Source organism: Delphinapterus leucas, chromosome 16 (assembly GCF_059928025.1).
Source record: "Delphinapterus leucas isolate spDelLeu-1000000601 "Yukka" chromosome 16, BTC_Dleu_Yukka2, whole genome shotgun sequence".
Taxonomy (NCBI): Eukaryota; Metazoa; Chordata; class Mammalia; order Artiodactyla; family Monodontidae; genus Delphinapterus; species Delphinapterus leucas.
In genome coordinates, this window is record NC_143144.1 from 49,055,508 (window position 1) to 49,569,619 (window position 514,112).

The 514,112-nt window shown below is 38.7% G+C and overlaps 6 protein-coding genes, 2 long non-coding RNA genes, 1 other non-coding gene and 2 pseudogenes across 17 annotated transcripts; 6 read left to right on the forward strand and 5 right to left on the reverse strand.

Annotated features, from left to right (window-relative positions):
* The first annotated feature begins 976 nt into the window (after positions 1-976).
* Positions 977-104,624, forward strand: MINPP1 (multiple inositol-polyphosphate phosphatase 1). 4 transcript variants are annotated; one of them, XM_089897867.1, is made up of 5 exons: positions 978-1,920; positions 4,818-5,015; positions 7,976-8,073; positions 17,921-18,054; positions 96,674-104,624. In XM_089897867.1, the coding sequence occupies exons 1-5, from the start codon at positions 1,284-1,286 to the stop codon at positions 96,789-96,791; spliced, it is 1,185 nt and encodes a 394-aa protein (XP_089753993.1). In that variant the 5' UTR covers positions 978-1,283; the 3' UTR covers positions 96,792-104,624. The 4 variants fall into 4 exon arrangements, with proteins under 4 accessions (XP_022425141.1, XP_089753993.1, XP_089753992.1 ...); XM_022569430.3 differs by lacking the exon at positions 96,674-104,624 and adding an exon at positions 43,965-45,362 and having other exon boundaries at positions 1,209-1,920; XM_089897866.1 differs by lacking the exons at positions 4,818-5,015; positions 96,674-104,624 and adding an exon at positions 43,965-45,362 and having other exon boundaries at positions 1,152-1,920.
* An 8,720-nt stretch (positions 104,625-113,344) lies between these two features.
* On the forward strand, positions 113,345-192,173 carry PAPSS2 (3'-phosphoadenosine 5'-phosphosulfate synthase 2). 4 transcript variants are annotated; one of them, XM_022569426.2, is made up of 13 exons: positions 113,345-113,783; positions 163,403-163,520; positions 167,275-167,510; positions 168,793-168,931; positions 169,483-169,601; positions 169,721-169,834; positions 172,041-172,152; positions 178,657-178,862; positions 185,436-185,489; positions 186,701-186,836; positions 187,886-188,154; positions 189,229-189,458; positions 190,257-192,173. In XM_022569426.2, the coding sequence occupies exons 1-13, from the start codon at positions 113,754-113,756 to the stop codon at positions 190,396-190,398; spliced, it is 1,905 nt and encodes a 634-aa protein (XP_022425134.1). In that variant the 5' UTR covers positions 113,345-113,753; the 3' UTR covers positions 190,399-192,173. The 4 variants fall into 4 exon arrangements, with proteins under 4 accessions (XP_022425134.1, XP_089753991.1, XP_022425132.1 ...); XM_022569424.2 differs by lacking the exon at positions 113,345-113,783 and adding an exon at positions 149,000-154,528; XM_089897865.1 differs by lacking the exons at positions 113,345-113,783; positions 189,229-189,458 and adding an exon at positions 148,997-154,528 and having other exon boundaries at positions 190,257-190,343.
* Positions 184,488-184,614, reverse strand: LOC115801547 (U6atac minor spliceosomal RNA). Its single transcript, XR_004021847.1, has one exon. It is a non-coding gene; the product is annotated as a U6atac minor spliceosomal RNA (small nuclear RNA).
* Positions 192,174-200,636: 8,463 nt separating the features above from the next.
* On the reverse strand, positions 200,637-255,148 carry ATAD1 (ATPase family AAA domain containing 1). Its single transcript, XM_022569422.3, has 10 exons — positions 255,046-255,148; positions 251,886-252,060; positions 241,870-241,968; positions 239,906-240,026; positions 234,745-234,945; positions 228,288-228,394; positions 215,244-215,333; positions 212,180-212,230; positions 204,134-204,267; positions 200,637-202,340 (listed from the first exon to the last, which is right to left on the reverse strand). The coding sequence occupies exons 1-10, from the start codon at positions 255,087-255,089 to the stop codon at positions 202,220-202,222; spliced, it is 1,143 nt and encodes a 380-aa protein (XP_022425130.2). The 5' UTR covers positions 255,090-255,148; the 3' UTR covers positions 200,637-202,219.
* Positions 255,149-276,868: 21,720 nt separating this feature from the next.
* On the forward strand, positions 276,869-294,989 carry MLDHR (mitochondrial lactate dehydrogenase regulator). Its single transcript, XM_089897868.1, is given in 2 exon segments — positions 276,869-294,825; positions 294,827-294,989. Coding segments are annotated over 2 exon segments (96 nt in total). The 5' UTR covers positions 276,869-294,783; the 3' UTR covers positions 294,881-294,989.
* KLLN (killin, p53 regulated DNA replication inhibitor) lies at positions 293,020-293,896 on the reverse strand. The gene is given in 3 exon segments (XM_022569421.2): positions 293,020-293,234; positions 293,237-293,615; positions 293,618-293,896. Coding segments are annotated over 3 exon segments (873 nt in total).
* A 26-nt stretch (positions 294,990-295,015) lies between the features above and the next one.
* On the forward strand, positions 295,016-387,479 carry PTEN (phosphatase and tensin homolog). The gene is made up of 8 exons (XM_022569419.2): positions 295,016-295,761; positions 321,149-321,233; positions 351,976-352,019; positions 353,835-354,073; positions 370,001-370,142; positions 375,019-375,185; positions 377,909-378,133; positions 380,693-387,479. The coding sequence occupies exons 1-8, from the start codon at positions 295,683-295,685 to the stop codon at positions 380,876-380,878; spliced, it is 1,167 nt and encodes a 388-aa protein (XP_022425127.1). The 5' UTR covers positions 295,016-295,682; the 3' UTR covers positions 380,879-387,479.
* A 5,953-nt stretch (positions 387,480-393,432) lies between these two features.
* On the forward strand, positions 393,433-393,524 carry LOC149747278 (U6 spliceosomal RNA; annotated as a pseudogene).
* Positions 393,525-440,693: 47,169 nt separating this feature from the next.
* On the reverse strand, positions 440,694-442,743 carry LOC149747279 (mediator of RNA polymerase II transcription subunit 6 pseudogene; annotated as a pseudogene).
* A 7,831-nt stretch (positions 442,744-450,574) lies between these two features.
* On the reverse strand, positions 450,575-482,627 carry LOC149747280 (uncharacterized). Of its 3 annotated transcripts, XR_016388105.1 has the most exons (5): positions 481,964-482,627; positions 467,091-467,145; positions 466,143-466,217; positions 464,004-465,791; positions 450,575-460,831 (listed from the first exon to the last, which is right to left on the reverse strand). It is a non-coding gene; the product is annotated as an uncharacterized LOC149747280 (long non-coding RNA). The 3 variants fall into 3 exon arrangements; XR_016388106.1 differs by having other exon boundaries at positions 465,150-466,217; XR_016388104.1 differs by having other exon boundaries at positions 464,004-466,217.
* On the forward strand, positions 479,890-499,450 carry LOC111172527 (uncharacterized). Its single transcript, XR_016388103.1, has 3 exons — positions 479,890-482,007; positions 483,346-483,487; positions 486,851-499,450. It is a non-coding gene; the product is annotated as an uncharacterized LOC111172527 (long non-coding RNA).
* The last annotated feature ends 14,662 nt before the right edge of the window (positions 499,451-514,112 follow it).

Below are 514,112 nucleotides of genomic sequence, written 5' to 3' on the forward strand. Positions count from 1 at the left end.
AGAACAGCTTAAAATTTGCAGCATTCAAGTCGGAATCTATTCTTGATTTTACACCATTTTCTTCACTGGGTTAACATTAAGAGGTATACCTCTCTGGGCCGGAGGGGCACTTTTAAGGAGAAAAGGAGTAAAGATGGAGGCGGACTTACCAAGAGCAATTTAATGGTGTCTTTGAAGGAAAAGCTGCACTTATAAAAACATGGCCCAAACTTCCTTCAATCTGGATCACCGTATGACTTAATACTTATTCTTTTTCCAGCTGGCATATGAACTAGGGTTCAAGTGGAGAAACCAAGGTAGTCTTCAGATTTATGATTTGGGGGGAGCAATAACCTACGAAAAAACGTTGGGGTTGATTTGAATATGTCATTACGTGGGAGGAGAGTTTGGACTTGGAGTGGCGGTAAATACACATCTTGTTTGCTTCACACAGATCAGCTCATACTTATAATGGAGTAAATCTGTTGGGCCCCGATTCAATGCGCCCGTTAGCAGGATTGCTGTCTCTACTGTCTAAACCCTTGGTATCAACAAGCACAGTTTTTCTGGGGTGCTGTCCCCCTGATGTCAGCTTTGCTGGTCCAGGTCAAAATACTACCAAAAGCTCAGGAATTAAATTTCCTGGAGAACTGAGCCTCTTTCCAGGTTCGCCTCTGCCTTAATGTATAGGGGTTAATTTCAAACTCTAATGGGGGAGTAAATCTTGGGCTCCAGGAGGCATGCTGGGCCCGGGCCCTGGGGTTTGCATTTTCAGTCACCGCCTCAGGTGGATTTGATGCAGCTGGTTCAAAATACATTTTGAAAAACAGAGTAGAATGGGGTATGGATGATGATACAGAAGTCAGCTCTTAAAAGGTGTCCTGTTTTGGCAGCTTTGGAGACTTAAGGCTGAGTCCCGGCTTATTCACACCCTAGAGAATTTAAACAGCAGGGGAGTCGTTGAGTCAGTCCCTGAGGCGCCGCCAGCTACAAGGAAACTCGCCCACGCTCGGGGGTGCAGGCGACGCCGGCTCCACCTAAGCCACAGGTCTCCGAAGCGCCTCGAGGATTTCTACCGGCTTCACCCGAGCCACAGGGCCACTGGGCTCCTCGCAGCGTCCAGCCCGCATTCTCTGTACTCCGGAAGCAGTGGCTGCGTCCTCACAGCCTGAGAGCTGGGTACGCGCAGTGATTCCCGGGGTGGGGCACCGGCCGGAAGCACCCGCCGGGCCCGCCCCCTGCCCACCAGAGCCGGAAGCCGTCGACTGAACCGGTATGTTTCCCTCCGCGGGTCGCAGTGCATCATGCTCCGTGGCCCTTGCCGTCTCTTCAGGGTCTCCGTGGCACCCGTCGCGGCCCTGGCTGTGGCGCTGGTCTCGTCGCTCTCTCGCTGCTCCCTCCTGGAGCCGGAGGACCGCGTGGTCTCGCCGCTCAGCCCCTACTTCGGCACCAAGACTCGCTACGAGGATGCCAACCCCGGGCTGCTGCCGGACCCCGAGGCGCCACGGCGGGACCCACAACTGCTGGAGGAGACCTGCATCCCGGTACAGCTGGTCGCCCTCATCCGCCACGGCACCCGCTACCCGACTACCAAACAGATCCGCAAGCTGCGGCAGCTGCACGGACTGCTGCAGGCCCGCGGGCCCGGGGATGACCGGATCCGCGCTGCCGGCGGCGGCGACCTGGGCGCTGTGCTGGCTAACTGGCCGCTGTGGTACGCGGACTGGATGGACGGGCAGCTGGTGGAGAAGGGGCGGCAGGACATGCGACAGCTGGCCCTGCGCCTGGCCTCCCTTTTCCCGGTCCTCTTCAGCCGAGAAAACTGCGGCCGCCTGCAGCTAGTCACCAGCTCCAAGCACCGCTGCGTGGACAGCGGCGCCGCCTTCCTGCAGGGACTGTGGCAGCACTACCACCCTGGGTTACCGCCGCCCGACGTCGCAGGTGACCACCCCGGGCCGACCAGCCAGTGCCCTGCCTCGGTCCTCCCCCAGATCCCGGACTTCCCCGATCCCAGCCTCTCCTTACTTCCTTCTGTCCCCAGCCCCCCATCCCATGGGATGTTCAGGACTTGGCTCTCTCCCTTATCCTCGTACATAATGTTCATTTTTTCATTCATCAGGGATGAGTTTGGCACTTTCTACGTACAGGACGCTGTGGTAGACGTTGGGGGATCCAGTAGGAAGGGAGACAGGCCAGGGCAGTTTTTGATCACCCATTCCCAAAATGAATTTCTCCATCTGAGCACCAACCCCTCTCCCCTTCCTCCTTCTCTGGCGACTAGTTCTGCAGTTCTGCGCATTTTTTTTTTTTTTTTTTTAAATCTAGGACTTTTCTTCCTCAGGCTTTACTTCTGATACTAATACTATTTGGGTTTTGTTTTGTTTTTTGTTCATTTAGCAGCTTTTTCAGATATTAATTCTAGACCTACAACCTATTTTGGGAAGTACTCTCAAACTTTCTTTACTGCTCTGCTTTTTTCTCTGTTTTGATTTTGCATGTACTATAGAGTTACTCTCCTTGTAGCTGTGGTCCATGGTCATGGCACAGTACTTTACTAATTTATTCCACTACCAATACTTTTGCAAAGTTTGAGAGATCGTCTAGCGGAGCTCTTTTATTTCACAGGTGAAGAAGCTGAGCCTGAGAAAATGCCCTGCTGATTGTCCTTTCTTAGTTTGAGGCCCAGAATCCAGGTCTTCTGTTTTCCCTCAAATGATGCTTTTTCCTTAGAAAATGTTTTAAAAGTCACATAATAATAATAGCAAACACTTAATGCTTGCTATGTGCTAGGCATGCCTACAGTTATTTCACAAAATCCTTACAACAGCTCTCTGAGGTTGATTGTATTTCCCCCCCTCTTAACCGGTGAGGAAACTGAGACGTAGAAACACTAATTTGCCTAATTTCAAATGAGTAGGCATGAACCCAGGAAATCTGATTTAGAGCTTGGTCTCTTAACCATTACACTGTACGTACAGCTTCCATTTGTCCTGTAACTTAAGGATAAGAATGAAAACATGACATTTTTGTGCCAGAGAGATGAACAAGTGTTAATACTTTCTTGATCAGCTTTAAGGTCAAAGTTGAGGTGAGGCATCATTTAGCTTTAAAAAGCCCAAGCAAAAAATAAATTAGAAGTAGACTGGTTTGTCATTTCTCTAATAGCATTCTCTCTTAAGCCGTTCAGCCATCTCCAAGGGGTTCTTCCATTGACTCTGTCATGTGTTATGACTCTGTCATGACTCTGTGGGTAACTCGGTTGGCTGACTTGTGTTTAGTCACTTGTTGAATCATGCTTTTTAATATAGCTAGACTTTTTTCCATTGATATGAATGAAGATTTCCCACAAATCTGTTAAATTAACTGAACGTTGAAAGCAGAACATACTTCAATATAGTACTATATATGTATATAGTGTATACCAGAAAGGGACTACTGGACCTCCTGGGATGAATGAATTTTTGCCCTTAGATGGATTATGAGAATGGGCATTTGCCAGCCATGGATCAAAATAGTTCAGGATAAGCCACCTCTCACTGTTTTCAGTATCAGAGATTAAACCCTTTGCTTAGCTGCTTCATTATTATCTACAGACAATTGTTTTGCCTGTTGTGTACATCTGGGCTTTGGAGGGAAGCCACTGAATTGGATTTTGTATTCTTACAGAAACAGAACAATGCCTTTGTTTCTATTTAAAGAATAGCAGTAATTAGGTAATAGCAGGGATGAATTATCCAGATCCACTTACGAAATTTTGAGGCCACAGAAAAAGATGACAAAGATCACTTATTTTCCTAGTAATTTCTTAAGAACTGTAATCTGATTGCCAATTAAAATTGGCAGAATTATTCATTTCAGGAGCTCCTGAAATGGATACACACACACATACATATAACTATTTTCACATACACATCTGAAGCAAAATGGTATAACTAGGCATAATTTTCTTATTTTAATTACAGAAATGTATACTTGGTGTTCTTTTCATGGTAAATTATTGGAGAAATGATGATTGGAATCTGTGTATTTTTAAATATGACTCTGAGAAAACTTAAATGACACCCCAGTAGTTGAAGCATGATTACGAATGCTTTTCTAGTATGTATTTGTTACCGAATTGGGGAAATAATGTTAATACATAAAATTCTAAATGGGAAATTATTCTGGAGCTTCAGTTAGAAAATAAACCGAATCAGAAGCATCTAGCACAATGAAATACAGAAGACCTGAAACTTTAATGTATTTTGTGCTATTGTCAGTAGTTTTTGTCCAAAGCAGTCTTTTGTAAAGGAACACAGGGCTGAGAAACTTAATTGAGAAAATAAAATACTCTATTTAGACTTTGGCTTAGAGTAGTAAAACAGAGCCTGTCTGTTGAATTCTCTCTCACCTTGTAATTAGAAACGTTGCTAATTTTTAGATTGTTTTCTCAAATTTTCTGTGCCTGATGGAAACAGTACTTAGGTAATAGATTTTTACACTTTTTATGACATTCATATCTAATTATTTTTGTTTTCTTTAAGAAAACATTCCTTTCAGTTACCTTTATTTCATAATGTAGTATTGCTCTAACATTTTATTTTATCTTTGATATTTTCTGTTTCTTTAGTCTTTTTTAGCATATCCTCTCATGAGCTAACAATTATTACAAATGGGGAATAGTTTTGCCCTATGTCTTTCTTGAGCAGTGTGTACTTATTTCAGACATGTCAATGAATAAATAGGTTTTTAGGGTTCCTAACAAAATTTTCCTGGATATATATATATATATACACACACACACACATACATACATACATACATACATACATACACACAATTATTTTTTTCCCTTTCAGACATGGAGTGTGGACCTCCAAGAATTAATGATAAATTAATGAGGTTCTTTGATCATTGTGAGAAGTTTTTAACTCAAGTGGAAAGGAATGCTACGGCTCTTTATCATGTAGAAGCCTTCAAAACTGGACCAGAAATGCAGAACATTTTAAAAAAAGTTGCAGGTATTTTGCAAGTGCCAGTCAACAACTTAAATGCAGGTAATGTGCCTATTATCTCGCATTTGAACTCTGAAATAGTTTAAGTGGTTTTTAAACTCTGAACATGGAAAAATATGGAAGCATAAAGTTATTCCTCTTAAAGGACCACAATTGATTTTATGTTGAGAAAATAATGTGTTCTAGGTCAAGAAAATTCTGTATCTCATGCTTACTATTCTTAAATTCAGATTCTTCTTTGAGTTTTATGTAAATTAATACACAAGACTCTTGATGTATCTTGGAATTTTTTTTTTTTGTTTTGAGGGCAAAGTTATATAAAGCTTCAACTCTAAACATTATTTATAAAACAAAAATTATCTTTTTCTGAATTATCTCCTCTTAAAGTGATACAAATGGAAAGTCATAAATTCTTTAGCTTTTAAAGCAGTTCAGAAGTACATGTTAATGTTTTGAGAGGGGTTAAGTTTTTAAAAAGTACTGTGATTTTTTTTTTTTTTCTTTGAAGCTTATACCTAGAGATGCTGAGAAAATGAGCAGTCATGTATGTCATAAGCTATTGCAGTGGATGGGTTGACTGTGCCACCTGGGACACTTTAGGGTGAAAGGAAACACTATTAATAATTATGCTGGGAGAGCAGGTGGAAAACCAAGGTACATGGTTACCTAGCAATGAGAAATTAAGAAAAAATAATAAGATTTTTTTTCCTGTTTTCTAGGAATGTATAATCCATACAGCAGATATTGACAGATATATAGAGTGTGATTTCATTATACTGTGAATAAATTTCCAAAGACTAGAAATAGGAGATGTTGGGAATAAATTAAGTAGACTAGAACATGTCAATCCTGGTGTCTGAATGCTTTATAAGGATCAAAAAAGTGAAGATGCCTAGACTAGCATCTAAAATTGAGTTTTTTCTCTTTTCTTCAACTGGCTATATATTGGGGTTGTTTGCAGAGCTTTAAAAATTATTTTATTTGGGAAATAATTCAAGTATATAGATAATAATAAAGGCTAATGAGTATCTGTATACCCACAACTTAGTTTGATCAGATTTTAACATTATGCTTCACTTAGTTGCTTTAAATAAATTGAGGGTCCTTTGTCCCTCTCTAGGATCTCATTCCTTTCCTTTTCTCCCAGAGGTAACCATTGTCATGAATTGAGCATTTAAGTCATCCCATGCCAGTTTTTATATTTATGTTTCTGTGACTAAATGGGGCATTTTGCAGATTTTTAAACTTTTAGGAATGGTATCAAACTATGGTATCAGTCTGAAATTTGATTTTAATTCAACTTTGCATTTTTTATTTAATGTGTGTAATTCTAGTTCTGCATTTTAAACTTATGTACAGAATCCCATTATATAATACCAGCAGCTAGCCATTATTCTGTTAGTGGGCATTTAAGATTGTTGAAGATTTTTTTAAAAACACTATTTCTAGTCTCTGACTTGACATGGATTATTTGTATTTTACTGATGGGGTAACTGAGAGCAACTTTTTTTTGGAGGCAATATTAGCATAGTGGTTAAAATCATGGGTTCTGGAATTGGACTGTTTGGAATTCGACTATTCGATTCTTGACTTTGTTATATTATTGACTAACTCTGTGATCTTTGGCAAGTTCCTTAATATCACTGTGCCATAGTTTCTTTCTCTGTAAAATGGATATAGGAATTGTACCTGCCTCACAGGATTATTGCAAGGATTATATGAGATTAATTCATGCAAAGCATTAGCACAGTACGTGGCACAGAGTAACTGTTCAAAAGTATTTTAGCTATTTAAATACTTTTTTTTTTTGCATAGAAAGGTGATGCTGTATGTATTTTCTGTAACTTATTTTTACTTAGCAATGTATCTGTCTCATTTTTTAAAATTCTATTATTTTATAGGATATATATGATTACATTTTTAGGTAAATGGTAGTTAAAAATTTATTTAACCCATCATCAAGTTTTACTGGTCAGAGAGGCTGGAGCTAATACAGTCCAAATTCTTTATTTTATAGGAAATTACATTCCTACTAAGGTTTTTCTTAGTTTTTAACTCTTTCAAATAACGCAACCAGTGGACATTCTTATAGTCTGCTTTTTGCACTTGAGAGTTTATAAGATAACTATAGGTAGAATTGTTGGGTTAAGGTGCATGAATATCTTACATCTTAACATATACTTCCAAATTGTTCTCTGAAGGTGTAGAAAAATTTATATCAACAATATGTGAGAATGCTCATTTCCCCCAATTCATCCGACAGTGGATATTATTAGTCATTTTGACTTTTGCCAATTTAATTAATGAAAAATGATATCTAGCTTTAATTTGCATTTCTTTGGTTACTTGTAAGGTTGAACATCTTTTCATATGTTTATTAGCTATTTCATTCCTTCTGAGGATTGCCTCTTCATAACCTTGGCCATCTTCTATTGGCTTATTTTTATGTTTTTTCTTATTGATCATAGGTACCCTTTATGTGTTATGGATATATTAATTATATGTCCTTTGATATTGCTTGACAAAAGAATAAATCCTTTGCCTATTTTGTGTTGAGACCCAGGAAGCCTAGAGTGACTTACCCAAGATAATTAGTGTCAGAGTCAGGTCTCATAGTGTGATTTTTTCCCTCTTTGTTTCTCTCCTTCTTGACCCTTTGCTTCACCTTCCTCCTGACTCCTCAGTCTGCCTTTTCTTTGTTCTTTACCTTTTGCAGTCTTCTCTTCTTTTTTATATCCTTCTCTGTACTTGCTTCTTCTTAATAGTTATAATGTGAATTGTGTAGTTAAAAGAACTGTTCAATAAATGTTCTTTGTCATTGCTGACTTTCAAGTTGGGGACTAAAACCTTTTATAACTTTATCTCCCCTCCTCTAATCCTCTAAAAGTAACAAAATCAAGTTATGTTTTATGTAGTAAGTCCTTGGCATTCTATAGATATTCAGCCTTTGGAAAACTGCAGGAAATAGTAACCTACAAATTTTACCTTTTTTTTTCTCTCAGATTTAATTCAGGTAGCTTTTTTCACCTGTTCATTTGACCTGGCAATTAAAGGTGTTAAATCTCCTTGGTGTGATGTTTTTGACATAGATGATGCAAAGGTAAGTATTACTTTTGCAGTTTCTTTGCTTTTTTTTTGCATGGTTTTCATTGTTGTCTTTATTTGAAGCAGCTTTTCAAAAAATAAGCAGAGTAGGGAACATTAAGTGCCTTTGACTATCTTGTAATTTTCCTTAAAAAGAGAGATTAATTGTTCAGATAGGACCTACCTACTTGTAAATAGTTTAGGTTCATAAAACTCTGGAAAACATTCTTCCATTGTGATTTGATTTCTAAGTCCACCCAGTTAAAAACCTACTTAACCCATCATCAAATTTTACTGCTGGAAAGGATTATAGAGCTAATATAATCCAAATTCTTCTTTTTATAGGAAGCCAAATCTCAGAGAGGATGAATGGTTTTCCAAATACCTATTCTTTTATAAAGTTTTCATAATAAATAGAGTTCTGTTTTCTACCCAGTGATGGCAGTGATTCATCTTGGTTCTGCCTGGCTACTTTGTATTCCCTTTTGTTCCTCTTCATTCATGTTGTTTCTTTGTAGACTTTTAGACTCTAGAGAGAGAAGGGCAGACAGACCTCTGGTGAGTATAAAGGAGGCAAATTCTGGTCAAATCTGGGATGCTGGGAGCCAGAGAGGTGGGGTAGGAAAGTGTTAATTGTTTTCTCAAGTATTGAGGATCAAGGCATTGGATAGAATTCTGATGGATGAGAGTAAGATGTATCTTTATGTATGGGTTATTCAGAAATATGGACTTTAGAAACTTCAGTCATCCCTTGCATATATATGGAACCTTCAGCATTCTGTATGAAAATCAATTATTAACTTCAGAATTTAACCTCAAATTTTGAAAAGAAGTGTACTATTTGTCAGTTAGAAGCAAGCTTTTAAGCTGAGAGCTAATGTACATTTGAAAGTAAAACAAGTGCTTTATTTCGTTAATTAAAGACTAAAGTGACCAACAACCAGATTAAAGGTGATTTTTCTGTAGTATTATGCCAATGCAGATGTAGGGCTTAGCCGGTAAGTTGGAAGAAGGGAAAAGAGCCCTCGATGGATGCTTGCTCTAGGATGCTGAGCGCCAGAAGTAATAGGTGTATGTATTTCCTCTCTGTGCTCCTGAATTGCCCCCTGATGATCTACTTTTTCTCTGTATCAAGTACTCAAAACACTTCTCATCTCCTCTAAATGTCCATAACTATCACTTCAGAAACATCCTGGCCTACCCTTCTTTGAAATACTCTATGCTTAGGATGATCATAAAATTTATGTTCTAAATTGAATACTTTATTTTTTATAAATTTATTTATTTATTTTTAGCTGCATTGGGTCTTCGTTGCTGTGCACGGGCTTTCTCTAGTTGTGAGTGGGGGCTACTCTTTGTTGTGGTGCGCGGGCTTCTCATCGCAATGGCTTCTTGTTGCGGAGCACAGGTTCTAGGCACGCAGGCTTCAGTAGTTGTGGCACGCAGGCTTCAGTAGTTGTGGCTCGCAGGCTCTAGAGTGCAGGCTCAGTAGTATGGTACATGGGTTTAGTTGCTCCACGGCATGTGGGATCTTCCCGGCCCAGGGCTCGAACCCGTGTCTCCTGCACTGGCAGGTGGATTCTTAACCACTCCACCACTAGGGAATCTCCTAAATTGAATACTTTTAAAAGTGAAAGGGGAACCAGTGATAATTACACCAGTATAGGTATAAACTGAGACTTATGGTCACCATTCACTTGTGTCAAAATTCCTCACCTCCCTTTTCTCCCTACCCAGATTGCTGTAGGGGAAAAAGCCAATAAACAGAATTGAAGTGATTTTCAGTATTGTGTAAATGACTGAGGGGTGTGGGCAAAAGGGAAATTTACTTTTTAACAGAAGAACAACTTATTTGCCCAAGTTACTACAGTTGTTGGAATATTTGGCATATGCTTACCTGGCTATCTGCCCTTTTTGTATTCTGAGTAGCTATATCCATGTGGTCCCTTACTTCCAAAGACCGACAACTCTGTGCTTTTATTTCCATATCGTAAAAGATGGAACTATTAGGTGACTTAGATTCTATGCTACTTGTTTTTCTTTTCCTTTTATTTTTAGGGTTACCCTTTTATCTCTTTATTGCATATGAACTTCTCTCTTTTTTTCCCCACAAATTATTTTGAAAAATTTCAAACTGACAGAAGTTGTAAGAATAACAGAATGAACATTCATGTCCTTCACCTATATTCACCAGTTTTTAACCTTTTTTGCCACATTTGTTTTTCTTTCTTTATAATCTATTAGTTTCCTATTGCTGCTATAACAGATTACTGCAAACTTAGTGGTTGAAAGCAACACAAATTTATTATCTTACAGTTCTGGAAGTCAGAAGTCCAAAATGAATTTTACAGGGCTAAAATCAAGGTATCAACAGGGGGCTGTGTTCTCTGGAGACTCTAGGGGAAAATCTGTTCCTTGCCCTTTCCAGTCTCTAGAGCCCACCTGCATTCCTTGTATCACTATGACCACGGCTTCATTGTTATATCTCCTACTGTGTCCTTCCTGCCTACTTCTTATAAGGATCTTTGTGATTATTGGGCCCATCTAGATAGTCTAGGATAATTTTCCATCTTAAGCTCCTTAACTTAATCACATTTGCAAATTCCCTTTTATCATGTAAGATAACATATTCATTGGTTGTAGGCATTAGGATGTAGACATCTTTGAGGGACATTTATTCTGTCACATATATATGTAACCTTTTTCTTTCTAAACATCAAGACACTTCACCCTTAAATACTTGGACATACATCTAAACAAGAAACTTCTCCTACATAATCATAATAAAATGTAAATTTACATATGCATATATAGTACAGTATTGTCTAATATACAGTCAGTATTCGTGTTTTCACACTTGTCTTAATAGAATCCTATATTTATAGCTTTTATTTAAAAAAAATTTTAAACATCTTTATTGGAGTATAATTGCTTTATTACAGTGTGTTAGTTTCTGCTTTATAACAAAGTGAATCAGCTATACATATACATATATCCCCATATCTCCTCCCTTTTGTGTCTCCCTCCCACTTTTTTTAATTTTTAGATTCAGAATCTAATCAAGGATCATTCATTGTATTTATTTGTCATGCCTTTAATCTAGAAGAGTGTTCCAGCCTTTCTTTTGTCTTTTATACACTGGCATTTTGCAGGCATCTAGGCCAGCTTTTTTGCAGAATGTCTTTGTGTCTGTTTTTTCACTTAAGATTAGATTGGGGTTTAAACATTTTTGACAAGAATACTATACAAGTATTCTCATATAGTGTGTCTAATCAGAAGGAATGATGTCAGTTTGTCACATCACTGATGATGATATGTTTGATGATATGATTAAAGTGGCACCTTCCAGATTTCTCCATTGTGTAGGTACCTTGAAACAACTTCTCATATTTTTTTTGAACTTTATTTTTTATACAGCAGGTTCTTATTAGTTATCCATTTTATACATATTAGTGCACATATGTCAGTACCAATCTCCCACTTCATCCCACCACCACCACCCCCCACCGCCGCTTTCAAAGAACTTCTCATTTAAATGACCATGATTTGAAAATTTGAAATACATGTTTAAATTAATTGAATAAGAGACTTTCTTTTTATATAGTAAAAGCAAATAAGTTAGATTCTTCATTAAAAAATATAAAGTTTTCTTTTTTTTTTTTTTGTGGTATGTGGGCCTCTCACTGTTGTGGCCTCTCCCATTGTGGAGCACAGGCTCCGGACGTGCAGGCTCAGCGGCCATGGCTCACGGGCCCAGCCGCTCCGCGGCATGTGGGATCTTCCCGGACCGGGGCACGAACCCGTGTCCCCTGCATCGGCAGGCGAACTCTCAACTACTGCGCCACCAGGGAAGCCCTAAAGTTTTCTTTTGATTTAGATGTTTCCTGTGATTTTTTTTTTCTTTTTCAGTAATTTGACACAAAAATCTCTGCTTAGGACTTTTCACTATGAAATAGGTTTACATACTGAAGTATTTACAGATGCAATAAAATGATGTCTGAGATTTGCTTTAGCATAATCCAGTGGTGGTGTTAGGGGCATAACTGAAACAGAATTGGCCAAGTGTTAATTGTTGTTGAAGTTGGATGAGAGGTACGTGGGGGTTCATTCTCCTGTTCTCTATTTTTCTGTTTGAAATTCTTTATTAAAAATGTTTTAAGGGGCTTCCCTGGTGGTGCGGTAGTTAACAATCCATCTGCCAATGCAGGGGACACGGGTTCAAGCCCTGGTCAGGGAAGATCCCACATGCTGCGGAGCAACTAAGCCCGCATGCCACAACTACTGACCTGCGCTCTAGAGCCCGCGAGCCACAACTACTGAAGCCCGCGTGACTAGAGTCCGTGCTCCGCAACAACAGAAGCCACCACAATGAGAAGCCCGCACACCGCAACGAAGAGTAGCCCCAGCTTGCCGCAGCCAGAGAAAGCCCACGCATAGCAACGAAGACCCAACACAGCCAATATAAATAAATAAAATAAATTAATTTATAAAAAAAATGTTTTCAGAATTAAAAATGAATAGAAATGTATGAAATTCTAAGAATTCTGGATATTATTAGATATCCAAGACCTTATGATATGCTGGTCCATCTGTGCCTTCATTCAGCAAATATTGTTTGAGTGCCTGCTCCATGCCAGGCACTTGGTTGAAACTGAAGATACTAACATAAGATAGGCATTGTCCTCAAAGAATGTCACAAGGAGTGAAAGACAAAAAAACAATTGCAAGACAATGGGATGGCTATAACAGAAGTATATATAATGTATAGTGATACACAAAGGAGGAAGTTGATTAATGGCAGTCAGGTAAACCTTACAAAAGAAATGACACATGAACTATGTACTTCTCTGTGGGATAGCTTTTTGCAGCTTTGTGTCTGTCTTCTACTGTAACAAGTATATCTAGATTTTCTATCTCATCTGGGGTCGGTTTTGGTATTTAATATTTTCTTGTAAGTCATTCATGTTCCCCAGGTTTTCAGATTTATTTGTGGAGTTTGGCAAATTTATCTCATGATTTAAAAAAATGTCTTCCTTCTATATCTGAGATTATGTCCCCATTATTATTACTTATTTGTGTATCTGCATTTTCTTTATTATGTTAGTTTAGTGTCTACTAATTTATTATTATTTTCCCAAGAAACAGTTTAACTATGTTTTGAACTTTATGTAATGGAATCATCCAGTATGTGTTTTTTTGTATCTAGTTTTTTATCAGCATTATGTTTTTAAGATTTATCTATGATGCCGCATGTAGCTATAGTTCAGTTATTTTTATTGCTGTATAGTATTCCATTACGTGAATTACCATAGTTTTTTAATCCATTATCTTTTTGGTGAACATTTGGGTTGTTTTCAGTTTGGGACTATTATGAATATTCTTGTGTATGTCTATAGGTGTGTATGTACACATTTCTGAAGGTCTGTGTCTGTAGTAGAATTGCTGGATCATAGGATATGCAGAACTTCAAATTTACTAGATAATGCCCAATTATTTTTTGGAGCTGTTCCAGTTTATATTTCTATCTTTATGCTTCTTTCCATATATTTTTTTTCTTGTTTTGGACTCTTTCTTTTTTAAATGATTATTTTATTTTCTTAAGTCTTTGGAATTCATGATACTGTGTTTATTTAATTATAGTTTTCATTTTCTCTGTAGCAGAATTTCTAGGGTGAGGGGTTTTTTTTCTGGCTATTTGTGTAGCAGTCTTGTTTTTAATTTGTATGTTTGTAAAGATACTAGCACCTTTTAAATTATTACTCATCTTTGCAGTGAATTCAGCTTTTACTTCTCAGACGGCCAGTAGGGATGAGCAGCTATTCAGAAATAAGTCATGTTCCTTCCAGTTTGGAGCTTTTCTCTGAGATTCTTTGTAGAATGCTTCTTGTAAAGACGGAAGATCAGTCTGTTTCCTGTAATGGTGTTATATACTGTCCAGGGAGGCTCCTCTTAGACTTCGTTCTTATTGTTTCAAGCAAAGGATTATTGGATCTACTCCTGCCAAGTTTACCATGTGCTTTGAGGATCTGTCTTCTGTTGGTTTTATCTGAGGGGTTTTGTTTGTGTTTTGTTTGATTTTCACTGCATTTGGCAGTCCTTCCTCATTTATGGTGGTGGCTCAGGGTACAGAGGTCTCCTAATTTCTTTGAAAGGGGCATTTGCATTTCTTTTTCATTCTTCTTTTTTTAGAGTGATTTCTGAGAGAAGAGAGCATATATATCTTAATTCCATCATCTTAAAACCCAAAGCTTTGTTTATATTTTCTAGTTAAGAGCACTTTCAGTGTTTCATTGCAAAATATGATGTTTGGCATAGTCACTAGTAGTTATCCTTACCAAGTTAAGAAAATTTCTGTTTCTTACTAAAACCTTCTATTTATTTATTGTTTTTAAGATCAGGAATGTTTGCTGAATTTCTGGCATCTAGGAAGATGATTTTTTTTTCCTCTTTAATCTTCTAACATAGAAATTACATTAGTACATTTTCTAATATTGAATTATCCTTACATTCCTTCTTTCTTATGATAGATTCTTTTACTGACTGATTTTTCTTCTAGTTATAAGTCATGTTTCTTGTTTCTTCATGTATTTCCAGTAATTATTTATTAGATACTAGACACTGTGAACGTTATGGTGTTGAATGCCTGGATTTTGTCTTCTAAGTATTGAATTTTTTTTTATTTTGCAGTTAAGTTACTTGTGGATCAGTTTGATCCTTTTCAGGCTTCATTTTTCTGAGTTTCATGCTCTCAACCTGACCTTACAAAACTCAGAAACAAAACCTTACTTATACACGTCTTTACTATTAAAGTATGTCTCTTCTGGGGTCCAGATTGAAGTCCTGGATGTCTTGGTATCTATGGAAGCTCTCTCTACTTAGGCCACTTGGAACATGAATTATCTCTCAGCCTTGTGATAGCTCTGGAATTGATCAGCTTACAACTCCCACGGCCTTTGGCAGCAGAATCAAGGGGACCCCCCCCACGATTTTTGGAGTTCTTTTTCTGTGTAGCTTCCTCCTCTCTGATACTCTACCCTGCTAATTCCAACCACTTCAGACTTATTAAACTCTGAGTTCTGACTCCTAAACTCAGCAAGACTGCCGAATTCTGCTTGACATCCTTTTCCCTGTGCCACAGTTTGAAGCGCCTCTCCTTTTTCATTTCTGATACTATTTTTGTTTTATTTCTTGAATAGATTTGGCAGAACTTTATCTAATTCTTTTTATTTTAATTTTTAACGTTTACTTTGTCCCTTTTGCTAACTTCTTAATTTAATTGCCTCTTTAATATATGTTTAGTTTTGTGTTTGGTATATGGCAGTGGCCTACCCTTGCTCTTGCTCTTAAACTTACGGCTTGCACTTAATTTCTCTAGGGACTCTTCTGAGAAGAATGGCTCATAACTACTGTGTAGTCTTCTCTTGTACCTCTTTTGGGTTGCAAGATTTAGTCCTTTATTTTTGTTGTTGGATCAAATAATACATGAGTACAAGTTTGACATTCAGATAAAGGCTACCTTAATCACCAACTCCAATTCAAGACCTCTCCACAGAAATCTACCACTCCTGTCAGTTTGATGTGTACTTTTCAACCTTTTCTGTGCTCTATTTGTAATTTATACCATTCTTAGAAATGTAAGCAGTGTAATTGTGTGTGTATTTTGCTAGTAAATGATATTATACTGTATTATTCCTTTTTTTTTGTCTTTAACAAATATGTTTATTGTACAAAGATTACCCCTCATATAAATTACTGCAGCAGGGCTTCCCTGGTGGCGCAGGGGTTGAGAATCCGCCTGCCAGTGCAGGGGACACGGGTTTGATCCCTGGTCCGGGAAGATCCCACATGCCATGGAGCAACTAAGCCTCTCTGCCACAACTACTGAGCCCGTGTGCCTAGAGCCCGTGTACTGCAGCAAGAGAAGCCACCACAGTGAGAAGCCCACATGCAACAACGAAGACCCAACACAGCCAAAAATAAATAAAATAAATAAATTTATTTTTAAAAAAATTACTGCAGCACACAACTACAGGAATTCACAAAGCAATTGACATTTATTGAACAACGTCTGTGTGCTAAGGGCATTTTTGAGGGCTTTGCACAATTCTCAGGAGGTACTAGAACTCTCAGTTTGCAGATAATGAAAGTAAGACTCAACTAAATTATGGGATGTGTCCAAGATTACAAAGCTAATAAGGAAGATATCCAGCATTTGAATTAGATCTGTGAAAGGCGTAAGGATCAAAACACTGAAAATAACTGACCAGAGCTTCCCCTTGCATAGATGATAGCTTGCAATTACTTCTCATGAAAATGAAGAAGGAAAATTATGTATTCCTTTGCTAGTCCGCAATCAAGATGTCAGGAGTATTGGTCTCCTCAGAGGGCTGTAAGAGAAGTTTCTGTTCCAGGCCTCTCTCCTTGACTTACAGATAGCTATCTTCTTTCTATACATATCTGTGTACAATCCTTCCCCACCATCTTGCTCTTCTCCTGCTACCAACAGCAGTTAGACAACATACACTGGGTTTTATACAAAAACCCAGTACATAAAGAGCACTCTGGCCATGATAGGTTCAGAAATGGCATAATATTACCCCACTGAACTACAACAATAATAGTTGGTGGGTCTGATCTATTGCAAGTAGCAGAGGCCAGCAAGTATTTATCATTCTTAACCTGCTCTTCTCATTTAGCAGTATGTTTTGGAGATCTTTCCATGTCAGTTCATGTAGATCTATAAATAATCTTATAGTATTCCATAGTATGTGTATATCATAGTTTATTTAAGCCTCTACCTATTAATGAAATTCAGTTATTTCCAGGAAATTTTGAGGGGGGGCTCCTTTAAGCAGTGCTACTCTAAGATATTCTTGTACATTGTCTCTTGTGTTCCTCTGTGAATATTAGTTTATAAGAAACAGAATTAAACGGGCCTTAAAGATGTGTTTTTGTGTATTTTGCCAGTCTGTCCTTTAGAACATCTGTATTAATACACATTCCTTCTAGCACCAGTTTTCCATATCCTTGGTCTACTTTTTTTTTTTTTTTTTTTTTTGCTATGTTGGGTCTTTGTTTCTGTGCGAGGGCTTTCTCTAGTTGCGGCGAGCAGGGGCCACTCTTCATCGCGGTGCGCGGGCCTCTCACTGTCGCAGCCTCTCTTGTTGCGTAGCACAGGCTCCAGATGCACAGGCTCAGTAGTTGTGGCTCACGGGCCTAGTTGCTCTGCGGCATGTGGGATCTTCCCAGACCAGGGCTCAAACCCGTGTCCCCTGCATTGGCAGGCAGATTCTCAACCACTGCGCCACCAGGGAAGCCCCCTTGGTCTACTTTTATTACTGTTTTTGCCAAACTGATACGTGAACCAAAGTAACTCATTTTCTATCTGGTTTCTACCTTCCTGAAATTCTTAAAAATTCCTGATTCACTGTTGGCACCTTCTGTGCTGTAATGAATATTCTTCTATGTACATTTTTTCTTTTTTCTGTATATATCTTTGCTATCATCTTAAAATAATTTTAGAAGAAAGCGGAGGTGAGCACATGTCTTTAACCCAGTATCCTGAACTGTCATGGATGCTGGATTACTGCTTGTGAGTACTACTAACTTGCTCTTGCATGTCAGTCTCTACATTCCCATTTGGGTTTGTGTCTCAGCATAAATCTCTGTGTCATGGACCTTTAGGTTCAACCCTTAAATGCTTGAAATGGTAAGTATAAACTCTGTAAATGCTAAGATTCTACTATACTTTGTGTAGAATGGTGATTAAACAATGTAACCTTTTCTGAAAAAAATCATTATTAAATCAGAAAATCTGTTACATTAATAAAAATAGTAATGATTTTTGAAATTTGTATTTTTAGGTTTTAGAATACTTAAATGATCTGAAACAATATTGGAAAAGAGGATATGGGTATACGATTAATAGTCAATCCAGCTGCACCCTGTTTCAGGATATCTTTCAGCACTTGGACAAAGCAGTTGAACAGAAACAAAGGTAAAAACTTAAAAAAATTTGTTTTTTGATGTATTGGGTTGGCCAGAAAGTTCGTTCAGGTTTTAGGATCTTACGGAGAAACCCAAGTGAACTTTTTGGCCAACCCAATATATTCTGAGTGCCCAGTTACGCTTCTGGAAAATGTTTTATAATGGGTGATTTTTAAAAATAGATTTTGCTTATGTTTTTTAAAAATAATTATACTTACAAAAGAATTAGATGACATATGTAAGTTATAAAGCATATAAACGTATAAACCCTCCATTCAACCCAGGAACTGGAACATTACTAATAATTTGCATGTGTCTATTTATGTGTTCCTTAGTGACTCAATTTTCCTGCCCTCCCTTGCCCCATTTACTCCCTATCCCCTTTAACTACTATTCTGCATTTGGTGCATATCATTCCTTTGCCTCTATAAAAAGGCTTTATTATGAATATATGTGTGCCCAAACAATATGTTTAGTTTTGCTTAGAGACATAAGCAAATGGGACTTGTTTTTTTTCCCCCTCAACATTACATTTATAATATTTATCATGTTGTTGCATATACTGTAGTTCATTCATTTTTACTACAGTACAATATTCAATAATGTTCAATATTCAGTAAATAAATACCACAGTTTATATCATCTTCTCTTGTCAGTGGGCATTTGGGTAGTTTCTGATTTTTGCTATTATAAATAGTGTAATTGTACATGGTTTCTGGTATGAATTTTTTTTTGTTTTTATTTTAAATGAGAGTTTCTCATCAAAAAGTCTCTGTTAACATTCATACTTCTCAAAGTTTAAAAAAAAACCTTTTCATAATTTGAACATTGGTAGAATATAAACCCCATTTTATTTGATAAATATGCTTCCATGAAAGCTTATACATTCACAGTTGGAGATGAAAATCATGCTATAAACACTGAGACAGAAAGACTGAAGACGGTGTATTTAATTGGGTTGGCAGTATGAAGTTTTATATACATACAGATATAGAGAGAAATTATGTGAGTTTGTGGATATGACTTTAGTTTGTGGAATTTTCTTGGGTTTGGGAATTAGGGGCCATCTGTACTAGATCTGGTTTTCTTCCGTGACTTACAATGGTTCAACTTACGATGTTTTGACTTTTTGATGGTGCTGCAGAAATGATACACATTCAGTAGAAACTGTACTTTGAATTTTGATCTTTTCTGGGGCTAGCTATATGCAGTATGATACTCTCTTATGATGCTGGGCATTGGCAGTCAGCCGCAGCTCCCAGTCAGCCATGCGATCACGAGTGAAACACTGCTAATATACTTACGACTCTTCTATATCTATACAACCATTCTGGTCTTCACTTTGAGTACAGTGTTCAATAAATTATATGAGATATTCAACACTTTATTATAAAATAGGCTTTGTATTAGGTGATTTTGCCCAACTATAGGCAAATGTAAGCGTTTTGAGCACATTTAAGGTAGGCTAGGTTAAGTTATGATGTTTGGTAGGTTTTTGACTTATTGATGTTTTCAGTTTAATGAGGGGTTTATTGAGACATAACCCCATCATAAGTGGAGGAAGATCTGTACTTAGTTTCTGCTACCAAACACTTTTTTGGGGCAAAATAGTCAAGGAAAATTCCCTCTTGAGATAGGCATTAATTTCTTTCCTGCTTGGTTTTATGAACTTTAAAACTGTTAGACTTTAGACTTTGTTCATTGTTTATTTGTTTGTCCCATTGTTGAATGTGAGGTAATTAAAATTGTGTCTGAAAGATTCTTAAATAACTTTTGCAAGGTTTGCTGTTACAATTTTATACCAGATTCAAAGCTTAAGTAAGAATTTTATCATTGGTGTTTTAAAAATAAGTATTTCTGTACACTGGAAACTACAAAGCATTACAGAGAGAAATTAAAGGTAACCCAAATAAATGCAGAGAGATACTATCTTTATGGATTGGAAGACTCAGATTGATCATCTGTAGGCTGACTGCAATCCCTATTGTAATTCCAGTAGGTCTCTTTGTAGAAATCGAGAAACTTATTCTAAAATCTATACAGAAATGCAAAGCACCCAGAAGAGCTAAAACAATTTTGAAAAAGAACAAAAGGACTTAATAAATACCTGACTTCAAGACTTATAAAACTATAGCCGTAAACAAATGGATCAATAGAATAGAATAAAGTCAAGAAATAAATTCCGATATATATGGTCAGTTTTTGACAAAGATGCCATGGTAATGCATTGGAGAAAAGAATAGTCCTTTCAACAAATGGTGCTGGAACAATTGGACATCCATATGTTAAAAAATGACAGACCCTTACTTCACACTCTACACAAAAATTGATCATAGATTTAAGTATAAAATGTAGAATTAGAAGACTTCTAGAAGAAAATGTAAGACCAAGGATATATTGTACAATATAGAGACATATAGCCATTATTTTGTAATAACTTAAACAGTATAATCTATAAAAATATTGAACCATTGTGTGATATACCTGAAACTAGTATAATTGTAAATCAATGATACTTCAATTTTAAAAAGTAAACAAAAAATATAGGATCAATGGCCTGGATATAAGAGCTAAAACAATGAAACTCTTAGAAGAAAACATAGTAGTAAATCTTCATTTACTACTCTGCCTATTTGGGATTAGGCAGAGATTTCTTAGATACAACACTAAAAGCACAATCCATTAAAAAATTGATGAAATGGACTCCATCAAAATTAAAAAATATTTGTGCTTCAAAAAGCACTATCTGGAAAATGAGAAGACAAGCAATAGACTTGGAGAAAATAATTGCAAAACATATATATGATTAAGGATTTGAATCCAGAATATATAAAGAAGTTATATCTCACTAGTAAGGTGACACATAACCCAATTTTAAAAAAGGGCAAAAGATTTGAACAGATACTTTACTAAAGAAGGCATATGGATGGCAAATAAGCATGTGAAAAGATACTAATAAACTATCTACTGATTATATTATTAGATATTAAAACCACTGTGAAATACCAGTAATACCCCTAAACTGGCTGTAAAATAATAGAAAAAATATATATATTGGTCTCTGCTCCAGGTTCTTGATACAGGGCTCCTGAAACCATTGTCATTTCCTGGGTGATAGGAGTGTCTTTTGTTCTAATGAGGTGACTGTATAGGCTCATGGGTGGCTCCAGGATGATGACTGGTCACCAGGAAGACCAAGCCATGATTAGAAGCTTGGAATTTTCAGCCCCATCGCCCGCCCCCCCCCCGCCCCCACAGTTCTCTTGAGAAGGGGAAAGGGCTGGAAGTGGAGTTAATGATCAATCTTGGCTACGAGGTTCAGGGAGCTTGTGAGTTGGTGAATGAGTAGAGGTGTGGCGAGAGTGGCATGCCTGGAGAGGACATGGAAGCTCTGTGCCCCTTCCCACATACCTTGCCCTGCACATCTTTTCCATCTGGATGTTCATCTGTATCCTATGTCATAGCCTTTTTTAGTAAACTGGTAAATGTAAATAAGTATTTCCCTGAGTTCTTGAACCACTCTAGCAAATTAAACCCGAGGAAGGGGTCATGAGAACCTTCTATCTGTAGCCATACTGGGTAGAAGTTGTGGGTAACCTGGGTGACGACCTACTGCTTACAATTGGCACCTGAAGTGGGGGCCAGTCTTGTGGGACTGAGCCCTTAGCCTGTGGGATCTGATGCTGTCTCTAGGTAGATAGTGTCAGAATCGAGTTGCTTCGAATCGAATTGCTTAACGTGGGGGAAAAAACCCTACACATTTGGTAACCAGAAGCGTCAGAAGTATTGTGAATGTGGTGATAGTGTGAGAGTAAAGGAGAAACAGAGGAGGAAAGGACTACGTATTTTTCTTATTCACCGGCTAAAATTAAAAATATATATATTTTCCCAAGTGTTGGTGAGATGTGGAGGAACTGGAAACCTTACGCACTTTTGGTGGGAATGTAAAATTGTATAGCTGCTTTGAAAAAGTTTGACAGCTTCTTAAAAAGAATCTTCTTAGGACTTCCCTAGTGGCGCAGTGGTTAAGAATCTGCCTGCCAGTGCAGGGGACACGGGTTTGAGCTCTGGTCAGGGAAGATCCCACATGCTGTGGAGCAACTAAGCCCGTGCACCACAACTACTGAGCCTGCGCTCTAGAGCCCGCAAGCCACAACTACTGAGCCCACGTGCTGCAACAACTGAAACCCACACACCTAGAGCCCGTGCTCTGCAACAAGAGAAGCCACCGCAACGAGAAGCCCGCGCACTGCAACGAAGAGTAGCCCCTACTCACTGCAACTAGAGAAAGCCCGCACATAGCAATGAAGACCCAACGCGGCCAAAAATAAATAAATTAATTTTTTTAAAAAAGAATTTACTAATTCAGAAAAATGGCACCTTTCCTTAGAGTTTTTTCAGGATGACCCCAAAATGCTTATGACATGTAAGAATGAAATCAGAACATTCTCTAACACTGTATACAAAAATAACTCAAAATGGATTAAAGACCTAAATGTATGACTAGGTACTATAAAACTCCTAGAGGACAACATAGGCAGAACACTCTATGACATACATTGTAGCAATAATTTTTTTGATCCATCTCCTAAAACAAAGGAAATAAAAGCAGACATAAACAAATGGAACCTAATTAAACTTAAAAACTTTTGCACAGCAAAGGAAACCATCAACAAAACGAAAAGACAATCTACTAAATGGGAGTAAATATTTGCAAATGATATGACTGACAAGGGGTTAATATCTAAAATATATAAACAGTTCATACAATCCAATATCTGAAAAACAGGCAACCAAATCAAAAAACAGGCAGAAGACCAGAATAGACATTTTTCCAAAGAAGACATACAGATGGCTAACAGGCATATGAAAAGATGCTCAGCATCACTAATTATTAGAGAAATGCAAATCAAAACAACAGTGGATATCACCTCACACTGGTCAGAATGGCTAACATCAAAAAGTCTGCAAATAACAAATATTGGTGAGGATGTGGAGAAAAGGGAACTCTTGTGCACTGTTGGTGGGAGCATAATTTGGTGCAACCACTATGGAAAACAGTATGGAGGTTCCTTAAAAAACTAAAAATAGAACAACCATATGACCCAGCAATTCCACTTCTGGGTATGTATCTGGAAAAAGTGAAAACACTAATTCAAAAAGATACATGCCCCAAAATGATCATAGCAGCAGTATTTACAATAGCCAAGATATGGAAGCAACCCAAGTGTCCATCAACATACAAATGGATAAAGAAGATGCAGTGTATATGAGTAAATACAATGGAATATTACTCAGCCATAAAAAAGAAAGAAAGCTTGCCATTTGCAACATGGATGGACCTGGAGGGTATTATGTTTAGTGAAATAAGTCAGACAGAGAAGGGCAAATACTGTATGATATCACTTATATTTAGAGTCTAAAAAATAAACAAATGTATATAGCAAAACAAAGTCTCACAGATACAGAAAACAAGCTAGTTGTTACCAGTGAGGGGAGGGAAGTAGGGCAGGGCACAATAAGGGTATGCGCTTAAGACATATAAACTACTGGGCTTTCCTGGTGCACAGTGATTAAGAATCCGCCTGCCACTGCAGGGGACGCGGGTTCGATCCCTGGTCCAGGAAAATCCCACATGCCGCGGAGCAGCTAAGCCTGTGAGCCACAAGTACTGAGCCTGCACTCTAGAGCCCACGAGCCATAACTACTGAGCCCGCGTGCCATAACTACTGAAGCCTACGCGCCTAGAGCCTGTGCTCCGCAAAAGAGAAGCCACTGCAGTGAGAAGCCCGCGCACTGCAAAGAGTAGCCCCCGCTCACTGCAACTAGAGAAAGCCCACGCACAGCAATGAAGACCCAAAGCAGCCCAAAATAAATAAATTTTAAAAAGAGACATATAAACTACTATATATAAAATAGATAAGTAAATAAGATATATATTGTACAGCACAGGGAATTATAGCCATTATTTTGTAATAACTTTTAATGGAGTATATAATCTATGAAAATAATGAATCACTATGCTATACACCTGAAACTAACATACTGTTGTAAATCAACTATACTTCAATTAATTGACATGGACAGATGAATGGATAAAGATGTGGTATATATACACAATAGACTGTAAATCAACTGTAAAAAAGAATGACATAATGCCATTTGCAACAACATGGATGGACCTAGAGATCATCATATTAAGTGAAGTAAGCCAGACAGAGAAAGACAAATATGATATCGCTTATATGTGGAATCTTAAAAAAAATGATACAAATGAACTTACGTACAAAACAGAAATAGACCCACAGACATAGAAAACAAACTATGGTTACCAAAGGGGAAGGGAGTGGGGAATAAGTTAGGAGTCTGGGATTAACATATACACATTACTATACGTAAAATAGATAACCTACTGTATAGCACAGGGAGCTATACTCAGTATTTTGTAATAACGTATAAGGGAAAAGAATCTGAAAAAGATTATGACTGAATCACTTTGCTGTATACCTGAAACTAACACAACATTGTAAATCAGCTCTACAGTACTTCAGTTTCAAAACATTAAAAACAAAACAAAACAAAAAAAACCCATGCCCATGAGCAGTCATTCCTTATTTACCCCAGCCCTCTCAGCACTAGGCAAGCACTAATCTACTTTCTGCATCTGGATTTGCCTTTTCTGGACATTTCATATAAATAGAATCGTATAATATGTGGTTCTTTGTGACTGGCTTCTTTGATTTAGCATAGTGTTTTCAAGGTTCATCCATGTTGTAGCATGTATCAGTATTTCATTCTTTTTTTATGGCTGAATAATGTTTCATTGTATGAATATACCATATTTTGTTTATCTGTTCATTAGTTGATGGACATTAGGGATATATTCACTTTTGGGTTGTTGTGAGTAATGCTACTGTGAACATTTGTATTCATATTTTTGTGGGGACTTATTTTAATTTTGCTTCGGTGTATACCTAGTAATGCAGTTTCTAGGGGGTCAGCAGTTTTGACTATCAGGGATTGCTAAAGATTATTAAAACTGTAGATGTGCATACAATCCCTGACATGCAGTGGTTCCTGGATGTGATCTGAAGATGAAGCATTCCAAGTTGAGGTTCGTCCATTTATAGTAATCTAGATTACCTGCTAGGAAGTTTTGTTTTGTTTTTATCTTAACAGTTTTAGTTTATTTTCTTATAATTTGCTTATCTTACCCACAAGTGAAGTACAGAGGGAAAAAAATGCAACAAGCTGAGTACTCCATTATGTTAGGTAATAGCTGACTGTGTTTTTAAATACTTAGAAGCTAATGAGACTAATTTTCATGGGTGGCTTACAATTGAGAGAAGATAGAAATGTATATAAAAGCCATGGGCCATGGTATAACTATTCATGTAAGTTTGTAAAACAGTATAAAAAGTTAAAGGAAGGAGAGTTTGACCTTGTAAGTCAGGAAGTGATTTTGGCCACTGCCTCCTTTTCTAACTGAGGAAGGAGAGGTAGCACTGATTGTGAAGAAACTGGCAGGTGCTTTTCAGAGACTGGTTTTCTCTATACTAAAAGACTGATTAGGGTTTTTAAAAAATATGCATTTAGCCGAATCAAGATGAAATCTTCTTAAATAAGTAGAGAGAAGAAAGTGAGTTTAGAGACTACTGTCAGATTTCTTTCCAAAAAACAGATTGACACTATCCAATTCTATGAGCAGTGCCAAAATTAAGGGTACTTCTCAAGAAAACCAGTATATGCTCAGCAAAGAGAGAATAATAGGTTACATAAAACAAAAAGCTAATAGACTTTTTTAGAGCAGTTTTAGGTTCACAACGAAAATGGGTAGCAATTAAAGAGTTCCCTCGGGCTTCCCTGGTGGCGCAGTGGTTGAGAGTCCGCCTGCCGATGCAGGGGACACGGGTTCGTGCCCCGGTCTGGGAGGATCCCACATGCTGCGGAGCGGCTGGGCCCGTGAGCCATGGCCACTGAGCCTGCGCATCCGGAGCCTGTGCTTCGCAACGGGAGAGGCCACAACGGTGAGAGGCCCGCGTACCAACAAAAAAAAAAAAAAAAGAGTTCCCTCACACTACCCCCTCTCCCACATACACAGCCTCCCCGCTGCTAATATCACACACCAGTGTGGTATAATAATAATGTTTTAACAGAATATTTTATCTTTGTACTTTTTATGATCTGTTCTATCAAAACAATTAACCTTTTTTCTTCATGACTTTTAAAGTTCTTTTTTGAATTTGTATTGAGTTTATACCAAGTGTGTTTATATATGTATATGTATACATATATACAAAAGCAATATTTTGTCATTAATATTATCTGAGGAAATGTCTTTCACTTAACTCTAGAGTTCCCAGGCTACTGTTTGCTATCTCCATCCCTCCTCCACCCCACTTTGAGATGATACTGTGTACACAGGTTGTTCTCTTTTTTTTATCTTTTTATATTAACGTTAAATCAAAGATATTCTTCAATGTTTCTGAATATTTTTCAACATAATTTTTATAGCATGTTTTACTTCACAGAAAAATTGGAGATTGCAAATGATGTTAATTGACAAGTGTCAACATTTTGGTTAAATATAACCAGTCCTCCAAATGCATAGTCCTTGGCTCTTATTAGGATCTTGACTTTATTTTCCTTCGTAAACCATCACTACAGTGATGGGATTAAAGTTAAAACCAGTAATTTTACTATTTAAGCAAATTTAAACAGCTATTGCTGTTTAAGCAGCTGTGATGAGAAAAGCAGATTGAATTTACTGAATAAATGAGATATATCTGGATTTTATTCTACTTTCCCATTCCCCATTACCTCTGTTAGTATATTTTTATTTTTATTTTTTAACTGGGGGGATTCAGTAAGTCACTTCCTTCCTTTTTCAAAATAAGGTTTATATTCTGGACTATGTATTAATTACCTCATGAGATCTTCCATTTTGTCAGGGGTACTCTCAGATACCAGAAGTAATTGCTGTAAATATATGTTATGGTCATTAAATAACTCTCATTAGCCTTTATCTACCTTTTCATTGACTCTCAAATCTTTGATGTTTTTATATTTCACAGTTGAATAAGAGTATGGCTTTTTAAGGTTGTGTAGTTCCACATTTTAACATAAGATGGCAGCATTGAAATAAAAGTATAGTGGCACCAAGAGATTACTTAGCCCATTGTAACCAATGAGCTTTGTCTTTTAAAGTTCTTAGGAATGTATACAGATTCTAAATTCTCAGAATATATTCTTGCTTGTCTTTTTGCTAACTTTCCGAAGTCAGTGTTCCGTGGAGTTTAACTAGGTACCAGGATAGTGCTAGTTGTTGAAAGGTAACTGGCTAAATACGGTAAAAGCCAGCACAGCCTGGCTATGCTTTGAGTTCAGATTCAGGTGTCCATTGGTCTTCTGGAAAGGCATGTTTTGACTCTCAGTAGACTGTAGATCTGTGATGTCTAGAACTTTATTTCCCTGCTCTGTCCTCAGTGTCTAGAACAAGCCTGCCATGCAGTTGGTGCTTAGTATGTACCGAAGGAATATCTACAGTCCTTGTTTATCCTCCCAGGCATCCAAGCCACAAACCTATGCATCATTCTTGACTCTATTTCCCTCACCTTCTACATCTACTCACCATATTGTGGGGTTTGTTTTTTTTTTTCTTCCAGTTTTATATCAAGTCCTTTGACTTTTCTTCATCCCCACTGCTACCATCTCAATTCAGGCTAATATCTTCTCTCTGTTAGATTTTAGCAACTGCCTCCTAAGTGAGTGCTTCCCTGATTTTAGTTTTACTTCTACTCCAATGCAGCTTATTATGCAGGCAATACAGGGTATATACGAAGTTGAATACATTTAAATTATTGTCTCAAGGAACTCATATCCTAGTTTGGAGGATATCTATATGACAGCACTAAAACAGGTAAAAAGAAATACTGAAGGAGAATTGATTTGAACTGTTGGGGTTTGGTAAAGGCTTTATGGGAGGAGGAGTTTTTGAGGTTGGTCATTGAAGATTTCTTTCACAGACCTCAGCATATCAACTCTTAATACTTGTTTTGATTTTTTAAAACTTTATTGAAGTATAACTGATGTGAAATAAACAACACATATTTGAAGTATACAATTTGATGAGTTTTTACATATTTATACACCCATGAAATAATCACCATAATAAGATAACGAACTATCCATCGCATACAGAAATTTCTTTATGACTCTTTCTAATGTACTTCCCACCCCCCCATTCCCAGGCAGACCACTGATCTGCTTTCTGTCACTATAGATTAACTTGTATTTTCTAGAATTTTATATAATGGAACCATATAGTATGTATATGCACATTTTTTTTGGTTTGGCTTCTTTCCCTCAATTTAATGGTTATAAGATTTATGTTGTGGGTATCAGTCATTCATTCCTTTTTATTTAGCATTTTACTTAGTATTCCATTATATGGATACTACACAATTTGTTTATCCATTCTCTTTATGATGGACATTTGGGTGTTTACAGTTTGAGGCTATTACAAATAAAGCTGCTGTGAACATTTGTGGTCTTCGTATGAACATATGCTTTCATTTCTTTCGGGTAATTAATACCTAGAGATGGACTAGCTGAGTCATATTTAGGTGTATGTTTAACTTTTTGAGAAACTGCCAAACTCTCCCCGCCAGTGTGTGAGTTACAGTTGTTCTACATCCTGGCCAACACTTGGTATGGTAGGTATTTTTAATTTTAGCCATTCTCATGGGTGTGTTGGAGCACCTCATTGTGGTTTTAGTTTGCATTTCCCTAAAAACTAGTGTTGGAGGACAGAGGGAATGAAAAGTGCCCACCAAACTGATAAGGCATCTTGAAACGAAAACAAAAGGTGGGCAGCTCCATGTAATCAATGGATCCGTTATTATAGGGTAACTTACGCACATGGTGGGATCAGGGTCAGGCGGACAGTGATCTGGAAGCATTCACAACTGTACTCTGCACCGCCGAGGGGGCATCGGGACAGTTTTATCGTTAATTTAGGGTATGGGGGTGGGAACTTGGACATAGGATGTGCATTCCTAAGTCAGGATTCACGAATGGGTAATGAGTCTCCTGGGCACTGGGAATACGTCAGTGAAGGTTTTTATTGTTTGGGGACGAACAGAGCGTTGAGGCCACCTGGTCCTGATGATTGTTAAACAATATCTATTAACTACAAAGCCCTTGAAGACAGAGTAGTGATGCACTGCTACACAGTAACAGTTCTGGGCAGGGTCAGTGGAAGGAGAAACTCTAAGGGCTCAAGATGGTATCGGTTATGCTAACAGCCATACAACTAGTGATATTGAGCATCTTTTTGTGTGCTTATTTACCATCCATATGTTTACTATGGTGAAGTCTCTGTTCAGATCTTTTGCCATTTATTAACTGGGTTGTTTATCATTTTTACTGTTGTTGTTAGAGTTCTTTAAGTATATTCTAGATACAAATTCTTTCTCAGATTTATGCTTTACAAATACATTCTCCTAGTCTGTGGTTTACCTTTTTTGTGTTTATAATAATGTTTTTTATGGGCTAATTTTGGCCCACTATTGAGGCAATTCCTCCTGAGCATCTATTTGGCACCCTGTATATTTTGAGGTTTTCCTAGTCTGGATTGTGTGAACACAAACTATTCCTGGCCTTGTGTTAGCTTTGGGGATTGTTTTCGCCTCCTTCTTTTTAACACTTTTTGTCTGGGTTTGGATAGTTTTCTCACAGACATGAGCTGATCAGTACTAGCTGAAAACCTGAGGGGAGTCCCTGTAGATCTCTCTTCTGTGGTACTCTAGCCTGTGTATTCTAGCCAGCTTGGCCTCCCTAAATTTTCAGTTCTGTCTCATCTACTCAGGAAGACTGCCATGCTCTGTTTGGGTTCCCCTGCCCTGTGCTGCAGCCTGGAAGCTCTGGGCAGTTAAGATGGGACAGCTGTTGGGATTCACCTCATTTGCCTTGCCTCGCTCTTATTCTCACTATTGTCGAACGTCTAAAAATTGCTGTTTCATGTATTTTGTTTGGCTATATAGTAGTTTAAGGCAGGAAGGTAAATCCAGTCCCTGTTACTCCATCTTGGCTGGAAGCAAAAGTTATTTCTATGTGTTTTTGCTTGAGATAAAACTTTATGCTTGAGTCATTTCATTCTATATTTGTGTTAAACTGTCAAACCTGATGCTTCTCCATATGCCTCATTGGAGCTGATGCTTCAATCAGATGTAAAAGAAGACTTCAAAAAAATTTTTTTTTCCTCCTAATTTTCTTCCCAAAGCATCTCATATCTCTGGCAGTTCATGTTGCTTATTTGTGCACTTACATAAGTATGGGAATTTTATGAGTTGTCTAAAGCTCTATTTGATATTCCTGGATCATGTTTAAAAATACACTTTGTGTAACATTAGTTGAGTGTGAAACATGAATTAAGAGCTTAGAAAAATCTAAGCTGAGTACATTTAGGGAAAAACATGCAATTATCAGTTGTTTTTCTAGTTGAGCTTTTTGGGGGGTGTTTTACTTACTTTGAACACATGCATAGTCATCAAACCTCAGTTAACAACATAAGTTTAGACTTCAAATTAAATTTGCTTTTTAATGGAAGATTTGATTAAATCTCCTTACCAACTTATATAAGTAAAAAGAGGACTGTAATTTAGAGAACTGCATTCTTATCTTGCTAGGTGACATTAGGTAATTCACTTGTCTTTTCCTTATTTCTAAAATGAGCAAATCTTGACCAGATCTCAACCCTAAAATATTAGAATTCCAACTGTGTATTTCTACATATATTTCATATAGGTTATTTGTTTTCTTATATTTGTATTAGTAGTTTACATTTTCTAGGGTTGTTAAAATTTTTTAAAGCTAAAATGAACCTCTGTAAAAGTGGTTTTGTCAGTTTTTGGAAAATGTGACATTTCAGTTTTAATGCATTTTTATCAGAGGGAGAGGGCAGAGTTAAAGGTTTATGCCATGGCTTTTTATTCCTTGTTTTTTGGGAGACTGTTGTGCTACGAGTTCTAAAGAATATCATTACAAGTCAGAGATATAGTTAATATGAGAAGTGTGACTAATAGAAGTCTATGTTTGTTGAAGGATTAGAGTATGCAGCCAAGATATAGAGAACAGGAACAGCATGATTTAAGAAAAATAGGAATGTTCAAAGCAAATTATAGAATATCTGAATTTTTCTTAATTTGTTAAGTGGTTAAAGGTAAAAACCTAGTTCTTTATGTCATGGCATCTTGAACCTCACAACTCTGTTTATTGAATGGCCATATGATACAAAGAAAGCTATTTACATGGGACCATAGGTAGAATGGAATGTAGCAGTCTTCATGCGCTCAGCAATTTTCTGGCAAAACTCTGTGTAGTGGCCTTATATTAGGAACTGAGTAAACTGAGAAGTGATTTTTTTTTTCACATCCTTTCCCTTTTTGTCCTCCCATACATTATGTTCTCTTGTTCTCTCTGGTCTTTCTAACCCCCCAGCCCCCAGACAGACAGACAGACAGACACACACACACACACACAGACACACACACACACACACACACTTCTGTACTCCCTCATTCAGACATATGCACACACACTTACCTAGTGGCTGTTGCCAGTATTTTGGGCTTAATCATAAACCAACTTTGCTTTGAAGAAGCTTGGGAATAAAACCCAGAAAAATTCCCATGCCATCCTCGGAACTTGGGTATATTTAAGGAGAAGCTGGGGATTTGGTTCTTTCAAACAGCAGTTGTGCCTGTACTAAGTGAAGTAAATCAGTTCCTAGCAGGTGACTCAGAACACTTCTAAGATGCACTCTCCATTATGAGACAAAGCAAAGAGTGTTGTGTTCCTGAGATGGAACCCACAACCTTCACAAGAATTACTGATTTACTTTACAGAAACCTGGCACATACCTTTAATGGCTTCTGATGAAAGCTGGACCATAAATACTTTTGTATATTTGTTTTGACATCTTTAGAGTTACAAAAATAACCCCACATTTAAAAATCACTGCTATATGTGCACACACAGAAACTCCACAACTCTTTAGCCTCCACTAATTGAAGGTATCCAAGTCCCCATTTTTGGGTGTTTGGAAGTAATTTAGAATAGAAACACAGTATGTTTTTACATGTAACATGTGTGCTGCTTAACTTTGTCAAAGAAAACTGAGATGTGAGTAAGTCATTTATAACAGGGCAAACAGGTAGAAGCATGAACAGCTATTTAAGAGGGACTATTTTAACTCTTTGGAAGGAAAAATGTGCTTTTTTGGTCACATATATTCCCATGTAGTAGTTTTTTTGTTGTTGCTTAATTAATAAACTTTATTTCCTAGAGCAGTTTTAGGTTTACAGCAAAATTGATTAGCAAGTACAGAGTTTTCTCATAAACTCCCTACCACGTGCCCCCCAACCTCCCTTACTATTGACATCTCACACCCCAGTGGTACATTTGTTATAATTGATGGCCCTACGTTAGCACATCATTATCACCAAAGTCCATAGTTTCCATTAGGGTTCACTCTTGGTGTTGTACGTCTTCTGGGTTTGGACAAATGTATAATGACACATATCTGCCATTGTAGTATTGTACGGAATAATTTCACTGCACTCAAAATCCTCTGTGCTTTGCCTGTTTATCCCTCCCTTCTCACCATCCCCTGGCAACCACTGATCTTTTTACTACCTTCATAGTTTTGCCTTTTGCAGAATGTCATATAGTTGGAATCATACAATACGTAGCCTTTTCAGATTAGCTTCTTTTACTTAGTAATATGCATTTATGTTCCCTCCGTATCTTTTCATGCCCTGATAGTGCATTTCTTTTTAGTGCTGAATATTATTCCATTGACTGGATGAACCACAGTTAATTTACTCATTTATCTACTAAAGGACATCTTGGTTGCTTCCAAGTTTTGATAATTATGAATAAAGCTGCTATAAAGATCGATGTTCAGGTTTTTGTGTGAACATACGTTTTTAATTCATTTGCATGAATGCTAAGCATTGCAGTTGCTGGATCACATGATAAGAATATGGTTTTTTTGTAAGAAACTTCCACAGTGGCTGTATCATTTTGCATTCCCACCAAGAATGAATGAGAGTTCCTGTTGCCAGCACTTGGTGTTGTCAGTGTTCTGGATTTGGGCCTTTCCAATAGGTGTGTAGTGGTATCTCATTGTTTTAATTTTTAATTGCCTAATGACATATGAGCACCTTTTCATATGCTTAGTTTGCATCCGTATATCTTCTTTTGTGAGGTGTCTATTCAGATCTTTTGTCCATTTTTTAGTTGGATTGTTTTCTTATTGTTGAATCTTAAAGAGCTCTTTGTATATTTTAGATAACAGTCTTTTATCAGATGTGTCTTTTATAAATATTTTCTGTCAGTCTGTGACTTGTCTTCTCATTTTCTTGACGTTGACTTAAGTAGAGCATACGCTTTTAATTTTAAGGAAGTCCAGTTTATCAATTATTTCTTTCATGGATTGTGCCTTTGGGGTTGTATCTGAAAAGTTATTGCCATCCCCAAGGTCATCTAGGTTTTCTCTGATGTTATATCTTCTACGAGTTTTACATTTAAGCCTCTGATCCTTTTTGAGTTAATTTTTGTGAAGGGTGTTAGGTCTGTGACTAGATGTTTTTTGTTTGTTTGTTTGTTTTGCATGTGGATGTCTAGTGTTACAGCACCATTTGTTGAAATGACTGTCTTTGATCCATTGTATTGCCTTTGTTCCTTTGTCAAAGATCAGTTGACTGTATTTACAGGGGCCTATTTCTGGGCTCTCTCTTCTGTTCCATTGATTTGTCTATTCTTTCACTAATACCACACTCTCTTCATAACTGTAGCTTTATAGTAAGTCATGAAGTCGAGTAGTATCAGTCCTCCAACTTTGTTCTTCTCCTTCAATATTGAGTGTTGGCTATTCTGTGTCTTTTGCCTCTCCATATAAACTTTAGAATATATCCACAAAAATAACTTGCTGGGATTTTGATTGGAATTGTGTTGAATCCATAGATCAAGTTAGGGAAAACTGACATTTTGGCAATATTGAGCCTTCCTATCTGAGAGCATGGAATATCACTTCATTTATTTATTCTTTGATTTCATTCATAAGAGCTTTGTAGTTTTCCTCATATAGATCTTGTACGTATTTTGTTATTTTATACCTAAGTATTTCATTTTTAGGATTGCTAGTGTAAATGGTAATGTGTTTTTAATTTCAAATGGAAATTTGATTATTGTTAGTATATAGAAGAGCAGTTGACTTTAGTATATTAACCTTGTATCTTGCAATCTTGGTATAAGTGCTTATTGATTCCAGGAGGTTTTTTTTTGTTGATTCTTTGGATTTTCTAGATAGATGATCATGTCATTTGCAAACAAAGACAGTTTTATTTCTTCCTTCTCAATATGTATACCTTTTATTTTCTTTTCTTATCTCCTCTCATTAAACAGGACTTACAGTACAATGTTGAAAAACAGTAGTGAGAGGGAACGTTCTTGCCTGTACCTTATATTAGCAGGAAAGCTCTGAGCTCCTCAACATTAATTCTAGGTTGGGTTTTTTTTTCTCTCAACACTTAAAAATATTTCACTCCACTGTCTTCTTGCTTGCATGGCTTCTGAAGAGAAGTCAGGTGTAATTCTTATCTTTGTGCCTCTATAGGTAAGGTGCTTTTTTCCTGTGGCTTCTTTCAAAATTTTTTTCATTATTTTTAATTTTTTGAAGTTTGAATATTATATGTGTAGATATAGTTTTTTTGGAATTTGTCCATTCAATATTCTCTTCCTAGATCTGTGGTTTGGCATCTGACATTAATTTGGGTAAATTCTCATTCATTATTGCTTTAAATATTTCATCTGTCCTTGTCTCTCTTTCTTCTCCTTCTGGTATTCGCATTACATATATGTTAATTTAAACCTTTTGTAATTGTCCCACAGTTCTTGTATATTCTGTTCTGGTTTTCTCCAGTCTTCTTTCTCTGTGCTTTTCAGCTTTGGAAGTCTCTGTTGTCATATGCTGAAGCCCAGAGATTCTTTCCTCATCTGTGTCAGGTTTACAAAGATATTCCTTGTTTCTATACTGTGTTTTTGATCTCTAGTATTTATTTTTGATTCTTTCTTAGAAATTTCATCTCTTTAATTATTCATCTGTTCTTGCATATTGTCTGCTTTTATTTCCATTAAAGCCCTTGACAGATAAATTATATTTTTTAAAAATTCCTGGCCTGATCATTCTAACATACCTGCTGTATCTGACTATGGTTCTAATGCTTGTTCAGTCTCTTTAAATGATGTTTTTCGCCTTTCAGTATGCCTTGTAATTTTTTTGTTGAAAGTGGACATGATGTACTGGGTAAGAGGAACTATGGTAAATAGGCCTTTAGTAATATAGTGGTAAGGTGTGGAGGGAAGGGAAGCATTCTATAGTCCTATGATTAGGTCTCAGGCTTTGGATGAGCCTGTGCCCCAAGCAGTGAACTTCACCAGTGCCTCTCAGTTTTCTTCTCCTCCATAGATGACACAGGAGAGTTAGAGGGGGCTAGAGTTGAGTATTTCTATTCTCCCAGGTAGGCTAGGCTCTGATAAAACCCCCTAGCAGGTTAGACTCTGGTGAAATAGTTTCTCCTGAGGGCAGGCCTTGTTAAGAAGAACAGAAAGCTCTGGTTTATTTCAAAATGGTTCCTTTTATCCTTTCCCTTCCAGAAGCAAGAGGGGATTCACTGAGGACCTGGCAGAGTTCACTCCCCTCACTATGCCTAGTCACCTGAAATTTTTATTTTTTACTTTTTATTTATTTTTTTAAATTAATTAATTAATTTTTGGCTGCATTGGGTCTTTGTTGCTGTGCGCAGGCTTTCTCTAGTTGCGGCGAGCGGGGGCTACTCTTCATTGCGGTGCACGGGCTTCTCATTGCGGTGGTTTCTCTTGTTGCAGAGCACAGGCTCTAGGCGTGTGGGCTTCAGTAGTTGTGACATGTGGGCTCAGTAGTTGTGGCTCACGGTCTCTAGAGCACAGGCTCAGTAGCTGTGGCTTACGGCTTAGTTGCTTCGCGGCATGTGAGATCTTCCCAGACCAGAGCTTGAAGCTGTGACCCCTGCATTGGCAGGCAGATTCTTAACCACTGCACCACCAGGGAAGCCCTGGTCCCCTGAAGTTTTTAACTTAGACTTGTCCACACTGAGCCTCTAGCAATTTGTCAATTACAGTTTAAGTTTTCCGACCCTGGCATGGTTCCCATGGAGGTTTCTGCTCCTGTAAATTGTGATTCTCTGTATCTACCTGTCTCTCTCTCCAATTTGGGGGACAGCGGTTTGACCTGTGACCTCACTTCTCTGATGGATCTAAGAAGAATTGTTGATTTTTCAGTTTGTTCAGCTCTTTGCTGTTAGGGTGGAATTGCAATTTCTAAGCTCCTTACAGACTGCAGACTGAAATTTCTAGTTGTTTTTTTTATACCCAGCATTTGATATTTTGGCAGTTGAGTTTCAAACAGTAAAGTAGAAATCAGTTTACATATTGCTTAGTCACTGTTTATTAGCATTCTGGCATTCTTAGCTGTAAGTAGGCCCTTGATTTAAAGTATGTAGTTTAAAAGGACTGAAAAATTATTAGCTAAGTTCTTTTGAATTTTATACCTCATAATTATGAGGTAGGTGTTTTACTTCTGCTTTCTTAGGGAGCCTTGAAGAAGATTATTATATTTATTCTAGTTTTAACATTTGAATCATTAAGGATTACCAGGTTGAATCAGCTAGGAAAAATAAATAGTGAAGAAAAACAGTTATGTCTGAGGCAAGTGATTTATATTCTGAGCTATTATTTATTGGGAATACTTTTTGAGTTAATGGAAAAATTACTTTTTTTTGATCTTTTAACTTATTTAGGAGCGTGCTAAATTCTGCTTCTTACCCTTAAAATCCAACCTGCACATTTAGTGATCTCTGAATTTTTTTTTGAAATGCAAAAATCAAGAAGAAAGATTTTTAGAATTGTATGAAACATGTTAAGTGCTTAAAGATAACTTTTAGGCCATGTGAGAGTTTCAGTTTTATGTTCTTGTTGATAGCATATTTTACAAAGTATCATAAGGCATTCTTTTCTATTTTATAAGCTCTTTCCCTGTGAGATAAAATTTCTCTAAGCCAGATTTTTAATAATATTCCTTGACATTTTTTAAAAAGATGTAAACCAAACCAATTAAGTGTCTTCTTATTCTGCGCTCAATGAAGATTTGTGTACATACATTTAGGAATGATTTACACATAGTTCTTAAAGTGATCGTTTGTTTCAGGTGATTGTATGATATATATATATATATATAATATATTACATATATATGTGTATATATTTTTTATATATATATTTGTGTTGTTTTGTAATACACTTGACCAGGGGTGATATTGCTGTCAAAAAACAAGAAATCATGCATCCTGATACAAACTTGAAGCATTGTCTGCTGCTGTATTTTGTAATCAGGTGTCTTAGAAATGGGCAAAGTGATTTTAAATAGTTATGTCTGGGAAATGAGAGAGATAAAGAGGGGGAGATTGGTTGGCAAGGAGAAGATGTTCATATATAAAGAAAGTGTTTAGGAAATAAGAAGTAGATGACATTGGATCTGGATACAACCTCAGTACAGTGTTCCAGATAGCTAGTACTTACTAATGGGAGTTGAAAAGTATTTGGCTTAGTTGTTGGGTCTCTGAAACTGAGAACTGTCATTTGTTGACATATTCCCTTTCTTCATGCTACAATAAAAAGGTAGATGCATACACCCTTTATTACTCAGTAAACTGAATTCATGGTGGAGAGTATGTTGTACTGAGTGTCTCAGAGTTATTGAGAGAAGATGGTCTCCATAAGCTCATAATAGACACATGGTGTCTCAAATTTTAGGAAGCAGTTAGTCATGTAGTGTGTTCCTGAAGCAAGATTTCTTGTCTTTTGTTTTTGTTTATCCTCTATCACATATTTATTTCAGGTTAAAAACCCGGGGAATGTAATCTTTGCCTTTTATACATTCTTGGAGAAGAACTGATGCCTTGTTTAAGAGATAGTCCATTTTCTTATTCTGTAGGATTTAACATGTGCTCTCACCAAAGGGCATGTTGCTAAAGAGTATTTTTTAAATTGCCCAATTTACATTAGTACGCCAGGGGCCTTGTTACCAAGCACTAACAATGTGGTTTTTCTCAGCTGGTATATTGAAATGCCATGTTTTCATAGCCCCCCCCCCACTGATTTGATTTGAAATTGATTTTAAATTTGTACTAAGTTTTTTTTATTTGATTTGATTGATTTTAAATTAGCAGTGGCTTGAAAGTAAACTTGGGTTACTAAATTCCTAACTTATTTGCTCCAGTCCAGTTATGCAAATATTTTCCTATATAAGAGGCATTGAGCTTTTTCCAAGTGAATTTTTTTGTGTGTATATTATATTCGTGAAACTCAATTTATAGTATTCCTGTATTCAAGTTCAAGCTAAAAAATTAAATAATTTCAGATGTGCCCTTCTTTAAAAAAAAAACAATTTTGAAAAATTGAACTTAAGAATCAGGCTGAGGACGATTAATATTTTTTTGAAAGGATTTAGGTTAATCTTTTATATTATCTATTCCTATGAATTTAATGCATAGTATTTTTTCTAGTGAGTTTAATTGATGGTTCAGAGTTAACTTAGGCAAGTAAGTTCACCTCAGTGTTTTCATCTGTAAAAATGGGATGATGATATCTACATCATAGGGTAAACCAGATACTACACTTTACTAAAGCCACAACGGGCAGCATTTCTATTATAAGACTTCATAGGAATGTATTCATGATCCAGCTCAAACGCCACCTCCTCAGCAAAGTCCGTCCAGTTCTTCCTCAGAGTGATTTTACTCTCTTTCTCTGGGTTCCCCTAACACTTAGACAAATTCTCATCTGCAAGAACCAGGCATATGTTTTGTTTCTATTTTTGTTCTTTCACCTTACCACCTTTTTTCTCCCCCTTTCTCATCTTTCCTCCCTCTTCTAAAAAGCGAAACTAGCATGGTACCTGGCACTTGGCAGAGAATGCTAGTATCTGTCACATCTAAACAAATGGCAGAATGGATCTTTGAAAAGTCTCTTCTTTATGTTTCAGAAAATTGAGCACATCCATTTTTGTCCAGTGCTTTTTTTGTATGAATACAAGCAACATCAGCCAACTTCTTTTTCTGAAGTAGCAACAGCATCTGCTATTTGTGCAAGACACTTTAAGGCACAAAGGTTAAAGGCAGACAAAAAATAATCATGAGTGAAATTGTGCTCATTTCTCCTTCTTTATATTTGGCATTATTGTAGAAATATATAACCTACACAAAATTGTAAGTTGCTTACTATTTTCTGCAAGCACATTTGGATCTCTAAGTAAATTGATGTTTTTAGTTGTTTAGATTGTTTTGGGGAAGGCTACATTAGTCTTGACCCTCTAGTATGTAGTTTTCCTTGTCCTTAGTTATCATTATTGTATAGATGCATTTAACCAGACCTTTAAACATACTGTTTTTGTATATTGCATCCTTCTGTAATGGAGATTGATCTGTAGTAAGAAGATGATACTCATGGCATTTATTTTTTAAATTGCATTTTTCCTTCCTATTGAGAATTGCTTGGAATTCTAAAATATTTTTTTTAATTTAGGTAGATCATATGGCAGAAGACAGTCATTTATTTTTGTTGATTTGGCTTCCTATATGAATCTAATATATAAAGTTATTTGATTTCCCATAAAACTCCCAATAAGCATTTTTAAAGCACAATTTTTCTCGACTTTCTTCTCAAAAATAGCTGATTTTAATATGTGACTGAAAGTAGGCAGTCAAAAGAGAAAATGGGATTTATTGCTTTTTATATAAACCTAAGGAACCCTAGGTTTAAACCTTAAATTTGGGTAACAGCTTAGATTTAATTTCTTCTGTAGCTTGGATGTAGTTAATAGGACTTTGAACTCATCATTTGTACATAGCCCTGTTGGTCTCTTCTCTTCCCCAACACACATTTTTTTGTTTCATATGTGTGTTTGTTATTTGTTTTTTATCTTTTTTTCTATTTTCTCTTTATTTGATTGACTTTTGAAACCCAGGTAGGTAGGGTAAGGCTGTTTACTCCACTGTCTATCAGACACTTTCCCACATAATAGCCACCAGCCACATGCGGTTATTCAGCATCTGAAAATGGGATTGGTCTGAATTCAGATTGCTGTAAATGTAAAGTACACACGGCATTTCAAAGACTTGGTAGAAAAGAATAAAATAGTTTTATTAATAATTTTTATGTTAATTACATGTTAAAAGTAGAATATTTTATATTATATATTGCCTTATATATTCTTCCCAGTTTATTGGAGTTCCCCAGTGGGGAAAAGAGGAGAGAGTTGCTGACAGTTAAGCCTTTCAGTGAGACAGTGAGGGTATTGCTGCTCTCCTTCCTGAACTCTGATGTGTCCTAATAAACCTTACAAAGAGCAATAGTAGAGTATTGAGCTGAGGTTTGTTCCTGGCTTTGCACTTACTGCCTCATGGCTAGAAGATTTAAAATACAAACCAGTATCTTTATATTACATGTTTTTCTTTAACTTCTGTCACTATTAAATTCCATTATATTTACATTATGGCAGTGGCTTTGGCTTATTTATAGTCAAATATATAAAGGGGCAAGGCAAGTAACAAACGAACGAATCCATCCTATCTTAAACAACGTGAAATGATATATGTCCTGTGCAACAGGTATATGTCATCTCTGGAGGGTAAACCTTATTCCTGTTCAGCTGATTATTGCCTTGTTAGGAGTTCATGTTGCCAGATCTTTCAGGTTTTTAAGAGGAGCCACAAATCTGGATTTTTAAGAATTTGAAATCTCCCACTTTTAAAATACTGACAAATATTATAAGATGTAAAAATATTTATGCAGTCAAACTAAATATAACTGTGGTTTGAATGGTACTGCTTTAGAACTTTGGACTTAAGGAGATACTGTTTGGAAATAAATAAAGGTTTTAGGTACTTTAGATGACCTAATTAAAGTATACCAGTTAAGAAAAGAGGCTTACAGTCACCTGCTGATGAATGGTTTTTAAATTTCACACCTTTTAGAGAATATTAATCTCAAAATAATGGATAATTGAGAAATAGTATGTTTCTCTGTATTTTTTGAGTATACTTTTCTAGTATAGTTTTATTTTCTGTAGGGATGTTTTTCTGCTCCTTATTCTCTTATTTATTTTTCTGTTGCTTGTTATAATGTAAATTTAGTTTTCCTCAACATTTAGAAGAAGGCTGTATCAGGTTGCTCTTTTAACCTTACAGAGCTCCCTTTTCTGGTGTGTGTGTGTGTGTGTGTGTGTGTGTGTATACTGTTCAGGAATATGGTAGCTTGCTTCCTGGCTCTGCTCCTCTCCCCCCACTTTTATCTGGGCTTCCTTTTTCCTTTATCTCTGTGGTCCCTCTCCTGCTCAGTCTTGACCCCACTCCCAGCAGTTTCTCCTTAGTGTGGCCTCTGTCCTTCAGTGGAACTTTGGAGCAGTTGTTTGGAGAGTTCATAAGGGCTAGATTTCTGCAGCCCCAGGAGAGGCCTAGAGGTAGTCCTCCCTTGCACTCACCAAGTTGAAGTTGAAGCATTTGAGTCCCTGTTTTTTTGCTCGTCAGCGGGAGTCTGCTCTTAGCAGTTGGAGGCCAATTTCATATTCTCATTATGTGGTCCCTCCATACGTAGTTTACAACATGGCTGTTTCCGCTCTCAGGTCAGCAGGAAGATCTCTCAGAAACTTCATCCCCTTTCAGTAACCTACCCAGATTAGGCTAGGCCCACCCAGAATAATCTTCCTTTTGATTAACTCAAACTCGAATGAGTAGGAAACTTATTTACATCTACAAAATATTTTCTGCCGTATCATATGACATAATCATGCAAGTGATATCTTGATATATGTAGGTCTTTCCCAATTTAAGAGGTGTGGATTATACTGGGTATATACACCAGGGGGCTGAATTCTTGGAGGTCATTTTAGAATTCTGTCTACCATAATTTTTATTCTATTTTTAATTGCTCTAAAAGGTAACATCACCTAAAGCAAGAATAGTAATGATATGTTGTATGTTTATGGCATATAGAAAAAATCAATCTGTATTACTATTGTCATTATATATATACATACATATTTAATATATAGTATCAGTACATACATATTCTACACACACACACACACACACACACACACACACACTAGAGTAACCTAAACCCTTCCCAATTTCAGCTGCTATCTCAAATTGGCCCACAGCACTTTCCAGTGAATACCCGATGGCTGTTTGGGATTCTCCAGTTTTCAGATCTCTTACATGCTTCTCTCTGCTTCCTTCTACACTGATACTGATAATATGCAGGTCTTGAGGCTATTGATGATTCATGGAGAATACTTTTCCACAAAGTTATGTTGTGAATGTTTCCCTTGGGTTTGGGATCTGCTGTCCATTTGCTCCATCTGTTGTTTTTTTTTTGTTTTTTTTTTTTTGCGGTACGCGGGCCTCTCATTGTTGTGGCCTCTCCCGTTGCAGAGCACAGGCTCTGGACGCGCAGGCTCAGCGGCCATGGCACATGGGCCCAACCGCTCCGCGGCATGTGGGATCTTCCCAGACTGGGGCACAAACCTGTGTCCCCTGCATCGACAGACGGACTCTCAACCACTGCGCCACCAGGGAAGCCCAACTCCATCTGTTTTTATGTGAGGAATTAGGAAGGTTCAAAAACTGCTGCAAATGCTGCTGTCCTCCCAGAAAATGTGAACCTAATGTGTTGGGGTGGTGGCAAGAAGTCAGATGGTTAACTGGGTTTGAATAGGTTTACGAATTATATTTAAGAACAATAGTCATATTCTTTTTATAAAAGTTGAGAGAAGGCTAAACAGTCATTTGCTGCTGCTTTTAAAAGAAGCCTTTACCAGAAAAAAATTGTAGAAAACTTGGAAAAAACAAAAATAAAGGTGACCTAGCTCATGGTGTTGGAAGTTGTTATGTTTCTGGCAGTGTATAAAGTCCATTCCCAACCACAGACACAGTATATGAGCTAGAATAGGTTATGTCTCTACCCTTTTGTAGCTCTCTTCCACATTTTGTGCCCAAATTGGGTCTTATATAACATTGAGGAATAACATGCATTACTGTTCACTGTTCAGACTTGGTTTTAACCGAGAAATTTACTGAATAGTGCTTGTCCTTATTCCCTAGATAAAGATAAAATAACATATGAAATTTATTCAGATGAGCTCCAAGGAGTAATCAATATTTACTAAGGGCCAGTCCTTCACAGACAGGCAATGCAGTTTTGAAATGCATATCAACTTCAAGTTCCTTAATCTACAAGAAAAGACTCAACACTCTCTTTAAACTTAAAGAATAATGTGTATGCTCACTGTTTTAGATGGGTTTACAATACTACAGTGTTCTAAAATTTTGGAACATAACTTTTATTATAAAAAGTTCAGAGCTTCCCTGGTGACACAGTATTTGAGAGTCCGCCTGCCGATGCAGGGGACGCAGGTTCGTGCCCCGGTCTGGGAAGATCCCACATGCCACGGAGCGGCTGGGCCCATGAGCCATGGCTGCTGAGCGTGAGCATCCGGAGCCTGTGCTCCGCAACGGGAGAGGCCACAACAGTGAGAGGCCCACGTACTGCAAGAAAAAAAAAAAAAAAGTTCAGTTCTCTGCCACACAGAATTTCAGCCATATTGTTGTTATGTAGATTGTTGTTATAAAGATTACAAAGAGATGATAAAGTTGTATGCTAATTCTAAGTATAGCTATTATGTTTAAAAGCTGTTATGTTAAATTATTTTGTATGTAAAAATATGTTTATATGTATTTTTTTCTCTACTTCTCTTTTAAGTTCTCAACCAATTTCCTCTCCAGTCATCCTTCAGTTTGGTCATGCAGAGACCCTTCTTCCACTGCTTTCTCTCATGGGCTACTTCAAAGACAAGGAGCCCCTAACAGCTTACAATTACAAGGAGCAAACGCATCGGAAGTTCCGAAGTGGTCACATTGTACCCTATGCCTCAAACCTAATATTTGTGCTTTACCATTGTAAAAATGCTAAGACTCCTAAGGAAGAATTCCAAGTGCAGATGTTACTGAATGAAAAGGTGTTACCATTGGCTCACTCACAAGAAACTGTTTCTTTGTATGAAGATCTGAAGAACCACTACAAGGACATCCTTCAGAGTTGTCACACCAGTGAAGAATGTGAACTACCAAAGGTGAACACATCTGATGAGCTATGAGTAACTGGAAAACATTTTTAATTCATCAGAAATCTCCAGGGAGTGATCCCATGCTTGGAATAGGTGGGCAGTCCCTGGCTACAGCAAGCTTTAACATTACTTGGGTATTTCTGTCTTTTCAAAGAAAAACGTTTCTTTTTGAGGCTGGACATGGATGTGTAAGAAATGATTCTTCACTGGAGCAGCTCTCTTAAAGGAAAAAGATTTATTCAAAAAGATAAGTGGCACTACAAACATTTACAGAAGTTAAATATTTATGTAAGAAAACTCACACTAAGATAGAATGTGATTTCAGGATGATACTTGCAAGTTGGAGTAACAAAATATTATGTCAGTTGGACAATCCATAACTTGATTGGACTAAGTCTAGGAACTTTGCCAGTTGTGCTGCAGTTCTTTCTCTTTTCCTCAGGTAGCACAGTCTGGTATCATCTTTCTTAATCAGAACTATTATGATTCACTGGGAGTATCGCTTTGAAAGAAAGCTAACATCTCTCTAGTTGAGAATTCGAAACGATATTAATAAACAGAGTCTGATTTAAAAGAACACCTTCACTGAAGGAAGACAAAAATATAATAAATATCTTTGTTAATAGTATTTATAAAGTATTTGAACACTGTTTCAATAATTCCTTTTAACCTCCTAGTAAGTCTTGCAAAGCCATTCTTTAATTATTATCATTCCTGTTTCACATATGTAACAGTGGAAGAACAAAGAGGACCATTAGCAACAAGACAGAAGAATAGAATCAAAGTTTCTTAAATCCATTGCTTAGCATTTTTTAAAAATTTGTCATTTTTGCTTGTATTTTTATATTTTACTATTATGTGAAATATATCTTTTGATGGTTTAGTTTCCTTTTTGTTCATTTCTGTAAAGAAAGACTTCCTACTGGTGGGCTTAGTTTCACAGATATGAACCCATTTCAAAGAAATGGTTCTGAGTTCTGTCAAATGCCAGGAAAATGTTTGCTATAATAATAAACAGAATTCCTGTGACTTTACTACCAGGTCTTTTCTGCTCTCCGTATTGATACACAATCAGTAACTGATGGTAACAGGCTAGCATTTCAAGCAGCTTTGACTAAATCAGGCAATATAAGGAAAGTTTTTTCTAATAGAAGTTTCCTCAGATTTTCACTTATTAGAGAAAAATTGAAATCTGTTTTATTAAAAATCTAAATAAAAAGTGATACAACTATATATTGAAGGTATAAAAGAAGATGCATAGATCATTGGTATGTAATCATTGATCTTCAAATGAATGATATTCATAAAATAGATGATTAGCTGATAAATACTACTGATGCATCAATACACTGCTGACTGTTCCTGCAAAGGTCTGGTATTAATCTTTTTCTTTTTTTAAATTTGTAATTAGGCAGACAAGAAGAGAACAGTGTAATGAGCACTCATACCCATCATACTGTTTTATCAAAATTAACATTATATCATTCGGTTTAGATCCAAATAAGAAGAATTGAGGACTTTTGTATGCCTCCCTGGTGCTTTTGCCCTCACTTGCTGCCTAGAGGTAGCCAGCAACATGAAGTTCAGTATTTACCACTCCATTGCATGCTTGACTCTGAAAACTTGTAGTATTGTTGTGGGAATTTAAAATTTTCTATAAATGGACTTATACTGTGCGTATCATTCTTGAATAATTGATTTCTTTTAATTGCTATATTTGTTTTTCAAGACTTCTTGATCCTGATCACTTGTCTTAGATTAACACCATCAGTTCATCAATACCTGTTGTGTACTTTTTATGTACAAACACTAGACTAAGTCTATGGGCATGTTAAAGTGGAATGAACCTAGTTTTTCTTTCAAGGGGGTTATCTTAAAAGACCTTAAAATAAATTTACTTGATGTCTGGAACATTAAATAATTTGATTCATAAACTTTTCATAGACTATTAAAGTTTTATAGGAATTGCTTAATTTATTGTTAAATAGAACTATATAGTTATCATTGTAGTCCTTGGTATGTAAAATATTTCAGGATAGAGGGTAAGTGTGGTCCATTTTCCCTAATGTTACAGAGGTTGTGACATTACTCTGGTGCTATTATTCTCACTGAGGAAATGCCTGAAACTGAAGAATCTCATGATAAAAGCAAAAGGTCTTTTCTAGGATAGGATGTATAAAAAGTTGAACATTGAATAATAATCTTTGGCCAACAAGAGTTCATTCATGATAGGTGACCAAATTATTCAGTCAAGCCAAAATTTAATCGCTATCGGTTCTGAGACTTTGGTCAGTTAGTAAATAGCCTGTGGACATTAGCCATTTTTCTGTCTAGTCTACAACTTGATGTGTGCAGTGCATTGTATTTACTGTTTTTTATAGTCATTTTATCATTTTGAAGTTTTTTTTCTCCAACACATAATCATGGACTTGAAACTCTTTTTGTATATAATCTTGATCTCAAAAGGAGCTTCGTTTTTTTTAGGCAAAATCAACTTTTATGATAGCTTTGAGTGCTTTCCTTTTATAAACTTCAGAATTGATGCACGCCCTTAAACATTTGGGAGTTACATACAACCAAACCAGAATCTATAAGTGTCAATTTTTGGAATATATTTCTCTAAGGTGGTATTTCATATAATTCATTAATGATCCTTGGAATTTGGACTGTGTTCTGCCAAATGTAAGCTGAAAATAAATATTTGCATTACAGTGTAATTTGCCTGTATCTAGCTCTTCTCCTTAACTTACCCAATCACTTAATTCTCATAGAACCACAGGTCACTGAATTCTCTCCTAACTATTCTTTTTCTCTCACTCAGGCATTTTCTTCTACTCAACCTATCAGCCCAGTCTACCCTTAAGCACCTTCACATCAATCTGTTAAGCTATTTTTTAATTGGGGTCTGTGTGTGTGTGTGTGTGTGTGTGTGTGTGTGTGAGAGAGAGAGAGAGAGAGAGAGAGAGAGAGAGAGAGAGAGAGAGAGGAGAGAGAGGAGAGAGAGAGAGAAAGGGAGAGAGACAGTATTTTTGAGAAAATTCCACAGCAAGAAAAAAGATGTCATATTCTTCTAGTTAAAAAATTTGTAGTTTGAGCTTCATACCTTGCAACCTGAGAGGAAGTTAATTTCTAAAACTTTAACTATTTTATCATTACTGGAATAATACATTTTACGATAGAAGGATTCTTAAATTTATTACTTCTAAAACCAGTCTCAGTTCAACATCTTCCATGTACTATATTCCCAGATTTTAAACCATTATTTAGACCCAAGCAGTTTATGTTCATACTTTTGTTTGTGTTACTGGGAGAACAAATAATTGTTCATTAGAATGATAGCCTTCCAAATTGAATAATACTCCTAGTATAATAAGAATGTTTCATTAGAATATTTATTTTACATTATTTATGAAATAGCTAATATGAAAGATTAAGTTGGGATTTATTGATTCTCTCAGCAGTTTTCATTAGAGTTCATTCCACTAACCTTGGGGTTCTGATTGTCTCTTGACCAAATGTTAACAATGTGGGTGCTTTTTGGAAACTTTTTCAATAAATATTCTCATTCTGGAACAAAATCCAATTTTGATGTAAAATATGTACTGGTGAACCATATCTATGATAGAGAGAGAGGTGGAGTCCTTGGGACAATGACTCGTCAGAAGACCAGGACATGACTAAAACACAGGCCACTACGGAACTGGGAAATAATTGAGATGAGATCCGAATGAGCCAAAACAAAAACCAAGCGGGAATATTCCTCTACTGAATTAGTAGAATTAACCAGCAGATTTAAACAAAATTGTAGGGAAGGAGTTGCAGCCTTAGTGTTCTGTTTACAGGGTACTTAGGGAGGTGGTATTAAATGGCTCAGAACTGATATGTGAGATTTTCCTACATATCTAGTACTAAGTTATTTTCCTGAACCTTGGTTGGGGTATCAGGGGATGGGGAGGGTGGAGTCGGTCAGAAGTGCGCTTCCTTGCCCTTTCAGAGATCTCCTGATTCTGTTCCTGCCCCCATTTTCATCTGGGCCTTCTCTTTCCTGTACCGTTTTTGTCTCTATCATGTTTAATATGGATTTTTATTCCCAGGAGATATTTCTCAAAGTTATGTTCCAGAAGGGAGCTTCAGCTGGTGAGTTTTGAGAGTTCATAGGGCCCCTCTGCTCAAGTCCTCTCAGAGCTTAAGGTAGTAATTCCTTGCACAACAGCAGTTAGCCCTCTAAACTTCCAGTGAGTACCTATAGTGACTTGGGAGTTCCCTCATTCCATCAGCTACTCTACTGCTTCCCTCTGCTTCTTCCCAGTAAGATGGTGCTTATTGGTATGGGCCTTGTAGCAACTGGTGGTTTGTCTTCCACCCTCTCAGTTTGGGAAATTCTTAGGGATGCTTCATCAACTTGTGTTGCAGATACAGTCTATGGGTTTTTGTTTTTTAACTTTTGTTGCTCTTTTTTTAGGTGATGGGAAAAGTTAAAAAATCATGCCATCACTGTCATCTTCTCAGATTCTCCTTTCTAAGTCTTTTAGAGGATCACCATTCATATATCTTCACTAATAAAGGTCCTGTTCAAATAATTTGCCCACTTCTTAAAAATTTACTTATTTATTTATTTTTGGCTTATTGGGTCTTTGTTGCTGCACGCAGGCTTTCTCTAGTTGTGGCCATAGGGTCCACATATGTTCAGTTTTGGTAGTTACGGCTAAACAATTTTCTGAAGAAGTTGAACCAATCTATACTCCCAAAAATGGTATGTGAAAGTGCCATATGGCTGACCTTCTACCAATAGTTGGTATTATCCATCTTTTTCATTTTAGCTACTTTTGTAGTGTGTTGAGTTATCTCATTGTGGTTTTAATTCGCATTTCTTTATGGTTAATGAAATTAAGCATTTTCAAATGACCATTACATAACTTCTTTTGTGAAGTGCCTGTTCTAGTCTTTTACCCATTTTCGTATTGGTTTGCCTGCCTTTTTTCTTGTACTGATTTGTAGGCTCTAGTAGCTTTAAATCTTTTTCTTTATCCTTGATATTCTGAAATGTAAGTGTCGGATTGTCTTTGTTTAGTATGAGAAGGTAGACCTGAAAACTAATGGTTTTTTCCAGATCTGGAAACTTCTCAGTTTTTCTTTCTTTAAACATATTTCTTTGCCATTTTTCCATTCTCCTCTTCTGGAACCCCTGTTAGATGTATATTGGATCCTTTCAATCTGTTCACCTATAAATTGATCCTTCAGGGCTCTTCACAGCTTTTCTATATATTTTTCAACCTTTGTCTCTCAATGCTTCTTTCTAATTTTCCTTACTGTTTTCATCTAGTCTAGAGTTTATCCAATCTGGTGAGGTTTTTTTTGGTTTGTTTGTTTAATTTTATTACTACTTTTTAAAAACTTCATGACTACTTAAAAATAATTTCCAATACTTCTAATTGGTTCTTTTTCATATTTACCTGTTTTATTTCTTTTTGTTTTATCTTTTGTTGTTCTTTTAAAATGAAAGTTAATCTTCAGTTTATCTCTTTGGCCATTCTAAACATTTATTTTAGAGTTTTGCCATTCTGTAACATAAAATTAATTTTTTCAGGGATGAATTCATGTTCTCATTGTTGATTTTATTGTTTGTTTTTCTTTTTTAGCGTGAGATTTCTTTTTGTTTGAAATGTCTTCGGCATACTTGTTTACCAAAGAAGTTGTTTATTTATGTCTTTTTCTCCTTTTCCTTTTTCTCCTTTTTTCAATCTTTCTGTCCTTACCTCTGTTTAATGGTTCTGCAGTGGCTGCAGTCTGAATACCTAGCCCCAAACCATGTCTCATAATGATATTTGGGGGTCTCCTGTATCACCAAGCCGTTCCTAGGCATAAGCATTGTCTTTCTGCAGTGTATATAGAACATGTATTTTTATCAGTAGTTGTTATTTTACATCAGGAATCTTGCTGACAAAAAATCTTGCTGATTCCTGAGGCCATTGCTCCCTGTTCCCTGGCCTGCCAAGGCCTACTGCTTTCTCTTAGGCCATGTCTCCTGGAAGTGGCTGTACAGCAGTTTTTTTCATCCTTTGAAATCCCTTGTTTCAACCAGTAAATCATTAATTTCCTATCTCATTTGGAACATATTTAATCCCCATTAAATTTCAGAAGTTAGAGGCCCAGCCGTGTCTGCCCGCTTCCTGGCCAGGAGCATCAGCCCCTCTCACTGCTTCATGTTACTCTCCTGTTTCTGGTTCATGGAATATGTAGTATTTTTATGAGGCCCCTCATATCTTTTCTTTATTTTGATTTTTGTCTTTATTACTATTTGAGCAGAAGAGGTTTGTCAAAGTGCGGACTTACTGAGTCATTTTGACCAGAAATCCAGTTATATACATATTTTTAATATTGGTAGCTACTTCCTGGGAATTCCCTGGCGGTCCAGGGGTTAGGAGTCCACGTTCTCACTGTTGAGGGCCCTGGTTCGATCCCTGGTTGGGGAACTAAAATCCCACAAGCTGTGCGGTGCAGCCAAAAAAAAAAAAAAAATATATATATATATATATATATATATGTATATATATTGAACAATTATATATATATAGAAAGTACATATATATTGGACAATTATTGAACTTCTCTGAACCTCAGTTGATTCATATGTAAAACAAGGCTATTGGACCAAGGTCCTTAAAGTCCATTCCAATTCTAAATTCTGTTGTTTATGTAACCTACAACCTATGATTTGTGTCTGTGTTCAGTCAGCTAATTTGTAGTGTAGGACACTTGAAATTCACGTTTTCTGCTTTCTGACTCAGCAGCTGTTTCTGCCATACCTCACAGCTATCCTCATTGTAAACACAGCAATCAAGAAATCAAATCCATAGCATGCCACACCCACCCAGTCCAGTCTTCTAACTAGAAAGTTGGGGATTTCTCCAGTTTTTCTTATACTGCTTTCTGGAATTCCAAACAGAAGATCTGATAAGGTTCAGAAGTTGAATCTGTGTGATACAAAAGTTGATTCTTTTTTTTTTTTTTTTTTTTTTGGCCGTGCCGTTTGTCTTGCAGGATCTTAGTTCCCCTTAGTTACCTGACCAAGGATTGAACCCAGGCCCCAGCAGTGAAAGAACCCAGTCATAACCACTGGACCGAGAGGAAATTACCCGGAGCTGATTCTTATGCAAAGAGCAAAGGGCAACAGTTGAGAAAGAAGCTTTTTTGCATAGTTATTATAATCTCAGAAAACTGGGATGTCATCAGTGTAAGCGACATGCCTGATGCAGAACTGGAAGAGAAAACGATCAGGGGGTAGTTCTTAGATCGTGAAAACAGTTACAATGACCACATCATCAAGGAAGTAGGGCCTGGCCAAAAAAAAAAAATTACCTGTTGCTTTTTATTTACTAACTAACCCAACTAAAGAGATGGTTTTTAAAAAGCCACAAAACCTGAAACTTTCACGAAACTGATAACATTTTTTTAGCCAATTAAAGAAATTCAGGCTCCTGTTCTGATATGCTAACAGCTAGTTTATAGAGTAATTTACAACACAAGTCTATGGACTATAGGAAGGCTCTATTGTGTTTGAGAACAAAACAAAAGCACTAGACTGAAGTACAGTCTTGTGGTCTAGTGTTATCTCTGCAACTCACTAGCTATGTGACTTGACGAGGGTCACTTACCTTCTTCACATCTCACCTTTTTATTCACATCTGGAAAATGAAGAGAGTTCCAAAGAGAGTATGTTAGTGATAGAACAAGCAAGAAAACACTTAGATCATGAGGTCTGGAGAGTTTTTTTTCCCCCTCTTTGAATTCTATTCTTTGTTTTTAAACACAAAGTGTCCTAGTTGGTTGAATTAGTTCAATTTCAAACCTCCAAAGTTAAAATATAAGCATGTTAATATAAGTTGATTTAATTTTTAAAGATGGCGGGGATAGGTGAGTAGGAAATTTAAGGAGCAGCTCAAAAAAATCAAGCCCTGTGATGATTTAGAGAAGTCTGTGCTGAGCTCTCCACTGAGTCTCCAGCTCCATTTGGGGACCTGCGTTGGCATAACTGACGGTTGGGATTGGCCTGGAAAGGAAGTTGTCTGGTGGAGCTGCTTTTTCTTGTCTCTAGAACTTGGCCTCACCTCAGCTCATGACACTTGAGTGGATTATTATTGCTCTAGGCTAGTCCTGTATGAAAATCTTCTTGCTTATGATGTAATGCAGGCAAATCACTTCCCAAAGCAAACAAGTACAGGCTATCTACCTGAATCTCTTCTGGCTGGTGCAAGCCACTTTTTCCCCAATTGAGAGCAAAAGCTAATTAGCTAATTTTCTATTTGGGGCCAAATGACAGTCCAGTGACAGAAATGTGAGGTTCGTAGTAACTCGGAACTGAGGGAGAAGTAGTGAGGCTTTTGTGCCTTGAGTTAAAATCTAAAGATGCTTTGTGAGAGCAGAACCCGCTGGGGTCAGCAGGACTACCGCTTTTGACCCCAGTGCTGAAAAAAGTGAAACTAGGAAAAACAACCAAAAACATCGCCTCTCTTGATATCCTCTGTTATCTGCCAGCTCTGGAAGCTTAAACCTGTCTTCTCCTCCCTCTCCTCCCCTCTTTCCTACCCTGCCCTCAGGATGCATGAGGGTGGAGGGCAAAGCCATTAACATGAGGGGAAGGAGTTAAGTGCTGAGAAAGAAGAGGGCAGATTTGAGGTGCACGGGGTCTAGGGCTTGAATCCTCTTTGTGGTTGTCATTGACTTCTGAACTGGGGTGGATCGGTTTTAGCATCTGGAACAAGTGCCCAGCACATAATAGCGGTTCAACAAAGTAATTGTTGAATGAACTGAACAAGTTAAGTTCTGAGCCAGGTGTGCTTGTTGCTCTTGGCTCTTTCTTCTGACTTTTTCTCTCCCTCTGATGGGCTTACCTAGGCCAGGTGTCCTGGGGCTGCGGTGTATATAGAACATGTATTTTCATCAGTAGTTGTTATTTTACATCAGGAATCTTGCTGACAAAAAAACAATGCTCGTTGCAATAAAACTATCACCTTGAAATATCACCATACATAATTCAAACATTCCTGATAATTGGCTCTTAGCACGTAAAGTACTTAAACAAATCATATAGTCAACTATTAGGCAAATAATTTAATGATAGAACACGAGAATTTCTTTAAACACAGTATTTCAAGTTACTCTATTTTTATCTGGAGTACAGACCTGAAATGGTACAAATTGTACTCAAATACTGAACTATGAATTAATCGGATAGAATGACACATAAAAAAAAATTCTGACTTAAGTTTCCATTCGTTACTCCAACCTGCTGAGAAAGCCTGGACCAGGTGAGCGCTAGGTGAGGGACGCATGATCTCTTCAATGTGTTGCTTCTTTGCTGACTTGCTAGTTCTTCCCAAATCCCCTTTTGCATGCTGTTAAAGCAGTCAGATCCAGAGGAACTTGGGTATGGGCTTTGGGAGGAAAGGGCTGCAGGAGCTCCTTTGCTCTTAGGCCCTAGGCCTGCCTCTAGCCATGTGAAAGGGATCCTCCCCAAGGGCCAGCTCAGCTTACTCTATAGTCTGCATGGGGGTTTAGGCCAAAGTCTTATAACATGCATTTTCCTGGCCTGTCTTTTGTGCATTTTGTTTGTTTGTTTGTTTCCTTCAAGAACCTAAGGGGGGAAGGAGGCCAAGGGGAAAGAGGGGGAAGAAGAGAGGCATTTCAAATCCTGAGTCCCTGCCATCCCTTCCTCTGTTTGTAATCTCTGCTCCTTTTAAGTATGATTTACGTTATTCATGGAAATCAGTCTAGAGGAAGCTGTGGTCAGAAGCTGAAACGTTGTCCACCTGCGTGCCAATGTACTGTTCCATTGATTTCAGTCATTCTGACAGGCAAGAAAGGACTAACAGATTGTGTGCTTACCGTGCTAGGCCTTGAACTAAGTCACTCACCTGTAGTCTCACTGACCCTCACAAGAATCTATGAGCTAGATAACTGTTATCATTTCTCTTTCATAGATGAAAAAAACGAGGCTCAGAGCGAAGTACCTTGTCCAAGGTCAGGACATGCTAGGTGTGGGAGACAAATTCCAGCAGTCTGACTCTGCAGCCAGTGTTCTTACCTATTATATGTGTCTCCCTCCTCCACCACACATACTGAGGACAGCCGACAGTGTGCTCACGCTGGCCCAGACTAGGGAGAGTTCGCTTCTCGTTCTCAAGATGCTGCCTGCACTGCATGGCTGGTGTCTGGGACTCCACCATTAGACAGACTTCCTTGTGACTTAAAGCTTTATCTGACACACGAAGTGACACGCCAAACTGCGTCAGTCATTTCCTCAGCATGAAAGAATAAATTAGATGTTTTCCTCAGTGGATTGTTTATATCTTTGTGCTTCTGCCAAAGAAGAGTTGCCATTTGAGTCTAGTCATTATTTGTCTTAATAGAAATTATCTAAATTTGAATTTGTCCATCATTCCTAAAACACTTACTGACTAGTATAAATAGCTACCTTTTATAGCACTTACATATCATTTTGGAAAGGGCATCAACCCATCGTTATTCTTATCTGGAATATTTCGGCAAAAGAGCTAAAGGACCTGGATGTGGTCAGATGACTCAGAACCAGAGGGAATGGGTATATTTCTGTTCTCAATGAAGTTGTGCTTTGTTGGCACTAAATATGAGTATCAGTTCGCGATGATGAGCAGGTCAGCCAAGGGACAAGAGTACTGTATTTCTTTTCAGTAATCTAATTGGGTGCCTTTGGAAGTCACCGAGTCTGTCCACAAAGGAGGAATGACATAAAGAAACCCTGTATTCACCACAATTATAATTCATTTTTAAATGACTTTTTAAAAAATCTCTGGAATATATTCAAGGAAATATTTTAAGGAATAACGAAAGTCCTTATATGCCAAGCACATGTATCTTTAGCATATAAAATGACTTCATTTTTCACGCAAAATTGGCTTTTTAAAATGACTGGTTTGAACTTTGCCGAGCTAGAAAGGTGAGGCTAAACTTTGCTTTACTCCTCCCTCCTGCCACTGCAGATATTTGTGAATGTTAACTAAACCTGATTCATTCTCAGACGTTCCATTCAAGGTAATTGTGCAGCGATACAACTTAAAACTATGTCAAAGGCTACAGCAAGATAGGATCATTTAGAAAAAGTGTAACTGTTAGGGTAGTTCTCAAGTTAAATAGTAACGGTTTTCTTGTCCATGTCTAGATAGGTTAGTTTCTTTATTACTATTACATTAATGCTTTATTTATTTTTGCTGTTGTTGCAAAAATACCCTTAGAAAACTAAGATATTAAAGTCTTGAAAAATGGTTAATGGACATGTCTAATTACTGTATTTCATAAGATTTTTAAAATGCGGAAATCTAGTAGACACATTTTGTATTGTGAATATATATTTAGCTGATGAACTCTAACAGTTCAAATAGAATCATTTACAGCTTATTGAATAAATAAAAGTACCTCCATAAAGACTCACATGACATAGATAGGTTAGTTTCTAGTATCCATTTTCTGACGACGTTTTTCACAAACAGCCAGGAGATCCATTGTCTTCCAATCAGTAATCTCATACGTGTTTTAGCAGAGTTTATATAAATCGGATGCCCAGGATTTGGGCTTCAAATTTGGGCATTTACCGAGAATTTACTGAGGCTCCACTTTCATGCTAGGCACTGGGAAAATGACATGGTGCCCATCTCAGGAAACTCATGGCCTTCTGAGGGAGACAGACCCTTAAGAAGATCATTGCGGTGCACTGTACAAGTGCTGAGGAGACACATAGAATGATCAGCTCTTCCTGGGAGGATCAGAGAAGCTTCCTCCATGAGGTAACCTCTGAGCTGAGTCAGGAAGGCTGAGTAGCACTCACATGGCGAGAAGGGGCAGATGGGTGCCAAGTCTCAGCATGGTGAAGAGCTGTGTTTTGGGAACTGCAAAGGCATGTCCATTAATCTCACATTATAGAACTCTAGCTTGATTTAGCTCTGGACAAAACAGTTGTAACAATTACTGGTTTTCTTGAGAAAGGTGAAAACAGGGCCTTCGTATTTGAACATATCTAGCTTCAAATCCTGATTCTACCATGTACCAGCTATAATCTTGAGGATATTACTGTCTCTGTCTGAGCATCAGTGTCTTTATTTGTAAAATTAGCATACTTACTTTGTGTATTTTTTTAAAGGCTTATGAGAGACAGCACAGGTAAAGACCTATAACAAGTAGGATTGCCAGATCTGGCAAATAGTAATACAGGACACCTAGTTAAATTAGAATTTCATAAAGCAACAGATTTTTTTTGTCTAACTATGTTCCAAACATTGCATGGGGCACACTTACGCTAAATAATTATATGTTGTTTATCTGAAATTCACATTTAATGAGGCATCCTGTATTGTTTATCTAATAATAAACTCTAATAATAAGTGAACTGTAACTCAATAAGTTATTGGCATAATAGGTGTTTTTTATGCTGGGAAGCACTGACTTGGAGGAAACAGGAGGTTTGAAATAAAATGACAGACTCTACATAGTATATAGATGTGGATGCACATATGTGGAGTGGGGGGGAATAGTGGGCAAGGTGGAGGGTTTTGGTTAACATCGGGAAACCAAAAGCTTCTCCAGGATCGGCAAACATATTCTCTTAAGAAAAAAAAAAATTTAAGTTGGTTAACCACCACTACCACAACAAAATCAACAAATTCATGAAAACTGCTTCTTTAAAGGCCATGCCAACAGGATCTGAGTTTTGGCAATTTACAACTTCAGGCCTTTCAGCAGACTGGAATGGTAGAGATGTTGGCCTTTTTTCAAGGTATAAAGATAGCTTTGGGGCCCTTAATGTGTCAGACTCTACACTTTTTCTCTTCTCTCTCCTAATAGAACTGCCAGGTCTCAAAGTCCTTGGCTACTGGGCAGGTGGTGCACACTGGACCAGCTAAAAGGTCACAGAGTCTAGCACTTTACAGAGCACTTAGTTGATGTCAGGAACTGTGGGGGGAATTCAAAAAGGGGTAAGTCCCCTGCCCTCCAGGAGTCTGTAATTCTATTGTGTCTGGAAAAGAAAAGAAAATTGCAAAATTGAATTTCCTCCTGTAACATGTGTTCTGTGACAGCCAAGTGGGCTTTACCGGTGTATCCCCAGAGCTGAGGATGGTACCTGACAAACAGTAGAGGCCCCATAAACATTTGGTGAATAAATGAATCAGTGTGGGCTGGATTCACTAAAGAAGGTTTAATGGAGTAGTTTAGTCAGAAATGGGCCTTAGAGGAAGAAGGTCTGGCTGAGCAGAAAATCATTTGCACCATCACCGTAGCAGCTGCCATTTACTATGAACCCGGCACTGAGTGAAGGACTTTATGTGAATTCTGTTCAGATGTTTCCAATAGCCCTTAAAAGTTTAGGTCTGCATGGCCCCAAGCCCATTTTGCTTCTGCAGATCAGCTTGAATGTTACCTCTTTAGGGAGACTGTCTCTAACCATTGCTGTCCAAAAGCATTTCTTCCTATTACTCTCTATCTCAGCCCTCTGTCCTTTCAGAGCACTGGCGACACTTCATGTGAATCTATTCAGTATTTTTGGTATACCTTTCTATAGTCTCTGAGGACAGGGGCTATGTCTGTTTTATCACTGCTCTGTTCCTTGCGCCTGCCAGCCAATTCATTCCCTGGCACTTGGTAGACACCCAATAAATATTTATTGAACAAGTACATTTGCATAGAATCATCTCCTCAGTTTAAACAAACAAGCAAACACCTGCAAAAAACTAAGAACAAAAAACATAGCTGACAGGGACTCCAGAGTCTCCGGGTCCAAATGTCCAGGGATGGGCCAAGGCATCTATTTCTTTTCTTTCTCAAAAAAATTCTGTATGTGAATCTGATGCACAGCTAAAGATGAGCGCTCTAGTGAGGGGAGGACACTGTAAGAAAACGATATGAATTCATGTTAAAATCTGATGGATAAAATTTCCTCCATGCAATCTTTCAAATAAAGCTCCATAGAACTTTCTCTACTCTAAGAAACACGTTGGGCATTACCTTTGGCTCAATATAAACTTGTTTCATACCTAATCACATCCATCCTGCTCTCTCCAACTTTACAAGTGAGAAGATACCAGCATAAGCAACAAATACATTTAAATTAAAATGTATTTTCCATGATTCTTAAACATGAAAAGATGGTCAAGCTCATTCAAAATAAGAGACATGAAAATTATACTGATATCATTTTTCATGTATCAGATGGCAAAAATGCAAAAGTTTGACATTTTATTGGCAGGGCTACAGGGAGACAGCCATTCTGATACGTTGCCGGGAGAATGCAAAATAACCCAGTGAGGGAAGTTTGTCAATATCTGCAATACTATATATGCAAATACCCTTTGTCCCAGTCTAGGAATCTATCCCAAAGGTATACTGACAAAATATAATGACATACATTCAAGATTTTCATTACAACATTGTTTATAATAGCAAAAGAGAAGAAGTAGCACAAATGTCTGTCGGTAGGGGGTTGGTTGAATAAACTGTGGTACATACCTATGATGGTCTTTGCAGCCATGAAAAGAAAAATGGGTAAGCTGTGTACATACTGGTATGGAGTAATCCCCAGGGTATTTTTTTTAAGTGGAAAAAAGCACAGTGCAGCACGGTTTTTATAGTGTGATACTTTGTGTGTAAAACAGGAAGAGAAATAGGAATATCTGTAAGCATTTGTTTGTATTTTTTTTAAATGATGAAAGGATAACTCAAAAACTAATAAAATAATTAGCTATGAGGAAAGGAAACTAGACTTTTCTAAATATACCCCATTTAAAATTTTTATTTGTGACTAGGTAAATGTTATAATTAAAAAACAAGATTAAGTCAGAAAGAAAAATACATGATCTCTAAAATTAAAAAACATACACAGACAAAAGAAAACCTAACTGGGTATCAAGGTGGTGACATATTTACTTTAAGAAGAATTATTTCACATTAATAATTTTCACAGTCTTTCACAATATTTTAGGAAATATTCCAAGGGCAAAAAGGACTTTAAAGAAACTTAAATTATATTCAGTAGCCTTATTGTTAGTGGTTTTATTGGTTTCTCTAAAACACACATATTTAATAACTCTGTCTACTGAGGCCTAAGAATAATGACAACCCAGTAGTAAAGACTAGATTGTGTTCTCCAAATGCCATCTCCCACTAGAAGGAGCCAGGGCACATTGGAGAAATGGCTGATTCCTGGTCTGGGGCAGGAATGTACAAGATGAGCCTGACATATTTTTTGTACCCAAAGCAAGGAAGTTCTCAAAGACCAATAGGGTCATGTCAAAAGGACTGGAGCCAACCTACACGGGCTTTTAATTGTCAGGAGATGAGACAATTTGGGCACCAAAAAGAATAACTGTAATTGATTGAAACACATTGAACGTAGAAAATTTGAGTTCATAATGATACTTTTAAAACTTCAAAAAATGAAAAACAACATTCACCACTGAAGGTAGTCAGCACACTAACACCATACTTTGAAAATTGGTCATTAAAAAGAAAGAATTAGACATTTACCTTGCCTTGTACAAACTGCAGTCTTACTTGCAGAGTTACCACGCAAGCCTGGGACTGTCCACTTTTGCAATTCTTCTACATGCAAGAAAAACCCTTCTATGTTTAACTCCCTTTATGGGGGTTTCTGTTATGTACAACCACACTTGATCATAACTGATATAACATATATAAATGAAACTCTACATTTTCTTGACTATTGAGGTTGCTTTCTTCCCAAATAGCTAGAACTCCTTCAATCCTTGCTCACTGTACAGTTCCCTCTGTCAATCCCTTCATTGAAATAATAATTATAGATCAGGGGTGCATAATATCAGCTCAGAAGAGGAACTGGACAGACTCTTGGTCCACAACAATAAAACAGACACAATGTCCATGGCAGCCTTTCCATGCTGAATGTATCCAGAAGAGAAATAAAAAATATTTTCAGGATGATGATGAGGAGAAGAGAAAGATGGTAACGAGAATTTTGTGAAATAGTGACTCGTGTAAAAGTAGATGAAAGACCAAACTCTAGTAGCCATGCTTTGAAAGGACCTGGGGTATCAACTTTAGATTCCACTTAATCAAAAGGCTCTGAGTCAATCCTAGAGTAGAGGATTTCACATATTTTATCTGATTTAATCACCACTGATGTAATCTCAGGTCTATATTTTAGCCATGAGTTTCCCCCTCCTTCATCAAACTCTTATCAATTATAAATAAATGTGAACATTTACCTTTTTTTTTATCATCAGTCTTCTCTGGAAGTGCTAATGAATAGTTAAGGTAGCCAGAAGCAAAACAAAAGAAGCCTGTTGGTAGTAGAAGGAATAATGGAACTCCAAAGATGGCTATGTTCTAATTCCTAAAACCTATTAGGTCATATGGCAAAGGGGAATTAAGGTAGCAGATAGAATTAAGGTTACTAACAAACTGACCTTAAGAGAGAGTGTATCCTGGATTATCCAGGTGGGCCCAATATAATCACATGTGTTCTTAAATGTGGAAGAGGAAGGCAGAAGGTAAGGTCAGAGTGATGCAACGTGATGAGAACTTGGCCAACAGTTGTTAACTTTGAAGATGGAAGAGGGCCGTGTTCCAAGGGATACAGGCGGGCCTTGAGAACCTGGAAAGAGCAGGAAAACAGATTCTCCCTTAGAGCCCCCAGTAGGGACTGCAGCCCTCGTGACACCTTGATTTATCCCGGTGAAACCCATTTCAGACTTCCAGCCTCCAGAACTGTAAGATAATAAATTTGAGTGGTTTTAAGCCACCAAGTTTGTGCTAATTTGTTATAGCAGCAATAGCAAACTAATATACCTGTTTGTGGTCACAAACTGAAAACAAAAATCACTACAAATGATCCAGCAGATTGGGTGCCTCAAAAGTGTGATGACAGAGGAATTCAGAGTAGTCAATCTGATGGTGGCCTGGTATTTACTGAACCTGATTGTGAAGATGGAATGTGCACTAGCTGGTAACAGCATTGCTGAAGGGTCATTCATTCTTGGCAGAGGACAGAGGGAAAAGGTAAGCAGGTCAAAGGAGTCTAAGAAGCTATTAGAGATACTGGGTATAACTTGCGTCCTAGATCCAGGACTTGCTTTGACAAGGAATTACTGTAATAGCTCAAACTCTGGCACCCTTATTCTTTCTACAGCCCACCTTCCTGTCTATGATTTCATCTGTACATGAGAGGTAAAGAATATGTCTCATTTTATGCTTATAGTTTTTCCTCTGTAGGTCAGTTGTTTCTCCTGTATGTAGGGCACTTCAAAATTTTTTGAAAGTAAAAGAAAATTTTAACAGAATATGTCTAGGTGTTCATTTTTTTCTTACTTTTCATGTTCGGGTATATAATGGGCTCTTGAATTCCACGAACTGTGATACATCTTCATATCAGCAAAGTTTTCTGTTGTTAATTTGTTGCTTATGTTTATTCTGGCTTGTATTTTAGGAATAATTATTATCTTGAATCTCTAGTCTCTGCCGTATATATTTATCACATTTTCAGTCTCAGTTTTTTCTTTTTTCTTTTTTTTGACCGCACCGTGCGGCATATGGAACTTCCTGGACTAGAGATCAAACCCGTGCCCCCTGCATTGGAAGCACGGAGTCTTAACCACTGGACCAGCAGGGAAGTCCTCAGTTTTTTCTTGTTCCCTTTTTGTTTTTTTTTAAACTTGAGTAACCTTCTCTACTCCACTTCCTCCCACATACATGCCTTCCTCTCAGAAACACTGTCCCCAGTATCCCAAGAGCCACAGAGTTAAGATAACAGATATTCAGGGGGATAGCACTGCTAATGGGTCATTCTGAAGTTACCAGTGCAACATTCACATTTGCGCATGGTAAGGAAAACAAATGCCATAGAGTGAAGCTTGATTAATAGTTATAAAATCAAGGAGTTGAGAGAACACACTGAGAATGAATACTGAATTTCCAGCCAGTAGATCTTTTAGGTAGAAAACAGATGAAAACAATGAACAAATAAACAGATGAAAATCAAACCATTCATAAAAAAAAATTGGTTCTCTGTTTTTTCTTATGCTTCTTTCTTCTCAAGCTCATTCTCCAAATCACTGCTTCAATTTTCTTTCCTGTCAACGTGTGACTAATTCTGTGATTGTATTTATTACTCTTTTTTTTACAGTAGTCCCGTCCTCTCATACAGCTTTTGATTTCTGATTCCATCTCAGCTAGCTCCTTTTTTAATCTGTTTGTTTTCTTACCCATAGTTCATCTTTTATTTCAAACATCCATATTTTCCTAAATCTTATCCAGGGTAAAAACCTGATGTTTTCTAAAATTAGTTAAGTTTCCTGTAGGAATATTTTACAAACACGTTATTCGGAAAACTTCAAATGCCAAATTCTCTGTCATTTATGTTACGTGATGTTTCATAGGCTCCCCCTATGACATTTTAAATATTGATTATCCTTGAAAAAGGAGAACTGTATTCAGCCCTGGTGAATGCCTGTAAACATGGGGCAATGGTCAGTGTTAGAATCCTCTATCTGCACCTTAGACTGGAGGACTGGATGGGCAAACCACCTAGCCCATCTTTCTGTTAGCTTGCTGATTCCATTTTATTCTGAATCTGTTCACTCTAAGGGATAAATCCCCTGGCCCTTACAAGATAGGGCTTCCAGTCTTCAAAACTGATCTCCCCACCCTCTGGGGGCAATCATCTCTAGCAGTCTGTAGTTCTGCCCATATTCACCATCCCACGTTTCCCTACTTAGAGCCCTCGGTTATGTCCCCGGGCTTCTCATTCCAGGCTTTGCTACATAAACATTCTTCCTGACATCTGACAGATGGCTGGGCAGCATTTCTAGTTTGTAATGCCACTGTAACTTTTTCATCTCCTCTCTTTGGGTTTGAGTATTTTATTGATAATAGGAAATAGAAGGATAATCAGTATTGCTTGGCTTCTGCTCTCTAGAAGCTTCGGTTGAGAATCAGTGGAGACTTTCCTGCTGGGCTTTCAGAAACTTTCCCCACTTTCTAATTTGCCTTTTCTCCCAAATAGGAATCCTGTGCTTCAGATCTCCTGGTTTCTTCCCCTCCTCTCTGAAACACCACCCTTATTCGTAGCCACCCTCTTCATAGTAGTTTCATAAGATGGGCTTCCGCAAAGCTGACTCCAAGATGGAGATTAGGGTGCAGGGGGTTACTAAAGAGAGCTTGAGATCAACACCTATGGAAGGGACACAGGGAAGCAGGATTAAGCAGAAGTTGAACTAATGCATTCCCAATGAAGACCTCAGGAGCTCTGGGGATGGAATGGCCCTTTAGATATCCCACACTGGGGCAAGAGGGGCAGGATTTTATATCCTCAAATGATCATTCTTCAGATGTGGTATGTCCTCGGAGAAGACATGACCTTGGGTGAGGCAGTTTAAATAGGGTTGACAGCTGAAGACATCTTCCAACAGCACTCCCAGCATCTGAGGGAATAAATCCCTTATTCCTGAAGGGGAATCTGGGTACCGTAGCCCAGGGTCTACCTCAGGCAGTCGTTGGTTAACACAGCAATACTTTGGCCTCTCGAGTCTTAAGGAACCGAATTGAAATAACACAGAATGCCATCTTTCATTGGGTTGATTTAGGTAAAAGGCACGATTATAAACTTCTTGCAATCAATTAGAGTAAGACGACAACCAGATGGCCTTAGATTAGAACCAGAATTGTTTAGAGCACTTCAAGCTAAAAACATTTTTAAAAAATTTTTATGAGGTATAATTGACATATAACATTATATTTGTTTCAGGTTACAACATATGATTCCATATTTGTATATATTGCAAAATGATCACCACAGTCTAGTTTAACATCTATCACCTTACACAGTTACAAAAAATTTTTTTTCTTCTGATGAGAACTTTAAAGATCTACTCTCATAGCAACTTTCCAATATGTAATACAGTGTTATTAACTATATTTATATTATTATAACTATATATGTTTATATTATTTACTAAAGACATGTTTTATGACACTTGTTAAAGAAACTACGGAATACTGTTAGATAAATATAATCCTCCAGTGGTAGGTAGTTAAAACTAATTAGGAGTTGCCTGTTTTGAGAGAAGACCAAGAATTAATACAAAGACTTCTGGTTTTGCAAAGAGAATTTATGTTGTCTCTGTAATCTCCCTTCCTGTTATACAAGAGCCCAAAAGTAAAATGATCACAAACTTTAAATACCTATGGAAGAGATTTTTGTTTCATTCAACTGTGAAGCGAATCCCCCATTTATATCCTGTCACCTTACAAGTCAGCAAGGCCACATGAATGGAAACTATGACTTAGTTACTTGGTATATGCTTCCTCAGAGACAGTTAATGACTAGAGATCAAAATAATTCAAATCAGGGATTACAAACCACATGCCTGCAGAAGAATGGGGATGGAATGGCGGTGCCTTTGATTTTTCAAGAGAAGCTAGAAATCCAGATTTCTATGTGAAATTTCCAGATTTTTTAGTGTGGGAAATTAATTCAAACTTAAAACACCATGTGAGTCAAACAATAAGAGTTATAAGGTGAAATCAGGTATGTAGGCTGCCAGACTGTGACCGCTGAGTTCAGCCTTTCATCAGAATCCTTTTAGGTGAGGTTAATGAAAGCTGCGAAACAAACAGAATAATGCTGTAGTTTATTAAAATAGCATTTCCTTCAAAAACTTTGTTATAATGTTGTCTCTGTTTTTCAGAAAATGACAGTATTTCATTTAACCAGCCTATAAGAAATCTAATAACTAGCAAGAATCAACAAATTCATATAATAAGCATCAGCAGTTACAACGTTTATCACATAGAATGAAGAATGTGGTAGATGAAAGGCTGGGAATATAAAAAGGGGCTTAAAAAGATTTAGAAGGTGGGGTTCAAACAAAGTCCCCGCCCCAGGTGTGGTCTGGTTCAGGAAGGAGGCTCTGTGTCAGGGCCACCTCATCTGGCTCTGTACACGGTTCACTGCACAAGGGCACAAAGCTAATAGGGAAAAAGGGTTGAGCTTGGTCTGTTCTCTGCCCCCAAAGCCACGTGCTCTGATGTACCTCAGGGCGTATCTGTCCAGAGAGGGCACCTTTTCCTAATCTTCACAAAGATGCCATGTTTCCTAGTGACTGCCCTCAATAAAGAATATAATAAAGCAAGAGGCAGGTGGTGACAGACACCAAAGAGGGTGCTCACCAAGTTAAGGAAGTCTTCCTGAAAAAAAGTGAGATTGAATTGGTCAAATAGAGAAAAATAGGTCCAGGGGGAGTGAGGGGGACATTGGAGGCATTGAGAGAGGTGATAGAAGCTAAATGAGGAAGCTGGAATGCACAGAGCATAGTCAGGGGAAGTATGGGGCCCCATCCATCCACTTAGCAAATGCTTACTGAGCACCACTGGGGGCCAGGCAACCCCTGGGGGCCAGGCCCTGCGCTAAGCCCTGGGACCAAAACATAGCTGAGGCACAGCCTCTGACCAAACATCTGCTAGGAGAGAGGAACCAACAGTCACACCACAGTGAGATAAATGCTGACGGTGGAATGTTTAAAAGCTTCTAGGTTCTCTATAAACAGAGAAAGAGTGATCCAGGTAAGGAGTACTTTTTATTCTGCAGATGGTCAGGAGAAAATCCTGGCCAGTGAGTGCAGCAGGAAAAAAATATAACTGGAAGTGCTTTCCTATGTGAATAAAACTGATCAGGAACTCTGCTTGGAACTCTGATGGATGTTAGACCTGGGAAATAGGCTCTCTGAGGCTGATTTATTTTATGGCTATTTAATTGTCCCCAAGCTATCGTCTCAGATCAAATTGGGTATGAAAACACTCTATAAATGGCATATCCTGTGTTTCATTTTTGCTTGAAGAAGTTGATTTTTAAAAAGTTCTTCTTCCAACAAAGACCGTGTGGCCCAGACTCTGAGGTGGAAAAATAGATGACATCTCTATGCAGGGCTGGGGAATGGCAAAGTAGAAATGTTGAAAAGTCAGAGGAATGAGGAATCTAGCAATGAGTCAATTTTTTTTTTCATTATTTATATCCTGGAAGTTTTCAAAAATAAATTTTAACACGTTATGGAAATGTGTGAGCATTTAATTCAGCATGAAAGGGAAGGCAAGTGAAGCAAAAATATGGGTGATGAATATGAAGGCTGAATTGATTAAGATGCTTTGGGATGCATGTGGTAAAAATCCGTCTAATCTAATTTTAGCCAAAAGGGTGATTGAATGACTCAAGTAGGTAAGAAGTCCAGGAGTGCATCTAGCATCAGGTAAGGCTGAATCCAGGAGCTGAATCCAGAAGCTCAGAAAATGTCACTAAGGCTAAGTCTTTTTTTCTCTTGACTCTTTTTTTCCCTTTCTTCTTCTCTAGTCCTGTCTTTTATTGTATTGACTACATTTCTTTTTTCCACATTTCCCTCTTCTACTGTTTTATATATGTGTGTGCATGTAAGTGGTTACTTTAAAATATTTAAACACATAATTTAATCAGTATCTCTATTCTCCAAGCACAAAAAGACACAACTTACATTTACTTCTCTCTACACTATTCCTCCCAACTCCCGTGTTACTACTCTCTGAAATTTGTTTCCAGCTTGTTTTTAAACACATAATTTTAAAAACTTACTCATTTTGATTTAATACTATATTTCTGATGATTTATTTGCTCACTGTGACTTTTTGTACCCTTCCTTTAGATTTACTTTTCTTCTTGCAGGAGTACACCCTAGTATATTTTATTCAAAGAGAATCTTTGGATAGTAAACTTTCCAAATATTCATATGTCTGAAAATGTCTTTATTTTGTCTTTCCACTTGGATAATAATTTGGCTAGATATGGAATTCTGGGTCCAAAATTATTTTCCTTTAGCACATTGACTGCTAACCTCCAGTGTTGCTGATAATCTCATTCTCATTCCTTCCTTGTATTATTATGTCTTTTCCCTCTGATAGCTTTTAGAATGTTCACTTTATCTTGGATGCTCTGGAATTTTACATGATATACCTAAGAGTGTGTTCTTAATTTATTCTCTTATACACTTGATGGGAATTTTCTATTTAAGGACTCATTTTTTCCCTACAGTTTTGGGATGTTCTTCCTAGTATCTCTTCAGTATTACCTCTTCACTATTTCTTCTATTCTCTGCTTCTGACACTCTATTAAATAGGTATTGGAGGGTTTGGATGTGTCCTCTTCTCTTTGAACTCTTCTTTAACATTTTCATTCTCTTTATTCTGGGAGATAAACTTTGTTTGACCTTCCAGTTTACCCATTCATTCTTCAGCAGTAAAGAAGCTGCTATGAAGCTCATTTTTAAATGTTTTATTTCAACAACTATATTTTCATTTTAACATTTCTAGTTGATTCTAGTTCTAGCATGTTCTAGTTTCAAACTTTCTCTTGTTTTATGGATTTTATTCCCATCTAAATTTGTTTCTTTGAGGATTTTGAGAATATCCTCATTGGGGAGTGCCCCCTTCCCACTCCCAGTATTCATTGATACTGAACAATAAAAATATATCTATGAATAGATTAAATTGAAATAAATGTCCTAAGAACTAGAAGCTTCTAAGGGTTGGAGAACCAAGAATATTCTCCTCTCCTCTCTTTCTAGTTTCCATCTTCTCAAAGGATAGCACTTGGGAATGAAATAGAGAGGTTTCTAAGTTGACCCACTTAGAAATAGTTATAAGAAATTATATTCCCCCAGAGAAGAACTAGGAAGTTATTTTCCTTTTTCTCTTTCCTTCCCAATCTTGATAAAAAGCACAAAGGACACATAAATCAAGATCAAAAGTTTGCAGATGAAATATGACAAGGCAGACTAAGACAACAAACATACAGAATCACAATGACCAGTACTCTTGGCATCCACGAGTTTGCAGTCTGAAGCTTAAAGAGTGACACAAAACCAGTTGCAAGAAGTGAGAGTAAATTGTGTCTTTAACATTTGAAATCTGAGATCAATAATCAGGTAAAACTGTAATTTGGATTTGGAAGAGATTTAGCTTCTCCGCCTTAATAATTCTATTTGAAACCTGAACTTTGCTCGGAGGGCTAAGTAATTTGAGTTTCTTAAAGCTACACTGAGAAGCCTTGAGTTTTGCTTAATTGTTTCTCAATATGGAACAAAAAAAAACCATGAAACAACTGGTTTTGATTAGGTGGAGTGAACATTTAGACCTGCTAATGTGGAAACATTCTATTACAGCCCAATAAAACGAACTGTCACTTAGATAATTTCATCATTGCTGATTATATTTCCCATTTCTCCTTTTGCCCCAAACAGTATTTTACTCTTCAAAGTTCATTTTTCTTACAGTTTGACTTGTTCCTTCTTTCAGAGATAAAACATTTAGAAATAATCACTGATAAATATAAATTTGTCTGACAACTTAGAAATATCATGGAGTAGGGTGGAAAACCTCTGAACTATTTAGTTTGCTAGGTGTTTTTTAGCTTATATATTGTTCAAGTAACTTACCTCCTGCGTCACTTTAAAAAAGTAATGCATTTTGCTAACAATAAATTGGCAATTGGCAGAGTTAAATGACAGACCTAAGTAATTTTTGTTTTGTTTCGTTTTGTTTTCTATGTGTCTTTTGCAAGAATTGTTCTTTCATGATGTCATGGAAGAGAAAACAAATTTATCAAGAAACTTGGAAGCTTGCTTTGAGTTATAACCAGAACCACTATCAAAATATGTTTGTTCACTGGAAAACCTGTTTTTACAAGTGGATTTTCATTGTGTTTTGGGGAAACCTTTTGTGCCAAATGAATCAGCAAAAACATTTTCTAAATCCTGTTGGAACTACAACCTGAAGTTACTAATGATATTTAAAAATCACATTTTGTTAAGAAATACCTTGTACAATAAAAATGATGGATATATGTTAAATATATTTATAATTTCATCTATTTAAATGAACCACTGTGCTATATAAACTGCTGGTCTTAGGCACCAGGTTAGAACACAGCTTTTCAAAAATTGATTTCAAAGCCTGAGATAATCAAACATACCCATTACTGAAATCCGTCCTTTTAGTCTGTGAAATGAATTGCTTCATTTGTTTCTACCAGATCCCCTTGTTATCCATTGGCTTTAAATGGATAGACAGTTTTAGAATTTTCCAAAAGTGATCACAGAACTGACTCAAGCCTTCTGAGTCTGTTGGACTAGTGGTGTTTTGTGGTCTGGCTCACAAACGTTAAGGTTACTCCAGTCTTCACTAGAACCACAAGCCTTGCCCTTGGCAGATTTAAATATTCAATTCAATTTTTCAAACATGTGCTAGAAGGAGAAGGGAGAAAGGAGATAGGAATAATCCGTGCCCAAGGTCCACAATTACCTCTCACAATACTTTGTTAAAACAGAGTGTCCTTCTGATTTTGGCAACGTGCTGGATTATGCTAATGCCAGATAAAAAACAAATATTCTGGTATCAGATAAATTTCCTAATTACCATTTAGATGGTATAGTCAATATGACTCTCTAAAATATTTGCCTCTCTAAAATGTGTAGGTAGAGAGGGGCTACATTATTTTTAAAACAAACACACAAGCAAACAAATAAATAAACAAGCTATGGGATTACCATGAGAACCTCAATAAGCACTCATGTATGAGCATAGTGCTAGATACTTATTAAGCACATAATAATTGGTTAAATACCAGTCCAGTGCCTTATGCTTTATAGGTGATATCAATTAGCTATTGCTGTATAACAAACTATCTCAAAACCCAGTGGGTTAAAACAGTGACCATTTACTGTTGTTCAGGAGTTTATTAATCATCTGAATGGTTCTTTGGTTGTGGATGGACTCACTCATGTATTTGTAGGCAGCTGTGGTGCGCTTGTAGACAGCTTTTCAGATTTTTGGATGAGAGTCAGTAGGGTGCTGGTCTAAGATGGACCTGGATGAAATGAATCAACTCTGCTCCATGTGGCCTCCCATCCTTCAGCAGGTTAGCCTGGGCTTGTTCACATGGCAGTCACAGGGCCCCAGGAGATAGATCAGAAACAGACAAAGCCATTTGGGGCCTAGGCTTTGAACAGATACATCATTGCTTTAACCAAATTCTGTTGTCAAAATTTTTGACAGAGCAAATCGCAAAGTCAACCTGTGTTAAAGAAGTTGGGGAAATATTCTCCACCTTTTGGTGGGAGTGACCAAGTTACATTGCAAAGTACATGCATACGTGGAAGGGTGGATAATTGGAGCTAGTTTTGCAATTAGGCTGCTACATAGATTTTCAATTAATGTGAGAGAATATGTGAAAGTAAGGGAGTTCACTTATAAGCTGCTGAATAATGATGTTTGTGTTTGGGGTTTCCACTTCCTTTAAATTTTAGGTTTGAAGTTTGGATTCTTTGATTCTTTGGTGGTGTGCAATAGAAATTGTAGGTAGCAGGACAAAAAAAAAAAGAAAACAAAGAAGAAGATATATAGGATAGCTCACAGAATCTAAGGATGAGCTTCAGCAAGGACAGGAACCCTGGATCACCTAGAATTTAGATAGCAAGAATTAATCCATTCAGGGCACTGCCTTGGGTTTCAGATTTCCTGGAGAGAAAGTCCAGTTGGCCTCTGGATTAGCTGCCCAGGCCTTGGTCAAAGGAGGGCCAGATACCTTGATTCTAAAGTCTTACCAAGAGCACAAGCAAAGAGGCTGGACAGTTCTCCAAGATAAAATGGAATTCACTACCAGATGAATGGAATTCAGGGCAGGCAAATACAACAGTATCCTCTACAAAGTTTAAACAACTTAATCCTAGAAAAGCAGTTCTGGTAGTGGTTAAATCCCTACTAGTGTGGGCATGGAGGAATCAACTGTCATGTCCTTTCTTATAACTCTTCCCAGTAAGTAAAATTTAGAAAGTAGCCAGAGGCAAAGGATGCAGATTATGCAGAGAGGGAAGATAAATTAGAGGTGGCTTTCCTCTACCCATTCAACGACAGGCAATCACTTACTTACTTAATTCTTCATCTGCCCTGGCCTGATCAAAGCATAGTCTACAGGTAGCAGCCTTTGCTCTGCTTCAGAGAACGTGGGAAATGTATGGCCAAAGAGAGAAGGTACTTAGGAGTCGTATTAAGTTAGGAATGCTTCTGGCTGCTGGTGACTTTACTCATAGGACACTTATTGTTACTGAGTAGAAAGTCCCAAAGTAGTGGTCCCAGGGTGGGCCCAGAAACTCACCAGAGTCCTCTAAGGACCCCATCCTCAGTGTAGCAGCAGTGTCTCCTCATAGCTACAAGATGGCTGCTGCAGCTCCCAGCATCATGTCCTCACAGGACAGCATCTCTAGCAGAAAGGAGAGAGGAAAGAGAAAAAAAAAAGCTTTTGCTTTGCTTGCCTCCCTTTAATTAACACCCTTCAGTGTTATCCTTTAACACCCTTACATCTTATTGGCCAGAACATGACCATCCTTAAACCAGTTACTATAGAAGGGGAAAGAGGTCCCCACAACTGGCTTAGACTAATTTTAGTTCAATCTCTCAGGTTGGGCACATTGCCTCTGACATTTATGGTGCCTCCACTCACATTTACTTGGCCTTGTCCCTAATTCCAGCCCCAAAGAGGGTCAGGGCTGGCTTCATGGGGCATGGGACCTGTGTAGTTGCACAGGGCCTCTTGTTTAGAAGGGCTTGATTTAATGCTCTTCTGTTGCTGTCTTAAAATTCTTAATAATTTTTTAACAGAGAACCCAGCCTTTTCATTTTGCACTGGATCCCACAAATTATGTAGCCAGTTCTGGCTGGGGTGGGCATAGGCCTTGACTCAATTCTCCCCGACAGCCCTTGCTGCAAGCAGGCACCCGTGGGTGCACTCAGTCAGCTGGTGGACATGCATAGCTTGGAAGGGTGGCGGGCTAACACCCCCAAACTCTAACTACTACAGCACAGAAACAATGGAGAAATGCTCATGCATCCCATCCTTCAGGGGCATTCTGCATGCTTCTTAGAAGGTCCTGGTGGAATCCACCTCCATTGCCCACAGCAGTGACCTTGATAGCATACTCTTCTATTGGCTTTTCTTCTTTGTCCAACTGTACTCAGGCCCTCATTCCTAGTCCCTGAAATCACCTTCCAAATAAATACTTGCACACTAGTCTTATCTCAGGCTCTGCCTTGGGGAGAATCCAAGCTCAAACACCATCCAAAAAAATCATGGTTTGGGACTTCCCTGGTGGCCCAGTGGGTAAGACTCTGCACTCCCAATACAGGGGGCCTGGGTTCATTCCCTGTTCGGGGAACTAGATCCCACATGCATGCCGCAACTAAGAGTCTGCATGCCACAAATAAGAGCCCACATACCGCAACGAAGATCCCATGTGCTGCAACTAAGACCCAGCACAGCCAAAATAAATAATAAATAAATATTTTACAAAAGAAATGTTTAAAAAAAAATCATGGTTTCCTGTCAAGAAGAAGTGTATATGGCTGTTTGTCCTTTGGTTAAGCAACACCAACAATGTCAGTGATAGTTCTTGTGGGATGATAAAGGGGAATCACCCCAGATCCTGTATCCCTGACTTGCAAAAAATTAATCTAACATTTGTTGAGTATCTACTGTGTGCCAGACACTGTGCTATTTTTAGATATATTCTCTTATTTCAGCTGCACAACAGCCATACGCAGTAGTTGTCCTTATCTCCATTTTACAGATGAGAATACCAAGGATCAGAGAAGTTGAGTGATTCCCCAAGGCCAGTAGGTAGAAGACCAGGAATTCAAACACAACTTTTCTGGGTAGTCTTCCCACGGTGTCACCCTACTGAAAGGAAAGACATTAAATCTATGGGCCAACTGACCGGCGATGTGGGGATATGTGTGCAGCCATGCTCTGAGCTTCGTGATCATTCATACAGTACAAAGCACTTCCTGAAGAGCAGCTAGTGGGCAGGTATGCCAGCAAAGGGGCAGGCTTTCCTCTTAGTTTTTGATTCTTCTATAAAATTTCACAGCAGTGTTTCAGGAACAGAGGGTGGTGGCCGGCACATTGCTCATGCATTTTCTCCAAACCAGTAGGAACCTGGCAACTGTATTTTCCAAGCCTGGCTAGACAGATCATTCTATTTTGCTTTGTCACTTTCAAGAGAGTATTCTGCTCCTTCACAGACTCAGGGCTGTGTAGCAGACAACATTTATAGAGTGTTCTGGATAATGAGGTCAGGCAAACATTTGAAGAGACAGATCACAGACTACAGGGACACCACTGTCTTTTTCCAGGGCAAGTGGAGAAAAGAAATTGGACACTGGACCAGACAACGTCTGCGGTACCAGCTGAATTGGTAAAGCAAGCCAACGCCTGGCTAGCTGTCAGGGACACAACTGAAGAAAGAACTGTAACACTATTATTCTTGAAGGATGTATTTTTAGTACAGCATATAAGATGTGACCCTCTCCTGTGGAGAAACACAGAATGGAAATTTGCTTAGTACCAAATTGCCACCACATGATGAAGAATTGAAATGAGTTAAAATTATAACTTCAGAGTATTTTCCAGTAGAGACTTTCAGATTAGCTTTTATTTTAATCATGTATATAAATTCCTTTGGTATTCTTAATATAAACTAAGATTTGATATGTCAGTACCTCTTGCTGATTTTCTTATATCCATTTCCCTGAGGTTCCTTTCCTGACTGTCATCTAACAAGACACCAAAGCAGTGGCCTCTAACTTTGTTGATTGTGCTCCACATCCATAAAAGCCCTCGTGCATTAATATCCAATAGATGTATATTTACATATTTAGAAACTATATCCCCGTACTGCTGCATTACTATTTTATGTACAATATGAAATAGGCCAGAATTAAAATTTAAAGGATAAGATAAAGGTTAAACTATCTTAAAGGTACTTTTAAATTACATTTTAATTAGTGACAGTACAAAAAATTGTTTTTGCTAGTGAGAGCAAGATGATTAAATATACTTCTTTCTTTAAAAAACAACAGTTTGTGGACTTCCCTGGTGGTCCAGTGGTTAGTACTCCGAGGTTCCACTGCAGGGGGCGCGGGTTCGATCCCTGGTCGAGGAACTAGGATCACACAATGCCGTGCAGGGCGGCCAAAAAATAAAACAAACAAACAACAAAAAAACCAGTTGTGGCTCTGTGATGCAGGGGACACGGGTTCGTGACCCGGTCCGGGAAGATCCCACATGCCGCGAGCGGCTGGGCCCGTGAGCCATGGCCGCTGAGCCTTCGCATCCGGAGCCTGTGCTCCGCAACGGGAGAGGCCACAACAGTGAAAAAAAAAAATCAACTGACTGTAAATGTATGGGGTTTTTTTAACTCTCAATTCTATTCCATTGATCTGTGTCTCATTACCTGGTTCTTAATGTATGGCTCTGCTGAAACAATAACTCACAAAGATTCTTAGATCAAATGGAAAAAAAAATTCATCATTGGCTCCTTTTACTCATAATTTTCTATCACATTCACCAATTATGCAAATGTTTGGCTGAAGATCTGGCTAGTGAAGATCTGGCTAGTGAATTTCCATCTTTTCTGATGTCTGTGAGTTGTCCTTGCAAACCAATATTTACACATTGCATTTTTCCCCTTTTTAACACATATATACAAAACTCACTGAAACTTTTCATTTAGAAGATTTTTAAAACAGGTTAGCAAATTCTCCTTCCATATTTTCAAAAGGGCAACTATGAGAGTATTTAGACAGTGTTATTACATTTATGTAACTTTAGCAACAAAAACTGCAGGACAATGGATACATTTTCAAAGATTCCTTTACATAATGTTCTTTCCATACCTCAAGTTTACTAGCTTGCTGTTTAGAGGGGACCTAATTTCTTTCTGTAAAGATTGTACTAGGAAGTGTGAGAAATGTCAGCTCTTCAATTTTATTGTTACTTGTGTTTACATTATTAGTATCCTCTTCAACCTGTGGTTTCTTTGCAGTAAATATTTTTAAGCTAATGTCCACTTTGAGAGTATGTTAGTTAAAACTTCATAATATAATCTGTTGGATTTTTATTTCATTAGTTTCTTCATCTACTTTTATTATTTCCTTCTTTCTAGATTTTTAGGAGTCATTCTGATGTTCTTTCTCAAACCTACCAAGTTGGGTGTTTTTAACTTTTAACATTCCTTTTTTCTAATGTGTTTAAATTTTCTTCAAAGAGCAGCTTTATTTGCATCTACAAGTTTGGATAGTATTTTTAATATTACTCGTTTTCAAGTATTTTCTAATCTCCATATAATTTCTATGTTGGTCCATAAACTACTTAATAGTACAATTTTAAAATTCCTAGTGTATGGGGGGGGTCTTTATTTGTTGTTTTTATTGATTTTTAAGACGGATGCATTGTTGTCATAAAAAGTGATCTTCATATTACTAATTCTTGCACTTTGTTGAGACATGTTCTGCAGCTTAATACCTGGTGGATTTTTGTAAATATTTGCCCAGAGTTAGCCCTACTGCAAAGTTTGAGGGCCCAGTTTCCACAGAAGACTGCCCTCACTTCCCACATCCACTCTAAGGAGTTTCAGCCAACTACAAAGTTAACAGGAACAGTCCCCAAGATTGCTCTCACTTCTGACACCAGCTGCAACTTCAGAGGATCCCAAAATCACTCTCAGATTTAATACCTTGTGCAGAGAACTCATAGAACTCACTGAAAGTTCTTATGCTTATGGTTACGGTTTATTACAAGGAAAGGATTAAGATCAGCTAAAGAAAGAGACACATTGGCAGAGTTTAAGGGGCACCCAATGCAAAGCTTCCATTGTCCTCTTCTGTGGAGTCAGGATGCCTTACCCTCCTGGCATCGATGTGTAACAGTGTACAAAGAGTGTTGCCAACCAGAGAAGCACATCAGAGCCTCAGTGTTCAGAGGTTTTTAAAATTTTTAATTTAATTTTTAAAAAAGTTTCAGGTGTACAATGTATTGATTTAAGAAGTATTCAGGGACTTCCCTGGTGGTCCAGGGGTTAAGACTCTGTGCTTCCATTACAGGGGGCACGGGTTCAATCCCTGATGGGGGAACTAAGATCCTGCATGCCAGACAGCGCAGCCAAAAAAGAAAAAGAAGTATTCAGAGTTTTTATTGGGGCTCCATTGTGTCAATGTGATTGATTGACAGATTGATTGATTGCCCACATAGTTGAACTCAGTCTCCAGGTCGACCTTTACCACGTGACCCAAAGCGCCCACTCTACATGTTCTGAGAAACAACAGGAGTAAAGCTTAGGAGTTAAGTCTTGGAATTTTCTCATTTCTGGAAACCTCCATTTAACCAACTGAATCTAGCCCAAGTTTTCCTGGCCCAGGTCCTACTCTCCCCAGTGGATAAAAAGTCTCTTGAATTACTCTCAGTTTGAGGGCAGACTTTCTTTTGTAAACCTGATCAATAAAAAAAAACTAGATCTTTGTAAGAAAAGCCAGTCCCTGTCAAATTCTTTTAGCTTTACAGCAAACCTAAAATAATACTTCCTCCTGTGGCCCTTTTTTCTGACCCTCAGTTTGAATAATTTCCTCTTCCCTGTATGATTCATAAAAACTTTGCTGCTGGGTTAGAGCACTTACCAGATTCTGTTTTCCTTCGCGGTTGTTTATTTACTCTTCACTAGACCGTGATCTCCTACTTTATTTATTTTTGTATCTGTGGTACAGCCTAATCCAGAGCAATGACTACTCTACTGATTGAACTGGAGCTTTGAGATACAAAGGACTGGCAGGAGTAAGAAAAAGTCACGGTTGGTACAAAGTTTATCTAGATCAAGTCACTGGTATTTCTATAAGGTGGACTCCAAGATAACACAGATAAATTATCTTTTTAAAAAAAATATTTATTTATTATTTATTTATTTATTTTAGTTACTTTTGGCTGTGACGGGTCTTAGTTGCAGCACACGGGATCTTTGTTGAGGCATGCGGGATCTTTCGTTTTGGCGCGTGGACTCTTTGTTGTGGTGCGCGGGCTTCTCTCTAGCTGTGGCGTGCAGGTTTTCTTTTTCCTAGTTGTGGCGCGCAGGCTCTAGGGCACATGGGCTCTGTCGTTGTGGCACGCGGGTTCCAGAGCGTGTGGGCTCTGTAGTTTGTGGGACGCAGGCTCAGTAGTTGTGGCGTACAGGCTTAGTTGCCCTGCGGCATGTGGGATCTTAGTTCCCTGACCAGGGATTGAACCTGCGTCCCCTGCATTGTAAAGCAGATTTTTTTTTTTTTTAACATCTTTATTGGAGTATAACTGCTTTACAATGGTGTGTTAGTTTCTGCTTTATAACAAAGTGAATCAGTTATGCATATACATATGTTCCCATATCTCTTCCCTCTTGCATCTCCCTCCCTCCCACCCTCCCTATCACACTCCTCTAGGTGATCGCAAAGCACCGAGCTGATCTCCCTGTGCTATGCGGCTGCTTCCCACTAGCTATCTATTTGATGTTTGGTAGTGTGTAGGTCTGTGTCTTTATTCCCGTCTTACCCCTAGGTTCATGACCTTTTCTTTTTTTCTTTTTGCTTTCTTAGATTCCATATATATGTGTTAGCATATGGTATTTGTTTTTTGTCTTTCTGACTTACTTCACTCTGTATGACAGACTCTAGGTCCATCCACCTCTACAAATATTTCAATTTCGTTTCTTTTTATGGCTGAGTAATATTCCATTGTATATATGTGCCACATCTTCTTTATCCATTCATCTGAAGATGGACACTTAGGCTGCTTCCATGTACTGGCTATTGTAAATAGAGCTACAATGAACATTTTGGTACATGACTCTTTTTGAATTATGGTTTTCTCAGGGTATATGCCCAGTAGTGGGATTGCTGGGTCGTATGGTAGTTCTATTTTTAGTTTTTTAAGGAACCTCCATACTGGCTGTATCAATTTACATTCCCACCAACAGTGCAAGAGTGTTCCCTTTTCTCCACACCCTCTCCAGCATTTATTGCTTCTAGATTTTTTGATGATGGCCATTCTGACCAGTGTGAGATGATATCTCATTGTAGTTTTGATTTGCATTTCTCTAATGATTAATGATGTTGAGCATTCTTTCATGTGTTTGCTGGCAATCTGTATATCTTCTTTGGAGAAATGTCTATTTAGGTCTTCTGCCCATTATTGGATTGGGTTTTTTGTTTTTTTGTTATTGAGCTATATGAGCTGCTTGTAAATCTTGGAGATTAATCCTTTGTCAGTTGCTTCATTTGCAAATATTTTCTCCCATTCTGAGGATTGTCTTTTCGTCTTGTTTGTGGTTTCCTTTGCTGTGCAAAAGCTTTGAAGTTTCATTAGGTCCCATTTGTTTATTTTTGTTTTTATTTCCATTTCTCTAGGAGGTGGGTCAAAAAGGATCTTGCTGTGATTTATGTCATAGAGTGTTCTGCCTATGTTTTCCTCTAAGAGTTTGATAATGTCTGGCCTTACATTTAGGTCTTTAATCCATTTTGAGTTTATTTTTGTGTATGGTGTTAGGGAGTGTTCTAATTTCATACTTTTACATGTACCTGTCCAATTTTCCCAGCATCACTTATTGAAGAGGCTGTCTTTTCTCCATTGTATATTCTTGCCTCCTTTATCAAAGATAAGGTGACCATATGTGCATGGGTTTACCTCTGGACTTTCTATCCTGTTCCATTGATCTATATTTCTGTTTTTGTGCCAGTACCATACTGTCTTGATTACTGTAGCTTTGTAGTATAGTCTGAAGTCAGGGAGCCTGATTCCTCCAGCCCTATTTTTCGTTCTCAAGATTGCTTTGGCTATTTTGGGTCTTTTGTGTTTCCATACAAATTGTGAAATTTTTTGTTCTAGTTCTGTGAAAAATGCCAGTGGTAGTTTGATAGGGATTGCATTGAATCTGTAGATTGCTTTGGGTAGTAGAGTCATTTTCACAATGTTGATTCTTCCAATCCAAGAACATGGTGTATCTCTCCATCTATTTGTATCATCTTTAATTTCTTTCATCAGTGTCTTATAATTTTCTGCATACAGGTCTTTTGTGTCCTTAGGTAGGTTTATTCCTAGATATTTTATTCTTTTTGTTGCAATGGTAAATGAGAGTGTTTTCTTGATTTCACTTTCACATTTTTCATCATTAGTGTATAGGAATGCCAGAGATTTCTGTGCATTAATTTTGTATCCTGCTACTTTACCAAATTCATTGGTTAGCTCTAGTAGTTTTCTGGTAGCATCTTTAGGATTCTCTATGTAGAGTATCATGTCATCTGCAAACAGTGACAGCTTTACTTCTTCTTTTCCAATTTTGACTCCTTTTATTTCTTTTTCTTCTCTGATTGCTGTGATTAAAACTTCCAAAACTATGTTGAATAATAGTGATGAGAGTGGGCAACCTTGTCTTGTTCCTGATCTTAGTGGAAATGGTTTCAGTTTTTCACCATTGAGGATGATGTTGGCTGTGGGTTTGTCATATATGGCCTTTATTATGTTGAGGAAAGTTCCCTCTATGCCTACTTTCTGGAGAGTTTGTATCATAAATGGGTGTTGAATTTTGTCGAAAGCTTTCTCTGCATCTATTGAGATGATCATATGGTTTTTCTGCTTCAGTTTGTTAATATGATGTATCACGTTGATTGATTTGCGTATATTGAAGAATCCTTGCATTCCTGGAATAAACCCCACTTGATCATGGTGTATGATCCTTTTAATGTGCTGTTGGATTCTGTTTGCTAGTATTTTGTTGAGGATTTTTGCATCTATGTTCATCAGTGATATTGGCCTGTAGTTTTCTTTCTTTGTGACATCTTGTCTGGTTTTGGTATCAGGGTGATGGTGGCCTTGTAGAATGAGTTTGGGAGTGTTCCTCCCTTGTAAGGCAGATTCTTTACCCCGGACTGCCAAGGAAGTCCCGAGAAATTAGCTTTATATATGTGTCACAATTTAAAGAAACATTTTGCTGTTGTAAACCTGAAACTAACAATATTATAAATCTACTATATTTCAATTAAAACAAAAAAAAAGGAAAGGGCACCTCAAAGAACTAAATAAATAAAATAAGAAGAGTGGAGGGCTTCCCTGGTGGTGCAGTGGTTGAGAATCTGCCTGCTAATGCAGGGGACACAGGTTTGAGCCCTGGTCTGGGAGGATCCCACATGCCGCGGAGCAACTAGGCCCGTGAGCCACAACTACTGAGCCTGCACGTCTGGAGCCTGTGCTCCGCAACAAGAGTGGCCACGATAGTGAGAGGCCCGCGCACTGCGATGAAGAGTGGCCCCCACTTGCCACAACTAGAGAAAGCCCTCGAATAGAAACGAAGACCCAACACAGCAAAAATAAATAAATTAATTAATAAACTCCTACCCCCAACATCTAAAAAAAAAAGAAGAGTGGAAATGTCATATTGACCTCTTATGGTAGGGTTAGAGATTGCCCCCATCTTCTATTCTTCTTGCAAGTAGTTTTCCTGTTAATGTTTAATCATCTGTGTTCCTACAACACATAGTTCCTCAAAAACTTATAAACAATAAACATCTATATGAAAAAATAGGTTTTTAAAAATATAGAAATATTTTGGAAGAGGCAGCAGATTGTCCCAATTCTTGAGGTCAAGTCATAGTTTCTCTGCAATCCATGTCTTTAAAAAAATATATTTTTACAACTAGAAAAAAATACATAGACTCATTTAAACTTGCTTTCCATTCTATAAAAGGGGACAATAAGTTCTATTAAGTGTGTTAAAATATTCTTTTCTTATAATCACTTCTTGTATTTTAAGGGCAGTTTCTTAAAGTTTTTGTTTAGGAATTTAGGAGATACTAATCTAATAGTCAATGTCTGACTACATACTCAGAACATGTATAGTGTAAGTGCCTAATATTAAACTTTTTGGTTGTAACGTAAGTGCCTGACATTAAGCTTTTGGTTGCTGAGGCATTCATTTCAAAGACATTCACCTCAAATAAACATATTGCCAGCTGTGTGAGGAACTTATAGAAACAACTAGATAAGGAACCAGGTTGAGCACCGCCCCCATCCATGAATTCCCCCTTTTAGAAAGCCCTTGGTGACCTAGATAACTGACCACTTGAGTGGTCTGCTTCTCCCTTCCCACACCTTATTCCTACTCTTATGCCTTAACTTTGCCAAAAAAGAGTGAACTCATGAAACCTTAGGTACCCCACCCTTGAGCACTAATAAAAGCAGAACCCCAGGTCCATGCTCCCTCCCTCTCTCTCTACCCACGACCTTGTGTGGCCTTGTAGAACGCCCTGTACCCTCCAGGACCTGTGAGTAATAATAAATCTTGTTCGTCAAAGTTCCCTGATGGTTTTGCTGAGATGTGTCCTGCAATCATAATAAGAACCAAAGAGGGCAGCCCAGTCACAACATTGGCCCTGGTGATGGTGGATGGGGGAAAACGTCTGGCCAATCTGGAGACTGAGTTCAACCATGTGGGTGATCAATCAATCAATCAGTCATGTCTACATAATGGAGCCCCAGTGAAAACCCTGAGGCTCAGATGAGCTTCTCTGGTTGGCATTACTCCATGCACATTGTCACACATCAGTGCAAGATTGTGTAAATCCAGCAAGAAACAAAGGATGCAAAGCTAGGTCCTAGGCAGGAGCGATTCAGACCACCCTTCCAGAACTGGAGCCAGGCCACAGACCCCTGTGAGGACCCCGTAGGTATGAGTTTCAGAGCTCTTAGGGGCATATGTTTGACCCCACGGGCATGGGGCAGAGGCCAGAGAACACTCTGCAGAGAAGAAAACAGATACATGGCCAAGTGGGTGTCAGTCCAGGTCCCAGACCAAAAGGGACTTAGAAAATTTCAAGGAAGGCACTTCAAAGTGTGGGAGCCTGAAGGGGCAGGGCTGGGGTAGAGGCCCCTCTTGCTCTGGTGTGAGGGCAGTTACCACTACCAAGAAAATGTTTCTTTCAGAAATGCTTGCCTTTTGCATTAGTTGAGTTCTAATAGCATCATTCCCCACCTCCCCCTTGGAATTTCTGTGAATGTATGCTAATTAACTTGGAAAGCTGAGTACAGCAAAAATAGAGAGATTTTTAAAGACTATGTTATAAAATCCTATCTTCTCTCTTTCTTTGAGTTGTTAACCTCTAGTCAGCTTTCAAACTTTCAGTTGTATGCTCTAGGGCCTTTCACATCTGCAAATCCTCTTTCTAGAATCTTTTATGCGCTAAACAGATCAAATTTCCCCAGAAGAAGCCTTCCTTGCCTGTGTTATTTCCATTTCCGGGAAGTGTTTTACATCTGCGTTGCAAAAGAGCAGTCATGCCTCCTTCTCACTTACCATCCCAGGATAAATGTTACTTTCCTGACAGGCAGCTTGGATGCCTTCCAACCCCCAAGGCTCTGTGCATCAGTCCGTATGGGAATCCTTTCCCCTTCCAGACAAGATTGTCTTCTCCAGGACAAAATGGATTTTGTACTCTTTTGCCCTATCTCAAACTGCCTTCCCCCATACTCTCTAGAGGTCCAATTCTTCTAGCAAGGAGGTGGAATAAACCATTTCTGACCTGCCACACTCATCCTCTCCCACACCCTTGCTGGATTACTATTTCCCCTGTCTACCTGCTTCCACGCCTTTGATCATGTTCTTGCTTGCACCTGGAATTCCCTCTCCGTTACTCCCCTTCCTCTCATGTCACCTCAAAGGAAGAAGAGCACCAGTTTAATCACAAGGCCAAGTTGAAGTATTATCTTTCCAAAAGCATGATTGTGACCATTTACCTTTCAGAAGAGTCTAAGAAAAAAAAGCACAGAAAACCTCCGCATGTCAGTAAAGATTTCCAGCTTTAACCAGTCCACATGCTCCAGGCCAGCAGATAGAAGTTGAAGGGACACAGGTTTGTACCCAGCTACCAGCTGAACTTGGTGGCAGGGTATTAGAAAAAAAAAAAAAAAGGCACAAATCAAATGGAAGCATGTATGGGAGGGGCAAAAAATAAAAGACTGCCTTCTCATAGAAATGTGTTTTTAAAATTTCTACAGGTAGAGCTGTCAGGACTGCATATCAACTTTCATGGGCCCGACACATTTTGGGCCTATGGGTCTCCTCCTACCATAATGCATTTCATGGGTGCTAAAACTTTCCTTTTTCTCTGATACAAGAAAAATAATTATTTTCTTCAATCCCAAGTTCATTTTTTTCTTTTGATTTTAAAAGAAATTTAAACAATTTAGTGAGCCTTTAAAGTATTGTGGAGGTCTAGAAATTATGCTTAATGGATAGTTAGCCCTGAGACTATATCTTATAATGTAGCATAAAAGACATGATTCGGTAGAGTGTTTTAGAGCTGTAATCCAGGAGCCAGGCTGTCTGGGCTTGAATCCTGTCTCTGCCCTTCTCTAGCTGTGTGACCTCAGAGGAGTTATTGAATATCTGTCTTTGTGACTCAGTTTCCTCATCTGTAGAATAGGGATAATGCTATCACATAGTTTATTGGGTTATGGCTAAGGTTAAGTGGGCTAATATGTGCTAAGACCAAAGACTGACACATAGTACTATATGAGTACTATAAGCGTTAGCTATTATCATTATTAATAATTGTCAAAGTTAGGTGCTTAATCAATATATATTAAATGAAACAACAAATATTCTTCTTATGCCAAGGTATTATTTTCAACATCATCAAGCCACGTTAAAAGAAGGATTTTAAATCTGGACATAATTATTTCTATTTTTGAGAAAGAGGAAAAGAAAACAAAACCCTCTGGGAGATGAGGCAAACCCTTGACAATATATGAATGCATCTTGTTCTGCATATTATCGAAATCCCAAACTCTTTTAAGCTGGAAGCATTTAAGAAGCCATCCTTGATTTATATTAAATTAGTGAGCAACTAAATGCTCTAGGTCCTTTTTATATGAAAAATGATCAAACCAGGTTTTCTCCATTTTTTACTTCCACAATTCATTTTATAAACCTGGTTGGAGAACTTTACCTTATTATGACTACTTCACATCTCACTACTTTCAGACTAATAGCTATCTTAGTCTGTTAAATCTTGATTTTCTTTTAGCAATCACATTAGTTTTCTCACCTATCCTTTTACCATATAAAAACTTGATAAGCATAGTTTCTCTGATCTCATGTAAATCATTAACATATATCTTATCTAGGGCAGGGTCAGACCAGTCATCTAAGAGATTGCTTCTGGGTTGACATATTTTGGAGATACAGTTACCCAAACAGTTTTGTTTTTTTTTTAATTTTATTTATTTATTTATTTATTTTTGGCTGTGTTGGGTCTTTGTTGCTGCGTGTGGGCTTTCTGTAGTTGCAGTGAGCGGGGGCTACTCTTTGTTGCAGTGCGCGGGCTTCTCACTGTGGTGGCTTCTCTTGTTGTGGAGCACAGGCTCTAGGCACGCAGGCTTCAGTAGTTGTGGCACTTGGGCTCAGTAGTTGTGGCTCGTGGGCTCTAGAGCACTGTCTCAGTAGTTGTGGTGTGTGGGCTCAGTAACTGTGGCACATGGGCTTAGTTGCTCTGCAGCATGTGGGATCTTCCCGGACCAGGGCCCGAACCCGTGTCCCCTGCGTTGACAGGAGGATTCTTAACCACTGCGCCACGAGGGAAGCCCACCCAAACAGTTTTAAATGTCCTGATTACCATCATTTAGCTCCAATGTTTTGATCTTAGCTACAGCGTAATCAGGAAAGACTTTGTAGCAGGCCGGTTCACATCAACATGTAGCTTGTCTAGACCAGTAGTTTGCCTAGACATCAGAATTGCCTTTCAGAATCTCCTCCTCTAAAACATAGATTCCGAGGCTCCACTCCTCTCTTGAGTCAGTAGGTTCTGAGTCCTGAGAATTAGTACTTCCGTTACGGCCAGCACCTGGGAACAAAATGCTCTTTCTAATCCTAGTATGGTTTGTAGATCAGCAGCAGCAGCTGGAAGCTGGTTGGAAAGATAGAATCTCCTCTCCTACTTCAGACCTATTGAATTGGAATCTACCGATTATAGATCCCCAAGTGATTTGTAGGCACCTCAAAGTTTGAGGAGCACTATGTAAGCCGATCCCATAAGTTAGCTTTCTAGTTACTCCAGAAGAAGGAGAAGGAAAGGGCCAAGGGGGCGGGAGAGAAGTTCTCCCTCCTCCGCTTGTTTTACATTTGGACTTGGACAAATTATTTCACCTCCCTTTACCTCAGTTCCTTTGTCTATCAAATGGGCATGGTAGTCATCCCTACCTCACAACGATGTTGTAAAGATTAAACGAGTTAATGTGAAACACTGAGAACAGTCCCTGCCTACAGTAAACTCTCAGTGTATCTGCTCTGGGTTAAACTGTTCCCTGCCCCCCCACACCCCGCTCCCAAAATATATTGAAGTCCTGACCCTCGGTGTCTGTGAATGTGACCTTATTTGGAAATAGAGTCTTTGCAGATGTGATCAAGCTAAGATGAGGTCATTAGGGTGGGCCTTAATCCAATATAATAGGTGTCTATAAGAACAGGAAAATGCCACCAAGGATTGACAGCCACCACCAGAAGCTAGGAAGAGACAAGGAAGGATTCCCCTACAGGTTTCAGAGGGAACATGGTTCCACCAACACTTTGATTTCAGACTTCCAGCCTCCAGAACTGTGAGACAACACTATGAGATCCAGTTTGTGGGACTTTGTTACAACAGCCTTGGGAAACAAAAACAGTATCTTAGGTATAGTAATTATGGTTGTTACTATTATTACTACCAAGTGCTGGCACTGGGGAGACTGTGGTGAAGAAGACCCAGTCTCTGCCCTCAGGTAGATCATAGCACGGAACTGTGCCAGGAGTATAGTGATGAATGGCTTGATACCCATCTGGGGTTCGGAGGAGAACCACAGTGGGAGAACAGCTGGGAAGGCACTAAGCATTCTTGAGGGTCTAGAAAGACTTTCCAGGGGAGATGCGATCTCTGCAGAGGGGCTGGTAAGGTCAGGTAGGTAAGAAGGCTACACATACTGTTCCAGGCAGAGGGACAGTGTTTGAAGACCCCTGAGATGAAAGAGATGACTATAACATCTCTGAAACCACATCTGCCATTTCTTTCGGCCTTTGGTCTTGTAGGTAACCTGGAGATGAGAAAATGAGTTCCTTTTACATGGCCAAGCATCCTCACTTTTTCTTTTCCCCCTGGAGCATCAGTTCTCCTCTTTAGAGTGAGTGCCTTTCACACGTCACTTGAAGACTTTTGTTTGAAAGAGGACTGTGAAACAGTGCTTGAGTGATTCTGTCATCCCACTTTGGCCCTCCCTCTTTCTCTCTCTTGTTCCAGCATCGTGCTGGCATGGTCCTTCTGTCTACTTTAGTATTTTCATGCAATCTGAGTTATAGTCTCCCGATACTTTTCTGATAAGGGATATATTGGTTTCAGGGATTTGTCCTTAGTTAAGCAATACATCTTGCCTCTTCTAGGTTTCTGTTGTACGTGTTCTTTCAGAAATGTTCCCTCAATCAGAAAGCTACCTATGTGGCCACACTTTTTTCTTTAGAACTATCAAGAAAATTGCTTTTATTCTCATTGAACTCATTTGCAGCTTTATTTTTAGTATTTTCATTTTAGTATTTTCATTTTTAGAAACTTGCATGCCTGTTGAATATATTATTCTCTTTGGGGGCTTCTAACCATGGATTCATATATGTCTTCTCTATAAGAAGACATATATGTTCATTCAGTGAACATATATATTCATTGTTCATTCATTCAATTAATATTTATTGAGCATCTACTGTGTAACAGGCACATAGAGCCCTGAACAAAATGACCCACATCTTTGTAGAGATTACAGTCCAGTGAAGATTTGTGTCTGGTTGGGTCATGCATTCTTGGCGGGGAGGGTTGTTTTTCAATATTATGAACCCTAAGGTGGCACAGAGTCTCTGTCAGGATCCTAACAGCCAAGAAATACAATAATGAGATGGTGTCCTTGAGGATAGTCTATGAAGGGACTGTTTACAAGGTTGTGGACAGGGTGAAAAGAAGCTAAGGACTAGCAACAGCAGGACATCAGTTACCACTCCTGTGTCAAGGTCAAGGAGAGAGCTGAAGCTGAAGGTCAGGGCCTGCCAACAGGAACAGTGCAGCCAGTACCAACCTGCAGCCTGGCAGAGAGGGAGCAAAGGCAATAAGTACTGTACCTGTGATGGTTAGTTTTATGTGACAGCTTGGCTAGGCCGTGGTACCCAGTTTTTGGTAAAACAGCAGTCTCAATGTTGCTGGGAAGGTATTTTTTTAGATGTGATTAACACTGAAATCAGTAGACTTGGAGTAAAGCAGATAAGCCTCCATAATGTAAGTGGGCCTCTTCTAAGCATTTGAAGGCCTTAGAGGGAAAAAGACTGAGGTTCCCGGAGGAGGAAGGATTCTGCCTCCAGACTGCCCTCAGACTGCAACAGCTCTTCCCTGGGTCTACAACCTGACGGCCTGCCCTGCAGATTTTGGACTTGCCAGCCCCTACAACCATGTGAGGCTCACTCTCTCTCCCTCTCTCTCTCTCTCTCTTCATATACATATATATATATATATATATATATATATAAAACACATACATATGCACATATATGTAAACACATGGGTAATACATATATGCATATATATACATATATAGAACTACATACATACATATATAATTACATATTTGCACATATGGTTCTGTCTCTCTGGAGAGCCCTGAATAATACAGCACCTAACCACTCCTCGCTTTGGTTTCCCACCAGCGCTTGCCAAACACAACAAGCGAGCTGGGGGAAAGGGAACCCGTGGATGCTGTCTGCAGAGGTCAGCATCCTGAGGCACAGAGAAGGGAGGAGAGGGTGGATCTGAAGGGCCAAATCAGGATTGTCAAGACAGCTACTTTCCCACAGAGAGGCCTTTCAGAGTACAAATCTGGCCATGCTACTAATGGCTTAAGTATCTTTCACAGAATGGAGCAAAGCTGAAGCTCCTGGCCCACATGGCTGGCTGCATCTTTTATGACCTCAGCCCTTCCTTTCGCATCAGCCTAGCCTCCTGCCTCTCCACCACCTTCTACTTTATGTTTCCATGGTAATTCCCTGGAGCACTTACAATTCCCTGCCCTGAGCAGGTTTTTTCATGCTGCTGCGCCTCTCTGTACACACCACTCCATCTGCCTGGGCTGCCCTATGCCCCCCATCCACTGGCAAACTCTTGCTTATCCTGCCAAATCCAGCTCACGTGTCACATGCCTTGTGAAATCTGTGAAGTCTGTCCTGTTTGCTTGGTCCCAGAATTCCCGCAGCTTTCCTCTCTGTTACCTGCATGGCATACACAGGATTCACTGATCACCCAGAATTCAGTTATTTATAGAGCGCTCTACCTTCCCCTGCACTGGCAGCACCGTGAGGACAGAAATGGGTGTGATGCCTCTCCACATCCCAGCCTCCAGCTCAAAGCCTACAAACGACAGAGGTGGTGAGCGCGAGCCCCCTGTGAAGAGGTTCTTGGGCTTCTCACTGAGATGCGATGTGCTCTTCTTTTTGGAACAGTTTCAAACGACAACTCTAGCTTTTTAAAACCCATCCATTCAGAATGTACCTGCATTTCTGCACATCCTACATTTTGAGGCAGCCTAGGAAATGTACTGCAGATTTCTTCATTGGCAAGTATCTGATGTCAACCTCACTCATACCAACTACCCACAGTGTGTAATGAAACACACTGAGCTACATTCTTCAGCTGCTTCTGGCAGAGTGAAGTGCATAAAAAGCAATTCAACAGTTGGACAAGGCTCTCTTGGTTCATCTCGTCCTGAGGTCTCAGCACCGAGTTGAGCTGTTCTAAAGCCCTTTTCAAAACTGTTTCGTCAGTTGGACACTAGAGACTCATTTCATGGGGTTCTGTTAAGGGAGGGATTGCACTTGACACACAGATTTCTGTGTGTGTTGGGGGAGTGTGAGGGGAAAACATAACACGTTTATTTAGTTCAGTTTTTTTAGTACAAGCCTTATTCATGTTTCCTTGAAATAAAGTATAATGTACAATTTCAAATCAGTTTCCAGAATCTCTCTAAGCATAATGTGGAATTTCCCACTGCCAGTAAATTCTGAAAGGCTGTATTTCAAGCTGAAGTTCATTACAAACACCACCCCACCCACCAAGAATGAGCCTCTTTTTGATTGCTTAGGAAGGCTGGGATTAAGAACAGAATGGCTAAAATAACGACATAACAACGGAGAATAAATTAAATACAGTCCTGCTGGATTAGTAAATTTTGTACCATTTCACGTGTTTAATACCTGAAAAATGTTATTCCACAGTCATTTAATTGGTGATGTGCATGTACTAGACACAGAGCTGGTTGATGAGAGAATGCTCAGTGAGATGTTTGTTTCAGGGCACAGGGACATCTGGCACCCCACAGTCAAGTATAACTTAAACAAGAGAAAGGAGAGATTTGCTGGGATAAGCTTGGAAAGCTTTGCAGAGAGAGTGACATTTGAGCCTCAAAAAATGGTAGTGTTTCAACAAGCAGAGATAGGGGAGAATATCATTCTAGAAAATGGGAACAACGTGGGCCAAGGTATAGAGTGGGTCACATGTGGGGACCCCTCAGTGTAAGGGGGCCGTGTCTACAGCATTAGGTGCATTGGGACAGGTTACTATGGGGAGATAAGGCTCGAAATATGGCTTTGCAATTACATCTTCAGGGACCTGAATGCCTCTATAAAGAATTGTAGTCAGGAGGCAGTAGGGAGCCATGAGAAAGTTTGGGCAAGGACATGGCATGATCTGATTTGTGCTTGGGGTCAGCGACTCCGGGAGATAGGAAGTGTAATGGATGGATTTAAAGAAGGATAAGTGGGGAGTTCCCTGGTTGCTTAGTAGTTAGGATTCCGGGCTTTCACTGCTGAGGCCTGGATTCAATTCCTGGTCAGGGAACTGAGATCCCACAAGCCGCACAGTGCGGCAAAAAATAAAATAAAATAAAATAAAGAAGGATAAGTTGAAGAGCTCTCTTCATATTTATAACGTTTCTTTTTAATACCTTACTGCTTAGACTTTATAGCTTGTTACACATTAACAGGTTCAAGTTGTGTATCCATGTCCTCCTTTGGAGAGAGGAACAGGAATTCTGCCTCAGTGAAATTATTCCCTCCTCCTCTCCTTAGGATGATAATCCCTACTATTATAATACATGTAGCTTCCTGTGTGCAACTGACTTGAATTTTGTGCCCCTTCTAGTAAAAGTTAAGTTTGTGTTGTAAAATATTTACCTATTTGGCTTAAAATTGAAATGTGAACTTTTATTTTAAGATATGTGAATTCTTTGATCTAGCAATTCCATGGATGGAAATTTGTCCTAAAGAAATAATCAGGATGGCCACAAAGATTTATCTCTAAGGACATTCATCTCTGTATTGCATATAATAGTAATAAACTGGAAGCAGCCTAAGCATCCAGGAGGAGATTGGTTATGCAGCCAATTAAATATTTTTTGAAAAATGTCTAATAATATAGGTAAATGTTATAATGTAGCATTGAACTTGAGAAACAGATAATGAATAAATATGATTCCATTTTGCAAAAAAATTTTTTTAAAGAATTTATGGAGAAAGATTGGAAGAGTATTGACCAAAATTTTAACAGTGGATATCCTTGGTTGATGAGTGAGTAACATGGGTGATTTTTATGATATTCTTTGGCTTTTTTTATATTTTCTAAATTTTCTATAATGAGTATGTATAATTTTTAGTTATTAGGAAAAAATGCTATTTAAAAATTGCTTTCATGCTAGAGGGTAGATTACAGTTCAGAACAATTCTTAGCTCCGTTGCATCTCTTGAATGAGTCTGGGCTTCGGAGTCTTTATTTGAATGAGAGGATTAGTTCCATAAACTCTAATACCATTTACAACTCTAAGATGTCTCACCACATTTTCTGTGCCTTTCTGTGTTCCCACAGCACCAGGTACTTACTTTGTCATAGCACCACCCGTCACAAAGTAACTTAATTCTTATTTAGTTACCTTATGTCTGCCTCTTCCAGAAGGACCCAAGTGTCTTAGAGGAAGGAACAGTCTTGTATCACCTCTATTTGCCAGGAGCATTCTGGTTTCAAGTGACAAATATATTACTCAAACTGATTTAAGCAAAAAAAAAAAAAAAAAAAGAAAGAAAGAAAAAGAAAACTAATATTAGTTCCTAGCACTAAAAAGTCCAGGGGGCAATCTAGTTTGGGTGTAGCTGGATCTAATATCCAAATGATGGTACCCACACTCTGTCTCTCTCTGCTCTACTTTTGTTTCTGTTGGTCTCCTTGTCAAGCTACTGGCCCCCTCACATTCTCATAGCTTCAGTCTCCTTTGGAGGGAGATCTTTATCTCCTTGATAGTTCCACAGAAGTCCCAGATTACTTTTCTTGAGTTCCATGCACAGCACTGTGGCCAGGGGCTTAAAATTTCCAGTTACTCCCCCTGTACCTGTGGTTGGTGGTAGTCATGGGAGGCAGGGTGCAAGGCTAGTCTCTCTTGAAGGAACCACATGAACCAAGAATACGGAATGAGTGTTTTCCCAAAGGAAAATCAAGATGCTGTCACCAGGAAAGGGAGAAATGGATTCTGGGTGAGTAAAAATGACAGCTATATCTCCTTCCATTTGCATCTCTAGCACCTTGCACTGTGCCTGGCATCAACTGGGTGAGGACTCAGTAAAAACCTTGTAGAATGAATGAAGGATCAATGTAAATTGTCATTTTTCCTCCCTCAGAAAAACTTAAATCTCACCCAATTCTGATCAGCTGGGTGTACTCATGTTTTCTCTGATTGTAAATTCTGGCTTGGACAGTTTTTCAAATAGTTTTTAGTCTTCGCTACTAATAGAAATTTGAAGTTGTTTTTATGAAATCATTTGCCTCTTCAGCCTTTATTACATATTCATTTTCTAAGAATCAAGTGAGAGTTTCTGTTGGATCAATGTAAAATGAGCATGACCATTGTAACTCTAAGTTCCAATCCAGGCACTATTATTAACTGATTCATACTTTGTCTTTGAAAGACTGTTGGAAAATTTTTTTCAATAGTATGTGGGAAACAGTCTAACTCAAATATGGACTACTTTACTTAAAGACTGCAAAACTTTCTTGCCAGAAAAGAAAAAACAAAACAAAACAAAACCAAAGAATAATAGGAATTCTGTTGCTCACCACTCTGCTTTAATACAGCTTTAATACAGGTGAGATGCAGGAGTTTTTTTCTCTTGTAATTGGACTTCCTTTTTTTTTTTTTTTTTTTTTAACTTTTGGCCTCACCACGCAGCATGTGGGATCTTAGTTCCCCGACCAGGGATCGAACCTGTGGTTAAGGGAGTCTTAACTGCTAGACAACCAGAGAAGTCCCCATATTATTATTTTTTTAAGTTTAATACAAGCACATGTAAAAAAAAAAAATCTAACAGTACAAAAGAGCATGCAATGAAAGCAAGTCTTCTATCCCTGATTCCTCTTCAAAGAGGCAACCACTACTAATAGTTTTTTATGCATCTTTCCAGAGATATTCAATACAAATATGTATAAGCATATCTGTATGTACTTATCTCCATAGCTCCCCTTTCCCTTTTTACATAAATGGTAGTATCAATGTACTTGTCATGTTCCTGGCTTTGTTCACTGAATATGTCTCACAGAGAGTTCCGTATTAGAAGATGGCTCCACCTTGTTCTTTTTAATGACTGCCTAGTATTTTAATAGAAGACTATACCGTAATCCTCTTAGCCATTCCTCTACTGATGGGCATCTAAGTTGTTGCAGTCTTTTGCTACCTCGCCAATGAGGGCTTTCTGCTTCAGCTGACACAAAGTGTTTGCCTTTTATTAAAAGGCATCACTGGGGAACATCCCAAAGACTAAATAAAAATAACAGTAACAAAGAATCTAAAGCCATGGCATTGGCAAAGTACCACTTTGTAGTTCCAGGTAAAGTTCTAAATGCTCTAGTTTTCCTGGCAAATGGTACCTCTGTCCTCCCACTCTATTTCTACCTATTCCTGTTAGATGTTAAGGGGAGGGGTATTATATTCTTCCCGAGGTCATTACCAACCTCAAGTTCTGGAGCCCTGCTACTCCCCAGAGCAGACCCTGACACTCTAGATCCAACTGATTGAACTGAACTGCTCTTCTAGGCACCCAGCTGACCATGGCATGCTGGAGTGTAAATGTTGACAGTTGGTTGTGTCTTTTTGTTTTTTGTAATGCAAGTACCTGACCTTAAGCTTTGATTGCCACAGAGAGGCATCCACTTCAAAGATGGCTATCTGTAATAAACACATTGCCAGCCACAGTTAGATAAAGAGCCAGGCCACCTCCCTCTGTTGAGGCTCCTTTGTTTTAGAGACCTTGGTTGATTTTGATAACTATTTACGCCATTTGTTTTTCTCTTTCTGTGCTTCAAATTCCGCTCTTATGTTTTAATTCACCAATAAGGAATCAGACCTCAAAACCCTAGACCTTGACCACAGTAAAAGCAGAATCCCAGGCCCTCACACTCTCTCTCACTTTCTCTACCTGTGACCTTGCTGTGTGGCCCTAGGTGTGCTGTGTAATTTCCAGGTCCTGTAAATAATAAACCTTTATTTTTTAAGCGTTTCCTGGTGGTCATTGCTGAAGGACATCTTGCAATCATAATAAGAACCAGAAGTGCTGGTCCAGACACAACATTGGTTATTGATAGCCTGAGACAGGCACATTAACACATGCCAATCATTGATCTGTGTATGAAATGATAGGCCAGGTTGGGCCGACCTGGGCAGACTTCCAGAACAGTGGTCATGGGAGAGCCATCAAAGTGGGACCAATTCCAGAGTTGTGAACTGGGCTCTGCACTCTCGAACACTACTTTTCCCTTGGCAGGGGAACTTATGAGCTGCCGCCTCAATCACAAAAAGATTCAGGGGGCTTTGACCTCTCTTTTACATCTTTATTGGAGTATAATTGCTTTACAATGGTGTGTCGGTTTCTGCTTTATAACAAAGTGAATCAGTTATACATATACATATGTTCCCATATCTCTTCCCTCTTGCGTCTCCCTCCCTCCCCCCCTCCCTATCCCACCCCTCCAGGCGGTCACAAAGCACCGAGCTGATCTCCCTGTGCTATGCGGCTGCTTCCCACTAGCTATCTACCTTACGTTTGGTAGTGTATATATGTCCATGCCTCTCTCTCGCTTTGTCACAGCTTACCCTTCCCCCTCCCCATATCCTCAAGTCCATTCTCTAGTAGGTCTGTGTCTTTATTCCTGTCTTACCCCTCTTATTGGACCTGTCTGAGGGTCTTTCTACTGAAGCTTACTCAGCCCTCTGGAAGTGGTTTAGATACTTCACAATGGAGTCATAACATACACACATTTACCTTGCAAGAATTCTATCGCGTGTCTCGTGTGTCCTTAGCAAAAAGAGAAAGAGAATTCAAATAATGCATGAAATGGCCCTGCTAGTCTACCTGATGAGTATCCACCCAGAAGTAGATACAGCTATGCCTGAAAACAACAATGCTTGTCATCTGAAAACTTCAGGAAGACTGTGGGAGTGACTGCAAGGGTTTGAGCCAAAAAGTCAAACTATTGTTCCTGGTGTTGGTATAAGAGTGGCGATAGAAGAAAGAGGGAGGAATTAATTGAGAGTAATCAATGAAGAGTTAGAGAATCTGTTAAAATTATCTTCAACATTGACCGCACCAAACCATGTATTTTTATGGAATTGTACTTGGTTTTGCATTTGAAGGATTTTTAAGTTACCATTGACTGGATATGAAACGTACCCTTAATGTGGTTGAACTTAAAGCACGTTAGGTCTGACCCCACCATATCTCATTGGAAATTCTCTGAGGCTCACAGAGATAAAGGAGCATGCCAAAATTCACAAGCCAATACGTGTCCAGAATTCAAACTGGTGCTGCCAGCAAGGCCTAAAGACGTAGCCTCTGCTCTTTACTCATTTATAATTCTATTACCTACATAACTGGAAGTATGAGGGTGGCTCTGGGGTGACTAACCAGCTGGGTTTACCCAGGACTAAAGGGCTTCCCAGGACTTAAAATTAGGACATTCCCAGGCAAATTGTGATGGCCAGTTACCCAATTTGGGTTTTGAAAGGCTCTGAGTCACATGATGTGACCATCCCATTTCATTGATCTATCTATTTGGAACTCTTCCTCTGATATTCTGTGACTGGACCTTGTTCTGAGTGATGGGCTCAAGAATAATGCCTTGAAGTTTAAAATGGGCCCTTTAGAGTCTATGAGACCTAAGACAAGCCATTTGCAATGGATTTTGAGCTCTCTTCAAGTTTTTATTGAAGTCTTGAACTCTGTTAAAATCAATACTTTGATAAAGCATGTAATCACTGACTGATTCATATGCTTTATAAATCTGTTCCCATGATTTGCTAGAGGTTGTGTTTTGTAACAAGGTGAACAAAGCCAGTGACAGGTGTTGTATTGCAATACCTTTCCCGTGAGAGGGGAAACCAAAGCAGATAAAAACTATGTGATGGATGGGAAGTTCTCCAAAGAAGTTATACAAATGGCCAATAAGCACATGAAAAGATGTTCAACATCGTTAGCCATCAGGGAAATGCAAAGCAAAACCACAACGAGATACTCCTTCACACCCACTGGCATGGCTCTAATAAGAAAGATGGACAGTAACAAGTGTTAGCCAAGATACGGAGAAATTGGAACACTCATACCTTGTTGGTGGGAATGTAAAACAATGCAGCCACTTAAGAAAACAGTCTGGCAGTTCCTCAAATCATTAAACATACAGTTAGCATATGACCTAGCAATTCCACTCCTAGGTATGTACCCAAGAGAAATGGAAACATATGTCTACACAAAAACTCACACATAAATGTTCATAGCAGCACCACTCACAGTGGCTAAAAGGTGGAAACTACCCAAATGTCCATCAATAATGGATAAAGAAAAAGTGGTGTTTTCATACAATGGAGCCATGAAAATAAATGAAGTACTGATGCATGCAGCAACATGGATGAACCTTGAAATATTACGCTAAGTGAAAGAAACCAGACTCAAAAGGCCACATATTCTATGACTCCATTTGTATGAAATATCCAGAATAAGCAAATCTGTAGAGATAAAAAGTTGATTAGTGGTTGCCCACCGGAGGATGGGGGAATTATGGGGTGATGGCCAACGAGTGCAGGGTTTCTTTGGGGGATAATGAAAATATTCTAAATTTGATTTTGGTGATGGATGTACAGCACAACTCTGTAAATATACTAAAGTCCATAGAATTGTACACTTTGAATGGGTGAATTTTATGCTATGTGAATTATGTTTCAAAAAGTTGTTAAAAAAAAAAAGAAAGAAGAGATTGTTCTAAGCCTTGCTTCTGTCTCACGGCACAGCCAAGACCACATTGCAAACCTCCTGACTCAACTAGGTTACATCAAACTCAAGTGCAACAAGCTGCCACTTCATCGGCCCCTCCCTCCATGTCGGCTGGGGAAGCTCCAAGGATTTTAAGTTCCTTTCACTGTGGAGTAAAAGTAAGTGATGAATCACCCTCCTACCACAGGCAATGGCAAGCCTGAAAAGAACTCTTGTTTGCTGAGTTTTTATCATTTTCCAGCGCTTTGGTTGAATCTATAGGAATATCTTTAAAGAACTCTCCCAGGAAGGAGAGTTTATTTATGATTTTAAAATAATGCTTAATTTATTCTCTGTACCCTGGAAGCTGGCAAGGAAAGAAGTTTGGTCAATAAAAGGCTCTGATGCCTGCTTTTCTATAGAAGTCAAGCTTCTTCCTTTGGACTCAACTGATATGAGATTTCTGATTATTCAGCCTGGGCAGGGCTCAATATATAAGTGCAAAAACACCATCTCCAATAAACGGTTTGCTAAGCAAACTGACATTATGAACACATTTTCAAGGACTCATAAACCGACTTAAGAGAACAAGTTGTCTTAAAAGTTCTCCAGATGAACATATGCGAACAAAGCTAGTAAATAAAAATGCCCCTTCCCTAGCCGGTGTCTATCTGGACACAGTGCAGGAGCTGGGAGTTAGTTCTTGTTGTTGGAGGCACTTGAAAAAATTTTAAAAGAATACCTTTTAAAGCTTTAAGATAAAAAATTATTGATAGTCTCTAAAGCCACTTAGGTTCCTCTTTTCACTTATGCAGAATGACTTTTCTACTAACAACTCCAAGGTAGTGAACATTGTTGTTTAATACTTTTTATTAAAAGGGTATTTCATGGACTTCCCTTGTGGTCCAGTGGTTAAGACTCCACTCTTCCAACGCAGGGGGCGGGGGTTCTATCCCTGGTCGGGGAACTAAGATCCCACTTGCCGTGAGGTATGGCCAAAAAATAATAAATAAAATAAATGAAAAGAATTTTTAAAAAAAGAGTATTTCATGCACAGGCATGGGAGGGGTTGCATGCATAGCCAGATTCTCTGGATTTGAATCCCGACTCTGCCATTTACGTAGGTACTTAACTTCTTTGTGCCTCATTTCCTCTTCTAAAACAAAGAACATAGCAATATTACCTGCTTTATTGGTTGTCCTGAAGGTTAAGTAAGTTAATATATATGTACAGCACTTAGGATAGTGTCAAGTGCTATGTGCATTAGCTTCATTGTCATGACTTAGCCAACTGGGCGTTGGGCCTAAAACAACAAATTAATCTTAACAACTCAACCTCACTTTTTTTGCACCACCTTGGGAATTTGTATTTGTAAAAGAACCCAATAATTAGACCATCAATGTGTTTAGCTAATGCTTTCTCATCAGAATTCTAATATGAAAAAAGGTGTCTATGGCCAAACGGTTTAAGGAATAGAATGGATAAGTAGGACTAAGTTTGAGAATGTTTTTTTTAGGCAGGGAAGTTTACAGAATCCCACAGATGATTTTTTTCCATACTTACTTGGAAAATGTCCTATGAATTAGTTTGAGACCCTCATAACTCCACCATTTTGGGAAATGTTTGTATCTGGTGTGAATCTGCTACCTAAGTCAACATCACTGAGCTTGTCATGTGACAAATGAGGTAAAATAATTGCTTCCTATTAGAATAGCGTTTAAAGATTTTAGATATAATAATTTCGAACTCCTATTAGACACAGGTGCTTTTTATGTTGCAAGTACATACATGTTCAACTTATTAGCATTTTATTTTTGGTTCTATTCAAAAAACATTCCCAAGATGGCCGGCTCATTTTAATGGAGACAAAAATTTCACATACCAGTGTGAACAGAGAAGTGAGCAGTGAGTATGGGTGGAAAGCATTTAATAATTGACTGAGATAGGAGGACAAGATTCTCATTTTGTTAAAGCCCTCTTTGCACTTCACGATGCAGTAACATTTTGGGATGGAATGAATATTGTTGATATCACAACTCCTTTGGGTGCTTTCACTCATCTGTTTTTTCTATAAGGCTTACTCTGAATATGGAGTGATCCAGTATTTATGCTGCAAGTCTGAAATAATACCATTCTTTTCAACTACTTAAAAATATGGAAATATCTTTTGTTCAGAATACGTGAGAGTGATATATTTCATCCAGAAAGAAAAAAAATTCAATGTTCTAATCCCCACATTTGAAAAAACTTGTTGTTTTTCTGAAAGGACCATGCAAATAAAATTACAAGGAATGCAGGTATAGTTATAACTGAGTTAACAATTTACCCAAGAGGCAAAGAGGGGTAAGTTGCTTTAAAATTTCATGGATCTGAGATAGTGATCTGATGCATTGCTAACCGTTAGAACTGAAGTATGTTATTGTTTCAAGCCACTGAGGCCGTGGCAATGGAGTGAAGAGGGAGCACAGGTCTGGGCTGGAATCCCAGCTGAGGATGGTGGGTCTGTTTGACTATAGAAATGGGCAAATGCTATAATCAAGGCTTGCTTTGTTTGTCCAGAGCAGAGGTCAGGAACCTTTTTCTGTAAAGTATCAGAGAATAAATATTTTAGGTTTACAGGCCATACAATCTCTGTTGCAACCACTCCATTCTGCCATTATAGTCAAAAGCAGACCTAGAAAATATATAAGTGAATGACTGTGGGTGGGTTTCAATAAAACTTTACTTACATATACCAAAATTTGAGTCTCATATAATTTTTTACATTGCAAAATGTTATTATTCTTTTGATTATTTTCAACTATTTTAAATTATAAAAACCATTCCTAGTTTGGGCCATACAAAAATATGTAGGCCATATTTTGCTGATTTCCAGTCTAGATTTAAGATAATAATGGTGAAAATTTTAATAATGAATATTAAACTTAAAAATTAGTCATGTTTGTAGGAGTTGATTGGTGTCTTGTGGGGCTGAGGTGAAAGGACACTTTGCTGACATTCAGAGCTTCTGATCTGAGAGTCTGCTGCGTGATGGAAAAGTCTCCTGGAATTTCTTTGAGATGCACACTGCAGCTCCAGCAGCCTGGCATCAGAGGTCCTTTGTTCCCTGCTCCAGAGAATCTGATATTCTTGTGACAGTTTTTCTGGGTCTGTGCTTCTACAGTGTCTGTGCTTCTTTACCTCAAACCTCTACTTCCTCGTGAATTCCATTGCTTCATGGCAACTGCTTAATGGCTTTTCTTGGTTTTTCTTTCCACTTCTGCTGCCAATACTGAATTCCTCTCTGTCTCACATTTAAATTTTTGCCTTCTCCAAATTAGGAGCAGTTGCCTGGCCCTGTCCCGGGCTGCACAGTTCTGGGTGTGCAGGCACGTTGGACCTAAAGTTTCCACATGGTCCTTTTTCCTGAGCATGGGCAGAGCTCAGGGCCATCCTTATGCTCCTTCACTATTAATTCCAATTATAATATCTCTTTCTCATTAAAAAATGGTCACATGCTCACATGCTTTTTAATCATTCCTTTTTCTTTTTTGTCTCTTTCTACCTCTTCTTTTCATTTTAGACTCCGAATAACAAAATAAAATATGACTCTTAACCAAGAGAGTGATAGCAAGGAATACTGCTAGTGATACACTTTTTATTATTATTATTTTTTTTTACTGAAGTATAGTTGATTTACAATGTTGTGTTAATTACTGCTGTACAGCAAAGTCATTTAGTTATACATATATATACATTCTTTTTTGTATATTTCTCATTATGGTTTATCATAGGATATTGAATATAGTTCTCTGTGCTATGCAGTAGGACCTTGTTGTTTATCCATTCCATAGATAAAAGCTTACATCTGCTAACACCAACCTCCCACTCCATCCCTCCTCCAGCGCCCTCCCCCTTGGCAACCATCAGTCTGTTCTCTATGTCTATGATTCTGTTTTATAGAAGGTTCATTTGAGTCATATTTTAGATTCCACATATAAGTGATATCATATGATATTTGTCTTTATTTTTCTGACTTACTTCACTTAGTATGATCGTCTCTAGTTGAAGCCGTGTTGCTACAAATGGCATTATTTTGTTCTTCTTTATGGCTGAGTAGTATTCCATTGTATATATATACCACATCTTCTTTATCCATTCATCTGTCGATGGACATTTAGGTTGTTTCCATGTCTTGGCTGTTGTGAATAGTGCTGCTATGAACATAGGGGTGCATGTATCTTTTTGAATTATAGTTTTGTCCGGATATATGCCCAGGAGTGGGATTGCTGGGTCATATGGTAGCTCTATTTTTAGTTTTCTGAGGAGCCTTCATACTGTTTTCCACAGTGGCTATACCAACTTACATTCCCACCAACAGTGTAGGAGGGTTTCCTTTTCTTCACAACTTCTCCAGCATTTGTTATTTGTGGACATTTTAAAAAATATAAATTTATTTATTTATTTATGGCTGCGTTGGGTCTTCGTTGCTGCACGTGGGCTTTCTCTGGTTGCAAGAGTAGTGGGGGCTTCTCTTCATCACACTGAGCAGGCTTCTCATTGCAGTGCCTTCTCTTGTTGCACAGCATGGGCTCTAGGCATGCAGACTTCAGTAGTTGTGGCACACAGGCTCAGTAGTTGTGGCTCATGGGCTCTAGAGTGCAGGCTCAGTGGTTGTGGTGCACCGGCTTAGTTGCTCCGTGGCATGTGGGATCTTCCCTGACCAGGGATCGAAACCATGTCCCCTGCATTGGCAGGTGGGTTCTTAAACACTGTTCCACTGGGGAAGTCCTGTGGACTTTTTAATGATGGCCATTCTGACTGGTGTGAGGTGATACCTCACTGTAGTTTTGATTTGCATTTCTCTAATAATTAGTGAAGTTGAGCATTTCTTCATGTGCCTGTTGACCATCTGTATATCTTTGGCAAAATGTCAATTTAGATCTTCTGCCCATTTTTGTATAGGGTTGTTTGTTCTTTTGTTGTTGAGCTATATGAGCTGTTTGTATATGTTAGAAATCAAGCCCTTGTTGGTCGCATCATTTGCAAATATTTTCTCCCATTCTGTAGATTGTCTTTTCATTTTGTTTATGCTTTCCTTTGCTGTGCTAAAGCTTGTAAATTTGATACACTTTTATTAATTTTTAAATTTTGAAATAAATTTAGACTTACAGAAAGATTGTAAAAATTAGTGGAGAGTTCCCATGTATTCCTCACCCAGCTTCCTGTAATGTTACTATCTTATAAAACCATAATACAATTATCAGAACTAAGAAATTAACATTGGTTATATCTAAATAAAAAGAGAGAGAGACAGAGACAGAGGGAAAGAGACCAGAGAGCTCTCTCTCTATATACACACACACACAGACACGCGCGTGCACACACACACACACACACACACACACATCCCAAAGAAAAGCCCTGTGAGGACACGGTATGAAGCCAAGAAGAGGGCCCTCACCAGGAATTGCACCCAACTGGACCTTGATCTTGCCCTTTCCAGCTTCCAGAACTGTGAGAAAATACATTTCTGTTGTTTAAGCCACACACACAAAAGAAAAGAAAATAAAAGACAGAAAAGAAATTAACACTGGTACAAAAACTATTGACTTTATTAGGATCTCATTAGTTTTTTGACAAATGTCCTTTTGGTGTTTCAGGATCCAATTGAGGATCCCACATATCATTCACTGGTCATAGCTCCTGTATAGGTGTCCTATGCTGTGTAACAAATTACCACAAATTTAGTAACTTAACACATATTTATTACCTCACAGGCTGCTTATAGGAGTCATGGCTTAGCTGGGTCTCTGCTTAGAGTCTCACAAGGCTGCAATTAAGGTGTCGTTAAGGCCTGGGTTTTTATCTGGAGGTTCAACTGGGAAAGAATCCTCTTCTCAACTCCCTCAAGTTGTTAGCAGAATTCATTTTCTTGCGGTTGTAGGATTCATGGCAGCTGGCTTCTTCAAAGCCAGAAAAATAGAGAGAGACTCCATTGCAAGACAGAGGCTGCATTTGTATATAATCACAGGGACGTAGCCAGAATCACATACCTCCCATCACTTTTACCACATCCCACTGGTTAGAAATAAGTCACAGGTCCTGCCCACACTCAAGGGGAGGGGATTACACGAAGGCATAAATACCAGAGGGAAAACTATGGGGCCACCTTGAAGTCTGTCCAACACATCTCCTTAGTCTCCTTCAATCTGTGATGGTTCCTCAATTTGTCCTTGTCATTCATGACCTTGACCCTTTAGAAGAGTACTGATCAGTTATTTTGTAGAATGGTCTCAATTGTGTTTGTCTGATGTTTCTTCATTAGACTGAGATTATGGATTTTTAGCAAGAGTACCACAGAAGCAATATGCCCTTTTCACTGCATCAGATGAGGAGGTACACGATGTTGATGTTTTATTGCTTGTTATGATAACTTAGATCATATGGTTAAAGTGGTGTCTACTGGATTTGTCCACTGTAAAATTACTAATTTTTTCCCCTTTTTAATTAATAAATATCTTGGGATGTAAACTTTGAGACTATACAAATATCTTATTTTCCCCTTGAATTTCCAAACACTAATTTAAGCATTCATTGGTGGATTTGTCTGCAACAATTATTATTGTGATGTTCCAATGGTGGTTTACTGTTTCCTTCATTCTTTATACATTTATTATTTGGAATCTCTCGGAAAGAAAGGTTTGCCTCTTCTCCCCCATTTACTTATCCAATAATTTATTTATGTTAGTATGGGCTCTTAGATATTTATTTTTTCCTATGAGTTATAATCTAACACTATCATAGATTTTGTGGCTCAAATTGTTCCAGCATTGTCCATTAGGAGTTCTATCAAGTGGTTCCCATGTCTTTTTTTTTTTTTTAAACATCTTTATTGGGGTATAATTGCTTTCCCATGTCTTTTTAACATGCCCTCTTCTTTCTGTCTCCTTCCTTCCCTCCCTCCCTCCCTCCCTCCCTCTCTCTCTTTCTTTCTTTCTCCCCCCTTCCTTCCTTCTTTCCCCCCTCCCTTCCTCCCTTCCTTCCCTCTTTCCTTTCTTTCCTTCTTTCTGTTCTCCTTTTAGCACTTCCTTACTTTCTGGCACCACAAGATGCTCCAGCCTCATTTTGTATACTTTCTGCCTCAGCTCTGGATTCAACCACTTCTCCAAGAAGCCCTGGTTCCTTTTATTGGAGAATGATTATTTAGAAATCAAGATCTGGGCACTAGGTGTACTCATTGCTACTGTAATGCCATTGCTTTTAGACCCTCTCACTGGACAGAGCTAGGAAATATAAGCATGTATATACTAACACATTTATATACACATATCTATATTTCTATATCTACCTATCTGTATATATATTAAAAGCCTGTGAGTTCATGCTAATATCTCTGATTCCAACCCAGCCCTAGCAGGTTCATCCTAGCTTTCCCAGCTCCTCATTTGTAATTTTTTTCACTAACAGTGAGAAAGCTGGCTCTTATTACCCATAATATATTTACCTATTTGTTCAAACTTAATACACGTATAAAATAGTCTCAGAATTGCTAACCCATATCCCTGTGAGAAACAAATTTACAAACTAGAGAACGGTGTTTGCATACAGTTCTTTTTGTCTTTAGCTTTACAGTGGGCAGTCAAAATGCTCTTTTCTAATGTAACATAGGTTAGTTCTTTGCCACTGTCTTCAGTGTGGTCATGTTATTCATTTATAACACATTTATGTTCATATTTTACCATTTGTATTTTATTTTGGATTTCCCCCACATACAGTTTTTTTGTTGGTCTGTTTGTTTGTTTTTAGTTCACATTCAGTAAAATTTACTCTTTGCAGTATACAGTTCTATAGGTTTGACAAATGCCCAGTCAGGTGTCTGCCTCCACAGTCATGGGACAGAACTATTAGGACAGTTCCATTGCCCCCTAAACCCACCCGTACTGCCCGTTAGAAATCAAACTCTTCTCCCCACCTCAACCCCTGGCAACCACTGATCTGTTTTTTAACCCCTGGAGTTTTGCCTTTTCCAAAATGTCATTTAAGCAGAATCATGAAATATTTGGGGGGGGGGGGAGTCTGGCTTTTTTCAGTTAGCAAAATATTTTTGAGATCCTCCTATGTATGTTGTTTTATGAATCAGTAGTTTCTTCCTTTTCATTGCTGAGTACTATCCCATCATATGGATGCACCACTAAAATGTAGTACATCCATGCACCAATTTATTCATTCACCATTTGAAAGGTAGCCAGATGGTTCCCAGTTTGGGGTGATTATGAATAAGGCTGCTATAAACATTCATGTCCAAGTTTTGGTGTGAACATAAATTTTCATTTCTTCTGTGTGAAACCTTAGGAATGGGATTGCTGGGTCACGTGGTAAGTGTATGGTGATATACCTTTTTTAAAAATAACAGTTTTGTTGAGATACAATTTACATACCATCAAATGTATTATACAATTCAATGTTATTAGTACAATCACCACAGAGTTGTGCTACCATCACCAATTTCTAATTTTAGGACATTTTCACGCCCTGCAAAGAAACCCCATGCCCATTAGCAGCCACTCCCAGTCCCCTCTTCCCTCAGCCTAGGTCTGACTTCAGCCTAGGATTCTTTTGGTGCGCCCTGTACACATCTCTTTAATGGAGCTGACCCACCCTTGTATCACAGCTCAGAGAGCTGGTGGAAGACCATTTGCAAGTAAGAGCCCTGTCCAGGCTTGACCTTGCTTGGAAGCAACTTCCCCCTCCCCTACCCCCCCAGAAGGATCCCTCAACCGGGCTCTGATTTCATTCTTTAAGTCCCTTGTTCCCAAAGTGTGGTCTGAATTATGCTTGTAAGGGGAAAAAAGGAATGTTGTTTTCTTACTTTAAGTAAATAACTAAATTTTAAAAAGTAACCAAGTGTAATAATCCATACCATTCCTCCCAAACAAGAATTATAGAAGGGGGTAGGGTGGGAAATTTCCTTTATAATTCCATAGGAATTACTTTACTGCATGTGTGAGATTCAAGAAGCCTAAATAGATGAGATACCATGTGCTAGAGAAGAAACTTGATCCTTGCATCAATTCTTCCCAAATTAATGCATAATTTATTTATTAACAATTCAATAGAAGCCCTATACAGTTTTAGGGAGCAGGGCAGGGAGGCTTAATAAAATAATTTAGTAATTAGTCTGGCAGAACAAATGACCAAAAAAGTTCCAAGTTATAATTTATAACTGATCTGCTTCTCATAGTGGCTCCCTGGTGGAGAATCATAAGGATTTATTACTCAACAATTGCAAGGGGACACCCCTGCCAGCTAACATTTTGCATCACGGAGGAAGCACCACACACCGGTAGAAGAAAGGATAGATTTTTCAATAAGTAATGTTAGAAAAAATGATATGGTGGGACAATATTTTCAAAATATTAACTGATTTTTATACCTAATATTCCCCTATCCTGGTTCTCTACCATTCGCACAAGACCATTCTGGGCTCAGGATGGAAAGTAGAAAATATAACTGGGGTTTCCCCCCGGTTTTAAAGCCTAAAGCCCTTAAGAAAAAGAAAGAGCTCTGAATAAACAAAGCGTCTGGGAGAAAAGCACTGAGGCCTAATTAAAACCCCTCAACCAGAATTAGAACTAAGCGATCTTATGGAAGAATTCCCAGGATGGGATTCAGGAATGTGTGATTTTATAAATGTAAATTTTGTGCACCGGTTGGCTAGATTAGTGGTTCCCTACCTGGCTGCAAAGTGGAATCACCCCCAGGGTTTAACATATTCAGAGCGGGCCCCATCCCAGAGATCCGTAGATTGAGAGGGAGAGAGGGAAGTCCAGGGACCTGAATTTTTTTTTTTTAAAGCTTCCAATGTGATTTTAATGATTAGTCAGAGTTGAGAATTCCTGGTAAAGTCTATTTCCTTCTTTGTTAATCCTGTAAGACATTTTATTCACTGTAGTGGGATGATTTTTAAGAATATTATCCAAGGTTATCTCCCCAACACACCCTTTTCTTCTCTTTCCACTTACTTTCAAAATTTCCTATAAAAAAATTAAAACATACGGGTGAGTTGGAAGACCTATATTTAAGGCAATGATCTGCAGAACGTGGTCCCTGGATTAGCAGCATCAGCATCACCTGGAAATTGGTTGGAAATGCAATCCACGCTACACTGCCAGGGTGAGAAACTCTGGGCATGGGGGAGGGGTAGCAGTCTGTAATTTCACACAAGTAATCTTGATGCAGCCTCAGTTTTGAGAACAAATGATTCTCTTAAAGTCAAACTTTGAAAACTTCTGATGCCCGGGACCCACCGCCAGATTTTGATTTAATGAGTCAGGTGTGTGGTGTCCTCAGATGGTTATAATATACAGTGAAGTTTGAGAGCCCTTGGAGCTTCAAAAGAACTTCCCCCTGTTCAGAGCAGAATTTTCTTTCTAAACTAAAAGTGAAGAAAACAAAAACAAGTGTGTGTAGGGGCTGGATGTAATGAAGAAAAGACAGTGTTTTAAGAATAGGGGGATTTCAAGGTTCAAGCCTAAGTTTGTTTCAGCAGTGCATATTAATAATTTGGGCCAATATTTATGATTTTATTATAATGGGACTGTTGCCCCATTTATCTTTAGGTGCCTAAGATTACCCCTATGATTATAGTTGTATTTTTAGTATTTTTTTTTTTTTCCGGTATGCGGGCCTCTCACTGTTGTGGCCTCTCCCGTTGCGGTGCACAGGCTCCGGACGCGCAGGCTCAGCGGCCATGGCTCACGGGCCCAGCCGCTCTGCGGCATGGGGGATCTTCCCGGACCGGGGCACGAACCCGTGTCCCCTGCATCGGCAGGCGGACTCTCAACCACTGCGCCACCAGGGAAGCCCTATTTTTAGTATTTGATTATTAAAAATATTATATGAAGGTCAGGAAATGAATTTGATAACATTGTGCGTTTTATTCTTTACTGCAGCACTTAAATACATTTGAAAAATAGAAATATATATGTAGAACGATTACGTTTTAAGAAAATGCTTAGCATCCATAAAAACTTTCTTATAATACTTTCAGGAGGCCTGAGGCTCATAAGTTGGTGACTGTTAAGGATTTTTATACTTTTATCTAAAAGACATGGAAAGAGCGAGAGAGATTATATTGATTTTTTTTACTGCTTATCTTCCTATGATGTGACTATAATAAAACCCTTCCAGAAGGTTTGGGACCCACTAATAAATTATGTTCAACATATTATATTCCAGTTCTTTGCAAACTAGCCATCCATTTATGGTATCTATGATATTCCCTAATAATTCTAATATTAATTTATTACATCGCCGTATTTCTCAGTTACGTTGAGAACACTTACCATGTAACCCCATATAAGTTGTTTCCAAATGAAACATTTCTGTCCTTCTACAATTATAGCCAAATTTCTCAAATTATAACTCTAATTTCTTGGAATATGTCATGTTTTGTGATATTTTCTCAATTTTAGGCCAAATATCACGATTTCCATTTCTTTCTTTTTTTTTTTTCATGTGGGATCTTCCCAGACCGGGGCACAAACTCCGTGTCCCCTGCATCGGCAGGCGGACTCTCAACCACTGTGCCACCAGGGAACCCCTCTTTCTTCTTTGTTTTTCCTTCTCTCTTTCCTTTATTCCTTCTCTTCTTCCTTCCTTAAAACTATTGTCTTAAAATCTACTAAGTTTAGTTGGATTTTTCTAATAATTTAAATTTAAGTTAAATAATTTGTTAATTCAATAGTTAATAGTTAAATAATTTAAGTTTAGTTGGATACTTTTCTAATAATTTAAAGGCTCTAAGTGACATAGATCGAGTTATCTTCCACCTTGCTAAACATCTTTAAAAAGAACCTGTTGAAGACTGAAAATGCAGCCAATTAATAGACTCAAGTAATTGATTTGCCTGCCATTAAACAAATGCAACTTGTTTCCACTGAGGTTTGTTGAATTTTGGAGTGAATTTTCCTAAATACCCTAAATGTTTCTATTTTGCAAAACGTGTGCACATACTAATAAGTGTACTTCTTTTTAAACTGATACAAAGAGTAGACAAAAAACTATGTACTGGATTCCACCCGAGAAATGGCAGAGGAGCCTTACTCTGCCAGGAAGTGTAGGCCTTTCCTCTGGTTGCCTAAGTTCTGTGGGCGGCCTTTTGGTAATTGGGTCAGAGTTGTGCAATCTGGCTGTCAGCAGCTTGTCTCTGCTCTACCTGGGTCTTCAGTGACAGGCTGAGGCACTTGAAGGAGGCACAGGGGATACCGGGGTAGGAAATGAATGCTTCGTGCAGCTGGGAACATCAGTCCAGGCAGCCTGGACCATCAGTAGGGTCACAGATCACTCTCCTATCTAGCTTTCTTTTATCCTTGAAACGCAGGTTAAATTATCACCACCCATTGGAATCTCTTCGTGGTCATCACGTGTGCGCGCTTTCCCTATAACTTCGAATATCCCTTTATTCTGGCACTTAATCACATTCCCTTGGAATTGTTTGTGTACGTATCCATCTCCTTCACCTCAGGACGGTGACTTCTCATCTTTGGACACAGCAAATGTCTCTATGACTAATGAGTAAATACAAGGCCAGCCACATGGCTAATGCACCCCAATGAGCATAAAGAGAACATGCAAAATCACGTCGCTGTCTAATTGTACATGGCACGTCCTCTATTACAGCCTTCAGCCTTCCCCCACTCTTCCGTTGTATCTCCTAAACTCAGCAATACAGATACTTATAATTTTCTGAACATACCATGTTATTTCATGCGGCTCTCTGCCTTTTCGTTTTTGAATTTACACATACCCTCACTCTGGGGAGGGGAAGGCTGGCAGAACCCTACCCTTCTTTCAAGTCTTAGTTTATGTATAGTATTCCCCAAGAAAAAACCTGACATCTCTCTCCACTCTCCCTCCTTTCAAAGTTGAACTCTGTGCTCCCACAAAATCCTTCCTTTTAACTGACTGGCCAGTTTAATCCACGCTCTCCATTTCTTCTGGAAAAGATAATGACTGATGCCCACAGCACACTCAGTGTTCTTTGACAGTAGGACACACTGGAATGCCCACACACTTTAGCACTTCCACTCCCTACGCTGGATGCTTACTGAGATCCATTGTGTTTATTTCCAAACCTATTTATATAAGCCACTTGTACCTATTAGTGTAACTAAGTAATTTAGTTAGATGTGACTTAAGTGAATAGCATATGAGTGGGAAAAAAGAGTTGTGTTTTCCATGAGAATAGATGGATGCTTTGGAAAGACCCTTAATTTTTAACTCTATAAAATATCAAACTGGAAATTGTTGAAGTTGCCTATGAAAGTGGTTTTTGGAACTCCCACCAGTGTACCCATACCACAAGAGAAGCCTTTAGCCCTACATCAAAGATTAATGAAGTGCATGTGTTTAAGTCAAAATAAAATGTCTAAGGTATGCATGTATCATTTTTACCTGTCCTAGTAATATATTGTAATGTACTGGGGTGGGGTTGGGAGGAAGAGACTGTCTCCTTCACTAGATTGTTTCTTGAAGGCAGGGACCATGTCTTGCTTGTCTTGGTAGTACCTGTGTCTGAGAATGGGAAGAATATTTGAATCCTAGAGGACTTTCTCTAAGGACTTCTTGACCCAAGGAAATGCTACACTTATTTCTGTACACGGGGTTTCAACAATTAGGTCCCTTTTATGAATTACAGCCACTAGGGGGCAATGCAACTGCATTCCTTTGAAACGGCCAATCCAGGGAAGATGCCTCCAAACTAGATCCCCTAAAATGTGATAAGCCTCCCTAAAGTGTATTGGGGAACCTGCGGCATAAACATCTCATCAACACCGTCATTCTTTGTATATGTGTTTCCCTGTTTATTTGGGGAAGCTGACTCCATTTTTTCTAAACAATGAAAGGACCAAGTAGTAATCACCACCTTATTAAGTTAGTTATTATAGCTGAACCAATTCCTGGAAGGAAGAAAACAAAAGAAAAACAGGAAGAAAATTTTGAAACCCTCATGCAAATGTTGCGAGTAGTATCAAGGATTGTAAATTGGTACAGTGCAGGCCACAGTGTCTTACAGTGGAGTCTCAGAGGAAACACTACTGAGAAAGTTATGGAGAGTGTGTCCAGATGACTGAACAGATCTCAACCCTTCCTTCCTTCCCCTAAATGAGTCTCCTCCCAGTTCTGATGTTCTAGATTCATAGACTTCAAAAATTAAGCTGCTGGGCTTCACAGTGGTTGAGGGTCCGCCTGCCAATGCAGGGGACACGGATTCGTGTCCCGGTCCAGGAAGATACCGCATGCCGCGGAGCAGCTGGGTCCTTAAGCCATGGCCGCTGAGCCTGCGCTTCCGGAGCATGTGCTCCGCAACGGGAGAGGCCACAACAGTGAGAGGCCCGCGTACCGAGAAAAAAACCCAAAAGACAGAAAACAAAAATTAAGCTGCTAGTTGCTCATATCTTTTCAGAAGGAATGTCCTCTCCTAGGAGTAAGAGGGTAGTGAGAGGAGAAAGAATTCCAAACGTCACCTTTAAAAGAAAGACCCTGGGAAAATAAAAAAGAAAGATTATTTTACTTTTCAGTGAGTTGCCATGCTGAATTACAACTAAACTGATGATCTGTGAAGTTAAGGGATCTTAAACATCGCAGTTTGAGTCCAAGGGAGCTGAGGCCTCCTATTTCACACGTCTTTGAAAGTAATGAAAGAATATCTCTGTTCCAAAGTACTCTGTTTGAGAATTAATTAAATCTAAAACAAGATAAACAGTCCAGTTTGCAATTATCATGGGGGTTTTGAAGTAGTTGAACTAGAGGCTGAGTGATTCACTGCATCTGGGGAGCTGACTGACCTGGGTTTGAGTCTCAGCACCGCCCCTAACTAGTGAGGAGGGTCAGATTACCTCCCCTCTCTCAGCACCAGTTTTGCATTGCCCATCTGTGAAATACAGGGAGAGGGAAACTGGACAAACGATCGCAAAACCTCCCCCAGGTCTAAACAGTCATATATTTCTTTTCCAGGAAGTTGCCCTTATGGATTTGCCCTTAACATCCTTCTGTTTCAGCTTTTAAAGAGGCAATATGAAAAAAAAACAATCATGCAAATTGCTATTTCTCTATCAACACTTAATTTACCTTTTCTCTTAGGGCAGAATCTGGCAGGGTTCAAAATATGGCTGGAACTGATACAAGTGGATTTTTCCAATAAAATTAGAATGGGATGTTACTGTTTAAACCCCCAAAATTCAAAACATGCTAGTTTGTGTGCAGAACAGAAACTCAAACCCAGCATTTGCCCTCTAGCTGCTCATATCTGAAGGGAGTGGTGGCAGCTTACTCCAAATGAGTAAGAAAATAAATAAACTGATATTTCAAGACTGGACAAATATGTAGGCTGCCTTTTAAGTTTCTGACTCCTGCTTTATTTGGTTTTTTCCCAACTTCCCATGGAGAAAGGCAATCAATGAATGAATATTCAGATCTTTAGTGTCTGTCTGGAAAGCTGACAGTCTTCCAGAAATACAATTAGATATGAAAGAAAAGTTCCAATCCTCACTTCCTTAGGCTATCACTTCAGCCTTTTCACAGAAGGAAGACCAAAGTTGGAATGGGCAGTGTGGCCCTTGGGCATCTTCATGGTTCTTTTGTACTATCCTATTGATCTGTTTGTCACATTGTGCAAGGAATTAAGGTACAGAGGGGTGTGAGGCCTTGTGACTGCCCTCAAGGTGCTGTCACTAACCATAGCTTCTCCTTCCTTACTTTTGCTTGTCCCAGACATTTGAGTTAAAAGAGTTGCCCTCTGATAAAACCTTGGAGCCCTAAGGCGTAGTCCATAAGCCTTGTCAACTTGGGCCTCCTCTTATTTTTTTGCCTCAGGGCCCATCCTGATTGCTGAACACAGGGAAGTACTATAGGAATGCTTTGGGGGATGGACTGAAACAAGTGGCTGGGCTACTACTGACCATTTTCCCGGGCTGGCCTTGCCTACTCAACTTTGTGAGTCGGAGCAGTGCCTCAGCTGGCCCATCTGTAACAGGAGGAAAATATTGTGAGCTCCAAAGGAGTGAATGCATGTAAACCCCTTAGTCCCATGAATGGTGCATATAAGGTGCAGGCAGGCGCTGCGCCTCCTGATTTCTTCTTTTTTTTTTTTTTTTGCGGTAAGTGGGCCTCTCACTGTTGTGGCCTGTCCCGTTGCCGAGCACAGGCTCCGGACGCGCAGGCTCACGGGCCATGGCTCACGGGCCCAGCCGCTCCGTGGCATGTGGGATCTTCCCGGACCGGGGCACGAACCCGTGTCGCCTGCATCGGCAGGCGGACTCTCAACCACTGCGCTACCAGGGAAGCCCTTCTTCTTCTTCTTCTTGATCATCATCATCATCGATGCTGATGCTGGTGTAGAAAGCCTGGACTGTGGAGGCTGACGGCCTGGGTTTGAATCCCCTCACTTGGAAGATAATCTTGAGAAAGTCTGAAAGCCTCAAGTGCTTCATGGGAGAAAGTAGGACTCGATGCCTGGGTCAGGGGCCACAGGAGGCTGAAGGCAAAGGTCAGCAGAGTGCAGAGAGAGGACCAAAAAATGTCAACCGTGGCTGTTATTACTGCAAATGAAGACAAGCTGGGCATCGGTGCCCACTAAGGACCATGCCGACAAGCCTGCCGGTTTCAAGCAGGTCCCAGAGGCAGGAAGCCTTCCTTGGAGAGGCGCGGGGGTGGGAGGTGGGGGAAGCTCAGGCAGCCACTGGGAGTGGGAACGCGGAGAGCGAACTTGACCTCCGACTGCACGCGGGGCGTGTCCATCCGAGCCCCCGGCTGCAAGGTCCTGCCTCCGACCCGGGCTGGCGGAGCCGCTCCGGGGCGTAGGGGGCCGGACCCGGGACCCCGCCCAGGAGGCGGCCGGGTCCCCTGGGTTGGGCGCTGCTGGCGGAGCCGACGGGGCGGAGAGGAGCACGGCGGGAGGAGGAGGGGGAGGGGGCTGGTCAAGGGAAGTGCGACGTGTCTGTGGAGCCTTTTTATACCTCCTTCTCGGGAGTCCGGCAGTAGCCACTGCCGCCGCCACCGAGCGTCCTAGCGCTTCCGCTCCCAGGAGCTGGGCTCCGAGTTCCAGCGCGCAGGGCACCGCCGCAGCCAGCCAGCATGTCGTCCGGGGTCAAGAAACAGAAGACGGTAGGCTTCGAGTCTCCTGCCTTCCTACTCCGCTCCAACCCCGGGACTCTCGGAGGCGAGCAGCCCCGGCGCCGAGGCTGGGGCGCGGGGAGGAGGAAGAAGAGGAGGAGGGAAGCAGGAGGGCGAGGTTCGGCCGGGACTCCCGGGGCAGCCCTTGTCGGGCAGTCACTTCCCGCCCCGCGCCTCTGGGAACCTGCGCCCCGTGGGGTCGTCACGGCCGGGACAGACCTCCGGAGCTGGCAGAGTGGGTCCCAGTTAAGAGAAAGGACCAGAGATGGGAAATTTCCTTTCTTCTCCAAAAGCTTTTCCAGACCCATCTTTTCTTCTGAATGAGCTCCGCGCGGGTACAGCGGGTGGTGGGCTGAGGGAACTCGGTCCTGCCAGGTTTGGTCGCGGGGCACACGTCAGTGAGTCATTGGGGTTTTGTCCACGGAAACTCCTTGGAGTGGACTTTCATGACAGGCATTCATAAAGGAAACTACGACCATCTAGACGTAAGGGAGGAAATTGCATTTCTACACTGGCAGGACTCTAGCTTGATTCAGCTCCCTGTTGGAATCGGGTGGCACCTCAGGTTCAGTCATGGGGGGCCCCTCAGCTTGGTGGAGTGAGATGAGGGGACTGTTTTCAGGAGGCTCAATCTTATCCAGGATTAATCTGGGCCATCCTATTGTGGGAAATAGAGGGTTCCTCGAAAAGTTTCTTTCCCACTTAGTGATGGGGGCTCCTATAAAATTTGCATCCTTAAACATGGCAGCAGTGATCATAGACTCTTAGAGTCGGAAACAGCCTTGTAGCTACCATTTGGGCCACACCAGGGGTGGTCTGCAAGCCTTGTCCAGATCCCAGCCAGCAGTCTGCTGGGCACTCATCTTTTCACTACCAGACTACAAGCCTCAGACGATTATGGTGGTTGGGGAATGGGCTGACCTCTCTCAAGCAGTTAGACTTGTGCTTGGCACATAGTAGGTGATCATTAAATAAATGTTTATTACTATTATTATATAATACTTATTACTGAAATATCTTTGAGGTGTTTTTGTGGCAGGCAGCGGGAGAGGTGAAAAAAATATGAATTGGGGAAGGGGAGTGGAGGGGCCATGCAGGGGCCAGGAGTGTGGACTTCAGCACCAAGGGGAAGGGAATGGGGGCTCTTTGGTTTCGGGGAACCACACTGGACCCCCAGGAAGATCCAGGGGGAAGGCGGCATCAACTTGAGAAGGGAGAATGGTCGGGGTCCAGTTGCCTTTTATAGGAGCGATTTTAAAGTGGAGAGACTCTCAGTATTATATTTGAAAATACTGTTAAATGCAAATCACTTGTGTTTTATTCCTATTTAATTTTATTAATTTCTGTAAAATTCTCAAGGGTATCTTCTAAATGATAACCTGCTGTGGCACTTAGTAGCCTTTTATATCAGTGAGGTTTTAATTCTTACCTCCTTGCTTTCATCAAGAATTCCTTCCCAATGGGGTTGCTTTGTCAAGCATTAGTAATGAAGGGATAGGTGGTCTTTCCCCTTCATGCCTCCAGTCAGCAAGAGCCTGTGAAGTGAAAGGTTTGAAAACATGGGTTTTACACACTGATCGCGGCAACTGCACAGACAGAGAAAGTGAGAAATTTGAGGGCCGGAGGGTTTGGTTTTTGTATTTACACATTTGGAACCTTCTATTTTTTGTTTGGAGGGGGGTGTGTGTGTGTGTGTGTGTGTGTGTTCTGCATAGGATGAAATTAACGCCTGAAACAGCTAGTAGGACTTGTGAACTTTTATTTAGCCAACATGGTTATAATCCAGGGCACCAGCACAAGTTCCCCAAAGGGGCGGATAGACACTATTGGGTAAAGCAAGTCAGCTGTAAGTGCATATGAAATCTCTCAAGCTTTAAATATTAACTCAAAATGTGTTTTGAAACTTTGCAAGCCAAAACAAAATCTGTCCACATGTGTGACCTCTGAACTAATCAATTATTTGAGAAGTGAGTGTTGCTGATCTAGGAAGGTTTCCTGGAAGTGAGGCTGGGCTGATCTTTTTAGGGACTCGCAGAAATCATTACATTATGTTCTCTATTGTCAACAGAGGATGATCAATTCAAACCCCAGGTACTGCAGTAACTCCAAATATTTGTTGAGCCCCTACTGTGTGCCAGCCAGGATACTGGGGTGAATACATCTTTCCCGGGATTTTTTTAGCCACACTCCCTGGATGAATATAGCCTTTTAGTTCAGACCACTGTTAGAGGAGTAGGTAGTTTTGGTTTAAATGTGAGAAGGTAGGATGATTTTCTCACAAGCTTGAGAAAAGTAAAAAAGGAAAGTTTCTTTTATAAGGGAAGGTAGCACATTCCTCCTGTGTTAGGCATCCTTACCATGGCAACCAAAGACAGCTATGTGTCACAGCCCTCCCTCCCACCCTTGATTTACTTCCAACCCTGGCCACCTCCCATCCCGTCGACACACACATAGATCCCAGGAGAAGGAAGGAGGCAGACTGCAGCCAGAGGACTGGAAAGAAAGGCAAAGGCCTGGTCCTTTCTTCTTGCATCATGTCCTGGATTAGCATTTTTCAAGGCCCACAGACAATATTATGTCCTGGAGACAACCAATCTAAAAAAGTCAACTGAGATATTAAAATATTTTCCAAAGGGTCAAACAAGCCAGTGTTTGGAAGGGAGTGAAGGGCTACTGAAAAGTTAAAGCTCTCCCTAAATGTAAGTAATTATCCACCTTTTTATTATTTTAAAAACTCTGTACAATATTCCATTATTTTCCTGGAGGTAGCTACTTTTAAAACTATTTGAAGATGCTGTGTAAGACAAGACATGAATTTCCAGATGAGCAACCATTGGAAGGAAGGAAAAACAAATACTTCCCAGAGTCCTGGCCCTAAGCTGTGCTGTATTTCATTTTATCCTCACAGCAGCCTTCACCCCAGAAAACCGAGCCTCACTTCTAGGGGAGGAGAAATGCCAGGAGCAGGTCAGGATTTAAATTCAAGTTTGTCCAACTTTGAAGCCCCTGCTTCTGCTCCCTCTATTTCTCTGGCCCATAAATTCCCTCATCTGTAATGACTTACCCCTTACAATTGTTGTGAGGAGTAAATAACTCCTAAAAACTGTCTTGCTCAGTTCTAGGCCCATATGCAGTTGCTACTGTTACGATTTTTATTACACCATACTGTCTTGGTTTGCCCAGCAAGGAGAAGAAAGCACAGGCCAGACCATTCCAAAGGCTCAGTAAATGACAACCATAAGAATATTTAATAAAAGCAAACAAATAAAGAAGTATAGAGGTGATGATTTGAATTCTAATTGTAAAAAGCTGAATAGAAGACAAAGGTTGATAATTAGTGTGGACATACCAGAGTAACCCAAATAATCAGCAAGATTTTGCCAACAACCTTGGCCAAGAAAGGCAATCTATATATAAGTAAATTTTAGACTAATTTCTCTTCACCCTTCCTGTGCCTTCAACTGTTTCCAGATCTATCTTAAAATTAATGTTGTCTGATTCATGCTGTTATTTCATGATCATCTCTTTGGGCTTTTACCATATATCATTAACTCTGAGTTTTTTTTTATCTCTGAGATAGTTATCTTTATTTTTCAGCACTTTGTCTTCCTGTTAATGCATGTGGCTCTCTGGTTTGCTTAGAGGATAATTAGGCTGAACTCAAACATGGAACCTTTAGGGAATGAGAGTCTGAGAAAGGAATCAGTGATGTCAATTTCAGTCCTAGGCGATTACTGTTTATTTCAAAACCTGTCACTAAATAGTAATGGGCACTCATCTTTGTGTTTGGAAGTCTTTGGAAAACACAGAAACTAAAAGTAAATAAACATAAATATAATGGCATTTCAACTAACCTTTCATCCCTTAGGTGATTTGCTCATCCGACAGGTGAAATGGCACCTGTCCCCAGCAACTTTGCATAGAGCCTGGCACTGAGTAGGTGCTCCATAAATATTTTTTTGCATAAAAGGCTGCAGAATTCATTAGTGAATGAATTTGTTTTTAGCATCTCTATTTTGCTTAGATTTCCCCCACTCCCCTCTTACCTGTCTGCTCTTATGTGCTTGCTTATTTTTGCCTGGATATTCGTCATTGCCACTGAAAAATTACCTGTAGGGATGCTTTGAGGCTTAGGATGAATGGTCTTCCCCCCACCCTGCCGACCCCCTGGAGGACTTGCTTTTGTTTCTGCCAGGTGCCTGGTGGCACTACTAGTCTGGCACCACTTTGACCCAAACTTACCACTTAAAGTTTTGTAGACCACCCAGGTGATGTGAATTCGAGCTGCAGTTTTGCACACAGGGACCAGCTGGTGAGTACAAGTCCTCATGGACTACCCCCCTGTGCCTCCTTATGTACACTTCCCATGTCAAGGCCATTGTCCCTGCAGTCTTTCGGGGTGGGAAGTGGGTTGATTCTGGTTCACTGTTATTTTTAGGGGGTGACTCTTGGGAAACTCAGCTTAGTGTAGACAAAGGCCTTTGTATTCTCCCCACTTGGGTACGTTCTAGTCTTCGATTTCTGTTTCACCTCCCCCGTGAGGCTGTCAAAATCCATGCACATCTGCCCCTTATCAGGGCAAAAGTGCCTCGCCGCTTGCTTACCTTTTACGGTCTTGCTTTCCCCGCACATTTTGGCCTGGTAGTTACTTACTATCTTCTCGGGTATTTGATGTTTCTAATTAGATTATTGTATATTATAGCCTGCACTTGAAATTTGTTTTTATGAAGGATTGGACTGTATAACCTAGACCATCATTGCTGGAAACAAAAAAATCTCTGCCTTTTCTTGATTCCTGTGTATCCTTAACATTTCATATCATACCTTTCCCTTATTATACCTATGACATTCTTATAAAAGGAGTACTTTAAGAACAAGTAAACTTAAGTCAGAAATATTTAATTTAAATTAAATATTTAATATCCTTTTTAAATATTAAATATCCCTTTTCCCTACAAAGTGCTAAGGTCTGGGCTGGGGGCGGAGGAGGTGAGCAGTGCTCACCTTGTCTTGTGGCCTCTGCCTTACAGGCATCCGTAGAGATGTGCATTGTTCTGTCTCATCCTTAGTGTTGGTCCAGTTCAAGTGCATTCCTGTCTGAAAGCTCCTTCAGTTTCAGCACCTTTCCTTGCTTCTCTCATGCTCTCGTGGGTACTTTGAGGTCATTGTGCTGCCCCAGCACAACTCTGGGGGAAGTTCGGTTAGGCTGTCTAAGATCTTTGACATTGCCCCCCTACTCCCAGAAGGGTGGGAACTGTGCTTCTGCTCTGGTGTGACCATGCTGGGACTTTGAGGGGCTCCAGGGGCTGCTGGCGTCTGTCCCTGCTTCCTCTCCCTTGGGATCTGTTGAGGCTCAGCAGCACAGCCAGTGCCCCTGCTTTCAGGGTCCCCGAAGCTATTTGGTTCCTCTTACCGCAAGCCCAGCACCAGGCCCAGGACACCACTCCCCTTCTCAGACTCACACTGGCATCTAAGCTCCCTTTGTTTCTGATAAATATTAAATAGAACTTTTTCAGAAAGGTTAATTAACATTAACATTGGATTCGTGACAAATGTGGTCTTATTGATCCTCTTTCCTGCCTTTTGATCACCAAATAATTTTTTTTCAGTTTAGAATAAGTTGGCACACAAGATGGAAATATTTTTTTCTCTCTGCAAAAGAGCCATTGTATTAAAACTTAAAATCTAACTTGCCTCTGATAACACATGGTGCATAAGGTGACTTTCATCAGTTGGCTGGTGTGACTTCCTTTAAAATCTAATCAGCAATTCTTTCTGTATTTCACATTTACTCCTGAAGTTGATTTTTCTATTACTGGTATTGTGAAAACATGTGTGCAGCATAAACATGGCAAGCTCAATCTAATATCTGTCTAGCACCAAATATTAAATTTTGGCAAGAAAAATGTGACCTGTTATCAAGCTTTTCTAAAAGAGTTACATAAATATATCAAATGCTACATCATTAAAAGTGATCATTTCTATGCTAGGTTAATATTTGCTTTAAATATCTAGTTAACATCTTTATATGTTTTGTTATAAAAATATGGATTTTTATCCACCAAGCATCTATGTCCAGTCTAATATTACAATTACTTTTTTTTTCTTTTTAATGCATGCTGAGTGTGGGCTTGAAAAATTATTTGCAGACTTTGCTTGGAGACTTAAACCACCTACAGTGTAGTCTGAGATTTTATCCCCATTACTTCATTCACCTATACCTTCCCTAATCATTTATTTATGGATAACTCATGCTTTCTCAACTTTTAGCAAAATAGGCAACTAAGATGTTGGTGATGATTTTTATTTTTATATATTTCCTACTGTTAAAAACCTGAATTAACTTTTTCGTCCTCTGCTGTGATTCCATTGTATATTATTTTGTTTTCCTTTAAGAGCTCTAAAAACTTTTCCTTTTTTAGTTCGTGTCAGATCCTCACTTACGTATTTGTTCACTTCATTCACTCAACAAATATTTTTTGAATGACCCAACCAGGACCTTTCGTTTCCATAGTTTACTAGAGCTACCAAAGCCTTATATTCTTATTTATTTATTTATTTATGTTTGGCTGCATTGGGTCTTCGTTGCTGCACGCGGGCTTTCTCTAGTTGCAGCGAGCGGGGGCTACTCTTCGTTGCAGTGCGCGGGCTTCTCATTGTGGTGGCTTCTCTCATTGCGGAGCACGGGCTCTAGGCGCGCGGGCTTCAGTAGTTGTGGCACGCGGGCTGAGTAGTTGTGGCTTGCGGACTCTAGAGCGCAGGTTCAGTAGTTGTGGCACAGGGGCTTAGTTGCTCCGCAGCATATGGGATCTTCCAGGACCAGGGCTCGAACCCATGTCCCCTGCATTGGCAGGCAGATTCTTAACCAGTGCGCCACCAGGGAAGTCCCCAGACTTATGTTCTTTAATTATAGTTTTTTAGGCCATTCAAACACTGTCTTTAAACTATTCAGAACATAGCGTTTACTTTTTCTAACTGCAACACCCCACCCACAACTTGTGTATTCTTTCAACCTTCTGCCCAGTCAGTATTACAGTGACCTTGGGCCAAAAGCAATAAAATTTCCAACTGATTTTTCATACATTTTTTAAAATCCCTTTTTTTTTCCTAAATTAAAATTTTAAATTATTTACTTTTTATTCAGGCTGTTTCTACTTTAAAAATGTATTTTTTTAAAGAACCCTAGCACTTTACTTCTGGAAGGAAAATTAAGAGCTCATGTTCAAGCCGTTCAAGTTGATACACAGTATTTCAGAGCTTTGCTAAGCCCCACGACCATCTTCCTGGCCAGCTGGTTGGTGAAACCACCACTGAGCTGGAACTCTGAGCACCTAAATACAGGCCTAGCACTTTTCTCTTTATTGTGTGCCCTTTGAAAGAGGCCTTTCCCATTTTCTATAGCTTTGTTTTTTCTTTTACATACTGGGAAATAGTTTCCATAAATTTAAAAAAAAAAAAAACACTCCCAAGTTGGTTATCAGTGAGTCACAGTTACACTTTTTTTTTTTAAAAAATAAATTTATTTATTTATTTATTTTTGGCTGTGCTGGGTCTTTGTTACTGTGTGCGGGCTTTCCCTAGTTGCGGCCAGCGGGGGCTACTCTTCGTTGTGGTGCGCGGACTTCTAATTGTCATGGCTTCTCTTGTTGTAGAGCACGGGCTCCAGGCATGCAGGCTTCAGTAGTTGTGGCACGTGGGCTCAGCAGTTGTGGCTCACAGGCTCTAGAGCTCAGGCTCAGTAGTTGTGGCGCACGGGCTTAGCTGCTCTGCGGCATGTGGGATCTTCCCAGGCCAGGGCTCGAACCCGTGTCCCCTGCATTGGCAGGCGGATTCTTAACCACTGCGCCACCAGGGAAGCCCCACACTTACACTTTGATTTAGCTTTAGCATCTTGTTTTGATATTCTGGAGATAGAAAACACGCATCAGAGAGCAGTGTTTGAAAAATGTAACTTTACCATTTTGAAATATTTTTCATGGGCCAGTCTGTTTCTCTTTAGAAAATTCAACTCATACCCTCCCAAACTCCCCAACCTCACATACTCTTCCTTAAACCTTCTCAAACAGTTTAATCATTTTATCAAAAACAGGAAAAAAGATAATAATGATTGCATAGTGTGCAATACAGATAAAACTATATTAGGCAACAGTTGGGGCAAGTTCAGTTATACATTTAGGTCTCAGTTCTTGTTGTAGTTCTCGGAATTTCCAGTTTTATCTCTAAATCCATTCATTTCCATTGTTTCCTAAGTTCATGAAGTACAGTGAAGTCGATCACAATAATTGTGTGGTCCTGCCAACTAAATCTAACTAATTGCTGAGTTCCAATAGAATCTTTTCCTGAATTATATGAATAAGTACAGCTCTTGGGCCATTGTGTCACTAATACAACAATGTTCCTAGTAGTTACTAAAAAATAAAATTAAAACATGTGCATTCATCTACTGTGTTTAAATGAGCCATTTGACTAAGAAGAGATCTAATAAGACATAGAGATTACAATTCTGACTATGGGATTTGCATATTTATCAAGAGTTTCGATTTTTAGAGCATGTTTTGTTAGCAAATTCCCACTCTGTTGTGACTTGTTTATCATCCGCATTGAGAACCTCTGATGTGGCCGGCACTGTTCCCAGAGCCTGCCTGTGCATTAACTCATTTAGTCCTCACCGTCTCCTGAAGCAGGTTTGTGAACAAATAGTCAGGAGGGAACTCATTTAACTGAAATACATCTTTAGCGAGTTCCCCACAGGAGAAGTTAAAATCTTATTAGCTCCTCTGTAGTTAATAAGTTGTTTATTTCATAGAGGGAATGAGACAAACGCCAAGTAGCAGACACAGCAGGATTGGGCAACTAGTAATATATTACTGCTTCATTTGTAAACTATTTTGGCAGCTGCCTGCTGCTGATATCTCAACATAATAATAAAGAATTCTATTGAGACATTCCCCAGCACTTTTGTAAAAAGAGTAAGTGGCATACACTCGCAAATGCATGTTACCCTTGCCATCACACACATTTCTTTCTTTATGGTGACATAAGGTGAATAATTGGAAAATAAATTTTCTTTGTGCTCAGACTCAACAAGTAGGGGTAATAGTTTTTATTGCCTAGTTTTACCACTAGGTCAGTATTCAACAAATGTGAACAGAATGATTTGTTTCCACTAAAGCTGCTAATACTTGAGCCAAGTTGTAACAGTGATTTGTCAATGATAAAAGGAAACCAGGCTACCCATGTATTTTTCACAAAATAAAAATTTGACCTACCTGGAAGTCAAGGCTTAAGGATGTTGGCAACCAGATAATGCTTCCATTTCACTGGGGACCAATGAGGAGTGCCTGGAAATTGTGAGGTCCTAAATGGCGCTTTCCATGACGTTTGGAAGAAACATTTGGGGAGTTTGTCTCATTCTGTCATCATAGGTCGGGAAAGTCTTAAGTTTTCAGCAATCCTGGGCCATAGCCTCATTGACAGCCACTAGGAAGACTTGGATTCTGATTGCCAGGAGACCACTGTGTAAAAGGCCGGAGCCCACGCTCAAGGGGAGAAGAGCAGCGTTGGCTGCATGTAATTGTAGGGGCTGAGATCGAAGTCCTTTAATAGAGAGGTTACCTTATTTAAATGAAGGGAGTAGTAGTGACAGTAGAGGAATTAAATCTCAGAATCCATGCGTTCACAATGTGAGACACCTTGGGTACAAAATTCTGTTAAAAGGATGTGTTGCCTCTGCTTAGTTAGCCATTCAGTGAATGGAAAAGTCTGAGTCATCATAAACACCTGGTTTCTTCCATTTTCTTCTCAGTGTTGAGGCTCTGGTTTAATAAGTCCTTTAAACATCACATTGTGATGTTCATTCTTGATTAGGTTAAGAGTCTCCCTCAAGGTTGAGGAAGGTACCTTGTTGATCCAGTTGAGTTCCTTAGATAGGGGAAGGGAACAAGCATTTATTCGGAGACTTTCCATACAGTAACTCATCTCCTCCTCACAGTAACCTATGGAGTAGTTGATGTTCTTATCCCCATTTTATAGTTGAGAACAGTAAGGCTTATTGAGATTAAATAACCCGCCTTAGGATGCATTAGTGTGAGCGGCAGAGCTGACTCCCTCCTAAATTCGAACGCCATGTTTTCAATGATTCTTTTTTTTTTTCATTCGTTAATGTAATAGATGTCATGGGTGCTACCGCTGTCAAAATGAAGATTATTCTGATGATTGAAACATACATTTAAACTTTGTGGATGCAGATTAACGCAGTGAAGAAACTGAAAAGATTAGGTGGTCGCTTTGAAAGGGATTTTCCTCAGGTGCTTTTTGGAACGTTGTATATAATCTTTAGAAGATGTGGATTTGAGCAAATGCCATTAAAAGGCAATAAATGTTAGTTTGGATGACGCTTTGCGGCCAGTTTTAGGAACGGTAGTGTTTGGAATCGAACCCAACATTTCACCTTAATAATACAAAGCTTCAGTGTTCTAGTGGGTGAATGCATATACCCAAGAAAAAGTGTCCTTAGAAATAATTGCAGTGACTTACATGTAACTCTAGACCTGGCCTTGTTCATTATGTGGGCGCTGCACAGTCGAGCATTCATGAGTTACAAGCTCCCAAAGCCCCACAAGCTACAGGCCTGTTCTCTGGGTGTACTAGAGGTTTCATTGACATTTCCACAGCTCAGCACAGAATTTTAATCTTTCATGGTTCAAGGAGCTTGTGTCATATACACAGCCTCATTACCAGAACCAATTGCAAAAGAATATGAAGGAAATACACAGAGGTAATGAAACACAGCCTTCAGTGGAACACTTACAGGGCTGGTGTTTAGAAAGGCAGCTAAGACCTGTGCTGAACACTATAATTGTGTGGTTTAGAGCATCTTCTGAAGGCAGTTACACATTTCTAGGAGACTTGATTTGATGTGTATTGTGCTTCCATGAGGGCAATTGCCCCCTCCCTGAATTATAGCAGGGTTCCTCTGGGTCTGCATTAATACCTTCCTTTCATCATACTCATCAAGGCTTATTCATAAATTCTTATTAATTATCCTAGCCGCTCTCTAGAATGGGTGGGTATAAGGATTACAAATCTTTACTAAAATAAAGAGATGGGATAAATTCCCTATGCCTTCTGGTGAGCCCATATAATAGTAGAGACAACCCAAGTTTGCCAAGTTCAGTGGCCTAGTTCTTTGTTTTGTCTCCAAGCAGACAGAAGCTCAGGGACACCTGAATGATATTTAGAATGAAGGCTTTCTTATTGGGATTGTACCAAGTTAATTGTGTGCTGTGAAACACCATATGGCCTCATTTTCATTGGGACATCTAGTGCCGTAAACACTACAATACATGAATTAAGTGATTCAGCTAATTATACCCATTTTTTATATGCTTCTAAAAAAATAGCACGTGATCCTTTAAATAGAGAAGGTTGTGTATTCAAATTTTATTACCATTTTTTCGGTGTTGTGTCTGTATGTTTATTTTAATGAGGAGACTGGAAACTAAACCATTTCTTTGCTGCTAATTCATGCTGGATTACCTTCTTATTTCCATGGGACATATGAATTCTGAAGCCACGTCTGTCTCCATGATAGCACCCTGCTTGGATCTGTGTATAGTTGCATATACAGTATAGAAGGAGTTATTACCTTAAAAAGCTGATTTAGACAGAGGCTTGAGGAAAGAGAAGGATACAAGAGTCAAGGAGGTATCTGGAGAAAACTTGATCCTGTAGACCAGCAGTTAAGAAATTATGTCCTGTGGCCAAATCCAGCCCTCATCCTGTTTTGGTATAACCTGTAAGCTAAGAATGGTTTTTAAATGGTTGGGTAAAAAATCAAAGGAAGAATTATATCTCACAACATGTGAAAAGTGTATGAAATTCAGATTTCAGTGTCCATAAATAAAGCTTATTAGAACACAGTGATGCCCATTTATTTACATGCTGTGGCTGCTTTCACTGCAGAGATGAGTATTTGCAATAGACTGTATGGCCTGTAAAGCTGAAAATATTTATTATCCACCTCTTTAAGAAAAGTGCGCCACCTCCTGCTTTTGACAATGGGGGACCAGTGTTCAGTTCTGACTGACTTAGGTCAATGGCCTGTCAGCACATCACTCACATCTGACTTCAGAAAGCTGAGTACCCATCTCTACTTCATGAGCCCCCAGTTGAATCATGTTTGCTGTATTGCCATTGTTTTGTTTTAAAAAAACATTATTTTTTAAAAAGTTCTGGGGAACTCATTGTTATGTCTCTTTTAATGATATTATTGAAGATATTGTTCATTAATTACAACGCATGATATTCTCTTTATAAAGATCCATGGGAGAAATACCTCTTCAGTCTTAGTACCAGAAAGGCTGAATTTTTTCTGAGGATTTGTGTGTGTGTGTGTGTGTGTGTAATCCTTTGGAAACTGTGCATTCTGTGACTGTCCAGCTTTATTTTTGCCAAAAAGCTCGGAAGCAAATTTGTGGCTCACTTTCTATTTTTGCACCAGCTTCGTGCTCGGCATCATTTCACTTTATGCCCCTTATGTTGTTTTCTCTTTTTCTCATCCACTCAGAAGTGAGCTTTTGCTGTGCTTTATGGATCCTGTAGGTCACTGTACATGTTTTAGGAACTATGCAAAACATTAAAACATATATTAAATTAAAAATAAGATGCATTTGAACTTTAGCTCCAGAAACTCACAGAGCATTTCTTACGGTCCCACCTCAGAGAGCCCTTCACCTTTTCCCTACTGTTTTGCGACTTTCCAGGGCTCTGTGTCTGCAGGACCTTATGGAAACCAATCCTTGAAATGCTTATTAAGTGCTTTGTGGTCTAATGTTCTATCCTTGCTGGAGGCGTATCATCAAACCCCCTCAAGATGGATAAAGATATAGATCAGAAGTTCTTCATCTGGAGTCCAGAGGATTTAGGAGGGTTGTGAACTTGGATGGGGAAATTATTTTTCTAACCTATAATAGAAATGTCTCACTTCCTTCAATGATGATCACAGACAACAAATCATAGCAGTATTAACAGTACCTGTGATTATATCAGCAATGGAAGTTACAGATATTTTCATATCACGTAAGTTGTTGCCAATATTGCTGATGTCATGAAAATAACTGTGTTCTTTATTACTCCGAAATTTAGATGATTACTATAGCTGTCTACCTAAGCATCAGGATCTTGTTATTTAATATGCTGATAAAGAAGGACATTTATTACTGTCCTGTAATTTTACAAAACCATTTTGATAACTAATTCATTTTTTTTTCTTTGCAGTCATTTGTGTTTTATTTTATGCATTTAAAAACATTTTTCTGAGAAGGGGTCCATAGGCTACCAAAGGAGTTCTTGACTCAAAAAAGGATAAGAAAGCTCTGTGCATGGGTACACCCACGCAGGCCCACACACACAGTTTTTACAGGCAGTTCCAGAGGGTTCACAGATGCCCAGACAAGGCCCATGTCTAATATGCAGTTTAAGAACTCAGGCCCTATTGGCTAAAATCCAAGATAGAAGGTCACATGAGGGAGGGTTTTTATTTTGTTTTATTTTCTGAGGCCCAGTTCAAATGAATCCCTTCTAAGAATCAACCTGCAGTGCTTAGTCATAATCCTAGTCATAGTATTGATTCTGGCTGTTATCATTTAGCATTATCTCTTTCATCCAAAAAGCAAGGAATGAACATGTCTTCATAAAGTAACCTCTTGGCTTTTGCCATATCAACTCTTGATGTTTTTCAGTGAGAAATTAAAAACCTACCGTTTCACACTGTTTGATTTTTAATTTCTATTGAAAAGAGCTTTGAGTCTTTGAATGGTCAGAGCTTGATATGTATGTATGTCATAAATTTGGAATTGGATAAAAAGTACCAGTGCCACCAGATGTTAATGACATAATACCTTTCATGTTCTGTGCCTTGAATGTTTTTACTGATGTTATCTTTACTAATCAAGCATATTTTTTTGTTCATGAAGCCACAGTTCATGTGAGAATATCATTCTCTGATGATATTTGTGTGTTGTACACCCCCGGTTAGGGTTTGCTTTACACTTGCACGGCTTTTATGTTTTCTTGAGTTCCATTTCTTGTGCTGGTATTCTGAATTCTCCCCTTCATTTACTGAGATCTGGGTGGGACCTTAGAGGTTATCTAGTCTGGTGTTTCTCAACCCTGCTACACTTTACAAAATATTGATGCCTGGACACCACTCCCAAGAATCTGATTGAATTGGTCTGTGTGGGGTTCTTTAAAATCTGGGTAAGAGGTTCCTCGGTTCTGCCTGCCTTGAGAATCAATGCCTAGCTTAATTCCTTCCCCATACAAATGTGGAGCATTGTGACATGCCTGAGGACCTCCAGCTAGCTAGTAACAAATGGGTGTTCTCTACTTCAGAATGCTATTTGCTATTTTCAGATTTTTTTTCCAAAAACGCTAGGCCATTTACCAGCTAACGCAGACTTCTGGGATGGCTGCGTTCCTCACAGAATATTTAAAATTAAATATTACAGCTGGAATGTTTAAAAGCTTGCCACCCTTGTCCTATTTTAACATTACCTAATGAACAGACAGCTTTCTGGAAAAACCCAGAGATCATTCTTTCTTAGTCAGTTGTTCCTGGCTGTGGTGACAACTTATCCCTGGAAATTTGCCCCATTCCCAAATCACAATTAAGAGAGTGGCTTGTTTTTGTAAGTAGCTTGTGATTCCTGATAATGTAAGTCTCCAGATCTTACTGTTGAACCTGGCACGTTCCAACAGAAATAAATCTAAAAAGATTCCTTTGTCACATTTGATGGCCTTGAATATTAAAGACCCACATTGGAAGAACTCTCCAAAAATCAGCCTGCCTTTCCAGTGTGATTTGTCAGTATAACTCTGACATTTCTAGGAAAAATATATAAATACCTCATGGGCAGAAATGCTGTCCGTTTATATATTTCATACCTATCATCTGAATTTACTAAGAATGAATCAAATTAATTTATAACCATCTGCCTTTCCCACCCAAGCTAATAAACTTCTTGCCTTGTTTTGTCTGATCATGGATTTTGATCAACTTTATTTATCTCATTGGGTTTAAAAATTAATAATGCATTGCCTTATATGGCACTTATCTTCATAGAGATTATTCATTCTTAATGTAGTAAATGAAAGGAAAAAACAGATTTAATATAGATATTTGACTTAAAAAGATTAGATGACTCAAGCTAATGCAGTTCTTTTTTTCTAATTTATTTTTTATTGCAGTATAATTGATTTACAATGTTGTATTAATTTCAGGTGTACAGATTTCAGGTATAATATATATATATATTTTTCAGATTCTTTTCTCATATAGGTTATTTCAAAATACTGAGTATAGTTCCCTGTGCTATACAGTAGGTCCTTGTTGGTTATCTATTTTATACATGGTAGTGTGCATATTTTAACCCAAACTCCTAATTTATCTCTCCCCCTGTTAATGACAATTCTTAAATTAATGGCAAGTTTTCTGATCTACAGTTGGTTTCTTTAGGACAGCAGGTTTCTTTTTGTTTCTTTTTCCTTCTGTCGCTTTTTTTGTTAATTAATTAATTAATTTGGTTGCACCGGGTCTTAGTTGTGGCAGGCAGGCTCCTTAGTTGCAGCATGCGAACTTTCAGTTGCTGCATGCATGTGGGATCTAGTTCCCTGACCAGGGATCGAACCCGGGCCCCTTGCACTGGGAGCGTGGAGTCTTAACCACTGCGCCACCAGGGAAGTCCTCCTTCTGTCTCATTTTGAAGTGAATTTCGTTACAGGTATTTTGAAAGCAATATGTCCATATATATTAAACCTAAAAGAATTAAAATTTTCCTTTTCCTATAGTTCTCCTATAAAACTATCAGGACAGAAAATAAATTTCACCTACAGCAGGTCAGAATACCTTGGAATCAAAAATGACACAGTGGGCTTCCCTGGTGGCACAGTGGTTTAGAATCTGCCTGCCAATGCAGGGACGTGGGTTCAAGCCCTGGCCTGGGAAGATCCCACATGCCGCGGAGCAACTAAGCCGCCTGTGTGCCATAACTACTGAGCCTGTGCTCTAGAGCTCGTGAGCCACAACTGCTGAAGCCCACACGCCTAGAGCTCGTGCTCCCCAGTAAGAGAAGCCACCGCAATGAGAAGCCCGCACACCACAACGAAGCGTAGCCCCCGCTCACCACAACTAGAGAAAGCCCGCATGTAGCAACGAAGACCCAACACAGCCAAAAAAAAAAAAAAAAAAAAGCCCCAATGCCTTCTTTAAAAAAAAAAAAAAATCTGATACAAAAATGACACACTAAATGGCTTGGCCTCTAGAGAAGAACAAGAAGAAAAGGGAATTCTGCACTAAGCCCTCTCACCAGCCCTGTATAGAATCAGCACCGAGAACTGTAAAGTAAATTGCCTCCCCAAGGAAGCTCTGTGTTTCTCTTCTAGATCATCTTCATTTTTGCAGGCAATATAATTTCGAAATTTTGTAGAGTAGAATCCCTTTATCGAGTTATTACTGGAGAGCTATCTGCTATCTCTTTATAGGATAACAACATTATCTATATAATATATAAGGTTTATATTATATGCATGCATGTGGATTGTACTTTGAACCACTTTATGTCTAGGGCCGATTCTAGATCTGTACCTGCCAAAGGATGAACATTCAAAAGAATGTGATCACAGAGTTGAGAAAACAATCTCTTCTTTTTAGCTATTCTTAGCCTTATGAATATAGATAAGCATTTAAATGTATATTTTAATAATTAATTTTGAAAAGAAAATATTTGATGGAACAAAGATTTAAGCAATAAAAAAAACCCATAAAACTATGAGGAAAAAATATGGATCTTTTATGATCTCACAGCTGAGAAGACCTTTCTAAGAGTGACACAAATTCAGATACCACACACACACACAAATACACACACACACAAATTTTTTAATTACCTGCCAAAATTAAAAAAAAAAAAATTAAATCAAATCAAAAGACAAACAACAACCTAGGGGAAAATTTCTAATTCAAAGAAGACACAGTTCTGCTTTCCAAAATATACAGCACTCCTACAAATGAGTATTTAAAAAAATCAGCAATCCAATAGAAAAAAATGTGGAAAAAGAACATGAATTTCACAGAAAAGGAAATACAAATGGCTCTTAAACATATGAAAAGATGCTGAATCTCATTCATTATAAGAAATACAAATTATGAGATTGAATTTTTCATCTATCAGATTGGCACAGGTAAAAACTTAAGCCAACATGTTATACTGACAAATGTGTGAGAGAAGAAACAGTCTCATACATTGCTAGTGGAGATGTATATTAGTACAATCTCCATAGAGGTGTTTGGAAATATCTATTAAAATTAATATTGAGCATATCCTTTGAACTAGCAATTCAAATTCTGGAAATTTTTCTATAGAGATCTTGCAAATGGGTAAGATGATGTACGTGCAAGGATATTCTTGGCAACATTTTGTAACAGAGGGTTGGAAACAGCCTAAATATCAATCAGTAAGAGAATTCTTTAAGTACATGTTATGGACTATTTTGTTATTATAATAATATGTGCATAGTAGAAATTAATTTGCCACTGTTAATAAAGAATGAGTTGTCCCCTAACTATACCAATATGGAAAGATTTCCAAGCATTTTGTTAAGTAAAAAAGGCCTGGTGCAAAAGAGCATCTACAGCCTCATAACATTTGGGAGAAAAAGGAAAAAAGATGCATATAGTTATAAGTGCATAGAATATCCCTGGAAGGATGCATAGTAAATTAATAGTATTATTGCCTCCAGCAAAGAGAACTGAGTGGCTGGGTAGGAGATTTACTTTTCAAAAAGAGAAAGCTATATCTATCTATCTATCCATCCATCTAGATAATAGCAACTGTGAAAAGTCTGTGATTTTATCCCAGTTGCAATCTAATAAGTTAACTTGCCATAGTTGCATGGTTGCTGGCAGAAAACAAAACTCCTGAGTCAGAGACAAAGGGCTTTATTACTCATAGCACAGCAATCAGTATGAGCATCATTGTGTGTTGGTTTCTCTTGCCCCCATCTCCCAAGCGGGTGACATGGGTGCATCTAGATGGATATCCGCACAAGCAGTGAGTTGTATTACAGGAGAGGAACTGCAAGTGAAGGGAACCTGAATCTTTTTTATGATGGGCAGTAGAGAGGCTGACCCTTTGCTCTGGAGGAGACATTATCTCTCTCATCCAAGGCCGTTCACTGTACAAACATCCTTGAAAAGATAGTCTGAAATAAAAGGCAGTTAACACTCTGCACATCAAAAGATGTACAGAGACACAAGAGAACAATGGAGAATTGTCTGTCTCTTGTTTATTTGTAAATATGTGCATTCATATACATATATGAGGTTTGAAGGCTAACAGTAACTCCTGATCATTTGAGCCTTTCAGATAAATTGTGTGGAGTGTGAACTCATTGGTTATTGTTCAGATTACTAGGCCTGGATCTGGTGTCACTTAATTGCCTCCATCAAAGAATGCTATGTCCATCCACCTCACTATTCCATTGTATATATGTGCCACATCTTCTTTATCCATTCATCTGTTGATGGACACTTAGGTTGCTTCCATATCCTAGCTATTGTAAATAGTGCTGCAATGAAAATTGTGGTACATCTCTCTCTTTTTTTAAAAAAAATTTATTTTATTTATTATTTTTGGCTGCATTGGGTCTTCGTTGCTGCACGCGGGCTTTCTCTAGTTGTGGCGAGCGGGGACTACTCTTCCTTGTGGTGTGAGGGCTTCTCATTGTAGTGGCTTCTCGTTGCGGAGCATGGGCTCTAGGTGTGCGGGCTTCACTAGTTGTGGCTCGCGGGCTTCAGTAGTTATGGCTCGCAGGCTCTAGAGCGCAGGCTCAGTAGTTGTGGCGCACGGGCTTAGTTGCTCTGCGGCATGTGGAATCTTCCCGGACCAGGGCTCAAACCCATGTCCCCTGCATTGGCAGGTGGATTCTTAACCACTGCACCACCAGGGAAGCCCCCATGTCTCTTTTTGAATTAGGGTTTTCTCAGGGTATATGCCCACTAGTGGGATTGCTCGGTCATATGGTAGTTCTATTTTTAGTTTTTTAAGGAACATCCATACTGTTCTCCATAGTGGCTGTATCAATTTACATTCCCACCAACAGTGCAAGAGGGTTCCCTTTTCTCCACACCCTCTCCAGCATTTATTGTTTGTAGATTTTTTTCTTTTTCTTTTATTTATTTATTTATTTTGCAGTACGCGGGCCTCTCACTGTTGTGGTCTTTCCCGTTGCGGAGCACAGGCTCCGGACGCGCAGGCTCCGCGGCATGTGGGATTTTCCCGGACCGGGGCACGAACCTGTGTTCCCTGCATTGGCAGGAGGACTCTCAACCACTGCGCCACCGGGAAGCCCTGTTTGTAGATTTTTTGATGATGGCCATTCTGACTGGTGTGAGGTGATACCTCATTGTAGTTTTGATTTGCATTTCCCTAATGATTAGTGATGTTGAGCATCCTTTCATGCGTTTGTTGGCAATCTGTATATCTTCTTTGGAGACATGTCTATTTAGGTCTTCTGTCCATTTTTGGGTTGGGTTGTTTGTTTTTTTGATAATGAGCTGCATGAGCTGCTTGTGAAGTAAGTCAGAAAGAGAAAAACCATATGCTAACACATATATATGGAATCTAAGAAAAAGAATGGTCCTGATGGACCTAGGGGCAGGACAGGAATAAAGACACAGACGTAGAGAATGGACTTGAGGACATGGGGAGGGGGAAGGGTAAGCTGGGGCGAAGTGAGAGAGTAGCATTGATATATATACACTACCAAATGTAAAATAGCTAGCTAGTGGGAAGCAGCTGCATAGCACAGGGAGATCAGCTCAGTGCCACCTTGGGCATTTGTAGTACTCTCAGATTTGGGAACTAGACGCATTGTTTTTCTTTAGCTCTGGAGTGAATGCTAAAGAAAGTGCTTCCTTTATTTGGCTTCATTTAGCTCAATTGCACACTGAGATCTGTTTCAGACCTGTGCTTTGCAAAGTATGAATTGAAAATGGGTGGCGGCGGGGAGGGACTTTCTTGGCTTTGGCACCTGGATAACAAAGTAACTCAGGAACAGGCTTTTATTCATCAATGGAACACACGGGATTTGTGTCTCAGAGTTCAGGGTGGGCCAGCAGGAGTCCTGGTGGGTCTGTGGAGGGATGAATTAGCGTCCTGTTGGAAAGGTGCTGAGCCCCTCCTGAGTCACCTTGAATGCCCTCTTTTTGCAGCAGCCACAGCAATGGCCCATATTTTTAAACTTTTTATTTAAGTATCGTATATAACATATGTATATGAATATATATAAATCTTAAGTGTCTGCCCGATGAATTTTCATAAAGTGGACACACTTGTATAACCAGCACCCAGATTAAGAAACAGAATACTGTCCGAATCCCAGAAGCCCCTTCCAGTCACGAACTCTCCCTCTGAAGGTAATCATTTGATTATTTTTGCCTGGTCTTGAGCTTTAGAGTACAACTAGAACTGTATATCATACCCGCTGTGTATGGCTTCTCTTGCCTCAAGTTATATTTATGAGAGCCCTCCATATCGTCTGTACTGTTAGTGTGTGGTTGGAATTTGTTCATTCTCATTGCTGCATAGCAGTCAGGGGTGATTTTGTTCCTCAGGGGACATTTGGCAACGTCTGGAGACATTTTCTGGTCATTACAACTGGGGGGAGGGAAAGTTGCTGCTACCCACCCTACAATGCACAAGGCAGCCCTGCAACAGTGGCCCAAAATATCACTAGTGCTGAGGCTGAGAAACCCTGCTGTGTAATAATAATATTCCATCATGTGAATATACCACGATTTATTTACCCACGTATTCCTTAGAGCCTCAACTTCAGCATTCATGACCATTATACAGCTCAGGCCTGGCTTCGAAATTCTTGAAACTATGCTTACCACAGTCACATCAGACTAAAAAAAATTACCAAACAGGATATGCTTTTTACATTTAGGATATGTGTTAGAATCAAAATGAAGTATTATGTGTAGTCTTGGTCATAGACAAAAATTGTATATTTTGGAATCACTACAAGAATTTGAACAGATTCTCAATGAGAGAATGAAATGGGCTAAATCAAGTAAAGATGTGAAGGACTATTGTTAAAAACAGCTTTATTGAAGTATAATTTACATATCATAAAATTCATCTAATTTAAATGTACAATGGAAAGATCCCTAGTAAATTTATAGAATTGTGCAACCCTCACCACAATCTAATTTTAGAACATTTTCATCACACCAAAAAGATCCCTTGTGCCCATTTGTAGTCACTTCTGTCCCTAGCCTGAGTCCCAAGAAACCAACAGTTTACTTTCTGTCTCCAAAGATTTTCCTTTTCTGGTTGTTTCCTACAAATGGAAACATAAAATAGGTGGTCTTTTGTGTCTGGCTTCTTTCACTTTGCATAATGTTTTCAAGGTTCATGCATGTTGTAGCAGATATCATTACTTTATTCGTTTTTATGGCTGAATAGTATTCCATTGTATCTGTGTGTCACATTTTGTTTATCCATTCACAAGTTGATGGACATTTGGGTTTTCAGTAGGGACTGTCATGAAAATGAACATGGAGTATTTTTCTTTTAATTGAAGTCTAGTTGATTTACAATGTTGTCTTAATTACTGCTGCACAGCAAAGTGAGTCAGCTATGTATATATATTATATATATACATATATATTCTTTATATTCTTTTTCATTATGGTTTATCACAGGATACTAAATATAGTTCTCTGTACTGTACAGTAGACCTTGTTGTTTTTCCGTTCTATATATAAAAGCTTACATCTGCTGACCTCAACCTCCCACTCCATCCTTCCCCCAACCCCCTCCCCCTTGGCAACCATCAGTCTGTTCTCTATGTCTGTGATTCTGTTTCTGTTTCATAGATAGGTTCATTTGTGTCATGTTTTAGATTCCACTTATAAGTGATATAATATGGTATCTGTCTTTCTCTTTCTGACTTACTTCACTTAGTATGATAATCTCTAGTTACATCCATGTAACTATTTCATTCTTTTTTATGGCTGAGTAATATTCCATTGTATAAATGTACCACATCTTCTTATCCTTTCATCTGCGATGGGCATTTAGGTTGTTTTCATGTCTTGGCTATTGTCAATAGTGCTGCTATGACATAGGGGTGCATGTATCTTTTTGAATTATAGTTTTGTTCAGATATATGCCCAGGAGTGGGATTGCTGGATCATATGGTAGCTCTATTTTTAGTTTTCTGAGGAACCTCCATATTGTTTTCCACAGTGGCTGCACCAACTTACATTCCCACCAACAGTGTAGGAAGGTTCCCTTTAACATGCAGGATTTTGACGCATAGCTAGGTAAATGGCAAACACAAGTAGACTTTTGAAGAAAGGATATGATTCTGGGTCAGATAATCTGTATTATTTTCAAGGATAATTTGACCAATTAAAAAAAAGAATAGGAAGGGGAAAAGACTGGAGAATGATACAAGGAATATTAGACTTGCAGGAAAAGGAAACCTCTGACATTTACCCATACAGACCCTAGCACTTTTGAAGGCATTTTATAACCAAGTAGCCTAAACTACAGGGCAGCAAAGCTCTGCCTTAAGGCGAAAGGTAATAGATAATTGGTTGCACTAAAAGAAGTTCATTAAACACGCCTCGTTTTAGTATCTTATGTTAAAATAAATCATAACTCAAAAGGAGAGACCATTACCAGAATGGATACATAAGGGACCAGCATATCCATTAACAAAGAATGGTATAGAGAAAGGGGCACTCAGGTGAAGTCAGGGCTTATACTTCATTGGATTGTGAAGATCACAGACAAAAGCAGCACGAGAGTATTCTTTAAATCATAAGGCAATCTCTACAGATATTAGGGCTTACCCCTTACTAAATAATGTAAGACCCCCCCGAGGCTAAGCACATGGAAATTGGTCGTTGAGAGCCAAAGTAATTACCTAGAGGTAGAATTGCCTCCTCTGGAGCTGAATTTGTGCCAAACACCAGTGGAATGGGGAGCTCCCAAAGTAATGAACCCCTAACCCCACACCCTTCACCTTCACTGAGGGTGTTCACACAGTGGGAACATATTCTTTAGCCCCATGGGATCGTGCGGTTTCATGGAATGGAAGTTGTTCATTTTACTAGACCTGAATAATTATGCAATAGGTGTAGGTGTGAGGGGTCAGGTGAGAATAGAGAGGGTCAGAACACTTGACGTAAACAGGTTCCTTCTCCTTTCCTCCCCTTCTCACTCCCTCCTTCCAAGGCATAACTTTTTTTTATATAAATAAACAAAATTCTTAGCATAGTAACTAAATCTCTTCTTTTTATGCAATAGAATAAACAAGATAAGGGACTTCTCACATTACAAAAAGACATCCTTCTCAAGGATTTGTTTATACAGCATTACATATACAACATTATATACTCAGTAAGGCAAAATGAAGCTGAACTGTTTAAAAAATTAAGGTAAAGCAAATCTTATAAGTTTTTTTTTCTCATTTTACTAGAAAGGAAGCTAAACTATATCACAAGTTCAAGTTCATATTGTTGGCAAACCTATTAGTGTTTTCCAAGCTTATTTGGCCAATGCCCACTTTTTTGTTCCCACAGAAAACCATAATCTCTCGAGGGACAGTCTGAAGAACACAGTTTGTGAAATGTTGATATGGCCAGACTTCATTTATGGTTAGCGCCTTATTTACATTACAGATTGAACTCTCAAATGAATCAGATTGGTTAGTTTAGATGAGAAATTGAGTAGCACTTCATTCCCATTCAACAAAGTACCAGATTTTTCTAGTGCCTCCGATGAGGTAAGTTGGCTCTACTATTACTGACCATAAATAATATGACATCTGGCACCACTCGTCAGCCAATTGCATTGCTTCACCCAAATGAATTATTTGTCTTGAAATCTTACCCTCAACATTCTAATCACCCAATCTAAGTTGAATGAATATTTGTTGTCTTTAGTGTGTGTATATTCAGGCTTAATCTGGCACTCTGGCTGCCAGAAAACATGTAATCTCTGTAAATAACAGATAAAACAAAATTAAAGTCTAATATTGGAAAATGTAAATGACATCCAAACTTTTTAAATCATATTTGTATCATGTCATTTCAAAGAAATTCAAGTGTGCATTTCTATCCAGGTTCAACAAATGTCCTATATGAGAGAGAAAGAGAGAGAAAGAAGGAAGGGAGGGAGAGAGTAGAGGCAAGGGGTGGGTGGGGAGGGAAAGGAAACACAAAAACTATAACTTTTGCTTGCCTGATCCAGGTTCCCATCTTGGGAACCTGGATCAGGCAAGCAAAAGTTATAATTTTTGTCCATAAAAGATCTGAGTTTGCTTAAGTTTTGTCCATAAAAGATCTGTGTTTATGTCCATAAAAGATCTGTGTTTGCTTACGTTTTGCTGAGTTAGTTTGTTCCCATGGGTCTTACTGAAGAGCAAAGCATAACACGCAGCACCCCTCCCTGAGTCCTGCTGGCACAAATCAACAAAGGGACAGCTTGTGAGGTAGGTACACAGAATCCGGTTGGCACAGCCTTGAGGCTGATTTTTCCACTTGAACCAATAAAACCTTTGTTTTTTGAAGCAGATTTAATAAGTAACATCCAAACAGGGCATCTTTATAATGTACACTCTGAGAGGATTTCCCAGGGCTATATAAAACCACCTTAACTCAATGGGAGTCGTTCTCTAAAAGCTTGAGTTGGAGCTTTAAGATTAAGTCCTTAAGATGGAAAGTGCATATATGATAATCACGCAGAATATTTGTAATAGATAAAAGTTATGAAGCACGGCATCTAAAAATATGTTTGAAAAAGAAAGAAAATATTTAGAAAAACAAGCATGAAACGATAAAGAATAGTCCCACCATCAACGTCAAACCATCTGCCTCAAATGAAGCTACTGCTGACAGTGTCGCTATTAGAAGATATGCAGAGCATGTAAGTGGGGATGGCTGCGGTGCTCCTTTTAGCCTCCTCTGCATAGGTAAGTGGAGGAGACTGAGTGAGTCAGAAGGAGGAGGAGTGTAGAGGAAAAACACAGTCAGATTGAGAGGTTGAGAGGGAGAGCCGAGCCAGTTGACTGCGCCCAGAGTGAAGACGAAGCATCTGGAAGCCTCTCTTGTTCATTCAAGGAATAGGGATAGAGGGTAAGGAGGCTTTTAAGCCCTGAGATGCAGTTTGTGCTTTCTCCACAGATTCTGAGGGTAGTGTAGAGTATTCCTAATTGTGTAGTTCCCACATGCAAACTAGGCCCAGAAGCACAACAGTTCAACAATGTGGGCCTTGTGTATGTCTGAGGGAATAACGCCTCACATCCACTCTGTTGCCATCACCTGACAAGAACCAAACAGAATTCTGTGGTGTAAATTTGCATTAGTGCGCAAAGTAGCCGCATAACGATCCTGCAAAATTGTGGTTGGAAATATTTTGTCTTGGTGTGGTTTCATGAAGGTTTAAAAACATGGTCAGGCATAGAGAACAGACTTGTGGTTGCCAAGGGAGAGGGGGTGTGGGAGGGAAGGACCGGGAGTTTGGGATTAGCAGCTGTGAACTATTATATATAGGATGGATAAACAGCAAGGTCCTACTGTACATATAGCATGGGATATATTCAATATCCTGTGATAAACCATAATGGAAAAGAGTATATATAAACAACAACAAAAAAAGGATGTCAATATGTGTTAAAAAAAAAAGGCATGGTCAGGGAACCAGTCTCACCAAGAGCCACTTTCAGGTTCCTCCACTTATTTAGAAACATTTTGCTTATACTACATAGAAGCAAAAAAGTAAGAGTTGATATGCAGCCTGCGCAGCCATTTTGAATCCGTTTATAGTCACACTGTATCCATACATGTCTACAAAACGCAGCAAAATAAAGAGTTGTGGGGTGATCTTAATGCATGATCAATGAAGACTGAAGCCAGCCCATGGGGTTAATCCAGTTAAAAAAAACCCTAGTCTTTCCCCTGCGGACCTAGATTTTTGCCTTGGCTAGCTGGATGATTGTTGCAGGAGTTTTCTTCTGTCTGCCTGTGTGAAAGCAGCCATGGGGTATGTGATTGAATGTAGACAGTTTGTCATTCAAGTTGTAGTTGCGAAGGTAAGCCATGTTCCATGTGGGTCCTCAAGGAAGGGTTCATCTCTGCCCATCACAAGTCTAGTTCACGGTGTGACATGTCAGTTGCACATTCAGCTGTCTCAGGAGGTCCACCTTGTCTTTGAACACTACACGTTATTTGCTTTGCCTGTTTTTGAGCTCTAGATAAATGAAATCATACAGTATGCACTCCTTTTGTGTCTGACTTCTTTCAACATTGTGTTTGCAAGACCCATCCTTATTATTGTACATCATTGTATATTGTTCATTCTCGTTGCTGTTAGCATTTCCATTGTGTGAAACACTGTGATTTACTTACCAGACTACTGTTGAAAGGCAGTTGAGTGTCTGTCAATATTTATAACAACCTGTGAGGTAGGTGCTATTATTCTGTCCATTTTGCAGATGGGAAAACTAAGGCTTTGAGCAGCTTTAGAATTCATTTATCTCAAGTCACACAGGCTACTGTGGTCTAGCCAAACTTGAGCCCAGGTCGCCTGACCTGAGAGCCTGTGATCTCCACCCTCAATCTATTTCTTTACTGAAGCAGTTCTTTGATCTGTTTTTTGTCTTCTGTCGTTTTAAATGATTCAGTTGTGAACCTATGGGAGCTGGACCAGGAGACAAATTTCTGTCACCGGACCACACATGAACTCATCCCTCCCCCTGAGACTAAAGCTTTGTTCCTAGGTCAAGTTTACTGAGCTTAGAGTAAGGGCTTGCCCAGGTGGTTCCAGTAGTTCACCTGATGTGTCCAGATCCCTGTAAATGCTGTGTGTGGTCTCAAGCTGGGCTCCCCACTTCAAAAATATATTTAAAAGCTGAAGAGACTCTTGAGAGGAGGTGTGAGCACATCTATTGTGTTAGTATATCTCTGGCTTTAACTGTTTTGGTTCTATGATACATGAAGAAACCTGAGGACTGTTTTGGGGTTTTTTGTTTGTTTTTCTATATTGAGGATTTTTTTTTTTTCTGTATTGAGCCTTCTATGGCTGTTTGTAGGAAAAGAAATGTTAGTTCATACTTTATTTTTTAAGAAAATTTTCACAAATGCATTTTTCTTCCTGTTGCTTCCTGGGAGACATTCAAGTGAAGGCTACAGATTAACATTGGAAAGAAAGACCAATTTTCTAGCCTGGGGGTCAGGAACCCAGTACAAGGAAGTTTATAGGAGGCCAGTTTTTGGCCTCTTCCTGGATGGAAATGGCGGAGCATAAACGGGACCACCCTCTCCCGAATTCCATCGTTAGTAGCAAATGAGATGTTCTGCTCTTGCGTCTCTTCATGACCATCTTAGAACAATGCAGAAGTTTGCTGGATCTTTGGTGTGATGACAGGAGAGAATACAGAGGAGACCTGCACCTCCCCTCAGAGGACAGACAATCCCTACCCAGGAAGGCAGCTCATCCACTTTGCTTCCTGCTCCGGAATATACGGGGTAATTTTGACAGCCTTCAAATCTGGATGGAAGTTTTGTTTGTTTTTGTTTTGTTTTTAAATGAAAAAGTTGATTGTTTATATATGTATAGGTAGGTTTTACAAATTTTTAAAAGGCATTAAATAAAAGTTAAATGTGCGGTCCACCCTCTGTAGAACTTCATCCTTTTCTTCCAGACACTCTCTTCCACTGTGGAATTTGTGAGCTGTGCTAGCCAGAAGAGCAGCAGTGTAAAAAAAAAAGGGCAATTTTACTCATTGGTGGTTAGAGGGGGAGGGTGCAGCTCTTTAAAAATGTTCGAATTCAGTCTTTCTCCATTTCTGAAACTGCCTTCTCTTCTCCGCAGTGTCTTCATATAATCATCCTCATGCCCCACCCCATACCCCCTTGCCCCGCCAGGATTCTGCATTCCATCTCAGCCACTCCCCTAGCCAATGAACCTGCTCACCACTTATTTCAAGGTAATGTGGGAAAGCTGTATTTCTTAAGATAGAGTATTAGGTCTTGCTGGAAAAAAATATCTAAACTTTGAAAAATATTATGTCTGACATTTCAGAACTGGCTGTAAAACTCTAGTCTCTTTAGATAACACGTACTGTTCTCCTATAATGTGTTTGTCTTTAGCAGTTACCAGTTTGGAACCAAGACTTTTAAGCTGTCCTTTCCCCTCTGATTGACATCAGAGAAGAAGGGCATTCCATTCCTATAAATTATTGAAAATAATTTATGAAGAGAGAATTTCATAAATGGAGCATAAAAAAAGAATGAGGCACAGAGATAAACATCTTCGGTGTTCAAATGGCTTATATATGTAGTAAAGGCAAGGCTAGAACTTATTTTCTGAGAAGTAAACCCCTAGTAAGGTGGCAGATAAAATACAAGATTTCCAGTTAAATTTGAATTTTAGATAAACAACAAATAATTTTTTAGTATAACTATGGCCCAAATATTGCACGGGACATACTGTATTTTTATTTGTTAAATCCGGCAACTCTAACAAAAGTTTTCAGTATGGTTTCAGCACAATTTCAATCAATTAATATTTTCTGAGCACTTTCTGCCCAATGGTTAGGCTCAGAGGTGGCCTCAGGCAGGCCTTGTGTGTGTGTCTTTCACCATTGTACCCACAGCTTCTAGCACAGTCTTTGGCATATAGTTAGTGCTCAATGAATATTTTTTGAAAAAATTAATCAAAGGAATAAAAGAAATCTAGAATATGATGAATTTATGACCTGTGTAACCTAGGTAGGAACAAAAGCTCACATATATAACAAGCTAATGTGACTAATGCTATCTTATTTTGGATTTTAACTAGTTAATTTACTTACTAGACTAGCTCATTTATGTAAAGGATCCAGATTCTGAATATGTGAAAGTTTACTCCCACTTTGAAAAGAAGTGATAACCGAACAGGAGATGGAACAACAGTCTTATCTAAATTTAATGCAGTCTTCTTAATTATCTATTTAAAACTGCCCTACTGGACATATTGCTACCTATCTTCTTTCACATACACTTTTGTTCTAATGTTCTAATCAAATAAGTCATGTATCTGTAATACATTTATTCCTGACAGGATTGAATTTGATCAAGAGGAAAACGAGTGTGTACTACTAGTCAGGTATAACATTGAGCCATACTATAAAGTAGAAATTATTGATCTGTATTGTTTCTCCAAGGAATTTATAACTCTTTATAACACTTTCATTTATAATAGCACTAAATAAAAAAGTTGATTAACGTAATATTTTTCCAGTGTAAAAATTGGGCATATGGAAATTCTTATTGTTCATTGTTAGTTTCACTATTTTGCAAAATATAATGATATAACACACAAGAAAATTTAATATAATCATAAATTCAGATCTCAGGATTGTAAGGACCTTAAGTATATTATTTATAATTGAAGCTATATAGTCTCTCCTCTTTTTTTTAAAAAAAAATATTTATTTATTTGGCTGTGCTGGGTCTTAGTTGTGGCATGTGGATCTTCATTGTGGCATGCAGGCTCCTTTAGTTATGGCATGCGGGCTCCTTTAGTTGCAGCATGCAGGATCTAGTCCCTGACCAGAGATCGAACCCGGACCCCCTGCATTAGGAGTGTGGAGTCTTACCCACTGGACCACCAGAGAAGTCCCTTCTCTCTCTTCTTCAGAAGAAAAACCTGAAGAACTATAGAAATTTGCAAGGAACAAAAACCCAACCACTCTTATTTATTCAGACTTCCTTGTGAGACTGACTGAAACAACAGTCTATTTATCTCACTTGCTTGAAGTTGTACTCAATTGAATTATACATTCAATCCTACCAGTTGTGTCCAAGCAATAGTATAACCAGAAAAAGTTGGAGTTCCAATTGAAAGAAAAGACTGATAAATTTAACTATATTAAAAAAAAAAGTATGGCAAGCAACACCATAAACAAAGTTATAAATAACACCATTCACAAAGTCAAAGTACAAAGAGCCAGTGGAAAGATTTCCTAATATATAAAGAGTTCCTATAAATCAATGAGAAAAAGACCAACAATGCAATAGAAAAATGGGGAAAGGACGAATGAGAGTTTGAAAAATAAAGAAAGAGAGAAAATACAAACAGTCCTAAACATAACAAAAGGTGTACAACATCACTCATAATAACAGAAATTCAAACGAAAATCATATTGAAATACCATTTTCATCTATCAAATTGGAAGAAATCCAAAAGTCTTGATAATGTACTCTGTGGCAATGCCATCGGGAACCTGGAGCTCCCATGTATTGCTGGTGAAAGTATAGATTGGTATAATCTGTAGAGAGTGATTTGATTATATGGGTCAATATCACAAATGCCCATACTGATTGACCTAGTAATCTCACTTCTAAGAATTACTCTCATAGACATACATTCACAAGTGAGAAATCAAGGTAATTCATTATTGCATTGTTTGTAGTGGTACAAAGTTGGAAGCCTTTGAAATTTCTATTAAAAGGGAGCTAGTTAAATAAATTATGGTATATCCATACAATGGAACAATATGCAGGCATAAAATGAATAAGAAAACTCTCTGCATCGATGTGGAAAGATCTGCCAACATAGATCTGAAACAGCAAGGTGTGTAGTAGTGTGGAAAGAAGGGTTAAACAAATAGTATATACATGTTTTAAAATTTACTTCTATTTGTATAAATAAACTGGCAGGATATACAAGAAACTAATAAAAGTGCTTACACGTTTTCAGAGGTAGGGAGGGTGGAGATGGGGCAAATGGGTGATGGGCGTGAAAGCAAGACTCTTCTGTATACCTTTTTGTATGTATATATTTAAAGTTTGTGAGTCATGTAGCTATTACTTATTTAACAACTAAATAATAAAAAAGAGAATGGCATTGCATCGGCCCAGAAGCAAGAGACAGCTTAAACTCTGAGGGGAACTTCAGGGATTCAGACTGACACCTGTGTGTAGAGTATGAAAATGGAGAGTGTGAGCGATGAGAGGAAAAGACGCAGGAGGTGCCACGGAGGAGGCCTGATCACTGAACTGTGTCAGAGCTGGCAGGTGGGAAGGAGTCAAGCCAGGGGAGCAAAGGTGATTTCTAAGTCTTAGAATGAACAAACTCCCTGCAGAGGAGGGAGCCCAGGAATGGATCTGGGGAAGGGCCCAGGTGATTTCTAGGAGCCAGATCTAAGTAGAAAGGAGTGGAGGTCAGGACTATATGTAATGAGATAAGCAAGACGCACATCTTCTAGAGCCCAGACTGTATCCTCTGGGGTGTGGGGTAGGGAAGACTTCTTCTAGGCAGCATTTATGCATTCTCGTGCTTTGTCAGCCAGCCCCAAACACATCTTTACCAAGAAGCCATGGTAACTTCCAACAACTTATTTGCCCCCTGTGGTCTTATTTCTAAACTGTGCTTTTAAGATCCCCAAAGATTGCTCCACTTGGAATAAGAAGACTTGGATTTGAGACCCTGAGTGACCAGCTGTTTTGACCTTGGGTAAAACACTTTGAACCTCACAGTTTTGAACCTCAGTTTTGCCATCTGTGAAATAGACATGCAGAGACAAGCCATAGTCTGCTGTGTTTTGTGAAGCTCAGGTGCAGCTTTAGAAACTCTAAGGTTTCTGTGACAGGTAAGGGACTGATTACTGGCACTATTTTTGTCTATGCTTCAGTCAATAGACACAGCTGCGCATTCTGCACCTAGATAAGATGGCCATGCATGGTTTGCTCTGTGCTGAGTTCGAAAGAGCAGGGCATGAGGAGGTTTCACAGCTGGAAAGTGAAGGAGAATGCCCTGGAGTTTTGAGGGAAATCATATTTCTTTCTACACTACGCGTTTCAGGGAAGACTGAACAGAGGGAAGCACTGGGGCAGTCTTCATAATTTTGAGTGTCATCATCCACTTAATTATTATTATAACTATTTTACTAGTGAGTGAACTATTTTAATTATCATTAATAACAACTATTTGTCTCATTTTAGCTAACATTTAGTGAGGGCTTAACTACTGGCCAGGCCCTGTGCTGTTTTATGTACATTTTCTTATTTAATCCTCATACGACTTCACTAAGGCAGAAAATGTTATGAAAACAATTCTACAAAAGAAGGAATGGAATGGTTAAGTAATTTGCTCAAGGGCACGCAGCTGGCACCAGAAGAACCACGATGCCCTACCAGTCACTCTGACGTGGAACCCATGTTAACCTCTATGCCGTTCTGCTTCTTTAAGGGAATATACATCCAGTTGAGGGTGGGAGCAAGAGTGTCTGTCTTTCTGCACTGTGAGTTTTATTCATATTGTTAAATTCATCAGGCAATACTAACAGGTTTGGCTGCCTCCAAATCTGTAACTCAGCCAAGGTTTTGAAAAAATGTTTGACATTCTTACCACCCAATCTTACCACCTGCGCAGCCATGTTCTTCCAAGTCTATCTCAGCCCCGACCCTCTACCATCGCCCATAATACACATTTGAATAACGAATCAAATTTTGTGAACTATCATGGGAATGAAAAATTAGTTTGAGTAAAAATACTTAGCATTCATTCAGTAAATTCTAAACTCCTATGATATTCTAGGTACATGGATTCCAAGACAAATGTGGATAGAGCAGACTGGCAAGTTCCCAATCTGGTGAAGTGGACAGACATGTCAGTAAATACAATAGTCCCTCCTTATCCGCTGTTTCACTTTCCGCAGTTTCAGTTTCCCGAGTTGAACCATCGTGTGAAAATATTACATGGAAAATTCCAGAAATAAACAAGTTACAAGTTTTAAACTGTGCGCTGTTCTGAGTAGCATGGTAAAATCTTCCACTGTCCCGCTCCATCCCGTCTAGGATGTGAATCATTCCTTTGTCCAGCATGTCCATGCAGTATAAGCTACCTGCCAATTAATATAGGAAGACACGTAGTATGCATAGGGTTCAGTACTATCTGCTGTTTCAGGCATCCACTGGGGGTCTTGGAATGTATTCCCTGCAAATCAGGGGCGACTACTGTGACCATAATTAACATAAGTTCTCTGGTATCGTTAGTGTCTCCTAGATTTGCCTGAGCATTAAAGTCACCTGAGGCACTTTCGAAACAACTACAGGTTCTTGGGCCCTACCCCAGACCAAATGAATCAGAACCTCTTGGGGAGAGTCCTGGGAATCTGTGTTTTTAACAAATACCCTCTCAGAGTCTCACATCAGAGTCTTAAGTAAGTTTGGGAAATGAACTATCAGTAGAAACAGGATACTGTGGGGTCAGAGGAAGAAGCTAAGTCTGTCTGTGGGTGGGGAAATTAGCCAAAGGCTCACAGCAATGTTTACGCCACACCTTCATGAGTGAGTAAGAGACAAATCGAGAGAAGGGCACTCCAAGCAAGGAAAATGTGGGTGAAAGCACAGAAGAACGGCGTGGCGGGGGCTTGTTCTGGACTGGTGCATGGGGTTCAAGGCCACGAAGGGCAGTAGATAAAGCTGGAAAAGGAGGTCATGGCCCCAAATTGACGTCTCTGGACTTTACCATAGAAGCCAAAGGATTTTAAGCAAGAGAATTTTACTCTGGTGGCAAAGGAGAGAATAGCTTGAGAGAGATGAGTCCAGTTTGAAGGCTGTCAGGGAGGTTCTCGTGAGTGATTAGCTAACAACAGTGAGATGATTCGAGAGGTATCTCTTAGCTAAAATTGACAGGATTCAGTGATAGATTGATTTTTTTTTTAATGAGGGAGGGTGCAGTAGGATGTCTCCTAGCTTAAATAATAGATAGATTTGTGGGCCATTACAAATGATGAGGAATATGGGAAAAGGAGTAAGGGGTGATGACAAGAAAATGAATTCTTGTCGATGCTGAGTTTCAGTGGCTCTGGGTGACTATACCTGCTAGGCATTTAAATATTGATATTTGGGGCTTCCCTGGTGGCGCAGTGGTTGAGAGTCCGCCTGCCGATGCAGGGGACACGGGTTCGTGCCCCGGTCCGGGAAGACCCCACATGCCGTGGAACGGCTGGGCCCGTGAGCCGTGGCCGCTGAGCCTGCGCATCCAGAGCCTGTGCTCCGCAACGGGAGAGGCCACAACAGTGAGAGGCCCGCGTACCGCAAAAAAAAAAAAAAAAAAAAAAAATATATATATATATAGATAGATAGATAGATAGATATTGATATTTGAAGATAGAGATTTTGCACTCCATAGCATATTAATAGTAGACAAAGCCTTGGGAACAGGTGAGAGTCACTAAGGGATGTGTAGGGGAAGAGTGGAAGGGCGCTGGAGAAGAACCCTGATATCTAAGGGATGCGGAGGAGGCGTGTGTGAAGGAGCCTCTGGAGGAGACGTGAGAAGGCAGAAAGGCACAGGGATAGAATAATATCTTGGAAGCTAAGGAAAGAGGGAGTTTTCCAGAAAAGAGTGGTCAGTGGGATAAAATGGAAGGGAGACATTGTTTTACGGATTCGTGGCCTCTCAGTTTCTGCTCCCAGTGCCTTGATTTGGCAACTCTAGTACAGGTTCTACATGAATCTCCAATCTAAGGACTGAGTATGTAACTGACTGGGTGTTTTGTATAGCTTAAATTCTTAAGAGAACCTCACTGACTCAGCCCGTGCATTGGTTGCACTTGGGTCAATGCAGTACAAGCAGCGATGCCTGGGGAGAGTAGTTGGGGAGGTTGAGTCTGTAGCTGTGCCCAGGCAGACTCACTAAGTAGAGTATGCAGGGGAAAGAGATCAAGTCAGATAAACACTGAAGATCTTGTCAGTGCCGATCGTTATGGTGACTACTGATTAGGCGCTGTTTTAAACACTTTACGTGCAGTAATTTAATCTGTTTGAACCTACTGCGGGGCATAGAAGTCATATTGCAATGGATTAGAGTCCTTTACTCCTAATAATGACCGTGAGTCTTGAGAAAGGCATTAATCTGGCTCTTTCACAATTGCCCTTTGCTTTGTGCTTCTTTACAGAGGCAGAAGCCTTCTCTGGGTCCACTCTTTTTTTTTTTTTTTTAATTGAAGTATAGTTGATTTACAATGTTGTGTTAGTTTCAGGGGTACAGCAAAGTGATATATATATACATACATACATATATATATATATATATATATATATATAAAATCTTTTTCAGATTCTTTTCCCATATAGGTGAGTATACTTCCCTGTGCTATAAGTAGGTCTTTGTTTCTGGGTCCGTGCTTAATGATCAAATGGAAGACTGCCTTCTGATCTTATTTCCTTTTCCTGAGTTCTCTTAATTGAATCATGAAAATATTACACATAAAAAGAAGTCTTTGAGCTGGGCAGATATGACCACACGAGCGTTCTATGAGTCGGTTTACTCCAGAGCTTGATGGGTTTAAGTGACCTTTCTTATCCTTAGGAATCTGCCTCACTGTGAACCAAGAATATAGGCAATGTAGCAGATGAATTTTTAATCTGATTTTTTTTGAACAGAGAGTAAACAATGTTTCCATATAACAGCCTTTTGATGTAAACTTTTCATAATGGTGATTTCAGGCCATTTCAAGCTGATGGGCTCTTTTAGTTCACAATAATATACATTTTAGTTGCCTGTCTCTGGATTGTTTATGTTATATTTGTGAAGGAAAAAACAGTGAAATAATCCATGTGAGGATGTGCTCACAGAGGATGTGGTTCATTTAACTTATTCAAGCAATGCATTAAATAAGTGTCCAGTTCTGTATTCTATTGGATTTAAGTGTTAATGACTTAGATTTCAGCACTAACTGAAATATGTTAGGTCCCATCAGCTTAATTGATTCTCAAAGAATATGGGAAACTCACCAGAACTATAATCACAAATTGTTATACACAGTTCCTTGATGCAAATTTCAAAGAATATTTTACAAATGCATTTGTGAATGGGAGTTCTGTTTATTATAAGGTTTGGACTGCTTTGGCTGTTTTCTGTAGTGATGGCTGTGAGAAGACTTAGGACATGGCAGGTCTCACTTTAAGAAGGGGGTAACCTTCTGCAGGATACACAATTAATGCACAGAAATCTCTGGCATTCCTATACACTAATGATGAAAAATCAGAAAGAGAAATTAAGGAAACAATCCCATTTACCATCGCAACAAAAAGAATAAAATACCGAGGAATAAACCTGCCTAAGGAAGTGAAAGACTTGTACTCAGAAAACTATAAAACACTGATGAAAGGAATCAAAGATGACATAAACAGATGGAGAAGAATCAATACTGTGAAAATGACTGTACTACCCAAAGCAATCTACAGATTCAGTGCAATACCTATCAAACTACCAATGGCATTCTTCACAGAATTAGAACAAAAAATCTTACAATTCATATGGAAACACAAAAGACACTGAATAGCCAAAGCAATCTTAAGAAAGAAAAATGGTGTTGGAGGAATCAGGCTACCTGACTTCAGACTATACTACAAAGCTACAGTAATTAAGACAGTACAGTACTGGCACAAAAACAGAAATGTAGATCAATGGTACAGGATAGAATGCCCAGAGATAAACCCATGCACATATGGTCACCTAATTTACGACAAAGGAGGCAAGAATATACAATGGAGAAAAGACAGCCTCTTCAATAAGTGGTGCTAGGAAAACTGGACAGCTACATGTAAAAGAATGAAATTAAAACACTACCTAACACCATACACAAAAATAAACTCCAAATGGATTAAAGACCTAAATTAAGACCGGCCACTGTAAAACTCTTAGAGGAAAACATAGGAAAAACACTCTTTGACATAAACCACGGCAAGATCTTTTTTGACCCACCTCCTACAGTAATGGAAATAAAAACAAAAATAAACAAATGGGACTTAATTAAACTTAAAAGTTTTTGCACAGCAAAGGAAACCATAAACAAGACAAAAAGACAACCTTCAGAATGGGAGAAAATATTTGCAAATGAAACAACAGACAAAGGGTTAATCTCCAAAATATACAAACAGCTCATGGCGCTCAATATCAAAAAAAAAACAATCCAATTAAAAAATGGGCAGAAGACCTAAATAGACATTTCACCAAGGAAGACATACAGATGGCCAAGAGGCGCATGAAAAGATGCTCAACATCACTAATTATTAGAGAAATACAAATCAAAACCACATTGAGGTATCACCTCACACCAGTCAGAATGGCCATTATCAAAAAATCTAGAAACAATAAATGCTGGAAAGGGTGTGGAGAAAAGGGAACCCTCCTGCACTGTTGGTGGGAATATAAATTGATACAACCACTATGGAAAACAGTATGGAGGTTCCTCAAAAAACTAAAAATAGAACTACCATATGACCTGGCAATCCCACTATTGGGCATATACCCTGAGAAAACCATAATTCAGAAAGGGTCATGTACCACAATGTTCATTGCAGCACTATTTACAATAGCCAGGACATGGAACCAACCTAAGTGTCCATCGACAGATGAATGGATAAAGAAGATGTGGCACATATATACAATGGAATATTACTCAGCCATAAAAAGGAATGAAATTGAATTATTTGTAGTGAGGTGGAGGGACCTAGAGTCTGTCATACAGAGTGAAGTAAGTCAGAAGGAGAAAAACAAATACCGTATGCTAATGCATATATATGGACTCTAAAAAAAAAAATGGTACTGATGAACCTAGTTGCAGGGCAGGAATAAAGATGTAGACATAGAGAATGGACTTGACGATACGGAGTGGGAGGGAGAAGCTGGGGTGAAGTGAGAGTAGCATTGACATATATACACTACCGAATGTAAAATAGTTAGCTAGTGGGAAGCAGCTGCAGAGCACAGGGAGATCAGCTCGGTGCTTTGTGATGACCTAGAGGGGTGGGATAGGGAGGGTGGGAGGGAGGCTCAAGAGGGAGAGGATATGGGGACATGTGTATGCATATGGCAGATTCACTTTGGTGTACAACAGAAACTAACACAGTATCGTGAAGCAATTATACTCTGGTAAAGATCTATTAAAAAAAAAAAGAAGTGGGTAATCTTCTTAGCCATAAAGGTGGCTGTAACCACAGTTTAGAATATGTCATTTTATTGAGTAGTGATACTAAAGCATATGTGCTGATGAGGACCAGAGTTTGTTTAAGGATATCCACATCTGTCAATCAGCCAGCAAAGTATTTATTAAACTTCTATTATTCATTCAACAAGTGTTTACTGAATACTTAATGAAGTCCAGCTATGTCACATTTGCTTGCTCTTTTTAATCCTTGCAGCAGTTAACAAGAATTATAATCCCACAATTTGGGGAGACTTAGAGAGGTTAGACTTAACTCATTCAAGGTTTTAGTGGAGTCAGAAGTTGAATTGACTCTAAACTGTCCAGCCTCAAAATCTATATTATTTCCCTGCTGGGCCCTGTTGGGAAATCAAAGCTGTATAAGCTACGGCCCCCACCATGTAGTGTTGACAATGAAGTCTAAAATACAAGTCTCTAAGTCTATAAAACATTAGATATAAGTCTAAAATATCCAGGATCTAATGGGGACAGGAGTTCAGCAGAGAGGCATCAAGGAAGGTATTTTGAACCCATGGGGTTTGTGCTGCTTGTTTTTTTTGGCCACACCATGCGGCTTCCAGGATCTCAGTTCCCTGACCTGGGGTTGAACCCGGGCCATGGCAATGAAAGCCCAGGATCCTAACCAATAGGCCACCAGGAAACACCCTGTGCTGCTTGAAGAGCAGGCAGTGTGTGGTTAGGCGGAGGGTATGAAGAGATTCTTCCAGATAGGATGGGCTGAATGAGAAAAGGTGCAAAGCCAGAATGAGCTGTGTTCAAAACCTCCTGCTTGGAATAGAAGTTCTGCAGCCGAGAGTAGAAAAGGTTATCGAAAAGGTCGCTGGAGCCTGCAAATGAAGGGCCTTAAATTCCAATCTAAGAATTAGGACTTTATTCTGTGTAAGGACTTCATTCAATGGGGAACCATTGAAAGTTTTGAATATAAAAATAACATGATTAAAAGGTGTTTTAGAAAATTCGTCTGATTGTCAGTTGGAAGAGGAAGTGAGAGAACTAAAGATTATTAAAGGGGTTCTGAGCCAAGGGATGGATGTGATGAATGCTTTACAACCTTGGGGAGACCAGGATGAGCAAGATTCACGGGGGACAGTGCTGAGGAATAAGGTTCAAAAAGCCGGGCCAGGGCTTCCCTGGTGGTGCAGTGGTTGAGAGTCCGCCTGCCGATGCAGGGGACACGGGTTCGTGCCCCGGTCCGGGAAGATCCCACGTGCCACGGAGCGGCTGGGCCCGTGAGCCATGGCCGCTGAGCCTGCGCGTCCGGAGCCTGTGCTCCGCAACGGGAGAGGCCACAACAGTGAGAGGCCCGCGTACCGCAAAAAAAAAAAAAAACACCTTTCTCCATCAGGAAATGGTTTTTTAAAACTGTCAGTCTAATGTGCCAGGAATATTGCTACCCCTGGTATAACCATGGAATCTAAACTTCCCCTGTCCTCACTCACCCTCTTTCCACCTGTTTCTCAGTGCAGGTGTGAGCTGTCCCCACCCAAATCGCTGAAGGAGGCTTTTGGGTCCAGGTGTGAAGATTTGTGAGCATCTGTGGGTGTGTGAACCCCTCTCCTGGGGGTCCTGAGAAGGAACTCCACACACATACACCCCCAACTTCCAGCCACATATTTCTCCATCCTGAGTCCACTCTAGGACAGTTGCAACTTCCGGATTCTTTGGTCCAAAAATATTAACTCTTTTACCCTGCGATAAACTTCATCTAATAGCTTCTCTTCCACTTTCCTGCTTCTGAAGCAAAAAACAGCCATTTTGAGGGTTTTTTTTTTTTTCTCCCCTAAGGAGTTTCAGATCTCCTTTTTCCTCCTCCTTTTTTATGTTATTTACTCACATCCCTCCATATGGAAGATTAAGGGCTGCATGTGTCATAACAGGAGGTTTGGGGACATAAGGAGGGCTGAAAGAGGCTGAAAGAGAATTAATTCACCTCCATTTTGGAGGGACAAAAGGGGCTCAGAAGAGGGCACTGCTAGGTTTCACCAGTTTCCTCTAAAACCAAAATCTTTCTTTCTTGTAATATTTTAGAATGTCGCCATAAACAATGTGGGTATGTCACAACTTATCTATGTGTTTAACTCTTATCAGTGTCTTATCTATTTATCTTTCTGTCCTTCCTCTTTACTCCATGGTGTGCTTATAAAAGGATTTCTCAAATAACTCCAAGTAATTTTAATCCTTAAATTAGAAGTAAAATAATAGAGTCAGTGATTTTAAGAAATATGATCAGGAAGATAAAGAATCCAGCAGTGCAGAAGCCAAGGTGATTATAAAGTATTTTATTTATTGCCAAATCTTGTAAAAGTGCACTCTTTTAAAAAATAGACTTTATTTTTTAGAACAGTTTTAGATTTATGGAAACAATTGAGAAGATGATACAGAATTCCCATGTATCCTGCACTTAGGTTACACTGTTACTAACTTTAGCGTGGCGCATTTGTTACAATTAAGGAACTGAAGACACATTATCATTAATTGAAGTCCATACTTTTTTCAGATTTCCTTAATTTTTATCAAATATTTTTTTCTGTTCCAGGATCCCATCCCACATTGCATTTAGTTGTCATGTCTCCTTAAGCTCATCTTGACAGTGACAGCTTCTCAGACTGTCGTTGTTTTTGATGACCTTCACGCTTTGGAGGAGTACTGATCAGGTATTTGGTAGAATGCCCCTTTCTTGGAGTTGGCGTGGTGTTTTTCTCACGGTGAATGGGAGGTGACATAACGTGGTTGTTACGTCAAATATGATGTCAGGCCAGAGCAGGGATCCTGCCTGGTCCACCCAGTGTGCTCCCTGCCCGATTGGCAACTCCTAACAATTGTACCCCTCGTGGCGCAGGCCTCTCTCTGTCCCCGCGGCGTTGAGGGGGCGTCGAAGGGCGACAAGGGGGTGGTGTTGATGCCCGGGCTCCTGGGTTCACTGGGTCCGGCATATAGATATATATAATTTAGAATGGGATTAATGTTATTTCCTCTGTAACCTGTTTTCGCATTTGGGCATACAGCATGATATAGTCTGAGGTCAGTAAATACAGATGTGCATATTCAGCATATGGATATGCCATAAGCTATTTAATTGATGGAAATTTTGATGGCTTCTATTTTAAATAATATTATTATGAACATCTTTAGGTAATGATTCCTTTTTCTGTATTATGATGTTGAGGTTCTTTCAGAATGAGCGAGACTAGCAGGGGAAATCATAGTGAGGCGTTGCATGTTCTCAACAAGACTTGACTAATTTTATTTCCATGGAAAAATGTGTTTTAAACTAAAGTTGAAAAAAACATTTTTAAAGAAAGAGCTTCTTTTTTTTTTTGCCACATAGCTTGGCAGGATCTTAGTTCCCTGACCAGAGATCGAACCCGGGCCCCGGCAGTGAAAGCACCCAGTTCTAACCACTGGACCGCCAGGGAATTCCCAAGAAAGAGCTTTTTATCTTCAGAATTTTAAAACATATTACAGAGCAACAACTATCAGTACCATAGGTGTCCACACTAAAAGTAGAAAAATTCTGTAGAAATACGTAAGAATACATAACTTATAAATACATAAGAATTATAAATATATAAGAATTCTAGAAATAGATTCAAACTACTAAAAGATTTTCAAAGTAATAGGGAAATGAGTTATAACATATTTTGAGATCACTGGATAATAATGATGGAAAAGAAATAAAATTGACCCATGTAAGCACATGACACATTATTAAAATGTCAGATGTATCCAAATAGATAGAATAGTTTAATCATAGTTTAATCATATCAAAATAGAGGTCTAAAGAACATATTTGGCTCAGCTATGATGAATGAGCAAATGGAAGACATCAAAGACAACAGGAATATTTTTATATATTCTTAAAATACCTTTTAATATGATATAACATATTACATATAATATATGTGCTATATAATAAAGTGTATATCAAAAGGAAAGTGAACAAAAAGTGTATATTATAATTAATAAAATTTTTACTATACAAAATACAGAAAAAAGTACCAATATGCTTTTGGCTGCACCACACAGCATACAGGATCTTAGTTCCCCAACCAGGGATGGAACCTATGCCCCCTGCAGTGGAAGCTCAGAGTCCTAACCACTGGACTGCCAGGGAATCCGCCCACGATACATTTTAAAAAAGTGGATGAGGTCATTGCCTAGATTGTCCTTACTTAATACCAAAAGAGACAAACACACAAATATCATAAGTAACTTACAACATGGAAAAATACATATTCTTACTAGTAACTAAATAGGTACGAAGTAATCTAGGGGGAAAAAAACATTAAAACTGCAAACATAACAAGTTAGTTGGAATATTTAGAAACAGGTATATTGTGGCAGGCTGGTAACTTGGCTCTGTCTTTCTGGAAAATGAACTGGCAATACATAATAAGACTTAACGAAAGTTTATAACTTTTCATACTCAGTTGTTTCACTTTGGGCTATAGACCCCAAGGAAATACTCTGAAAGGAAATAAATATAAATAGATATTTGTAATGATAAAACATTTGAAGCTACTCAGGTTAAGTAATGAAAATGAAGTAAGAATGATCTTTTGATTATTTACATTTTTATGTAGTATCAAAAGCCATGATATGCGTGATATCATTTAGTCCTCAATGAGGAAGATGTGACACAGAGGTCCCACAGCTGGGACTGGAAACAAGGAGTTCTGTCTGGGCAGGAGTAAGACCTGCACTTGGAGTCAGGAAGCCTGGCGGTGTGTTCTGCGTCGTGCAGGTGTGGGACTTCAGCCAGTAGTTTGAGGATCTGCAAATGGGTCACAATGCACAGTTTCCTCAGCTCCCGGGCTTTGAACGATAAGTGACATAATGCCTGTGAGAGCGGAGCTCCTACCATGAGCCTGAGAGGGTGATTACTGAGGTTGCTGCTTTCTGCAAGCAAACCTTTAAATGAATCTTCAAACTGCACACCGAGGTCAGGGAGGTTTGGGACACTTTTAATTAGCAAGACAGCAATGAAACCATAGCCCAACAGCAGTGAGGCCAAGTTCAAAGGCAACAGCAGAGTTGTCATTAGAGAAGGAAAGTGGATTTGTTTGCACTGAGGGGGAGGCAGGAGGATGTAGAGGGAATTCAAATCCACTTACTTGTTTGTTTGTTTATTTTAATTAATTAATTTTTGGCTGCGTTGGGTCCTCGTTGTTGCCCGCAGGCTTCCTCTAGTTGTGGCGAGCATACTCTTTGTTACGGCGCGTGGGCTTCTCATTGTGGTGGCTTCTCTTGTTGTGGAGCACGCAGGCTTCAGTAGTTGTGGCTCGCAGGCTCTAGAGCGCAGGCTTAGTAGTTGTGGTGCACAGGCTTAGTTGCTCCGCGGCCTGTGGGATCTTCTCGGATCAGGGCTCGAACCCGTGTCCCCTGCATTGGCAGGCGGATTCTTAATCACTGCGCCACCAGGGAAGTCCCACTTACTTGTTTTTTGATTGAACACATTAGGCACACATCAAAAACCTTTGAGCACTGAGGAACTCGTAAACTCACCCGCCCTCCCCAGCTTCCTCACTCCTCCAGCGCCCTCTCTTTCATAAGCCTGCTCACTGTAGCACAGGCTCCGATTTGGCTCCAAGGGTGCCCCGCCCTGCCGTGAAATCATTTGAAGTCTTTTCCCCATGTAGCATCTTTTCTTCTAGTCACGCAAAACCAAGGCCTGCCGTGACCTAGCCTATCCCACCCTGAGTTCCAGAAGCTCCTTCATACTCCCCTTTAAGCATCTCCGATAGGAGTGAGGAGTAGATCTGGCAGAGATACTCACTGCAACCCTGGGCTGGGTGATAAAGTCCCATCTTTAACAGCTCATGAGGCTAACCTGGGGCAAAGGCCATCCTCATGCCGGTGACTAAGCATCCATGACTGAGACAGCCAGCAGGAGAGCAGTTAGTGTGGGGTGGGTAGAACAAGGAGGCTTCAAACTGGTGCACCTTGGAGAGGCATGTTACTGGCTGGGCTTTGAGTCAAAGAAAATGATAATCAGAACGGCAACAACATCCTCCTCTGCTCCTGTGCGTGCGTGCGTGTGCATGTGTGTGTGTGTGTGTGTGATGCTTCACCCCTACAAAATTGCTTTCCTATCCATTGTCTGACTTGATCATGACCCCCCCCCCCACCCCGCACCTCCCCAGACTTTCCTTAGAGTGGACCTAGAACACTTCTAAATCTGGGCGACTTAGGCCTCAAACTACCATGATGTCTCCAGAGTAGATTAATGCCTCCTGGGCCTCATAAGCCTCAACATCTTACCTTGTCATTATTTTCTTTGATACTTTATATAGAAAATTATTTAATCCATTCGGCAGCCCTATGAGGAAACTATTCTTAGCCCCATTTTACAGAACAGGAAATGGAGGATTGACGATGTTTATCACTTGCCCAGGGTCACTGAGCAAGTAGGTTAGGAAGAGGGTTTCAAACCCCTATTTGCTTGACGCCAAAACCCATCCTCATGTGACTCCTGGGAGTTTTTCTGGGTCAGTGACCTGGAAGAAGGTAGGGATTTTTGCATTTTTTTCCTTTAGGAACCCAGAATAGAAGTATGCCACCAACTTTGTGGTTTCTGGGCCACTTCCGGTTAAGTGTCAGTGTTAGACGAGGTGCCGAGGACGTCTCTGTGCTCCTTTTCTACTCACAGGGAGGCATTTGTTCTTTAACATGTGCTTTGCTTTCCATAGAGAGAATCCTTTTTCTGCCAGCCACTTTCTTTCCAAAGCTTAGAACACCATATACTCTTAAGAAGGAAGGAAGGGTTTCAACAAGGAAAAGAAAAGTTTTCGGTTGCCTCACCCCTTTGCAGTTCAAATATCCTTCAAAACATCTGCTTTTATTTTATTTGTTTGCCTTTTGGAGAAAATCAAGGGTAAATTTGAGATAAATAAGAAGCAAAATGTCTTCCCGAAACAAACAAAAAAGCCCCAGTACCTGGCCATCTGAAAAGATTTCATTTGTTTGTTTAAAACATTGTTGGAGTGATAGAAAATCTGGACAAACACCCATGATTAAGATGCAGTTAATAAAAACCAAAAGTTCAGAGATTATTACATACTGTAAGAGAGTAGTTCCTTCCTGTGGACTCTGATGTTTTTGGAAAACCAAGTGCTTGCTGGGGAGGCAATTAACAAGATCATAACAAAGTTTCCACAGAAGACTAGCAAAGCCTGGAGTTTATGCTGGATCTCAGCCTCTAGGGAGAACGAACAGCCAAAAGAGAGGGAAAAAACCCATCTCTGTGGACAAATTAAGCACTGGTGGGCATTCACGTGCACAGGTGGGCAGCAGCCCCTTAAGTCAAACGCGCTGTGATGGGATCCGAGCCCTTTTCCACAAACGCAGCTGTGCTGAACAATATCATTCCACCATCTGAATCTGTTTTCATTTTTTTGGCTGCATTGGGTCTTTGTTGCTGCTCGCAGGCTTTCCCTAGTTGCTGGGGGTGGGGGGCTTCTCATTTCAGTGGCTTCTCTTGTTGTGGAGCACAGGCTCTAGGCTCAGGGGCTTCAGTAGTTGTGGCACACGAGCTCATTAGTTGCGGCTCGTGGGCTCTAGAGCGCAGGCTTAGTAGTTGTGGGGCATGGGCTTAGTTGCTCCACGGCACGTGGGATCTTACCAGACCAGGGATCGAACCCATGTCCCCTGCATGGCAGGTAGATTCTTAACCACTGCACCACCAGGGAAGTCCCCCACCATCTGAATCTTATTAGGTATTTTCGTATTTGCTTAGTTTTTTTTTTTTAATGGTTCTTTTTTTGCATGTGGTAAAATTTACATGTAACGAAATACCCATCTTAAGTGTACATTCCCTGAGTTCCGGCAAATGCAAACACCTATGTACCTCAAACCGTTATCAGGACGTACAGCATTGCCATCACCCAGAGGCAACTGCTGTTCTGACTTTGCAAATTAGTTTTCCCTGATGGGGGATGTCATATAAATGGAATACAAGTAGTTTTTTTGGGTAAGACTTCTTTGACTCAGCAAAATGTTTTCATTTATTATCACCCTCATTGCATATATCAGTAGCTCATTCCTCTTTATTGCTGATTGGTATTCCATTAGAAGAGTATTCTATAATCTGGGTGTTTTGTTTTGTTGTTGTTACCTATTTTCCTATTTGATGGACCCTTGGTTATTTACAGTTTTTGTCCAAAAAAGTTGCTAATCATATTCTTGTACAAGTCCTTTTGTGGGTATAAGTTTTCATTTCTCTTGAGTTAATGTCTATGAATGCAATTGCTGAGTCCTAAGGGAGGTAAATGTTCGGCTTTACAAGAAACTGCCAGGTTTTTTTCTGAGATGGTTGGACCACTTTACACCTCCACTATCAACATATGAGAGCACATGGGCTTCCCTGGTGGCGCAGTGGCTAAAAATCCACCTGCCAATGCAGGGAACATGGGTTCTAGCCCTGGTCCGGGAAGATCCCACATGCCACGGAGCAACTAAGCCCGTGCACCACCAACTACTGAGCCTGCACTCTAGAGCCCGTGAGCCACAACTACTGAGCTGGCGTGCTGCAACAACTGAAGCCCGCGCACCTAGAGCCTGTGCTTTGCAACAAGGGAAGCCACCGCAGTGAGAAGCCCGCGCACCACAACGAAGAGTAGGCCCGGCTCGATGCTTTAGAGAAAGCCCACACACAGCAACGAAGACCCAATGCAACCAAAAATAAGTAAATAAATAAAATTAAATTAAAATTGAAAAACAAACAAAAACATATGAGAGCCCATCCTTGCTGACTTTAGATGTTATCAGTAGTGTCTCATTTTAGTTTTAATTTGCATTTCTCTCATGACTAGTGACATTGAGCCCTTCTTCATGTGCTTATGGGCCATTTGTGCATCTTCCTTTGTGAAGTGACTGTTCAAATCTTTTGCCCATTTTTATAAAGCGGGTTGTCTCTTTATTATTGAGCTGCAGGTATTCTTTATATATCTTCATGTCAGAGGATGGAGGGAACACATAGTGCCCACTGAACTAAGAAGGCATCTCGAGACTGAAAAAAATGAGGCAGGCAACTCCATATAATCAATGGATCAGTTTATTATGGGTTAACTTACTCACAGGATGGGATCAGGATTGTGTCCACAACAATCCAGAAGCATTCACAGCTGTACTCCGTGCCACCGAGGGGCCATTGGGACAATTTTATATTAACCTAGAGTATGGGGGTAGGTACTTGGAAGCAGGACGTGCCTTTCTATGTCAAGACTTACGAACGGGTAATGAATTTCGTGGGCATCAGGAATACGTCAGTGAAGGTTTTCGTCACTGGGGACTAACAGGGCATAGAGGAGAGGTCACCAGGTTCTAATGATTATTAAACAATATGTATTAACTACAAAGCCCTCGATGACAGAGAAGTGATTCACTTTACATTACAGTCCCTGGCAGGGTCAGCAGAAGAGCAGGAGAGACTGTTAACGGCCCAAGATGGCTTCAGTTATGCTAACAGCCATACACTTCATACAGTAGAGAGATATATGTCTGAGACCCACACTCTCCTCTGAGGGGCCCAGTTACTTGATCTTTTTGTCTGTATTTCCCCCTAAAATGTTGCCAGGAATTCTGCTTTGTTTAGTACTATATTTCCAGTGCCTAGTATGGCCCCTGGCACTTAGTAGGAGCTCATTTACATAAACATTTACTGAAAGAATCAATGAATGAACGGATGAACTGACTTGTGGGCCTGATATCCACACACAGTGTTCTTGAATTTAATGGCAGTGATTAACAAGGAAATGGAGAGAAAGAAATTTTTAATGTTTTCCTTGAGCCATAAAGTGTACTTGGCACAAAAGACCCAGGATACCTTCAGGGGATTTATTCACTCAGGGAAAAGATGGCTAGAATATCTCATGGACTAGCCTCATTTGTCCCCCTTTATGAATCCTCTCGTGCAAGCCACCCCTGCTGTCTACTGTCCCGACCCCTTCCAAGTCTTGGGTTCTGACCAGGTTTGTTTGATGGATGATCAGAGCGTCTAGCCTTGGAGAGTTTTAGGTAACTTAACCCAGCCGATCCCAGCTTTCAACACCTACCTCTTGGTTCCCGCTGACACTGATAATGCTGTTCCCTGCCAGCTGGCCCCTTAGTTGGGCTCTGTGCCTCACTAGCAGGCCCACCCCATGGGTGTGCACTGCCTTTCTGAGCCCCCAAGGGCCAGCAGGGGGCTCCTTCCTCCTTGGTCTTGAAGTGGATTTCCTGGTGCTAATCCAGATGGCTCTCCTGCTGCAGCTGTACACTGAATAATCATTGTCAGCGTCCACATTTGTAGGGAACTTGGCCATTTACAGAGCATGTTCCCATCCATTATCTATATAAGCCTCCAAACAGTCCTATTTGTATTCCCCTTGATTTTTTTTTTCCCAAAGGAAAGGCATAAAGAGGTGATTTAATTTGCTCCAGAATGTAAGAGTTGCCCTCATGTGACCCAGAGTTTTCTAAGACTGTCTGGGTCTTGCTCAAAGAATATTGGAGCTTTTTTTTTTTTTTTAGCTCTGGTGGGTATACATGTACAGTGTTTAAAAGGCTTTCTATATTTTTACAGTTCAGCAACTTGGATTACGTCTGTCATTAAACATTTAATTACCATACCAAAGACACACATGGGCAGTTCTTAACCTTTTTATTTTTATTTAACCATCATTATGGTTTCCCCTGACCCACCCCCTTCCCCTTTGGATCACATCTTCACATATTGTTTTTTTAAATGTCCACCACAAACTGTATTTATTGACTCATTTTACCTTTTTTTATTCATCAGACATGTACCTTCCTGTCAGAGTTTAGGGTCAAGCTCAGATAATCTGTGCCCTCATGGGGCTGATTTTATTACAGCCAAAATAAATACATTCGAGATTTGAGTTAACCTCCAAGACTAATAACTGGTACATTTCCATTTCTTCAGGCCTTTATGAAAGATTAAAAAGTTCATACACTGACCCTTGGGAAAGTGGAAGCAGATTTTAGTACTTGTGAAAAAGGAGTCCTATTTCGGGGATAAACTCTCAAGTTGCTGACGTCTATGTCTGGGTGGGAACAGGAGGGGTATAATGGCCTCTAACTCTTCGTTCTGTGATTGGAGCCTCTCCCAGCTCTCTAGAGAGGAGCTCAACCAGCCTCACCCTATTATTTCCTCAGCGGCTGGAGTATTTGGGCTATTTTCAGTTCATGCCCGTGGGACTTGGGAAGAACATGCATTTACTGAAACAGAGACATTCCCCTAACCATTACCTAAAGGTACACATTTTAATATGTCATGGAACCAGAACTTTTACATTGCATCAATAATTGCCTCATTCAAATTATACTTTCAAAGGGCAGTGATGGGTATGCTAAAGGCAGTGTCTGTTTCTAAATTAGTAGAGTTAATTAATGTTACTCTGTGTGCCCATTATAAAAAAAGGAGTTTCTGTTAGGGAAGACTATTTATGTAATCTGTTATTTTATTATATGTATACATATGAGATTTATTATTTTATTAATTGAATATTGTGCTTGCTCTTGTTTTGTAGGAGACCCAGCAGAAATCCACCAATGTTGTGTATCAGGCGCATCATGTGAGCAGGAATAAGAGAGGGCAGGTGGTTGGAACAAGGGGTGGATTCCGAGGATGTACCGTGTGGCTGACAGGTATGCTGTGTTGAGATCTATATATTTTTTAATGGAAAACTGATGGTGACACACAATTTTTAGGAAGATAGCGTCACTACATATTACATGTGTATTTCAACGTTAGAAGGAGACTGAGAGCTGTGATAGAAGCTTGGGTGTTAGTCCTAACTCTACCCATCAGTGAGAAATAGGACTTCCATCAAGTCATGGAACGTCTCTAGTTCTCTGTTTTCACCTCTTTGGCAGGAAAGGATGGGACAAGTTGATTATGACATTCCCATTCAGCTCTAAGGAATTCTGTAGTTCTTAATTTCATGCCTAAACACATTTACTGGCAGTTATGAACGGGGCTCTCCTAATTTGACATCAAGCATTTGGCTGTCCATTAGAGATATTCTTTATTCTTTTCTGATGTTTTAATATTCTAGGGGGCTATTTTACTTATTTTAAAAAATTAAAATCTGTGCAAGAAGCAAAACTAATGTTTTCTGCATAGCTGAGTATTGTCCCTTGTGTATAAAAAAAGAACTCATTCCCACCGAGGTGACCAAATGAATCTCCCTTTTCTTGTGTTTATATAGCCCCAGAATGTCAAAGCTGAGGGTTAGTGACAGAACTGGAATTAGTCCTCGGCTGTTACCTTATACTCTGAGTACAAGGTAGAGGAAGTTGATTCCTGGGAATGCAGGTCCGACATAGGCTGGACTCAAAAGAAAAAAACAGGTTCATTTCGTAGACATAATATTTCATATGGAGATGAACTCAGATGCAAAGATATGTTTATCCAGGTTATGAAATCAACTCATGTGTTACTGTTTGCTCACAAATGCTGATTTATTCTAACCTGAAGATAGTTCTAGAAAACACAACAAGCGAGGACCTGCCTTGCGTCTTTTCTTGCTATTCTGAGTCTTTCCTATTCCTGTCTAAAGCAGCCTCATTCTTCTCTTTCAAGTTATTTCCTAGTGCCTGTGGCACTTGCCCTTGGTTTCCGGGTTTCATTCATCCCTGGAAGAACAACTTTCCCTGCTTCCAGGGTGAGGCTGGACAGAGGGCAAGGAGGCTGCTGTGTTCTAGAAGGCAGATTCACCTGCTGCAATTCCTGATATGTTTCCCCCGCTCCCTCTGAGAGACGTGACGTGCAGCAGTGAATAAAACAGCGTGCTCCAGACGTTTCCCTCTTGCTATGTGTTTGCCTTCATGAGATGTTTTGCCTTCATGTGTTTGTCCAAATTTTGAATCAGGACATACCCACAGAGTCCATTTTTCTTTCTTTTTTGTTGAGGTACGCGGGCCTCTCACTGTTGTGGCCTCTCCCGTTGCGGAGCACAGGCTCCGGACGCGCAGGCTCAGCCGCCATGGCTCACGGGCCCAGCCGCTCCGTGGCATGTGGGAACTTCCCAGACCGGGGCACGAACCCGTGTCCCCTGCATTGGCAGGCGGACTGTCAACCACTGCGCCACCAGGGAAGCCCAAGTCCATTTTTCTTAATGTAAAACACCCCTGGAAAGACAAAAAGAACAGGTAGAAGAGAAAAAAAAAACTCAAGGGTATACTTCCTGTCTTTTCTTACTCTCAAAAAGTCATCTTTTCCTAGTTTATTTTTTTATTCTCATATTACAGACATTGGATATTGACCAGGCAAATCAGGAGAAACCAAATACTTGAAATCTAGAGAGTTGGAGTTGGGTACCGGCTTCACCTACATTAGCTGTGTGATTTTGGACAAGCCAACCAACCTCTCTAAGCCTCGGTTCCCTTATTTGTAAAATGAGAATAAAGATAATACCTGCCTCATACAGGTATAGGTAGAACAAAATGAAATAAAGCATATATGCACTTAGCACAAGTCCTGGTCCCTAGTAAAACTCTCAGTAAATGTAATTGGTGTTACTTAAATGTATTAAAATAAATATTCCAATGATCTATTTTAATACAGCTAACTGTGTTAGAAATTTCTATTGTTTCTCTCATTTTCTGATGCAAGAGAACGTACCAGAGATTCAGGAGTCCCATTTCTCCTACCCCACAAGTGGACATAACTTTTAAGAGGAATTTATCACATGAATTTCTATCCAAATGCAACTGAATTACATAAAGATGTAATAGACAATGCCTTGATTTACAAAGATTGCCAACACATTCTTCACGTAGCAGTTTCTTCTAATGGTCCTCTGTCAAAGCCAAGGGCGTGACTTTAAAACATAACTAAAAATATGGAAAATACTTGTTTACCTTTCATATATCACCTTTCTTTCCAAGTCTCTCTGTCCTGCATCCCTTCTTTACTCTTACTTTTTCTTTTTCCTCTTTCCCCCTGCTGTCTTCTCTGTATTAACAATTTCTTGACTTTCTTTTCTGCCCCCGTCCTGACTTTTCCTCTTCCGGGTGCTGTCTGACAGTGGCTTGGCATCACTGCATTTTTCTTCAGGTTCAGAGATCTTTAGAACAACTGAATTTTTAGAGGGCTCCTTTTCCAGGGTGGTTCAGATTTTGAGCTCTTAAGTAATTTTGGCAGGTAGCATTTCATTCCCTTTCTGCTTACATTCTCCCTCATGTAGAAATTATAGTGTGTGTTCCCAATCACTGTGCTTTGAAACCATGGTAAAAGGCACCTTGTAACTCCACTCTCATGTAAAGACTCCAGACGCCTAAGAGTATATGGCACCTCTAACTACATCTACAGCGTAGCTCAGGGTGGTTCTCTGTCTTTGTGTTTTGAGAATCATTTTGGAAAATCTTGAAAACAAAAGGACAGTATGTTGGTTCTCTTGTCAGATGGGTGCTTAGCAGCATCTGCAAGGGAGGTGGGCCTCCCAGTCTCCAAGGGCTGGCTGTCCCTGCATTCCAGCTGATTGCTCTCATAAGGGGATATGAGGACACCACTGCCAGAGCCTCTGATTTTCTTTCCAGAGAAGCCATAATCTGAATTTGTGTGCACAACTTTCTAGTCTATAAAATACACTGCGGGCAAAGTGTTACCAACTCAGGTCCTTGGACTCCTTAATCAATAGAAATTGATAAGAGGCCAGACAAGGAATTCAGGCAAGGCTTTATTGAGGTCCCTGCTGCAGCAGGGGGGAGCGAAAACAAGAAACAATTGCCCTTGCTCACTCCTGAGGTGGGGCGAACCGGTTCCTTAAATGGGATGCGAGTAGGGGCAGATGGGTGGTCAGGCTGGAGTGGTGGCTTAGGTGGTCAGCTGACCCTCTTGGTGGTGCCGTGTGCAGGAATCATGCGCAGTACCCTGCTTTTGCTCCCTGCACCTCAGAAATGGCAGCTGGTTTCTGGCCTTTTTGTATCTTACTGTTTATAATTTGCCCCAACTGTGGCCGCGTGCAGGTATTTTTAGTCCCTTATAGTTTCTTTGTTTTCTGTTGCTCCAGGAGACGTTTGTCCAGGTGCAAGCACTGTGGTAAAGGGTCCCAGGTCCCAGCCCATCCCAAAAGCAGAACACACCAAGGACCATATGTAGCCTGCCAAGGTCTCCCTATTGACGAACGCCTTTTGCTTTGAAAGGCTATAATCCTAACAAGGGACAAATAGTTTTTTCAAGATTTGAAAGAAATGCTAGTACTTGACTTGTAGTAAACTTTGCTTTTTCTAGATTTGAATGGTTTTGATTTGAGGGCAATCCAGTGATTGTAATGAGGGTTTAATTATGCTTGAATTAGGTAAAAATTAGGATCAGTTCACAATTCGGATCAGAGCACAATTTATAATCTTAAACAGTCAGAGACAGTGCCTGTCCTGTCTTGCCCATTCTGAACAGGTCTCTCTGGTGCTGGAAAAACAACGATCAGTTTTGCTCTGGAGGAGAATCTCGTCTCCCACGCCATCCCTTGCTACTCCCTCGATGGGGACAACGTCCGTCATGGCCTCAACAAAAACCTTGGATTCTCTCCTTGGGACAGAGAAGAAAACATCCGCAGGATTGCTGAGGTGGCCAGGCTATTTGCCGACGCTGGTCTGGTCTGCATTACCAGCTTCATTTCTCCTTTTGCAAAGGTAAAATGCTTTGGCGACGCTGCTCTGGTCTGCATTACCAGCTTCATTTCTCCTTTTGCAAAGGTAAAATGCTTTGGCAGTGCACACGATTGCCACACATAGCACCAGTGCTCTCAAGCTGCCAGGATGAGGACCCAGCGGAGGGGAGGACAGAGGAATGTCATACTTCCAGTCTCCCCCACTGGCTCTCCTTCCCCCACTTGCTCCCTCATTTCCTCTCTTTAATATTGGTTACATAAAGAGAGTCCCTTCATTTCCAGATGCCAGGGCACCAGGTGACATAAACCCTTCCACTTTCACAATGGTAAGGTACACTTGGCCAGAGTTGAAAGGAAGAGAAAGTTAAACCAGAAAAATTCCAAAGCTCAGTAATTTTATTGGGTTCCTTCGGGTTTTAACCAAAAAGCCCGAACGAACATTTTGGCCAAGCCAGTATTTCTCCAAAAAGTCAGAGGCCTTAGCTTACTAAAGAAAACAGTAGTTCATCGCCAATGCATCAGGTTATGTGTGTTTAACGTTGAAATCAACAAGGTGGAGTGTTACTCCTCTTGTTTTAAAACAGGAAATTTCTGTGAATTACATATAAGACACTATGTACTTTGAACACATCCTTTGAACGAAATGCTGTCATATTGCCAGCCCTGTCTTTTAGTTGGGATTCTTTCCCATTTTTGTTTGTTTGTTTGCTTTTTTTTTTTTTTTTTTTTTTGGAAAGTACTTGGGAGATTTGTTTACTAGCGTGAAATTTCTGGAGTTTCTCTAAAGGGCTAGTTTCCTGACACCTCTGAAGAGCTCAAACCCCAGTGTTATCTTAAGGTCATAGAACACCAGAGCACACAGTATTTTGTGATGAAGAATTTCACTATGAAACCTCTTCTTACATTCTTTTTTTTTTTGGCCAAGTTTTTTTGTTTTTAATTTATTTTTGGCTGCGTTGGGTCTTCGTTACTGCACGTGGGTTTTCACTAGTTGCAGTGAGCGGGGGCTACTCTTTGTTGTGGTGCACGGGCTTCTCATTGTGGTGGCTTCTCTTGTTGGGAGCACGGGCTCTAGGCACGCGGGCTTCAGTAGTTGTGGCACGTGGGCTCAATAGTTGTGGCTCATGGACTCTAGGGCACAGGCTCAGTAGTTGTGGCGCACGGGCTTAGTTGCTCTGCGGCATGTGGAGTCTTCCCGGACCAGGGCTCGAACCTGTGTCCCCTGCATTGGCAGGCGGATTCTTAACCACTGCACCACCAGGGAAGTCCCTCTTCTTACATTCTTAAAGGTAATTATTTTCCAGGATCGTGAGAATGCCCGCAAAATCCATGAATCTGCAGGACTGCCATTCTTTGAGATATTTGTAGATGCGCCTCTAAACATTTGTGAAAGCAGAGATGTAAAAGGTCTCTACAAACGGGCCCGAGCTGGGGAGATCAAAGGTAGGAGAGCCAGTTCAGCGGTATCTTTGCCCCTTACTTATGCCACCATTTCTTATTAGTCTGTGCCCAGATATCTGTCTGAAGTTTCAAAAACCGTTTTCCAAAATTGCATATAGTGCACACAACTTTTTATCAAACCGTAATATCTTCAAAATGTCTGTGGGCTAGTTAAAACGTGGGCTTGTATTTTTCAAGAACTATCACCCCAGCCACAAGCAATCAAGTTTAGAGAACTAAAATGGATATGTGTATGTGCATGTGTGTAGCAGGAACCTCTCAGTTTTCCTCCGACTTGTTTTCCTTTTCCATTCTAATCAGCTGCAGAGGGCTTGGACTCAGACAGATTTTGTTGATAATCGGGACTTTCTGTATTGAAACCACAGCTGTATATGTTCTTATCTATGGCTAGAGGGCAAGGATAGCTGTTTGACCTTTTCTGTTTTAATCTGAATACAGCAGTTGAAAACATTATTGCAACATGTGTTATGTCTTATTGAGTAAAAAGATTGTTCTGTTGGTGCAGATGTGATTTTCAGCCTTCTGCCTTGCAGGGTTTACGGGTATTGATTCCGATTATGAGAAACCTGAAACTCCTGAGCTTGTGCTTAAAACCAACTTGTCCTCGGTGAGCGACTGTGTGCAGCAGGTGGTGGAACTTCTACAGGAGCAGGTGGGCGGACTGAACGTCTTTTTTAATAGTTTTATACAGTCATAAAAGATCATCTGTTTACTGAAGTGTTCTTTTTATAGTTTTCATTCCAAACTGTTACCAAGTCTGCTTCATTTCAGAACATTGTACCCCACACTATAATCAAAGGCATCCACGAACTGTTTGTGCCAGAAAACAAACTCGACCAAGTCCGAGCTGAGGCCGAAGTGCTCCCTTCGTTATCAATTACCAAGGTAAGGTGGTGCCCACTGGCTAATGGAGACTTAGGCTTAATGTCAGTCATTATAATCCATTTACAATTACTCTTAATTAATTAGGAAGGTAGACATAAGGAAAATGCAATGCCTATAAAGAAAAACACTTCATTTTGCCAATTTTTTTTTTACCTCTTCTTCAAGAAAATCTCTCATCAAGTGTTGCCCCAGGCAGCTGATCAATGCCATGTACAGAGGCAGACTGGGAACATAACTTCTGTATTTGCAGAGGACAGTTTTATATGGTTGTCATTATACCTTTAGTTATGCCGGCGCTCAAGCATTAGGCAGTAATTATTTGTTGGCAGTTGCTGAGAAAATAGTTTGTCCAGAATACAGGTGTTTCTTGGACCATTGAGAAGGAATTTGAAGAAAACAAGAAGCAACCCTGATCTAAAGTGACATGAATGCCTTGATCTTTTTTCTACTCTGCACATCCCACTCTTCCCTCATCAGGGAGAGTTCAGTCTGAGGAGAGGGAGCTTTGGTTGCATTGATTTTGCAACCTAGACGATGTTAAGATGCAATCCCAGCAAACAGCCCTGCAGATACCTTGGCCTGTTTACTGGTTAGTGTTAGTTGGTTCATATAAGGTGATCAAGTCTTCACTGGTAACCTTTTGGTATCCATTAAAACCTTGGGCATTTTTTTTTTTTTTTTGCGGTACGCGGGCCTCTCACTGTTGTGGCCTCTCCCGTTGCGGAGCACAGGCTCCGGATGCGCAGGCTCAGTGGCTATGGCTCACGGGCCCAGCTGCTCCGCGGCATGTGGGATCTTCCTGGACCGGGGCACGAACCCGTGTCTCCTGCATCGGCAGGCGGACTCTTAACCACTGCACCACCAGGGAAGCCCTGGACATTTTTTTAAGAGGCAGAGTACATTGGGAATGTCCTTCAGCTCATGAAGACCCCAGGCTTTAGTAAGTCATGACGAATTTATAAACACAAAAAATTCTGAGTTTTCCAATGCTCCAGGCAGGTGAGAAACACATAATCATAATTACAGTGCGGAATAATAGTTCCAATAACAAAATGGTCTGCAAGGTACAGAAGAACTTCAAAGAATCTAATGATTAATTCTCTCGATCCTAGAGGTGACAGGAAAGATTTCAGAGCAGTGGCCCATGAGCTGGGTTTTATTTTTATTTATATCTATTTATTTATTTTGGGGGGGTTTATTTTTTTATTTTTATTTTTTGAACTGTGTTTTAAATGATGAACAGGGTTTTCAGGTAGAGGGGAGGATGGGCTTGAAACCACGTGTGTGTTCAGACTGCACACTGTCTGGCACTGTTGGTGACTAGGCCCCCAGGTGGGGAGTGGTGCCAGGTGGACATCCCTACATGAGCCCCTGGGGACAGAGCTCGAAGGCCTGTCAGTATCACGCTAAGAATTTTAGACATTTGTCTTTTTTTAAAAAAATTAATTTATTTATTGTTTATTTTTGGCTGCATTGGGTCTTTGTTGCTGCACGCGAGTTTTCTCTAGTTGCGGTGAGCGGGGGCTACTCTTTATTGGGGTGCGCGAGCTTCTCATTGCGGTGGCTTCTCCTGTTGCGGAGCACGGGCTCTAGGCGCGCAGGCTTCAGTAGTTGTGGCATGCGGGCTCACTAGTTGTGGCTCGCGGGCTCTAGGGCGCAGGCTTCAGTAGTTGTGGCACGTGGGCTCAGTAGTTGTGGTGCATGGGCTTAGTTGCTCTGCAGCATGTGGGATCTTCCCGGACCAGGGCGCGAGCCTGTGTCCCCTGCATTCACAGGCGGATCTTAACCTCTGTGCCACCAGGGAAGTCCCTGGACATTTATCTTAGTGTCAATGGTTTGCTCAGTTCAGTCAAATAACTAGCACATTTGGTGAAAAAAATGTAGCGAAACCAGAATTTTTGTGGGAAAAAGAATGAACAGTGAATCTTCAACACAGGTGCATATTGTAAGGATAGATAGAACCTAAAGTGTTCAAAGAAATCATCCCAGTTTGAAATCTTTTCACCACTCTCCCACAGAAAGTTCTAGACTCAAACTTCTCCAGCCCCCCTAGATCATGGGTCAGCATTACATATGGGAACGCTTAAATCATAAAAGGTTCTGCCTTCATTCTCCTGTCAATTGAATAAGAAAGGACTGCCCTGGGGCCAGATGGCTGGAAAACGGAGCTTATGGAAATGTTCACCTGCTTTTTTGTGTTTTGCAGCTGGATCTTCAGTGGGTCCAAGTTTTGAGTGAAGGCTGGGCCACTCCCCTCAAAGGTTTTATGCGGGAAAAGGAGTACTTGCAGGTTATACACTTTGGCACCCTGCTAGACGGTATGGGTTTTTGTTCTTTCGTTTGTTTGTTACTCTTTATTATTAAAGAAAAAAATATTTCTCAGAAGTTTTCACAGGAACAAGAAATGCTAATCCTTGGTTTGTAAATCCTATTGTGAAAATATTTAGATTATTTATGGTGTGTCCAGTTATGTATAAGCTTCCATTTTTAGGATTTTTTTTGGTTATCCTCAAAGGATTATTGATTATCTAAAACTAAGGAACCAAAAAATAAAGGTTTGACTTGCACACAAAGCCAAGAGAAGGTTAAGTCTTTTTCACCTCCACCTGCCCTTTGCTGGCCGTGATATTCATAAGGCAGTGGACAGTCAGAAGCACCATTGGCAGCTGCTTGGACCATCCTGGGGAAGCCAGGATGGACTCGGCACTCATTGCTGACTTGCAGGATGCCTCCCATCCTCCAGCAAACGTTCTTGCAGCAGCTGCTCTCCTTGGTGGATAATAAAGGGTTGATATTCATGCCCATACATGAAATATATTAGGATGGCTTCATCCACTAAACTTTAATACGGGGTGTTAAGGCAGCTTTCTGGGCAGAAGCTGAATGGCTCTTAGAGAACTGCTCCTGTCAAGGTTGGAATGATGTCTCATTCAGAAAACTTCCGGATCCTTCTCTGATCATTTCCTTCCTAGAACTGTCTTGACCTTATCAAATAGAACTTATTTATTTCAAGATCTTGGGGAATAGCTGATAAGTGGGGGAAGGAATTTGTAATACGGAGCAGGGCTCCAAACCTTCTAGGAAGAAAAATCAAATCAGATGTTCTTTCCTGAGAAAGATGTTCATGTTCTAGGTTTGTGCCTCTGCCTGGGGAATGGGGCGTAAAGCAACCCCAGTTGTAGTTAGGTTTCAAAACTCCCCATACCTTCAAGAAGCCTCCTTAATTCCTATGTAAGTCAATTACTAAAAATACATACCAGGGATGTAATATGCTGCCCACCTCTACCTAAGTAGAGGCAGAATATCATAGTGGATAAGAGTGAGCTGTGGAGCCAGACTATCTGGGTTCAGGGCAAATTACTTAAACTCTCTGGGCCTCAGTTTCCTCATCTGTAAAATAGGGATGTTAATAATAGTACCTACCTCAATGGGATGTTGAATGTTTAAAAGAATAAAGTACCTGGTCCAATAGTAAATGTTCCATATATTAACAACCCCCTCACTGCATAAAATTAAAAGGACTTCAAAGTCTTGAACAGACCAAGAAGCTTATCTCTAGTCACATCCGTTTGGAAGTAGCACAGATAAGATGTTCATCAGCTAGTCAATAAATATTTATTGAGTGTCCTCGGATGTCAGGGTTTGTTCTAGCTGCTGGAGATAATACGAGCTTGCTGGGACAGGCAGTGCAGTTCATCTTCTGAACTCTAGTCCAGAGGGGTTTTCCCGCCACATCAGTGGTTGTGAAACTTTTTTTTTTCAAGTCATAACTATTTCAGTGAAATCTGAGGCAATATATACAACAGATAAAAATGGAACTGCTCCTTTGGAAGAAGTGGGCTCAGTCTTTCTCCCACCTGGACAGCAGCCTTGAGGGTGTCTAGGGAAAGCTGGTTGAAACACTGCCCTCGACCACACCATGACAGTCTCATGACAGAGCTTGGCTCGATGGCTTTTGGACTGAGTAGACACGGTTAAATTCCAAAAATGATGTCTCTCTGTATCAGAAGGTTGGGCAAGGTATCATTTGTATGGATATCATTTAATTTTAACCAATTTATGAAAGTTTGAGTCACCACCATTGAAAATTTGAAATAATTTTTGTAGCCATAGACATGTGGCCATTTTCATCTACCATTAAACAATCGCACATTTCTTGATCACCTACAATCTGCAGGTAAAATTGTTTCTATTCTGACCCTGTCTCCCAAAAGTATTTTGTTGGTTTTAATTTTCTCAAAGGTTCACAACTTCCCCCTATAGTAAAAAAAAAAAAAATTAGCTCAGTCTACTCAGTCCAAAAGCAAAATAAAAAATCATTTTTTAGTGTTTTTGATGATTATATAGTATGAGTTACTCCCTATATTACTCAAGGGTCTATTTTCATGTCAGTGTATTATTATTATTTTATTTCTCACTGGATATATAGTTTGGGGGGGCTGTCATAGAGCCTCCAATGATAAATGTCACATCTAAATTTGAAAATGGAACCTCAAGCTTATGTTCTTGACTGGTGGCATCCAAGTAGGGTTAAGACATAGCAGCCTTGTGAGACCTGATCATTTAATGGCAAGTCTTCTGCGGCTCTGACTTTCTAAGTCAGGGCTTGAGAGCTTTTCTATATACTGCCAGCATTTATTCAGCACGTAATGTGTTCTGACCCTGGTGCTTGACATAGGACATCACATTTAATCCAGATAACACCACTGTGAAGGTATTTTGTCCATATGAGGAAATAAGTATTGGGAAGGTTAAATAACTCCCTCGAAGCCTGGATTCAAATCCAGGTTATCCTGGGACTGGGCATACTCTCATGTCCTCTAAACATCTGGAATTCTAGGACGTTCTAAAGCAGTTTGCCTGTATACCTCCCAAAGCCTGGTTTGGAATCATCTGACAGTAGTTATAACATCACGTATTTGTAAGAGACAACTTCTTGCTTAAGTTCGAGGGGCTATTGACATACTTTATAATTATTTAAAAACATAATTATTGGGCTTCCCTGGTGGCGCAGTGGTTGAGAGTCCACCTGCCGATGCAGGGGACACAGGTTCGTGCCCCGGTCTGGGAAGATCCCACATGCCGCGGAGCGGCTGGGCCCGTGAGCCATGGCCGCTGAGCCTGTGCGTCCGGAGCCTGTGCTCCGCAGCGGGAGAGGCCACAACAGTGAGAGGCCCGTGTACGGCAAAAAAAATAAATAAATAAATAAAAACATAATTATTTAAAAATGCTTTTGGATTGTATTGGACATTATTCAATACAAATTCTGGTTTCACCAGCTTTTTGCTGTCACATATGCTCTATTTTTAGAAATAACAGTAACAAAAAGCTCAGTATCTTTGTATGTTGTATGTATGAAGCTTCATAGTAGGAGTTTGTTCCTTGTCATTGTTGCTTTACTATTATTTTGGTGGAAAGTTGAAAACAATATGTTTCTTAATTTTGTTTGTATTTCTCTAGGCATGTTCCTTCCTGGTATGTACTTTAACTTTATAAGTAGTTAAATTATTATAATTAGATATGTTATATTAACTAGAAATGGTAAGGACATAACTAGAAAAAAAAATCTAAATGAACTAGTTGGAATTGCTAACAGTTCATGATCCAACCAGTTATAATAGAATAATGCTGCATTCTTCTGTTGATAGGAGTCCAAGTAACAGGAAATTTCTGGATCAGATGCAGCTGTTGTTTATAATATTTTATTTGGCTGACAAATTAAACTTGTTTCTGAATTTCTGTTGCACATTTTGTTCCTGAGATTTAAAAAATTTATGATCCTCTCTGTTAATTACTTCTACTGAGTGTTGGTCCCCATTTTGTTTCACAAATCTGGAAATTTTTTTCTATTGCATTTATAAAACATTTTTAATTGATGAAGGATAAATCAGTTTTAGATACAATTTAAAGTGGATACCCCTGGTTGGACTGTGGATGATTGTACTTCGTTTGTGATGAGTAATTATGCATAAATTTAATTTCAAGCTATGACAATTGATAGTTATAAAACTGGGAATAAACACGTACTCGCTGCAATTCTAAACTTCTGCACTGTACCGGAAGAAAAAGGTAAAATTCTGAAGATATCATTTATCTTGAGTATTGTTTTCATCATTGCTGTTTTTCCTTGAAAAAGACGAATTAAGCAATATAAAGTATTTGTTTTTGCCCAGAAATAGTCCCAAACAAATGATAAGCATATCTACAAGGTTAAAACAACAGGCTTGAAAATTATTTAAAGCAAAAGCAAGATTATTCAATTAAACATGAGGTTAAGTGTTGGACTAACTGTGGCTAAAAAACTACGATACTCTTTTCCAAAATGAGTTATACTGCAGTAAAATAATCAGGGTGGTTCCCACCAGAGCTGAAGCACATTATGGAAAAAGGCTGAAAGCCCGAGTCAATGTTTAAAGCTATGGAGGCTATTTCAGCACAGAGTTAAATTGTAGGATAATTTTATGTATTAGAAAAGTTGATTAAGATGATAGGGAAACCCCAGTATATCTGCTTTTACCTGTGTGGAGTTGTAGCTACAGGTGTATGAGATCAGCTGGCACTGTTACTCGGTAGAACTCCCTTCCACAACATCCCACAGATTAGTCTCTTGACAACCTGTCAGGTAGTGCTGTTTCCTTAGTTGGGATTTTCACTCAAGGCCAAGATGAAGGTGGATCAGAGGCTACGCTGGGCTGGAACCTAGTGGGCCAAAGGAGGTGATGGCAACGAGCAAGTGGAGTATTCTTTGGATTTCAACCCAGAGTAATTGATGGAAGGCAGCACTGCAAGCACGTTGCAGGCAGAGCTGGGTTTCCGCCAGCACCCAACCCACCTTTTGCTTTGCATCTTGTTTTACTTTATTTTGGTCAAGGCACTCAAGGCACTCTTTGTAAGCAGTGTGGTCATGCTATCCACAGAAAGCCTCTTCCCAGCAACCCAGAGATATACATATTATTTATGATCCCATTTTCCAAGTGGAGAAACTGAGGACAGAGAAGGTGAGTGACACAGGTAGTAAATAGGAGATCGCTTGGCTTTGAGTTTAGTGCTCTCTGCACAGGGCTTGCTTGGACTACTCTTATTGTCTGTGAACTTTGAAACAAAGGAGTTACTTGAGTGAGGAAACTCATACTTTCTGTGTACAGTATCTTCCTTGTTGTTTATGAGGCTCCCAGAGCAGGATTTTATGATGGATTTTATGATGGATTTTATGATGGATGGGATTTCTTTATTGCTGGAAGTTGCTGTATATATCCTGTGACATTCTTTATGTCCTAGTAACTTTTGGAGAGTATTTTAAATGTGCAAAGTGATATGCCTGTAGACCTTTGTTTCACAGCTAATGGGGGAGTATGATGCCCCAAAGAAATAGAACTCAGATCTCAGATCTTTAACTCTATCAGAAGTGGTCTAAATGTTGGATTTTGAAAGTTAGATTTAAAAGACTTCATTAATCTATGGTACATTTTCTCCAATCCATAAATAACAGCATTTGCTTCCTCTTTTGGAAATCCTGAGTTTGTAATAAGGAAGAACAAATTTTACTCCACATTGGATCTGTTTCTTTTACTTTAACCTTTTTATTCTATTGCTTTTACAAGTTAATCCCTAAAGGGATGTTGCCTATAAGCTTAAATTATACATAATGGCACATCGCTGGGAACCCTGCCTCTCATGTGATGAAGTTTAAGCTAAAAGACCTTTGTTTAGCTCACAGAAAACATCCTGACTAAGCCCACCTGTGAATGACCGCAGGGAGGAAGAAATTAACATCCCCTCAGAGCCTGACAGGAACCAGAAAATGTTTGACTTTATCCCCTCCCCTTTTAGTATAAAAGAAGCCTGACTCCAGGGAAGGTGGTTCTTTGGGACAGGAATCTACCATCTTCCCGGTCTGCTGGCTTTCCAAATAAAGTTGCTATTCCTTCTCCCAACAACTCATTTCTCCCTTTATTGGCCGGTGGAGCGGCAAGCAGTACGAGCTTAAATTGGGTAACAAATTGAATGTTGTTTTTACTCACTTTCCTTTCATTCCCATCTGAGTCTTGAACTTGGGAACTCCCCCCAAATCTCCCTGATATTCTTTAATGTTATACACTTAATTCTGTGCCCCCATTTTCTCACTGTAAGTACAACTGAAAGCCTGACATATTTGCTAGAATGTTAGGGCCCCATTACAAAAGGGGAGAAACAGCTGTGTGATTTCTTTTACATTATCTGGCTTCACTAAGAAATCATAGTCATCCCTCCCAATCTGAGGGGGGTTGGTTCCAGGACCCAATGCAGATACCGAAATCTGTGGACGCTGCAGCCCCACAGTCCAACCTCTGCATCTGCGGGTTCCTCATCCACGATTCAACCAAAGGTGGATCCTGTATAAGGTTTGCTATCCACGAGGCGGTTGAATTTGCCGGTGTGGAATTCGCAGATAATGCAAGGCATTGCCAACCTTTATTTTATCTAGTTGGATTTTTAAAGACTTTAAGCTTCCTAGTGTGTTGAGGTCACGACCAAATTTTAAAAAGAACTCCGAAGGGAGCCACCCCCTCGGGAGCCACCCCCAAATCACTTACTGAAGCCACCCCTACAATTTGAAACAGTCCGTTTTTCACAAACGCTCCATCCTTTGCTTTGAGAAGCCTCTTAAAGGATTTATCACAGACGCTAGAGAAACTAGTGCAGCCAACATAACCATGTTAGAGTTAGGTCTTAATGCCTTTTGCAGGAAATGTCTGGAAGAGACATTGTGCACGTTTGAGTCCCCTTTAAAGGAGCCCACACCTTGTATCCCACATTCATGCATCAAATGGCACTTTCCACAGACGGAGTGATTAACATGAGCATCCCCGTCGTGCTGCCCGTCTCCGCGGACGATAAGACACGGCTGCAAGGGTGCAGCGAGTTTGTCCTGACACACGGAGGACGGAAGGTGGCTATCTTACGAGACCCTGAATTCTACGAACACAGAAAAGAGGAGCGTTGTTCCCATGTGTGGGGCACAACCTGTGCAAAACACCCCTACATCAAAGTAAGTGGCATAACGTTTGGAAGGTCTTTCTTTCAACTTAGGATAAAAATAATTCTTAATTCCTTCGTGAAGGACTTAGAAAAACGGGGGTTAGATGGAAGAATGCGTTTCTAAGGGAGGTCCTGCAAGCTTTGCCTGGGGAGATGTTTTTAGATAGGGCAAAGAAATGACTTTGTTGGAGGGCTGGTCTAAACGGTCTCTTGAGTCCTCAGATCCTGTGATGGCTGTGACTCCCTCAACTAAATGGGAAACAACTGGACTGGGGAGATAATTTAGTCTAACATCATGAGGGGAGAACCAGAATCATAGCTGTGCTATGCACAAAACCACAGCCAGAGCTTGCAGCCCTGTCCATTTTGAAATTCACAAGGGAAGTCAATTTCTTCCTACAGAATGGATCCAGCTAAGCTCTGGAAAGAGACTGGAAGTTCATGCTCTGTGGCTGTTGTGCGGAGGGGGGGTGGGGGGGGTGGGTGACATTGTTTCAATAAACAAAAAGCACAGATAGCAGCAGAGTTTCCGGAGGGAAAATACCGCATTTTCATCAGATTGAAAAATGTGTTCATCTAATTAGGATTATTTTGGAGTCGATCTGCCTAACGGCAAAGTAGACTAAAATTCCTCCGCCTCCTTCACAGCTTCTCATTGTTGTTGGTGATGGGGTGGGATTGCAGGGAGTGGAATTGTTGGGTGTGGTTCATTTCCCATAAAGAAAAATATGTGAAATTGAATGCAAAAGCTAGCCCTTATCTGAGATTAGAGCATTAGGGTTGAAATTTAAAAAGACATATACTAGTGATTCCCTAGCTGGAGTAACTAACTTTCAGAAAGTTCAAAGGTAATAGAGAACCATCTGAGACCCAGGAGACTCTAAAAAGCCTTGTGGTTGGACAAGGCACGTCCTCTCTCTTGTCCTCAGTTTCTTCATTTATAAAAGGAGGGGGCCAGACTCAGTAACTCTGAGATCTCTTCCAGCTCTGTGACTGTACAAAATGGATGTTTGAATAAACCGGTTCAAATCTGTCAGACAAACTTCCCTTTGGTTTGGTTTTGTTTTTTTCAGTTGTGAAATGTTGCACAGTAGGGAGGGCTTTTGCAAGGCCCCTGGTGGAACACAAGAGGTCAGTGGGGGAGCAAAGCAGCTCCTCATTTATTGGACACAACTAGCCACCCTGCAGATAAGCTCAGAGCCATCAGAACATTTTCTCTCCAAGAGGCTGGGAGACAGGCCTTGAAATTACTGGACAATAGCTATTTGAGGAATTGTGTTCTGAGCCTTAATTATATCTTTGTCTCATTCCTTTTCTGATCATAATCCTTTAGGTTTGGGCTCTTATCTGCACTCAGTGACCTAAAGAATAGTGGCCTTTCTTCATGCCAGCTCATATATTTCCACTCTTTGGGCCTAACATCCATGGTTAGCACTAAAAGAAAAAAAAAACAACTAAGGAAGCTCGTAAGCAATTATGTTTATCTTGTCTCGCATCAGGTGCTGGCAGTTGGAGGTCAGAATGTTTTCGATGGCAGGGAGAGTGGGGGTGTGATTTGTGGCCTTGAAAATATAGTCAGGGACTCTGTAGCATTAGGTCATTAGAAGGACTCTGTAAACATTCCTAGTGAGCTAATGGTGAGAAATGGGCCATGGATAACCAGAGAGAAAACCACTCACCCTGTATAAGCTACACTTGGAGCACTGAAGGTGTGTTTATGGGAAAGGAACTGTCTTCACTGGACATTTTTTAGCACCTTGAAAATCACAGTAAAACTTAAACATGTTTTTTTTGGTTTTAGAACCCCAAACCTTCCAACAGTAATTCCTTCCAAAAGTAATTATGGGCCTCCTTGTGTTTCCATGTGGCACTGGGAGTTATATTTGCATGGAAAATGGTCAGAGTCACCGAGGAAACTGTCTACCTCTGTTGCATAGCCCCTCACTGCAGTACCCTGACCTTCCATTCAAATCCTCCCAACCCTCTCTTTCACTAATATGGAACCACGTGACGTGTCACAGATGCGAGCATGAGGAGAGGAGCGGGTGAAACTTGTAAAAATAATGCTTAGTGGAGCCCTGTTGCCTTTCATCCATGGATCTCAAATCTTTTTCAAATGGTAATTATTTCTCACAATGTTCCTGTGAAGCACCTAAGAATCATTACTCCCATTTTACAGATGTAGAAACCAAGAGAACAGAGTATGACTTCCCAATGAAGGATAGGAATGAGAGTTTCTATATCCTTTAGCCCTTCAGTGAAGACCACATCGTTAGTTAGAGCAACCGAATCACCTGGGGAGCTTTAAAAATTACCCATGACCGGGGCTTCCCTGGTGGCGCAGTGGTTGAGAGTCTGCCTGCCGATGCAGGTGTGCCCTGGTCCGGGAAGATCCCACATGCCGCGGAGCGGCTGGGCCCGTGAGCCATGGCCGCTGAGCCTGCGCGTCCGGAGCCTGTGCTACGCAACGGGAGAGGCCACAACAGTAAGAGGCCCGCGTACCGCAAAAAGAAAAAAAAAAAAAAAATTACCCATGACCAGATCTCTACCTCACAGTCTTTGATTTAATTTGCTTGGGCTCAGTTCTGGGTATTGTGGGTTTTGAGGCTCCCTGTGATTTTAATATACTGTGAAGGTTGAGAACCATGGCATTAGATAATTATCTGCAGCTGTTTCTTGTGTGGCTCCACCTGGATATATCCTGCAAGCATCTCGCACTCAACATGGGCAACTTCACCCCAGCCTTGTCCCCCTCCTGTGTCCCCCATCTCCGTGAACAGCTCTGCCATCCAAACAGTGGCCCATGTCCAAAACCTGGATGTCATTCTTTTTTCTTTTCTTTTTTTATCATGAGATCAACAACATTTATTTTCCATAATGAATTTCCTCAGTTTTGAGTGTACATCTCCTGGCATTCTGAAAAAATATATATTTTCTGTGTTACTTTCAAAGTATTATTTTTTAAATTTAAGTATACTTGATTTATAATATTGTGTTAGTTTCAGGTGTACAGCAAAGTGATTCAGTTATACGTGTGTGTGTATTCTTTTCCATTATAGGTTATTACAAGATGTTGAATATAGCTCCCTGTGCTATACAGTAAATCCTTGTCGTTTATCTATTTTATATATAGTAGTGTGTTTCTGTTAATCCCATACTCCTAATTTATCCCTCTCCCCCACTTCCCCTTTGGTAACCATAAGTTCATTTTCTATGTCTGTGAGTCTGTTTCTGTTTTGTAAATAAGTTCATTTGTATTATTTTTTAGATTCCACAAATGAGTGATATCATCTTTGTCTTTCTCTGACTTACTTCACTTAGTATGATAATCTCTGGGTCCATCCATGTTGCTGCAAATGGCATTATTTCTTTTTTAAAAAAATGTTTATTTTATATTGGAGTATAGTCGATGTACAATGTTGTGTTAGTTTCAGGTGTACAGCAAAGTGATTCAGTTATACATATACATGTATCTATTCTTTTTCATATTATTTTCCCATATAGGTTATTACAGAGTATTGAGTAGAGTTCCCTGTGCTATACAGTAGGTCCTTGTTGATTATCTATTTGATATATAGCAGTGTGTATGTGTTAATCCCAATCTCCTAAATTACCCCTCCCCTTGCCACCTTTGCCCTTTGGTAACCATAAGGTTGTTTTCTAAGTCTGTGAGTCTTTCTGTTTTGTGAATAAGTTCATTTGTATCATTTTTTTAAAGATACCACATATAAGTGATATCATATGATACTTGTCTTTCTCTCTCTTACTTCATTCACTTAGTAGGATAATCTCTAGGTCCATCCATGTTGCTGCAAATGGCATTATTTCATTCTTATGACTAATATTCCACTGTACATATATACCACACTGGACATCATTCTTCCTTCTTTCTTCTCCCTTGTCCATTCAATCACCAAGTCCTAACAGTTCTGCCTTCTAGGTATTGCTTGAAGGTGTTCACTTCTGTTGCAACTTGGGCCAGGGCACTTAATTTCTTCCCTGTCTCTTGCCCTACTCCCCTCGAAGCCCCTCTCCAATTCTTCAGCTAGAGTGGACCGTTCAAGCTTTATTTGGGAGCTCACATAAAGCTATGACTTCACCTTACCACCTCTAACCACCACCGCCCAAGATATTCCCCTCCAGCATCTCAGCTGGTCACTATATCATCCTCTGTCACACTTTTGCATGTGCTGGTCCCTCAGCCTAGGACACTGTTCCTTCCACTCCTGCCTCCTCACTTTCTTTGTCACACCTTCCCACCCTCAGCAGCTCCTCTCCTGATGTGCACGTTCCCTCTTCCTCTCTAGGTTATTTCCACTCTTCCTTTCAGCCTGTTCACCATAGCTTTCTTAGTCTCCATCCTAGTGTTTGAGCTCATCCTCTCTTTTGCATTCCTGTTGTCTGTGATTCCAAGCCCCGTTCCTCTTTCACTGCTTCACTAGACTCCCTTAAAGCCTGTTCCTCACACATGTGTCCAGTTCTGCAAACTCTAGCTGTGGTCCCACACCTGCCTTTGGCAGGAGGCTTGGAAGGAAGTGGGTACTTATGGGCCACAAAGCCCTTGGAAATTAGAGCCACTGGACCTCCCTTCCTGATAGCTGGACCACAGTTCTGGGGACAGTTGAGCCACCTTGGGGACAGAGATGCTCTCTGTCCCTCCTGATCCCAGAAATGCCAAAAGCATAGTTTCAGCATTGTTCTCCAGATATATTTTTAGGCTGGATGGTGAATGAAACAGGTTCAATATTGCCTTTGCCAATAGAACAATATAGGGTGGACCCCTTGTGCCCAGAATGAGTTACTGCATGCCCAGGGATTTGGGGTAACTCTTTCAAAATTTTATCTGCAGTTTAAGCAATGAGGAGAAAGTAAATGTCTAGGTATGGGTATTTGACAATATTCTTGTTAAGTGATTTTCCTGAGCACAGAGTTTAGAAGGGGGGCCATGAAAAAACAAGCAAATTCCTTGCAAATCACCCTTTCTCTACCCAAGGTTTCCTTTGTTTCGGGGGCTGTCCTGTGCAATGTAGGATATTGAGAAGCATTCCTGGCCTCTAATCACTAGATGCCAATAACACACCCTTCCCCACTCCAGTTGTGATGGTCACAGTTGTCTTCAGATATTGTCAGGTGTCGCCAGGAAAGGCAAAATCGCCCTCTGTTGAGAACCCTGGCTCTAGCCCAACCGCCCATTCCCTGAAAACCTCTGGAATGCAAGTCATTGTAAACTCCAACATCTGGCCATGACAGGAAATTGAACCAGGGGTATACCATCACCACCTTGATGTCTTCTGAATTGGTGTCATAAATCAATCAGCTTTCTCTCCCCTTTTCTTGCCTCCCTCTTTTCTGCTGCCATTACAGGCTGGCCACACTGTCCTTGGACACTGCAAAAGGCAGTTATGGAATTTGATCAGGCGAATGACTGCACAACTATGATTGACTGAGAAGTAAGACGTTCTGTGATGTTTGTCTCAATGACTGAGAGACACCTGCTCTCAGTCGTGACTTGCGGCACTGCAGCGTCATATGGAACATATTTAAGTTTATAGAAAAAACAAAGGGTTGTCATGTTTTTCTTTGTTCAGGTTGAGATAAGATGAACACATAATGTATAAGTTTCAGATGTACAACATAAAAACCATGGTTAGATGTCACAAAGTAGGTGGCAATGCATTACCCATATGTGTGTTGTCAGGCCTGGGGCTTCTTCCATCCATCCTTGTCAAGGAAAGTGCTAACCCTCTCCTTTCATCAAACACTGTCAGGCTTTTCTTTTTCATTACTTTGACCATTCTTCACACCAGGTTCACACCTAATATTTGTGCAATCCAGGGTAACAATATGAGCTGAAGCCCGATACCATATTTAAAAGTTACTTATCTAACTAATAAACTTAAATATGTTTTACCTTTCTACTTTGGCAATATGCCTTGATCACAATCTGGAAGGCCAGGTTCAAATTTAGCCTTCTCGGTTCTGTTCCAGAACATGGTAGTGTGTGGACAGCTGGCTCTTGGCCTGCAGCCAACCCTTCCTTCTCTTTCTATGCTTGGCCTTGCCCCATGCTGTGGAGGCCCTCTGGGTCTGCCTGTGGGCACCCCAGGCTGAATGTCCCAGGTACATATCTCATGGTGGAGAGTAAATGCAGACTTCAGGTGTGCCTGCCCACCAGGGTTTCCTTGCCCTGACAGAAGGGGCACAATTGAAGACCCAGAGTTGGGCCATCTAAAGTGTGGGACAAAGTATAGATGGTTCTTTCTAAAAGTCTCCATGTTCTGTTCCTTACCCACCCTTCCCTGAAGTCACTTTTTCAACTGAGACTGGGTATCGAAAAGTAGAGTATTTATAGTGACCTCAGTGAAAAATGAGTCTTGTCATCCGTCTATCATCTGTCTATCTACCATCTATCTACTTATTTAGGTAAAAAACATGTAACATAAAATTTACCATCTTATCCATTTTTAAGTGTACTATTCAATTAAGTATATTTACATTGTTGTGAAACAGATCTTCAAAACTTTTTCATCTTGAAAATCTGAAACTCCATACCTATTAAACAACAACTCTTTCCCTTCCCCAGACCCTGGTATCAACCATTCTATTTTCTATGAAGTTGACTACTTTAGATACCCATGTAAGTGGAAAAATACAGTATTTATCTTTTTGTGAATGGCTTTTTCACTTAGCATAATGTCTTCAAGCTTCATCCCCCTTGTAGTCTCTGGCTGGATTTCCTTTGTTGTGAAGGTGAATAATATTCCATTGTATGTATATCATTCACATTCATTGTTCATCCATTCATCTTTCAGTAGATATTTGGGTTGCTTCCACCTTTTAGCTATTGTGAATGGTGCTGCTATGAATATGGTTGTGCAAATCTCTGTGAGACACTGCTTTTAATTCTTTTGGATATATACCCAGAAATTGGATTATTGGATCATGTGGTAGTTGTATTTTTAATTTTTTGAAAAAACTCCATACTGTTGCACCATTTTACAGTCCCACCAACAGTACACAGGGGGTTCTCCACATCCTTGTCCACACTTGTTATTTTCTGTTTTTGATAGTAGCCATACTAATGGGTGTGAGGTTGCATTTCTCCAGTGATGAGTGATGTTGAACATCTTTTCATATCCCTGTTGGGTTGGCCATTTGTACATCATATTTGGAAAAATGTCTGTTAAAGTTGCTGATTTTTAAATTAGGTTATTTAATATTTTATATCAAAGAAGAATATCCACATGATAGAAAAAGGCTATTCAGATACTCTTCCCTTTTCCAACTACCTATCCATAAATATTTCTTTTTTAACATACATTCCTTGAGCATGCACTGAGTGCCTGGCACATTATGTGAATTTTCTTTACATATTTCAGCCAAAATAACATATTGCCACAGAATAAATGCAAAAGTAGATATGAGAATCCAGCTGCCTTCTATTAAGTCAGATAATGGAGAGATTTGCAAACATGTAAAACAATGCCATTTTTCTCTTATGTTTTAGGAAAATATTTTTCAGTAAAAAACAAAATGTTTATGTTAATATTTAATAGACTTATTGTTTTAAGTCAATAAATATTTTTAAGGGAATTAAGTTTTAATTTCTAATACAGAAAATTATAGATATAACCAATATAAACAAAAGCTCTTTGCAGGTCCTCAATAATTTTTAAGAGTAATAAAGGATTTGAGAGGCCAACAAGTTTGATAAATACTGTGCTTGAAATGTTGAAGAACTGAAGGCAGTTCCTCAAGTAAGCCAAGATTGGTTCAGAAGAAGAAAAAATTTTAGATAAAATGGAAAACAGTATTAATCACTAACAGCTTTAATAACGGTCTTTCTAGATGGTGATGGAAAGTGGGGATTGGCTGGTTGGTGGTGACCTTCAGGTGCTGGAGAGAATACGGTGGAATGATGGGTTGGACCAATACCGCCTGACACCTCTGGAGCTCAAACAGAAATGTAAAGAAATGAATGCTGGTACGTAGCCTGGCTCTATGGCATTTGTTAATGCTCCTACCCTCCTCTGCTTACATAATTAAGGATTATCAGGAAACAGCATGTTTATAGTTTTGAAAAGCTGAAAATTTTTATCATCTTCTATTGATATCTGTTGATATAGAAACACCTTATAAAGTTGAACTACTGCAATATTATGCAGTAGTTAAAAATATGCACTGACCCAGAAGGATACCCAAAATATATCTATTAAGTAAAAAAAGCAAACTGCAGAACGGTATGTATAGAATAATTCTGGAAAACAAAATAAAATGTAATAATTGCTTTAAAAACTCAAACCTACTTCTGTGTGTAGCAGAAATCTCTGGCAGCATGTGCACCAGACTGCAGATGGCAGGGGCTACCTCTAGGGGTAAAGCGGGACCAAGGGGAAGGGGAGATTTTCACTTTACATATTTTGAAAAAGAGAGAGAAAAAGTAATGATAGGATGATGGATGATTTTTAAATTCAATTTTGGGCTTTTCTGTATTTTCTAAGTTTTCTATGATGGATATATATTATTTCATAACCAGAAAGAAAAAAAATTAAGGCTCTCAGGAGTTCATCACTAATTGGAGAAGTTTTGAAGACATCCCTAAAGTGAAGGAGAAATATTTTTATATCTTTAAATTGTTAAACTTTTGCACAGACCCCAGAAAATGTTCCTTATCAATATTCACTTCCCAGGGAAATGAGGCTGGAGCAGGGTGCAAGAGGACTGATCAATACTGGCCCCTGCCTGAGCCTTGGTTTGTAGGAAAGGTCCTGGCAACAAATGTGTTCATTTCTGAGTCAGGCTCTCCCTTTAGGGCTTCCTACCTTTGTGTCCTATTCCTGTCTAAGCAGTCTGGCACTGGTTGGTACCTTTGGAGTAACACCCCTAAAGATCCAGGTGGATTCTCCAGCCGGTCCTTAACAGCAAGTGGATGTAACAAGTTCACTGAACAATAGACACAGCTGCACCTTTTCGTTTCTGTTCTTGCAGACAGTGCATGTCTTTGACCTTGGTGTTTCTGCTTTCCTTTCCCAGACGCAGTGTTTGCATTCCAGTTGCGCAATCCTGTCCACAACGGCCATGCTCTGCTGATGCAGGACACCCGCCGCCGGCTCCTGGAGAGAGGCTACAAGCACCCGGTCCTCCTGCTGCACCCCCTGGGGGGCTGGACCAAGGATGATGATGTGCCCCTGGACTGGCGGATGAAGCAGCACACAGCTGTGCTTGAGGAGGAGGTTCTAGATCCCAAATCCACCATCGTGGCCATCTTCCCATCTCCCATGTTGTATGCTGGCCCCACAGAGGTAAGCAGCTCCCTGGGCTGGGCTATGGGACTCAGCATCTAATTTTACTTAGACGAGCCAGTGAGTTTCTGGGATTCTTCTTCATGAGCAGATTCTAAAATCTTCTGGTCTCTTTACTTTATCCAACTTAATTATGTTTCCATATAGTATTTGTGAAAATGCTAGAAACACCAAATCAAACCTGTCATACACTGCCTTTGAGACTGTGGAAGTTGGTATGTGAACGAGGTGTTTAATACAGCTTACCTGGGTTACAGGGCAAGATGTATCTAGCCCAGTATTTCAGCAGTTCCAGTTACTCTTAAGTGATTCACCATGCTCGGTGAGCTATATTAGAAGGGAGAAGATGTCTTTAAAACCTTAATGTCTCCCTTTCATCATAACACACTGAGCCTATCAAACAGAGACTTTCTTTGTCCCACTGCACCACCAGTGTAGTGGATTTCAACAAGTTTACAGGAACTATGATGAACTGAAAAGGTCTCAACCCTTTGGAATGCTCCAAACTGAGTTTAATGAATTAATTCTCTTCAACCAGATCAAAGTTCCAGGCCCCTGTCTGTCTTCCCCATCCTTTATATTTCTATCTGAGCTCTAAAGAGGGCAACTTATTTTGAAATCCCAATGCTGTGTCGAAATGGAATCAATGTCTGCGTATGAAGGTTAATTTGCTCATTACTGACAGTCAGATGGTAAGAGATATTGGAGTTTGTAATTTCCCTTGAACTGTGATTTATTTTGAATAGGGAGGAACTGGAAAGTAAAATCCACATAGTTCTGTGGAACAGTAAGATCTGAGTGTCACTGGTCTGTTAGTCTGGAGAGATTAGGAAATATAAATTCATGGTCTAAGAGGAAGGATTCTTATCTTTAAAGCTCCTATATCCTACCCAATATAACCAAAAAGATGACAAGAGCAGGAGTCTTGGACACCTCACTGATTTCCTTGCAATTATTAGTTGACCCACATCGCTGAATTACTTTTAAAGCAGAATAAAGGGGTGTCTCCATAAACAGGGACCCCACAGGATTGGCCAGTGATGACCAGCATGTCCTTTATGGGATGTTTCCTAGGTCCAATGGCACTGCAGGTCCCGGATGGTTGCAGGGGCCAATTTTTACATTGTGGGCCGGGACCCTGCAGGAATGCCCCACCCTGAGACCAAGAAAGACCTGTATGAACCTACTCATGGGGCCAAGGTCTTGACCATGGCCCCTGGCCTCACCTCTGTGGAAATCATTCCATTCCGAGTGGCTGCCTACAACAAAGCCAAAAAAGCCATGGACTTCTATGATCCAGCAAGGTAGGTTTTCAGAGGAAAATTCTTATTTTTAATTTTTTTGCGTTACACGGGCCTCTCACTGTTGTGGCCTCTCCCGTTGCGGAGCACAGGCTCTGGACGTGTAGGCTCAGCGGCCATGGCTCATGGGCCCAGCCGCTCCGCGGCACGTGGGATCTTCCCAGACTGGGGCATGAACCCACGTCCCCTGCATCGGCAGGCGGACTCTCAACCACTGCGCCACCAGGGAAGCCCCAGAGGAAAATTCTTTAAATCAACATCTGTACAGCTGGAATGATGAGGCAAAATTTTGGAAAGCTCCCCAGTACATCTCCACATGCTCCTAATTGGAATGAGAGTCCCTTGAAAGCTAAGACCTGGTCTTGCACATTTCGTGCCCCCTAAAGTTGTAGCACAGCCCCTTGCATATAGTAGTGGTCCATAAATATTTCTTTTTTAACATACATTCCTTGAGCATGCACTGAGTGCCTGGCACATTATGTGAAAGGAAGTAAACACAGAAAAAGATTTCAAGGAGCATTTATAGAGCACGCACCACGCTCAGAGCTCACACAAGTAGGCAGAGCTAATAGAAGACGCCTTCCATGAACTGAGTAGGTACACAGTATTGAATGGGTAGCTGCCATGATTTCCCTTTCTTCTGCCAGTTCCTTTACTGAAGATTTAGTGAATTGTTTATTTTAGAAGATGCAGCATTTTACAGAAAGAAAAAATGTGGTCTCAGAACCCATCCTACTCCTGGGATCTTTAAGGTAGATGTTATTTACCTATGCTGAGTTCTTTGTTGCCACCCTCTGACAGGCACAATGAGTTTGACTTCATCTCAGGAACTCGTATGAGGAAGCTGGCCCGGGAAGGAGAGAATCCCCCAGATGGCTTCATGGCCCCCAAAGCATGGAAAGTCCTGACAGATTATTACAGGTCCCTGGAGAAGAACAACTAAATGCCCTTCAGCACCAGAGTTTCTTTCTGAAGTGCTCTGTGATTTCTTTTTCTATTTTTGTGATTAGATGCTTTGTATCCAACTGCTTCTCAATGATTGACTGACTTTAAAGTTAATGTTTTATAATGAGGTAAAAATGTCTATAATTTAAAGTCAACATATATATACACACACTCACGTGTGTGTGCGCATATATATAAAGTAAAACTGAAGACCAAACCTTAGCAGGTAAAAGCAATATTATTATTTCAGAATGAAATTAGTTGTATTTTCTACTGCATCTGAGCAGTAGGTCCCAGATTTCGTAAAGCTTTGACCATGTGTCTAGTTTACTTGCCAAAAAGTAAAGCATGTCTCCCAGCTTAAGTCTTGCCAACCTGCATTCTCCCATGTCATATACCAGTAGTAAAGGAAATGAGATGGGCAGCCCCTTCTATACAGCTGACAAAAAAAAAACAAGAAAATCTCACCCCAAATGAGGAGTGGCTCATGTCAAGATTCTTGCTAGTATTTCCCTCGTGCCTGTATCCAGCCTTACTGCCCAGTATCTTAGGTGCTGAACTATGACCTGACTGGAGAAACCAAATGTGTGAAAATGTGAAGTTAATCTCAGAGATCTATGCAACCTAGTTCTGCCACGGAAGTTATATTATCTAATAAGAAAAGAAGTCTTAATAGTTTTCTGTGAATAATGTAACTCCAGTTAAACGGTGTCTTTTAATTAAATAGCATACAGGGCTTTGATGAAAAGATTTGCACCCAGGCCTCAAACAATCTGGCAATGTTGTGGACATTTAATTTTTCTCCTCTTTGCTGTGGTCATTGTGTCTATGGAGAGGCTGCGCCTATTACCTGCAGCGGCATCAGCTGTGACCAAAAACAATTCAGACCATCAGACTAGCGAGCTGCTGGAACCGGACAAAAACGCAGGAAGCTCCAAACTTTTCATCTTACAGGTGATCAAACTAAGACGATGCACAAGCACAGGCTTCATGAACTAATGAGCACTGTAACAAAAGTGCCAAATTGGCATTTTGGAAGTACTGGTGGCACTGAACGAGCACCCAGGCCACTTGACTCCCAGGCTGGTGCTTTGTCTACCCTGTACAACACAGGAGCTGGACCTGGTTTCCCTCAACTGCTTAACAAAACTCCTTGAACAGAGGGCACTCCCTGAACTCCTTGAACAGTGGGCACTTCTTGGATGCTGTAAGGTCCGGAGTTTTCTAAACCCAGCTGATTTTATTGCAGTTGAAAAAAATACTTTCCCAAAGACTCATGCTGTTCTGAAACATTCAACCTCTGATGGCTTTACCTTCTGGGAGGCACTCTTGCACCTTCTGCATAATTCCTTGTTACTAAGGAATATATGAAGAAATAGTACCTTTTGTACATAGGTCTCTCTGGAAGAGACTTAAGACTGGAAAGAGAAAACTGTGATTTTTTTTTCATACTCAGTTTTGTTTTTTTAAATGCTAAACCAAGCTAATGAAAGTTCTTTTGAGAATAAATCACAGTGGCCACAGCAAAGTATGACTATCTTTAATAGCACAGTGCCTATATTCATTTAATCAGAGGTCCTCACTACTGCCTTTTTAAAAAACAGCATATTTATTGAAAACATGAGACAAGATGTAGGTGCCTTAACCAATGTATTTTGTGATTTTTTTAATATATTTAAAACTGCTCTTCTGCTTGAGTACCACTTAGTGCAAATGATTATTTCTATGTACAACTGATGCTTGTCCTTATTTTAATAAATTTCTCAAAATGAAGGCTGAGTCTTTTCCGCATCTCGTATCAAGTGTGCATTGACATCTGTTGGTTGAAGCCCTTGTGACTTTGTATAACTGGAGAGAAACAGCAGCTCTCTTTCAGACCATAATTAAGAGGCTGTTTGTTTACCCTTGTTCCTGTCATCTTTTAAACTGTGCTCTCCATGTGAATGACACATGGTTTCAGCCAAGCACTACAGTTCCTCAGGGACCTCACCCCAGGATTTCAGTGCACTGGGATCTGACAAACTTTAAAAATTTTTCCTAACTTATTGTTCCCTTTTCTTCAAAGTGCCTCCACAGAATTTCACCAGCAGGGTTAGAAGTAGTTGTGCTTCTTCCACACCTCCGCTCACCTCAGCAGTTGCTACTGGTGTAGGCAGAAAGGATACCTGTTTCCACCCACACTTTCAGTGGCCTTCAGACAGGCCTGCAGCTTTGGGGCTTTTTCCCTCCTTCAGTCCCTGCCTCTCTTCTGTCCTGAAGGCTTCATGCAAAGTTTTGTTCCTGTCGTCACTCCAAACAAAACTGGTGTGATAGCCAGCTCAAAGGTGCCACTTGTTACCGCTTCCTCTTTCTCCCCAGATCCTTACTTGCTGGCACCTGGACAAAGTAGAGCAGGGAATGTGTAAGTAGATAAAGATATAAGTGGTGCTGAGGGAGTGCTGAGGGAGTGCAGGGCAGTGTGAAGGGCATATGTAAATCATTCATTCAGATAACGGTGGACTTACAAATCTATCAGCATTTATATCAAGCCACAAGATTCCTTTCCAATCCATCTTCCCTGCAAGAAGAAACAAATCTTAGTGATTTGAGAACAAGTTCATCTTTGTATTTTCCTCATCTTCCTCCTATTAACCTGACTTTTAGGTCTAGCATGGATCTTGAATATACTTTCCTGATGGGTAAGTAATCAGGAAATTAGATGAGCACCAGAGCAATCAACAATGTGTAAAGGTTTGAGAGAACACAGTGCAGCTTTTGCCTTTGAGATTTTGAATGATACAGGTTTCTATTATTTATGTATATCCCACTACCAATAATGCACAAATTATCAAGAATTAACTATATAGATATTTAAAGAATAACCACTAATTTTTTTCTTCTCCCTAGCATTCATTTAATTCTTTGGTCAATATTAGCTATTATTGGGCCACTCATCATACATATTCACCAAATGATTAAAGTGATGTATACAAGCAATTCACTAATACTCCAAGGGTGCCTATTGTTTTTGCTTATACTGTAATTTTATTGAAATTATTACTAAAAATAAATGGATCAATGATGAGCTTGGACATTTTAGTCTGATAAAAACCTAGACAAAATAAAATACTTTTTTACGGGGCTAGGAAAGAGTGATGACGCAAAGAACTCTTGACAAACTGAGAAACAAGCCTTTCGTAGGTAAGTTTTGTAGTTCTTCAATGGCTTATCTTTAGTAACGGAAGTAACCTCCCCTACCCGCCAAGCCATTAGCTTTTCCATAGATTTCCTCATTTGGATTAACTGCAGGAAAGACCAGTCCCAATCAGTAAGAAATCTAAATTATAGAATGTTTTAAAAAGTAATACAGTTTTATTACCTTCAAATACATAAGCGACAAACAGAGGGGCACAGCTTTTTAAATGTCATAACATGTAATTGTTGGCAGCAATAATACATACTTTATTTTGGTAAAGTTCTTATATAGGGTTGGCTTGTTTCAGAAACTCAAACCTGCTCTGCACCTATTTTACTAAAATGTTTGTGAAAGCTCTTACATACTGTAATGTATTAAACACACTTATAGGTAAAGAAAAATCTTGATTATATTTATTGCATAAGCCTGTTTTCCATAAATAGTTCAAAGGTAAACTTCAGCTCAGCACAGGTTTAAAAAATAATGGCCTACTTCCATGTAAACAACTCCAATATTGATCTGGTCTTTTAAACTAGTTAAAAGACTGGTGTCTATAAATGTATTCACCAAGAAGAACCTCCGTTTATGGAAGAAATTAATTCCATCAACCACTAAGGAGGTTGTACCCCAATCCTATCTTCAAATTATAAAAAAATTTATATAAAGTAGCAGATCTTTGGACATTCAAAGTAAACCAACGAAAAAGCTTACAGCTTCAAAAGAGCCCAAGAAACACATTTAATAAAAACACCAAGTACCTGGAAGTGTCTATGACTTTACCTAATGGCATGTTTCATAACTTATGCCTATTAAAACAAGTCCAGGGACCTCCCTGGGGGCACAGTGATTAAGAATCCGCCTGCCAATGCAGGGGACATGGGTTCAATCCCTGGTCTGGGAAGATCCCACATGCCACGGAGCAACTAAGCCTGTGTGCCACAACTACTGAGCCTGCGCTCTAGAGCCCATGTGATGCAACTATTAAGCCCACGTGCCGCAACTACTGAATCCCATGCTCTGCAACTACTGAGCCCCTGTGCTGCAACCACTGAAGCCCGTGTGCCTAGAGCCCATACTCCACAACAAGAGAAGCCTCCACATTGAGAAGGCTGTGCACCGCAACGAAGAGTAGCCTCCACCCGCCGCAACTAGAGAAAGCCTGTGTGCAGCAACGAAGACCCAATGCAGCAAAAAAAAAAAAAAAAAAAAAGGCTCCATTCTTGAAGACTCCAATTTAAAGAAAACAAAAACAAGTCCATTTACCAAGGCTGACACCCATCAGTAGCTAAGAAAGTCACCCAGTTTAGAAGTCCTGATAATCAGGTCGGTATTGCTAAGGCCCCAAAATGTCTATCAACACGGCCACTGTTGCATCAGTGTGCTGTTTAGTGAAAACTGGGATGGGAACTTAAAGCACGTCTATTTCAGCATTTCCATTATTGCACAGATAAGGAAATGGAAGCCCAAAAATGTGAGATGACGACTCCAAGGACGTGATGACCTGCAGACATATTCACTTGCTAGTTTCCAAGGCATTTTCATATGTTTCTTAAAACAATAACAGAAGGTACACATTATGATTTCTATTTACAGATAAGGGAACAGATGCCCACGAAAGTAAAGAGATTTTGCCCAAGGCTACACTGTGCATGCGCTCTCTAGCGCACTCTCTAACATAGAGTTCCACAACTGGGACTGAAACTTATAAAGCTGAAAATGAACTTTACGTGACTTATAATAAATCCCCGCACAACTTCTTCTGCTAGAATGTAGAAGGATGCAAAAGACTTTCACTTCCATATAGTAACAAGAAAAGGCCAGACGAAATAAAAATAATATTTCCCAGGAGACAAGCAAAGAACAGTAGATGCAAGGACTTTTTCATTAACTGACTTCTAGGCAGAAATAAGCCCTTCCGAAATGAGCAGAGAGCCTTGGTACTTTTTTTTATACCAGGGTAGACTCCTGAGAATGGATACAGTGTGTGGAAGAGCAGGCCTCCCTTGGATGGAGAGACTTTGCAGGTAGGTGGAGAATTCAGCCAACACTCAGACAATAGTGATTGAAATCTGGAAACACATTTAAAAACAAACTGCTAGGCTAGACAAGTCCTCTTCCCTGGATTTTTCAGAGAAAATGGCAGAAGAGGGGCTCAAAGTCTTGTGCATTCTCATGGTGACCGGATGCCAGAACCCTGTCAGAACTGAATATAGAGAAGAACCACAAACATCTGAACCTGCACCCAAACCCCTCCCAGCTCAAATACTGCCAAGATCAAAAGGCAACTGCCTGAGAGGGTAGGGGTTGGGCTAAGCCTGGTCTACTCAATCTTGTTAAAGCTACAGCCCAGACTCAGCCTAACTCTTCTCTAAGAGAAACGGCAATGATCAGCCCTTCACGCTAACTGCCTATCAGAGGAATGGGCTTGTACTTCCTGGAAATAAAACAAAAACCCATGTTATACTTCAGTCTCCACTGTTCTGTTTTACACCTACTATCTGTAACAACATAAATTACAAGTTAAAAAGTGATCACCTGGCTGCAGAGCTGGGCATGCCAAGTAGCAATCCATCATCAAGTGGTAAAGCTTATGGGACTGGACCAAACAGTCCCTAAAGGCCTGTCCACACAAACTGTAATGTATATTGCTCATATGTCCAGCATGCCCACCGGAGTCATAATACTGCCCTTGGCAGTACTAGCCTCGTGTGACCAGCTGGTCATTTACCACTTTCTTGTCTAGCCACATTCTCCACAATACTCAATTTTCTTTGGATGAAACCCCACTCTCCTTTTGCAGTTGACCAGTAAATCCAGATACAGTTGGCCCTTGAACAACGGAGGGGTTAGGGGTGCCAACTCTCTTCACAGTCAAAAATCCCCGAATAACTTACAGTCGGCCCTCCGTATCCACAGTTCCCTGTATCCGTGGTTCTGAACCTGCAGATTCAACCAACCACAGACTGTGTAGTACCGTGGTATTTACTACTGAAAAAAGTCTGAGGGTAAGTGGACCAATGCAGTTCAAACCTGTGTCATTCAAGGGTCAAGTGTACTTTTGCTCTCAAACCATTTAAGCCAAAGGAGTTCCTGAAGGGTCATTCTCTCAAAGCTCCAGAACCGCCAGGAGGTGATTTTTGACCTGGCTTTGCACACTTCCAGGATTTTGAATCTTGAATGGGGCAATTTAAAGATAAACATCTGGAGTTCATTTAATCCAGTAGAGGAATGAAAGCAAGATTCTTAAGCAATTCCTGTTAAAAAAACTTCTGGAGCTTTCAGAGTTCCTAACCTGAGTCCAGTTCTTCAGCTTCCCTCTGATCTTAAGAGCTCCTCATATCCTTCAAATAAATCCTTTATTGCTTAGGTCAGCTAGAGTTGATTGCCTGCGATGGAACCCTAACTGGTACTCTTCACAAGGCTATGACTGTGGCCCGGGAGACGATGCTCATCTCCCTCAGACATGTCTGCAAAGGACTTTGTTTACTGGATGATATATTACCATCCCATTTGAGTATCTTGGTCATTCTTAGAATTTCTGGAAGCTATGTATCTTCAGGACAGTGAGGCATACTCCACTGTGTTCTATTCTCAGCTCCAAATCTTGCATGTCGGTAATTATTTCAATGTTTGGCTCTAGTTTTAAAACTGAGCTGTCATGATTCACAAACCTGTGTCATGATTCACAAACCTGTGTCCTTGATGCATTCCACAGCAGCACTAACATTCACGGAAACTGTATCTCAAAGCAAACAAGCTTTTATCTAAAATTGTTCTCAAGCAGATTTATAACAGTAAATATTAGACAATCACAAAAATATACTCCCAGTTCAGTGTTTTGGTAATGAGACCCTTATGCGGTGTTAGTATTAACAGTGTAAAATTCACACCAGTGTTAACGAAGGAGGTTTTATTTTTACTCACATGCTAAATGGTTTTTTTTAGGTTTGATCTCATTTGCTTTTGGCATCTGTGCTATGCAGGCATACCTTGGAGATATTGTGGGTTTGGTTCCAGACCACTGCAATAAAGCAAATCTCTCAGTAGAGCAAGTCACACAAATTTTTTGGTTTCCCAGTACACATAGAAGTTACGTTTACACTGTAGTGTAGTCTATTGAGTATATAACAGCATTATGTCTAAAAAAACAATGTACATACCTTAAAAAATACTTTGTTGCTAAAAATGCTAACCATCGTCTGACAATGCAGGGTTGCCACAAACCTTAAATTTGTTTAAAAAAAAAAAAAAAAAGCACTATTTGTGAAGCACAGTAAAACAATGTGTATACCCTTACATCTTTTCCTCAATACAATTTCATGAACATGATGACCTGGACAGTTTACGGTACGCGGACCTCTCACTGTTGTGGCCTCTCCTGTTGCAGAGCACAGGCTCCAGACGCGCAGGCCCAGTGGCCATGGCTCACGGGCCCAGCCGCTCCGCGGCATGTGGGATCTTCCCGGACCAGGGCACGAACCCGTGTCCCCTGCATCAGCAGGCAGACTCTCAACCACTGCGCCACCAGGGAAGCCCTAGAGCTGTAACTTTTGACAACATGGATGGACTGAGAGATTGTCATATTAAGTGAAGTCAGACAGAGAAAGACAAATGTATCACTTCTATGTAGAATCTAAAAAACAAATGAACTTATTTACGAAACAGAAACACGCACAGACAGAGAAAACAAACTTACAGTTACCAAAGGGGAAAGGGTGGGGGGAGGGATAAATCAGGAGTTTGAGATTAACATATACACACTATATATAAAATAGATAAACAAGAACCTACTGTAATGGAATATTACGCAGCCATAAAAAGAAACGAAATTGAGTTATTTGTAGTGAGGTGGATGGACCTAGAGTCTGTCATACAGAGTGAAATAAGTCAGAAAGAGAAAAATAAATACCGTATGCTAACACATATATATGGAATCTAAAAAAAAATTTTAAAAAAGGTTATGAAGAACCTAGGGGCAGGACAGGAATAAAGACACAGATGTAGAGAATGGACTTGAGGACACAGGGAGGGGGAAGGGTAAGCTGGGACAAAGTGAGAGAGTGCATGGACTTATACACTACCAAATGTAAAATAGATAGCTAATGGGAAGCAGCCGCATAGCACAGGGAGATCAGCTCGGTGCTTTGTGACCACCTAGAGGGGTGGGATAGGGAGGGTGGGAGAGAGACGCAAGAGGGAGGAGATATGGGGATATATGTATATGTATAGCTGATTTACTTTGTTATAAAGCAGAAACTAACACACCACTGTAAAGCAATTACACTCCAATAAAGATGTTAAAAAAAAAAAAGAACCTACTGTATAGCACAGGGAACTATATTCAAAATCTTATAATAACCTATAATGGAAAAGAATCTGAAAAAGATTTTATATATATATAAAATACATAAATATATAAAAAAGATTTATATATATTTATATATACACATACATATCTGAGTCACTTTGCTGTTCACCTGAAACTAACACAACATTGCAAATCAACTATACTTCAATTAAAAAGAGAGAGAGAGAGAGAGAGAGCGCGCGAGCTGTAACTTCTGAGACGATTAGGGAACTCTACCTTTGATAACTAAATTTATAACAATTTCAGTAATGAAGGCTCTCTAAATATTCTGTCAGCTCTAAATGGAATGATTCTATGGCTTTATTTGAGGCTTCCAGTTGGTGCTGGTATTTTAGCCATGCAGGATATATGCTTAGCATATCAGAATTCTATTCAATATTCTGACCTTAAGAGAAGCTAAAAAGAGAATTATAAAATATACATCATCGAATTCATTTCCTTTATCCAGAAGAAGCTGTAACCTTTGTCCACAAATAAAACAATTCTAGTTTAAAAAAGAAAAATTCCTACCAACGGAATTCCTACCATTTTTATTCAGGCACACTCAAAGCTTGAGACATCCTCGACTCCAAACCTTCAAGTTATAGCTACTAAGTAATATTAGATTATTGTGGTCATATAGAATATTTAGATTACACCAATCCAGCTATTGATAACATGGTGAGTTCTGCATCACCCTGCAGGTGCAGGGTTGAATAAGAAAGGAGATAAATTGGAAAGGGGATACTGAATTGATTCAAATATTGAGTTTCTAAACTCTATTTTAAAAAGGCCAAGGAATAGTTTGAAACACATCAGACTTACCAGATGTCTTCCAACAATGAGGCTTTTAGAGAAACATCACAGGTGATCATTTCATCTCAATCCCTAGAGTAGAGATCTAGGGATCATGGAAATAGTTTAAGCATGGAGAATACTTAAAAATTGAGCCTGGTCAAACAGATGTGTACATCAGTGTGTAAAAGCGATAAAATAATGTGATAGCAAACATCTGAACAGTACTATGGAAGGCACTATGCTACATGCCTTACATACATCATCTCATTACACACCCTATAAGATGAGTGCCAGTGTCACTCCATTTTATAAATGAGGAATTGAGTCTCATTAAGTTACGTGTCTAGTCCACGTATACACAGTTAATTAATAGGGGGCCTGGATTTAAACTCAGGCAGTCTAACTCTAGATCCAGTACTTTTAACTGTTAGCCAAAATGAAATACCTTAGAACCTAGAATCCAATGCATGCCAAAAGCTTACATCAAACATGTCTACAGCAAAGGATATATAACACTAAATGTTCCTTAAAATCATAAAGTTTCCTCAATTACTTTAAGATATTAAGATGCCTAGATGAGTCATGTGTTGTTGGCTTTCGTTTATTTCTCTAACTTCATTTGATGATTCAAACTATGATTAACTACTACTATTGGATATTCTGAATTTAAAAGAAGATTAAAAAGAAAGGACATGAAGAGAGATATGTCACTCCTATTTTTGATCAGTATGCCATCAGATTAAAATTAAATGACTACTGAAGTTCATACTAAAACAAAATAATGGTTATATACTAGAATGTATGCTATAAAAGTTACACAGCAAGATGAAAACAGTCCAAGGGCAAGTTTTATAAACCAAAACAACCCCAGAAAATTTTACATAACTGAAGAAGACAAAGGAGTAAGTAGAGAAAACTCAATTAAGAGGGACCTCTTTATTACATATTTATAAAATAATAGTATAATAGTTATTAAAAATGGAGATGAAATATTTTATTTTTGGTATCTTATGTTTTGCATTCAATTTTTCAATCATCTTCACAATTTTTCAAAACTTGAACCTCTACCCCACCCACCATTCAAAGAACAAATGAAGAACAAACTATCCAATGGGTTCTAGTGAGAGACTTAATATCAAAGAAATTAATCCAGTAGCTCATGAATTAAGATTGAGAATTTTCAAAGAAATACAATAAAAACAAAAACTCAGAAGGCACCTCAAGGTCATATTGTGCCATTTTCCTCATGCTGTGTGTTTAAGTGCCTATAACAGAATTCTGGTTAATGAAATTTTGGACAAAAAAAGTGTCATATTTTGTGCACACGGCATCAAATGACTACAGATACAATATGGGGATTCTGCTGTGCATATCTGTACTAAGTAGGGCATAATTTATAATATGCGAAGAAAAAAATTTTAATTACAAAATGGGTATTTTTAGCACATTTAGTAACAGCTAGTTGTTTTAAACTATCATTTCATTTTTGATGACCAAATTATATGTGACCATAATTAAAGAACATATAATTTTAAAATAATACTAATAAACCATGGTTACAACAGAACTGTTACATTAAATGAAGAAAGGAAAGTCACATACATGTACTGAATGGCACTGAGGTTTTTCAAAGCCATTCTTTTGAAAGGCTTTCAGTCCACCTTCACATGTATCAGTTAAAAAAATGTCTCTACTCAGTGTGCTTGCAGAAGGAGATGAAGTCAGTTCTGATCACCCAAGTGGCTGACAAGCACTCAGTGCTGATCACTGAGCAAGTCTTTTGTCTGACTACCCTGACAACCATAACTGAGCCACATCTAAGTCTCTGATGCGGCAACTCCAACTATTCAACTGCACAGAAACACCTCAGAAACACAAAAAACCACAAACAACAACTGAAACAAGTGACAACTAGAAATGGCTGAATCACTGTACCTTTTAGACACAACCATTAACCTTAGTTTTGTGATATGCTATTTGGTACTTTTTGATTCAGTAGTTGGAGTAAAAAAAAGTTTCTGTATTCAAACCTATTTACAGAATGTCAATATAAAATGTGTGAATATATACATTTAATATACACACATGCACGCACGCGCGCACGCACACACACACACACACACACACACACACACTCACATATCTAGAAACCAGCACTTAGCCATGTCCCCAATTCTCACTAATGACTCAGTAAATCATTTGTTACTTTAAGACCAGCTTAGATGCTATAAGGCTGCAACATATGGCTAAAGAGGTCAAACACAAGCACCCACACTCAGGCTAATTAAATTGTTCCTCCTCATGATTTTCCACAAGTAGTAATACCATTTATATAACAACTATATCTCAATAACTTAGAATTCAGAGTATAAAACCAGTGTCATGAACATATAACTCCCTCACTGTTTAAAGAACACTCCTCCTTCTGTTCTATTTCCACTAATGGTAAGAGGGCACACCAAACTGGATCACATTGAACTGTACAAATTATCTTTACTCTCAATCTAAACAAACGTGAGTTAAAACATTCTGAAATGCTGCATCCTTTGATTTCTTCATCTTTTCAATTGCCCGATGCAGGTCCTGTTGTTGCACAGGTCGAATTTCATCTTCATCATGGCTAAAATGCAAAAAAAAAAACCCACCAAATATTCAAATAATTTTAGAATACATCTCCCTAAAATATTTTACCAAGACTAAAAAATGAAGTCTCTTACCCATCCAAGACCCCAAAGACAACCACAATTTACAGCTTCACGTGAATTCTTCCAAGGAATTAATCTATGCATATAAATGTCTTAAGAGATTTTTAAAAACCACTTACCAGCAAGAGGTAGGAAGCTAAAATGGCTGGCTATAAACATTATAGCTTGGTAACTAAAATCAAATACTTCACACTAAGAATATAAAGGTGTGAAAGTTGATCTGAATGGATTATAATTCTAATCAAGGATTCAAAAGTTATTCCCATTAAAACTGGAATTAAAAAGTAGCAGTCTTATCATGCATGTGTTTAGCTTTTGATAAACAAAATAAAATTCATTCCTACTAATAAAAACCAACTACTCTAAGTCCTCCCCACTTCAATAAGGAGAAAAATATGATCCAATATATAATATCTCCTTTGTAACTTATAAACACTCAGGAAAAATAATTCAGGGAAAAAGTTATGATAACCTAAGTCCATTACCCAGACTTTTTGCATTGAAATATAACATTTTCAGGGCTTTAAGGACAGCAGAAAAACAGAATTTTTATTAAAATAATTTATTTAAGTAAAATTTATTCATAGGGTTTTTTTTTCTCCTCTTAACATATACAAGAATAAAAATCTTCAGAAGATAGATTCTTGGCTACAGAGGTCAAAAGTATTCCCAATTTTAGTGCTAGAGTAGCTGGATTAATCTGGCAACAAATAAATGGAGTGACCCTCTCCACGAAGGGGCCCAAGGGAACACTAAAGATAGGTCCAGAACCAGTGCAGGCACAGCTCCAAGTTAACAGGGTAGCTTTCACGCAAACCTTTCTATACCAAGAGAAACCTTTTTTGGCAAAGCTTGCTAGGCAATACAATGTAATTAAACACATGAATAAGACAGGCAAATCCAGGTCACTTGGAATGAAAGCCTCAGGAGATGAAGAAGGGAAACTAAGAAACAATGGGGCAAGAGGTACAGAATTCATTCGACACAAGCCCCCAAAGTACACTGGTTTGCTAAGAGTCACGTTAGAAGGTTGATATTTTGAACAGGGGCTTAGAAATGCAGGGTTATACTGGTTATACTGGTTATACTCAGGGCAAGCAGCCTTATGGGAAACACAGGACTTTTGTTCATCAGAGCTGCATTATTCCATATTCCAGTTCACTAATACGGCTGGTACAAGATTGGTTTCTCAAGCTCAAGATATTTTGAAACTGGTTTCAAGTTTGCTGTAGGGACAAATGACTTCTTTTTTAGTAAATACATTATTAACAAGTTGAAGTCTAGTCCACAGCAATGTCCCCATAAATGTGAAATTTCTGGAAGACAAGGCACTCATTTCCATAATGTAGAAATTTAAAATACAAAAGCAATCCAGGGATACCAGAGCAGCTGTTTTCCTGGTAGAGATGGGTAAGCTTAAGTTTGTCAGCTTTCTGTAACCCAGCTCATGGATTTCCAGTAGAAATTCAGCTTTTACTTCTTGCTCTTCATTTCAGATGCTTCCCAAAACCACCCTCCCTTGCAAATTCATTTCCAGAATTCTCCTTCAGAAAAAAGGCAGTAAATAACGTTAGGGGAATTTTAAATTCCAATTTACCTTTTTATTCCATAAGCAGAGTTGGTATTATAAAGCAAAATAAAAGGAACTATCCCAAAAGCTCTAAAAGGGTTTGACAAATATTAAGAGATCAACTCTAAATACACATACCTTTCTTCTGATGTAGAATTAACATATTCCCTGACACAGAGGAGGGCAGCATCTCGACACATCTCCTTTAGGTCACTTCCTGAAAACCCATCAGTTTCCTGGGCAACTTCCAGCAGGTCCACATGCCTATCCACCTTAAATAAATATAAAACATGCTTTAAAAAAAATGTAAAATATACTGCAAAAGATATATCCAAACATTCTCAGAATTAAAGAAAGTTAAGCATATTGGAACAGCATGGGAGGAGAATCAATAGATAGTATTTTCAGTCTCTAGAAGTTTTCTTTTTTTAACCATAAAAGCTTAAAATTTGACATCCAATTTTCAGTAATTGTCATTATGACCAAAACATAAATAAGTCTTACTAGATATATCACAGAGTGATGGGGAAGAATAGGCATTTGAACATTGCTGGATTGACTTTGGTGCCTCTTAGGAAGGTCCCACTTTGACACTTCTTTATAATATAGTCAACATACTTGGCAAATAGCCTGGATCATTAAGTCCTGAGACCTGATTTTTGTAATATTATGATATTACAAAAATCATATTCTACTAAAATATTCTAACCCTCATTTTAACTGTACTGCTTTGATATTCTACTACCTCAACACTAATTCAGCACCTATGGTTTTGCTCCCCAACCTAAGCTTATACAGTCAAGCCAATTAAGTGATCCTCCTGGGCACATAACAGACTTGGGATAGTTAAAAGCTGATATGTAGCTTAAGAAGAGAAAATGAGAAAGAAAAAAATTAATTATAGTAACTACCATGTATTAAATGATTCCTATATATCATTTGCTGTATTAAGTACTTTTCATGGAGTATTCTCATTTAATCCTGACAGGGAAGTATTCTCATTTTCGTTTACAGAACATAGTAAAACCTGCAGAGGTTAAATAAATTGCCCAAGGTCACACCATTGCCAGAGCCAGGGTTTGAACACAATGCAGTAAAGATCCAGCTGTATTTTTTCCCCCAAATAGATAACCGTTTGTCTTAACATTTATTTTCCCCAAGTTGACTGGAAATGCCATCTTCATTTGTTACTAAATTCCCATTTGTCTTTATGGAAGACCCCGGTGTAACTCTACACAAGGACAAGAGACTTGGAGGTAAGACAACATGGGATCTACTGTTAACTCTGCAACTGTGACCTCACATGACAGTGTTCTCAGTCCTAAATGTGGAGATTAAATAAAGAGAAATCACATATTCTTTGATAAAAAGAAAACTGCACCCAGAAGGTAGGTGTGGAACAGGCAAGGAAAATGGTAGACTACATATAGATAAATCTAAGCTTTAATATATAAAAACAGTAATAATAATCATTTAATTTGGGGTAAAGAACTAAGTAGCACTAAAAGAGAATGTGTACCTTCCAAATGACTAGAGGAAGAGGGAAAAAGGAATGAAGAACACAAGAGCAACACTAAAGAACGAAGGACGGGTGGGGAGGTAGGGGAACTGGAGGGGGAAAGGGGAAGGTGTGGGCAGGGGGTGGGTGGGGGGAGTCCAGGGAGGAAAAAAAAAGCATAATACATGGAAAGCACTAAAATAAAAAAGAACAAATGCAAATTTATCAGTAATCACCACAAACACAAACAGAAATCATTACATAATGATAAAAAATAATTCACCAGAAAAATATAACAAATGGACAAACCTGCAACAATACTGGGAGATTTGTAACAACAATACTGGGGATATAAGACGATAAGTTCCTAGGGCTAGTTATAGTTAGAATCTGTGATCTAATGTACAAACATAAAAGCTGACCAACTGATTACAGGCATTCTGTATAATCTGGATATTAGTCCTTTGTTGGTTATAGGGTTGCAAATGTTTTCCCTGTGACGTGTTCTTGGACTTTGTTCACGGTATCTTGTCTTACTTCAAGAAGCCTTAAGTCTGATTACAGTCAGACTTTTCTATTCTCTTTGTAGTTTAAACTTTTTTGTGTGCCTCAGAAACTCACTTTCTCTATAGTTTGTAACAGTGAAAGAGAAAAAATAACCTACACCTGTACCTGTATTATGTATCTATCCACAAACATTTATGGAACTGATACACACAACGAACTTCAGGATAGTGCTGAGAGTTCTCCACAGCAGGATACCAATGATGGTGTGGGGTGAGGGAGCGGGGGAGGGGCCGACATGAAGCAAAATATATTAAGATCGGGCTTCCCTGGTGGTGCAGTGGTTGAGAGTCCGCCTGCCGATGCAGGGGACACGGGTTCGTGCCCCGGTCCGGGAAGATCCCACATGCCGCAGAGCGGCTAGGCCCGTGAGCCATGGCCGCTAAGCCTGCGTGTCCGGAGCCTGTGCTCCACAACAGGAGAGGCCACAACAGTGACAGGCCCACGTACCGCAAAAATAAAATATATATTAAGATCACCTTTTAAATCCAGGTGCTAGATTTAAAGTTATTTGCGTGTATGTCTAAAATAAAAGACCTTCCAAATTATTCTCCGAGATGTTAAAAATTAGTCCTCCTCCCTCAAAAAATCAACGCCTCCACCCTATCCTTTGCCTTCTCCTTTGTTGGGCCACACTATGTTCTAATTACTCACAAATCTTGTGCATGACAGGGTGATAAAGTCACAAAGATGAACAAAGCAAGTATAAGAAAAGAATAAACAGAAAATTCCAGTCATTGGGGGAGAAAGATTAGTAAACAGAGATAGCATTCCATAATGGTTAAGAGAAAGGCTCCATCACTACTTTGCTATGTAAACCTGGGTAACTCATTATATAACTTCTCTGGATTTCAGTATCCAGAGACGTGTAAAAGAGTACTAATATGTACTGCCTAGATGAATTGAGGATTAAATAAAACGATGTGTATCTGACCACAATGCTTGGCATACAGCAAGCACTCTAAAAGCAGCCCTTTTTATTTTAAGATAATGGCTCTAGATAAACTGTGAAGTAATGAGAATTATTTTTATTAGGCAAGTATGAAGGCAATTCCCAAGTTAAAAAAAGGTTTTGAGTACTGGGAGCAAAATAGGAATAAATTAATGAACGTCCAAAATAGCTTGAAAGAACAGCACTTATTTGTGTGCGGTTATTCACTATATCTGCCATTGACTGTACACTGCATGATAATCAAAGCATTTTACATATATTATTTAATTTAAATTCTCAAACTGACTCTATGAGATTGTTGGCATTATCTCCGATTTCCAAGTGAGAAAATGAGGCACAGAGATGCTAACAATATTTGCTCAAGGTTACACAGTAGGAAATGGTCAAGCCAGAATGGGATCCTCAGGTCTGTCTCCTAAACCCATGCTTGTTAACTATTCCCGCTGTTCCAGAAAATATATAAATTCAGGTTAGTCTGTATAGGGAACAAAAACTATCCTTACTGCAGTGTCAGACATGATACTTGTTTAGATATAAATGTTATTAGTTCTAATTCTTTCATACTTAAAACGTTAAGCCCAAACCAGTATACTATCTTTTTTAAATGAGTGGCTTTTGTTAAGGATCTATCAATAAAGAATTGTGAAAGACTGAAAAACAGTATCATTTCAAAAGTTTCATTCTTTTCTTCAGAGAAGGAAAAACTCAAAATATAAAAGTCTAGCCATCTGTTTGCATCAAAAACTCTAATTCTGCTCAGGAATGTATACGCATGATAATGCTCATCTTATTAAATAAATGTGTGCTACTGATTTGAGGCATCTTTTAACAAAATTACATTAATTTCTTTCGTATTCCATTGAAGTAACAATATGCCTCCAGCATATAAATACCAGCTAGTAGAAAATGAGACATTCCCATGTCAGCAATTATCCAGAGAGCACTCATATTCTGCATCATAAAACTGATTAGACACTAATTCTTTGTACTTTCATAAATAACAGAATGCTAAAAATTGTACTAATGACAAATGTAATTCTAAAAGAATTTCCAAAGATACTACTGTTTAAAAAAAGCAGAACACTAAAATCAAAGTTTAAATTAGGCATAATGAGTAGTGTCTTAAATTTAAATGCTAAAGTTTAATGGCCTGTGTAAAGTATGGCTATCATACGAGACAAAGAGCTTACATCTCATAATTTACATTCATCATCTATATATCAATGACCTATATCACGTATATTTACACTGGACCACATACATGGGGTTCAAAAATGTTAACTTCCAGCCACACTTCATTAAAAATTTTTTTAAATAATTGTATTAGTTAACCTGAAGTCGCCACAAAATTGTTCACAACTACCTTGTAATGCCTGTTAAACTTCTAGCCACATCATAGCCATTCTAATTCAGAAGATCTTGTGAACTCATTTAATCCCCTTTGTTTTCTTCTCTGTTCATCAATGCCTATCCTTATCAAAGGTTGACCAATGGAGCCTGTTTTATCTAAACAGTACTACAACTACACAATGTCTTCTTGAAAGCAGTAAACAAATATTCAGTTAAAAGGCAAAATGTAATTTGTTGATTTCTCATTCATGGAGGACAGGAGTTCCTTACCCAGAATATATGAAAGGTTTTAGGAATTTCCCTGAAACTATACAAAACATTTCAAGTATATACGCAGTTTTTAAAGGAAAGATGACATAGCTTTATCTCTTTATTAAAGGGCTCTATGATCCCCAAAATGGTTAGTAACCAATGATCTAATCTCTGTAATTTGTTAGACACTTTAAACGTTAGCAAATAGCATATATGTTACTTTGATATATTGTAAAGAAATAAATGAACAGAACACCACTGAAAGATACAAGACTTGAACAACCAGAAAGACATAAATGCTTCTGGAGAAAGAGTCAACATCAAACATACCTTAATTCTCTTAAATTATGATCCACCAAAAACACGAGTGTTTGTTTTTTTTCTTGAATAAGACAAATTAATTTAAAGTTCATACAGAAAAAATAGCATACCAAGAAACTGTGGGCTGGGGGACACCAAGAGGTGTCTAGCCCTACCTGATATTAAAACTTACAAGACCTTAATAATTAAGAGTGTGGTGGGGACTTCCTTGGTGGCGCAGTGGTTAAGAATCCACCTGCCAATGCAGGGGACACGGGTTTGTGCCCTGGTCCAGGAAGATCCCACATGCCGCGGAGCAACTAAGCCCGTGAGCCACAACTACTGAGCCTGCGCTCTAGAGCCCACGAAGCATGACTACTGAGTCCACGTGCCACAACTACTGAAGCCTGAGCACCTACAGCCCGCGCTCCACAACAAGAGAAGCCACTGCAAAGAGAAGCCTGCACACCACAATGAAGAGTAGCCCCCGCTCGCCGCAACGAAGACCCAACGCAGCCAAAAAAAGAAAAAAAAAAAAAGTGTGGTGCTGGTGAATAAACACAGAAAAGACCAATGACCTGAATTCAAAGTCCAGAAACATAGCCAATACACACGAGAATTTAGTATATGATAAAGGTGGCTTCTCTAATGAGGAAAGGATGGACTATTCCAAAAAATGGTGTTGGACAACTGGGTATCCATTTGGAAAAACAAAAGCAAAATTCAATTCATAGCACACATCATACATCTGGATAAATACCAATTATAGCAAAGATTTAAACGTAAACCATAAAACCATAATGGACATCCAGATATTATGTATCTCCTAATGAAAGAATATAATTCTACCCAAGAAGTAGTCCTCTCTCCAACTGAACCTAATCTCATCCAGTCTCTTGATCCAACTACCAATTTTAGAGGAATTACTGCTCCTTGTATAATCAGCAAAATTCAGACTATGGAAAAATTTGGACAAACCTAACGTGGTTTTTTCAACAAATAAACTGAAAGGGGAAGAGGGAAAGGACGAGAGACATGAAGGGAGAATCTATCGTCTATAGATTAAAAGAGATTTAAAATCTGAAATAATTGAAAATTACACACTTTATATGGATCCTGAGTCAAATAAAAACATGGTTTTAAAAAAAAGACATTTAGGAGACAACTAGAAATTTGAAGAGACTAGAAATTCAATGATAGTAACAAATTTATGTCATTTTTTGCTTAAGTATAACAATGGTAATGAGGTTAGGTTAAATAAAGAAAAGAATCCTTTCTTTTAGAGCTATAACTAAAATATTTACAGATGGGAAATGATGGGAAAACATGGGAGGTAAGGAAGTAGACAGGGTATGGATGAAGCAGAATTAGCCATGGGATGATGGTGATTCAAGGAAGCATGAAAACCACTGAAATATAAATATGCCTCACTACAGGAAGCTATCTGGTTTCTTAATTTAGATAGCAAGTTCAAATAGTGAGTTTACATATGAAATTTATGATAGTGAGGAATACCATGTTATTAAAATATACTTGGTTACAGAGTTTTGGAAAAACAAGTAGCAAGAGCTGGAGAATATGGAAACTTCCTTTACAAACATGGTAGTGGAAAAGGACTTTTAATTTAGATCAAAACTTAGAAGCCATAAAGGGGGGGAAAATCCAGTAAAATCAAGACAAACTAGGAAAAAATATTTTCAAATCATATAAACAAAGGGCAAATCTCCCTAATACATTAGAGTTCCTACAAATCTACAAGAAAAAAAAAACATTCTAATAGAAAAATAGGCAGAGAATATGAACAGGTATTTCACACACACACACACACACAAATTCTAGAGGCTCTTAAACATATACTGCTCATTTCATCCCTCAATGTAAATTAAAACTATAATGAGATACCATTTTCTACCTATCATGTTGGCACAAAGTTTCATAACATTCTGTTGGCAAGGCTATAGGGCAAGAGGCACTCTAACACTGCTGATATAAGAGTAAACTGGGGGACTTCCCTGGTGGTGCAGTGGTTAAGAATCCACCTGCCAATGTAGGGTTCAATCCCTGGTCCAGGAAGATCCCACATGCCTGTGCGGCTCAACTGTTGACCCTGCGCTCTAGAGCCTGCGAGCCACTACTGAGCCTGCGTGCCACAACTACTGAAGCCCACGCACCTAGAGCCCGTGCTCTGCAACAAGAGAAGCCACTGCAAAGAGAAACCCATGCACCGCAACGAAGAGTAGCCCCCACTTGCCGCAACTAGAGAAAGCCTGTGCGCAGCAACGAAGACTCACGCAGCCAAAAATAAAAATAAAATAAATTTTTTTCAAAAAAGAGTAAATTGGCATGAAGAATTTGGCAACTACTACCAAAATTATAAATATCATACCCTTTGATCTGGCAATTTTTCTTCTGGAAAATTCACCCTACTAATATTCCTGGCACAAGTGTGAAATGACGTATGTACAAGGTTATTCAATGCAGCATTTTTATAGTAGTGAAAGACTGGAATCAACCCAAATGTCCTTCAATGTGGCACTGATTAAATAAATTATGATATATCCATATAATGGAATCCTATGCAGTGCAAAAGGAAAGAAAAAAGAGAGAGAGAGAACAGAACGAGGAAACCATATGCTAATAAGGAATCTCAAAAATAAGAGAAAAGAGCAACAGAGAACACTGGATATGGCTTATTAATATGGCTTATGTAGAAAAGGGGAGAGGAGTAACATTACATTCTAATTTGCTTGTATAGGAATAACACCACCTGAAAAGATACAGAAGAAATATAAGGGAGATATGAGACTTTTCCCTGTATACCATTTAATATATGTATTTTAATTTCTAAAGCGTGACTATACCACCTATTTTTAAAATACAAACGATTGAAGATTTTGATTATCGTACCTTCTTAATTCTAAATTCCAACTTCAAAAAATATTGCAATTAAATAAAACCCAAAACCTCCCCATACTTCTCTGCAAAAACAAATGTATCTTATATAACAGGAAACCAGTCTGAAAAATATCAAAGAGGATTTTAATCTGTAGATATGAAAACACATGGCTTTTTAAAAAGCAAATTACCTTTAATTAGTTCAAATATGCCGTAATAATTGAGTTGTATGAGCAGCCAAGAGTTACAGTAATTTACAAGTTGAAAGCTACATTATTCCCAGGTTCCTTTTTCATTTCTGTCTAAAATGATTTTATGAACATAAATATTTTTATATTTATAGGATGGGGAAAAAATGTAATTTTCTACTTACATTTTCATTTTTCAAGATGAGTTTCAGGATTGCTTCTCTTTGTTTTAGAGCCTAAAAGCAGGATAATTTCCAGTTAGCATTTTTTAAAAAAAGGATCAACTAATTTTCCTAATATTTCTTCCTTTCCTTGTAAACTACCTGACAATACCTATAAGAAATGACAGAAACTCTGACAGGTCATGGAAACTTTTGACTAAAGCAAGGTCTAGATTCTAGACTCTAGATTAATCATTTGTAGTTGTCTTACTGAACTGTATCTTCTTATTCTGAATCCCCAGTGCCTAGTACCATATCTGGAAAATAACATGCCCTTAAATGTTTCTTGAGTGAGTAAATGAATTCCTATGACTACCAATGTCTTTCCTCTACAGCTCTGCAAATCTCCTTTTCGTAATTTAGGAAGCTTCTGAAAACTCACTGCTGCCATAAAATTTTTTATCAGTAACTGGAAGAGACGGCAATCATAACTGCTTGGTTCTTCCATTTAGCATGTAACTTCCATGTCAACTAATTTATATTAGTGAATTTTATTTAGTGTTAATAGCATATTAGTTTATATGCTTATATACTGCCCCTGCAGCAATGCTTCGTATTACTACAGAATAGAAGCTTTTATAGAATACCTTACATATACAGTAAATATGAATGCTTTTAAAGATTATTATGGCTGAATTCATCCCTATTCCCACAACCACTGAAAAAAACAGAGCCGGTTACAATGAGTACCAAATTAAATAACCTGAAAAACAAAACCAAACTGCTGTTTCTGTAATTCAAATGTGTTAAGTATGAAGGTTAATTTGGTATGATAGGCAATCACCAGCAGGTACTTTTTGTTAACAAGCATTTAACTTGGAAAGGAGTTTTAAGGTAAGGTTAATCATACACTTTGGTTTTTTTTTTTGTTTTTTTTCCGGTATGCGGGCCTCTCACCGTTGTGGCCTCTCCCGCTGCAGAGCACAGACTCCGGACGCGCAGGCTCAGCGGCCATGGCTCACGGGCCCAGCCACTCTGCAGCATGTGGGATCTTCCCGGACCGGGGCATGAACCCATATCCCCTGCATCGGCAGGCGGACTCTCAACCACTGCGCCACCAGGGAAGCCCCATACACTTTGTTATCATAGTTAAACAGTAAGAAAAAAAATTATGCTATAAACTGCGTCTGTGTGTTCACTAAAAACAGAATGAAGAGGGGGATTATAAAAATCCCAGTTTCTACATTACAGGTACGCAAATTTATGACAAATTTGAAAAAATCTTTTACAACCTATTTTGAACTCATACAAAAATATATTAAACTTGCAACTTTAGTAAAGGCTACTTTCCATGCTGTTGTACCCTATGTTCTATTCTACTGTACATCAAAACCCTTTGTTTGCTCTTAGACTATAAGCAGAGATTCTATCAATATAATCTTTACCTTCAGAACCACTGAGGTGAACTGATTATCTCTAAAAATATTCTGATGTCTTGGTAACAAAATAAGATCAAATATCTTGTGTGAAGCATACAAAGTTGATCTAATCCTTCAGCAGTCAGCCTTTCCAGCCTCATCCCCACCTACTTTCCTTGATGCCCCCTAAGTGAACTATCCCCAGAAGTCACCATTAAATATGTGCTTCCACACCTCCTTGCCTTTCTTTATTCTGGTAGAAAAGCATTTCTCTGCTTCACTTGACTGTCAAATTGCTACCATCTTTCATCCTTCAAGGTCCAGCTCGATTCTGTAGGTTTCACTAACTCCTCAGACAGAATTATGTTTTCATCATCATCTCAGGTCCTCACAGTTCTTTAAGCATACTTTTGTAAAGTACACTTTTTTTTGGCCACGTGCCACGCAGGATATCTTAGTTCCCCAACCAGGGATCGAACCCACGCCCCCTGCAATGGAAGCATGGAGTCTTAACCACTGGACCGCCAGGGAAGTCCCCATTTTACATTATTTATTTTTGTGTCCGGCTCCCCTGCAATACAGAGTTCTTTTAGGACGGGGCCACGTTCTATTCACCAGAGCCTGGCAGGTGTCTGACACATATTAATGCTCCATAAATATTAGTCATACTAAGTACATTTTCTAGTCTCCTATATCACATTAAAAAATCTCTGCACCGAACCATCAGGTAGATTTTCTAACAGACTGCCTAAGTAAATGTATACCCTCAGGGGAATCAGAGGCTGCAGCTGCAGCAAAGAGCCAGCCAGAGTAACTGTGCAGAGGCCATAGCCACCAATTTCAGGAAACCATGTTTACTGCTACAAACTGTTAAGCTGAAGAATATAAAATGGGGCAAATATTTTTAGGCCAGAGATTTTAATTCTGAAAGAAGTGACAGTGTAAGTTCTTCTACATAGCAATATATGTGACATGCTGATTGTATGGTGCATATAGTCTATTACTAACCCTGTTTGTTTTTTCCTCCTTTAATCTAAAAGCAGACAAAATTCAGGATTTAGGGATTTTGTGCAAAAAAGTATCAAGTTTTAATCCTCTACTTGAGGGTACTTTTAACTAGCAAAAAAGAATGCTAGAAGAAGATACTTACTACCAGTTCAACACCACCCTCACATTTGCATTCTTATGTTAAAGTGTAATATCATAGCTACTAGTTATTCATTAATCCTGCCACAGGAAAGCACTGCCAATAATTAATCAAATAAATACCAGGTGTTCTTCCTGTCAGGCCTTCAGAATGGTTCTTTAACCCTAAAACCCTAATTTCATCATATCCTAAACCAAAACTATAATTTACATTTTCTTATGTATCTTCCATAGATAACTTTGCTGCATTCTAAAGAAAATCACTGAAGTGTCTAGACAAACTTGAGGTAATGAGATACTTTGAAGAGAAGCAAATAACATTGATCTTAGGAAAGAAAAATTTAAAAAGCAAGAAAAGGAGTGGAAAGGACAAAAGTAATTAGGGGGATTCTTGCCCTATTCCTTCCCTGCCTGTCATAAATAATAAGTCTTATTTTTTAATCATTCCCTTTGTGAAATCACAGATAAAGACATGTAAAAAAGCAAATATTTAACTGTTCATAATATCAATCAAATCCACCTACAGGCTGGTTGATATGAAATCTCGTAGGCATTCTTCTCATTATAGCTGAGTCAAGATCCTGAGGACGATTAGTAGCTCCCATCACTATGACCTAAATATATAAAGAAAACAAAGGTATTAAATACACCAGTAATACTCCTTTCAGGTTGTTATTACTAGGGCTTAGAAGATATAGAAAATTAAGTGGGGTTTAAACTAAATCTTCTATAGGAAATCTGATTGTAATCCAGTATTACTCAAATATTTATAGATATAAATCAGAGTTAATCCTAAATACATCAAATGATAGCAAAGCTGGTAAGCCTGATGCATTTCGCCAGACTTCTAGTAACTAAAATAATACATTATTCAGTTACTGAGGAATCATAAAAATTTTTTAAAAACTATTGTATTTTGCAAAATATGGTTACTCAGTGGCTACATGTTGAATAACTTAAAGCTATTTATGTTACAGCTTGGGAGTATATATGAGGGGACTACTTCAAGTCCTTTAATAATATTAAGGAGAGAATCATTTCCCCTACCAGAATCTGAGGATTCTGGTAATAGTAATAGAGATCATCTATTTTTTCCTCTGGATTTCACATCATCATTTCATGGCACTATCAGCACTGCAGGTGACATCTTTTCAGTGCTAATAAAACCTCAAGCAATCCAATTTTAAACAAGGGCAACAGAATAAAAGCAAACATCAAAATGCTGAGTAGAATATTAAAAAAAAAAAAAGAAAAAAAATTGCTGGCGGCCCTGCCAGCCTCTGGGTCTATGCCACTTATTTATAAAGAACGTAGAGACGAAAAATCAAAACGAATAAAGACAAAGATATACAAAACTATTTAATTTCTGAATGGCTTCAATATTACCATTATTGTTGATATTTCTGTATAATATATAAGCACACATCTGTTATCCAAAATGAAATTTATTGGTATTCTAAGGAAAACTTTTATTTCAGCCTAAGAGGTCTTAGATTTCTGAAATAATCTGAAATCTAACTCCAGAACAACATGTTGAAAAATACACTAACTCTTATATTTTACTTTTTTTTTTTTTTTTAGGCTATGCTGTGCAGCATGTGGGATCTTAGTTCCCAGACCAGGGATCGAACCCGTGCCCCCTGCATTGGGAGTGCAGCATCTTAACCACTGGACTGCCAGGGAAGTTCCTTATATTCTACTTCTACTCTTTACATTTAACATTACTCAACTGCCAAATTACTTTCAATTAACTGTGAGAGGTTGCCACCTAGAGGGAAAAAATATACATACAAATTTGAGAAATAGTTCCATAACATAATGCAATTTTGTATTTGGGTCAAGTGATCCTGAAGTCAAAATATTAATGCTCTTACCTGTTTTTCTTTACTGACTTTCTACAACTCTATAGAATTAATAAGGAAAATTTCTACCTAATGTAAGACAAAGTCTTTAAAAGTGATCAAATGAATTGTATAAGATAAAGGATGAATATAGTATATTTTGAGATAGAGTATTCATTAGATATTAAAAGAGAGTTCAAAGTGATATGGAGGCTTGTTGAAGACTGATCATATTATGTTGTAGAGAATCACAAAAAGCACTGTGGTTGAGTCAGCACCTGAAAAAAACTGAAAAAGGGGCTGTACTTTGAGAAACATTCTAGGTAAACAGCCTGAAACAAAACAAAAACCCATTATGAAACATGAAACACTAAAACTTAGGATCAAGGGATCCAGATAAATCTAGCACAACATGGCCTAATGAATTTATTTGGGGTGATAACAGATATTCACGATGAAAAAGCAAAGCAAGAGTGACTGACATCACTTAAAGAAGTAAATTTTAAGGAGTGATTTTAAGGGGCAAAAAAGATAACCTTTACACATATATTAACTCTATTTAGTGCAAATAAGCTAAAATTAAAAATGGGAAGCAACAGTAATTTTTTAGTATTTATGCAGCAAAATTAATGTACCTTTTAGGTATTAGGTAAGACTTCTAAAAATCTTTAAAACAAAATATTAAGATAAATGTTTTACCATTTCACATTTAAAACAATCAGATCTAAATATATGCCTCAAAAGCTGAACTATGTCAATGAATACCCTAAAAATAATGTTAGCTTTTATGTCTCATGTCTCTCAAGATGAAGAATATATCATCGACTAACTTGGATTTCCAGCAGTAGTGACAGGTTTAATTGGGCCATTCAACTATTTTTGTTTCCTCTGTTGCAAGGAAACAAAGAAAGTAGGCTGGGGTACTGGGCTCCATCCATAGTCACAGAATAGACAATTTTAGAGGAAAGCTAACCTGTTCCTATTAAAGAAGATGTCTAAAACTATTATTCAAATTAGTAACAGCCATTTTAACCCCCTCAACACACAAAAAAGTTAAAAGCAACATCTTTATTTTCTTCCTCAAAAGTATGTCATAATAGAACAGTAAATACTATTAGTATAATAAAGAATAACGGTTCTAAAAATTCAATTTTAATTTGCTGCATCAGAACCACACTGTGGGGCTCTGGAAGAAGTGGCTCAGGAGTATATTTCATCCAAATTATTTTATAATATTATTATCATTATTTCCTTGGTTTTAAAACAATGCTCTGATAAGATGTAATAGTAACTATCAATATTTCTCTCTTACATGGGCTAACTATTCAATTCTCTGCATACTTTAAATACTATTGCTTAGGAGGGTAATTAGTTTTTGGAAACCTGCAAACTAAACTCATTGAATAGATTTCTCAGAACCAATGATTAATATAAATTGTTTCTAGTAATTCACCAGAATTTATCTATGTTGTGCTTTCTTCTCTAATCATCGAACAAACACTAAAGGCAATTTTCCCTCAAAATGAAATTATGCTTTCATAACGGTGATGTAGGACATCGGACTTAATTTTCTTCTTGAGAATCAGGTGTCTCAGCACTTTTGATTTATGGTAATGTGGCGGACAAAGGAGATCCTTAAACCCTCTGGCTACAAAACATGTAAAAATAATAAAATATTTTTAAAAACTCAAATTAATCAATAAATCCGCAAAAAAGTAAAGGAATTAAGCTGAATCCAAAAACAAAGCCTATACATGATGGAGATAAGCAAGGGTAGAAGTTGACCACATACCATATGGACACGTACAGATTTTAAAAAGTGGCGTGCGTGATGAGAGACCAACCTACATAAAGTTGGGACTCATGAAGTACTATGGCCTGAGAAAAGTGGTGAAATATTAGAAAACCTATTTGGCAGAGTCAAGCCTTGGTTCTTGGAAAGATATATAAACACACACACTAAATCTCTGAGATTTCATGGTTCATGGCCAGCTAACATGGATCTTGAACGTGAATTTACCTGTCTTTGGAAAAGAACACAGCAGAGACAAGTACAAAATCCTCTTAGAACAGCAAACCGTCAATGTAGATTCCAAAAATTCACACACAAAGTTCTACCAAATACGATTTTTCCCATGAAATCACAAAACACACAAGGAAATAACCATCTTAAACTCAAATGATAGAACAAGATGTACAAATACTTATATGCTAGAATTACTGAAGATGGACTATAAAATTAGTGTTAATACATTTAAAGGAATAAATAAGAAATAAAAAAAAAATCACATAGCAAATACTTACGTAGCAAATATATACCATATACTGTTACAGGCACTTTACTCAGATTAAATCCTTAAAATCCTACAACAATTCTGAGGTGGATACAATTCTTCCCTTTTTATAGATATTACCCCCTCTATTCAGACACAGGGTGATTATATAATTTTGCCAAAGTTACAAAGCTAACTGATGCCAGGGCTCTGCTTTACTAATCCAACTGGCAAGAGACCATCAAAACTGATCTGGCAGACCTGAAAAAGAATTTCTAGAGCTGAAGAATATAATAACTGAACTAATAAGCTCAATGAAAATGCTACATAGCTGAAGGGATCCAAATGAAGCCAGAATTATCTAATTGGAAGAGGTAAAGAAATTACCCAGAATATAGCACAAAGAGATAGAAAATATGAGAGACGTTAAAAAACATGGAATATAAATAAGGTATGTCCAAATGGCTTTTGATAAAATCACAAGGAAAATGGAAAAGAAAAAATATTTGAAGAAATAATGGTTGAATTTTTTTTTTTTTTGGCTGCGCTTGGGTCTTCATTGAGGTGCGCAGGCTTCTCATTGTGTTGGCTTCTCTTGTTGCAGAGCATGGACTCTAGGTGCGCAGGCTCAGTAGTTGTGGCGCATGGACCTAGTTGCTCTGTGACATGTGGGATCTTTCTGGACCAGGGCTCAAACCTGTGTACCCTGCATTGGCAGGCAGATACTTAACCACTGCGTCACCAGGGAAGTCCCTCTAACTATGTTTTCTTAAAAGGGGCAAAAACAGATTACAAAATAGAAAATACCTACTGAAGTTAAAACAATGAAAGAACATTATTAACCTTCCCAAAACTTTTCCATGAGAAAAGTTTTTATATACATGAGATATAAAATAGGTGATTCATGGAAGGGGGGGGGAACCCAAACAGAAAAATGGCTCTAGAAGTTCCATTTCCAGCAATATGGCAGAAAACCAAACATGCCAGAAAATTTTTTTAAATTTTCTTTTAAAATACATTATTGATCTGGCAAGAAAGTATGGAATATTCAGAGGTGAAGAACTAGGTGAAAATGGGAACTCAAAGATGTAAATTGAACAATATAGCTGGCTTTCTCTCTGGGGGAATACCAAGGGACCTTAATTTTGGTTTTCATAGCCTTTCAGCGGGAAGAGACAAAGCCTAGGACAGAAGACTGTCATGTATAAAATTGGAAAGGTGCATGTGACAGGAAGTAGTTAAGTATCAGCAACTAATGAAAATGAAAGTATAAAATTAAGTTAAATTTAAAAAATATATATATGTAAATAAGTTTGACTACTCAAAGTACGGAGAGGCCTGTACCAACTGGAAGCATCCTTTTGCTACATTAGTCAGAAATTAGCAAGCAAGGGAAATGTATTTAACTGCCTTACTTCCCTGATGTGTGACAATGTACTGTCAAGTTGTGTGGCACTGACAAAACTAAAATACACAGTTGATTCTTTTTCTAGCTTCTTTTAATCATTCCTTAGAAACTTACAGAAAAGGAAATTACAGTTTAGAACATCTGAGAGCTTGCAAGGAAAAACATGCAGCCCCACTTTAACTAAGAAAGGATGGACCTGGGTTGGAAACAAGATGTCACAGTAAAAGAACTTGCACTCGCCTTCTCTCATGAAAACACCAAAATCACAACTAACTGCTGAACAACCATCAACAAAAAAAGACTTGAACCAACCAAAGAAGATATTCTACATCCAAAGACAAAGAAGAAGTCACAAAGAGAGCATAGGAGGGATGCAATCGTATAATATATAATCAAATCCCATACCTGCTGGGTGGGTGACCCACAAACTAGAAAGTAATTATGTTGCAGAAGTTCTCCCACAGGAGTGAGAGTTCTGAGTCCCACATCAGGCTGCCCAGACTGGGGGTCTGGCATCAGCAGGAGGAGCCCCCAGAGCATTTGGCTTTGAAGGCCAGTGGGGCTTGATTACAGGAACTCCATGCATGGAGGGCACACTCAAGGTCCTGTGTGTACCAGGACCCAGCGAAAAAGCAGTGACTTCACAGGAGCCTGGAGAAGACCTACGTGCTGGTCTTGGAGGGTCTCCTGGGGAGGCAGGGTGGCGGCTGTGGCTCACTGTGGGGACAAGGACACTGGTGGCAGAGGTACTAGGGAGTATTCATTGGCATGAGCTCTCCGGAAGTCTGCCATTTTGACATCAAGATGAGGCCCCACTGTAGGATCCAGTGCTGGAACGCCTCAGGCCAAACAACCAACAGGGCTGGAGCACAGCCCCACCCATCAGCAGACAGGCTGCCTAAAGTCTTCCTGAGACCACAGCCACCTCTAAATGCACCCCGTGACACGGCCCTGCCCACCAGAGGGACACGACCCAGCTCCAATCTCCAGTGGGCAGGCACAAGTCCCTCCCACCAGGAAGCCTGCACAAGTCTCTAGACCAGCCTCATCCACCAGGGGACAGACACCAGAAGCAAGAGGAACTACAACACTGCAGCCTGCGGAATGGAGACCACAAACACAGAAAGTTAAGACAAAATAAGACGGCAGAGAAATATGTTCCAGATGAAGGAACAAGATAAAACCCCAGAAGAACAACTAAGTGAAGTGGAGATAGGCAATCTACCCGAAAAAGAATTCAGAGTAATGATAGTAAAGATGATCCATGATCTCGGGAAAAGAATGGAGGCGCAGACTGAAAAGATACAAGAAATGCTTAACAAAGAGCTAGAAGATATAAAGAACAAAGAAACAGAGTTGAAGAATACAATAACCGAAATGAAAAATACACTAGAAAGAATCAACAGCAAAATAACTGAGGCAGAAGAACAGATAACTGACCTGGAAGACAGAATGGTGGAAATCACTGCTGTGGAACACAATAAGGAAAAAAGAATGAAAAGAAAGGAAGACAGCTTAAGAGACCAATGGAACAACATTAAACACACTAACATTCACATTACAGGGGTCCCAGAAGGAGGAAAGAGAGAAAGGGCCTGAGATAATATTTGAATAGATCATAGCCGAAAAATTCCCTAACGTGGGACAGGAAACAGTCACTCAAGTCCAGGAAGCGCAGAGTCCCATGAAGAATAAACCCAAGGAGGAACATGACAAGACACATAGTAATAAAGTTGAAAAAATTAAAGACAGAGAAAATATTAAAAACAACAGGAAAAAACAAATAACATACAAGGGAATCCCCATAAGGTAATGAGCTGATTTTTCAGCAAAAACTCTGTAGGCCACAATGGAGTGGAGTGGCGTGATATTTTTAAAGTGATGAAAGGAAAAAACCTACAACCAAGAATACTCTACCCAGCAAGACTCTCATTCGATTTGACAGAAAAATCAAAAGCTTTATGGACACTCAAAAGCTAAGAGAATTCAGCATCACCAAACCAGCTTTACAACAAATGCTAAAGCCCACAACTGGAAACAAGAAAATTATGAATGGAAGCTCACTGGTAAAGGCAAACATACAGTAAAGGTAGAAAGTCATCCACATGCGGATATGATATCAAAACCAGCAATTGTGAGGAGAGTACAAAAGCACGATACTGTAAATGCATTTGAACTTGAGACCAGCAACTTAAAACAATCATATATATATATATATATATATATATATATAGACTGGTATATCAGACCGGTATATCAAAACCTCATGGTAACTGCAAACCAAAAACCAACAATAGATATACATACAAAAAAAGAAAAAGGAATCCAAACACAACACTAAACATAGTCATCAAATCACAAGAGAACAAAAGAGGAAAACTGCAAAAACAAATCCAAAACAATTAACCCAATGGCAATAAGAACATTCATATCAATAATTACCTTAAATGAAAATGTATTAAATGCTCCAACCAAAAGACATAGGCTGGCTGAACGGATACAAAACAAAGACCCACATATATACTGTCTACAAGTGACCCACTTCAGATTGAGGGACACGTACAGACTGAAAGTGAGAGAATGGAAAAAGATATTCCATGCAAATTGAAATCAAAAGAAAGCTGGAGGGCTTCCCTGGTGGAGCAGTGGTTGAGAGTCTGCCTGCCGATGCAGGGGACACGGGTTCATGCCCCGGTCTGGGAGGATCCCACATGCCGTGGAGCGGCTAGGCCCGTGAGCCATGGCCGCTGAGCCTGCATGTCCAGAGCCTGTGCTCCGCAACGGGAGAGACCACAACAGTGAGAGGGCCACGTACCACAAAAAAAAAAAAAAAAAAAAAAGAAAGCTGGAGTAGTGATACTCATATCAGACAAAACAGACTTTAAAATAAAGACTGTTACAAGAGACAAGGAAGGACACTGCATAATGATCAAGGGATCAATCCAAGAAAAAGATATAATAATGGTAAATATATATGCAACCAACATAGGAGAACCTCAATATATACGGCAAATGTTAAAAGCCATGAAAGGAGAGAGTGACAGTAATACAATAATAGTCGGGGACTTTTAACATGCCACTTTACCAATGGACAGATCATCCTAAAATGAAACTAAATAAGGAAGCACAAGCTTTAAATGACACATTAAACAAGATGGACTTAATTGATATTTATTTATAGGACATTCCATCCAGAAACAACAGAATACACTTTCTTCTCAAGTGCTCATGGAACATTCTCAAGGATAGACCATATCTTGGGTCACAAACCAAGCCTTGGTAAATTTAAGAAAAGTGAAATCATATCAAGTATCTTTTCTGACCACAACGCTGTGAGACTAGATATCAATTACAGGAAAAAAAAACTGTAAAAAATACAAACACATGGAGGCTAAACAACATGCTACTAAATAACCAAGGAATAACTGAAGAAATCAGAGAGGAAATCAAAAAATACCTAGAAACAAATGACAATGAAAACACGAAGACCCAAAACCTATGGGATGCAGGAAAAGCAGTTCTAAGAGGGAAGTTTATAGCAATACAATCATACCTCAAGAAACAAGAAAAATCTCATAAACAACCTAACCTTACACCTAAAGCAATTACAGAAAGAAGAACAAAAATACCCCCAAAGTAAGCAGAAGGAAAGAAATCATAAAGATCAGATCAGAAATAAATGAAAATGAAATGAAGGAAACATAGCAAAGATCAATAAAATTAAAAGCTGGTTCTTTGAGAAGATAAACGATAAACCATTAGCCAGACTCATCAAGAAAAAAAGGAAGAAGACTCAAATCAACAGAACTAGAAATGAAAAAGGAGAAGTAACAACTGACACTGCAGAAACACAAAGGATCATGAGAGATTACTACAAGCAACTGTAGGCCAATAAAATGGACAACCTGGAAGAAATGTACAAATTCTCAAAAAGCACAACCTTCCGAGAATGAACCAGGAAGAAATAGAAAATATAAAGAGACCAATCACAAGCACTGAAATTGAAACTGTGATTAAAAATCTTCTAACAAACAACAGCCCACCTATCCTTCTCAAACTCTTCCAAAATATAGCAGAGGGAGGAACACTCTGAAACTCATTCTACAAGGCCACCATCACCCTGATACCAAAACCAGACAAAGATGTCACAAAAAAAGAAAACTACAGGCAAATATCTCTGATGCAAAAATCCTCAACAAAATACTAGCAAACAGAATCCAAAAGCATATTAAAAGGATCATACACCATGATTAAGTGAGGTTTATCCCATGAATCCAAGGATTCTTCAATATATGCAAATCAGTCAATGTGATACACCATATTAACAAAGTGAAGGATAAAAACCACATGATCATCTCAGCAGATGCAGAAAAAGCTTTTGATAAAATTCAACACCCATTTATAATAAAGTCTCCAGAAAGTAGGCATAGAGGGAAACTACCTCAACATAATAAAGGCCATATATGACACACTCACAGCCAACATCATTCTCAGTGGTGAAAAACTGAAACCATTTCCTCTAAGATCAGGAACAAGACAAGATTGCCCACTCTCACCACTATTACTCAACATAGTTTGGAACTCTTAGTCACAGCAATCAGAGAAGAAAAGGAAATAAAAGGAATCCAAATTGGAAAAGAAGTAAAGCTGTCACTGTTTGAAGATGACATGATACTATACATAGAGAATCCTAAAGATGCTACCAGAAAACTACTAGAGCTAATCAATGAATCTGGTGGAGTAGCAGGATACAAAATCAATGTACAGAAATCTCTTGCATTTCTATATACTAATGATGAAAAACCTGAAAGAGGAATTAAGGAAACACTACCACTTATCACTACAACAAAAAGAATAAAATACCTAGGAATAAACCTACCTAAGGAGACAAAAGACCTGTATGCAGAAAACTATAAGACACTGATGAAAGAAATTAAAGATGATACAAACAGATGGAGAGATGTACCATGTTCTTGGATTGGAAGAATCAATATTGTGAAAATGACTATACTACCCAAAGCAATCTACAGATTCAATGTAATCCCTATCAAACTACCAATGGCATTTTTCACAGAACTAGAAGAAAAAATTTCACAATTTGTATGGAAACACAAAAGACCCCAAATAGCCAAAGCAATTTGAGAAAGAAAAACGGACCTGGAAGAATCAGGCGCCCAGACTTCAGACTATACTACAAAGCTACAGTAATCAAGACAGTATGGTACTGGCACAAAAACAGAAATATAGATCAATGGAACAGGATAGAAAGCCCAGAGATAAACCCACACACATACAGTCACCTTATTTTTGATAAAGGAGGCAAGAATACACAATGGAGAAAAAGTCTCTTCAATAAGTGGTGCTGGGAAAACTGGACAGCTACATGTAAAAGTATGAAATTAGAACACTCCCTAACACCATACACAAAAATAAACTCAAAATGGATTAAAGACCTAAATGTAAGGCCAGACACTATAAAACTCTTAGAGGAAAACATAGGAAAAACACTCTATGACATAAATAACAGCAAGATCCTTTTTGACCCACCTCCTAGAGAAATGGAAATAAAAACAAAAATAAATGGGACCTAATGAAACTTAAAAGCTTTTCACAGCAAAGGAAACCATAAATGAGACAAAAAGACAACCCTCAGAATGGGAGAAAATATTTGCAAATGAAGCAACTGACAAAGGATTAATCTCCAAAATATACAAACAGCTCATGCAGCTCAATATCAAAAAAACAAACAACCCATCAAAAAATTGGGTGGAAGACCTAAATAGACATTTCTCCAAAGAAGACACATGGATGACCAACAAACACATGAAAAGATGTTCAACATCACTAATTATCAGAGAAATGCAAAACTACAATGAGGTATCACCTCACACTGGTCAGAACGGCCATCATCAAAAAATCTACAAACAATAAATGTTGGAGAGGGTGTGGAGAAAAGGGAATCCTCACGCATTGTTGGTGGGAATGTAAACTGATACAGCCACCATGGAAAACAGTATGGAGGTTTCTTAAAAAACTAAAAATAGAACTACCATATGACCCAGCCATCCCACTACTGAGCATATACCCAGAGAAAACCATAATTCAAAAAGACATGCACCCCAATGTTCACAGCAGCACTATTTACAGTAGCCAGGACATGGAAGCAACCTACACGTCCATCAACAGAGGAATGGATAAAGAAGATGTGGTACATATATACAATGGAATATTACTCAGCCATAAAAAGGAAAGAAATTGAGTCATTTGTAGAGACGTGGATGGACCCAGAGAGTGTCATACAGAGTGAAGTAAGTCAGAAAGAGAAAAACAAATATCATATATTAACGCATATATGTGGAATCTAGAAAAATGGTATAGATGATCTCATATGCATAGCAGAAATAGAGACACAGACGTAGAGAATAAATGTTTGGATATCAATGGGGAAAGGGGGGATGGGAGGAATTGGGAGACTGGGATTGACACTATACACTATGATACTACGTATTAAATAGACAACTAATGAGAACATACTGTATAGAACAGAGAACTCTACTTAATGCACTGTGGTGACCTAAATGAGAAGGAAATCTAAAAAAGAGAGGATATATGTATATGTATAGCTGATTCATTTTGCTGTACAGTAGAAACTAACACAACATTGTAAAGCAACTATACTCCAGTAAAAATTAATTAAAAAAAAAAAAAGGCTTAAAGACCCAGATGTAAGACCATATACTATAAAATTCTTAGAGGTAAACTCTTTGATATAAATTGCGCAAGATCTTTTTGGATCTACCTCCTAGAGTAATGAAAATAAAAACAAAAATAAACACATGGGATCTAACTATTAATTTCCAAAATATTACAAACAGCTCATGCAGCTCAACATCAAAAAAACACACAACCCAATCAAAAGATGGGCATAAGACCTAAATAGACATTTCTTCAAAGAAGACATATAGATGGTCAAAAAGCTCATGAAAAGATGCTCAAGATCGCTAATTATTAGAAAAATGAAAATTGAAACTACAATGAGGTATCACTTTACACCAGTCAGAATGGCCATCATTAAAAAGTGTACAAAAAATAAATGCTGGAGAGGGTTTGGAGAAAAGGGAATCTTCCTACATTGTTGGTGGGAATGTAAATTGGTACAGCCACTATGGAGAACAGTATGGAGGTTCCTTTAAAAACTAAAAATAGAGGTACCATAGGATCCAGCAATCCCACTCCTGGGCATGTATCTGGAGAAAACCATAATTCGAAAAGATATATTCACCCCAAAGGTCACAGCAGGACAATTTACAACAGCCAAGACATGGAAGCAACCTAAATGCCCACTGACACATGAATGGACAAAGAAGATGTGGTACATATATACAGTGGAATATTATTCAGACACAAAAAGGAATAAAATAATGCCATTTGCAGCAATATGGATGGTCCTAGAGGTTATCATATTAAGTGAAGTAATTCAGACAGAGAATGACAAATATCACATGATATCACTTATATGTGGAATCTAAAAAAATGATACAAATGAACTTACAAAACAGAAACAGACTCACAGACATAGAAAACAAACTTATGGTTACCAAAGGGGAAAGGTGGGAGAGAGGGATAAATGAGGAGTTTGGGATTAACATATACACACGACTATATATATATATTTTAAAAGTGACATAAGAACTGAGAGTAAAGACTATAAGGATTTATGATAAGAGTCAAACGAAATGTACAGAATACTCATAGCCACTTGTCACTTCCTTTTCCTTGACATAGATGGTTCTAATACCCTGGTTTTCTCTCTTATTCTTGTATTTGTTTTGAGCATTTGGGAAATCTTTTTAACATTTTATTAATTACAAAGCCCTCAAAATGGATGAAGATATACACAAACCATATTCTTTCAGATTCTCATCATTTATTGGTAAGTATAAGCTATGAAAAATAATTCTGTAAATAAGCTTAACAAGCAGCCAAATTTTCTATTAACACCACCACCAAGAATAACACAAATTAAAGCAGACTACTTTCAAATACCTGGCAGCTGTGATCAGTATCCAATCCATCCCAGAGACTCATAAACTGAGCTTTCATCATGGCTGTAGCTTCATGGTCAGAACTTGAACGGTTTCGTAGAAAGGAGTCTAGAAGAAAAAAATCCTTAACCTTACAAATCAGTAATAAATTACTCTTTACATAATTTCAAATCGTTAATTAAAAGCTGAAAATTTTATGAAAGATTACAAAGAAAAGGGTTCAAATATGCCTTTTCATACATTACTCTGATATAACTACTTTGACAAATTATCCAGCAAATTAAAACAATCAATTCACAATCCTCATTTCTTTCCTAAAAATACATTCATACCAACATATATAAAAGAAGTAAAGGATCTAGTGCTGAGAGGCTAAAAAAGGATCATGTAGTGTCTTAGAGCAAAAGTCTGTGTGCTTTGGTCCTAACTTTCCAGGTTCTCTGCATCCTATGTGTTCTTAATTATGGGATCACATCCTTTTTCCTCATACATTTTTCCTGGTAATAAATAAAAATGATACTGGAAAATCTCAAAACACTGTTAAGTGGGAAAATATAGGACAGGAAATGGTTTAAAACATACATGCTGGCATGCATGTACATATACGTTATACAGGGTAAAAAAACCTTTAATGAAATACACCAAAATGCTAATAACTTTGGTTATCTCTCAGTGATACTGATGGACAATCTTAATTTTCTCTTGAATTCTTTTCTGTCTTCCAAATTATCTATAATGAACATGAAATACTTTTAGAAGGGGGAAAATATTTTCCGTCTAGAACGAAAGGACTGAAAGGTGGTATATCCTAAAAATGAAAAAAAGACAATAAAAACAAATCCTATATTTTCCAGTACAATCTTGTTTCAAATGTTTTGTCTTGTATCCCTTCAAATCACCGGCATTTCTCAATAACTTTCACATTTCAACATTAAAACTAAAACTTGGAAGTCTGTCAATCATACATGCAAGTGACATGAAAATGCTTTTTAATGTGCTGGGTCCAAGCTTTAAAAAACGAAAAATTTTTTTACAAAGTAATTACAGCAAAAACACATTACTGTGACATGATAGTTTTGTGATGGCAAACACATATCCTGTATTTTCTTTTATAGTTCTAATCGTGTACAATATGTACCATTGTTGTACCATGTACAATAAATGTACCCATTTATTCTGGATGTATAAAATCTAGTCATTTTAAAATTGCTTATTTTTTAAAGATAAATTGTGTAAATTCAGCTGCCTACTTAACTACCATAATTCTGCTATTAATTATTCTTAAATTATCTTCATTTCTAAGAAGTGGTCTGGCAAGATGGCTGCTTAAAATAATATGAAAAACTTAAAATGCTGGATCAAAGTACAAATAACCTAACTATATCAGTAGTTACATTAAATGTAAATGGTCTAGAGTATGCAATTACCTGTTTAAGATATTAGACTGGATTAAAAAAACACAAAACCCAACTGTATACTGCTTACACGAGACACACTGAATATAAAAGCTCAGAATGCTGAAGACAGTGGAAAAAGACATGTATGTAAACACTGACAAAAAGACTGAATAAGATTTTTTTTTAAAGTTAACGCATATCTGATAAATAGTGCTAGAACAATCGGACATCCATATGCAAAAAAACAGACCTGGACACAGACCTTATACATTTCACAAAACTCAAAACAGAACACAGACCTAAATGTAAAACAAAAAGCTATAAAACTTATGAAGATAATACAGGAGAAAATTTAGGGAACCCTGGGTTTGGTGATGAACTTTTACATACAACACCAAAAGCACAATCCATCCAAGAAAAAAATGTGTAAGTCAGAGTTTATTAAAAATAAAATTCCTGCCCTGTGGAAGACATTATTAAGAGAAAAGATAAGCCACAGACTGGAAAAAAATATTTATTGTATAAAAACATATCTGATAAAGGACTTGTATCCAAAATATACAAAGAACTCTTAAAATTCAACAAGAAAACAACCCAGTTAAAAAATGAGCAAAAGGGCTTCCCAGGTGGCGCAGTGGTTGAGAATCTGCCTGCCAATGCAGGGGACACGGGTTCGAGCCCTGGTCTGGGAAGATGCCACAGAACAACTAGGCCCGTGAGCCACAACTACTGAGCCTGCGCATCTGGAGCCTGTGCTCCGCAACAAGAGAGGCCATGACAGTGAGAGGCCCGCACACCACGATGCAGAGTGGCCCCCACTCGCTGCAATTAGAGAAAGCCCTCGCACAGAAACGAAGACCCAACACAGCCAAAAATAAATTAATTAAAAAAAAAAATCCACCTTCAAAAAAAAAAAAAATGAGCAAAAGATATGAACAGAGACCCCACCAAAGAAGATATACAGATGGCAAATAAGCATATGAAAAAAAAGATGCTCAACAATATACGTCACTGGGGAAGTGCAAATTAAAACGAGACACCACTACACACTTATTAGGATAGCTAAAATCCAAAAAATTGGTAATACCAAGTGCTGGAGAGGAGTGGAGAAACAGGACCTCTCATTTACTGCTGGTAGAACTGCAAAATGGTAGAACTGCTGGTGGAACTTTTAAGTGCAAATAGCCACTCTGAAATACATTTGGTAGTTTCTTACAAAGTTAAACACAGATTTACCATACAATCCAGCAATTGAGCTCCTAGGTATTTACCCAGCTGAGTTAGAAACTTAAGTCCACACAAAATCCTGCATATCTCTGTTGTTAGCAGCTTTACTCATAATTGCACAAAACTGGAAGCAACCAAGAGGTCCTTTAATAGATGAATGGATAAACAAACTGTGGTACAACCATACAATGGAATATGATTCAGCAATATAAAGAAATGAGCTACCAAGCCATAAAAAGATAATGGAGGAAACAAATGCATATTGCTAAGTGAAAGAAGCCAGTCTGAGAAAGCTACATGTTACCTGATTCCAACTGTATGATATTCTGTAAAAGGCAAAACAACAGAGACAGTGCAGCTAGGAGTTTGGGAGGGAGGAGTTTGAGAGGGATGAACAGGTAGAGCACAGGGGATTTTTAGGGTGGTGAAACTATGCTGCCTGATATTGTAAGAGTATATACATGATACTATGCATTTGTCAAAGACCACAGAACTGTACAACACAGAATGAACCTTAATATAAACTATGGACTTTAGTTATTAATAACATACCAATAATGGTTCATTAATTATAACAAATATATCACATTAACACAAAGTATTGATAACAGGGAAACTGTGTGTGTGGGGGGGGATATGGGAACTCTGTACTTTTTGCTCAAGTCTTCTGTAAACTTAAAACTGTTCTAAAAAATAGTTTAGTAATTAAAAAAAAAGGTTACAGAATATCTGAGATTGCAAGAAGGATAGAAAAAAAATCCTGGATATCAGGAAAAGAGAGAACTGAAAAAAAGAATGGTGAGATTTTGAGATGATTATGCCACTGTTTGTGTGTGTGTTTGTGTACACAACAGGTATGCATGGGTAGCATCAGGAGGTTCTGCTTTGGTGTTAATATCCATGCTGAAGCCGAGATGCCCAAAAGGATGTACACTCACAGAAAGTACAGACAAGAAAAAAATTTCCGCTCACCACTACAGGGAGTTAAGGACGCTTGTCTGTCTTGGCCTGGGCTCTGGAGGGAAATATGTCCCCCCTGAAAAATTAAAAACCAAGATCACAGGGGCTCTCTCTCAGGCCTGAAGTCTAAATTCAAACTGTCATTCAGTTTAGGAACATCGAGAAATTAGAGCCTAAAGCCTCTAAGTGGAAGACAGAAAAACTACTCTGGATTATTTTAGGCAACACAGAATTCTCATATAAAAGCAAGTCCTAAGCAATCTAGAGTTAGAAATGACACACGGAAACAAATCACTATGAAAGAGAGTTAACAATATAAAGAAGTAAAATTTCAAACAGAACAATCCAAAGAACTATATAAAAATAGTATGTGGGCTTCCCGGTGGAGCAGTGGTTGAGAATCCGCCTGCTGATGCAGGGGACACGGGTTCGTGCCCTGGTCCGGGAAGATCCCACATGCCTCGGAGCGGCTAAGCCTGTGAGCCATGGCCGCTGAGCCTGCAGGTCCGGAGCCTGTGCTCCGCAACGGGAGAGGCCACAACAGTGAGAGGCCCTCGTACCACAAAAAAAAAAGTTTAAAATTTTGAAGACATAAAAGGGATTGAAATTTTAACAGAAGAGCAAGTTATAGTGAAAATAGATAAATTTGAAAAATAAACAGAACTTCTAAAATTCAAATATGATTGGCAGAATACAAACCCAATTGTTGCAAGACTGAACACAGCCAAGCAAAGAATCGCTTTTTATTACTTACTCAATGACTGACTGACTTTTGAGTTTCACCATTATTTTATGTATCGACAAAAATTTTTAACTACTGCCAATTAAATTATAACATGCTATCCCAATTTCAGGGATGTTAAAATGTAAAAAACTAAAATAAAACTGTATGTTTTAGAACTGACGAAATATGGTAGAGAACTAGATGTTACAACTATGGAAATGACTCAAAATTAAGTAGAGAGTTGAAGAAAAAATATATATATAATAAAACAGAAGTCTTGCAATATTCAATAGCAACTAGAGAGAAAAGATAGATTAATTACAAAGAAATATTAGGCTATAAGCAGAATTCTCAAAAGCGACGAGAAAGACTGGTAGACAACAAACTTTTGGCTTTAAAATGCTGAAAGAAAATAATTCTGTATCATTTAACAATAAAAACAGAGTCAACACATTTTCACACAAAGACAACTCACTGTACTCACAATCATTGCTGAAAGAATTTTGACAGACTTCAGTAAGAAGGAAATTAAATCCAGAAAAGGCAGGTGCAAGAAGTAATAGTGAGCAAAGTAACTGGCAAAGTGGATCTCTAAACAAGCACTGCCAGTATAAAAATAACAATATGGAAAAGTAAAAAACAAGAGAAACTGTTAACAAAAACATATAAGAGATGAGAGGAATGATTAGTATCCAAGAGTTCTAAGGTCCCTGTATTATTGGGGAAGATGCGAGAAATAATTAGCCTAGACTTTTAAGACAAGTAGCTGTGCTAAATGTATGCTAAAAGAAAAAGAATACAGTTGACACTTGAAGAAGGTATGAATTATGGGCGCTGAGCCTTTCCATAGTCCAAAATCCACATATAATTTACAGTTGGCCCTCTATATACACGGTTCCTCCGTAGCTGCTGTTCATGTGGTGATAAAAGAGTTTTTACTGTTGAGAAAAATCCACGTATAAGTGGACCCATTCAAACCTGTTGTTCAAGGGTCAACTGTACATAACTTCTAAACCTGTGCGAGGGAAAAGGGAATTAAAAAAGTGCAAAAGTCCACTAGATTGGTAAATATCCATAAAAAGCACACAGTTATGTGGTAGAAATAAATCTAAATATATAAGCTATCAAAATGAAAGCAAACCGACCACAGCTCCTGGTTAAAGAGCCTCAGATTAAAAGTTTTAAAAATCCAGCTATATGCTCCTTTGTGCAAAAGTCAAAGCAAAAATCCAAAATAAATGGAATAAATTGATGAGAAAGATACACAAGGCAAACAAGTTAACCAAAATACTTTATATCTATACCTATCTTTATATATATTTCTATATAGCTTATCATATTACATATAATTATAATAGTAAATTTATTCAAAGCTACAGTTTTAATTACTGTAGCTTTATTATTATATAAATTATAATAAAAATATAGATGATCCATAAAATAGAGAAAAAGCCCACTAATATAAAAGTCATGACATACAGAGAAAGATGATCTATTTATAAGCTGACTGTCCATATGGCAAGGAATTAAACTAGATTCCTACTTCACGTTATATATTTTAAAAAGGAGTATTTATGGAGGTAGTGAAGGGATTTGTAAACCAGACACAAGAAGTATAAGCCATAAAGGAAAAAAACTGATAAATGTAACTACATTTAAATCTAAATCTCCATAAAAGAAACTATCATGAAGTGAAAAGATAAGCCAGTCTAGAAAATATTTGCAATCATAATAAAACATCATCAAAGAATTACTAAGAAAACTGCAAATAACCCCAAAGAAAAACCGGCAATTTACAAGCAAGGAAACCTAAATGGCTAGTCAACATGTTAAAAGATGCACAAATTTACTAGTAAGCAGGGAAACACAAAACAATGATGACATAATTTTTGCTCTTTAAGTTGACAAAAATTAATGACAGTGCCTGAAAAGATAAGTTTTGGGGGAGTATGTAGGGAAACAAACTGTATACTGGTGAGAGTGTAAACGGGTATAATCACTTTGAAGAACTGGTAATCCTAGTGAGGTTGAAGATGGACACATCACACAACCTAACGGTTCAACCTCTAGGTATCTACCCTGGACAAACATATGCATGAGGAAACATGTACACGAAAGCCCACTGCATACTGTTTAAAAACATAGCATACCTATTTCGTCTATAAAGATGATGGAAGGCTGTAGCTTTATGGCAAGGGAGAAAACAGCAGCAGCCAGTTTCTGAGATTCTCCATACCACTTATCTGTCAGTGTTGAAGGCTGAAGGTTAATAAATCGACAACCTGCTTCTTTGGCTGTAGCCTTGGCAATCAACGTTTTACCACAGCCTGGAGGCCCATAGAGAAGTACACCTGAAAATTAACATGTTATGTTATTATTTCCTTTAAGAGAAAGAGATATTTGCTAGTTTATGGGAAAATCAACATAATATTAATTCTGTCCACATGAAACTTTTTCGCAATATTCACTTCCATTTTTATTAATCTTTTCTTATAGTAGAAAGGAAGGTGTTATATTCTAAGTTTGTGTTAGTGATGACATGTATTTGGGATTATAGCACCCTTGTGCTTCCTCCCTTCATGAAATGGTCCGGTTCAGGATATTAAAGACAATCATCTTGACATCCAAACTCACACCTCTTGATCAGTCGTTGACAAATAAAATCGTCTAATGCCCTTCCCCTTCACAAGCTAAGAGCCCTATAGCACAATGACAACAGCCCAGAGAAAATGAACAACTTCAAAATAGACTGTAGAAAACACTGTTTTGCTATTGCTCAGAGACTTAAGATAATGATCTTTTCTTAAAAAGAAATCACCAGTCACTCCTGTTTTAATTTCCTAGGAATAAAACTATATTATTAACCTAGAGTCTCCACTGACAGCAATTTGCTGCTAAATGCAATTTAAGGTAAGTCTTTTAATATATAAAAGATCTAAACAGACTGAGGTCTTGAGAAATTTGGGGAATCATCACCAACTGTTTTTCATCTAAAATGAGGTAGCATTTTCTAAGTTAATATAATACTAAAATTATGGCCCTGACTACAGGTCATTTACAGACAGGGCTGACAAAAATCATCATCTGAAAACTTCTTTAAATATTTCCTTAATCTAGAGCTTCTCGACTTTTCTCATGTAATAGCACTTAAAGAATGACAACATTGGGAATTCCCTGGCGGTCCAGTGGTTAGAACTCAGTGCTTTACTGCTGGGGCCTGGGTTCCATCCCTGGTTGGGGAGTTAAGATCCCACACACCATGACCAAATAAATAAATACAATTTAGGCAGCATGCTGGGGTTAAAATGGAGAGAATCTGGAGTTATACAAAATACTCCTATTATGTAATAAAAATAAAAAACAAAATATAAGGGAAGAAAAGTAAGTACTTTATATAAACCTCCCCCCGCCAAACTTACATTTTTTAAAAAATGAGAAACTTGAGCTTGGTTCTATAACCTACCAAATTTTTTTCGTGCCAAACATTTCAAAATAATGTTCAAACTCCTCCTCAAGCACACATAGATATTTCTAGTGGTCTTAATAATTCTTCAAGATTCAACTAACTCATGTTTAATCATTTTAAATTAAACCCTTCTAAAGCTGATTTAAAATTTTAAATCCATAAGCACTGCCAGTGTATGTTAATTTTGTCAAGGAGTCCTTGCATTTTTTAATTACGTTCATTTAGGTACTAAAAGTTCAGTTAAGTCAGTTAAATTTGAACCTTCTACTGACACTTTTAGATGGCTCATGTGAACAATACAGAATATAGTCTAATGCCATCGAATTCAAGTGAAGCTGAAAACATATGGGATAACATATGGAATTATTACATTTATTATTTTGATCATATAATTTAACATGGAATGCAGGTCTACTAGCAAACTTTTAATATGTATTACTTGAATCTCAGGTTTTTAGAACTAATGATGCAAAAGTCCTCATATTTTGTTGACTTTGCAGCTACACCATCACTTCATAAACACATGGAATACTCTCAGACTGTCAGATTTGTTTCAAAGTATTCATTTATCAGTTTGAATATTTTATTCCTAATAGTTTAGTTTTGGTACCTCCTAGTAGGATTAAGTTTTTCTAATTATTTCAGGGATTATAATTAGTATTATTAATTGAGCAGTTATTTACTAATGTCTAAAAATTTAACATGCAATGAAAACTTCTGGATTTCATAATCTTCTGGAGGATGGAGCTGTGACAGATAAGGTTCACATGAGGAACAATCAATGTTCACTTCTTGACCTGGGTGGTAATTACATAAATGTTAGCTTTAAAATTATTTATTCAACTGTTTAATCCCCATTTCTGTATGTATCTTAAGCTTCACTAAGATCCATGTTGTCCCATCTGATACTTTATCAGTAAGTACAGCAATAATATTATTTGAAAATGGCACGTTTTCTATATCCTTTGTTGAAGTGGAGTCCACCACGTTAATATTTATGAAGATAAACGAGTGGTTCTGCAAATGAATGTGAGGCATTTAGCTTTAATTATTAGTTTTATAACATTTTAACTAGTTTTTAGAACTTAGTCTGATACTTTTACAACCATTTTCAACAGAATTAAAAACGTGTTTATTATTTTGTGCTTTGTAGAGACTTAAAAATTCAAACCCCTCTTTAAGATGGATGTTTTGGACAAAGGCTTCACTTCCTAAGTACTGCATGTAAATAAAGATTTAGGATGAGGAAGAAAAGAAGTATTGGGACAAACAAATCCAAATTTGAGATAATCCTCATTAGTGAAAAATATATTATCTTATTAGTGACCAACTTTTCTTTCTTCCTTTTTCGGACTAGTTTATTTACTTTCAAGGTTTAATAAAAAATTTGTCCAAATGGTGGAAAAATAAATATCTGTAAAACTACTTAAATACAGAGTACTGGGGGGAGGGGGGGGAAGTTATAGGCCTTTACGACCTCAGAAAGTCCATCTTTCAAAACGTATATTTCTTATCTACATTTTAAAGAATGCATCAAAACATGGAGTATGATGACATTCACAAGCATAAAAGTTATGTGCCAAAATAATGATTACTGAATTCAGATTTTATAGAAGGACCATACAGCATTCAAATGGATTTTTTTTTTAATTTTTTTTTTTTTTTTTTTTTTAATATTTATTTGGCTGTGCCAGGGCTCTTAGTTGTGGCAGGCGGGATCTAGTTCCCTGATCAGAGTTCGAACCCAGGCCCCCTGCATTGGGAGCATGGGGTCTTAACCACTGGACCACCAGGGAAGTCCCTCAAATGGAATTTTAGCTATTGTAAATTTTTAAATGTTTGGGGGGAAGAAAGGGTTACATTTTTTAATGCAACCATCAGTATTTTGGCATGTTCTTGTAACCAATAAGTGACACCATATCTTTATACGTTACTAAGTATGATTATCATGTGTCACACATTCATGACATAACAAATCATTCTCAAATTAACTTTCTATAGTCTGTGAGGCAGTGATCAATTTCAGCTTAGACAGCAATGAACTAAGGAAAACATAAAATTGGCAATAAAGCAATGAGTCTAAGCTACGTAACCTATTTCCAGTTCCCAAATGGAAAAAGTATGGTACGCAACTGATTGTATACTCTGCTTCTGTACACCAATATCCAATTTATGTTGGGGGTCAAAAAGTAAATCAATGATTTTTCAAACTTTTGTTCTTGGTAAAAAAATTTTCCAAAAATGCAAAGCTGAAAAAGCTCAAATAGTAAAACTTTTAGATCACATAATAAGGAAATACTCATGTAACTTAAAAAAAAATTTAAATACACATAGGAACCACCTTCAGTTTTAGATAATGCTTTTAAATAAAAAGCAGATTTACATAAGGCTGTTAAAGTACTCCCTCATAATTTGGTATCTGCTATGCTAATTGGGGCTTTAAACCAAGTCCAACTGGTGAAGTCACCCAGTTACCTGGCCTAAGCCATCACTGATGAGAAAAGCTTTCTCTAACAGCATAAAAAAATTTCCTAAATTCATTAACATTGTGAAAATGAGACATAAAAATTGACAAAAGTTCTTTCTTGTTCACACTATAAACAACCTGCAAGAGGGTACTGAAGAACTCAGTAATCCAACATTTGCCTTACTCTTGATCTGGGCTCAGATAAACCATTTGAAATTTTCTTTGGGGGAAAAAAATTTCTTTTTAAATCACAATAGAGTAAATGCTTCTTGTTAGAAAAAAAGTAGCTCTGTTGTTTCAGAAAGTAAAATACATAAAAAACAGATTTGTTGTTTTAGTTAACAAAAAGAGAATGCCATTTTTGGTGGTAACTGTCAGCCTCTATATACCAGAAACAAAAATTTTCTACTTCATAAAAATGTACAGTTATTGGCTTCAATCACCTTTGAAATATAAATTAATGCACTTTTTGATATAGCTGCAAAATTAGTAAGATTATAAACTACAACTTATACATGTTATTTCTAAAGATCCTTTTCTGAGAAATGCACTTGTCTAATAATTTGATTTCAGTCTTGACTAGCAACCTCTCTAGTTTTGGCAATACAATAAAGAGAAGTTTCTACTACATGGCAATACAATAAAGAGAAGCTTCTACTAGAAGCTTCTACTAAATAAGCTACGCTACAGCGTTTGTATTTGAAAGCCATGGCAACACACTTCTACAGATCTCACTGTCAATTATCATGTAAGCTACATTTGAATCACCTTTAACAAGTCTTAAACATGATCAATATATGAATGGCCAATAATAAAAGTATTATATTTAAGGATGTAGTTATAAATACTTTCAATTCTTGAGTTCCAAGGCTTTTGAAGTAATCACTAACTAGGAATAAGAAAATGTTTCCCTTAAAAATAAGTAGTATTTAATTTCTAGTTCATCTGTAGTTCACTATTTCCTTAAAAACAAAACCAAACAAAAAACTACCACTGCAATCTAAAATAAAATTACCAAGAGGAAAAAAAATCACTAGAATCATGAAACAACCAGAAGTCTTATCTTGAAGACAAAAACCCATACTGTTACTTTGAATCTTTTTTTATCCTCTATTTCCCTAATTTCATTTTCTTGTAAGTGATAAAAATGAATTTGAAATAAAGGGATTATTTTGATATGTAACTATGGGGAAAAACTTTACCTAAATTTGGAAGCTGAAGAATAAGCAATTATTTAAAAACTATTATTTATAAAACAGTTCACTGGATCTCAGCAGTCTCTTGAAAACCCATCTTCAAAAACACCAGTTCTATAATGGCAGAAAGTTTCCATGTGTTCCAGATTTTTAATGCTTTAGCAAATATAGTTTTACCATACCTTTTGGAGGCTGCAAAAGCCTGGAATTTTCAAACAAATGCTTCTTTTTGATAGGTAAGATGACTGTGTCTTTCAGATCCGTAATGACATCATCCAAACCTGCTATATCACTCCAAGTAACCTGGTAAAAGTTAAGGTCAGCTTGAAGTTTTACAGCTAATGTATGTTCACCAAAGTAAAAAAGAATCCCCCCAAATGGTAAGCCTTAATTATACCTAAATAATAAAAGTTTAAAATGATATATTAATATAAGTACTTTTAAGCAATACTGAAATTATTAAACTACCATGAGCTGAAATTTAATAGTCAACTACCTATTCCAAAAAAAAAAAAAAAAAAGGCCCTAGGTCCAACACTCAAAACTCTGAGTTTTGGGATCTAATAAGCTGACCTCACTCCATTAAGATGAGGAAATACTCTGCCAAGAAGAATGAGAGCCAGCTCTGACAGACAGTTCAGCACTAGCTGAGTGGCCTAATTCACAGATGATGCTGTCAAACATAATAAGAATGAATTTAGAAATAAGGCTTATACTCACCAAACTGGGCTTCTGAATTTTACTAATTAAAAGTAAACTGTGTCAAAGCTTGTCTTATATCTTTATAGAGAGTAAACGGGGATACATTTTTTCAAAACTGATAACAGCTTGTGTATTTTAAAGCCTTCTGACTCAGCTTAAAAAATTTTTTTGGGGGGTAGGCACTGGATAAACTAACTGAAAAAGACCTGAAAAACAAACAAAAACAACCTAGCTTTAATTTGGAAGAGTAAAGGGGCTGGAGGTGGGGCTGTTTGGAAGCAATATTTACAACAAATTTATTTTCCACCATAAAAAAAAAAAAGTGAAAAAGCGCAGCCAGATCTGAAAAAATCATCACTGACTTTCACTTGTAGCTATAACAAAGAACTGAGTTCATTTCAAACAGAGGATTAATTCTGGGAAGGCATGTACGTCTCTGTGCACACAGATATTAATAGACATTGTAGATTTTTATTTCCTAGATTTGGAGATAAGGATATCATATTTCACTCTATTTATTTACACCTATTGCTACAAAATATTCACAGAGGATTTTAGAGTTTATAAATTACATTAATCTGATGCTCAAAATAATCCTTTAGAAGTAGGTAGAGCAGGTATTACATTGTCCCTGGATTATACATGAGGGAACTGAAACTCAAAGAGAAAATAATTTACCAAAGCCATAAATGGAAAAACTGGGATTCAGAATCTTGTGTTGTCTCTCATACCTTATAAAAAAATCTAGATTTGAACTCCAAGTCAAATATCCACATGACTTAAAGCAGTAATTTTATATGCCACAAAGGTGAATATATAAAAGTACAGGTTTAACTAAACAAATGTGCACAAAAAAAGTTAACATAGCAGGCCCGAGACGATTACCCTTGGAAAGTCCTGCTTGCAAGGCTAGCCCCTGGCTGGAGTATGGGAGATACTTAGATTTCAGGAGAGTTTCCTCCATTTTCCTGATGAGAACAGCTCACTGTGCCTAAACTGTTTGTGCAAACACTATGGTTTATGGTGGATACATGTTTTGCTTATGGGAGTCTAGAATTTTGACACATGTTAGGAAGATGCAGTCTATGTGACCAGTCCCAATTAAAACCCTGGGCCCTAAGTCTCTGATGAGCTTCTTTGGTAGATAGCATTTGACAGGTGTTCTCATAACCTGTTGCTGAAAGAATTAAGTGCACCCTGTGTGACTTCACTAGAAGACTCTTGGAAGCTGGTGCCTGACTTCCTCCAGACTTCATCCCACACCCCTCTTTCTTTGCTAATTTTGCCTTGTATCCTTTTGTTGTAATAAATTATATCCAGGAGTATGACTACACTGAATCCTGTGATTCCTCCTAGAGAATCATCAAACCTGGTCATGGTCTTTGGGACTCTTGATACAAAATGCTAGACAAAAAAGATATTAAGTAAGATTAAAGATACCTACATGCATGTTAAGAGGGTCTACTAGATGAGCAGCAATACTCATTTCATATTCTGAAAGCTTCACATTTTTCACACCGATTTGCTTCATTAATTTTTCTGCCTAGAAAGGAAAAACAAGCAACCTCCTTTAGTTTGATATTTAGACACTGGCACTCCGTAACATGTAGCAAAGTCTAAAGAGCAATGAACAGACATACAAGATTTTCCAGAGATATTCTATGCCACTTGTTTCATCCTTCCCCATTCTTAAGTCCTTAAGTAAAAACAGATTTGAAGGTCTACTCTACAGAAACCAGGGCAATTTAAACCAGCTTTTGGGAAATGAGAAAATAGGGTACATGATCGAAGAGATATACACATGGCCTCTCATTGATCCAATGAGATTCTAAGGTCCAACTTGATTTCTTTCCTAGCAGGATTATCATGACAGGTGAAGATGAAGCCTCAAGATGAAAGATCGAGGAGTTAAGGCTATCAAGAAATGGACAACTGGAGTTTCTTTCCTTCAGCTGACAGAGTATCTGAAAACTGGTGCCCAACTTTCCTCAAATTACCCATATATCTACAACAGGTGTTCAACCTAACTAATTTCAAATTGTTCTGAGATACTATCCTTTTTAAAGTCCATTCTTGGGGCTAGGCAACCAGAGATAATAAAAATAATTTTCTATTAGAAGTATACTTGCATATATTTTTAGAGCTGGGCAAAACTAGCCTTAAAGCTATAAGCTCTAGCAAAGCAACACAGCTTTCAACTAAAATAAAAATAATGTTAACAGTAAAACATTTACTGAGTGTGCCAAATATTACGCCAAAATACTGTAGATGGGTTAACTCATTGAATCCTCAGAGAGATCCTATGAAGTAGGTACAATTTCTCCCCAACACAGAAAAAGAAACTGAAGCGTAGCTCAGACTGTTATTTGTCTTAGGTTAAAAATTAGCAAATGGAAGAGGCAACATACGAATCCAGGCAGTCCCAACTCTAGAGCCTATACTCTAACCATCATATATATTACCTTGGTTTCCTCAGTTACATGACTGGAGTTTGTAGCAACTAAAGAGTCTTTAAAAATCTAGACATAATATATCCAAATTTCAATTAAGTGAACAGTTTTAGAAATGAAGGTACTCTGGTAAATCATATTTACCTAAATTTTTGTTGTTACATTTTCCTAGAATACTTTTGATTATATATAATCTTGCTATTTGTCAGGGGTATTGCTACTCTTAAAAAAATGACATCATACAGCATTATAGTTATAGACTGGTTAGAGGATCAGGATGTGTGTTGATCATATCCTAGTAATATCACACTTTTTTTTTAAAAAAGTGCTATGAACCACATCATTTTTCCTATTTAGCCACGCCTCTGAATCAATGGATAAAGCAGCCTTTTCCAGATTCTTTTATCTCTTTCTTACAAATATCTTCTCTTTCACTGACTTTAAATGTGTCAGCTATGAACAGTATCCTGTTTTCTGTACCTATAATAGCATTAATTTCTCTTCTTTTCCTTTGTTCTTCTATAAATGTGAAGCCATCCCACATGTGTTCTTTTTAGGCCATGCTCTAATACAGTGGTTCTCAACCAAGGGTGATTTTGATCCCCTAGGGGACATTTGGCAATGCCTGAAAATACTTTTGGTTGTCACAACTTGGGTGGGTGGGGCAGTGCTACTGGTATCTAGTCAGCAGAGACAGGGATGCTGCTAAACAATCAAGAAGGCAAAGGATATTCTGCCTCCCCACCCCCCTCATCTGGTCCAAAATGTCAGTATTTGAGAAACCATGCTTTTCTCTCTATTAGTTACTTGCCCTTAAAATTTTACTCTAGGCCACAATTGCCTCTTGCTACCTTTATTTATATTTGGAATTTCCTAAATAAAAATTATCAACTATGTTGTTTACTTTATAGAGACAGAAAACGCTATAGTTGAGTTTACCTAGAATCTTTTCTCCACAACAGGAGTTCCATTTAACAATGTCTTCAGGTTGCATTAATAACATTGATAGGAAAGAGAAAAAAAAATTAACGTTTATTGAGCACCTACCACATTCCTGGCACTGTGCTGGATACGGTTTACAATCAACCCTTGAAACCATCCTGAGAAGTAGCTATTATTATTCTCATTTTTCAGATGGAGAACTCAAGGGTCAGAGAAATGTAAAGAACTGGCAAGATTACATAGCTATGAATTAGCATTACCAGAGCTCAAACTCTGATCTAATTTCAAAGCTCATGTTCTGTTAAAACACTAACATTTCTCATTTGGGAGAGCAGAACATGCTTAACACACAAGTAAATGAAAAGAAAGCACCCCAAAACACATCATACCAGTACCAAACTGTGTTCCAGGAACAAGTTATCCAATTGTCTAGCTTTGACACATTTAACTGAGCCCTTATTTCTAAAATGTTTTACCTAGAAAAACAAAATTATGATTGGACTACTTGAAAAATGGCTTATGCTCATGCAATGCTTTACTGTTTACAGCTTAATGACAATTATACTTTCTAGTCACCCACATTTGCTTGGTTTTTAAAGTGGGTCTCTCCCACTCTGAGGAGGGAAAATGGTGAACTGTGGGTGAGGAGTCAGAGGTAGGAGGGAAACTTAACTTTTTAGTTTATACCCATCTTTTCAACTGTTTCATAGTATTTTTTATCCTTACACTCTATTTCACTTTTTCTCCATGTAAAGTATAATTTAAAAAGTAAAGAAGTGGGGAAATAGGAAATAGTGAACTAATATTTCTGCCTAGAATGAGGAAGGAGGAAATGGAGTAAAGGAGCAGCAGAATAGAAACACTCATTTCATAAAGGTTCTAAAAGATTCATAAAATTGGTTGTTCTTCTGGAAGAATAATTTTAGAAAGTTAGAGATAGCACAACAAGAGTGAAAAAACAAAGATGAACTAATTCAACTTATTTCAAAAAATTTTTACTGAGGTCATAGCTGAAGTATTCCAATTTTAAGTGTAGATAGAGGAAATTGATATAAAGCTTTAAAAAATACATTTAAGTAGGAAATAGCAAAGAATTTGAAGAATTATCTTTATACATTAGGTATAAGCCTTTACCACAAACTTACATTAAAATATTAACAAACACCCTTTTCTAGACATGCGGAGACAATTATCTTCTCTTTTAGCGTTAGTGCACTTATATCTTCTGACTTTATCGTATAACCCAAAAGTTGCTGGATAAGATGGCTTTCTACTATAATACTCTTCTGCTATGTTACTGTATAAAACACTATAATGCACTGAGTTTTATCTCAAGTTTCCCTCTTGTTGCTTTTCTTTCCTCATCACTTCTATCTATCCCCTTGGCCACTCAGGCAACACTAACTGCTTATTCCTTACTGATTTCCCATCTGAATTTCCTTATTTACTTCAGCTCAGTCTTCTAAGATTCAGCTCCAGTAAACCATGGTTTTAGGGCCACTTGATTGGTAATGCAGTTCACAATGGCTTCCTGGTGTCAACAAATGTTAGCTCTTCCAAATGGTAACTGGCATTCTATGATGGCTGCTCTTAAAAACACCTGGCAGTTGAGAGTTCCAGTTTAAGATTTCAGTGTATCAGCCCTTCACAATTTCATCTATTACTTATATCAAAATAACTGAAATGAAGTTTTGAACCTTACAATATCAATGATAGGACTAAAAATAGGGAGACATTAAGTTAATGACTAAGGTCACAATATATGACCTTCATGTGTATGAATTCTCAGTAGTGAATCTTTCCAGGCCTTTGACAACTAAACTACAATCTCAGGAATATTATATAGTCTAATTAATATGCTAAACAAAATACTGTATATACAAATGCCCAGGAGAGGTCAAGCATTAAGTTATTCATCCTGTACTTGAAAGCTCTTTAATAGTACACATAGAGATTCCCTGTCTTCTAACATCTCAATTAATCCAACCCATCCTTTTATTACAGACATACCTATCAAAACTCTTGTGCTGTATCTCAATATGATCCAACAGCGGCACGTGCCCAGAAAACCCTTGTTCCTCTTTAACACTCTGCTGAAACCATCTCCTCTCTCATTACCAATTAAATATCCCACATTTAGTAAGGCTGGAAGTTTTCCTGGCTTTAGACTAGAAATTATTTACAAATACCCTGTTTAATCCAAACGTAAGACTACTTCTAGGTTACTCTTCCTGATTTGAATGCACCTATGTCATCCTTCACCTTTCATCTCAAAACTGCACTGCCTTTAAACTCACATCAGCCCCATGGATTATCTGGTAATCTCAAAACGTTATCTAAGCTTTTATAGTCAGTGTTCTCCCTCTGTGACCACAGGAGTCATACCTTCCTCCTCTCCCACATTCACACCTGATCTTTGCCCTCAATACGCACTCTAATTCCTTAATTCCTTTCTATACACCAACTAAATTATCCCCCATCTGACTTCCTAAATGGCCTGTACCACAAAATGTCTTCCTTAGAAACATACGATTCCTTACACTTGTTATACCAGTTAGCCCTATCTTCAATGCAGGTTCAGCACCACCATTCAATTTATCTGCTCCCAACCTGCTGAGAAATGCTCAAGAAGTTCATAAAAACAAAACAAATGAGTTCCTAATAAACTCAGCTTTCTTCAATTATGCCCTAATGTTCCATAACCTACTGTGATTTATCTCGTTATATACTCATCACATATTTACCTCAGCAGGTCCCAAACCTCCTCCACTCCCAAGCACATTTAGTTATAACCTCTCACCTTTGTCGAGAATAAAACAGTTAACTCTACCTTAAAATGTTCCTGTAACTACCGATCCCAATCCCTCCTGGTTCTTCTAGGACCTACCTCCCTCCTCTTTGGCAGCAACTCTCCACCTGCTCCACTAGTCTTTTCCCCTTTCTTCTTTACCTTTCCCTCAGCAAACTCTGCAACGACTATGTTCTTTTACTTCAAATTACACTTGCTGTCCCCACTGAACGGAAATTGCTCTCTTTAATGATTTCAATAAATCTGATTGCTTTCTTCGTTCACATTCCTCATGACATCTTCTCCTGGATCATTTCATAATACAACATTTACAACCAATTCTCTTTTGCAACCTTCTTTTCCCTTGGCTTTGGTGACTTCACACACACAGTGATTTTCCAGATAGTGGGAAAGAATTTAAGAAGGGGCTTTTAAAAATTATATTTAACACCCAACCAACTTCTCCAAATTCTGATGTTTCAAAATGTAACATCCTTCCATTTGAAAATAACTGCCACAGTGAACCACTGTTACAATCTGCAGTATTTTGTATACTTCAAGGTAAGCTGGGGTGGGAAAGACTGGTACCAACAACTTACATTATTCTGGTTTTATTCCTCCTCCTCTGGCCACTTGTTTTTTTACAAGTGCTTTTATTAAAATTGGATAGGTTAAAAAGAATATCTTTAGAACATGCAGATGAGGTATAAAGAACCACAGAGTAGGTGCTCAATGAATATCTGTTATATGAATAAATTTAAGTTTTTAATCCCAGGAAGAGATTATTGTGCACGGAATCAAGCAGAAATCAAATTTTATTCCCTCCCATATAGAGCCAACGGTCTAAGTATTGTTTACTGAAAAGTCCATCCGTTCTCCAATAATCTACAAAGCAAAGCCAGTTATGTCACACATCGTTTCCATATTACAGGTAGGACTGTTTCTGGAGTCTATTCTGGTATATTTGCCAATCCATCCCTGTGCCAACAGCACATTGTTTTGTTTTGTTTTTTAATTTATTTATTTTTGGCTGTGTTGGGTCTTCGTTGCTGCACGCGGGCTTTCTCCAGTGGCGACGAATGGGGGCTACCTTCGTTACGGTGCACGGGCTTCTCATTGCAGTGGCTTCTCTTGTAGCAGAGCACAGCCTCTAAGCTCACGGGCTTCAGTAGTTTTGGCTTGCGGGCTCCAGAGCGCAGGCTCTGTAGTTGAGGCTCATGGGCTTAGTTGCTCCGCGGCATGTGGAATCTTCCCAGCCCAGGGCTCGAACCTGTGTCCCCTGCATTGGCAGGTGGATTCTTAACCACTGCATCACCAGGGAAGCCCACACATTGTTTTAGTAACTATAGCTTTATCGTAAGTCCTGATATAAACAAGGCAAATCTTTCCTCGCCCAACACACACGTCTCGTTTTTCAGGAGTGTCTTACCTATTAATAAACTTTTATTCCTCAATATAAATTTTAGAAGAAAAATACAACAAACAAAAAAAGTCTTTGGGTATTTTTTAATTGGCATTGAATTGAACTTAAGCCTTCAATAGTTTTATAATTTTCTCTATAAATGTGTTGTATAACTTGTGTTTGTCAGTTACTGAATATTTTTGATGCTACTATAAATAGTATCTTTTAAAAACTGCATTTTCCAACTGTGGTGGGTATCCAGAAATACAGCTGACTTTTGTGTACTGATTTTGTATCCAGCAGCCCTTAAACTCTTATTAATCCTGATAGTTTATCTATAGGCTTTCTTTGGCTTTCTATGTAAATTATATTACCTGTGAATAATAACTGTTTATTTTTTTCCAATACTTCTACCTCTTATCTTTTTTCTTGACTTATCATTAGCTAATAATCAGTAAAAACGTTAAATAGAAGTGATGACAACAGGCTTCCTTGACTTGCTCCTAATCATAAAGAAAATGCTTTCAATTTTTTACCATGAACTATGTTTCCTGTAGTAAATTCATTCTATCATGCTAAAGACATTATCTTTTATTCCTATTTTCTAAGAGCATTTCTAAAAATCAAGAATAAGTGTTTAATTTCAACAAAGGCCTTTGCTGCATTGATATGATCATAGTTTCATCCTCAAATCTGTTAATATTAATATATATGCATTTTAAAATTAATATATATGTATTTTTTTCCCCTCAAATGAAGCCAGCCTTTAATTCCTGGGATAAATTCAACTGGCCATAATATATTATCTTTTTTATACACTGCTGAATTCAGCTTGTAAATATTTTGTTTAAGATTTTTACATTCATTTTAAGTTTTGGAATTGTTGTTATGCTACCCTCATAGAAAGGTTTGGTGAGTGTTTCTCATTTTCTACACTCTGGAAGAGTTTATATAAAATTGTTACTATTAATTTGTTTCTTAAATGTTGCTAGAATTTGCCAGTAGAATTCTATGAGCCTGGAGTTTTCTTTATGGAAATATTTTTCCAACATTAATTTATTTCATAGTTATGGAACTATTCATGTATTCTAATTCTTAAGTCAGCTATGGTAATTCACAATTTTCTAAGAGTTTGTGTCATTTAGGTTTTCAAATTTATTGATATACTTATTAATTGTCCTTATTTTTAATGTCTGCAGCATCTGCTATTGCATGTCTTTTATCATTCCTAGTAATACTAATTGGTGGCTTCATTTTTATCTTGATTGGTTTTACAGAAGTGTCAATTTTATCAGTCTTTTCAAATAACCAACTTTTGGTTTTACTGATTTTCTCTATTATATATTCATTTTCTGTATTTCTATTCATTCTCTCATATGTTCTATTTTCTACTAATTTATCTTATCTTTATTATTTCCATTCTTCCACTATCTATGGGTTTATTTTTTATTTAAAAAATATTTTTTCCAGCCTAAGTTGGATACTTTATCAATTTTCTACCTTTTTTTTTAAAATAAAAATACTTTAGACTACCAATTTCTCTCCTTTAGAGACCTCACCACTCTCAATACAGTCATCAGCATCTATCATAGTGACAACTACATAAGCTCTCAACAAATATTTGAATGTATAAATCCTAATGGTGGAAGGAGGAAAGTGGAGGAGTAGTTTGGGAAAAAACCCACAAGTGATACACAGCTACACAGGAATAGCACTGGGGCCTACGCCATCTCACTGAGACTAACTGCTCTAATGAGTCCAACTACTTATGAGCATCTGATAAGGAATCTCCAAAGACTGACCTTTTTCCTGAGATTTAGACCTACAATGTCAACAGTTGGATGAACATTTTTCTGGATTCCTACCACCAACACAAACTCAATATGCCCAAATCAAATGTCATTTTCCCATATATTTGCCCCATCTACAGATTCTAAAACTATAAAAGATACTATGAATCTCTAAGGAGTCCAGACAAATCTCAGATTCATCTGTAAGATGTCCTTTTTCTTTTCTCTGTCATCACAAAGTCCTTCCAGCATTCATCTATTTCACCCATTCCACTCCTTTTGTCACTCCCTTATTCTAGGTCTTTGCCAGGATTACTGCAGATCTTGCTCCTAGTCTCCCTGATTCCAATTCCTGTTACATGCTACAGTAAGGTATCCTTAAAACACTGCTGTGCATATCATCCACCTACTCAAAAGTCTTTCATGGGATATACAATGGAGCAAAGATAGTCTCTTCAGCAAGCGGTGTTGGGAAAGCTGGACAGCTGCATGTAAATCAATGAAGCTAAAATATTCCCTCACACCATACAAAAAATAAACTCAGAATGGCTTGAAAACTTAAATATAAGACATGACACCATAAAACTCCTAGAAGAGAACATAAGCAAAACATTCGGACATAAATCGTAGCAATGTTTTCTAAGGTCAGTCTCCCAAGGCAATAGAAAAGCAAAAATAAACAAATGGGACCTAATCAAACTTATAAGCTTTTGCACACCAAAGGAAACCATAAACAAAATAAAAAGACAACCTACAGACCGGGAGAAAATATTTGCAAATGATGCTACCGACGAGGGCTTAATTTCCACAATATACAAACAGCTCATACAACTCAATAACAAAAAAACAAACAACCCAATCAAAAAATAGACAGAAGACCTAAATAGACATTTCTCCAAAGACATACAGATGGCCAATAAGCACATGAAAAGATACTTAACATCACTAATTATTAGAGAAATGCAAATCAAAATTACAATGAGGTATCATCTCACACCAGTCAGAATGGCCATCATCAAAAAAGTCTACAAATAATATATATATTTTTTGATGTGGACCAATTTTAAAGTCTTTATCGAATTTGTTACAGCATTGCTTCTGTTTCATGCTTTGGTTTTTTGGCTGTGAGGCATGTGGGATCTTAGCTACCCGACCAGGGACTGAACCCGCACCCCCTGTATTGGAAGGCAAAGTCTTAACCACTGGACTGCCAAGGAAGTCCCCCAAAAAGTCAACAAATAATGAATGCTGGAGGGGGTATGGAGAAAAGGGAACCCTCCTACACTGTTGGTGGCAAGTAAATTGGTGCAGCCACTATGGAGAACAGTATGGAGATTCTGTAAAACACTAAAAACAGAGTTACCATAGGATCCAGCAATTCCACTCCTGGGCATATATCTGGAGAAAACTATAATTCAAAGAGATACATGCACCTCAATGTTCACAGCAGCACTATTTACAATAGCCAAGACATGGAAGCAACCTAAATGTCCATGGACAGATGAATGGATAAAGAAAATGTGGTATATATTTACAATGTAATACTACTCAGTCATAAAAAAGAATGCAGTAATGCCATTTGCAGCAACATGGATGGACCAAGAGATTATGGTACTAAGTAAAATAAGTCAGACAGAGGAAAACAAATATCATGATATCACTTCTGTAGAATCTAAAATATGACACAAATGAACTTATTTACAAAACAGAAACATTTCAAATGTCTCACAAAGCACAATGTATACCATTACTGAAGAAAAAATTGTTTGTTTAGTCTGCTGAAAAATTTTACCTAGATTCCTTCACTTATAAGCTGACAAAAATATTCTAATTAGGCTATTCATAACAAAATGCTGTAATATTTTTATTCTTCATCATTCTTTCTTCTAAGTTGCTTATACAGTCAAAAAGAATTTGAGAAACAAATACTTTTTTTAGGAATAATGAAATTATATATTACATAAAAACACATTTCCACATGGGTCTTATGGAATTTCTTATTAATTTCTAATTCCACTATATCCTTAGTTTTATGGGAAAATATTTGCTAGCTACAAGAAAAATGATCCTCAAACATTTTAATCATACCTGTTTCTGAGCTTCTACTTTCTGCTTTCTGGTTGGATCAATCGCATCTACCATCCATTTGATTGTAAAGTATGTTACGGCACCAAATATTGTCAAACGGAAAATTAAGCCAACAACTTCATTCCGGCTCAAGGGACGAGAAAAGGCTTCAGCATGTACCATCTTGATTGTTAACCTTGAAAAACAAACAGAAATGCCACTAGGTAGTAACTAGATTCATTAAAATCGCGAGACTGATAGGTAGCGTAAACTAAGCAAGAAAAACTTCTAGTCAAATTCAACATCACCTACCTTAAAAAAGTGTTTTATTTAAAGAGAAATGGATTTTTAAATGTTAAGTAAATAAAACGTAAATAAACACATTTTAATCTCCTCTTGGAAACTGAGGTTTATTTATTAGAATTTTTAATAAACTTTTCTAAAAGCTCATATAATTTAAGTAGAGAACAATTCTATTTGAAAAATGCAGTAAACATCTTAAAGCATTTACTGTTTTAATCAGCTTTTAATTAATTATGTCAGGGAACCTAGAAAAATAATGACTCTAACACTTATCCAACTGAAAAAAGGCAGCCCAACAATGAAATACTTTACTAATGTGATGGTATACCAGGTAATTTTTGAGTGAAATTCAAACTGTGAACAGACTCACTTTTCTCTCATACTTACTTTTAAAGGTTTCCAAGGCCTGATGAAATGTATACATGCTATTTTCTCAACTAACAAGTGACATGAAATTTTTGGAGCCATCTTATTCTTTCCAACAACTTAGCTAAATATGAAACAACAGAATCTTCAAAATGTTTGACCCACAACTATACAGCTCTCACTCAAGATAAAGAGGAAAAAAGGACGCAACATGTCTACTTTTACACATATGCCTAAGCAGTTACATCAACCACAGCTTGGCTTACAGGAGACATGCACACCTGTATCAAAGACAATGACCACCCAGGAGAATAAGCTTTTTATGGATGATGTGACTATCACATTTTGAGAGATAGAATCTCAGCCTCAAATAATGCCATTATACTCTGGCAGCATAGGAGTGTGCTGAGTGCTATGTTACTCAGGAGAAAAAAAAGTATATTTTGTATTCATGTGAAAAGGAATAAAACAAAATTTGTACAGATGGCTCAGAAACAGGTGAAAATTAGGTACTTCATAGACTAATATCTATGGTCGTTCCAGCTCTAAAATTATTGTTTCTATTCTCACTAGCATTATTCAGTTAAAGATCCTCTTCAATCATTCCAACAGAAATGCTGCCAGAATTTTGGACGATTTCCAAAAGAAAAGTCAAGGATTCCAACCTTCTGCATTACTGGGAGACATTCACTTCACAACAATACATTATTTAATTTAAACTTAACAACTAAATAACTGAAAGCCTTCATTTTGGATAAAGAAATTTTGGCCTAGGGATGTTAAATAATTCAATTCATACAATAAAACACTTACTGATCATGTATATAGATAGCCTACTATATACTGGGTATACAGTAATAGCTAAGACACAATTACTTTACTCAAGGAATGCATAGTACAGTTATTATCTTATTAAAAATGAAGCTAGAACAACCAACCACTCCACCAACAAAAAAATGAAGCTAGAAAGAAGCCACTTGGTTAAAATCTTTCATGTAACAAATCAAATTGTGCTTTCTTCCATCAGCATGGATTCCTAAAGATGGGTTAACAATACTCTCCTTCTAGGAAATGAAAAATTGTCTTCCCTAGCCTTTATTCCAACACAGTAAATTTGAAAATGCAGTTGTTATATGTGGTATCATTATGCAGGAGTAATACTCACAGATGAGAAGAAACCAACAGGCAAAATAAAGATTTACTAACTTAAACTAGTGATATTCGAATAAAATGTTTTCATTTATTTAAAGTTTGAGTGAGTAGCGATAAAACTGCCACCTACTGGATGTTCACTGAACTACATGAACTACGACTGCTATCAGTACCTCCCAGACATCAAGAGAACAGTTTTTAGATCTATTAAAAAAATCAAGACGCAAAACCTCTGTTAACTACATACTTTACTATAATTAAATTATTAACCACAATACAGTACTCTGGACCTATAGCCACTTCTAAAACAGTCATCCTTCTTTTAAAATGACTTCAAAATCCTAAAATGAAACTGAAACTTCTCCTTGTAGGTTGTAACTGTATACACTTTATTATACACTCATTTATCATTCATATGACACAGATATGCCTGCAATGTAAGGCCGTTACGGTAACAATACCATTACAGCAGAATATATAATAAAAGTTGCACATGCATACAACAGTAGGGACTGTATTTCAATTCTGTATAAACATCAGAATCAACAAATATACACATAAACATAGATGGTGCCATGTACAAGAAATATGGCAAAACACTGTAATTCAGAGTTATCTGTTAGGCAAATATGATACCAGATAGTTTCATTTTAAAGAGTTCTCCATTTCAGGGTAGAAAAATTAAAAATCGTACCACCTCCTCAATGAGCAGTTTACTGACAGGTTAAGGACCAAGAGTAGAGTATTCCTACCATAGCATTTCTCTAATTCACCGCAGTGTTTTACAAAGTTTTTCTCAACCCCAGAAGTCCCAGTTTCGCAGACATCAAGGCCCTATGAACACAGCCTATGACAATGAAAGCCTGCCAACCTTCACATAAAGGACAGGTTATTATTAACACCACCATCCTCTGCGAAAGCGTGCCTAGGCTTGAAGAACCTCCTTCACTTTCGCGCTAGGTGGTAGCAGTGCCCGTGCGACAATCAGACCCGCTTCATTCTGTCCGCCTTTGCCTAGGACCCCGGTTCTGAGGTCGCCCGGTACGACCTCAAGCCCCCGCAGCGACCGGGCTGCCTACAGAGATTCCCTGGAAATGGCCTAACTCTTGGAGGCAGCGCTAACGGAGACCTAAGGGCCTAGGCCAGGCCGAAAGCCAAGGCGGAGCCCGGGACGCCCTTGGAGGTTAATCCGCTGGATACGAAGGGCTGCGAGAAGCTGAGAGACGGCAATGAGGTGGGGCATGGGAGGACGGCGGGGTGACCTTTCCCACTCGGCTCCCCGGACCCGAGCCAGTTCCTAAAGGACCTCTGCGGGACCCTTCGCCCGTCCCACGAAGCCCCGCAGAAACCCGCTACTCACCCCCCCAGCAGAAGAGCGGCCGCAAGAGGCCCTAGCAGCCTCATACAGGAAGGAAACGCCGCCTGGGAAAGAACGCTTCCGGGGGGAGTCGCGGCCCGCCCCCTCGCAAGGAGCATGCGCCACCGCGGTCGAAGGCTTGGAGGGGCGCGTTTCCGGGTTTTGGAAGTGGTGCGGGGTACTCGGCGGGAGCGAGGTCACGCTCCAGATTCCTAACCTGCTATCTGCTGGGCGGAGCCTCTGAGTTTAGCTGAGCCTCGGAGATGGAATTGGGGCAGGCGCTTGTCACATAAAGTCCGTGCCCTGCTCGCGGGCTCCTGTCGCAACACTGACAAACCCGGGAGCCTTCGTGAGAATGCAAAGTGTGTTTTGTGTTCCCCGCAAAGAAGTTCTTCCTTCCCTTCTGCTTGATCCTTACCTACGCCCTTCGCCCGCCCCTCCAGCCCCGGCTGCAAACCCGCACGCTGCTGTTCTGTCGTTTAGCCAAATCTCTGATGCGCATGGCCAACCCCCCACCCCTCACCATCTGTCTTTCAGTTTTTAGGGTGAGCTCACCCTCCTCTCCCTTGTCTGCTCCGACGAACACCTGGGGGTGGCGCCTGAAAATCTTTCTGCGGAACGATTCTGCAGCCTACCCGGGCAGGCTTGGTAGTAGGGACAAAAGAGGTCATCTGGTAACAGGTTTTGCACTTCGGTGACTTCCCTTTTTCTTTTACCCCTTTCTTTCCCTTTGCAGAATGAGAGATGAGGCACCAGAGGTCCCCAGGGCGCAAATCTGAAAGCCAGCGCCTCCTGAGCACAGGCTGCCAGGGGCGAGACGACATTAGACATTGCCCCCAGATATAAGAAGCATCACTTCCTTCAGACAGAGGTGGTGAGACTATGAAGTAATGGGACAGTTCCTCTTACTACGCTCCTCGGGAAGGCAGTTTGTGCCTCTCCGCTTTAGGCATCATCCTTTATGGCTAAAATTCTGCAGCCTGATTGTTGAATGTAGTGAATGCTACCCTTGTTACAAGCTTGTGATAACTGTAGTGATGATAATAGCTACAGTTTACTGAATGTCTACTTGGTGTCAGGCAATATGCTTCTTTGGGCTTCACATCCATAACCTGAATTCCTCAAAAAACCCAATCCTCTAAAATAGCCATTATTTTCTCTTTATTTATTACTTATAGATGAGCAAATTTTAAAGCTTAGAGCGATAAACTTTTTTAAGTTCATGCACCTAAGAAGTGGCAAAATTTCATTGGGACCTAGATCTGATTCAAATCCTACACTTTACATTCTCTCTTTGAAATAGTAAATTGATAGCAGTTAAATTTTAAAATCTAGGTGAAAGAGGTAAGACCATGAAATGACAAAATCTTAAGGCTTTAAAGGATAAGGATGGGATGACAGGAATGCACGGATGTTTAAAAACTGTGATTGGGTTTATTGACAAGAATCAGAATGGAATCTAATACAGTAAGTGGTTCTTGTTTTGCATCCATGCCTTTTTGTCTATTTTTGTGTGTCTACAACCATAACATAAATTCTAAAAAAACTGATATGAAGCTAGGTTTGGGAGTGCTAGTCTGATTTTTCATCTCAGAATGATTATGAGACCAGGATAATATTTACAAGTAAACACAAGCCATGTGTTCAGCAGTCTTAGAAGAGACTCTCCACTGGGTCCCAGTGATTATCCTCAATCTTGATTCATTGCTTGGGATGCTCGTGGGACTATGCCTTGACAGAGCTAAAAGGTAGAGGTTATTGAAGGAAAGAACTTTAGGTTTTGTTGCTCGTGAGGATAATCATACCCTGGTAAGGAAAATGAGCTGAGAAACTCAAGATGGTAATGGATTTCCATCATCCACTGAGTGAAACTGGGTCAACTAAGAGCCTCACCTGCTTTTCTCTAAGGGCCAGGATAACCAACCTACCCAGTTTGTCTGACATTAAGGGGATTTCTAGGACATAGGACTTCAAATGCTAATACAGGGAATGTCTCAGGCAAGCCATGAGTAGTTGGTCACCCTACTAGGGACATCCTAAATGAACTCTAGAATCAGGTCGAGCTCTCAGTATGGTTGCATCTAGACTCAATTCATCTGCTTAATAACTGCGGTATGATTGCACAGGAAAGGAAATTGTGGATAAAGTAATCAAGACTGACCATAAAGAGTCTACATGCTCCCAAATAAATATTGCTGCTCATTCCTTTTCCAGTGGTTTGGCTATAAACTGAGTACCTACATCCATACTTTTTGGACCTAATTTTCATTTAGCAAATCCTTAGGAAGCCTCCTATGTCTGGGCCCTAAGACATCAAATGACTGCCTTCCCATATACCATGCACATTCATTTCCAGCAATCACTAAATCAGCTAGATTCTTCCAGAATAGAGCTGAGTGAACATATGCTTTTCATCCCAGGATAGCTTTATATAATCCCTGGCAGCACAAAACACCATATTTGGCCCACAGTAGGAGCTCAATAAATAATTCATTATGTGTAATATTAATCAGGAAATTATTACAACAGATTTTTGGTAGACCTTCTGAGCCTTCCCTCCGTGATGTCAGAATCAAGATATTAAAAATAGTTATATTTACCGTAGAAAGTTTTTGTTTGTTTTTAAACTAATGCCTCTTAAGGCAGTTAATGGCAGTTCTCTCCTCAGCGAAGTGAATTTTCCTTTGTTTTTGTTAGTTGGGTGGAGGTGTGATAAGTTTGCTCTGTAGCCAAGGTCAATTATTGCACTGGACCCTTGAAGGGGAAAGGATGCCTTAGATTAGGAGCTGTAGAATTTCACTGTGAGTTTATTCACTTGGACAACTTGGCAAAATGCAGGTTCCCAGGTCCCAGCATTAACGGCTCCCATTTAACTGCTCTAGGTTTTGGCCCAGGTATTTGCATTTTGAATAAGCATCTGAGATGATTTGGATATAGGTAGTTTGGGACCACACTTTGACAAACTCTGCCCTAGTCAGTGATAATTTTAGATGTATTTTTGCAAAAATCTCTTCTGCCCCAGCCCCCAAAGCCTATCTGGTTAGCCTGAACCATTAAGCCAGCTGGGATACATCAAGAAATCAGGGCAAGGAAGCCTCATGACAAGATTCAGAATAAAATGTCTTTGGAAGGGAAAACAAATCTGAAATCTTTGGATAAATAAACATGGTAAACCTGACCCTTTTCATTGCGCATGAGAAATGATTCACTTGACAGTGATTTAGAAAGAGCAGAACTTCAACAAATAGATAAAATTATATAGCAGTAATTTCGCCAGTATAAGAGTCACTTGGTAACCTTGGTTCTTTTAAAAATATTTCATTGGAAAAAAATAATCGTATTATTTTGATAAGTTAAATAATAGAATGGGTGGGGAAAGAAAAGCAAGAATATGAAGCTGTATCTAAAGCCATGAAAGCACTGAGAAAGGCTAAGATTAGGTGCTTGAAGCTCCAGCACAAAGAGTAAGATGGAATCAAGGCAAAAATAATGGAAAATTAAAATTTCAACAGATTGGAAGGAGTGGAAAGATGAATTGATAGCTTTATTCTATAAAAAGCACAAAAGCTAAAAAGACTCAACAGAAAAGTTCAAAGAACATATTGTTGTAAATCTACTTTTCATGCTTTTATGTTTTTAAACTTTGTACATAATTTAAAATGAGTATATATAGAAATTAGTGTATATGTAATTTTCTCGTATTATCAGGGTAGCACTAATCCACAAACAGTCTTACATTGCTTCATAATCCTTTTTCTCAAGCACTACTGCCAGTTGTACATTTTTTACAGTTTATGCTACCAAGAAACATTTTCTAGAACTTAGATATTTCTTTTACATCTGCAATATTTTGTTGTTTAGCTTTAATACAGTACTGAACATAGACTGTTCAGGTGATACTATCTGTGGAAAGTCAGGATGGATCAAACCAGGCGATTGCTTGGGAAGATGTCTAACCTTACTGTAACCTTACATTAGCAAGAGCTTTAAGGCATAAGTGAAAGAGTAAGCTCCCTAGGATTTGTTTGGGCCCTTCCTAAATGCCCTTCCATATGATTTTTTTTTTTAATGGGAGAGGAGTTGGGAGAGATTGGGTAAGAATAACAAAGATATGAATTCATCAGTCAAAATTGAAGAAACAGTAGTTGAAACATTAATTCTCAATTCCTGTAACAGCAGATTGATAGATGAAGCATAAAACAAGACCAGATGCTGTGGTTTCCAGGATGCACTTGGCTTCCCATCCTTTATTACCTGGAGCATTTTTTGCCGTAAGTAGGTCATTTGCTTGCTCTCATTTACCTGATTCTAGGAAAATGCCCTTGAAAGTATTTGGAAAATAATACTTTTTGTTAAGCTTGTGCTTAACATTTTAAAAGTTAAGATTGCAAGAAACTTCCCCCACCCCCTTTTCTCTATTAGACAGAATAACTTGTAACCTTGTAGCATAAGTGAAACTAAAATGGACAAGAAGAATTCAAGATGTTTTATTTTCTAAGAACTAAAATTTGTGTCCATAGCACTGGCATAGTACTCATCTCACAGAATTATAATTGGGATTTAAGTTTCTGTATTCTCCTATCAGATGTGCAGTTCTTGAAAAAAGAGGATGCCTAGGACATAGGAGGGGCTTAACAAATGTTTTAATTAACTGATTCCCCCCACCAATCTGACATATTGAATGAAGCTTTTCAGGCACCATTCTAATAGATTTACGGTGACCAGGGAGGGAAAAAGAGGAAAGAAAGGCAAATGGTCCAAAGATAAGGACATGTGCAATCAAACCATTTTACTGACCATAATTATATTATTGTCCTGTCATGACAGGTCTGTTCCTGATGTGTCCACCAGAGACCAGTCCCATTAGGTATCCATAAGGTTTAAGACCATGGACATTGCAACCCAACAGACTTGGCTTTAGATGTAAGATCTGTTATTTACTAGCTCTGTGACTTTGGGCAAGTTATTAAGCTCTGTAAGCCTCAAGTTCCTCACCTTTAATGCAGGGACAAAAGCGGTACTCACACCATGGAGTTGCACTGAGAATTAAATGAGACAGTGCATGGCAAGTGCTGAGCTCTATGCCTGGCACTTAGCAAGTGCTCAATAAACATGCCATTGTAATACCTCAGATGTTATTTTCATTATACTATGAAGTGATATTCTGTCATTTCCAGAAGCCCTGTATGGACAAAGATTCCTTCATATCTCCTTAGTGTTTGCATGAGGACTTCACCTCTCAAGTTGTCAACTGTGGCATCTTGTCTGGGAATGTTTATCTTCTCTGACTTGTGAAGAGGCTATGCCTCTGTCTCTTTGAACTCTTAGTTCTCTCATTCTCAGTTTTAATACACTCCTCTGAGTGAGTCTTACTGATTAGTATTCTATAAACCATTAGTGATAGTTATATAAAACCTGTAAGATTCCATCCTTGTGACCCCCCCCAGACAAATAAGTTTAAAATATTGGTCAATCCATGAAAACGACTATCTGGATATTTCTCAGTTCACTGAAGACCATCATTAATATTGGCTGTTGTTCCCATTCTGTCTAATAACAGCCATTTATTGAGCTTACAGTTCTTGCTCTCATGGAGTTCTGAAGACTCAAATGTCTTGTGAAAATGCAAGTCTTCATAGAACTATTGTTTTTTTTAAGGTAGAGGTTTAACCTACCTTTCATCTCCATTCATTATTTGTTTTGGGAAAACTTCCTTACTTAGATTGCCGAGTGACTTTTGCACAGAAGAAAGAAATTAGTTCAACGGATGAAAGTAATTAGTTCAATGGATGAAAGTGAGATGCTAAACCAGATTTGAGATTTTAGAGGTCAATCCTTTGCATGTCTTATAATTTCTTTGCAAACTACAACCTTTTTGTAACCCTTGAGGACTATCTTAACATCAGAGCTGCTATTCTTCATACAATATTTAATTCCTTTGAACATAACATGTTTTTAAAAAAATATTTACTATGTGCAACTCGTGGAAATGCTCCTAAAATTGAGGGAGTTCTACTGAGCAAAAGAAATGGAATATCCTGTATAGAGACTGAGTGCATGGCTTCCAAAGGCAAAGGCAAGGGCAGAACTTGCTAATGTTAGATGTTTAGGGATGAAATGTCTACTAGACCTTGTTTCTTCTTAGAGAGACCCAACAGTAGCGTACTAGCAAGCTACTGTTAAATTTGCCCTCCCCACCTGTTTATTGCCAGCATTTCTGGAAACAGAAAAACAAAACAAAGGGGTAAGGAAAAAAAAAAGCAAAGTCTGCATGTAACTTGAGTTAGAGAAGTGCAGGAAACAAATCAAGTATACTAAGTTAGCAGTGCTTAAAGTCCCATTCAACTTCAGAATAGTATACCTGGTAGAGTTCCACAAACCTTTCTCCTTTCTAGCCTGCTGCTTATTAAGTTTAAATGCCAGAACCATTCTGAGAGCTCTGAATGCCCATATGAGGCCTAGAGCCAGAGACATGCCCCACACCCATTTCTTTATATTTTCTGAATTCCCAGGTAAACGAGAGATCAGAAAAAGGGACAGTAAAGGAAAGGAGACAAAGAGGTCAACTCCCCAACAGTGTCTTCTTCCCCTTTGGTGTTTTGCAAAAAGCTGAAGAGATGCTATAATGATTCTTTAACCAACTGAAAGCAGCGTTAGAATTCTGTCTAGATATTCTTGAACCTCTGGCTGGGCAGTGTTCCACCTTCCACACTCCAGTCCATCCATCATTCAATACTACTTATGCTAGATAAACTGGCTTGCCATAGTTTATTATCATGTTGTCCTCACAGACTAGTATTCAAGGAGCCTCCCCTGACCACTTTCTTGGGACTCTTGGAAGTAAACAGAGAAACAGTTTAAATGAATGGTAAAAACCCATGTAGGGCTTCCCTGGTGGTGCAGTGGTTGAGAGTCTGCCTGCCGATGCAGAGGACACGGGTTCGTGCCCCGGTCCGGGAGGATCCCACATGCCGCAGTGTGGCTGGGCCTGTGAGCCATGGCCGCTGAGCCTGCGCGTCCGGAGCCTGTGCTCCGCAACGGGAAAGGCCACAGCAGTGAGAGGCCCGCATACCTCAAAAAATAAAAAAAAAAACCCATGAAATACAGTGATTGTTTTTTTTTGGGGGGGGGAGAGTAAATAATTATATGTCTTCAGTTGAGAGAATCATAAGGATTTCTAGCACATGAATACACATTCACAGCCCCCAAACAGAAGACAACTAAAAAATCTCTGCAGAGGGACAGCATTTCCTCCTCATTCCATAGGAAGGTGGGGATCTATGACACTCCATTTTAATGATCATCCCCAATTTCCGTTTCTGTGCCCAACACAGTAAAGCATTTCCAAGTACAGAGTGTCAGGTGAACAACAAACAAACAGCCTCTGTCAAAAATAGTTTGAAGCGTGCAAGATGTAGATTATTGAGTACAGTACTTGAAAAATGCTAAGTTATGACAGTCCTCAATGACAGCTCTGTGACCTGTCTCATGTTAGGTAGCCTTTCTGGGTTTCTGCCTCTGAAATTGAAATAGTTCTACCAACTTCATAATTCTGTGATTCTGTGATTCGTTCATTCTGACCTGTATGTGGGAGAACTTTTGTTTATTTTTTCTCCCCTTTAGAATCCAACAAATGAATGCTAAATTTGAACTCTAGGTTTCAGAGTATACTTTAACATATTAATAAATTTTAACAATTTCTAACAAGACTTGTGTACTATACTACCTTGTCAGCTACCATTTTGCCTGTCATAGTTTTGTCACAATGTGGTTTTGTCACAATGTGGTTTTGTATTTGTATGCTTAAATTTTACAATCTGTGATCTCTATGTATGTATGTATGGTTGAGTTTAGTTCCTTGAAACCAAAGCATTAAATATCAGTAAGGGCTATACCAAGAACTTTAAAAAAAGAAGTGTGGTTAATATAAATTATCTTCCGCAGAAGAGCATGACTTTCAGAATATGAACTCGTGAACAACCTAGGGAAAAGATTCTTTTCTGCTTTATAACTAACTTTATTGTTTTATTCTCTTGAGAATTCCCTATCGAACTTGCCAATGAGGGTTTTATCTAACATGGCACTTTTCTGGGATGTAACCATCACTACCCCCAGTTAGTGAGAGATTACTATAACAAATAGTGAAAACACTCACATAGATTCTCATGAATCATGTTTTAATTGAGAGCTAGCCAAAGAGGAAGGGTGGAGAGGTAAGGACATAGATTTATCTCTGCTTGTGTGTTCATTTGTACTTTTATTAAGAGAAAAAACATTTTCCTCTTTTTTAAATAAAATCTCATCCTCTAGGAAGTAAATTCAGGAGTAAGACGCTCTACACCTGTTTTGCATAGTCCAATTGATTGTTAATTTCATTGTCTTTTGACATACTGGGAGGCATGTTAATTTGGAACACATCTCTCTCATAGAAGTAACAAACCAACATTAACACAGGTAAGATGCATCTTCTACCTTGATAAAGACACCTGCTCCAGTGTTATAGAAATAGGGAAGGTCTAGATATATATATCTAGAAAGATATAATTTCAAGGAATCATGCTCTCTCAGGATTGAAAGGAATATTAAAGTCAGTGAATGTTCAACCAAAGGCAGTGTGGAACTGTAGAATGTGTGCTATGGAATTAGAGGACCTGGATCAAATCACAGCTTTGCAACTTAGTAGCTGTGTGTTTGGGGTAATTTATTTAACCTGGCTGAGCCTTGGTTTTCTCACCTATAAAATGGGGATAGTGACTACATTATGGAGTTGGTGAAAGAATTGAAGATAATGTATGTAAAGGACCTGGGACAGACATAATAAGCATTTAGTAAATGATTGTGGCTGTTGTGATCATCAGTGTCCCACCAACTGGTCATTAAGCTTATTTGAACATTCCCAGTGACATGGAATTCCCCAACTGTTCAGGTAGCCCATCTCATGTTTGGAGAACTCCTCAGTGTTAGTTCTTCCTTTTACTGAGCCTAAATCTTTTCCCCTAGAACTTTTTCTATGGTTCTGATTCTTGCCGTTGGGGCTGCACAGATTAAGTGTGTAAATCAATTAGGCATGTAATCTAGAACGGTATATATGCTTTAAGAGTGGTGTGACCAGAGTGGATACTAGAGATTTATCAACACAGTTTAGGATCAAACTAGCTTCCTTTTCCTGAAACCCACCCTTTTAATACCTATTGAATTTGCTATTAATTAAAGCCTGTTTGTCTTTTGTACTAGAGATGTAGTCAAAGCTTGAGTCCTGCATACTGTACCTGTCACAGTTTTGAGGGAGAGAATTAAGTGCAGAACCTTACAATTAAATCTTTATCATATTAATTAATAAACTGGTAAAATTCCATTTGAGTCATACAAATATAATTTGAGTATTAAATCATATATAATGTGGCATACCTGTAAGGTCATATAGTTATAAATGGATAAGAACGTAGTGCACTTTATTTAACAAACACCAATACGGTATTTAATATGTGCCAAGCACTGTTCTAAGTGCTTTTCATATATTAACTCATTTAATTCTCAGTCATAATAACCCTATGTGGTTAGTATTATTATCTTCAGATAAGGAAACTGAGGCACAGAGAGATTAAGTAATTTATCCAGGGCAAATAGCTAGTAAGTAGCAGAGTTAGAATTTGAACCAGCATGTTTAGTTCGAGAGCCTGTGTTCATACTCATGCCCTGTTCCCAAATTTGTTAAAATTTAGAAAAATTGTTACATGGATTGTTAGGGCTCCTTAAAAGCAAGAAAAACATGACAAATTAACACTGCTGGATTTACAACCTACTTTATAAAAGCATTATTAGAGAATATCTTTTGAGTGCTATGGATTTGATTTATGAGAATGTAAAATGTTGACTAGAAGCAATATCTAGCTCCATTCTAAGCAGGACTAGGCTTCTGATGGTTCATTTTATATTTCAACTATATAATTGAGAAGGAATTGATGAATGCCTCTGAATTTTTTTCTTCTCATATGTACTTTTTCTGATAAAAATTGTTTTCAAATGTTAAGACAGCAGTACATCATATTACAGTTTTATTTTTAAATTAACATACAGTAAAGTTGATTGTGTGTGCGTACCTGCATGTGTGTACAGTTCTATGAATTTAATACGATAGATTCATATAACCACAGTCAAGATATATAACAGTTCCATTATCCTAAGAAACTCCCTTGTATTACCCCTTTGTACTTACCTCCTCAACCCTTGGCAACCATGGATCTAATCTCCATCACTGTAGTTTTATCTTTATGAGAATGTCATATATAAATTAAATCCTACAGTATATAACTTTCTGAGACTGGCTTCTCTTACTTAACATGCCTTTGAGATTCATCTGAGATTTGCATATATCAGTAGTTCATTCATTTTCATTGCTGAGTAGTATTCCATTGTAGAGATGTACCACAGTTTGTCCATTCATTTGTTGAAGGGCGTTTCAGTTGTTTCCAGTTTTTGGTAATTGTGAATAGAGCTGCTATAAACATTTGTGTGTAGGTTTTTGTGTGAACAGAAGTTTTCATTTCCTTAAAGTAAATACCTAGGAGTAGGATTGCTAGGTCATATGATAGGAGTATTTTTAACTTTTTGAGAGACTGCCAAACGGTTTTCCCCAATGGCTATACCATTTTGCATTTCCATGAGAATGTATGAGCATTCGATTTGTTTTGTATCCTCACCAGAACTTGTTATTATCAGTATTTTTTATTTTAGGTATTGTAAAAGGTATCTCATTATTGTTTTAATTGACATTTCCCTGATGATCGACAATATTAATATCTTTTTTAACAGCTTATTTGCCATCTATTTATCCACTTCAGTGAAATGCCTGTTCGAGTCTTTTGCTCATTTTTAAATTGGGTTGTTTGTTTTCTTACTGTTGAGTTTTGAGAATTCTTCAAATATATATTTGAAGTTCGAGAGCCTCAAAAGATCCATAGCACTCAAAAGATATTCTCTAATAATGCTTTTATAAAGTAGGTTGTAAATCCAGCAGTGTTAATTTGTCATGTTTTTCTTGCTTTTAAGGAGCCCTAACAATCCATGTAACAATTTTTCTAAATTTTAACAAATTTGGGAACAGGGCATGAGTATCAACACAGGCTCTTCAAATATATATATATCTAGAAAATATATATTCTAGATATAAGGCCTTTGTCAGTATGTGATTTGCAAATATTTTCTTCTGGTGTGTAACTTATCTTTTTATTCTTTTACAGTGTCTTTTATAAAGTTTTAAATGTTAAGTCCAGCTTATCATTTTTTCTTTTACGGATCATGTTTTTGGTATCATGCGTAAGAACTCTTTGCTTAACCCCAGGTTATGAAGATTTTCTCTAAAGTTTTCTTCTAAAAGTTTTATATTTTACATTTAGATCTATGATACATTTTGAGTTAATTTTTGTACAAAATGTGAGATTAAGGTTGAGGTTCAGTTTTAAGTATATGAATGTCCAATTGGTCCAATATCATTTATTGAAAAGACAATCTTTTGGGCCTTTGTCAAAAATCAGTTGGCTATATCTGCATGGATATGAGCATGGATCTGTTTCTGGGCTGTCTATTCCACTGATCTAAGTGACTGTCCCTTCACCAGTACCACACTGTCTTAGTTAATCTAGCTTTATATTACAACTTAAAAATCTGGTAATATGATTTCTCCAACTTTATTCTTTTTCTTCAAACATTTTGGTTTTTCTAGTGCCTTTGAATTTCTATTTGAATTTTAGAATCAGCTTGCCTATATCTCGAAAAATTCTGCTGGGATAGTTCATGAAACTGAGTTAAATCTGTACATCAAATTGGGGAGTTGAGTCTTCCTGTCCCTAAACATGCTATGTCTTTCCATTTATTTAGGTCTTTGATTTCTTTCATTTATGTTTTCTAGTTTTCAGCATATAGATACTGTTCTGTCAGTGTTTTGTTAAATTTATTCCTAGGTATTTCAGTATTTTTGGAGCTATTGTAAATGGTATTGTTTTTAAAATATCAGTTTCAATTGTTCACTGCTGGTATACAGGTATATAATTATTATTGTGTTTTTAACTTATATCCTGTGACTGTACTTAACTCAGTTCTAGGAGTTTTTTGGGTTTTGTTGTTTTTTGGTCACTTCTTTTGGTTTCAATCATGTCATCTGCAAATAAGAACATTTTAATTTCTTCCTTTTCAATTTGTATGCCTTTATCTCTTATTCTTGCCTTATTATACTGGTTAAGAATTCTAGTATAACGTCAAATAACAACAGTGAGAGAGGACATCCTTGCCTTGTTCCTTATCTTAGCGGGAAAGCATTCAGTATTTTACCACTAAGTGTGACATTAGATGTTGGCTTTTTGTACATAAGGTGAAGAAGTTCCCTTCTATCTCAGTAAGCTGAGAATTTTAAAAATCTTGAATGGATGTTGAATTTTTTCCAATGCTATTTCTGTATCAGTTGATATGATTATGTACATAGTTTTTCTTCTTTAGTCTACTAATATAGTGGATTACACTGACTGAGTTTTCAAATATTGAAGCAGCCTTGCCTTTTCAGGATAAGTGCTACTTGTTTGTAGTATATAATTAAAAAAAATACTTCTGGACTCAGTGTGCTCAGTGTGTTTGACTTTCATATCAATGCTTATGAGAGATATTAATCTATAGTTTTTTCCCCTGTACTGTCTTTTGTACAGTATTTCGTATCAGAGTAATGCTGGTTTTATAAAAATGAGTTGGGAAGTGTTTCCTCCTTTTCTATTTTCTGGAAGAGTTTGTGTAGTATCATTTCATCTTTAAATGTTTAATAGAATTCTACCTTTAGGCCAGGAAAATTTTTTTGAAAGCCTTTTAACTATGAATTCAATTTCTCTGTAGTTACATGATTCTTCAGGTTATCTATTTTCTCTTTGATGAGTTTTCGTAGTTTGTTGTCAAGGAATTAGTCTATTTCACCTTGGTTGTCATATTTATGCATGTATTCCCTTATCCTTGTAATGTCTATAGGGTCTGTGGTGATATCCTTTTTCATTCCTGATATTGATAGTTTGTGTCTTTTGTTTATGAATTTCATTGAGTTTTATGGATTTCATTGATCTCAAAGAATCAGTTTTTTATTTTATGGATTTTTCTCTATTTTGTTTTCAATTTCATTCATTTCTGCTCTTAGCTTTATTTCCTTCCTTCTGCTTTATTTGCTTTTTTAAAAAAGATCAGTGATTTGAGACCTTTTTTCTTTTTTTATATAAGCAATTAATGCTGTAAATTTCCCTCTGGTTTAGCTGACTCCCACAATTTTTGCTATGTTGTACTTTCATTTCTATTTAATTAAAAATATTTTTACATTTCCCTTTTGACTTCCTCTTTGACCCACAGATTATTTAGAAGTGTGTTGTTTACAAATGTTTGGAGATTTTCTTTATTTTCCATTACTGAAATCTAATATAACCCTATTATGATTAGAGAGCATACTGTGTATGATTTCAATTCTTTCACATTTTTTTAGGCTGGTATTATGATCCAGATATTGTCTGTCTTGGTGAATGTTCCATGTTCATTTAAAATAATATGTATTTTGCCTAGTGTTGAGTGGACTAATCAATAAATATCTGTTGGGCTTACTTGGGTTGGTGGTATTTTTCATTTCTTCTATATCCTTGCTGATTTTCTGTTTACAAGTTCTGTCCATTGCTGAGAGAGGAGTGTTGAAGTTTCCAAATACAATTGTGGATTTGTCTGTTTCTCCTTTCAGTTCTATCAGTTTTTAATTCATGTGTTTTTTTTTAAATATTTTTTCTTGGAGTATAGTTGATTTACAATGTTGCGTTAGCTTCTGCTGTACAGCGTAGTGAATCTGTTATACATATACATATATCCACTCTATTTTTAGATTCTTTTCCCATATAGGCCATTACAGAGTATTGAATAGAGTTCCCTGTGCTATATAATTCATGCATTTTGTGATGTCCTTATTAAGCTCTGGTAATTTTCTCTGCTCTGAAATCTACTTTGTCTGATATTAATATAGCTTCTCCCACTTGGTTTTGATTAGTGTTCACATGTCATATATTCTTTCACCCCTTTATTTTTAACATACCTATATCAATATATTTTAATTTTTTTGTAGACAATACATAGCTGGGTCATGTTCTTTGTATCCATTCTACCAATCTGTATGTTTAACTGGTATATTTAGACCATTTCCATTTAATGTAATTATTGATATATTTGGATATAGATCAGCCATTTTATTTGTTTTCTCTTGGTTTCCTTTATTTTCTTTCATTTCTCTGTTTTCCCTTTCCAGCCTTATTTTGAGGTAGTTGAACATTTTTTAGTACAGTTGACCCTTAAACAACGTGAAGGTTAGGGGTGCTGCCCCTACATGCAGTTGAAAATCTTCATGTAACTTATAGCCGACCCTCTGTACACACAGTTCCTCCATATCTGCAGTTCCGCATCTGCAGATTATGTAATATTATAGTATTCACTATTGTAAAAAATCTGTGTATAAGTGAACCCATGCAGTTCAAACTCCTGTTGTTCAAGGGTCAACTGTATTCAATTTTATCTATTGTGTTTTTGACTATATGTCTTTTTTTTTTTTTTTTTCTGTACGCGGGCCTCTCACTGCTATGGCCTCTCCCGTTGCGGAGCACAGGCTCTGGACGCGCAGGCTCAGTGGCCACGGCTCACGGGCCCAGCCGCTCCGCGGCATGCGGGATCCTCCTGGACCGGGGCACGAACCCGCGTCCCCTGCATCAGCAGGCGGACTCTCAACCACTGTGCCATCAGGGACGCCCGACTATATGTCTTTGTAAAAGAAATGTTAATGATTGTTCTTGGGATTAAAATATAAATATTTAATTATCCACAGTTTGCTTAGAATCAATATATTTTACCACTTCAAGTGGATGTAGAAATCTTTGAATCGTTTATATCCCTTTACACTCTCTTCTTTATGTTGTAGTTGTGTATTGCATTTGCAAACGTTGAAAATATACACTGGAAATCAAGAATAGTCTATTATATTTACCTAGAGATCTACCATTTCTATTCCTGATGTTCCAAGTTTCCTTCTGCTATACTTTCCCTTCTGTCTAAAGATATTCCTTTAGTAATTCTTTAGAGCAGGTCTGCTGGCAATGAATTCTCTTTGTTTTCCTTCTCTGAGAATGTGTTTATTTGAACTTCATTCATGAAGGAATTTTTGCTGGATTTAGAATTCTGGGTTGAGGAGGTTGTTGTTTTTATTCCCCTAGCACCTCAAGTTGTTCCACTTAATTCTACCCTCCATGATTTCTGATAAGAAATTTGCAATCATTTGAATTGTTGTTCCCCTGTAAGTAATTCGTCATTTTTTTGTAGCTACTTTAAAGATTTTTTTTTTGGCCTTCAATTTTCAGCAGTTTGATTTTGATGTACTTGGGCATGGATTTCTTTGGGTTTATCCTGTCTAGGGTTCACTGAGCTTTCTTGAACCGGTAAATTTATGTTTTTCACCAAATTTGGGAACTTTTCAGTCATTTTTTTCAAATATTTTTTACTGCATTGTATTTTTTCTCCTCTTCTTCTGGACCTCCAATGACAAATATTAGATCTTTTGGTTTTATCCCACTAGTCTGTGAGGTGCTGTTCATTTTTTTCCCACCCCCTATTTTTTTCTCATTGTTCAGATTGAATAATTTCTGTTGAGTTATCTTCAAATTCACTGACTGTTTCCCCTGTCATCTCCATTCTATGATTGAGTCTATCCAATAAGTTCTTTATTTTAGTTATTGTATTTTTCAGTCCTACAATTTCAGTTTAGTTCTTCATATCTTCTATTTCTTTGCATTCCTTTCTCTTGCTTCCTGGTGTGCTTTTATAATAACTGCTTTAAAGCTTTTGTTAGCTAATTTCAGCATCTATGTCATCTCAGTGTTGGCCCCTGAATTGTCTTTTCCCATGTGAGTTTAGATTTTCCTTGTTATTTTGTATGCTGAATAATTTTTAATTATATCCCAGACATTTAAAATATTATAAGACTCTGCATGTGCCACACTGTTCATTGCAGAATTATTTACAATAGCCAGGGCATAGAAGCAACTTAAGTGTACATCGACAGATGAATGGATAAAGAAGATGTGGCACATATATACAATGGAATATTACTCAGCCATAAAAAGAAATGAAATTGAGTTATTTGTAGTGAGGCGGATGGACCTAGAGTCTGTCATACAGAGTGAAGTAAGTCAGAAAGAGAAAAACAAATACCGTATGCTAACACATATGTATGGTACGGAATCTAAAAAAAATGAAGAAGGTTCTGAAGAACCTAGGGGCAGGACAGGAATAAAGATGCAGATATAGAGAATGGACTTGAGGACACAGGGAGGGGGAAGCGTAAGCTGGAACGAAGTGACAGAGTAGCATTGACATATATACACTACCAAATGTAAAATAGATAGCTAGTGGGAAGCAGCCACATAGCAAAGGGAGATCAGCTCTGTGCTTTGTGACCACCTAGAGGGGTGGGATAAGGAGGGAGGGAGGGAGACACAAGAGGGAGTGGATATGGGGATATATGTATACGTATAGCTGACTCACTTTGTTATACAGCAGAAACTAACACACCATTGTAAAGCAATTATACTCCAATAAAGATGTTAAAAAATAAAATTAAATATGGGCAACATAAAAGCAAACTTTTTGGCCAAATGAGCTTTAAACAAAAATTCAACTTCTAGAAATTCTATTAAAAAAATAATATAAGACTCTGGCTTTTGTTTAAATCCTATGGAGAATATTGATATTTTTTGTTTTAGCAGGCAATAGAGCTGGTTGTATTCAGGCCACAAATTTCAACCAAACTCCTGTAGGTTCTAGTTTCAACGTCAATTTTGTTTTCAGAATATTTGCGGTACTGTTCAGATCTATCTACTATGTGTGGCACGCTCAGTGATCAGTCTGGGACATGTGCAGTGGTATATCCTTCAAAGTCTTTGGTATGCTGTTTAGGATCATATCCACCCTTGTGCAGCTTGAAGGTGAGCCTAGGTGTTTATAATCAACTTTGTTACTTTCCTGAGCTCCTCCGTCTCCATGATCTCTGGTACTTTCTGGTTTCCTAGACTTCCTCTTTTAGCCTTACAGCCAGAAAGCTAGTGCTTCAGTGATCCTGCACTGCTGCATACTACTCACTGGGACTGTGCCATGTCCAGGGCCAGTCAGTAGATGGACAGAAAAAAAAAAGCAACCGGCATTCTGCCCATTCTCCTGAGACCACAGCTTCTCCTTAGAGGAAGGTTCCCCTCTCTCAGAAATGTTGGTGCCCATTGTAGTCATTGCCACTGCTGGGCTGGCAGGATTTCCTGGGGCCTGGGGCACTAGAGAACAGAGACAAGAACAAAAAATGGCAGATTTCTCCTAGTCTTTCTGAGCATTAGGAAATGCTTTTCCTGCTCTTTAAGCCAGAACTGGAGGGCTTCTCCCAAAACTAGACTAGTAGCTCTAGAGAGCCAACTAAGTGTTTATTGTTTAGTTATAACACACCTCAAATATGTATTTTGATCATTTTGATATGCCTATGTTTTGGATTAGTATACTGCTTGATTATTTGGTCCCTGGTCTCCTTGACTAAATCTGCCTAATGTTTCACTATAAATAATCTCAAGGCTAAGTGACCTAGGTCTTGTTTGGGCCAATTTTTATGTCTTTGAGAAGCTTACTTCAAAGACATATGGTTAGAAGCCAAAAGTTCATTTCTTTCACTTACAGCGTGGGAAAAAATGAGAAATGAGAGTAGTGCTGAATAAATATATGTAATTGAGTAGAAGGAAGGTAAAGGAGTTTGCTTATCTTTTGCAGATAATAGTTTTAATTAAATTCATAAAAGAAAATAAACAAAACACTAATAATTCTTACCCATCATAAAAGAAGAACAAGGCTTCATAATTGGAGTGGAACTAGGCTAGAACTAGGTTACTGTCTCAAGTGGGCTGAAGACTCTAGAATAGATCAGTGAGCTTTGGTACCTAAGGCAATTTCATGTTATGCTCTATTGCTCTCCACCAGATGGACTTCTTTCTTTTCTTTTTGTCCCCCACTGATCTTTTCCATCTTATCTGTTCCCTTGTCTTTTTCCTTTCTTCACAATTTTTTTTCCATCTGTGAACTTGGTTAATCAGTAGAGCAGGGTTTAAAGAAGAAGCTGATCCTTGAAGGGAGCACCTTTCCATTATCCACCTTCATCCCCCCATCTTTTCCTTGTACTCTTGTTCCATTCCCATTCCTCTTCTGCCCTTCCATGTTGTCCTCCCCAGGGCTGTGCTTTAGCTCTGCCACTGTTGGCCAGAAGACATAGCTTAACTCTGCTTGGGTCACTTGAAAATAAAAAGGTTATTACTTATTCTAGAATAAGAATACTGTAGTTTTCCCTTCTCACACTGGAGTTTTAATAAAGCACTACATTGTTCCAGAGTTGGTAAGGATAATCTGTGAAATCAAACTCAGTTGTGATTTGGCCACTTCCATCTTAGAGACATTCAGAGAGAAATGTTAGAAAATGATAATTTCATCAGAACTTGTTTGAAAGGGAAAAGTTAGCCTCCTGCATAAAAGTAGGAGTCCACATTCCCGGGAATTTTGGCTATTTATGCTGCAGCTGAGGAAAAGGTACATTACTATGTTTGCTTTATGATTAAAAAGGCCTCAAAGACCTTTTTTTTCCCCCCTCAGGGCACAGATTATTAACTAAGTCTGACATTTGCTTTGTTGATGTTCCCTCTGGGAAACAAAAAATGGAAATAGTGATTAAAGTCTTTGCAGATAATATCCTACACCAAAGTATAGAAAGAAATGTTTATATAATATGACATGGTAACAAAATATACGGATATTATTATCTGAGGATTATGTTATATTCAGTTGATAAGTTATATTTGTATGTTTAAGTATATATTTGAAACAGTGTGCAGTCTTTTAGTCATTGAGTTTATAAATACTTACTGTCTATCTGATATGTAAAAAAACTGTGCTAGGCATTGTGAGAAGTACAGAGCTTTACACCTTTGTGCAAAGAATTATTTTTTAATCTCCAAGAAACTTAATGGGAAGTGGGACTAGCTACACTGAAGCAAAGACTGAGATGTAGTTAGGAGTTGGCAGGGTTTAAACTAGAGAGTCTAGAGGTACTGTACCTTCTGACAACTGTGAATGAGGCCGGCTCTTGGGAAGCCCGTTGCTAGTTTGCTCTTTGTATAGTTCAGCTGGAACTATCATCCTTCTAGTTTGTAGGAGACATTATTCAGGAAGCTATCTAGTCTATGGAGGAGGTGACATCTCCTGAACCTGGCCCTCACAGGGAATTTTGAATGGGTGGAAAAGGAGATTGTATGCATTCTTGCTTATGTCATAATATTGGACATGTGACTTAAAAAATGTGGCAGGTCACTGTGATTGGACTATTTCATTACCATACTTTGACTCAGAGGCAAATGTGGCTTATTTAAACTCTTAACTGAAACATTGGTATGATGTAAGATTATAACAATAAAAGACATAAAATGACTGTTTATTGGGGACATCTTGAAGGACCAGGGGAATCCTTGTTTTCTTATCATCTCCCATCTTGCACTTGTTGATAGCTATTAGTCATTCATTCGGCATTTACTGAAAGTTTACCATATCTCAAATAATATGCAAGGTGTCAGAGGTGGCAATAAGGAGAATACAACTGAGTAAGATATAGTATCTGCACTCAATAAAACCAGCTAACAACGAGCACTTATATAGTGTTTACTATGTGCCAGACTTGTTCTAGGTAATATAATATATATATCCTCACCCAATCCTCGTAACAACCCTGTGAGGTAGGTACTATTATTATCCCCATTTTACAGACAAGGGATACAAGAGATTATGTAACTCGCCAAAGGCCTCACAACTGTTAAGTGGCAGAGCAATATGTGAAAGCAGACAGTCTGGCTCCAGAAATGATGCTTCTAGCCTCTATGCTAAATAGCCTCTCAAGGAATTTATGATTTCATATACATAGTAAAGTACCTCACCTTTCAGGGTAAGGCAGTGGGGAATGGTGTATAAAGAAGCAAAAAGTGACTCAGATTAAGTGTTTCCTGTAAACTAACACCAAGGGTGTCTGACTCAAGAAATGCTTCAGTTTGTGCTCCAGAGAGAATGGAGTAACAAGAAAGTATTAAATGCAGCAAAATGTTGGATATATTTACCAGTGGATAGCCATCCAGTTTAATTTTATGTCCAAACCTACAATCCTGCATCTTCCTTTCATATATACAGTATAAGGATTAATGATTACAGTCAATCTGATAACATTTCTTTTCTCCCTTTGTCTCTCCTTTGGTAGAGGTACTTGTATGAAGGCTGCTTCACTCTGAAGGTTTGGTTCTGTATAGGCATGTCTGGTGAGCTGATGGAATGGGTCTGCTGAGATAGTACTTACAGAATACTGGAAACCTTAGGGAGAAAATTCCTGGGGGTGGAGAATTGCAGAAATGATAATAAAGCCTCAGTTATTTCAGGAGAGGAATGATTTCAATACTTGTGATACAGAAACAGTATAGAGTCAAATTATAAGAAAAACATGAGATGTATTTCTGTAGATCTGCCTGTAGACCATTTAGTAGTAATATGTAGTCAATAAATATTCATTATTATTTGTATCAAAGTGCTTACCCCAGGCTGTCCTTATAAAAACATATTTGCAGAGACCTAGGAGAGAAAATGGAAACATGCCAGGGGGCTTCCTAAGACTTTACATGTGCCCTTTAATGACCCTATACATTTCTAAATGTTATCAACAAATGTTAGTTATAATAAAATATTGATAGTAATTATCATTATTACTCTTATTATGTCCTCATTTCATGTTATCACTAATTTTACCTTGGGGTTAGTGAGAAAATAGGATTTAATTTATGAAATATTCAAATATTTTAGTAGATTTCTCTAAACAGAAAGAGAAGGATGAAATTTATACATATAGACAAGGAACTTAATTGTCATTCCTGCGCCTTATGGATTTTGCTTTCCTACAGAAATGAACTCCTGAACTATGATTTTATCACCATAGAATTAATTTCTTGCTAAGAGGTGCTTTCTACTTATCTCACCTTTGGATATTTGCTAGATCACTAATATTCCCTCTATCCATCCTAAATAAATAAATAAATGAATAAATAAATAACTTACTTCCTCTTTCCAGGCAAGTAGAAATTTCAAAAAGATGATGAAGAAATTCTTTTCCTTCTAATTGGTTCTTTGGCCGTTTTAATCTCCCCTCCACTCCCACAAGGGGTAGTCATTAAAATGCCTCAGAAAACTGTGGAGCCTTCATGATAATAACTATGATATGATCATGTTACACACCCATTCAAAGTTCTCTGCTTCAGGACCAAGGTTTGGGTGATACCACATAGCCTGTGGACTTCCTGCTTCCTGGAATGGCTTCACTGTTGTGAGGATAGGAAATGAGAGAAAGATGAGCCTACTGTAATTCTGAGGATCAGATTTAACTAGGGTCAGGTAAATCTTGAGATATTTCCATGTTGATAAATTTATGTAATTTATTCCTTTTAACCTAGTGTATAATAATTCTATCATCTGAAAATATCACATTTTATTTATCCATATTGATGGATATTTAGGTTCTTCCTAACTTTTTGCTATTTCAAATAATATTGCCATGAAAATCCCTACATGTTTTCTTATGCACACGTATGAAAGTTTTTCTAGAGTAAGGAATTTTTAAACTATTTTGCTAGCTTATCCCACAAACAATTTGGACAAACTTTTCTTCCTTACACATTTTAGAATTGGAATGAAACTTTTCATTATGAGTTTAAGTAGTTACAAAGGAAATAATTTCCTTGTAATTTAAACATTAATGTTTAAAAGTAGAATTATTAAATGTATCTAATGGAATATAAATGCCATAGTGATTTGATATATTCATCATTATCCATCAAAACATTAACAACATGAACAAGTGCTTCTCTTATAGTGGGAAATTTTACATCACTTCATTTTCTCTTTGCACTTGAATTTTCTTTCCACTCCTGCCACAGATTTTTATCTGAACGTAATATACATTATGTGTGAATATCTTTAATGATCACTCTATCATACTTCTCTGTAACAAATTTTATACATAAATTTAAATTAAATTATGTTAAATTCCTTTGGCCATAATACTTCTAAGTGTTAAATTATTCTTAATTATCATTAATTATTTTTAGTTCATAATTTATCAATGCTTTAAAATGTTGTAACTATTAAACATAAAAAAGAAATCAATAGGGCTTTAAAAAATTATATATCATAAGTGATTTTTACTTATTTCCAGAAAGAGACAGGTTCACACATCGGTTTATTTCTAGTGTTTGCCTTTATATTATGAACAATGAGGAATATTGTTTACATAGATATGTGATCGGAAGGAATTGTTTTAGTGATGTCACACATTTATCGGAAAGCTTTCCAAGTTGTATGCCACACATCACTTAGTGATCTTATCTTTAATAATTTTTCAGTGGACAATATAAATAGGTCTTCCTTCAATTTACTAGAAAACATGTATTGTTAAACAATCTAACTTTCAAAAGGGTTTGTTAGTCAGTAAAATCATTTAGCCTCTCAACACCAATATCATTATCTCAGAATGTCTCTTCAGGTCCTTGCAGGTTTTTACACTTTGGAGCAGTACACCATTTTAGCATTTAGGTAGAGGTATGCCTTTCTCTTTTAAAAAAGTGGGAGAAAGGGCCAGTGTGAAAAGGGAGGTGGGGCTAGGAACCACAAGGGCCCCTTAACTACACTGGTTCTCAGGAAGATCAGATTTGGGAGGAAGTATATATTGAAGTTAAAGTTCTGGAACTGATCGTCTTAAAACTATCTTGAGTGTCTCAGTTCCCTAGTTTGAAGACCACTACTCTGGGGATTATACCCAGAATTGAAATTACTACTGTTGGAGTCTCCTAAGCTATATGACTGTTTCACTGAACCCTCATCACTGAGGACATTGCTATGCCTCTCAAGGACTTGGGAGAAGTCCCTCCAAAGTTCCCTGTATGTGAGTCATAGGAATATTCTAATTTGGGGGAAATCCCATGGTCACTTTATTTAAATAACTGGTGACCGGGCTTCCCTGGTGGCGTAGTGGTTGGGAGTCCGCCCGCCGCTGCAGGGGACAGGGTTCGTGACCCGGTCCGGGAAGATCCCACATGCCACGGAGCGGCTGGGCCTGTGAGCCATGGCCGCTGAGCCTGCGCGTCTGGAGTCTGTGCTCCGCCGCGGGAGGGGCCACAACAGTGAGAGGCCCGCGTACCGAAAAAAAAATAAAAATAAAGAAAAATAATAACTGGTGACCAATGTGTAGTAACCCACCAGGGCTCTATGAGACACTTAATTTCTTTCTATAATTTGCTTGTGACAACCTCTGGAAGTATTTATTTTTTAAGATTTTTTTGATGTGGACCGTTTTCAAAGTCTTTATTGGATTTGTTACAACATTGCTTCTGTTTTATGTTTTTGGTTTTTTGGCTGTGAGGCATGTGGGATCTTAGCTCCCTGACCAGGGATCGAAGCCACACCCCCTGCGTTGGAAGGTGAAGTCTTAACCACTGGACCGCCAGGGAAGATCCCCTCTGGAAGTATTTTTATCCATGATTTTCTTTCTTTAAAGGGCATCCTTAGTCTACGTGAACAAAGATGGTAGAAAGACAGCACTATAGTTGGTTTGCATTCTGTGCCCTGAAGCAGAAATGTCTTTAAGGCCTCCTTTACCCTCTGTTAACTGCAAAATAAACAGATGTCTAGTAGAAAAGGTTATTATCAACATTCTGTGCAATTTGGGAGAACAAGAAGTTGGGATCGCTTGACCTAGCTTCCAACAGCAAACTCAGGCCAAGTAAACTACCAAGGTAAGTATACTACCAAAAGTAGCTTACTCTTAGGGCAAAATTTTTCTGGTTTACAAGTTTCTGGATGTAGTTGAAAAGGACAGTACATTTCAAAAATAGAATAATGGCCATTCTCAGTCAGGGACCAGTTTAATTCTACTTAAAGACTGAGAACACTTAATGTGCCAAATTCAATTCATAAGAAAAGGTTGACCAGTTAATAGGACAAGTGCCTCAACAGTATAAAATAAACAGAATATGAAATGCAGACAGTCCTATTTTACAGCTACAAGTTATTTTAAAAATCATTATAAAGACTATAATAAAATAATAAAATATAATATTTTATAGTTAGTAAGTCCACAAGAACACATTAATAAGACACATCTCAATTAAGCATTCCTTGCTTCAACAGGTAATTTAGGAAAAAGGTGGTCTCATGAACTTTAGCAGCCAATGGTCTGTGGCTGCACCTTAGGAGGCATCCAAGACAAAGGTATTATATGTCCAGGAAAATTTCAGATAAAACTTAGGGCTCACAGCTAGGTAAATGAGAGTTTTGTTTTGTTTTTCTCAGAAAATAGACTGTTTCTATCCATCAGCTTTCAGTTTCCCAGCTTCATGAAATTTATGTTAAGGACCTGAAATAGTCCCAAATTAATTTTAAAGTACCATGACCTTTGCTTACAGATCTCCTTTTCCTCGAGTTTCCTGAAATATAAAACCTGTACATCCTTTAAGAAATGCAGTACATTCAAGTACAATTAATTAGGAAAAATTCACAAAAGAGAATTGTTCATCTATTGTATTTAGAATAGGTAAAAATTTCCATCTAAGTTAGGTCTGACAACATTAGATTTTTCTATGGTTTCTTTCTGAAGTTCTGCAAGATAGAAAAATCTAAATCACAATGAAAGTACCTTTAGAACTTGTTTTATTAATCCTAAGAAATTGTTAATAAGAAACTGATAACTGGGTAAAGTCCAGAACTGCTTTATTTTATCATTAAATGGAACCATGGAATTAACCAGTGGCCTACCATTGGGCCGCTAAGGTTAGGTTTTAAACAATTAAATATAAACTAAAGATACTACATTTATGTGGTTGAAAAAGCAAGAAGTAACAAGCATCACATACAATGTGGATTGGGGCCCTTGGAGCTGTGTAACTTGGCAGTCCTGTAAATGTCACCTTCCCACCTGGTCTCCTAGCCATATCAGTTTCTTGTACGTTAATAAAGAGAATCTAGGAATATAGAGGTTAGGAGGAGGAAAATGGGATAGGAAGAAAGAGAATGGTAAGAAAGAGGGCAGGAGAAAAGAGAGCGGAAGGATGCTGGAAAGAGGGTGTCTTAGTCTGTTCAGGCTGCTATAGCAAAATGCCATAGACTGGGTGGCTTACAAAGAACAGAAATTTATTTCTCAGTTTTGGAGGCTGAATGTCCAAGATCAGTGTACCTACATGATCAGGTCTGTGTCTAGCAAGGGCCTGCTTCCCGATTCATAAATGTTGTCTTCTAGATGTAACCTCACCTGGCATGGCAGAAGGAGAAGGGAGCTCTGTCAGACCGTTTTTATAAGGGCACTAATCCCATTCGTGAGGGCTCTGCTTTTGTGGTCTAATCACCTCACAAAGGCCCTACCTCTTAATACCTTCACCTTGGGGTTGGGTTTCAATGTAAAAATTTGGAGAGGACACACTCAGACCATAGCAGAGGGGAAAGGCTGTCTTTATATAAAGGATCAGCAACTTTCTCCAAGCCCTCTCTTGCAATTGCCCTTTGTGTGTATATTTGTATGTGAATATTAGCGGAAGAGTAAAAAGGAAAAAAAACCAGACAGTCTGGGGAATGGTAGCAGTGAGCCACTGGGAATTTTTAACCCTGTGCATATGTTATATTAATAAACTTCTTTGTATTGCTTTTTCCTCTCAGATCACTTTTATCTTGTCTCAACCAAGTATATTTAATTATTTTGAGATTTAGGTTTTGGGAAAAAATTCAGAGCTAATAGGCATAAATATTCATGGAAGAAAGAGAAGCAGGGATGCAGGCTTCTACCATCCTCACAGTAGAGATAAACTGACCTTTCTCTACTACAGATTGGCCTGATTAAATCCAGAACTAAACTTTCTCTCTGCACTGACCTGCTCAGACTGCAAATAGATTCGTTAACTGATTTTATAAAAGTTAAAAAAATTTTTTAACATCATTATTGGAGTGTAATTACTTTACAATGGTGTGTTAGTTTCTGCTGTATAACAAAGTGAATCAGCTATACATATACATATATCCCCATATCTCCTCCCTCTTGCATCTCCCTCCCACCCTCACTATCCCACCCCTCTTAGGTGGACACAAAGCACTGAGCTGATCTCCCTGTGCTATGCGGCTGCTTCCTACTAGGTATCTGTTTGACATTTGGTAGTATATATAAGTCCATGCCACTCTCTCACTTCGTCCCAGCTTACCCTTCCCCCTCCCTGTGTCCTCAAGTCCATTCTCTACGTCTGCATCTTTATTCCTGTCCTGCCCCTAGGTTCTTCAGAACCTTTTTTTTTTTTTTTTTAGATTCCATATATATGTGTTAGCATACGGTATTTTGAGCCCTGCAGGAGATGCTCCCTCTAACCATGCCTGGCACCATTTTCATTGACTCCAACTCTTCAGCAGGTGGCAGTGTTTCCCTCTATTCCCGGAAGCTTTTGGCATTTCCTTCCTTTCAAAAGAGCACAGTCCCTTTTCTTTTTCTCAATCCACGTATAACAGTTGCCTCCTTTCCATCCTTGTTGGAAGATATTCTCCCAGTGATCTTAGGAACTGAGGAGCAGAAGCAGAATTGTAACACGCAGCAATTCATGTTTGATCATTAAGGCCCTAATTCCCATGGTTCAATTTCCGGACACTTTAGGACAGAGAGTAAGCATCAGTCACCATCTTTCCCTATTCCAAACCCTATTTACTGTTTCTGGTTAGGTAGTCTTCTTGTTGCCTTCATTCTCCCCTGTACAAGCTTGAAAATACCATTAACAGCCTTCCCCAGTGAAATTTCTAATTAAGTCTCTAAAAGTGAGGTTTTCTTCCCCTCTTTATTCACTGATGGGAATTTATTCAAGAAATTTCCCAAACTCCAATCCAGGATCCCTCATTGAGTAGCTATGTAATCTGGGCATATAAACTCCTTGGGCTTCAGTTTCTTCCTTTGTAAAATGGGATTGGTGAACTAAGGGACCTTTGAGATTTCTTGGATCATAAAGTAATCTGCCACTGCTTTGAATGGTGGTATTGCTGTGGTACCAGATGATTATTTCTGGAGCGTATTTTCTTTGAGCAGCAAAAGTCATTAGATAGTACAAAGATTGAAGAGTAGATCTAGTAGAGATGGTTGATCTAGGGAGAGAGGGTACTCAGGGTAAGATATAACCTGTCTACTATACAGCATCTCTACTAGACAGCACTTATAGCAGTTATTCTCATGTATTTCTGTTGTGCAGCAGACATCAAACAGACCTTTAGGCTTAAATGCTGGAAATTCCTTAGTGAGCTCATTTATTTAAAAATGAAATTACAGTTGAGCTCTTTCCTTGGTTGATTTGATATTCTTTTGATAATAGGTATTTGTTTATTTTTAGTCTTAATTCTATTTGATGAAATAACTTTTTTCATAATAATAAATGATCATTGTAAAGAACCTTCAAATCATACAAAAAGCAATAAATGAAAAGAGAAATTCCTCTCCCTCTGATGCCCTCCCTCCCCATCCTAACCTCAGAGATAACCAGTGTTATCTTCTCTCTGGTTTATTCTTCCATACATTTTCCATGTAATTATGTAAACATATATATGTATACATGTATTATCACTTTTATTTTACTGAATTTTAATGAACACTTTTGTGAACTATATTAATCCTAGAGTAGAATTATGCATGGGAAATAGATGAGTGAGGAAATGAAAAGATTACATGATTAAGGAACAAAATAGGTAACAAACTGAAAACATTCAGTTGCTAATCAAATTGTCAGCTGATAGTGGTGTTTCTTAAATGATAGAGTCTAGGCAGAATTGACCATGGAAAACTGTCTGATTTGAAGAGTTGGCTCAGCGGTTAAGAATCCTCCTGCCAATGCAGGGGACATGGGTTCGAGCCCTGGTCCGAGAAGGTCCCACATGCCGCAGAGCAACTAAGCCCATGCGCCACAACTACTGAGCCTGTGCTCTAGAGCCCACGAGCCACAACTACTGAGCCTGCGTGCCACAACTACTGAAGCCCATGTGCCTAGAGCCCGTGCTCCACAACAAGAGAAGCCACTGCAATGAGAAGCCCACGCACCACAACAAAGAGTAGCCCCCACTTGCTGCAACTAGAGAAAGCCCACGGCCAGCAACAAAGACCCAAAGCAGCCAAAATTAAATAAATAAATAAACAAATAATTATTATTATTTTTTAAATAAGGAAGAGAGCTAGGGTCACAGTGATAGATGACCATCAACAATTCCTCCATCTCTCTACAAGCTTACCACCAAGAGGCAAAGTCTTTTTCCCCAGTCTTGAATCTTGATGGGTCTGGTACTTGCTTTGGTCAATGGAATGAGGCAAAAATGATGCTACTACAGTTCTGGGCCTAGACCTGGCAACTTTAGTTTTTGCTCTCTTGGAAAATAATGACCACGTGAAGAAGTCTGACTACCTTGTTGAAGAGAATGGCCTCGTGGAGGCAGTGTGCCTCTTTTTTAGAGGACAAGAGAGTAAGGAGGGAGTTAGGTCCAGCCAGCTCCCAGCTATCCCAGCCACTCCAGCTAAGGCATTAGACATGTAATTGAATCCATCTTGGATCCTCCAGCCCAAATCAAGCCACCCCAAACAACATTACACGAAGGAGAGACAAGCTGTCACCATCATTCTGTCCATATTGCAGAATGGTGAGCAAAAAAATGGTTGTGGCTATTTTGAGCTGCTACATTTATTTAAAATGCTCATTTATTTAAAAATGAAATTAGGGGTAGTGTGTTATGCACAACAGATAATAGAAATTGATGTTTGAAAGTTGGACCCTGGCATAACAAAAATCTAAAACATGTGGCATTGATTTTGGGACCCAGCATTGGGTGGAGGTTGGAAAGGTGATGAGGGAACTCTAACTCCTAAAATTTGTTTTTTTAATTTAGTTTTTAAAAATTTATTTTGAAGCAATTTAAACTTATAGAAAAGTTGCAAAATGGTACAGACAGAGTTCATATATATTCTTCGCTCAGCTGCCCTAATATAAATAGATTACATAGCCATAGAATAATTATCAAAATCAGGAAATTAACATAAGGTACAGACCTTATATGAACTTTACCAGTTTTTCCAGTGATGTTCTTTTTCTGTTCCAGGATCCAGTCCAGGATCCCACATTGGCATTTAGTTGATATGTCTCCTTAGTCTGGGCAGGGACTATTTTTTCTTTCTTTTTTAAAAATTGAGGGGTAATTGACATATAACATTATATTACTTTCAGGTGTACAACATAATGATTCGATATACACTGAGAAATAATCACCACAATAAGTCTAGTTAACAGCTGTCACCATAAATAGTGACAAAATTTTTTTTCTTTTTTTCTCCTGATGATGACTTTTAAGATGTATTCTTTTAGCAACTTTCAAATATGCAATACAGTATTATTAACTACAGTCACCATGCTGTACATTACATTCCCAGGATTTATTTATTTTATAGCTGAAACTTTTAACCTCTTCATCCATTTTACCCACCCCAAACTCTCCCCTTCCCTCCAGCAACCACCAATCTGTTAATCTGTTCTCTGTATCTATGAGCTTGTTTTTTTAAATAATTATTATTGCTTGTTTTGTTTTTTAGATTCCACATATAAGTGAGATCATACAGTATTTGTCTTTCTCTGTCTGACTTAATAATATTTCACGTAGCATAATGCCCTCAGGGTCCATTCCTGTTGCTGCCAATGGCAAAATTTCATTTTTTATGGCTGAATAGTATTCCATTGTGTTGTGTGTGTGTGTGTGTGTGTGTGTGTGTGTGTGTACATGTATTACATCTTCTTTATCCATTCATCCATCAATGAACATTTAGGTTGTTTCATATGTTGGCTATTGGAAGTAATGCTGCAACAAACATAGGGATGCACATATCCTTTCAAAAGACTATTTTTGCTTTCTTCAGATAAATACTCAGAAGTGGAATTGCTGAATCATGTTGTTCTATTTTTAATTTTGGGGCGGACCTCCACGTTGTTTTACATAGTGGCTTTACCTATTAGCATTCCCACCAACAGTGCTCAAGTGTTCCCTTTTCTCCACACCCTCACAAACACTTGTTATTTCTTCTTTTTTATAATAGCCATTCAAATAGCAAACAGATTTGAGGTGATATCCAATTGTGGCTTTGATTTGCATTTCCCTGATGATTAATGATGCTTAGCGTCTTTTCATGTGCCTATTGGCCATCTGTATGTCTTCTTTGGAAAAACATTTATTCAGATCTTCTGCCCATTTTTTAATTGGATTGGTTTTTTTGTTTGTTTTGCTTTTGAGTTGTATGAATTCTTTATATATTTTGGATATTAACCTTGTATCAGATATATGATTTGCAAATATTTTCTCCCATTTAGTAAGTTGCCATTTCATTTTGTTGATTTCCTTTGAAGAGCAAAAGCTTTTTAGTTTGATATAGTCCTGCTGTTCATTTTTACTTTTGTTGCCTTTGCTTTTGGAGTCAGATGTAAAAAATCATTGCCAAGATCAATGTCAAGGAGATTGCCACGGATGTTTTCTTCTAGGACTTTTATTGTTTCAGGTCTTACTACATACAAGTCTTTAATCCATTTCAAGTTAATTTTTGTGTATGGTGTTAGATAGTAGTCTAGTTTCATTTTTTTGCATGTGGCTGTCCAGTTATCCCAACAACATTTGTTGAAGAGATTGTCCTTTCCCCATTGTATGTTTTTGCCTTTTTTGTAGTAAATTACTTGACCACATATGCATGGATGTATTTCTGGGCTGTCTATTCTGTCACATTGGTCTATGTGTCTATTTTTATGCTAGTACCATACTGTTTTGATTACTATAGCTTTGTAAGATAGCTTGAAATCAGGGAGTGTGATGCCTGTAGCTTTGTTCTTCTTTCTCAAGATTGCTTTGGCTATTCGGGGTCTTTTGTGGTTCCATACAAATTTTAGGTTTGTATGTTCTATTTCTGCGAAAAATGCCTTTGGAATTTTGATAGAAATTGCATTGAATATGTAGATTGCTTTGGATAGTATGGTCACTTTAACAATATTAATTCTTCTAATTCAAGAGCACAGATTATCTTTCCATTTGTTTGTGTCTTCTTTGATTTCTTTCATCAGTGTTTTATAGTTTTCAGTGTACAGGTTTTTCACCTCCTTGGTTACATTTATTCCTAAGTATTTTATTATTTTTGATGCAATTGTAAATGGAATTGTTTTCTTAATCCCTCTTTCTGATAGTTCATTGTTAGTGTAAGAAATGCAACTGATTTTTGTATATTGATTTTTTTAAAAAAATTTAAATACATTTATTTATTTATTTATTTTGGCTGCATTGGGTCTTCGTTGCTGTGTGTGGGCTTTCTGTAGTTGTGGCAAGCAGGGGCTACTCTTCGTTGCAGTGTGCGGGCTTCTCACTGCGGTGGCTTCTCTTGTTGCAGAGCACAGGTTTTAAGTGTGCGGGCTTCAGTAGTTGTGGTACACAGGCTCAGTAACTGTGGCACATGGGCTTAGTTGCTCATGGCATGTGGGATCTTCCTGGACGAACCTGTGTACCCTGCATTGGCAGGCAGATTCTTAACCACTGCGCCACCAGGGAGGTCCCTGTATATTGATTTTATATCTTGCAACTTTACTGAATGTGTTTATTAGTTCTACCAGGTTTTTGGTGGAGACTTTAGGGTTTTCTATATATAATCTCATGTCATTTGCAAATGACAGTTTTACTTGTTCCTTTTTGATTTGGATGCCTTTTATTTCCTTTGCTTGCATAAATGCTTTGGCTAGAAGTTCCAATACTATGTTGAATAAAAGTGGTGAAAGTGAGCATCCTTGTCTTGTTCCTGATCTTAGAAGAAAAACTTTCAGCGTTTTGCTGTTGAGTATGTTAGCTGTGGGATTGTCATATATGGTCTTTATTATATTGATGTATGTTCTCATTATACCCACTTTGTTGAGATTTTTTTAATCATAAATGGATGTTGAATTTTGTCAAATGCTTTTATTGTATTTATTGAGATGATCATATGATTTTTATCCTTCATTTTGTTAATGTGGTATATATCATGTTGATTTATTTGTAGATGTTGAACCATCCTAGCATCCCTGGAAAAAATCCCACTTGATCATGGTGTATGATCCTTTTAATGTATTGTTGAATTTGGTTTGCTAATATTTTGTTGAGGGATCTCAATGGAAGCTATAAGAGTAGTGAGGAAATTGCTTCTGGAGGCTGGCTAAGTGGTGTTATGTAGTGGCAAAATGTTTGGAAACATTTGCACATGTGTGCAGTAAAACATAGAAAATGTACCTAATGAACTTGTAGACCTGGCGAAGATTTTCATTGTGAATGTTCAAAGTGTCAGTTGGCTTCTTTTAGTGATGTGTCATGTATCACAAGAGAGAAATGTGTTAAAAAAAAAAAAAAAAGAACTATTCAGTTTTTAAGCAGAATGTAGAAATATACAGGACCTAGGAGAGTCTTTATAGTCAGCAAAAGGTCTCAAATTAAGAAATGGCCTCAGGGACTGCCTATAAAATGTGACCTCAAGGAAAAGATTTAATCAAAACTCTGTTGAGATCTCTAAAAAACTTAAGACATTGCTTCATAGACCCTCTCATCTAGACTAAAAGGGCTTCTAAGAATCTTAAGGGTGGTCCAACAGCAGTCACCTAAATAAAGGCCCAATGTAGACAGAGGTTTGTTTTTGAAAGAATTCTGGATGTTGCTTTGTGGTCAAGGAGTGAACTCCAATTAGAGTCATAGAAAACCCACACACTTTTAAAAAGAATTTTATTGATAAAAGCACCAGGAGCTTGGACCAAAGAAGGAGGAGACAGTTCAAAATGAAAAAAAGCCTCTGGGCCCCCAACTTTCTATGGGCAAGAAGCAGGCTGAGAGAGCTATTCAACTGTAAAGGGCAGGCAGTTTCTTATGAGAAAGGAAGATTGACTCAGAGGTCAGCTAGACCCCAGAGCAGGGAGCCAAGAACAGTGGATTAGGAAACTACTCCCAGGGAGAAGAACCAGGCCCTAACGGAGAACTAGATCCTTAGAGTCAGGATGACAGTGCTTGGCTGGCTTTCAGAATTGCTACAGACTAATGACTACTATGTGCCTTCCATTTCCCCCTGCCGACCTTTGAAGAGAAGTATCTCTTGCATTTATTCTATCCCTGTTTCAGCATTATATGTTGTGTATTGTAACTTGTCTTTTTAGTTCATGGATCTCCAGATGAAGAGGAACAGCATCTGAAATGCCTCATTCACATCTGGGCCTAGTGTGTATTACTAGATCCTAGACCTTACAGCCAATGCTATACAGAATGATAATTTGCGGGGGAGGAAGTAAGTGTCTTTTGCATGTCTGTGTGTGGGTGTGTCTGTGTGAAGAGTTGTGGCCAGAGGGTGGATTATGGTAGAGTGCTTCCAAATCTGACTGCCAATAATTCCTCTCATCCCAGCCACTCCTTCCATTAAGAAGTGAGACTCCTCTCCCCTTGGATCTGGGCTGGCCTTGTGACTTGCTTTGGCCAAGAGAATAGAATGAAAGTGATATTCTGGGACTTCTGAACCATGCCTTTGAGAGGCCTTGAAGCCTCTGCTTTCTTCCTCTTGGGATTCAGTCACTGTGCAAAGATGCTTGGGCTGGACCACTGAATGATGAACGGTCACACAAAGAGAGGGAGGCCCCCAGGCATTTCAGGTGCTCCAGCTGAGGTGCCAGACATGTGGGGAATGTCACAGACATTCCAGCCCTAGCCAAAGTCATAGCTGAACGTAACCACATGTCTGACCCAGCTGACATCATGGGGGAGCTGAAGAACTGTCCAGCTGTAACCTTCCCAAATTGCAAAATTGTGAGAAAATAAATGGTGGTTGTTCTTTTAAGCCACCAAGTTTACAGTGGTTTGTTATGCAGCAATAGATAATTGAAACAGTTATCAAATACTAGGGTATTTTCTACAGCTTTAACTTTACTCCTAGACTGTGAAGAGGTTGCAACAGTGTCAGACAAAGAAGCCAAGTTTTCAAGGAGACTAAATTCCGTAAAGGCTGGACCCTCTATGCTATAGTCATTGCTCTGTCCACAGAGCTTAGCATTATTAGTACTGACACATAAGACTCCCACATATTTGTTGATTGAATCATTAAATGACTAAATGGAGTTAAGACCCTATACCATCAACACAGACAAAAAAGCTACCTTAAATAGAGTTTTTTTTTTTTAATTTTTAAATTTTTATTTATTTGGCTGTGTCAGGTCTTAGTTGCGGCATGTGGGATCTTCATTGTGGCATGTGGGATCTTTCGTTGTGGTGTGGGCTCTTTGTTGTGGCACACAGGCTTCTCTCTAGTTGTGGCGGGTGGGCTCCAGAGTGCACAGGCTCAGTAGTTGTGGTGTGTGGGCTTAGTTGCCCCCTGGCATGTAGGATTTTAGTTCTCCAGCCAGGGATCGAACCCGCGTCCCCTGCATTGGCAGGCGGATTCTCAACCACTAGACCACCAGGGAAGTCCCTTAGATAGAGTTTTAACCATGCATTTTCTCTTTCAAAAAGGTTTTTTGTTGCTTTTTGTTGCCAGAAAAAGTGATACCTCAGAAGCCAGAAGGATGTTCTGAAGGGAAAGATTTGTAGGAGTGAGGCAATAGTTACCCTTGACTCCTTCTCAGTGTCCCTCCTATACCTGGACCAATGAGGGCTACTCTGTGAAGCACCTGGTAAATGCCCCAATATCTGCTGGTAACATAAAAATTATTATCTTTTTCTATTATCGGAAGAGCTAAAAGGCAAGATATGTGTTCCTAGGGCTAGAGTTAGTATTAAGGGGACCAGAGTGGAATATCCAATAGCCAGTGTTAGATCAGAGACTAAAACAATCTAAGCTGTCTTGTCATGTTAGGTCTTTCTTTTCTATCACTCTCTAGTCCAAGTCACAATTTCTAAATGCCACTTGGACATAGTGAGTGCCTAGTCTGCTCTGTGGTTCTCCCAGCCCAGCCCTCATTTCTCTTTGTGTGATATTTCATACAGCACACCTCTCTACTGAGTTGTGAAAGGAGACACAAGTGCCATCTGAAAGAGCTCCAGGAGATTAGGGCATGAAGAACTTGTAGGCAACAATGGAAAATTCTCTTTTAGGATGTGGTTGCTTGTATGATCCATACTGGTACCTTCTGGAGAAATGTTGTAAGCAAAAGGTCTTTATTTAAAACAACAGGGATATTTGTAATTAGGATAACTGAAATAAGGGAAAAGTCTTCAGACCATTGGAAGAATGGGATGGTTTAAGTTAAAATATATAATTATTACATACTTTTTACTCTGTATTATTTAGAAAACAGTGGTTAAGCAGATAAAAATAGAGAAGATTACTTAAAAATTGAAGCCATTGCTTTAGATCTCTATTTGAAAGGTCAGTGTGTGGGAGATGAGAAAGGCACTATAGCAATCAGTGTTCAACAAAAGACATTTTAGCAGCAGGACCTACAAAGAGCACATCAACTATTTATATCATCCCCATTGAGTTGCTGGTCATTTCACTTATCAAAGAAAATAAGAAAGGAATTTTCTTTAGATATTCTCTGGATGCAGTAGCAATACAGTTTTGGAATCAGCTGTTAGAAACTATAATTAAAGCTGGTTTTTCCTGTTCACTAATTATTCTGTATGGTTAGTCTCCCTGAAGCTTTATATAATTCTCCCTTTGTTACCAGCTTCTGTTTCTCCCCAGGGCAGTCTGAATCCAGACAGGTAAATAACTGAAGTGTTTAGAAACCAATGTATTGTAATATCTGTACAGCCAAGCAGATATTTGCAACTGAACTTGAAAAAAACATTTTAAAAAACTTTCTGTACATTAGATAGTGTCAGCTATTTAAAGGTTTCAGCTCTACCACCTGCATATGGAGACTTCTTGGGTAGGAGGACAAAGTGAAGAAATACAAAAATTAAAAAAGGATTTCCTTCAGGAACCCACTTAACACTGGGAAGGGGAGGAAATTTTTTACTCAGCAACTTCTAATAACCACCTGGTATTGCTGTCAGGCTGGTCAAATATCTGCCAACGTTGGTGGTCCTTTCACTCACCATGGAGATAAGTAGAGGGACCTGATGTTTAGAGTAGCAGCAAAACTCATTTTCCAGTTTCTTCTTTCAGCAGATGGAAGTGCTTGTGGGCCAGTCTCATATTCCAGCATGTTAGTACTGGTGATGCACACCCTCTCTGCTCCAGAATAACTCTGTGCCACAGGAATTGAAAAGGGTTCTCTCTCCTCAGGCCTAACACCAAAACACCAACAGGGCAGGAATGAATCCACTTTCTTCCTAGGAAGTGGATTTCAGAACTTCTCAGATACTGTGAGACTAATCTTCACATGGAGTGGGGGGAGAGGGGTGGGCAAAGTAGGGCAGTGCTAATAACAGGAACTCTGGGGACAAGATCAGCAACTGGAAAAACAAACGTGGGACATTTTACCCCTCCCTAATCACTTGCCTTCATTTAACTTTATCTTCATTTTCCCTTTCCTCACCAAGCAGTAGTTGATAATCAATTGAGCGTAGCTCTCAGGTTCTTGCCATGCAATCTAGTGGAACACCTAGAAATCAGGGACTTATCCTTGGTTATTTATAAAATAAAGAAATCTCTAGGGCTTCCCTGGTGGTACAGTGGCTGAGAATCCACCTGCCAGTGCAGGGGACACGGGTTCAAGCCCTGGTCTGGGAAGATCTCACATGCCACGGAGCAACTAAGCCCGTGTGCCACAACTCCAGAGCCTACGCTCCGGAGCCTGCGAGCCACAACTACTGAAGCCTGTGCCACAATGAGAAGCCCGTGCACTGCAACGAAGAGTAGCCCCTGCTCGCAGCAACTAGAGAAAGCCCATGACCCAACACAGCCAAAAATAAATAAATAAATACATTTATTTAAAAAAAAAAATCTCTAGCTTATCTAGGCTGTGTGGTCAGGACTTTCATCTTTGGAAACCAAATGGAGGCCTTTCTCCTACTCTTTCTAGGTTGCTCTCCATTTCTTTTTCCACTTGTGGCCCCTCCTTCCCCCAAGCTGACCAGGACCATGCACAAAACCAGGCTCCAATAAATATCAAGACTGAAGATTCAGCAGGTGGCTAACTCCTGCAGGGCTATCTTAAAAGGATGTTGCATATAAATTCAAAGTTTTATGAAGCCTCAGAGATCTCTAAGAACAGTGTAAATATCCCTGGTTTAATTAGTAAGTAGTCCTGGAGTAAGGTAATGGTCTGTGGCTTCTACGGTAGCTCTCTTGAGGTTTCTAGTCTTCAGGGGCTGCCTACAACTATGATGTGTTCTTTCTCATACACTGAATAAATCCTCTTTTAGACCTTCCTAGGCATCAATTCACAATAACTGCAACACACATGCAAATTGATCCCATTCTCTCAGATCTAAAAAACGACCAGCGCCTCAGTCTAGGTATCAACTTAAATACTTTTGGACTCAAATTCTCCTTGAGTTCTACTTCCCAGGGGAAAGAAAGAATTCCTACAATGGTACTGATGCCCACTCTCTACAAGCAGACGGTGGACCACTCACTTTGCAGCCGATCGATGTCAGGGTAAATGTGCTCTAGTTTTCAGCATTTCCGAACCAGATCTTTCGCGGTTTAGGTCAAACAATCCGAGCTCTAAGCAGACTTGACAAGTTTGTTCTGGGCTGAAGGCCATGGACTAGGTTCTCCGACCAGATAAGTCACTAGGCTGAGTCTACAGTAGGTGGGGCGCGCTCACCCGCTCAGTAGTGACTGAAAGTTTGTCGCAACATCGCTGAATTCAATCACCGGGCTGCTGCAGTAGATACCCTTTGCCCCGCGAGTACAGCACCAGAAAGGTTCGCCCTAGGGGGCAGGGCACTAGCAAGGAAGATGCGCCAGACCCCCGGGGCCCAGCCCCTTCTCCCACGGTTTGGAAGGCGCAGTGGTAGCGGATCCAGAGCTCGGAGTTTCAGGTCTCCGTCCTCTAGCTTGCTCTGTGGGTAGCAGGAAAGGGTGCGACCAGCTTGGGAACTCTTGCTCCGAGATCCGCAAGAATCAGCGGCGGCAGCCAAGGTGAGGGGAGGCGGGGGCACGTGCTTGGATGTGGGTGCTTGTGTAACCAGCTCCTCAGGCGCCAGCACTGACAGCGCTCCGGCGGGAGGATCGTCTGAGCCTATTCTTCCGCCGAAACCGGGGAGGCTCTGGGGTCCAGCTACCCGTACATGGCGGGAGCACCCTGGGCAAAGGAAGGGAAGCACTTGCCTCTAGAGCTATCAAATGGGAGTGGGAATTTGGAAAGTTCCCCAACTAGGAACACACGTGACCTCCTCCTGAAAGTAGTTCCGACTGTGGCCCGTGTATCCCTCCACCTCCTTTTGAACCCTCCTAGGTCTCCTCGGCTCCGCCCACTCGCTGGGGCTGCAGTTTCCTACCGTCCCGTAATTCATACTCCCGCCCTGCAACCCCGGTCTCTAGCGTGCACTGACCCGCTAGGGGAGCGCGGAACCTGGCCGCGGGGCGATCCACCCAGCCGGGTTTTCGCTGCGGCCCAAAAGGGGCGGGGCGAGGAGCCGCTAAGGGTCGAGCTTGAGTTCGGAGCGGTGAACCCAACTGGAACCCCGAGGGGAGAGATGCTCGGCTCTCCGGGGGAAATGCAGGGGGCTGCAGCGTGCATCCCATCCTCGGGGATCCGCTTTCAGTTTACCTGGACAGTTGCCCTTTGGGATCTAGAAATTCAGGGGCGATGTGCTCACACTCAGCGCGCTCCGCTGGGAGCTTTCATTTTTAGGGCAAATGAACCGAGTGCCGGGGAAGCGGGAGGTGGGGCGGTGAAAGGGAGCCGGATGAGGTGATACACACTGGAGACACAATAGGGGGTTATTCTTTGTACTAAGACTGACACCTTGAAGACACGGGTGGGGATGAGGGGAGAGGTGGGATTTCTCAGCAAGGGCTGCTGCAGTCACATCCCTGCGAACGATCGTGATCCGACATCCGTGCATAAGGAGAAGGAGGCTGCAGGCCGTGCCGGGGAAATCTGGAGGTGGAGGCAGGGGGAGGGGTGTCCTCGCTGCAGGGACCGTCCCTGCGTTTTCCTGTACCCTGACCATAGCAGTCACCTGGTCTTTTCCACCTGTGCACAGGTAACCTCAGACTCAAGTCAGTGACACTGCTCAACGAACCGGCCACAGCCTTCACCTTCGCTCCCCCTCTCCCCCTTGCAACAGCCTACTCTGCCTGTGGCTGGGTTTTTCGGCCGTGGCTCAGCTCGTTCCCCCCACCCTGGGCTGCTGCAGAAGCACCCGCAGCAAGTGCAGCTACAGGCGGGCGCCTCGAAACAAGCCCGAGCGAGCTCCAGGCAGTCATACTGGGCATGCTCAGTGCGCCTGCCCGTTGGGGACTCGGCGCTCGCACCCGGAGCTGCTGCTTCTGCCCCCTCCCTACAGCCCCTGCCCTGCCCTTCCCTCCCCCGGCGCAGTCCGTCCGCCTCCCGCCTCCCCTCGGGCTCCGAGGCGCCTGGGCTCCCGGCGCGGCGGCGCAGGGGGCGGGCAGGCCGGCGGGCGGTGATGTGGCGGGACTCTTTGTGCACTGCGGCAGGATACACGTTCGGGCGCTGGGACGCGGCTGCGCTCAGTTCTCTCCTCTCGGAAGCTGCAGCCATGATGGAAGTTTGAGAGTTGAGCCGCTGTGAGGCGAGGCCGGGCTCAGGCGAAGGAGATGAGAGACGGCGGCGGCCGCGGCCCAGAGCCCCTCTCAGCGCCTGTGAGCAGCCGCGGGGGCAGCGCCCTCGGGGAGCCGGCCGGCCGGCGGCGGCGGCAGCGGCGGCGTTTCTCGCCTCCTCTTCGTCTTCTTTTCTAACCGTGCAGCCTTTTCCTCGGCTTCTCCTGAAAGGGAAGGTGGAAGCTGTGGACTCGGGCGGGAGCCGGCTGAGGCGCGGCGGCTGCACCTCCCGCTCCTGGAGCGGGGGGGAGAAGCGGCGGCGGCGGCGGCGGCTGCAGCTCCGGGGAGGGTGTCGGAGTCGCCTGTCACCATTTCCAGGGCTGGGAACGCCGGAGAGTTGGTCTCTCCCCTTCTACTGCCTCCAACACGGCGGCGGCGGCGGCGGCACATCCAGGGACCCGGGCCGGTTTTAAACCTCCCCTCCGCCGCCGCCGCACCCCTCCTGGCCCGGGCTCCGGAGGCCGCCGGAGGAGGCAGCCGTTCCGAGGATTATTCTTCTCCCCATTCCGCTGCCGCCGCTGCCAGACCTCTGGCTGCTGAGGAGAAGCAGGCCCAGTCGCTGCAACCATCCAGCAGCCGCCGCAGCAGCCATTACCCGGCTGCTGTCCAGAACCAAGCGGCAGCAGAGCGAGGGGCATCAGCCACCGCCAAGTCCAGAGCCATTTCCATCCTGCAGAAGAAGCCCCGCCACCAGCAGCTTCTGCCATCTCTCTCCTCCTTTTTCTTCAGCCACAGGCTCCCAGACATGACAGCCATCATCAAAGAGATCGTTAGCAGAAACAAAAGGAGATATCAAGAGGATGGATTCGACTTAGACTTGACCTGTATCCATTTCTGTGGCTGCCGCTCCTCTTTGCCTTTCTGTCACTCTCTCTTATAACGTGGGAGTAGACGGATGCGAAAAATGTCCATAGTTTGGGTGACTATGACATTTAACCCTGGTCGGATTTCTAGATCATGTATATTTTGTGCCTCTTTTGAATGCATTCAACCTAGGGTGTGTTCGGCTATTCGGAACTCTTGCCTGGTTGCAAGTGTCAAGGCACTGATGGGTTTCTTAGTCTGTCTGTGGGGACTCTCCCTAAGGGCTATTGTCCGTTAATAAAGAATACAGTACACTGCTAGTGGATTAGTGAGCTCGGTAATCCGGTCTGCTAAATGAACAGAAAAGTAGATGCTTTGAGGTTGAGCATATTTCGATTAAATCTTGGCTTTAGGCCCTAGATCAAGGGTATAGATCAGATTAAAATGAAAATTAGTGTTGCGCGTACGCATATTGCATCAGAATCTTGCAGTGATTGCTTTTAGTTTCCTGAGTTGCATTGATAGATTCTTTTAAAATGTGAGTTGTGAACCGAACTGATTTGCATAACTTTAGAGAGAGAATCATTTTAGCATATATGGTGCTCATTTGAAGGCAAAAGTAGGTTTGTATGTTGAAACTAAGTTAATTACAACTTTGAATCGCATTTAGAAGTTTTGTAGCTTGAAATCAATAGTACCGTGATACATCTCAAAGGCGCTCTTACTAGATCTTTGTTAAATTTGCTTTTTTTGTCTCGTGTTGGGCTGATGTGGGATAGGGCATGAAATTTGCAGTTCAGTAGCACTGTATATTCAGTGCTCTTGTGACACATAATAGAATGGAGATTGAGTGGTTTTTGATCCCAGATGATAATGTTGTGTAGGTTCAAGGGTATTGTGTGTAGTAAATGGTGATTGCAGAGATTAAACTTCAGTTTCACTTGAAATTTAAGTATTATTGTGATACCAGAATTGACACTCACCTTATTTAGGTTTCAGGTCCTGTGACACCTTTGGGTATCCATTAACTTTACTCTGGCTTGTGTAGAATATCAGTATAAGTATAATTTACCAGCTAATAACCAGAAATGCTGGGAAGAGTGGATCACTCCAGCTTCGGCTTGTAGGTGTGTTCGCTTTTTTCATATGGTGTATTAAATTTACTGAGTCAGCTTGTTGGATAAGACAGAAACCCAAGAGTTTCAGTGGTATATAATTGGTTGTCTAAAAGTTAGGCCTTTATATTTCAAAAGATAGTGGTTATCGAAAGGCATGAGTCTTTGCAGTTTCAGGTATAATAAACCGGTTTTGATCAAGGATGGCGATAGAGCCCTCCTTTTTTGCAGAATGGAAAGTATCGTAGGAATTGAGAGTCACTGGTAGGCCAGTGTAAGGCGTGAAGAACAGGATTAAGTTATTGGTCTGAGGTGACTGAAGCATTTTATTAAGGCCTCTATTAAGATAAAAAATTTGGTGCTGTGAATTGTAGCAGTGGACAATACTTACTTAAAACTACATAATTGCATAAGTGTTAATAGTCTTAATAAAAATGGTTTCTTAGCAAGTATCAGTAAACATTTTGCCTAAAGGTAGAGTGACACTAAAGTGTCTATACATCCAGGTAAAAACCGTGGGGAAGATTTTTTTGAAGAAAATGTTACATATCTGAAGAGGTTTTATTCCTTTGGATTATGTATCCACACGTAAATGTGCACAGCTAATTTTGCCCCAGTTTTTGATATGAAATGAAGATAAAAGTTACTGAAGAAGTAGCTTTACAACACACACAACGTAAGTTTTCTGTTAGGTTAAAAAATGATATTTTAAAAGAATATTTGGAAAGTTTGGAGTTACATTAATTGAAAAACTTTACTAAAGCTGAACTTGACCCGCTTGCCCAGAAGATAATTAATTATGAAAAAACTCTTCTGATTTGTAACCTATTTCAAAAATAGTCTACTATTGGTGTGACTTGACAGTCATCTAGATGTATAGAAACAAATTAATTAAATGTTTAAATTTTTAAAATAAACCCCCATTCAAAAAATTTTCTAGAATGCTGTTTGTTGGGCAGATTGCTTTTAGTATTCAGAATATGTTTATGCTATTTTTGCTTTACACATTTGATTTAAAATTATCAGAGTTATAAGACTAACATTCTACCAAGTTCTTATATATGAGCAGTGAGGTGATTAGCCATTTCTCCTTTGATTTCAGAGTGTGTGTGCCTCTATGTATGAAATTTATGTGACTTACAACTTTCTCTAAAACTGTCCTTTTAGTTATGGTATGCATAGAAAGCATTATCGTATATTGCATCAAATGACTAATAACACTTAATTTCTAGAGTTGTGGTTTTATTGAGCCAAATGTTGATGTGAAAAAAAATCACTTAGGGAAGTCAGTAAAGGGTTTACTTTTTTGATAGTTGCACTTCCAATCATTTTGAAATACCAAAGCACTTTAGTTTGCTTGGTTTCACTTTAGTGTTTTGTGTTTACTGTGGTGGGGGGAAATTAAAATGGCCATTGAAGGCTTTGTCTCTAGCAGGTTGTAGTATCTCTCTAGCAGGTTGTATGTAGTATCTTTTAAGATTAGTGATTACTGAAATGACTGTATTGTGAGGTTTTTTTGGAAAAAGATTCTACTCACAATTTTTATTTTACATTGTTTTGTATCTGTTAAGTTGTATTTCTTTCCCGTGCAACATAATTGGGCCACCTAATTGCTATACAATAATTTATAAACTTCATTTTCATAAAGTGTATTAAAGAATAAAGCGCATCTGAGAGGAATTTACAGTTTATATAACTCTTAATATAAGTAAAAAGGAATTTTATTGCTGCTCATTGTAAAAGTTTGCACAGTAGTACAGTCATCAGTGCAGATTTAACATTGCTTATGATACACTAAATAAATACTAAGTAAATATAAAATATGGTGAGGTATAATCACCTTAACTTTAAATAGTTTTAGAAAGATAGTAAAGAAAGGTGCATATATGTGTATTACCTATCAGAATTTTATTTTAACAACATTCAAGGTAGCTGGTGATACTTTAATGCTTGTGTGGAACAGTATAGTACCTGCTTTCTCCCATTAACCACACACACAAAAATATAAACTCTTAATGTTACAAAATTTCTTACTTTTGGGAAGTCTTTAGTACTGATTTTCAAATGTCCTCATTTTGAGATTTGCCCCATTTGCTATTTGTTCATTTGATGATAGCTTAATACTTTTTAATAATTTCTAAGCAACTTAAGAAGTAGTCACTTCAGTGACTTTTTAATGTAGGAGTATTTATTATGGGAAGATCACAAAGTTTCTACATTAAATCACTCTCAGTAAACATTCTATTTTTAAATTTTTGCCTTTGCATTTTTAGTAAGACAGCAGTGTAGGAAATGTTTTTATGTTAGTATTGTATGTGAAATTTGAGTTTGTAAAAAGAAATTTAGAAGTTTGTATGCATATGACAGTTTTTCACTTACTTGAAATGTTAGGCCTTGGCTGTACTATAAGAATTTAGCTTCCAGAAAAATACGTTATTAATGATGGTGTAAGAAATTTATTTGGTGTGTTTTTTTTTCCTGTAGCCCCCATTAGTTCTGAAGTTTTATTTCTATTTCATAGAACTGTCACTCTTACCTTTTCTCCTGTCTCTTTTTTTGTTAGATAAACTTGATTTTAAGTAAAATCAGTATTCTTTTGTGGTATGAATTCATTAAGAAAAGGTGTTAGGATTTGTTCTAAGGATAGTGACTTAAGACATTTGTATCAGCTTGTGAGATTGGGGTCAGAAATGGTTTCAGTAAATATTCAGTTTTATGATATTAAATATTCTGTTTTACAGTTGCTTTCTATGTGGTAGCTTTGAGGTTAACACAGTTGCTATCAGAAATACCAGTAATGTTAGACCGAACAACCCTAAGTTGTCAAGGATTTGCTGAGCAAACTGATGTCCTTAATTCCTTTATTTAGGCCATATTAGTGCCACATGCATTCTTTGCTAGGTGGTCAAAAGTGTTTTGGTCTGTGATTCTCTAAGTATTGAATATGTATATGCATTAATAATGTAAAGTACTTTCATTTGTCAGGAAAGGTGAAATTAGTATATTGGATTTGACTATTCACATATCCCCAAATTTTTGGAATTTTTTCATGGGTTACAGAAAAGCTATTGGCAGTTTGGTTCTTTTAAAATAATTTGCACTGGAATTAAAAAAGGCTGTTAGAAAAATATTAGTATAAGAAGAATAAACATAATTTAGGGGTAAATTAATTTTGTATGGAAAGTCTTAATTTAGTTCAGTATAGTTAAGGCAAATTCACTTCATTTGCAACAGTTTGCATTAAGAGATGAGTGGACATCTTCAGGGTATTAGGTATACACTTGTTGGTAGTGTTGAGAATATTGAGAGATTTGGATACTGTGGCGCACCTTCCAGCAAAAGAATATTCTTAACCTGTATATAGTGTGGAAACAAAGACTGTTTATGTATTATATTTTAAGTGGTTATACACTTAATTCTTACCAGTAGTCATCACTTCAGATATGGACAGTGAATCTAACTTATAAGTGTTTGAATACTCTGTGTATATATGTAAATAAAGACAGAGTGAGGAAACTATAGTAATATTTCTAAAAACTGAACTTTTTTCTCTTTAGAGATCACTTGTGGATGTGGTTTTATAATTTTTAAATAAGGTTAAATCTATTTTAAATTACATTAAAATATTGAGTATTAGTTTTATCTACACACTGTTTGTACATTGTTTCATTTTAGATTTTAGGGTGGCAGTGTAGGCTCTGGAACCAACACTGCCTGTGTTGGAATCCTGACTGCCGCTTAGTAGCTGGATGACTGTGTAGGTTACTTTTCTCAATCTGTTATATCTGTAAAATGAGGATGATGGTACCAACCCACATAAAGTTTATTTTGAAGAATAAATGAGATAATGTAAATAATTCACTTAGCACAGCACCTACCACATTGTAAATACTTAAATGGTAACAGCTTCTCTTAAAAATTATAATTTCAGATTACCCATGTATGATAAATTATTTGTCTTTTCATTTATGGGAGGAGCAGTGATTTTAACTGAATTTTTCCTCAGTTTTGGATATGTTAGCATGTTAATTGGTTCAGGCTATGACTATTTTTTAAAATAGGGGTATTCTTTTAGGAGTTGTGAGTGTAACATGTCTGTGATTTTGCTGTTTCATTGCAAATAATTTGAAGCTCTGCTCCCTCATACTATGGAGCAAAGAAGAGATAATCATTGCTAATCGAAGAGTATTTGCTTTAAAATACTAAGGTATGATGTAAACTTCCTCTGTTATGGCTTAATGAAGTAGCAGTTTTAAAATAAAAATTTGCTATAATATTAAATTTTCTTTAGTGTTAAAGATAGGTCAGCTAAAATATCATATAGTTTTATTCACAGAGTAATCGCCATCTCAAAACTTTTAATATATGATACAACAGTTATATAAACTGTCTTATCAATAAAGGTATCTTAGCATTTCTTTCTAAGTTCAGATTTTTGGAGGAGTCATGCAACTTTGAATGCCAAGTTAACATTTATTACAGTAACATTTACACTTAATATAATTTGGCAGTGCATTAATATAGGAATTTTATTTAGGTTAAACCTTTGTATTATTGTTTCCCATTTTTGCTTTTGATCAAGATTCTCATTGTAGGCCCTAGAAATGGGAAGAAGAGCTAAAGGATTTCTTTCTTCATTTATCCTTACCAGGTATGGGGAAGGATGGGATAAGCTTGAGACCTGCCTATTAAAGGCCATTACCTGTACATAGGGATCAATCTGTTTTTTCCTTTCCCTGTGCTGGTCTCCAAGCTGTGTCACAGTACCCTCAGTAGTGAAGCACTTGATTTCCAGTGAGTTTTTTTTTTTTACATATTTGTTTTGCATTGCAGAATGAATTGTGCTGTCTAACTTTATATGCAGTTATCTGATTATATGACTTTTATGTGTTTTGTTATGTGTTGGATAAAGTAGCTGTATTTTTGGTCCAAGTCTAGGTTGTAGAATTGAACTGTTCATTTCGACAACTTTTAGGAAAATTTAGTTATCTAGAATTCCCTCTCTTTCTCTCTAATGCTTCATGCTCCTGTATTTTGTTTTATATTACTACCTAAAACTTAGTTGATTTAGTGTTATTAAAGCACTTCTGAATAATTTTCAATTTTATTTATTTTGATCTTTGTAGGTTCTCAGGCTAAATATAATAAGGTTCTATTTTCTTTAGTAGTAATTGCAGGGATTGCACTCTGCTAATTTTATATGTTTAATATTTTTGATCTTTTAAGGAGGATGTAATTATTTAAGGTATTATGAAATGGGTTGTGATCTGATTCTTTAAATCATATGTATTCCTAAAGTGATTTATAAATACAGCATACTTGTTCAGAGTTGCAAACAACTCCTTGTTTTAAAATGTGTGCAATTGTTTTTTCCATTTAAAATTCTTTTGCTCTCATGAATTTAGTGAGACTCTTCTTTTTGAGTGTTCTAGTTACTCGGAACTTACTGGAGATTAAATAAATAGAATTTAAATCTTTTCTCTACTTTTAAAATGAAGTTTGGGTACCTGTTTGGATATGAAACAGTGTTATTACTTTTTTGGGGGGTGGGGGATGGACAGTGCTGGATATTCTGTTTGCCCATCAAGATCCATTTTCCGCCTTTCTCCACCCTTCTTTGAGGCCTGGTAGACTGACATCCTTAGATGGCTCATTCAGGCTCCCTTATCCTCTGGCTTCCATTTGGATTCAGTCCCCAGGAAGCTCTAGCAGAATATTGGAGGGAAGAGGGCGAGTTGGCAGGGGGTGCTGTTGGGCACTAAGACTATAGCTCCTTTATGATGGCTCCTCTTCTATGGCTCTTTATTCCGATAATGGCTGCCTTCTATTGTCCCTTTAGGCCTAGGGGTGAAAATCGTTTACAAGGCTTACCACCATTGCTAAATTCTGTGATGCTTCAGTATTCCTTATTGTTACCTTGCCTTTAAGCAGTCCTTGCATTAAACTCTCTTCAAATCAAAAAAAAAAAAAAAAAAAATGAAGTTTGGGGAATGTTACCAAGCTTGATATTTAGGTGTAATGTATTTATTAATTACTCTGAGTCTATCAGAGTTAAAGTGGAATGCCTGGACTTTTTTTTCTTTCATAATGTGAAAACAGTACTTTGCCAGGCTTAACTTAGCCTTGTAAAATTTATTTAACATTTTAACTTACTCGTTTATGAAGTATGAAAGATGAAAAAGTGAGGACTTAAGTCAGAAGTTTTTTTTTTCAATTAATAGAATTAGCTAGCATATACCCTAACAGTGTCTTATATTTGTTCAGTATTTTTTCATTAACAAAGCCTTTTCTTAATCATTAGCTCATTTGATTTTGCAAAGAAAAAAGGAGCAACCTAAGAGATGGTACAGGGCTTCCGTGGTGGTGCAGTGGTTGAGAGTCCGCCTGCTGATGCAGGGGACACGGGTTCGTGGCCCGGTCCGGGAAGATCCCACATGCCTCGGAGCGGCTGGGCCCGTGAGCCATGGCCGCTGAGCCTGCGCGTCAGGAGCCTGTGCTCCGCAACGGGAGACGCCACAACAGTGAGAGGCCCGCATACCGCAAAAAAAAAAAAAGATGGTACAAGCATTACTTTCCTCATTTTTTGTAGTATAGGAATCGTAGCTCCAAAAAAAAAAAAAAATCAGTAACTTGTTAAAGGCTACCTGAAGATTGGGTCCAAAGAAGGATGCAGGGTTTTTAGGTACCTCGTGCAGTATTTTTCCCATTATATTACATCGGTGTTTCTCAGACTATAGATGGCATTCGAATAACTTGCAGGGCTTAAGTCATAGATTACTTGCCCCACCTCCAGAGTTTCTGATTCATTAGGTCTGGGTTGGGGCCTGAGAATTTGTTTTTTTTTAATTAATTAATTAATTTCTGGCTGCGTTGGGTCTTCGTTGCTGTGCGTGGGTTTTCTCTAGTTGCGGCGAGCGGGGGCTGCTCTTTCGTTGCGGGGCGCAGGCTTCTCATTGCGGTGGCTTCTCTTGTTGCGGAGCACGGGCTCTAGGCGCACGGGCTTCCGTAGTTGTCGCACGCAGCCTCAGTAGTTGTGGCTCGTGGGCTCTAGAGTGCAGCTCAGTAGTTGGGGCGCACAGGCTTAGTTGCTCCGCGGCATGTGGGATCTTCCTGGACCAGGGCTCGAACCCGTGTCCCCTGCATTGGCAGGCAGGCTCTTAAGCACTGTGCCACCGGGGAAGCCCCAGAATTTGTATTTCTAACAAGTTCCCAGGTGGTGCTGATGATGGTAGTCTGGGGATCAAACTTTGTGAATCACTGTGTTATATTATCTCCTGTCAAGCAAATCCTTAATGTGTTATCTCTTTTAGTTTAATAGAATTTACACATACATTATATCATTTGATTTGTAAACCCTAAGTAGCTCAGCATGGCAAATGTTACCCTGATTTTTGTGGACGAGGCAGTGAGTTTAGAAAAGCAGCATAGTGGAATGGAAGGAGCATAGATTTGGGAGTCAGCTAGACCTAAAGTGTAGCTTAAATCCCTGCTCCGCTACTTATCAGTTATGTAATAAAAGATAAACTCCTTAACCTTAGTGAGCCTTAGTTTTCACATCTCTAACATGGTAAAAACCCTTAACTTGTAGGGTGCTTTTTAGGTTTGTTAGAAGAATATATTTTCAGAATATTGTTTGCCAACTGGCGGTGATCTCCTTCCACCTTGTCTGGGTATTTGGCAATGTCTGGAGACATTTTTGGTGGTCACAGCCCCGGGGGTGGGGGTGTGGTCAAAGGGTGGAAGCTGTTGGCATTTGTCTCAGAGTAGAGGCCAGGAATGCTGCTAAACATCCTACAGTGCACAGAACAGCCTCATCCACAACAAATAATTGCCTAGCCCAAACTGCCAACACTGCCGAGGTTGAGAAACTCTGATTTAGAGGTGTAAGTGTCTGGTATATTATAAGTATAATATTTGATAAGTCAGTACCTTTGTCCTTAGGTTGTGGTATTTAAGGTGAAATTGCTAATAAATGATAGAGCTAGGCTTTTAATATCTATTTTTTCTGACTGCTGCTAGGCCAGTATTCTTTATAATAACTTTTTCCACAAAACATATCCCTGGTAACAAAAAAGGGTTTATTTGAAGAAGGCTCATGTGTGACTGACTGATTGTGAAGGTGTTGCTTTGAACTTCTGTCAGAAAAGGCTGAAGATGTTTTCAATAAACGTGTAAGTATATTGCAGTATATGAGGTATTCAGAAGGGTGTTACATAGAACTCTAACAGGATGGATATGCTTTATTAAAGCACTTTTCTTTTCATTTTTATATTGCCATTAGTTTTAAAAGTAATTCTTAGCTTGCTTCCTTTAGTTATGTAATTAAGAGGTACTTTGCTCACAGGATACTTGTTTTGTGCTGTTTAATTCATTCTTTAATCTTCTGCTTTTTTTTTCTAAAGCTGTTTTTGTTACAGTCAGATGTGGTGAAGTTAAATCTGCTTATGTAAAATGGCAAATTTCTGACAAGTTATAAGAATTTCTCATATCTTTCCAGATGAAGTAGGGCCAACTCTAAGGTTCTCTGATGCATGTGTTACATTCTTTTCTAGACCCTAAATTTGCTATGTCAGCCTGTTGAATTAAAGTGTTGTATTTATCTACATTAAAAACTTGCGTTAGTGTGTGAAGGTTTTAGAAAAAAATTGGGATGGAGTTTTAGACTAGTCCAGAGATGAGAAGATGCCAAGGGGGTAGCTTAGTGGATTCTGAATTTTGTTTTGTTTTTAGGGCAGACAAACATAATTACGAAAGTGTTCTAGGAATTGATTGTTTGCTATGATTTTTTTCTGTTCACCTGATATTACAATTTACTTTGCCACTCAACTTTGCACAGGCAGATTAAAATGTCAAGGCCTATTTTTAAAATCCTTATGAAATTTAAGTTTTGACTGTTATGATTCTTTGTGAAATTACAGGAGATAGAGATACTAATATTTTAAAACCAGGACTGCTTATCATGTGATAGCTTCACATTTATTAAGAAAAACAAGTAGCATTTATTATTGTAATTTAATTGAATAAATATGGTATTTATTTCAGTATATGAATAAAACATTCCATTTGCTTTACTGTACTTAAGAATATTTCTTTTATAAAAACTAAAAATTTAAAAAAATTACTCATTGTCCTACTTCTCTGAAACTTCATATTTCCATGTTAGCTTCTAGTTTTTGTTCATATGCATTTATTTTAAAATATAATTCATCATAGTGAACTTAAAGGTGTGTGTGTGTTTTAACAATTTCCAAAGCACCTCATAATTACCTTAATTATTTTAAATGGCGAAGTCATCAGAAATATTTGCTTCTCTGTAGTTATACATTAAACATCTATCCAATATTTGGCCAATTTGTTTTTCTGCCCTTTTCAGATTTTGTTTAGTGTGGATTTAAGCTGACCTAAATATTGGAAAAGGTTTTCATGATTTTGAATCACAAAATCATAGTCTCTTACACAAAAAAATAGCTGAAGTTTGAAGTCTAGAAGCTTTTTTTCCCCTTATTTACTTACAGGATAGTTATTGCATATTTAAAATTTAAAGCATATTTTAGTTATGTAAAAGTGAGGCAAAATAAAATGTATCTAAACACTTTTGATCTGTCAAATTTTCTTTTGCTATTTTCTATTCCTATTACTAATAGGAATAGTAATCCTATTGTGTTGAAATTAAAGTGGATATAGAAGTAATTTGAATAAACTGTCACATCACTTTATATTAAAGTTGTTATAACCCTGTTGCTGTCCTCTCTTTAATCAGAAAGGGTATGACTTATGATGTTACTGTTCCGTAGAGCATATTTTGAATGATACAGTTTATATTTGCTTAGTTGCCTTGGTGATAGTAATTGGTGATAGTGATTGATGCAGGTTTGATGTGCATTTGCATTTATAATCAATATTAATTTTTGTGGTAAAAAATTGCATTTGTTTGTATCAAATTTTAATTTTAAGTATCAGTTACTAAAACATGGAAATAATTTTAACCTTATTAGCCAAATGATAATTCTCAATGAATTTATTCATGTAGTTAGAAAAAAAAATATTGTGGAAGAAACAAACTTTTCTCTTTTTTAAACACAGTTACTTGTTAGAGTAACATTTTTCCAAATGAGATAAAATTGTTTCAATTCTCTTTTTTTTTTGTTTTTTTTTGTTTTTTGCGGTACGCGGGCCTCTCACTGTTGTGGTCTCTCCCTTTGCGGAGCACAGGCTCCGGACGCGCAGGCTCAGCGGCCATGGCTCACGGGCCCAGCCGCCCCGCGGCATGTGGGATCTTCCCGGACCGGGCCACGAACCCTGTCCCCTGCATCGGCAGGCGGACTCTCAACCACTACGCCACCAGGGAAGCCCTGTTTCAATTCTTAAACATAAGGAAATTTTAATCTAGGTGTGGGGTACCTTCTTGGGTGTTAATGAAAATATAATGAAGGCAAAAATGTTTTGTTTGTAAGTAAATATATGTATTTTTTTAAAACTCAAGAAGCAATCTAATATATGAATAGTTTTCATGGACTAGTGGTAGGAAGTCTAAATAAATAACTTAGTATACGGAAAGTATACAATTTTTCATATCTAGGTTCTGTCTAGTGTGAGCAAGTTTATATCTAATACTGTAAAATACACTGAGGTACTGGTTATTAAGGCTAGTTGGATTCTTCTTGATAATGAAAAGGTCACACAGATTGTGATTTTTGTATAGTGTCCAAAAAGTAAGGTTTGCCATCTGTTACACAAATATAGGAAAAAGTTAAGATAATCTAGTGATATAAGTGGTTTTGACACTTCTCTTTTTGGAATCATCTATTAATTACAATTTTTAAAAACTAATAGCAAATTTTAAGCTTTTGCAAAAATAAAACTTAATGGTTATGCCAGTGTTGATACTTTTCTACTAAAATACAAAGATAGCGGTTGGGAACTAAAGATTATGTAATGAAAGCCTGGCTTTTAGTCATTTACTTTTAGAAGATTGTTTGGATATTTAAGTGGAAACATCGTGTTTTAACTTGAGGTATTAAGTTATACAATATTTTGATACTGTAGTTATACAAGATTTTTAAACTGTAGTTTCCCTAAGAGTTGATATATAGGAATTCATTATTACAGAACTTAATCAGGGATCTGATTGAATAAGTATTCCTTAAAGATTTGCTTAAATATTTTTCAAGTTCTCTTCTTTCTTCTACCATAACTCACTTCTTGTCTGTATGCTAGTAAATGAGTTTCCCCTAAAATTTTGCTATTGCATTTTGAACCACTGCAGTAGTTGTTTCTATAACTTAATTTCTTTTCACCCCCAAGAATTTAATCTTGCCGAGTTGCATAGAAGTCTTTAATATTGCATATTGGGCTTAATAAGATCTGATTAATTTTAATCTACTTTGTTTTATTTATTATGTTGACATTGTTTTTTATTGAGAAGTTTGTTACCATGCCAAGTGATTAATATGATCAGATATAATATTTCAGTTTAGATACCATTTTGAATTTATGTCCTCAAATTCAACTTTGTGTCCAGGGTTTCCATTTTCCGTGTAAGAAACATCTTGCCAATTTCAAATTAATGTCTGATGAAAGTAGATTATTTTACTAACATCAGTTTATAGATTTTGTTCATTCCTGAATTGTAGGCCATGAACAGAATGTTGCCTTTGTGTACCTTTTTGGATAGATAGTGTGTACATAAATTATATCTCTTACATGAAGTGTGGTGCATGTGTAGGTGAGATTTTTTTATCCAAATACTAAAAGTGTAAAAGTCTTCACCTGTTCTGTTTACTTAATAGTATTTAAATGGTGTGAGGTGTTAAGAGCTCCTTTCCCCTCTTTTCATTTCTGTCCCTCCTGCCTAACTTGGTATTTTTGTTTTTCTGTATGTTAAACGTTATGGTTTTTGTTTCCTTTTTGCGGTACGCGGCCTCTCACTGTTGTGGCCTCTCCCGTTGCGGAGCACAGGCTCCGGACGCGCAGGCTCAGCGGCTATGGCTCACGGGCCTAGCCGCTCCGCGGCATGTGGGATCTTCCCGGACCAGGGCACGAACCTGCATCAGCAGGCGGACTCTCAACCACTGCGCCACCAGGGAAGCCCCAAACGTTATGTTTTTAAAAGTTTATTTACTGGTTGAAAGAGTTAGTAGCCCTTAAGTTAGTTTTTTCTTTAATGTTTCAGTCTAATTAGTTTCCAAGATTTTTACTGTGTTCTCCTTTGAATATGAAGATTCCACAACTAACCGTGATCAGTAATTGTGTTTTCTCCCCCATTTGCAATATTGGATTCATACTAATAATGGTATCCCTTGAGGAACATGCTGTCTAAAATTAAGTGTTATTAGTTCAAAGCAAGCAGTGTACCTTATTCTCATAGCTGTTAGTATATTCTAAAATTGCATATTATTAAATCTTAAGATGAATTTTGACTAGTATTTTAGTATATGTAATTTCAGATCTTTTAGATAATATACTTATTCAAGCAGTTATAAATTGATATAATAATTAAAATACCATCAGTGGGAATATGAATCATATTATACAGTAGTATTAGAACAAGGCACTTATCATAAAATCAGTAATATGATTCTTACCAATAGAGTAATGAATGCCAGTATGTGTGCCTTCATATTTTAAAATCTATATGAATTTCTAGTTTATATTGTTCTTATCCAGATTAAAATACTGCACTTAGGCAAAACTTTTTGCTAATTGAGGAAAAAAGTCATTTCCAGATGATTTTCTGACTTAAGATATGGAATAAAGAGATTTGATTTTATAATATTAAAAGTCAAATATAAAATGAAACAGCCCACACTTGTTTGGAGCTTTTCTCCTTTAAAATGTTTCAAATTAACAGGACTTTCTTTGAAAAGTAAATTTGATTGTTAGAAGTAAATTTAAAAATCTTGCAGTTTTGGCTAAATTAATAGGAAAAAGAAAATCCACTTGTTGGAGACACATTTGTATTAGAACTTTGTTTTCTTAGTACCTTGTGTGTGCGTGGTAGTTTTTGAATGTTAGGAAATTTGTTCATGATTGTATCTAAAAGATCAATTCAGTTACAAATCTTGGAATCTTTTTGTTCCTTCCAGAATGCAGTTTGCTAATATTGAGTGAATCGGCACTAAACGTTACTGGCCTTTGTTGTCAAACTACTGACAAATCCCTTGGCATCTTGTACCTTAACTCTTTGAATGTCTTTTTTCTGTAAAAGTTAATGACCTTTTATCTTTTTGCATAGCTATAGAGTAGCCAAAACTAATGTTTTAGGTAGTCACTTCTATTAAAATAAATGATAAAAGAATGGCTTTTATAATAGAATGATATTACAGAAGTAATTTATAAATCTAACATTGAATATGAATATTAGAGCATAAAAGACACCCTCTTATGTACTTCAGAGTAATGATGGATTGATATAGTTTTAACTTTGACAGTCTTTAATATGCTTTATTAAGATTTTATGGTAGAAAACTAATTAGAATTAACATTTGGCTTGGTTCAGGTATATAATGTGGATAAGTATGTCTAATGCATGTTGTTGAACTGATAATCTTTTTGAAAGTTGTTACGTGTTACAGCCATAATTTGTTTGATTTGTCATTGGTAGTCAATCTTAGATGTTTTTTAGTGGGAGCAACACTTTAGGGAGGGGTGTGTGTGTGTGTGTGTGTGTATTTTAACAGCAGCAGAGTTCTGAAACAGGAAATCAGTCTTATCGTATTCATCCAGAGACCTAGGAAGAAGGTAATTGTTTGGTATACTCGTTAAAACCAGTTAGTTGGGCAACTTAAAGTTTTAGAGGTTCACAGATGTAGGCTTGAACAGTTGTGGATATATTATTTCATTATTAACAAACTACTCCGGAGAAGAATTGGTTCAGTTAGTTGAGGGGACTAATAATCCCTCAGCTAATACACTAGAAAATTGTACTTTGGATTTTAGACTATTGCTTGCATTATCAGTGACTTGATATTTTTCCATGGCTCTAATTTGATTAAATTTAAATAAATTTCAGTGCCTTGATTATTCCTTTAAAAAGATTTTTTTTAACCTCAGTGTAATCAATATATCTAGCTTGAAATGTTTTCAGAATGATTCTTAAATTTGAACAATTTAATAGAAAAAAGTTACTTCTATTTCAGATATTTGTCACTGGAAATTATCTTTCCCTGTTTGTTAATGTACATATGAACATAATTAGGTCCTTGTAATCAGTGTTTTCATACTGTTCTGTGTTCTCTTTTATCACAGATTTTTATCTGTCGATGGATACTTACTTTAATAGCTATATAGGTAATATTTCATCAGGCTAAATATCGTGGTTTGCTAAACAGCACTATTGTAAATAATCTTTGTATAGTTTTTTTCCTTGGTTTGTTTTTTTAGATTATATTGTTAGAGTGGGATTGTTGGAATAAAAGATACAGCAGTTTCATGGCTCTATAGGTTGCAGATTTCTTGTTTTTTTTTAAGATGCTCATTCCTTTATTTATTTAGTTTATGTTTTTGGCTACATTGGGTCTTCGTTGCTGCGCGCGGGCTTTCTCTAGTTGCAGCGAGTGGGGGCTACTCTTCGTTGTGGTGCGCGGGCTTCTCATTGAGGTGGCTTCTTGTTGCTGAACACGGGCTCTAGGCATGCGGGCTTCAGTAGTTGTGGCACGCGGGCTCTAGATCGCAGGCTCAGTAGTTGTGGCGCATGGGTTTAGTTGCTCTGCAGCATGTGGGATCTTCCCGGATCAGGGCTGGAACCCTTGTCCCCAGCATTGGCAGGCGGATTCTTAACCACTGCGCCACCAGGGAAGTCACATGGTTGCAGATTTCTTGACAAACGAACCAGTTTATAGTTTTGTTTCTAAGTGGAAGAATTACTAGCAATTCTTGATATTACCTTAGAAGAATGTAATTTTTCATTTAGAAAGTGAGATATAAACTTGTGTAAACTTTTCAGTCAAGAAGAGTTGGTATAATATAAAAACATCAAAGAAAGTTGTGAGGTTCAAATTGCTTGGAGAAGTAGAAAACTTTAGTGGAGTTCCTAAGTTATTTGGCAGTCAGTTTTCCTTTCTGGTTTGGCACTGCTAGCAGATAATTAAAAAGTGTTAAAAGGAACCTAAAATTTATGCTAAAGTGAATTTAAGTTAATATAATTTGTTTATGAAAACTGTCTTGAGTTGCCTTGTAATGAGACATTTAAACTAAAAAATAACAGGACATTTCTAACTTATGCAACCTCAAATAATAACAACCCCTTATTTACAATTGTAGACCCCTTTGCAGTTTTACAGATTTAAAGATATTTCCGATATCGCATTTGATCTTTGAAACAACCGGTGAAGAAGTTACAGCAAGTGTTATTATCATTGTTTTACAGAAAAACAAAAATATTTGAGGCTCAGAGATTAACTTAATCTGAAGTCTAGGCTTTTAAGTTGCAAAGCTAAGAATGGAATTCTGGTTTTCTATATTAAATGACAGTATGCATTAAGTACTTAGTACAGGGCCTGTCATCTAGTAAATATTTCAGAGTTCCTGTGTCCTGTGTTGTTCCTGGACATTTCTTCTTTATTCTTAAAATTCCCATCTTTTTGAGCATTCTTTCTCTTCATATTTCTGTAGTTCATGCTTTTGTATCTACGTACCCTTTTCATTTTAGAAAATAAAATTTTAGGCTGCATTGATTTGGTCTGTACAGGGATGATTATATGATGTATATTAGGGCAGATGATCTTAAATACTGAACAATTAACACTTTATCAACTGGGAAATTCAAGGAACTCCTATTTCTGCTTTCCTCCCAATAGAATCATCAGAAACCAGATCCAAACATTTAACACACTTATTAGGGAAAAATAAAATCTACTTAAGAAATATAAAATCTTTTATTAAATGAGAAAGTCATAGAAGTCTATGAGCATGGCTGGTATTTAAAACATAATGTGATTATAAAAGTTGATAATGTGGATTAACTGTGACATACTTGGAAAGTATTTGTTAAATTTAAACCTGTTAAAATTTGCTGAAAGAAATGTAAAGCTAATGTAGTTAATGAATCAGTGGCTGAATTTCTTTTCCTCTCACCTGAGCCTTAAGTGTCTGTGAGTTGAAAGCACTGACAGAAATCAGGGAAAAAGCTCCAGAAATTCCTCGAAAATGAAATTAAATGGTGATGTCCTGGTATTTGCTAACATGCTTTTGATTCTTGTTGTCTTTTGTTAGTCTGGCTTTATTCCTTTACTCCCGCTGCCAGTTTAGCTCAGTGTTCCTCTTGTGAGCCAGGCAACTTGAGATTTGCTTTTGAAACTTTTTGATCACTACCTCTCTAAAATCTGTATGTCACTTTTTATTTGACCTGTCGTGTTCCACGTATGCTATAGCTTCACATTGTACAACTTTCAGTTAACTAGAATTCTAAAAATAGCTTTTATGTGGTCTGTGGAAATAATTTTCCTTAAAATAATTATGGCAGGAAAAATAAGTAGTTATTGGTTTGTATACGAGCACTGCACTTCAGTTTATAAGTTAAGGGATAAGTATATCTATATACTATACAGAGTACTACAGAGAAACTTTTCAGAACTGCTTTCCTGTTAGTAATTATCATATTTATTTATTTTTAATTAATTAAATTTTGGCTGTGTTGGGTCTTCGCTGCTGTGTGTGGGCTTTCTCTAGTTGTGGTGAGCGGGCTTCTCATTGCAGTGGCTTCTCTTGTTGCAGAGCACGGGCTCTAGGTGTGCGGGCTTCAGTAGTTGTGGCGCATGGGCTTCAGTAGTTGTGGCTCGCAGGCTCTAGAGCGCAGGCTCAGTAGTTGTGGCACACGGGCTTAGTTGCTGTGCAGCATGTGGGATCTTCCCGGACCAGGGCTCGAACCCATGCCCCTTGCACTGGCAGGCAGATTCTTAACCACTGCATCATCAGGGAAGCCCCCAGTAATTATCATATTTAAAATAAGATTCAATCTGTGTCAGGAACACATTGTTATAAAATAAAGCTTAGGGAGCTATTTTTTCCCTCCCTTGTCATTTTAATAAAATGTGCAATAGAATGGTAAGTAGTAAAACAAAGTATCTTAGGGAGCTATTTTTGGTTGTTATCCTCTATTTGAAAATTCAAGGTAAATTTATAGTTTAAACCCCATTAATTTAGGCTCAAATAAATTTCTGAGATAAGGTAGACTCATGAGATCTCAAGTCACAAGTTTTTTGAAAGATGTTTTGTTAATTAGAGGTAACTTCGAACATATTTTTAGTGTTTTAAGTTATGCTTGGATGCTTAGAACAGCCAATAAAAAATTATTTAACTCATAGTAGCCACATTATTTTATAATAGGTCATTTATATTATGGGTTGAATCAACTTCTGTGCACAGATTTTAAAACTTAACTATTCATTATTTTCTTTGGGACAGTGTTCTGTGGTGTGAAGGGATTGTTGTAGCACTTGAATCAAACATGGTATACTGTATATAATTATCAGAACTCATAAACCAGTCACTTAAGATCTGTGTATTTATGTAAATTATACCTCAATTAAAGGAAAACAAAACACATTTTAACATGTTTACTTGAAGGAGGGGGAGTGGGGAAAGACTGTCCAGTGCATATCAGATCTCCTGTAGCTATGGTGGCATCCGACCTAGGCAAGATGGTACCATGTATGCATTTCTTACTCTCTACTTGTTGCATGTGCAGGAGCCACTGGGAAAGAAGGCTTTTTTTTCCTTTCAGAGTTATATTTTGCATATGTTCTTAAGTTAAGTAAAAAGGCAAATTGATATAGTAAAGATTTTAAAGATTCTGTTGGGTTTTGATGTTCTTTAGAAGGGTTAGGTTATTCAACAAGTCATTGTCATTGAAAACCAACCAAATAGTGGTGGGCTCTTAAGATCTATGGTTATACCATTTGTTCAGTTCATAGACATCACTGTGTTCTAGGCATTGTTCATATATTAAATCATTTAATCTTTATAACAACCCTATATGATAGGTACTTTTATTAGCCCACTTTTATTATTCAAAATAATATCCAGTAAGTGCAAGTTAAGTCTATTCTGTATTAGCAGTCATATATATATATATATTTTTTCCCCACCTCAGTTATTCCTATTTGGTTTAAATTGTCTAAAAAAGTATGTCATAAAAATTTTAATGGGAAGCAAAAAAGTCATATGTTAGAAAGGTTTTATTTATTGACATAATTCTTGGCATGAGAAATGTTTGCCTCAAAATTGAGCATTCATAAGTTGCTGACATCAGTTTTGGAAATACCAGTAGATTTTTGTATTGTCTTTTAGAAGTTTTTTAGTTTTAACGTGTGATTAGTAACTTACTTTCATTTGAATATGCTTCCTTTGAAAATTTTATATTTTTACTATTGATTTGGAAGTATAGAAAATCTTAATCTTTTGAGGCAGAATGGTACAAAAAGTTTGGGCTTTAGAGTTACGTACATAATGGGTTTGAATTGTAACTAACTACTTGCTGGCTTTGGGACCAATCTTTTTTGACCCTCAATTTCATCATCTATGAAGTGGTAATGTTACTTCATAGGATTGTTAGGATTAAATGAGAATGTATTTGGCGTACTGTCTGGGACATGTTCTCTGTTTTTCTAATTTATGATGGATGCCAAAGTGTTGGGTAAAATCTCAAACTGTATGAATAGGGAAGTTGGGAGTCTGAGGAAAAATGAAACCTTAAGAAGGCTAAATTCCTAGATTCTATTTAAAGGAAGGATTGGATTATTGCTCTGCAAGAAACTCCCATGTTGATCCTGGCCTTTGACTCCTTATCTGTCTGATTGAATTGAACTTCCTGTCACAGCATCCTTAAAACCAGACCTAATCTTCTGTCAGTCCTGCCACCTTCTCCATAAAGCTTTGTGTGTGAGCTATACTGGGCTGCTCACTTTTTCTGAATATTTTATGTATTTCCATGTATCTGCTCTACCCTCTGTTTGAAATGTTGTAATTGTTTTGGATTTCTTCTTCTGTTTACTGGTGTATGACCTATTTCTTAAGGATTATCTAACATACTACTACCTACTTTGTGAAGCTGTATCTCTGCCTCTACAGAATTAATCCCTCTTTCTCTGGCTCTTAAAATATCTTGATCTTATGTATATATAATAGGGCCTTTGGCATAGTTGTATGTCTGTGCGTCTGTCTTCCCTGATAGAATAGGAACTCCTAGAGTGCTGTAATCTTTGCTTACTTAGTCTTATGTTCTCATTGCCCCTTGCACAATGTTCAGTGTGTTTTTGAATGTTCAAAATGTGTTTGGACATTATTATTAGTTGCTGACATCAGTTTTGGAAATCTAAATTCAGTCGGCCCCCTCCTAATTAAGTAAATAAAGGAGGGGGCTGACTGAATTTACTTTAATGAGTATATAACATCCCCAGTTATGTGTAGTTACTGATAAGTATTTTTCTTAAGTAAGTTAACCAAGCCCTTTCCAGCCTTATTTACTTTATTAGTTAGTATTCATAGTACACAGATAAATTTGAGTTTAGTCCTTGTTAAAATGACTGCATTTCAAGGGGCTTTATATTTCTATGCTTTTCTTTCTTTCTTTCTTTTTAAATTTATTGAATGAAGTACAGTGTTTCAGGAGTACAGCAAAGTGATGCGGTTTTATATATATATGATTATAAGAATATATATATTCCTTTCCATTATAGGTTATTCATGATATTGAATATGATTCCCTGTGCTGTGCAGTAGGTCCTTGTTGTTTATCTATTTTATATATAGTAGTGTGTATCTGTTAATCCCAAATTCCTAATTTATCCCTCCCCCCACTTCTATGCTTTTCTATAAGGCTAGAATCTTACTAGCATTCTCACAGAAATTAATGGTTAGGTAAGTTTGTTAGTAGTAATAAAATTTTTTTTACATAAAAAATTTTCTGTTGCATTGCTCATAAAAACTTGGCATTATTTCAATTTATATTTTTTACTAAAATGTATTTATAATTTTTTAGGTAGGAATTCCAGATTTGTGGTAGCTGCCACTGCTTTGGGTTCCCTACTGCTGCCTCATTTTCTTCTGACTGTTATTTCCCATTTTCTTATGTTTCTACTCTATAAGACAGAGTTAAAAAGTAAAGATGATTCATTTTCAGGAATTGTACTGCTTTAGGCTTAATTTGAGCCTCTGTTCTGGTTTTTTTTTTTTTTGCGGTACGCGGGCCTCTCACTGTTGTGGCCTCTCCCGTTGCGGAGCACAGGCTCTGGACGCGCAGGCTCAGCGGCCATGGCTCACGGGCCCAGCCGCTCCGCGGCATGTGGGATCTTCCCGGACTGGGGCACGAACCCGTGTCCCCTGCATCGGCAGGCGGACTCTCAACCACTGCGCCACCAGGGGAGCCCTGTTTTGGTTTTTTGTGTGTGTGTGTGTGTGAGTGGATACAATATGCTAAAACATTTTGTTAATTGAATAAGAGCTACATTTTTAAGTGGGGTTACTTATGTTAGAATAATAGATGACAGCTAATATTCGTGATGTTAAAAATGTTAATCCTAACAGTTTTCTTTTGGAGTCTTTATAGTAGAAGAACGCTTTGAGGTTGAGGGTGAATTTATGTATTCTTAAAGTGACAAAAATTGTTCCTGGCCCATAGTAAAAGCTATTTAAGTCTTAGATACTTTTATTATTATACTTTTTTTTTAAAAGAAATTCAGCATTTAAAAAAACTACATACAAAGCTGATTGTAAGTCATATAGGGAAAGGCAATATTTTGTCAAGACAGTAAATAGATTTGGAGATAATTATAAAACAAACATAATTTTTAAAACCCGTTATAGAGGGCTTCCCTGGTGGCGCAGTGGTTGAGAGTCCACCTGCCGATGCAGGGGACGCGGGTTCATGCCCCGGTCCGGGAAGATCCCACATGCCGCGGAGCGGCTGGGCCCGTGAGCCATGGCCGCTGAGACTGTGCGCCTGGAGCCTGTGCTCCGCCATGGGAGAAGCCACAACAGTGAGAGGCCCGCATACCGCAAAAAGCAAAAAACAAAAAAACAAAAAACCCGTTATAGAAATAGTACAGGTGCATCATACCAAAAATACAGAACAAGCAAAAATGAGAAAAAAAATATATTCCTACCATCTAGAGACTATTACTTTTAGTACTTTAGTTTGTAATCTTTTTGTCTACATAATTTAATTAAGTATACAGGTATACTGTATATGTTTTCTTTTATCAAAATGGTGTCACACTGTACCTTTGCTCTTGAAACCTTTTTTTCAGTCAATAATGTCTACTCTTCCATTTCTGTAAATTTTCATCTCAGCCAATCCTCAGATCATATTAAAATTTCTTAAAATGTCCTTAATGGCTGGTTTGTCTAAAACAGTAACCAGAACAGGATTGTACCAGTGAACTTGACTGTTAGAACACTTATGTCTTTCTAAATCAAGGATAACTACTCATCCCTCCCCTCCTCACCTTTTAAAATGATATTTGACTTTTTAAAAAGATAATTTGAAAGAGACTGCATCATGTCTGGCAGACCTTTTGAATTTGTCCAGTTTATGCTCATAATGTCATTTAGCTTGTTCTATCTCATATAGTGTCTGTAAGTTAAAATTTATATCTCTAAGTGCTTGGTGGATTCGCAGCTTGAAGATGATTTGGCTATCATAGATGATGCTGTGTTCTTCATATTGCAGCACATCAAAAGTTATGTGATCTCTACTTAACTTTCTTGGTAATGCTGAGATTGACCACTGAAATTGGGTGATGACAGTCTTTTCTGCCCATTATTCAATTATATTTGTCTTCTTACATTAGAAGATATTTTGTGCAGTGTTACTTCGGCTCTGTACGAAAGTTCAGGTCCTCATTATCTAATACCTGTTGGTTTAGCACCATTTGTTGATCCTTGCCTAAATCAATAATTTTATTAGGGCTTGCAAAGTTTGATTTTCCTAATTCTGTCTTTTTATGTTTATTAACTGGTATTTTCTGTTGCGTTTGCTTTATGAAATGGAGTTATTTGCCTTCCCTGAAATAGAGTTCCTACAGGAAAAGTAGGATAAATCCTTAATCTCCCCCTTCACCAATTTCAAAGTAAAGAACTATTCCAATAGCCACTTTTATCAGAAGTTATAAATGAAAATAATTTTTTATTTAGTTGCTCGAACTTTTTCTGTTTTGAGTATCTTTATAGACTCATGGATTTTCATTTTATTCAGGATTCTTTAATTTACTACCATTTAAAATTTTTCTTTGATACTCAGTTTGTCACACATTGAGCCATTGTGATATCCTTCATGCTAGCTCCTATGTCTGTTTGATATAGACCACTAATCTCTGTATGCCTTCCTGCTTTTTGGCACAGAAAGATATCCCAGGCTCACCTTGTACCTTCCCTGCTCCAGATCTGACATCAACCAGTTTTCCAAGGAGTTGGTACCCTTTAGTGTATTATGATATTAGGGATGAAATCGGGTTCTAGAAGTGTTTACTACTGCTAAGGTGACATACTTTTAAGCCATTTCTTTGAAAAGACCTAAACAATATAGAGTTCTACAAACATGAGTTCACATTAATATATTCAGTTATTACTTGAGTTCTTGATTTTATAATGGTATCTCTTTTCTCTTACAGTAATAATCATGAATCTTCAAGTCATTAACATAACTTCATTGTTTTTTCCTATAATATAAGGAAAAAAATTGAAGATATCAATACTGATATTATTAGAAATAAACTATCGGTAGAAGTTTAAAATTTCTTTTTAGCTCTCTTCCTTCTTAGAATACTTCCTGCCCAGAAGTACAGTAAAATTAGTGTCCAAATAACCCTTGAAATAAATCCTTTCTCCTGGTTACCAATTTGATATTTAATCAGATTTGTTTCAATGTGTGCTTCCCTCTTTCCCCTCCCCTTCTCTATGAAGCAACCATTTTTGTTAGTTTCTCAGTTATGTGTGTGTGTGTGTGTGTGTGTGTGTGTGTGTGTGTGTGTTGGAGGGTTCAAATTCAAACAAAAATATGTATAAATATTTCTTTTATAAAATATCTCTTTTATACAAAAGGTAACATACTATATACTCTGTTTTGCACATTTTTTTCTTAAAATATTCTGTAGATCTGTCCAAGCAGTACTAGTAATCATAAAGGTAGAACATATAGTAATATAATCTTTTCTTAAATTATAATGATATATCAAAGTGAAAGCTTTTAGTAATTTAATAGCTATTTTTAGATTGAAAATAATACTGAAATAAGCTCAATAGTGTGAATGCAGCAGAAATAAAGAAAAAAATCTTTAAAAGGGCACTGGATTTGGTGAATTTTAAATTGTATTTGGAAGATGAATGGGTCCAAGTAGGTGGGCATAGAGCTTTAGAGATGGTCTTGAGTGGCTTAAGGCAGATTAGCTTGGCTGTTTTCTGTGTCAGAAAATCATGAGATTAGAGAGGGTTGATAGAGCTCAAGAAATGAGAGCTAGTATGATGGACAAAATGCATAGAAATGTAGATTATTGGTGCTTTTTTAAGGTTAATCTGATACAAATTTTTGAGGGTAGAAGTTTGTTTTATGCAACTGTAATATATAACATAAGTTAATAGAATGGGCATGCTAAATATTGATTACCTTGTTTGGAAATGAGAATAAGTTTCTACCTCAGTTCAGCATTATCAAGTCATAAATACCACGGGCTAGAAGAGATCATAGTGGTCTTCTCAACCTAACTATTGTGTAGAATAGGAAAGGTTGAGTTGTCCAATTTATACAACTGTTTAGAGGCATAGCCAGTTCTTAAATCTGACTTTGTAACTCTTAATTGTATCTACTTTTCTCTATACCGTAGTACCTTTTACAACCATGAAAAATGAGAAGTTGTATGCTGTTTTTTGTTTTGTTTTTATTTTGAGTTTTGTCCTGATACTTTAGGACTGTAAATATGGAAGTTACCTTTTACCTTAGGTGCATTCTAAATATACTGAGTAGAAGGATTTAAAAATTGTTTTGTCGTATAATTGTTTTGAGGATCTTTTTGGGGATCAGTGTATTTACCTGTATTTCTTAATTACACATGATGGCTTATAAGTAAATACATTTGACAATCTTTTATTAGCGTAGCTTGTAGTGGGGAAAGCTTCTTTTTATAATCAGCTAATGTTTTAAAACATGTACATGTAGTTTGCATTGTTGTGTATTTCAATCAGCTAATGTTTTAAAATGTGTACATGTAGTTTGCATTGTTGTGTATTTCAATCAGCTAATGTTTTAAAATGTGTACATGTAATTTGCATTGTTGCATATTTCCTTAACTTAAGTACTCAGATATTTATCCAAACATTATTGCCATGGGGTTTCCTGCAGAAAGACTTGAAGGCGTATACAGGAACAATATTGATGATGTAGTAAGGTAAGAACTCTTTAATTTTCTGTTTCAAATATTGATGTATATTCGTGTTGTATTTTCATTTAGAAAAGATTTCTAAACCACAGAAAAAGATGTACATTGTGATGTAAACTTTATTTTTATTATGTTGGTGACCTATAACTGCTTTTTTCTTGCTTCACGTACCTACTCAGCCTCAATGGGATAAAACTCATTTGATAAGAACTGACCTTTTACATAATCAGGTGTATGTGATATGATTTCATGGACTCCATAAAATGCCCCTCACCAGTTTAATATCTGGATTCCATTACACTATGATTTTTGTCTTTTATTTCACAATTGGGTATTATTCTTAAAATCCTGAGTGGATTTATTCACTTAAATTTATTTATGCTAAGGTGTAGGTACCTGGTACCATGTAATTTTACATAGAGCAGTTTATAGTGGGGCATAAGTGTACCAAGGACCTGAAGAAGTATTTGGTACAGGGGATCTAGAAAGGAGTTGCTGGGCATACCAAAGCCTAAGTGTTTGCTTTACAATTTTGCATAATTTTCTAAGTGTAATTATCATTCATTTCTGAACAGTAGTTCTCAAGGCTCATTTAAATAATTTTAAATACATTTATGACCTAAGAGTACGTAATATATTTTATGAGAGAAGGAATTTTTGTCTGCTGTGTAAATAGTCAATATGTTTTCTAATTTCAGAGCAAAAAATATGTGTATAAATAAATTAACTGTAAAATGTCAGTAGGAACTTCAATTGGCTTTTAAAAGTTAAAATTTTGGATTATTCCCTGTACTCTCAGAAGTATCTTTTTTGGAGACTTTCAATTTAAATATTTGGTGGTTATGAGAATTAAATGTTATAATGCGCAGGAAAACACTTTGTAAAGCTTTTTGCAGATGTAGAATCCTTTTTAAATAGTTGTCTTAGTATATAAGAGTATCTGTACTCTCACATGAGCTAGGCATAGTTGTTTTACTAAGTGGTTAATTTTTAGTAATTTGCTTTGAGCCAGAGTATATTTACATTTTTGCAGTATTGAGTTGTATCCAATTGGATTTTTGTAATGTTGTGTTCAGAATTAAATTTCAGTATCTACAAAAAACTCCCAGAGTTCTTTGTAGTTTCTGTTACGGTTATAGATGGTACATGAGGCTGTCAGAGGAACTATTTAAGAACTTGAAAATAGGAAATGAATTTGCCTTCTCATAGTTGGGCAGGACACGATGGAAGAATGTGTAATATCGCAGATCCATGGGAGCAACAGCTTGATATGGCTTAGTCAGTGATAATACCCATCTACAGAAAATGCAGTGAATGATAGAAAAAAGAATAAGAGAGGTAAAGTTTGACTCAAGAGATGGAGAATCTGGGAAATGAGCAGTGCAGTCATCAAACATGTGTTTGCTGCTGTGGTGCAGGAGCGTTTATCAGGCCTCTTTATGGCCTAGATGAAACATCTCTGAAGTCCGTCTACTTCACATTACTATAATTCTGTATTCAACCAAGTCAGGTTAATACTTATACGGAAAAGGAGTATGAGTACTCCGAGCATAGGATGCATTTTCTGATCACGGTAAGGATATCCTTGTGATAAATTATCCTAATTTTTACATTGTCCTCTTCTGAATGTGAATTAGTCTCTTTTGACTGAATTTACTGAGGCTGACTGATCATGTTTCAGATTACTGATAAAGTCCAGTTTCTGGTTCTATACGTATGACTATCAGATCTTAGGTTGTAATAACGTCATCAAGCAACTACTGTGCTGGGAAGTATTTTGATCTGTCATCTTCTGACTTCATAACCTCTGCTTTTATGCCTCTGAATTAAGATTCACACATTTAGCTTGTAATCAGGAACAAAGGTTGAAATTTATTCTATCTTCTTTAAAGTTTATTTTATCTAGCTTTTGACTTTTTCAAATGTCACTCTTGAAAAAGAGTTTTATGTGTATGGATTGTTATTTAGCCAGCGGTTACTTTAGCCAACTGATCTTGTCACCCCAGTGATAATGGAAATAGCACATAAAAATGAAAAATTATCAACTGAACATAATAGCTATGCTGTGCTTGTTTTTTTTTAAATTTATTTTATTATTGTATTTTATTTATTTATTGTTTCTGGCTGCGTGCGGTCTCCGTTGCTGCGCGCGGGGCTTTCTCTAGTTGCGGCGAGCGGGGGCTTCTCATTGCGGTGGCTTCTCTTGTTGTGGAGCACGGGCTCTAGGTGTGCATGCTTCAGTAGTTGTGGCACACGGGCTTAGTTGCTCTGCGGCATGTGGGATCTTCCTGGACCAGGGCTTGAACCCGTGTCCCCTGCATTGGCAGGTGGATTCTTAACCACTGAGCCACCAGGGAAGCCCACTGTGCTTGTTTCGTTTTGGTTTGTTTGTTTTGGATTGGTGGATAAATGGCCAGTAAGGCTTTGTTGGCCTCAGTTACCCGCCCCACTTAGTTTATGAGAAAGGATGAACAGTGACCAGGAAGGAAGATGTAGTTTTTCCTATGAAGTAAAATGAAAATAAATAATTCCTAAGTAGATTGCATGTTAGGATTAACCTCTCCATGGAAATGACTGTCTCTAGTACCTAAATAATTGATTTTCTTGAATGGCTTACACTATATTGGAGACACTAGTACTAATCAGTAATGATTCCTTTTTGGTTCAAAGATGATAACATCTCAGTGAAAAATGTATTTTCTTATATCTTTTCTGTTAACAAAAAGAAAACATTGGGATTTAGACATTGGGATGTCTAAAGAATACTTAAAATTACCTTTTCTTCTCTAATTCCTTATTTTCCCTATGATTTTCCCCCCAAGCAGGAAATATTGTACAGAATTCAGACTTGGTTGTTGCTGTACGTCATTGCTTTGAGTAAAATAAAATCAAATTACAAATATCTTCATGCTTAAATTATTTAACTGTTTAGGGATATGGTTTATTATAGCAATGTGAGATTTTATACTTGAGGTACTCAAAGTAATACTTCTGTGACAGATTTTTAACTTCTCCTTTCGAAGTTACCTCCTGGGATCAAGAATTTAATGTAAAAAATAAAAAGAGGTGAAAAAGAGAACCAAGTTGACATTTTTTACTATCTTAACTGCAAATGTTTTCTTTAATAAGCGATCAGAATTGACAGGACAGGACAGGGTCATTTCATAGAAGGGAAGTTGAAGAACTAGCTCTTCCCAGATTTTTTTTTCTTCTTAATACTGCCTTCTCTCCCTGTTTTTTCTTGCCACTAAATTCTTGCTGTGACCAGCTGGTAATATGAAACAATGTTTTATTCAGATGATTGATTATTCTTTGATATGTATATTAATCTTGTGTGTGTGTGTATTAATCTTATCCCTCAGGCTAATATTGAAGTTATCTAATTTACATGTTATCTGGTATAAATCTAGGCAGTCTTTAACAAATTGATGCTTCATATGTTTAACAGACATAGCTTGAGAACTGTTCGGTACCTAATAAATCAGGAAAGTTTAGGTTTAATAGAGGTGAACTGGCTTTCTTACTGCAGAACCTTTAATGTGCTATTACTCATTGTAAATCTCCAAAGAATGAAATTTTAATATGTTGCTTTCCTTTTTTTTTTCTTTTCTTTCCATTTCTCTTCCTCTCCCTCCTTTCCCCCTTCTATCTCTCTTTTCTTTTGTAGTATAGTAAATAGCATCTCTCTAGTGCTAATAGTGTTCCATGGAGCACAATTTGGGAAATGTTGAAAATGAAAAAAGATGTATATAACAATATTTTCCTCTAGTTTGTCAGTAGGAAATAATTTACTTCCTCCTCTTTTATTGGAAAGATTTTAGATGTGGGAAGATTTCTGTATTTATTATGAGGAAATGCTTAGAGCTCAGTCTCCTGATATTTAGTGATTTTTGAAAAAAGCCTTTATTCATTGTCTTGTATACTATCAGCTTTTTTACCCATATATAAGCAGCTGTATTATAGATTCAAAAGTCCATCTTCCCCTTTCCTGTTTTATACATTTTCTTCCCGAAGAAAAATTTCAGATATTCTTTTCTTGGGCTTCTCTGGTGGCGCAGTGGTTGAGAGTCCGCCTGCCGATGCAGGGGACACGGGTTCGTGCCCCCGTCCGGGAAGATCCCACATGCCGCGGAGCGGCTGGGCGCGTGAGCCATGGCCACTGAGCCTGCTCGTCCGGAGCCTGTGCTCCGCAACGGGAGAGGCCACAACAGTGAGAGGCCCGCGTACCACCAAACAAACAAACAAAACTTCTCTTGATCACATGCTGATCTCTCAGTCAACCTTAATTTTATGTTGATTTTCAATAAAAAAGGTGTTTGTCATCTCAACATTACCATTATTGGTTATTCAGTGAAAAAGAGTTGAAAAGAGATTATTTAGAGGAAAGCTTCAAAATAATTTAGAGGAAAGGATATCAGTTCCCTCTCCCTTTCCAACAGCTTTCGACTAATTCCCTCATATTGCCTGTTTCCTGCTTCCTTTTTTTTATTGAGGTGTAAATCCCATAACATAAAATTAACCACTTTAAAGTATACAATTCACTTACATTTAGTACCCTCACAATGTTTTGTAACCACCACCTCTGTCAAGTTCCAAAACATTTTTTATCACCCCAGAAGAAAACCCTGTCCCCATTTGCTGCCTCCCATTTCTTTTGTTAGTCTTTTTTTTTTTTTTTGCCATTCGCGGGTCTCTCACTGTTGTGGCCCCTCCCGCTGCGGAGCACAGGCTCCGGACGCGCAGGCTCAGCGGCCATGGTTCACGGGCCCAGCCGCTCCGCGGCATGTGGGATCTTTCCGGACCAGGGCACGAACCTGTGTCCCCTGCATCGGCAGGCGGACTCTCAACCACTGCGCTACCAGGGAAGCCCTGTTAGTCTTATTCTTTACAAATAGTGAAGCCATGAAGGATTTGACAATGATTAAATTATCTGCACCAATTCAATTTTTGATATTTTAATAATAGGTAACATTTACATTTATTATATACATGTGTTACTGTTGTATAAGCAGTTTACATGCGTCATCTTATTAAATTGCTACAGTAAACCGATCACCATTTCATAGATGGTTTAAAAGAAGCTAACTTCCCCAAGTGCCACAGCTGGTAAGAACTGAGGCTGAGGATTGAGTCCAGGTCTGTCAGATTCCAAAGCTGATTTCCTTAATAACCATAAAATCCTGTATATCAGAGGACAAAAACTGGAAACTCTTGGGCTCATCTAGCTTGTTGATGTCCTTTGTTTGGCCTAACACAGTGTTGGTCCCCACACAGTGTGGGAAATCATCAAAGAAAATCGTTTCTGGTATTATACCAGACATTTCTTTAGGATTTGAGTCTCCAGATTGAAAAGACCTATATAGTGCCAAGCACAATAAATGAAAACAGGCCAATACCAGGCAAATTATTTTGAAATTAAAAATACCAAGAATAATGAGAATTTCTCAGAAGCTTTCAGGATCATTTAGAAAGGATTAGGAATATCAGTGGCATCTAACTTCTCAGCAGTAGAATTAAAGATAGAAGATGGAGGAACAGCACTTCAGATGTTCTGCAGTCAGCCTAGAATTCTGTGTCTAGCCAAACCATCAATCAAGTGCAAGAGTAGGAAAAAAAGACACTCAAGGACTAAAAACAATTTGTCCTTGTAACATATCTTAGGAGATTACTAGAAGATGTGCCCTAGCAAAACAGGGAAATAAACCATGGAAGAAAAGAAAAGGGCTTCGATAAACAGAGAATACAACTCAGAAACAACAAAGGAAAGTCCCAGGGTGACAACGGTGCCACAAAGCTGAAGAGTAACCAGTAGTGATTAGAGCAGTAGGAGAGAGGGCTGCAGGGAAATAAATTATAGGTGGATATTGAAATATTTAGGAGAAAATATAATAGATTCTTAGGAAATTAGGTGAGTTAGAAACAGGAAGCAATTTAAATTTAATATCTGTTGATTTATTTAACCCAAAATTGTGATGTTGCCATTTGAAGGGGATTAAGAGAAGTGAAATATTTGTGTTGGGGGTACTACTGGTTTTGTAAGCCTCCTCTAACATGGCAGAAAATATGTAGGTAATTGATAAATCTAAAAAAGCATTATTATGTAGAAATGCTGAATTAAATACCAGGAAAAGGAATTCCAGTACTTGAGGGTAGTTGCTTTGGGGGGAAAAAATATGGGTTTGAGGATGAAAAGAGATGGAAATGAGTAATTTTTTTTTATTGTGGTATAATATATATAAGGTAATTATATTTTAACCATTTTTAAGTGTACAGTTTCAGTAACATTAAGTATATTCACTTTCTTGTGCAACTATCACTGCTATCCATCTCTAAAACTATTTTATCATTCCATACTGAAATGTTGTACTCTTTAAACAGTAACTCCCCATTCCCCCTACTCCCAGCCCCTGGAAACCACTGTTCTGTTTTCTGTTTCTATATGTTTGACCATTCTAGATACCTTAGATAAGTGGAGTCATTTAATATTTATCTTTTTGTGACTTATTTCACTTAGTGTAATGTCTTTAAGGTTCACCCATATTGTGGTATGTGTCATTGTATGTATATACCACAATCTGTTTATCCATTCATCTCTTGATGGACACTTGGGTTGCTTCCACCTTTTGACTATTGTAGATAATGTTGGTATGAGCATGGGTCTACCAGTATGTGTTCAAGTCTCTGCTTTGAATTTGTTTAGGTATACACCCAGAAGTGGGATTGCTGGGTCAAATGGTCATTCCACGCTTAATTTTTTGAAGAACTATCATATTGTTTTCTACTGTGGCTGTATCATTTTACATTCCTACCAGCAATGTACAGATGTTCCAATTTCTCCACATCCTCGTTGCCAACACTGCTATTTTCTGGGCTTTCTGGGGTTTTTTTGTTTGGTTGGTTGTTTCTTTTGGATGATAGCCATCCAAATGGGTGTAAAGTGGTATCTCATTGTGGTTTTGATTGGCATTTCCTTAATGATAAATGATGTTGAGCATCTTTTCATGTGCTTATTGACCATTTTTATATCTTCTTTGGAGATATATCTATTTAAGTCCTTTGCCTGTTTATGAGTTGGATGGTTTGTTTTTTTGTTGTTGAGTTTTATATGTTCTGGATATTAATCCTTTATTAGATATGTGATTTGCAAATGTTTTCTTCCATCCTATGGGTTGCCTTTTTACTATGTTGCTTTTGTCCTTTGATACATAAAAGTTTCAAATTTTGATGCAGTTCAGTGTATCTACTTTTTGTTGCCTGTGTCTTTGGTGTTGCATCCAAGAAATCATTGCTAAATCCAATGTCATGAGCTTTTCCCCTGTCTTTCCTTTTAAGAGTTTTATAGTTTTAGGTCTTTAATTTAGGTCTTTGATCAATTTTGAGTTAATTTTTGTATATGATGTAAGATAAAAGTCCAGCTTAATGCTTTGGCAAGTGGATATCCACGTTTCCCAGCACCATTTATTGAAAAGACTCTCCTTTCTCTATTGAATAATTTTGGCACACTAGTCAAAAATCATTTGACCATATATACAAGGTTTTATTTCTGAGCTCTGTATTCTATTCCATTGGTGTATGTCTGTCTTTATGCCAGTACCATACTGTAGCTTTGTACAAAGTAAATTTTGAAATCAGGAATTGTGAGTCCTACAACGTTGTTCTTCTATTTCAAGGTTGTTTTGGCAATTTAGGGTCCTGTGAGAATCCATATGAATTTTAGGATGGAATTTTCTATTCATGCAAAAGAAAATAGTTGTTGAGATTTTGATAGGAATTGCATTAATCTATAGATTGCATAGTATGGTATGAAATCTTAACGATATTCAAGTCTTCTAATCCAGGAACATGAGATATCTTTGTTTATTTAGGTCTTCTTTAATTTTTTTGTAGCTTTTTGTGTACAAGTATTTCAACTCCTTGCTTAAGATAATTCCTAGATATTTTATCCTTTTTGATGCTATTGTAAATAGAATTGTTTTCTTAATTTTCCTTTTTGGATTGTTCATTGTTATTGTATAAAAATGCAACTGATTTTTGCATGTTAATTTTGTATGCTGCTACTTTGCTGAATTTGTTTATTCTAACAATTTTTTTGTGGCATCTTAAAAGTTTTCTATATATAAGATCATGTCATCTGCAAACATAATTTTACTTCTTTCTTTCTAATTTGGATGCCTTTTTTTCTTCTTCTTGCCTAATTACTCTGGCTTGAACATTCAGTACTATGTTTGAATGGAAGTGGCGAAAACAGGCCTCCTGCCTTGTTATTTACTTTAGAGAAAAAACTTTGTCTTTTACCATAGCATATCATATTAGCTGTGGAGTGTTGTTTTTTTTTTTAATAGACTTTATTTTTTAGAGCCATATTACATTTGCAGCTATATTGAGCAGAAGGTACAGAGATTTCCCATATACCCCCTGCTGTTCATGCATAGCTTCCTCATTATCGATGTCCCCAACCAGAGTGGTACATTTGTTAAAATTGATGAACCTACACTGACACATCTTTATCATGTGAAGTCCATAGTTTACATTAGGGCTTGCTCTTGGTATTGTACAGTCCGTGGGTATGGACAAATTTATCATTATAAATATATATCCACTATTATAGTATCATACAGAGTAGCTTTACTGCCCTAAAAGTGGTCTGTGCTTTGGCTATTCATCCCTCTTTCTCCCCAGCCTCTGGCAACCACTGATGTTTTTACGGTCTCCACTGTAAAGCTTCTGTTTGACTTTTCCAGAATGTAGTATAGGTAGAATTATTCAGTATGTAGCATACAGAAACTCTCTTCCTATTCAATATGGCAGTATATGAAAACTCCACAGCACGCTGTGTACAACTACTTTGGGAAGACAGTTGGTGCTTTCTTACAAAACCACACCTACTCCATACAGTCAAGCAATGCACCCCTTTGGCTGTTTACCCGAAGGAGTTGAAGACTAATGTTCACACAGAAAGACTTAGTGTTCATCCTTTTCATGGATGTCATACTTCTTAAACGCCTGGCTCCCAAAAGAAGAAAAGGGAAAAAAAAATAGGCTCTGGATCTCTAAATCTCCTGGAAGCCATTTCAATTGTTGGGAATTGCAACAATGGCAGCCTGCTTCTGTGTCTGCACATCCATAATCGTAATCAGAAGCAGCAGTCAAGGATCAAGACACAGATCTCTGATATTTGGAGGACAAGTCCCACAAGCTCCATCAGGCTACTCTAGGAATACATCCATGGCTGCCTGCTGGGAGGGGATGAGGGGTGGATAGCTGCTACCACACCAAGAGTTGAAATTGAAATTAACTGTGATTTACTGTCCAGGCCTTCTCCTGGAAGCTGCAAGCTTTTGAATAGACTCCAGAGTTCCAAAATAGTTACATCAGACAGATTATGCCAGTACAATTTTTGTCTAGGTGGGGAGATGCATTCCTAGTGCTTCCTATTCTTCCATCTTCACTCAAGTAATTTTTTATTACAAACTTTTTATATCTCTTGGAATATATATGTTTATATATTATTTTGACAAAAATAATTTAAAAAATTTTGCACATTGGAAGCTTATTTAGAACTATCTCATAGGAATTCTTTGAGGAAAGGAAAGACTTAAAAAATGAGACAGTGTTTATTCTCACAGCTGTCTTTAATGAATTCAGATTTTATATATATCTGAAATTATTTGAAATAAGGTATAGAAATTAGAGAGATTTGAATTCAAGATTTTTTAAGTTTTGAGGGTATTACCTCTCTGCTCTTGTCTAAGTTCGTATTCTCAACTTTCCAAGTATCCACAGTTAAATTTTCCCATTTCCCTTTGGAAAGTGCTGTTTTCTTGCTTTTTTCCGCCTTTCCATTGTATCAGACTTATAAGGCAGTGAGCCAATTGTGGGCATGAAATCCTTGGGAGGAGAGAGGAGGAAGTGGGAGGGACAGTCATGCTGAATGTTTCCCTAAGTAATATTCAAGTTCTTTGAGAGAACTTACCCTCCCTCCTTTAAAAAAAAAATGCTGTGATGTTTTCTTTTAAATAGATTGTTTATTCTCCTGCCTGTCTCATTGTTGCCCACAGTGCTAGATAAGAAATTACAGTAAAGTTCAAATATTAAAGGGAGCACACAAAAAAGTATGTGTATGATTTCACCAACCCTCGTTAAAAAGAAAAGAAAACTATAGGAAAATAAAAGAAAGAAGTCAGGGTTCTTGGTTGCACATGACAAAAAGTAACTCTAATTAGCTTAATTAGAAGACAATTTTTTGAAAAATATTAGATAGCTCATAGCTAGAGAACCAGACTTTGAAGATTTTCAGAAGCTAAGAGAAGCAGGGCATAGTCAAGAGGTTATAATAAGAGTATCCTATGCTGAGGACATTGCTGCTTGGATATTTGCTGTCCCAGATACTGCCACCGTGACTGGATATTGGTGGCTGTGCTCATAAACTTTAAGTTCCTCTGGAGATCTCTCTGAATAATCTCTGACTCCTCCGCACCTTGCTCTCACTACCGGGATTCAGTGTTCAGAACACGAGGACATAACTGATCTTAGACGTTGTACATGTGATGCGAGCAAGGTGGGGAAGGGTGTATTTGCTTCTCATCTCTTGAAATTCTCCAAAATGGAATGGTTTTGGATGCTCAGCAGCCTAGAGATGGCAAATATCCCCTACAGATTTCTCCTATTTTACACGTCCCATCCTCAGACCCTCTTCCCAAAGATATCTACAATTAAAAGTTTCACATATTCTTTAAAAAATTGTTTTCATCTTATACTCACTTTTTAAAGAATTACAAATGAGAACATACTGCATATTCTTTTTTCATTTAACATACTTAGGAATTTTCCATATTGGTGTGGAGATAATAATTGATTATTTTATTGGTTGTCTTTTATTCCATTTTATGATCATACCATAATAAACAGCCTGCCCAGATACATTTTTTAGGGTATTTCCAGTTATTGCTATTGAAAACAGTGCTCTAATGAAAAGCTTCACACATTTATCTTGGTGTCCTTTTGCAAGTACTTATAATCCTTAAGGTAAATTCTTTGCAGTGGGTCCAGTGGGTCCATGGTTTAAACTAAAAAATGGTATCATTTTATATTCTCACCAACATGTATGAGTCTTTCCCCTCTCACAGTCTTGGTGAACTGAATATTATGAAACTTAAAACTTTTTACTATTTGTTGTAATTTGATTTTTGATTGCATTTCTTTTCGAGGTTAAACAACTTGGTGATCTTTATTGGTCTGAACAGATTTTTCCTTGGTTTGTTTGTGTATACCACCCTATTGTTATTATTTTTCTTAATGATTTTTATGAACTTTTTGAAAATTAGCAAATTAGTGGTACCGTTTTTTCAGACCATTTTTATAATGCTATGCCACTCTTGCCATTTGAATTTTACAACTACAAGATTCAGATGAAGCAGTGATAAAGAGCTTAGTGGATTATTTCTGTTTGAATTATTTATTGTTAACTGTCTTCTCTACTAATATGTATAATCATGGAATATCAGATATTTTTGTTGATAGCTGTTTGTTAAGAAATGTTCTTTAAGAGATAGCCTTGCTTAAATTGCAAATAAAAAATGCTTTTAATCCAGAGAAACATCATGTACCAATCACTCTTGAGTTATTGAATCAGAGCAATATTCTCTTGGACAGTGAAGATAGAAGTGAAAAGGAGATTTAGGAGTTCCTGCTTTTTTTCTACCTCTAGCATTATACAGCTGTCTAACTCATGGAATTCTACCTTATTTATTGTTCTTTTTTTAGTCTAAACATTGCCCCGCACTCCAAGCCTTTTCTTTTGTCTTTTCCATTTTTATGTTCCTTTATATATGCTACTCTTTTATGTTCATCTATAACTATTTCCCTCCTTTTTTCTGGCGATATGTATTTATTTGTTTGTTTATTTTTAAAATAACGTTGTGGGTAAATTCTCTGCAGCTATGTTTATTGGTCTTAGATAATTTCTGTTTTTCCTCTTTTGTCTTTTTAAAACTAGAGTCATTTGTAATTGTTTATACAGAATTTTAGTTTTTAAAGCCTCTCTATGGTCTTTCCTTTTAGATATTGAGTTATGAATTCATAGCCTGTTATTTAAATGAAGCTTTTGAAATCCGTTTTACTGATCTGTATCATATCTAACTATGCCAGTATTTCCTTCCTTGTCTGACGTAAATTCTAAAATTATATGAACACTTTCTCCCTGTTTCCTGGCATTTCCACTCAAACTTGTTCCTCATTCTTGGTTAGAAATGTGTCCAAATTGTAGTTCCCTTCTTTATTAGTCTACTGATAAAAGAAAATTAATAAAAAAATACCAAGAATTTGTTAGAAAATTGCATATAGTTGAAAATACCTTTTTCAGTGGATATTTTGACAGTTGTGAAGTCCCCAGTTATTACTGTATCTTTCTTCTGTTTCAATTTTATTCTCTATCCCAAGAATATACCCATTTCTGTTTCCTTTCTAAGAAGCATGTGCATTGTATTCCAGTGGATTTTTTCATAGATACATCTTTTAGACTTATGCTATCCAATATGGTAGCCACTAGCCACATGTAGCTAATTATGATTAAATTTACATTCATTAAAAATAAATTTACTCATTCATTTTCCTTTGCACCAGTCACATTTCAAGTGCTCAGTAGCTACACGTGGCTAGTGTCTACTGTGTTGGACAGCACAGATATAGAACATTTCCATCATTGTGGAAAGTTCTATTGGACTACTATTCTAGACAGTGCCATTTTGCTTTTCATTCTAAAAAGTTCTAATTCCTGAAGATGATGTGCTCCTTCTATTGCTATGTCTGCTATTAATCAAAATAAATTTGAGATTTTTTGAGGTGGGTTGCATTTTATAAATTGATGCTTATAATCATATTACTCTTAAAAACCAATTTTTTAAGGTATAATTTATATGCAACATGTACCTTTTTTAAGTGTAGACTTCACTGAGTTTTGACATATATATGCCTGTGTAAACATCACCACAATCAAGATTTAGAACATTTCTATTACCATAAAAAGTTTCTTAATGCCCCTTTGCAATCAGTCCCCAGCCCTGGTTCCAGGCAATCTCTAAATTTGTCTTCTCTCACTGTAGATAAGTTTTGCCTGTTCTAGAATTTTATATAAATGTAGTCATATAGTATGTACTGTTTTGTGTCTGGCTTCTTTCTTTTAGCATAATAGTTTTGAAATTCATCCCTGTTGTTGCTTTTATTAGTAATTTGGTTCTTTTTATTGCTGAGTGGTATTCCATTTTATGGATATGATATAATTTATTTATCCATTCCCCTGTGATGGATATTCAGGTTCTTTTCAGTTTGGGTCTATTATGAACAAAGCCGCTGTGAGTATTCATGGACAAGACTTTTGTGGACATATATTTTCATTTCTGTTGGCTGCCCATGAGTAGAATTGCTGCGTCATATAATGTAAATCAATGGAGCAAAATAAAGATTCCAGAAAAACTCACATATACATTAATTGACAAAGACTTATTAACAAATGAAGCTGGAACAACTGTAAGTCAGTATGAAAAGTAAAATGAGCCTTTCTCATCATACAGGCATACCTCATTTTGTTATGCTTCACTTTATTGCACTTCACAAATACTGCATTTTTTTTTTTTTTTACAAATTGAAGGTTTATGGCAGCCCTGAGTTGTCAGGTGATGTTTAGCATTTTTTAGCAATAAGGTATTTTTAAGTTAAGGTAGGTACATTGTTTTTTTAGACATAATGCTGTTATTGCACACTTAATAGACTATAGTATAGTGCAAACATAACTTTTATATATGCACTGGGATACCAGAAATTTCATGTGATTTGCTTTGTTGCTATATCTGCTTTACTGTAGTCGTCTAGAACCAAACTCAAAATATCTCTGAGGTATGCCTGTACACATAAATTAACTTAAAATGGATTATAGATGGAAACATAAAAGAAAATGTAAAACTATAAAACTTCTAGATAAAAACACCAAAGAAGAAAATCTTTGTGACTTTTTGTTTAGTCAAAGATTTCTTAGTACATACAAAATTAACCGTCTAAGAAAAAATTGACAGAGTGAACTTCATCAACATTAAATACTTCTATTTTTTGAAAGACACCATTAGTGAATAAAAAAGCAGCCACAGTCTGGGAGGAATATTTGCAGTGCATATATCTGACAAAGGACTTGAATTCAACACAGTATAAAGATGCTGTTACAAATTCATAAGAGGACAGCCCCATAAAGGGCAAAAGATCTGAACAGAAACTTTTTAAAAGAAGATTTATAAATGATCAATAAGCATATGAAAAATTCAAACTCAATCATCAGGAAAATGTAAATTAAAATGCAGTGAGATCCTATTTCATATTTAATGGGATGGCTAAAACTTAAAGGGCTAATGGGTTGGCAAGGATGTAGATCAACTGGAACTCTCATCCATGTAAAAGCACAAAATGATACAACTTCTTCAGAGAAATGTTTGGTGGTTTCTTATTCATAATATTTTTAATAGCCTTCTGAATTTTTTTCAGTGGGTTATAGATTACTTACTACACTGTTTATTTCTTTTCCTTCTAATTTTATACCTCTTTAGATAGAATAGATTTTCTTTGGTTCTGGGGATTACTACCTTTCACCTGAATATAATATAAAGCTCTTATTTTTGCTCTTCTATTTAACTTGAGATAATGTAGGAGAAAGTACTACTGTGCAGGCAAGAGTGAAAAGTACATTTTCAACAAGATACTTTCCTTGTGTCCGATATATGACTGATTTTAATTCTGACAACCTGAAGATGACTAGAAGAAAATAGTCAAGGGCTAGAATATTTGCAGTTTGCCTGTGTTAATGGGATTAAGGCAGATATAATTTATGTGTTAAAAAGAAAAACAACAATCCAATTTCATGTTTTAGTAGTAGCAGTAGTAATTGTAGGTATATTAGGGTTCTAAGGGCAAATGTTGATTCAACATGGATACAGCAGATGAATTAAAAATGGTTACCAAATAGTGACTCACCTACAGAAAAGTGTAGCAAATAAGTAATTATTTTTCTTTTTAGCCTATTTCTGAATTAGTAAGAGCTATCTAGTGTTCTTAGGCTATTTTCTGAATGGGATACCTTGAAAGGGGGTTTGCTGATGGGTTTTTCTCAAGCTGCTAGGAGCAATTGTTATTATGATTGTGGTTGTTCCTACTTGGAGTTTTGTTACCAATGTATCCACAGTAGTGCTTGTCACATTGCAGGTGTTCAATAAATATTTGTTGGATGAATTTTTATCAGTTCCCAGCTCTAATAATATAGACCTTAATATCAGTAAGTACTGGCACCAAGCAGAAATATACCAGTTCACCTTTAAAAAGCAGAATGACTCTCAGGCCTTACAGTAAGACTTCAGTTTAATGCAGTGGAGTATATTTAGTTTGTCAACATAAAGCCTTTCGGTGAAAAGAAGGATTGGTTAGCTATTGAAACATGGAAAAAGCACTGCCAAGAGAAAGGAAGCTTTAGCCAATGAACTTTAGATATTTTTGGCAAAACCATTCCTTTTGTGGAGATGGAAACATCAGAATATCTTAGTCTATTAAAAATTGCTTCATTTAACTAACTTCTCTTGTTTGATTCCACATTTATTTAGCAACATTCTGATTTCAATTCTCAGGTCTGCTTATGGTGAGATATGGTCATAAAGATATGAATAATTTAGTTCTTATGGCAGTTGGATTTTTCAATAAATTAGCATATTGCCATTATGATCATTGTGATATTTATACATCAGTCATATGATATGGGTTTTAATTTGTCCCTGGGGAGGGGGGGGAAAAACCCACTCAATATACTAACAGGATCAAGTCTAACCCTGAAAGGTAGAGGGTTAGACTCTGGACCACCAGTAACTTCAAAGTAATAACTGAGTTTCTTATGCCTTCTGAGAGTCAGTATAAAGCTTATCTTGCAACCTAGATTTTTTTCTCCTCTACTACAATGAGTTCAGTAGGATGGTGTTAATGTATAGAGCATCTAGATTGAGTTTTGCATTTGATTTATGTAATCTTGTCTTGCTTCTTCAGAGTTGAGCATTGCATAGTATATTAATTTGTAGAGTGTGACAACTTGTGTAGCAAGTATATGTAAACATTTATATGTACTATATTTCATGAAGAAATATGAAGGTCAGTTTTGAACTTGCTTTGTAATCACTGACTTTTTTTTTTGGCTGAGTTGGGTCTTTGTTGCTGCGTGCAGGCTTTCTCTAGTTGCAGCGAGTGGGAGCTGCTCTTCATTGTGGTGTGCGAGCTTCTCATTGCGGTGGCTTATCTTGTTGTGGAGCATGGGCTCTAGGTGTGCAGGCTTCAGTAGCTGTGGCTCGAGGCTCAGTAGTTGTGGCTCGCGGGCTCTAGAGCACAGGCTCAGTAGTTGTGGTGCACGGGCTTAGTTTCTCCACGGCATGTGGGTTCTTCCCGGACCAGGGATCGAACCCGTGTCCCCTGCACTGGCAGGCGGATTCTTAACAACGAGCCACCATGGAAATCCCCAATCACCAACTTGCTTAATTGGAGTGTTTAGTCCATTTATATTTAATATAATGATTAATATGTTTTATTTAAGACCAACATCTTTCTATTTGTGTTTAGTTGTTCATTCATTCCTGTTTCACTCTCATTCTCTCCATTCCTCTTTTTCTGTCCTCTTTGGGGTTAATAGAATATTTTCAGGTATTCAATTTAAATTCTTCTATTGACTTTTTATTTGTATGTATAAATATATATATATTTAGAGTTTGTTCTAGGTATTATAGAACACATTCTTAGCTTATTACAGTTCCCATTAAAATATAAGAGCCCTACAACAGTAAAATTCTGCTTGCCTCAATTTTTTGGTATGATTTTATACCTATGTATGTAATAAACCCCAGAATACAGTGTTATTTTATTTGCTTTAAACAGTCAGTTGTCTTTCAGTGGAATCAAGAGAAGAAAAAGATGTCCTTTTATATTTATTCCTATATTTACTATTTCTGATGCTTTCTGTTTCTTTCTGTAGACTCACTTTTCATCTGGAATTAGTTCCCTTCAGCCTGTGGGCAAGTCTGCTGGCGACAGATCCTCTCAGCTTCTGTTGATTGTTTTTGAAGGGCATTTTGCTGGATATAGACTTCTGGGATGGCTTTTTTTTTTTTGCTTTTCAGCACTTCATTAGATCTGATGAGAAGTCAGCCATTATTCAGACTGGTATTCTCCTATACATAATGTGTCTTTTTCTTTGACTCCTTTTGTTTTTTTCCGTTTGTCTTTGGTTTTCAGTGGTTTTGATCATGATATGCATAGTGTGGTTCTTTTTATATTTGTCTTACTTGAAGTTTATTGAGCTTCTAGTATCTCTAAGTTAATGTTTTACACCATGGGTGGGGAATTTCCGGCTGTGATGTCTTTAAAATTTTTTTCAATTTCTTTCTTCTGTTCTTCAGGTTAGATAATTACTAATCTTTGGTCAAATTCATATCTTTATTTTCCAGCTAATATTTATGCATAACAAACCACCTCTAAACATGAATAGCATAGACCATTTATATATTTTATACTCACAGATTAAGTGAGTCAGGAATTCAGACAAGGCATGGTGGAGGTGGCTTGTTTCTGCTCCACAGTGTCTGGGGCCTTAGTTGGGAAGACTCAGTGACTGGAGATGAGTTGGCACGTTGGGGGCTGAATCATCTGAAGGTGTTTTCACTCACATGTCTGGTAAATGCAGTCCTTATCTGGGTCTTTAGTTGGGCTGTTGGCCAGAACCCCTATACTTGGCCTTTCCATGTAGGCTAGTTTGGGCTTCCTCATAGCATGGCAGCTTGTTAAGAATGAAGTGCATGGGTAAAAGTGCATGGCATTTTTATGACCTAGCCTTAGAAATAGCTTTATGTCACTTCTGCCCATACTGTGTTGGCTGAGGCAGTCACAAAGGTGTGCCCAGGTTCAAGGGGGAGGGACCATAGACCCCATCACTTGATGGGAACAGTGTTAAGGTTATGTTGTATGAAGAGCATGTGGGATGGGAGATGTAGTCATTCTTAGAAAATACAATCTGCCACATCTTTCTTCTGCAGTTCCCAGTCTTCCATTAAGACCATGCAAGTAGATTTTTTTCTTTTCAGATACTGTACTTTTGAGACCCAGAATTTCTGTCTTTTATAGTCTCTGTGTCTTTGCTGAGATTTGTCTTGTCATTTGCTATAATCATTTTCCTTTACATTCCCATATATATTTATAATAGCTGCTTCAAAGTCCGTGTCTGCTAATTCTAACATCTGGTTTGTCTTGGTGTTGGTTTCCACAGACTGCTTTTTTTTCCTTGGTCATAGGTCATGTTTTCCTGCTTTGCATGTCTAATAAGTTTTAATTGTATGATGAATGTTGTGGGTGACATGTTGTAGGGAGTCTGAATGTTAATTTAAGGGTGCTGAGTTTCATTTTGGCAGGCATTTAAATTAATGGTTAATCTTCTTGTATTTTCAGGTTTGGTTTGCTTTGTTAAGGCAGGCCTATTTTAGTTTTGTCTTTTGTTCAGGGCATGATCCTTACTCCTAACGTGTGGCCTTTCTGGGTTCTCAGCTGAATACGTGAGTTCCTCAGTGAGGTCTCTCCACTCTGGCTGGACCAGAGCTCCTTCTCCTAGAGCTGTGCTATCTCTGGTGTCATCTCCATTATGCTTCCAGATTCTGCACATATGCAGCCCAACCCATGGCCAAGGCCCTGAGGTGAATTTCCATACACACTTCGAAGTCCCTCTGTCTGTTCATCCTCCTTTTTCTGCTACCCTCTTCCACAAACTCTAGCTGCTTTACCACCCAACTCCAATCTCTGCCTGTATACCTCAGTGAAACCTTTGTTCCATTTGTGCTACTTCCTTCTGCTGTGTCAGAAAAGAGTCTCCAACCTAAAAACAAGGCAGCCATGGGGTAACCTCATGTTTCTTTTTCCCTAAGGATCATAAGCCTATGCTACCTTTTGTTTAGTGCCTCATACATTTTGCCCAGTTTTACAGTTATTTACAAGAGGAAAACTCCTGTACCAGATACTCTTTAATGGTCAAAAGTATATACATGCTCCTGTAAGAAAAATTTTAAGAGATGGCCCCTTTATATTGAATGCCAGTATAAAAAAAGATTTTTAGAACAAAGTTATTTAAGGCCTATTCATAATAGAACTTTAATCTGGTTACAATAACTTTGCTACTGTATAATAATTTATAATGTTCAAATTTTGCTTTTTACTGAATTTTACCCATATATTTGTATTGATGTTCTCTAGAAATGGCAAATAAAGTGCAAATTTTTATTTTATTCTCTCTCCCTCACTAATGGCAGATATTCTTTCCCAGTCTCCAACCTGTTTTAATAGCCTTAACATTGCCCCTCAACAAGCCACTACTAGTTTGACACCTATTTACCATCTCTAATGTATTTCCATTTTACTAGGTCAATCAGTATTATTTTGTGGGATATTTAATTTAATGAAAGGTTACCCTAATAGATACTTTTCTTTTCTAGAAGTGAAGTGATTTTATTTTTAAATGTGTGCTATAAGGCATCAAATGAGGCTGTTTATTTAGGAAGCCTTTAGTACTTCCTGAATGGAATGTAGAAAAATAAAGGATTGGGAAGCAGAAATTCTTAGCAGTTGTGCCCATAATAAATAATACTTGAAAGTTAAAAGAGGATTAAAGTTGGCTTTGAATATACATTGTAGACACCTAGCTAAAGTAACATATGAAGTGTCCTGATGAAATTGAAGAATAGGCTTTCCATGGCTGGAGCCTGTAGGAGGGATTTAAAGAGATAACACGTTACCAGCATTTTAATGAATTGTTTCTGTTTTGTTGACATCGTTTCTCACTGATGTTAGATTTGTGATTTTGGCATACAGTGTGTGCCAATAATTTCTTTTTTTTAACATCCTCAGGACAGGCTCAGTATGAATGAAAATATAATTAAGAAAAACCTCATGAGTCTTTATAAATAGGAATTGCATGAATCATTAAAACTAATTATTTCTCAAGGAGGACTGTTATCACATTGAAAAAAGCTTTGATCCTTGTTTTTTCTATTTAAAAATAGTATATGAAAATATTAATTTTATGTAAACTCTAAAAAATACTGTTTAAAAGAACCTAGACTTTTAATGAAGCTCACTTTTTGGAGGTAAAACATAGTGTGATATAATTTCATCAGTTCTTACTTTTTTGGGAAAATACATTAGGACAGAAAACTTTTTTCTTTTGAAAGTAGTATGTGCTTATGTTTTAACAACAAAATTGTAGAAGTAAATTGTTGAAAGTAAATCATGAAAGCCTCCATCTTTCCCTGAAAACCCAGGATAGCCACTGTGATCATTTTGGTATGTGTTCTGTCAGTCCTTTAGACTCCAGTTTAAGTGTACGAAGGGCTGCCATATGTGAATAGTATTCCTTGGAGATGGGCAATGGGATGTGTACATACCTATTAATATAGTATTGGTTTATGTATTTAGATTCAAAACATAGTTACCAGACTCAGAATGAACTAAAAATGAACTGTTAATCCTCCAAAATACCTTTTTCCCCCACTCTGCTCACATTTACATTGTAGGCTTTCCGTGAGAAAATTGTATTTTGTAGATCATTTTTTACTTATTCATTTTCTCTCAGAAGAAACCTATGGTGGAAGATATGGCAGGTAGCAGTGAGTTGTTGTTTATTAAATTTTATGATCACTGTCCTTCAAATCATTTGTCTATGTTTTGGTTATTCTAATTACCCATAATATTTACCTACATTTCCAACCAAATTAAAATAGAAACTGAGAAAAGTCTAAAAGTATGTATAAAGCTTCTAGAACAAAACATAGAGAATATCTTTATGAATTCTTTATGTGTAGGGAAAGATTTCTCAGAGAGGATGCAAATTTCTAAACAAAAGAAAAATTTGATATATTGGATTTTATCAAAATTTAAATTTGTTGATTTTCAAAGCACAATATTAAGGAAATGAAAAGGCAAGTCATACACAAGGAGCAAATATCTGACAAAGGACTTATACCCAGAATATATAAAAGACTCCTATAAATCAATAATAAAAAAGACAAATAATCCAGTTGGGGGAAGAAATGAGCCAGTGACTTAAACAGACATTTCAAAGAAGAAAGTGTAAAAATGGCTAATAAACAAATGAAGGACTAGAATTTTAAAAAGCTGACAACACCAAATATTGATGAGACTGTGGAGCAACTGGAACTCTTAAAATGTTGGTAGGACTGTAGAATGGTATAGCTGCTTTTGAAAACTGTTCAGTAGTTTCTTATAGAGTTAAATATGCACCCACCCTATCTCCTCTGTGACCCAGCAGTTCTACTCCTAGCTGTTATTTACTCAAGGAAATGAAAGCATATGTCCCCCAAAAGACTTGCACGAGAATGTTTATGCACTTTATTCATAATAACCCCAAACTGTAAACATCCCAGATATCCATCAAAGGAGAATGGATAAACAAATGGTGTTATGTTCATGCAGTGGAATAATAGAATAAAAAGAATGAACTATCCATACATGTAACAACATGGGTAAATTCGAAAAACATTAAGTGAAGGAAATCAGTTTAAAAAGAATGCATATTACATGATTACAATTACATGAAATTAAAGAACAAGGCCAAACTAATATATGGTAATAGTAGTAGCTACCTGAGAGCTTGGTGGGGCTTGACTGAAAATGGGCATGAGGGAATTTTCTGGGGTGGTAGAAGTGTTCTATATTTTGATTAGAGTGGTTGTTACAAAACTTATAGAATTGTACACCTAAGATCTGTCTATTTCACTGTATGTAAATTTTTACCTCAATTTAAAGAAAAATCCAAAAGTAAAAATTGAGAAAAAGGTACAGGAATATAGAAGATAAAGAGGGTAGAACAGACAGGAGTGAAAGGGTCTGTAACAAACCACTTTTTCCTGTAATATATTTATAGCTCAGTAGAAGTCTGTAGCAGAATCAGTGCGTCCTGGGTTGGTTGAAGTAGTGGGTTAAAGCAAAGAATTATAAAAAATTACACATACCTTAAATATTTACTTTAAAAAAGTTGTACACATGAAATACTAAAATCAAATAGTTCTATAGGGCTTATTAACAACCACTGCCACAAAAAAAAAAAAGGTAGTTATTTTCCTTTGTTTCCCTATGCCCTGTGGCAAGAGTTCTTAATCTTAGGCCATGTACCTTTTTGACAGTCTGGTGAAGCTTATGAACCCTTTCTTAAAATGATTTTAAATCCATAAAATAAAATTCATAGGATTATAAATGTGCCTATTATATTAGTTTTGATTATAATTGTTATAAAATATTTTAAAACATCTATATAATAATAGTTATTAACACATTTAAATCAAATCTGTTGGCAGGTCTAATGACTGTTAATTTTTGCAGTGTTGATTGTAAATAACATTTTGATATCTTCATCAACTGTAGTATGACATATCAGTTAGTGATAAAGTTATAAGTACTGCTTTTATTACTGTGTAACATAATTTTTCACATTCAAGTTTATGGACTCTTTTTTTCTTTCCCTCTTAACCCAACCACATATTTTCATTCTCCCATTCTTCCAGTAGTATATTGTAATTTTGGTTATATCAATATTGGGTTTTTATGTCATTATGACTAGATAAATGTCATTCATAGTTAAGCAATATAGTATATTATAACTGGTTTTTCCTACACATTTTGTTTTCCCTGGATTTACAATTCTCCCTCTCTCCATCCCTTCTTCCCTCCTTTTTTCTCTCTCTTTCTCTCTCTCTCGTTTAGTTTCTACATTCTTAACTTTAATTCACCCCTAAACTTACTCCTAGTTGTATAAATCTCTATATATGTTTGAGCACATTTTTTATTATATCAATTTCATCTTCTCCAGGAACCTTCCGGTCTGCCCTAATCTGGATTAGTCGTTCTCTAGGCTTGCTGTATGACTGTCTAATCGAGATGTCCCTTCACTATTCATTCTGGGGATTCTCCTTTTTCTTCTCATGCGTTGGATTCTTCAGTTTCTGGAACTTGTCATCTTCTTTCACGGTTTCCCACCCTTGTTTTGGTGGAACACATCTTGTAGTAACTTCCTGAGAGAGAATATGTGGAAAGCAAAATTATTTGAGTCTTTGCTTATTTTAAAATGCCTTTATTATATATGTATTCACACTTGTTTTATAGTCTATCTTGGTATGGAATTCTAGGCTGGGAATAATTTTAAGTCAGAAGGTTTTGCCCAGTTGTTTTCTAGCTGCTGGTGTTGCCATTAAAAAGGATGATGTTATTCGGATTCCAGATTCATTTTATGAAACGTTTCCTCTCATGCAGCTAGGATCTTATGTTTATGTCTTCAGCATTCAGAAATTTCAGTGAGATATGTATGCCTTTATTTGGGTCTGTTTTAATATTGCTGAATACTCATTATCCCCTTTCAGTTTGGAAATTCATGGCCTTCAGTTTTGGGTATTTTTCTTGAATTATATCTTGGATTTCTTCTCCTGTGTTTTCTGTTTTTTTCCTCTGGGATGCCTATTCATATGTTGAATCTCCTAGACTTTAGATCTTTTAAAATCTTCTCTTCTGTTTTCCATTTGTTCTTCTATTTATTCTATTTCCTCAGCCTTATACTTTTTTAACCCCTCTATTACCTACCTTACAGGATTAAACAAATTTGTATGCATAAAGTATTTAAAATAGTGCCTGGCATATAGTAAGTGTTGGCTGTAATTGTTGTTGTTTAGTTTCTTAACTAATTGTTGAAGGGAGAGGTCTTTGGTCTTTTGACGTATTATTTTGACGTATTAGCTGTATGACCTTGGGCAAGTCCTGTAATTTCTTTGATACCTACCTCTCAGATGTTTGTGAGCATCAAATGAGAATATGTATGTGAAAATACTTAATAAACTTTGTACAGAGCTAATAGTTATTACTTGCATCTTTCAAATATCAAAAGTTTTTAGTTTGAAAGAAAATGATGGCTGAATTTCCAGGATTATTTTTAAGATTTCTTGATTGCATGTGACTATTTCTCACAAAACTGTATAAGCTAGGTAAACTTGAGCTAAACGCTAATGCTGCTTTTTAAAGAAGTTATTTCTTAATACTCAATCTCATTATGTTAGGCTGAAGAGAGATTATGAAAATATTCATTTTATGAAGAGCTATGGCTTTACTTCAGATTGTATAAATCTGTGTAATGTAATAATTACTTAAGAAAGACCTGATTACTAGTTTAAATCCATGGATAGACTATTTATTGGAGTTTATTTATTTTTCTTAAATGATATTTGAGATTAGGAAAAAAGAATCTGTCTTTTGGTTTTTCTCAATAGTAGTAATGTAATTTCAAATGTTAGCTCATTTTTGTTAATGGTGGCTTTTTGTTTGTTTGTTTTGTTTTAAGGTTTTTGGATTCAAAGCATAAAAACCATTACAAGATATACAATCTGTAAGTATGTTTTCTTGTTTGTATGCTTGCAAATATCTTCTAAAATAACTATTGAGTGAAAGTTATTTCCTTGTTAGAATGAGGTAAAGATATATTTTAACAGAATTGTATTCCTAAAACAATTAGTTCAAGAAGTCTGATTGAGAGCATTGTTAGGTCATTTAGAAAGTGTAGTGATGAGGTAAAACAATGTTGGCACAGATTCATGTTACTTGATCTGCTTTAAATGACTTGGCATCTAGCCCATCTTTGGGCCCATAACCATGTGGTAACTTGAAGTGTAATTCACACAGAGCTTCTGCTAAAGCATTAATGCCATCTTCCATGGAGGGATGCTTCTAGAGTAGACATAATTTTATTCTGTGTCTCTAGGTCAATTGATTGAAAAAGCTATTAGCATATTCTCTAACTGTATATAAAATAAATAAGTTAACTAAAATTGTTGAATTGGGTGGTTTCTCTTGCCTGGGGCAGGGATGTAAGGATTGCCTCTTGATTCAGCTAGCTGACCTTATCTTTAACCTTTCATTTTTTCTTTTGACTTTGTGAGTAGAGGTGTAAAATAGAAAAAGAAGGAAAGAAAAATGTGAAGAAAATATCTTATCATTTTTGCTCTTGACCATTTTTTCCTTCCCAAAATATTGACCATTTTCTAATTAAAAAAACAAATTGTGCATAAAATGTGTTATGTTTCTACCTGGCTTTTATTTTTCCTATGTGATATGTATAAATTATGCAATGGAAAAAATTTTAATCTAAAGTTATGTATGCTAATTTACTGTTATAATTTCTGTAGAGTTTATTTATCAAATGTAAGAACAAGGTTTTTTTCTGCGTTCAGTGGGCTTTCAGATATTCACCAAAAAGTGAAAGATTCTCTGTGCCTTATTGGCTTGTGGGATGTTGCTTTTTTATCTTTAATTTAGTGATCTTTGTACTCTGATAAGACTTCAGAAGACCTGAGAGTGAAGTAGACACTATTATTGTATCTCTTAGTGAGTTGTCACTGATTTCCTCAGATGAACAAAGAAGCAAACATTTATTGAGGGCTTGCTACATGTTAGACATTCTACAACATTTTGTTAGTGCAGAGGTGAATAAGATGTAGTTCCGTTCCTCAGGTAATTATAGTCTAATGTGAAAGGTAGACAAAGTATTATAGAAGAGGTAACTCTTGTATAGAAGAGAGCTGTGTAGACAACAGTCAAAATAGTGCATTGCACCCCGTAGGGAAGGTTTCATAAAGAATGGCATGTTTGAGCTGGGGTGAAAAGAATCATAGAGGTTGACCTGAGGCTTAGGAGGAGGGGAAATGGCAGTGCAGGCAGAGAGAATGGCGTGTAAGAAGCTTGTTGGCAATAATATTGTCTAGAATATGGCAGATAACCCATTATGGTCAGATTATGGTGTGTGTGTGTGTGTGTACGGTGTAGTGGTAATAAGTAAGATGAAAGAAAGTAAAAGATGCTGTAGAAACTTAAGTTTAGGTGGGTTCCAACTTAACAAATGATCTGTGCGTGTATCTTTCTCTTTTCTGGATTAACCTCTCCTACAAAAACTCTTGTTACAGGTGCCAGAGTGTTTCTGTGGAGGAAAATAAAAACCACAAAGTTTTGTAGTTTTTGAACAACTGGATTCAGAAGTTAAGTTTCAAACAAAAAACCAAACAGGACATGAACTGTCAAAAGCTGGAGTCCACTAAATGAGTCACCTCAGCCTTAGACTCTTAGTACTGGGCATGTAGAGAGTCCCAGACTCTCTACTAAAGATAGAAAGATACTAAAGACAGATTCTGCCTTATTTCAAAACTTTATTTGAGTTTAACATTATATCCAAAGAAAGGAAAGGAAATTCTTTTCATTCCTGTATGCAATGGCTTCCTGCTTCTAGAATTTAGGACTCAGGTTTGTACTGTCAGTATTGTGGGTCACTTGTGTTATTATGGTTAAAGTTGGCATTGGTATCTAGCCTGGAGAGTTGATTGCCTATTTGTTTTTGTATATCCAAACATCGGACCCCCAAGTTAATGAACTGTCTCATTATTAGTTGAGAGTAGCTTTTGATGCACATATTTTAACTCCCTTATTCCCCCATCCATTTAATGGAATCATAGACTGGAAAGTACCTGAAAGAGATCATTTAGTCCAACCTTCTCATTTTACTGATGGGGAATCTGAGGCCTAGAGAAGTTAAGTGAGTTGAACAGGGTCACACAGGTATATATGGTAGCAGACCATCCACTGTTGATGCCAGTATTCCCTTTCTGTTTTTTTTGTTTGTTTGTTTTAATCACCCCAAATTTTACTTTCTTCAGAAGTTTCTAGAACTACCAAGTTGTAGCATGTTTTGATTTCTGATGTCACTTTTCAGTCTTCTTTACTTTTCTCTGGCTCTGGGTAAGTGAGTCTGATAAGTAGCAGATGTTTCTATTTTGTTTATTTTTAGGATATTAATTAGATGTGATGTATGTCTTTGCAAACATATGTAAATGGAAAGATCTTAAAATATTTGCACTTGACATACCTGTATTTAATAGTATATTAAACTTTTTATGGCAACTATGACATATGTGGGTGAAGAAGAGTTCTTAATGTGGACTTTCTAATAATTGTAACTTTATATCTCTATTATCAGGCATTCAGTAAGTTATTTTAAGAAAGGACAAAATTAGCCTCATATCATTAACCACATTCAGGTATACTTGGTGAATTACTTAGTACATTAATCAGTTCGTTTTATGCAAGTGTGTGTACTTCATTTTTGTATTTTCCTCTGTAATCTGTCTTCTGGTGGGGGTAAGGGGAGGAGGGGGGAGATAGGGTATAAACACATACTATAGTTCTTGCCTTTGAGGAAGTTAAATGTTCACTGGATACTAATTTTTAAAAGGTTGACTATATTTCATGGTATATTCTATTTGACATACAGCTATGCATCAATTTGTGGTAAACCTTCAGCTGTTGTTAATTTTTATCTATTAAGTTTTATTTTGTAAGATAGGGATAGCTCCATTGAAGAGAGTAAAGAAGAGACCTACATGCCTAGCTGATTCTATGACGAGTCTCATTTCTCTGGAAGCATTTCCTATTAATCTTATCCCTTTCTTCACTTTCTGTCTACTGCTTCATAAAAGCTCTCTTTCAGTGCATCTTTATTTCTCTTGTCTTATATAAGCCAATATGAGGTGATGATTTAAAAAAAGATATCTTTTGAGTTCTAGTTATAAGGAAGTATAAATACACTTGTCTTAGTCAGATCCCATTTACCATTCATGTATCTTTAATTTTGGTTTGTTGGAAGACTTGTCTTATCACTAATATACCATAAATTTACAAGGGACTCTGTGTGTGTGTGTATGTGTGTGCAGTTATCAGAGAAAGTTTGTGTTTTTTTTAAATTTTTAAAATTTATTTATTTTTGGCTGCGTTGGGTCTTCGTTGCTGTGCGTGGGCTTTCTCTAGTTGCGGCGAGTGGGGCCTACTCTTCGTTGCGGTGCACAGGCCTCTCATTGCCGTGGCCTCTTCTGCTGCAGAGCACAGGCTCCAAGCATGAGGGCTTCAGCAGTTGTGGCGCACAGGCTCAGTAGTTGTGGCTCCTGGGCTCCAGAGCACAGGCTCAGTAGTTGTGGCACCTGGGCTTAGCTCCTCCGCAGCATGTGGGATCTTCCTGGACCAGGGATCGAACCTGTGTCCCCTGCATTAGCAGACAGGTTCTTAACCACTGCATCACCAGGGAAGCCCCATCAAAGAAGGTTTTAATTAAGAGAGTCTTCTTTCTTACCTGACCAACCACTCCCCAAATCACTTTTATCACTACCAGGCGCAGTATATGTTTTCACATACTCCCTATCCATACCTGTAGATATTTTCACAATTCTTTCATGTTTTCATTATCACTGTTTGTTGGTTCCTTTATGCCAAATAATGCTCTTGTTGGAATGCTGACTTTGACTAAAATTTGTTATTGTTTTGTTTTTTAAACTTCTATATTTTTTACTATGCGTGGAGTATGGAACAATACTGAAAAATGTTTGACTTTTGTAATCAGAGGTGCTGGGCTCTTCCATTTACATATTGTGGTTTGGGGCCAGTTTTGTAATGCTCTTCTAAAGTTTAGCTTTCTCATACATAAAATGGAGACAGTATTAACTGTTATATGATTGTGAGGATGAATTTAACAATATGGAAACTTTGTAAGGTATGCACATCTAATAGACATTTAGTAGCTCATTATTTTCACTTTCCCTCCATTTTTTTCCTCTTAATAATATTTGAGAATCAGTGTATGAAGGCAGTTATCAGCAGTGTTTATCAAGCCAAACATTTTGAGCTGCTAAAAACGTACAGAAATTTTAGATAACTGAAGCTGTATGAAACTCAAAATGTTTATTTTTTGTTGTGCTCTTATGAGACCAGTTTCTTAGAATTGTTTCCTGGTATATACCTCTCCCCTCACCTCGTAAGCCCTATTTTACATGATTCCTTAAAAAATATTCCATTAAGGATTCTTCTCTATTGACCATACTCCTCTTTAACCTGTACCAAAGAAAGTGTAAAATGTTACTATTTTCTTGGTCAGTTCTCTTCTTTCTGCCTGTCTTTTTTTTTTTAATAAAAGCGAGTATGAAATTATTTAGCAAGGATGCGTATATGTGCTTATGTCATTGTTAAATAAATTTTCTTTCTAGCAAAACTCAATATACTAAATTATAGTATGCTAAAATGGAAAAGCTTTGTTTTCAGCAATATTATGAGAAGCTGATTTGTTTCAGGTCTGACCAGTTAGAAATTAGTGGGTTGCAGTTTGCTTATAATTAGTTCAACCTTCATGCGGATTTTTTTAAATTTTTAAAAAAAATTTTTTTTGCCGCACCACCTGGCTTGTTGGACCTTAGTTCCCTGACCAGGGATTGAACCCAGGTCCTCGGCAGTGAGAGCACCAGGGAATTCCCAACCTTCATGTGGATTTGAGTTTAAAAATTGTTTAAAATAGATGAACTCTACAGATATTTCAGGATTTCTAAATGTAAAGCACAGGTCCATAACCACTTATGTGAAATTCTTTGGGCTAGTTGTGTTTCAGCATTCAGAATTTTTCAGTTTTTAGAAAGGTAACATGGAAGCATATATTTTGTATTGCATAACACCCCAGTGGGATTTGGAACAGTACCTAGGATAAAATGTTTCACTCTTTGCTGTAAGTGTATTCCTATTAATTAAGGAGTACACATTCTCATAAACTCAGATCAAGTTCTGCTGCAATTGAGTTTGCCATACAGTTAAGAGAAAGTTTCAGATGCTTCAAAATTTGGGGATTTTGGAATGGTAGATTCAGAGGCTATGGACCTTTATTTGTTTTAAAATGCTAAGTTTTTATTTTAAATAATTTTTTAAATATCTGGTTTGGTTAGTAGTTGAACGTACCAGAATGCTGCTGACCACAAGCTAATGTATGGAATCCCTTTCTGAGCCTATTAATGTTTATAAACATGGCCTATTAATCATGAGTCAGCCAGTGCATGATAACAAACGTGACTACTATTAAAAAGACAAATTTTAGCATGCTGTAAGTAATGCTAAGTCAACATTACTTTTTTCTATTCTATATTGATTTTACTTACTAGTCTTTCATTACTCTCAGACTTTAATTAAAACTTATAACCTGAGAGATTATTGAAAAAGATGACCTTTGGCTTCTCTAAAGAGAGAAAGATCTGGTTAAAAGATGTAGTAAGTGTTGTGTCTGAGTAGATTAGCATCATTCAGTTATTCTTTACTTTTCCTTTGCCCTTATAATTTTACTGTTTTTAACATACATCTTTTGTAGTAATAGTTTGAGAAAACTGTATATGCTCAATTATAAGGCAGAGGTAAAATTGAAGCTAGTTAGTTGTTTACACATATCTTGTGAAATCAAAAATAAAGACCATTCGCATATATAATTTTCACAAAGGGAATGTGAAGGTATAGATGCAAGTGAATTTGCAATGTTGTATATTAGTGGCATTATAAGTTTTGTAAGCAAACGTATAAGCTCTGATTGTATATACTTAACATTTTCAGCCTTGATTTCCTTAATTGTAAAATGTGGATAATAACAGTACCTACTTCACAGGAGTCTTAAGATTAGAAGCAATAGTTAATGTAAGACATTTAACATAATGCTTGGTACATTATAAAGGTTCAGAAAATGTTTGCTACTAATATACTTTTTTTTCTCAAGCGCAAAAGATAATTTTATATCACATTTAAACTTTTCTTTTAGATGTGCTGAAAGACATTATGATACCGCCAAATTTAACTGCAGAGGTAGGCATAAATACACTGTATTATGTTTGATAACTTGAAGCCAACAGTCTAAATCTTGCTGTCATACCAATAATGAATAATCTCAATTATTAAGTGATATATTTATCTTAAAGATGGTCTTAGAAAATTTGAAAAATAAATTTAATTTTGCTATTGTGTTTTTGGAAACAAGTATCATATAAACCTGCCAGTAGTACTAGGAAGACTAAATTGTAGAATAGACCGAGAATTAGGAGAAATTCCTAGACTAACAGTAGAATGAAGAGAGGGTTATTCCTACAGTTTGATGCATTTGGTGTAACAGTAAGAGATTACAGGGAGAAAGAAGAACAACTTAACTCCTATCGAGGAACATGACCTGCGTGGTGGAAAAGGGTATAATGAAATATGGATAAGAGGAGGCTGATAGATGAGAGCAGGAGTTGATTTAAATGTGTTCTTCTCCAGGTGTAGTAAATTCTGTCTCAGAGCCCACAGAAACTTTCATTTGTATTTGTGGAACGCTTTGAACCATGAGAGACCTGAAGAGTTGAGAAGCTTGGCAAGATGCTGCCGTGATAGTCAAAAAGAGAAAGTGGGTGCCTTGACAGATTGATATATTTGCCATTGATCTCTCCTAAATATTTAGAATGGACTTTCAAACAGTTGGTTTGAGAATTCAGAAGTGCTAATGGCTGTGAGAGCTAGGATAGATTTACTAAGAATGTTTCATTTTTAGTGGATTTAGGCTACTGCTTACTGGTCAAAGAGTGTTTTACTCGAGGTTTATCTAGATTTAACAGGTTTTTCTGGATGTTTTTGTATGCCACTGGGGAAATGAAGATGGAATGATGGTACAGCTGGGCAGATGACTAAGTAAAAGCTGTCCTGATGATTCCCTGTAATGGTAGTCATTGTCTACTTGAAGAGCTGTTCTGTCACACCAAAGGCTTAATTGAGTGTATCTTGTACCCCATTATGAATGACCTGGTTGAAGATATAAAGGACATACTTTTCACATATTTAGATAACACAGAAGATAAGTACATTGAATGTTAGTCGGCATTTTTAAGAATCTTAATAGAGTGGAACCAATAAGATAAGTAGTGATATATTTAAAGTCCTATTTCTAGAAAAAAATTTTTAAAAACCTCAACTCTATAGGGAACAGAGAAGTTTTGAGTTCTTATAACTCATATGAAAAGACCTGAAACTTCACTTGATAAACTTTACTACAATTGTATACATTTTATAGCTTGGGTTTTTTTTTCTCAATTTCTTTTGTAAATGTCTTTAAAGTCATGTGTATACAACACTAACATTTGCAAGACCATCTTTAAAATAACATGTTTGACGTTTTTATTCTATGAAGTGTAAAATGCAGTCTTTTCTGTTGTTGATTTGTTGGTGATCTGTACTTTCTTTGGAATATATGTTTTGTGATTATGCAATATTATAAGTGTTACAATTCCTTTTGTTAGAAAATGTATTGAGAGCCCTGATAAGAGGCTCCTGTGACATTTAATTTTGAGTTTACCTCCACCTCTGATATGTTGTGACCTCTGATACTTCTTTGCTACTCTATTGCAAAGTGTCCTCCTTCATAAAGTGAGGAAAATAATACTTGGTTTCCCTGTCTAATGAATAAATTTGAGTTGAGAGACTATTTTCTATTCAAAAATTAGAAAATTATGAGACAAATTATTTTTCTCTGGAGTTCAGTTTTTCTTTAAGAACTCTGTTAAGTTTATATGCAACATTTCTAAAGTTAACGTACTTTTAATAAGCAATTCAGGAGAGATTTTTTTCTTATTTGAGGTTATCTTTTTACCACAGTTGCACAGTATCCTTTCGAAGACCATAATCCACCACAGCTAGAACTTATCAAACCCTTTTGTGAAGATCTTGACCAATGGCTAAGTGAAGATGACAATCATGTAGCAGCAATTCACTGTAAAGCTGGAAAGGGACGAACTGGTGTAATGATTTGCGCATATTTGTTACATCGGGGCAAATTTTTAAAGGCACAAGAGGCCCTAGATTTCTATGGGGAAGTAAGGACCAGAGACAAAAAGGTAAGTTATATTTGATGTTTTTTTTCTTTATTCTTCCTAGATCTGAGAACTTATTGGAAAATAAATTTTTAAAAAGATAGTTGTTAACCCTTATTTTCTTTCCTCTAAACATTTAAATTAGTATACTACCTTAACTTTCACATGAGCAAATGACAGATTCATTCAGTTTTTCTGTTCATTCTAGCATTTTCATGTCGTGCTAGCAAATCTTACCCATTAACTGGATTGCATATTTGGTATCATGAAATCTTTACAAAGCATTTAAAAAAGCAGCACATTGATCAAAAGTAAGCTTGATACTCCTGAAGCTTACTTGAAAATAAAATGTCTTTGGATAATAATTTGGATGCCATTACCTAGTAAAGTGTGATCTTTACTTTTAAAATACATAGAGATTATTCTTTGATTTGAATACTCATAAATTTGGTTATAATTAAGATTAGTCAAAGGTTCTTCTCTTATTCAGAAGACTAAAGACTATGCTGAAAATCATTGACAAATTTAATTTGTGTAGTACATTTGAAAGCAAAAAATGAACTCTTGGGAGAATTTTTTACAGTGATTTTCAAGGGATTTATTTCTTTGGATACTAAGTATGGCAAAACATATTTACATTTCTTACAAATGGACTTTGTACATTTCTGTCTCCAAGAAAGGAAAAAATACCAAACTACTTCAGATAGATGGAAAAACTCATTTAGAGACCTCTATTGAGGAAGACATCCTAATTTTATATGAAAAATTTATTCTAGTTTTAATAATTTTCACAATGAGGAAGGTTCTCTTACAGTTTAAGCTAATTTCTTTTTAATTTAACTTCAAAACAGAAACATAAGTGATCATAGCCATCATTTTCAGCTGGATAATGGCATTGATTCCTGGTTCCTTTACTCCTTCCTCATTTCTTGTTTTACTTGTCATTGTTACATTTTTGAATTATATCTAAGGATGCCAAAGCACTGTTTATTGGTGACAGTTTACAAAATTGAATCTTATTGTTAATGCATGATTTTGGTGAGTGTTGATTATAATAACTTGCCATACATTTCTGTATACTGTGTGCACCCTGGGATGATAGCACTAGAATGAATTCCAGAGCAGAGGACTGAGATGTTTTCTTTGGTTCATCCTTTCTTCATTTAGAGGGAAACAATTTCTTTTACTGATTAAAAATATAGAAGGTAAATTTTTCTGTACTTAAGTGAATAAACATAGGGCAGCACAGGGAAAAGAGACTGAATGAGAAGAAAACCTAGAGAGATGGGTCAAATTAAAATACAGTCACAGGAGCAGTGGTAGAAATTTAAAACAGGGTTGATGAGCAGCAGACATTTTGGTAATCAAAAAGAAATCAGGTAAAAAGAATTTAAAATAAAAACAGAAAAGTTGTATAATGTTCAGCCAGAACTAGCTTTAAGTTAGGGACTCTTAAACTGTTTATGTTATATACCTTTTAAAAATATGATGAAAACTCTATTCTCCCACAAAAAATGTGCATCATGTACATGAGCATAAAATTTTGCTTATAGTATTTAATTGCACTGAAAATTATTTTTTTTAACAAAGAATGTAAAAAATACTTTAAGAATAATGTCTCATTTTCTTTTTTTATGCCAGGCAGTGGCCACTACTTGAGACTGCTGAATAAATCCAAGTGGTACAAATTAACCAAAATTAAGCTTTAGTTCTGCTCAGTAGTAAATTTTCCTGAAAGGGCTACTATTATTTAGCTTTTAAAGAACACATTGAAACTATGCCATTGTCTTTGACTTGGCAACTTTTATGTCATTTTTGATATCTAATTAGTTTTGACTTTGTTTCCCCATCTCATGAAAGAATGAAAGAGCAAATGGACTCTAGATTTTTTGCCAGATGAAAGTAGGCTTGTGTCAAGAAATAAGAATTCTTATAAGACTCTTCAGATTAATTCATGTTGCATCATTTTCTTTGCCTTCTAGTTATTGAGATCATTTTTTGGCAAGATTCTGGCATAATGCTGTGTTTGAAGGAAAAAATTATGACTCCACATTTTAGTTTTAATATTGAAGAGTTAAACTGTGTTAATGAGTTTGTATTTTATGCAGGTAAAATTCTAGCTATAGAATTTGTCTTCCTAAAGCAAGTGAACTGATGTGTAGCAAAGAATTGCATAGTTGCTCCCACTTCTTGACAAAACCTCTTAAGTCCTTGATTGAAAGTCTTGGCTTTCCTGAATTTGGCAACTTTCACAACAGTAGATTTTTTCATGACAAATCCTCTTGTACAGTCTGTGATTCAAGACTTGGCTCTCATGAAGTCATAGAATACTTTTACAACAATAGCTAAGCTTTCTCTCGGGATTCATGGTAGAGTCTTACACACCAGTGCATACTGGTGAACAAAGCATGGAGTCACAGTGACGTGTAGAACTTCTTTCTTTACCAAAGCAGCAAAACCAGATGTTTTGCCAGGCATTAAGGTGTACTCTGTCTACAGAATACTGAGATTTCTTCTGGGGACTTTTTTTGGGCAGAGAAACTTCACCGTTTTGAAAATGTTACTGTCTGCTGAAGTTTCCAAAAAGGACTCCAAAATAGGAATTATTGTTTGTGTCACCATGCATGTATTTGATGAAAACTAGTAGCTGGCTAAACTGAGATTTCATATGCTGAAGAGAAGTGGTATCTCCAGTCCTTTCATGACCTGCTTCATAGTTTTAGAAAAAAATGTCTGTTTTTTTGGAATGGATAAAACTGTTTGATAGAGATTCTACAACAGTCTTACTTTTCTGTTGCAAACTACAAGTATGTTTGACCATTTCTAAGATATTTGCCTTCACCATGTTCACTGTGACTTTTTTGTTTGTTTGGCATTACAATATCCTTGTAGGTTACTTTAATCAAGAATTTTGAGTTGGGGGGCAAATAAGGTATTTGTAATGGTCCAGCCTTTGTAACTAAGCTGTGCTCTCACGTGTTCTTACACACACCTCCCACTTCCATCATACTTCCCTCCCTCTTACTCTCTTATACCCACCCACCCCCGCATATGTGAATATATACTCTGTCTGACGTGGGTGCTTCTTCAGGATAGTTGGCTGAATGCTTCTGATAGTGAGAACTAGCCATATAAGAAGCACTTGGGATATTCCGTCCCATCGTGTTCAAGGAAAAAGTAAAACCTAAGGATACTTAAACTTTATTGTATTTTATTTTCTCTGTTTTCTGTTTAAGTTAGATTCAAGAGATGTCTACATAATGAAAAATTAGGCCATATTTTAATTTTCAATGGCAAGATATTGTAGTCATCACAATCTGGTAATACAGTTGTCAGTTCTGTTTCTCTGTGGAGGAGACAAGAGGAGATGTGATGAAATGGCAAGCCCCATGGGATATTGTTGTGAAACAGGGGCCAGAGTGAAAAGATAGCAAGAGAAGTATATATGAAAATAAAATGCAAAGCCTGTAGTGTCATGTGGTAGAATAATAGTAGCTACATCATCAGCAGAACTGTTCCAGGCACAGCATATTCTCTGTCCTCTCATAGGTTAGAATCTCACCCAAGTGAAAGGTGATGGGTTAATAGAAAATGGAGTTCTGTATGTACTACTAAGGATGTACTCAGTAAAATTATGTTTAGCTGTTACATGACATTAAAACTCAGAGTTATGTAATTTGACCAAAATTGATCACTTTAGCATCTTGAAGTCAAAGTAAATCATTAAGATCTGCTGTGCTTATTTTATTAGCTCATGATTAATTAATATACCTAGACTATTTTTTGGATGAATTATTCACAGGCTCTAAAGGAGTATCCTAATGTGCTCCTACCTTTATCCTTGTGTATATTTTAAAAGGCAAAAAGACATTTATGGGCAGATGCTGTTGACAAAGCTGTATTTTACTAAATGGTGTTGTTTCCATTATAGGTTGAAACAGCATTAGAAAGCGAGACAGAGTAGATAAAAGTCATAAGATTATGAGGTTTTTTTTTTTTTTTTTTTTTTTTGCAGGAGTATTTCTTATTTTATAGATGATAAAACTGAGGCCCAGAAAGATGAAGTGCTTTGAACAGGATTATCCAAACAATTAATGACGGTGTTCAGAGTAAAATTTGAATCCCCTGACACACTGGTGAACTTCTTTCTACAATATCAAGTCCATAAATCCTGGAATTGTATGAGAGTTTTGAAGCTCTTCAGAATTAATCTCTGCACAGAGTCAAGCTCTCCTGAAAGGTCACAAAATGATGATGAAATTGGCCTCTTTTGACAAGGCTCCTCAGTTTATATTTAAAAATAGATTCTGGAGCAGTAAAGACCCCTGATTAAGTAGAATAAGGATAGCTTGAGTTTGTTGGTGTTAAAAATATAATGCTGCAGGCTTCCTTTAAATCTTTGGAATTTGTCTTACAAATTTTCAAATAAATCACATGTTTACCTAATGGTAAGAGTACTAGTGAAATAATAATATATTTTTAGGGCTTCCCTGGTGGCGTAGTGGTTGGGAGTCCGCCTGCCGATGCAGGGGACATGGGTTCGTGCCCCGGTCCGGGAAGATGCCACATGCCGCGGGGCGCCTGGGCCCGTGAGCCATGGCCGCTGAGCCTGCGCGTCCGGAGCCTGTGCTCTGCAGGGGAGAGGCCACAACAGTGAGAGGCCTGCGTACCGCAAAAAAATATATATAGATATAGATATATTTTTTTAACCTTTAATGAATATAACTTATCATAAGAAAACTTAGCTGACCATGGTAGAGCTGTTGTTATACAGCTGTGGAATTCTTCCAGAGAAATAAGTTATCTGATAATAAATATAATTGACTATCCAAAGTAGTTTTATTCTTGAAATATCTGTTAGAGAGATTTATTCTCTTACCAGTATTTTAGGTTGTGTCTGTAGATTTGCATTTTTGTAATTGTGAACCACTATTATAGGAGATACGTACATTTTATCAGTTTGTGTAGGATTAATTTTATTAGAAATGTCTTTAATGTTCTTTTGCTTGTAGCCTTAATTTTAACTAAGGAGAAACACTAAGAAGCTGAAGAAAATTGTGTTCTGGTGACATTTTTATAGGAGCAGAATGTTTCTCCTCCTCCTCCCCCACCCTCTTTCTCTTCCTCCTTCTCTTCTCTGCCCCCCCCCACCGCCCCCACCGCCACCTTCCCCTCCTCCCTCTTGTTTTGAAGAAAGAGGAGCCAGTTGTCATGTTTTTGGTGAAGATTTATAGACTTTGAAGAGACTCTCCTCAAATTAACCTGGTAGAGTCTTGACATTTTTCTCAGCAGACTTGGTACAAATTAGATGGCAGAGTGGTGGGTGCCAACTGACCATAAGATGTGCAGCTGTGTTAGTAAAATACCGAAATAATACTTCAGGCTTTGAATGTTGCAGAGAAGTACAACTGATGCCTCTTACTTAAAAAAAAAAGTTTTCTGAGAGTGGTGTAACTACTTGAGGGAAGACTTTCTTATTCAATAATTTACAAGAAGGCAATTATGTTATACTTCTCTAGGAATCATTTCTTTGCATATTTGATCTTTTGCTTTATGAGCACGTGGCAAATTACTCTAAAATGAACTGTCGATGGTTTCCACCCCAATAAAGCTCCTAGGGTTGCTTGCTATCTAATCTATGCCTTACACTGTCTGTATTTGTACTTATGCTTCAGAATTAAAGTAGATAACTCACAATATTTATTACAGACTATGAATAAAGAATTAAAACATCCTACCAGTAGGGGTAAGTGTATATTTTGGAAAGATTCCCAAAATTTCTGAATTTAGAGAGAGAAACTTCTATTACATGACAAACTTACCCAGAATCTCTCCTCTCTCTCTCTTGTCTTCCTGCTTCTAGAATGGTAGCAGGTAAAGTAAGCATTAATACTTACTTTCTTTGAATAAAACTCTCAGGAAAAAATTTTGAAGCTTTGATTTTCTTTTTGGGGGGGGGTTTGTTTTCGAAGCAGTTATTAAAGTTCTTATGTATTATGATCTCTCTATGTGAGTTCATTAGCTTACCTTTAATGAAGACTTCTATCTTCTAGAAATAATAAATATTAACTTTATTCTAAGTGATCCCAAGAAGAGGAAATTTTCTAGTGTCTCTGAGGAATGAATTTATGTTCTAATATATAATCAGATTATTTTTTTCTAGTCTGTTTACTAAATTTCCCCATATGGTAACCTAATGAAATTTTCTCATTTTCTTTTCATTTAAAACAAAGTAAGGAAGAACAAACGAAGTAGATGTAACAGGAAAAGAAATGTATTTATGACTTCTTTCTGGTTTTCCTGACAAACTCATGACAATTTATTGGTTGTTTTTTGTTGTTGTTATTGGGTGGCAGGGGAGGAGCAGTGTTTGAGAGTACACACTTGAATTAGTACATATGCACTCTCTGCTGTGCCACGCCAGGATAGCTGGACACTTGAGAACAGCTCTGCAAATATTTATTTGTTACAAAACTTTGTCTTATGTGAAGCCTTCAATTCTGAAGCATTTAAAACTTAAAAGAAATTAGGATACTAAGAATGTTGTCTAAAATTGTATCTAAGGAGATAAGTACACACTTATGAATGGGTACATTTTTACTGTAGGGCTTAAAACCGTTTAAGGCTTCATTTTTATTTTTATTTTTTAATTTATTCCTTGATTAATTATTGAGATATAATTGACATAAAACAGTGTGTAAGTTTAAGATGTGCAACATATTCATTTGATACATTTATATCGCAGTATGATTACCATTGTAGCCTTAACCTCTGTTGTGCCACAGAAGTGTCATTTCTTCTAGTGGTGGGGACACATAAGATCTTGTCTTTTGGCAAGTTTTTAATGTTTATAATGTAGTTTTGTTGTCTGTAATCCCTGTACTTTATATTGGATCTCCAGAAGTTATTTATCTACTAGCTGTAAGTATGTACCCGTAAACATCATCTCTCCCATCCCCTCACCCACCCCCAGTGTTTGGTAACCATCATTCTACTGTTTTCCAGTTCAGTTTTTGGTCTTGTTTTGTTTTTTTAGATTCCATATATAAGGGATATTGTACAGTATTTGTCTATCTCTGTCTGACATATGTCACTTAGCATGACGTCCTCAAGGTCCATTGGTGGTGTCGAAAATGGCAGAATTTCCTTTTTTCTCAAGGCTGAGTAGTATTCCATTGTATGTATATATACATTTTTATCCATTCATCTGTTGATGGACACTTACGTTGTTTCCGTATCTTGGCTATTGTGAACTACAATAAACATGGAAGTGCATATAAACAAACAAACAAACAAAGTAAACTATAATTATCCTCTTTTTTGGCTTAAAAAACCTCCAAATATAACATTCTTATTTTTTCTAACACATTAATTCTCCTGGGCTAAACTGTTTCACTAATACATGGTATTTAAGCCTGTTATCCAATCTGTATATTCATAAAATTTTAAGAGTTTTATACCTTGAAGGACCTTAGCAATTTAGTATAAATGATAAAACAGATCTGCAAAGATCATTTTGTCCTAGGTCATTTAATCTCTCTGTGTAACAACTCAAAACTATATCTCCTAACCTGAAATCCAGTATCCTTTCTACGGTTCTATGTTCTCCTGTCCAAATTATTTTTCTTTATTATTTTGATCCCCAAAGTAGAAGTAGAAACTTAAAAAGGAAAAAAGAAAGTGACTGTGTTATAATGTATTATAACTCTTTCAGTTTCAAGTCACAGAAACCCAACTCAAAATAGCTGAAACATAAGGAGACATTTATTGGCTTATATAACCCTAAAACTCTGGCCTGAATCTAGATGCTTAACAGATGTCAGAAATCTCTCTCTCTACTCTCTTTTTTTGTCTTTATATACTTTATTTTTAGGCAGACTCTGCAAGTAATGGCAAGGTAGTAGCTCCAGGTTTACATGCTGTCTACTTTAGCAACTGCGATGGCAAGAGAGCGACAATTTGAGCAGAAATTTCTAGTTTAGGTTCTGGTTTACCTGGATTAGGGCATGTACCCATCCCTGAACCAAACATTCTGACCAGAGGCTTGGGCCATATATCTGAAGCTGAAGAATAGGGCCCCCCTCCCCCTCCCCCAAACCACAGGGAGAGAGATGGCATCCCAAAGGGGAAAGGATAATAAAAATATCAGTTTTCTGCTTCATATTATTCTCAAGAATTCTATGGTTCATGTACCACTATTTAATACACTACTTATAATTTGTTTCATAGAACTGAAGCACTGTAATACTCTAAGCTTTGGAGATTTTTTGTAGGTGGGAAAAATAAGAGCTCAGAGAGGTTGTGAATCTTTCAGATTACATAGTTGGTATGCGTGCTGTTAGTAAAACCCAGGACGTAGGAGTAAAAAAAATTAGAATCAGACTCATATTTAGGTTCAAATCTTGTTTTTGAACAAGGTGATTATGTGCACCAGGAGTGTTTTCTTATCCTTAAAATAGAGGAGATCTATCTTGTAAAGTGGTGGTAGTTTTAGGGATATATGTAAAATGTCTGGCATGCCGCTTAATATCCAATAACTACTGTTATATGTTGTCATTGTGGGAACTGGCATTCCTAAAAGCCACATTTCTTCCTTTGTTGAATTACTTTCCTGTAATAATCTTGCTGTGATCACTCTGAAACATGGATTTCCAAGCTTCAAGCAAACACTATCATTGTAAAACATCTACATTATTTGAGTTTAGAAGTGCCAGTGAAAAGTTTACTGAGGTAGAAAATTACTTTTTAAACTGAGGAATCTAGATTGTGAATTCATCTTAAAGAAGATGATTTGAGAGTATTGATGCGGAGCAAAATGTGTAAAACTGGATCAGGAATGTCATTTTATTTTAAGACAGGGTGCACTCCACAATGAAGACTTAGCAGTTATGGACTTTTTAGTGCTAAACATAACATCATAATATATTAAGCAAAAACTGGAAGAAATTAAGAAAAATTGATAGCAGTGCTAGTAGGAATCTTTTTTAATGTACTTTAAGATCAGGAAGGTACAAAAAAATAAGAAGATATATAGATGGCTTGAATAATATAATACAAGCCCATAAAATGTATTTCTTTTTTTTGTCATTCACAAAACAGTTATCAATATTAATAATTCATTAGGCCAACCATAAAATCTCACCTCCAAGTAGAAATATATAAACCTCATCCCTTGGTTACAATTCAATAGAATGAGAGATTTTGTTAAAAAGTTTAATCAAAGTAAATCAACCATTTGGAAATTTAAAGCCACTTAACTTAAATAACTTTTGGACAATGAAGAAATAGAAATTTATATTAGATATTATTAAGATAATAACAAATAGATGGATTAATAAAGATGAAAATATAAATTTATGAATTATCAAACAGTAAGCCATTTGAACTAATAAATCCAAACACTGTATAAAAATGCCAATAGGGCTTCCCTGGTGGTGCAGTGGTTGAGAGTCCGCCTGCCAATGCAGGGGACACGGGTTCGTGCCCCGGTCCGGGAAGATCCCACATGCTGCTGAGCGGCTGGGCCCGTGAGCCATGGCCACTGGGCCTGCGCGTCCGGAGCCTGTGCTCCGCAACGGGAGAGGCCACAACAGTGAGAGGCCCGCGTACCACACACACACACACAAAAAAATGCCAATAAAATCAATACATCTCTTTTTAAGCCAATCAAAGGAAAAAGAAAAGAGAGGGAAAACAAAAAATCAGATGTTGGAAGTTTGAGAAAAGAGATAAAACTACAGTGTGGAAGTGACATTAAAAATTATATTCAGGTATATGCTAATTAATTTGAAAATTTCAGTGGAAAATGGACAATAAATGCTTCAAGATGAAATCCAAAATCTGAATAGACCATCCAAGAGTGAAAATGAATAGGAGCCCTCAAGAAGTACCTGATGTGAATTGCATTTCAGATGGCTGCTATCAGACCTTGAAGCATCAAATAATTATGTTATTTAAATTGGTCCAGGTGTTAGAAAGTATGTAAAACTCCCCATATGACTGCTTGCATAGCCCTTCTACCTCAATATGATAAAGATAACATTTTTAAAACCAGAAAGTATAATATGGGGGAAATTAAATGGTTTGGCGAAAAGTTAAGAGTACGTGGAAGGGAGTTGTGAGGGATAAGAGTGGAAAAAGAGGTTAGGCTATATTTTCAGGTTGTTAAAGAATTATAGTGTTTGATAAATTTGTTGTTATTTGGGTAGACACTGGAAAGCCAGTTAACATTTTGAATTATTTGGTAATGTGATTAATTTTTGTAATATTAATCCAAAAGCAGCATAAAAAGTGAATTGGAGAATAGATAAATGAAAGGCTGATAATCAGTTGGCTATTGCAAAATTGCAGGAGGCGACTGAATAGAAAGGCCACAGAAAACCAGAACTGGTATTTTGAGAAGCATTTCAAAGTCAAAATCTGGGTTTTGACTGAATCTCTTTGCTATGTACCTGAAACTAACAGAACATTGTAAATCAACTATAGTCCAATATAAAATAAAAATTTTTTTAAAAAAGAAAAAATCTGGATTTCGACATCTGAATAGACGTGAAGGAATCCTGAGTATGAGTATTCTAAACAAGCTTAACCTCTGGTTTGCCTTCCATTTTGCATGGAGTATGTGTGTGTGTGTGTGTGTGTGTGTGTGTGTGTGTCTGCGTGCACAGACACACGTGCATATGTGTGTGTGTGTGTATACATACATATATATATATATATATATATGTATGCCAGGTAGTTGATATGCTGACTGATATACCAATCTCTGCCTCGACTCTGCTGCCTGGACCATTGCCATAGTGCTGGGGTTCCCGCACTTCTCTTTACTATAACCCTGTGTATATCACTGCTGTCTCTCAGATTGTTTCCTTCACTCAACGATGGTGATGGTATTAGAATAGATTTTCGGCTCAGATGCTGGAGGAGACAGTGAGTTGAGTATAACGACAAATAACAGAGGTTGGTCCGTGCAAGAATGTGAAAGCTTCAGTTCTGGGATATGTTGTGTTTTAAGTGTTTCTGAGATTTCCAGCTAGAAATGTCCAAGTGTAGGAAATTCTGGACTGGGAGTTGGGAACAAAGTCATATTGAGAGACACAGGTTTTGGAGTTAATGTGTAAGACATAATTAAACCAGCGGAGTAGATAGGATTGATATAAAGAGGGAATAGCTGAGATCAATTTTTTGAGATATACCTGCATTTAGGGACAAGAAGAGAAGAGATAGCTGGTAAGGATAGGAGAAAACCTTTATTATTTTAAAAAATATTTTATTTTATTTTATTTATTTTATTTTATTGTTTTTGGCCACACCGCACCACATGTGGGATCTTAGCTCCCTGACCAGGGATTGAACCCTCGCCCCCTGCATTGGAAGCGGGGAGTCTTAACCACTGGATCTCCAGGGAAGTCCCAGGAGAAAACCTTTAGAGAGTGTATCCTATGGAAGGAACAGGGAGTTTTCAAAATGGCAGCTAAAAAATGAGCCACAATGATAATAAGAAAACAGTAGGAAATGACCATTAATGACCATTAAGAACTAATGACCATTAAGAAATCGGCCTCATAATAACAGATTTCCAAGAGTTAAGGAGTAGAGGCTTCTCAAGAGTTTATATATAGAGAGAAGATGATAGTTTGAAAGAGATACAAGATTTTGGGGAGAGTGTGGGTCTTTGGTCTTAGAATTGTTTGCTTGTTTTGGATAAAGGATGAGTGTTACCTGAGCTTTTTCATTAGGAGGAGACAGGTGGAGAGAATAAAGGCAAAAGCCAGAGAGGAGAAAATTAATAGAACACTTGCAAAAATGGAACCAATGTGAACATGAAGAGACACTGTTAGAAAATATCGGACTAAAAAGATTTTTTTTTTTTAAGATGTTGGGGGTAGGAGTTTATTAATTAATTTATTTTATTTTTGCTGTATTGGGTCTTCGTTTCTGTGCGAGGGCTTTCTCTAGTTGTGGCAAGCGGGGGCCATTCTTCATCGCGGTGCGCGGGCCTCTCACTATGGCGGCCTCTCTTGTTGCGGAGCACAGGCTCCAGATGCGCAGGCTCAGTAGTTGTGGCTCACGGGCCTAGTCGCTACGCGGCATGTGGGATCTTCCCAGACCAGGGCTCGAACCCGTGTCCCCTGATTAGCAGGCAGACTCTCAACCACTACGCCACCAGGGAAGCCCCTAAAAAGATTTTAAGACGAGAAAATAATTTTGAGGGCGCTCACATCGGGTGACCTCAGGGTTCCCAGTAAAATGGGAACTTAGTTCTTTGAGGATGATATTTGGGACAGGACAGAAAGAGAGGTTTTAAAATGCTGAAATCAGGGCTTCCCTGGTGGCGCAATGGTTGAGAGTCCACCTGCTGATGCAGGGGACACAGGTTCGTGCCCCGGTCTGGGAAGACCCCACTTGCCGCGGAGCGGCTGGGCCCGTGAGCCATGGCCGATGAGCCTGCGCCTGCGGAGCCTGTGCCTCCGGAGCTTGTGCTCCGCAATGGAAGAGGCCACAACAGTGAGAGGCCCGTGTACCGCAAAAAAAAAAAAAAAAAAAAAATGCTGAAATCATTATAGTCAAGTGTTAATAAGTGCATAACAGAAGAGTTATTGAATGATATAGATTTGGAATAGGTGAGACTGAGTAAAGACAGTGGAAAAGTGGATTGGAAGGAATAGTGGGAGGAACACCAAATATCCTCCTGGTCTGTGAATATAAGGGAATTGAAGAAGCAATGGCTGCCTTTTGAGAAGATGGCCAGGAACATGATGCTAAGTCAATCTGAAGAATGCTAAGTTTAGCTAAAATTAGAACGTTTTGAAAGTTTTACTTCAGGAAAAAAGTTAAGAATGTAAGTATTTTTCTTCACAGAGTAGGAAAAGGAGAATAATTACTGGTAGAGAATAGAACTATATTTGGGGGATATAGTTATAGATCAGTTTAGCTTAAAAATTCTTGATTCAAGAATAGAATTGATTTTTATTAGTCTTAATTTAACTGAAGTAATGGAAAATTTGAAAATGTAGTAATTTTTAATCTTCAAGAGCTTTAAAGGTCAGCTCTCTTTTCAGATATGTAGAATTTTTGAAAATCAGTAAAAAGTTCATTTCTCAGATTTTTAAAAAGATATATATTTAAATTTAATCTTAATATTCAAGATGCTGTATGTAAAACATGCACATGAATCATTGTTTTCAGTGTATGCATTCAGGAAATATGATATTTGAAGTGTTACAAATCACATTGTCAACTTAGTGTGGAAGTTTTACTCATTTTATTTCGAATCCTAGGTTATAGTGTATTCTGTACAATACATTGTATTGTTAATTAAATTTTAGTAAGTGTGCATGATGGCGGTAAGAGATGAGAACAGCGTGAGGACAACACATTAAGGGCTATGGTCCATACACATTTGGGCCTTCCAAACTTTTTTTTTTTTAAGGAAAACAAAACAAGAGTTTATTCATTACCAGATATCAAGATCTAATATAAAACTGTAAAACTGGCTTGGTGGTGCTGAATTCTTTCAGCTTTTGCTTGTCTGTAAAGCTTTTGATTTCTCCCCAACTTTTTAACTTCTGTTAATTTGGACACATTGGATTTGAGGTGCCGGTAAGCTAACAGGTAGGTAAGGATTGCAAAGTTAAGGTACAGAAGACTAATTATGCGTAACTTGATAGTAAAATAATAAATTTACAATTATGTTTTTCACCATTTTTCTTTGAATTGTGTCAATAATTTTGATTCATCTTGTATTTACACATTAATTATTAATCTGCTGGTGAGAACTTACAGATTCATAACACTGTTTCTCTACACATTTGCCTTTCTGTTAAGGATTAACTGGGTGTATAAACACTTGCATTATAGATACGCTACCAGTCACTTGCTACTTGAGTAAAATTAAAGCTTTGACAACCTTTTAATTATTTCATGCAAACTTACACCAAGAATGGAGATAAAGAGAAAAAATATCATCTATCATTCCACTAAACCCCAATAAATAACTTGACAGCTTGGTTGTCTAGTAGACTTCCATTGATTTAATTTTTAAAATCTTATTTAATTTTAATTTTTAGACTAGATTATAAATACACATGGTTCAAAAAAGATTCCCTCCCACCCACCCATCTTCTGTCTGCTGTTTCCCCCAACCTGCTTTGCAGTTCTGTATTTTATCTTGATACATATGAATAAGTTTTTTTGCTGAAATGGCATTAAATAATGTATAAAAAATAATTTTAAGTTTAAACACTTTTTAAACTTTAATGATAATTTTTAGCATTAGTGTTTGTAGCAGCTATTCAAAGCAACACTGTTTTATTGCCATTTCTTTAAGAAAATATGTAGAACTAAAAATCCAGCAATTCCAAAATTATACCTTAAATGTAGGTAGAATTTCTCAAACTGCTGATTCAGATTTCTGTAACATTCTGTTGTTTTAGCGTGCTTTTGTCTAATTGCGTTTAGTGTTTAATCCTCATGAGAATCCTGTGAAGATGGTATTGTCTTCATTTTCCTGCAGAAACAAAGTTTGTGTTTTGACTGTCAACATTCAAATCCAAGTCTTCTGATTATATGATTTTTGTACTATAGCCAAAATCTTAGATCATTAGTCCTGATTTGAAATGGCTTTTTTTTTTTTTTTTGCGGTACGCGGGCCTCTCACTGCTGTGGCCTCTCCCGTTGCGGAGCACAGGCTCCGGATGCGCAGGCCCAGCGACCATGGCTCACAGGCCCAGCCGCTCCATGGCATGCGGGATCCTCCCGGACTGGGGCATGAACCCGTGTCCCCTGCATCGGCAGGCGGACTCTCAACCACTGCGCCACCAGGGAAGCCCATGAAATGGCTTTTATCCATTATTTGGCATTTTATGTATTTTTAAAATTGTAATAAAATCATGCTGACCTTTAAAAAAGAACCAAGAATACTGAAACAAATACCTATATACCTGCCATTCAACATACTTTTCTTTAAATTCACGTAAATGTACTTTCTACTTTTCATTGGGGAAAGAAAAGTTTTTATGTCCAGAGTTTCTAACACATTGGCATATTTATATGCCAATATAACATCTAAAAGAGAAATATTGCAAATTCTAAGTTAAATGCTTAAATTATTCTGAAGTCATATCATGTAATAGGAAAAGAAACCTTAGGTAAGTTCCCTAATACCTCACTTATTCAGCATCATTAGTGAGTGCATTGCTGCACACAGTAGATTTTTTTTTTTTTTGAGATAAGTCAGGGTCCCCATTTAAACACCACATGAATTGTATATATTTTTAGCACTGTAATACTTAACTTTTCTAAAACATTATGTATTTCCCTGGTTACATGCAAAGAGGTGTATGTAGCTCAGGGACATCTCTAAGTACCTTTGTTGTCAAACTATTGCATACATTTATGTCAACTGCATACTCTTGTTTTTGTTGGGTTCTAAAGCCAGCATCACTTTTTGCTGCTGCTATTTCTGCCTCCTAAAGGCAATAAGCCTTTATCTGACTTGCTGATTCTGATATGCTTTTGCCTGGAAAATAGGTATCCAAGTTTTTGAGGAATTCTGTGTTGAATAAGAATCTATACATGCTTGTGGGGAACCCTACGTGTAAAGAGCACAGCTGTAGAGCAGAGGCCTTTGACAGTTATTTTGGATATGCAGTGGCCTTTGCTTATTGGGTACATGGGTCAGAGATTGTTGTGACAATTGAATAGATGGGGGTGTTATGATAATTGTACTTTAAGGGAGAAAAGTTATTCTGATGTTTCCTTTATATTGATGTTGCTTTGATTTACTCTATTACTGAGCTGGATTTAAGTATTAAATCATTTAAGGTCAAATTTCTAATGTATATATGTTCTTCAATGGATACAACCCAGTTACCATAACGATTTAGTGAAATAACTATAATGGAACTTTTCTTTTGAATTTGGCTTTTCTTTTTTTTTTCTGTCCACCAGGGAGTAACTATTCCCAGTCAGAGGCGCTATGTATATTATTATAGCTACCTGTTAAAGAATCATCTGGATTATAGACCAGTGGCATTGTTGTTTCACAAGATGATGTTTGAAACTATTCCAATGTTCAGTGGCGGAACTTGCAGTAAGTGCTCTAAATTCTCATCCTTTGATGTACTGGAACACTTTTCTTAACATAGCTAGAAGTTTATATAAAAGTCTAAAAAGAAATTTACCACACTTAAAATTTATGCAGGTTTGTATATTTCTTAAGTATCCAAACTAATTAATTAGCTCAGTTGTTCAGCACATTGGGCTGTGGAAGCTAAGACCATTGGGTTTTAATGTCTTTGAAGCCAAATTATATTTATGAAAGGAATATTCTGTGCTGTAGCTACCAAATGCAGCCTATATTCTGACTAGATGACTAAAATAACCTGTCCCGTCAGCATGAGAGTGGCATTGGGATTCATCCCTTTACTGGTGTTAGGGCAAGGACCAATTCCTTGATATCTTAGTAAGACTAGATATTAATAGTAATGGTGATAGGGACAAGAAAAAGAAAAAGAAAACGATGATAAGAGATGGCAACAAGCTGAAGTATATTGAATGAATAGGGTAGATTCAGTGTGTGTGGATTATTAGAGAAAACCTGGATTTAGATCGGAGTTCCAGTGCTAGATTTGTCCTTAATGTGCTATATAACCGAGGGCACATCATCTACCTCTCTTTGTCTTTGCTCATCAACAATATGAAGATATTTTGAAATCTGAAACTTCCTAGAAAAGTACTAAATAAGGATCATGTCATTGATGTCTGTCTCTAATTTATTTCTCTCTTACCCTAACGTCTGTAAGCCTACCTCAGTCACCCTGGTCCCGTTCTGCTTCTCTGCCATTCGCCAGTGTTCTTAGCTAAACTGATAGGAACCTTAATACTTTGACCCAAAGCAGGTAGTCAAGGGAGAACACATGGAAGGAAGTATTGTTCAGCCCTGTAAAAGACCAGACTGTTGCTGCTTTTTTCTGTTACAGAGTTTTTTATATTAGTTTCTACCTTGGAAGTGATCAGTCATGTTTTCATGTTTAAGAACTGTGTTTTATTTATTCAGAATACAATTTTGTAGTTTCTAGATAAGATACTACTGTATTACTTTTTCTAATACCTCTAATAATATTTCAGTGATATTCTGCAATTTGTTGATAGTTTCAGTTTTTAGCTTAAAGTTTGCTTCTTGACAGTATTTATGTAATTAAAATTTTTCAGACCTTAATTTATACCTAGGGAATTAATTTCTTGATGTTGTTTATCTTTGTCAGGTAGGTATGATCACCTTCATTAAATCTTTTCTGTATTCTTAGGGCAAATAACTTTATCAGAGACCACAGATCTATTAACACAGCATATGAAAGGCTTCTAAGAGACCTCACTGATGCTTTTGTCATCTCAGTACAATTTTTAAAACTCCAGAGTACAAGGTACTAGGCTATCAGAGATGATTGGCACAGGAACTTTAGATGTATAGTGGAGAAGGGAAAAGGAAGAAAATAAAAAAGCTCATGCTCTTCCTATAGTATTAGATATCACTGTAAGAGCCAAATGGTAAGGTATAAAATATTAGAGAAATAATAAGGGAGAGAGAACATTCAATTCAATAATCTTATCTACTATAATTTTTTTTTCACATTGGTCTCTCTAGCAAACATTTGTCAGTTCTGCTCTACATTTAAATGGGGTGTGTGTGTGTGTGTGTGTATGTGTGTTGGATCTCTCAGTGTATTACATTTAAACTTCTCAACTTACTACTGAACAATCTTTACCAATTTGCTAGTTCTCTGTTTATGCACTATGATTTAATACTATGTAGTAAAGCTGTAGTGTAAGTAATATATAACTAATGGGAGGTTGTATGTATAAATCATAAATGGTATATTTAGAAAAATCAAGTTTGCGGGGATTGTCAGATAGTTTCATGAAGGAAGTCCAGCTCTTTATTGAACATTTGAGAAAGCATACAGTTTAGATTGGCCTTAAAAACCAAAGAAAGTATTACAGGCAATAGGAAATAGCTTGAATTGAAGCACAGCAGAAGGAAATGAGCTGGACAAGAAATATAGAGATGGAGAATAGACTAGGAACGGAATGTGTGGCTGACTGTTGGAGGACTCCAAATGGGCATATCGGACTTGATTTGATAAATACTATGGTGTCAGTGGTCCTACTAGAGGCTTAATAAGCTGTATTTAGGTATAGTTTTGTAGAAGGTAGTGATTGCAAGAGGGAGAAAAATGGTGGAAAGGAAAGCAGTTATGTGACTTGCTTTAAGCCAGATGTGCTTTGCTTGGGCAATCAAATGAGATGTGATTAGTTTTTCTTTTGCCATTTATATCTAAATATTTTGTCGAAGTTTTTATTCTGGTCAGGTGAATAATTCACAGAAAAGGGAATCTAACTGAGACTTGGAGACATGAATGTTGATATTTTGGTTTTAAACATGTTGTAAATCAGGTAAAGGTGAGCTATTTACATGAAGATATTTAGTGGGTACTTGAAAGTATGGATTCGAACTTAGGTGAGAGATATACCTGATATTTTGAGAAGCATTAGGAAAGAGACATAGCAGTTAAGCCTTTCATGTAAATTTGGCGTGGGGCTAGAAGATGGGAAGGTTCAGAAGAAAACAGGGTGAGGGCTGAGACAAATAGGATTTGTAACAGTGTGGGTTCAGGAGGAGGAAGAGGAATCAGTGAAGAAAACAGACCATGTGAAAATAAAGTATCTTCTGCAAAGTTGTCAGGGGTTAACAGCCTTTTTCTTATTTGAGTATTGTCTTAATATTTCTAAATAAAGGAAAGGTTACTATCTTCTGTGTATCTAAAAGGGTTGAAAAAGTTAATAAAAGATGACCAGTGTGATTTTTCTCTCATACTATATCAATATGCATATATCCAAGAAAATTTAATTGTAATTTTTGTCTGCTACGTATCAGCCTCTTCATTTCTTCTTTTTAGAAGACAGTCGATCATATCAAAGATGTATATCTCAGAGTTGTGTCTTAGAAGTCAAAAGAACCATACTAATGTTGGACAACTGTTAAGTTTGGTCTTATCTATCTAAAATGTGAAATTCATACTGTAAAGAAAATTATTTTCTTTAGTGATTTGAAGAAATATTTTCTACTTATTTTTATTAAAATGTTTTAGCTTAGTGTTGCTTAGATATTTCCTCAAAAAATTAATTTCTAATTAGAATATCAATTGTATATATAATTCTAAAGTTCTTGAAGGTACACATTTTAGATGTAGTTTAATTGAAATCTGGCTTACACAGTTAATTTGCTTTTTAAAGTCTTAAGATTAGGATTATCAGATTCTGAATTAGTGGAGTTTGAATTAATAAGATTGCAAGGCATTTCCCTCCTGGTTGATTTTTATCACAGCTTTGAAATCATACCTTGTTTATTTGCTTCTTCAAACTAGGCTTCCCAGTGAAATTTTCAGTATCAAATAAAGTCTTGTAAAATAGCTCCTTGTACTTTGAATCTTTAGTCAAGGAAGTGAAAATTATTGACAGGTTGTTGGTGTAATGTTTCCCTTTTTTAGAGTTCCTTTTTCTCATGATAAATGTCTCACGAATCTATATTGGAATAATCCCTCATGCTTTTATGAAGCCTACTATTTATTATGTGATTGATGATACCTCTTTAGGTATTATATAGATGAGCCAGCAGGTGTTTATTACACTGGAAAATTTTAGCCTGAATAAGCTTTTTGCCTTGTCCTCAGTTGTTGGTCACATTGGTAAAGAATGTGATACTTCTTTTTTTTGTCTTTAAGGATGATGCCTTTTGGTGCTGAGAACTTTATGTCTATATATGTGTATTTCTCATGCACTTTATGCAAGCTTATGTTTTTATTTCTTGATTATCTTGGTATGTTTTGAAACTTCAAGACCCACTTCTTACCTCCTCAGGTTAATTACTTTTTTTTCTAATGAACTCTTGTTTTTGAACTTGGTGTACTACAAATAAATTATACTTTGTCAAATTATTTAGGTAACAAAATTTTTAAAGTCCTAGGATCTTAATGTTCATGACTTTAAATTCTGTCATTAATGTCATTAGGTATAAATGTATTTATGTGTAGATTTTTAAAAATAAAAAACATAATCCTTGCCTGTTCACACTTACCTGCCTTTTAGTTGCGTTGCTAATATAAGCATGATACATCTTGAGAGGTCATATTTTACCAGTTATTTTAAAACACACATGGGTCAAAGCCAAAGTACTTGTTAATGAAAATGGAGTGTGTTTTGGAGAAAGGGGGGTTGTGCTGTAATTTGTACTTGATGTCTGTTGCATTTCTTTGCAGACATTTCAAATCTCTTTCCTCCTGTTTCTTGTGGTGGTGGCTTTATATACCTTTAAAAATAAAATATGAGTTATAAGTAAAATTAATTATGGTTTAAATTTTTATAAATATTGAAACTTGTGCTTATGGAATATATTATAACTTTGTTATAGATTATATTCTCTTCTTGTGAATGTGTAATGATTGGTATTTTGTGGTTTTTATTCTGTGGTAGAGACTTTAAAATACTGCAGCAAATACTTGTTTTAAAAGTTACTTTTTATGCAGTTCATTTATTGTAATGTTGAAATTTTGATATTACTGTACAGTGCTAGAAGTCCAGTCTTGATACTTACTGTTTATGAAATGGAATTGACTTTAATACCAGTAATAGAACCTTATGTTGAAGGCTCAAATTAGGGGAAACCTTGTATTGATTTTACTTTGCCCTAGTTTATTTCTGCTGATTTGTTTTATTTATGTATTTATTTATTTATTTAGCTATCTATTTATTATTTTCTATCCACTGATTTGTTTTAGATCAGGGGTTAAAGATGCAGAATTACTACTTTGTGTATATTGCTGATATTAATCATCAAAATAGCTTTTGACAGTTTGACAGTTAAAGGTATTTCCTGTGAAGTGATACTAGTTATGTATTTGACCATGCAGATCCTCAGTTTGTGGTCTGCCAGCTAAAGGTGAAGATATATTCCTCCAATTCAGGACCCACACGACGGGAAGACAAGTTCATGTACTTTGAGTTCCCTCAGCCGTTGCCTGTGTGTGGTGACATCAAAGTAGAGTTCTTCCACAAACAGAACAAGATGCTAAAAAAGGTTTGCACTTTACTTTTATTGGGAAAAATATCCAGAATAGCCATACCTTGAATAGTAACCTCAGATCTTTTGCTTAAAGCATTTAGTTAGGCAGAAGTCATTTCTGTAAGGAGAGACTAAAAGATGTATTTTATGACTGACATCTAATGAATCATGAATTATTTTCTATCAGATCTGCACATGCTTTGCTTACTATGGCATCGGTGAGCCATTATTAATGGTAAATAGTCCTATTAGAAGGAAACGGCCATGTGGCATTATAATTTGAGATGAATTTTCCTTAACTTAGGTTATGCATATAAATTTTATAAAAGTATTAAAGATTGCATACATATCCCATTCAATCAGTTACAGTCCTTTTAGAAGGGATGATTAATTACTGAGAAGTTAACATGGGACCATGAGTTTGAAAAAAAAATTTGGTCTGTATGTATAAATAAAATCTGTTTTGTGGTCTTGTGTAATGACACAAACCACTTTTCCCCCATTTTGGTTAATGTTTCTTGAGACTGGGTCATTTTATATTTAGCTTCCTCAAATTTACTGAGTATTTTGATTTTTAGTTAGGAGAGAAATAAATATGAAGAGGAAGTAATAAAGAATGAAAAAAATGTGGTATTATTTAAATATGCAGGTTTAGAAAGTTAGTGAGGTTTGCATCTCACTGAGCTATATTTAGAGAATGCAGGGGCTCATTTTAAAACAAACTGTGTTGGTTTAAAATATTAAGTGTGAACATTTAAGGTGAACCTAAGGTGCAAAATTTTTAGGTAGTAATGAACAAAAAAATTAGCTGTGTATATTGTTACTGCCTCCTTAAACATACCAGATAGTGTATTGCTAATCTTTAGACAGTCTCTGTAATAGGATTGATTTCATTTTCCTGAATTTTAGCTTTTTTTTTTTTGAGAGAAAATAAGAGGAAGCTTCATTTACTACAAAAATTTTAACCTCTATTTTGACTTGTCAAAAGAAGTATAATTTCCTTTATCCAGAATCCAGGTAGCTGGAAAATCACAAAATGTAAAACTGATTTTTTTTCACCAGAAACCCATTTCCTACATGTTCTGTATAAATAAAAGTTAAGTATATCTCAGTAACTTTGAAAATATATTTTTCAATAATCCAAGAAGTGTTAACAAATGTTTTAAAATTAAGGTAAGTAAGTTTTTTCCTTCTATTCACTGTAAGACTGGTACACACAAGATTTTATGTTTTGCTTTTAAAAATAGGCACCTGTATCACTTTCCCTCTATGTTTAGGAGTGTACTAATTCTTATTCTTCTAGTTCTTATCACCTGTACATTATATTAACACATGTAAAATTGAAGATTAAGTTAGATATTTATAATAATTTGTGTATCTTGAATTACTTTACATTTATTTCCATTTTATGTGATTTTCCTTGCCTGTTACAAATGTTCTGATTTAAACAAGAACAGTTTTACTATAATCAGTACATTAGCAGAATCTACATTTTTTGAAATTTAAATTCTACTAGCTTATTTTCTTCTGACTCTAAGTAAAATATGTGCCTAGTTATTACTAACTCAGTAACTTTGCTAAAATGATTGAAATTAACAATATTTTCAAAGACTACCACATATAAAATTGCTATGCTAGGTACTGTTAAAAGATACAAAGACATTTAAGACATAAGTTACTTAAGGGTCTTACCATCTTCCTGGGAAAATAAACTTGAAGATAAATTAAAATAAAAGATTTAAATGGCACTTTAAGGCACCAGATAAGGTGTCATGGGGTTGTACATCATTAATTGTCAAATAATGCATACAGGCCAGTTCTACTAATTAAGAGTACATTTTCTATGTTGGTCAAGAAAGGTTTGAGGGGCTTCCCTGGTGGCACAGTGGTTGAGAGTCTGCCTGCTGATGCAGGGGACATGGGTTCGTGCCCCAGTCCGGGAAGATCTCACATGCCGCGGAGCGGCTGGGCCCGTGAGCCGTGGCCGCTGAGTCTGCCCCTCCGGAGGCTGTGCTCCGCAACGGGAGAGGCCACAACAGTGAGAGGCCTGCATACCACAAAAAAAAAAAAAAAGAAAGGTTTGAAGTAATGGTCAAGAAAGGTTTGAAGTAATGTTGGTGGTTTTTGATTTACAAGACCTCATTATTAGTTAATAAGTGATTTTTTTAAAAATAGGCATTTTATAACAACAAAAAGTTGAAGTTCTTACCCCCCCCATATTGTATTATGAAAAATTTCAAACATACATTGTCATGCAAGAAACTGGAGCCACTTAACATTTGTATTGCTGTAGAAGTAAAAATGTATCTGCCTTGCTTCCTTGGGAAGTTGTAGTGACATTTTAAGAACTTTTGGTAAAGTAAATTTTGTAATAGCTTGTTGAAACAAAATTAAATCCATTTCTGGGTTTTTTAATATATACATATAAACTCAACACTTTTAAAAGCTAGTGTTAGACTAGGAAAGGAAATATTTTACTTAAAGTATTAAAGTAAGTTTATTTTAGAGCTTGTGGAATTATATTTTTGGTCTAGATTTGAATTAAAGGAAAAATCCTATGTGAACTAGACGCAACAGATAACCCACAGATTGCCCAGTATTAGTCTTTGTGTTTACCTTTATTCAGAATATTAATGACACATGGCATAATTTGTTCACTTCTTAGGGCAAATGTTGAATATAAGTAACATTGTCTTTTTTAAAAAAAAATTTATGTCTGTTTTCTTTTTTTTTCTTAGGACAAAATGTTTCACTTTTGGGTAAATACATTCTTCATACCAGGACCAGAGGAAACCTCAGAAAAAGTAGAAAATGGAAGTCTATGTGATCAAGAAATTGATAGTATTTGCAGTATAGAGCGTGCAGATAATGACAAGGAATATCTAGTACTCACTTTAACAAAAAATGATCTCGACAAAGCAAATAAAGACAAGGCCAACCGATACTTTTCTCCAAATTTTAAGGTCAGTTAAAAACATTTTGAGGAGTTGGTGAGTGGTTCTGTGTGTGTGTTTGTTTTATTCTAGGTGTGTAGCTGGTGAAAGACTTGCTTGGCTAATTTTTAAATTACGTATATTCATAAGCATTGTTTATTTAGCAGTAAGTCAATGAAATCCAATGCACAGAGAGTCAAAAGGCTACAGTTTCCTTACCCTATTCTTTGTTAGTTGGTGAAATCTGGGGCATAGGTTAGGGAGGGGATTTAAGTAAGTTGGATATGAAGTAGGAATAGGTGAAAAAAGAAGTGGAAAGGAACTCAGCCCTTTGGGAATGACTCCTATGGAATGTTCTCACTGCTTTTACTCTTGTCCCCTCCAGTTTATTCTCAACTCCTTAGAGTGATCTTAAAAATGACTTGATTGCATCACTCCTGTTTATACTTTTTAAAGACCTTATGCTTTTTTGATGTGACCTGCAGGAACCTGCATAATTTAGCACAGGACTACCTTCTGCATCTACTCTAGCCACATTCTCTCCCTGCGATTCACTCTCAGACCTGGTCTCTTTTCAGTTCTTCAAAATGCTATACTCTTCTGCCTCAGGTCTTTACAGTTCTTTTCCTTCTCCCCGAACCTCTCCACCCTTGGCTTTTCCCTGCCCTTCACGTGGCTGCCCCTCACATTCTAACCTTAGCTTCAATCTCATGTGCTCTGTAAGGCCTCTGATCATCCTCCCCTCTCCTTCTCTTTGTAAAACTCTACTTCCTCTTATTATGGAATTATTTGGTTCATTTTACTTTTATCTAAATGTGATATGTATGTGTATATTTCTATTTATATTTGTAGAGGAGAATTCTCCAGGTTAAAAAGCTGACTTGTAAACATTCCCAAATGGTGGTTTGCCATTTTTTTCTTCCCCTTTCCTGTTGTTTATTGTACTTCATTTTTCTCTCTTCCTTTCACCATACCCTCCTCCTTTCTCTTTTTAAATTCTCTCTTCATTCCATTTTTATACGATGTAGCAGACCTAATCATAGCTTATAAGAATATTGCTAGTAATAATAAAAATAAAGGGGGGGCTACCTGTTTTAAGTGAAAATGTATCTAATAATAAGTGCCTTTAGATCTTATATTTAAAGTGTTCAGTAGTGTCTTCTAGAATTCGTAGGTTTCCATTTACTTTCTTTTCTCTGTCTATATTTTACTCAATTATTAGCTTTTAAAATGTGACTTCCTCTAACTTTCTTATTTTCTGTTTTAATATTGCAAGAGGTTTTATATTTGTAATTACAAATAAAAACTATTTCAGTTATAAGTAAACATATGAGTGAGCTATACAAATATCTGGGAAAAGAGGGAAAAGCTGGTGCAGAAGCCCTGAGACAGGAGTGAGCTTGGTTTATTTGAGGAGCAATAGATAAGAAATTGTTTTGACTAACGCACATCAGTCCAAGTGTGAAGATGTTGAGTGTTTTCTGCACGGGAAAGATGTAATCTGAATTTTGTCTTTAAAAGTTTACTCTGTCCCCTCCTTTAAAATATAGACTCGAGAGGGGCAAGAATGAAAGCTGGGAGGCCAGTTGAAGGTAGAACTAAAAGGATTTACTGATGGATTGGATATTGGATGTAGGAGAAAGAGAAAAATTGATAATGATTCTTGGATTATGGGGGAGGGGCTGTAGATACAATAGAATGATCAAAGGATTTGGAGTCAGATCTAATTTAAATCCCACATCCACTACCTATTAGATACGCGGCCTTTAGCGAGTTCCCTAACCTTTCTGAGCTATAGCTTTCTCTCTTTTAAAATAGATACCTACCGTTTAGAGTTGTTTTGTTTTGTTTGTGGTACGCGGACCTCTCACTGCTGTGGCCTCTCCCGTTGTGGAGCACAGGTTCAGTGGCCATGGCTCACCGGCCCAGCCGCTCCGTGGCATGTGGGATCTTCCCGGACCGGGGCACGAACCCGTGTCCCCTGCATCGGCAGGCAGACTCCCAACCACTGCGCCACCGGGGAAGCCCTAGAGTTGTTTTGACAGTTATTTCAGCTCTGGCTGTTGGTTCACTGTTAAGAGCACTGTAGGATATTAACTTTCTTATGACTCCCTTTCGGTGAAGTTTTTAGGGCGAATGGAATCCTAAACATCATTGTTAATCAGTATTTTACATAGTGTAGTATCTGTATTTTTTAGTATTGTTTGTATCAGAAAATACATTGAATTTCAGATAAGTAGTTAAGTGAAACATTCTTTTGGAACTCAACTCTTTGTGAGTTGAATTTTGTGATTGAAAATAGATTATGTGGACTATTGAACTCAATACATTTCTTTTGCAGAATTATTTAGTTAATGCTTGTAACATGCCTATTAAAAAATATAGTATATTAACATCCCAGTTTCTTTTCAGTATATACCAAGAAAGAAAGTGTAGGAAATCTTAAGAAGAGGGTCATAATAAAAGGCCCTTTAAAGATCATGTGTCATAGTACTTAAAAATGAATCTGTCAAAAATATGTATCTTTAAGTAAATTAAGATTAGTCAGATTTATGGATTTTCCATTTATACTTTCTCTTCTTTCTCTAGGTGAAGCTGTACTTCACAAAAACAGTAGAGGAGCCATCAAATCCAGAGGCTAGCAGTTCAACTTCTGTAACACCAGATGTTAGTGACAATGAACCTGATCATTATAGATATTCTGACACCACTGACTCTGATCCAGAGAATGAACCTTTTGATGAAGATCAGCATACACAAATTACAAAAGTCTGATTTTTTTTTTTATCAAGAGGGATAAAACACCATGAAAACAAACTTGAATAAACTGAAAATGGACCTTTTTTTTTAATGGCAATAGGACATTGTGTCAGATTACCAGTTATAGGAACAATTCTCTTTTCCTGACCAATCTTGTTTTACCCTATACATCCACAGGGTTTTGACACTTGTTGTCCAGTTGAAAAAAGGTTGTGTAGCTGTGTCATGTATATACCTTTTTGTGTCAAAAGGACATTTAAAATTCAATTAGGATAAATAAAGATGGCACTTTCCCATTTTATTCCAGTTTTATAAAAAGTGGAGACAGACTGATGTGTATACGTAGGAATTTCTCATTTTGTGTTCTGTCACCAACTGAAGTGGCTAAAGAGCTTTGTGATATACAGGTTCACATCCTACCCCTTTGCACTTGTGGCAACAGATAAGTTTGCAGTTGGCTAAGAGGAGTTTCTAAAGGGTTTTGCTACATTCTAATGCATGTATTCGGGTTAGGGGAATGGAGGGAATGCTCAGAAAGGAATATGTTTTACGCTGGACTCTGGACCATATACCATCTCCAGCTATTTACACGCACCTTTCTTTAGCATGCTACAGTTGTTAATCTGGACATTTGAGGAATTGGCCGCTGTCACTGCTTGTTATTTGTGCATTTTATTTTTTTTAAGCATATTGGTGCTAGAAAAGGCAGCTAGAGGGAGTGAATCTGTATAGGGGTACAGGAATGAACCTTCCACAACATCTTAAGAATCCACAAATGAAGGGATATAAAAATAATGTGGTCATAGATAAGAAACACAGCAACAATGACTTAACCATATAAATGTGGAGGCTATCGGCAAAGAATGGGCTTGAAACATTATAAAAATTGACAATGATTTATTAAATATGTTTTCTCAATTGTAATGACTGCTCCATCTCCTGTGTAATCAAGGCCAGTGCTAAAAGTCAGATGCTATTATTACCTACATCAGTCAACAACTTACATTTATTTTATTAGTTTTCAATCGTATACCTGCTGTGGATGCTTCATGTGCTGCCTAAAAGCTTCTTTTTTCTCATTAAATATAAAATGTTTTGTAATGCTGCACAGGAAATTTCAATTTGAGATTCTACAGTAAGCGGTTTTTTTTCCTTTAAAGATTTATGATGCACTTATTCAATCCAATAGATGTCAGCCGTTCCACCCTTTTGACCTTACACATTCATTACAATGAGTTTTGCAGTTTTGCACATTTTTTAAATGTCATTAACTGTTAGGGAATTTTACTTGAATACTGAATACATATAATGTTTATATTTAAAAGGACGTTATTTGTGTTAAAAAGGAAATTAGAGTTGCAGTAAATTTTCAACACTGCACAAATAATGTCATTTACTTTTTCAGTAGAAATTGTCCCACATAATGCTTTTATCAATTTGCTATTGAAAGAATAGATTTTTTTAAATGTGCAGTGTTGAATCATTTCTTCATAGTGCTAGAGTTAGGACAAGGGCTTCAGTTTCACTTCTTAAATATCATATATTTGATATGCCCAGACTGCATACGATTTTAAGCAGAGTACAACTACTATTGTAAAGTTAATGTGAAGATACGATTAAAAAGAATTTTTTCCCCCAGAAATTTGGTATCTTTCAAATGATACCTTGACCTTGAAACATTTGACCATCCAGCCAATTTATTTCTTAATGGTGTAAAATCTCATTTTCAATAACTTATTGGTGCTGAAATTGTTCACTAGCTGTGGTCTGACCTAGTTAATTTACAAATACAGATTGCATAGGACCTACTAGAGCAGCATTTATAGAGTTTGATGGTAAATAGATTAGGCAGAACTTCATCTAAAATATTCTTAGTAAATAATCTTGACATGTTTTCCATACCTCATCAGTTTCATTCAACAAATAAAATTTTAAAATTTTTAACAAAGCTGTTAGGATTTACACATTTATATTTAAACATTGATATATAGAGAATTGATTGACTGCTCATAAGTTAAATTGGTAAAGTTAGAGACACCTATTCCTAAGATCTCATCATTGAAATTTATATGTCACCTTGTCTTTCATAAAAGCTGAAAACTGTTGACTAAAATGAAAATCAACTATTCATGTTTTGAAGATGGTTATTAATACTGTTATTTGTTACAGTTTTGGGCACAGTATATTAAAGCGTAACTTGTATGGTTCCAATATGTAACATGGAGGGCCAGGTCATAAATAATGACATTATAATGGGCTTTGCACTGTTATTATTTTTCCTTTGGAATGTGAAGGTCTGAATGAGGGTTTTGATTTTGAATGTTTCAGTGTTTTTGAGAAGCCTTGCTTACATTTTATGGTGTAGTCATTGGAAATGGAAAAATGGCATTATATATATTATATATATATAAATATATATTATACATACTACTCTCCTTTATTTCAGTTACCACGCCCATAGAATTTGACAAGAATTGCTATGACTGAAAGGTTTTTGAGTCCTAATTAAAACTTTATTTATGACAGTATTCACAATTAGCCTGAAATGCATTCTGTAGGTAATCTCTTTGAGTTTCTGGAATGTTTTCTTAGACTTTTTGGATGTGCAGCCGCTTACATGTCTGAAGTTACTTGAAGGCATCACTTTTAAGAAAGCTTACAATTGGGCCCTGTACCATCCCAAGTCCTCTGTAGCTCCTCTTGAACATTTTTTGCCATAATTATTAAAGGGTAGTTGAATAAATAGCATCACCATTCTTTGCTGTGGCACAGGTTATAAACTTAAGTGGAGTTTACCGGCAGCATCAAATGTTTCAGCTTTAAAAAATAAAAGTAGGGTACAAGTTACTGTTTAGTTCTAGAAAATTTGTGCAATATGTTCATAACGATGGCTGTGGTTGCCACAAAGTGCCTCGTTTACCTTTAAATACTGTTAATGTGTTATGCATGCAGATGGAAGGGGTGGAACTGTGCACTAAAGTGGGGGCTTTAACTGCAGTGTTTGGCAGAGTTGCCTTCTACCCTGCCAGTTCAAAAGTTCAATCTGTTTTCATATAGAATATATATACTAAAAAATTTCAGTCTGTTAAACAGCCTTACTCTGATTCAGCCTCTTCAGATACTCTTGTGCTGTGCAGCAGTGGCTCTGTGTGTAAATGCTATGCACTGAGGATACACAAAAAATTACGATGTGTACAGGATAATGCCTCATACCAATCAGATGTCCATTTGTTATTGTGTTTGTTAACAACCCTTTATCTCTTAGTGTTATAAACTCCACTTAAAACTGATTAAAGTCTCATTCTTGTCATTGTGTGGGTGTTTTATTAAATGAGAATATTTAATATTTATAATTTAAATTGATTAGATTTATTGCCATTTTAAATGATGGGCAGCCAAATGTGATTAATAAGTTTTTGTAAGGTTTGTTGGTTTTTTTTTTCCCTGCTGTCCTTCAAAGCCTACAGTTATATAAAAACATGGGCTCTTGTCAGTTTGGGAGTAGAGTATCAGTCTACTCATGTTTGAGAGAGGCATTTAGCTTTTTTAGTGTCTTAGTCAACACTTAATATCCTGTTTCAAGCACGTTAAATAATATGCTAATCCTAAAAAGTTCACGAGTTTTGAAAAATTGTGCATATATATTTTTTTACTAAGATGTCTGAAGATAATTCCCCAGAATGGATTTGATATCTCAGATTTCAATTTTGTGGCTTTTCCATTCTTTATGATTCTGTAGTATGCCATCAACATATGGGGAGCTTCATCTACTCATTGTGACTTGTGCCATTTAAAAATTGATATTCCAGAATAGTCTAAAGGACTTTGTGTACTTGAACTTAATCTTGTTATTTCTAATATTCTTAAAAGCTTAAAGACTGAGTAAGGCACATCCTTTCAACAAAGCATAGTAAGGTAATAAGTGAAAGTGTAGCTTGTACAAATGTTTTGAAAATAAAGCAGATCATTTATGTAACAATAGAATTTAATGTTATTTCAGGTTTACATTTTCTCCATGTGACTTTTTTAAAGTAAATGTGAATATATAATGTAAAGAGGTATGAAAAGTATGTGTGTGTACACACATTTTTTCTTTTTAGGTATCGTAAGTATGGTTGAAAACTATACTGGAGTCTAAAATTATTCTGATTTATAAGATGATCTTGGTGATGTCTGAAAAATAGGAATTTACTGACAATTTTGTTTTTATTGCGTGTTTTCACAACTCTTAATTCGGGCTAGCTTGGTTAAGTGAATGCCATCACCATTTCCACTGAGAATACAAAAATCACCAGTGTTTAACATGCAGGCTTCCAAAGGCTTACAAAAAATCAAGACCCTTAAATCTAGTCAATTTGCTGCTAATGTGAAACTTTTTTGTTCTTTTATTCTTGCCAGATAATTAGCCACAGATCTAAAACTTAGTCTTAAATGGCTTAAGTGTAAGTTTTGGTTAGCAGTGTGCTGGTACTAGTGCAGAGAGAAATGTTTGTGAATGGAAAAAATAATATAAATATGCAGTCTAAACTGGTATAAGTACCTAAAAAACTAGCAAAAAAGATAATAGAGGGAAAACATTTTAAAACTTTTAAAGATGACATGTTAGAGACCGATTTTCCTATAGAATTATGTATCTATAGGAAGCCTAATGATTATCAGTTGTTTTTAATTTTAGAGCAACTCTATTCCTTTATGACCATGATCTTGGTATTTTTCCATTTTTTAAGAGATCTTCCTTCTTCAAGTATTGGGTTGGCCCAAAAGTTTGTTCGGGTATTTAACATCTTACCCAAAAACCCGAACGAACTTTTTGGCCGACACAATATATCAGACTATGTAGCCATTCTGACAAATTCACGTGTTGGTAGCTTTAAAAGTTTGTTATGTAAAGTCAGTAAAGGACAATAGTTTCATTGGTGGTAATACCCTTTGGTTCTTAAGTTAGCTTTTTTGAGAATAGTTTCCCGTAACAAAATCTTCAGTGATAATCTCACCACCTGGAAACAGCTATTATTAATGCTTTAGTGACTATACAATCATTTTTTTCTGTATATTCATGTATATATTTTCTTCAAAAAATGAAATTTGTACTGGGCATACTCTCCAGGCCTTTAAGCTTAGTATTTCCATCACGGATTTGTAGAATGTTAAATTACATCAGAGAATGAACAGTGACTGGATTCTTTCTAACACTACAGATGCAGATTATGTGCAGTTATTGAGAGTCCTTTCCAATTCAGTGGGTCAGTCATGGACGTTTAAATATTGTTAGCATCAGAATAATACATGTCTAAGTAAATAAAACGGTTACATTTATTTAGCATAGACAAGCTTAACATTGCAGATATTTCTCTTCAAAAACCATTTCAAACGTTTGTATTTTGGAATTAGGTCAGAATGTGTGAAACACTGTATTAGTAGTGAATTTCATCATCACCTTTCTATTTCTCTTTATAGGTTGGAAAAGAAGGGTGAGCTTTTCACTTTTTATAATTCCCAAACAGTTGCTCAATTTAGAGTGAATTAGTTTAACACCTGGAAAACAGAAAAAAAGCCACTGCTGGTTTATCACTTAGTTGTTTTTACATCTGTGTGCTCATGAGACTTCCATCACATCCAAAACTATTTCATGAATGGTTCACCTTTAGCTCTGGAACTTAACCATGATTAGTATAATGGTGGGCTTAGAACATAGATCTCTTTTTTTTAACAGTTACTTGAGAATTCGGTGGAAAAAAGTTTAGCTGGAGGGCAGTACATAACTTACAAACCAATGTATTGATATTTTATGAACATTTTTACATATATGAGTGAAGTCAACTGCCATCTTTGAGCATTACCACATTTTAAAATAAAGCTGCATATTTTTAAATGAAGTGTTTAACAAGGATTTATATTTTTCATTTTTTTAATTAAAAGTAATTTATATCTCCTTTGTTGCATGTGGATTCTCATCTGTTCTTAAAATGGTTAGAGATTTTGTTTGTGCTGGAATGGAGCAAGGCCTCTAGTCATGGCTCTAGTGTTTCAGTTTGTCAAATCTGTTTACTGTAGTGAGATTATCTTAAAATGTTTAGATGTGGCTTTCTGTAGCTTATCATTTATTGGCTTTTATTTATGTACACTTTTAGGATTTTCTGCCTACTTTATACAGTTGTCTAAATGATATCCCACGTTTACAAATGCTCATTCAGTTTCTATTTTCTTTTTCCATTATAATGCCTTCATGGGCAGTTTTTAAGTGTGTGTGCATGTGTGTGAGTGTAGGGAGGTCTGGATGGGTGGTGAGAGTGCTAGGTTCCGATTTTAGAGATTAAATAGTTTGATTCAGGCAAACAGTTCTCACTGGAATTTTACAGTTCATCGTAATGAAAATAATGTTAACCCTGGATGACCTTTGACATACAGTAATGAATCTTGGATGTTAATGAATTTGTTGGTAGCATCTTGATGCATGCATTATTGAGTTATTTTCTAAGTTGTGCATTTATCCAAAGTTGGTATATTGGAAATGTTTATATCAAATTCCATTTGGCTACTGATGGACGTAAAAACAAATGCTTTATTATGGAGAGTATTTTTTCTTTAAAAAATTAAAAAGGTTAATTATTTTTAATATTTGGTTTTAAACTTTTTATTTGACAAGTATTTATCAAGTCCCCACTATATATAACAGATGTTTGGAATACATTAGAGATCAAAACGACACCCTCTCTTGCCCTTGAGGAATTTCCACTCTAGTAGAGGAAATAGACCTTATTTAAAAAGTTATAATATGTGATACTGTAATGATTACCAAACATTCCATATGCTCCTCTAAATTTTCACCCCTTTGAAGTTAGATGGGGCCATTGTAACTAGTTTATTCCAACAAAATAGCACTGAAAGTGATGTGACACTTCCAAGGAAAGGCATTGTAAATAAAATCCCTTGTACAATCCTTAGGCTTCTCTCTACTACAGTGACCGAGTACATGACATGTTCCAGATCGTGCAACTCTGTCAGCTTGGGTCTTGAGTGACTATATGAGCAAAACTACCTCAGATTCTCTCCCTACATTGAATGTGTTAGATATTAGCATGAGCAAGAAGTAAACATATTGACGTAAACTGAGATTTTGGGACAACTTGTTACCATAGCATAATTAATTACATTCTGACTTATGCTTTGGAAGGATCAGGGAAGGCTCTCTTGAGCAAGGAAGGAGTTAAGAATAAAGCAAAACAGAAAGTGACATCTTTAAACAACGTGATGCAATAAGGAAACTAAACTGCAAGTCACTCAATAGTTATTGAGCACTTGATATATGTCAGGCACTGTTATAGATGCTTGGGATACAAATGGGTGAACAGTGGATTCCTGTCTTCATGGATCTCACATTCTAGCAAGGAATAATAGGTAATGGACAATCAACATACCATATGTAAGTTAATAAATGCTATGGGGGGAAAATGTGGAACAGGGTAAGGAAGACCAGGTACGCAGAGGTAGAGAGATTGCAGTGTTGAATAGGGTAAGTCCAGAATAGGCCTCACTGGGAAGGTGAGAATTGAACAGACCCCCTGAAACAGTAGTTAGAACTTTTCATCCTAAAAGGATCAGCAAGTTGCACTCATTATCCTCTATAAAATTTTATTCTCACCTTTTACAACTCTATATTAATTCTTGAGTTTTTAAGATCATTATTGGTGTATCTAGATAGAATTTTTAAGAATACCACTCAAAATAGTCACAATGTTCTAAGTTACTTTATTTTCTAAATTGGTTTGGCCAAATCTATATAAACAATCTGTTTCTCTTCATTTTCAGAGTTGAGTTCATTTTTAAATTTCTTAAAATCTTACTAAATGTGTGTGATTGTACTTTGGCAATATTTGATATCACTTCAGTAGAAGTTAAAGTTCTGTTATGGCCTTAGACACTACTGTAAAGCTGAAAGGAAATGTCACTTATGATTTATTGATGGGAAACAAGTTGTAAATTTTGAGTTACCTCAAGAAACAAAAGGTGAAATTTATGGCCTAGTTCTTTATATTCTTAACTTGAGCAAAAACCTGTGGAAATGTATAAATATCTAAATAGTAAAAGAAATATTTGTTCACGAAGAGGGACACCCCCCCCACACACTCTTCTCCTACCCCATTTCAAGATCCAAGAAGTTTAACTTTGTGATCAAGGGAAAATAGTATAATTAAGTTGATACAGTAGAAATTTGCAACTACTTATCAGGAATATTTATTATTGTATTTGCTATTGATCAGTTTCTTCTTCCTATCAGGGCAGGTATGTATAATTGGACATAAAATTTTGAAAGAAAATGTTAACTTCAGCTTTTTAGAAAATAGCATTATAAGTGGTTTAAAAGACATTTCCTTGAGAGTTTTGCATTTTGTTTTTATTCTGAGTCCAAGGCTTTTTTTTTTTAATACATTTTACTTTGCTTTGGAAAGAATTTAAGGTAGCTGACTGGGTTTCCCTAACGTGAGAAGAATTGCCAAGTCAGTTTAGGAAAAAATATTACTTGTATCCATTGGTCTTGGCCTAAGGGTTAAACTTCGCTTACTGGGAATATCTCCTGAACCTACCTCACTGGAATTTGAAAATCCATACATTCCAATATTATTGTGAATTGCTTCTTTAAGCATTGATAAATAAGCCGTCAACCTAATTTTCAGGGAAATAAGCCACGTTTTCACCGCAGTGTTTACTCTTCTTGAAACAGCTGAGACTTGGGAAAAATTGAGTTAGTTATGTTTTTCTATTTGATATATTTACAGGTAAATATGACCTGTGGATATTGTGAAACTCACCAAAAATATAATCTGTAAAAAATTTTTTAAGTATGACAATACTACCTATGCTTATGTTTATGCTTCCCTTTTCCGTTATAATCATGCTTTTGAAATTAGACATTTCCTAGTTTTCTAATCCTTACTATAAGGAAGAGAAATGTATTTAAATTTCATCGATATGAAAATTAGCAAACTTCTCAGTTTTATTCAATATTTCCATGAAGACGTCTTTGGCAGGAAAACATTTTACATGGTTATCCTCAACAAGGGAACCACAAGCGTTCCTTAAGTAATTAAATAGCTAATATTTTGTTTACCGTGTACAGCCATCGCAATTCATATGAATAATGCATGGGCTTGTTATGACTATTAGTATTGTATATTAAATGAACATTTGAAAGAGAAAATGAGTTTTAGTCTTTGGTAAAATAGTAGGTATGAGGTAAAATGTCCCTTTTGCCAGACTCGGCAGACATCGTTTAATGTGTTTAGCTGTCCTTGGAGAAGACTTAAGCCTTTGTTTCTATAAAAAAATCCAATAAGGTTAAAACAAAAATATCACTAAAATTAAACACAGTTCTACCTCAGAAAACCTGAAGACACGTATTTAAAATTCATGGGAATTCTGTGATGTCAGGTACCTAGAGACTAAAATAAAATAGCACAGAGAGAGAGAGGAAGGTGAAGTAAGAAAAGAAGGGAAAGCAGAAAGAAAAGCATGGGAGAGCTCAAACTAACTCTTAGTACTGCAGAGCTGGTAGAGGGATAGGAAAATAATATTCTTTTGAGTCTGAAGTATGTGCCAGACACTGTGGTAGATATTTCACATGCTTTACCCACCCTTCAAGGTAGGTAGTTGTATCTCATTTTCTGCACAAAAACTGAAGGTCAGAGTACGTTCATTTCCCAAGTCTGACAACTAGTAAGTAGAACTGGGTATGAACAGGGCAGTCTGCTACCTGTTAAACAGAATCAAATTTACAAAGTGAACAAAACCCAAAGCTTAAACAACTAATGCGTAATGAAGTCATACAGATATTCTTTATTACTGACAGAAGAAAAGCAAACCTCAGTACCAGGTATAAGTCATGCAAAATGAATTGCAAAGAGAAATACTTAATTGTTTGAGCCATAAAAGAGAAAAAGAAAACTCTGTATCTTGCAAACTTCTTGACAGGTAAGATGGTAAGATGTTGGCACACATTTTCATATCAAGACTCAGAATGAGAGCTCTTTTATTTACTAGTTTATTATTAAATCAATTCAATAAACTTTTACTTTATTTTTGCTTGAACTAGAATACCCGGACTGTTCAAAGTAATTGGTTCTCAGTTAAGCAGGCCAACCAGCCATCCGACAAGTATGTGTTGCATGCTTTCCGTGTTCAGCTGGAATTACGGTAGTGTAGAAGTCAGAAAAGTTCATAGAGTTTACATTTTAGAGTGGGGAAACCGATTTTACATAGAGGGAAGAGCAAGTAGCATGGCTTGCTGTAGGTGCAAACTTGGCCATTTAGGAGCCTGTTAAGAAGAGAAAGGCTGGTGTAGAGTAAGTGACCAGGGAGAGTGGTGGAAGATAAACATTTGGAGAAGTAGGCAGGGAAACTTCTGGTTCCAGCTGAGGTGGGCCAAAACGACTCAAGTCTGTCTGTCTTGCTAACGACAACTAAAAACCTCTGGAGCAAATGTGAAAATCAAGTACCTAAGAACTCTGAAAAGTAAACAAAGGCAGGTATATTGTGAAGGAGTGTCAAAACTTGGAAAAGCAACCTGTATGAGGATGTTTCCCATTTTTTTCTCTTTTCTCTTACAGCTTTTGCCTTAAGGGTGGGCCCCACTTGTGGAGCTGCACGGCACTGGAGACATGACTAGGTAAAATTCAGAGAAATCCAGCTTTCTGGCCAGAGGAACCAGAAAAAGAGTCTCCTTTGAGCCAGAGAGCATGGGGTTGGGGAAAGTGGGAAAATCTTGAAGAGATGCTGAGAGAAATCCTGACAGTTGGAAAATCTTCTAATTCTGTGTATGACATTCCACACATCCTGGGCTCACTCCTGAGCTGGCATGCACAGGACGGACCCAAGGCACCATAGCAAAGTCTTTGAAAATGAAACTGAGATCGGAACCACCACTCTCAACAGGTGAGACAGAATATGCAATCTGAGCCTAATTGGGTTGATTGCCTGTTTAACTAAACAAACAAACAAAAACAAATAAAATGTTTTCCCCCAAGTTCCAACAAGATCCAGAGTTGGTATAACCCAATATGCAAAATTATATAACTAGGAAGAACCAAGAATATTTTTTCTAAAGAAAAAAATGTCAAGAGATGCCAGCCTCCAGATTACCCAGATGTTGGAATTATCAGCTGTAAATGTAGCTATTATAATTATGCTTCATGAGGTAAATGCACTTGAACTGAATGGAAAGATAAAAGTTCTCAGCAGAGAAACAAATTATAAAAAGAATCACATGGAAATTTTACAGCAAAAAGTACACCATCTGATATTAAAATAAAAACCACTAGATGGGCAGCAGAAAAATGGAAATGATAGGAGTCAGCAAACTTGAAGATAAATTAATGTCAGATTTTAATGATGACTTTAAAAGTCTTAAAGGTAGATGAGTGCTTGAAAAGCAAAATATATCTGATTGAATTAGCTACACGTGCCTTAATAAGATATTAATCCGAGTACATTCATGGGGCACCCTCAGATATATATGAAGAAGTTCCTGCTATTTGTCAATAACACTGAGTGAAGAATTAGTATTATCATAGGTCCAACCATAATTATGTCAATTTTATAGTGTTTTATATAGGCTTAATATGTAAAAACATGTTTCAAATGCTCTGTGACTTACAATGTCCAAAGTGGCATTGACAAAGAAAAGTTTTCTGATTGGGTCTATTACATTGTATACCTGCAGTAAAAGCAGTTTTGAAACATGGGAGAGTCATCACCAGATAACTGCTAAGCTCATCCTCAGAATCAGTGCTTGGTAATCGCTTTGCTCATCTGCTCATGTTAACTCATTGATTCATCCTTTGCAATTGGGCCTTTTCCCAAATATGGATGTTATTACAGAGATGTCCTAAGAAAATCGACCTATCATGTAGGCATAATACATGCTCTTTGATTTTGCAACAGAAAAATATTTGTTTAATGCTGCTACTGGAAATGCTAATGGAAATCTTAACAAATTTCTAGGTTGGCTTGGAGAAAAACTGAACTAGTATTGCAGTTCATTTGGAAAAAACTACTTCTGATGAAGGAAGAGAATTTCAAGGCTTTAGAATACCTCCCATTGTTATAGTAGCACCATATTACTCTCAGACATTAGTATAAATTTTTGTGATTGCAATGATTATTCTAGATAACAAGTTTTGCCATTTAGTTCTCATAAGGTAGGAAGTATGATTATATCCATCTGATACACGAGGAATTGAGGTACAGAAAGGTTCAAAAACTTGTTGAACATAGCAAAACTAGTAAGTAGTAGGGCCAGGAATTAAATCCAGGTCAATCTGATTACCAATCCTAGGCCATTAACTACCGTGTTATGCATGTTACTTCCTATAACAACTTAATGAAACCTTTAATTTCTTTAAGAGGGCATAGTCTTCAAATTGGAATGGGTAGAACAGTGGTGTAAGGAAACTTTTCAAGCTTTTTGATCTCAGAATTCTTTCACACTCTTAAAATTTATTGAGGATGTCAATGAGCTTTTGTTTGTGTGGGTTATACTTATTAATATTTACCATATTAGAAACTAGAACTGAGTACTAGCTTTGGCAGCATGTATATTAAAACTGGAACGATACAAAGAAGATTAGCATGGACCCTGAAAATTTGTGAAGCATTCCAGGATCTGGAACTCACATAGTGTTGTAGGTCAATGTACTTCAATTTAAAAAAGAAAGATATTTTACAGCTAAAAAAATAAATAAAACTGAAGCATTATTACCTGACATATTTATTAATTTAAAAAATAACAATAATAAACTCATTACATGTTAACATATATAACATTTTTAATCAAGATGACTGTGCTTTCCAAAACAAAAATATAGTGATAAGCATGGATTTTTAAAAAACAGTTTTTCACATCTTTTTGTTACGTGCCTTAATAGAAAAGAGTTGGATTTTCATACATACTTCTGTATTGAATCCATTATAATATAGTTTTTGGTTGTAGTATGTGAAGAAAATACAGACTCACATAGATATGTAGTTAGGAAAGGGAGAAGTATGTTAACAGCCTTTTCAGATAATTGTAGATATTTTTATTTGGTACTACCAGCCCATCAAGTTGTAATTTCTTTAAGGTTAGTTGCAGTGTGGAATTGGAAACCTTCAGTGAACTTTTTATATTCAGTTTAATGCAAACACATTGATTTATCCTGTTCTTTGAACGGATCTTTTACCCATACATGATTTTGTAACATCATGCATGGGTTATTTGGAAAATATTGGTTCACTGAGTTGTGTAGATCTTCCAAATGTTGACACATTTCATTACACAATGTGAGAAAAAAATCACGTTTGCTATTATCACTCTGGGCTCATCAGAAAAGTCTTTAAATATTGGGGAGCTGTCAAGTTCATGGTGGCAGATGTAAGTTTTAAAAAATATTAATTTTTACTCAAAAGCTTGAATTTTATTACTGACAACAAATGCTGTTAGTTGTTTTCCTGAAAGGGTCTCAATATTCTACAGGGGCTGCAGGCCACACTTTGAGGATCACTGATGTAAGAGCTTTGATTGGCAGGAGGCAAGTAAGAGAACATTTACCTAAAAGGTCCCAAAAATTTAATTTTCAGAGTGATGAAGGAACTTGGAAATGAGGTCTCAGAATCACTGGCAGTACTCTTATGATAAATTAGGGGAAATCGGAGAGAGTTCAGACACACAGAAATGAGAAAAGATTGCCTTAACTCTCCAGAGGGATATATTCTGGGCAATGAATGCCAGTGTGTTTAACACTGATTCCCAGAAAAATGACTATACCATATTCTGTAGCCGGTAATTGAAGAACATTAGAAAATAATTCAGTGATTACCAGATGTCATGAGGACAAGGTAGGTCATCTTAAATTTCATTTTTCCTTTATGATCATCTGACCCAATGCTTTACAAGGTATACATGTGAAAATGTTTGAATAACTACATAAAGATAGTTGAATAATAATTTGTATAGGTATTGCTTGTACAATGCACAAATCTCATTTGATTAAAAACCATTTACAGAGCACCTGCCATATGCAAAATACTCTGTTAGGTAAGGGGCTGGTCTGAGAGGCACATATGGAGGACAACTAAAAGAGTTTTCCTTGGGAACAGAAGCCCAATGGTATTTTCAAATGTTGTAAAATATTTGAAGTCTGCCTTGTGAGAGAAAGCAGTGTGGTGTTTTGGAAAGAGCATAGCCCTGGGAGTTAGAACATCTGAGTGCTCATCCTGGCTTTCCCACCACTCAGTGGATGACTTTGGGCAAGTTACTTCAATTCTAGATCTATATTCTGTATCTGTAATACTAAAGAGGCAAAGGCCTCCAAAAGGGATGAGTTGTACTCATGGAGTGTAACCAGAATTTATGAATGGAATATTCGAAGGCCAAGTTTGCCTCCCAATAAGTAACTTCCAGCTCTGCGCTGTTCAATACCATAGCCTAGCCACATGTGTCTGTTGAGAACTTGAAATGTGACTAGTCTGAATTGAGATTTGCTGGAAGTATAAATTACACACCAGATTTTGAAGATTTAGTGTGAGAAACAGAATGTAAAATATCCCCTCAATACAGTAAGTCCCCTACATACGAACCTTCAAGTTGTGAACTTTCAAAGATGCAAACGTGTGTTTGCATGTCCAATCACATACGTTAGTTCACTTGTCTAGCGTACATTGTCATGTGCGTGCACCCTCTACAAGCAGTTGTGCTTTTGTGTATTTTACTGTATAGTACTGCAGAGAGTACGGTAGTACGGTATCTTTATTTCAAGCCCAGGATGTCTGGAAGCAAGCAGAAAAGCAGCGGTGATGTAGCTGGTACTACTGTACTTTTCAAAATTAAAAATGTACTGTAAAATTAAAAATGTTTTCTTTATTTTTTGTGTTTGCTTTTTATGTATTATTTGTGTGAAAAGTATTATAAACCTATTACAGTACAGTACTATATAGCTGATTGTGTTAGTTGGGTACCTAGGCTAACTTTGTTGGACTTACGAACAAATTGGACTTAATGAACGTTCTCTCAGAACGGAACTTGTTTGTATTAGGGGACTTACTGTAATTTTTATATTGATTACATGTTAAAATAACTTTCAGATATGTTGGGCTAAATTAATATATTATTAAATTAATTTCACCTGTTTCTCTGTACTTTTTGAAATATATGGCTACTGGAGAACTTAAAATTACACATATGGCTTGCATTATATTTCTTTTGGACAGTTCCGTTCTAGCTAACAGAGTTTCTAACAAAAGAACAATAACTTGAAGAACTTAATCTTACTTTTAACTTTACCTTTTGAGGTACGTAAGGAGAGGCTGGGTCACATTCCACTCAAATGCAGAAGTAAACCAAGAGAGAGGAAGACGTGGGATCTGGAAAAGGGGAGGGAGAGCAGCAAAGAGAAGTCCTAAAAATAAGAGCTGTGTAGCACGCCTAGAGAAACAGCAGCACAGAAGCAGAAACATGGAGTCTTCAAGGAGAAAGATCTCCAGGGGAAAAAAATGGAAAAGATGTGTTTGAGTGTATTCAAAAAGTTACTGACAGGTAAATGACAGAGGTGTTGGGGCATCGGGTGCAAAAAGTGTTAGAGATACATTTAAAATCAAACAAATGAAAAGATGGAGCAGGGACTTCCCTGGAGGTTCAGTGGTTGAGACTCTGCACTTCCAATGCAAGGAGTGAGGGTTCGATCCCTGGTCAGGGAACTAAGATCCCACATGCTGTGCGGTGCGGCCAAGAAAATATTTTTTTTTAATGGGTTAATTGGGGGCTTCCCTGGTGGCACAGTGGTTGAGAGTCCGCCTGCCGATGCAGGGGACATGGGTTCGTGCCCCGGTCCGTGAAGATCCCACATGCCGCGGAGCGGCTAGGCCCGTGAGCCATGGCCAGTGAACCTGCGTGTCCGGAGCCTGTGCTCCGCAACGGGAGAGGCCACAGCAATGAGAGGCCCACGTACCGAAAAAAAAAAAGCTGGGGGGGGGGGTTAATTATTGATTCTAGGAAAAATGAAGTGTTGAACAAAATAGGATGTGTGGTTACAAAGTTTCCTCAGAAGCATTACTATACATTATTAAAATGTAAACACTGTTTAATGATTTTACCAAAAATTCCTAAGCTGTTGGTTTGGGTGGGGTGATGGCGTGGGGAGAATGATGCTATGGAGGGAGCTAAGTCCCTGTCCACCATAATGGGAAGGCAATTGTTAATACCTAACACCTAACATTGATGAATCAAGAGATAGAAGCATAATGTTTAGTTAAATATAAGGAGGCAAACACCAAGGAAAACAAGAATAGTTGAGAATGGATTTGAGACATTTCCTCTGGAGGGTCAGGGCACAGAGAGAGGTAGAGATAGGAATCTGTCCCTTTTCATTTCAAACCTTTTAACATTATTTGAAGTTTAAAATTAGGTACATGTGTTATTTTAATACAAAATAATTAAAAATTCAGCATGAGATTTTGATGCTAATGTTTTCCAGGGTTCTGAACTTCTCCCTCTTCCTTTTCTCTACACCAACAGCTTGCTTGGGTGATTTCTTCTATTTCACGCTATTAACTGTCATTAGTAATGTATAACTCATATCTGACTTGCCTCAAAAGGCACTGCTTCCCCTGTGGCCCTCTCAAGTAGAAGCTGATTTTACCTTTACATTTCAGATAGATCAAAATTTGGTAGGGATGGGGTGGTAGGATAGGCATGGTCCTTGCTCGTCATCGTTACCTCTCTTGTCCTAAAAAACAAAAACAAAAAAACACATCCCCTCTGAAGTTTATGGCATTAGACTTTACAATTCAATACTCTTCCAAGTTGCAATTTCCTGGTCACCTGCTTTTCTTCACTGATGACTTTAGTACCTTGCTTCCTGTTTTCCTACCTACCCCTAAGGTTAGAGAGGGACATTTCTTAGTGTAAAAGGGGTCAACTCATCAAGAAGCCATAACTGCTTTAAATATGTGTACATCTAATAACAGAGCTTCAACTATATGAAACAAAAGCTAATACAACTGAAAGGAGAAATAGACAACTCTACAATTATAGTTGAAGACTGCATTTATAAATATGAAGTAAACCATAATTAAGCAAAATAATTTAATTTTAATTTATTTTGAATGATTATTCCATTCACAAGGTTTAAAAAGTATATACTGTGTAGAGTATATATAGTATAAAGTATACAGTGAAAAGTCTCACCACCTTGTTATACATTGCTTAGCCAGTTCTTTTTGGAGGCAAACACTGTAACCAATTTTTATGTATTGCCTAAAGATATTTTATGCATATATAAAAACACTTATATATCCTCTATTTTCATTTTTTTATACAAATGGTAGCACGCTGTACACATTTCATATACTCCATTTTGTTTTAATATTTAATAATATTTTGATTTCATTATTGGTACATAAAACTCTACCATAGGTAATTGAGGACTTGGCACTTTCTCCGTCGTTCTGTGGGGTTTTTTTGTATACAGTTATACATGCTGTGGCTTGAAATTTTTCAACAGGTCTCAAGCCCCCAGGGAAATTGCAAGAGAATTTTTTTATTGAGATATAATTCACATACCGTAAAATTCACACTTTTAAAGTGTACACAACAGTAGTTTTGGTATATTCAGAAAGTTGTCCGAACATCACCAGTTTTTATTTCCAAAACATTTTCATCACCTGTGTGAATCAGCAGTCACTCCCCATTTCCCTTCCCCACATCTCCTGGCAACCACTGTACTACTTTATGTCCCTATAGATTTGTCTAGTTTGGACATTTCATATAAATGAAATCATACAATATATGGCCTCTTATAGCTGGCTTCTTTCAAGTTTCATCCATGGTGTACTTCACTCCTTTCTGTGGTTGAATAATATTCCATTGTGTGGATATACCACCTTTTGTTTGCATTAGAAGTTTAAATATCCTTGTTAAGAACATATAATTGAATCAATACAGAACCAAGTGATGTGATGTAGTATATATTGAAACATAAGTCCTTTTTAGGTTGTGAATTTGAAAAGGTCTATTTTTAATACATTTTACAAGAATATTTAGATATGAGTTAAACACGCTTAGGAGAATCGAGAAACCTTGCCATTTGCGACAGATTTCTGGGAAAGATGGTAACTTACATATAAAATTTTGAAGCTTTTCTCAGAATTAGAAATGGCTAAAAGATATTAAAGAAACAAAACTAAAGTACCTCGAACTAATTTGTTTTGAAACCAGGGAATGGTGCCAACCACATTCCACAAAATTCAAAGAATTTATATCAGATATGGTGCAATGGGACCAGACTGAAGTGACAGAGAAGAAGGTCAATCTTGGAAACCCTACTGGCACCCCTTAATTTAAAATGATCAAGGTTATGAGTGAGGGTGGGAGGTGTGGCTATAATAAGAATATGATTCAAGAGCAAGTTGGGAATCGTTCTTTGATCCATCTTCTCAGTAACTTAGGGCTTCACATCTAGGCAGATAAGGACTTTCCAGATCAGGAGCGGTATAAATGCCTACATTCTCATCAAGAGGATGGAACACTGTTCCAAATGAGTGGGTGGACCAAGAGTGGCTACCAAGCCAAACAGTAAACTAGGCATGGAAAATTGCCTTCCTGTGACAAGAGAAAGAAACACGGAAGGCGAACAACAGAGACAAATTCTGCCACCCCAATCTGACCCTGGGGCAGTCTCTGGCCTCCGTCCTCTCCAGCCTTCTGTAGACTTCTTTTGGAATGGTAATGAGAACACACATGGTCAGCCTTCCAGATGGATCTAAGAGGAGGTGTCAGGGGTGCTCAAGATGAGCAACAAGCCTCAAGGAGAATCAGTGCACACTATTTGGGGCAAATATCCCATGTGGTATTTACCTCCATGTGTCTAAATAATATGTCAATACTCAATCTCTTTATTATTTAATTTTAAAGATTATATTGACTTCCTATTTGGTAGATGCCATTTATTACACATATTCCCCAATTCTTACCCCTTTTCAATCCTCCTGGTATATCACAGTTTCTAGTTAAATCAGTATTAAGTATTTGCATCACTGGACTAAATAAATATTGCTCTCTTTGTCCTGATTGTTTCTTATACAACTTTTGGTTTTTCCTATGGTTAGTAGTTGCCTGGTTTGTTTTCATTTGTCCATTTCCTTATGCCTTGTACCCTTGTGCTATTTTTTCTCCTTTCTTTTTTTTGTTTTTATTTTTGTTTTTGTTTTTGCAGTACGCGGGCCTCTCACTGTTGTGGCCTCTCCCGTTGCGGAGCACAGGCTCCGGATGCGCAGGCTCAGCAGCCATGGCTCACGGGCCCAGCCGCTCCACGGCATGTGGGAACTTCCCGGACTGGGGCACGAACCTGCGTCCCCTGCATCGGCAGGTGGACTCTCAACCACTGCACCACCAGGGAAGCCCTCTCCTTTCTTTAATGTAATTTTCCACATGGTCAAATCTGGCTGTAACCTATTCATTCCATTTATTTTCCTGGAGGTGTTCCTTTGATTGTCACTGGTTGCCCTCTTGGCCTGCTATACTGAGGTGATACCGGGACTTTCCTTTTCTTTTCTCTTGTGTTACATTCCTTTTCCCCTTTATCTTCCAATCCTTTCCTGGCTACTGTGTCTTCCTCTTTCTTGGTTTAATTCCTGTTTTAGTGATGCTCATAGTTCTGGAACTTCCCAGGGAAAGGTACAGAGGAAGTAAAATTTTTTTTGAGATTTTGCATGTCTGAAAAGATGTTTTTTTCTGTTTTCATACTTGTTTTAGTTAGGTATTGACTTTTAGGTAGCAACTCATCCTTAGAATTTTGAAGTCCTGTTCAGTTTTCTTCTTTAAATTTATTTAGGAGATACTTAAATTGCAAATATTAGGTGCCAGACATTATTCTGAACACTTTACAAATATTAACTCATCTAGTCCTCATAATAACCCTATGAGGTAAATACCATTATTAATGCCATTTTTCAGATGAGGAAACTGAGGCACAGAAATATTAATTAACTGTGCAAGGTTACATCACTAGTAGGGAGCAGAGTCAGGATTCAAACCCAGGCAGCCAGGTTCCCAGCTTTTACACTATTGTGCACACCTCTGATGTAAAGTTCAATAGCATTTGGATTTCTGTTTCTTTTGTGGGACCCTTTTCTTTTCTCTCTGGAAGCTTTTAGAATCTTCTTTTTATTTTTGGTGTTCTAACATTTTATAATGTGCCCTAGGGATTTTAAAAAATTCATTTTGTGTAATAGTAGACTCTTTTAATTTATAGTTTCCTGTCCTTTAACTCCTGAAAATTGTGTGTGTGTGTTTGATAATTTCCCTCCCACTGTTTTCTTTTCTTCCTTTCTGGGACTCCTCTTAGTCATATGTGAACTTCTGGATTGATACTTTAATATTTAAACATCTTTTCTCTCCTTGTTCTACTTTCTGGTGGATTTTCTTGACTTTATCTTCCCAGTCCTTCTACTGATTTTTAAAAAAGAATTTAAGTTACATTTTCATTTCCAGAATCTCTTTCTTGTTCTCTGAATTTTTCTTCTGTGTGGCTTCCTGTTGTTGATTTATAGACACAACATATTCTCATCATTCTGAGGGAAGCAATTACATTTTTAAAAATTTCAAGTTTTCATCTGCTCTTTGCATTGTTTTTTTCTTCTTCAAGTTCCTTTTTGTTTGTTTGGATATCTTTGTTCACATTAATAAAAATGTCTTTCCAGATATTGCTTGGTTGTCCGTTCATATTGAGGAGCAAGAGATCCAAAATCCCAAAGCTCTGTTTTCAGTATTACCCCTCTTTCTACAACACTGGACAACTCTGCTTCCTGCACCTTTTTTGGGGTTTGACAGAATAAACTGACTTTCTTCTTGTAGGTATCTTTCACCATAGGCATTTAAGTTTCACTTGCTACTGTTCTGATAGGTGGTTACTATTCATCCATATCTGTTCCATTCTTTCCATGTTTATGCTTTGCAGATGTCTCCAGGATTCATTAAAGTTGAATTTGTGTTTCTGTTCTCATTCTCCTTGCTGTTTGGAGGAAGGTTCTGCGAGGAAAGGTGTGCAGAAGTATCTTTACTTTGCAATTTTAAATGGAGGTCAACCACTCTTTCTTCTTGAAACACCTTCCTTTCCTGGCTTCTGTGACTTCACAGTCCTCAGGTTCTGCTCTCACCTCTTCTATATGATACATCAAAATTTCCCTCAGGCTGTGGTGCACGGCTACCTGCTCATCTCTCTCTATACTTTACCCAACGTGCTCTAATCCATTCATGTGATATTAATTACCTCTGTAGCCTAACTTCCAAATTTATATTTCCATCCAAGATCTCTCCTTAGAGTCTCAAGCTTGTCTATTTTTCAAATGCATCACAAATTTAACATGTCCCAAACTCTTGATTTTCAGCCGTAAACCTGTACCTCCACTAGTCTTTGACATCTCAGTAAATAACAGCACTGTCCAGCCAGTTGCTGAAGCCTAAAGCCTTGTAATTTTTTCCTCTTGTTTAACAACCCCCTCCTCACCACATTTAATCCAGCCCATTTAGTCCAAGATTCTAATTCCAAAATGTAGTTTGAATCCTTCCACCATAATCCAGACAACTATAATTTCTCATTTGGATTCCTGACCCAGCCTCCCAACTGGTCCCCTTCTTCTACTTTTGTCTTTCCACCCCATGCTTCAGACGGCAGCCACAGTGAATTCAAAATATCCATCAGATCATGCACTCCTTTTCCTTAAAGATCCTAGTAACTTCTCATAGCATTCCCAGGAACATCCAAGCTTGTATAAGACTGGGAATGTCCTGGTTTTCGCCAGCCTCTTGAACTTTATCTCCTGCAGAGTGATTGGGGTAGAGAAGAGCAAGAGTGTCTCTGGCCTCAGGGCTTTTGCATGTGCTGTTCCTTTTACCTTCTTCACTCTTACTCACTTTCTTCATATGGATTGCTTATTTCCATCCTCCAAATCCCATCTTAAAGTCACTTCTCAAGAGGTCTTTTGGATCACCCAATCTAAGGTAGGTTCCCCCAGGTTTTCTGTCATAAGACTCCCTTCTTTTTCTTTGATAACTTGCTCCAATTCATATTGGATATTTATTTTCTTACTTACTTAAAGTCTCTCTTTAACGCTGGAGGATGAACTGTAAGCTAGTGCAAGGATTTTTTTCTTTTCATCATTATCCTTCCAGTGCCAGAACTGTGAAGATCTTCCATTAATATATTTTTCTTTTTTAAAATAAATTTATTTTATTATTTATTTATTTATTTTTGGCTGTGTCAGGTCTTCGTTGCTGCACGCGGGCTTTCTCTAGTTGCAGCGAGCAGGGGCTACTCTTCGTTGCGGTGTGTGGGCTCTCACTGCAGTGGCTTCTCTTGTTGCTGAGCATGGGCTCTAGGCGCGTGGGCTTCAGTAGTTGTGGCATGCAGGCTCAGTTGTTGTGGCTCGCGGGCCCTAGAGCGCAGTCTCAGTAGTTGTGGCACATGGGCTTAGTTGCTCTGTGGCGTGTGTGACCTTCCCAGACCAGGGATTGAACCCATGTCCCCTGCATTGGAAGGTAGATTCTTAACCACTGCACCACCAGGGAATACATTTTTCAATTAAATGAATGTTTTCAAAAGTAACTAAACAGCAATGAAACAAAACAAAAGTGAAATATATAAAAAAATTCTGCCACATAAATTAAAGGATTACCATAGTATTTCAAGACCACAGGATGAGCATACTTTAGGAAGGACAATTAAATTTTTGGGAGTATTTGCTTAGTGTTTTCAGGGTACTTAAAGAAATTGTGAATCCTTTGAATAAGCTGTAAAGGTGATATGGTGAGACAACAAGATGAGAATAAAAGGGAAATATGAGACTAAAATGTAAGGGAACAAGTAAGAGCATAAGAGAAATGATGATGACATTAGAAGGAATAAAGAGCAGAATCAATACTGCAGAGAATCAAATCAGTTAAATGAAAGACAAGTGTAAGAAGCTCTTTAAGAACACAGAAGAAAAGGACAAAGTCTATTAGAAGGAATATAATACATATGAGAGATAAATAACATAAATAATAACATACTGGGACAAAAATCCCAGATCTTACTACCCCCAAAGTGGCTAAATGGCAGCTGGAAGGGAGGTTATGAGAGGGTGTATATATATATATATATATATATATATATATATATATATATATACCAATGTCCATAATTTTTATAGGAGACACCAGTGGGTACCATTCATCTGTGAGCAGACACATTTGAGAATATAGAAGAGAAGCATGGATTTAAGTAGTTTTTTTTTTAACATAACCATAAGTAGAACTAAAATATTCCAAATTACTATTGAAGGAAAAAATATTAGAGCATCAGCTAAAAGTTAGAAAATGGTAATGAAACATTTAGAAACATATAAGATGACAGAAATAGATCCAAATGTATACAACCTAAAAATAAATATAAATGGGATAAAATCACTAATTAAGGTAAAAAGTATTAAGTTGGATCAAAAAACAAAATCAAATAAGATGCTATTTACAAGACATCTAAGATGAGGTAACAAAGGTTAATCAGCATTTATTGATTCAATCATGTGATCAAATTACTGAATGCCTACCGTGCACCAGGAACTGTTATAAATGCTGGATTAAAAATGTAAGAATTGGCAAAAATATGCCATACAAATACAACAAAAAAAATAAAGCAGGGCTCCCAATTTACACAGAATGTTTTCATATGCTTATAAAAATCAACAAATAGGACAAGGTGGATTATTCTTTTATTGTTGGCACTTATAAACCTCAATAAATACTTAACTGTAGTAAAATTATATGCATTGAACAACATAATGACAAAATATATAATGCTAAATCTATTTGTAATGCATGAAGAAAAGGATCAGAACAATAGTGCAGGGAAACATTAGCATATTCCTCTGAATCTTTACCTAACCAAAGAAACAGAAGTATATATGATTGTAAAAAACTGAATAACATAAATTAATAATATTTAGTTAAATATATAAAAAGTCTTATTTCTTGCAAAAAAACTCTTATTTTTAATGTCCATGGAACACTAAATGAAAAATTTTTAATGAAAAATGACTCATGTGTATAATATAATTTTCTTTTAAAAATCTGTATATTTATACAAATATATTTAAATAGATAAAAAGAAAGCAAGATGAAGACTGCTGTAGTAGCAATGTTTTTCTCTGGGTAGTGGGATTTCTAGTTATTAATATTTTCCTTTTATTTATAGGTATTTTCTAGCATTTCTACAATGAAGATATATTGCTTGTATAATTGAAAAAGTGAAGGGGAGGGGCTTCCCTGGTGGCGCAGTGGTTGAGAGTACGCCTGCCGATGCAGGCAACACGGGTTCGTGCCCTGGTCCAGGAAGATCCCACATGCCGTGGAGCGGCTAGGCCTGTGAGCCATGGCCGCTGAGCCTGAGTGTCCGGAGCCTGTGCTCCGCAACGGGAGAGGCCCCAACAGTGAGAGGCCCGCGTACTGCAGAAAAAAAAAAAAAAAGTGAAGGGGAGAGCTAGCCAATTTATGGTAAAATGAAATACATATTATTAGAAAAGAGATGGACCATAATAAGAAAGAGGTGATCAGTAGGAAGGAGGAAGTATGACCAGAGTGGGGGAAATCTTTAGTGTGTTTTGGGAAGTTTTATTAAGCTACAAGAATTGAGAGAAGTCCAAGAAAAAGACATTATGACTTCATATACGGAAAAGGAAGCCAAGGCCGTACAACGTGAGAATGAAAGCTCTTATCATAGGAGGACACTTTCCTAAGCAGAATGTACCACAAAGTACAGAACAGAAAGAGAACTAGATCTCAAAGGAATATAGGTATTAAAATTAATGCTAATCCTGGAGGGATTATATTACTATGTTGTTGATTTTGGAAAGTGAAAAAAAATTCAAGCCTCATGAAATGACAAGAGACACTGCGGTGTAGTAAAAAGAACCATGTGGAATTAGGCCTACTTGAACTGGAATTCAAGATCTGCCACTCAACCGTTTGTTACCGGATTTAAAGGTCTCTCACCCTGTTTTCTCATCTGTAAAAAGGGGATAATAATGCTTTCTTTGGATAACTGTTATATTGAATTACCTAAAGAAAGGATATATGCATATATGTATACATATGTACATGTGTCTGTATGTATGAATATATGTACATATACACATATACGTGTAGCATCAGGCATAAATGAATCCAGAGTTGGTTAGAAAAGCGTTTGAAAGAAATTGAGCCGCATCTTGAAGGCTTAATTTGGCATTTATGTATTGAGTACTTACTACATACCAGACCCAGGGACACAGAGGGAAACAATAGAGACATCATCTCTGTCCTCAAGAAGCTTACATTCCAGTCACGACTGAGAGTCTTCTAAGCAAAGAAGAATCCCTGAGCTAGAGAATAGTGGAACTTAGATTGCATTTGTATACATCAAATACTGTACAAATAATTATAAAAACCTTGCTGCAAATCCATCTCAATTATTCACTAAAACATTTAAAGCAACAGTTTACCTAGGGTAGCCATTTATATCCAGGAAAAATGTATTCCTTCAACAAATGCTTAATGAAAATCTTTTATAAACCCAATACTCTGATAGACCCTGTAAAGATAACATAGTAAGAGCATGTGTGTTTTTTTCTTAAGGACCTTGCAGTGCAGTAGAGAGTTAAGACATATAAAGTAATGTCTATAAATTCAGTATCAGGTATTAGAAAATGGACTACATTGAGGACAGAAAGATTATGCTGGGCAGGATAGCACCATGGAAATTTCATAGAGGAGTTGCTGGCATTTGGAAATGTTACATGAAAGCTAGAATCTGGATATACTAATCCCTGGGTAGGAGGAAGCATTACAACACACACTCCTGGGATACAAAAAAGGATGAAAAAAGACCAGAGAGAAAAGATAACAAGTCAGCAGTGAGTATTTTGATTTGATTAGATCAACAATGATCACAGCATAATTTAGAGAGTTTCAAAGATTACTGTTTGGGATGACAATGCAGGCATATAGAATTGAATAGGTGATTATGGGAAGTTGGTAAAAATGAAATTCTCAAGTATTTATTTCTGCCTGCCTGCCTGTGACGAGTGTTTCTCAAAATCAGTGAGACATTTGTACTCACAGGCTGAGTAAGATGTTCATGAGAATGTCAGAGAGCTTGTTTGTCAACCTTGATTGACAACTGATGTTTAAAAGACAATAATGTAACTTTCATGATTTAATGGGAATATGTTGCTATTTAATGCCAGAGGAGGAAGAACCAATATATGCAAAAGCCTGTAGAAATGAGAAATATGGACAAAATAATCCCCGTTTTGTTTCAGAAAAATGTAAAGTAGTGCCACAGGGATTGTTGGCAAATATTATCATCTTTGACAGCTGCTACTCAATACAAATTCCGGGAAACCAGAGGCTCCTGGGTAATGTGAACCACAAGGAAAGAATGCCACACTTTGTGGCTGAAACTTTTTAATGGAATACTGGTTGATCTTAGTGAAGAAGGCCGGGGGTCAGGGTCAGTTCTTGTTCCTGTAGAGGGCCCTACATAGGGCCCTTCTTTCTTGGCCTGTCTGATTGAAATGTCTAGGGATATGGTTCCTTCTTTTTCTCTAATATATTGAGTTATAGGTGTATAACTATTGCTTAAATTAAGACATAGCTTAATAGGGCTCTACTCATTTTCTTCCCCACTTTGGTCATGCTGCGTCACTTGTGGGATCTTAGTTCCCCAACCAGGGATTGAACCCGGGCCCTGGGCAGTGAAAGCACGGAATCCTAACCACTGGACCGCCAGGGAATTTCCTCTGCTCATTCTTTAAATGAACATGTATTAAACAGTGGTTGCATACATGATTCCTGCTTGGAGGACCTTGATTTAGAGGTGGTATATATGAGTCAGAGCCACTCAGTAAAACAGACTCACTCTACCTTTTAAATTAGAGGGAATTGATTACATGATCAGGGAAAAACTGGGATGGCAAAGGGGATGGTGAAGGAATAGTAAGAGTAGGAAACTGCTACTGCCCTAGGGCAGAGGCACAGGGGTGGGGGGGATGGGAGGGATGGGTGTGGAGGGGTGTAGTGGGGTGTGGTCGGGGAGAGCAGTGTTGCCAGAGCCCAGGAGGACTGTGTGGAGGGGGCTAGAACCATGGCAAGAACCATGGTGGGGCCTGACTGGTGGGGAGCAGCTAGAGACATTTCCAGGAACATCACAGAAAGCTAAGGAGGAGGGGAGAGGAATATTCTGGTTCCCCCCAGCTTCTAGCTTCCTAATCTTTCACACGCGTCTTCCACTGACCAAAGCAATCCAGAGCTAGAGGAAAGGGAACCTGGAGAAAGCAGTTCTCTGCAGCATAGACTGGAGCAGGGGACAAGTGAGGTCACTGTTGCACTGGGAGAGAGATGCATAAACAGTGGTTACAATGAGATCAGTGCTGACGTAGCTCTCGAAAGCAAATCCTACGGGAACAGGTTGTACGAACCTCTGTGTGGTGGGGAGGGCTTCAAAAAATGATATTATTTGAGCCACTTCATGATGAATAGTTTATGGTAGGAAAAGGCCGGGTTGGGGGGGGGGTGTGGAAGAGGAGGAAGGGCACTTTGAAAGAGAGATGAAAAGACTTGGACGGGTAAAAACCTATGTTAGAGTCGAGGACTGACGACAGCTCTACGGAGTTAGAGCATCAGTGCACTGGGAATTGATGCATCAGTGCAGGGGTTGAGGCTGGAAAGAGTCTGAGATCTGACCAGGACCTCCTTGTGCTTAGGACCAAGAGTTAGCATCAGCTAGGACTGGCGAGAGTGTCATTGAAAGTTCCTGCCCAGATCTGCACCAGCGTGAAAAGGTGGTGTAGAGTGAGAGAGGGACGAGAGGAAGTTCCTTTAGGAGGAGGAGAGCTTGGGGAGAAGGGTTGAACTTGCCAGGGTGGAGCACACAGAGAGGAAGGGAACTTGGTGATATTAAGGATGTAGGCTGTATAGGATTTGGTGATTTAAATGTAAATGATGAGGAGAGATCAGGCAATCCCCCTTGGATTATATATGCGTACATACATATATACAGACATATGCATATGGCTTGGGTAATTGTGGGTGATGATGGTGGTGCCATTTACCCAAAAGGAGGAGGAAACTTTGTATTTACCTTTCTGATGTTTTCTCTATATGTTGCTTTTTATTTTTGGCTATACTTCTACAAGCTGGTGGAATTTGAAATGGAGAAAGTTAAAACTGCCTAAATGGTTGCTGCCCCATCACTAATAGGAAGAGAATGAGCAGCACACGCACTGCTTTCCCCATTAGCTGACTCACTACCTAGAGGAGAGGCAGGTTGTGCAAGCACACAGTAGAGGTCACTGCAAGGAACTAAAGAGCTAAAGCGGGAGCTAGCCTCTCATTCTGCCTGGCGCAGAAGCGGAGGTAGGGTACTGATGAAGGCTTCCAAGAGGAAATGACTCTTGAATTGAGGCGTGAGGGATGAGTGGGAGATTTGTGGGTGGAAAAAGGAGAAGAAACGTATACATATCATATGTGAGAACATGGCTAATTTGGGCAATGGTAAATGGTCCAATCTAGTTGAATACAAGTGCAAGAAGGAATGAGTGATGTGAGATGAGGCTGGAAGATAATCAGAAGCAGAGCAGTAGGGGCCTTGATGCAATGATAAGTTACAATTTTTACCCTATAATGGATGGAGAGCCATTGGAGAATTTTGAGGAGAATCTTCACAGCTTCTTAATAGCTTCTTGCTCACTCACTGCCTCACTCCCCCACCCAACAAGTATTATCTAAGTTCCATGTTGGAGTGCCCTGGTAGCAATGTGAAGGATGAAAAAATAAAAGATATCTGGCAAAGAAGAAGAGCTGTTTTCCAAAATGTGCTTCTTCTGCCTAGCTACACAGCCGGACCACATCTCTCAGTCTCTTTGCAGTTAGTGTGGCTGTGTGTCCTTATTCTGTGAAATGTGTGCAAAAGTTAATTGTGCTACCTCTTGGTCAGGCCGTTAAAACCTCACATATACTGGGTTTTATGCTTTTCTTCTTACTGGTGGCCTCAGTTGAGACCTTGGAAACCAAGTCATGAAGATACTGCTGCTGCCAGCATTACAGGCCTCCTTACTATCTTGAAACACACTCTCGGACTGTCCCGTGAGCCGGAAATAAACATTTGTAATGTTGAGTCATTGTGTATTTGGATCTATTACCATAACTTAGTCTATGCTAATAATACAGAGTGAGATAAAATCTTGGTGTGAGAAAATGAAAGTTTCAACTAAGAACAGGGGATAGAGAAGGGGGAATGGGGTGATAATAAACAGCTATTTAGGACATGGAGCAAGCAGGACCTGGAAAGTGGTTGGCTAAGTGGTTGAGAGTGGAGACAAAGTCCAGCATGATTCCTAGGTTTGTGACAATGGTGACATTCATGAAGATGGAACATACCATAAGAGGAGCAGAGGGAAAGAGATGTTTGGTTTTAAAAAAAAAGAGATTTTGATTTGTCCTAAGTGTTAGGCTTATGAAACTGGCTTAGTGCAGAAGTCTGGAATTTAGATAAATATTTGGGAGACTGAGGTGATAAAGGTGTGAAATCATTCATTTAAATGTAAAAGTACAGTGTAGAGAGAGGATAGATAATAGACTTCTATGAAACAGAAATATTTTGTTTTTTAATATTGACCTTAAGTTATTATAAAACTTCAAACATGTATAAAATTGAGAGAATGGTGTACAGTCAACACTCCAAATCCTGCGGCTATGCATCTGCAGATTCAACCAACCATGGATGGAAAATATGAAAAAAAAATTCCAGAAAATTCCAAAAAGCAAAACTTGAATTTGCCACGTGCCAGTAACTATTTACACAGCATTAAGATTGTATTTACAACTATTTGCATAGCATTTTCACTGTTAGTTATTATAAATAACCTAGAAACGATTTAAAGTATATGGGAGGATGTGCATAGGTTCTATGCAAATATTACACCATGGATTTTGGTATCTGCAGGGGGTGCTAGAACCAATCCTCCACAGATACTGAAGAGTGACTGTAATGAACTCCTTGTGCACCCATCACCACACTTCAATAATTTCACTTTTACTAGTGATCTCTTGTACATAACAAATTACCCCCAAACGTAGCAACTTAACACAATAAACACTCATTATTGCACATTATTTCAGTGGGTCCTATGTCCAGGAGCGGCTTCGCTGTGTGGATGTGGCTCAGATGGGAACTGTGGTCATCTGAAGGCTTGACTGGGGTTTGAATATCTACTTCCAAGTTGGTTCGCTCACATGCCTGGCAAGTTAGTGCCGGTTGTTGGCACCAGACCCTAGATTCCCTTCATGTGGATCTCTTCAGAGAGTTGCCCAAGTGTCCTCCTAACATGTTAGCTGACTTCTCCCAAAGTGAGTGATCTTAGAGATAGCAAGGCAGAAGCTATATTTGTGAGCTCTTCTTCAGACACCTTCATTTCCACAACATCTTATGATTACACAGGTCAACCCTATTCCATGTGGGAGGAGATTACACAAGAGCATGAATACCACAAGGTGGGGTTCATTGGGGTTATATTGGAGGCTGGGTACCATAGCACTTACAGCCAATCTTGTTTCTTCTATACTCTAATCCCATTCCCCCTGCCTGGATTATTTTGAAACAAATCCTCAACATTTTATCATTTTCTTAAAAAATATTTCCATAGATATCTCTAAAAAAATAAAGCCTCTTACTATTTTCACACCTAAAAAAATTAGCGATACCTTCTTAATAGAGTCCAATATCTAGTCAGCATTCAAATTTACTTGATTTTTTTGTATATTTATATGTCAATATACATATATATTTATTTATTTTATAATTTATTTATTTGAGTCATGAGCCTACTAAGGTCTGTATATTGCAATTGGTTGATATAACAATTAGGTCTCAATTTGTGGGTCAGTTCACCCTTCTGTTTTAAATTTTTTTATTAAGGATTACATTTACTAGTTGAAGAAAATAGGTTATTTGTACTGTACCACAGTCTGCTTTTTGATGACTGCAGTGTTATTTACATGTCTCTTTCCTCCCTGTATTTCTCATAGAGACATCATCAATATTTAAGGAGTCATCAGAAGAAGAGGGCTTATTAATAGACAGTTTTGCTGAGTGACCTAGTGTTAAGATCAGTATTTGGCCAAAACTAATACACTATCACAGAATGGAATTCTGGCATATAAAAATGAATTTGAATTCTTATTTTTAAATGTAATTATTATTACTATTTTTTAATTTAAACATTGAGTAGTCAAATTTGAAAACTTTGATATCACAACATAGAAACCATCATTCCTTAGTGCTGTCTCTGCCTGGACTTCTCCTGTGGTCAAACATCTGTACATTCCCAACAGTGAATTGTTGTTCTCTTTCAGTTGAAGTCAGTGGAGGAGCAATATATTTTGGGGTACCCCATTGTTCTCTAACACTTTTTTTTTCTTTATATCCCTTCTTTTGTTTGCACAAAAGATAACTTATTGTTGTGTCCAGATTTTAGAGATCTTCCTGCTTGTGAGACTTGGAGGTGGCAAAGGTGATATTTTTCTTTTTATTTATCCTCTCAAGGCATGAAAGGATTTCCAAATAGGACTTCTTCTTGAAAGACTCATGGCCTAATGCAATTAAATGTTAAATATAGTCCTTGAAAGTGATTTTATTAATTTTCATAAATGTTACAAGCCAAGAAATTCCACAAGGACTAAAAGAGGTAAGCTAGTAGCCTTGGTGAGAACAGTTCTAGAGGAATTATTGGGTTGGTGGCTGATAGTAAATGGGAGGTGAAGGAGTAGAGACTATTGTATAGGATTCCTTTAGAAATTCATTTGTCCAAAGAAGGAGAAAGAGCAGTAGCTGGAGGATGTGTTGAGTGGAGGAACGGATATTTCTTTTAAGATAGGGAAGGCTTGTGCACATTGGGCTGAGGGTACAAATGAACGTCAACATCTGGAAGAATAAGGACAGTTAGTAGATGTCAGTGGTCAGGGGCGAAGCAAGATAGAGATGGAAAGTTCTCTGAACATGCCACAGTTGACGGGAAGGAGAACTCCTTTGACTATACCGGAATGGCCTTTGCAATATGCTCTCCCTTCTCACTAATGGAAACAGTGACACACACAGCACTTCCTTTCAAGAGCCGTGGTAGGAGATGCCCTCCAACTTCTGGGTCCTCATTAGTGTGTCCAACCTGCTTAAGCACAGGGCTTCCTTCCAAACCACAGAAAAGACAACTAGAGGTGGTGGGGCCACTTCTCAAACCTGAAACCACCCAGAAGAAGCTGAGGCCATAGAAATGAGGCAATGGCAGGATCCCTCCTACCTCGGTCTGGTTTTCAGAAAATCAAGAGTTTCATATAGGAACTCAAAGTGACAGGCTCAGGGTGGTAGGATAAGGTCAGACAGATTATTCACTGTTCAAGTGTGCCTGGGCTAGGGAGCCAATGGAGACTGAAACCCTCTGTTCATCAAGGCTCATGCCCAGGGCCAGGGAATGTACTACAACCCTAAGAAGGACACCTTTTTTTTTTTTTTCCTAATACATAGTACTCCATATGAATAACAGCAGCCCTGAGAAAACTCAAAAAGTACTTCTATTGAATCTCTATCAATGGCTCAGATGAAGGATTCCTAATCATTTAGATGCTTAATTCTACACTCTGATATATTTGGAACATACCTGGAACACAATTCTATTTCCTGACTCCAGTAAGAACTTCTTAAGTGAGTATTTTTTAAAGCAATATCTCTGATAACCAAGAAATAATCCACAGATGAGTCACACAAGAGGCAATGTGAATATTAAAGAAACACATGGGAAAAATCTACCATCTCATTAGAAAACAAAGAAAGTACAATAGAGCAGCCTTGAGGCAACATTTTAAACACACAAAAATGCAATGATTATGCCCGAAGACGGTGATGAAACTTACATTCACAGGACGGCTGGCATCATTTGAGGACAAACCCATTTGGAAAGCAGCATGGCAACATGTATAAAGATGTTCCTATTCTTTTCTTCCCCACGCAGTTATCCCATGCCTGAACATTTATCCCATGGAATTAATCAGGAAAGAAAATGCTATATGCATGAAATTGTTCATTGCAACATCTACAGTGTCAGATAAATCATAGGAGATCAAAAAAATAATCATGTATTGATCTAGCAGTAAATGAATATACGTTTCTGCTACAGGAACATTCTATATAGGATAACTCTATGATAATGGGATGTTACCAGAAATCATATGTGCAAAATATGTGCCACCATTCTCTTTTTTTTTTTTGCGGTACGCGGGCCTCTCACTGTTGTGGCCTCTCCCGTTGCGGAGCACAGGCTCCGGACGCGCAGGCCCAGCAGCCATGGCTCACGGGCCCAGCCGCTCCGCTGCATGTGGGATCTTCCCGGACTGGGGCACGAACCCGTGTCCCCTGCATCGGCAGGTGGACTCTCAACCACTGCACCACCAGGGGAGCCCTGAGTCACCATTTTATGATCAGATAGCTTATCCAAATTATACAGTGGTTGTTTTTGTATTCACTAGTGATCTTATGCAAACTTTTTACAAGGAAAATAATCTGGGCATTGTTTAGTGCTTAATATAGAGTAATGGTTCTGAGACTTATGTGTACATCAGAATCACTAGAAGGACCCCACCCCCAGAGATTTTGAATTAGGAGGTTTGGAGTGGGACCTGAGAATCTGTGTTTCTAATAAGTTTCTAGGAGATGCTACTGCTGCTGAGGTCCCAGGACCTCACTTTGAGAACCACTGGTTTAGAGTCACTTTTGCCCAGGGAATCATAATGATAACTAAGAATCTGGAGTAGAAAACAAAAACAAAGATATAAATTCCTAGAGGTCAAAAATTGTGTCTTACTCATCCATATGTCCCCAGTGCCTAACCCCATGTAGTGTCTAGGTAAATACTTGTTAAACTGGGTTGACCCATAGCCAGGAATTTCATTAGATAGTGCAGATCTTCACTTTCCAGTTTCTTTCCATCCACTGGAAGTAGGACCGACAGCACTACCTGCTCATCGTAGTGTTTATGTTGGGGCCAGCTGGTTGACACAGGCTCTCTGATCTGACCCCTGGAATGTTCAACCTGGGTAATGAGTCTGGGCAATGGGGCAGGTGGTGAGTTCTGCTCTTGCTGTTTTCTGTGCCTCTTAGATCTGGACTCTCAGCAATGGAAGCTGAAAAATCAATGCCCTGGCCTGCTATGAACTCCATTTTTAGCTGTGAGGAACAGAAAAGAACAGTGCCTGTGAAGTCAGCAGACTTGAGTCTACTGAACTGATGCACTACGATTTAAAGAATACTTCAATTAATATCTTTATTCAAGCTTCTTTGTGTTTTTACAATTGTGGAAATGTTAGTCACGTTTGCAAATTGCTCTGCAAAAGGATTTTGTCATGGTTTTTAAATTTTACTTCCAATAATAAGGTTTCTTTACAGTTTTACTGATATTGGGTGTTATTAATCTTTTTAATTCTTTCTATCTGAGGGAAAATAATTATGTTTTTATTGTTTTGGGTTTCATTGTTGTGATGCCTAGTGTGGTTGAGCAAATCTCATATGTTTGTATTTCTTCTTATGGGACTGCTTGTTCTAATCTTTTTCTTATTTTCAAGTGAGTTGTCTGTCTTTTCCTCACGTATTTGTAATTGCTTTTCTGAATTTTGAGTAGTAATTCATTTTTGGTTTTATGGTCTCTCAGTCTTTTGAATGTCTTTTCACATTTTTATGTGGTCTATTAGTACTATACAAGTTTAAAATTTTTATGCAGTCAAATGCCATTGGTTTTGGCTTCTGGGTTTTCTGTCATAATATTATAAAAAGATACTTTCTGTTTTCTAAACTTAAATTTTATTTTAAAATACTGTATTTTTAAATAATCTATCTGGAATTTGTTTTTAGCATGGCAAGAGGTAGCAATCTAATGAATATACATTTTTCACAATATCATGACTATCCTTTCCCCGCTGATCTGAAATGCTGCCTTTATAATATTTTAAATTCCCTCATACACAGCATTTTTGAATTTTTTGCTTCAGTGAGCCATCTCTCTATTCACTAGCTAATACTAACACATCTTACCTTAGCTTTTTAGTATTTGTCAAGTTATCGCTCACTGTTGTTTTAAAAATGCCTTGGCTTCTCTCATTCATTTTCCTTCATATAAAATTTGGAATCAGTTTGTCAGTTCCAGAAAAGATTTTGTTGGAATTTTAATTAACTTAAAAAAAACCTGTATATTTGCATTTAAATCAATGGTATATCTCCATTTATTTAGGTTTTGTTTATCCTATTCATACTGTTCTTGAATGTTTCTTGTTGGGTTTTTCGTTTGTTGCTGTTATGATGGTGTCTTTTTTTCTTTTAACTTTCTAACTGATTATTACAGATTGTGATAAATTTTGTGTGTTGATCTTGTACTAGCCGTATCTACCCTCATATAAGTTCTGGAAATTTTTTAGTTTATTCCCTTGGGTTCTATGTAGACAATCATATTATCTACAAATCATGATTATATGTCTTTTCCTTTTCCATATGTATGTTTCTTTAAAAAATTTCCTATCTTGTTTAATTTGTTAATACTGCTAGTAAAATATTTAATAATTGCAGTGATGGCATGTTTTCTAATCTTTTTTGATTTAATGGGAATTATTTCAATGTTTCTTTCTGCATTAATATAGTGCTTTCTATAGGCTCTGCTATATACTTGTCTAAACTTTAAGCTAAATAAATTTCCTTTTATTTCTTTTCTGGGCTTTTTTTTTCTTTTTAAATTGGAATATGTATTGAAATTTAACAAATGCTTTTTAAAGTATATTAAACTGCATGTATTTTTTTCCTTTGATCTATTATTGTAGTGAATTTCATGAATATATTCTACATAGAACATAGAATACATTCTACTTGCTCATAACATATTATGCTATTAATATTCTGCTGGATTCAACTTTCAGATACTCTCTTTGTATCAGTTCATAAGTGAAATTTGCCTATCAATTAACCACATATTGGTTGATCCAAGACCACCTCTGCAATTTGTGTTTATTCAATCTTAGTTGAGGTTCATGTGTTCTGTTCTACTATTTACAGTATTTTATCTTATGTTTTTATTTTCAAAGAATTACTCACGATTTCTCTAGTCACTGATGAGTTGCCCCGATTTTTCAGTACTCATCGGGTTTATCCTTGTTTTATTAAAAAAATTTGTGAGGGAGGGTCAACAGTCATCTGTATTCTTGATCCAATTCCAATATAGTTGCTGCTGTATTTAGGGAAAAAAAATTATGCCTATTTTGTAACTTTCTGCCCTATTAAATTCTCTTTAAGATTGATAGTTGCTTTATTTATTGGTTTTAATTTTTTAGATAAACAATAATATTATATGCAAACAAAAATTTTATCTCCTTACCAAAAGATACATCCTACTTTTCTTTTCATTGTTTTATTTCACTAACTAGAAATTCCAGACCATGTTAAATGCTCATGATTAGAGAGGGCATCTTTTTCTTATTTCTGATGTTAATGGGACTCACTCCCTCACCATGTATATAGTATTTGCTGTTGGTTTTGTACAGATATCCTTTTTTTAAAAAAAATTATTTATTTATTTATTTATTTATCTTTGGCTGTGTTGGGTCTTCGTTGCTGTGCACGGGCTTTCTCTAGTTGTGGTGAGCGGGGGCTACTCTTCGTTGCGGTGCGCGGGCTTCTTATTGTGGTGGCTTCTCTTGTTTCAGAGCATGGGCTCTAGGCTTCAGTAGTTGTGGCTCGTGGGCTCTAGAGCACAGGTCAGTAGCTGTGGTGCACGGGCTTAGTTGTTCCACAGCATGTGGGATCTTCCCTGACCAGAGCTCGAACCCGTGTCCCCTGCATTGGTGGGCAGATTCTTTAACCACTGCGCCTCCAGGGAAGTCCCTATACAGATATTCTGTATTTTGTTTAGGTTATATCTCTTTCTTCCCTCTATTTCTAGGTTAACTAAGCAATTTTTTAAAAATTAGGTATCAATGTTGAATTTTTATCAAATTCCTTTTGACTTATTCAGAAGGTCAATCTTTTCCCCTTTGACTTAATGAAAAAAGTACTTCTAATTGAGGGAGGTCACTGACATTCTTTTTTCCTTGATTTTCTTTTATTGTTCTCCTATTGTCATTGCAGAACAGGATGAACAGCAAGACCCTAACAAGTGAAGGGGTGTCTCCTGCCAGTGAAGATGGCAAGACAGATGGATTGAAGGGTGCTTTTCATGTTGGTTTTTTTCAGTCATGGCAATAAATTTTCATCACTCTCCAACACTCTAAAGCCCCAAAGAACAAGGGCCTGCAGAGTCAGCTTCCTGGCCAGGGTGCCAGGTACATGCTGTAGCCATTGAACAAGATGAAGCCAACTGGGGAACAAGATAGAACGCATGACCCTGGCTCTTTACGAACTAAATAACCAGGCACAGATGTCACAGGTTTTCTCTTTGCCGTTCAACACACCCAAAGGGGATGCAGGGGCCAAGTTCACTAAGATTTGCTCCAATGTAGCTTCTGTCCCCCTTCCCATTTTATTTTTGAGTAGGGGATTTGATTCTGAAATACTTCATATTTGACAATTTTTGTTAATGCTAAACTTTTAGAACTAAGTCTCAGGATTTCCCATGTCTATGTGTAAATGCTTTTCTTATGAACACTGTTTGGAAAATGTGCCCAATTATCACTTGTGCTCACAAGGATTTCCTGAAGCTACATCCCGGACCTTTCTAACTAAATACAAGTTCAATGAATTATCTGTGGGGGAGATTTTTTTAAGTATTCCACAGAGTCATGGAAGGTGACTCATATTCCCATGAGTGTGTGATTGTAAAGGCCTTTCTTAGCATTGAACTACAAGGTAAGACAACAGGCCTTAGTGATGAGCCTGTAGGCTAGGTTTCCAAATTGTGAGAGAGTATTCAGGGTGTTTCACACCCCAAAAACATGCTCAATAAAGGGAAATCTAGGAAACTTTAATATGACCCTTAGACTGCAAACATTTACCAATTGAAGGGGCTCATTCCCTGCTTTAATCACAACTCCATTCTAAGAGGAGAAGCTTCTCACAGGAAGTGGTAAGAGCTATTATGTGCTTAGTCCCCATTACCACTGCCCTATCGCATAAATACATAGCAGGTTAGTGGTATCTGACTTAGGCTAGCCAGTGACCTTGCTCAAAGTGTTTTTGGGTGAATCACATTGCCCTCTCAGTAAGGTAGAATTGGGGCACTGAGAGACTAAGCCAGTTAGGGATGGACATGAAGATCACAGGTCAAGCTGGGGCAAGAGAGGTCTTAAGAAGCCAAGTACGAGTTGAAATGATGAGAGAGAAAAGACTCTGAGCAAACAGAGGACAACGGATGGCAAAAAGAGAAGCAAAGAACAGATGTGCTGAGAAAAGCAGGTTAAGTCCCAAGAAATAAAGTGACCTTGGTTCCTTATGGTTCCCAGCTCTGTTTCTCATGAGGTACAGGATGTGCTATGTAGCTTCCTGTTCTTGGGTTTCTATGAGATCTCCATGTATTCTCGTAATACTCATCCTTTATATGCATCAGCTGTAGGATTATTGCAATCGAAAGACCTGGCTCAAAACCCTGACAATGTGGGAAGTCTACATTTAGGCAGGCAGTAGAACCTTTAAAACTCTATCTTTATCCCTAAACAGTTGCTCCTAATTTGCCCACCTCCTAGGAAACTTGGAGGATTGGAGAGTGAATTTTTTGGTGCAGGCTGAGAATGTCCAGACCTTGAGGATCAAGGTTTACTGCCTGGGCTGAGATCTCTCCACACTCCTGCCCACGAGGCCTGGCGATTTTCTAGGCCCTTAAGGCGGTTTCGTCTAATGCTTTCATATCATGCATGACTATTTACAAATGATGCTGGGCAGACTGTGTACCCACCTCCACCACTTATACCCCCAGAACTGTTCATGGTGACAAGGCCACTCTATTCTTTGGTAAACAGAGAGCAGAATAAAAAAAGATAAGAATTAATTGCATGGAGAGGGCATATTAGGAAAATAATTCTAATTTCAACTTAGTGGAGAAAGAGAAGGCTTGAATGTGATAGAAGTCAGTGCCAGGAATTTTCTGAATACTCTAGGATTCCTGTGGGGCCTGCAGTTATCCTTCAAGGCCCAATTGGTGGAGCAGCTTTTCTCGAATTGGGATTCGAAGGGTGGATAGGATTTGGACATGCAGATGAATGCTGTTTCGTGGAGAAAATAGCATGATTGAAGATGTGGAGAGGGTCAAGTATGTTACGTATACAGAAAACTAAGGACAAGTCAGTTAGCCTGGGTGCTAAGTGTACATGAAAGGGGAAGATGCATGTTGTACCAGGAAGGTAAATGGACACTAAATCCTGCAACGTGCCCTAGGCAGGCAAAGTGAGCATTAGAGTTTCATTAACAGGAGAGTCCTTCAGCAGCTGCTCTTAGGAATGTTAACTTGGAAGCAATGGCTGTGAGGATTGGTGAGAGGAGGAAGTGAAAGTCAGGGGATCTGGTGAAAGATAATGAGAGAATCATGTAGTTTTAATAAAAAGAAAATAAGAAGGGAGAAGATGAGAAAAATATTACAGACCAATGGCTCAGATGGGCCATGAAAAGAAGCAGTCTGAGCTGCTCTTGGAAGTGGCTTGTGTTTGTTGTTGGAAGGACGATGGTGCCTTTTAGGAAAGTGGGAGATTCCAGAGGAGAAGGAGTGGGGGAGATGGGGAAGAGGAGGAAATAATGGGGAGGGAAGGCCATTCTTAAATCACTTTACGAAGGTTCAAAGACTCATTTGATGAGTTAACATCAATTTTGAACACACCCTGTCTTAGGGAAAGACTCAGAAAGGTACACTTATGTCATGGCTAAATTAGACTGAATGTTTCATGTCTGCACTGGGGGGAGTGTGTGGGTCTATGCCTGTAACTTATATGTCACTAAATTGTTCAATGTGTATGTAATTTGTATAAAAATGTCAAAAAAAAGTCATTTTTTTTCTAAGAGAGTTAAGCTATCCTATGGTCTATAGCCTTGGATTTTTATTTCACTGTGATAATTTTCAAATCCCTTAAAATGTTCCTGTATATTTATGACTCCAAACTAGAAAAATCTAAGGCCTTCTGTCTTAGCACATTTCATTTCCGATAAGACGTTCTTTCCACAATGACATTTGAAGGATCCCTGAAGGTGACCGATGGGACAGTAATGCTGAGTGAATTTAGAGTTTTAATTACTGTTTTATTTAATTGCAAGTGGGTACTGTGGGGGAAAAAAGCACCAACAAAGGAAACAATTGTTCCAAAGAATTACATCTGCACTGCATTCTCTGTCAAAAATTTCTCATTAAAAATGCATTTCTTTAAAAGTAACTCAAAGCAGCTGAGGAAATACAAGCGCATGGAAAGTTTCTAATCCCTGTGCAAATTTGGATTCATCAAGGATCATTTGCCAGAGACTTGACTCAATGGCAAAAGAGCTTCTTACCATTTCTCACATCTTTTAACTGGGTTCCATACTTAAGTTCAGATGCCTACAGTTTTATTTCCAAAGCTGAGTATTTTCCACTTAAACACTTCCTTTTCATAATACTCTCAGTGTCTCTGGAGCACTATTATTGTTTGATTTTTCCCTTTAATCATGACTCTGACGGTTGTATTTCTATATTTTAAGAGAGTGGATAAAGAGAGACTAAGCCATAGACAGCGCTCCTAAAGAGGAGACAGCCCTGAAAGCCATCTTGGGTGCCTGAGCCACCGTCAAAGACTGGGGTCCGAGCAATGGCAGTTATCAAGACTATTCCCAACATCCCGTAGCTTTATGGATACCACAGAGATCAGGCTTGTCTGCACGGGGGCAAGTCTTACAAAAGAATAAAAACCTAGAAAAATATGGGCATCTCCTTGAAGCTTGCTCTGCTGATGAACAGAAAGCAATAGATGGGCAGCAGGAGAAGGGTGAAGAGAAGGTCAAAAACTCAGATTGGGGCTGATGCTCTCTAGAAGAGGAAAAAGCTCATTTATAAATTTAATGAGCACCTATTATGCATGGGGACATTGCCAAGGGCTGTGGGAATCCCTGTCTCGAGGACGTTTACAGTCTATAGGGGAGGTGGGTATAGGTACCACATTGATTTAATTATCATCTCCTCGGGCAGGTTTTCCTGGGTGATCTCTCTAAATGGAGTCCCTCGTGTTCTTCCCCATCAGAACCTAGTGATTTCCTTTTATTCACGTTCAGAGTACTTTTTCTACATATGTAATTGGACATGTATTTGTTTTGCTATTGCTGATATATCTAGTAGCTGGTACCGTGCCTGCCACATGGCAGGTGCTCAATCGATGTTCCTTGAATGAATGAGTGAATGAACAAATGACAAGACTGAGTAACTGGAGAAAGTCTCAAAGGCCAGTAGAATGCACTGCACACACACAGCTGGAAATAAATCTTGTTGGACAGGGAGAAGCCACGTTACTTACCAGAACTGACTTCAAAGTGCAGGTGGGGCAGTGTCCCGGTAGCAGTGCCTGGTGGGGTCTGCTACCTGAGGACATCATGGAAACAATAAAGGAATCAAATGAGGCTGATGGAGTCATGCAATCATTATGTATTCAGGGGTAGGATCTTGATGACCATGGCCACTTCCTCCTCCCTGAGGAGCTGCTGAGAACCATGGCCCAGTGTGGCTCAGGGGAGCAGTTTCTGTTCCAGCCTGATCCAGATTCCTCTTCTCCCATCTCCTTCTGCCCTCCTTCTGAGTCTGACACTGGTCCTTGACCTGCAATGCCTGCTCGGAATCTGTCACTTCCTTGTTTCAGGATCTTTATTACTATTTGCAGATTATTCTCAGTCTCTGAAAATGTGATTGCTCAAATTTCACTTTAAATACAGTCTGTATCAGTTGATATTTATAGAAGTTTTACTTCCCTCTACTATAGGCTGCAAGAAAGCCTCCTGCCTGTACGATCCCAACAATAATAACATAGTCACAATTTACTTATTATTTACTGTGTAGCAGGATTGTACCAACTCCTTTAAGTAACTAATTTAATCTCTGTCATGCAAGAGGACACGGAGGAAGACAGCATGTGTTAAATAGAGCGGAATAGCTGCTATGACACGCAAAGCCTGATGTTTTGCTCACGTTACTGTCCATGTAGTTTGGTGGTCAAGGGTGTCTACTCCACACAGCTATTCGGGGATTCAGGATCCTTCCATACAGAGATGCCACTATCCTCTAGGGCTTCAGAATCCTCTCGTAGGTCCCCTGAATCTGGTGGCAATTGATAAGAGAAAGGAGAGAGGAATAGAAGGGCTTTGATGTCAGGCCTAGAAATGGTATATTCCTTTTGCTTAAATTCCATTGGCCAGAAATCAATTGCATGGTCCCATCTAAATGCACGGGGGCTGGGCTGTGTGGTCTTGTTATATGCCCAGGAAGAAGAGGAAATGATTTTAGTGAAGTATCTGGCTAATCTCTGCCACACACAGGTTAAATGACTTATAATACAATAAATAAGAGCAGACCTCAAACCCATGTCAGCTGAACTCCAAGGCCAAGCTGTTAAACACATGTCTATGCTCCCTTTTACTCCCGTTACCCGTCACTTTGTTTGTTTTGTTTTCTTTTGTATACTGCACTCCAGTCATACCATAAAGGGAAGGTTATAATCTGCTCTTTATCAGGAAGATTCACTGCCTGATCAAGGGCCAGGCTGAAAATGGATTTGAAGGTACAGAAAAATGGATGCTGTGACACTTCCTCTGTGAAACCATAAAACCTTCCTCTTCAGGTCAGAAGTTCAGGGGTGCTGTTCCTGCTTAACCAATTCCTGCTAGATAGCAGAAGCCCGCATTACATTAAGGACTTTGGACCTTACCCTGCGGCCAGCCTGCTTGTGTATTCTTAGCTGGGTGCTTTGAAACTGCAAGTGTAATCTCCCATTGCTGTGATGGGAGGGCCTTGCATCTGTGTAATAGGCAAACCTTGATTATTAACTTGATTATTAACTTCATTAATTCTAATATATGCTTTTCATATGTTAACAACTCTGAAATCAGGATCTTTTTTTTTTTTTTTGCGTTACGCAGGCCTCTCACTGTTGTGGCCTCTCCCGTTGCGGAGCACAGGCTCCGGACGCACAGACTCAGACTCATGGCTCACGGGCCCAGCCACTCCGCGGCATGTGGGATCTTCCCAGACCGGGGCACGAACCTGTGTCCTCTGCTACGGCAGGCGGACTCCCAACCACTGCGCCACCAGGGAAGCCCTGAAATCAGGATCTTATAACTGATGGCATCTTTGAATTGTTGTTGGCCAGGTGACAGTACTGACCTGTGCATGTTTGAACTTAGTCATAGGTATTTGTATTATTGTCCCTTCAGTTGAATTATATGCACTGTTGGTATTACCCAAGTTGAGTTTAGCTGCTCTTTGAAAATTTTTCAAAAAGATCCTCCTAAATTTCAGTATTGAAATGAAAAGTTAGAGTTAACGGAAAGGTTTGTAAACAGAGCAGTGGGGTATAAATATGATATCAGTAAAGAAAATTATATGTTTGGGGAATCACTGTAAAGCAACAACCTCATACAGGGTAATAGAGGTAGATTACTGCAAGCTTATGAAACTGTGATATATTTTGTTACTGAGTTGTATAAAAAGGCATTGCCTGTTCGTACGTGCCAAGCAAGAATGCACCCACATTACACATTTTAGAATGGGTGGCAACATCTTGAAGAAAACCTGGAGCCAATAGTGGGGGCATTTGTAAGAAATGTTCCATCATCAACACAGAGGACAATATTGTGCAGAAAAATATGCATATTGATTCAGAAGAGTTAGACGCTGAACGCGAAGGTCATTTCAGGAATTTCTTAACCAACTTATTTTCTTTTTTATATATACACAAGCATGGTGCATAATAAAAGTCTATGTCCCAACAAATCTAGAAGAGCTTTTTCAGCAAGTATAAAATAAAAATTCTAAGTGATGAGAAAGCATCCTTTCACAGATTAATTGGCATCTTTCTTTCTTCATGACACAGAAGTTAATGATGCATTTTACAATCGATGGCTTTTTGGTGTCAATGAAATAACTACTTTCTCGTTTGAGCTCTCATTCCTTTGGGTATCAGAAATTAAATTTCATTCATTTTAGCAGCCCCCCCCCCCGCCCATGATTACACTGCATTTCTTGGGGGTTGACATCTTGCCACCATCTAGATTGGGGGCAGCACATTTGCTGAGCGTGATTTTCTATCTGCGCTGGCAGCCACCGAGATGACCATTCTGTCTGATCCTGGTCATCAGGCCACACTGATCATTGCTGCGTCCTTTTCATTCTCATCTCAGGGCCCTTTAAGAGCTAGATGGCTCTTTCTGCTGGCTCAGGAGAGCTTGGGCCACACCTCCCTGGACACAGAAACTCTTTGAGGCTGCTAAGGCCCTGGGCCACTCAGTGGGCTCTCTGGAGCACGAGAGAGCTCCAGAGGTATTCTGGGTATTCTGCCCCTTCGCATCCTGCTAAGTGGTGGGTACTGGGTAGACCTCACTCCTCCCAAGCTTCTCTTAGACCTGCAGGAATCCAACTTCTCTATCACTTCAGAGTGAGGAAACCCAGCAGCTGCTCGGGGCTGTGTATACCTGCCATGTCACCTTTCCTCTTCTGGCACCTTGAAACCTTCCTGGCTTTACCTGGGAAAAGAACACAGACGCCCTCAAGCCTGTGTGGACTTTGTGGCATTTCCTTACCCATTCCTGCACAACTAGGGGAGGTGGCTGGGCTGTGGGACCTACCTTTGGGGACCCACCAGTGTCTCAGCTCTCTTAGCTTCTGTTCCAACTCCCCTTTCATCCTAGTCTGGGCAATGCTTTCTAGCCTTGAGGGCCAGCAAGCCTCTCTCACTTCATGCCCCAAACTCTTCCAGCTCTGTGGAGGCTTTGGGCTCTAAAACCCAAGCGAAGAACAGATGTGTGATTTTTTTCCTACTTTCTGAGCAAGTGTCTCACAATACACAGCTGACTGAATAGAAGAAAAGTCTGGGAAAAAACCAAGAAAATCACATGGGCTAACATTTCAAAATATTATCCTAATGCAAGTTCTCACTGTGGTTCCCCTTTTACCTATATTTTAACGTGTTCTCTTAGGTCCATTTCTTACATTGCTGATTTTCTGCTCTCCGTCTTAGCCGCCTGGTGCCTGATTTCAATGAGGCCTCAGAGTTTGTTTCTCTAACTGCCTCAGAAGCCAGGGTGGAGGAATAATTACTCTCTTCCCCTCTCCTTCTCTTCTTTCTATTGTTATAAAGTTTATAATTTTGTCCCATTATAATCAGTAACATGCAGCGAAGTTAGAGAAAGGAAAAAAATCATGTGTCACCTCTCTATCCTAAGACAGCCACTCATTGGTGACATTTTGTTGTTTCTTCTTCAAGTCGATTTTTACTGCTTACTTCAGTTGTGTATATTTTTCATGCAGTTTACTTTGCATCTGACATAAACCTGTATATCCTGCTTTGTTCGTTCAACACTATGACTACTTTTCCTTATTATTGTAAAGTCTTCAGAAATATTAAATATAGCAGTTTACTCAACCATTTCCCTAGTATTAAGCACTTAGCAAATTTGCATTGTTTTTATAAATAATAATAGCACTGTGATAACATCTTTGTGCATGAAGATTTTCCTACATTTCTGATTATTTTCTTGCGATAGACTCCCAGAATTGAGATCACTAGAAAGACTACCATTTTAAAAACAAGCTATTTTCCTAGACTCCACGTAGGGTCTCCTCTCTAAATATGGAAAGTCTTTTGCCTGGTTAGCCTATATTACATTGGGCTGTACTTGACATTTCTGGTGGGAAAAAAACCCTGATTCCTACTGATGCAAGAACATTGTACATTTTCATGAGAGTAAAACTGATGATACAAAAAAATGTAAAGTCCAAAACTTTGCCCTGTTCTTTCCCCATTTATCAGTTGTTATAGTTATGCTTATCTGAGGGTAGTATGTACTGTTTGGCTGGAAGTTTTCCACAAGCTTGCTTGCTTGCTTTCTTCCTTCCTTCCTCCCTCCCTTCCTCTCTTTCTTTCTTCCTTCCCTCCCTCCCTCCCTCCTCCTTCCTTCCTTCCTTCCTTCCTCCCTCCCTTCCTCTCTTTCTTTCTTCCTTCCCTCCCTCCATCCCTCCTCCTTCCTTCCTTCCTTCCTTCCTTTCCTCCCTCCCTCCCTCTTTCTTTCTTTTTTACTTTTCTTTCTTTCTTTCTTTCTTTCCTTCCTTCCTTCCTTCCTTCCTTCTTTCTCTCTTTCTTTCTTTCTCTCTTTCTTTCTTTCTTTCTTTCTCTTCAGTTTCTATGGATCTTGATGGCTTTTTTGGCCTCATTACAACAATTTGGCATTCATCCATAGGAGGAGATGTACTGTGCCTACAAGTACAAAGTCTGACTCAAAAGGTTACCTCTAAAGTTTTACTATTATCTTTTAACCGAAGCTGTTGATAGACAACCTCTGGTATCAGAACTAAAGGATTACATTGAACATAAAAGTGACTCTTAAAAGTTATCTGGAGGATTAACACCCAAAGCGGATTCATTCAAAGCACTCTCCTCTCCAAGGAGCTAATCTAGATGGCTGAGCACTTATTCCAAGGATGTATCATCACTCAAGATTTTTTAAGGCCTCCTCTTTTGAAACTGCCATCAGTCTCCGGCACATTCTTTTGAATATCCTCAATGAAAAAAAAAAATCTTAATCCTTTGAGGAAGAATTGCATCTTTTAAGCCTTTCATTGGTATTCAGAACCAAATCTGAGTGCATAGTGAGGTGAGTGGGCAGATGGACAAGATTAATAAAAATAAAACACGAATGTACTTATATAAAGCAGTGAGGCTGATTCTTCTGTGTGACTAGTAAATAACACAATATATGAAGGCGTTCTTCAAGAGAAAGGAGATACATTTTAAGCCACAGCAGCATCCTTGGGATATATAGGTCAACCTCCTTGTTGACTAGGTTGAGGCACTATATACTCCAAAGTGTGTGCCTAAGGACGGGAATAAGGATGCAGATGTAGAGAATGGACTTGAGGACATGGGGAGAGGGAAGGGTAAGCTGGGACAAAGTGAGAGAGTGGCATGGACATATATACACTACCAAACGTAAAATAGATAGCTAGTGGGAAGCAGCCGCATAGCACAGGGAGATCAGCTCGGTGCTTTGTGACCACCTAGAGGGGTGGGATAGGGAGGCTGGGAGGGAGACGCAAGAGGGAGGGGATATGGGGATATATGTATACGTATAGCTGATTCACTTTGTTATAAAGCAGAAACTAACACACCATTGTAAAGCAATTATACTCCAATAAAGATGTTATAAAAAGCAACCACAAAGTGTGTGCCTAGGTATTTAATCTAAGCTCATTACTTACTAATGATATCATTTAAATATCTACATATTAAAAATTTTTTTCATATCTTTTTTATTAGTTATCTATTATCTCTACACTATACATATTAGTGTATACATGTCAATCCCAATTTCCCAATTCATCCCACACCCGTCCCCCAACTGCTTCCCCCCTTGGTGTCCATACATTTGTTCTCTACATCCGTCTCTATTTCTGCCTTGCAAACCAGTTAATCTGTGCCATTTTTCTAGATTCCACATATATGTGTTAATATACGATAAAAACTACATATTTTAAAAGATAATCCAAGTCTGAGATGAAGAAAAATAAAATCTGTGCATTGAAATTCATGGGCTTAATTAAGTTCCACACTCCAGGGAGGAGCCTGCCTCTTTTAAAAAAGGTCATTTTATTCATTTAAAAGGAGTAATACAGACTCATCATAGACAATTTGGAAAATCCAGGAATTTCATCACTCAGAGATATTCCCTCATAATATTTTGATGTAAAAATATCTTAGATGGGGTTCCCTGGAAACAGACTCAGAGAAAAAAAGCTGCATGGATGTTATCGGGCGGGTTCTTTCTGGAGACATCCCTGTAAGAAAGTGAAGACTAACCCTGCAGAGGGGGAAATCTGATGCCAGATGCAGGTGCTACTGAGACTCAGCTGATTACGTGGGGGAGCTGGAGCTGGGAGAGACTTTCAGAAAGGTTCCAGGTGGAGGCAGGTGGGTGGGCTTTGTATCCCTGCATCAGCAAGTCATTGGCCCCCTGGAGGGGGCTAATTTTGGATGAGTCTATTTCCCAGGGCCAAGAACAATTCCCAGTGAGGGATGCAGCTGTGAGCTATCTGCAGTTATATTTGCTGCAGCTGGGGAGGGCTACGTGCTCCAGAGAAGGGATTTGGGCCAAGACTGCCATTATCCACTACAACGTCCTTTCAAAATTGCTATCACACCGTGAGTACAATTTCACAGCCCACTTTTTCACTTAATGTTATTGGCTGAATTTTTCCCATTTCATTAACTTTTGGGGGGAAAGCATTTTAAATAGCTGCTTATTTTATCACACGGGAATATCATTTATTTACCTGTTCTCTTGTTGTTGAACATTTAATTTTTGATAAATTTTCACTCTAGTAAATAATATTGCGATGAACATCTTTGTCTCCTTGTAATGTACATGGTAATCAAAAGAAGAGCCTATATTTAATTGTGTGCTTACTAGTGACCAGGTTAGGCCAATATTTTTCTTGCCTTCCTTGTGGAGCTTTTATGAGGAATAAATGACAAAATGTGTGTAAAGAATGTTAAATTTAATACCTTATTTAATCCTCCTAACGACTCCATAATGCAGAGACCATTATCATCTCCATTTTGTAGATGAGGAACCCAAGGCACAGAGAGCTTAAGTAGCTCATCTAAAATTCCACAACTGGTGAGCACTCAAATACAGGGACTGTACAACCAGAGATTAAGGAATAAACCATACTATTCTCTCAGGCTGCTTTTCTGGTGATTTTCCTAAATTTATATCCTTAGAAGGAGAATCCTGCAGTTAAAGGGTTTGACTTACTTTAAAGCTCATGATAAGAATTGCCAGATTACTTTCCAGAAGCAGCGAGCCCTTCTACCAGCAGAGTAGAGGGTTTTCTTACACCATAGTCAACAACAAAGAACCCGAATCCTTTATCAGAACCATGATAAGAAAACAACTAATCTATCTCCTTGTCTTCCATGAGGTACTAGGAACATCAATCATTCTTAAGCAGAAGGCTTTCCTTTTGTTTTTTAGTATGCTCAGTTATTTCAAGATCATCTTCTGCATGTTGACTAAAACGTAGCACCTACATTTCAGAGAAGGATTTTTGTTTGTTTGTTTGTGGAATGAATGCGTGAATGAGGGCAGGGAGAGGGCATAGACCAGCAATCTTGTACTGCATTGAGAGCTGTATAAAGCAGTGAATGAAAACCTTGCAGAATAAAGTCCTCCAAAAACAGGGAAGGGATTTTTGATAATTGGAAAGTTTTCCAAAAATTCTTTACTAGGGTCTTTCTTAGTCTCAGTTGAATTGCTTGTTTAATAAACATTGACTGAATACTCCCTACTTGTGAGATGCTATTGTGTGCTTGGAAACATTGACTTTTAATGTTGGAAGGAACTTTAGGGTCATGAGACTCCATCTCTTATTTCAAGGAGGAGGAGCTCAAACCCACTGCAGCCTCTTCCAGGCATTTCCCACTTCTGGGGGTGGGGCTGCCGGAGCTGGGGGTTCTGTTATCCTTCATGATCAGAGAAGCCCTTCAGAAATGTCTTAGAAGGCACCTGGAGTTATTTTGCCTTATTTTAACATGGACTTAGACCGTTCTTACCTTCAAATAACTCAATAAATAATTTATTTCTGAATTCTGAAGGATTTCTTTGTAAAACCAAGAAGCTTTTCACTCAGATTTGACCTTTGGCACCATATTGAACCTCTCTAAGTTTATTTCCTTACCATCCCCTCTTCCACATAGGTTATTGTGAAGCTTAAATGAGCCAAAGTATGTAAAATTCTTAATAAGATACTTCCACAGACTAAGAACTCAATAAATATTGGGTTCAATCCTCTTCCCTCTCTCATGCCCTCTGTTCTTGCTTCTTCCCAGAATGGTGTATAGTCGTGTGACCTTTCTAAGCCCCAATATCCTAATGTACTAAGAAAAAATACAGATTCTACTTTACTATATATTCACTGCATAGGGTTTTAGTGGAGATAAAATGAGGTAGTCCCTGTAGAGTAACTAGCATAGCGCCCAGCACAGAGCAGGTCAGTCATTTGTAGCTGCGATTACTTTAACACCTGTTGGTATGTTTTAAGTCAGTTGTTTCATTGGCTGGGCTGTCTAAAGGAATGGATCCTAGCATTTGATCAACTTTCAGACCTGCTGAATTTAGATAAAGGATAGAGTCTATATAGAGAGATTGTAACATTTAGATTTTATGAAGGGTTAATTTCAGCCCAGTTATCTTCAATGTCTGTGGTTTTCTCATCTCTTTATTTCTTCTTTTCTTTTCTCAACACTCTTTATTTATTTATTTATTTTCTCTTGACAATAACTGAAGTGTGCTCTTCTTCATGATTTAGTCTGAAGATAATTTGGGCCAGTGATGAGCAATCGAAATGACTGTCACCAGTCCATGTGGCCTCTTAGTTGCCGAATTGGATAGATTGGTCCTTCTGGCCTTGGGCAGCATTTAACACTGCCGGATCCTCCCTTCCCTGGGCCTTAGGGACATGATTCCCTTTGTGCTTCCTGTTTTGCTTCTCCTCAAATCCTTCAGGGCTTCTCTCTCTTCTTTTGCCTAGCACTTATGTTCTGAAGTTTACCCCGAATTTCATGTGCAAACATCTTTTCCTCTTATTTCCCATTCTTTTCCTGAGTGATCTTTTCTCCTCCAATCATGACTTATCTTTATTGTATTGAGTTCAACCAAAATCTGTGCCTCTGGCCTAGACTGTTTAGCAGTGTCCAGTGGCTGGTTTCAATCTGTGTTTGTGTGTGTGTGTGCTACTAATTCAAAAATGAATTTATTTCCTTGAAAAACAAATTTAAACAGATGAATGGCAAACCTCCTCTTGGCAAGTCAAGCTCAATGTGTACAGAACATCATAATTTTGCCCCAAACCAGCTCCAACTCCAACTCCAACCCTTAATCATTATGCAACTACCAGTGCAAAAATGATCAGTCCAGGCAGCACAGTGGAGTGAATAAATTAAGTATTTTGCCTTTTCTGAGTAAAATCTCTCTCACTTTTCAAATGTCACCTTCTTTATGAAGACTTTGGTTCAACCCATCATCCCCTTTTCTGTACTATCTGTGCATTATTCTAGCATTAATTTTAACCCCTTGCTATGCTTCATTTATGTTTCTTTTCTTCTAGAATAGGGGGCCAATAAACTTTTTGGGTAAAGAACCAGAGAGTGAATATTTTAGCCTTTGTGGGCCATATGGTCTCTGTTATAACTACTCAACTCTGTAGTTATAGTGTGAAATTGGCCATAGACAAAACATCAGCGAATGAGTGTGGCTGTGTTCCAATAAAACTTTATTTACCAAAACAGACAGTGGGCTGGATTTGACCCATGAGCTGTGGCTTGCTGCCTGCAGTTCTAGACTGTAGATTCTTCAAGTGTTACTTTTACCTGCCAGATGCTGTAAGAGGCCTGAGGATCCAAAGTCAAATAGGATTCAGTCCCTGACCTCAAGGAGACTACCTGGAAACCAAGCACACCTGCTGTGATGGAGGTGTTTATTAGTCTCCTGGGGCTGCCATAACAAAGTACCATAAACTGGGCAACTTATTGTCTTACAGTTTTGAAGGCTGGAAGTCCAAAATCAAGGCATCAGCAGGGTTGGCTCCTTCTGAGAGCTGTATGTGAGAATCTGTTCCATGCCTCTCTCCCAGCTTCTGGTGGTTTGCGGGCAATCTCTGGCATTCCTGGGCTTATAGATGCATCACTTCAGTCCTCCACCTTCATGTGGCATGCCCCCATCCCTGGGCCTGTGTCTCTTCACATAATCTTCCTTCTGTGCAAGTCTGTCTCTGTGTTTAAATTCCCCCCCCCCCTTTTTTTTTTTTAGATGTTGGAGGTAGGAGTTTATTAATTAATTAATTTATTTTTGCTGTGTTGGGTCTTCGTTTCTGTGTGAGGGCTTTCTCTAGTTGTGGCAAGTGGGGGCCACTCTTCATCGCGGTGCGCGGGCCTCTCACTATGGTGGCCTCTCTTGTTGCGGAGCACAGGCTCCAGACGCGCAGGCTCAGTAGTTGTGGCTCACGGGCCTAGTTGCTCCGTGGCATATGGGATCCTCCCAGACCAGAGCTCGAACCCATGTCCCCTGCATTAGCAGGCAGATTCTCAACCACTGCACCACGAGGGAAGCTCCATAAATTTCCCCTTTTTATAAGGACACCAGTCTATTGGATTAGGGCCCATTCTAATAATCTCATTTCAACGTGATTACCTCTAAAGACCCTGTTTCCAAACAAAGTCATACATCCTGAGGCATTGCAAGTTAGGACTTCAACATATTGTCTTTGGGGGAACACAACCCAACCCACGACAAGGTAAGTGTATTTATGGTGCACCTGAGGTGAGGGAGAGCCATCCTCTCCTTACCATCCCGGACGGTGGGAGAAAAGGAAAAAGAAGGCACACAAACCCCCCACAACACTTGGCCTGGAAGGATGGCTAGTATCTTGCTAGACTGAAGAAAAAGGAAAGAGAAATCCAGGCTGAGCCAAGGCACAGGGGGAAGATTGTAAAGCACATATATTGAATAATTATCCTGTGCAGCTACAAGATGGTGAAGTTGGGGGAAGGGGCTCACACTGATGTTAGAAAGATAAGCTGGGGCAAGACTAATGGTGTGCAGGCTTCAAGAGATGTTTGCACAATGTTGAGTGAATGAACTAATGAAGTTAAAAGGAATGGTGGTGACTCATTGGCAGCCATGAATCCCTTCTCGGTCAATGTCGGGGGGCTCCCTCACTGTTCCAAGTGCTCATTAGCATCTGGGCTGTTATCCTGAAGCTCCTCCAATTGGCAACGTTTGCTTGGGCTCACAGCTCCCTATAACTTTTGTGCTTCTGTGTCTACTAGCAGAATTCAATGACAATGTAAATGGAGGTGTAACTCATAAGCAAATGTTCTCCCACGTAAATCCGTCACACTTTTCTTTCACTAATAAAAATGGCCAACAGCTGTTGAATGTTTATTCAGCACCAAGCGCTTTTCTAAGTATCTTATATATTAAGACATTTAATCTGCTCGTGCCTCCATGAGATGCTATTATCCCCACTTAATATATGAAGTAATTGAGGCTCAGAGTGATGAACTGGCCCCATGTAATCTAGCTGGTGGATAACTGACCTTTAACCATTAGGCAACACTTCCTCTCTCTGTCTCCCCATTCTTGTCTCTCCATGGCCCATCTTGGATGAATTAACCTGCTTTTGTTTGCCTCCACCTACTAACAATTAATATTTGACATTCTGATTCTTCTCTGTTTCCCTGTTCCTCTTTTCCTCCCGTATCTCATGCTTTTCCCCACGCCTTGGCCTCTCTCTCACTCTTTCTTGACTTACTGGCTTTCCTACTTTTGGTGTCAGCCATAGATCATTATTTTAAAGGACTCTATCTCAACAGTGACCAAATGCTTACCAGCTGCATATAAAAACGCAGCCCCTACAGATCTGATAGCTAATCTACTCCCATGTTTAGGAAGGTGTGCAGCGGCTTACATGTTCAAATATAAAAATATGAAATGTCTTTGGAGCCATGTAAGTTCCATTAAAGAGGATCACAGCGATGCTGAGAATAACAGACTTTGAGAACAGAGTGTACAAAACACTCCCGTATCTTGTGCTGGTAGCATAATTTTCTGGATTACTGTTATTCTGACATTACCCACATCTGCCTTTATTAGCACATATTGTTCAGTATTGAAGCCTGAGCATATTTTCCTAAATTTACCATTTCTGATCCTATGGTAGGAATAACTCTAGAGAGAGCTCGTGGCTGATCATCCAACAGTGGCTGGCTGGAATAAAGGCCATGAACTTTGCTCTGAGGCAAGCTTTGGAATTTTAGACAAATAAGTCTTGAGAGGAATTCTGGGATGATGGTGGGAGGGAGGAGGGGTGACAATGGGGCCATTTTCAAAATCATTACACTGGATTAAGTTAGACTTTTCCTATAAAGCGTCCTTGAGGTGCCCTAGCTCTCTTTTCTGGTAACTTTCTTGGATAGAAAATAAACAGAGGACTTTTGGCTCCTGACCACCGCTGCACCTACAGAAAGCAGCTTTTTAGAACTTGCGAGTGGCTGTGTATGTATGAGGGTGCGTGTTTGGCAGGAATTTTCTGAAGAGGCATGAAGCCCTACTTTAATTCCCATGGATGCTGCTTGTTCCTCAGAATGGAAAATGTTCTATTTTTGGCCACAAGAATATTTCTGAGGGAAAAAAAAAATTAAACAAAGCATGGTAACAAGTTCATGTGTGTAGTTTTTGGAGTTTGAAGAAGTTTTGAGTTTAATGCATTTTGGGAGCGGGGAAAGCAGCTTCTTGGAGGCACTGGTCTCCGAGTGATAAGAACCTCTCAATTTGGATTCCTGGGTTAGGACGGGAGGGTTCTGGGCAGCAGAGAGCCTGCATGGGTGGGTCCCAGCTGAAGCCGTGAAGGCTACAGCTTGGTCTTTGATTGTAGGCAGGCTGGCTGGTGAGCAGAAAAATGCCTTTTGCACCTGAAAAAGGAAAACACTGAAAAAGGCATTGTCCGCCCATCATAAACCTATCTTGGATCACAAGATAACACTCACCCCAAAGCGAGGCAACTGTGTTGGCACCCCTGCCTTAGTGATACAGTTGGCCACGAGCCTTTTAGGGGAAGGACGTCCAGGGGGCAGATTTCCAGCAGAGTCTGATCTCAAGGCAAATCAATGGTGGGGGGGCAGCTACATGGTGAACGAAAACTTTCTTGGCCTTTCCCCCAGCAGATACCTTTCCAGGAAACAGCTTTCTGCTGCCATAACCTCTTTGGCTGCTGTGTGACATCCTTGATATGAAAAGTGAGAAAGCAGACCAGCACGTCATCAACCAGCACCTCTTAAGGAGCATCGCCTGTTGAAGGCTGTCTTTTCACATGAGCCCAACAACACAGCCCAGGGGTCAATGGGAAGATCTTGAAGGAGAAGGGACCATTTTGCAGAAGTGGTTGGAGCGCCTGGCAGGAGTGATCAGAGAATCTGTAAAATCCTGGTTTGCCCTGGAAATGGAGCTGCGCCCTTTGGCTATGATTAAGAAACACAGGCTTGTTTAGAGGGAGCCATGTAATCTGATGCCCTGAAGCGCAGCCTGGGGTTTTCTCTCCCCATTGTGCTGTTGAAATATTCTTGAATTCCAGTTGGTTGTTTCTTCCATCTGCTTTAAACCTAGCCCTTGGGTACAGATGCCCCCGTGCTTCTGGGTAACATTTAATTCTTGGTAGGAAGGGCTGTTCTTTTCTCATGAAGAGATTTGATATCTATTCGAGTTAGGAAATGAAGTGCTGGTGAGAAGACCTGTTATTACAAGTTCCTGAAGCAAAGTATTTCTGAGGAGCGCCGTTCTTGAAAGTAGCTCTGAGTCCATGCGATGTGTTGTGAGCTTGGGAATTTTTCTTCTTGACTGCAGTCTTTTGAAACATGTGCTCAAGCTTGTGGAACTTGCATTGTATTGGTTCAGAAATGTATACAGGCGGTGACGGCAGGCACTTTTCCTTGGAGCCAGCTGGATTTCTTGTGCCTTTATGTTCATTTATTCAACACATAGGTACAAAGCACTTAGTACGTGCCACGCACGAGGGCAAACACAAGAGACACAGTCTCTGCCGATGTAGTGTTTATAGTCTGAGAGACAGACAGTACATAATATAGTCTCATCCTGAGAAGTGCTGTGAAGAAAAAGAACAGGGTACTGAGAGAGAGAATAATGGTAGATATGCTTTAGAAAGGGTAGGCAGGGATGACCTTTCTGGGAGGGTGACATTTAAGTTAATATCAAAGGAAGAAGCCAGTAACGTGAAGAAAGGAGGATGGGGATAGATTTTCAGGTGGAAGAAACAGCAAGTGCAAAGGCCCGAAGGTGAGAAAGCTAAGTATGTCTGAGGAAAGCAAATAATACCTGAGACGAGTGGGAGCAAAGTGATTGAGGATGAGAAAGTCCTGAGATGAGTTTGGAGGGTTAGCCATTGGGCTGGATCACATGGCATCTTTAGGTCGAGAAAAGGAGCGTAAAATTTATCCTGAGTGTTGGAAAGCCACTGGGGAGCTTGAAGCAGGGGTGTGGCAGGATCTCTCTTACAGTTTTGAAAGAGCACCAGCTGCTGTGTGGAGAATGGATGAGGGTGAAGGCAAGAGTGGAAAAAAGGAGGTTCCAGAAGCTTTAGAGAGTTCCCAGCAGAGCTAGGTTCTTCCACGTCCAGCCCCAAACCCTCTGTCGCTCTATGCAACCCATCCCGTTGACCTTTGGTTTTACACTGTCAGTCTGGCTTACACCCTATGTTAAAAAAAATGATTTTCAAAAACGTAAAATTTTGACTCTTAGGAAACATAAAAGGAACACAAATCAAAGATTTTATTTAACTCGTTAATTAATGAGGGAACCAATAAGGTGTTATGGGCTGCTCAAAAACTGTCTAAGAAGTGGGGATATTTACAGGCAAGTTAATAAAGAAATGTTAGAAGAAGATTACTGAGTCAAATATAAACTGGTTAGTGCTCCACAGCCCATAAATCTTAAGGGTTATCTGTTCCACTGGACAGAGATTATTTGCATCTCCACCAGACAAAAATCTATAAGATTTTCTTCATGAAGGCAGGGACCTTTAAGTCAATAGTAAATCGTAAGATGAACTGAGTGCATTCTCCTAGAAAAGGGGCCTTGGTGGCTTTGGAAAGATGTGCCACCCCCTCTTTTTTGGGGCCTTATTTCTAAGTTTGGGGTATTTTTATGACTATTTCTTAGAGCAGCAATCACTAGGTAAAATACCTTTGTTAAGATGTTTATAGAAAACCTAGGGAGAGAGAGCAAAATGAGTAAGGGATGGATCAATTGAATGCAACCCCACCTTCCCCAGAATGAGCTGGAATTCAGTCATTTATCAGACATATATGGAGCCCTGACCATGGATACACAGAACCCCGGGTGAAGCTGTGGGAACACAAAGCTTCACACAAAACAGTTCCTGCCCTGTGAACCTCATGGTCTAGACAGGGTGACAGACACATAAATGGGTGCATTCCAATCCATTGAAATTAGGGCCAAATAGGGACCTGGCGATTGTGTGGGCGCCAGAGAAGGGAGTGGGACCCTCACCCTGGGGAGTCAAGGGCACTTCCCAGAGAAGGTACATTTGAGCTGTGTCTTGAAAGATGGGACAGTGTTGCCGGGTTGAGAAGCAGGGAAAGCCATTCAGGCAGGATGTCAACTACCCACCTGAGAAATAGCGCGGATGCGCGTCAAGAGATTCACCTTTTTGGTTATGGCAGATTTTAAAATTTCTCCTCCATTCTCACTGCTAGTAGCAGAATTCTAAGATTCTGTGGGGCAGGGAGGGAAGGGGGGTGGAAAAGGGAAGGAGAAGTGGAGTCTCTTGGGCAAGCTTGCAAATTTTTCTTTAAATATTAGGTCAAAGTCTCTATAAAAACCCTATTTTAAACTTTTGGAGAGACTTTGAAGTCCCAGAGAAGCAGGAGGTCAATGAGGGTGGCTTTGATATCTTAGGGTGTTGTTTTAACAGCTGCTTAAGGCAGTTTAAACAATAAGAACTTATGTGGTTTGGGATGCGTCCCTGATAGTCAGCTCTAGCCAGAGTGAAATATCACTGCATCTGACAGCAAGAGCAGTTGGCTTTAATTTTAGAAAGAGTTCAAGCCAAAAAGTTCTCTAAAACCCAAGAGAGGAACTTCTAAAGAGGAAGGTTGCTCCTAGAGAATGTGTTTGGGGGTGAAAGATGAATTGAGTAGGGGACAAATAATCTTAACTTGGTTTTTGGAGGAGCCCAGGGGTTGTCCATTCCTGAATACTTCTCTTAAGGTGGATTTAACCAAGGCTCTTTGTTGGCACCTGCCATTTGTGAAGGAGTCTCCATGGGGTGGATTAGCATCTCTAAGGAACACTTGGATAACACAATGGGAGTCCAACCAATTTAAAATTTCTGGGGATTGTCAATGTGCTTCAATTAACACTTAATTTGTTTCCCTGGTGGACACTTTCAGCCTTCTTAATTATTTCCTCTGACTCTGTCCCTGACTGGATCTTCTCCACACTGGGGAAGAGCATGCTGAGGAGTCCTAGGACAAGCAGTAATGAGCTGCCTGTGGATCAGACTTCCAGAGATTCTGGGAAGGCCTGCTCTGGAGGCCCTATATGGACAGCATGCCATGTTGCTGCTGTAGCTGCTGGTGATGATGGCGCTGGTGGTCCTGGTGGTAGTTGTGGTGGTGATGACATTAGCTAACATTTGAAAAGTAACGGTTATATGATAGGCACCCTGCTGAGCATTTTACACCCATTCTCAGGTGGTAGGTATTTCAGTCCCATTTTACAGATGAAGAAACTGAAGCTCAGAGGCTTCAGTAACTTGCCCATTCATCCATCCATCCATCCATCCTCTAGGTCTTTGGTTTCCATCAAGATCCCCACCTCCTAGCAATTTGTACAATCGTGTATTTCAGCCTCTTTCCCCATAGGCAAAAATTGACTAAAAACATAGAAGTGGTTTGTAGAGAGCTACTTTTTTTTTTTTTTTTTTTTGCGGTACGCGGGCCTCTCACTACTGTGGCCTCTCCCGTTGCAGAGCACAGGCTCCGGACACACAGGCCCAGCGGCCATGGCTCATGGGCCCAGCCGCTCTGCGGCATGCGGGATCCTCCCGGACCGGGGCACAAACCCATGTCCCCTGCATCGGCAGGCGGACTCTCAACCACTGCGCCACCAGGGAAGCCCTAGAGAGCTACTTTTGGTGAATGGGCCAACAGCTAGCTGACAGATGACTGTATCATCCCAGTCAAAAGACAAATTTATCTTCTCAAAAATATTGCCTTGGGCATCTTATACCAATCTTCCAAGGACTTCCATTTTCCACAGAATAAATACCAAATGTTTCTGCCTGGGCAGTACATACCAGTCCACTCTGCATATCACTCTTCGTGGGAAGGGTTTGAGTACTTGCTTGCTACTGCAGTTGGGGATTGTCTGTGAAGTATGTTGTTTGCTTCTCTAAAGACGTGCCACCACTACATCTTTTCTAAAGAAATGCTTGGATTCATTAATAAAATAAAATGAAATGAAAACAAAACTGCAGGAGACCACATTTTGACAGCACATACACTCAGACTGAATGGTTGGAGAAAAGATTGGCATGGGTCCTTGCACAAAGATAACCTGACGGGTTTTATATGTTCATTTTTGGAGTAGCATCTGCGTGAAGTACTTCAAAACAGTTAGCTCTGTGAGTGAGGTGCATGTGTAGAGGAAGAAACTTGATACAATGTCCATGCACAGACAGTTAGCCTTCTGCAATAATGAACTTTTCTTGATAAATTGTTGTCCTCAAACTGCTTAAATTTTTTTTTGCAATATGTACATATCTTCATATATGTATATATGTATATACTTTTTTCCCTCTATATACAAATACACAAGTGAGTGGGTGGGCTGCCCAAGCCCACTGGGGAAAAAGGTACAAAAGGTGCATAAGGAAAGTTCAGTTAGAAAGCATGAAGGGAGTAACCGTCTTTCTTAAATAACAGGCACTTTCCATTCAGAGAAGAGGACCACGACAAGGTGTTCTCGTGTTGAACACATCTGCCATGAATAGGAGGGAGGTACAAAAACAGGGAAGAAGATGGGACTTCCTTGGTGGCACAGTGGATAGGACTTCATGCTCCCAATGCAGGAGGTCCGGGTTCCATACCTGGTCAGGGAACTAGATCCCACATGCATGCCGCAACTAAGAATTTGCATGCCGCCACTAAGGGCCCACGTGCCACAACTAGGGAGTCAGCGATCCGCAACTAAGAAGCCCTGGAGCTGCAACTAAGGAGCCTGCCTGCCACAACTAAGACATGGTGCAAATAAATAAATAAATAAATATTAAAAAAAAAAAAAAGGAGAAGAGAAGGCACATCAGCTTCTCTTTTGTCCTGCACTCACGGGCATCTTGCTTGTTCTCAGGGAGCCTTTTGTGCTCACTGTCTGTGGGATGTTCTTTGGGGTATCCACCTTCGATTTTACACCTTTGATGGTAGGTTCTGACTCCTTCTTTGTCCCGACTACTGGGATAGGTTTTTCTCTAGATCTTGGCTGCACAAATTTGGGTGGAAAATTTTGTCTAAGTTCCACATGTTGTCTCTGGAAAATAGAGCTTGTTCTTCTTTTCTTTGGATTTAGGTTTGGCTTTATCTTTTTTTTTTAAGCAGTCCTTGAAGTGCCATCAATAACTTACAGATGGATGATACTGACAGTATGACATGGCTCCATCAAAAGCAGACTGAATTCTGCCCACTGCAGTGAGCATATTGGAGTTCACAGCTGATCCCAAGTCTCTTGCCTGCGAGCTCATGCCAGCTGTAACTTGTTAGCAATCAGCTAGTGGGATGATGTGGGTAGGGGGCTGCCCCTGCTGCTTCCAGGAGCTGAAAAGAATAGGCTCTTGGGCATGCAAAAGGATGTTCCATCTTTCCCACGTCAATCGTCTCATTTAAGAATTCTGGTGTTTCCAAATTTCCAACAGATATTAATCTTCAGGATTCAGAGATGAGAAACCAGAATTCCCAGGAATTCTTAGGAATTCCCCAAATCCTAAGTGATTCTTAAAGTACTTCAACGTTCTTCACATTCTTTACTTATGATCATGAATATCTAAGAAAATGTATTTAATAAATAAGAAACATTAGGTTTAGTAGTATTTGCAAGGAACTATAGCCTATAGTAAACATTCAAATGCTTGAAAATGCCAGTAAATATTATTAGGTAGTATTTAAATAATGTAACATTGGATGTCCCAGCAAGTTTAATAGCACAATAGAATCTCATGTTGAAACTGCCAATTTAAGAACTACTTTACTTCCAAAACTTTTTAATTTTTAGTATACTCATAGAATTTTTAATAAAGTATATATGCATATAAATTTATTACTGTTACTTTTTTCCCCAAAACAACTCACCATTGACAGCTAACAGGACAATGAACACACACTTATAACATGGCAACAGCTACAAAGAAAGATCAGCTGACTGGATGGGGACAGTTTCCCTCCAACATGAAGCTGGTCCACTTTCCTGAAATGTTGGCCTCAACCCTTGGCTGCTTGTGTCAGCTGTTTGCTCTTGCTTTCTACTTGATGTCAGTGGATTCCTTCAAACGTCTCTTAGTTGATTATTAGGCTTTAGTTTTCTCAATGTAATTGTAATATTTTCCCCATTTTCTCAATTTCTTGACCAACTTTTGTTGGGGTTTGGGATTCAGAAAAAACATAGTGATTTCTAGAGATATGCTGGGAAGAAATTCCCTCATGGAAACACTGAAGTTTTCCAATGTTAGTTTCTCTATTCTGTCCACTTCTTTATTATATGTCCAGTCTTGGAAGGGATCATTCTTTCTGGGAGCAATCCAGGACACCACCACTCTTCAAAATGGGGACTGCAAAGTGGGAACTGTCAACTCAAAAATCTCCAGTAGCCGATCTTGGATATTCACGCTTGCCATTACTCAATTGTGTTTGTGGGGTCTTCCTCCAGTCAAAATGTAAAAGCTGAACCACAACAGGCAGGGGAACTTCATAACTGGAATGGGTTAGTGTATAGCATCCATCTGGAAGCCCTGTGGGTCTTTGATGAAAATGGCTACATTCAAGCTATGTTGAAAACCTTGATGTTGGTTAGCTCATTTTTCATGGAGTATAGAATAAAAATATGGTGAAGAGTAAGAGTGTCAGACCACCTGAGATGAAATCCTGGCCCCAACTAGTTGTGGGACGCTGAGCAGTTTGCTTAACTTCTCTAGACCTCAGTTTTCTTGTCTGTATCAACCTCACAGATCTTTGGGTATATAAGGATTTAATGAGATAAACGTTACAGGGGGTGTCAAGATGAAATGAGACAATGCCCTGGCACATGCTAACTATGAACTCAGAGGACCCTGCTGTTGTGTTTTGTTTTGTTTTTTCCGGGAAAGAGCACATGCGGTTACTGAGAACACATCTTGCCAGCACTTCCATTCATCATCCAGAGGTCTAGGTGCCCGCGGCGAGGAGACAGGCAGGGCTGGTTATGGTTCAGAGCCCTGCGGTCTGTCTCGGCTCTGTACATTTCTCCAGTGTCGTTGCTATGCTCAGGCTGAAGCCCTCAAACCAAGTCCAAAAAATGGTGCTGGGAAAGGATCTTACGTCTGCTAACTCTTCATCTTGACCCGTTATAGGACTTCCTGGGGCAGTATCGGACTTAAGCATTGTTATGAAGGCACCAGCAGGGGACGGGCTGAAGAGATCAAAGTCTGGGCAGCCTTGAGGCCAATTAGAGAGCAACGCATGCCCCGGCGCCCAGGGCAGACCACTGGGGTCTTCTGCCCATGCTCTTCTTGCATATTTTAGGCTGTTGGTACAGGTTTTATAAGAGAAAGGGCCACCTGGGAAGAGTTTGTCTTTCTGAATTTATCTTAAAAAGATATAGGACTCTCAGATATGGTCACAGAATCTGATGTCAGAGCCCCCTGAGTAGTTTGTTATGGGGCAGTCAGTAAACAGTTTGCACTGGAGTATAGTAGAAGGTTCTAGGTTAAGAGTATTAGTGTAGACTTTAGCATATCTAAGTTTAAAAAACACCTTCTTCTTTTACTAGCTGTGTGACTGAATGAGTTACCTATTATCTCTCAGGTTCTGTTTCCTTGGTTATAAAATGGGGATAATAATTGTACCTACCTCATGAGGTTATTCTGAGGATTATATAAAATACGTTAAGAGCTCTCAAGACAGATCCTGGAACACAGTAAACCCTCCAGAAATATTAGCTTTTTAAAATTATTACAGTTGAGTCAAGGAAGTGTACAAATCCTCCTTGACATACACAAATGTTGCATTCCTGAATGGATCAAAAGGAATTTTCTCATAAAAAATACGGTAAAGCAGGGAGTGAGATGAGTTTAGTCACCCTTCGGGACATAGTTTTCTACTGTCCTGGCCTATATTCATTCACACAGCATGGTGTTCTGGACGTGGGCAGCAGGAGAGGCGGAGTGGGGTGAATGAGAAGTAGGGAGGAGTAGAAGGACCCTCTGAGTAGGATGTGGATGAGGGAGCTGTAGGTGGTGGGATGCCTTCTCAGCACCCCCAGAGGTTGATGGCTGGGCAATCTCCTTCAGCCTTTTCTTATCAGTTCTTTAAATTATTCCAATCCTGGTCTAGTCAAGATCGTTAAAAGAGACTCTTGAGTGGTCGTTCATGAATAAGGCTTTTAAACAGCACCCCAATTCACCACCTGCAATGCCTTGTTAGCAAAAAATGTCTTTGAAAAGACCCAGTTTATCAGCAGTTGATCAAATCAATACCAGTGATGAGACCTCAGGGAATGCAAACATCACCTTTCTCAAGGGCTAGATGGAACATTATTCTTCAACGATGTTCTGACCAGATTCTGGAAGAGATGGAGAATCCCAAAAGACCTCATTTTCTGACCCATCCTTACATTTCTGATCCATTAGCTTTTAAAATGAAATCAAAAGAAATGCGACACTAGAAGCTTCCAGGGCCTTTTTCTCAGGCTACATCATGAACACTGCTGAGCTGTTCCCACCGCTCGAAGAGCGTGCAATCAGTAGTCTCTGGCTATAGACAGCTCTTAGGATGTCTTCCCAGATCCTGATGGACTGCCACCCCCAGAGGGAGGGATGGATTCCCAGCACCCATGTACATTGTATGACCTCCCCCTTCCTGGAATGATTTCTGATTTGGTGCTTGCATGATAATAGTAAAGTTCACAGTAATAATAGTAGCTATTTTGAGTGCCTTCTCTGTGTCAGGCACATCACTAGATACTTAACATTATTTCCTTTAAACCTCAAAACCAGTTAAGTATCAATATCCCTAGTTCACAGATGAGGATAGCGGCTTGGAGAGGATCATTCTTTTCCTGCTAAAAATCAATGGAATTGAGGTTGAAACCTTGGGCCGTTTGACTCCAAGCCCTTTCCTTTTGACTGCTAAACAGTGGCTTAAATGGATATGGCCATAGCATCAACTCATTTTCAATGATCAGAGCAACATGTAGATGTGTGAGCTGGGTGACCCTCTTCTTGACACCAGCTGTGCCCTGACAGTTTATGCTGATTATAAATCTCTCTTGGTTCTCTTTCTAAGACAGATATTACACCCTTATTTTGGTCTCCTGTCTGCAGCACCGTCAGCTCTTGCCTTGGGTTTATGATAGATGTTTTTCAGTTGGCATTATAAACTTGTCATTATTGGTTGAGAATTGACCCTGGAATCAGATTCAAACCACATTCTTACTACTTACTAGGTCTGTGACCCTAGGAAGTGGCTTAATTTCTCTCAGCTCTTGCATCTATAAAGTGGGGGCAGTAACAGCACCTAACTCATAGGACTATCTCGAAAAGGAAATAAGGTAGAGTGCTTTGGAGAGCAAATGCTTCATAGACTTGTGGTTGCCAAGAGGGAGGGAGGTGGGGGGTGGATTGGGAGCTTGGGATGAGCAGATGCAAACTATTATATGTAGGATGGATAAACAACAGGGCCCTATTGTACAGCACAGGGAACTATATTCAATACCCTGTGATAAACCATAATGGAAAAGAATTTTAAAAAATATGTGTGTGTGTGTATAACTGAATCACTTTGCTGTACAGCAGAAATTAACACAACATTGTAAATCAAACATACTTCAATAAAATAAAATTTTAAAAACCTCTGTCAAATAAAAAACAAAACAAAACAAAGAAAGAGCAAATGGCTCATGTTAGGTGCTTAATAGAATTATTCAAACTTGGGAGCGTTCCCTGGATATTACTTATAACTAACAAGTTTACACACTGCACATTACAATCTCTCATTCCCTGCCTTGGTTTGATTTTTAGACAAATATTTATCGAGTGTTTACCATATGCACACACTGTACTGAGGGTCATGGACACAGAGAAGAATAAAACACCGCTGTGGCTGCCCTCAGGAAATGGATGGTGTGGTGGGGTAGACAGACTATAAACATACCTGCAGCGTCACGTGCTGAGAATGCAGGGTTCATGAGGAGCCTGGCAGAGAGGAGCATGGTTAACCTGGCTGTACAAGAAACGAAAAGCAGGTCTTCCCTGGTGGCGCAGGGGTTGAGAGTCCGCCTCCTGATGCAGGGGACACGGGTTCGTGCCCTGGTCCGGGAAGATCCCATATGCCGCGGAGCGGCTTGGCCCGTGAGCCATGGCCGCTGAGCCTGTGCGTCCGGAGCCTGTGCTCCGCAACGCGAGAGGCCACAACAGTGAAAAATCCGCGTACCGCAAAAAAAAAAAAAGGAAGAGCAAGAGTTAGCTACACGCAGAAAAATGGGAAAGAAGTTCCACACAGAGAAGTAAAAGGACATGGAGGTGGGAAATGACAATATGAGTGTTTTCTTTAAAAATTATTTTATTGAGTATAGTTGATTTACAAAGTTGTGTTAATTTCTATTGTATAGCAAAGTAATTCAGTTATACATATATATACATTCTTTTTCATATTCTTTTCCATTATGGTTTATGACAAGATATTGAATATAGCTCCCTGTGCTATACGATAGGAACTTGTTGCTTATCCATCCTATGTATACTAGTTTGCATCTGCTAATCCCAAACACCCAGTCCCTCCCCGCCATGAGTGATTTTTTGATGTTAGAATATATATTTTAAGCTAGGAAATGAGGCTGGGGACCAATGTGAAGGCATGGACTCTATTCTGTAGGTCATTTAATGGGGAAATTGCAGGGTGGAGGGTGGGTTTAAGAGGAGTAGGGCAGAGGTCAGGACTGGAGCAGGGAAATTAGGTGGGAGGAAGAGACAAAATGGCCCAGACTAAAGTGGTCAAGGTAGGATGGAAAGGAAGGGAGGAATTAAAGACATATTCAGAAGGTGAGATTGCAGGACCTGTAATTGAATGGAAATGGAGAGTGGGAGGGAAAGGAGTCTTGGACGATTACCCTTCACTGTGGTAAATCTTGAGTGAATGCACTCCCTCCGCTGGGAGTTTTCATTCTAGAGGGTAATTCTTTTCCCATGCTTTCAGAAGGATCAATTAGACAATCGTATATGCTTCTAATGTCCAGTAGAGAAACTACCTGAGGAATTGAAGCCAGTTCTAAGCAATCAACTTTAAAAAGTCAGCAGAGAGATGATAGCACTTAGCGTCTCTGCATCTCAGTTTCCCAATCTGTAAAAGCAGGGCTTGCTTCATTGGATTGACATAAGGATTAAATGAGCCAAAGCTTTCATAACAGTGTCTACCATCAAGCAAGCACTCAAAACATGTGAGCTGTGGTTAATATTGTTGTTGTGACCATGATTCATTTTATAGCACAGCCTCCTGAATCTCACTACCTAGGTTCAAATCCAAGCTCTGTGCAAAATTGATTAAAACATTACTTAACCTCATTACGTCTCAGTTTCTATTATGGGAACAATAATAGATGGTAATACAAAAAGTGCCTATCTCATAGGCTTGTGTGCAGATTGAATGACAGACTGTATATTTGATATGTAGCATGGGTCCTGGCATATAGAAAGAAGTCAGGAAATGTAAGCTACTGCTGTATTTCTTGGTGTGTGCTAGGCATTTCTGTGTATGTGCTGTAATTTCATTTTCCCTGTATCCAGTTCAATAGGTAGGTGACATGATCCCCACCTTACAGATAAGAAAATTGACACATGGGGAGGTTAAATACCTTGTCCAAATTCATATACTGCTGTAGCTGAGCTGATATATGCTATTCTATTAGAACACCTTGATACTTTTAGAATCTTTAGGAAGTTCCTTTAGGCCCATAGCAAAAGGAGTTTTCAGTTGCACCCAGTTCATGTCTATATTGATTTCTACCAGAAGGGAATTAGAATCATCATGAAAAGTTAGAGCTCGAAAAAAAAAACAAACAAACAAACAAAAAAGTTAGAGCTCAAAGTAACTTTATTGAGTATCTGGAAAGGTGAATTGCAATCCTGTGTTAGTCCCCCTATCTGTTGTTAAAAGTAAAACAAAATAAACAAGAACAACAAAAATCCAATATATAAAACTTAGGCCAAAAGCCAATATGAAAAACAGGTACTTGTGGATCTCTGCTGCCGGGAGGAGAGGTGAGGAGGTCAAGCCTTTGCCCTCACCTTTTATAAAGGGCTCCACAAAGCTCCAAGGGACACACTTTGAAAACCACTGATCAGAAAACTCCTTCTTTGACTGATGAGGAAACCGAGGGTAAAGGAGTAACACGATTTTTCAATGCCAGACACCAAAGACTCACTGAATCCAAAGTTAGTAATTCCTCCTGTGGTTGTCCCAGCTGCTTAGTCACTGGTGTTGCCCCCATGTTCTCCACAACCACTGGCCCCCCGCCCCCCAGTATACTCTGCAGGGCCATGACGAAGTTTCCCAGCAACTTCTTTGTCAGTGAAAGCCTACGTTAATGTTCAGAGTAGTGATACTTCATTTCTGTTTTATATTTTTCTGTGCTTTCCAAATCTTCTATAATAAATATGTATTACTTTTATAATCAAAAAGAAAAAATTCTAAAATGTAAAGTTGGTTAACAGGAAAGAGGTGATTTGTATGCCAACCAGCGAGTAATCCCAAGTTTGTGGACTTCTCTTGTCTTTTGTTTTCTCTGAGTGACTTGCTGCAATGACTTTGGATTGGGTCGGGGTCGGGGGTGGTTGTCCCAAAGAGATATGGCGCTATTCTGTGAAGGTGAGCTTGCTTTCTATTTGTTTATTTTTAATGCTGCCCCAAATAAGGCCAAGCATTAGAGACCTTCCTTCATCTGTCTCCAATCCATCCCTCTAACATCATGCCCCTTAATTCTAGCCCCAAATGGCTAATTGCCCAGCAAAACAGACCAAGCCATTCCTGCCTCTTTGTTTTTGTGCACATAATTCCCTCTGTCTACAAAAACCTTTTTCCTCTGTCTCTGCTTATCAAGGTACTGCTATTGCCTTTCAAAGGCTTAAAAATATCACATCCACTTCACTCATTCACTGATTTATTCATCCAACAACAAATATTTATTAAGTGCCTCCATATACTAGGAACTGACTCTTCTAGGCCCTGGGGCTAGGATGGCGAACAAAGTAGACATGATCTCTGCAATTACAAAAATTAATCGTCAGTGGCAGACAGATATTGAACAATTAAACATATGAACTCACACACCTATCTATCTACCCATCCATCCATCCATCCATCCATCCAACCATCTGATTTCAAAAGGTGATAGGCGCTTTGAAAGAGAATACCAAGACGGTCCTATTTTAGAATGAGTGGTCAGAAAGCCTCTTTGGAGAAGCTACCTTTAAGCTGATACCCAAAGGATAATGTAGAAGGTTTGGGAATGGTAAAGGAAGAGCATCTTAGGCAGAGGAGACCCTCAGTTAAAAGAGTTGGAATAACTTAAGGAAGCCTAGTGAGGCTGGAGCAGAGTGAATGACCCAGGACCACCCAACATACGATCTTACTTTCATATTTTGTTTATTATGTCTTCCTCCCCTAGAGTGTAAACTTCATGAAGGAAGGTGTTTTTGTCTGATTTGTTCACTTCTTTATCCCTAGTGCTTAAAACAGTGCTTATATGTAGTTGGCACTCAAAAAATATGTTTGAGTGGATGAATAGAGGACAACAAAAGGAAACTAGAGAGGTAGGCAAGGATGAAATAATATAGGGCCAGTGGGATAAGATAGGTACTTGGATTTTATTCTACTTGAAGTAGCAAGTAACAGCTACTTTAACACAAGAATTATATGATACAATATATGCTTTTAAAGGCTTACTCTGACTTGAGTGGAAAAAGAAGTAGAGGTCAGCAGATGGAGAATCAAATTAACTTAAAGAGCTATTGCAGTAACTTGGTAGGAGGGATCATGATGCTGGCACAGTGTAGATAGAAAAGGGTGAATTTATGATATATTTTAGAGGTAGGAATAATAGCTTGCTGATGGATTTTGTGGCGGACGCTTCAGATTGATTTCCCAATCCATTCTCCCCTTCTTCCTTACTAATATAATGCTATATAATATAAACTATATAACATTTATAATGTAAATGTTGTTTGGGGTGACAATGGGCCTAACATAAAAAATAAATCTATATTTGCCAGCTTCTCTTGCAGCTGAGGGTGGCCATGTGATATAGTTCTAGTCAAAAAGATGCAAGAAGAAATTTCTGGGCAGGGAGTCTGGGAAAGCTCTTTAAAAGGAAATGAATTCAATCGCCGAATGACATTTTCCCTTTGCCCTCCCTCTTCCTGCTGCACGGATGGCAGATTCTGAGGTGGAGCCGTAATCTTGGAGGACGGGGAGGGGTGTGTGTGTGGGGGTGGGATGTGTGTGGGGGGGGAGGCGGGGTGGGGGCCAGGCAACAAGATGAGGATGAAGTTACCCACGAAAGAAACAGGAAGAGAGGAGCCCGATTTCTGATGACGTTCAGAGCTGCCATCACACCCTGGACTGCCAATTTTTGGACTTTTTTCTGAAAAATATAATCAAATTCCTATTTGGTTAAATCATTGCAAGTTAAATATTATTTATACATTACTAAATTTTTATAAATTCCTAAATTTCTAACTGATTCAGTTTGGATGTAGGGGAAGCAAGAGAGGAGAATCAAAGATGATTTTAATCTGTTTTTTTGTTTCCCTGAACAGCTATTTAAATGGAAAACTGGGTGAAGAACAGAATTTAAATGGAGGTGGTGTTTATCAGTATGTGTGTGTGTGTGTGTGTGTGTGTGTGTGTGTGTGAGAGTGTGTGTGTGTGAGTGTGTGTGTGTGCGTGTGAGAGAGAGAGAGGGAGAGAGAGAGAGAGAGAGTGACAGGGAGATGGAATCCAAGACTTCAGTTTGGATATGTAAAGCTTGAGATGTCTGTAAAACGTCGACGTGGTGCTGTGAACCAAATAGTTGATTATACAAACCTGTTGTTCAGAGAAGGGTCTGGGGATAGAGATAGAAATCTGGCAGTTGTCAGCATAGAGGTAATATTTAAAGTCATGTAAATGGCTGAGATTTCCCAGAGCAGGAAAGTATAAAGATGGAAGGGAAAAAGACCCATTGCTAAACCCAGAGCATGTCAACATTTAGAGGCAAGGAAGGGAACACTTGCTGTAAAAAAGACTGAGAAGGAATAGCCAGTGGGAAGAACAAGGAGGGCAAAGCATTGTCAACAAAGTGGGCTTCCTGGGCCCATCTCTCTTCTGCACGGCACAGTGGTGTCCTGTATCACCCATTTGGCACTTTATATATCTTGCATTGGGATGTTGTTTCTCTTTCTGTGTGTAGGCTGCTTTCCCTCTGTCATGAGATCTATCCTCCAAGGACTGGAGTCATGTCTGCCTCCGGAATTCCCCAAACCAGACCTGGCACTTGACTTTGAGGGGATGCTCCAAAACGCTTGGCAGTGTTGATCTGTGCCCACTGGGGTCAGGGAGAAAAAAGAGGGTGTTTAGAAAAAGGAATCTAGTTTGAAAAAATGAAAAATTGGAAACTTTGCTCTATCCCACGTAGAAAGGCTCATTGAGCAGCAGAATGAGATTCATTATCTGACCAGAAGGAAGCCTTTTTAAGAGTAATTTCAGAGCACAGGTTGGTTGTCGGTCAAGGAAACACCTTGGAAAAGCCAGACCGATTAAAGCAAAGACTGTGCAGAATCCAAGAATTCCACTGAAGCAGGGTTCAGATGGGGAGGGTAGCTTTGACTAGAAACCCAAAGGCTTATATCAGAAGCTGAGCAGGAAAGGACAGCATGTTCTTAAAACTGGAATGAGCTCATGGTGGAAGCTGGGGTGAAATAAAGAGGAGGGAACCGTGAAACCCTGGCTACACGCTGACCCACAGTTGTGGCATTGGTCGATTCTCGAGATTTCCTACAGTGGCCTTTGGCATGAAGTACTGATGTCCTGCTATAGAAGCCTAGTATGTGGGAGAGCTGTAGCCCTGAGCTAGAAGGCCACATTCCCGGTCATTCATTCATTCATATTTGATATGCAATTACTATATGCCAAATCCTGGGGATATGGTAGTACAAAAGACAAAAAATATACCTAAATTCATGAAACTCATATTCCGGTGGGGGTGGTTTGTGTGTATGAGAGAACAATAAATAGAAACACTTAACAAGATAAATTCATATAGTGATAAGAGCTATGAAAAAAATCAGACATTGATATGCTGGAGCTAGAGCTACCCAGTATGATCTCTGAGCTTGTTAAAATGCAGAATCTCAGAAGGCACCCCAGACCTACCGTATCCGAATCTGTATTTTAACAAGATCCCACGTCCCACTCCTTCCAGGATTCCTATGCATGTTAATGTTTGAAAAGCACTGTGCTAGGGAGTGTTTGGAAACGGGGATCCTTTAGGTTGGGTGGTTTTGGAAGGCTTCTCTGTGGAGGTGACATCTGAGCTGAGACCTAGGTGAAGAGAAGCCATCCATGTAAAGATCTGGGAGCAGAGCATTCCAGGCTGTGGGAATGGAAAGTTCAAGGAGCTGTGTGGTAATCAGCTTCTTACGTTCAAAAACCAAAAAAATCTATTTCCTAATCATGGACTCTTCTCATCTCCCCTTACCTGGCTGGTCCTTATCCAGATGTCAGACCTCAGTCTAAACCTTACTTCTTCTTGGAGGTTTCCCTGACCTCCAAACACGCTTCCCATACAATCCCACCCTCACCCTATCCTAATCCTGCGTGAGAGTGGTCTGATTATTTATCTCCCCAACGGGGCTGCCATCTTGGTACGGAACAGGTGCTGTGTAATTTTGTTTAATGACTATCTGAATGGAAGCGAGAAGCCCAGAAACACGGAAGAGGCAGGTTATAAGAGCAGTCAGACCACAGTTTTGCTGCGGAGCAAGGTCAGTCACTCTTGAAACCTTCTGGCTTTTGCTTGGGGGGATGGCCCCCACCCCACGGTTTGTGCCACCAGTCCTCATACATTTCCTTCCTCTTAACCCTCATTGCTCTGCGATCCGTGCTCAGACCCTCCCTAAATATTTCTTTTGAGTCAGGGATTCAGGGTCCAGCAGGGGATATGAACTCTTAGAAATGACATGCAAAAGAATAAACTACAAGGCAACGTGCTTGATGGCAATTACATAGTTGAGAACAAGTGACGGTTGGAGATCAGAGAGGGGCTTGGCACTAAATTCAGGAGGGATTTAGGAAGTTCCACTTGAGCTGGCTATTAAGAGAGGAAGAAGACATTTTTTTCAAGCTTAAAAAGGTAGTGAGTAGGTAGTGGTCATTGGATGGTAATGGTAGGGGAGGGGCAGTGATGGTGATGGTGGGGAGATTGTTTTTTTTTTGCGGTACGCAGGCCTCTCACTGTTGTGGCCTCTCCCGTTGCGGGGCACATGCTCCGGACGCGCAGGCTCAACAGCCATGGCTCACGGGCCCAGCCGCTCCGCGGCAAGTGGGATCTTCCCGGACCGGGGCACGAACCCGTGTCCCCTGCATCGGCAGGCGGACTCTCAACCACTGCGCCACCAGGGAAGCCCGGGAGGTTGGTTTTGAATGGAAATGGTGGTGGGTGATGGTGGTGGTGGTGAAAATGGTGCTGGTAGTAGTGGTGAGGTGTCTATGGTGATGGTAGTGGTCATGGTTAGTGCAGTATATTCTAGACAGAGACCTCAGCACACCCGCCAGCATGAGGTCATGAAAGATCTCACTAAGTCCCCAAACCTGGAGAAGTTCACTTGGTAGGAAGGCTGCAGATAAGACAGATTGGCAGATGGGAGCCAGAGATAAGGGGGTCATGGGCCGAGACATGGGCCAAACCTTTCGTTAAAAGTTTAAGTAGATGATGGATTTGGTTAGCTTTAGTTTGTGGGAAGAGACCTGGCAATACTGTAGGGGGGTGAGATCTCCAGTCATAACTGCCTCTCACTTTTATAATTATCTAAACCAAAATGAAAGGGTTTAAAGGAGGCATGGAACATGTACAAATCTACTTCTCCTTATATCCAGCATCCTAAAGGAGGAAAGAATGTCCCCTTTCAGGAAGGATACTGAAATCACTCAAGAAAGATGCTTAGTGATCTCATTCGTGTAACTGTGTTCATCTACTCAGTCACTAATTCATTACTCAAAATATTTTTATCAAGTGCTTGCAAAGTTCAATGCCTAGGATATTATGGTCCAAATGAACAATAAGCTACCTTCCCAGCCCTCAAGCAGCTTACAATCTAGTGGATACACAAGAGGTAGGGCTCTGGGGACCACACAGAGCTGAGAAGTCCCGTGTGCTGCCCCTGACTTTGCAGACGGGGACTTGTTCATTCACCACTTTCTTCCTGTCTTTACTGTGGTCATAGAACTCTGATGGAGAACGCAAGTACATAAAATAGTTCTTGCTCTGAGGAACAAGAAGTTTACAATCCAGGGAGGAAACTTCTCCAGACCTCTTCCCTCTTCATCTGTATTATTTATGTGTCTGTATATGGATGAGTGTGGAAGTGTTAACCTGATGATTTTTAAGGTCCCTTACAAATTTAATATTTTATGACAAAAAGATCCAAGATTTATAGAGAGTGCTTGGGTTATAAATAAACCCAAGGTTGATGCTAAATTTGCTAGATGTTCTAAAAATTAATTACAGACACTCCCACTCACCCCTCATATACACAGAGTAAGTAATCTAGGGTTCTTGTAAAAGGCTTGTGGTAGATTTGTGAGGGGTTGTCAGTCGGCCTTCAAACCCAAGGGCAGGGCATGGGATGATCCAAGGGAATTTCAGGACCCTGGAGGGTGTGACAGGGGATGTAGTCACATCATGAAAGAGCTAGTGATCTCTCTTCATGTTGGGGAATGTGGTTTGAGTGGCTGTGGGAACTTAAACTTTCTGACTTTCTGTGTAACCAAAATCTCAACCCCCAAGTGTGTCGAAGTGACTTTCCTGACACAGCACATGTAGCCTGGCTCTCTCCTGATGTCTGTTTTTCTTGCTCTTAGAAGAAGAAACGGCCTAAATAATCCTCATGGGCCAACAGTTGAAAAAATATTTGTTTTGGTTTTGCTGAGCGCTTTCCCTGTTAAAACGTGCATATTTTGAGGGGAAGGGAGATCCCCATTGTGTGGGTTTGATTCATTTATGCTTAACAGATCAATTGTTTCGAGGGGAGGCTTTATGTCCGAGAGGCTATAGAAAGCTTTACTGCCCCTTTCCTTTCAAACAGGAAGTTGCATTTTGCCAAAAGTAAACAAATGTGAACCCGGGAAGGTTTGTTTAGTTTCTGACGCTGACTTTAGGACCTGAGAATGGAGTCTGTGCTTGGCAAAAATGCCTTCTCTGAGCTCTATCTGGGCCAAAATGTTCTCTGCTCAGGACCTGGCCTTTGCGCTCTGGTAAACATCCTCCTCTCACCAGCCCCCAGAAATTCACTGCCAAAGTCCCTCAGCAGCTTTGCTTACTTATCAGGGACATTCTAAAGCTGAGGGCAACTTGGAAACCAATTTTCAGCGGGACACAGCTTTCTGAAGGGGGACTACTTTATAAAAATGGCCTGAGGCTTAGAAATCTCAGAGGATGTGAATGCAGTTGATATTCTAGGTGTTTAGGCATGGGCTAGTCCCTCTGGGTGAAGAAGCTTCTAAAAGAGTGACAGTTTCTACTCAGCTAACATGGTAGTGCTAAGCACTGTGTAGGACTGAGTTTCTATAATCCTCACACAAATCCTAGGAGAAAGGCACTGTCATTACCTGCAATTTACGGATGAGAGAAGTAAGACTTAGAAAAGGTAAGAAAAAACACAGCTGGTCAATTTAAGGGAAGCCTCTAGTCTCTCTGTCTTCTGGTTTGGAGATTTTAAATAGTTTATGATCAATATCTGAACTCCAGGAAGTTACAAAATATTTAGACGAGATCAGCACAATTCAGGTAAAGAGTAATGTGAGACAGTTTACTACTGCAGGACAAAGAACTGAGAAGTAGCATTTAAAGCTTTTAATGAATAAGTCTGACATTGAACCTATCTTGTTCTGTGAGGGGTTTAAATCAGCTGATAAAAACAGGGGCAATGTCTGAACAGGTAGAGACGGTGAGGTCTAAAGCAGTCTGTGATGATTCTCAGAGGAGGGGTCTGGTTCACCCTTAAAGAATGAGTGGGAATTAGGTAAATGAGGAATGTTTCAAATTTGGGGAATCAGAATCGACTCTTTCTTTAGGGGGCTTGTATTAGAAGCTACTTTATGAAAACATTCTTGGTATACATGGTGACCTTCCTTGGGCCTTGATATTGTACTCTCTGAACTCTTATATGCTTGAGAGATAGTTTATCCACTGAAACATACAAATAAATGTTTGGTCTGTGAAGTAATCCATCATTGAGAGGCAGTGGCAAAGCTAGAGGTTGTTGGACCAGAAATTCACCCTCCTCCACCTCCCCGTTCCATCACAAACTAATTCTCCCACATCCTAATGGCACCAGTCTTGTCAGGGCTCTGAAAACAGGTTATTGCTTAAGTGCATTTCTCTACTGTACTTTACAGACATGTTAATAATCCTCACAGCTGGTCTCAGGTGATAAGTCAGATTCATCCCATTTCATAGCTGAGAAAACTGAGACTGAAAGAGTAAGAACTTTGCCCAAGGTCATACAACTTCTTGATGGTGGAATCAACGAATTGATGATTCCCCCATCAATTGAATGAATAATTCAGTTGATTGAATAATTCTTTCCATTATTCCATAGTCACCTGAGAACAGAATGAAGACTCCTCAGGTAGTTTTTAGCTAGTATTCTGGATTTGCTTAAAATCCTTATGAGATGTTAGCAGCTTTAAGTCTTATGGTGTATGGGACACCAGAGCACTTCTGCATTTCCTTTTAATCAATCTAACGGGGACACGGACCTCTGGCTTTCCTCGTAGAACCCCTGTTTTGAAGTATCTCTGCTTTCTTCATTCAGAAGGACAGATCAGCATCTCTCATGCAAGGCCTGGCTCCGCGCCCATCTCACTTTTGCAATGAGTTTAGCAACATCTGCTTTGCCCATTAAAGTGATTTTTCTCTTCCTGGCCCTGAGCCTGTGTGCTTGCTGCAATTGATTACCAGCAATTTCCTTCCCAAACCAGAGGGTTCAGTGAACTCTAAATTGAATTGTTGCTCACTGGTCTACTTTGGACCAATGCATATGGCTTACGTGCAAAATGATCAAGCCATTTAGTTCCTGAATCTATGGGCTGACAATTCTGGTTAAACACAGGGGAGGACCTGGTGAGTGACATTTCCCATTTTTGCACGCAGTGGCCTAGGGCTGTAGTCATCTCTGGGTTTCTCAATTTCAAACCTAAGGTGGGGGGAGGGGATGAAGTCACCTTGCTCACAACAAGGCTGTTGCAGTGTTCACACCTTCATTTCTTCTTGTCCAGTTGTAGCACTAATGGCCCCAGATGTAGCTGCCTGGAAGGTTCACCTAAGAGACATCTGAGAAAATGTATTTCTAGCTCTAGAGGCAAAAGTAAAGACCTCAGGACAAGGTACATCATTGTTCCCTTCTGAAGGTAACTGTGGGTCCCTTTACATGGTTCAGGCAGCTTTAATCCATAAAGCAAAGCGCCAAAGGAAGTAGAGCCTGTGTATCTGGCCCACTGCTCCATCATTTCTCAGGCTGGTAGATTCCTAGTCATCCTTTAAGATGCAGTCTGACTCCCCCAAACCTCATCACTTTTCATATGCTTTGGGTACCACACACGATATTTCATTGCATTTGTCTGCTTACATAGAGGCCTCTTACCGGGCTGGGGCCCCATTCCTCAGTCACCCTGTATTCCCAATACCTAGCACAGGGAGTCACATACAGTAGGGCCTCAGTCAAAGGATGAAGGAGTGAAGGATGCTGCTTGCCTTGTGAGAAGATTTTCAATTGGTACTTTGCTCTGAACCGTTCCTAAAATGTTTCTCTCCCCCACAGCTGCGGTGGTTTTACAGGACAGTGAGGAATAGTTGGTTATTTAGAGAAGTGGAACTCAGGAGTCTTCACCACAGTCCTTGCAAAAATCAAAAGAACCTATTACCCATTACTAATTAAATTGCTCCTTTTTATTAGAGCAGTTAATTTTTTTTTTTTTTCTTTTGTGGTACGCAGGCCTCTCACTGTTGTGGCCTCTCCCATTGCGGAGCACAGGCTCCAGACGCGCAGGCTCAGCGGCCATGGCCCACAGGCCCAGCCGCTCTGCGGCATGTGGGATCTTCCCGGACTGGGGCACGAACACTTGTCCCCTGCGTTGGCAGGCGGACTCTTACCCACTGCGCCACCAGGGAAGCCCTAGAGCAGTTAATTTAAAGCTAGGTGTCTAAAATTAGGAAAAGGTAACATAAATGGTTAAATCCAGTAATATCAACCATGACTTGAAATCATTGCCATTGCATTTTCTATTCCTTTGAGAAGACATTCCCCATTTCCACCTCGACTGCTGAGACGAAACCCACGTGTATCATCAAGCACTTCTGAAATGATTATTGCACACAAGGCTGCTCCTATCCTATTCTTGTGGATCTTTTTCACAAATGTCTTTGGCATCCAGCTCAAGGCTATTTGCTTTTATTTCTGGAAGATATCTCATTTATATTAGTACCTTTATGAGAAGTATTAGAAAGAGCACAGTTTTCCAAAAAGTATGGCTCAGCTTGAAGCTCTGAGACCCACTCCTTGTAACCAAGGAGATTCTGAGCTGAACCTCCAAAGCTTTGAAGGAATCCTAGGATTTTCAGCTTCTAGAAAGGCCTTCGGTCTTTATTTAACCCCTGCAGGTTGGTAGATGGCCCTGTAGACCTACTAAGGAAGTGGGCTAGTGAACTTCAAGGGAAACTTAGCTGGGCTGCATGTGAAGATAGGTAGTTAGGGAAAGGACATTTAGCATTTTTTTTTTAGCTTTGAGAATCTAACAGAGGAATGGCTGGGAAAATGTTCCAATTGCCTACCCTTGCTCTTTGCAATCCATTTATCAGATGCAATTAAGCCTGGTACCCCTCCCCCCTCCAGTCCCACAGCAGAGACGGAGGGGCCTTAGCCCCCCATGTGGGCTGTGCTGAGTCACGCTCTTTCAGTTCTGCTGCCAGCCACCGCAGTAGCTGGGATGTAAAACACATCCTTCCCCTTTCCAGAGTTTCTGGCTCAATTTGAACAGGACTTTTCTAACAGAAATGGATCACCCTGAGATCCAACTCATCAAGCCCATGCTTAGTCCAAGATTCCAGATAGAACAAATCTTTAGGGATAGGAATGTGCTACAGTTTACCCAGAGCTAACTAAACCTCCTCTGCCATCAGACCACCACCCTTGCCACCCAAACGGCAGTTCATTTACATGAATGCTTATCATATACCAGGCACTGCCATACTCAGTTTCATGTTATCCTCACGTAACTTCACAAATTGGGTTTTTGGTTTTTTTAAAAAAAAATTATTTATTTTTGGCTGCGTTGGGTCTTCCTTGCTGTGCACGGGCTTTCTCTAGTTGTGATGAGTGGGAGCTACTCTTCATTGTGGTGCGCAGGCTTCTCATTGCAGTGGCTTCTCTTGTTGCAGAGCACGGGCTCTAGGGCTCGTGGGCTTTAGTACTTGTGGCACACGGGCCCAGAAGTTGTGGCTCGCGGGCTCTAGAGCACAGGCTCAGTAGTTGGTGGTGCACGGGCTTAGTTGCTCCGCGACATGTGGGATCTTCCCAGACCAGGGCTCGAACCTGTGTCCCCTGCATTGGCAGGTGGATTCTTAACCACAGCGCTACCAGGGAAGCCACGAATTGGGTTTTGTAATCCCATTTTACAAACGAGGAAATGGAGGCTCTGAGAGTTTAATATTTTTAGGCAGCAAGTATTTGTTAAGAGTATTGGGTGCTATGCTAAGTGCTGGGGATAGAGTGGTAAATGAAATAAACACAGTCCTTCCTTTAGGAAGTTTACATTTAGCTAGTAAGTGTAGCAAAGCCAAGACTAGAGCCTTCATAGGCCTTATTCTAAAGCTTGCCTTAAACCCTACATACAATTCCTCATAGTCTAAGGCACCCCTTGGGGACCCTTTTAGAAACTCAGCCTACTCGGCATGGCTATTGGGAAGATAGATCCTGAAATGAGTTTATCCTTCTAAATCATACCCCCGTGAAGTGTAAGCTCACTTGGACAAGGATCATATCTGTCTTCCTCTGGGCACAAAATTGTCCTGCAGTAAGTCTGTGTTGGATGAATGAGTACCAACACTTGCATTTTGGGTTTTGGTCTTCTGCCTGAGAATGGTCCCCCTAGGCTCAGTGAAAGCATGTTAAAACCCATGTGCTGTGAGAGGCTGCAGAGGAAGTCTTTGAGCCCTTTACATGTAGTAGGTTTAATTCTTCTTTTCTCTCAATTTTCACACGCCCCCGCACTTCCTGCTCTTTCCTGGGCCTGGAAGCGGAAGTACTGAAATACTGAGACAAACTGTTCTCATGGTTTTTAGAGACTGGTTGAAACCAGGAAGGATAGGAAATCGGAAGGCCGGCTCTCTCTGGTTTCTCTCTGTCCAGGAGAAAAGAGCTGGGTCTTGCGGCCCTTGATCATGTTTCCACTCCTACTTTGAGCTGGTTGGGCTCAACAAGACCAGTCAAAGGCTTGATCTTAGCTGCAGCTTCCTTGTTCAATGACAAGTTGATTACCATTCTTTTGACTTCATTTTTCATCTGAAAGTGAAAGGGGATGTCCTTAATGGGAGACAATGCTGATATTTATTTCTTGATTACAGGTAGATTTGTGTACACACTGATTTGTTTATTCAGCAAATATTTATGATGTACCTATTCTATGTCTCCCATGAAGGGCCCTGATACAGCTTACATTCCCATGGAATGTGTTTTGCTGTAAACAGAATAAATAAAATATGTATTATGTTAAAAGATAAAATGCCGTGGAGGAAACTAAAGTAGAGGAAGGGGATGAGGAGTGTTTGGTTGGGGGTCCTGCAATATTAAGTTGGGCTATTAGGGAAGGCCTCATAAAGAGGGTAATATTTGAGTGAAGATCTGAAGCAGTTGAGGGTGAAAGCCATATGGATATGGAGGAAGAGGATTCTAGACAGAGAAAACAGCAAGTGCAAATGTCCTGAGGCTGGTAGATGCCTGGTGTGCCCCCTCAAAGAGCAAGGTGGCCAGTATGGCTGGATCAAAGTCAGCAAGGAGAAGAGCAGAAAGAGATACAGTCAGAGAGGAAGTGGGGTCAGATTGTGTCATGAAGGCCTTGAGAACAGGGGAAGCCTTTAGGTTGTTCTATAAGTAAGAAGAGGAGCCCCTGGGAGGTTTTGAACAGAGAAGGAACATGGTCTGATAAAGTGATGTTCAATTAGCTATCTTTGCAGAAGCCCTGACACTTCCTACTGACTGGCCTGTGCATGAGAAGCACGGGACAATGGATTTGAGATCTGATTGTACCTCCTGAACCTCCGTGACAAGGCATCACCCCCATTTTAGTTGAGGCCAAGGAGACTCAGAGAGTTTGAGTGACTTCCTCAGGCCTTTAGCCATACTAGTAGTGGAAGAGGCAGACCAGGGAGGCAGCATCATATCTGTGTGCCTTCTGGCTGCATCCTTCTGGTGGCTCTGGGGCGAATTTATTTCCTTGCCTTTTCCAGTGTCTAGAGGCTGCCCACATTCCTCCATCTCCAAAGCCAGCAACATCACATCTCCACGACCCTGGCTCTGTCTTCATTCTCTCTCTCTCTGACCCCAGCTGGGAAAAAGAAGTGATTCTCCACTTTTAAGGACTCATGTGATAAGGTTGAGCCCAACTGGATGATCCAGTATACTCTTCCCTTCTCAGGGTGTGTAACTTTAACTACATCTGCAAAAGTTTGTTTAAAATATATATAAATGTGTTATATAATATATATAAACATTACATATATTAAAGTTGTAGGCCAAAGGAAACACTTGTAAGTGATGTAATAGAAACATAAATGCCTTTGGGGACCACATTAGCCTCAAGAGAGAAAGGTGTACAGGAGAAGAGACCAGGGGAAGTAAAAAAGAACAGAAGACCAAGAAGATGATCCTTATTTTGGAAGAGAAAATAGGTGGCTTGCTATCTGCATATTCACACATGCAAATCCAAGCATAGCAAAAACTCAAGATTAAATGTACCAAGTGGCAATGGTTCATTATATGTAATATATAGTTTATGTATTATATTAAATAACACGTTTTATATATTATATATACACAAATATGCATGTATGTACATATATGATATGTAAGATAGTATTATTATACCATATTAACATATTTATTATAATACAATTAATATATTATTAACATATATCAGAAGAATAGGAGGGAATCTAGTTTTCCTTGGATCTTTCCTATCACATCTCCTCCTGTAATCAATTCCCAGGTCCTAGACAGTCTCTCTGAAAAGTCATCATTTTGGTCCTCCAAACTCACATTTTATTATGCTTCTCCTAGTCAATCACAATAACCAGGGCTGGGGTGATGATAACCTCTACTTCCAGTCCATTTTCAGGTTTAGTTTTCTCCAGTGCAGATCCAATCACTTTTTAAACTCTCCATTACCCCCAATCCTATTCCACTACGTGAAGTAGAATATCCTTAGTCTGGTTCAAGGCCTGTTATACTATAATCCCACCTCATACTCTGCCTGACTTGTATTCTACATCTCAGCAAAATAAAAGGGATTTGCTATCCTGATACCACTTCCCAGTCTTTGTACCGTTGCTCAAGTGTTTCTTCTTCTCTGGAATGTCTCCCAGATCCCCCTCCCTCTCTTTTTTGGGTCATTGAAATTCTACCCATCTTTCCAGGCTTATCTCAAATGCCATCTCAAATCTCCATGAAGTCTTTCTTGACCTCGTCCAGCAGGCATGACTTATCCGTCCTTTGAGCACCTCCTATGGGGACTTTGTACCTCCTCTTTGGGGCTTATCTCATTTTACAGTTATTTGTCTGCTCGTCTTTTCTTTCCTACTAAATTATACTCTTTTTGGGCCAGTGACTAGGTCTCACTCTTTGTTAGTTCCCCACAGCATCAGTACACAGTGCCTCTGAACGATGACCAAGCTGTCTGCAAGGGCATAGGAAGCAGTGCTCTTTACAAGATCGTTGCTTCATCCAACGTTGTTTGGATGCTTGAGGGAGCAAATGCCCACTGAGGGGTAACTACAACCTCTTCTATTTCTATGGGCCACATGCATTTTTATTTTCACACACGTTATCCTAGGGATTTGAAAACATCAGTTCTTCGAGTTGTCTTTTCACAATTTTTGCTGTTTCTTTGTACCACCTCCACTATGACTCACTTAATTAAAAAAAAAGATTCACTATTTTTATTTAGCCTTGCTTAAGCCACAAAGTCCATGAAAACACTGGGTCTAATGGGATACTCACACATTAAATAATTCCAAAACAATTAAAGCAAAACGTCTTCACTACATAATAATACTACAAGGACTGTGCTTTGGAAAACCCTACTTGAGATCCAAATAGGTGTGAAAAAACTTGAACATGGTCACTGAGCTGTTTTGTCTCTTTCCACTAGGCCACATTGCCTCAAAACCTGGCACCGAGGAACAGAGCTTACAGAGTCCCTGATACCGTACTCTCCATCAGGACAGAGACCAAGCCTGTAGTGCTCACCACTGTATGGTAGGCACACTACAATTATGTGTAGAAACAGTATAACAGGAAACTGCAAGCACGTGTACACAGAAGAATGTGCACACCCACAGCTGAACTTAAAGTTAGTGGCTGGCAGTGTTTCGATTCATTCTTGCTTTCCGCATAGTTTCCTCAGACTTTATTTAATGGGATGATGTTAGTTTTCCATCACCCCCAGCCATGGCCTCACCTGTGAACCTCTGCAAGCTGCCACTGCAGCCGGCCCCTGGCTTGTTGCTTCCTTCGCCACCTCATTTGGGGCTGTTCCACAGCTGCTCTGCCCACTCATATCTGCCACATGGCTGTGAAGCACTTCCCAGTCTACGGGGCATGAGAAATGCTTCGTCATTCTCACCAAGCCTTTTGCTACTCGCTATGGCCAGTCACAAGAGCATCTGTCTCCGAGAATCTTTGAAGTGTCTTCACAGAAGAAAACAATTGCTCTGAAGTGATAGCCCAGGCAGGAAATGAGGCCATGGCAATGTCACTCCAGGGCACCAGAGCAGCTCCAAATTCCCTTTCTCCTTCTTTCTCTCAGCCCTTACCTTTCCCTCGAAAAGAAGGAGAACACTGAAATTATTTAATAACTTTGTTCACCATTCAGTGTCACTTCACATGACATCTGGACTGTGCCCACAGCAGACACTTGTAAATTGGAGGTAGGTTGTAACAGGATTTATTCAGCGGGGCGCTCTGTCTCTGCCCTTCATCGAAGAAGTGTGTTCTTCAGGAATTGGCAGATTGCGGGAGAGGTTGCCTGGCATAAGAGGTGAAAACTCTCTTTGACACTTTTTGCTTTCCCACCTCAAGCACAAATGGAGAGAGGAAATGGGGAGGGGGACCAAGTGGGAGGCCACAGCCTCTACTAGGAACAACATGCATGACCTTCGAGGTCAGAAAGAGTAGAACTCAGGACTTCCCTGGTGGCGCAGTGGTTAAGAATCCACCTGCCAATGCAGGGGACACGGGTTCGAGCCCTGGTCCGGGAAGATCCCACATGCCGCGGAGCAACTAAACCCGTGCGCCACAGCTACTGAGCCTGCTCTCTAGAGCCCGTGAGGCACAACTACTGAGCCCACGTGTCACAACTACTGAAGCCCGCGTGCCTAGAGCCCGTGCTCTGCAACAAGAGAAGCCACCACAATGAGAGGCCCGTGCACCACAATGAAGAGCTCATCTCAACTAGAGAAAGTCCACGTGCAGCAACAAAGACCCAATGCAGCCATAAATAAATAAATAAAGGAAAATATTGAATTAAAAAAAAAAAAAGAGTAGAGTTAAAATCCCAGTCCTGCTGATGGTTGTTAGCTTATAGAATCTTGAGAGATTTACTTACCTTTTCTTACCTCAGTGTACCGCACATAGTGGGCCCTCAGGAATTTTAGTTCCCTTCTCCTTTCTGTTAAATATCTCTGCATCATCTGTGACCAAGTTATTCTGGTATCATTCTCTCCTTCATTAATGTTTATGATGTCTTCTAATGCTATAAGCTACTGAGACAAGACAGACACATATGAAGTGACTTCAAAATCTTTATGAAGCTGTGGGTCCAAATGCACTGCTTAGTAGAGCTTAAAGTCTGTTGTGTTTAAGCGGGGATTCCAAGCACTGGAAGGGATGCTCAGCTTAAAGATCTTTGACACGCCTTCCCGCTTAGAGATTCTGTAGTTTGGTGGTCTTCGATCTTACATCATAGATAATGTATTCATATAATTTACTGTCCAAAGTAGGAAACTTCTGAGAGCGAAAGAGGCTCCTATTAAAATTTACAACTGGACAGCAGGTGTAAATTAGAACCGTTTCAGGCAAGTGGGGTATATTTTTACTCTAATTAGGGTGCACACGTTTAGCCCCAAGCTCTGTGTGTTGTGAGCCTTCATACAGTACTTATCTGGCTGCCACTCATTTTGAATCACGTCAGTTTTGTTTCCTCTTCAGCCAAGGACTCCCGTTATGTAGGTAAGGACCTTCCGGAAAGCTAAAGATGCGTGGCACAGTGCACGTGTAGATAACACATCAGATGTACATAAAGAGACAAATGAAAGGCAGAGGGTGAGCCAATCCAGGACCCAGATAATCCTTTAGCTCTCTCACCACACCCCACCCCACCGGCCCCCGCAGGCGGGCCTGCCGCCTCCATGATGACCAGCTGTGAAGGGAAGTAACAGGCTGGGGCAAGGCCAGCCAGATGTGACTCCCAGAAAACCCAGGTCAACTCTGACATCTGTTCATGGTCTCAGTGGCTGGCTCTGATGCTCCAGACTCATGGCATGAAAATTAAAGGGCGAACTTTCATCACCGTGGTCCTCAGGTACCAAGTGAGCCTTACTTGTCTCTGGGAGCCAGGATGCTGCAGCAGGTAGCTTCAACTTACAAAGAGCGCTGCCTAGTGAGGGCCAGGGACCTAGGAGACAGGTGCAGAAGCACAGACAGTGAGCTTGGAAGGGCCCTTGGGGATGCTGGGGGGTGAAGAGGAAGGAGCTTTGGGCTTCTAATCAGTAGATCTGGGTTTTCTTCTCTGCTACAGAGGAACCTCAGTGTTCTCACCTGGAAATTGAGGGTAACCTTCCTACTGTGTCTACAATCTGGGGTCATCGGGAGATAGAATGAGGTAATGGACATGGAAGTAGCTTACAAACCATAAATCCCTATACAAATGCCAGGTGGCATCCTAATTGGAGATCCTCAGCTCAAACCCCCAAATTTACAGATGAAAATCTGGGGTCTAGCGAGGTAAGCTGTCTGGCTCAGTGTGGGTGAGTCCCTTTACAGAGATGGACGTGGATGGCCTGTGTGTGATGCAGGGAGGAGTGGGCTGAGAAGGTAACACTTAAGAAAAACAGAAAGCCAGGGACCAGTCAGGGAGGCAAAATCACTTCCAAGGATCTTAATTTAAATTTGTGCTAGATGAGCTGAGAAGAATGATGCTGTGGTGATTTTTTTTTCAGGCAGCAGGATCCTCACAGCTTTTATTCCTCATTGTCATGGACGCTGACTGGAGTTGATTTCATCTGAAGCTTTTCATCCTGAGGCTTTGAGGCTAGAGCTGATTATGCTGTAATCTGGCTAGGCCACATCTCTTATGAAAAATTCTCCTTCGGCCTGACTGCCCTGCCCTGACACAGGCGATGGGGGCCTGGTCAGGTTGGAAAAGACTATGAGGGCCAGAGATCATCTATCTTAAGTAGGAGAAGGTTGAGGCAGGTTAGCAGAGTGCTTAAGATCATAGACTCTGGAGCCAGACCGCCAGGGGAAGAATCCCAGTTTTGCTACTCACCAGCTGTGCCGCCTTGAGCAAGTTACCTCATCTTTCTGTGCCTCAGTTTTCTCATCTGTAGAATGAGAATATGAATGGTATCCATATCACAGGGTTGATGTGAAGCTTAAGCAAGTTAATACTTTTAAAATGCTTAGAAAAGTATCTGGCACACATTCAACTCGATTTATCTGTTTAGTAAATAAAAATAAAATAGATAAGAGTGTAAAAGAAGGACATGATAGAGAGGTCATGAGGAGTGGGCTTTGTCATCAGACAGACCTGCATTTGAATTCTAATTCCACAAACTTTTTCTATCAACATTTATATTTTTCTAATTATAAGAGGCATATGTGTTTATAGTAGAAAATTTAGAAAATACAGAAAGCCAGCAGGAAGTAAATAAAAACCAACTCTAATTCCAGCACATGGAGATGGTCATGTGATGGTCAAGTATCACTGTTGGTAGTGGTATTTGAATTGGAGTTTGGGTCTGGTGCTGGTGGCTTGTTGGTTTTTATCCTTCCTCCTCAGTTTCTAAATTCTTCAGGGAGAGATCCAGGAACCACTTGAGGGCAAGGAACGATAAATGCCTAGTAAGTAAAATAGTTTTTAACAATGATGAGACCCTTGATATGTAATTCAGAGCCCTTAATCTACACAATTTTTACAGTTCTCTGTTCCCGACTTTTAGGAGCTCAGTGTTCTAGTGATACAGCATGCCAAGCATTTAGATTGAAACTCATAAATTTCTTCTTCCAACTTCCCTGCTATAATTACTTGGCCGCCCACATTATTGTTGCCAACTGCCAAGTGTGGCCGGTGAGTGACAGGTAGATTATTTGTGCCTGATGTGGGTCACGCTTTGCTTGGTCTGAGCTTTTTTGTTTAATGCTCCATGAGAAGGCCATAGATGGGGAGCAGAGTAGGAGTAATAGGAGAAGTCTACTGGGTGATGATTTGGCAGCTCAGAGAAAGTTGTAAATTAGGCTGTCAAAAGGGAAATTTCTGGCAAACTCAGTGAACAAACACAAGGTGTGAGGTGGTCAGCACTTGTAATAAGCTAACTTTCTCTCTCACTGGTGGTTTCCTCTTATTGGTCTTTTGGTGAAGTGGTTAGATGTGTTAACTATCACCCAAACAGAATCTGAATGGCTTTGGGGTTGGGGATATGGTGGTGGCTAAGCAGTGGTAAAGAGGACGGGTACAAACGTACACATCCACAGTCAGAGCAGCATTCCATGTGCTTTAGAGATTGGTTAATGGCGTAACCAAATGTATTCCTGGGAACTATCAATGAACAGTGGCACAGCCACTAAGTTTCCTTGTCATTTTAGTGACTTCGGTTGGACAGTCCTCAATAATCTGCTCTGTGTGCTTTCAAAGTCAGGGGAGGGGAGGGCCTATAATATAAAATTATGACATTAATATTATAGAAACTTTAAGGAGGTTTCCTCTCCTCCAATTTAGTGGACAAAAAAAAAAAAAAGCCTTGGTATGTATGCTCAATCCAATTGTACAAATTAACTTCTTTATTAGAACCATCTTCTTTGGTCAGTGTGACAGCAATTCACACTGATGACAGACTTAGAAATGGGTCTATCTTTCCCACTAAGGCCTGTGTCAATACAGCCAGTAGCTGCTTTAATTAGGGTGACCAAACATTCTGGTTTGCCCAGGGCTGTCTTGGTTGATTATGCCTCTTGTCTCAATCAGTAAATTTTCATAGAAACCAACTTCATTCTCAAAAGTGTCCCAGTTAGGACAATAAATTATATGGGTCCCCCAACACGAATGAAATCAAGGAGGAGCCTCCCAACAGACAGGCCTGCTTCCCTTTTCATAGTGTTGCTTTGCTCAGAAAAATTTCCAATGCCTCTGTCTAAAAGACTCTTGACGCTGGGGTCACAGTTTGACTTCTTTCATTCTCCAGCAATATTCCTTCCCAAGCTTTGTTTCAGCAGCAGAATCTACTTTTTCAGATTAAACGTTAGACAGAAGCTCCAATGTTTAAAACAGAAAAAGGTGGAGGCTTTCTTGGTTGAAGTGAGGGTAGCGAGCTGATACCCACACATTTGGCTTCTCTCTCTCTCTTTCCTTCTGGTGTGGGTCTCTGTTGAATCTCATAGCTTTGTGAAGCATAGATTAAATCTACTGCTAGAGCATATGCTACCAACAATTTAAAGTGCTGTCACTTTTTAGGTTGAATACTTTTGTTCCCTAGTCAAGTTAGTTTAGCAATACTGTATGTATTTAAGGTTGGCACAAGTTAAGGATCATCAGGCTCTGTAAAAATATTATCCCAGGGTTCAGCCTCAGTTCTAAGTTAGGCTACTCCTGTGGCCTTGATTCTTCAAACCAATCAAATCTTGACCACTACTTTTTTGTTTTTAAATTTTTTTTTTTTTTGGAGTATAATGGCTTTATAATGTTGTGCTAGCTTCTACTGTACATCAAATGTTGTTCTGTCACAGAATGTGGCTGAGGAATGACCACATCAACCATAGTTCCTGGTAATTCCCTGATCTCTCCTGTCCTCTTTGGGGGCCCTTCAGCTTAATTCTGGCTTTATGGCTCTTCCTCTGTAACCTTATCCTTTGTTCATGATTTGAAATGCTATTCCAGCAGACTTATTTTATCTTCATCCTTTCAAATCTTGAGCAGACCATCCTGGGTCCTCTCTTTTGTTAACTCCCCAGTTTATTTTAAAGTTCTGTGTAGTTTTAAAAATGCACAAAACCTACCAAACACATCAATGCATTAAAAACCTTCAATCATTAATCCCATGAGTCTCTCTCAGCCTTACCAGCTTCATTATTTTAGACATCCTAGCCAAATACAGAATTTCATCAGAATTAGCCACATATGTACTACTCCACACCTATGTTTCAACCACAGTTGATTCACCAGCCTGACAACCCCTATCAATTCTCAGTGATTCTGGGGAGCGGGTTATTCTTCTTGGCACACAGACCCAGATGTTGAGGTTAGAATTCAATAGTAAGCTGGTCTCCCCAGGATGCCATTAATAGCATTTACTTACTGAAACATTAAAGGATATTGTCATAATATAGCAATTTCACTCAAAATGGCCTCGTGTCCCAGCCATTGTGACTGCCACATTTTAAAACTCTAGTGCCCTTGGTGGGGTTGAGGGGAGGGACCCGATCAGGAATGGATGCCTTTGTTTATTTGTTTATCCAAAAATATTTGGAATGAAGTGGAATTTTCTTGACAGCTAAATTGAGGTACTAGTAATTATTTCTGGATAATTGGAAATATTCAAAAGAAAGTTTTGTTTACTCAATTATTATTTGCTCAGGACATTTATGGAAAAGAGTCATTTATACTTTGAAGAAAGTATGCATTTATATGTGTTGCCCATTGTATACAGAAAGTTGGCTTGAATTTTAAAAAAGGATAATTTTTATATATTTAATACATTTTTACCATACAATTCCTCAGACTCACACTTATATACTTTTGTAAGGGGGAAACATCAAATAATTTCAACTTAAACCGTAGAACAGAGTAGCTCGACCTTGGCACTATTGACATTTGGGGCCAGATTATTCTTTGCTGTGGGGCTGACCTGTGCATTGCGGGGCTTAACGACAGCTCTACCTTCCACCCATTAGATGCCAGTTTCACCTTCTCCTTAACTCAGCTGTGATCACCAAAAGTGTTTTCAGATATTGTCAAATGTCCTTTGTAGAGCAAAATCATCCCTAGTTGAGAACCTCTGCCATAGAGAAATGAGGAAATAAAGAGGAAGTGTTGGAGATGGAGTGGTCCATGGTACTATAGTGACTTCACATCCTGTCCCCATGCATCAGCAACGATGAAGATGAAGTGTTGGCTGGCTTGCTGGACAGGGCTACATGGAGCTATGAGGGATTCTTCCAGCTAACCTGGGACCTCTCCCAAGTTTCTTCCTTTACAAATTCACTCCTTATGGAAAATAGGCAGAGTTAAAGATATTAAGTAGCTGGCATTATTTTTCTTTTAATAATTCAGAATATATCAGTTGGCTACTTAACAAACCAGTCTAGAGCTCAGTGGCTGAAATAGACATTTATTATGGCTCACGCATAGGCTTGGCTGGGGTTCAGCTGGTCTAGGCTGGACTTGACAGGGCAGTTCTGCTTCTCCATGTAGGTCTATGGGTCACCTGGGTTGCAGCAGCTGACCGAACTCTGCTCCATGTCTCTCTCATTGTCTTCCTGAGGCCAGTAGGCTACTTGGGACATACTCATCTCATGAGCATGAACAGATGAGCAGAAACGCATGAGGCCTCTGAAGGCCTATGCTCAGCACACCGTCACTTCTGATTCATTCTATAGGCCAAAGAAAGTCACATGGCTGAACCCAAAGTCCATGGGAGGGAAGATATACTTGCTCCTTTGTGGGAAGAACATGGCAAAAGGCACATGAATACAGGGAGGGGTGAGGAATTGGGGTTAATGACACAGTCTATCAAATCCTTATTTTTAGAGTAATAGTTTTGCTTCTATATAATTTCTGAACTGAGCCCCTTTATTTTGCTGGATACCTCTGTAATGAGAGAATAAAATCACAGGACCATTTCAAGAATGGAATCATCTGGTAGGGAAGAGTGGGCCAAACAAACTATCTGAAAAATTATTTTCATTTCAGTGAGCTCAATCTTGCATGAATTAAGCAACAATATATTTCTGTGGTTTTAGAAAATGGAAAGAGCTGGATTTGTCTGACATGGAGACCGAGAGGGAAGGTATTTTCAAAGATGTTTGTGAGATTAAGATGCAAAAACACTGATTTTTAAGGATTGGCAGATTGCAGATGTGTTGGCCAGAGGAATGTGGAGCGAAAATCTCTGGAATGTTTTAGCAACCTTTTAAATTTATTGCCAGGAAATGTGTGCTGTTTGTCTTCCCTGCATCTTTTCAAAAGATCTCTTGTAAATCCAGTCAAGTCTCGTCCAGGTAGGGAGGTTTGGAAACAGTGATAAGTGAAAGGTGTTTTCTACAGCTGCGCCTTGCTCCGGCCTGACCAAACACCGTTAATATGTAACCTGAATCTGACCACTTCTTTTATGTTTACATTTGGTTTCAGTATTATTTTTAACTGGTGAAAGAGCAGTTCAAAGTCATCTTTTTTTCTTGGCTGTTACCCATAATCTCTCAAGGCTCGGTAGCAGAATAGCCATAAGTCACGTCAGGGAGATCTGAGTCTGGCAGAATTAAAAATCACTTAACTTATTACACATGTGAATGTACTAAAGATGGATAGGTCGGTCTGTGCAAGGATAAGACATTATATCAGAGACAACTTTTAGCTGCTTATGCTGGAACCACAGATTTAGGGGATCATCGTCTACACGCTTGGCACAATCCATCAAAGAGGGGTGTGTACCACATACCTATTAGAAGGGCTGAGACAAAACAAAATAAAACAAAACCAAAATGCCGACAATGACAAGTGCTGCAGAGCATACCGAGCAATGAGAACTCTCAAATACTGTTGTTGGGAATGCCAAATGGTTCAGCCACTTGGGAAAACAAGTTTGCCCTTTCTTATTTAGTTAAGCATATGCTTACCATAAGACCCAGAAATCCCACTCTGAGGTAGTTACCCAAAAGAAATGAAAGCTATCTTCACACTGGAACTTCCATGTGAATGTTTATAGTGGCTTTATTTGCAGTCACCAACTATCTTTCAATTGGTGAGTGCGTAAACAAATGGTGGGTCATCCATATAATGGAGAGTTACTCAGCAATAAAAAGAAATGAGTTGCTGATAAATGTAATAATGTGGTGAAATATCAAATGCATTATATTGAGTGAAAGAGGCTAGACTCAAAAAGCTATAGCTGTATGATTCCATTTATATGACATTCTGGAAAAAGGCACACCTATAGGGACAGAGAATAGATTAGTGGTTGCCAGGGGCTAGAGGTAGGGGCTATCTACAAAGGGGCATATGGGGAAATTAGGGGGGCGACGGAACTTTTCTATATCTTGATTGTGGTCATGATTATAAGCCTGTCTACCTATGTCTAAACTCATAGAACCACACTCTAAAAAGCGTGAATTTATACCCCAATATGCCCGACTTTTAATAAAGTGTATAGCTTATTGTCCCCCAGAATCTTCTATTTATATATTTGTCAATGTAACATACGTGTTGGGGTAACCACCCAACTCACATCTGCTTATTTGGAAACAGCATCCTGCCCCCCAGTCCCTGCTGAAGGGTAGGCTTAGCCTATGCCTCTTCCGGTTGATTCCACACCTTGACCCCACTTGATAGGACCATGGGTGGACATCTACGCCAAACTAAAACAGTAACATGCTCTCTTTTGAGACTTTGCTCTAAGAGACATGGAAACCACAGTCCAGAGGGTGTAGATTTTGGCTTGCAGATATGTTTTATTTGGCTCGCACAATGTTTAAAGCAATTGAATTAATTGCCAACATTAAAAAATGGGAGATTTCACATAAAAATCCAGATTTCCGGCTTCTCTTTAAGAAATGGGAGGATCCGGTAGAATGGCCCCAAATTCCTGCCCGGAGACAATGGCTGGAGCAGCGATGGCTTGCCTCCTTCCCACCAGCATGCCTCTCCATCTGCACAGGGCCTTCCACTCCCGGGGAGGGGGCAGGGGGGCAACGGAAGCTGTGATTATCTTGTTAGTTTGCTGGTATAGTAGTGTTCAGGGAAATATAAACTATTTCTTGTACCTTCTCTTTCTATCAAAAATGGAGAGCAAAAGGTAAGACCATGTTTTATGAAAACCAACAATGAGCATACTGCTTTGTGACAGTAACGATGACTCTAAGTGGCTTATTGTAAGCAAACCAAATGTGTCCGAACTGAAAGAACACAAATGAAGATTCCTTTCTGAAAACAAACTTGTGGTTACCAAAGGGGATAGCGGCAGGGGCAGGGGGATGGGGAGATAAATGAGGAGTTTGGGATTAACAGATACACACTACTATGTATAAAATAGATAAACAACAAGGACCTACTGTAGAGCACAGGAAACTATGTTCAATATGTTGTTAATAATCTCTAATGGAAAAGAATCTGAAAAAGAATATCTATACATGTAGAACTGAATCACTTTGCTGTACACCTGAAACTAACATAACATTGTAAATCAGCTATACCTCAATTTTTTTAAATGGTTAAATAAAGAATAGGATTGTCTTACATTACACACACACACACACACACACTCACACTCACACACAGATTCCTTTCTAAAACAAACATGGCTCTCGACACCCATCCACATTACCTGCGTGACCCCTGTAGGCATCTGAGTTTGCACAACCCTCCCAGTCCAATGGTTGAGGACTAGAGCGCTAAGGTTGCCTAAAGTTGAAGATAACTCGGCACCTTGAGATGTTCACCGATGTGCAAACTGGTGTCACTGGAGAGGGAAACTGAGAGCCTTACAAAGAAGTAGTTCTGCAGAAATTTGTGTGTGTGTGTGTACTAGAGAGAGAGAGAGAGAATGAGATTGAGAAAGGGACAGATGTTCAGGGGAGAGTGCAAGTGAATTTCTTTCAATCGCTTACAGTAAAGAAATTCGGATTATAACCCAAGTCCCCCAGACAGTGCTTCTCAAACTTTAATGTGCACATGAATCTCAGCGGAGCTTGTGAAAATGCTCGTTCTTACTCAGTAGGTCTGGAGTGAGGCCTGAGATTCTGCATTTCTAACAAGATGGCAGATAATGGCAACGCTGCTGATCAGCAGACCACGTTTTGAGCAGTAAGGCTCCAAACCACACAGTCTACAAAGAAACAGTAAAAATTCACCAGCCTGAACTTTGTTTTTCAACCATTTCTTCTCCATTGAAGCAGTACGTGGTAAAATCAGTTTTTTGTCATTTACCTAAGACAATTACTCCTCTTGAACAAGGAAGGGGCTATTTCAGAGGTAGTGGAGGCTGGCCCTCCGGGAAGAGAGAATAATTTTTGTGATTAAATGGCTGGCATCTTCAGAGAAGCAAGCTGGGTGAGCAGCCCCGCAAAGTGACTGTGCGTCTGGCCTTCTTAGTCTTGATGGCTTTGTTCTGTGGCCTTAGGCAAATCACCACTCTGCTTTCTCACCAGTCAAAAAAACGAAGTGAGATTTTGACCTTGTAGACGATTGTGAAAGATTTAATTAGCATTTGTGAAAGCTTGCAAGATCCATGGAGGAAAGGTACTTCAGGCGAACAAAGTAATTTATAGTCACTATCGTCATTTCATTACCGGTTTCGCTGATATGCCAGGCCAGCTCAGTCTCAAAGAGGCTGTCTCCACAATCTACAACTCCCTCATGGTCGAAAATACTGCAGTGAGGAACATTACAGCTATCTGTGGGAGAAGATAAATCCTGCTTCTTTTCCACAATGCTTGGTATAACGCAGGTGTCTACCATTTCACATTTTAGTATGATAATTTTTTCATGTAAAGAAGGAAGATCCTCTTTTCAATTGTCTCCTCCTTCCAAATATGGGCCACGGTGATGTCTGTTTAAAACTTATGGGCTCTGGTTTGAAAGGAATATGTTCTTTCATTTTTCTTTCTCTAAATCAGCAGTCTAGAGAAACGGTGTCCAAAAGAAATAGAATGCAGGCCACATATGCAATTTAAACATTTCTAAACAGCCACCCTGAAGAGAGAAATCTAGTCCGATAAAATTAATTTTAAAAATGCTTTTTATTTGATCTAATCTTTCTAAAATATTTTTTCAGTATGTAATTAGTATACAAATTATTAATGAGAAATTTCACCATTTTGGGGTACTATCTTTGAACTTTGGTATCTGTTGCACTTCAAATGAGATGTTAAATTTTCATTAAGGAATACTTAATCCATGTTTAGACTTCCTAAAATTTATAGTTAAAAGAGTAGTTTCATCTACCCAAGTTATTACAAACATACTGAAATTTTTTCAGATAACAGTTTTAAATTTAAATATCAGTTATAGAATAAAATAACACTTAAAAATCAGTTCCTTGTCCCATGGACCAAATTTTAAGGGCTCGCTAGTCACATGTGGCCTGTGGCTAGGCTGTATTGGACAGGGCAGGGCTAGACCCACCAGTGAGGGCAGCCATTGCCCTGGGATTGCAGAGGTCCTATTCCCACGCCCACCACCAGCAGTGCATGTGTCCTTTGTTGATGGAGTTGCCTCCTAGCTGAGAAGCCCTGTGAATGAAGGCCTTCCCTCCAACAATACACATTTTTTGCCCTTCACTTTTAAGAGGATCACTGTTTACGGCCCATCTGTCTCTCAGAATGACCCACATTCCCCAGAGGGACCTTGCAGAGATTTGAACTGGGCGCCCCTGGACTAAAACAGCGTCTATCCACCCAGGCACGACTCCACTTATCCATTCAACAAATATTTATGAAGCCGGTTTCTATGACCAGCCCTGCTAAGCTCTGGGGACTGCTTCAGCCATGAGAAAGGACGACAGGGTCACAGCCCTCATGAACCTTAGTGTCTAGGAGTGGCAGACATTCAGTGGACTCACACAAATAATGAGTTACTAACAATATGACATCTGTGAAGGAAAGCAGAGGTCTCCATGAGTCCCTTAGGGAACCTAATCTAGTCTGGAGGTGCAGGAAATCTTCCTTAAGAAAATGATGTTTCCGTTGGGCCCCGAAGGGATCAGGCTGTGAAGATCTGGGAGCAGGGCCTATTCTTGGCAGAAAAGACAGTGTCTTCAAGAAAGAGGCAGAAAGTCAGGGTGGCTGGAGAGAGGTGACCCAGAAAGGATGCACAGGCCAGATCGGAAGGGCCTGGAGGTCCTGGAGGAGGACCCTAGTCTTTGTCCTAAGAGCAACAGGGAGGTCACCTAAACGTTGTAAGAGGAATGACTTGGTCAGATTCAGGTCCTTCCCCCTGTTTTTTTTTTGAGACTGAATGAGTATTCCTTTATTTATTTATGCTACTAGAATGACTATCATTTATTACAGGTTACATAATTTTTTGTTGATCCGTTTTCATTTTTATTCTTATTAAAAAATTTTTTTTTTGTTTTTATACGGTTTTTAAAGAGGCTCACTCAAACTTTATTCATTCCACAAAACATCACTGAGCACCTAATAAGGATCAGGAAACGATCTAGATGCTGGGATGCAGCAAAAACTAAACTGATTAAAGATAAGCAAGTAAATAAAAGAGTAGATCTTAAATGTTCTCACCACAAAAAAAGAAATGGTAATTATGTGACGGGATGGAGGTGTTAACTAATGCTATGCTGGTAATCATTTGCTGTATATAAGTGTATCACATCAACATGCTTTATACCTTAAATGTACACAATGTCATATGTCAATTACATCTCCATAAAGCTGGAAAAAACCCAAACAATCAAGCAAATAAACCACCACCAACAACAAAAAACTCCATCTAAAAGGAGCTTTTATTCCAGTAAGGGGAGACTGACAATAAACAAAGTAAGTTATAAAATACATAGTATGTTTGATGATAGCAGAAAATAAAGCAGGAAAATGAGATGGGAATGTTTAGGACAGTCAGAGAGGGCCTTGAGGATGGCATTTGAGCAGAGACCTGAAGGAAGTGAAGGGACAAATGATGGGGAAATCTGTGGAGACGGCATTTCAGGCAGAGGAAATAGTAAGTGCCAAGGCCCTAGGCAGGAGTGTACCTAGAGTGTTCAAGGAAAAGCAGAGAGGTCAGTGTGGCTGGAGATGGGGTTGGAGAGATAGCCGGAGGCTCACAGGGCCTTGCACTCCCTGTTAGACCTCTGGCTTTTTCCCTGAATAACATGAAAAACCACTGGAAGTTTCTTAGCAGAGGGGGAGCATTTTTCAGGACCAGTGGTATGGAAAACATATTGTACAAACACAAGGACAGAACAGTCAGGAGGCCATTGCAATCATGCCTGTGAGTGATGGTGAAGCTTAGACAAGGGGAGCAGGGGAGGTGATGAGAAGCACTTGAATTCTACATATATTTTGTGGAAGAGTCAAATGGATTTGCTGGTGGATTGGATAAAGAAAGTCAATTATTTGAAGTCATTTTTTTCTCCCTACCTAAAAGTTATCATAGTCATTTTCAGGCCTAGATAGAAAGGTACCTAGGATATTTATTATCCTTGATTAGATACTTCTTATCTTCTTTTAAATAATATTTTAACTTCTCAAATTATACGAGGAAACCATTATTTTATCCTTCTTATAAAAGGTCATATAGTGCAAAATGAACACTCCCACTTACCACACCACAGTTGTCCTTTTCCAAGAAAGAGATAATCTCTATTATGTTTGACTTTTTTATGCATTTACGTATAAAAAATTTATAGCTTTATTCTTTTAAGAAAAATGGGATCATACCATTCACATTGATTTCTGCTTAATATGCCTTGCAAATCTTTCCAAATTAGTAACCTAGAGATCCACTTCATCCTTTTAAATAACTTAGGAGTCCTCTAGAAATGTATCTGACTCGTTTCTCTCCTTTCCCCCAATCACTGTCTAAATTAGGGGATCAAAGCAGGCAGGCATCCACGCATATGCCCTAGTCAGAGTCTCTCCTTCCACAAAATATCCACGAGATGACATTTTAAGGTTGAGAGAATGAGCCCAGCATGCAGAGCCGATCTGTTTGAAATGTCTTAGAGGGGATCACAGTTGCCTTGAATCACTTTAGTTTGAAAGTACTTTTGCTGGGGAAAATGCTTGGGGCATTTTGTGCCACTGGTTTACCAACACCTCACTCACTAGCATTCATGGTTATAGAGAGTTCAAGAGCCCAGGGCAGCGGGTTGCCCTGGCCTTATATGGTACGCAAACCTCCCAAACCAAAACGGAAGCATCTGACTCAACAAGAATAAGTGATGTTAATGGCTGAAAAGATTTCTCCACATGTGTATGCGTCTTTTCCAATTATTACAATGTTGCATTTTATTATTTATTGCATAGGTGATGCCTGAAGGTTGTAGGAAAATTAGAACAAAATACAGAAAAAGACTAGATAGGAATGACCAGAAAGCTTCTACCTAAAGATACTATTTTGCTGTTTACAAGAGGATTGGAAATTGGGTTGGCTGTGACATATCTTATTTACGTAGCTGCCACAGTACAAACCACTAACTTTGCTTGGTTCTTCTGCCCATGTGCAGGGATATGTCATGAGGAGGTGAGAGGGAGCACAGACATATCCTGTTGGAAAACCAACTCCTGCTTTCCGTCACCAGGGTCTCTTCATAAGGAAGCTATGTTACAGTGCTAGAGGCAGTTGGACCAGTTGACAATGGTTTCCAGTGGTTGGGACAATGCTTAAAATTCAGCAGCTGCCCTTCACTCTGCTCTTCTGACCCTCTGTAGAGGCACCTGGGACACAATCATGCCTTTCTCTGGAGTTTGTTCACCTGTTTTAAATTAATGACAGGGACCTAGTCCTTCAGCTCGGCATCAATGAAGAATAGCAGAGAAAGGAAATGAGAAGGATCTGCCCAGCTGGGTGGGTCCCTCCAGGATATTAAGCCAGCTGGGAAGGAGGAGTTGGGCCATAAGCTATGTTGGGACTCAGTTCTTCCCCACACAGCTGGGATGGGTGTTTGCCTTGACGCCAGGGGCCGTTCTGCTGAGCTGGGACACGATGGCTGGACACACCAGCCTGGAATAAAGGGAGAAGGACTCATGCATATTTTGCCAACAGGGCGATGGATGCGTGAGCTGTCCTAGCTGCTGAATGAAATTCAGTCCTTTAGCCTTCTACCTTTCATGCAAATAACTAGGCTTCTTCTTGCTTTGAGGGGGCAAAAGGCTTTTGTTTCTATAATTGCGGTCAATAACATTTATTAAATGTAGGAATAGTATTATAAGATGGGGTTTAAAGAGATATTGGACAGAGCCTTTGCCCTCCAAAAACCCTCATAATCCAGTGGCAGGGACAAAATGTAAGCGAGGAATAGTATTACCAGGCGGCAAGGGGTGAGCGCTACCTGAGTAGAACGGAATATACATGTTAATGGTGGTCAGAGGAAGGAGGCATCTCCATGTACTAGAGTGGACACGACATAAGAGCTTCAGGAAAGAGGTAGCATTTGGCTTGGGACCTAAAGGAAGTCCAGGGGTTAGAGAAATGGAGATGAGAGGTGGGAGGGAATGCCAGGCAGTGGGAGATGGCTCGGGTAAAGGCTCTGCGGGTGCAGGGCAGATGTGCAAGAAGTAATGCTGGTGAATATCGCAAAGAGAGAGTCAAAAGCATGAGTGTGTGGGGAAAAGGGAAGAAAAGTGAGAGACATTGCAAGGTTGTGAAGAGAGATTCTTGAAGGAAAGATGCCATTGACTGCACCGGGGATTTCTGGAAGGGTGATTAGTTTTAGGGAAATGATGACTTTGAGACTTGCCCAGTTGAAGGATGAGAATAGAGATGAAGGTGATCGTCTAGCTCCAGAGGGCAGTCAGAGCTGGAGAGAGTATGCGGAAATCACATTCAAGCCTCATTAGCGCGATCGGACTGAATGAGGTCTCCAAAGATGGAGCAGCCGGAAGCCGTCATCTCAGTCTTGCTTATGCTCACGTGTTGGGTGAAAGGAGGAAGTGGATGTAGCAAAAGACGTGGGCTAATGGCCCCGGTGATAAGACTATCATTAGAAGGTTCACAACAGAAAGGGGAGAAGAGAATGTCAAGAAAATGGAGCCCTGTTCCCGCCTTGACTGCCACAGACAAGCCAAGAATGAACCCTGAGAATAACCCACTGCATATGGCGGTTAGAAGTCATGGCCGACTCCTGAGAAACCGGTTGTGATCAGGTTGGCTTGGCGGGTGTCTGGAGTGTGTGGTGATGAAATAAATACAGTGAGGATAAACCAGTGGTTTTAAAACTTGGCTGAACAGCCTCATCATTTGGAGGAAACCTGAAAAATACAAATTCCTCTGCCCCACGTCAGACCTTGTGAGTCAAATCTTTAGTGGTTGTGCCTATGAAACTGAGTTTCCACAGGTGGCTCAAACGAAGCCAGTCCACAGAGCAGCATTCGTGAATCACTGGTTAAAGATGAGAAAATTAAAGATTAAGGACTAAAGATGAGAAATTAGATGTACTTGAGGGTAGGGTAGGGCTGAGGAAGTCTTCCTGGTAGTTTTTTCCCCCTTAATTTTACTTTTAGAATAGAGGAGATCTGAGCTCTTTTTCCAGGTCATGGGGGAAATAATCTGATTGAAGATACAAGAGAGATGGAAGATAGGAGATAGTCAAGTGTCCCCAGCTATAGGAAATAGGAGCGGGTCCTCCGAGGCAGGTGGGTGTAGGGCACCCTGGGAGGGGATAGCAAGGTGGAGGAGGTGGAGAGTCAAGGGAATATTCGAGGACGTGAAAGGCAACCCCTGCTTTCTTTTCTTTTCTTTTTTTTTTTTTTTGCAGTATGTGGTCCTCTTACTGTTGTGGCCTCTCCCGTTGCAGAGCACAGGCTCCGGACGCGCAGGCTCAGCGGCCATGGCTCACAGGCCCAGCCACACTGCGGCATGTGGGATCCTCCCGGACCGGGGCACGAACCCGTGTCCCCAGCATCGGCAGGCGGACTCTCAACCACTGCGCCACCAGGGAAGCCCAACCCCTGCTTTTTTAAACTGATTCCAAATCAAGCTCGGTGTATTCTTCAGAGATTGACTCAATTCGCCTAAGAACCTTGTTGAGTCCTTCCTAGCACCGTGTTGAGCAAATTACATGGCACTTTCGTCATGCCAGCTACACCCAGGAAATGCAGGTTATGAAAGTTTAGAATTATGAAATGACACAAGTTGTGCAGTTCAACGTGAGCTTATCTTTTGAAAGTTTCTATTTCACAGCTCCTGAGGGGCTGCACTCTACATGACCTGTAATACCGAGGTTTTAGGAGACCGGCTCTAAGAGGAAGAATTGACCAAGTTACCTGTTGCAGCTCCAGGCGACAGCGTCTGAGAGTCCAGTTTGGGGGTAAGAAGGGGAGACTGTGGGTGCCGTGCCCACAGAGCTTGTTGAAAATGGGTTCTCAGCTTTGTGGCAGGAAGCACTAGGTCACAAATCACACCTCACACCTTTCTCTCGCCGGCTGCCTGGGCTCCGTGTGAAATCTGGGTCTGTAATCTTCTCCTTCTGCCTTTTTTCTCCCCACTACCCAGTGTCAGCACAGTCCAACTGTCATTTGCAGATTATCTCTGCATCGTGTGGAGCACGTCTCTAGTGTTCTTATAATAGCAATGAACTTAGTGGTGCAGGTAGTGAATAGCAACACTCTTTTGAACTCATCGTGTGCATTTTATCTAGTACCTCCCTTTGAAATTTGCCTTGGGCACATTTCTATTTTGACATCCTATTACAATGAAATAATTCTTTCTGATTGTGGAAGACAATACAAACATTATGACCAATAATAGTGCTCACTGTATACCAGACACTGTCTCAAACATTTTAGGTATTTCCATGCACTTTAACCTCACAACAACACTGTGATGTAGTTATTCAGATTCCCATTTTACAGATGAAGGAATTGAGGCTCAGAGGAGTGAGACATGTTGCTCCAAAATCACATAGCTAGTGAGTGGTGGGGCAGGGATTCCAACCCACATCCATCTGACACCAACGCCAGAGCTCTTCAATCGTAAATGATGAAATAGATTGAAACGTAGTTAACTAGAAGGGGAAGGCATCCTTGAGAGTTAAAACTATTTGTTCTGGGTGCTCCCTGATTTTTTCAGCACAATATTGGCCGGGCATTCTTTAAACAATCTCAGCCGAAACGCCTGCTTAAAGGACTCAGACACTTCACCTGAATCTTCCATGTGCTGGTCAGGTTTAGAAAAGCCAGTTGGATGAACCCCTGGAGGCCTGTAGTACCTTCCGTGAGCTCATAGAACATCAGAGTGAGGCAGAGGCCAACCCTGATGTATCTCAGAGTTGATGGACAAGGAGGCCGTTCATTCATTTGAGAAACCATCCCCATAGAGTGCACCTCTGCATGCCATTCCTGTGTTTACGTAACGGAAACAGAAGTGTGGAAGCATCCAGTCCCAGGAGGGAACATTCACAGGAGACAAAGAGGACTGGGGGGGCGGGCAGTGGGGAGTGACCGCCTGTAACAGATGGAACAGGGCCCTAACCCAGACAGCGAGGTGAGTGGGAGGTGTTAGTTCCTGTGAACTGGAGTTTACCCCTTGACTGACATGGACGAAATCCACAGATGGCAGACTTTCAGGATTCGGGGTAGGAGAGAGGTGCATTCCTGTGATGCTCGGATACAGGGTGCCAGTGTCTGCGATTTCTTTCTGACATTAGAGAGAAGTGTGACAGGGGCGTTGCTCCATCAGCCGCCTTGTGAAGCCCTGATTAACTAGCAGCTCAGAAAGAGCTGGGGACTGACCGTCAGGCTGACCTTGACTGGAGCGCCTCCCCACGATTCACTGGCTGAGTGATTTAGGCAAGTATTTACCCCTCTGACCCCTTATAAAGCTGGAGATAGTACCTACCTTTCTGGGTTGTTGGGAGAATTATGGAGCCAATGGATGTTCCATCAAATATCAACATCACTTCTGGCAAATGCTCAGGAGATAGCACTGTTCTATGTCGGTGGTTCTCAACCCAGGGTGATTTTGCCCTCCAGAGCACATTTGGCAACATCTGGGGACATTTTCGATTGTCACCGGTGGGAGGAGGATGCATCAGCATTGACTGGGTAGAGGCCCAGGCTGCTACCCAACTGTCATAGAGACAAAGTGGAAAAACTCTGGTCTATGTTATGGTAACGCCCATAATCCTCATAGGAACCCCATGAAGTGGTACTATTATTATTCCTCTATTTTAGATAGGGGAATATTGGAGAGATTTAATGCCTTGGAAGTGAAATGACTTGCCCAAGCACAGGTAGCTAGTAAGAGCTGGGATTTGAACCGAGCCAGTCCAGCTCCAGGGTTCTTACATTTAACCACTTATCTTAGGTTGCCTTCTGCTGCAGTGGGTCAAAAGCAGTGAAGGTAGGCGATCTAGAAGCTTCCCTTTCCCCTATGCTAGTGATTCTTAAACTCCAGCAAGCATCAGAATGACTTGTTGGGCAAATTAGAATGCAGTTCCCTGGACCCTATGCCCAGGCCACCCTGACGTAGATGTTTTTTGAGGCACAAGGCTCTACACCAGCCCTTGTGAAAGCTTTCACTTAGAGTACCAGCATGATATCAGCCGTAAAATCTTGTTTTCTGAATCTCAGTTTTTCACGAAATACTGTGTGAAGTGCTTAACATAATTTTAGGATGTTGTCCAAGGGAAAAATTTTAATGCAAAAGCTTTTGAACCCGAATCCACTGATTCACTCACAGGTATTTACTGAGCACTGCTCTGTGCCAGGCACTGTTCTGTGGACACAAAGATAAATATGACCCTATCAGGTCCCTTTCTTATTCAGTGGTCCTCAGCTCTTTATATCATCACAAGCTGGCCTCCTGTCCAATCCCCACATTTCCCTACACAGCCTCTCAGCTCTGTTCATTGCCCACTGTCCCCACTTTCTCATTGCTGCCTCTGTAGCTTTGTCGTGCTCTACTGTACTCGAGGCCTCCTCTCTCTCTAATCCACATATCTAACTCCTATTCATCCTTCAAAACCCAGATCAAATCTCATTTCCTTAGTGAAGGCTTCCCTAACCATCCTACTTCAGGACAATTTCTTCTCTCCCATAGTCTCACAGTATTTTAAGTCACCATTATTTTTGGAACTGCTACTTCGTATACACATATGGATTCATTTTTATGCATGCCTGGTAGGGGAAAAAAGGTTGCAATCTGGAACAGTTTATTGTAAAGGATTTAGTCACTCTGGGCGGCATGGTAGATGTAGACGCAGAATAGGCATCGGTTTGCCAAATGTAGTTTAAAATTCCTGCGGGTGGATCTTAGAGCCCAGATCTGCCGGCTGTGTGCCTGGCTTACCCACTTGGACCAAGTGCTGCTGCTCAGAATGGCCAAAACCCACAGAGGCCCCAGTTAGTATCTGTGTCTGGCACTAATTCCAAGAATTTCTGGATTTGTCCTTCAGTGATTCTTCCCAGAGTTGTCAGCTAAAGAGAAAGAGGAAGACTTTAGCAATAGCTAATGTTTATTGAGTGCTTACTATGTGCTGGTCATTGTGTTCAATGCTTTATTTGCATCGTCTTGTTCAACCCTCACAGTAACCATGTAAGGTAGGAGCTATCTCCTCCATGTTACATGTGAAGAAACAGAGGCTAAGAGAGATTTAGTAACTTGCCCAAGTTCACACAGCTGGTAGCAGCTGTAGTCAGTGGAATTCAGGCCTTTCTGTTTTTATTCTGAACTTTTAACCCTTCTATGCAATCCAGTGTTGGGTGTAAAAACTATTAAGGCCACCCAAGGCTTCCCAATTTTTAGATGAATGCTGGGACTCATAACCTTTGTCGTCTAAAAAGCTTTGTATTGAAATAAGGATTATTTAAGAACCAATGCAGTTCCAACTGAAAAGATGTTTTGTCATATTCAGTAAAAGAAGATTTAAAATAACTGCTGCTTGGTCATACTCCCATTCTATCCTGAAAGCCCAGCTCTGGACAACTGGGAAGATAGGGTGTAAAAGGGCACATGCATTACAATGTTTTCTAGGAAAACTGGTGGGTGAAAGACTTCCTGAGAAATTTCACACTGGAAAGGAATACTCTGCTCTGCTATATTTAAAGGCAGATAATGAAATCTTTTCTTCTGGGCACATGTTCCTTGCCCTGTGTTTATAGTTGTCACTAGTTCAGGTGGCCTGAAATGCCTGATGTTGGAAATACTGGCCATTTCAGATTCCCCATTGGTCAGGAAGGGTGAGGAACGTCTCCTAATTTTATAAAAAGCAGAGTCACAGAACTTAGAAAGATGCAGTTTGTACCCATTACCAGAGGGACAGATTTTATGGTTTTTAGTGTCAATTTGAATAAGCAAATTTGATGGGGATAGCGGTTGCATAATTTAAAAAAACTGTTTTTGTTTTGTTTTATAAAAATCCAGATTTTGAGAGGCATGCGTAGCTGAGATGAAGTGAGCTAACATTTTGGTCCAGAAAGAAATGCAGAAAAGAAGTTCTTGGTGATTCTGAATATTAAGTCTTTGCTTTGGAGTCAGTTGTAATTTTTATGTCAGTTCTTATTAAAGTAACAGCAGACACATACATAATGAAACTTTATTAAATGTGAATGAGTCCCTGAGAGAATCACTAGCGATAGGAAGAACAAAAAATGCTTCCCTGGGCTTCCCTGGTGGCGCAGTTGTTGAGAGTCCACCTGCCGATGCAGGGTACATGGGTTCGTGCCCCGGTCCGGGAAGATCCCACATGCCGCGGAGTGGCTGGGCCCGTGAGCCATGGCTGCTGAGCCTGCGCGTCCGGAGCCTGTGCTCTGCAACGGGAGAGGCCACGACAGTGAGAGGCCCGCGTACCGCAAAAAAAAAAAAAAAAAAGCTTCACTGAACCAGCTTTTAAAATCTCCAATGCTTAAATTCTTCTAGTCTCTCAAAAGTCAGCTTCCCCCAGAAGAATGCCCCCCATTTTAAATTTTTCTTATTAATGTGAAATATCAAGTCATTTTTACGTTTGAAATATTTTTTCATTTAAAAAATTGACTAAACCTCATCCTTCACATATTTTCACAGTTAAGATACTTATGATTATGTTGGGAAAGTGTAATTTTGATTATGCTTCCTTCAGAATTTGCTAATGTGAAAAAAGCATTTTAAAAAAAGATACAAGGTTTAGCACTTCCCTGGTGGCACAGTGGTTTAGAATCCATCTGCCAATGCAGGGCACACGGGTTCGAGCCCTGGTCTGGGAAGATCCCACATGCTGCAGAGCAACAAAGCCCATGCACCACAACTACTGAGCCTGCGCTCCAGAGCCTTCAAGCCACAACTACTGAGCCCCCGTGCCACAACTACTGAGGCCTACGCACCTAGAGCCTGTGCTCTGCAACAAGAGAAGCCACTGCAATGAGAAGCCCGCTCACCACAACAAAGAGTAACCCCCGCTCATCGCAACTAGAGAAAACCTGTGCGCAGCGACGAAGACCCAACGCAGCCAAAAATAAATTAAAAAAAAAAAAAAAGATTTAATGAGAGGTCATTTTTTTTTTCTGTTCCTCAGAAGATCAAAGCAAAATGGAATAGAATGCCATTCTTCCCTAACTTGGGTTAGGTGTTAAACAGTGCTTCTTTGCTACCTTCTTGCATACTGTTCAGTACAAGGATGTTATTTTGGAATATGTGACATAAGGGCTGCACCAATTAAGAATTACTTTTGTTTGCTAGTAACAAAGATCTAGCTACAGTGCTTAAACATATAAGCATGTGATTCTCTTAAACAAAAGCACGGAGGTAGGGCAGTCTTTGCTTAGTACAGCCACTCCACAGTGCCATCAGAAAACCAGGTTCATTCTGTCTTTCTGCCCCACCACCCTTAGTTTGGGACTTCTACTGTTAAGGACTCCTCATGATTTAAGAAGGCTGCTGAAGCTCCAGTCATTACATATGAGTTCTTATCAGGAAATAAGGGAGGACTTCTTGAAAATCTTATTAGTGACTTTTACTTATATCCCATTGGCCACCCCAAGCTGATATATAATATAACGTAATATAATGTGATGTAATGTGATGTAATGTAATGTAACGTAATTTTTCAGCTTAGGCATATTACCCAAGATTCAGTTAGTAAGAAATATAGAAATAATGAGTTACCACCAGCAATCCCGGCCACAATATCTGCGTTTTAGGCTGGCTATTATCCAGCTAGACTATATTGCAACAACAAAGTAACCTTCACACCTTGGTGACCTGTAACAAAGACATCTTTCTCACTCTTACAAAGCCTGATCCAAGTCCAGTGACTCTGAAGTGTAGCTCTCCTCCATGTGATGACTGCTTCCTTTTATGGCCCCTTCTTCTTAGCATGTGGCTTTGGGGATGCTGAGATAAGGGGATGTATAACTGAAGGATCTCACAAGGGCTTTTCACTGTTGGAGCACGGAAGTGACACACGTCACTTCTGCTTACTGTCTTATGGCCAAAACTAGTCATAATGCAATGCGGCTAGGACTACCATCTTCCTAATACCCAGGAAGGATCCTATGATGATGACTTTGTCTATGCAATTCAGTCCTATTCCCAAACTAAGCCAGTTGGGTTCAATAGGTCCTAAAGCAATACAACAGCCTGTTTTTCAGTAGCCATTTATCAAGTGGTTACTGTGTGCCAAAGCATGGTGTCACATGCTCAAGGTACAGATAGGAAAAAAGACACAAATCCTCTTTCAAAGAACTTATTGACTAATAAAAAAGACATACACACTTGTAGAATAATAATTGCAATAATAAAAGTAAAAACCAGGTGCTCTGGGAATTAAAAGTTGGGAGGATTCCTTCTAGTTGATGCCCAGGGAAAGGTTTTTGGAGGAAGTAATATTTAAATGGGGCCATGAAAGATTAGTAGAATTAACCTAGGTGATGTGGTCCAATCAACAGTATCTCCCTCAAGGAGTTTTCTGAATTAGTAGGAATGTTAGGCAGTAATTTCAGTGTTGCCAGTGTCTAGCTATTTGATCTTGGACAAGTTTTTCCATTCTGTAAGATGAGAGAGTTGCATAAAATGGTCTCTGTTGTTTCTTTCACATCTAATAGTCTGCGATTCTCCATTTCTTAAACCAACATTCTAAAAGCCTAATGATGTGGTTGTGGAACACACAGCCAGTGAAAACTTCAAAGCAGAAGTACAGTCAATGCTCACTGACATACTTGGAAAACAGAGAAAAATAGAAGACAAAAAATCTAAATATCAGGTATTAATTGTAATATCAATCTCATTCTCTAGTTTTATTGCAACTTCTCCCAGGATTTTTGATGCACAGGTTTAAAGATTTTTGTTGCTTTTTTCTTTTGAATATAGTCGCCAAAAAGAACATGGGCTATATTATAGCAGTCTTTATTCTCTGAATATGCTACCACAAGCATTTTTTCCATGTTATTTCAAATTCTTTAGAAACATGAGAAAGTAGGATAAAAATGATATTTAGGTCCATTTCTGTGCCTCCTTCTGATAAACTACTTAAAGGCCAAGTTTCCCTCGTGTGCTAGTGAAGCTTAGTGAAAATGAAATAATATTGTAGTAAGTTTAAACTTGTGGTAGCAGGCATTGGGTTGTTTTCATTATAGTTTGTTCATTAAAAGTTATAGCTCACATTTGTTGGACATGAACAACACAGCAGTAACTCTAACAAGTGCTTTGCAAAGGCTATTGACTCATTGCTTCCAGCAGCCCATATTATTGCCCCCATTTTGTTGACGAGAAAACTGCAACGCAGAGAGATTATGCAGCTTGCTTAAGGTCTCATAACTGGAAAGTGGCTGAACCAGGACCCACACTTTGGTTTCTGCACTTTGCGGTATCACTACTGCGTGGTATTGTCCGTCTCCATTGCAAATGGCAGAAACCGAACTTAAGTTGGGGTAAGCAAAAAGGCGATGTGATTAAAGCCCAGAGGCATCTCTTGCTCCAGGTAGGCGGGATACAGGTTTCCACTGGGTCTCCTTCTTGCCCGTCTTGCTCTTGATCACCATCTCTTGGCTGTGCTCTGCTCTGTGTTGCCTTCACCTACTGTGAGGCAATCCGTGTGGTAACCTCTGGTGGCATCTCACAGTTGGTGATTTAAGCGACAAGAGAGCCTTCTTTCCCAAAACATCGCTGAAGTTCAGCAGTAGCGTTTCATTGGCTTGGCTTTTTCACATGGCCATCTTTGATCCCATCACAACTGGTGGGGGATAGAATATTCTGACTGCTCAAGTCTCAGCCACACGACCACCCTTTGAGTTGATGGGGGTTGAGGGGGGAGCAATTTTTAGTTCTGTCCAAATTTTATGGACCGAGAGGGGTGGGTATTCTTCAAAGGGCAACTAGGGCACTTTTATCAAAAGAAGGTGAATTGGGGGCTGGGCAGGCAAAACCAACCACTGCCCTCCATGTTGGCTTCTGCAGTTTCTTCTCATGAACTTGTTTCTTTATCCCCCTGCCTCCAAAAGGGCTTACACTTTGCCACGTGGTGTTACCTCCCAAGAACACTTCACTTATGTCTTAGAAAAGTAAATACACAGCCAATTTGCAGATTATACCTTCCTTAGTTCTGCTATAAATTATATGACTTGTTCTTGGCAAAGCCTGAAGTCAAAGTTGGCTTTTTCCCACCCCTTCACCAACTCGAAGAATGAGTGGCTTTCACTGAAGTTGTGTGCCCAAGGATGGATTTGCCCACCTGAAGGGGATAGCTAAATTTATGGGAAGAATGGCAACTTTTCAAATAGTTCCAAGCATCTAGGCCAGGGTGAGGAGCCTATGGGCAAGTAGGAAATACTTTTTTCTTTTGAACCTGGGCCAAACCTTCACTTACGGTATTTATAAAATTTGTGATTCTGGAGGAAACCCATTATGGTCACCTTCGCCGCATTAAAATTCCAAAATTTTCTCAGCGTGTCCTATGTGGTTTGAGAACAACACAATGTATGGAATTTCAGCAGTGGGAAAAGACAAAACCAGAAATCAAGAAGTTTGGGTTCTAAGCTCATCTCGGACCCTAACCAGCAGGATGGTCTCAGACTGGTCCCTTTGTGTCCCTGGTTCTTGTTTTCCTCCTCTGTAAATGAAGGATTCAGTTTATATGGGTTATGAAGTGCCGGAACCGAGCTGTCCCAGCTCAGGTATCCATTAGAAACACAATTCACTGGGCCATTGGAGCTATTCACGAGGACTGAACAAGTCTCAGCTGATTGAGTCTTTTCATTATTGTTATGCCAAATCTTTTTGGAGTTTCTATTCCTGGCTATAATTAGCCTGCTCCGTGCTATTCTCTTCTTTGCCTAAATATAGAGAATACATTAACTTTAACCATGTAAGGAAGTCCAGTTAATTTTATTTTGAAAACTTTTAGATTTTAAGATTTTACTTCATATAACTGATGGCATCTCAAAGTTCGGGTATTCCTGCTTCAAATCATTCATTGAGTAAAACTCTCTTGAACTTCTTTAGCTTCAAGATCCCTCTGGTCAAGGATCCTGGTGCTTATTCAGTTTTGAGTTGGGCCACCATACTGATTCTTTCTGATTTGGGGAGCAAAGTCTGCCAGGCTTTCCTGCTATGTCCTAAGGTAACGTATTTAAAAAAAAATCTTGTCTATTAGGAAACTGAATGAGGGGTTCTCATATACGTTCATTCATCCACCATGTGTTGAGTGTGTATTATCTACCAGGTGCTGTGAAAGGAATAAATTTACTGACACAAGTTTAAATAAATAGTTCTGGCAGATGAGGACCCTTTTTAAAGCAGAGAAAGCATATCTGGGAACTAATTTCTTTAAGGCTGATTCGAGAAAATATAATTCCCCTCATCACTCCTAACATTCCTGTTTCTTACAGCCTGTTATATTTATATATTTTTACATCGAGATATAATTCACATAACATAAAAGTCATGAGTTGGTGGTGTGATGAATTGGGAGGTTGGGATTGACATGTATACACTGATGTGTATAAAATGGATAATTAATAAGAACCTGCTGTATAAAAAAATAAATAAAATTAAATTAAAAAAAAAAGTCACGACTATTTTAAAAAAATGTGCACTTCAGTGGTTTTTAGTATAGTCATTATGTTGTATAATTATCACCAGTATCTAATTCCAGAACATTTCCATCACCCCAAAAAGAAACGCCATACCCACTAGCAGTTTTCATCCCCACTCCCTCATCCCCTGTCAACCACTAATCTATTTTTTGTCTCTATGGATTTGTCTGTCCTGGACATTTCATATAATGAAATCATACAATATGGGGTCTGTTGTGTCTGGCTTTTTTCACTTAGCATAATGTTTCCAAGGTTGTAGCATGTAACAGTACTTCATTTTTTTTCATTGCCAAATGATATTCCATTATATGGATATACCACATTTTGTTTATCCATTCACCATCTGATGGACATGTGGGTCATTTACACTTTTTGGTTGCTATGAATAATGCTGATATGAACATTTGTTTACAACTTATTGTTTGAATGTATGTTTTCAGTTCTCTCGGGTATATATCTAGGAGTGGAACTATTGGGTCATATGGTAATTCTACTGTTCAACTTTTTAAGGACCTGCCAAACTGTTTGTCCAAAGTGGCTGTACCATTTTACATTCCCATCAGCCATATACTTTTTTTAGTTGTTTTTAATACAAAATATTTGAAACCACCCCAGGAGTTAGGCTAGTAGTTTTCTTCCCAGTTTATTGGTGAGGACACTAGGGCAATAAACTGAAAAATGCTTTCTCAGGGCCCAGATTCTAGGTTTATTCATTTATTCAGCATTCACTGAGCCCCCATTATGTTCCCAGCATTGTTCCCAGTTCTGTGGATACAGAGATGAATAAAATATGTTGTCTGTGAAGTGTTGAATCTTGAGTCTGTGAAACTTCTGTTGAAATCTTTAAAATGGTGGCAACTCCCATTCATGTGACTTGGTTTAGATGGAATCTGCCCAGAGTCTAAGGATGGACCTAAACAAATATCCCTTAATACTGGATGATATTTGAATGGTGTTCCTAGTATTCACAGTAAACTATCAATTCATGTTTTATATTCTTAGTGGAGAAAATGTGTTAGCGTCTGGCATTTGCTGTGTCTCTGAAATGAATAATTTTATAGTGAAATCGTCTAATCCCAGGAGTTTGGGAATAAGTGTATAACTTAAGTTGAGAAAGAATAACAACCCGGAACATTTGTATAGTTCTTCACCTTTTCTAAAGCCATTTTGCGTATTGTTACTGTGTCTTTGACCACAGTCCTGTGAGGTAGGTCAGGCAAACACACATTATTTCCATTTCATGGATGATCACTGACCCTCAGGGAAGCAGAGTGATTTGCCCCAGGTCGCATGAATGAGCCAGAAGAAGACTCTTCACTAGAGCAGTCATTCCCAAATACTATTCCCTGGACTGGTGTCAGTATGGGATAGAGTTCACTGATACATGAGGAAGTGAGAAAAGTAAGGCAAAGTAGTGAGGTTTTCACATCACTAAATTTATTCAATTTTAAGAACTGTCTTTTATTCTAAAATTAAGTGCCTCTTATTTCTATATTAGTAAAATGTCTCTTTGCTGAAATGTGGTGCTGGTAGATAATAACATTTCTTTATTTTAATTTTTATTTGACAAAACCAAATGTTGGTAACCTTAATTAATGAACTTTAATTTTTTTTTTTTTTTTACTGTTTCATGAAATCTGCCACTGCAGAGTCAGGCCTGGTCCAATTGTTCGTGATTAAATCACTTTATTATTTTCTCCGGGGCACCTTCTTCTAGCTAAAGTAGAAAATATGTCCTTTTAGAGATGTAGCCATTTTTCCTATGTACTTATGTCACATGCAACTTTAGTATCCAGTCTTCTGGTTTTCAGCTAAACCCTCGTAGGCTACTATATAACAGAGGTTCAAAGGCTGGTGGGACACCCATGCAGGCAGAATGACATACTCAGTCTTTTGTTTTCTAATTGTAAGTAAATATGTTTTATTGTTGAATTTGTTAATTATTCTTGGGATTTTGGGGGGCGGGGTGGGAGAGGAGGTTGGACAAGACATTTCTAGCGAAATGCAATTGGCTATATTTGAAAAGATGTAGCAATTATTCATTTGGTGAATGGTTCTGCACCTGGTAGAAAGCAAGACTCAACCCAGACAGGTTAATTAACTGCCTACATCACATACAAGGAGAGGAACTAGAAGTGGAAAGCCTTCTACTTCTAAATATTACTCATCTAGTTCAAAATGTAATCGTGGGAACGACATGCAAATTACCAATGAAACAATCCACTTGAGTCTTTAAAACACCAAGCAAAAAGATGTAGCAGGATCAGAGCATTCTCAAGTCCCCTTGATTGTTGCACTGGGTTTGTGGGAGGGGAGAAGTTGCTGAGTGCCAGATACCTGCTCTCCTAAAGCAGCCTTCCCCAAAGTGAGAAGACTTGTTCCAGGGTTAGGTGTCATGGGGTACTGCATTCACATACACTTGGAGAAAGAGTAGCCACGCAAAGTAAATCCTAGTTCTGTAATGTAGGATTTGGATTAATTACCCGACATTGTAAATATCCAAGAGCGGCACAGCTGCCACACTCCTCAAACTTTTGGACTAGAATCTACCTGTTCCTCTTGTTGCTTTTGCCTCCCTCCTCCGGTATCCCTCAGAGCTAGCCTTCTGCAGAAGGTAGTTTTTTATGTATGTTCTAACTACCTTCTCTTTCGATTCTCATAACAACTTTATAAGTAGTGATATTCTTATTCCCATTTTACAGATAAAGAGCCCAAGGCACAGAGAGGTTAAGAAACTTGCCCAAGTTCACGCAGTGGCAAGGTCTGTATTCAAACCTGACAATTGGGCATCAGAGATAGTCTGTGAGTCCTGTGTCGTGCTGTCTCCTATGGCTAAGCAGCTTTCTTCCTTTTACCTAAATACAGTGTGTTTCCTTACGTAAATAGTCAGTAATCTAAACTAGAAAATATACTGAAAGTTTCTAGTGCACTTGGCTGGCTGAGGAGCCCATTGCAAGCATAATGGAAAGACCACTGACTTTGGGGTGAAACAGCTGAACTCACCTGTTTTTGCAGCCATTTCCTAACCGTGTGCACTTGACTAGTTGGTTAATTTTAAAAGCCTCAACTTTCTCATTTGTACATTAGAGATAATAATTCCATAATGTGTCCTGTGAAGGAGTCAACCTGAGAATGTAAGTAAAGGCTCAGGAAAAAGATGGTGTGTAGCACACTCGATGTGGTCCACAAGTGTATGCCCACTTCCCTCCACCCCTCCTTACCTCCTCACCTTTCTCTGACTCAAATGCTCAGGTAAGCTTGGCATATCCTCCAACAAAATGGATTGCCCGATACCACCTGTAGCTTTATATGGAACAGGGCGAGAATAAATCCCATGAGAAGCTGCATGACATAGAACAAAGAATTCAGAAAGGAAGCAAGTGTCAAGTATAATGTTCTCTGAGGAAATCGGAAACACCATCGAACCAAGAGAGCGGGTCTAGAGAACCCTGAATTATCCCCAATGAGTGTTTATACTAAAGGGAAGTAAAAAATTGAGATTAAAGGACAGACATTAGAAACGAGTCTCATTTCCCACATGCTCTTGATTGAAGAAATAGAACTGCGGCCTGGCGAGGTCAGTCCTGTGTAATGTGATCCCACCACAGGCCTAAAGAATATGCCCGCTCACCCTGGGGCCCTCTTCAGGTAACCTTAGGAATTTACCAAATTCAAGGAGATGCCCTTGCTTCTCTAGTTTTGTTTTAAGAATGTGAACATGAATTATAATTCTTCCTATTACTAAAATGCGTATCATCATAGGGATAGACAGCCTCATATACTCAATAGCTATATTTTCTTATGTCTCCTGGGCAAAAAAAAATATGTTTAGTAGTAACTAAATAACAAAGGTGATGATTTGGAGAACGTAGTACTTTAAAAAAATCCTTTAATGCTCTGATTCAAAGGATAAGGCAACAATGTTAAAGACAATTTTGAAAATAGGATTAAAAAATCAACCATGATTCTGTCCACTTAAATTTCTATTTTCATATATTAGAAAATTTATTTCATATATTTATGTCATATATTAGATTTTAGTCTTTTCATATACAGATATTTTGCATGATTTCAATCATAGGGTATATGCTATTTAGGTACATCTTAGGAATTTGCACATATATTCTGTATAATTGTCATTTTAATGCCTTACGTGGGAAAGGATAGTAGGGGTTCCTCTTAGGAATGGGGAGAGAATGGCTCCCAGGCACAATTATAATGATGTAACATCATTTGCTAAACCATGTCCCTACTGGTGATTGTTAACAGCTTTGCGCAATTATAGATAATGCTGTCTGGCACCTAAGCAAGCTTATACCTACTAGAAACAGAGACCCAACTATAGTATCTTAAACACATTAAAAGGAAAAAAAAAAAGCCAATAGAAGGCTGTTTGGGGCTGGTCTGATGTTGTAAGAAGACGTTAGTGGCCAAGGCTGCTTCTGTTTTTCTGCCTCGCCATTCATTTTGCCTGGCTTCCAAGTTCAAAGTTACAATATGGCTCCGTGAATTATAGCTGTAATGTCTGAATTCCAGGCAAGAAGTAGGAAGAAGAGAGAAAGGCAAAAGGTGTCTCTTCCCCACCTCCACAGTCTATTCCTTTTTAAAGAGCCTCCCCAAAGTTCCAGGACAAAGCACCTCATTAGCTGTGTGATCTTGGATAAATCACACAAACTCTCAGGGGTTTAGTTTCTTCATCTATAAACTGACAGCAATAATTCTTACCTCGTAGGATGTATGTGAAAGAATATTGTAAATCCAAAAATGCTGCATAAATGCAAGTATTAAATTAAAATAGTACTTGTGGTCCAATGCAGGTTGCAATAGCTGAAATAGTTTGTATCGCTACGCTCTTGTTGCAAAAGAACACATTACAATTATTTATAATCACTCCCTTTCCCCATCCCGAAGTAATTTTGAGACAGAGAGAAAGCAGAACTGAACCATGTTTAGTTCATGTCAAAGGGAAGTTTGAGGATTATGAGATTCCAGACAGTGGTAGAAGTGATCAAACTCCAAAGCCACTTCCATAGGCCTCCATGTCATTGCCATCTGGGAGGGGAATAGTATGTTGGAGAAATGGGCCTCCCCTAAACTCAGAGGCTAAAGAACCCTAACATAGGCACTTCCTCAAGAACTCACAGGCCTCCAGGCCAGTGAACAAACTGCTGTGGGTAGAGTGGGTCCTGATCTTAGTAATTAGAATTGTAAGCTCCCTGAGGGCAGGGGTTCTATCTCTATGTCCCTATGTCTTTATTTTTACCTGAGTAAAAATCTATTTATTAATTCTAGCCCCACCTTGAAGACTGAGAGTCATTCTTACATGTGACTTATTTAAGCTCTTGTGCCCTTTAGCCAATCATTGTTGACTGGAGCGACAAAGGACTACCATGGATTGAAGCATATTTTTGAACAAAAATAATTATAAGATAAGTAAGCATGTATAGCATGATTAATATAAATAACACTGCTATATGTCATATATGAGAGTTGTTAGGGTAAATCCTGAGTTCTTGTCACAAGAAAAAAGTTTTTTTTCTATTTCTTTAATTTTGTATCTATATGAGATGATGGATGTTCACTAAACTTACTGTGATAATCATTTCATGATGTACGTAAGTCAAATCATTATGCTGCACACCTTGAACTTAGCACAGTGCTGTGTGTCAATTATATCTCAACAAAACTGGAAGAAAAAAAAAAGAAAGAAGCAAGCAAGGCCAGAGGCATTTACTGCATCAACCAGGCAGGGGATGATAGGTGGTCAGGATGAAGGAACAATTATGCAAACCTGGACACGGATTGGATGGTGGAGGAGGGGTGGTGAGGGGAACAAGAAATGAAGGTGACTTTGAGATTTGAGGCTGGGTGATGGGAAGAATGATTCTGTGACCAGAAAAGGGGAAGTTGGGGTATGAGCTGGGCTGGGGGAAGGAAGATGATGACTTGAGTGTGCTGAATTTGAGATGCCCAGGGACGTGGTGCACACATCTAGGAGTTAGGTGGAAATGTGTAGTTCAAAGGAGAGGGTAGGAATACACACGGACAAATAAACAAAAACATAGTGAGTCAGCTGCATTGTGGGGTGTTGACTAGAGCCTCAGCAGTTGATGAACTTTGTGGGAAAGTGAGTAGAGCAGGGATTCCTTGCTTGGGGTCTGTGGATGGGCTTTGTGGGCTGAGCTCCTTAATATTTAAAGCAGAATATTATGTGTATGCAACAGTCCACAATTTCATTGGATTATTTATCCTAAACAAGGTTAAGAACCACTGGTATATATAGAAAGAGGTGGAATGAGAGGGTGCTTATGGAATTTTTACATAGTAGGTTCTGCCTAAAATAACCCAGTCAATCTCTGCGTTCCTGACTACCATACCTCAGACTGTGGTGGTAGTTGTCTTTACCATGGCAGACTCTTAGATCAGGATTATTTAAAAAATGTTTCTCCTTTCTCCTTTCCAAGATAATTCAGAAGGGAACGAATAATCTTTTAAAAAAATGGTCCTGAGATAACTGGATATCCACAAGTGAAAGAATTAGTCTGGACCCTCTACCTCACACCATATATCTACAAAAGGTAACTCAAAATTGATCAAAGACCTAAATATAAGAGCTAAAAGTATAAAACTCTTAAAAGAAAAAAACACCTCCTAAAATGCATATCTTTGTAACCTCGGATTAGAATGATTTCTTAGGTACTATAAAGCACAAGAAACCAAAGAATAAATTGGACCTTATTAAAATTCAACTTTTGGGCTTCAAAGACACTACCAAGGAAGTGAAAAGACAACCCACAGAATGGTAGAAAATATTTGCAAATCATATTGCAAAGATTTGATAAGGATCTTGTATCCAGAACATATAAAGAATTCTTACAACTCAACAGTGAAAACACAAATAACCCAATTAACAATGGCAAAGGACTTGAATAAACATTTCTCCAAATAAAATAAACAAATAGCCAATAAGCACATGAAAAACTACTCAGCATCGTTAGTCACCAGGGAAATGCAGATCAAAAGCACAGTGAGATACTACTTCATATCCACTGGTTCGGGCAATCATCATCAACAACAACGACAGATAATAATGTGTTGGCAAAGGATGCAGAGAGATTGCAGTCTTCATACATTGCAGGTGAGTGTATGAAATGGTACAGCCATTGTGGAAAAACAGTTTGACAGTTTCTTACAAAGTTAAACATAGAGTTACCATATGACCCAACAATTCCACTCCTAGATATAAACTCAAGATCATTGAAAACATATGTTCACAAGCTTTTACACAAGTATTCATAGCAGCATTATTCGTAACAGCCCCAAAGTGTAAACAACCCAAATGTTCATCAGCTGATGGGTGAGTAGATAAAATGTAGTGTAGTTATACAATGGAACATGTATTATTCGGCCATAAAGAGGAATGCTACAATATGCATAAACCTGAAAATATTATGTTAAGCGAAAGAAGTTGGACACAAAAGGCCACATATTGTATGATTTCATTTAAATGAAATATCTAGAATGGGTAAATCCATTGAGACAAAAAGTGGATTAGGGCTTCCCTGGTGGCTCAGTGGTTGGGAGTCCGCCTGCTGATGCAGGGGACACGGGTTCATGCCCCGGTCCGGGGGGATCCCACATGCCGCGGAGTGGCTGGGCCCGTGAGCCATGGCCGCTGATCCTGCGCGTCCAGAGCCTGTGCTTCGCAACGGGAGAGGCCACAACAGTGAGAGGCCGGCGCACCGCAAAAAAAAAAAAAAAAAAAAAAGTGGATTAGAGATTGACAGAAGCTGGGGAAGGAGGAGAATGGGGAGTGATGACTAAAGGGTACCAGGTTTCTTTTTGGTGTGATGGAGATATTCTGGAATTAGTGGTGGTGGTTGTGAATATAGTAAAAATCACTGGTGAATTTTATACTATGTGAAATTATATCTCAGTAAAAAATATTCTGATATTCTGTCTTCTCTGATTCTGATTGTTTTTAAATGGGATGGAAATAATATCCATTATCCAACAAGAAGGAGTTGCATGAACAAAGTCACAGAGATAGGAAATTAAAGAGAGATGTCAGGGAATACTGGATTTAGAGGGAACATAAGTGTGGGTCTGGAGGAATCAGGAGATGAAGCCAAGAAGGTAAGTTGGGACCAGAGTATCAAGTCAGCCAGTTGCTGAATGAGTCATAAATATTCATGAGGACTTACTTGGTGCCAGCCACTACTTTGAGTGCTTGAACAAAAAGACCTGGTGTCTATACACACCAGGCTCAGAAGTCTTGCTCTGGTGACATTAAATTAATATATAATTCAAATTCAATTAAGCAGTTATCAGGGTGTGGAAGGGCTGGAAGTTCAGAGTGCTATGGAAATGTGATGATGGGTGCTACTGGGTGTGAGGGAATCCAGGGGAGTTTTCCCGGGGAAGAGGAGGTTTAAGCTGAGATGGTCTGACTTCCAGGCCAATGAATTCTGACTGAATGTGTCGGCAATTGGAAGCCGTGTGTCTTGTGGGAATATGTGATCAGAGCAATGCCACAGGAATATTTAGCCAGCTGTGGTTCTTAAAGTCACCACGCAAGGTTCTTCTGGGTGCCAATCTTGCCCAAAACACCCTGTACTGCCAGCAAAGCAGGGGCAGGAAGAACATTTCTTCAACAGTGACAGTTTGCGAGCTGTACTTAGAGGAGTGTCCTTCCAGATGTTGCTGGAGAAAAGGCACTCGTGACCGTTCATGAAAACATGATGGGCTAGCACAGCAGGCTTCTCTTCCTCTCCGCTGAAAGCAGTTCATCAAGAGCCCTTCCTGGCTGGTTTTTTTTTTTGGTCAGGCAGATAGAAAAGTCATCATACAGCTTCATGTCCCAGGATCACTTCTTTACCTTGAATTTGCTGCAATGGGAGTTGTGAAAATGAGTTGCTAGATCATGACACATATATCCTTTAAATGTGTGTGTGTGTGTGTGTGTACCTGTGTCAGGGAGAGGTGGAGAGCAGAGGTGAGAACAATATTGTCAAACAAATTCTCTCTCTTTCTATCTATATCTATATCAATATCTATATCTATCTATCTCCCAGTCTCTGTGGGAGGTGCTAGGGTACACAAATGTGGATGACGCGTGGGCCGGACTTAGGGAGCTCCCCATCTATTGAGGGACATAGGTCAAACTCTACTATGTAGAGGACTCTACTATGTATCAAGGACCACTGGAATTCAAAGGAGGGACAGGCTAGTCCCAACAGATGGAGAAAAAAAAAAAGAATTTCATTGAGTAAGAATTCCCATGTCAACTTTAGATTAGAGCCAGAGGCTGACTATTTATTCCCTTTCAACCCCTCAGAGCTCCTGAGAGGCTCCTGGGCCCCGTGGCTCCTTGCTGGATTCAGCTGACTCACTGATAAGTCCTGCAGACCTCTGCTTCCTGGTGCCACCTGCATGCTGGTCACTGACGCCTCTTCACTCACATAGAACAACTCTGTTTCTAGGGCTGGTGCTTGTTAGGAGGTCTGGAGCAATTCTTGCCTTTATTTAAAAGAGCATACCATTGCAAGGAAATCTTGGTGAAAATAGCAAATATCCTGCCTGTCCTTTTCATTCTGCTCCTCTGTCCCCTCCAGCCCCACATTCTCTTACACGCCATGACCCGAGGTCCTTAAGTCCTAGAACCATTACTTCCTGGGCAAATCTGCTTCTTGAAGAGTTGGAGTTTGGCCTGCAGCCTGGGCTACCGGCATTCCTTTTTTTTCTAGGGTTGTCTCTCTGGAATGGAAAGCGACCTAACCAGCTGGGGTGGGCACAGTGCTTTGAAAAAGTGGGAGCTTGGGAATGAATCATTGAGGAGCGCCCTGGGCAGTAGGAGTTGCCTCTTTCAGCCAGTAGGATGCAAAGATGCAAAATCACCCGGACCACGCTATTGTACTGGTTACTCTTCGTTCCTTTTGTTTAAAAAAAAAAAAAAAGGCAAAGTGACTGTTTGTTAAGGAAGCTTTTGCTTGGTGGGAAAAAGTGCTTTTCTACCTTAGACAGGAAAGGCGTCAGCAACGGCAGGAGAAGGCGCTGGGCAGTCTTCTCACGGAGCCATCTGGTGGCTCTTCGCTGTAAGCACGGCTCCTGGAGCTGTCTCCCTGTGGGCTGAGCCTGCTCACTCCATGTTTCTCTCCTTGGAGAAATGGCCTCCCAGCTCAGGAAAGAGGCTCCTCTCCACAACAGTGTACCAGATGGCTGCCCACTTTGACTTTCCTCATTGTGGCTTTCAAGGGCCCGCAGGACCTGCCCCTGGGCTTCCTGCCTGCCCATCTCCCCCCATCTCCAGACATGCTCCTCCGGCTTCAGGCCCTTCTGCTCTCCCCAGGCCCTTTGCACTCCCTTCCCACTGCTCAGGATGCCTTTCTCCAGCATCTTCTCAAGGCTGGCTCCTTCTCATTGCCCATATTTTAGCTCAAATGAGCTTTCCTCAGAAAGGCCTCTCTCTAAAGAAGTCCCTACACCACGTCATTCTCCATCACGGTTCTGCGCTTTAGTTTACTCATAGGCTAGCGGTATCTAAAACGATCTCATTCATTCATGTACTTTCCCTTGTTTATTGTCTGACTTAAGTCTATAGGAGCAGGGCTTTGTCTGTTTCATCTCTGTATCCTTAGCATGGAGAAAAATGCCTGATTTGTATGGGGTGTTCAGTAAATATACATGGAAAAAATGAATGAAACGGAATTCACAAAACATGGAAAGGTGGAAGCCAAAGAGGCCAGAGGGGTATGTCTGAGGTTGTGCTGGACTCCTCCTCGTTCGCTTTTCTTCCCAGATTACAATCTATTGAAGGGTCTATTTCCATGGCTAGCATCCATTTTTCTATAGGATTATATTTTCGTTGCCAGGAAATTGGTTCTTTCCCACCATCCAACCCTGCTCTCTCCCTTTCTTGGTGCAGTTTTTCCTAATGTATATTCACATACTCTAATAGCTTTCACAGGGGCTGTATTTATAAAGGAAAGCTGTCTTCCACCTTGAGGTGCCATGGTTTTTAGACGTTTCCAAATATTCTATGTAAAAGCATTGAACCATCAAGAGAAATTCATCCCTCATCTGTTCAAACTCACCTGGTCAGTTTCCCTCACCTTAGAGAGCACTGGACGTGCACATCCACAACCCCTCGCAGCTAGCAGCTGCCTCTTCTCCTGATGAAGACTTTTCATTTCCCAACCAGCAGCCAAGACTCTACCTGCTCAGCTTCTTCAGGGAAGAGCCCTCAGATTCCGGGGGTGGGGGGGGAGGGGGTGCAGGTCATTGTTAGCCGGGCTTCCCGGGTCTGAGCCCAGACCTGGTCAAACGTTCCCTCTCAGTCTTTTCATTCTTCTCCAGTCCTGTGTGCGCATGCATCCACCCTCGCCTGCCCCCAATCACATGCGTGGACTCTTCCTTCCCATCGATATCTAGAAAAGATGAGCTTGAATCGCCAATCCAAGACACTGTGAATGTCCAGTGATTTCTCCAGATTCTTTGGGGGTTATTTTCTTCTATTTATCCCTGGCTTCTAACTCCTTCTTTCTTATTTCGTGGCTCTGGTCTTTCTGTTATTCTGTTCTACATTTGACTAACACCTGAACTTGAATCTCATCCCTGGGTTCTACCAACACAAACAAATAAACAAAAAATCCCGTTCACACAAGGAAATTTGTAGAGGAGATTTTACAGCTGACATGAGAGGAAGATGGTTTTTTTTTTTTTTTTATCGCAACAGGTTACAACTACATACTGGAAATAAGACATCCAAGTTCTGGACACCTTGGGATTTTTTTGACTGGCCGCTCCACCCACAGAGAACTCCAGACTTACCCATTCTGATAACCTCTCTCTTTTTCTCATCCCCTCCTTCCTGGGCTCTCCTCACAATTTCCAATTCTTCTTATTAGTTATGCAGAGCAATTCAGCTCTGCCCCAGGCTCTCTTCCCACACTTTTTTCCCAGCCCATTTTTCATATTCAAACCCATCAAGGTACTCCTTGGACCCAAAGGGTTTCCTATTTATTAAGAGCCACTCTCCTTAGAAGGCAATTGTGCTTAAAACAGCATTTTCTCCTCCTCTGAAAGTGAATTCTCCAAGGAAAGGCCAATGGGAACTTGTGTGCCATCCCTGCGTGTCATCCAAAGGAGGAATGCACAGAATACCAAAACCGGCATTGCCTTTTAGAGGCCCCTCATTATCTACTTACTGCTCTGCTCTGAGATGATGTATGGCTTGAGGATCCGTAGGAGCTGCAGAAATCAAACATCCAAAGTGTTTGGAGTAGTTTTATCTTCACAGGACAGCTGAGAGCCCCTGGGGCTTGTTTGCCCTTTTACTGGGAGTGTCTTTCCATCTTGCGTGAACTAGCAGGTTTCACGAGCTTTTCTCAGCCTGGAACTTAATAAAAAGGTAGCATCCTTCTACTTTTTTTTTTTTTTTTGCGGTACGCGGGCCTCTCACTGCTGTGGCCTCTCCCGCTGTGGAGCACAGGCTCCGGACGCGCGGGCCCAGCGGCCACGGCTCACGGGCCCAGCCGCTCCGTGGCATGAGGGATCCTCCCAGACCGGGGCACGAACCCGCGTCCCCTGCATCGGCAGGCAGACCCCCCAGCCACTGCACCACCAGGGAAGGGAAGCCCCCTTCCACCTTTTATCCTGGCAATAGAAGAGCTGAGCTGGTGGCAGAGGACTTATTGGGGCTGGTGGTGTTTTCTGAGCAAGTTGTGCTGGTGAGGGAGCCCAGGAGGGAGAAAGAAATTCGAGTCAGGGAATGTGCGTGCTCAGGGGTCCATGGAGAACCTGTGCAGGAGCAGTCCCTCACTTTGTAGCTGCAGGATCCTGAGCCCAGAGCAGTAAAATGACTTATTGGCTCAAGGTCACACATCAAGGCCGTGTAATTACGGTCCTCTGTTCAGTTTGGTTAGGCAAGTAGGAATCCCCTTGGACTGCCCTGGCTTCAGGAACAGGCCCACATAAGGGGTGTCAGGGCGGCCCTAGAGAACCCGCAGCTCTTTGAATCAAGGAGAAATGAGTCAATTGCTAGTTCTTCTTAACTCTTGAACTTGAACAATCTGAGTTGTGGTTCAGTGTTTGAGGTGGTATGTGCATTTGCAGAGGGGGTGGAGGGTGACAGAGGATTCAGAAGGTGATGATTAGGTTCTTTGAGCCGTCTGGGGGAGGAGGGAGAGCATGAAAGGGAGGTGGGCTTCTCCCGAGTGGTGGTGGAATAAAGCAATGTTAGTGGGTCGGTTGGATGTCAGTTCTTTCCCTCCTGGACCGCGGTGCAAAGAGCATCCAGTCGAGGTTTTCTTTGGCAGAATGACTCTGTGTAAACCGGAATCAGAGGGGAAAACATGCTGCATAGGATTGTCTGTGACAGAAAATCTGTTGTGACCAACTTAATTCAGCTCCACAAGTCATTCTCAAGTATATGCCCAGCAGAAGGCCAGACGTGTTGTGGGGAACAGGAAGAAAGGCTTTTCAGTACTACTACGGTCAATCTTATTAAGAAATCAAGAGCCATCTACATGGAGCAGACAGAAAATGAGATTGGAAAGCTTAAATGCCAAAAGTCCCGGTATAGACAATGTATGTTCTGGAAAATGATGAGAAAAGAGGTCTGGAGGAGGTGGAATGTGAGGGAGCTGGAAAGCCACTTGTTTTGGGGGCTGTGTCTTCTCCTGGATGTGTTTCCTGGTATGAGGCTTTGCCCGTAGTAGGTGCTCAATAAAGACCGTTTCAGTGATGGAGAGAGGGCAGGGCAGACAAGAGCAGAGGAGAGTATGTGAAGGTGATCAGAGGGCTGCGAGGACCAGACCGACCTAGCTGAGCAGAGAGGGTATGTGACAGACTTGCAGGGAGGGTGGGAGAGGATGGGGAAAGTAATCCAGTGTCACCATGGGACGTGTGCAGAGTCCGCGGCTTTGTGTACATAACTTGAGGAGTGGGGATTCTACCTGTATTTATAAAAGAGGGTTTGTCAAGAAAATTAGTAATGTAAACAAGGGAAATGTTAGCCCATGGAAGAGGGCAAACCTTAGCAGCAGCATTTACATTTTAATAATGCTTCCGCTAATTGTTAATGAATATGTCCTTTCACTAGAGGATTTTCAAGATTCTCTAAAGAGGGGCATGTCTGCTCTCTGGTTCATTTGACACTGTGGCTGCATGTGCTCAAACGAAATAAAACCACATTTTGTTTCAGTATTTGTTCATTCAATTCATTCATTGACTTATTCCACCAATATTTACTTAGTATTTTTTTTGTGTTAGGCACAATGCTAGGCTCTATAGAGACTACGGAGAAATATGAGAAGAAATCTGTATTCTTAGAAAATTTAAATAAAATTGTTTTCTCATTACACTTATTTTCCTTATTTAAACTCGAACCACCATGTTCCCTCCCTTATACTTTCTCCACCAGCATCAAGGCCTTTTGACAGCTACCTGTAAGATTACACTATGTTTGAAGTCCTAGAAGCTAGAAACAGAGAAATCAGAAAGTCCCCATCAGGGTATTTCGAAGAGATGGGCTGGGGACAGGAAATATAGACTAGAAGAGCAGGAGAGAGAATGGGGGGACTGAGAGAGGAGGGAGAGCAGAGAAGAGGGCGTGGCGGGCAGAGGGGTGAGCAAAGGTGGGGGGCAGAGAGGATGGAGCAGAGAGGGAGGGGGAACAGAGAGGGGGGAGCAGGGGGACGAGGCGGGGACCAGGGAGGGGGAGCAGAGGGGGCAGAGGGGAGCCAGAGAGGGGAGCAGGGAGGAGAGCAGAGAAGAGGGGGCACAGGGGAGCCAGAGGGGGGAGCAGGGATGGGGAGCAGAGAGGGGGGAGCAGGGAGGGGGAACAGAGAGGGGGGAGCAGGGAGGGGGGAACAGAGAAGGGGGAGCAGGGAAGGGAGAGCAGAGGGGGCAGAGGGGAGCCAGAGAGGGGAGCAGGGAGGGGAGCAGAGAAGAGGGGGCAGAGGGGAGCAGGGAGGGGGGAGCAGAGAGGGGGGAGCAGGGGGGTGAGGGGGGGACCAGAGAAGGGGGAGCAGGGGGGGCAGAGGGGAGCCAGAGAGGGGAGCAGGGAGGGGAGCAGAGAAGAGGGGGCACAGGGGAGCCAGAGGGGGGAGCAGGGATGGGGGAGCAGAGAGGGGGGAGCAGGGAGGGGGGAACATAGAGGAGAGATTTCGAGGGAAAGGGTCTGAGACAGGAAAGCAGAGAGCACAGCAAGAGGCAAGAAAGGAGAAAGGAAGGAAGCAGCTTCCAGGGTGCAGGCGGGGAGGAAAGGGCCCAGAGGAGGGAGCAGTGAGGGCAGAAGGAGGCTCAAGGGATGTGCTTGCTAAGCTACGGTCCCCCCATCCCCCCACGTTGAATAAAAATGTTGAAATTACGCATGTGAGGTGAGGGGTTTTTCGTTTGAACCGCGGTTTTGTATCTTCAGCCACAGCTAAAAGGAAAGCGAGGTGGAGACGAGAGCGTGGTGGCGAGGCTGGACTCCCAGCACCACCCCGGAAGGGCCTGGTCTCCATCCGCGGGGGTCGCGTCTCCTGCCCCAGGTGACACTGCCTACAGTCCCTTCGGGACACCAAAGGAGCAGGACCCTGCCGGCCCCGTGCCTGCTGACGCTGAGTCTCCCCTGGCGGCCGAGGCCACCTCCTGCAGCGGCTCCCCTGAGCCCTGCCAGCTGCCGCTTCCCCAAACTGCGACGGCCTCAGAACCGCTCTGGCGCAACCTTGACGCCGCCCTTCCTCTTCCGTCACCTGCGGAGGGAGAGCGGGGTCAGGCCGCAAAGGCTGCCTCCGACTGCCTTTTATTTTCTTCAAAACGCCTTCCCCCTTTCCATTGTCCTGTGTTGTATGTCCCCGAGGCTTTCCTAAAGTAAGAGACTCAGGCTAAAAAAAAGGCAGAACACACCCGGGGCCCCAGAGGCTAAGAAGGAAGAGTTGCGTGTAAATAATCAGTTCACTTTGCCTTGGAGAACGACCAGGCTGGAAGGGCCCGCAGACAGCATAGTTGTTAGCCAAGAGCTGCGGGCCAGAAGCCTGAAAAATTCCACAGTCTGAGCCAAGTGGTCAGATCACTGGCTGCCTCAATCAGAAAAACTCTGAGGCCAGGTCTGGCCAGCCCAGGAATGGCTGCCATCGTGGTGCGTCTCAGCAACCCCGCACTGGTTTATCTCTTGGGTTATGATTTCAAGGACAGAACCACTGTAGGCTTGACAGGAAGCCATGCTATTGCATGTCAATTTGGGGGCTTTTAAAAACATTACACCTAATCTACTTGAAAGACGCTAAGCTATTAAGTACAGAAAGTCAGGCAATTCCTCTCTGAACCGGACTCTGCTGTGTATCTCGGACCCTTCTGAGTTCAGGCTTCCACGTTTCTGTGCCTCATTTTTGCTTTGCATCGTTAGACTCTTAGGATGCTTTTAGGTATTACTCAACTGCCTGGACCGTCCATTTTCTGAACAAATTCACATAGATGGCATCTGCCCAGTGCTTCCAGAGGCTCAGGGCTGGCTTGGAGATAATTACATTTAATTATGCTTGCATATCACGTAATAGTTTGCAAACACTTTCCCTGTGCAGTATTCCACTGAAGCCTGAAACAACTCTGCCAGATGGGTACAATTATTCCCCATTTGTTGATGAGGAAATGGAGGGCCAGAGAGGTGAGCTGACTACCCCAAAGTCTTAGAGCTCGTGGCAGGTCCAGATTTCCTGCCTTAAACTGTGAGCCTTTCCACCACACCTGTTGCCTGTCAATGACAGAAAACTAAAGATAATAACTAATATGGATTGAGTTTTTACTGTTTGCCAGGCACCATGCTAAGTACTTTAACATGCATTATCTCATTTAGTTTGCTCAACAGATACAAGAGGGAGCTGATGTTATGATCCCTATCTTTAGATAAGAGAACGGAGGCTTAGAGGGATTAAGTAAATTCCTCATCAACACATGAAGTAGTAAAGGGACCTAAATCCAGCATGTTGGATCCCAGAGCTGGTTCCCTAACCCCTGACCGCTTACGCAGCAGGCAAGAGTTAGGGCATCCAGGTAAACTTGGGTCATTATATTTAACTGTCTAAATGTTTCCTTGTCTCCTGTTTAAAATTCTCAGTGCTCTGGGATACCAAAAGCCCTGTTCACCAAATCCTCTGCAGACAACACAATTAAACTGGTTGCCAGGTGCCCTGGTTTGGGGTGATGGAAGAGAGCAGGAGGTTTGGGGGGACAGAAGGGAGCGTGAGCCTGGCATGGAGAAGGAGGAAGGTGTTTTCCTTTCTGATATGGCCACAGTGACAAGGACTGAAGGGCAGGATGGTGTTGGTGCCGTCACTTCTTTCCAGCCATATGAGCAGTCACAGTCTTTTTTTATAGTGCCACATATGGCACTTTCTTAATTGAATTTTTCATAATAATTGATCTGACCTGTATCATTCTGTTAGTTTTAGCAAAACAAACTCTGACAGGTTTTGATATTAGAACTAAAAATATGTTTTCAACTAGCTGAGGAGCCATAAAGCAGGCTGAAATCATGCTAATGATAATGTACAATCTGCTTGCTACCATAAAGTTCTTATTATTTACATGGAGCAAACCATCCAGAGATAATGTGAGCCTTGAGTCTCCTTCCAGTTTTTACTGATCTTCTCTAATCTACCAAATCTACCTCCCCGCTAAGGGGAGGGCTGAGAAAAGGCTCCCCAGGTCACCTTGCTGTGTCCTTCCTGTTGCCTCAGTGTGTCACGTGGAGAATTCCTGGTGCCACTGCTCAGGAATCTGTGGGATGGCCATCCTCGATGGGGCTGGAGGGTTATTTCAGTTAAAAAGCCCATGTTTCAGGGAGGGGAGAGGCACGCTCATGTTCTCAGGGGTTTCTTTTCAGGCATCTTCTCTGAAACAATCCTGGTGACATTCAGTAGGGTGGAGCGAGCAGACTGCCCTCACCTGGGCTCCACCTGCACTGGCCTCTTCCCATCCACCTCTCCACACAGGGCAGAGATTCTGCAGGGCTGAGGAACTCCATTCCACTCAGAGCCCATGCCCCTCCATACTTCAGGTGCCAGAACCCCAAATTCCTGCCCAAACAGCCCCAAACCCACTTCCGCACCCAGGCTTCTCCTCTGGGTCTGACATCCTGAGGGTCCGCCATGCTGTTGGTATACCCCCCGAGTTCTGAGGGGTGTCAAGAGGCAGCTAAGGCAGGGGGCTCTGGGTGAAGCTTGGACATATGGTTCTAGGGGTCTGTATACATGTCTCACAGTGTGGGACAGAGCTGGGGGGTGGAAAAGATGGAGTATGGCCTTGGGCTAGGGGCCTCCTTCTACCCATGTTCACTGAGGAGCTCTGAGGAGTTCGAAATTTGAACTTGGCCTTCCAGGTCATTATGAAGGTCTATTTGCTAAGGCAGGGGGTTAGAACATATTTTCTTCAGCAGTTCGTTATGCTTACTTATGCCTGTTATGTACTTAGACATGTGATATGGGGCTCTCCGTTGTATTCTTGCTCCAGCCCATGAAAAGGTAATGATGGGCCTGAGAGGGTGAGGACCGAGCTTGATGGAACTTATAGGTGGAGTGTGGGGTGGGCAGACATCGGACTTCTTCTTTCCTCACTCTCAAGGTGATGGGTTCATGGAAAGAGTCTCACTAAAGAATGGGAGGAGCAGGGGACTTGGCTTCTCCATTTGGATTTGTGATCAAGTAGCCAAGTGTCCTGGGCCAGCTCCTTTGAGGGCCTCAGCTTCCCGGTGGATAAAGTGAGAGAGGATGGATTAGCATTCCCCCAAGTGAGTTACTGGACCACTTGCCCTGCCACATGACCTATGAAAAAGGGGTTCCATGGTCAATTACATTTGGGAAACAAAATTCTTCTTTGAGAGTCTTAATGCATATTTGCATAATAAAGCCTTCTAGAAATCCTAGAGTTAAAAAAAAACTGGTTAATTTTAATTAACCTTGTTTCTTACACCAAGCATTTATTGAGTGTTTACTGTGTGCTAGGGTCTATGTACATTTGTTTAATTATCACACCAGCCCTATGATGTAGGTATTATTAGCATTCCATTTCATAGCTGTGGAAACCAGGACTCAGAGAGGCTGGGTAACTTCCCCAGAATCAGGACTGAAGCCTTGCCATCTGACCCTGGGGCTGAAGTCCTCACTCATCCCCAAAGGCAGTCTTGTGATATCTTTCTTTCTTGTGAGTCATGGAATCTTTTTTGTGCTTTTCTCTTTTGGTGTTTATTACCACAGGCTAAGAGAAACCTTCAGTGCACTTCATTTTTATTAGAAAGAAATTTTTTTCATTCTAAACGTTTTTTAACATAGGATCAAATATACAAACGGCCAATAAGCACATTAAAAGATGCTCAATGTTATTAGTTTTCAGAGAAATACAAATCAAAGCTACAATGCCATTTTGTACCCACTAGGATGGCTATAATCAAAAAGCCCACAAAATAATAAATGTTGGCAAGGATATGGAGAAATCAGAACCTTCAAACACTGTTGGGGTGAATGTAAAATGGTACAACCAATATGGAAAACATCCTTGTGGTTCCTCAAAATTTAAACATAGAATTAACACAGGACCCAGCCCTTCTGCTCCTTGGTATATGTTCAAGAGAAATAAAACTATTATGTACACTGAAAAACTTGTATACAAATGTTCATAGCAGCATTTTTCGTAATAGTCAAAAGGTGGAAACAACCCAAATATCCATTAACTGATGCATGATGAACAAATTATGGTATATCCATACAATGAAATATTATTTAGGCATAAAAATGAATGAGGTACTGATACATGACACAACATGGATGAAACTTGAAAACATTATGCTAAGTGAAAGAAGCCAGACACGAAAGGCCACATATTATATGAGTTCATTTACATGAAAGGCCCAGAATAGATAAATCTATAGAGATAGAAAGTAGATGAGCGGTTGCCTGGGGCTGGGGAGTAAGGGGGGATAGGTGGGGGAGGTGATAGTCAAAAAGTTTATAGTCCCTTTTCGTGGTAATTGCAAATGTTCTAAAGTTAATTGTGGTGATGTTTGCACAACTCTGTTAATATGTTAAAAACTATTGTTTATTATACTTTAAATGAGCAAGTTGTATGGTATGTGAATTATATCTCAGTAAAGCTGTTACCTCCCGAAACCTCCCACCATATTAAAGACAATTTTGAAGAAGAGAGGCTAGCCTACCCCAATGCCACAGTCTTTCATGTTTCATCTTTCCTTCTTATCGCTGTTCACTGCACTGCATGAGCATGTGCATGTATTCCGTTACTCACGCAAATAAGACAGCAGTGTGGCCAGTAGCAATGCTATTTATTGATTGATTTCTTCGCTGATTCGCTCACTGATCATTCTTTTATTTATCCATTCATCCGGTGCACATCCGTTGAGCCCCTCTGTATGCCAGGCACTAGGTGAGGATAGAGCTATGAGTAAAGTAGACAAGATCTCAGTTCAAAAGAAGCTCTCCGTCCTCTTGGGGCAACTGAAAAGTGCACAGGCAATTGCAGTGCAGTGTGAAAATGCTGAGAAGGGGAGTCTTGTTGTAAAGAAGGTCATGGAAAACTCTCAGAGAAGTGATGCCTCAGCTGACTGCTGAAGGGTGACACGTCTGGGCAATTTCTAAGGTCTCTAAATAGTCAGAGACAGTTAGGGAGTGGGGTGACCAAACAAAATAGGACCTGATGACCATTTTAAGGAGGCTGTGCTAAAACTTGATGGCAGTAGGGAGTCAGTGAAGGCTTTTAAGCAGGGCAATGGTGTTCTTTTCAAATTACTGTAATTGAAATATCCATACTTGCATGGTCTGTGTGTTTGTGTCTCCTCAAAATTCATATGTTTGAAATCCTAATGCCTGATGTTATGGTATTAGGAGGTAGGCCTTGGTGAGGTGCTTAAGACATAAGGGTGGAGTCCCCATGAATGACCTTATAACAGAGGCTCCAGAGAGATCCCTAAGCTCTTCCACCATGTGAGGACACAATGAGAAGGTGCCACCAGTGAATGAAAAAGAGGGCCCTCACCAGAACGCGACCTGGATCTGGCGCCTGGATCTTGGGCTTCCCAGACTCCAGAACTGTAAGAAATAAATTTCTCTTGTTAAAAGCTACCCAGGGCTTCCCTGGTGGCGCAGTGGTTGAGAGTCCGCCTGCCGATGCTGGAGAAGCGGGTTCGTGCCCTGGTCCGTGAGGATCCCACGTGCCGCGGAGCGGCTGGGCCTGCGCATCCGGAGCCTGTGCTCCGCAACGGGAGAGGCCACAACAGTGAGAGGCCCGCGTACCGCAAAAAAAAAAGAAGCTACCCAGTCTGCAGTATTTTGTTATAGCAGCCCAAACTAAGATGATACTATTTTGTATTCTCTAATATTTCATTCAAAATATTTTTCTAGGTTTCTACACAGGTTTCATAATTATTGTTTATAAAGGCTGTATATTTAATCAAATGGACACTATGTTTTATTACAATTATATCTCCATTGTTGAGACATGAAGGGTTTTTTCCCCAGTTTTTCTCTCACAACCCTTCTCTTGTTTTAGTCAACACAGCAATGGACATCTTCATTTTCTCATGCATAAAAATTACCCCCTCCTGCCCATTCTCCATTCTGGTTAACACTGCAATGGACATTTTACTCATATTATTTTTCTAGGAGTTATTTCCAGGATTGACTGTCAAAGGGATTGAAAATCTTTCAGCTCTGACTTGGTTTCACCAATGCACTTTCTAAATAGGCTGTACTAATTGATACTCTCTTTAGCGGCACAAGATAAGTACAGCATTTCTTCATTTTCTCTTTTCCTCTTTTTGGTGAAGGGACCGTCTTTCTGGGTGTATCATTTGTCTAAATTCACCTGCTGAACTGTGTAAAGGCTGGACTGTTCATCACCTACGAGGCCTGACATACACAAAAGTAAGAAAACCACATAGAATTTGAGATTATTAGTCAGGGATGGAGTTTGTTTGAGAAGGAGAGTGTCAGAAACATGAGTTAAGTAAAGTAAAACCAAGCTTACATCACTAGTGTTGTTCATGCAGTTTTGCCAAGTTCCTTACCCTATAGTTTTCTGTCAGAATTTGAATTTTTTCCTTGAGGGTCATGGTTGCATTATTTTTTAAAACCATTTTGGAGCCTTTTGTCCAATCAAGAGAATCCAATAGGGAAAGGCACTGGTCTTTGGTTTCATAAAAACCTATTTAGATAGAATGTGGCATTAATGCCTTCCTCTGAAATACTGTCAAAATAAAAATGACATTTACACATTCTTGTTACTACAGCACATAAAAAAAGAATGACCTCTTATTCTGTGGAGCCCTACAAGTAATAATGTATTTTTATAACAGCAGTAGCAGTTACTTTAGCTAGATTAATGTTTGTCTTTAGCAGGAAAAGTTGGTTCCAGG

What these genes read in the sequence shown, in the direction of transcription:
- PAPSS2 (XM_022569424.2), top strand. Translation starts at nt 154,496, where the DNA reads ATGACCTTCACGCTTTGGAGGAGTACTGATCAG. An exon ending in TTTGGAGGAGTACTGATCAG is followed by an intron (nt 154,529 to 163,402) that starts GTATTTGGTAGA and finishes CTTGTTTTGTAG; the next exon opens with GAGACCCAGCAGAAATCCAC. An exon ending in CTTTGGCACCCTGCTAGACG is followed by an intron (nt 172,153 to 178,656) that starts GTATGGGTTTTT and finishes CACTTTCCACAG; the next exon opens with ACGGAGTGATTAACATGAGC.
- ATAD1 (XM_022569422.3), bottom strand. Translation starts at nt 255,089, where the DNA reads ATGAGGCTGCTAGGGCCTCTTGCGGCCGCTCTTCTGCTGGGGGG. An exon ending in ATACTGATCACAGCTGCCAG is followed by an intron (nt 215,334 to 228,287) that starts GTATTTGAAAGT and finishes TTATATATTTAG; the next exon opens with GTCATAGTGATGGGAGCTAC. An exon ending in GATTTCATATCAACCAGCCT is followed by an intron (nt 212,231 to 215,243) that starts GTAGGTGGATTT and finishes TCCTGCTTTTAG; the next exon opens with GCTCTAAAACAAAGAGAAGC.
- MINPP1 (XM_022569430.3), top strand. Translation starts at nt 1,284, where the DNA reads ATGCTCCGTGGCCCTTGCCGTCTCTTCAGGGTCTCCGTGGCACCCGTC. An exon ending in ACCGCCGCCCGACGTCGCAG is followed by an intron (nt 1,921 to 4,817) that starts GTGACCACCCCG and finishes TTTCCCTTTCAG; the next exon opens with ACATGGAGTGTGGACCTCCA. An exon ending in AGTCAACAACTTAAATGCAG is followed by an intron (nt 5,016 to 7,975) that starts GTAATGTGCCTA and finishes TTTTTCTCTCAG; the next exon opens with ATTTAATTCAGGTAGCTTTT.
- PTEN (XM_022569419.2), top strand. Translation starts at nt 295,683, where the DNA reads ATGACAGCCATCATCAAAGAGATCGTTAGCAGAAACAAAAGGAGATAT. An exon ending in AATATTGATGATGTAGTAAG is followed by an intron (nt 321,234 to 351,975) that starts GTAAGAACTCTT and finishes CTTTTCTTTTAG; the next exon opens with ATGTGCTGAAAGACATTATG. An exon ending in AGAACAAGATGCTAAAAAAG is followed by an intron (nt 375,186 to 377,908) that starts GTTTGCACTTTA and finishes TTTTTTTCTTAG; the next exon opens with GACAAAATGTTTCACTTTTG.